At 42.2% G+C, this 569,104-nt stretch overlaps 34 protein-coding genes, 3 long non-coding RNA genes and 6 other non-coding genes across 67 annotated transcripts in view; 21 read left to right on the top strand and 22 right to left on the bottom strand.

Moving 5' to 3' along the window:
• The window catches only part of kirrel1a (kirre like nephrin family adhesion molecule 1a), a 23,748-nt gene extending 18,606 nt beyond the window's left edge, over positions 1-5,142 (bottom strand). For both annotated transcript variants that reach the window (XM_086059917.1, XM_086059918.1), the window contains exon 1: positions 4,896-5,142. In XM_086059917.1, the coding sequence (XP_085916043.1) occupies positions 4,896-4,944 (49 nt within the window). In that variant the 5' untranslated portion in view covers positions 4,945-5,142. The remainder of the gene's footprint in view (positions 1-4,895) is intronic.
• Positions 5,143-6,293: 1,151 nt separating this feature from the next.
• LOC147159427 (uncharacterized) lies at positions 6,294-10,312 on the bottom strand. Its single transcript, XM_086058678.1, has 10 exons — positions 9,808-10,312; positions 9,239-9,384; positions 8,941-9,064; positions 8,767-8,866; positions 8,494-8,681; positions 8,278-8,411; positions 7,534-7,657; positions 7,364-7,460; positions 7,222-7,294; positions 6,294-7,101 (listed from the first exon to the last, which is right to left on the bottom strand). The coding sequence occupies exons 1-10, from the start codon at positions 9,878-9,880 to the stop codon at positions 6,994-6,996; spliced, it is 1,167 nt and encodes a 388-aa protein (XP_085914804.1). The 5' UTR covers positions 9,881-10,312; the 3' UTR covers positions 6,294-6,993.
• Positions 6,634-6,707, bottom strand: trnar-ucu (transfer RNA arginine (anticodon UCU)). The gene has a single exon. It is a non-coding gene; the product is annotated as a tRNA-Arg (tRNA).
• A 130-nt stretch (positions 10,313-10,442) lies between the features above and the next one.
• il13ra1 (interleukin 13 receptor, alpha 1) lies at positions 10,443-15,039 on the bottom strand. The gene is made up of 11 exons (XM_086058677.1): positions 14,895-15,039; positions 14,704-14,864; positions 13,187-13,314; positions 12,942-13,098; positions 12,306-12,405; positions 12,037-12,203; positions 11,843-11,973; positions 11,624-11,765; positions 11,289-11,385; positions 11,115-11,193; positions 10,443-11,040 (listed from the first exon to the last, which is right to left on the bottom strand). The coding sequence occupies exons 2-11, from the start codon at positions 14,786-14,788 to the stop codon at positions 10,915-10,917; spliced, it is 1,212 nt and encodes a 403-aa protein (XP_085914803.1). The 5' UTR covers positions 14,789-14,864; positions 14,895-15,039; the 3' UTR covers positions 10,443-10,914.
• A 137-nt stretch (positions 15,040-15,176) lies between these two features.
• On the bottom strand, positions 15,177-41,952 carry dock11 (dedicator of cytokinesis 11). Of its 3 annotated transcripts, XM_086058676.1 has the most exons (55): positions 41,692-41,952; positions 39,960-40,076; positions 39,414-39,503; positions 38,457-38,539; positions 38,298-38,364; positions 37,002-37,097; positions 36,796-36,930; positions 36,292-36,475; positions 35,077-35,156; positions 34,871-34,954; positions 34,648-34,788; positions 33,897-34,157; positions 33,669-33,791; positions 33,502-33,584; positions 33,294-33,416; positions 33,097-33,173; positions 32,263-32,447; positions 32,105-32,170; positions 30,248-30,340; positions 29,761-29,884; positions 29,565-29,677; positions 29,405-29,488; positions 28,790-28,879; positions 28,602-28,723; positions 28,444-28,513; positions 27,701-27,826; positions 27,509-27,580; positions 27,290-27,436; positions 27,133-27,216; positions 26,931-27,042; positions 26,586-26,624; positions 25,716-25,897; positions 24,468-24,569; positions 24,317-24,392; positions 24,104-24,192; positions 23,439-23,559; positions 23,288-23,354; positions 23,157-23,204; positions 22,921-23,066; positions 21,448-21,563; positions 21,237-21,374; positions 20,920-21,102; positions 20,738-20,851; positions 19,539-19,754; positions 19,410-19,467; positions 19,181-19,287; positions 18,982-19,104; positions 18,797-18,910; positions 18,567-18,713; positions 18,280-18,490; positions 16,849-17,039; positions 16,674-16,771; positions 16,430-16,568; positions 16,140-16,154; positions 15,177-15,941 (listed from the first exon to the last, which is right to left on the bottom strand). In XM_086058676.1, the coding sequence occupies exons 1-54, from the start codon at positions 41,794-41,796 to the stop codon at positions 16,149-16,151; spliced, it is 6,168 nt and encodes a 2,055-aa protein (XP_085914802.1). In that variant the 5' UTR covers positions 41,797-41,952; the 3' UTR covers positions 15,177-15,941; positions 16,140-16,148. The 3 variants fall into 3 exon arrangements, with proteins under 3 accessions (XP_085914802.1, XP_085914800.1, XP_085914801.1); XM_086058674.1 differs by lacking the exon at positions 16,140-16,154; XM_086058675.1 differs by lacking the exons at positions 16,140-16,154; positions 26,586-26,624.
• Positions 41,953-42,303: 351 nt separating this feature from the next.
• On the bottom strand, positions 42,304-44,697 carry haus4 (HAUS augmin-like complex, subunit 4). The gene is made up of 9 exons (XM_086059739.1): positions 44,539-44,697; positions 44,311-44,450; positions 44,068-44,199; positions 43,834-43,974; positions 43,645-43,741; positions 43,401-43,546; positions 43,195-43,325; positions 43,032-43,100; positions 42,304-42,935 (listed from the first exon to the last, which is right to left on the bottom strand). The coding sequence occupies exons 1-9, from the start codon at positions 44,603-44,605 to the stop codon at positions 42,752-42,754; spliced, it is 1,107 nt and encodes a 368-aa protein (XP_085915865.1). The 5' UTR covers positions 44,606-44,697; the 3' UTR covers positions 42,304-42,751.
• A 1,452-nt stretch (positions 44,698-46,149) lies between these two features.
• fxr2 (FMR1 autosomal homolog 2) lies at positions 46,150-56,470 on the top strand. 2 transcript variants are annotated; one of them, XM_086059820.1, is made up of 17 exons: positions 46,151-46,820; positions 48,517-48,569; positions 49,303-49,396; positions 49,502-49,573; positions 50,588-50,736; positions 50,848-50,941; positions 51,089-51,205; positions 51,284-51,454; positions 51,541-51,619; positions 51,707-51,972; positions 52,324-52,410; positions 53,790-54,009; positions 54,093-54,272; positions 54,372-54,566; positions 54,651-54,758; positions 54,840-54,928; positions 55,041-56,470. In XM_086059820.1, exons 1-17 carry the CDS (start codon positions 46,770-46,772, stop codon positions 55,149-55,151), a joined length of 2,136 nt encoding a protein of 711 aa, XP_085915946.1. In that variant the 5' UTR covers positions 46,151-46,769; the 3' UTR covers positions 55,152-56,470. The 2 variants fall into 2 exon arrangements, with proteins under 2 accessions (XP_085915944.1, XP_085915946.1); XM_086059818.1 differs by having other exon boundaries at positions 46,150-46,820; positions 49,303-49,573.
• Positions 56,471-57,814: 1,344 nt separating this feature from the next.
• Positions 57,815-61,840, top strand: LOC147159422 (RNA-binding protein 4.1-like). Of its 2 annotated transcripts, none has more exons than XM_086059957.1 (4): positions 57,815-58,054; positions 58,433-58,861; positions 59,157-59,840; positions 61,384-61,840. In XM_086059957.1, exons 2-3 carry the CDS (start codon positions 58,453-58,455, stop codon positions 59,831-59,833), a joined length of 1,086 nt encoding a protein of 361 aa, XP_085916083.1. In that variant the 5' UTR covers positions 57,815-58,054; positions 58,433-58,452; the 3' UTR covers positions 59,834-59,840; positions 61,384-61,840. The 2 variants fall into 2 exon arrangements, with proteins under 2 accessions (XP_085916083.1, XP_085916082.1); XM_086059956.1 differs by having other exon boundaries at positions 57,816-58,054; positions 60,106-61,840.
• A 125-nt stretch (positions 61,841-61,965) lies between these two features.
• On the bottom strand, positions 61,966-62,809 carry tifa (TRAF interacting protein with forkhead associated domain). The gene is made up of 2 exons (XM_086059958.1): positions 62,710-62,809; positions 61,966-62,637 (listed from the first exon to the last, which is right to left on the bottom strand). Exon 2 carries the CDS (start codon positions 62,624-62,626, stop codon positions 62,009-62,011), a length of 618 nt encoding a protein of 205 aa, XP_085916084.1. The 5' UTR covers positions 62,627-62,637; positions 62,710-62,809; the 3' UTR covers positions 61,966-62,008.
• Positions 62,810-63,436: 627 nt separating this feature from the next.
• On the top strand, positions 63,437-65,826 carry LOC147159420 (RNA-binding protein 4.1-like). Its single transcript, XM_086058336.1, has 4 exons — positions 63,437-63,489; positions 63,967-64,385; positions 64,464-65,111; positions 65,357-65,826. Exons 2-3 carry the CDS (start codon positions 63,977-63,979, stop codon positions 65,081-65,083), a joined length of 1,029 nt encoding a protein of 342 aa, XP_085914462.1. The 5' UTR covers positions 63,437-63,489; positions 63,967-63,976; the 3' UTR covers positions 65,084-65,111; positions 65,357-65,826.
• Positions 65,827-67,512: 1,686 nt separating this feature from the next.
• LOC147159419 (uncharacterized) lies at positions 67,513-70,815 on the bottom strand. 2 transcript variants are annotated; one of them, XM_086058337.1, is made up of 6 exons: positions 70,703-70,815; positions 70,299-70,622; positions 68,065-68,388; positions 67,862-67,990; positions 67,750-67,796; positions 67,520-67,664 (listed from the first exon to the last, which is right to left on the bottom strand). In XM_086058337.1, exons 1-6 carry the CDS (start codon positions 70,743-70,745, stop codon positions 67,539-67,541), a joined length of 993 nt encoding a protein of 330 aa, XP_085914463.1. In that variant the 5' UTR covers positions 70,746-70,815; the 3' UTR covers positions 67,520-67,538. The 2 variants fall into 2 exon arrangements, with proteins under 2 accessions (XP_085914464.1, XP_085914463.1); XM_086058338.1 differs by lacking the exon at positions 67,750-67,796 and having other exon boundaries at positions 67,513-67,695; positions 67,858-67,990.
• Positions 70,816-70,962: 147 nt separating this feature from the next.
• On the bottom strand, positions 70,963-73,926 carry LOC147159418 (G protein-coupled receptor 4). The gene is made up of 2 exons (XM_086058340.1): positions 73,313-73,926; positions 70,963-72,635 (listed from the first exon to the last, which is right to left on the bottom strand). Exons 1-2 carry the CDS (start codon positions 73,891-73,893, stop codon positions 72,233-72,235), a joined length of 984 nt encoding a protein of 327 aa, XP_085914466.1. The 5' UTR covers positions 73,894-73,926; the 3' UTR covers positions 70,963-72,232.
• A 492-nt stretch (positions 73,927-74,418) lies between these two features.
• On the bottom strand, positions 74,419-77,765 carry ugt5g1 (UDP glucuronosyltransferase 5 family, polypeptide G1). Its single transcript, XM_086058335.1, has 2 exons — positions 77,663-77,765; positions 74,419-76,444 (listed from the first exon to the last, which is right to left on the bottom strand). Exon 2 carries the CDS (start codon positions 76,439-76,441, stop codon positions 74,855-74,857), a length of 1,587 nt encoding a protein of 528 aa, XP_085914461.1. The 5' UTR covers positions 76,442-76,444; positions 77,663-77,765; the 3' UTR covers positions 74,419-74,854.
• A 1,411-nt stretch (positions 77,766-79,176) lies between these two features.
• On the bottom strand, positions 79,177-82,014 carry ponzr4 (plac8 onzin related protein 4). Its single transcript, XM_086059850.1, has 4 exons — positions 81,245-82,014; positions 80,961-81,116; positions 80,594-80,748; positions 79,177-79,897 (listed from the first exon to the last, which is right to left on the bottom strand). Exons 1-4 carry the CDS (start codon positions 81,303-81,305, stop codon positions 79,778-79,780), a joined length of 492 nt encoding a protein of 163 aa, XP_085915976.1. The 5' UTR covers positions 81,306-82,014; the 3' UTR covers positions 79,177-79,777.
• Positions 81,910-84,918, bottom strand: LOC147159415 (placenta-specific gene 8 protein-like). 3 transcript variants are annotated; one of them, XM_086059851.1, is made up of 4 exons: positions 84,794-84,918; positions 84,149-84,270; positions 83,906-84,060; positions 81,910-82,234 (listed from the first exon to the last, which is right to left on the bottom strand). In XM_086059851.1, exons 2-4 carry the CDS (start codon positions 84,249-84,251, stop codon positions 82,067-82,069), a joined length of 426 nt encoding a protein of 141 aa, XP_085915977.1. In that variant the 5' UTR covers positions 84,252-84,270; positions 84,794-84,918; the 3' UTR covers positions 81,910-82,066. The 3 variants fall into 3 exon arrangements, with proteins under 3 accessions (XP_085915977.1, XP_085915980.1, XP_085915979.1); XM_086059854.1 differs by having other exon boundaries at positions 83,942-84,060; XM_086059853.1 differs by having other exon boundaries at positions 84,149-84,251; positions 84,794-84,837.
• Positions 84,919-85,741: 823 nt separating this feature from the next.
• Positions 85,742-88,116, top strand: LOC147159414 (uncharacterized). 2 transcript variants are annotated; one of them, XR_015090544.1, is made up of 4 exons: positions 85,742-86,028; positions 86,218-86,509; positions 87,003-87,133; positions 87,223-88,116. It is a non-coding gene; the product is annotated as an uncharacterized LOC147159414 (long non-coding RNA). The 2 variants fall into 2 exon arrangements; XR_015090543.1 differs by having other exon boundaries at positions 85,743-86,028; positions 87,003-88,116.
• An 80-nt stretch (positions 88,117-88,196) lies between these two features.
• Positions 88,197-92,523, bottom strand: cldn7a (claudin 7a). The gene is made up of 4 exons (XM_086059849.1): positions 92,065-92,523; positions 90,171-90,335; positions 89,097-89,181; positions 88,197-89,027 (listed from the first exon to the last, which is right to left on the bottom strand). The coding sequence occupies exons 1-4, from the start codon at positions 92,285-92,287 to the stop codon at positions 88,859-88,861; spliced, it is 642 nt and encodes a 213-aa protein (XP_085915975.1). The 5' UTR covers positions 92,288-92,523; the 3' UTR covers positions 88,197-88,858.
• Positions 92,524-94,670: 2,147 nt separating this feature from the next.
• Positions 94,671-99,597, bottom strand: chrnb1l (cholinergic receptor, nicotinic, beta 1 (muscle) like). Its single transcript, XM_086059855.1, has 11 exons — positions 99,270-99,597; positions 98,305-98,438; positions 98,155-98,199; positions 97,774-97,883; positions 97,587-97,695; positions 97,365-97,512; positions 97,110-97,295; positions 96,806-97,029; positions 96,189-96,367; positions 95,432-95,570; positions 94,671-94,914 (listed from the first exon to the last, which is right to left on the bottom strand). The coding sequence occupies exons 1-11, from the start codon at positions 99,466-99,468 to the stop codon at positions 94,774-94,776; spliced, it is 1,614 nt and encodes a 537-aa protein (XP_085915981.1). The 5' UTR covers positions 99,469-99,597; the 3' UTR covers positions 94,671-94,773.
• Positions 99,598-100,401: 804 nt separating this feature from the next.
• chrnb1 (cholinergic receptor, nicotinic, beta 1 (muscle)) lies at positions 100,402-105,634 on the bottom strand. The gene is made up of 11 exons (XM_086059848.1): positions 105,430-105,634; positions 104,224-104,357; positions 103,932-103,976; positions 103,756-103,865; positions 103,511-103,619; positions 103,282-103,426; positions 102,857-103,042; positions 102,539-102,762; positions 102,041-102,219; positions 101,214-101,361; positions 100,402-101,127 (listed from the first exon to the last, which is right to left on the bottom strand). Exons 1-11 carry the CDS (start codon positions 105,488-105,490, stop codon positions 100,990-100,992), a joined length of 1,479 nt encoding a protein of 492 aa, XP_085915974.1. The 5' UTR covers positions 105,491-105,634; the 3' UTR covers positions 100,402-100,989.
• Positions 105,635-107,603: 1,969 nt separating this feature from the next.
• fgf11a (fibroblast growth factor 11a) lies at positions 107,604-143,606 on the bottom strand. The gene is made up of 5 exons (XM_086059545.1): positions 142,488-143,606; positions 122,446-122,556; positions 118,529-118,632; positions 111,440-111,638; positions 107,604-109,934 (listed from the first exon to the last, which is right to left on the bottom strand). Exons 1-5 carry the CDS (start codon positions 142,678-142,680, stop codon positions 109,792-109,794), a joined length of 750 nt encoding a protein of 249 aa, XP_085915671.1. The 5' UTR covers positions 142,681-143,606; the 3' UTR covers positions 107,604-109,791.
• Positions 143,607-154,178: 10,572 nt separating this feature from the next.
• On the bottom strand, positions 154,179-161,018 carry tmem102 (transmembrane protein 102). Its single transcript, XM_086060223.1, has 6 exons — positions 160,184-161,018; positions 158,762-158,973; positions 158,341-158,679; positions 157,895-158,064; positions 157,608-157,820; positions 154,179-155,695 (listed from the first exon to the last, which is right to left on the bottom strand). Exons 2-6 carry the CDS (start codon positions 158,961-158,963, stop codon positions 155,102-155,104), a joined length of 1,518 nt encoding a protein of 505 aa, XP_085916349.1. The 5' UTR covers positions 158,964-158,973; positions 160,184-161,018; the 3' UTR covers positions 154,179-155,101.
• Positions 161,019-161,508: 490 nt separating this feature from the next.
• On the bottom strand, positions 161,509-162,702 carry tmem256 (transmembrane protein 256). The gene is made up of 4 exons (XM_086060224.1): positions 162,354-162,702; positions 162,244-162,281; positions 162,069-162,149; positions 161,509-161,761 (listed from the first exon to the last, which is right to left on the bottom strand). Exons 1-4 carry the CDS (start codon positions 162,430-162,432, stop codon positions 161,618-161,620), a joined length of 342 nt encoding a protein of 113 aa, XP_085916350.1. The 5' UTR covers positions 162,433-162,702; the 3' UTR covers positions 161,509-161,617.
• A 4,294-nt stretch (positions 162,703-166,996) lies between these two features.
• Positions 166,997-228,388, top strand: nlgn2a (neuroligin 2a). Of its 2 annotated transcripts, XM_086058279.1 has the most exons (9): positions 166,997-167,635; positions 188,129-188,827; positions 197,780-197,833; positions 206,184-206,333; positions 220,576-220,761; positions 222,847-223,112; positions 223,183-223,336; positions 224,392-224,758; positions 224,874-228,388. In XM_086058279.1, exons 2-9 carry the CDS (start codon positions 188,368-188,370, stop codon positions 225,700-225,702), a joined length of 2,466 nt encoding a protein of 821 aa, XP_085914405.1. In that variant the 5' UTR covers positions 166,997-167,635; positions 188,129-188,367; the 3' UTR covers positions 225,703-228,388. The 2 variants fall into 2 exon arrangements, with proteins under 2 accessions (XP_085914405.1, XP_085914406.1); XM_086058280.1 differs by lacking the exon at positions 197,780-197,833.
• On the bottom strand, positions 220,462-221,525 carry LOC147159407 (uncharacterized). The gene is made up of 2 exons (XR_015090432.1): positions 220,977-221,525; positions 220,462-220,789 (listed from the first exon to the last, which is right to left on the bottom strand). It is a non-coding gene; the product is annotated as an uncharacterized LOC147159407 (long non-coding RNA).
• Positions 228,389-229,127: 739 nt separating the features above from the next.
• On the top strand, positions 229,128-230,356 carry pop7 (POP7 homolog, ribonuclease P/MRP subunit). Its single transcript, XM_086059441.1, has 2 exons — positions 229,128-229,230; positions 229,425-230,356. The coding sequence occupies exon 2, from the start codon at positions 229,439-229,441 to the stop codon at positions 229,895-229,897; it is 459 nt and encodes a 152-aa protein (XP_085915567.1). The 5' UTR covers positions 229,128-229,230; positions 229,425-229,438; the 3' UTR covers positions 229,898-230,356.
• Positions 230,349-240,141, bottom strand: epoa (erythropoietin a). 2 transcript variants are annotated; one of them, XM_086059440.1, is made up of 5 exons: positions 239,614-240,141; positions 233,819-233,949; positions 233,670-233,756; positions 233,432-233,596; positions 230,349-231,563 (listed from the first exon to the last, which is right to left on the bottom strand). In XM_086059440.1, the coding sequence occupies exons 1-5, from the start codon at positions 239,624-239,626 to the stop codon at positions 231,411-231,413; spliced, it is 549 nt and encodes a 182-aa protein (XP_085915566.1). In that variant the 5' UTR covers positions 239,627-240,141; the 3' UTR covers positions 230,349-231,410. The 2 variants fall into 2 exon arrangements, with proteins under 2 accessions (XP_085915566.1, XP_085915565.1); XM_086059439.1 differs by lacking the exon at positions 239,614-240,141 and adding an exon at positions 239,269-239,435.
• ufsp1 (UFM1-specific peptidase 1) lies at positions 239,539-245,043 on the top strand. Its single transcript, XM_086059438.1, has 4 exons — positions 239,539-239,715; positions 240,175-240,233; positions 242,974-243,149; positions 243,881-245,043. The coding sequence occupies exon 4, from the start codon at positions 243,948-243,950 to the stop codon at positions 244,767-244,769; it is 822 nt and encodes a 273-aa protein (XP_085915564.1). The 5' UTR covers positions 239,539-239,715; positions 240,175-240,233; positions 242,974-243,149; positions 243,881-243,947; the 3' UTR covers positions 244,770-245,043.
• A 685-nt stretch (positions 245,044-245,728) lies between these two features.
• On the top strand, positions 245,729-265,724 carry gigyf1a (GRB10 interacting GYF protein 1a). Of its 5 annotated transcripts, none has more exons than XM_086058852.1 (26): positions 245,729-245,980; positions 248,302-248,970; positions 249,042-249,105; positions 250,971-251,100; positions 251,218-251,313; positions 251,410-251,527; positions 251,740-251,848; positions 253,980-254,179; positions 254,245-254,474; positions 254,570-254,684; positions 254,779-254,964; positions 255,226-255,365; positions 256,239-256,413; positions 256,500-256,801; positions 256,946-257,046; positions 257,119-257,219; positions 257,315-257,388; positions 257,916-258,056; positions 258,140-258,343; positions 258,910-259,112; positions 259,203-259,357; positions 259,439-259,602; positions 259,674-259,718; positions 259,805-259,949; positions 261,240-263,903; positions 263,987-265,724. In XM_086058852.1, the coding sequence occupies exons 3-25, from the start codon at positions 249,071-249,073 to the stop codon at positions 261,305-261,307; spliced, it is 3,237 nt and encodes a 1,078-aa protein (XP_085914978.1). In that variant the 5' UTR covers positions 245,729-245,980; positions 248,302-248,970; positions 249,042-249,070; the 3' UTR covers positions 261,308-263,903; positions 263,987-265,724. The 5 variants fall into 5 exon arrangements, with proteins under 5 accessions (XP_085914978.1, XP_085914980.1, XP_085914979.1 ...); XM_086058854.1 differs by having other exon boundaries at positions 254,567-254,684; positions 256,500-256,666; XM_086058853.1 differs by having other exon boundaries at positions 254,567-254,684; positions 256,500-256,723.
• A 62-nt stretch (positions 265,725-265,786) lies between these two features.
• Positions 265,787-272,470, top strand: wrap53 (WD repeat containing, antisense to TP53). The gene is made up of 11 exons (XM_086058855.1): positions 265,787-265,995; positions 267,001-267,331; positions 267,409-267,598; positions 267,672-267,767; positions 267,862-267,970; positions 268,339-268,427; positions 268,858-269,081; positions 270,321-270,535; positions 270,747-270,850; positions 270,926-271,063; positions 272,022-272,470. The coding sequence occupies exons 2-11, from the start codon at positions 267,118-267,120 to the stop codon at positions 272,251-272,253; spliced, it is 1,611 nt and encodes a 536-aa protein (XP_085914981.1). The 5' UTR covers positions 265,787-265,995; positions 267,001-267,117; the 3' UTR covers positions 272,254-272,470.
• A 2,369-nt stretch (positions 272,471-274,839) lies between these two features.
• Positions 274,840-333,362, top strand: efnb3b (ephrin-B3b). Of its 2 annotated transcripts, XM_086058813.1 has the most exons (5): positions 274,840-276,043; positions 300,789-301,078; positions 325,594-325,686; positions 328,176-328,235; positions 330,471-333,362. In XM_086058813.1, exons 1-5 carry the CDS (start codon positions 275,928-275,930, stop codon positions 330,899-330,901), a joined length of 990 nt encoding a protein of 329 aa, XP_085914939.1. In that variant the 5' UTR covers positions 274,840-275,927; the 3' UTR covers positions 330,902-333,362. The 2 variants fall into 2 exon arrangements, with proteins under 2 accessions (XP_085914939.1, XP_085914940.1); XM_086058814.1 differs by lacking the exon at positions 328,176-328,235.
• Positions 333,363-334,515: 1,153 nt separating this feature from the next.
• Positions 334,516-489,467, top strand: LOC147159399 (tudor domain-containing protein 5-like). Of its 4 annotated transcripts, none has more exons than XM_086058809.1 (17): positions 334,518-334,593; positions 335,658-335,720; positions 428,364-428,418; positions 440,861-441,001; positions 484,886-485,129; positions 485,204-485,379; positions 485,998-486,280; positions 486,354-486,451; positions 487,051-487,165; positions 487,354-487,460; positions 487,542-487,759; positions 487,910-488,119; positions 488,249-488,315; positions 488,481-488,663; positions 488,742-488,876; positions 489,068-489,156; positions 489,226-489,467. In XM_086058809.1, the coding sequence occupies exons 4-16, from the start codon at positions 440,963-440,965 to the stop codon at positions 489,122-489,124; spliced, it is 1,932 nt and encodes a 643-aa protein (XP_085914935.1). In that variant the 5' UTR covers positions 334,518-334,593; positions 335,658-335,720; positions 428,364-428,418; positions 440,861-440,962; the 3' UTR covers positions 489,125-489,156; positions 489,226-489,467. The 4 variants fall into 4 exon arrangements, with proteins under 4 accessions (XP_085914936.1, XP_085914935.1, XP_085914938.1 ...); XM_086058812.1 differs by having other exon boundaries at positions 334,528-334,593; positions 489,058-489,156; XM_086058810.1 differs by lacking the exon at positions 428,364-428,418 and having other exon boundaries at positions 334,516-334,593.
• A 715-nt stretch (positions 489,468-490,182) lies between these two features.
• On the top strand, positions 490,183-493,758 carry naa40 (N-alpha-acetyltransferase 40, NatD catalytic subunit). Its single transcript, XM_086058815.1, has 8 exons — positions 490,183-490,549; positions 491,574-491,669; positions 491,893-491,945; positions 492,029-492,124; positions 492,194-492,352; positions 492,422-492,505; positions 492,672-492,749; positions 492,830-493,758. Exons 1-8 carry the CDS (start codon positions 490,544-490,546, stop codon positions 492,975-492,977), a joined length of 720 nt encoding a protein of 239 aa, XP_085914941.1. The 5' UTR covers positions 490,183-490,543; the 3' UTR covers positions 492,978-493,758.
• Positions 493,759-494,273: 515 nt separating this feature from the next.
• Positions 494,274-497,366, top strand: b3gat3 (beta-1,3-glucuronyltransferase 3 (glucuronosyltransferase I)). Of its 2 annotated transcripts, none has more exons than XM_086060165.1 (8): positions 494,274-494,402; positions 494,912-495,011; positions 495,090-495,261; positions 495,327-495,510; positions 495,591-495,752; positions 495,837-495,923; positions 496,585-496,788; positions 496,894-497,366. In XM_086060165.1, the coding sequence occupies exons 2-8, from the start codon at positions 494,918-494,920 to the stop codon at positions 496,990-496,992; spliced, it is 1,002 nt and encodes a 333-aa protein (XP_085916291.1). In that variant the 5' UTR covers positions 494,274-494,402; positions 494,912-494,917; the 3' UTR covers positions 496,993-497,366. The 2 variants fall into 2 exon arrangements, with proteins under 2 accessions (XP_085916291.1, XP_085916292.1); XM_086060166.1 differs by lacking the exon at positions 494,274-494,402 and adding an exon at positions 494,765-494,819.
• A 156-nt stretch (positions 497,367-497,522) lies between these two features.
• Positions 497,523-500,084, top strand: LOC147159396 (uncharacterized). Its single transcript, XM_086060167.1, has 2 exons — positions 497,523-499,201; positions 499,686-500,084. The coding sequence occupies exons 1-2, from the start codon at positions 498,749-498,751 to the stop codon at positions 499,812-499,814; spliced, it is 582 nt and encodes a 193-aa protein (XP_085916293.1). The 5' UTR covers positions 497,523-498,748; the 3' UTR covers positions 499,815-500,084.
• Positions 500,085-500,820: 736 nt separating this feature from the next.
• Positions 500,821-503,504, top strand: LOC147159390 (uncharacterized). 2 transcript variants are annotated; one of them, XR_015090515.1, is made up of 10 exons: positions 500,829-500,970; positions 501,496-501,532; positions 501,653-501,677; positions 501,874-501,893; positions 502,071-502,130; positions 502,304-502,353; positions 502,521-502,733; positions 502,966-502,989; positions 503,175-503,235; positions 503,415-503,504. It is a non-coding gene; the product is annotated as an uncharacterized LOC147159390 (long non-coding RNA). The 2 variants fall into 2 exon arrangements; XR_015090514.1 differs by having other exon boundaries at positions 500,821-500,970; positions 502,521-502,989.
• Positions 502,386-502,450, top strand: LOC147159395 (small nucleolar RNA SNORD29). Its single transcript, XR_015090622.1, has one exon. It is a non-coding gene; the product is annotated as a small nucleolar RNA SNORD29 (small nucleolar RNA).
• On the top strand, positions 502,564-502,631 carry LOC147159394 (small nucleolar RNA SNORD30). Its single transcript, XR_015090621.1, has one exon. It is a non-coding gene; the product is annotated as a small nucleolar RNA SNORD30 (small nucleolar RNA).
• On the top strand, positions 502,769-502,895 carry LOC147159393 (small nucleolar RNA SNORD22). Its single transcript, XR_015090620.1, has one exon. It is a non-coding gene; the product is annotated as a small nucleolar RNA SNORD22 (small nucleolar RNA).
• LOC147159392 (small nucleolar RNA SNORD31) lies at positions 503,027-503,098 on the top strand. Its single transcript, XR_015090618.1, has one exon. It is a non-coding gene; the product is annotated as a small nucleolar RNA SNORD31 (small nucleolar RNA).
• arl2 (ADP-ribosylation factor-like 2) lies at positions 503,142-506,959 on the bottom strand. Its single transcript, XM_086059360.1, has 5 exons — positions 506,782-506,959; positions 506,481-506,591; positions 505,984-506,146; positions 505,840-505,920; positions 503,142-505,779 (listed from the first exon to the last, which is right to left on the bottom strand). Exons 1-5 carry the CDS (start codon positions 506,844-506,846, stop codon positions 505,645-505,647), a joined length of 555 nt encoding a protein of 184 aa, XP_085915486.1. The 5' UTR covers positions 506,847-506,959; the 3' UTR covers positions 503,142-505,644.
• LOC147159391 (small nucleolar RNA SNORD31) lies at positions 503,262-503,334 on the top strand. The gene has a single exon (XR_015090619.1). It is a non-coding gene; the product is annotated as a small nucleolar RNA SNORD31 (small nucleolar RNA).
• batf2 (basic leucine zipper ATF-like transcription factor 2) lies at positions 506,699-510,279 on the top strand. 4 transcript variants are annotated; one of them, XM_086059358.1, is made up of 5 exons: positions 506,699-507,063; positions 507,331-507,433; positions 507,516-507,683; positions 508,359-508,469; positions 509,240-510,279. In XM_086059358.1, exons 3-5 carry the CDS (start codon positions 507,636-507,638, stop codon positions 509,885-509,887), a joined length of 807 nt encoding a protein of 268 aa, XP_085915484.1. In that variant the 5' UTR covers positions 506,699-507,063; positions 507,331-507,433; positions 507,516-507,635; the 3' UTR covers positions 509,888-510,279. The 4 variants fall into 4 exon arrangements, with proteins under 4 accessions (XP_085915484.1, XP_085915483.1, XP_085915481.1 ...); XM_086059357.1 differs by having other exon boundaries at positions 506,699-507,161; XM_086059355.1 differs by lacking the exon at positions 507,331-507,433 and having other exon boundaries at positions 506,699-507,161; positions 507,467-507,683.
• A 33,269-nt stretch (positions 510,280-543,548) lies between these two features.
• The window catches only part of LOC147159386 (pyruvate carboxylase, mitochondrial-like), a 146,643-nt gene continuing 121,087 nt past the window's right edge, over positions 543,549-569,104 (bottom strand). The window contains exons 17-27 of the mRNA XM_086059741.1: positions 564,432-564,672; positions 564,177-564,344; positions 562,258-562,339; positions 558,332-558,489; positions 557,614-557,700; positions 554,316-554,495; positions 551,767-551,941; positions 550,797-550,870; positions 547,002-547,142; positions 546,680-546,781; positions 543,549-545,026 (exon numbers count right to left, since the gene is read on the bottom strand). Of these exons, the coding sequence (XP_085915867.1) occupies positions 544,877-545,026; positions 546,680-546,781; positions 547,002-547,142; positions 550,797-550,870; positions 551,767-551,941; positions 554,316-554,495; positions 557,614-557,700; positions 558,332-558,489; positions 562,258-562,339; positions 564,177-564,344; positions 564,432-564,672 (1,558 nt within the window). The 3' untranslated portion in view covers positions 543,549-544,876. The remainder of the gene's footprint in view (positions 545,027-546,679; positions 546,782-547,001; positions 547,143-550,796; positions 550,871-551,766; positions 551,942-554,315; positions 554,496-557,613; positions 557,701-558,331; positions 558,490-562,257; positions 562,340-564,176; positions 564,345-564,431; positions 564,673-569,104) is intronic.

Genomic DNA, 569,104 nt, shown 5'->3' with positions numbered 1-569,104 from the left:
AAGCGACATCCCATCAATAAATGATCTCTTCCAAGATCCACTTTAATTGAATCCAGTGCAATCTAATTTCATTGGTATGTACTGTCGCTCGTTGCAATGTCATCCGTCATGGGGCAGCCAATAAAAGCCCCGGGCCTTGACCTCTCCACCCTTTTGGAGCGGAGCAATAGTATTCGTATGGCGAGTCTTGCCAACATCACACACAAGCTTTCTTCAAGGTGAGAGCCTCTTTGCTGATGGAAGCGGGCTCAAAGTCAAAATATTGCGCTCGCTTCTACTCTCCACGTCTTGTGACGCCCCAGGAATTAAATTAGCGACATCAACTTAACTTAATGCGGCAAGAATCTGTGGAGAGAAGATTTTTGTGGCCAGGACAGAGACTAATCAAGAACAGAGGGGTGAAACTCAAGATTAGAACAGGATCAGTTATAGGAACAGAAACAGCTTGTGCATTATGGGTCTGGCGATAATCCTGTAATGTGACACTCTAGGGATGACCAACAGTATTGGGGGGGGGGGGGCACTTCCTGTTTCCCATTCCGATCCAGAAACGGTTCCCCTCGATTCCTAACCACATCCAGTACATTTTGAGATGATCTGGAGTTGAATTTGATCATAAGTCTGATTCCCCCGCAGCCAGCGGCATCTGGAAGGCCTTCGCGAGGTCAACGTACTTCCGATGGCATGTGGTCTTTTCGACAAAATGAAGTTGACTTGCAAAGCACGTAAGAATAGATTAATCAGGAAGTTAGAGTCAAGGTAAGCGCGACCTCCAGGGCATGATTAGGTCGGCGAGGGCCGCATCTGACGGGAAAAATAATAAAGCATGTGCACGCCATCGTTTTAATGACCGCCGATGATGGGAGTTATTAGTTGCGCAATATTCGACCCCCCCCGTGGGCTGTTGTGATACGCGGCGGCCGAGTGTGGAACTGATTTGGGTGGACGGCTGACCCTAATGTTATCGTCAAGGAAAGATGGATGGAGCGAGACAAATCCGCGACTCCCTCCCGCTCTCTACCCTCCAACCTCTCTCCCTCCCCTCGTCCCTGGTGAGGAGCAGAAAGTGGGAGAGCGCCGAAATGGAGTGACATCATCAGTGACAACCGCATTCCTGCGGAGGGAGGGGGTGAAGAGAAGAAGGAGACGAGGGACGAGGGAGAGAACAACTTTTGAGGTTACAGGTCCATTACCCCCCCCCCTCCACCCAATCCCCTGTTCTCCTTTTTAACACGTACTTCCATCCATTCTCGAACCCTACACTCCACCACACAATGCGTGTGCTCGAGTAGCAAAAGCTATTTCTCATCATGTGCTCCTAGATTTAATTCATATGCTTCGGCTCGGGACTCGCCAATCCCCCTCCCCATCTCATAACCCCACTGCCTCCCCTCCCTTCTCCTCTTTCCCCTCTCCACCGACCAAAGGAATGCAAGAAACACATCTGGAACGTATTAAGAGAGCCAAAGAGAGGAAGGGGTAGATGGAAAGAGAAGTGGGGGCGTAGGAGAAAGAAAGAAGCCAAAGTGAAAAAACGGGAATGTTACAAGTAACTCGTGCTAATCGGGCCAGGGCCCATCTTGGCGATCACGGCGCAAAGCCGCGTTTGAAGCAGCAATCGCAACATGTTCTATGTGAATGAGCAGCCTCGCTGAGGGGGCAGTCGAGCTCGAGTAATGGTCCCTTTCTCTTTACAGACCCCCCCCCCCCACACACACACACACACACAACTCACTTCTCTTTGCTCTTCCACCCCCTCACAATGGAGCCCCCCCACTAAACCTCAACCACCTCGCTCTCAATCAGGCTTCACCCACCTGCCCATCAATAATCACCCTCTTCCCAAAATGGGGTTCTCTCTCCAGAATGTGACTTTGTACGGCCGATAGGTTCAGTCAGATGTGATTAAGTGCACCTCTCTTGCTTGGGGGACTCTGCATAAAGAAACCTTTTTAAGGGGAAGTGTTGTTTTTCTTCGCCTCTTTCTTTTTATAACTCCGATAGCCTGCAGCCTGTCAAACACGATCACATTATTGGGGCTTTGAGACCCAAGGGCCTTAGAGCTGTTGGTTTACCCTTGACCACACATTTGATAATTGGTTATCTAACCGAAGTTTTCTGCTGAATCGTCACAAATCGACACAATTGACGTCACAGTTAGTTCAGAGACAGATTTTGGTAAGCGGGCATGATTTCCATCCATCGGGATGGAATATGCAAAGGACCCAGATGTGGGCATTCCGGCAATACTGATTTCAATTATTTTTATTAATCCACTTTTTTGTTAAACCACTATGGGTGAATGTGAGTTGATTTGAGTGGATATAACTATTTATTATCATCTGGGCATTAGCATTATGAAACACCAACAAAATTAGCCTATGCTAAACGGTCAGCAATCGCGATTAGCATTAGCGTACTAGCGATTACCATTTAAGGTAAACAAACACTAACCACCATTTATTTCGCACATACATCATTATATCTACATGAGTTGAATTAAGTGGATATAATTACTAATCATTTGTTATCTTCTGTGCATGGGTATTATTAAACACCAATATAATTAGCCTATGCTAAACGGTTAGCAACCGCGATTAGCATTAGCGCGCTAGCGATTGCCATTCAAGGTAAACAAACACTAACTACCATCACACATACATCATATCTACATTACACAAATAATAGTGTCTTAAAAGCCACTTACAGATGATGCTTCAACAAAAGTCCAAGAGTAAACAACTGGAGCTGGGTGTATTAGCAACAATGAGCTCAATAACATCCTGTCCACTGTGTGCGTTTGCAAAAAAAAGGTCCGTGTGTAGAAACAAACATACAAACATGGTACTGCCAGAGCTTCGAGGCAGACATTTTCAGTCGACCTATTTTTAAAGTTGACTTATCCGACTTGGTCTACTTTTTTCCCAGTCTCATGTTTGTTCGCGAGGGTGACCACACTGGGTTTGCTTCGGGCAGAGTCCTCCGACAGAAAAAGACAAGTTTGGCTATTGCTAGTCAATCCGGTGACCGATGGTTGTGTGAAGAAGCGATGACGGAAGTGTGGTGAAAATAACAATGACATACTGATGAACTGGCTCGTGGTCCTAAAATAGTGGTGACGAATTGTAATTTAGCGTTGACGGAAGCGTGGTTAAAAAAAATTATGATGGACTAGCGATGTCGGACGGGTGGCAAATGACCCCTAGATTTGCTTACATTACTTCATATCTAGACCCTTTGATATATCTAAAAAATAAATAAACACACACTAATGTTCAAACTGCTTATATGCCCCTTGTTTGGCCTTTGCCACCTCAACCTTCATCTTTCTTCTCATCACCTTGTATTCTTGTCTCCTCTCCTCAGTCTTCTGTTTTCCACTTCTTCTTAGCTAACTTCTTTGCTTGTAGTCTCTCCTTTTCCTACCAGGTTCCTGCCTGTCTCTGATGACTTTGTCTGTAGTGGTCCAGACTTCTGGAAGCTCCTCCCTGCCCACTGGAAGTCAGTATCACCTTTTCACCAAAAACCACATACAACACTCTACTTTTCTCAGCTTCAACCACATTATTACATGCCTTTGTCTTCATAAGCGTCCACGCTAAACTAAAATCAGAAACAGGACACGTGAGACTAACAAAAAAAGCATACCTGCACTTTCGAACCTTTGTCAGCATTTCAGTGCACCCTCGGTGCAGTGCCACGGGTCAAACCTCCTAGTGCTTAAAAGTGTTCTACACAAGTGTGTTTGCCCTGATTGATTATGCAGTAACGCATTAATGGCTCCTCACCTTGTATGTCGTTTCAAGGCCGGCGACGGCGAATCAATCACGGCTGTATCATCGCATCGTAACAACTTCGAAATAACTACGCTATCATTAATGAGACCCACGAGGAAGGCTTTTTGCTTGCATGTGGGTTCAAATCGCAGACAATGAAATATCATTTATTTGAAAGCAGAAAAACAGCCGGGCACGACGTTGACCCTGCAACGTTCGGCTATCGCAGGAGGGCAAACGTTTGTGTTTGGAGAGAGATAATGGATGACATGCTTGCAGACAATGTGTGTGTGTGTGTGTGTGTGTGTGTGTGTGATTGTCATGTGGACTTAAGGGCGGAAAAACATGTGATGTGAACAAAGAGGCGCGTGTGTAGCACTGTTGAAAGGGATTGTGTCCAAATGTGGATTCAATGGCATGGGTGGTTGCGGCACCTAACCCACCCTCCACAATTCAGGTGGCAGACACGGTGACATCATCCCTTACCAGAACACCCCCCCCCCCTCTCCCTCACTCGTCCTCTACCTATAACAGTAGACAATGGCACACACATTGGTACCTCCATCAAACAGGTTGCATTTACATGCCCCCCATCCTCGCAGCCTTTGTCTCCTAGCAACTGTGATTATCAAATACCTGCTACCACCACAGGTACCAAAAAAAAAAATAAAAAAAAAAAAAAGGCAAGGGGCTGGTTCGGATGACTTCTCGGTGGATGCTGAGGCTGTCGGCGGAGCGCGTTCAGAGGTGCACGCAGGTAAGGACACGGCGAAGGAGAGGAGAAGGCAGCGACAAGCCAAGCACAGCTGATCAATCACACTCATTCCCGTCACGTTCACGATCAGTCCCGACATTGAGGTGGTGGGCTTGTATCATTCACACATCTGCAAAGGTCATTTATGCAACGTGGGAGCATCGGTATGCATGTTTTTTTTTTTTTTTTTCAAAAATGAAAGAAAGGGTAAAAAAAAAAGAGAGAAAAGGAAGAGTGGTCTTTTTCTTTCCCCACAACCTCCCCAACTCGCCTCCTACCTACGTCACACTGAATAGCAAGACAGCCTTCATCCGCGTGTACATTTGTCCTCATTTCCATTCGACACGGCCCAAAATCATCCTTACCAGTTTGTAAAGTCAGCAGCAAAGTGAGGAGCAGCAGCAGCCTCTGCATGGTTCAGCCCACCAGTAATAATAAGTCCAGTATCGGCCCAAAACTCCGTGAGGACGGCATCAAAAAGGCAGGGCTGGACCGGACATTTAGAGAAAGAAAAAGACGAAGAGCAGCAGTCGCCCGTCCTCGGTGTTTTCCTACACCATTCCACTGCTTTTTTCCCCCCTCCACCTCTGCCCCCCTCTCCTCTTTCCTCTGTGGCGGCAGTCCGCTTTCTGCTGCGCACAGATAGACGTCAAGTAAAAGGATTAATAATTAGTTTCCGGTTATAGCCTTCAAAATAAATCAACAAACCACAAACACGGAATTGGAGAGAATGGAGATAAATGTGGTTGTTGGAATGTAAACTTCCCTTAAATATAATATGGAACCATTCTCATTGTAAAAAGAAAAATAAATGCGATACAACGTGGTCGTTAACAGATGTCTTATTCTTGAATTATGAGCAGCCACTTCCTGCTTTGCAGTCACTGCAGTTTGCCCAACTTGACATCATATCCAGTCCACATTAGAGGCGCATTCCTCTCTCGTCTGTTCACTTTCTCTCTCTTCCTCTTTTTCTCTGTCTGTCTCACTCTTGTGTCTTCTGCGTCCACTCTCTCGTTTTTAGATGCTTCTGCCACTTTACGCAAAAATCTGATCAAATCCTGATTATTGATTGAATCGAGTACTTATTATAATTTAGCAGGCTATTAAAAACAAGAAAACATATATCTGGTTAGTTTGTGTTGTCCTAGCAACATATGCAGATGACCTTTTGTTTTAGTTTTTTTCGGGTAATTAGGCATTTACTTTCACAGTAGCCTATACAGTTGAAAATGACTAATAAAGTTTATTTCAAAATCAAATCCCCCCTTCGCTTTCTGTTCCAGTGACGTCATCATATCTGGTTAGTTTGTGTTGTCCTAGCAACATATGCAGATGACCTTTTGTTTTAGTTTTTTTCGGGTAATTAGGCATTTACTTTCACAGTAGCCTATACAGTTGAAAATGACTAATAAAGTTTATTTCAAAATCAAATCCCCCCTTCGCTTTCTGTTCCAGTGACGTCATCAGAACCACATTTGAAATAGCCCTCTCGTAGCCAAAGACGAGAGTCCAAAATGCAAAGTTGATGTCGAAACTTGGGGGAATCTCAGGGAGGGTTACAAGACAAATCCACCAATGACGACTGAGCAAAACAAATACAGTGTTGGTGATTGTGCTCACATCAAGATTACTTGCACAATTTGGCTCGGCAGCTGACTGTAGAACCTAATCCTCGGGCGCCCCCTGCCGTCGTCTTGCTGCTCATGTGAAGACAGCACATTTTTGTTTTTGTTTTTTTTCTCACACACGAAATTTGGGTATTCTGCTCGGATGTTGTCATTTATTGAGATAATAAGGCACTGGTATACATCTAAATGTTAATTCTATGGTAAGAACAAACGACAAAACATCATTTTATTTAAATCGTAATCTTTGAATCTATTGTCATATTTTTAATTGCTTTAGCTGTATGTGTAGATTAAAATATATATTGTCTGATATATATATTTTTTTAAATGGAAAATTTTTTGATGTGGCATCAGTCATGTCCACCACGGCAGTCTAATGTATTCAAACATGTTCCCTGCCTGCCAAAGCACCAAAAATTGCATCCCATGCAAAATGACCGCCGAAACACAATTAAGGCGGTTCCGAGTGACTCATCTCTGCCGGGACTCGAACCCGGAGCCTCTGGATTAGAAGTCCAGCGCGCTATTCCATTGCGCCACAGAGACTGCGTCAAAATCATGGCGTAGAGTCACAATTTGTACGTAAGCGCATCCGAGACATCACCGGGGCTCATTCTCCATCCGTGCAGCATCAGGACCAGTCTGAGCCGCCATATTTGTAGTACCGCAAACAGCCACTTGAGGGCACTGTGGCGTTCACAACCGTTGACACCTCCCCAAAACGCAGTTTGCTTTTGCTGTAAATGGAAGCCGATTCTACAAAAGACAACTTCAAAAAAATGTATAGGCTAAAATACATTTTAGACTCGTAAAAAATGAAATGCAACCCAATTCAGTTTAGATGACTCAAACGTGTGGCGTATGCTTGTTGCTGTTGCTCTGTCACCACACTGATTTGGCACTCCACTTCCTCCTGTTCCACGTTGTAAAGTTTCTCATTCTAAAAAGAGAGACAGAGATGACGAAAAATGTTATTCTATTGAATCATGTCAATACTGAATGTTTTATAGAGTGGTGGAATGACTTTCATTGTGCTGTTCATATTTTAACATGACTGTACCATGTTGTTGTTACAAATATCGCTGATGAGATCCCGAGGTTTTGGCCCAGAGTTAAAGATGTGTTCCTGATTCCTGCACAGAGAACGAAGATGTAGGCCCATGTCGGGTTTAAAGTCTCAAAAAACGATGCCTTCAACCCACCTTCTGCAGCACACACACATCAGGAATGCGAGGACAGCACACAGTAGAGGGATGATGATGGCAGCGTACAACATGACGTTTGCATCTTGGTCTGCCTCTGCGGAGGAAGCGCATGTAAACCAGCACGGATCAGGTTTCCCAAAAAGCTCCTTGTTTTCCCTACAACGTACCAAAACATTTGACATCACTCCATTCCGTGTCGCCGCGATCGCTGTTTGCTTTAAGAGTCATACAGTACTGACAGTGAGGCACCCGCTCCATTAGTTCCCACGTCTTTCCCTGGACCCTTTTAACCTAAAATGAGATTAGAAAGGGGAAATTAACACTGCCATTGACAGTTAAAGACGTAAAAAAAAAAATTTAAACTATTTTTTCCTGTTTTTTGTACATTTAGAACAGATATAAAATTTGTGATTAATCATGAGTTAACTAGTGAAGTCATGCGATTAATTACGACTATACATTTTAATCGCCTGATGCCCCTAATTTTTAATAACCTTTTCTTTAAAAAAAAAATATATTTTTAATAATTTTTTTTAAAGAAAAAAATCATTAAAAAAATTAGGGCCGTCGGCCGATTACAATTAAAAAACTAGTTAACTCACGATTAATCACAAATTATATATCTGTTCTAATACAAAAACAAATTCTAGGTTTTCATACTTTTGTTAACAAAAGTGGGGAAAAAAATGTTAAACTAGAAATAGTTCAAATGAATTTTTGACGTCTACAGCCGTCAATGGCAGTGAATGAGTTAAGCACATGGCAATGTGTGTATTTTTTTTTGTGCTATTCTTTTTGTTGATATTTTGCTTTTTATATTCATAAAGTAACATTTTGGGCTGTGACAACTTGGACATTTGTTTTAAATCTCCAGATTTTGTCAAAGCAGTCGCAACAGCAACATTTCTTACCTTTTCATAATCGCACTCAGTGTAATTTATGATGAAATTCCAAAGAGGCAGACGTAAGACATCAGGAGGGATCCAGCTCAGGTTGAATTTGCCTGCAACTTTGCTAGCGTTCCATTTTAGAGCATGCGGCGTCACTGAGCAGGGAAGGTCGTCAAAGGGTCAAATATTGACACATTGAATGAATAATGTGGAGGAGATGCGAGACCGTGTCTCCACCTTGCACGAGATTCTCCTTAAAGGTGTTCCTGACGAGCTCCTCGTTCAGGGTGGCGTTAAACAACATGTGAATGGACTCGTGGGCTTTGGACTGCAGATGGCAGCCCGTCCTCACGCCTTCGGTGAGTGTGTACCGCGAACACTCTGACAAGGCACCGGAAGGCACATCCTCCACCTCATTGTCTAATCTTACACGGATGACAAATAACGGAACTGTTACTATAATCACAGCATGCTTACTCAGCAAAGAGGGAGGAAAAAAAAAAATCATACCGATAATAGAAAGCGAAATCTGGAGGAGAGCAGAGCGGAACCCAGGAGCAACGAGTCAGCACGGACGAGATGATGCCGCACTGCACATTACTAACAAGCTCTGAGTGGAAGGAAGTGAATAATAATCATAAGGGTCATAAGTCAAAAAATATCTCTTGAAGGCTTGCACTCTACCTGGATATGTAACATTGAGGTAGGTGGGATCGCTATTTGTGTGGTTACAGGTAGTCTGAACAGAGAAAAGAAGGGACCCCCCCTCCATTGCATGGTTGTAGCATGAAGGAGGTGTTTGATGAGTCTGAAACAACAACAAATCAATATATGAGTCATCAGGTTACAGCTCCGGGGGAATCACGGAAAGTAATTTTTGCATTTTGGCTTGTCAAAAGGCCTTCCGATAGGAGATTTGAGTGTTGTACGCCATTTTGGCTTGTGAACAACAAACTGCTGACTCGGACTTTCATTTACTTACACTCTCTTCCTTACTGTTCGGCTCTGCTGTTCTCATCACCACTGTATATTTACAGTTAGGCGGCAAATGCTCGTGGCCCCACCACAGTTGGGGCTCAAAGTTGCTCAGCCATCGAAGGGTTAAGTTGTATGGTGGCAAAGGTTTGCCTAAAAAGGAGAGGACAGGATCAAGGAAATAAAATACAAAAATAAATAAACCATCCCCTTAATAACTTAGGCGTTAAACTCAAGTGTGATGTGGATGAAAATGGGATTGATTGCATTCTTATTTAAAATAATTTATTTTGGATGTGACTGACTGCGAAATTGGGAAACTATGAGTCTCCAAAAAGTTATTTTTGTTTTGAAACTTCCTCCCTTCCTTTTCTTGGTAGTTGGGCTCCTTTGCGTCGATATGTAGACATGAAGAGCAACGAACAAACAAGCAAACAAACAAAAGACAGTTAAACCACGGCGGCTGTTCAGGTAAACTGGTGTGACGTCACCAAGGCTGTCAGCAAAACATAATAAAGATTTGGACATACGCGGACGCAGAGAAACAGATATTAAAGTACAAATTCACTTTCTTACCTATTTGTGTTTGAGGCTCGACTTCAACCAAGAAGCAAACTGCTACGGATAAAAGCAAACTTTTCAAAAACATCGTCTTTGTGACAAAAAACAACAACGATCTTTTAAAGTCTCATAACACTGATTTTTTTTTTTAACACAGTAATCCAGCCGCATCGACAATGAAACTTTTCAGGACGAGTTGTCATGTCGCTGACTCGCTACTCGCTCAATGTATCCGTTTCGGTTTCAGAGGAAGGGAAAAGCGCAAGCAAGCGTTGCAGGAGAAATGGGCGGAGTTTTCCCCCACTCTTGCCCTCAGCGCAGTGCTGACCATTTGTCTCTTTTCCCCATTAAAGATGAGTAAATGATATATAAAATATAATTATAACATAGATTATGCATCATATTAGGATTTGGCTAGAGACAGTTGTGCGTAAAATTAGCGTTAACGGCATTGGAATAATAAGATTTTTACTTCCGAATTACGAGTGTCTTTGAAGTCAACTTGTACTCGAGCGTGCTTGTGATTGGTGGAAAATAAGGAAGCGAAAGAGGCCCTTTGGGCCCGCGTGCCGGCCACGTTGGTGGGGCAACTTCCCATTAAAGGCAATGCACGTACATTGAAAATGAATCAAAACTCATTTCTCAACCGATTTTTATCAGGTTCACTTTTTTTTTTTTAAACGTCAAAGCATGTGCTATTGATACAGAACATTTGGAAAACGAGCCCCTTTAAAAAAAAAAAAATCGTGTTGATCACAAGTTTCTAGAACAGTGGGTCGAGTAGTGTAAAGTGAACAATAAAGAAAACCGGGTTATTACAGCTCTGTTCATTTTGAACGACGTAGAGTTTGTAACGACAATAAAAGCTTTCCTGAGTTGAACAAATCAAGTCAAAGTGCAAGTTAAACAGATGCAGAAAACAATCTCTTGTGTGTGTGTGTGTTTCATCCATATGTAAACTCTTCCAGCAGCTTTTTGCTTCTTCCTCCTACAGCAGTCACAACTCTACTTGAAGGAGAATGGGAAAAAAAAGTCCGCCGTTCTATGCCATGACTGGCAGTAGTCTTTGTGAATGATAAGGTCCATTTCCTTGTCCTAATATTGGACCATTTGAGCTGCTCATCAACATGGTAGGTCATCCTGCGGGTTGTGTTTTATTCGCTCAGCAGGGGTGATGAGTTCATGAGCGCCCATAATTTTGCAGGGTTGTATGGATTCTGGCACAGGCGTGTAAAAATTGGTGGAAGCCTTAAAAAAAAAAAAGAAAAAAAGTTAGTGCTTTGGTTCGTCAGAGAATAATTGACTCAAATCATTTTATTTACTTTAATTTCCGTGCTTCCGCTCATCATCATGTCCTTTAATATTGCTGATGGATCGGGTATGTCAGGGAAAAGAATGGCGCTGTGTTGACAAAGACATCACAACATGACAGTTTTAGACATGACCTCAAAAGAGTGGTGGAAACTGTTTTTGGCACACACACTTATACAACCCACCTCCTGAAGCAATAGCAGGCCAAAAGGATGCCGACGGACATGATGATGGCGCCGGTAACAGCCACAGCTGTCAGTGGCACTCTGGTCTTATTAACTCCTGTGAGAGAAAGAAGACAATCTATATAATAATCTTTATGTACTTCAATGGAGAAAAATACACGGTCTGAGCACCGACTGAAGAACGTTTACGTCCATCTATCCGGGTCAGGACAGGCGGTCCTTCTCAGTTTGTGTATTAAAAAAAATAAAAAATCAATATCTGTCCTCTAATTTAACCGAAAATTGGTCAGTCTGTTTGGCTGATAAATTTGTCAATTTGACAGTTGATTCCTTACCATAAACTACAACTGCACTGAAGTCACTCTGTACTTTATTGCAGTAGTGGCCACTTGTGACCCGGGAACGGAACACATAACGGCAGTTTTTATCATAGGCAATCTGTCTCAGCTCTCCATGTGGAATGACGCGCTGGCATTCCTTGGAAATCAAGATGAGCAAATTCACTAATAAATTTAGCGTGTGCAGATTTTTTTTTCTAAAAAAAAAAAAAATACCTCGTTATCATTGCATTTGCTGTAACACAACTCATAGGTCCAACTGCAGTCTGGTCCCACCTCCGGTGGCACCCAACTCAGGTTTAGCTTGTCACCTTCCTCACTAACATGCAGGTTTGGAGGATCAACCACTGAGGAAAAGCAGCACACGACTTCAGAACATTTCCATTGTGTACTTTGACATCAGAACAGACCTTTCTTAGGTTGAAACGTTCTCATCGAAGCATTGCTTCTCATGAGCATGCAGACGTTTTCGGAGAGTAAGTCAGCGCCCAGGTAGCAGCCGTCCCTGACCCCGTGGCGAAAAGGCTTCTTGCATTCCTTCAAACTTTGTCGGATTTCTGCAGCGCTGCCGCAAGACCTGCGCTGACCAGAAAAAGGCATCAAGGCATGCGTACACGATCCAAATACATGTTTACTTCATGTTTACTCAGCTTACATACATGTTGTCTTTTTTCCTCACCTGTAAAAGAGAGTCAATTTAACAGAGGGATCGCTCGGGATCCAGGAACAATCCATCCTCGTTGCTCGGAGAAAACATTTGAAGTCAGTGACCAGAGGCGCTGTCAAGTCCAAAAAAAAACAACCAGTGACGGGAAGGAATCAACCTCAAGGTGCCGTGTCGTTGTCTTGAATCCATTAGTTGACTCGTCAACATCATAAGTTGATGTGGACTAAGTGCTAATCACATAGCTTTATGCTACAAATGAGGAAAATACTTGACCAAAAATGATAACAGTAACAACGTCACATGAAAAACATATATCAACATATCAATGACATCATTTATCTCAATGAGGTCGACTATGAAAAAGCTTGTCATTCACAGCCAAATCTGGTTCCAGACAGTTTGGCTTTAGCCCCAAGTGCTAGCTAGCTAGCTCCCTAGCAGGTAAACAAGCTCTCGGGGAGCTAGCTAGGGCGCTAGCTAGCTAGGGCCCGGTGCTAAAGCCAAAGAACTGTGGCAGGGTTTTTACTTTCTGGATCTGGATTTGCCACCTATGAAAATAAATATTCATTTTCATTTAATTTGAATGAAAATTTGTTATTTAGTCTTTCAATTGTAATTTCAAATCACAACCACCCTGGTGTCCTGTACCTGGAGGTTGGAGGGGGTCAATGACGATGGAAGCAGACACGCTCTCGCCCTTTCCGCAGTTCTGCCGTTCGGCAGTTCGGACTTTGACGGTCCAGCGAGAAGAGCCGGCATCATCCGTCAGAAAAGTCGTTATGAAGTTTGTCCTCACTGTGCTATACTGTTGTAAAAAACAACAACAACACATGGCTACATTTGAGTCATGTAACACCTCAAGTGTCTAAATCGTTTCTGTTAGTGTCTCCTACATTTTTCGGCCCATATCTGTACTTTACGTCGCAGCGGTCCGGCAGCTCGTTAGGCCTCTGCCAAGACACGTTCACCGTAAACGGGTCGAGCCACTCGTATGATAGCTCCGTTGGTGGAGGAAGATGATCTTTTGGGAAAGAACATTAAAAAAAAGAGGAACCTGTCAACGACCATTTGACTCATGATGAACAACTTGGTTGGGAAGGAGAAGGGAAATGGCCTGAGGTCAGGTGGCTTAGGAGGTTTCTCGCGATGTTCTTCTTGGCCAGGAAGTATCAGATGCTCAGGGCATTGTGAGCTGCCAAAATACTTCCTACAGTAAGCCAATCACTTCTTGCCTCTATCAATTTATATCCTTTCAATATATGTTGTTATTGTTGTACATAGTTGTACAAGTGGTTCTTAACCTTGTTGGAGGTTGTGAAACCCACCATTATCCAATGTGCGTTAACCACACCCTTTAAAAAATAATGTTTTTTTTTTCTCTAATTCAAGAAGACATACTGTGTTAAAGGGTTTACTGGTAAACAAAATTAACAGGGAGAGAAGCCTTTTCATCAAATCTGGCTCTCTTCACCTTGAATTCAGAAAGCATTGTGTTATTGTATTCTCCATCTCCACGCAGTTGAAGAAAGTGTTTTATGAATTTAGCTAGATAGCTAGTTGTGCTGGACTAGAATTGTTCAACTTGGCATTGCAAATCATGCAGTTAGGACACCGATTCTAACTCAACTCTATATTTTAAGAGCACTTTAAAATAACCACTGCTGTTTTCTAAGATGCAACCTGGATGGAGCAGATACAATGAAACTAATTAAGCGAGGCCGTGGAATTGAACCCTGTGGAACACCATACCATCTTGCAGTAGTTATTATTCTACTAAACTCGATCCAAATCTGTGGATTGCCCTTAGAATTGCTTTTGGAAAATCAAGCTGTTTACTTTCCTCCGCTCATCATTGGCAGAGTGTCAATTAAGACATTGCACATAGGATTTGTCTTTTTTTTTTTCCTTTCTTTCTTTGCACATAGGATTTGTCTAATCATGACTTTAATTGATGACTTTGTATCCAAAAAAATGCAGGAGTGTTCCTCTGTAAAAGTACACTTACATGTTCAACATTCATTTATTTCAGTTTTTAAAAGCTATCGTTCCTATTTATTTCATTTAAATGTATTCATTTTTGTAAACCGTTTACTGTTACGTCAAATGACATGGCATGTTGTTGCCCTTCTCAAAACGCTGTAACTGTGTTGCGCTTCTTTCAAACGACAGAATTATCCATTTGACTTGTTTACTGACATTCGGTGCAAATGCATGCGTTTCAGGTTTTTATAGCAGTGATAGCCAACGATCTAGTATTTGTTTTCGGTCAGCGGAAAAAGTGCGCAGTAAGGCGTCTGTTTTGTACTTTGGTGCCATAAACACAGTTCGCTTCTTTCGGAAGTAACAAAACAAAGTCAAGATTTCGCTTTAAAGTGTTTGCTTGACACAAATAACACTTTCTATGTCTTACCTCCTTCGCCGTGCAGCGTAAACGGCATGGACGAGTGGAACAAAAGAGCCAGAATTAAACACATACTCTCCGCTTGTTTCCGCATGTTTTGCGCGTTGACGTCTTCGGATCCAAGTAATGTTGTCAGGTTTTAAATCGTCAAGGGACAATAGTAGGAACACCTGAGGGAAACGGGACAATAGTAGGAAAACCTGAGGGAAACGGGACAAATAGGTGGAAAAGAGTACACAAGTTCTTTAACCTGTGTGCCGGGAACTTGTGTGGGTGGTGAATGTGTGGAAAGTGACGACTTGTCCATCTCGGCAATTTCCCAACACACAATCACCGCCCACAATGCAAACGCACAAAATGCACTCACACTTTGTTACATTAAGACACAGCGATATTTTGTGATTTTTTTTTTTGATGTACTGCATTGTTTCCATAGCTTTTAAATGTATTTCATTTGATATTGAATTAGTATCATGTGTATGTATAAAAACTTGACTTGCTTTAATAAGGAGGGACCTGTACAAGGAAGTGCAGGTGACAAGCAACTACTGTATAGAATGCAAAAAAAAAAAAAAAAGTAAACCACCACACATTCAGCTTCCAAAGTCCAACGTGACACATATAAATAAACCTAGTACTTACAAGCATGAACACATGAAACACACGTATAGTGATAATGACCAATATGTACATCAGCTTGGCAATTATTCAGTGTAGCACTTGTGAAATACTTTATAACAATAGCAAAGAAAATACAAGCACCTCTGTAACTGTAACAGCTGCAACACAGGCCTTGGCTTGCATGAATTCTTGTTGACATTTGAAGCAACTTGACACTCTTTAAACACGACCCGTGTGTTTACTTAACGTCTGGTAAATCAAACCTGTGGAGTCCTTGTTTAATAGCCGCGCAGGCGTGTTTTGCAGCTTTGTCACTGTGAAATAAAATGGTACGCTGCATAGATCTGAATGGCGAACACAAGTCAGTCCCGCAATATGTCGCCATTTGAAAAGAAGAAAAATCCCCCAAAAGCAGTGCGCCTGAGCATGACTCGAACCAGACATGCTGCTTTTACATTCTTCAGTTATGGCTTGACTCCCAAACGTTCACATCCGGTCGAGACGCAGCCTTGAGGCGCACACTCGTATTAGGAGCGTCAGCAGAGGTCAGCCGAAGTCCCGCTAATGGCGCGGAACACGTTGAGGGAGTTTTGCAGAAGCGAGCGCATCATGCCCTCCTGGTAGATCTGCAGCGAAAGAGAAAGACAATGTGGATACTGTACTGAGTGAAATACATACAGAGTTATATTCTGTTTGATTCTATTGTGTTGTTTGCATTGCCATTGTGTATATCCGTCAACCGTATGACTAGCTCCAGTTAATTAGCACAACTGTAGGATGGAATTCAATGTTTTGTTGCACTTTCTTTTCTTTTTTTTTTATACCTCATTTCCTTAAAGCTGAGGGCCAGCATAGTGGGGGAAAAGAAAAAGTCGAGTTAGACCAGTTAGTTTGAACGCAAAGAGAGGATGCAATGATATCACAATCACGCACACACACTTGACATGTCTGACTTCTGTGATATTGCGATACGTTTTCAGGAATCCAGAGGGGAAAAGGAAATGATGTTGCCAAATATCTTTCACTTACTGTAACAGCGACAGTGCCACTTTCACAAACACACACTACAGGCCTGCTTAGAGCTAAGTGATTTTTGAAAGGTTGATCGCGTTACCTGCTCATGGATGATGTCAGAGAGCTCCTTCACCATGTCTTTGAAATTGGCCTTGAGGCCCTCGTGGTACTCAAACTGGTCTTCTTTGATCAGACGCTCGTTGATATCCAAAGCCACGCTGCACGCCTCCACAAAACGTCTACCAAAAGACGCAACATATAACTAACCGCACTTAACACATTCACTGCCACAGACGGCTATAGACGTCAAAGATTTTTTACTGGTCTGGCAGAGGACGACTTGCCTGAAAATCTCTTTGAGCTCTTTCACTTTCTTGCCAGACTGATTGGACTTGCGGTCATCCAGGAAGGCGCGAGCATAGGCCATGGGCCCGGCGTTCACCTGCAGCAACAACAACAACAACCACATGCAGCAACTCGCAGCGAGCCGCCTTGACGTGACATCGGGAGACGTCTGACCTGCACGGAGACGCAGCCCTGAAGTTTGAGCTGCAGCTGGATCATGTCCACTTCCGCACTGGAGCACAGCTTGTGCAGCTCGGCCGTGCGAGACCTCATCTCGTCGATGGCCACCTCCACCGGCCGCAGGTCCACCTGCTTCTCCCCGACCACCTCCACGCGCTTTTTTACGTAGGGGAAGGTGTTGGCCGCTGAGGGAAGTCGAGAGAAAGTCAATATATCACATCTGTGACTCGTTCAGGGTGTACCCCGCCTCCCGCCCAATGCCAGCTGAGATAGGTTCCAGCAAGCGGTTCAGAAAATGGATGGATGGCTGGACGGATAAATGGATGCCGTGGCTTTATAAAGCTTGACGACAACAGCATAGTTCAGGGGTCAACAAACTTTACTGTCAAAAGAGCCATTTTAGGCCAAATTAAAAAAAAAATCAGTCTGGAGCCGCAAAACATTTGAACAATGTGATGTGTGTTACTGTGTTAGTCTAATGTACTGAAGGTCCAAGAGCTAATTAGAGCTGCACAATAATAATAATAAAAAAACATGCAGCATCCAATACTTTGAGATTCATTTTCTTCTACCTTTCACCTTTTGTTTTTTGATTTTTTTCTCTCTAATTTTCATACTTCGTTTTTCATAAATTTTTAGACTTTTCTACGTTTTAGTCAAATTTCTAACATTTTTGGCAGTTTTATGGACAGATGGTAATTTTCTGCCTCTCTTTTTCCCTTCTTGGGCATTTTATGGCTATTTTTTATTTATTTATTTACATTTTTTCTGCGGTCAATTTTCTGACAAATTCCTAGCAGTTTTGTGGAAAGGTTATGGTAATTTTTAGGATTTCTTTTTTTGAAATGTTATTGTTACTAAAATGTTTGCCTTGCTTTTTCTTAAATACATTTTCTGACCTTTTTTTTTGGGGGGGGGGGTAAATTCTATGGTATTTTTCTGGATTTCTTCTTTTGATTTTGGACATTTTATAATTACTTTTAACAATTTCATTTCTGCCTTTTAAAAAAAAGAAACATTTTGATTTCTTTATATTTTATGCCTTTGAAAAAAAGAACTCTGACATTTTTTGATATTTAATTATAAACTTAAAAACTAAAATAAATTAATTTAAGTAATATTTTATCAAAAAAAACCCGTAAAAAACATTTATTTATTTTTGATCCACAGGGAGCCAGAGAAGAGGTACTAAAGAGCCACATGTGGCTCCAGAGCCGCAGGTTGCAGACCCCTGGCATAGTTGAATGCTGTTGAAAGAGGCAGACGGGAAGGAGGAAAGTATCTCTGAGAACAAGCTAATTAGATTGAAATTACAGACTAATGGCCAGCCATTTGTGCACTTAAATGAAACAGATACGCCCTGAAATGCATTCTGTGGTCATCATTTGACTGCTGATGATCCAAGTTGATGTTTGTTCCCCTTACTTGTTAGCACGGTCTTCCTTTTGCACTGTTCCTCCACGCCGCCGTGCTTCTTGCCCGACATCGTGTACGGCGTCTCAAACATGAAGCGATTAATGTTGTGGCACTTCTCAAAATCCGTCTTCTTCTCCGGCGCCTCCTTCTCCTCAAAGTAGGGCTTGACAAAGGTCACCTGCACGTAGGCGAACTTGGGGTCCAGATCTTTAGGGTTCACCTGAGGGGGGGGGGGATGCAAGCTCAGGTATGACTTGTTTTCGGCGTGGCTGAATTGGTAACAAACTACAACGCACTTTGTTGGAGTCTTGAATGATCTTGACGTTTTCAGGTCCAAACTTTTCCCCGTAGAGCGCCAGCAGGCGCTGGGAGATTTCGGAAAGGCCGGTGAGTTTGGGCTCTTTGTAGATGTACTCCTTTCCGTCCTCCTCCTCGAAGAAACCCTACACAAAACACACACTTGTTTGAAGATGTGATGAAATCAAAAGTTGTAGTAGTAGCGGAACACACACACACACACACACACCTGTCCATAGAAGGCGACTCTGAAGTAGGTCCCGAGTAGCCTGCGACCTGATTGGATCACCTCCATGACTTTGTTGTAGGCTCTGTGCAGTGTGTTGTACAGTCGGCTCAGTTTCTGCAAGGACGCGATGGCATGGTTTGGAGAGATGTACATGACCACGTGCGATAATGTTGCTGTTCTGCTACCTCGTACTCGTGGCGCTTCTCGTAGCAGGGGATCACCAGTTTGGCGATGTGCGTGATGAGCTCGTAGCGCTCGGCTTTCCACAGAGCCTCTACGCAAACCTCCAGGTGCTCCACGAGGACCTCCTGAAGAGAAGCGGGGAAAATTCAAAAATGGTGGAATTCATGACAATCAACGCTTTGTGCGAGGGCTTCAAAGAACCTCGGTGTAATAGACGTCTTGCATCCCCGTGTCTTCCTTCATGGCGGCTTCCTCCTCAATATTAAGCGTGACCTTCTTAAATGCGGCGAGCCCGCTTGGGAACAACTCTGTCCGTTAGGAAGCAAAGGCAAAAAAAAAAAAAAAAAGTTCTCATTATACCACAGTTGTTGTTTTGTTATGTTTTGAAAATACAGTATATTGGATATTTTCAGTGGGCATTTCATCTTACTTTTCCTGTGCAGGTATTCAGCAACCAGCGCGGCCACATGAACGTGACACATGGCTGCCTGTAGAAACAATCGCAATCACATGAGCAGCGATGCAAACGCTACAATCGATTGCAGAAACCAAATTCTACCTCGGAAAGATCGTTATTCTTGAGGTGCGCGCGAGCCATGCTGTCAAGCCAGGTCCGCCTCAGCTCGGGGGTGCTGGCGTAGGACCGGGCCAGGCTGTACTGCAGGTCCAGCAACATTTCCGGGTCTTTCTCATGCTCCCTCATCTGAGCTGTGGCCATCAGCACCGTACGGATGCGCTTGGTTAGACCCTTGACCTCTGAAGGGAACCCTGTTGACTAAAGAAGAAAGATGTTTTTTTGACATGAATGAGTGATGCCACAGTTATCTTAAAAAAAAAACCTAGTTATTTTACTAATGCCCTGACTTTAAAAGTAACTTATAACTAGTTACTTTTAAACATTAATTCATCAGTAACTAAGTTAGATTACAAGTTACATTCTAAATTATGTTCAACAGTTGCTGACAAGCCAGCTAACCATAAATTTGACAACCGTTTTTGCCAAATTGGCAGTACATTTTTAATAGTGATGTTTCAGAATAAATGAAAATAACCATGTTTTTAAATTAACATAAGTAATTACTTATGGATTACTTTTATTTTTATTTTTTATTATTATTATTTTTAAAGTATTTATAGGCTTCACTTAACAAATATATATTTGTTTAGGCAGTCTCTTTTGGTCTGACATTTAAATGTTTATATTGTCAGGGCAAACTTGATATATTATTTTTTATATTTTTAGAATGTACACCCCCATTAAATTATTATTATTATTTTTTTTAACAGCAGTATGTTCTTTGCAGTCCCTCTAATATGGTATTCTGGTTAATATTGCGTTAGTGGAATACGAGTTAAACAGCAAAATTTTTTATCCATCTCAGGGGGCGGCCATTTTGCCATTTGCTGTCGACTGAAGATGCGATTGGTTGTTGCCTGACTCCTGAGCAACTGTGATGTCATCTTCAGTTGACAGCAAGTGGCAAAATGGCCGCCTCCTGAGATGGATAAAAAACGGCTGGATTTTGCTTCACAACTCATATTCCACAAATTTAATATTAAATCAGAATGTCATGTTCAGACTAGTGAGGTCACATATAACATATTATTGGCAAGAAATGTTTAAGGTGGACTTCCACTTTAAGCTTGAAAGTGTTCCTATTCATACATTCATTTTTAAATACACCAACTGTGCTTTTTAAGCCGACAAACTCAAAATAGTGACTGGATTTTAATCTTTGGACATTAACCTGACAATACCTTCATAGCCTTGTCGCTGTTTGCAAAGTTGTTGATAATGGAGAGCGATTCTTGGAAGCGCGAGCTTCCACTGAGGGCCACGTCGGAGATCAGCTGGCTCACCGCGATGATGATCTGGTGAGAAAGACGAAAGAAGGAGAAATATCGCCGGGCTAAAAGCAAAACTGGGGCTTGGATTTTACCTGCAGGTGCGTGCGCAGGAAGGTCTTCCTCTTGGTGTACTCGTAGTTGTTCCTCATAAGCAAGTAGAGCAGCCCCGAGGCTTCGGCCCTCAGGGAGGCCATTTTGGACACGCAGCACTTGAGCACTTCGCAGCACAGAAGCTCGCAAAGGGTTACGCGACCTTTGAAGAGCACTGATGGGAACTAAAAGAGAGAGCACTTTGGTCAATCTTTTTCTTCTCAGACTGACTCATTGTGTGTGACATGACTCAAAGCATCCAAGCGATACTGAATGACAGCAACATTTTTGATCTTTGCATTTCTGCAGCTGCACCGACCTTGCTCATGAACGCTCGCAGCGCAGCAAACACGTGCCTGAGGGCGGCTTCTGATTGGCTCACTTTGAGGAAGGTCAGGTAAACGTCAAACACCTTCCTCATCAGCGGGTTGTGACCGTCGCTGTCCGTCAGCTGGGTCTGACAACAACACAAGTGAAATATTAGAAACAGCTCTCAATATGACGCAGTTAACATGAGCGTGTGTGTTCACCTTAAAGCACTGGATGAAAAGTGAAAAGACATCCAGGACACTTAAGCAGACCTCAGTGGAAATGTTGCCCTCGAGCAGGGCTTGGTGATGGATTTCTACTTCAGATGCCCCCATCCCTGAACCCCCACCAGGCAGACAGACAGACAGACAGACACACTAACTAAGTTTATGACTAATTCAAGCAGACAAATAAACTGTCTTTCATATTAATCCATGGTTCATTTGCCTTTATTGAAGTGTAAGCCTAACCTATAAAAACAAAACGTTTATATATACTGTAATAAATATGATATTTCTTATTGTAGGCATGTTTGATACCACTTTTTTTCACATCGATTTTGATACATAACATTTCCAAAAAGGAAAACAACTATAGTTAATTTTAAAGAAAGATCCATATATCCCAACATATTATTTTCACCTAAAATTGCATGAAATTAATGCCAATTTTCTATTTTTCCAATGTCTAGTTCCTGCTTGTAAAATAATTATGGAAGACCAAAAATGCTCAAATAAAATCAATGAATAAAAGTTAAAATACAAATAGATATGACACACTTGAGACCGCCCCCTTATTTGAATAACATTTCATGCTGACATTGTCTGCAGCATAAAATAAATATGAGAGCAGAGCATTTTTATTTTTCTATTTATACATAAAAATATATATATATTTCCACATTTATTTGTATTTCTTGAATCTCATTTTTAATTGATGTATTTATTTTTACTTGTATATTGGTTTTATGCCCGTTTATATTGTTGTTTTGTATTTAATTTTAAAATTATATTTTTTATAACCGTTTTTATTTTCACCTACAGTAATTTCTGGCCTATAAGGCGCACCTGACTATAAGCCGCACTAGCTAAATTTGGGGAATACTGCCGCAGGTGTTTTAATGTTACCGCACCGGCCGGGTTCCTGCTACTTTCTTTTCCATAATGAGGGCGCAAATTGCCTCGCTCTCGTTCTGTCTCTCCTACTGTATTTTGGTCTCACTTGGTTTGTTTTGCTCTGCTTGACGTTCTTGCGCTTCCCTTACAGTGCGCCCCCTTGTGATCTAATGGATAAGCCGCACCTTTGTATTAGCCGCAGGGTCGAATGCAAGTGAAAAAAGTAGCGGCTTATAGTCCAGAAATTACTGTATTTATTTTGGCAGTTTTGGTCCTCCATAGCCAAGTACCAATACCTTGAAATAAGGCCTGGTATCGGTCCTCTTCCTTCTCTAATTGTAATACAAATCTTATAAAATGTAAAAATCGCAATTAGGTTATTTTTCTAAATCGTTCAATACGACTTCAAAGGCTCCCTACAAATGCCTTGCATAGCTGATAAAGGTGAAACCACTATTAGTCATGAGCATGGAATGCATGATAAACATGAGGCAGTGCGTGATAAACATGAGTCAGTGCGGACATGCGGATGTAACTTGTTGATTTAGCCAACAAAAGTGAGTACAGCGTGTGTCCCACCTATGTTGAAAGTGAGCGAGGCCTCCAGGGTGCCGAACTGGTTGATTTTGGTCTGAATGGTGCTGGCTCGGTTGCATCGCATGGCCGGCATTGTCTGAGACTTCCTGTCTGGGGAGAACAACTTGGAAGCGCACACCTCCTGATTCCTTATCCGCACGCACACAAAAGGGAAACAAAAACAGAAATCAGCCACGTTACAAACAGGTTTTGAGGTTAACACTGCTAGGACAACTCACCTGCCGATGTTCCTTTTCCCAATGTACCGAAACTGAACCAGACAGATCCTGTGAATCAAATGCATGCAGCTTAGCATTGCGATTTCATTCTGTTTCTAGTGGCGACATCTGCACATTTAAAAGTTACTCACTCAAGCAAACTGAGATAATTCATAACATCTTGAGGGTTAAGTTTGTTCCAGTATGCAATGAGATTGTCTGTGGACAAAAAAGCAATTTACAGTCTATGTTTAATGATCATTTTCAGTGTGTCATTTGTGCAGCGTGTTGCTGGTCACCGACCCTCTGACAACGTCTTGGCTACATGTAAGAAGGTGAGCAGGAGGCCCCTGATCTCATAAGGGCCCAGTCTGCTCTTGGGGGGCCCGGGACTGCTGCTCATGGTGGAGCCCCGCCTCTGCAGCTGCACATGCAAAAAAACCAGCATCATTCAGTCTTTGTATAAATAATGATTTATTTATTTTTATTTTTTTATTTTTTTTAAGAGCTCAGTATTGTTCATTCGGAAATGTCATCATCATTGCTCTTTTATTTTTATTTATTTTTTTTGTTTTCTTTTAAGAGCTCAGTATTGTTCATTCGGAAATTTCATCATCATTGCTCTTTTATTATTATTATTATTACTATTATTATTATTATTATTATTATTAATGATTTATTTCAATATGACATTATTAGATGATAAACTAAGGCGGTGTCTCGTTGACGTTATATATTTCTACCGGCGTCTTTGCAATGTGAAGTTGAAAGGTGAACGCAACTTGAAATTGTATCAAGTAAATCATTAAGCTGTGCTCAAAACAGAAGCTAAGATGCAAATGAAAATACACCATTATTCAAAACAGTGTGTGTATTCAACGCGTGTGTGCGTGCCATTGATGATTAACTCGTTAATCTAGGTCAGATGTTGCCAGGGGAACGCCATATAGTTATTAAACAAGTCTCACGTCAATGCTATCTGGCGCCCCAGGGTCCATAAAGAGAGATCCTCGCGAGTCTTCCCTTCTCACGACATAGCCATTAAGCACAGGCAGGCCTGATAACAACAAAAATATTATCACCACCAAAATCAACAACACCTTCTCAAAACAGATTGACTGAATGCCTTCAAACTGGTTTCCCTGGAAAGGTTGGAAGGTGTCTTGGGGCACACAACTCACTGTGGTCTTTCTCCATGGCTGTGCTTATTCTTTTGCTGTCTGCAGAACTGCATGACATGAGGTCGTCTCTCGAGCCCTGCAAGCAACAAGTCCACTTTGTGTAAGTACGATAAAAAGGTTCCGATTAGAAGTCCAATTCAAGGGGGCTCACATTGAGATTGGAAATGTATGGCTGGGCGGACAGTTGCTTCAAGTTCTGGAAAAGCAACTCAAACAGTGGTAGGTAGAGCAAACAGATCCTGGCTTGTTGGTTCTGAAATAACAAATAGGAAAAAAATCAATCACAGTAGTACAAAAACTACAAGTGTGGACCTACCAATGTGAAGTAAAACATTTTTGGCTGGCGAATAGATGCAAATATATATGTATTCAAATACGTTCATATTTGGAAGTACATTTGAACAACTTCTGCTTGCGCATTATGGGGAAAAAAAACGGCAAACGGAAATTAAGGCCCAGCAGAAATAATAATAAATCATAAAAATGACCAATAAACAATTAATCAATTTCATGCGTATTATGCATTACGGAAGAAAATGCTAAATTTGTACCTTATAGCCTACAAGCAGACTTGGGGAGTAACGGAATACATGTACCGCCGTTATGTAATCAGATTACAAAATAATGTAACTGTATTCCATTACAGTAAAGTAAAAAAAACATGTAATCAGGTTACAGGTAGATTTATTAAAAATGGGGATTATTTCAAGGGATTACAATTCAAAAGTGAGAAAGAGAGCGAAAGAGCGAGCGGATGAAAGGATTAAGTAAATGGCGAACGGTTCCCTATTTACGGTTTGGAACACGGCTTGCTGAAGGACCGATTTATCTTTAACAATGAAAAGTTTCAGCTTTCCTTTTTCCAGTTCCTTTTGCAGTTAATGTCACGCATAGTCATCCTCATAGCATTATTAGTGCATGTGTGATTGTGGGTGAAATGAGCTACCGTGGGAAATGTGCTTTTAAAAGCATAAAATCTATCTATCTATCTATGAGGTGTGGTTGCTTCTCAGTGATCAATCAATACTGTACATGCATTTAAATGGTTGCCAATTATACAAGGATCTTTGCTATTGGTGGGCTGCCCGGGTTCCATATCACCTGCAAATAACAAGGCCGCACTGTATAGAAATATAAATTGTGGTGATATTTATTTTTATGTTGACTTCATGAGCGTACTTGGTATTGGAGTAATCCAAAAGTAATCCAAAGTAATCATTACATTACTTTAATATTATGGTACTTGGATTACGTGACTGACTACATTTTTTTTAGCAGGTAACTGTAACGGAATACATTTTAAAAGTAACCTTCCCAACCCTGCCTACAAAGTACGTTCGAACATATTTGTCAGTCAAAAATGTTTACTTCACATTGTCGGACCTCCCGCCACCCTCACCTTAAATGCCGTGTAGCGATCATCCATGGCATGTTTGATCAGCAGGTTCTTGAGCGTGCTCACGGCTAGTTGCCGTACCTCGGGCCCTTGCTGCAGGGCCGCGGCCACGTCTCGGAGGAGCAGGCCCACTAAAAAGTGGTTGCGGCAGTAGTCTTCCGTCAGGCTGAATTCCAGACTTTGCTCTGCGGTTAGTCCAAGAGGGTAAGCGGCAGGTCAGTGTCAAGCAATGAAATGAGGAGTTCAGAACTGGTCATAAAATAATATAAGGACAAGGTGAAAAGTACAAAACATGATTAACTTTGAAAAAGCTAGATAATAAATAAATCCCTATGTGCAAGTGGTCATGATGTAGCAAACATTTTTCTTCACACAAAGTGAACAATTCAATAAGAAAAATTCAGCTTGATTATACATTTCCTGAAGCAGGAAACGTATAATTCCATATGTTTGCGCTGTGCAAGCAGCATAAATGAGCAGAAATCTAAAGAAAGAAACCAAATGTGTGCAAAGCCATGATGCTGTGTTAATATCATAACAGGCAGTATATCCCAGAAAACTGAGTTATACCCAGTGGAAATGATTAGCTCTAACGATAGTGACAGAACTAGAGAGAGAAAACCTCAGCTTAACAACAAATATCCCTCACTTGAACATGTATAGAGAAATATTTTCATTAAGAGTGTGAGTTGGATTCCCGCAGAAGCAAAGCTCATCTCCTCTACGACACAAAAGCATCAATTCAGCATCGGCACCGTGCGCTCGGGCGAGTGAGGGTTAATGGAGGCGAGAGTGCAGAGAGCTGGAGGAGGTGCCGGTGTTGGCGCGAGGCGGGAGGCAGCGGTAAAGGACGGCGCGGTGAGCGTCACCTACCTACTGGGCCAAAAAGCTCCGTCGCATACGGAATAAAATCTGACCACAAGCAAGAAAAAAAAAACAGACGGGAAGGGTTTTGGGTACAAATAAAGAAATCGGGGAAGCTCGTCACAATCCATGCAGCGTTTCCATAAAATGCTTTAACATGACGATTGTGATGACACGCTAGCTGCATCACATATAATTTAAGATTTTTTTTTATTATTTTTTTTAAACAAGTGTTCCTAAAGAAATGTCCAGAGAGAGTAAAACTGTTAATAGCAGATGATTGTGGGGATGCAGGTGAGAAAGTGGACGTGGCAGACCTGTGGCCTTCGATTGGAGAGTGCAGCTCTCGCTCACCTTGCACCCTCTGCAGCTTGGTGCGCCCAAAGGCCATGGGCAGGTTGAGTGGAATGAAGTGCTCGTGATTGCACACCGCCATCAGAAAGTCAAACTTCATTTCAGTCAGCACCTGCGAGAGACACGCAATGCACGTTGAGTCTTCCGACATACCGAAAGCCGTGCATTTTTTTTCTGCGAGAGAGAGTCTGCGCACGTGTACCTTGGGATCTTTGAAACTGAAGTGGCACATGTAGTGATTGATCAAACCAAAAGTAAATCCCCGGTTCATGAAGGTCAAACACCTCTGAGGAGAAGGGGGAGGGGCAAATTATGAAGTGAAACTGCGCTCTGGATAAGATTGGAATTAGCATGCACACCTTGAAAAAATTGGCCAAGCTCAGGTTGATGCAGCGGGCTTCCTCGGGGATCTCCGTGTGGCGAATGGTGATGTGAGGCATGATGGACAGCACCAGGGACTGCAGCGCCTGATGGAAAGTGTCCGGAAAACGCTGGGCCCGTGGCATCTGAAAGCATGTTTTCATAAATATTACATCAGATTGTTGATTTATCATTTATGAGATGAACCAAGCACCAACCTTCATGCGCTGGTCCTCTTGCAGGTACAGGGCCATTGATTTGGCCATCGTTTCAAAGAAGAACCAAGAATACTACAGATAAAAAATGATGAAGATGTTTAAATATGACAAAGGAATTTCTATTGGAGGTATCCAAAGTGATTCTATTGGCAAGTGTGCCACCTGCTGTTCAATGTCGACAACAACTCGCACCTTGAGCAGTTTGTTGCTGGTGTTAAAATCCGCCGTGTGCTTGAGAATGGCTGTGACCGCCGTGGCCAATACGTCGTGGGTATATGCTGCGTTCCCGGGTGCAAGGTGTTTGGATACAAACACATACTGTGAAGAAGGCAAAAAAATAAAATACATTATGTGGCATATACACTCTAAAAAATAGTTGGGTCAAAAATAATCCAAATTGGGCCAAAAAGTGGCCAACCAAACATTTTGGTTTATTTATTTAAATCAAAAAAGTTGCTTTAAATGATTAACCCAATGACCCATTTTTTTTCAATAGGAGTAAGTAAGTAAGTAAATTTGTGGGTTGTGCATGATAAAAACAAAAATTTGGGTAAAAAACCCCAAACCAAATTGGGTCAAAAAGGGACCGATTACTTATTTAAACCAAAAACAACCCATTTTGGGCGGATCAACTCAATGTTTTGGGTTATTTATTTACTTTGTAAACCATAAAGTTAGTCGAATGAATAACCCACCAAACAACCTTTTTTATTTTATTTTTTTTAGACCGACCGAACTTTTTGGATTATGCATGGAAACGAAAAAGTTGGGTCAAAAGCATAACCCAAAACCCAACCCCATTTTTGCGTTGTTTTGTGTGTTATTCATTCGACCTATCTTTTTGGTTGAAATTGTTAACCCAAGCATTTGGTTTGGTTTGGTCCCTTTTTGACCCAACTGTTTTTAAGAGTGTAAAAACCACAGAGCAAGCATACCTTTAGAAAAGAGCGCAGGTAGTTTTCTAGCCCTTCCTCGTGACACCGAGATACGATATGTATGATAACACTGCAGGGACAGAAAAGGGGATTGACTCGTGACTATCAAATGCAAACGATGGATGGACACATTTCGCACCAATAACCGATTAACAGACCGAAGAGAGTTGACAGCAATCTCCTGGCCTTCCTTGGTGGCTGCCAAGAGAACCTCAAACAGCTGCATGAGCACAGTGGGCAGGAAGTGGACCATGACGTGCATCTCCATGGCGTGCAGGCACTGAGGATGGAGGGATGAAAATAGAACCCAGAGCACATTTCAAAACATATTTTTCCAGAGTCTGACCTTCAGGTATCTGATCAACTCTGCCCGGTTGTCCTCTGAGGTGTTCCTCATTAGTTGGCAGTGCAGGAAGAACTTGTGGAGATGGAGGTCCTGTCGACGAAACGGCAAACTATCAAATATCCATAATACCACAATCTAAAAACAGTTGGGTGAAATAATAACATTATTTGGGTTCATTTTAAACCAATTAGTTGGTCAAAAAGGGGCTTAACTGCCACGTCAATTTGACCCAAATAATTGGGTTATTCATTTAACCCAGCACGCAAAAAAAGTGCAGTATGTACCATGTATGTATGTCAATGGCTGATATGGCCGCCCATCGTACACGTTTTTCAGATTTGACCTGATTACTCAACCATGGGTTAATTTAACCCAACAATTTGGCTACTCCCATGAAATGTGTCTCAAATAATATGACATATCACAAGCAATACAGGAATAGTGCCGTTTGAGCCATATTGTCCAATAAATGGTTAATCTGGCCCAACAATTTGGTTACTCATAGAAAAATAACCCAGAAATTTGACCCAATGCAAACAACCCATGAATTGGGTTGATAAAATAGCCCAACTCTTTTTTTTTTTAGAGTGCATGAAGAAGAAGCAAGTCTTTCACCTGAGCATATATCGTCGATACAACACGGCTCCTCATTTTGAATAGCGGCTTTGCATTTTCCACCCACTTGATATCTGGCTGGGACTGCGTATGGGAATGTTGACATTTTTAAGTAAGAAACAAGGCATGAGAAAAATGCGGTGATGTGCTTTTCACAAACCTTTTTGGTGTCCTGACCCAGATATCCAGAAGGCAGGGACGCAGCGACGGGTAGCTGGAGTTCTGTTGAGTGCATCCTGCCGTCTTTCAGCAGAGGCAACCAGGAGTAACCAACTGACAACAAATGAGAAAGAAAGTGAAGAACAATACCTACAGGCATTAACTACAAAATAGTATATATATTTTTTAAAACATACCCAGAGACTCCACAGCCTCTCTCTTCTTACTGCTGGTTTTGCTACTAGATTCACAGCTAATATGGTAAAAGGTAAAGAGGATGTGGTGCCTCTCGTGCAAGTGGACGGGTAACTCCATCTTAACCTGTATGGTCCACAAGGGGGCAGCAAATCAGCAAATCAATATATAAAATACTACAAAAGGCATGTCAGTGTAAGAAGGTGCAGGGGGGGGGGGGGTGGCGATGTGTGTGTGTGTGTGTGTGTCTGGTCTTAAATTCCTAATCCACTTAATTTTTAGACCATATGGGAGGCCTTCTGCCTTATCCTGACTAACTCTTTCACTCTATGCGCGTGCGTGTGTGTGTGTTCACACTAAAACAGATTAATTGGATCATCTCAGCAATAGCATGGCAGTCCCAAGGGAATTTGAGGCTCAAGGATCCTTATAAATTCGTCATACAAAATGGCATAAGAAATTGTTGGGATTTTTTCGGAAGTATCTCACCTCATCATAGAATTCTGGACTTTGGTTGTGGTGCAAGACAGCTGCATAAGCGCCGCTGGTGAAGAGTGAGTCTCCTGGCTTTCCGTAGATGCACTGAAGCACAAGAAATACATTACAGAGAGAATTTACAACTCATACTAAATGTATCTTCTAAATTAAGAGAAGTCTCGGGAACATGCTGCCTCGTACCATCATAGAAAAACTGCAAGACTGGATTGGTGATAAAGGGTCTGATGGGAGGCCAGATTACCTGCTTGAGTATGAGGGCGGGGGCGGGGCTCCAGGTGCTGGCTCATATCTTATGTGCCAGTGTTTTCATACTATCATGGTACAACATGAGGTAAAAATAATAATAATAATAATTCAACTTTACGTGTCACTGGTCAAATTTGAGCTTGTAAAAGGTATACATAGAAAAAGGGATTATCCATGGCTGCTAAAGGCGGGAAATACAGTGTCTCCTGTCAGCACTGCAACGATTCCACCAGAATGCCTTGATCAAAAGCATCTAGGAATGTCTAGACGGAACGAGTTCAAACAACAATCAACTGTGCTTTGATGGCAGTTTCCACCCACAAATAACAGTGGGGAACGGTTTTTGGAAGAAAAAAATCTGTCGAGTTTTATGCTGGTTCAAACTAAAATTGGCATGCTGATTACAAAATTGCGGCAATTCTGTTTTTTTTTAGCATGTCACCCTCCATTGACCTCTGGATTTCACTTTCCTTTCTTTTCTTTGGTCCTTCCTCGGGTCTCCTGACGGCCTCACGACTCTGACTGGATTCTGAAGTGTTCGGTTTAGGTGAACGGTATGGGATTTTTTTTATAGGTTTTAGGTGAACTAATACATACACACTCACAAAATAAAAATGTATAAAAAAAATATATATAAATAATAATAATAATAATAATTAAAAAAAGAGAGCAATGATGATGACATGTCAAATCGGTAAAATTACCGAATGAACTGAGCTCTCCGAAAAAAAAAAGAAAAAGAATGTCACCCTCCAAATTGCACTGGTTAGTTGTAGTAAGACTGGTAAGAAGAGCTGATTACGATTGGACTCATTTAGAGCTCTACATGTTTGCTATCAATATCTGCAAACAGAAAATTGCATAACAGGAATTAAGGGGCTTTTCTCTTAACCTTGTAACCATGGGCATACCGTCATACCGTTGTTGTAAGTTATATTTTGTTTTATGTTATTGTTTTTTTTAGTTTTCAAAGCTTGTCAGTCCGATTTGTGCTTGATTTACTAACATACACATTTATGTTGAATTTTTAAGAAAACTGGGATCCTATTAGCTAAAAAAAAATGACGGTTGCAAACAGCCGTCAGACCTAACTCAACAAAAATTGTGTTTCCTAGTGTTTTCTCTTTGCTCTCTTAACCAGTTGTTCCCTTTCCTGCCCCCCAAGGACTGATTTGACACTTTTTCCATGACATCATTCTTACCCTTTTCAACCCCTAAAATTTCTTTGACACATGTTGTATGTGCCCCCACTATTGCGTTTGTGGAATATGAATCAAGCAGCAAAACCCCACCCATTTTTATCCATATTAATGGGCCATTTTGCCACTTGCTGTCAACTGAAAATGACATCACAGTTGCTTACCTGTTTTCTGAGTTTGGTCATGTGACATTCGCAAGCTGAGCCGTGATTGGTAACTACCCGAGTCCTGAGCAGTTGGATTTTGCTGCTTAATTAATATTTCCACAAATGCAATATTAATCAAAATGCCGTATTTAAGATTAGAAGGGGCGCATATGATATATAAGTTTGTGTTTTGTCTTCCCCTTTACTACTACCAACAACTAAGCCGGCCGGCGAAGTTGGCTTTCCGTGCCTCTCACCTTTAAAGGGGTTGCACCTTCTTCATCCGAATCCCGGAACTGTATGCAGACGGCAATGTTTCTAGCCTAGCAGATGTAAAGCATTCACATGCATCAGCACATACACAAATAAATCCTCACTGGGATATATATATATATGCTATGTGAAATGCACACACCTTGGTGAAGCTTTTCTGGTTGTCATATTTGAGTTGCAGAGGGTAGACGTAGAGTTGGTTCTTGTAGGTGGTGAAGGGGTAGTTGTACTTGGCCTCCTCAGGCAGGAACTCCTCAACTTCCACGGATACGCGCTCGCAGCTTTCTTCGAAGGGCTTCACAGGGATGTAAGAGGACGTCACCGTGTCTGGGGAGAGAAGCGTATATATACGCCATATGTTTTGCGCGCTTACAGCAACCTTTCTTCCACCTCGCAAATGTTTTGTTTGCATTCCAACGGCAGGAATCGTGTACTATTCTTTGATATAAAAATCGCACAGATCTGAGCATATTCTCAATCAGAGGAGATCAGCTCAGCGTGAAACCTTTTCTCTGACGTATTAAGAGATCAGAGCAAAGCTTGGCACAGCATAATTACTGGTTATCATGACTCTGTCCTCCACAACATGATGGATGGACACATTTTTTGGGTTCAGACATTCCAATTTAACCACATTTTCCGAGGCAAAAAAAAAAAAACTAAGCAGGATTGGGAAAAAAAAATGCATTCTAAATAATGAAAACAATTTAAACAACTTTCCTCCCAAGACAAGAGATTGCGCAATGCTGCTGTGCAAGAGACAAAATAACACAACAGCAGTGCACCGGGTGCCCCCCAATGTGTGATTTTTAGATAGTGTTGCACCATTCCGGGCAAGGGTGTGACAATAACCACTACGGACTTCAATACACCGTCTTATCTGGAAACCTGTTCCTTGGATAGAACAGTGAGATATGCAGCATTTATGTTGATGCGAAAGAGTCTGCTTGTGGCGTGTTGAGAAAGGAAAACATACTTGAAAAGTCAGGCGGGACACACTCAATGGTGACATTGAGCTGTCCAGGGATGGTCTGAAGCTTGCTTTTCTCAGGTCTGAAATCAAGATAAGCATTAAAATAAATGGAGAAAAGAGCATATATCCAGGGGGGGGGGGAGAAAGACATTTTCGAAAGCATAAAAAGTTAAAATAGCTCGGGAGTGTCCGTGACTCACTTCCTAGCGTCAGCCAGCAACTTGATGATGTCATCTGTGGAGATTTTTCCGCTGTCTTGGCGGTAAAGGGGAGAAAACTTGCCATCCATGTCAAGACTGCCTTGAGCGTCCTTGAACACCTGCCTGGCGAGGTGACACATGAAATTCATTGACGGGCCTCGTGTTCGTTTTTGGCCAGGTTTATTTTTTTGTTGCGCTCTTATCTTACTTAGCAGCCCAAGCAAAAGGCATCCTGTACTGGCCCAGGCGTTGGCATGTCTGTTTAGCCGCCTTGAGGACCTTCTGAGCGGTCTGGGATGACATGGAGGCCGACATACAAGCCAATCAGTGGCGAGCATAATGTTAAGTATATTACATTTGAGGGCAAACAAAGACCTTGTTCGCGTCCGAAGTCTTTATGTATGGCTCGGCACAATTGGTGATGCCATTTTGCAACACCTTCTCCACACGGGCCACCAGAAAGATATCAGCATGGGGGTTGGTTACTGAAAAAATTGCCTAGGAGTAGAAAAGAAGACTGAATAGGAAATCTGAGGTTGACTGTTACGAGTTTCAGGTTTGTCTTGAACTATTGTTGATAAAAGATTACAGGCGTGTGTGTACCTGTGTCGGGGAATGCAGCAGAGCCTCGGACACTTTCTGAAGAACAGGCAGGCAGTCCCCTCTTCCGGGGTCCCCGCTCATTAAAAGCCTGCCTCCTCCTCCGCTGCCTCCCTCCGAGTCTGAGCAAGGCGAGAGCTGGCCCGCCGTGTCGGTCAGCATCTCCTTCACGCAGGGTGGGTTGAGATCCACGTGGAAGTCGGCAGAGATCTTACAATTTTTGGAGATGTCAAAAAGCGCCAGACTTATGAAGAAGGGCTCCACCTGAAAATGAGCAGAGGGAAGGCACAGGATTGTTCATATTAAACTCATTCACTGCCATTGACGGTTATAGACGTCAAAAATTCATTTGAACTATTTCTATTCGTTTAACAATTTTTTCCACTTTTATTTACAAGAGTATGAAAACCTAGAATTTCTATTATTGTACATTTAGAACAGATATAAAATATGTGATTAATCGTGAGTTAACTCATGCAATTAATTACGGTCCTAATTTTTTTGTAATTAATCGCATGACTTCAATAGTTAACTCACAATTAATCATACATTTGATATCTGTTCTAAATGTACAATAACATTTTTTTCCTAGGTTTTCATACTCTTGTTAACAAAAGTAGAAAAAAATGTCAAACTAATAGAAATAGTTCAAATTAATTTTTGACGTCAATAGCCGTCAATGGCAGTGAAGGAGTTAATAATTCACACATTTATAAGGAGGGGCCTATAGTAAAACATAAGAGTGATGGCGTACGTTGGTAAGGACGCCGTCACCCTTTTCACTGACGCAGCCCTGGAGACTGAAGGTGAGATCGTGGCAGCCAACCACGATACGGCGGCCGAAGCGCTCCTCAAACGGCTTGACGTCCGGTTCGATGCCGGAGAAGTCAAGTCTCTGGGGAGTGGATGAGAAAAGGTCAAATGGTCATATGATCAATACATGAATAAATCAATAACGGGACAAGCGTTCTCGCTACCTGTGTCTCAGGGTCCAGAGAGAAAAGCTTTTGCCTGCCTTCGTTCCGGTTCATCTTATTGAGCTGGTCTGTTTCCCTCGCATACTACACACACACACGCACGCACACACAAAGAGGTTGAGAGGTGTTATTCCTCCCTTATGCCATAAAACAAAATGGGAGCAGTTCTGGGATATATTTCAATGAAAGCAGCGCAATATCTGTACTTTTGTGAGTTCAGGTTGTAGGTTCCTCCCAAGACCTTCTGGCTGGCTCTCACTTTTACCTTGGCAGCTTGTGTCATCGTCTGATTGGACAGAACAGTTGTCGGGAAAGAATCATTAATAACGCAGGCTACGTATCTGAACCAGTTGTAATTCAACCGATTGAAAAGACTTGTTTGCATTGTTTTTGTAATCTGACCTATGACATGTTTGGTAGAATTTTGTGAAGTTGTCGTATTGAGTGCTTTAAGAAACGGCAAGTCAACCAAACAATTTTCTTTACAATATGTTGTATGTGCCCCGACTCGTCTAAACACGACATTCGGATTATTATTGCATTTGTGGAATATGAATAAATTAGCAAAATCCACCATTTTTTATCTATCTCAGGGGGTGGCCATTTTGCCATTCGCTGGCAAAATGGTTGCCCCGTGAGATGGATGAAACGGGAGAACACATTATTGTAAATAAATTGTTTGGGTTGATTTCTCTTTTAACAACTTTAAATGAAGTAGATAAATAAATTGTCTTACATATTAATTCATGCTTCATTTGCCTTTATTTTGCGTAAGACTAACCTATAAAACCCAAAAATAATAATTGTTATATTTAGGGGTGTTAGAAAAAATCGATTCGGCAATATATCGCGATATTACAGCGCGCAATTCTCGAATCGATTCAATATGCTGCCGAATCGATTTTTAAACATCAATTTTTTAGGGGAATATTTAACAAAACGTCTTACTTAGGGTTAGGATTCACACATTAAGCATGGAAGAATGTTATATTAATGGAACATTAAGCCTCAATATTTTATTTCAGTGCTGTTCAAACATGAAACAGACTGCAACCTGAATTTTCTGATAAATAAATACATTTTCATTCAAATCTTACAGTGTACATGCACAAGTTTAATGATTAATATTTTCTAAATTTGAGTAAAAATAAATAAATAATCGCAATCATCAATTTATAGATTTGTATCGGGATTAATCGGTACCAAATCGAATCGCCAGGTACTAGACAATTCACACCCCTAGTGATATTGTTTATTGTAATAATCTATTCCCTGTGTTTGTTCAAAATTACACGAGATGAGGACCTTGACAAAATATTCACATATGAAATCGCAATTATATTATTGAGGGGAAAAAAATGTCAATTTGACTCTTTTTCAAAACTGTTCAGCCCTAATTTCGTGTGTTTTCGTCATCTCACCCAAGGAGCCGTCCAGGGACTCCCCTCCGTTCCTCCTCTCCTGGCAGGCCTCGGTACTGTTCTGCAGGGCCTGTTTGAGCGTAGCCACCCACTCCTCCATCTCTGCTTCACTGTCAGCCGCCAAAAAGTGGCTGTAGCGGTCCTGCATCTTTAGCTCAAAGCCATTCCGCCGCATTTTAGGGCTCTGGGGGAGGGGGAGAGATTTATATACTTTTAACAGGTAGAGAAGGCCAGGATTCCCCCCAGCTCATAATATCGATGAACAGCTAAAATGAAAGATGGGGGTTTTAATCCACGTGCGCAGGAATAAATTACAAGCTTTTCACACCAGAGCCATTAGCCAGAATGAGTCTCCTCCCATTCATCTTGTGAGTAGCCTCATCTAGCAAAAAGCTTTCCGGTAGCAGGATGAGAAGCAAACTGAATGGCCCTTGTGTTAAAGTACAACATTTAGCATATGCTGCTGTCTTAAAATCTTAATGACTCGTTTAACGCTCCATCTACCTGAATGACATCAATGCATGAATCCAGATAGATGGAGCCTTTGGTTTCCTTGCAGTGTTTCTCATCCTTGTACGAGTTGAGGATGTAGGAACCGTCCGGGAGCTGGGACAGGAAGAAGTACCTCCTCTTGAACACCTGAAGTGACGACGATTGCAATGAGAGAGGTCTGTCGCCATTTTGTGTGCGGGTTGGTGGCGGTGACTCACCTTCATGGAGACAGACAGGCTGCTGTTAATGTTGGCTTTTTGAAGCCAGCCCTGCTTCATGATGCCGCCCCTCTGGGAGCACAGCGACGATGTGTCCTGGCGCAAACAAACGTACTATTATTGATCACACTTCCATGTTGAATTTCAGAGTTGCTTACCATATACGATCAGGAACTACAGACTAGAAAATGATGATAATAGAAAATGGACATTAATATCTAATATATAATTATCTGTCACTGTTTTGGGGGGATTTTTTATGTATCAAAAATACTAGTGGTATTGGTACCGGTGACTACTCATCGGTCTGAAAAAAATGTGGTAACAAACATCTCTAATTTTCATTTCCGAAAACAATTCAAACAAACTAAAATGAACTGAAACTACATCTTACTTTTAAAAAAGTAACTCACTATAGTTACAGCGAAAATCTCCTTTGTTTTCATATATATCAATAAATAACATGCATGAGCTTTTGGGGATTATTTGAAATTTTAAAATGATGAATATATACATTTGAAATTTAAATGTATTTATTTCAGTATTGCTGAACGTCCATAGTCCGTACAGAGGAAGAAAGATCAAATAGCAATTTGAGAATTGTAGTTAGTTTAAAAAAAATAAAACTGGGATGAATAAAAAGGCATATTTATTTTATCTCAACCTTCTGATTTTTTTTCTTTTTTCCTTTTTTTTTAAATTGGGATTGTATTACGTATTTTGATAATCGTGTGTGTGTGTGTGTGTCTGATTAGTTGGCCTTGGGTTGGGATGATGAGGGTTAGAGGGATAGACATATGGCGCTACCTTTTAAAATGTAACTTGCAGTATTCTGTTATCACTTTACATTGGGCTTTGTTTGGAAAAGGTTTAATAAACAAAATTTGAAAAAAATAAATACAATAAAACTCTAAAATAAATGAAAAACATACTGAAGCATAAAAAAAATCCTAATAAGAACTAACAAATCTGCTCTAAAAATGATTTAAAACTTAATTTTAAAAAACTAAATTCAAAACTACTTCATGAAGCAACAGAGCCATTTGAGCATCCGCCTTGCCATCCCCTTATTTTCTCCAATTGAAACCCTTTCTCCGTTTGAATCCATCTGGCCAGAAGACAACAGTGGTAGGATCAATAGAGGAGCTATTTATAGAACGTTAACAGAGGGTTTCTGGTTTTACGGCCCTGTGGGATTGCATTGCTTCCTGGACTCAAGGGCCTCACATCAGTTAAAAAAAAGCTCGTGTGTATAATATATGTATGATGATGGAAAGCTTGGTGACCTCCTCATACCTCGTCTTTGGCGTCTTCATCGACCTCGAACACGTGAGCCGCTAGCTTGTCTGCCTTCAAGCCTTTGCTATGGAAAAATATAAGAGAGAGGGGAGATTTATTAGAAGGAGCTCTCAGCTTCTCGCTTCTACTCCACTGCAAACTACTTCCCCACCTTACCTGGGTAACATGCGGAAGTCGCCAGAATAGGCCTCGTATTTGTAGTTGATGACATGCCAGTCGGTCTTGTACATGTTGATGCACTGCCAGACACATAAACACACACATAATAACAGGAGCACGCCAGTGCGGGAAATTTCCGTCCTCTGACTCTGACTCACAGGCATGGACTAATTTTGAGTTGTATCTGGGACATTGTTAGAAAAAGGCCTCCCTTGCACATGTTGGGAAGCCTCACCTAAGCAAATTTTAACTCATTCACTGCCATTGACGGCTATAGACGTCAAAATTTCATTTGAACTATTTCTAGTTTAACATTTTTTCCCACTTTTGTTAATGAAAGTATAAAAACCTAGATTTTTTTGTATTAGAACAGATATAAAATGTGTGATTAATCGTGAGTTAACTAGTGAAGTCAAGCGATTAATTTTATTATAATTTTTAATAATGTTTTCTTTAAAAAAACATTATTAAAAAATAATAATAATAATAATAATTCAAAGATAAGGTTATTAAAAATTTGCGGCATCAGGCGATTAAAATTTGTAATCGTAATTAATCGCATGACTTCACTAGTTAACTCACGATTAATCACAAATTGTATATCTGTTCTAAATGTACATAAAAAAATCTAGGTTTTCATACTCTTGTTAACAAAAATGGGAAAAAAATGTTAAACTAATAACAATTGTTAGAATGAATTTTTAAACGTCTATAGCTGTCAATGGCAGTGAATGAGTTAATAGCTCTTAGTCAAGCAGATGACAAGGAAACACGGGTCTGTTAAACAGAACCTGGCAGAAGTCTGCAAAAACTCAAAATCCTGCCCCACATGACTAATAAACTTTCGCTAATGCTGAATGTTGGCCTTAAATCCCATTCTCGAAACTAAAGCAATGTCCTTCTACTTCCTGACCTTTAACTACCACCACATTGTACGAGTTAGCATTGTAGTACCTTTTTGGCAAACAGACTCCTGGCTTCACGCTCTGCATTCTGGGGCACAGAGGGGACCACGGTCCGCCTCTGTCGGGATATTTGGGACTCCTGCGTGAGCGCAAGCACACACACGTTGAGGAGCAAAGCCCAAAAAAACTGAGTGGAATACATACTAGCGTCACAGGGTTAAAGCAGTTCTCTAAATAAATCAAAACACATGTGCTGTCTGGCTGCGTTTGCATTGGAGCTTATCATAGGGAAAGTTTGGAAAAATCTTGCCTCAAAATGGAAAATGTATTTTTTGTTGTTAGTAATGGAGCAAAAAAAACTTTCATTGGTCGACTCAAAACTTCATCCAAAATGTTATTATGAATGGAAATGTGCTTTCCATTTATCCAGTTCATGACAGTTTTTGTGGTGTATCCCTACAAAGTCAGATGGTTGGTTGCCACCCCCCCCCCCTTTTCGTATCAGCCAATCAGCTCCCAGCTCCCTCCCCAGCTGTCTCTTTCCCCGGATTCGTAAGACCGCGCCTCATCTAAGCTCAAAGAAACACAACATCACCGAAACATCGTCGACGGGGCAGAGCAGCAGGTCTCGTTGAGGGTCGCTGTGGATCTGAGACTTCCTCTGGAACACCACCGCCTCGTAGTCCAAAGGCTCAATGAACTTGGGCTGCTCCTGAGATGGGGAATAGAAGATTCGAATAAGACAGTTGTGTTGTGATCTGGAGTCCAGGCAATGTCCCATGGTATTATATATAACTTCCACTTTTAAGTTCCCTAAGGAAGTAAGGCTCAATTGTCCTCGCTAGTCTCAGCATCTTGGCTGAAAGTTAACAGAAGATCAGTTGAAAACATTTCCATCCATACTATACATTTGGTTGGGAAGTTTAGACAGTCATGCTAAAAAAGTCCAACGCTTCCACGCCTTTTTCACATGTGAGCCCCGGCCGGCCACATGTAAGCAACGTTTACAGCAAGAGTCTGCTGAGGTCGGCGCACACGCTCGGGCCCAAAAAGCAGCAGTTCTCCTTCCTGTCATGTGCAATGAGCTCAACCGCAGAGCCACAAGTCACGGGCCAGCTTTGAGCAGCACCAGCGGGCCGGATCATGTTACACACAAGAAGCGGACGGGACAGGGGGGAGGGCGAGGCGGTAAAAAAAAAGAAAAAAAGAAGACTTTTCTACTTTTACTTGAATATATAGAAATAAGTGAAATATAATAACTGTCTTTTAAAGCACACGCTCATTCTTTGCACAGGGTTTGAAAATGATGCCAGTGAGGTTTCCGGAGGGCGGCAACATGCGTGCTCATGCAAGCGAGCAGATGAAGCCCAATAGTGTTTCAGTATATGACACAACAACATTAAAAAAAACAGCAAATCCTCATTTGTTGCATTGTGCGGAGTTAGGATTATTATCTTTTTATCTAACCAATCCTGGGATATTTCTGACACTTGGTACAATGAAACTCATTGTGCGTGTGTACATGTGTAAGGATCCAGTGAATGTAATGATTGTTGTTAATAGTTTAATCGTATTTTTGCCACACTGTAGGCTATGGTTATACAGAAACACTGCATATAGCATGTCATACAAACATACAAATGACGTCAACGAGGCCTCTACAATGTCACCAAAAAGAGGACATTGATGAACCCACAGGAAGTACGCTTGAGGGAATTCCCACAAAATCTCCTCAAAACAGCATCCAGGCATGTCAAATCAAAAGAGTCAATGCTACCGTATGACACCAGTACTACTCACACTTTCAACCTGAACACTGATCAAAGTAAGTCATGCAGTGCTTCTGACACACAGGAACAAAATCCACACACACACAGCCACAATGCTGGGTCAGCAGGGTTCTTCTACGACTGCCTCAAAACCACTGACCGTCTAATCCCCTCATGACCGCAGGCAGCTATGGCTGCTATTAACACATGAAAAAAAAAAAACTACTTATGAATGAATGAGGGCATGTTACACTGTGCTTTACTGCACCATGTGGCTGAGTCCATCAGACATGACGAGGCAAGAATGTCCTGTCCAAGTGACAGACAAAAGGAGCTGCGGAAGATTGAAGGACGTTCTGCTTTTCAACGCACTTTTATCAATGCATACGTAACAGTTCTTTTTTTTCGCGCATTTTGATCAAATTTGATTTTTCAACGTCAGCAAGAACAGACAAAAACATACGTGCGTGGGGGGTCTACTTATGGAGAAAAGATTTCTCTGACTCTTAAAGCACACTAGCTTTGGCAAGAAAAAGACAACAAGATCTCCTTGCTCACCACCGGGTCCACTGAGCTCCTCACCGCCTCCGACACGCTCTGTCGGACTTCCGCCGCCGTCCCGGGCTTGCTCAGCCTCTTGGTGAATTTCCGAACCTCAGACATAGCGCTCCAAAAAAGATTTAGAGATGTATATATCCACAACGCGTGTCCCGGCGGCCAGATGTGGGCCGCGTTTAGAGGTGGGGGCCGGTCAGCCAGCCAGCCAACGCCAGCGGTTTGACGTCGCGAGGCGGGGCGGGCGCTTCTCGTGATGCTGATGAGAGGAGGCCAAAGGGGAGTGACAAAGCGAGGCGGTTTGCTCGCGCTCACTTCCGGGTCTCGTGACACGCACTTCTGGTCGTCACTGCCAAATCTATTGATAGGCAAGATCGGATTGACAAAACAATGAGAAAACAGTTTTATTTACTAACCGACGACCCTAATGCGTCGAAAATATGTCGGGTTTATATCAACAAATATTCCCCTAGATATTCTCTTGCTGCCCTCTAGTGGGGGTTATTGTGCACGGCATGTACTTCAAATTCCCAGTCTTTCCTATATTCTCACGTTTGTCCACTTTTCCTGCATACGTTAGCAGTATAAGGCACAACATTAAACCAAAAAATGTAATTTATAATCAGATTCAGAATATTTATTGCCATTGTCACAACGAAACTTCTAATGGAGCATCCATACAGCAGAGTGGATATACACTGACATTCAAAGAGAATATCTCTCACTAATGTATTTTATGTGAAATCTGGGCATGCTTAGTTGAATAATGCGGCAGACATCAGTCGGTTGAACAGTCTGCTATCCAGTGGATTTTATTGCTGTGGCTCTATGTCAGATGGATGATCTATCATGGGACACTAATGTACAGTATACCTTTACCACAATACATCCAATTTAAAGGCAATCAACCCTTGCTCAATGTTTATTTCGTAAATAAGGGGAACAAGTAGCAAGTATGCAGTGATGGAATCAAATATTCAAAAAAAAAAAAACATCCTGAAAGGTTGATCATTCAAACCTTATCAATCAATGCACGTTAATCCCAGGTCAAGTAGGAGCATCCCTAGGAATTATATTTGGTAAATTCCTTCAGAGCCCACTTTTTCATTTCAATTTCCTCTCGCAATTTGCCATACTCCTCAGCCAGGGCCTCAAATTCCTTGCCCAGGATCTCAAAGGAGGACAACTCTGACTCCACCGACTGTTTCTCCACCTGACAGGCTCTAAGGTCTGACTCCAGAGTTTTTCTGCAATTCAGACACAATAAAAATAACAACAAAAAAAAAAGTAAATGTTTTTCAAGCTGTAATATACAAAGCTCAATATCCCAAAACTCATCTTGCCTTATTTCTTTGTGGGTAGAAATGGAGTCAGGCGTGTATGTTTCCAGCTTTATCGCAACCATCTCAGCCCTAAAAATGGACGAAAAGAATAAACGGACTAATATTTAAAAGCAATATATACTGGAAACACACTGATAAAGGTATTAAGCGTTAAACTCCTTACTTGATTTTTTGCATGACTAATACGCATTTGCCTTCAAAGTAGTCCAACTTCTTTCTGTCCAAATCAGCCTGCATCGTCAAGCGGTTCTCCAGGATGAAAGACTGAAGGAGCTGGACACACGCTGTCATCTCCTGCAAGGGGTTTCAATTGAGCTCTTTTCCAAACTATATGCAGTGAAGAACACAAATGTACTGTATGCAGCTTACAGAAAGGTACAGCTGTGTCTGCCTTTGGAGGAGCACTCTCTTTTCCCGGGAGATTTCCTTCAGAGCTTCAACCTTTTTTTTGTCTTTAACCAGTTGTGCAGACATATGGGACAACTTGCACCTCTTCAGAGATTCACTGTCATTCTCTATTTATAAATATATATTTGAAAAAACAAAAAACATTCTTAACAGCTACACAAGAACATGATGACAACTTAATTATGTGTGGAAAAAGGAAACACACCCCATTCAGGTTGATAGTAGGAAAGTAAACTAAAACATTTTTTCTTGAGGTGTTGCTCCAGAGCCCCAGGTAACAACGGTTTCATTTTTTGTATATTCTGTGAATTACACGCAGCATTGGCACAAGGTAAATTTGTTGAAATGAATCATTAAAAAAATAGTCTTTACTAAGTACGTTTTGATCACATACATTCTCAGAAGGCATGAGTTCCATGACATCTTGAGGGGTCAAACCCAGAACGGAAGGCTGATCCTTTTTGGTGGTGTTGCTGGGATCCAGCTTTCTTGCACACTTGGCCACAAGAAGGCATTTCTCCATTGTTTCGTAAAACTAGGATCATGTCACAAAATTGACAGATTAACTTCACATAAGAAACCTGCAGGAATTGACTCACAGAAGTTTGTTCAAATCTGGGAGGCCCACCATGTTCTCGTCAGGTGGTACAGCGGCATGATGCTTCTTGACCCCGTGGTCCTGAATCATCTCCTGCAGCGCTCTGTGGATGCTCTCAGACTGCAGCCAGGCTCGCCGCTGGCTCAGTAGTTTCTGCTGAGCCTGAAGAAAAGGGGAAAAAAAGCAACAAAAACTGAGGAGGACATAAACTAACACTTTGCAGGAACTAAAACACACTGCAACGTATTTTACTGTATAAATGCTTGTTTATACCGTCTCTAACTCCTTTTTCAGTGAAGTAGTGAGTCCAGTTTTATCCACATAATGAGCCAGACTGGTTAAGAGTTTACAGAATTGGGGGTTTTGCCTCAGGTCCTCTTCTGTCAGGTCACATAGTGGAAACGAGGCCAAAACTGTGCGGGAGTCCAACGACATACATCATGTTAGTAAGCGCGACCGCATTTTATAACAACGGGAAACAAAACACGTTTGTTTTCTCACCCTGTTGATACACTTTGTCTTCGTTTCCAAGCACCAATCCACCAGTGGCGCCAGGTTCAGCAGTCATTTTGGCTGAGATTAACTGCTTTTTCTCCTGTTTTAACGGAGCGAAGAAACTTCCTGACTCAAATAGCGCGCCTGAGGGAAACCATTTTATTGGCCAAATAGATGCACGTGGTACAATCCGCTTGTGAAAGGTGCTTGCCTCTCGCGAGAAAACGCGAAAACACAACATTGTGACGCGTGAGAAGTATTTTTATTTTCAATGTTTAATTATTATTCTTTATTCAGAAGTAAAGTATAAAAAAAAACTGTAAACAACATTGAACATATAATACATGCCAGAGGGTTTGTATATAGGTCTCGTACATTAAGGTTTTTTTTTTTTTTACTCTATTTTATTTACATGTATGGAGATATAATTTAGCTAGGATGAGTAACAAGTATACAATTATAAAATTATATATATATATGTATCTTCTAAAATAACAAAATTAAAGCATAAAACATTTCTCAATTTTCAAGTGAAGTCCTTGTAGATCTGTCTAATAATAAATCTGTGTGTGAAGTATTTTTCAGTTAGTGTCACGTTGGAAAACACATATCGAAAGAGACCCCCCCCCAAAAAAAAGAAAATGCACAAATTGCTTCTGCTGCTTACATTATTTTAAATTCGCTATCATTGTTTCTGTTGTCCTTCTTTATTCACTTTGTATCACACCAATGAGTGATTATTAGTTTGTGTACTAATGATAATAGATTCTATTATATTCTATTCTATTATATTCAAACTACGGTTGGAAGTGTCAGATCCGCAAATCGCTGCCGTCGAGCCAAAACCTTGTAGGCTACATCCAAAATTGTCACTTTTCAGGAGATCGCAAAAACAGCATGCTCAACTATTAACATTCCATCATCAACGAGAGAAAGCCATTTTCAAAACTTTGGATTGGTCAATAATTCATAAAAATGACACACACATACCCAGGATTGGCAGGCAACCAGTTCAGGTTGTACCCCGCCTACTGCCCAAAGCCAGCTGGGATAGGCTCCAGTGCCCACCGCGACCCTTGTGAGGACTAAGCGATTAAGAAATGGATGAATGGATGAATGGATGGATGGATGGATGGATGGATGGATGGATGGATGGATGGATGGATGGATGGATGGATGGACACACACATAAACACACACACGTGTGTTGAGTGACCAAAAGTGTACATTTTTGAAAGAAGAAAAAATATTTTTCCCAAATTGTGACTTATGAGGTTTTGGCCCGACGCCAGTGAAATCTCTCACACTGCATGTCTGGTGAACCATAATATACAATCTGCACCCCCAGTGTACATGTGTTCTTCAGTGTCAGTGTCAGTGAGGTCTTCATTTTTTTTTAATGAACCAGCCTAGTTAGTCAACATATTTCAATGGCTAAATGGTATATTAAAATGATCCTTATTTGTGTAGGCAGTGATGTAGCAAATGTAAATCGGGAAAAAACGGGGATACCTTGTTTACCTTTTCATAATATAAAGCCTTTGAATCCTTGAATCACTTGATTCAAAGGCTCTGGACCAATCACAGAGCAGACTTCCGTAATGGGCGGGGCTTCGTTGGGGGGTTGAGGTCATTCAGACCCTCACTGATTCACTCTATCGGCGTGCATTGGAGTGGGCTGCTAGCTCGTGGAAGGTGTCGCCCGCCGCTCAGTGCACCGCAGACGGTTCTTTCGGAGGGGAACGTCCGTGAATGTCACACGGCAGGCTGAAGACTGGCTTTCCCTCGGTTATTCAGCACCACGACTGCGCCACACTTGAGGCACGGAGGCTATCCGCGGCTAGCTCGCTACCGACTGGATCAAGGTGTTGATAGTAGCTAGCCTCGCAGCTAATTAACCGTCCTGCCGGAGCGTCGTCACCGTGCTTCCCAACGGCAAGTCGACACATACGCAGCGGTTTGTCCGTGCTCTTTGCGCCGCCGGCGGCATTGAGACGAGAGCAAACCAGGGCACGGTGCTCCGTAATTTAGTGGCGCCTGCGTTGATTTAGTTGACACCATCACACCCATCTCCCCCAACCCCTTCACCTCCTGCCCCTCCACCCGAAACACTGGACATCCACAAGCGGCCGGGGAGCGGCGAACTGCCGGCGAAGCTGGGGGTGCTCACGTTACCCGACGCTCACGAAGTCGTAGCGGCTTCAGACGAGCACAGCTGTGGGGAGCTACCGACGAGTATGGACGGGCTGGCCGTGGAAGTTCGCGGCTCGAATGGGGCCTTCTATAAGGTAACCTGGCTCCGGTGTAGCTTATTGCTCGCCCCAAGCAAACTTTTGCTCTTTCCAATAACTTGACATGTTGCTCGTTGAACCATAGCGCCGGCAAACCCATCACGCCATCACTTCGTCGATATTAGCCATAGTCGAGTGTTTTTTGTTGTTGTGTCAGACGAGGATGCTTTGGCGTCCCGACACGATTGGTCATTGTGGGGTGGGCAGCTAGCACGAGCTAGCTACGCCTAGCTCGTGCTAGTTGCAATTCTCATCATGCTTTTCAATGTGGTTCTGCCCAGTTTCGATACGGCTTTACAACGATCCCCCATTACGCGCGCCTATGTCTTTCAAAAGTAGCATTTCGTGTTACATGTTTCAACTGTGATGGTGGAGCATGCATGGGAGGATGCTACAGTTCAAGCTAACGAAATGAAACTCTTTCAGTTTCAATTCTGCCACACGATTAATACACATGGCTGTGGTCACGTGTTTTGATTTGGCTACAAGAGCTTTCTGAGTGGAAGCCCAATTGGACACATTGATGCCATTCGGGAGGTCATTTTAAAAGGTGTTTGCGAAGTGATTTAGGTCCTTTTTGGAGACAGGAATAGTGGCAACATGATCCCCTCATTGATTTAATTTTGTAGTCGTAACTTTTAGGACTTCTCTTATTTTAGTTCTCAGTCAGTGTATGACTCTCCATTCTTCCTCCCATGTGCCCTCCAGCACCTCTGCGTTGTGGGTGTACTGCAGGCCCCTAGCCTAAATTTACTCTCATTCTGCAGCCTCACCTGTCATTGGCTTTTACCAAGTGACAGCTTGGCCCTGATTAGATTGAGCACGATTTCGTGGCTGATGAATCAGGTCTTGATATCACAATGACTTTTTATGCTAATACATCTTGGTATACAGTATTTTTGTTACAAGAGCAACAATAGGTTACCCGTGAACACGTCTCCACATAACTGCTGTCAAGCAGCTGTCCCATATGATGATTTACAGTCTTGATGACCACATGGACTGAACATGTGGCCGCTGACTTGAGGACGTGGTGTCATCCTGGCACAGCCCCCACCTTTCGAGTCAAGTCAGGAAGACGGTGTGTCCGGTGCATCTTGACAGCAGTCAATCTGACACGCGCACCTGTCTCCTGAAGTAACATCCGTAAATGAACATATAATACGTTTTGACCTCGTCACTCACTTCAGACTGTCAGTAAATGGCAAGTAATTTGCCTCCTGAAGTAAACGGCGTGCATTTTCCAGCAGGTGAATCCACAACTTTCCAACATGGACACCGCTTATGTCCTTTTATAGGGTCGTGTCACAATGAGAGGCACGCCACAGCCACACCTACCACTTTGCTTTCTGTCTCGCCTTTCTCAGCATGCGAGAGTGTCTGCTGAGGTTTTCCACTGCAAACGTAACTCTCACGTCACAATGGCGCAGTCTATTAAAATATCCGGACTGTAGACCTGCTATCCCACAAAGAGAGTATGTTGTTTGACACGTGACATTTCCACGCTGAAAAAAAATCACAGCCAGGGAGGTTGTCACGGCTATGTCTCGGCTTTCTAAAAAAAGACCCCCACCCTTGCGCTTATTCTTAGAAGTCAAATGTTTTATACGCAGAATCAAAACATCGCCCACTCTATCTTTGCAACTGTTTGCGCCAATAAAAATACACCCCGTCTCTGTTTTTCCTCTCTTAGGGGTACATCAAGGATGTCCACGATGACTCGCTCACCATTGTGTTTGAAAACAAGTAAGTTTGAATCTCCCGAGCGTGTCTGTTGCGATTGAGTTACTACTACTACTGGTTCTGGCCGGTTCTGTACGCACTCACTACAAAATGTTCCTCTTGGACACCTGTGCTTGGAATGCAGCTGTCCATACACATCTTTAACAGCCCTCAAGCCACCCCCCTTCTCTTAGTGGTTGCCTTCAGTCGTTGCCCCACCCGCGTCACCAACATCCTACCAGCGCACACTCAGGATTCTTTTTATCTACTTGGCTCAGAGTGCAGCGCAGCGCAGGGTGCCCCTAAAAATAGTGGTCCGCCCATGGTATGCAGGGTTGGCAGGAGGGGCATGGCAGGCCTGTGCTGTTTTTGGGAATGTCCCCCCCCCCCCCCCTTCTGTCAAGACCCCCTTCTACTTTCTCTGAGAGCATGCTAGCGCAGCTCAGGCTTGAATGAAACGCGTAGCGGTTGTTATTCAGACCTTTGCTTATTTCTTTAGGAGTTATGCCTTAAAGTAATGAGACACAGCTCAATCTCCTTCCAGAGTAATTAATTGAACTTTGTGGCAGCCAAGGTACTTTCCAATCCTATGTCACATGAAGGCCATGATCCAATAAAGAATGTCGCTCACGGTGTAATCGCACAACTTTGAACGTGGCTCAGTGTTTTTTTTTATTTTAAATTTGATAAGGCTTTTTATGGAGCCTGGAGGAAAATGTGTGGATAAGTGGCTATTTGTATTTTTGTCTCATTGAAGCTGGCAACCAGAGCGACAGTTACCTTTCAGCGACGTGCGGTTGCCACCTCCCGCCGACTACAACAAGGAAATTGGGGAAGGAGAGGAGGTGGAGGTAAGGCCTCTACCGCCTCAAGTTTTTCCTCTTGCGGCGTCAACATCTGATGAACATTCACAAGTGGATGGGATGTCATTATTCATTCTCTGTCTCTCTTCACAGGTTTACTCCCGAGCTAATGAACAGGAGCCGTGTGGCTGGTGGCTGGCCCGGGTCCGAATGATGAAAGGCGAGGTAAATAAAGTGAACCTTGCCCGCTTTTATTTTTTTAACCTCCTTAAATAGGGATGGGCAAGTACGATACCAGGTATAGGGCCAATGGGCATTTCTGATTTTAATGCAATGCAAACAAACAGCTTATTGTATTGCTTTTGTCTGTGACTAGCAGACAAATCAGGTAGATTGTTATAGTAGTCAAACAACATTTCATCACATTTTTAAATCAAAATAACCCACACAAATCAAGCGGCGAGCTTCCTTTCAGAGTTGACTGCCATTTTGACTTGTGCCGCAAGCTTGGAATTGTCCATAGCAGGTATCAGTAACGGGCCGATGCCAGACCTTATTTTAAGGTATTGGGCTATTATCAGGCCTTATTTCAAGGTACCTGCGCTCACGATGCCACTTCACGATCCAGAAATTAGAAGAATAGAAAATTGTTTCATGCATATTTGAAAAAACACAACACTTATAACTTATTTTCCAGTATTGGATTAGGCATTGTGTGTAATGAATAAAAGTGCAAAACTGCAAATATCTCTGGCATCTTATTCCCTGAATTTTCTTTGAAACCGATTAATTATCAAAATAAAAACATACCGTGTGCAACGGGAGTTTGCTGGCGTAATCGGCAAGAAAAAGACCGTCTTCTATCCCAAATACTGCGCCAATTCTGATCAGAGTAAAATCAGATTTCATGTCATTCCGTGTGACGGTGGGAGTGGCCTCTCTTAATGTGGGCTAAAGCGTGCTTATTTAGCACACGCCATGTAGCGTAAAAGTCACCCGGATGTTTACCGTCCAGGTTAGATGATCACGTGGCTGTCCAAAATGGCCGATACTGTACTTAATGCAAAAGTGTACGGTATTCATAAAAAGTGCTATAAAATCATAATCGCTCAAATTGACCATTTCACAGAATAGCTGGTTAGTTTTTGATAAGTCTTGTATTCCTTTAAGGAAAAAAAACAATCATTTGAAACTGGTTTAAGTGTCATTAATAATGCAAAAATTTGATTTGTTTTTCAGTTCTACGTGATTGAATATGCGGCATGCGACGCCACCTACAACGAGATTGTCACAGCAGAACGCATCAGGCCCCTCAACCCCAACAGCCCTTCCTCGCGAAATTCCTTCCACAAAGTCACCATCCCTGTCCCGGAGGACCTGAGGGACATGTGAGTGTCTTAACTGCTTTTTTTTGTTGCCGGAAGGGATGCCTTGCCTTAAGGATGCTGATGCCTTTACCAGCGATGCTGAGCCTCTCGTTCTTTTGTCATCATCAACAGATGCGCAGGCGACGACATGCATAAAGACTTTAGAAAAGCTATCGGCGCCAACTGCATCTTCTTCAGTGCCCAAACGCATGAGCTCATAGTTCTGGTTAGTACTTGGTCCACGTGCCAATGTTAGCCTCATATCCTTTTTTACATGGTGGCTTTTCTAATTAGCTTAAACCCAAGCTTCGTTGTCACATACTGTATATGCAACGTACACACCTTGAAGCTCCGTAATCCCTTTTGTCTGCAGTCCACAAATGAAAGCACGACAAAGCGGGCCACCATTCTCAGCGACATGCATTTCCGCAGCATCCGTACAAAGCTTATGCTTATGTCCCGTAACGAAGAAGCCACCAAACATTTGGAGGTAAACCGTAACCTTAGACATGCTCTCTGCGCGAGTTGTCCACCATTTTGTTCATTTCTCCCAACCGCTCTCTTTCAGACAAGTAAACAGTTGGCGTCAGCGTACCAGGAGGAGGTTTGCGTCAGAGAGGACCTGATGGGTCTCGCCATAGGCTCTCACGGGGCAAACATTCAGCAGGCCCGCAAAGTACCCGGTGTCACCGCTATCGAGCTGGAAGAAGAGAGTTGCACCTTCAGGATCTATGGAGAGGTATGCTTATGCTTCGTTTTATGGTCAATATTGCTTGCAGAGTTGCAGTTTGGCTTTTTATTAAAACGTTTGTGCTGTTTTGGCAGACTCCAGAGGCAGTAAAGCAGGCAAGGGAGTATCTTGAATTTAAAGAAGACTACTTCCAGGTACCCAGGGACCTTGTAGGTGAGTTGAGAGCACATTCCCAAAGGCACTCATATTCCTGGCGGCATCTTCATCACCAGACGGCCTCTGATCTCATCTCTTGCGCAGGCAAAGTCATCGGCAAGAACGGTAAAGTCATCCAGGAGATCGTGGACAAGTCGGGCGTGGTCCGCGTCAGGATCGAGGGAGACAATGACAAAAAGCTTCCCCGCGAGGAGATGGGCAGGCAGGGGGCAGGCAGGGACGACACGGCCGGCAGCAAAGACACGGCCGGCAGCAAAGACACTGCCGGCAGCAAAGACACTGCCGGCAGCAAAGACACTGCCGGCAGCAAAGACACGGCCGGCAGCAAAGACACGGCCGGCAGCAAAGAGGTGGATGGACCGTTGCGCTCGTTTCCCCGTCACCGCAAAGCCCCTGTCTATATGAAAATAACGAATGTCTTATGTGCAACAGGGTCGAGATGTTCCATGTGCTTTCTGCTTTGACACTGGCAATGTTTTCAATGCACACAATTGATGTTGGCTATTGGCACTTGGCTGTGAGCTCATTTTTGTAGATTACTTATTACTATTTCACTGATGGTCTGCAACTGATACCTCATCTTACGGTTTTTAATGTTTTGTTACAAAGTGTCCCCGTGTGTTTGTTTATTTACATCATCAGGAAAAAGACACACACACTTATCAATGTTTCTCTTTGTCTTTACTTTTCTGTCTTATCAGGGCTTGGTTCCCTTCGTGTTTGTGGGTACAAAGGAGAACATCAGCAACGCTCAGGTGCTGCTGGAGTACCACGTGTCTTACCTTCAGGTGAGTGACTGCCCTCTACTGGTGATTTGAATGCAATGTGTGGGGGTGGCTTTTTTTTGTTACTCTTTTTTTAAGTTGGGGGTAGGGGGGGGGGGGATTTGTGGACTGGGTCATTTCATATAGTATCACTGGTTGGTTTGACCACCCCTCAAACACCAAACCTGCTGAGTGTGCCACGTTTTGCCCTTACCTCATGTGCTTTTATAAATAGCCCTTCTCTCTGGGATTGGGTGACCGGCATGCTGAGAGTTTAGATTACACCTATCTGGATCCCTCAGCATCCAAAATTAGCAGCCGACCCCAAGCCCCTCTTTGTGCCTCATTCCCTTCTCAGCCGCCTCATCCACCTCCCTTAAGGTACAGCTGTCGTTGGCAGACAGCTGTCATCGTAGACATACACTCGACGCCACGTTGCCTCTGTCCGCCCACTACTTGGATGAATCGGAGCGGCAGCCATATTGCAGGAGTCATGACCGTCCTGTCATCCGTAGAACTAACCATTTATGTTTTTGTTTTACCAGTGCCAGTGCCATACCGGGAATTTTAGAGATCAAATATGACAGAATACCTTCATTTCCTAAATCTGGTACTTGTGGTTTAGGGGCAAAAGAAAGTCTGGTAAATGATATCCAGCTATCCTGCTCTCTTAAACTGTGTCCAAATTTATAGGCCAGGTCCTCCAAAGAACCATTCGCCCGGAGCGGAAATGTAAATGCGTAGTCTGTCATACAGGAGTCTTTGCGAACGACCAATCAGCAGCCAGTGTCAGGCGGGGAGGGACTTTCCTGAATGTACTGTCATGCTATTGGCGTTCACGAACAAGTCGGCATAGAAGAAGAGCAGAGCGATGTAGGCTGAAAAAGTGTGCTCCGACGCAGCCTTCGCTCACAGCCTCCATGGAAACAAAGCACAGAATTGAAGGCTTTCATGTAATCCATGACATAAATATGAAAAGTAATTCATTTACATTCAAAGTTACATTTATGTACAATGAATGCAAAGGATGCGATTTGGTGTTTGTCTTATCATGGCCATGTGATGGAATCTAGTTTGTGGAAAACTATAACTATCATTACCATTAACCCAAAATGGTGTTTTTCAAAGCCATGCTGTGTGCTCTATGAGAGAAAAAAAAAAGTCCTGCCTGATCCAATAAACCAATTGAGAGAGGACATATGCATGTTTTTACCCTGGTTCACACATTCCATTGATGTGATGACGCTCATTGTACCCTACAGGCACTTCCCTTACAAGTTATGTGCTTAACATTAACATTTAGAAAATGTCTAAAAAGCAGTGGGGAGAATACTGTCTCCTCACAAACGGGCACCTCAACTCACCTTTTATTTTTATTTTTTTGCTGCTACACATGCTTCCAGGAAGTGGAGCAGCTGCGCCTCGAGCGTCTCCAAATTGACGAGCAGCTCCGCCAGATTGGGGTGGGCTACCGCACGGCTCAGAATCGAACCGGACCTGCTGGAGGAGAACGAGAGAAAGGCTACCTGACTGATGAGAGCAGCAACTCGCTCCACAATTCTCGCACCTACGGGGGTCGCGGCAGGGGACGCAGAGCCTCCAACAGCATGCACTCTGGATATGGTATTGGGGGGGGGGGAAGCAAGCATGACTTCGGTCAATTTTCTTTTTTCGGAGGAGAAAGTAAGAGCACTGTTTCTCTGCAGGCACAAACTCTGAGCTGTCCAATGCCTCAGAGTCAGAGGAAGTAAACGAGCGCGACCAGCGGCCCCGCGGTATCGGCGGAGAGGAGCGAAGCTCCAGACGGGGCGGCCGGGGCCGGGGCTCCAATTCTGGACGAGGACGCGGCGGGCCAGGGTCCAAACCATCCAGCTCAATCAGCTCAGGTAGCATTTTATCAATTGTGAAGGAGCAACGGTTGGCTGCAAAGTGTTTTAAATGTGGATTGTGCATAATTGCAAACCGCTGTACTTTGGCGTCTCCAGTGCTGAGGGACCCCGACAGTAATCCTTACTCCCTACTGGACGGTGAAGGAGAGCTGGCCGACACGGATGTCAGCGAAGGCACGGGAGGGGAGCGCCGGAGACACTCCCGTCGCCGCCGTAACGACCAAGAGCCCAGCGTGATGGATGCCGCCACCGAGTCCGACAGCCAGGCGGGACCCAGTGAGAACGGGCTGGGTGAGAAACTTACTACTAGCATTCTCTCAACCCCCACAGAGATTTCAAGTCCAAAAACTCAGTATGCCCTCATCGGACGTTTAGATGAAGAGGGCCGACCCCAGCGCCGCAACCGAAGCCGCCGCCGCCGCAACCGTGGCAGCCGCCCCGAGGGAGGCTCAGTCAGCCGTGATCGGCAGCCAACTGATAGTGGTGAGCTGTTTTTTCAGTTCATGTCGGCACATGCACAATAGACCCCAGCATTTGTTCTAAGCTATTATTTTAATGATTTAGTGACCGTCGCTGACTACATATCCCGTCCGGAGTCCCAGAGCAGACAGAACCTTCCCTCGAAGGAGAACCACACTGATCCCGAGCCCAAGGTACAGGCAGACGAGGTTTATAAAATACGGGTATGAAACGATTATTCAAACATGATCAGCTTGGTATCTTTTTTCTTTTTTTCTTTCTTCTTCTTCTTTTCCCTACACACAGGAGAATGGGACCGGCAGCAAAATGGACGAGCAAACCCCTTCTAAGCGATCACCCAGCAAAGGCGTGACACCAGCCACTGAGACTGTAACGTTGGTCAACGGCGTCTCTTAATGAGTCCGTCTCACCCCTCGCGAATCCAAGTCTCGAGCAAGACTCCATGGCAAACTGTCCCTGCTTGCATTAACGTAAACCTTAAACAGATGAGTGAAAAGTACCTGACAAAATTCCTGAATCCATACTATGAGTGGAAAAAAACGACGCATCTACTTAAAAACCCACGGTGTATGCTATATCCTATCTATCAGTACTTAGTGCTTATTTAAAAAGAAAAAAAGAAAAAAAAAGTAGCTTGCCAAAAAAATAACTGGTGGATATGACTTGAGTTATAAGGAAAATACTGAGACTCAACAAAAAGGACTAGATTTTCTTGTCTCTTATGTTGGTTTCCTTCATTGTTTATCACTGGTTTGGACTCTTAACAGCGTTGAAGTACTTGGCGTGAGAGGTGTAAACTGTGGCGAGTGACGCACAAGCAGATAGTCCAATGCGTCGCAATGTTCATACTCAGAGGCTGGAATATTGATAGACATTGTGCCTTGAATTCGAAAAAAAAAAGAAGAAAACGTTTTTGTTTTGTTTTCATCGTGGGAGGTGGTGTTCTGTTTTTATTTTGGTCGAAAGAAGAGAACTGACAGAGGGAGTGCTAGTCACAAGAGTGAGGAAGATACAGTACGAGGGGAAGCTGCTGGGGGGAGGGGGGGCAGGTTAGGTCCTTAACGACCTGATTTCAAGGCACTTTCCTCATTCCAAATAGAAGTGACAACATGGCCGTTCCAAGCGTAGAAACAGGTGGGCTGAAAATGTAATACAGCCGGGCCTTTTTTTCGCATCGTAAGGCATCCTTATTTATCAGCAACGGGGGGGTTGAGGTGACGCGTCACCCCCTCCTCACCCGTTTTGACGTCCCAAGCGGTGGCTGGGTCGCCTTTCTAAACGTGACAAACTTCAACAGTAGACTAAAGGAGAAAGTAGCTCTCGCTTCCAGCCACAATCTCGACAAACCACAGCAGCCCGTGGCTCTGGCCGCACACGTGGGGCGACCACCTTCTTGGGGGATGTATGCTGCCGTTGGGCAAGGCCCGGGGGACGAAGAACTGTGGGATTGGGACAGCTTCAAATGAAATGAGAGCCACATATGCGAACACACACAACAAACCAGGCACGAGAACAGGCGATTTCCTGCCTGGCACAAAAGTAAGAGGGCCACAACACAAGGTGTCCGTTTTGGGTTGGCGAGTGGAGTGAGAGGGGGACTCCTCAGTGGCTCTCTGCTCATGTTACTGTTGTCTTGGTAATCGCTCTTTTTTTTGTTGCTATTTCCACATCTTAGAAAATATCAAATAAAAAATGGAAGTGAAATCAACCCCTAATCTGGAGATGAACTTTTGATTTCTCTGTCTTGTGGGTTTGCAGTCTATTTTTCTAACTTGCATGACACTTAGGCTAACCATTAGGTGGTGCCTGTCCTGTGCATGATGAAAGAGGGTGTTGTAAATCTGACTTACAAAGCCATTGGTTTCATCCAATAGAATCGCTGCTAATGTACACACTGAATGTCCGAGTAGAGCGAGAGAAGGGCAGTTGTTGGTTCCTTGGCTCGCAACTTCCAGAGTCTCCCGTACAGCATTGGCCGGGCAACATTTGGGCATAAAAGGCAAGCATCCACATGACCAAAGGTTTTAAGAGGCAGATGAACGGGAGCGTGGTTGAATCGAGACGACTCCAATGCTGCTTGTTAGACTTTACGGCTCACCTGTGTGTTGTGTTTTTAAGAGTGTGAGAGAGCACTTGTACCTTTTTTTGTTTCAGTTGCATGAGTGCGAGTTTGTGTACATTTATACCTCATTGTGTGAGTACTGTATTCCCTCATGTATCTGTAACCCTCACGTCCTGTTGAAAGACTGCTGGCTGCACTTTGTGTGTGTGCGCGTGTGTGCTGGTTGTACAGTTCACTTCTCTGTCAGATTTTGTCTCTGCATTCGTGTACTGATGGCAATAAAGGACTTTTCATTATTTGGTATACAAGTTTGGCAAACACGCTTTCTTCCTGGGTCTGGAGTTTTAATTAATGTAGCAATTACTTTAATCTGTATGAAAGACACTGGTCATAAGAAATTTCGTTTTTCAACACTTAATTTCTGTAAATCATAGCAAGTGTTTTCATTTTCAAATGATGATTTATACGTTGCTAGGAAATCACAATGACCCATCCCTGGTGAGCAAATTCAGGAGTTGCTTTGGGGTGAAACCAAACCATTTTAATCCCAGTTGCCTGTGGCAGTCTTTCTTGGAGATCAACCGAAGCAGAAGAGTGGTATGAATAATGCAATATGACATTTTATACTTATTTCATATTCAGCAGGCTGTTGCAGCAGCTCTGACACTCCATTGTTCTCGTTTATTTCTAGTTTTATTGGTCGTGTGTATATATATATATATATATAGTTGTGATTACTAATTTAATTTCTGAAGATTAATAAAGGACAGTTTACCTTATTACACACTACTATGACATAAGACGTTCAAAGAATTTAAAGCCATCCAACAACAAAGGGTCAAAGCAGTTGACGTGCAGACGTGAGAGGACCTTGTGTCTTAACTGCGGTTACGTTATGAGCGAATAATGCGTTTAACGTTATCGCAGGCGTGTATGTTTTACATATTGCGGTTTTGCAAATTACCTTTGAAATGATAATTGGTCAGAATAATGTGTAGGGCTACAGTACTTTTATTGCTAACGTGCTACGTCGTCTCTCTAAAATCGGAAATGACGCAAATCCAAGCCGACAATAAGGCTTGCTGCTTGACCAATTGCGTACGAGATACTTTAAGCGACACTTTGACCTGCCAATAGGATTTAAGAATTTCATTCCGTCGCCGGTGTGCGCCATTGAGTTACGTATTCCAGCAGTTTCGACTCGGCGGTAACGCGGGCTGTCGAAGACGACAGGAAAGTACGTTCTGTTTGTTTTGGGGGTTAAAAAAAATCGTTTTACACATCATCTGCGTTTAAAGTGTATCATATCCTAACCCATTTAAAATAACCGAAATAAATCCTCTGGAGTAATATAACATTTAGCCACATCTCGCGCGATGCTAATGTTAGCTTGCTAATAGCAACCGTTGATAGCTTGCTAATCAGGAAGTGGCTAACATCTTAGCTTCTTTGTACTAGCATGATCTATTTCGTGTGAATCGGATTGTTTTGCAGGCAACTATACGTAAACGCCCTCATTGAATCTTTAAAATACTTATTCTGTGGCCTCTTGGTCTGCAACATGTTAGTTTTTCGCGGTCGATGTTCACTTATTTTCCGTCTGTACCACGTGTAGGGCCAAACCCCGGTGCAACAATGGTGAAGCTGTTCATCGGAAACCTGACCGAGGAGACGGGGAGGGACGAAATCGAAGCTCTGTTCACACCGTACGGCACAGTAACAGAATGTGCCAAGTACAAAAATTACGCCTTTGTCCACATGGATGACCGCAAGGCAGCCACGAAAGCCATCCGGGAGCTCAATCTCTATCAACTAAACGGCAGACCAATGAACGTGGAGCCCAGTCGAGGGAACAACCAAGGTCCGGTGAAGATCCATATCGCCAATGTGGAAAGGGGCTTTGAGAAAGAGCTGAGAGAGCTGTTTGAAGAATATGGCACAGTGTCGGAGTGTGCTATCGTAAAGAATTTTGCGTTTGTTCACATGGTCAACTCTGACGAAGCCATGGATGCCATTAAGGGCCTGGATAACACAAGGTTTCAAGGTAAGCTTAGTCGATTCTGCAACTAAAATATATATTAATTTGTAGAATAGGTTTTTCCTCCAAGAGAGGTCCAGATGAAGCTGGGGTGTAATTGAATCACTCCCTCCAAATGGCTGGTGACACCTAGTGGTCAGTCGCAGTTATAGCTAAAGATTTTGCATGATGGTAACAGGTTTGTACTTTGAACTCATCAAGTATTTCAATTAAATGTGTAACAATGCAGCAAAAAAACACATTAATGATCCAAATATGAAGCCTCAGTGTTAATATATCTTCTGTCTTCTCTCTCCTCCAGGACAAAACATCCATGTTCAGCTATCAAAAAGCAAGCCTGCCTGGGCTTCGGGAGAAGAAGATTATGGGCCACCACCACCACCACTTGGTCGAGGAGGCTTTTTCCCCCCTCATCCTCCGCATCCTCCGCGCTTCCATCCCGAGCCTCCATACGGAGGTCGCATGTCTTCTTACCCGCCTCCGCCCCCACCGCCACCTCCACCCAGGCGACCAATGTATCCCGAGCGCAGCTACGGCGAACGCGAAGCCTACGGCGGCGGCGGAGTGGTGGATTATTATGAGAAATTCCGTGCTCGTCCTTACGGCGCACCGGGTTACGAAGATAGGCGCCCTGGGGCCATCCCTCCACCACCACCGCCGCCCCCACCTTCGGCGATGCCAAGAGAACGCGTCGGGATGGGTACCCACGAAGGCTACGACCGACGGCCTATGCCCCATCCGCCTGCGCCCTACATGCAACGAGACCGCAGTCCCATTAGGCGAGCCCCCCACCCTCCTCCCCCGCCCGCTCCGGCAGCCGGAAACGGGTACTCGTACGAGCGCACCCGCTTCACCCCGCAGATGAAACCTCAGCCGTTTGCGCCGCCACCGTACGCCAGGAACAACTATGCACAAGGTGGTCCCATTCCTGCACCGCCGCAGCCTAGCTACGGCGGCTATCAGGCCCACGGAGTTTAACACGGAGGTGAGTACAAATCCTTGACCTCACAGGTTCCTCCGAGCAAAACAGGGTTTATGTGAGAATCATCCGAACCAAACTTAAGTAGATAAGACTCGTATGAAGTAGAATGGCGCTTTAGACCATCACTCGTCAGAGCTCCCTCGGATCTAATCGAGCCATCCATTCAGTGCTAGCGAGCGGAAAACTATGCTGTCATAAAAACAAGCAGTCTTGCGTGAATCTTGATTAAAACCCCTTCCTTGACGTGTGATATGCTCTCTCTCTCCAGGTTTAGAATATGTCAAGAACGCCGTCTGCTGATGCGCATGGTGCTATACGCCCCCCCCCGCTCCCGCACGTCTTTGGTGGATTGCGTTGCGTTCGCCGGAGACTTACTGGAAGATACTCGATTGCGGACAGCGACGTTCTTATCAAAAAACCAAACAAAAAAACATGCGATTCCTTGTTGCATTCACGCACATTTCTGAGTTGTCAATGCCTTTTCTGTTGCTGTGTTACTCTTCAAATTATCGGTGTTTGGGTTTCAGTGCTCAGTTCGGTGTGACGCATTACAACACTGCTTTTCAATCTTTTTCAGTTTTCATGGCCTCTAGAATTACGCCATTAATACCATTCTTTAAAATGTTATATTCAATCTTTGTAAACAAGTATTGTAGCCTTTGTGTAGACTGATTTTAGTTTCCCAATAAGTTTATAAAAAAAAAACCCGCGTCGGAGTGTTTATACACATACGCTTGTGTGGCGTTTAATAAAATAGTGGATTACTTGTCCAACTTGTACGCATGTAAAATCCAAATTTTTAGTTTTCTCTTTATGCTTTGTTCGTGTGTTTTTGTTTTCTCTCGCTGATATAGCAAGGTTGTGTATGGTTCTAGTTAGATTGCCTTTTTTTTTTTTCCCCCCTCTCTCGTTTGAAGGATTTTTAATAAACAGATGAACAAACGTGACGAGTTTTAACTGTCAAGTCATTGCTCGTCGCAAGCAGAGATCATAATCGCTGCGTGGAGATGCGATCACTATCCTCATCGGTTTGAACCTCGACAGTGGGTAGGTGTGGTCAGCCCCAGCGCTGAGAATTGACATTTTGTTTCAACTCAATTCTGATCGCACGCTTTCCAAACTCCCTGCTTTTGGCGCTTTAAAAAAAAATATATATATAAGCATGCGATTAGAAGAGGCTCTTTTGTGATCTTTAGGCATCTATTTATTAAATAAGATGAACTTTATAGCCAGTTAGCCGAACTTAAGTATTCCTCTGCACGTGGTCACAGTCAGCGCTTTCAATTACGTTCTGGTTAATAGATGAAGCAGTCTTATGAATTGGTGTTCTCAGTCTTTGCTCTTTTTAGGTTGTTAGACTCGCCCAGAGACCTCAAGCTCATGGTAGGTGCTACTTGAATGATGAGAGCCACACATGCCGGAGAGAGATCAGTTTCAGTTTAGTCCCAACTCTACTGTTAGCTGTTTTTGTTTTTTTTTGTGTGGTGTTAGCTGTTTGAAAATGTTAATTTTCCTCTTGTAAATGGTCTTTTCCTTTTGTCTGCAGGCCTGACGACTGCCGGGAGTCGATTCGGAGTCTGCAGTTTTTGAGGGATGTGCACTGAAAGAAACCTGGGGACCCGATGACCTCGCAATTGAAGCTTTTGGAGAATTTTTGATCTTCTTCACTCAGGGACACCAACACTACACATTTCAAGTTCATACATAGATTTTGCCACAGCGACGTGCCCTTTTTTATGAGGAAATATCCACCCGAGACCTTTTTTCTACCCTTTTCATAGACAGCAGTTTTTGTGCCTCGCCTACAGGGTGAAATACTTGACCATGAAGTAGTATTCATCCTGGACTAAACTTGGATCTTTCAAATTAGACACTTCTGTATTTTATTGGATCGCTTGGAGGTTGATGGACAATGTTCACATTTTTAGCTTTGATAAGATGTTTTTTTTATGACTGCTCTTTGTCCTCTTCCTTTGTGTAGATAAAGATGTGATTAAATTCAATACTGGTTGTGATTTTTTTTAAATGCAGAATTTGAATGTCAGACACGAATGAGTGTCAAAACATGAACATACCTGATTATAAAACACGAGTACTGTAATATAATGCAATTTTTGGTTAGTAAAAATAAATGCCGGAGTGATTTATATATATATATAAAAAAAAAAAGACTACAGCAAATCAGAAACTCCAAAAGATGGAGGGTTGTCAAGTGAGATGGTCATGAGCGTCTCATCATTCTCCAGAGGGACCTGAACTTGTGGTTGCCGTGGTATCGAATGTGCGCCCGTGTCCATGACTGGTAAAGTGGTGGGCTCGCATGTGCATGTTTCCCTGGAAGGAGGCACAGGCAGCACCTCCAGCTCCACCTCAAAGCTCTGCTTGGCCTCACCGGCCTCCCTGATGATCAATATCTCGTACTCGCCGAACCGGACCAGGGCCTTACTCGGGAGATCCGCCCTTTCCAAGAAGTCCAGGCTTGTGCCGTTCACGTACACTTTGACCGTCTGAGACAGGTTCTGGATGCTGAACAGCATCTCGGGGCTCTCGGGTGTGCGGTAAGCTTGAAGGGTCAGCTGTTTGCGAGACACCCGGGGGTCAACTAGGGCGAAGGTACAAGACTCGGCGTCACGTCCCAAGCGGAGAGACTCATCTGCCAGATGTTTGATTCTGTTGCCCAGTGGAAGCAGACTGTAAAGACCTTTGCAACTCTGCTGTGAGTGGTAGAACCTGATGCGGAGACATGTCAGGAGGTCCTCTTCTGTCTCCATTGTCTGGGACACATCCATTGTGAAGAAATCTGAGGCGAGAGATGAGTTAAAAAAGACATAAATCAGAAAACACATTTGTACTCAGCGTGTGCTGCTCTTACCTTATGTTGGCACTTATGTGTCGAGTTTTGTTGAAACGAGAACCAGGAAAACTGCTGCACAACGCAACTTTCTTTTTTCCTTTTTAAGGGGAGGTTGTAGTTCCTCCCTATGTCGTCACTCGCGAGACGGGAGGAGTTTGGGGGGGGGGTTATGCTGCGTTCCAAGACGATTTGAGGAGGGGGGGGGGGGGGGGGGGGGGTTGCATGAAAGCAGTGCCCTGAGGGTGATTGCAAGTCTGCAACAATTTTTTTGTTAGTAATATATTTAGAGAAAGTAGAATTGAAAAGATGTTTAAGTGGCTCTTTTAATTTTATTGCACTGAATTATTTTGTTACATAGGACATACAACTCTAACTACTCCCTCGAACATACCGCATATAACAGGATCAAATAGTATTAGACTAGTGCTGTTTATTACTGTACCTGTGAAACCAGCGGGGGGTGGTGGGGGGGGGAATTCCGTGATGGCGCAATTCCGTGATGGCGCAATTTGTTGCAAGGAAGTCACAGTAGACTACACATTAATGCAACGAGAAGTCGTGCGTACCTGGTTTCTATAAGTAACACCAGATACCTCGAATTAAAACAAACGACACGTTGCTGATTAAGACTTAAACATTGATTGTATTATTATTATTATTATTTTTAAATACCGTTACATTGAATACCCCATTTCTATCATCCGAACAATAGGGGGCAGTGTAAGTAAGATGATTCAACAGGAAGCGGAAGTGGGGTTGTCATTCTTCTAGGCCGCCGGATGCTGCACCAAACAAAAGGTAGGCGAGGTCCCTTTTTCTCATATTTTAAAAAGTATATTGCAATGCATTTGCTTATATCTTTTTTTTTAAGTAAAGGGGCCTTTTAGTTTGTGTTCCAGTCGGTCGTACGTGCTTTGTTTAAACGACATGGCACAATTTGCACGCTAGCCGAAGCTAACAGATTCGGCTAACGTGAGTGGCTTACTATTTCTAAGAACATATAACATAAATAAAAATGACCCAACTGTTGCACCACAAGCCGCACTGTTGTTGTAAACAATCGCTATGCGAATGGCAGAAATCTCGCATTATATATAGTGTAATATTGGTGTAAAAAAATAGCGCCGGGTTGAATGAATGGCAGCCATTTTGCGGAGACAAAGGGTCCATTTACCACTACCATTCATCGAAAACGCCTCTTAAAGTGTAATATGTTGTCCACTGGCACACACAAGCTGCAAAGATGGCACTGTTTGTTTTCATTTGTTTAAACAGATCGTTTAACATGGTGAAGATTTTTGTCGGGAACCTGCCCCAAGAGGCAACTGAGGAGGAAATCCAGGCCCTCTTCACGGAGCACGGCACAGTCACGGAATGCTCCATCGTCAAAAACTTCGCTTTCGTCCACATGGATGACCGCAGGGCTGCAACGAAAGCCATCAAGGCCCTGCATCTCCACAAGCTCCACGGCTCTGCGATCAACGTTGAGGCCAGCCACGGGAAGAACTACGGCGCGGTCAAGCTGCATGTGGCCAATGTGGAAAGGGGAATGGACGAAGAGCTCCGTACATTGTTTGAAGAGTATGGCAGGGTCACGGAATGTGCCATTATCAAGAATTTTGCTTTTGTGCATATGTCTAATTCTGATGAGGCCATGGATGCCATCCAGGGAATCGACAATACTGAATTTCATGGTAAGTGCGCCACATGGCGTGTCTGTGTCACAGTGTCGGCTACCTGTGTTTAACGCGCTTCCCCCCTGTTGCATCCAGGTAAACGTATCCACGTGCAGATTTCCAAAAGTCGTCCCCGCGACGAGCAGGAGGAGTACCCTCCTCCCCCAGACGGTGGCTTTTGGCCCCCGCCTTTTCCAGGAAACAGGCCTGAGCCCCCCCCACCGGGCTTCATGAGAGGTCGCCCCATGGGCCCAGGTTATCCCGCCCCACCTTTGCCACCCCCTCCCCCCAGGCGAGCTGTGTACCCCGAGCGTCCTTACGAGGGCGATCGAAGCGGTTACGGCGTGGTTGATTACTACGAAAAGTACAGAGCCCGCCCTTACGGGATGGGTCCGGGCGGTCCGCCGCCGCCGCCTCCGCCGCCTCCTCCCCCGCCCGGCGTTGCGCGAGACCGTCTCATGAACCCGCCGCTCGACCCGTACGAGCGTCGGCCGCCTCCGCCCCCTCCTCCGTCGGCGTACTATGCCCGAGATCGCAGCCCTCACCGCAGAGCGCCTAACGAGGCCGTTCCTCCTAACGGTAACGGCTACGCCTACGAGCGCTCCCGTATCGCTCCCGTTACCCGTGTCCCGCCGTACGGAATTCCTCGACCCAGGGACCCCTATGCACCGCGACTGCCGCCTCCACCGCCGCCGCCTGCACGCTACGCTTATTAAGCGCGCGGGCCCAGCATTTGAAGTTAAGGTGAGAATAGTCGGGAATGTAGAAGTCGAAATGTAAACGTGTCCCCACGCGATGTAGATGCAGAAAGAGCCGCATGTGGAGGGCGTAAACTAAACTCTTGGAATGAGTTGCTCTTGTCCGTGTGTACGGTTAAACGTCACGACGAAGCCCCGCGATTCCGGATCGTTTGTGCGGAAGTGAAGCCAAAGCACACGGCGCTTCAGGCTCTGTGCCAACACCCTTCACTCTTATTTGCTCTTTTTCAGGATCGTCGTTCGTCTTCGTCGCCTCTCGCCACCATCGGATGTTCGTGACGCTTTCCACTTCCTGTCTGCGGCGGAGCGCGTTAATGTTCCCCTGCAATGCAAAGGAACTGAAATGCCGACGTCCACGTCTTGTTTTTATTGTTTTTGGTCCAGTATTTACACAAACCCCTCCTTGATTGTTTCTATTGTGATGTAGAAAATGTAATCTTTAAGCGTTTTAAAAATTAGATTCTAATTTGTGACTTTTTGATAGCAGGTCTTAGTCAAACCTGTGAGTGTAAATGTCGACGCACTTTGGTATTAAACGCGGAGCAGCTCTTTGCGCTCAACAAAAACGACCCTGTTGAACGTGACTTGTGAAAACTGGACGTGCTTAAACCGTTGCTCGGGGCGCTCTTGTACCAACATATACCCTGTCTCCAAATGACTTATTTGTGCAGTCTTGTAAAATAAACCCAGCGGGAAAAACACCCATTGTGGCCCTTTTAAAAAAATTTGATAAAAGTAATCTCGACGAGCCATGTCCTCATAAAAATGTCGTACGAGCTGTTGTCATAAACAAACAAACGAAAAAATCGTCAAACAATGGCCCCGCCTCCGTTTGTAGCTCCTGCGCAGCCCAGTCACCGACCTTTAGTGTGGGGGAGGGCATGGAAAAGATGAGAACCTCCAAAATCAACAGGTAAGTCGAAGGGAGATCCACATCTGTTGTGAGTTCAAACCATTACAATTATTTGTATTGTTTTCATGCTGTTTTCCAGTTGAGGTATTTATGACAGTTAAGTATTTTGTGTGTGTGTTGGAATCATGTTTGGAATTGATTGCTTGGGCTCAATTTTAACAACTACATTGGATTAATCACTCATTTTCGTATAGGAAATGTTTCATTAGAAGGAGAAATGCTTTTGTAGTATGACCCGCATGAATAAAGTTTTTTTTAGTTTTTTTACAAAAAAGTTATTTTTGTTATTGCCCCACACACAAACAGCATAGTTTAGATTCTGCCTTTACGTAGTGTAGTTTGTTCTAATACAGTTAAATGAAATATAGTGCAATAAATACTTTGATTGTAGATGCTATTTTCTTAAACAGCAATTATTTTTAATGAATTTGTAAAACGTGACCTGCTTGAAAAAGGTGACAGTATAATAATAAAAAGTCTAATCGAAAGAATTAACTTTGGAAACCCAACCGTGTTTGCTACATTGATGCAATGCTGCCATATGTCCAAAAGGCGGCAGAACAACCTCTCATTTGCAACACACTAAAATGACGTCACGAGTATCAAGTCGCAAACACGCAGTCTGTAGTCACTAACGTGAAATTGATGGCGGCTCACAAGACTCAACACGACTCAAAGTTCGGGATTTATATCTGGTGAAATTTAAAAAATGCAACAGGTGAACTTAAACGTTTCTGTTCAATGTTTCAGTTGTTAATTTTGCCATTCCCATTTTTACAGGTAATCAAGTTGTGCATGTGCTGAAACGTTCAACAGTCGAACATACAAATGTTTAAAGTCAGATTAAGATCACCTATAGGTTGTGTTTTAAGGCTCATCCTGAAATTTCACCCACTATCCCTAAACTTTTGTGATGTGGTGGTTTCCTGGCCTTTGCATTGTGTGAGGCCACGCATGGCAGCGTCGTGTCAACGTGCCCTAAAATCTGAAATGGTTTTAATGTGTGTCAGGCAGGGCTGCGAGCTGACCACCCGAGTGCCACTTTTGGCCACTGTGGTTTGTTGTAACTTTCCACTGCTTCAATTGAGCAAGCTTTGAAATGAGTGTACTTCCTGCTGGTGTTGTACACCAAAAAAAATGTGCCGCGTATGTTGTTTGACCCTTGCAAACAATGTTGTAAAACGGAGCAGGCAAAACCGCATCAGCATCCTGTTAGGGGGCCAAAACGGAGAACCACACGGGTTCAATGTGAGACATTAACCACTGTTTATTTAAAAACAAAATGCCTCACCAAAAATATATATAAAATCCTCTTTACAAATGTCCTCATTTAATTTTTAGCATTGATGTTACTTTCTTGTTTTAGCGGGAATGAAGGCCAAAACAATTTTCAACATTATATATATATATATATATATATATATATATATATATATATATATATATATATATATATATATATATTGTTTTTTTTTACAGTCTTGACGTCGTTGATGTTGATCAATCCAAATTATTGAGTCGCAATCCGGAGTAAACGCTGTCCTCCGGCTCTCTGTGTCTCCTGCTGTTGGACTGTCTCTTTTTGAAGTCCAGAGCCACGTACGGCAAAGCGTCGTCATCCACGTTCTGTAGAAAACACAATTTCGCCATTTTGGACATGAAAAGTGTGCGGGAGGGTGCGTATTGTCGTTGAAATAATTAGTGGACCAACCTCGTCGTCCGCATTATCTTCTGGAGAATCTGCTTGTGGCGTTTTCACTGTTAACAGAATCAAATGATATTTTTTCTCTCCTTGTGCAAGTAAAAGAACATAAAAGTATCACCTGAAAGAAGGTCATCTCTCCGGCTCTTTTTGCAAAGGAGACGCGTAAGAAAGACATTGACGATGACGGACACGAGGAGAGATGCAAGCAGACAATGCGTTAACACGCTGTACACGTGTTTCCTTGCACCTGTGAGAAAACACACAATATACGTTTTTTTTTTCTCCCCCAGAATAACTTTCTAGGTCGAATTTAGCGTGCACCTCCTATGTCCATCCTCGACCCCTTTCCGAACACGATCTCCCCACAGGAGGCCACGGCGCAGTAGTACGTCCCGGCGTCAGTTAGCGCGGCGTTCCGCTTGGACAGCATGTAATCGCAACTCCCCTTTGACGCCGTCGCGCAGCCGCTGCCGCTCTCCGAGTGGACGTACAATAAGTGGGAGTCGCCCGAGGCCTTTCGGAACCAGTAGACGGCGTGCCCCCCGTCGCTGCTTCCGGGGTGCATGGTGCAGTTCAGGGTGGCAGAGCCCCCCGGGGGCACTGTGATTGATGTTGGATGCTGGATGACGGACAGGCGACTGGATTCTGAAACAGAACTGAAATAAACTCAGCGAGGAGCCATGTTTGGTCATTCGAGGGCTCGCAAATACCTGGCAAATTATTGACACTAAAAAGTACAGAATAAAATGGGAAATGTGAAAATTAGGGGTGTCAAAATTAGTGCTTTAATTTTGAGTTCATTTAAAGTTGCTTTAACTCCACTATTTTTTTTTTTAAACACGTGATTAATGAAAGCCTCTGCTGGGGGAATTCCAGTCGCAACGCAGCAGACACGGCCACGTCAACATTTAGCAGTAGTACATTTAATAATAATTAGAGCTGTCAAATGATTTTTTTTTTAATCAGATTAATCACATCTTAGAATTTTGATTAATTGCTTAATAAAAAGCCTTCTTTATTTACAATTTTCCCCCCGCCAAATTTGAAGAGCACCAGTTTTATGTTAAATATTTTGACATTTAATGTTATGAGGACGTCTTCAACATTTTTGGATCCACTGCACACGCTCCTCGTCCTCTTTTTCTAATCAGTTAATTACTTGCATAATTTAAAATGGAAAAAAATGACCCCGATATTTTGACATATATCTTCATATATTCTAAATGTGATACGCAAACATTAATTAAATGCTTTACTTGAATGCATGAAATTAACACAACCTGTGCTACCTTAAACGTAGCCATCCGGTGTCACGCTGAAGGATAATCTATTGTCAAAATTAATTGTGCGATTAATCTGCGTTAATTCATGATTAATGTGATAATTTTTTTGTGATTAATTAATCAATTAACGCTTTAACTTTGACAGCACTAATAATAATGCATATGTTCCTAAAGACTGGGTTCAAGTTGTATTTTGCAATTTTAAAAGTTTCTCAAGTTACTTCATGCAAGATTAGATGGCTCTGAATATGAAAAGAAAAATGCACTGAGCTGTCACTGATGTCTTACAAATGCAATTTTGCCATCTAGTGGCAGAAAAAAGGACACACAAATCAATATCAGATTCGTTTTTTTACAGTATGGTAATCTTTTTAATTTTAGCTAAATTTTATGAATTACTATAAAATTACTGTATCAATTACTAAAAAAATGCAGCCATATTTCTATTAGTTTAACATTTTTGTCCACTTATGTTAAGAGTATGAAAACTTGGGAAAACATTTTTGTAAATTTTTTGTACATTTAGAACAGATATAACATTTGCGATTAATAATGAGTTAACTACTGAAGTCATGCGATTAATTGCCATTAAAAATTTAATCGCCTGACTACTAGGGATTTTTTTTTAAATCAATGCCAGTCAGCACGAGGAGTCAACTCTTGAGTAGTCACCGATACCAATTATCGATACCACTAGTACTTTAGATACAAAAAAATCCCTAATACAAAGATGATATATCCCAACGTAGCATTGAAGCAAATTAATGGCAATTATCTATTCTTATAATTTCTAGTTCCTGATTGTAAAATGGCCACCAGTATCAACCACCGTCGCGAGTACCGAGACCTCTGAAATTAGGTTCTGGTAACTGTCCGATACTCATACTCATCCCTAATTTTTGGCACCAAAAAAAGCAGTTACATCGTTTCAGAGAAATTCTCTAAAAAAATAAAGTGGTGACGAGAAATAAGCTATTGATTATTAAAGCTGGTGGGGTTTTTAACGCTACTTTTTTGTATTTCAAAATAGCCACCGACGCAGTGCACTATTCGACTTGACCGAGTGATTATTTTGTCATTATTTCCTAACAGGCATGTGCGTGTACTCCTACAGCAGCCCCCTTTCCGTAGTGTTAATTGTGTTAACAGCAATAAATACCGAAGTTAAGTCCATTCACTTCCGTTTTTTAAATTGCGTGAATCATTTTGGGTTGCTTCCAAAATGTTCCCCATTTCTGCCAGTTACGGGCCAAAAGAAAAGAGGCGGCATACCTTTCACAAGCAAAAAGATCCCACTGTTAAAGCTCATGATGTTGAGGCTGCTCTGGCCGCAGTAGTACATGGCCGTGTCTGAGACCTGCACGTTAGAAATGTTCAGGCGGAGGACGTTTTCCCCGGGGTCAAGCGCCATCCGCTTGCTGAACTCCGTCGCTATCTGGCGGCCGCTGGAGGTTTGCCCGTAGACGTAGAAGCACGACACTATTTGGGGTTTGTCGCCCGCGACCTGCTTGTACCAGCACAGATATTTGTCGCCCGAGTCAAAGTAGCAGGGGAGGCTGATGTTATCGCCCAGGCTGGCAAAAAGCACACTACCATCTGAAATGCATACAAAGGGACGTTACAAAAGTTTTTGCTTCATTTTCTGGAGATAAAAAGTTGTGAATGGCATGACTTACGGGCTCTCAAAAGAGCGGCCACGAGTATGCAGAGCTTGAACATCCCGTTCGCCGTTGAGACTTCTACCTTAATGGAGGTCAAAAGCACGCACGCCTCCACCAGTGGAACAAAAACATTGTCTTCTTGTCACAAAGGCGGAGATTTGTGTCGTATGAGCTTGTGCAACGATGTTTAAAATTCTCTCGTGTGCTTTTTTCTCTCTCTCTCTCGCGACATTTGGTGTCATGTTGTACTTGACTTGTTCACCCCAGTGATGACCCGCATGACACTCAGTTGCTATTATCTTGCAACGCAACGTTTATTCATCCAAAATGTTTTTCAGTACACACAAAACATAATGCTGTCCATTTCCATTTGCAACAAAGTTCATCGCTGATGGTTGTTACTTTTCCCAAAATTGTATTTAGTTGACGTGACACCCGGGGATATGGATCAAAATAATTTACAATACAGGATTTAAAGTCAAAGTCAACCAAAACATTTTGTTTACAATAGCATGTTCTATGCAGCCCCACTAGTCTAAACACGGCATTTCTGATTAAATCATTCACTGCCGTTGACGGCTATAGACGTCAAAAATGCATTTGAACTATTTCTATTAGTCAAATATTTGTTTCCACTTTTGTTAACAAGAGTGCGAAAACCTATACTTTTTTTTATTGTACATTTAGAACAGATATAAAATTTGTGATTAATCGTGAGTTAACTAGTGAAGTCATGCGATTAATTACAATTAAAATTTTAATCGCCTTCATTTTTTATAAACTTTTACTTTTTTTTTAATCGTGTCAGGTGAATACAAATTTTCATTGTAATTAATCACATGGCTTCAATAATTAACTCACGATTAATCACAAATTTGATATCTATTCTAAATGTACAATATATATTTTTAAGGTTTTCATACTCTTATTAACAAAAGCGAAAAACTAATCGAAATAGTTAAAATTTTTGACGTCTACCGTTCAACCCGTTTTTATCCATCTCAGGAGGCAGCCATTTTGTCACTTGCTGTCGACTTGAAATTACATCACAGCTCAGGGCTCAAGTAACGACCAATCATGGCTTAGCTCAGAACGAAACATAACCAGACTCAGAAAACAGATGAGTCGTGATTGGTTGTTACCTGAGCCTTGAGCAACTGTGATGTCATTTTCAGCCGACAGCAAGTGGCAAAATGGCCGCCCAATGAGATAAATAAAAACGGCTGGATTTTGCTGCTTTATTCATTTGTGTTTAGATTAGTTGGGCTGCATAGAAAATATTGTTGTAAAGAAAATTTTTGGGTTGACTTCTCTCTTTTTTTTTTAAGTGCATTACTTGTCCCTACCTTAGCCAATTAAAAGCCCTGACATAAATGTGACATCACATACGTCTCAAATAGAAAAGTACTGATAATGTATACAAAGTACTGACTCTCTCCGTCCTGATGAGAGTATCTATTATTTCGAGAATGAAAGACGTAAATCAGGATTTCAAAGGGGTCTTTGGAATCTTTTCCCCCTGGATGCAAAGTCTCTTTGAAAAGATCATTTTTGTCCACTTTCCTTGTCTGCATCCGGATGAGCTCTGGTGCTCCAGACTGTCTCTTTGCCAGCGTTTTGGCCTCGACCGGAGCAGGGCAGCGACTTTCGCAGCTCCAGCCGGGCGTCTGCGCACAGGAAGATGTAGAAGAGGGGATCGAGCATCGTGTTGAGGCTGGTCAGCCCGTAGCACAGGCGGTAGAGCAAGAAGATGGAGCGTTCCAGCGCGCACGGCTCGTCTGCCTGCAGCAACGACACAAATCTATATCCGCCCACAAGGTGGTAGGGTCCGAACACAGCGATGAAGTTGACCGTGATGACCACAAGGATGCCCACGATCTTGTGACGCTCGTGGGCTGACAGGGAGGGGGAGTGTCGCAGTGTGACCCAGATGTGGGCTGAGGTGTAGCTGAAAGTATGAAAAAGGAAAGATATAGGTGATTATGGGATGCAACACTCTTGGGTCAGAAGTAACCCAGTTATGGATCGAAAATGGACCGATCTACTTTATGGGTCAATTTGACCCAACTTTCTGGGTTGTTAGGCACAAAAAAGAAGGCATCTATGTGTAAAACAACCCAGAAAATTGGGTCAGCTCCTATACTGGGTCAATTTGACCCAAATTTCTGGGTTGTTTTGCAAAAAAAAAAAAAACATGGACACTTTTGGTTAATACATCCAAGAAAGTTGGGTCAGCTCCACTACTGGGTCTATTTGACCCAACATTCTGGTTTGTTTTATACAAAATGTCCCTTTTTTTTAAGTCTATCTGGGTCAATTAGACCCAACTCTTGTCTTATACAAATTTTTGACCCAAAGTTGAGTCAAATTAATCCAAGTGGAGGATCTGACCCAACTTTATGGGTTGTTTTATATCAAATGTCCTCTATTTTTTTTATTTATTTGCAAAACAACCCCGAAAGTTGGGTCAAATTGACCCAAGTAGAGGATCTGACCCAACTTACTGGGTTGTTTTATACAAAATGACCCAAATTGACCCAAGTAGAGGATCTGTCCATTTTTGATCCATAATTGGGTTATTTTTGACCAAACTTTTTAGAGTGAACTGTTTGTGGTGTAACGTACCCGAGTATGGCGCACGGCAACAGGAAGCCCAGAGCCACAGTGGTGATCTTGAAGTGAGCATATCTGGGGCTGACATTATACCGCTCCAGGCACAGTAGTTGCTCCGAGTGAAAAACGGATGGCAAGAGTCCGAAAAGGCAGAAGAGAAAGGTGAGCGTCCACACCGCCAAGCCCGACACGGCAGCCACCCGGATCGTCCTCACCCTGCGGCTGCTCAGCGGGAACACGATGGCCAGGCAGCGGTCCAACGCTATCAGGCACAGGAACATGACACTGGCGTAGACATTGACGTAAAAGACGTAGCCCACCAGCTCGCAGGTGAGCCGACCGTAGGGCCAGCGGTGGGCACCCTGCAGGTACAGGATCCACAGGGGCAAGGTGAGCAGCTGCAGGAGGTCCGACAGAAGCAAGTTGAGGATGTAGACCAGCTGGCAGCCACCGCTGCCGGATCGGCCCAGGTGGTACAACCCCCAGAGGGACAGCAGGTTACAGGGCAGGCCCACAGTGAAGACCAGGCCGTAGATGCAAGTCAGACCCAGTACGTCCGTGTCCAGGGGGAGACCGCAGCTGTCATTGGACATGTCGAACGCCGGACGCCTTGGCGTGATGCGCTGCTAGCCATTCAAGACGTGGGAAAAGCCAAGCTAAGGGCACAAATAAACACCTGCAGCACAGAGAGAAAGAACAAAAGCGTACTGCTACTTCATCTCGACCTCGTTGCTGACGGAGCCGCGCTCAACAAGTGCTGGGAACGTGGCTTCTGGACCGACTTTTGTCCATTCTTTGATCGTTTCCTCCACAGGAAGCCAACTTCTTGGGTTTTAAGGGCAACATCCTGAGACAAGAGAACGCCTTTCGGGCTCGAACAAAAACATACAGATGATGTGGTCACGCTGCATGCTGCAAATCCGCAATAATTAACACTTTGTTGTGGGATACATTATCGATTCGCATTATTTGTTGTTATTTTTAGTTTTTGTATTGATTATTAATTTTTTAAATTGGCTTTATCAGACCAGGGCTGTAATTAGTACAAAATAGAAGAGATGATTCTGATATGGACATACAGCTCAAAAAGACCTCACAGGAGAAACGACCTTTCACGTACAGGATTTACAACATTGCAGAAATCAGACCAAGATTTGCAATGTCAAGGATTCCATGTCCTTAAGTGTTATGTACTTTGCTCCGGCACAACTGGGAGGGAAAACACAATTGGAATTGTCTTGGGAAAGAATGGCTTCGTGGAGACAATTGGCTTCAGGAAGTATTTAAAAAAAAAAGAAAAGGGAAAGCTTGTTCGTATCCAATCCTTTATTTTGTTCCCTTGAAAATATCACCAGACTGATTTATTGATAAAAAAAAAAACATACATACATACTACATAATGACTAACGAACCGACCCAAGACACTCCCACCACACACAGACGAGCTTGACCTGGCCACCTTTTGTACCCTTTGATTCCTTTGAGTTCAGTGGTCATGTATATTGGCGACCAATATCAACAAACAAAAGCGCCCTCAGTCAACCAGAGAACATTTCATTCCCGTTTCATCTTTCTCCCGAACCTCCGACAGCAGACGGCCTTACAGATAAAAATGGACGCCCACACAAAAACTCCAACAACACCAAAGATGAGAAGAACCACGTCCACGCAAAAGTAAGAGTACCAGGGGAGACTGTACGCCACTGGGCGCAGATGCGACGCTCCCTTGTGCCTGGTGACGTACTCGATCCAGTAGATGGCGGTTTCCAAAGGAGGCGTCGGCCGATCGTGATGGAGGTGAGAGAGTCGACGCATGTTATCGCGGTAGGTCGGAGTCTCCAGAATATCCTTGAGAGCCTCCAGGAAGCCTTCCTTCGTGAGCGAGTTGGCCTCCACCACCCGGGCTGCCCCACGCACCTTCAACCGTAGAAGATTGTCAAACTGGTCGAAGAGCAACGGCAAGCCGAGGACTGGAACGCCGTGGTAGATGGCCTCGTACATCCCGTTGGTGCCCCCGTGAGCAACAAATGCACGGGTTTTGGGGTGTCCTAAGAGGTCTTTCTGAGGCAACCAATCCACCAGCAGGGTGTTGTTGCCCAAGGATGAAGGCTTTTCTCCCTTGATTCTCCAGATCACCTTCTGGGGCAGCTGAGCGAAGGCCGCCGCGATGGCCTCAGTGACATCACGGGGCAGGGCTGACACCAGCGTTCCCAAAGACATCACCACCAGCCCGTGCTCTCCTGAGCTCTCCACGAAGGCTTCCAGATCAGGAGGCAAGGGCCGGGCCGCCTCGCACTGGAAGCCCCCGATGTAGACCACGTTTGGCATGGTCGGCCGTGGGAGCTCGAAGACAAAGTCTGACCTCACCAACCAGATATCCGCCGCTTGCTCCAAGGTCAGCAAGTCTGTTTTGGGAGGAAAGTGGCGCTGGAAGAGATCGGCGTATGCCGGGTTTATGTAAAAGTGGAATTCAACGAGGCTGTAAATGTAATGTAGCGTGTTCTTAAGCCGTCCCTGAAAATCCATCTGATCATGGAGCTCACTTCCGGACACAGGCACGTAAGAGAGCGGGGAGGGGGCTATGGCGAAGTGGGCCTCGCCATTGTTCATCCATCGTACGTTGAAAACCATCGGCAGCTTGAGGTAATTCCCCAGAAGCACCCCCACCGTCAAGCCCGGGTCGGTTAACATCAGATCAAACTTGGCCTCTCGCAGCTTCTTCATGAAAACTGGGTTGTCAATCATTTCCGCGGCTGCTTCGGCGAGTATCCTATGACCCATCGCCAACATGTTTGTGATTAAGCGCTGCTGGTAGAAGGTCCTGAAAAAAACGGCGGACTTGCGGACCTCCATAACATCTGAGAGGATTTTATTGTAATAGTCCTTTCTGGTGCCGTCCTCCAACATGGTGGCGGTGATAGAAGTATAAAAGGAGGCATTGGTCGGGATGTACCAGCTGTTGGGGGAGTGCAGCACCGTGAGTTGGTGGCCTCGGGAGTGTAGTTCTTTCAGGATCACCGCCATGTTGATCCAGTGGCTGCCGTCCACCGGCACCACCAGGATCCTGCTGCTGTCGCATCCGGCCGGCCATAGCCACAGGAAGCCCAATGAGGCAAGGAGCACTGCCAGGACCTTGGACATTTCCTGGGAGAGACGATAAGCAGCATGAGGAAGCGTGAAGTTTACTTTATTTGAAGTCGTTAAATCACAAGTACTATGCATATGTGCATATATACATATATGGATACATGCAGACACTAGTATGTATATATGCACAATGGAATACATGTACCGCCGTTACGTAATCAGATTGCAAAAAAAAAAAGAAGTAACTATTCCATTACAGTTACAGGAAAAAACATGTAATCAGATTACAGGTATATTTATTAAAAATGGGGATTACTTCGAGGGATTACATTTTCTACGATGAGAGAGAGTGTGAAAGAGGGCGAGAAAGTGAGAGAGAGAGAGAGAGGACAGCGTGAGAGTGGAAGCGTTGCTACATGTCCGGGAGGTGGGAACGAAGGAACTGACTCGTCGTGTCCTCCACACGCGGGCAGTTTGAAAAAGCTTCATGGAAAAATGGCGACCGGTATTCACTGGAACTTACTCGGAGCGAAAGTTTGAGCTGAGAGTCCAGCGGCATGCTACGTGCTGTAGCTTCTTGCTAGCTAGCCCGCTGGCCTACAACCATAATGCGAGTTACACCTTCCAAACAAATCTTTCTCCATATCTATCTATCTATCTATCTATCTATCTATCTATCTATCTATCTATCTATCTATCTATCTAGCTATCTATCTATCTATCTATCTATCTATCTATCTATCTATCTATCTAGCTATCTATCTATCTATCTATCTATCTATCTAATCTGAGGTGTGGTTGCTTTCAGTGACAGTTCGAAAAACAGCATATGGCCTTCAATCAATCAATCAATCAATCATTCAATCAATCAACAGCCTACATGCTTTTTAATTACACAAGGATTTTTGCTATTTGTAGGCTGCCCGGGTCCTCATCACCCGCAAATAGCAGGGGCACATTGTATAGAATATACTGTATATTGTGGTGATATTTATTTTTATTTTGTCTTCATGAGCATACTCAATATTGGCGTAATCCAAAAGTAATCCAGTTACATTACTTTATTATTATGGTACTTGGATTACGTTACTAACTACATTTTTTAGCAGGTAACTTGTAACTGTAATGGATTACATTTGAAAAGTAACCCTCCCAACTATGAGCACTTTTATTCTCCCTTTTATTCTTTCCTAATATTTAAATGACTGAATGAAAGAATCCTCATATAATAATGGTGACAAGCGGATAAATAGTGCAAACTGCTCAATAGCTCACCTCAGTTGTGTTTTTTTCTTTTAAAATCCACAAATTTGCCTCCTAACGCTGTGATTCTCTGTAGCACTGAACAAACTAGCTGCCGGCCGGGTCAGAGTCCAACTTTGAGTTAATGATCGTGTGACGTGTGGCGAAACGTGAAAGCCAGGCAGTAATTTCTGAAGCACAGACTGAAATGCAAATCATTATAGGCAGACCATTTTTTGTCACACTCCTTAAAGCAACCTTCAGTTTATGTTGATTATGGCGACGCCATATGGACAAAAGCGGTAATGTTATACCTGAAGGAAGACCACATTTCCCATGAGGACAAGCGCATTGTGTCATTTTTGAGCTCACGCCAGTCAAATTGGCTTTCGACTTTGTAATGAATGGGGAAAAGATGAAGTGACATATGCCATAAAGCACATTTGTAGTTTTTTTGTGTGGCAGTGTTCCTACCATCCTCCTCATAGTTGTTTAGTGCCAGTAAAAATGATACAGACCTCCTCAGGCCATGGCAAAGGTACCATTCAACTAGTTTTAAGTCAATGTTTCATCACAAGAGTTATGAAAATATTTTATTAAGGTTGAAAAGCTCCTTAGTGCTACTTTAAATTGTGCTGCTCATTCTGATGTACGGCAGTCTTGTTATATGGTAATGTTTGTGTTCACATATCCGTTGCTTAAAATGAAAGTCAACCTTAAGCATTTCTTGACAATAATATGTTATATGTGACCTCACTGGCCTAGACATGACATTCTGATTAATAATACATTTGTGGAATATGAGTTATGCAACAAAATCTAGCTGTTTTTATCCATCTGAGGGGGCAGCCATTTTGCCACTTGCTGTCGACCGAAGATGACATCACAGTTTCCCAGGGCTCAGGCAACGACCAATCGTAGCTCACCTGTTTCCTGAAGCTGAGCTGTCATTTGTTGTTACCTGAGACCTGAGCAACTGTGATGTCATTTTCACTGGACAGCAAGTGGCAAAATGGCCGCCTTCTGATATTGATTAAGAACTACTGGGTTTTACTGCTTAAATCATATTTCACTAACACAATATTAACCAGAATACTGTATTTAGACTAGTGGGGCTGCTTAGAACATATTATTGTCAAGATTTTTTGGGGGGGGGGTTGACTTTGGTTGACACTGCCACATAGAAGCTAATTGTTAGCCCACCTAATGGAGTTTCCCATTGTATGTTAGCATTAAAGTAGCCGAGGCTATGTAGTGGCTGAAAATAAACGGGATTGACAGTAACCTTCAGCTGAAAGTATCCTAGTATCGTAAGCCTACTAGAACATCAAAACTTTAGCTCATTTTAACAGGTGGTGTGTGCTTACTCCTATTTAACATAAATTGAAGCAAGATGCTGAGATCGAGTTTCTGGAAAATTCCTTGCAGTTTCTTGAGTCCTTAATCAACCCGAGGAGAGAGTGTGACGGCAGTGACGCCAAGGTCACGCATAGCACAGGGAAAATAACGTGCTCAAGTGAACTAACCAAAGACCTGAATAGAGGAAGAACAATAATAATAATCACATTTATTTGCACCTTCTCAAGGTCCATCTGGAAGCCAAAAACGCGGATAAAACTCTCAGGACGCTCGCTGGCCCACGAAGGCTTCCTTCCTGCAATTGTCCCCACAACTGGTGATCGCGGCACATTTGATTCCCAGTGTACTCCTTCGACAGCCGCTTTTGTTTGTTTTCTCAGTGGCGTTTTATGGTGCAGTCATTTTGCAGGGTTTTCACACGAAGCCCCGGCGTTCGTGTAAATCACTGGAGACAGCTTTGGAAAGTTTCGCGCATGCTGTGAAAAGACTTCTCACTTGAATTTTTTATTTTTTTTTATTCTATCACCATACTAATAATACAGGAGCAGTTTAGGTGGAATTATATGACAAACTTAATTATAATATCATCATAAATTAGTGACGTCTCCACCTTTACGACATGATGTGACAAATGTAGAAGCTTAATCAGCTGTTTGGTGACATTCCAACGAGTGGCGACGTCCTCGGACCAGATCAGATATCAGCGCCTTGCCGTCTGAACAAGACACAAAGTCCCAGAATGTTGCTCTCAGCTTCGGCAATGACGCAAAGGGGTGAAGAACGTTTTTTTCAGGGCGCCATATTGACGAATGTGATGGGATGTTTTCGGGCTTGGATTTCGCGAGATATTTGGCACCAGGTGCACGGACCGCAGCAGCAAGCGTAGATGCAGTCCTGGCAAACTGTACCCTGTGGACAGAATGCATACAAGACTAATTCGAATTGAAGCAGGGCATTTCTTGGTCGGTTCATAAAAAGTCTACACAACCCTGTTTGAATGCTAGGTTTAAAAAATAAAATAAAAATATGTCATTTAAAAGCTTTTCCCATCATTAACGTGATCTATTACCACTATAATTCATTCATTTTTCAAAATAAATTTTTCAAAAATTTAAATAACTTGGTTTGCAAAAGTATGCACACCCTCTCATAATTGGAATATAGTGCACCAATCTTAGGCTGAAGCTTTTGAGCTAACACAGATTGCTATTTTGAATTGTTCATAAGTCTGTTCCAGCTGAAAAAATATGTATTTTGGTGATGAGCAGTGTTATGTTTGTGCCCTTTGGAATGAAGAGCAAAAGGTTCATGCATGCTTTCATCAGATTTTTTACATCTCCCAAACTTATGTAGGTAAATGCGTACTGTTCCGATGAAACCAAGGATCACAATTCCAAAAGGCATATTTAGGTCTGTTTTTCATTTCAGCTAGAACTGACACACAAGTGGAAAGGAATTATGAACAGTTCAAAATAGCAAGTCAGCTTGTCATAAAAACCTTGCATTTGAACAGGGGTGTGTAGACTTTAAAAAAAAAAAATCCACTGTACATCTCTATCAGTGAGGTGGAACAATCCAATTATCTATATTTCCCATTTTGTGTACCTGTATGCCGTAGCGCTGGCGTACGGACACCCTGAGGGCGGTGGTCATGGGTGGGATGGACCCAAAGGCGTCCAGCAACGGCAGGCAAAGGCACTCGCCGGCGTCGTGCGACGTTTTACACGTGAAGCACGGAAGGCACCAGCAGGCGAAACAACCTGGAAAGAGGAATATTTGAACGCCGTGCCCGCATCACGTCGTGACTTTATCACATAAGGCATCAAGTGCAGCTGAACTAAGCGTGCCTTAAAACCTCCGTGCAACGCTTCATCTCCAATATGAAGCTTCATTTCCCTGACGCTAAATCATGCCTAGCCATCATTTGCACCCTGGCATGGAATTGCTGCAGCACAGGAGAAAGCTTGCTCACATTGGGGCAGGTCGTCGAAGCAGTCGCAGATGTCCGAGCTCCACTGGTTGTTCAGGCTGGTCATGGTGGTTAAGGTGAAGGGCTTGGGTTGGTTCAACTGTTGAGACATAGCTGCGGTTTTCGGGGGGGGGTGGCGATGAAATATGGGAGTCAAAGCTGAGGAAGGCCAAACAGACGTTCACAATCATGAAATGAACCAAGCCATTAATCAAAGGCAAAAACATGACTGAAGACGTCATGCATATGCAAACATTCAAAAAAGATGACAAACGGGACAAACTTACATGAGTGGAACTCGTATATGATCCGGTTAGAAGAGACAGCCACTGATGCACGAGCCCCCATTTTATAGCCGCACGGCCTGGTCGCACGAACTCGTCGGGCCGGTCCAATAGCGTGCGACAACGAAATTCGACAGCGACTGATTCTCCTGATTAGATCATCGTGATGCAAAAAAATGAATGTTCAGTGCTGTCCTGTTGTACGCACGTGCCTAATGCATTGCAACATGTGTGTGTGTGTTTTTTGTAGTTTTTATTGCAATATTTTAGTTCAGGATCAGAGACTTGTGCTGACATTTTGATGACTTAATCAAGCAATATATTATGTTTTGTTTTTAATTTAGATTTGTAAATATACCTTTAAAAATCCATGGATAATTTTTTTTTTCACAACAATTATTTTTTACTTCTGGACACATAGTTACAATAATTTGGGTTCAATTCCATTGAGCATTAAAAAAGGGAAACATTTGTGTTTTTAGTTGTATTATATTCATAAAGAAACACAATAAATTTCATGGTGGCACACGACTTTTGTACTATGTAAACATTTTCAATCCAACATGTCGGACAGCAAACAGGCAGTTCTGCTGGAGTACCGCAGGGCTCAATACTGAATCCTGTTTCATTCGATCATGTCAATAACGTACTCAATTTATGCAGGAATATAAAAATCTAGTTCTAAACTGTATTCAACTGGCATTCCAATTTCAGTACATTTGTGATTACATCGAGACTAATTTATCATCATTTCAGTGTTGATTTTTTTTTTTGGGTGTAACTTGGAACAAAACTGCCTTGTCAAGATAGCCAAGGCCCTGTGGGTCAGACTAAGTGCGCCCCCTGCAGGCGAGTCAATTCGTCCGAGGTCGAGGAGGAGGACGAAGAGGAGGAGGCGTGAGCTGCAGCTCTCCTTTTCAGCTCTCTGGAGATCTGGAGCCAAGATAGCAGGTAGCAGCAGCATCCGTACAGGCAGTCACCCCACACACTCCCCTGGAAGAGAGCGCGAGTGGGAAGCTCCAACCAAAGGTGAACATTTACATACACTCACAACTCCATACCATGCTGCCAGCATTTCTAAATCATCACATAAAATGGTTGCGAGAGTCTCCACTGACGAAAGAAGTGGAGCTAAACAATGCAACGGAGTATCATGCTTCAAGTAGATGAAATTCTACAGTGGAGTACACGCCTGGATCATTGTCCTTAAGTTGCCTGCATTTCACACTGGAAAATGTTTTGAAAAGAAATCTCAGTTTTTTTTGCGAAATCTGAGCGCTTGCTCCGCGGCCCACTCCGCCTCCGGAGGAGCCAACATTACCAACCACCTCCTTCTTTCATGGCAGTGCTCCAACTACAGTAACAGCCGCCCCCACCTGGATCTTTGTTTTTCAATACTTACCCATGCGGTCTCCAAAAGTCACCGTAATGCCTATTAGTGTTGCCAAGGTCTCAGATTTCAATCATAATAGGGTGGAACATGCTGATATGGGTACTATTGTTCCATGTGGGTAATGTTAAGACTGGAAAGGTAGTCTCTGAAATATGTCCTCTAAATGGAGTGTTGTTGAGAACCCTGCAAAATGTAATCATAAAAATAAAACAAAAGAGAGACAATGAGGCGCTCTAAAGTGGCCAGGTAAGTGCATAGCCCCCATTCACAAAGTGGCTGTCAAGTCGAGCTTTATGTTAATGTTAACTCTGGAAAGGTAGTCCCTGCAATATGTCCTCTAAATGGAGTGTTGTTGAGAACCCTGCAAAATTGAATCATAAAAAGAAAAAAGAAAAAGAGACAATGAGGCGCTCTAAAGTGGCCAGGTAAGGGCATAGCCCCCATTCACAAAGTGGCTGTCAAGTCGAGCTTTATGTTAATGTTAACACTGGAAAGGTAGTCCCTGAAATATGTCTTCTAAAAAGAAAAAAAAGAGGGACAATGAGGCGCTCTAAAGTGGCCAGGTAAGTGCATAGCCCCTATTCACAAAGTGGCTGTCAAGTCGAGCTTTATGTTAATGTTAACTCTGGAAAGGTAGTCCCTGAAATATGTCCTCTAAATGGAGTGTTGTTGAGAACCCTGCAAAATTGAATCATAAAAAGAAAAAAGAAAAAGAGAGACAATGAGGCGCTCTAAAGTGGCCAGGTAAGGGCATAGCCCCCATTCACAAAGTGGCTGTCAAGTCGAGCTTTATGTTAATGTTAACTCTGGAAAGGTAGTCTCTGCAATATGTCCTCTAAATGGAGTGTTGTTGAGAACCCTGCAAAATTGAATCATAAAAAGAAAAAGAGAGACAATGAGGCGCTCTAAAGTGGCCAGGTAAGGGCATAGCCCCCATTCACAAAGTGGCTGTCAAGTCGAGCTTTATGTTAATGTTAACACTGGAAAGGTAGTCCCTGCAATATGTCTTCTAAAAAGAAAAAAAAGAGGGACAATGAGGCGCTCTAAAGTGGCCAGGTAAGTGCATAGCCCCTATTCACAAAGTGGCTGTCAAGTCGAGCTTTATGTTAATGTTAACACTGGAAAGGTAGTCCCTGAAATATGTCCTCTAAATGGAGTGTTGTTGAGAACCCTGTAAAATTAAATGATCAAAAAAAGAGAGAGAGAGAGACAATGAGGCACTCTAAACCAGCCAGGTAAGCGCATAGCCCCTGGCTGTCTAATGGGTGTACCTGTATGCCGTATCTTTCCCTGACAGAGGCTCTCACCGCGAGGGAGGCCGGGGGCACGCAGCCAAGACAGTCCAGCAGTGGCAGAAGGGGACACACGCCCGCCTTCCTCGCCACTTGGCAGGTGAACACCGGGAGGCAGCATAGAGCAAAGCAGCCTGTACAAACAAATCCGATGAGGTCATCACATATGATGTCATCAGACCCCCCCCCCCCCCCACCCCCCCCCCCCCCGAGTACACCTACAGTCTCCCACGTCTTGATGGCAAGCACACAAGCCTGTGCTCCATTGAGCCCCCTCCTGGATGCGCCTCCTTTGCGGCTGGGCCCTGATCACATGACGAGACATCTAAAAAATAAGGCCCAGCCTAATCAAAAAAAATAAATAAATATATGTTTGTAATTATTTCTATAATAAGGAAACATTCTACTTTATAAAACAGTTTGCGCATCAGGGTTGAATGCTTCAATTCAATTCATTGTGCTGCCCCTTCTGAAGTGCCCACCTTGGCCAATGGGGGGCAGTATAATACAGTTATGCAGTCGACAACGAAGAAGACTCATGGACGACAGTCATTTTTCACAGAAGATAATGGCTGGTGTCAAAATGTCAAAAATTGGATACATTTAATCCTTTTTCACAAATTGACGCTGTTGGTCAGTCCCCAATGACTCAGCACAATAACTATTTTCTTTACTCATTAACATAAAAGCATGACTTCCTTTTGTTAGTCGTCCAGTAACATCGTAGCTTTGGCAACTCCGTTAGACCGGATACGACCTTGCTGACTTTAGTCAGTCTTTAGCTCAGGAGTCTTCAATCAGTGATCTTTTGGTGAAGACAAAGCAATTAAGTGGATGTTTAATGAAGAAGAAAAAAGCACAACTTACCTGACTTGCAAACTCCTTGAAAGTCCACTTCAACTCTTTGTGCTTGGTTCTTTTCAACACACAGTGTTTTTGGTGTCAACACGAAATTGACACTGTTTTGGTGTAAACACGTCCCCCGTTCCCGTGTGATTCTGCTGACACAAACACTTCATCACTAGTTTCTTGTGAAGTTGAAAAACATAAAAAAGTCTACAAAAAAAAAAAACGCTTTCGGTTAATGTTAGAAAAATCTGTTTGGGCGATGCTTGTTCTTGTTTTTCTAATGTTATAAGCAACGGTAAGCTATTCTCTATGGAGATCATCTCATGAGAGGAAACGGCTTAAATGTCCATAAAATAAAAAATATCAAATAAAAAAATTCTTATGTCAGAGTTTCAAGTGGGCTTTAGGAATCTCTACTTATGCCCACTTAAAACTTAAATTCACAAAAATGTTTTGGGACAATTGATAGCAGTTTGAACCTATTTGCGAGTAAGTAAAAAAATATTTACTCCACATTGGCAGTTCCATGCTTCTGTATTACGGATTTTTTTTTTTTTTTTTAGACCATCCCTGCAAATGTCCAACCAAATTATTCACACATTCCGATGTGACCTTTGCTCACATGATGCTGGATGGAACACTGGGGGATGATTTAGTGTGTTAGAATGATTTTTGTGTGTTAATATGTCACCTGTCAAACATTCATTGTCAAGTGAAATGCATCACTGGAAGAGGAACTTCTTTATTCTTTTTTATTTTTTAATTACTGTTTTTATACAAATGCATATACACCTTTTGATGCAGTTTGAGTGACACTTTATTTGGGTGGGTCTTTAAGAGCTGCAGGTCAGGTGACAATAAAGCATCTCATAATTTATGGATGAGGATTATCGAGGCGTGTCACTCATTGGCTGAGGCTGAGTCACGATCGGTACCGTGTGACGTGCGCAATTACGCATCACCTCCCCCCAGTTAAAGTTTGGAGAATGACAGCAGGCGTCAGCAGCATTGTGGCTCGCATCGGCCGCTGGGCGACGCGCACGATTCGGAGCAGGTGGGAGATAAAACGGCAGGAAAAGCCCACGGCGGAGCGGAGAGGCTCCTTTAAATAAACCCACTCGCCTTCTGTGGCGCGTCGAGTGAGAGAGCGAGAAAGCGGGAGAGGGAGAGAGCGTCAGTAAACAACAACACGGTTGTGGTGAGGCTCGTTGCTTTTTCGGCGTTTCGTCATTCCCCAGCTGAGGAGGAATAAGGTAATATTCGCCATTGAACCTTTGTACACTGACAAATGTACTGATGGAGATTTGAACCAAGCATTTAGAGTAGTGTCGACACTAGGGTGCTTTCGGTTTGGTAAACTGTGCGTTCATAACTTTATGTTCCGTTAGTTCGATAGTGTTTGCTACATTTATTTAAACGTGTTTTTTTTTTCACATTCACAGCCCTCAATTGTTATTATTGAACCGTAAGAGGCATTCCGGAAGTGAAGCGCATCAACAGCAGAGCTCGTCTTCTTTGACTGTGGGGACATCTAGCGGCCAAAATAGGCACGGCGCCTCCTTGCAGACATGTACGGCGCTTCTGGCGTCCCCGAGCTAATCCCGCCCGCGGGGCCGCCACTGCAGCCCGGACCCGGGGCCCAACACGGCCAAGGCAGCGGGCCCAACGGTCATAACCCTCAAAGGCTCGGCCAAAGGGCCCCGAAACTGGGACAGATTGGTCGCTCCAAGAAAGGTGAGAGTCTAAATAAATGACTTGCACTTTGCCAATTTCAAACAAACACATAAAAAAATATATTAATGCTAACACATAATAGGAAACGTCGCCCACAGGCTAACAAATAGCATCAGCATTGCAGTCTTTGAAGTGAAGTCACCCCCCCCAAAAAATCTTAAGGGGTTTTATTCAGTTAATTGTGTTGTATTCTGTTAAATATATATGTTAAATTAAATACAAGGAGAAAAAATCACAGAAAGTATTTCATCACGGTATTACAATTTTGACCATCTCCATGTATTATACTGCCCCCAGGAGGTCAAGTGTGCACACTAGAAGGAGCAGCATTTAAAAAAAGTGACAGATTAATTTTTAATTTAATTATGTTATATGTTTTTCATATACAATATAATAGAGTGCGATTTGGAAGAGCACTCCACAGTCCTGAGGCTCTGGGTTTGAATCTTGAACTTTCCGTCTCTTTTTTTATTTATTTATTTATTTATTTTAGTGGACTTGGATGACGAAGTATTGGATGACATCATGAACAACAACGGCCAGTGTCCCGTGTCTCTCCCCATGTCTTGAACCGGGAGACGTCCTCCCCAGTGTCTCCATCTCTCGGCCTGTGCTCGTGTCCAAGTAATGGCATGATGAGGCCTGCAGAGGGCGCCGGCGGGAGCCTATGCCTTCAATGTAAAATACAAGCTGTTGATTTCACCTCATTTCAGACCTTAGATGGGTTCGCATGTCGTGGGAGGTCCACGCCGACCTGCCGACTGAGCTTCTGAACGAGCGCCAGTGAGAAGATAGTGGTTGAGCCCCTCGCTCGTCTCCCCCCCCAGAGGGTCGCACCCTCTTGTGATGGCTTTACGGCATCTTGTTGTCTAACGGCTATCCTCCATACTGCTGATACTGGTAGTGTGCTTACTGTACTGCATAATCCAGTGGACGAACGCTTGTAATTTATAACATCAGAAAAAGTACATATTTTTGTTGTTTGTAAAATGTAAAGAACAAATCATTTCCAGTTGCTATTTTGTCAACTATGAAGTTGTTTGCACTTTGTGGGGATGCCCGTCACGCGTGATCTTTGCATGGAGCCTGTGAGAGCATATCCCAAAGTTTGGTACGCCACCTTTTTTGAAGGGCTACGTCGTCGTACTTTTGACACTGCACCGCTGTTGCCTGCATGCTGAGGAGGAAGTGGCAGGATGATCCTGTACAGTTTTTGAATGTCTTGAGTCCGTTGCCATGTGTTAGTAAAAATAAACTGGAGGTTGCAATTTACACAATGCGCTTGTGGAAACCAGCTTGCGATTTGCGGAGGCAATCACACCCTGACAAGAAGCACTAATTTTATTGTTATTGTCCCGAGATGCATATAAATGTGACTTGTTTTCAATTTTTTGGGGGGCTGTGAAATTGTAACTTGTATTTGGTTTTGGTTTAAAAAATATTTTTATTTGATGTGGGTTGTCGGCCGTTTGCATGAAAGTGGACAACTTTTCAAATGTGCATCCAGGGAAATAAACACATCTTTGTAGAGGAAGTGATGGAAATAATTGTTGTATTTTGATTTTTTTTTAAACACAGTTAAGAATGTCTTAACACATTTGTATGAATTTTTGTCTTTTTTTTTAATCTTTAGCATCAGCTTGTATTTTTGCCGTTTCCCTCCTGCTAATTACATAACGGACACAAATTACAGTTACAATGCCTTTATTTCTACATTATCAGCTACATGCACCAGCAGTATATCTTGTATGTATAAAAAAAAAAAACTCTCAAAAATATGACAAAATTCTACAAACATGGAATTTATAGGTCATCCTACATTTGGCCAAATAAATATACCAACCTAATGGCTGATGTGTGACTATAAAATAGGTGCTAGGTCTGACATGTATGTGCAGGTGTGGACAATTCTGTATTCACTATTCGCTGCAGCAGCTTGTAGGCTTGCCCGTTTCTTATCTAATAGTGAATAGCACTTGTGTAAACACGTCGAACACTAGGCCTGTGTCCAAATTCACAAGGCTGGGTCCTCCGATGGCCGAATTTGTCGGCTGCAATGACGTCACTCCCGGCGCGACACGAAGCGCGAACGGACGTATGACTGATTTACACATGAATGGATTGTCTGTCAGTGTGTTACCGACAAGCAGTAAATTACACTCCATTCATATGTAAGTCATTGCGTGCTGTCGCGTCGCGCCATGAGTGACGTCACGCAGTCGACAAATTCGGCCTCGTGAATTTGGACACAAGCTAGGACTGGGTAAGACTGCGTCATTAGCAAGCAATTTATAAATGCATACATTTTCACTTGGATGTTTATGTACACACTGACGAGCGTCAGACATATCAGACATATTCCTTATTGCTGCTGGCAGGCCCAGAGCGGGAACTGGCCATGGACGGGTACTTGGACACATCCTTCTTTCGCGGGCAAGAGGCGGCCAACATGGCTCCGCCCAGGACATCCAGGAGGGAACCACCCCATGCGATGAAGATGGCGGCGCCAAACTCAAACCTGCAGCATCAACCGCAATGGTAAGGCCAAACCCAAGTGATTTAAATAAAACGACAAAACGTAGCTTACTTGGTGTTGACAGGAGTGTAGGGGTTGTAGAACGCTCGGATGACGTTGTGAGCAAACCAGGAGCAAGCCACGATGGCACACAGCCCTAAAAGTAAATTTCGTTTTTAGTCGCAGGTTGGCTGATGTATTTTTAGGTTAGGGGGTAAAATAAAATACAAAATAATAATTTTGCACTGTACTTAATGAATAAAAACGTTTTTTAGTGAGCAAAGGTTCAGATTATAGTAAATAACCCCCCTCTCCATCTCAGGTTTCAAGTTAGTCCTTTAGTCAGATTTTTTTTGGTACTGGTTGTAACTATTTCGTTTTGTCTACCGTTTTGGGTGCAATTCTACTACTGTCCACAAGATAGAGCACTATTTAGTTTGACACAGTGTAAATACAAAAGAAGAAGAATGAAAACAGGAAGTATTTCAGTTCTGCCGAGCTCTTGGTGAAGATCTTACAAGTCCGCTTTTTACGCCTCCAGAAGTACGTTCATTTTATAATCTTTGGGCACGATTATTGATTTATATTGTGAGATGCAAAGTAGTTTTTTTTTTAGTTGGGGGAAAAAAAAGGGATTTGTTTAGTGTAAACATAAACAAAGAAGCTATCTATTTCTCTTGCCATAATATACGTGTTTACATGTGTTTGTATAATTTTAAGAGTGTGTTTGAATGTGATAAAAAATTAAGTAACAAATGCGATAAACACAAACCTAGAGAGTATTTAAATGAGTGTGTTTCTACATTGCGCATATTAGTTTAGTTGCAGGAGAGGAATTTAATCCCCACAATGGCGGAGGTATTGCTGCACTGTTACTGTACGTTCCAGAACAAATCCGAAAAGTAGCGCCCATGTATTTATTTTATTATTTGTGTACTGTATATAATTTAACAACCAATACAAAATATGCATTCGAGGTTCACCTATTATTTTTTTGTCCATATGGGGTCGCAATTCTGACATTCTACACTGTAGTATCCATGACTCTAAATGTGTGTGCCTTCTTATTAGATACGGTGTGTGAGTACTTAGGCATTTTTTGCGGTTCTTGTATTGGAGTTCATTGGATGGAGCCTTCCAACTCACCTCCTACTAATAGGATGATCCCCCCCGTCATGGCGACGCGGGCCTTGCGCAGCTTGTCGCTCCCTCCACATGTGGTGCACTTCATGCCCATGCAGGCCACGCCCAGGCCCGCCACTGACACAATGATGCCCACGATCATCAGTGCCCGGGTGGCCTGAAGAGAACCTGGAGAGGATCCAATTCTGTTATGATGAGGAGGCGCTCAATGAATACACTTCGAGAATAGCCACGTAGACGCTACACAAAAGAGTGGATTCAAAAGCTGCCTTTATTTATTATCTGTGTGCTCATTGAGGTTCAGTGCCAGTTGGGTCACTCGGTGTCAACTCTTCCTGGAAGGGAAACCCTGGGTTACAACGCCGTGGCGCCACACTTTGAAATACGACAGTCCGCTCCTCATCTGTCAGCCCCCCCACTCCACCTCCTATAAACCCATCACATGGCGAACCTTCCTTTGTCTCAGTCCACCCAGAACCAGTCTGTGCCAGTCCGACCCGGCCCGGCCCGCACAAAAAGTCCCCCTCCTGCAGCGAGGGGAGCCATGGTGCTGTTGCAGGACCTCTATTGTTTGAGAAGGTCCTGTGGAACCTTCTAGAAGTGGGGAAGCGCTTAGTCATGTGCCTGCACCAGCTTCCATCTTTGAGAAAGCTATTTATTGAAGTATATAGTTTATTTTATTGTATTAGCATATGTACATAGTTGATCGAACTGTGAGGGGAAATTTAACTTATAACTGGCTTAGAATCGCAACACTTGATTTAATTAGAATATAGAAGAAGTGACTTGAGTAACCACTTAACTCATTTGCTCCCAAAAACGTATAAATACATTCTATTTTAAATATGACCATGCTCCCAAAGATGTATTTATACTTTTTTATAAGTTAAAAAAAAATGCTAGAACAGGCTTTGATGCAGCCTCTGAACTGAAGAGAATGCATGAAGCAAAAACGGCCAGCAGGTGGCAGCAGAGTATAAGAGATCAACCAGGGCCATGTTGCAACAAGATGTTTTAAACAGGTTTGTGAATAGTGATGAAACTTAGCTATATTCTAATGCTAATTGCTGCAAAATGTAAACAGATAGAAATATACTTTCATCTTTCTTTTGGTAGGTTCCTGTTTTTGTTTTTATAGCAATAGAACACATAATTCTGTGGGCCTTGCAAAAACTGCCGGGCTAATAAAACTCTGGGGGAAAGCCTGTATACATATTAGGAATGGGCGAGTACTGATACCAGGAATCCATATCGGGCTGATACCTGGCCGATCAGGAACTAGAAGAATAGAACATTTATATTAATTGCTTGAAATTTTAAGGAAATATGAGTGTATAATGTATAGTGAGATATAGAGCTCTACCATCTTAATATTATCTGTAATTGCTTTTTTTTGGTAAAGTTTATGTATATCAAAGGTCATGTATCAAACATCCCATGTACTCGTATGGTATCGGTCTGGAAAAATAAATAAATAAATAAATAAATATATATATATATTATATATATGTATATATATATATATATATATACGATGACAAGCAATTTTAAGGAAAGACCCATGTATCCCAAATATAGCATTTTCCCTTAAAGTTGCATGAAATTAATGGCAATTTTCTATTCTTTTAATTCCCACTTTCTCGTTTCTGATAGAGGACTCGGCCGCCGTCGCGAATACCGATACCTTAAAATAAGGCTGGTATCGGCACTTGACCATCCCTATATCCATCCATGATCTTTTTTATCTTCTACATTGCGATGCCAATTTCATTTTATAATGGGATGATCTAAAAATCCTGCTTTGCCAGACATTCACAATGCCACATGACCTCTCTGCAAAGATAATAAACAAGTCATTTCCCCCTTACTTAAAATTCTGGTAAGCGTAGCGACTTACTGTCAAGCTGCAGGATGGAATCATAGATCTTGCACTGGAGTTGTCCTGTACTCTGGAAGGCGCAAGACATCCACAATCCCTGATACATGGCCACGGCCGTGATGATGTTGTCCCCGATGTAGGCGGACATCTTCCACTGGGGCAGAATGGTCCCGATGATCAGGCCCACGATGCCAGTCAGCGACATGAAGAATCCCAAAAGTTGAATACCGGAGTTTGCCATTTTGTCTTTCCCGAAAGGAAACACGGCCTCCTTTCCAGAAAGTATTAAAAGTCTTGTTATTGTGTGCAAGCTCTATGCAAAAAGCTCTTGTATGGGAGAATGTGTGCGCGCTCAGAGGGATCTTCTCGGGGATGGGCATGCAAGATGTGGGTGTGTGTTGTCATGTGTGGAGTGGCTGCCGGGAAATGTTCCCTCCACTTGCAAGCAAAGCAACAGGTTGCCCCGATGGATTCTTTTTTGTCCGCACAGACGTTCTCATGCTCATGAGGCATTTCGGAGGGTTTGTTTTTGCATAGTTTGCCCCCTACGAGTGTGTAAAATGTGTACTGACCCAGATCTGACCCAGATCGAGGCTCCCCCCCCATAGACAATTAAACAGCTCGGAGCTGATTTACAGCACATCTCTGGCAGTGATATTCTAATGAGGGGCTGGCAAAAACTATTGGTGAAAAGGATGTTGAAAGACAATTAGGAAAATGCACATTTCAAGCGTTCTCGTCATTCAAGGCAACACGTTTGAAACGAATATGTCCCAAATAATGGTTTTCAATTTACTGACAAATTACTCACTTTGAAATGTTGGCCTGTTTAGTATAGCACCAATCTCCCTGTCTGTTTGTGCATACATAGTTTAATTGTATCTTCTGACATCTAGTGGAAGAACATTAAATTGTTTTTCCAGTTATTATGTGTTACCAAAATAGATAGCTGAACAGCGATGCACTATTTGTTGTAAAATAAATAATATTTTGTGACCAATTGACTCATTCACGCCCAGCCATTTTCACGGAAGCAATTAGCATTAGAATATAGGTAAGTTTCATCATTATTCACAATTCTGTGGGGAAAATGGCTTGTTGCAACATGGCCGTGGTTGATCTTTTATACTCTGCTGCCACCTGCTGGCCGTTTTTGTAATAACTACAATTGCTTAAAACATTCTCTTGATTTCAGAGGCTGCAAATGAGTTAAAGACTGTAATGTGAGTTAAGAGATTTGGGGTTGCTTCATGCTGGCGTGGATGCTCTAGAGTGCCTCGTTGTTCAACGTGAGTGCACGCATGTCACGGACAAAAAGATGGATGAGGAAGAATCTTTTTTTTTTTTTAAGTCCAACTTGGCAGTCATGTGGCTTTGGGGCTCGCAAGTCCGTTTTAGAGCGCCTCGTTGCCTGCTGGGATATAATCCAGCTAGTGGAGGTTTCAAACAAACATAGCATAGACAACTTGCATAAAAAATATATCTTCAAATTTGGCAGGGTTGTTAACACTCTTTTCTGTGAATGTCAAATTTACGAGACTTTTAGTGAAATTGTACCATTTCCCGCAGCGCAGTGGTTGGCAAGCATTGTTTTCACAGATATTAGAAGGTTTGCCACCATCTTATTTTGCCTTCCAGTGTCTTGTCCTGACCTTTTGTACTGCTTTCTTCTTCACCTCTGACAAGAAATACCTTATTGTTACCCTGGACTTCCCCTATTTGATGTATATTTTCCATGTTAGAGAAGAGGGAGAGGAGGTGGGATTGTGGACAGTCTGGGGCCTACCGATGTTGTCGCCATTGGTAACCTGATTTATTTGATGATCTTGGCTGGCAAAGAACACAAAAACAGTGCATTGCTCTATAAAGCCGCCCCCTCCCTGACTTCTTCTTGCACTCTACGTTTCCCTTCTTTATTAGAGCAGTAAAGACACATTTGACTCGCTGGTTCAGCCGTTACTCAATGGCCAAGAGAAGAAAAGCCAAATCAGCCCACAGACAAGCACTTACAACATTCTCACATGCACAGGGGCTCCCCCCCCCACCCCCCACGCATTACTGAGGCCCCCTCCTGGTCTGAAGTGCACGAGAAGGAGGGCTAATCCAACGATTGAAGTCCCACAAGTGTCCCTGGAAGTTAGCGAGGCATTAGCAATAAAGCGCCCACGCATGGCTTTTCCCTGAAAAACGAGGGGGACGGCGCCCTTTCCTTCATGCTGTTGTTTTGCTTCAGAAAGCTTCTTATGCAACAGGGCCCAAGTTGAGTAGAGTAGCAGCAGGACAGTGACCATTGGACTGTAGTGTTGTCCTGTGTGCTCATTCTTCCCGTCTGGAAATAGCAAGGGGCCTTCTTTTGTCCGTGGCGAAAATAACACATTTGCCACATTTGTGTGTGCACGGCGCAGTGTGTCTCGGACCTCTCGCTGCACACCAGTAAGCCTGAAAATAGGTCACTGACATCACAACCATTCTGTAAGCCAATTATGTTCCTGGAGTGTGTTGTTGTGCACCAGAACTGATTGTAAAACAAATACATTTTTTAATACAAATACCGAACAAATAGCATAGTTTGCCAATTAAATGATGTTGACAAAGGGAAATACAGTAGAACAGTGAACTAATCATCAGAAAGTCACATAATATGTATCTTGAGTTGCGTTGGAAATGTATGACGACTCAGGATGCTGTGGTCGTATGGATGCTTGACGAGGGTGATTTGTTGCCCTTTTATGGGAAGGGGTTGTCGGGCGTGTAGTTAAAACTGGCGTCCAAGAACATCGCCAAAGTGCCCAGAGTGGTGATTATGACAAAAAGCCACAGGAAGAGACGATCCACCACCAGGGCAATGAACTGCCAGTCCTCTGTTATCTGCGGACACACACACACACACAATCATAAAAACCATCAATACTACGTACAATACTACCAAGAATAGGTAATCCAGGTCCATAAAGTAAAAATCCTGAAACAATTTAGCTTCAGCAACATGTGCTACTAGTCAACATGTTGATAAGCTTGTTTACCTACCAGTGGAGTAGAAGCACCTGTGGCAATTGCCAATCTGCGGCAGGATTTTTACTTTTATGAACCTGGATTCCACCAACCCTGAATACTACTCACGCAACAAAACATTTGCAACTGTGCCATGTACTTGCTAATACGGTATAGTTGGAGTTACGTAGGCCAGCGCTACTGATTCTGAAAGCCTTGGGCAGATTAAACTGACATGGCTTGACAGAGACTGAAAAAAGTCATCAACAAGAACGTACTAGATAGAATTAGGAGAATAGACTGTTGGGAATCAATTAATACAAAATCCTGGAACAAATACTAGAATTGCGGTTGTAAATTCAGAACCTGATGGGCCACCAGCCACGTTTCTCACCGAATCGTCGGTATCTTGCTTCTTCAGCTGCTCGGCCATGTACGTGACGGCGGCGATGGCCGACTTCAGGTTGGGAGGAAGGATCAGACAGAATCCATCCGTCTCTGGAAGCCTTTGAAGCCGCACCGGAGTCTCGCACCTAAATGATGCAGAGGTGTTTGCACTATGGAAGCATTTTGCCCCCGGTCTGACCCAACTACATCCAAATGTTTCATACGTTCAAAGGCACTTTCAAACTGGGCAAAAAGTTAAACTGTTTTCAATATGTGCTGCTGTTGACCCTTGTATCCAGTGGAGGGCACAAATGCGTGTTCGTCACTCATCTGAGTGATGAGTGACAGCAGCAGCGAGCTCCTAAAGCACAAGGTCGATTGTGAACCTTTGACCTCTACATAGAAATGCAGTCGGAAGTTGTGCGAGTGGCTTAGGAATGGTGCAATAACATGAGCTGCAAGACAACAGAATAAGTAAGCCCTCCTTAATACAGATAAATAATCAACGGTGCAGAGATTGAGACCTCACTTTAAACAGCCCTCCGAGATGAAGAGGACGAAGGAATAGACTTGAGTGTGACACAGATCGTCACCGCACAAATCTTCACACGTCTTCAACAGGATTAGACCCTGATGCCCAACCAAAATAGTGGCTTAGGAGCTGGTGGGTGTGCCGTGGGGCTCAGTTTAACTGACCCAGGATGTTGTTGGTACTGAATGAGGCTGTGAGTAGTGTGTTACATTCACATTTTTTATGACTTTACCTGCCTCTCCAAGGTATGACAAGATCAGGATTGATCTTGCGGAAGAAGTACTCCCCTGCAGGCTGTCGTCCGTTGAAACTTGTGTCGGGTGTTTGGTCACAAGAATCCTCTTTCAAAAGACACTCCTCTTGCTCGGGCCGGGTCATGCCGATATACTTGGGCAGGAAATTTATGAAGAACTGGAAGATCAAAGTCAGAAATCAGATTGTGTTTTTTAGAGCAGGTGGAAAGTTCTGGTAAATTTCTAGTGGCAAGTTTGGAAATAATCCAAATTGGAAACTTCCAACTTGAAAAAATCATGGAATTTTGCAACCCAAATCTTTCTGGATGGTCTGGATTTTCTTCATATAGCTAATTAGTTTTAGAGACAAAACTAGAGAGATTGAGAAGGTTTGGTCATGTGCAGAGGAAGCGCAGTGGATTTATTGGTAGGCAGATACTAGAAATGGAGCTGATAGGTAGGAGGCAAAGAGGAAAGCCAAAAAGGAGATTTATGGATGCTGTTTGGAAAGACTTAGAGCAAGAGATGTTTTGAAAGGGATGTTTTGCTGTGGGCACCTTTAAATAAGATTAACCCGAAAGAGGAAGAAGACAACGTTAATAAGCATCCGACTCACACTGCGAACCCAGCTGGGCATGATGTGCGTGCTGGGTGTACGGTGGTGTAAGTTGAGGACGACCACGCTCAGGATGACTGAGAAGGTGACCAGGATCATGGTGAACATCACGTAGTTGACGATAATGGGGATGGCCAGTGAAGTCTCTGGGACCCTGTCCGCCAGCAGCAGCATGAAAACGGTCAAGGCGATGAGAACCGAAATAGAGAGGGTCATCTTCTCTCCTAGGAACCAAATATGACGGATGACAACGCACTCTGACATATTGTTTTTTGTGAACAAAGAAAATATTTCAGTTTCATACCTGCACCAGGGGGAAGGTAGAAGACAAAAATAGCCAAGACACTTGTGAGGATGCAAGGAACAATGATGTTGATGATATAGAAAAGAGGCTTCCTCTCGATGATCAGGTAGAAGGTGATGTCCTCATACAGATCCTCCTTGACGTTCTTTCTTGAGGGTTTGTGGCATATGTTCCACTCACCGTTCTCTGTTGTGTGACAGGAAATGAAGAGAAAGATAAGCAAAATTACTCAGGGCATGCATGTCCATCACCCACCAGTGAACGCGTTCTCGTCTATGACTATCTCCCGGATCTCCTTTCCGTTGTCATCCAGATAATACTGCAGGTCCACTTCCGAGGCATCGTAGTTGTACGAACTGAAAACCATGCTGCAGTTTTGCCAGTCGAAGGGAAAGTATGCAACCTGTGGAAGAGTTTGGTTTGTGAAAAGAACAATGAGACGTGTGCACTGCGGTGATCTTTACAATCAGACTGCACCTCGATAGAGCAAGAACTGCGGTAGATGGCCGGTGGAAGCCAGTTGACTGTCCCGTCATTGTACACCAAGACGTTGACATATAAAGCTACGTCAAATTGACCATCATTGCTGAAGAGATGACAAAAGCCTTGTGAGGTTTTCTAAACGGATGGAAAGTTATTTGAAATGAATAGAGCGGACACTCACTTGTTTATGAGGTAGACATCAGGGCGCCACACCTTATTCGCGGGAATCCTCAAAACATTTATGTTGTCGTAATTCTTTGGGTCCCACGACAAGCGGTAGTCTTTCCACTCCTGCAGACATGCCATACTTTGACCTTCATCATACAGTTTCAAAGCTATGCAGAATAGCTCTCTCATTTACCACAGTCTATTATTATTGAAATCACGATTCTTCATTCGTACTGCTTTAAAATTCAAGGCCCCCAATTTCATATTGTCATTACCGCCAAGCAAAAGACTGAGTGAGAATGAAGGTAAAACTGAGGCGGGAAATCATTTGTGGTGCATGAAAAGTGACAAGTGAACTTGGCTGGAGTGATAATGCGTGTGTGTACCCTCATACCAGATTCATGAACACGTTGGTCGTCATCTCGCCGTTCTTCTGATTCTGCAGTCAGGTAGTCACACGCATCCAAGGTCATCCATTAGTCATTTATGGCTGCATTTGCATGTTCGAGTGTGCATGCCTGTATTATTCTGTTTGTGTGCTCACCAAGCTGACAAGCTGGGACAGAGTCATTCCCACCCGCACCATCACTCTCTCCTCCCAGTACTGAGCAGGTCTCACCTTCAAGTTGTAGTTCTTAAATATCTTCTGATGGAGCTTCCGCTCTATTTCTGATGCTCCTGGGCCAACACACACAATCAAGTACTGACGCTAATACTAATTAGTGACGATGACCAAAAATGGGACTGAAGGATGTTAGCCACACAGCGTTGGCGACTGTTTGCCACACAGCACAATACAGGAGAAAGTGTGAATAGCAAAATATGCCCTCTGATGACAAACTGGACCTTCCTCCCAAATATGTACCGTAACAAGACAAGGGGCGGACAAAGAAGGACAGCCAGGGCATGCAGAGCGAGTGGTCAGCGGGCCAGGTGCTGGTGGTGTGCGGCGAGTCGCAAAGGTGACTGAGCTAATGTAATTGATATGCAGCAGGGGAGCAGGATCAAAGGGATGTCTGGGATACCAGCGCCACGTGGGCCCCGAATAGACTGATTATCAAACAATGATGTGTTAATATGTTTGATTGAATGTACCGTAGTGGACAGTCTGAAGTTGTTTTGAATGTGAAAAACACTGTTTTTGAAATCTGCGGAGAACCACTAAAGTGCTTCTTCTAATCGAATGGTTGTAGATGTCAGAGCGCTGTGTGCAACGCTGTTTGTTGTGGGTCAAATGCAGCCATCTATTTATCTTTGACAATGAGCGTGTCAATGACATAGCCTCTCTTGCTCATTACAATCATACACAGAGTATAAAAAATGATCGCTTCATCAATCAATTAGGAAGTGGATGAGCTGCTTCAACATTAAGCAAATAGTTTGGCTAAGGTCGAAGCACTTCGTCAAACACCTTTGCGAAGGTCTAGAGTGGAGACATTGCCGTCCTTGCATCCAATTCTATTCTAAATTACACTAAAAGAATATTATAGAAAGCAGTTATGTCCTTACCAGTAAAAGAGAGACAAAGGCATATGATAACGAGTTGGTTGACTTTCAGGTGAACGTTCATCATGTTATTTTTTCCACTCATCTTCTTGTGGTAGTCCAAAGACCCCATGAACCTCCAGAGGTCACACCTCTGCACCTTCACCCCGATGGATGCTGCTCTCCGGTATCTCCAGCTCAGAAAGTCGACACTTCCACTCATCTATTTGGCACCTTTTGGCAGCTCTTCATCCAACAAAGATCTCCCTTTCTGCTGTCTTTGCTTGCTTCGGATCATACCTCAACGCTGGGGAACCATGGCCTGATTGGGTACTGGTGCTGGGAGTGACGAGAGGGTGGAATTTGTTTGTACTGGGAAGCCTTTGGAGGAGACACCTGTTGGTGCGCACCAATCTGAGAATGTTGGGACTGTGGGGACAGTGGGTGGAGAACAAAGAGGAAGTGGAGGGGCGGTCGTAGTCTGATGGCAATAAAGGACTAGCAGTGTGTTATGTGCTATGACAATGGAGATATTTTTGGAGATGTGTGCACGTGGGTTGGGTGTACCAAATATTCATTATTTCCTGACCTCACTTAAAGCGCGTTCTACTCTCATTTAGTGAATCAGACTTCAAGGTGCCTTTTGTATGGCCAAAAAAGTACAGAACCTTTACTCGTACAGTGATTACAATGCATCACTGTATTTCCTCTCAGGGAGGCCTCAGTAGAATGCGTTCCACAAAATAATAACGTATTCAGCGTTCAGCTACTGTGTATTGGGTCAGTGTCTCACGTTTACCTTGCAATGGTCAGAGTCTCCGGAGGGAAAACATAAACAGGTCATTAATCAGCCACAAGTTGATGGTGGCTAAAGGGAAAATGTCTCCAACTCGACCGGTTGCCAGCGGGTTAAATGCTTCAATGACACAGCACTTGCATGGTCTTTACTGCCACAGTTTAAGGATGCCGCGATAAACAAGCTAATGATCCTGATGTGGCTTATGGCGGCTACTTTCTTCTTCGTTGTCCAACTTTGGAGTATGTTACACCTTTTGTGAATCCAGGCAAGGTATAAACACATGAAGGCCAGGGAAGTCCATGAACCGGTGCCAGCTTGCAAGCATTCTCTAAACAGATGACGCTTTATGCATTATTTTACCTCTGATCTTTATTGAAAGTAATGTGAAAAAGAAAGTGTATATTGACATCCAGACTGAAAAAAACAACAACATACTAAAAGGTCGCCTATACAGTGGGAATTCCACAGGCTATTCACAGCTGCAATGTAAGAATAGCCTCCCTGTACAAACACACATAAGTGCTTTAAATACAAAGAGGATTAGTTTAGGCACAGGAATATCCATACAGCATGTGACACACTGCGGCACATTGTGACACATGGAAATGAAAAGCATACAGCTGGGTCATTATGGCATCTGCTGTGCCTCGTGTTTATTTGTTGACACCACTTCGAAATATTTATGCCACGCTGGATCCACGCTCTGGCGCAGATGAACATGCATGAATATTTTTAGCATTGAAATGAACTAGTGTTAGCACGTCTGCCTCACAGTTTTGAGGTTCCGAGTTTGAATCTGGGCTCAGGCTTTCGTGTGTGGAGTTTGCGTTTGCATGTTTGCAAGTTCTCAAGCCTGGCCACCTACAACAGTTGTCCGACCAACCTAAACTTTCACAACATTTCCACGAGCCAAAAGTTTATTTGCATTTTCTTTCAAACACCGGATTAGAAAGGGTCAGTGGGTGCGCGATTGAGGCTGGCCTTAATAAAAATAGCCAAGGTGCCAACGGTGGTGAAGATGACAAATATCACGAGGAACATGCGGTCCACCACCATGGCCACGTACTGCCAGTCCTCCTTCAGCTGGGATGCAGGGGAAGCAGAATCAGAGAGGCACAGTTAAAAACCCCAATTTGCATCAAATTAATTGCGAATGGTGAGAATCTCACAGCTTCGTAGTCCTTCTCGGCCTGCAGTGCTTCAGCGATGTACGTGATCGCCTCAATGGCGGTCTTGAGTTCGGGGGGCAGTGAAAGGTAGCTACTGGGCCCGTCAATGAATTTCCTTAGGTCGGATGGTTTGCCCTCTGCTTGGAATCTGCATACAAATGAACAGTACTGACAGTGAGAGGATTTTCTAGTGTTGAGAGACTGAAGAGACTTATATATATGTGTGTGTGTGTGTGTACACATAATTACTTTTGTACTTAAGTGTATTTCAAAAACTGTAGTCAGAGTGGAATAGTTAATGCTCAGACTTTTTGAGAACTGACCACCAGAGGACAGTGTGGCTCTGCATCCCGGAACGACCTGGGTGTGGAACAACCTGCTTGGTATTCACTTCAAACACTAGGTGAGTTTACAATGCAGTGGTGGTCCTGGCAAAGAAGCTTTGACCTCTGTGAGGGGGCTCCTTAGTTGGGTAGACAGAGATAAGGGAAAAGGAAAAGAGACTTGTTGGCCTCGTAAGTTTTTTCTCTTCTGGTTCCCCTCATCAGTGCTCAAAGTAGCACCACAGCGTGGAGTAAATTACAATTCATTAGACTAATTCAACTAAAACTGGCTGTGTCTGGTGCCAAGACATGCACTAAATCCAATTAAGTGTGTGTGAGTGTGTGTGTGTCTTGGGACATACTGCGGCCTCATCAAATTGCTCTTATAGACCCTTACCGGGTTGACTTTTTGCTCTTCACACTCATTATAATTCTTTTTTTCTTCAATAATGAAGAGGAATGCAGAAATGCTGGTGACCTCATGACTAATGGGCGTGGCCTTACCTGTTGGGTTTAGGGAACAAAATGGAGGAGTCCGGCTTGCGGATGAAGTACTCGTCGGCCGCCTTGTTGATGGCAAACACCTTTTTCTCCCGTTGGACAGGCATCATTTTGAGGGCCAGGGGCATCTCCACTTTGGGGCGCAGTATGCAGAGGTATTGTGGCAGCATGTGGATGAAGATCTATGGAAAAGGAGGAAGGTTTAGTTTAATTTGTATCAGGATTTATGGTCAAAATGAGATTTAGTAATTGGACTGTTTTCGCCTGTTTAGGCTGAAAACATTCATCAAAATGCTGAATTTGTGGAGAGAACAGGCGTGCTGGGTAACGTGATCCATCTCCTCGGCAGTTGGCTGTCATGATGACCTTGAGTGACACTTTAGCGGATATTCTCATTAAAGGACAAAAGGTCGTAGTGAAAAAACATTATTTGGAAAGACACTTGTCGGAATTTGATGGGAAAATGGCTTTCCTACAGTTGGTCATATGGCATGTTCTCACCCTGCGGACCCACATGGGCATCATGTGGGTGTTGGGCGAGCGGTGGTGCAGGTTGAGCACGACCACACTGAGGATGACTGAGCACGTGACCAGGATCATGGTGAACATGATGTACTTGACGATGATGGGAACGCCCAGCGAGGTCTCTGGAATTTTGTCCGCCAGCAGCAGCAGGAAGACGGTAAGGGTGAGCAATACGTTGATGGAAAGTCCCATCTTTTCACCTTACGTGGAGAGCAAAGTAAACGCGAAGGCGTTGGTCCGATAACCTCAGCAAAGTCATAATGGCACGTGTCATTTGGACTCGTCAGACCGTACCTGCATCTGGCGGCAGGTAGAAGTTGAAGATGGCGATGATGGTGATGAGGATGCAAGGGATGATGATGTTCACTATGTAGTAGAGCGGCTTCCTCTCGATGATCAGGTAGAAGCTCATGTCCTCGTACAGATCTTTGTTCATGTTCTTTCTGCACGGCTTGTGTCGGATGTGCCACTCGCCGCTCTCTGGGGATGTGCATGGCCAATATGTTAATTGAACTCATCAGCGTTTTAGGAATAGCTGAACAAAGGTGCTGTACAGAAATGCAAGGGTTGTTCCATATTTTGGACCAACTGGAGATATTTAAGGGAGGGCTGGCTGACTCCAAAATATAATTAGAATTGGTATTTAAGTTGTCATCTTTATGTCTTAAACAAGATGCTCTGAGATCGACGTGTCCCCTTAGTGTTGTACATTCCCTCACCGCTGAAGGCCTCGTCCAGCAGGATTTCCCGTATCTCTTTGCCGTTTGCATCCAGAGCGTACTGGAGCTCGATCTCGGTGGAGTCGTACGTGTACGAGCGGAACTGCATGCTGCAGTTCTGCCAGTCGAAGGGGAAATATGTCACCTGAGTGGGGAAAAGGAAAGCTTTGAAGTCCAGTCGAGGAGTGTGAAAGCAGAAAGGTGTGTTGGTAAAGAACGATATCCTCACCCTAACGCCACAGGAGCTCAGGTAAAGTGCAGGTGGGGTCCATGTCACCCTGCCATTGCTATATACCTGTACGTGAACGTGCAGCGCCACATCAAATACGCCATCATTGCTGCAAAAGAGAGCAAACGGACAATATGTGTTCTGTTTTTAATTCATTCACTTCCAGCCCAGTAAAATTGAATCTTTGACGTCTATAGCAGTCAGTGGCAGTGACTGAGTTCAATTTTTTAACACAGTCGCCTTACTTGTTGATCAGATAAATGTCCGGCAGCCACACTTTTGAAGCGGGAATACGCAACACCTCAATCCCATCATGCTCTTTGGGATCCCATGACAAGTTGTAATCGCTCCACTCCTGTTTGCAAAGTTCCTTTTAAAAAAAAGTGTCTAGATGGAAGGAATGCTTTGAACAAGTGCTTACCAAATTCATGACGACGACAGTGCTCATTTCTTCATTTTTCATATTCTGAAGGATGTGGAAAAGAAAATAGAAGTCAATGTATTGTTTGGTTCGGAAAGGTTTTAGATAGCGAAACTTGATTCAAGATGCAAGAGTCGAGTATTCATGTGTGTTTCTTTTGACTGAGCCCGACTGGCTATTTAAAACCCAGTTAGGAATGTCAGGCAGACAGCTGGGGCGGGTAGCGAACAGGGGGACACTTACTGGAACAACAAAATACGACCCAATGTCGCATACATTCACTTGAACTCACCATTCCAACAAATGAGGAGAGGGTCATGCCCACTCGGACCACCACTCGCTCCGTGGGGGAGCGTGCAGGCCGGACCTTGAGGTTATAGTTAGCGAAGACCTGCTTGGTTAGTGCCTGCTCGACATCCCCTGCTCCTGAACAATTCAAAGTCAGACAAATAGGTCATATATGCTGTTTGTAATGTTTAATTTGAACCAAATTTGAAGCCAAGTTTTGCTGCCAAATGCTGCCAGTTTTTGCATAGAGCATCAAGTGCTGGCTTTATTTTCCAATCACGTCAAACACAGTGGTAGGTTAGAAACGCCACGGATCAAAATGTTGTCATGTTATTTCACTAGCCAATCGGAAAGCCTCGTATCTGTTCAGTTTAAAATGTTATTCTCCCAACATGCAATGCAGTCCAGTTATACCCCGCTTATCTTCATTTTGAACTTTTGGGCAATCCTCGGTTGCTTGTATGAGGTCAGAGCAAATCACCATATTTGACAGCAATAACTAACTTCCACACTGATACTTGCTTGACAGGAATGCCATAATGTGACGGGAAAGACCTCGACTTGATGAGTCTGGGCTACCATCCGACCTGAACCCTTTGAGCAAAAAGTCAACCAGTCGTGCAGTTCTGGTGGTTCTAGATCAGAGTAACCTAACGGTGCCAACAACTGGTCTGGATCCAACCAGTAAGTAAGTAAGTAAGTAACACAAATTTCTAGCGCTGGACATAGAATTCATGGCAATCCAATTGAGAGATAATGTCGAATTGGTGAGGTTGTTTACATTTCATTATAACCATCATGCTTGAGATTCCAAACGCGAATGATTTTCTCCATGGTTCATTTAATTTCGTACTAACTTCATACTATATATATATATTTATTTAAAATATTTTTTCCTAAGCTTTCATACTCTTGTTAACATACAAGTGGAAGGTCATTGATACAGTAATTTCATAATTCATAAAATTTAGTTAAAAATAAAAAGATGTACTTTACTGTAAAAACAAGTGTGATATTGATTTGTGTTGAGGTCATTTTTTTCTGCCACTAGATGGAATAATTGCATTTGTATGATGTTGGTGACAGCTCAGTGCCTTTTTCTTTCATTTTAAGAGCTATATATATATATATATATATATATATACATTGTACAATGATACATACAGTACAGTATATATGCATACACGTGACTACTGTTGCTGTTGCTTACCTCCCAGTGAACTCAGGCTGCATATGCAACACAGCAGCAGGAACAGATCGGGGCTTTTCATCGTGACAAAAAACAACAAAACTCCAAATCAAAGCATATGTTTTTTTCCCATTAGTCTGTCGTCTTTCTTTCGTCTTCTTTGCTGCCGTGGAGATCTTTAGTGTGACTTCTAGTCCGAGTAGACTGTTGTTGTCTGTCAGTCAGGTCAGACGGGCCAACTGCTGACTGCTCCAATTACATCGGACATGGGGGGGGGGGGGGGCAGTTGTGGGTGTCCCCTTCCCGGGACATAGCTGTTTGCATGTATAGCTCATTTGGTCTCTCCTTTATGGCTATAGTTTCCGCTTATCCAGGAAGATATTCGACAAGCTATTTGAGCAAGATTTTCTATTTTTGATGGCTTTTATCACTGGTTCAGGCCTTACTCTCCAAGTTGACAGCCAGTAAATAAATGAGAGATGTGGCGCTTAGCGGCAACCAACAACATGCCAACATCATTTATGATCCGCTCCCGCCGCCATTTGGTCCACGGCCAATTTAATTAGCATAGAAGCAAAGTGTTAACAGTGAACCGGCGAGGAGCGAATCAACGATAGATCACTCGCATTTTATCGGTGGCGTTAAATTGGATTGTTTTCCCGGGATCATACGCATCAGCAACAAGTGTTGACGTTATCAGTGGAAAATCAATTTGACGGCACTAGACACACTTAATTCAATTAAGAAGGCTTGAGCCTTATTACCTTCTTTTATTTTGATGAACTCAATCTTAAATTCACTTGCTCCACTTCTATCAGAATAGAAAAAAAAAACACTCTGACCACCAGTGTTACAATCATACAAATATATTAGTTTGTTTTATTCAATTATATCCTTGACTTTGTGTAAGTAGTTATAGAAATAAATGCATATTATATTGCAAATGCAGGGTGAAGATTTTGAGGGGTTAGCAACAGGTTGAGGGGAGGCCATTAAGGTCTTCAAGAGTAAATAGAGGGCAAAGTTCCTTTGTGTCCAGTAAATGATTTGGCGCATGCAAGCTTGTCGTCCCGTCTTGGCGAGTCTGGAAATCCTTCACACACCCGCTGTGTGTGTCGTCCATTCCCAAGCTCCCGTGTCGCTCTCACATGGGTATACTTCTACACAGAGATATTGGATATATTGCCTTGCCCCTTTGTATACAAAAATAGTGTCATTGTAGCTTTGACAGCTGGAAGACTAAAGCAGATCGATTTTGGAAGACGATGATTTTCTGGAAGAACGTGCCACCAGAAGTGTCCATGTCGTACAAAGAACAGCAACAAAAATAAATCCTTTTGTGGATAGGGTGTGAGACGTTACCAAGGTAGACCGCGTGTGAGAGGAGGTGTGCGGTTTAAGTCCCGTGACGGAGGTCGGTCAGTTGTTCTGCGCTTGTTCCGGCAGATCAGGACAGGGTGAGGAAGAAGGGAGGACGAGAAAGGCCTGGCAATTTTTACGAAACACCCAATCGGAAAAAAAACGGATTCTGTGCTGCATTCGCTTTGGGGGAAGAAATTTATCGTGTGTGTGTGTGTACAATAAAGGTCATTGTAAATAAAGTATGTAAGCTGGCACAGTGTAATGCAATATGTCCCATCACAATCTCTTCATTTCAGTCTGCATTGAGTTACAATGATAATAATAATTTGCATTATAATAATAATTTAGCTACGTATGGCGGCTGGAAGAAGAAGAAAAAGGACAGTGTCACTCTTTTGTCAGCGCTCCCCCTCCCTCGCCCCCCCACTAACTCTTTTTTATTTTTTTTGGTGTTTTCTGCTGCATTGCAGATGTGGCGAAGGGACTCCACCGCAAAGTAACACACACGCACACACTCGCGCACGCACACAAGGGCACATACAAATCAAGGCCTATACACGTGAGCTTGCAATATCAATATTAATCCCCCCTCCCTCCCCCACATTTCCCATCTCAGACATGGTGGTGGCTGCACCTTGTTAATAGTGTTTATTGCTTCTTTCTTTTTTTTGCACTCCACTGACTCTCTCTCTCTCTCTCTCTCTCTCTCTCTCTCTCTCTCTCTCTCTCTCTCTCTCTCTCTCTCTCTCTCTCTCTCTCTCTCTCTCTCTCTCTCATGCACATACATATTATGTCACCCCCCCCCCCCCCCCGCTACATAAAGTATCCACATATATGGCACATCCAGGTTAAGTGTTAGGGATGTGGAAGTTTCTCTTTCAGCCTGGAATGACCCTCACTGCAGGCTGCGAGGGACTCCCCAGGGATGCGAGTACAGTACGTCTGATCTAATTCTAGCGTTTAACCCCTGTCCGTATTTGCAAGCGCGCCGACCGTCCTGATATCGATAATTTAAAGCCAACACATAAAGGCAAATATGCAAACCTTGTGCGCTATATTTGTTTTACAGAGGTGCCTTGGGATACATTGGTTAATTTGTTCTGTGAAGTCTCGAATCATTTCCCCCCATTGTAATGAATCGAAATGCCATTAATCCGGCTTGGCCACCTGGGGGCAGTATAAAGGCTGTTTCATACTCGACTTTAATGCCTGAATGCAGCAGCCAATCGTATTAAAGTGGAACGTGTTCTGTCTAGAACTCAAGTGGGATTCATTTAGTTCTTTGCAGAAGATAAAGAAAATTGTATGACTGTCCATTCCTTAAAGGGGAAGTTAACCCAAAATCTGGCAGTTTTTATCCAAATCAGAAGGCAGCCATTTTGCCACTTGCTGATGAGTGAAAATGACATCACAGTTGCTCAGGTAACAACCAATCACAGCTCAGCTTCAGAAAACAGGCGCGCTGTGATTGGTCATTGCCTGAGCTCTGAGCAACTGTGATGTCATCTTCAGTCGACAACAAGTTGCAAAATGGCCGCCCCCTGAGATGGATAAAAACGGCTGGATTTTGCTTCATAACTCATATACCAAAAAGTGTAATATTAATCAGAATGTCATGTTTAGACGAGTGAGGTCACATATAACATTATTGTCAAGAAATGTTTAAGGTTGACTTCCCCTTTAAACCACATAGATACTAATCGTTGACTATGTTAGCATTAGCCTTAAGCTAGCGGACTCATGACTAAGCTACACGTGTAATTCCCTAACCCTAAGCCTTTTAAGAATATTTACTAATTCTACCTGACAAGTAGGTCAGAAGTCCAGTCACTTGTATCTCAAGGCACCACTGCATTTTTTTTTTTGGGCTTCAAAACCAAGAGTAATGTTTTAGCTACAATGTCCACAATGCAACCTCCCTAAAACATTCCACCTCATCCTGTGCCATTGAAACCCCCAAAATCCTTTCATGCTTTCAATGATATATAATTAAAGTTATGCATACTCCATTTCAAAACAACCTTGCCTCTTCATTTAACCCTGACAACAAACATTTTCCCCCAAAATATTGCAACATAGAAATGTCCCAGCCCTTAAAATGAAGTAGTTATCAAAGTTTTTTCCCCCCCTTCTGTTTCACAGTTAAATCTTCCGCACCTCCACCCAAACACTATCTGCCCCATAGTCGTACTTCTGTTCTCGCAGCGGCAGCGTTTAATTAAACATTTGTGTAATTACTTCGTGAAGAATAGTCAAACATTTAATGGACTTAGTGATCCATAGGGGATGACTGGTCAAACATGGCAACCTGAAGGTCTATTTAGCGATTTAATTAAGGTCTTAAGCGCTTCCGCCGAGTGTGAAAATGGTGTTTTAACAATTACCGGCTCGGAACAAATCTAACAATAATGGCAATATTAAATGGGTTAATTTAATTGCAAGTTTGTGGTCTTTATGTTCAGTCCTCCTTTGCTTAAAAATGAGACAATACTGTAAAGAGCAACATAATTATTGGTATTATCGTATTGCTGCATTGACTGCCATTTTTGATGGGAATATTAATTTGGTGTGTGTATGTTTTTTTTTTTTTTTTTGAAGGGTTGACAGATTGTGATCAACATCATACAAATAGTGTAAAATTGAGTACAAGTCACAAACTAATGAAATCACACCAGTGGTAATGGAAGATCTCACACATTTCGCACACTCATACAGGCTTTTTAAAAAGTGGCTGACATGCATGGAATATGCTGATGTAACCATTCAACTCAAAACCGCATTCCACCCACTATGGTAAATGCCAGGAAGACTTTTTGCTCGGCTGCTGGACTGACTGAAAAAAAAAAGACAGCGCTTATGGCAAGAAGGCCACACCTCTTGTTGGAGTTATTGCTTCCCAAATTGTAGTCACATAGAGGTTAGGACGTGAAGGTAGACGGGGAGGATGTTATCTTCAGTGTCCAACCCTGTTCAGGCGTCCTCCAGGGGTCCCCTTCCCACCCGCCCCCGTTTCTCACAGCGCTAGGACGACGAGGTTTTGGTTTTGCTTTGAGGGTCTTTCTTGCCGTTCTGGTGTACGGGCGAGTCACTGGAGGTCTTGGGCGTTTTCCGAGGCGGGCTCTGCTCAGCGACGTCATGCAGGGACGGCTCCCTGTACATGGCCACTGTATATATGGGGTAAGAAAAACAATAAGTCATCCGTGGCGGGACTTCAATTGTATTTGGTCCATTAAATTGTAATAATTAATTTCTTCACTTGTCTTTTGGCGGCACTGCTTCGAGTACGCTTCAATGAATGTTTGACCTTTTTGTCCAATCAAATTTCTGCCTCTGTGTGTTGTCATGTCATTCGAATCTGCCCAGAGGTTTAAAGGGAAGTCAACCCAAATGTTTATTTTTATTTTTAATTTTTTTACAATAATACGTTCTATGCAGCCCTACTAGTCTAAATATGGTATTCTGGTTAATATTGCGTTAGTGGAATTTGAGTTAACCAGCAAAATCTAGCCGTTTTTATTTATCTCAGGTGGCGGCCATTTTGCCACTTACTCTCGACTGAAGATGACATCAGTGTTGCTCAGGCAACGACCAATCACAGCTCACCCATTTCCTGAAGCTGAGCTGTGATTGGCCGCCCCCTGAGATGGATAAAAATGGCTGGATTTTGCTTCATAACTCTTATTCCGCAAATGTAATATTAATCCGAATGTCATGCTTAGACTAGTGAGATCACTTATAACATTATTGTTAAGAAATGTTTAAGATTGACTTCCTCTTTAAGAATCAATAGTGCATGCCCATCAGGGTTATTGGTAAATGGTGCATTTTATAATTATTATTATCATTATAATTAGTTTTTAATTTTTATTTGACTTTGGGTACATTTAGTTGGTTTTGATTTGGTTTTAGAGTGGGTTTGTTAGTTATTATTATTATTATTATTATTATTATTTTAGAAAATGCTTTGTTTTAGTTGATCTTTTATTAGTTTCAGCATTAGTTTTTTTTGTGTATGGAGATTTGTTTAGAGTAAATAAATTAAGGTAAACGACTGCTGGACCTTATTACTTCTATACAGTCGTACAGTAATACCGAAATAAATAAGATAAACCATGAATGCTCCTGTATGCACAGAAGCGTTGAACTGCCTATTTGGAGTAAACATTTTTGACTGGCGAGTATGTTCGAATGTATTTGTGAGTACATTCGAACCGATTTAAATATGTTCGAACATTCTCACAAAGACGTTCAAACATACTCGTGAGAATGTTCGAATGTACTCGCGAGTACGTTCGAAAAAATGCCGACCCTAAATCATGCACTTCAGACATAATAATAAATCATAAAATCTTGTTTACTTAATTTTCCAACGTATTGGTATAATGTGGGCCAAATGCTTAAAACATTTTTTTTTCCCGCTCATGCATGTGCAAGTAATACCCTGTGGCATTATGGGAAAACGTTCACAGCGTTTGCAGCAATCTGCACACACTAATCAGCATCTCTCGTGTGTGTGTGATGCATTTTATTTAAACGCTGAACAGCTGCAATTTTGTATGATTTTTATAATTACGGAGTGTTAACGATGCTAGATTCTCCCCCCTTGAAGGGCCTGATGGCAAATGACTCGCCGCGGAATCCATGTGAGAGCTCTCTGATTTCGATCTACCTTCAATGAGTTTGGGTAGAAAATGTGCGGCGCCTTTCGTCTTCTTGACGCGGTTTCCCTTCATGACCTGTCCGTCCCGGTTGATGCCGATGTACCAGGCCCGGCCCGACTGCGTCTGTCTGTACAGGATGGACGAGTAGGTGACGTAGTAGTTCTCAAACACGCACTCTTTGAACTTGCACTCTGGCGTGAAGTGTTCCTGGAAGACACACACACACACACACGCGCAAGTGATAGGTGAAGAATAACACATTTGGGGTAAGAGAACGTGGGGAAATGGAGCCCACATTTCATCATGACAGGGGTTACTGGAGCGGGATCTTGATGCCTGGATGCCATTATTTATAGCACGCTTTACCTGTAACAAACAACAATGGGGCTGAGCCCTCCCTCCCTTCCCCTATATGGTCCAGCGACCCCGCTTTTGGCCTTCAGTACACAAACACACATTCTCACGCTTGTATTCGACAATATGTCAACAGTGGGACATCCGGCGCAAACCTTCCTAACTCTTCCTCCTCCAGCAGCTCAATTTTTCCTCTCGACACCACATTCTGCCTCTCCTTGTTCACGCCATACCCCCCCCCCCCCCCGCATCACTCCGTCATGTTGTAACCTTGTCGGGGAACAAACCAATTTGCAGGATTGATTTGGAGCCTTGATGTGACGGGTGAGCAGAAAAGGCCTGAATAAGGACTTCGCTCTCTCTTTTTTTCTCTCTCCCTCACTCGCATTTCTTCAGATCTCCGTCTGCGTCGGGAGCGTTTCCTGAAGCTTTGGCAGAATACCCCCCCCCACCCCCCCCAAAAAAAGTCCATCCTTGTTTCAGTTGTTTGCCAACAACTGGGCATCAGATTAGCAAACAGAAGCAGAGGTTCATCACATTCCTCCTCCCCCGTCCCTCCAGGGTGCCGTCGGCTGTGCTACTTTGTGTGACGACGCACTCATTTAAGTCGCCGCATTATTCATTGGGCACGCACACGGAGGGGGCAGACGCGCATCTGTCTGCCAGGCTTTTTACTCTTGACGAGCCGTCACGACGATCTCATCATTTCCTTCTCGGCAAACGATGAAGGGTCTCCTAGTCACCCCTCGTCACCTTGAGCGTAGCCTGCACCTGTCTCCTAAACCTGCTGTACTTCCTTGACTCTTCAGTAGGGGGCGCTCTAAACACGCACCCCCTCAACCACACAGTCATTCTGCCCGGGCTTGTTTCTGTGCAAAGCATGCAGGTGTTTATTCAAGCCTCCCCTCAAGTTGCACCTGTTTGAGAACACGCACGCCGTTACACAACCCCGCTGGCGAGGCAGCCATGTGACCGGTGATCACTCGGTTGTAACGACGCCAGAGGGGACGAGAAAAAGATGGGGGAGATAAAATAATTTTCAACGAGGCTTCCCGTGCACTCTGCCGGGAAATGGATTCAATGTAAGACCTCTGCGAAAAGTCAATAAGCATTAGGCAAGAAAAAAAACCTGGATTACTCTTTGATTGGACGCAAGAAAATGTGAGGGACTTAAACTTGGAAGTCACAGACGTCTATTGACCACGTTCAAGAGGACGAATGTATTTCCTGGAGTCAATACGGCGCAGGCGCAGTAGGTGCACGCTGCTGTTTGTCGTGTCATGCTGACACCTGTGTCTTACGGTGTACATACTTCTATCTCATGCATTTGATAGCTAACAGCCAATCAGAGCTGACACCATTTTGCACACTTCGATTAATGGCCCATTTAATCAAATCTAAAAAGGAACGATGACACAAAAATCTCTCAATTCTTCACAATGCTAAACACTGCTTAATATTGATTAGTTCAGCTTTTCTATATTGTAAATAATAATTAAATAGCACCGCATTGGCCCCAAAAGATGCCCACTGGGCAACGGCCCTCTATGTCAGAAGGCCAGTCCAGCCCGAGAACAAGGTGGGAAAATCTTGTGCCCGGGGCCAAGTCATTCCTAAAAGTTACAAAAATATGTACTTGAAATAGTAGAAAACTGATTTTTTTTGCAGCAGTTGAAGCCCTTTATACACACGACAGTCAGTAACGAGAACAGCTGGAGAGGTGCACAGCGGCCTCAGCGTCTCACCTTGACTACGAGACCCTCGTTGAGCATTTGGGGATTTTCCAAAGGGAACACAAAATATCCACTTTCTCACTCCTTCACTTCATCCATTTTCTTCCTTTTGCCACCTTTCCTCCATCCGTCACATTGCATTCTCATTTGCTTCCTGCAGGTCACGTGTCCGCCACTTGAGAGGTGACACATTAGAAACAAGACGGTGTGCCTGTTGGGGGTCTTGGTGGTGGTGGTGGTGGGGGGGGGGGGTCGTGGCGTCGTGGCGTGACTGTTAATTTGTTTAATACTTTTGTATGGATTTATTTTCAGGTCTGATTATTGTCTCCCTCCACAAGCTAATCAACAACATTTTTGCGTGCACCTTGATTATTGGACGTGGGGGATGGAACGGGACCCCGAGTGGCTTACTCGCCAGCCAGCTCTCAACAATTTTCCCCAACATTCGGGTTTCTTCTTGAAGAGAGTAAAAGGGAAAGGAAAGGAGAGCAGAAGGAGTGAAGAACAAGGGTGCTGACTCAAAGGAAAAAGAGACTAGCGGTTTGTGATTTGATGGCAGGGATGAGGAGAAAGGTCAGCAAAGAGGGAGGGGATGTATAGTAATAAACTGTATATGTGTGTGCAAGGCTCGAAATAACTTTTCTTTGAGGAGCAGTTTTACGAATCAAAGACTTCAGTTGAGAAGCAATTTTCAAATTTTGAGGAGCAATTTTTTCCCCCCGGTTAACCCCAAGTATTTGGCTAAAGTCTAATATATTTTTGCTTTGTTAAAGAGCTATATGAATAAAAAAGAGAAAATTAAACATTTCACTTAAAGGGACAATGGTGTAATTTTTGGGGGATTTTTCAGTGTTTATTGAAAAAAAAAAGATTTCAATAATATGCAAAAAAAAAAGTTCTATGACATCAACATACATTTTTTTAATATAACCGTAGGGCTAGTAAGCGCTAATTATATTACATAGGTCGCACTGCACCTTACAAGAGGCCGCCATCTTTCTGCTCCAGACAAACTTAGCGAACATAGCAATTGGTGCTCGCCAAGTGTGGTCTCTCTGAGGCAACGTAGTGCGTGTGCTTGGATCGTTGCATTCTATTAGTTCAACACTAGTAGAATTTACATATATTTTTTAATTACATCAAGAACATTAGCATGGGATGGTTGTTGCAGTATATCATGCGATAGGATAAAAGGAATTCTGCATAGTGTAAATCGTTGCGCAACAATCATAATTGTTCATAAATGATCTCTTCAATTTTATTTTATTTCATAATATTAAAATGTGATAAAGTGGGTGAATGACATGAATCACGATGTGGTTAATTATATTAAAGGGTAAACTATATTAAATGTTAATTAAGTTATTCTCAATTACAGTTTCTGATGTGATTCACAAATTCGATAATAATCATCAAGAATGATTTTAAGGACTTTACCCAAGTCAGCAAATAGGACAATTTTGTCAAATTAATACTTTTTTAAATGATTATATAACATTAATGTGCAAAGTCTTTGGTGTTAAATATAAGTAGGCTAACTTAAGTTGTCAAAGTGGCCTAAATTTTATAACTCTCCAATTGCCAAAATTAAAAGTACAGGGGGCCGGGGGGGATTTGATTATGTCTACCTTTGGCATCCGAAAAACTAGCTAAAGCCCTGGACTGAGCTAGCCAAAGTGTGGCCATAACCGTTTATGTATAGAGTTTCGAATTTTACAACATTTTCCCCCTGAGGGGAGGGAGGATGGTGGAAGCCGGGTCCGGCCCAATTATGTCTTCCCGCCTTTCCGTGTTTATACCTGACTGCACATGTGTCTTTGCTGAGGCCATGTGGTGGGAAGCCAAATTGACCATGGGAGAAAGTGTGTGTGTGTGTTCGTGTGTGTCTTTATCATACAGTTTAACACAGCATGACCCACCCCCCTCCGCTGTCCTCTACTCACACACTAGCAGCAGCTACCACATAATTTCCCTCTTGTGGCTTCCCAGGAGGCTTTTCCACACCGCATGTCTAATAAAATGGGCCACCATGTCCTCAGCTGAGCGCTATTTCTTTAGTTTTTCACCAACACAAGTTATTTTGCCGCGTCGGAGCAAGAACGCTACTGTTTTCGATTGATCAGTTTTTTAACATTGTAGTCAAACTAGGGTTGAATGATTTTGAAAAATAATTATTAATAATTAAGAATTTTTTCAACCCTTAATATTGCGATCTTATATGCGATTATTTATACAAGGTCATCGTCCCATGTATTATTTTTTTAACAAAGCAATACATTAATTTGTATTACAATAAACAATATCACATTTATTATAAATACATGTTTTGGTCTTGTAGGTTAGGCTTGCATTTATATCAAAGTAAATAATTTAATAAGCACATTTTATTTATCTACAATTAGCGTTCTTAACTTTATTAACACTTGCAATCTTTTAAGTGTTCACTACAACAACTTGACAATTGTTCCCATGTCAAATGAATAAAATAATCTGGCAGGACATTGAGTGTGACATGACAAGATGGCAGAGCAGAGAACAAGGACAGCAGTTAAGTGGAGGGGGGGGGGGGAAATGAACCACAACACAACACAATGCAGCTTACGCCAATAGTTGACCAGTTAAGACTTATACAAAGGGAAACGGACAGCTGGTAAAGGGAGATGGGGAACCAAAGTGAAGACAAATCCACGATGAGTTTAGACATGTACTGTTAGCAATGTGGTGGTCTTCTTATACTTCCCACTTGACAACAAATGGGCGCAAAAAGGAGTCACTTGGATATGGTTGACATCCAACCTCTCCAAGCTAAAGTGCTTGTTTTGAGAGGCTATTGGAAAGGGAAGTGTTAAATGATTTACACAGTGTTTGCTAGCGGTGACACAAAATATGCGGTCATGATTAATTAAGTAGGGTCACTGACATGTGACTGAGGGCACATTTACTACTGTCCATTTGTTTTTTTTAGTATTTTAATACTTTACTGGAGTTCACCACAAGCGAAAGCACAATTATTCCTGAGTTCTGCTTTAACTTTTTTTTTTCAAGTAACACTGAATGGCTTCAAAATTGTCAACACTTCTGGTGTACACAGCCTGACCACTGGGGGGCAGTATAATACAGTCATACAAGCACAAATAAAAACAAGTTTCACTACTACTGTAAGTAACTTAGTAAATTGCAGTAATATCAAGAAAATATGCTAGCTTGTCTGTCTACATGTGTTGCTGCCATCTAGATGCTATTCATGAGCCCTTGTTTGATGTTTCCCATTGAATTTTGTAAGGCAAAAATTTGCGCTTTGGTTGAATACATGTCTTTTGTTTAGTTTGACAGTAAGCTTTTGTTTAAATTAATGTGTACATTTTTAAATGTCCCTGTTTAAATGTCCTGAAATATTTTCTTCAGCGTCTCTACGCTTTCTTTTTGTACTTAAGATATTGAGTGTGCCAGTTGATCAACAGAACACAGCAAGTTTTAGCAGCGTAACCTTTCCCTTAATGAGGTTGCACTGCTCGGATGGTCACCCTTTGCAGCCCGGACCGATCACTCCTCTTCCCGCATTGCAGAGCCAGCGCTCACTGAGGCTCTTTTTAGATTCATCTTGGGGCGGGGGACACCCTGCTACTTGACTTGCACGTTTCCAGCCACATTGCCCCTCTAAGGTGGAAAAAATGCCTCCCTCCTCAATTTCTTTCCTGCAGATTTGCCCTCTACCTTTCATTTGGAGGCTTACACGCAAAGAATAAAAGCCGAGCAGGTTGTTTAAGGTCGGGACGGGAAACAAAAGCCTCCCCCCCCACATCCGGCTACTCGCCTTTCCCTGTCATCTCACAGGGATTTTCTCAAACTTTTTCTGTAGGGGTGCTTTCCCTGTGTTTAAGAGAAGTGGGTCACCTTGTCTCTGTTAGAATAAAGCCTACAGCCGTGTTCAACTGTTTAAAATTGAGTATAGTACAAAATAAATATCACAGTTGCTCAAAATTTACCCATACAATTTTATCTGCTGTAATTGATCACTTGCACTTTTTGATTCATCTTTGTTTCGAAAAAAAAAAAAAAGAACCAGTGCTCTAACTGAAGTTGTGCCACTTCATTTGTTTACTGTGACCACTGACATCCAATGCTACATCTGTGCCTGGTAAAATAAATGTACATAAGTTATCCCGTATTTACTCTTATAGTATTGCAAAACATGACTTGACATGATCTTGCAGCTGCTGTGCCTTATTACAAGATAGCGGCTGAAACACTTGAACTGTTGAACTTTGACTGTTGAAACCTTCAGTGCCGGAGAAAGATACATCTGTATTATAATAATGACTCATATCCTTGAAGGTTGCTGCTGTGTATTCCCCCTCCCCTTTAGAGCAGCAACATTTGTGAAAACTCGCGAAAATGCTATTAAAAAGAGATGACTCGGCGGAGTGTGCTTAGAACGGGTAGGAGATTTTAACTGAGCACATCTCTGTCCATTCTCCTCATGAGTAAAAAATAATCTAAGTCTCTTGTCTTCCTTCCTTGTCTATTGTCTATTAAATATTCTAGGTTGACTGAATCTGACAGTACCACATTGTTGCAGCCAGGTTTTTTTTTAATCAGTGGTTCTTAACTTTGTCGGAGGTATTGTACCTCACCAGTTTCCTATGCACATTCACAAAACCCTTCTTTATCAAAAATAAAATATGACTTTTCTCAAATTCAAGACTTAGGTTTACTGGTGAACAAAACGAACAGGGAGAGTAGTCTTTTCATCAAATCTGGCTGGCTTCACATTGAATCCAGAGATTTCTAGTATTCCCCATAAATAAAATAAAAATCACATGACATACCATCACAACAGTTACAAGTCGACTACTGAGCACACCAAATTCCGTGCGGGGCGTATCATCACAAATCATACAAGTCGGGTGTGTGTCTTGACTTCAGCCAACTCGCCAAACCCCTGGGGTTTGATCGAACCCAGGTTGAGAACCACTGTTTTAAATTCACTGATCTGTGAGCGGTCCATACCGAAGTGTAGAGGTAGCCCTCGCTGTTCATGGCCACGTAGAGCCCCGTCTTGGTGCTTTGGATCGCCACAATGCGGAGGCCCACAGGAATCAAGTTGAACTGCACTGTTGAAAACACACAAAGAAGGATACAGAATCGGTTAAAGAATCTTGAAAATTGGAGGAATTACCAAAACTTCAGATTGGGTGAACACGCAGCTAAAAGACACCAGCCACAATGTGTGACACAAAATCCTCATTTTGAAGCTGCGCTGTTTTTTCCCCCCTATTTTTGGATCGTTCAAAGGCCACCTTGGAATTACGTACGCACGTGTGAACATTGATAGCAGCAGCGACGCCATGCATTTTGTCAATGACCTCAATTACGTGTGTGCATTCTCAAGTGATGGATGGATGAAGGATTTTTCCTGGAAATGAAAAATGTAATACTCGCAAGTTTCCAATCAATTTCAACTCTAGAGTTGTGCCGGTATAATGAATGGAGACAGAAAGTCAATCACGGCTACAACGGGAACAAGGAAAGTTTAGGAGTCAGTGCAACTTATTCGGGAGGCGTTTTGCGGGAACGTGAAGGGAAATGCGTCGAACTTTTCCATTAACCGAAATAAACCGCCTCACTGTGGTCATGTCGGTTCTGTTTGAAACACAGAGCCCCTCACCCACTGCACGTGTTCCTCCTTGTCTTTCCGGAGGGGCTCTGCTTCTATTTGCCTCATCGATCTCTGCATCTCAAAGAGGCGCTCTCGCAAATGAGCCAAGCGTCACAATGGGAGGACAAATAGAGGGGAGAGCGCGTGGCTGGAAAAAAAAAATCCAATGTAGGGATCCGGGGTTTCTTTGTACTGTAGCCTCCTGCCTGCCTTTCAAGTGCTGCTTTGACTTTTGTTAGGCCCTCCGTCTTTTGCATTATTTTCCTCCTTGAAACTGACAAATCATTTGCTTTCTTTCACAGCCCCCCGCTAAATAAGGCCTTGCTATCACATCCGTCATCATCATCACGTTTCCTGAATAATACAAGTGGCCCATCAGTGTCTTGTTTTCCCACAAGCCTTCACTCGTCCTCCGTTTTATTCAATTTGACTCTGAAAAAAATAATGAGCAAAAAAAAGTTCTTGTTTACTTTTATTTGTTGTCCTCCGGGGAGGGGAAATGAGAGGGACGGGAGGAAGGTGTTGCCAAATCAATCCCGCCAGTCAATTTGAGGCCTGGAGATCATAGAGACAATAAATAAGCAAGGAGAACGTTGAGGTAGATTGGATGCGGGAGGGGGAGGGGGGGGGGATGAGGAGGAGGAGGAGGGTCAGTGGCAGCTAGACACAAAGTTAAGCGATGCAAATGGCGGGATTGTGCGACCTTGCCATTGCTTTGTGCTGCACATCTCAGAGATTTCCATTGGATGATGTCAACAGTCAACAGTATTTCAGTGACAATATGGATACAGTAGCACCTGGAGAGAATTACACGTTGTGTATTTGACTTACAACTGTATGCTAGCTTAATGCTAACATTAAATGGGAAACAACATAGACAGGCTAACACAACTAGCATTATTATCACAGTAGTTATAAGAAAAAGTTTTTTAAGACAAACGGTAGCAACACATACAGAATTTGAGTCCTGCACTGCCCCCACTGTCGTATGGTGTTCCACAGGGTTTGATTCTGGGGTCTCTGCTGTTTTCTTGTATCTGTCCCTACTGGGATCCATCTTAAGAAAACATGGTATTTACTTCCACTGATATGCGGATGGTTGTCAAGTCTATGTCCCACTGAGTTTAAAAAACAAAAAACACTTTCTCGTTGAGGCCACTTTTTGTCCTGTCTGGAGGAAATCAAGGCCTGGATGGCACTGAGCTACAGTGTTTTGATTTCTACCTCTGTATTGTGTTCGATTCCCTGAGACACACCAGCTACCCCATCTCACTTCTCGCCGTTTGCTATTCCTCAAGCGCTCACTCGCACAGTCCTCGTCTTGTTCCTCGCAGTTCTCAAAGCCTTTGATTTCTCTTCTTTTGCTGAATGATATCAAGCGCGGGGAAAGTCAGACAAAGAGATTCAGATGGGGGTGGATGGAGGGCGGGGCAGAGAGAGCGAGCGAGACGTATTCCAGAGCAAAGACGCAGATAAATAACATTTCCTTCCAACAGCGGGAGATGCTAATTAAAGAGGATAAAAGTCAGAGGATGACGCCGCTCCTTGTGGCTTTCTGATCTACACGCTGAGAGTCAATATGGCTTTCATCACCCCAATCTCGCTTTCCTCTCTTCTTTCTTCTTTTTCCCCTCCTTTTGTCTTACCGCATCGTCAACCCGCTTCTTTACTTCTGCAACAGAGTCGTTCGGGGTCAAATTAAGTAGAAAGCTTAATTGGGCGTGGACAAACATTTTGGATAAGATTATAGTATTATACACGTTTTAAAATCAGTTAAATGGGGTGTCGGGTGCAAAGTCCGACCTTGGCGTCCTTGGCCACCGTGTGGAAACATGATCATTTAAATCAGAAACCCTTACAAATGCAGCACTGATGGACTAACTGTTCAGGTCAAGACTCTGCTGTCTCATGCATCTCAAAAGAGAAACAATAGAAAAATGGACATTTACTGGACAGAGAAAAAAAATTGTGTCAAGGAGGTCTTACGATAATGTCGATCTCACACATACAAAGCAGTCCATTCATCCCTTCTAAAGAGACTCATCAACTTAGCCTGAAGGGAATAGCCACTTTTAGGCTGTCTTTAGTTGTTTTTCCACACAACACTCAGGCTAGAACTCTCCAGTCTCGCCATGAACTGATGAAGCCTGTTCAGATGTGAGGTGAAACTAAATCCAAAATAGCCAAAACGTTCCAGTTGCGATCGATTCCATTCTATGAGAGTGAAATGACCTGCATGAATGACAATGATAGGAAATATTTCTTATAAAATGGATATATTGTACTCTATTAATTCATTCACTTTTTTTTTTTTATTACTGGGCTGATATTTCAAGATGATAGGTCGAGAATGCTGCTTCTTGTGTGTGTGCTTTTAGCCTTGTGTCTATATCTTTGTTGTCTATTTACAGATTCTTCTATGGAAGGGCATCACTGTCCCTCTGGGCTTCTTTTTTTTTTGTCCATGTCTTGCCTGCACTGGCCAGGCAGTCCATGAGGGGTGGGTGACAAATAGAGTCCGACAGGTGTCCTCATGTTTTTGGCCCGTGAAGAAAGGATTGCCTGTGTCATGGCCAGGCAGCGGCACAATATAAAGTGACACCATCCCAAGTGTCATCTTGCAGTGTTGCTCGATACCCGCTTGCAGTGTCAGTTGCTTAGTAATTCTTGCCATAGGTGACACTCTAACCCTCAACATCTGTTTTTAAGGCCAATCGAAGGCATCTTCCTCGGACATCAGGAGTAAGTCGCTTCACTTGACCAATTTGAAAGCAAACAAAGTCCCCACTCAGCAAATGCCAGCCGGCCAATGTTTACGTCATAAAAAGGACAAACAGCGGCCCCGCAGCCAAAAAAGTCTTAATGAATTGCTCGAATGTAAATTCCACCCAGGCAGCCGTTGCCCCTCCCGCCGGGCCGTAAATCTCACAATTGTGCTAACTTCATGTTTTCCGTCTAAATCGGTGTTGTGACAGAAAAATGCTGTGTTGCCACATCAGCGACATCCCATAACACAACCGTAATCCGGCTGGGAGGCTTGGAGGGAGAACAGGAATGTTTTTGGTCATGTTTCCTTAATGCACTGTTGCGATTCTCACTCTGTATGGGAAGGATGTCTGATGTGAATCAAGCCAGGAGGCCTTCATGCATTGAATGATTGAGATCTTGAGACGGCAGCAGCAGCTCGACCTATCGTTGTTATCGAGTGTGTTCTCCAACTGGAGCAACAAACAGGCTCTCACAGCATCTCCAACACGTGTTGACTTACAGAAGGAGCTGCTTTCGTCCTTTGTGCCTTCCATGGTGCCATCCGGCAGCATTTGGAGGTAGAACCCGTGTCGGCAGTAGAGCCGCGTGACGATTCCCTTCAGCTGCGGCTCTGCGAAGCAAACACGAGAGGAAAGGGTTAAGCAGGCACACGTGCATGAGAGGGAACGGCCGAGTCCTGATATTTGCACTGGAAACTGCTCAAATAGTAAAGACGTGGCAATGTGTGCGACTGTGACCTTCTGTGGGATTTTCGAGACGACACGTTGTTTGCTCTGCGTGAGCGGTGATGCGCTCGTCGCCAAGCCAATCAATCAGCTTCATATGTACCTGTGGCTAGAAAGCAAAGCGTGAGGAGTCTCTGTAGACGGGCGCGGTTTGTGAATGTGCCGATCGATCATTGCCAATAGTATGTCATAATGTCGCCGTGTCCTCTCATTATTGACAATCACGCCAATTCAGTTGAGTTGTCAACTATACACATTCCCCTAACTCATTTGCTCCCCAAAACGTATAAATACGTCGTTTGGGACACCAGTAATATTTAAAATAAAATGTAATGCGTTCTATTTTTAAATATTACTGGTGTCCCAAAGATGTATTTAGACGTTTTAAATGTGTTTTTTTTTTAAATGCTAGAGCATACAGAAAGCTTTGATGCGGCATCTGAACAGAAAAGAATGGTTGAAGCAATGGTAGTTATTACAAAAACGGCCAGAAGGTGACAGCAGTGTACAAGAGATCAACCAGGGCCATGTGGCTAAAAAGCAGTTTTCCCCACAGTCTTAAACAGATTTGTAAATGATGAAACGTAGCTTTATTCTAATGTTAATTACTGCAAAATGGAAACAGATAGAAATATACTATTTTTCCTGACGAGAGAAGAGACTCTAATCTTTCTTTTGGTAGGTTTCATGTTTTTATAGCAATAGAACACAATATTCTGCCGGCCTTGCAAAATCAGTCAAACTCCAGTAAAACAGCCAGGAGCGAAGAGGCTTGCTTCAGTGAAAATGGCTGGGAGTCAATGAGTTAATGTCACTCCACAATGACGTAGCAGCACCGCTCACATCGAGTGCCTGTTTTACCACTGAGCCAATTTGTGGCCGAAATATGAGCTTGTGTTTGTAGTATGCAGTCTTACGGCGCTGCAGACTAAAGAGTAGAAGACGACGACTTAGGAGAAGCGTCAGTGCGCAAGTGTTCCCGCGATCAACTTTTAATGAGGAGCATCAACTATGAATGAGAACAGAGAAATACGGGAGCAGCTGGCAGTTTGCCCTCAGTCGACAGTCGGGTTGTGTGTATGCATGTGTGTGTGTGTGTGTGTGTGTGTGCGTGTGTGTGTGTGTGTGTGTGAGTCTTTACTCAACCCGTACCTTCATGTTAAAATAAAGTCTCGGCTTTACTCTGCACATCTCTTTAAATCATTTACAGCAGCAATATGTAATCATTTAAACACACTGTTTCACATTGCTTTCAAAGTCACATAGTACTCAAATTAAAGAAAAATTCATGTCGAATCTGTCCGGCAACACGCATAACATCATGGCCTCTGATTGGACGCCACAACCTCAGAGGTAAGACTGTCGGTTCTGGAAACCGCCGCAGATAAAAGCTCTTCCATCTGTGATTGGCTGGCCGGACACAGAAGGTCAAACTGGAGTGTAGTAATCTGTAATATCCTGAGTGTTAATCCCAAATTAAGCCTCGAACCACACATCGGGCCATGTGCCGCTTAGCTCATCTGCCTTGGTGTAGCCCCAAGTGGTGGGAGGAGGCAGTTGTTGACCTTCAGAAAATACAGTAATTCTGTATTTCTCCCTCAGCATCTCAAAGGGGATATCAAATCAAAATTAATACAACACTTGATTAGATCTGTTCCTAGGAACAGAACGCACACTATCTCCTAGAGCAGGCGTTTGCGCAAAGCCAGAGGAAGTCTATCCAGGTGCCTGCACTGGACTACAACACTGGACACAGAGCGCAAACTTTGGGTCTGGCCTGCATTTGAATGAAAACGGATTGATTGAGAATTATTTGTGTCACCTGCCTGACTTGTAAAGTAAAAATCCTTAAAGGATCAATTCATAATAAGCAACACTAATTGCTTGTCGCAAGCACAGAGGTGATGTCTCCCTGCAGCCGAATCCGACCGTTCCCAATTGTGCGTTCATATATCGCATATCGCAAAAACACCCTCCTCAGTCAGCGCCTGACATGTTGTTGTTGCTGCTGTTGGCACCGTCGACTTTCGTCAAGTAATAACTCTCCAAGGCAGCTTTAATTTACACTGGCCAGGATGCAGAACGCTACATGTGCTTTTTATGTTCGTATTGTTTAAGTCAAACTCGGCCATCCGCCGTCTTTTGTCGCCGCCGCCGCCACCGCCGCAAAGTTCAACGTCGTTTACTCGTGAAGCATTTTGGGGAAAGTCCTGCTTGACTGCAGTCACGCGCCGCTTCCAACAACCACTTCCTGCCTCTTTTTCACAGTTAATAAGCTTGTTACTCCCTACTGACTCCAATATTCTCTCTCTCTCTCTTGCTCACTCTCGCTCTCTCACCATAAGCACGAGAGGCCCCGGGCTATTAATCTGTGGATATACAGTATGGATTTTACAACCGCTAGTATTTCAACTCTCAGCATTTATGGCGTCTAATGGTAAATACTTGATGCAAAAAAATTATTATTATATATATATATATATATATATATATATATATATATATATATATATATATATATATGTATATATATATATATGTATTTATATATACATATATATATATGTATATATATATATATGTATTTATATATACATATATATATATATATATATATGTATATATATATATATATGTATTTATATATACATATATATATATATATATATATATATGTATATATATATATATGTATTTATATATATATGTATTTATATATATATGTATATATATATATATATGTATTTATATACATATGTATTTATATATATATATTTATATATATATTTATATATATATTTATATATATATATATATATGTATTTATATATATATATATATATATATATATATATATATATGTATTTATATATATATATATATGTATTTATATATATATATATATTATATATATATTTATATATATATTTATATATATATTTATATATATATTTATATTGGATGTGGAATATTTGGAGGGATGGTGACAGAACAATGGTGTGAATAATTTTGACAGCAAGAAGAGTGTGGGCGAATCAACTGCTTCTCCTCCTTGCCCATTCGATCAGCCCCTCCCTCCCTTTTGCTTAACACTTTTTGGAGGATCAATAGGGATGAAAGTGATGAAGTGCAGTCAAAGCCCAAAGTTTGCACCTTGAGAATAATTGGGAAAAAGTACAAAAGCCATGAACGACACGTGCACACAAGACATGAATTCTGCTAAAGCCGACTAAAGAAAAGAAATAGCTGCTAAGCAGGTAAAGTTGACTTATAAAAAGATCTGAAAAAATAAATAAACACTACCAAAGCTGCTTGCGCACTCACCAGAGGCTATGAGGATGTTGTTATTTATCTAATAGGATTATGATGATCGCATTTAACTGGGAGTGCTTCTTTTCAATTTCCATTTCATCTTTGTCTGCCCGATTGTTTGCAGGGCTACATTTAAAAAACGTTTCGTTGTGTTTCCCTGCATTTTAAAGGTGATACGATTTGAGCTGAAAACACTGAGTCAACTGAGCCACAGAGCATGGGCAAATTTGAACCTAAAGTTTGCAAAAAAATCAAATCTGTCCATTTTTGCAAATTTCCTTATGCGAGGAATTTTATTCTGAAACTGAAATTTGAAGTTTGAGACTTACTTACTTCTGCTGGTCAGCGCTGAGCTGATTGTCATCTTAAGAAACCAAGAACTGCTTAATGAATGGGCAGTTCAAGCAAAGGTCTAAATGTGAATGGACTCTTGCTTAAAAAAAAAAAAAAAAAAAAAAAAAAAAACTCCTGAAAAGATGAAGACAAATGTACAGACGATGAGGTCAAACTGTACTCAGAGAGACAATGATTTAAAGCTTAAAAACTAAAAAGGGTCTAATGATCGAGTCTGAGGGACAAAAGAAGCCGCTGGGGACGAAAGCGCCGGAGAGTGCATGTGGGGAGGAAGATAAGCACACGGGATAAAGAGCGAGATGGAAAACGGGATGAGAGAGAAAAGACAAAAGCGTACATCAAGAGAGAAGCCAAGACGCCGTTGGTGACGGCAGTGGGGGCAGGAGGGGGGGGGGGGGTACGAGATGAAGGAAGTGTGTGTAAATAGCTTTCAATGGCAAGTATGACGTCACATGAACTTTGTTCTGGAACTGGGGTCAGAATTTGAGTCACATTTCTTGTCATTGGCAAAAGTTGTCATGGGCACAAAAATGGCATACAGAGCACAAAGTAAGAGCCAGATGTTCTTGCTTCCTTGTCAAATGACGCCACATCAGGATCTACCCTTCCAGCCAGTGCCGGGCTGTAGAGGTTTCCCATCAATCAAGTTGAAAAGCGGGCATTTTCTTCAGAGGCACCAGATATACGAAATAGGCTAGAAATGGATTTTGCATGTGATTAGATAAATCCGGAATTGAGGGCGAAAGGGAGATATCTGAAGGTGGCAAGGACGAGGATGCGAAGAGCGATGAAGGTCGAGGAGGTCCGAGGGAGGCAATGATGAAAGCGGCGTGGGGAGATCGATCACCTCACTGTTGTAACACTCAAAGGAGTCAATGAACAGGAACCACGATTCCCACCCACGCACACTTTTCTGTCCTCTCTTCTTTCTTTATCGCTTTTTGGCCCCACCTCCTTCGGTATCCTCCATCTTTCAGCTGTTTAATGCGGTGTTGTACGTCTCCTCTTCATGCTAAGTGCGGCTCCTACCAAGATGGATGGCAATATTCCCCCAAGAGCCATTAAGGGGCAAATCCAAACCAATTTCCTGTCTATAGATGCTCTCCAGATGACACTTGAAGCGTACGATGCCATCACTCACAAGCGCAAGCGACGGAGACAAAGTGGCGCAATAACCGTGCTGATACAACTCGTACGTCGTTCGAGACCGGGAGAGGGTGCAGCATCATGTGGACCTGTAAGGGCATTTGGTCTTAACTAGTTCCTGCATTATTTATGAAGGACCAAAACTGCCAAAATTCTAAATAAACAAATGACTAAATAAATAAATAAGTGACTGAAAGTGAAAATAAAAATGGATATAAAAAATTGTAATTCAAAAATGAAATCCAGTTGTATTTATTTATGTATATATTTATATATATATACATTTATTCATTTTGTTGTTATAATTTGAAAAAAAAAAAAATATATATATATATATATATATATATATATATATATATATAAATGGAAATCAAAACAAAAAATTATATATATATATATATACTTTTTTATAAAATTTTTGAATTGTATTTTTTATATTTGTTTTTATTACCACTTTTAATAATTTTGTCATTTTATTTATTGTGAATTTGGGCAGTTTTGGTCCATATTAATAACATTTCGTACTGGCAGTATGGACCAAAAATGCCAAAATTCAAAATAAATAAATGACCAAATAAATAAATGACTAAAAGTGAAAATAAAAACAGATATAAAAAATGTAATTCAAAAATTAAATCAAATTGTATTTATTTATGTATAAATACATTTATACTTTTTGTTGTTGTTTTTATTTCCATTTATATAAATTTTGGGGGATTTCATTTTTGATTTTTTTTTTATATACATTTTTATTTTCACTTTTAGTCATTTATTTATTTAGTCATGTAATTATTTTTGAATTTTGGCAGTTTTGGTCCTCCATAGACATTAGGGCAATTCTACACTGCTATAGAAAACTTTTATGTCCAAATATGGTCAATTTGAGATTTTTTCCCACAAATTGATACTACTAGTCGGTCCCTACGTCAAAAAGTGAAATAGTTGGAGAACAAATCTATCAACTGTCTGAGAAGTATCTTATAACTCCACCTTTTTTTTCCCCTCTGCGGGAACTGTGTGCAGCATTATGTTGCCTCAAGATTGGAAGTCTGGATGATGTTTAGACGAATACTGAAAATCGATTAGATACAGTGTAATTTGCTTTTGTGATGTATTAAAATATTTTTATTTAGTTATTTTTATCTGGTCCAGTATGTCAACATGGTTTTTGAGGTGAGGTGAATTACAATAGCAATTAACATGCCATCCATCCATCCATTTTCTTAACCGCTTTTCCTCACAATGGTCGTCGCGGGGGGGCACTGGAGCCTAATCCCAGCTGGTTTCGGGCAGTAGGTGGGGTACACCCTGAACTGGTTGCCAGCCAATCGCAGGGCACACAGAGACGAACAACGATCCACACTCACAATCACACCTATGGACAATTCGGAGTGTTCAATTAACCTGCCATGGAATGTGGGAGGAAACCGGAGTATCTGGAGAAAACCCACACAAGCACGGGGAGAACATGCAAACTCCACCCAGGAAGGCCGAAGCCCGGACTCGATCTCACGTCCTCTGCACTGGGAGGCGGACGTGCTAACCGGACGTGCTAACCAGTCATCCACCGTGCCGCAAAGATTAACATGATTTTTTTTAAATTATTTTAGTGCGCAATATATGATAGCATTATAAGAAATTATACCTTCTTGAACAATGCCAAATGCCGTCTTTTGGGTTTCACCCAACAGTGACGATATGAGAAGAGCTCTTTGATGGAGCTAATGAGACGTGCGCTTGTACCTAAAGTTTTGGCCACCAAGTGTTCAGCGTCGCTCACCTCCCACCTCTCTTTTCCTTCCACTCTGCATGGCACAATGCTGAGCCAGCACTTCTTCCTCCTTCATGTCTCTCTCTCTCTCTCTCTCTCTCTCTCTCTCTCTCTCTCTCTCTCTCTCTCTCTCTCTCTCTCTCTCTCTCTCTCTCTCTCTCTCTCTCTCTCTCTCTCTCTCTCTCTCTCTCTCTCTCTCTCACTCTCTCTCATTCTTCTGCATGCTTGCTCTGTCATAGCCTCTCTCAGAAGCCACAGCAGTGGAACATGGGGCACAATGCTAATCAGGCTACACACACACACACACGCACACACAAACACACACTCAGGAGACCGAAAATGCAGTCTTAACGAGTGTCAGGAGTCATCGCACAAAAAAGAGGCGACACTTTCTCTCCTCTCTCCCAAATGAGGCAATTAAGAGATGCCTAACGAGAACTTTTTGTTGTTTCGTTGCTGTTGTTGCTTTTTGCCGCAGGTCACATCACTTTCATCACTTTCATTTGCAAAGTGAACACCGGCCCCAAACGCCCGGTTCTGCTGAGTGATGTGCCGCAATACATCAGTCAAACCAACGTAAATGTCAGTCACGTCGCGCACGGAAGTGTCTCATCGCTTCCCTCTGGTTAATTGCGCACTTATTAGATTTTCGTGATTAGGATCTTTTGCTCATTTGTATTAATCTGTCATTTTTTTTGCCACCTCTTGCTCTCTGTTCATTAATTTTTCTTGTTTTAAAGGCTTCACTTGTGACCCACAAATTGTTGCAATCCTTGAATTGCAAAACTGGAAAACATATACTCCATATTTCACTTAAGCTTAGCGGTTAGCATGGCTCCTCATCTTTTCCTGTTATTTATTCATTTAATTTTTACTAGTAGGCTTCTCATATTCGTTTAGTGATAATGGTATTCATCAGAAATGTAACTTATTCGCCACCGTGGAGGCAAGAATTGGTGCTTTAGACGGGATAGCTAGCCAGCCGCAGCTCATGCGGAACAAGTTAGCTTAGCGCCTAGCCTTCCCCCATTAGTTCCCAAGCATTGAGAATGGTACACTGTTCAAAATGGACACTTTTTGTGTTTGCTTAATTAGGCTAACAGCGATCATGATTTGCTGGTAAAGTCCAATTCTGTACCATAGGCTAAATCCACTAGAATTTTTGTTTTCAGATTGTGTTCGTCCTCCAAGAATACGACCCGGTTCACACACGTCCTGACGACCGTATTAATTAGCCACCTGGCTCCAGGTGGGACCACAGCAGGGAAACAACCTCTTGTTTCTTGCCCCCCCCCCCCCCCCCCAAAAAAAATCTCGCTGCAGAATCATCTAGCATGTTTCTTTTTTGTGTCCCCAATCTGTGTGTGCCTGCCTGTGTAATCATATCCTTTGCACCATAGGCTCCCAGTGCAATCTCATGCATCACTACTCTTTAATTAAACTGATTTGCAGAGAATTTCTCCTCCAGTCTGACCCAGCTTCGTTCGAATCCATGCAGCACTGCACAGGTGGTAAACTCAAGGCCCGGGGGCCAGAGCAGGCCCACCCCATCATTTTGAATGTATATTTACTTAATGTTTCTTGCGCAATAGGCTTTAATTAGGAGTGTCAAAATTTGTGCGTTAATTTTGAGTTATTTTAAAGTTCCTTTAACAGCACAAATTTTTTTAACGTGCGTTTTAATAACCGCCCCTTACTTGGAAAGCCTGTACGGGGGGAATTCCAGTTACAACGCAGCAGATTGAGCAGTAATACATTTAATAATAATGCATATATTTGTGGGGACTGGGGTGGAGTTGTATTTTACAATTTAAAAAATGTGCAGAATTTCACAAGTTATTTCATGTTAAAGATTAGATAGCTCTTAATATGAAAAGAAGAATGCACTAAGCTGTTACGGAAGTCTTACAAATGCAATTATGCCATCTAGTGGCAGAAAAACTACCAACACAAATCAATATCGCACTAATTTTTTTACAGTACATTACATAATTTTAATTTTAACAAAATGTTATGAATGAATATGAAATTACAGACTTATAGAACAGTTTAGTTTAACAATTTTTCCCACTTTAATGTTAAAAAGAGTATGAAAAATGAAAAATATTTTGTAAATTTTATTGTACATTTAGAACAGATATAAAATTTAACTATTGTTAACTATTGAAGTTATGCGATTAATTATGATTCAAAAATTGAATCGTCTTACATCCCTAGTTTTAACAGCATTTTTTTTCATCAAGCCCCTTCTTGAATTGAACTAAACTTGTGACCTATTTTCATGACTTTGTTTTGTTTTTTATTTTGTTAACAGTAGTTATCACAATAAATTGCACGGCGGATTATTTAATTCAGTTTCTATTTTCCAACTCAAGGTTCTTATGAGATGAACAGATAAAGTTTCGTCGGGGTCTCCCCACATTAATAATTTGATCAAAACTGTCCTCCGTACCGGCCAAGAAAATGGATTAATCCATTGCACGAGAAGGAAATCAGGACACTCGAAACAATTATGCTCGAAAAATTTGAATTAGGATGAATAATCATAACAATGCACGGAACTAATGTATTGAAGGGAGTGAAAGCCGACTAAACATTTGAAACGTCCCACTCTGCGCCTCCTGTGCGCACAACTCCAGTCGTGCACGCACAGCCGGGATCGATGTTTCCCCTCGGCGACGTGCCAGCAAACGCTCCTCCCGACTCTTCCCGAGCGTTTCCTGGTGCCGCTCGCCGCACGCAAACCAGCCGCAATCGGACGTCAGCGCCGAGGCACGCGCTCCCATGACCGTCCTTGCCTTTCATTAGTATTCCCCGCCTTCCCTCAATGACATTAATCTTACATGTATACTTCCGCGGGAAACCACAACATGACCCTGAGGGTGTGTGTGTGTGTGTGTGTGTGTGTGTGTGGGAGAGAGGTAGTTAATATTTCAAGCTGCTGTGTCTCAAGCCTGCAGGTTCCAGTCACATTGAGATGTCGCAGTAACATCACTTCCTTCTTATATAATATTGGACAGAAGTGTAAAGTGAAGTACGGATACTTACACTTACCAGTGATGTCAGTAATGTGTTTTTAATTTAAATTAAGCACATTATGGAGTAATAACTAATTGAACGTGTGTTTTTTTTTTTTACCCACAAAAATAGATTTAATTAAGTTGAAGCCAAGTCGCTGCTTTTGTTCGCTTGCACTGCTGACACGCATGCACATCAAAACTTCCTGGATGTGGCCCATGGGCCCTAATTTTCCCAGATATGATGGGAAAGAAAACGAGCACCAAACAACAGCCTGTGATGCTCATTTGAGAACCACACCGATATTTTTTTTATGTGCACCCTTGATTATAGAACACTTAAGAATGGGGGAAACTCTGGACTACTGAACCTTGTGAAATGCATTGTGGGAGTATTCAAAATAACATTCACGTCCGAGCGAGCGACATCATCATTTTCAGCGCATTGAGACTCACATGTCCATTATCAGTAAGAGGAAGAGAGATTTTTCAGATGTTTTCAAGATGAGGACAGTCACTATTTTCAGATTGTGTGACAGCAGGAGTTTCCTATAATTCAATTGTCATATATATAAACAATGTACATTAGTTTTGTTAAATACTGTATGTCAAGTAAATAAGAATTATTTTACTAATTCTATAAAAATAAAAAAAATTGATTATTTTTTAAAATTAAAAACTAGTAGCAAATTTGTTAAATAGAACCCTGAAAAGACTCACAATTTTTTTTAATTATATAATTGCATGTCAAAAAGGTTGCTGTGTTTATTTAATTTTAATAGATTTTTTTTTAAATATCACTGTTAAAAACAGACTTCCAATTAAGTGGCAAAACCATGTGTAATTAAAGTATTGAAGTAACTTGTAATCTAACTTAGTTGCTCTTTAAACCAAGTGATCAGTAAAGTAACTAAGTTACTTTCTAAAGCCAGTAATCAGTAACGTAACTAAGTTACATTTTCAAAGTAAATTTGGCAAAGTCATGTCAAAATAATATTGGCGTTATTTTCTTCCAGCTCTGCAGATGACAACATGAAATGATATGCTCAGAATAAATTTTCCTTCTCAGCAAGATCACTATGCAAGTTAATTTAAAACACATTTGTAGTGCCTAGTCATCAAAATGTGTGTTGTTAATCATAGTAATAATTATGTTTGACTTTTATATTTCAGTTTGTGTGGTACTTGTTTGCTTTTACTTTCTCCTTGCAAGTGAGCTTTTCTGCGATCTTCAACTTCACCCCCCCGTGAATGTTTACCTCCCCCCTTTGGCCAGCTAACTCCTGGTGTCTCCCCCAATCGCCGCCATCTCGTCCTCACGACTATTGAGCGCCTTTTAGCTCGCACTTCCTCTTCGCTATCGGCCCATCTCGCCAAGATGCATCTCCATTCCTTCCCACCTTGGACGCCTCTGTTGCTATGTCTCTCTCGCTCGGTAAGGTCAGTATTGCGGAGAACATCAGTCAAGAGCTCCCGGGGTCAATACTTCGGCTTTTTAGAAGGACCAAAAATGTGTCTCGCTTGGAATGAACTTCATAGAGTGTCTTAAAATGTGTTTTTTTCGTGGATCCCACCCGTCTTATTACATTACATCTTCAGTTTTATTATGAGAATGGAATGCTTTACCACGCCCCCCCCCCCCAGCCACCGCATGCACATGTCCTTATGTGAAACACACTAAACATGAATATATATGTTAATATTTCCGTTTATGCATGGGACATGAATCAAAGGGCGGTGTGTCGATGTGAGGTGTTTTCTTTTCTTTACGCCCACGTGACCTTTGTTGAATGTCAGCACCCGAGCGCCGGAGGTGGGGGGCGGCCCGTCGCGTCCCACTTCAAAACGGCCAATAAAGCCGAAACGCTTGAAAAAATAATGATGATACATTTCAGGGAAGGGCTGTCCTTCATGACCCAATGTTCCCGAGGGGCCTCGCAGCAGCTCCCTCTCTCTTTGCCCTTTTGTCGTCGCCTCAATTTTCCCATCTGGCCTGAAAATGCCTCCTAGTTTGATTTAAGAAAAGAATGATACGCAAATAAAAGGGTCGTCTAACTTAAACCTCGCTCACCAGCACAGAGCTTAATGAAGGGCTAAGGGGGAGCTTTTTCGTCCGACGTCCACTTTCCCCCTCGCCGGGTCTAATTGCATGATGGATAATTTAATGGCGGAGGCCCCAGTTTTGGAAAAACTTCTGCTGCGCTCTCACTCTCATCTGCACGCAAACGAACTTCTGAGCGAGAGCGTTGCAGATATTTTCTGTGTGTTTGCGTGTGTGCGTGTGTGCCATCAGACGGCTGCCACAGTCTGTCAAGTGAAGGACATGTCACGCACCTGTGCTCGCTTGCCCATCACGGTGCAGAACTTGTCCGCATGAGAATTTTGCGGGTTTAAAGAGTTTAGTTTTTCTCGTCAACATAATACTGCTTTACAGTAGAAATTAGAGATGTTTTGTCAAAATGGAACGTTCCGTTGCAAAATATGGCCATATTTTTTTTCATGTTTCGATTTTGTAGGGGTTGGGCTTTGTTTATTATGGGGTGTGTTTGTTGTTTTTGTCTGTGGTTGGTGTCTGTCATGTGTTCCTGATTTCTCCCCTTGTCTCGTTATGTCTGATCACGTCCACCTGTGTGTTTCTTCCCTTTCCTGTGTGTGTGTGACCAATCAGTGCCCTCAGCCTATTGTGTTCCCCAGGTGTGTCTCATTAGTGTTGGTGTATTTAGTCTGTTGTGTTTGTCCAGTCTGTGTGGGGGGGAGCATTGTCAATGTCATGTGTGGAAGTGGCAAGGCTCGTCTGAGTTAAGGCTTCTTCGTCCTCGCCGCCAAGCAGCCTTCGTCGTCAACGCTAAGAATTCCTCGTCACCGCCAAATCGCCGTCATCGCCACTGCTAACCAAGTCGTCCACGTCGCAGTCTAGTCACTCCCGTCCAGTCCTGTCATGGCGGCCAGCCTCCTCTCATCCACTCACATGTCTCTATATTCCTGTCTCCCTGCCGTTTCTCCCCGCGTTTGGGTCCTTTCCTCATCCACGCACACCTTATGACAACATTGAGTGATTGGAGTTTCTAAGTGTCAGTGTTTGTGTCCATTTAAAAAAAATTCCAACAAAAATGTTTGTAATGTGCTTTTTAAAGCATACTATGATGTTGGACTTGATTAAAAAAACAAACAAAAAAAAGTGGTCAAACGTAAAAGTAGAATATGATTTCACATGTATAACAGAACGTATGGTGTTCCACAGGGTTCAATTCTGGGGCATCTGCTCTTTTCCTTGTATCTGCTGCGCCTGGCTTCCATTTTAAGAAAACAGCGCTGGTTGTTTGAAAGTGCTAGAGTTGAATTGATGGAGAGGCAACTCTACCTGTTAATTTTGTTCACCAGTAAAACCTATAACTACAGTATGTCTTGAATTTAAAGAGATTTTTTTTTTTTTATCATTTTATTTTTCAAGAAAGAAGGGTTCAGTGAATGCACACAGGAAACTGGTGGGGTTCAGTACCTCCAAGTTAAGGAAAACTGATTTACTTTGCTTTGTGTTGCTCCTTTTGGTGTGCCTGTTTTGGCCACCGGGGGGCAGTCTATGAGGAAGAGTAAAGAGGATAAAGAATATATTCCTGTGAGTATTGTTATATTGTCTGTCTCCATGCGCTGTTCTACCAAATATGAAAGTTATAAATGAAAACTTTTTTTTAATGGCCGTTGTCTGTATCGTGAATTATCACCTATTGCTGGTGGGTCTGCAGGAACCTTGTGATAAACTTTGTACAGCATTTTGTGTAGTTCTCATTAAAATGCACTTACATGCACTCGGCTAATAGACGAAGGTCCCGAACCAACATTGATACACGTTTAAAGCGCGCACATGCCCTACAGTGTAGCTACATTATTCAGAGCGATGCATGTATTCACTTGGCAGCTGCGCTTTAAGTGCAGAGATGCATGCGTGCATGTTTAAATGTTCCACAGGGAAGGAAAACAAGGCGAAGGAAAGTCAAAGAAATGGAAGGCTGATTAGGAAAAGAAGCACAGAAATGTGTTAAATATGACACAATCCAACTGGGATGTGCATGCATTTTTTCAGGGCTTTCCTTCACTTCTTCAAGTGGAAATTCTAATCTTCGTAATCACCTTCTAAAACGTTGCGATCCATTTGCGGCATCAGTCAGAAAGCGCCGGCTGTCAGCAAATCCGACACCACCCTTGGGTGCCACAGCCTCGCGTGATCAAAGTAAATGAACACGTACACAAGCAGGCACGCATCCATTTGTGGTCAGGACAGTTTATTCTGGCAAGATAATGAGTGACAGGGCAGCGTGTGTGCGTTTGTGTGAGAAGTAAACACACACACTCAAGTGGACAAAGATGACGTATGACTTAATGAGTTTGACAGCGTCAGCCTGGTCAGGGACAATGTCACGCTCATGACCAGCAGGTGCGTGTTGACATATATGTGTGTTGATGTGTGCGCGCCGCTAAAGTGCCAATCGCTATGTGACCCACGTCTCGCTCGCTTCCGCGCACAAACCATGCGGCAAATTGATTGCACATAAAATGCTAATGCAGGCTTTACTATCCTGATCTTGAACTGTCAGCATTGTTTAAAGAGACGATGATGCCGGGGAACTTTTGGGTCAGACGTGGCCTTAATTGGGGGAAAAAAAGCTGGGTCCAAAAGCGACAGAGCCAATGCTGGGTTACAGTATACCTAAAGTTTTAAGTTGAGGATTTGACCCAACGTGAGAGATCCATACTGATGAATTAAAGCTACCGATATTCTGTAGCCTACAATACTTGAATACGGTGGTCCAATATCTGGATCTTTGCACATTATACTGTGTATATATATATATATATATATATATATATATATATATATATATATATATATATATTTATTATTATTTTTTGCACTAACAAGACTCAAATACACTCTGCTTTAAGTTTTTTCAAATTGTTCTTCTGTAAATTGCCTATACCACTTTTTTTCCTTCCTTTTTTCATCTTTTATATGCATTGTATAAGTGGAGGGAGACTAGCAAAGTAATAATTTCTTTCCTCAGTGTTCCAGTTCTTTGGGTTGCCATCCTTGTCATGTTCCATACGTCAGTATCTGTGACTTTGAATGTGTGCGGTCTTAAAAGGCAGGGCCTGGCCTGTTGGTAGTTTTTATTTTTATTTTGACTTTTTTTTTAAACATTTTATTCAATTAGTTTGAATTAGTTTTTAGAGCAGGTTTGTTAGTTTTTATTTTGTTCATAAATAAATAAATAAATAGATAGATAAATATTGTATAATAATATAACATAATTATTATAAATAAATACATATATTTGCTCATCAATATTTATTTATAAATTTGAGGAGTATTCGTTGAGTGCAAGATTTAAAAAAAATAAATCACTAATTAGTGTGTATTAAAGACAATTTTGACCTTCCTTTTGTATAGACGTAAACATTTTTGGTATGATTATAGTTACTTTGAGTTAGTTAACGAACGTAAGATGTAGCTGTAGATGAAGCATTTTTGTTTTTATTTTGATTTCTTTCACAAAGATATTTTTCTTCCAATTATAGCTTTAGTTATTTCATTCGTTTTCATTAACTATAATAACCTTGGTGGAGAGGTGGCTAGTTAGAGAACATCTGCAATATAAAATTAAAGGGGATACTTGACTCATTGAGCCATTTTCAGCAGAAAATAGTTCATATTTTGTTACCTAAGCCATGATTGGTCGTTACCTACTTCCTCAGCACAGGTTAGGTCATCTTCAGTAGACAGTAAGTGGAAACATTTATTTTTAAAGGTATTAATTGTACATGAAAAATAATGAAGTTATCAAATTCATTCTGGACAAAATATTAACTCTTTATTACTGAAAATGTCTCAATGAGTCAAGTATACTTTTAAATATGTATGATTTCAAATGCTGCAATCCAGTGAAACGGCAAAGACGGAACTCCGATGTGACCTAAATAACACGCCTGTATCTAATGCATTGTCCTTTCTTTGTTCTTCTTCGATGGGTTCTATTGGCAGTTGCAAACCATCTTAATGGCGCATTACTGCCATCTATCTTTCGGAGTCTGAAGTGCACTTAATGCTCTCTGAGTTAAAGATTCTGGCACAAGGTTTTTTGAGGAAAAGTAGCAGAAATCTTTCTGTCTGATAACGATGATTGATACACTTCCTGGCCGGTTCCCTACAAACACTCTGCGGCAAAACAAACCATCAATCAATAAGCCAGAAGTCGCTGGTGGGGGAGGCACGTTCATCATCACAAACGCTAAACAGTCGCATCAAATGCAACCTTTAACAAGGTAGCGGAGTCTGTTACACAACAGGAGGCAGTGGCCATTGTTTTTCAGAATTGGATGCCATTGCGTTGTGCAGGTGTACCTAATATTGTGACGCATTGCCATGCCGTTTTGTACAACATTCAGCTCGCCACACATTGTACTGATCCGTTAACAATGGCACTGCCATGATGTAACGCAGCAGCACAATAGCTGCGGACTCGATGACGTCGGGCCCAAAACAAAATGATTTAGCGAGAAAACATGGCGGGGAGGGCGAAAGGCCCGATGTCCTTGAGAAGATAAGCTAATAGAGAGGGCCATTTGTTCCCTGGTGTGGTCCTGTCCGGCGGGCCGGTCTATAGAGGCAGTAAATAGGACTGGTTCAATGTGTGCTCTCCAAACGCGGCCGCGCATTATCGATCGATCGATGTGTGTTAACGACACAACATTATGAATCGAGCGAGCAGGAACTACTCAGCGACGGACCCGACCCGGCTCGGCTCGGATCAAAACCGGAGCTGTTATCCTCGAGGCTGCGTTTGCACGGCGACTTCAGAGGACAACACAAGCTATTTCGGTTTGGCTTTGATATCCAATAGGCGGCTTAACGTCCTCATTAGATCGTATCAGACGCACGCGCGCACGCACATGGGGGGGCGACATTATCTCCCCTCTGCACCCGCTTCTTCAATTATCATGGCGTCCCATCGTTTGTTTGTGTAAGCACATCAATCCGCTGATGTTGTTAGTTTGCGTGGATGCGGGCGCTCATCGGAATGTCTGTTTGCACGCAGGGGCTTTCATTTGGGTGTCCGTGTAGGTCAAGTTGACCTTGGGATAAGACGGGTGGGCTGTGGTGCGGGGGCATCATTTGCACGGTTGGATGTGGTTACTTGCGTAATGGGAGAAAGTATGTGGGTCAGGCCAGGACGCGGGAGCACATGGCCCACACGCATCCATCATTTCGGAGCAGGTATAAGCGCTCAATGTTAAGGTAGACGTGGGGAAAGTACGGCCCAATGAGCACATATGTTATTAAGAGGCCTGTATAATTTGTGGCATTAATTTGAATAACACGCACCTGTGGATAATGCGCCCCCCCCCCCCCCCAAAATCACCCTAAAAAAACATGAGTTCATCAATACTAGTGTAAAATACAGTCACCCGATTTGCAGGTATACTTTATTATTAGAGTGAATATTATAGGGTAAATTAATATATATTGTAAACATACCATCCACCCATCCATTAAAGTGTAAATGCTTTTAAATCCAGGTTCCTTTTCCATTGCTATAATTTGGTTAATTTCAAACAATTATGATTTTAAAAATGGTCTATTAAGTTTAGTAAACTATATATTTTTAAATGTATTTGTATATTTATATATATATATATATATTTATATTTTTTATTCCCCCCCCCTTTTGAATCTTTGTTCTCTGTTTGTAACTGCTTATAAATTTGTTGTACTTTTAATGACAGCATGTGAAGCACATTGTTACGTTGTGTATTATAACTCAGTGAATCTATTTATTTATTTATCTATCTGTAGAAACATCCAATAAAAAATAGCTTAAATTACTGAGTATTTTACAATCATTAGGTTTATTTCATTGTTAGTTTAAAAAATTATATTATATACAAAAAAAAATAATTGTGATCATTTTGCATTACTTTATCTCACTATTTAATTGTTTTATTTTAAAATAATAATATTCATAGAAAACATATTGGTAAATTATGGTTTTATTGTATTCATTGTTGGTTGATAATAAATTAAAATACAATTAAAATGAGTTTGGATTTTTTTTAATTAATGAGCTTAAGTTGAGTTAATTATGAAATAAAATATATATGATTTGAAAATACAGATATTTATAATTTTTTATTTTAATAATTTATAGTAATAATTTTTACTTGATTTTCTATGCATTTATCTCATTCAGTAATTGATGTATTAGAAGTAATAATAATAGGAAACAGTACTCGTAAAAGTGGAAAATTAAATAGAAAGTACTTTCAGTTATTATTATTTTTATTACTGTTATTTAAAAATATACAGTAGGCCTATACACCCTAAAAACTGGGTTGAATCATTTTTAACCCATATTGGCTTAGTTTTACCCCTGCAGTTTTATAATGTTAATTACCATATTTTACATCCGCAATTTAACTCACAAAAATCAAATGTTACACAAAAGTTGGATTTTAGGAACAAGCTGGCTCGCACGCACGCACACACACACACAAACCCAACAAATCTGAAATGGCCTTCAGCGAAACAACGGCTGCCCTAACTTTCCACGTACAAGGCAGTGACGCAGAAGCAAACTGCTTCGGATGCGTGACAGCATCTCCGACAGCTCCACAAGGCAACCATAATATTAGAAACAGCTGTCGGTATGATGCGCCACAATAACACACACATTCTTTCAGCTGTCATTCAGCTGCTGCGAAGCCTTGAAAAGGGTCAAGCGTAGCCTTAGGCTGGGGCTTCAAGCGGGCGGGAGGACACACGCAAACGACGACATGCGTGCGCTGCCTCCTTGAGAGAATGATGAAGATGCACATTGCCATACATGGTACTTAACACAGACCCCATCAGTGAAACGGTGAACCCGATAATGTCACCCCAGCCTCCATACTTCGGGTCTCGCCATTACCATAATAAATCCATAAGCGTGTGAAAAGCGTCGGGGCCGCGCCGATAGCGACGTTGCCCCACAACAATGGCTCAATGTCGCCGCTTTCCCAGCACTGCTGCGACCCATCCCACATATTTTACGACTGTAATCGCGCAAGCGAGTGACTTCCCGCGTGGCAGATGCTGCTTGCCGCTAGAGGTTGCCCACGTAATTATCGCCGTGAACTTTGCACATAAACACGTCCAAGAGCAGCAGATGCATAACAACCGCAGTCACCGCACACCTTGCACGAAGACGTTGAAAAAAAACTCTGTCATCATTAAATCCATAAAGGCGAAGAATGCTAATCACAACATTGACATAACATGCACACAAAATGCTAATTTGTGACAATGGAAAACTCATTTGTGAGTTTAATGTCATTCCCATGAATAGCGTGGACGCCTCGGCTCGAAACTGCAGTGCCCGATGTCCTTAAGGTCATACATGCACTGGTAAAGCAAGCTGGCTCTCAATAGTCCATTTTTAAATATCTTTTGGTAATAATGATTCCTTTCAATCATCCTATTCCCGTCCATCGTGTAACCTAAGATCTGACCTTTACCCGTATTTAACCGTTTCCTTGTGAAGGTGCGCTCACTTTGATTTCAAACTGGTCCAGTATGGAGCCAGAGCTACTTCCTGGCCACAAATTAGCATTGCCGTCAATCAAGACAATCCTTCAATGCTCCTTTAGTTACAAGCTCTAGTCCAAGTATATATTCCAATGAATCTGAGGAGGATGTTGAAGATAAGCAAAAATGTGGCATTTATCTTGTTGAGCTACAGTGGCTAATTGCGCAATTAGCGCGCTAACGCACAAGACAAGTAAAGATGACCTGCAACTTGCCTCAAGGGGTGTAAAAGTAGAACACAAAGTCGTCGGGCCCCACGCAAAGGGGGTGACGTGCTATACTCGCTTCTATAACAGCATTGTCATGATATTGCTTCGCTATCGAGTCGAACCAAACGGCATGCAAAGCAGACACAACACAAGTTGGGACAGTGGATTTGCAGACCAGACTGGAAATGATCCCATTGAAGCTTGTGTGCAGCCAAAAGAAATATAGGTTGGAAGGATTCCCAGATTGGGATTAAGATCTGGACTGGAAATTACAGCATGGATGTCCTCTGCATTTGGGATTAATTTGAAATCTGGCTTGAGACCATTACCAGCAGGCAGACATGGACCAGAGGCGGCAAAAATACCCCCCCCCAAAAAATGTGGATCTCACCTGGTCTTTTTTCCATTTTTCTCCCTCGACTGCCGCATAATCGGACCTTGGATATCAAAATGAGGATTTGCTTCTGGCAGAGCGACTTGTTGCTTTTCGGGCACGGCTTTCGCTTGCTGGCAATCTGACGGTTGGCCTGGGGGTCCTTGACCTCCCGACGCTGCCGAATGAGGGAGCTGGCAAGGGCGGCCATCTTGCCAGCACAGGGCCCGCTGGCGGCCCGGTGGCGCCCAGATCTTGGGGGGTACCGTGGGCCACCCCCCTGCCCGTTCACCCAGGGCGATGGAACAACGCTACGGTTGTCTTGAGCTGATCAGATGAGGGGAAATGGATGAAAAGGCAAGAAGGGGTGTGAACCCTCAAAAACCACAAAACCGAAACGGAGGCTTGTTGAAGATCACAATTTGGTGAGCCCTGAATTGATTCGTTTGCGTTCTGTTGTTTGGACAGCTCATGTTCTTATCCAAATAAATACATCAGTTCCACTCCCGGTCCAGTCTCCTTGAACTCTGGCGAAGTTTGATACAACCGTTCGCCCAATTGTGGAATTCTTCAATCTTGACTGTCCACTGTTCCCCCCCCCCGTCACTGTTAGACACAATGACAGCGCAAGTCCCAAAAGTGCACAAGCAGATCAGACCTGAGGTATCAGCTCGAAAGGGCTGAAGCTGCCTGACTTACTCCTCCTGTCCGAGTCCTTCATGCCGCCCTGCGTTCCCGAGCAGACAAGTGAGGAGACGTTGGGAGCGCTCCATCCGAGCATCCTTCCAGAGGTGACATTCAATGAGCAGAAGAGCGAGGAAGGGGTTTGGGAAGAGGAGCGCTGATGGTATCTACACCCCCCCCATGTCGGATCAAGCTCTCCGAGTCCCTCCGTCGAGTGCGAGCGGCGCGCCGTGTCCTTCAGCCACGCTCGCTGCCTTGCAGCTGGCAGAACGAGGGATGAATGAGTGGAAGGAGACAGACAGAGAGAGAGAGCGAGAGAGACAGAGAGAGAGAGAGATGTTGGGGAGGGAGTGGCTAGCTGGCAGGTATGCAGTTTGTACAGCGGCTTGGAGAAGTCCGACCTGCTTCTGGATGGGTCCTTTTCATGAGCAGAAGAAAAGGTTTTTGTATGAGCGAGAGAGACAAAACCTCCAACCTCTCTGTCTCTCTCTCTCTTTCTGTGTCTCTCTCGCTTGCTCTCTCCCGCTCTCTCTCTCTCTTTCTCGCTTGCTCTCTCTCACTAAAAAGGAAAATACCATCCCTGTTGCAGCCACCGTGACCCTGCAACTCCCAACGCAGCACTTTTCTTTCGACTATATTTTCCAAAGTCATTCACTTGTGTGAGCCAAGGCAACAGGTACGGCAAGGCAAGTTAATCGTTTTTTTAACCTGGATTTAAAAGCATTTCAAACTTGGGTCTTACTTCAGTCCTGTTTACTCCGGCTTATTCCATTTGCGTGCAGCATAACAGCTAAATGCTGCTTCACCATGCTTGCTTTGAACTCTCGGTCTCCATTTGACTCACTGCAGACCTCAGAACCCTACTGGGTTTATATTCCATTTGGAAGGTGGTGCTATAACCGCTTTCCAAAATTATCAATTTTGGCAAACAACATTTCATAATCATTTCATTGGGGGGAGACGACATGATTCCATGTTTTTGCTATGCGTCATCACATGGGATCTCACCCCAAAAAAAACAAGAAAAGAAAATCCAGAATATGTGCCGCTGTTTACCAAGTATTTCTGAAGACAACCGAGGGTGAGAACGTTGTTAAATGGAGAATAAGACTTTCTAAGGGGAACCCACATTTATACAAAAAAATTATGTTGGTTAAGACTGTTTTTATTTACGGTAATTTCCTTGCTCCACTATTATTAGGACAAATAAACTGGGGGGGGGGGGGGGGGTGAGGGGTGCCAGCCATGTTTCTCGATTACATACATTGGACTGACAATACACCTTTTTTTTTGCAATACAATGAGACAAGACTTTGTCTATCCCTTGGACCAATGTATAAATATTTTTTAATGAAATTGTGGCCAGTTCGCCATCCCGCCCACCCCGTGTGCCTCTTTCGATCAACATTGGGATTGCGAAAGCCAAAAAGTGTCATAACTCAGATGCCAAGCATGCGTTTTATAGCTGAGTATTCGGCAGTGCTGCTTGCACTATATATGATAGATGACGATATTCCTCTATCTTCCAAGCTCATGCTTGCTTAGCCCTCTAGACATAAAAAAAAAAAAATGGCAGACAACTACATTTAAATGCGACATGCCCAATGAGGACTATTCATTTGTGCTTTTAAATGAAACCACGTGAGCTGGTTTTTATTTGCGGATTGTCGTCTGGCCTGCAAGCCTGTAACCAAAACTGACACTGGTGCAATCGTCCAATGTTAAACATTGCCTGTAACGTGTGCCTGGACGCTCATATGTGAATTTGTGATCTCGTCTGTGTATAGAGTGACACAACTACACCCATTCTCTGTTTAAAAAAAATATAATCGAGACAGCTTTTCACCCTCCCAGCCTTATTTACTGCTGTGTACTGATAGCGTAAGCGCACACAATGTCATCTGGAGAGTCCATTAAAACACTCCTCTGTCATTCGTCTCGCTGCGGAACAAGACAAGTACAAGCCTGCGGAAACGCATCACAGAGCCAAATGGATGTCGTACGCACTTGCGTGACGCAAACTGCCGACAAAATGATAATTAACGCGAATTTGTCAAAGTATAAAGCGCAGGGTCCAAATAGGGCTTTAATATAAGGCACCGTGTTTTTGTTTGCGTGTTACTGCCCTATTGACGCGACGCGAAGGGACATGCGGGGCGGTCGACACAGATTTGATGCGAGTTGAAAAAAAAGACGAGTTTGTGACATCATGACCAGAGACAGGAACGTCCTGGTGAAGAGAGGATGACATAAGAGGAAATGAAAGGCGGAGATGTGCGGGTGACTTGGAGAGCAGCAGTCGCAGGAAAACCTACGCTTGTTTGTCTTCAACGAGCCGATGTCGATGTCACCCCAAGTGTGTTAACCAGTTAACGGACGCAGTATTCAGTCCTTATTTGAGCTGCTTTAAAGGCTTCCTTGCCTCAAATTGTATCAAAAGGGTGGGGTTGTTGCAGGGCAGCTTAGCACTAGCACACGGCCAAATAGAGCGGCCCACTAAGTCGGCCAATTGGAGAGAGAGAGAAAGAGAGAGAGAGAGAGCCAGCAAGGACAAACCTGGAATGAATGGTGCTGCTTCCACACTGGAGCTGTGGCGTGATATCGCAGTGAAACAAATTGAGATTAGCTTTCCGTGAGCCGCCGAGGAGAAAAGCGGGATGTAGGGAAGGAGTGCGCCCTGGAGATTGGAGCAGGAAAAGTGCTTCTTATTATTCGGAAGAGGCATCTTTTGCTTGGGACTTGAGGTTTTTTTTGGTGTACTTTTTCAACACGCAGTTGACTTCTTTTTTTTTTTTTTTTTTATAGCCCAAACTTAATGACTGAATCATTTTTAGCTACATTTAACTCTCTTCCATACTGCAAAGTTAAATGTGGAAATCAGGCATTGGCAATTATCTCTGCAGGGATTGCACATCCGTTAGCCAGGAGGCCGTCTCTTCCATAGGGCTCCAGTTTGGCAGCGGAATGTAGTGATCGGATTCCGGGTCAATATCTAATCTAGTTGTTTGTCGTCCAAATCCTGTCATGAACACCCATCAGTCATTATTGGTTATTTAAAACCAGTCCGCTGTGGCCCCCTTCCTTGTAAACGCCCTGTGAATGTGGCTCATTCAAATCCTTATTATTTATGTTATAAGGAATAACACCGTAGTTCCATTAAAGACCTTGTCGATTGCATTGGTCTCCTTTTGGACACAATGTTATCCAACAGTAGGCGTGGCTTAGCAGTGTGGCCGTCTCCCATGTTGAAGGCTGTGGGATTTTTCCTAAACCCTTGAGCGATTATTTTATTTTCCTTAATGATATATATTATTTTACACTCGGAAGTAAGTTTACTCTGTTTAGACTGGGACCGAATCGAGTCTTTTATAGTCAAATTTACTCTATGAAATCGACTTTGTCGTTTTACAAATTTCAAATACGTGTGCGAGGGAGGCACTATGGGTGAGAAAAATGTGTCGTTAAGTCATTCTCACAAATTTTGATGTTACATGTAGAAGTACAATGGCGTTTGAATATATATTTTTTAGAGGGTGGGGGCAATTTTACGAGAAAAAAACCAAAAAAATGTGCGACTTTATATAGTGGCAAATTTGCGATTTTATAAAGTGGCAGATTTGCGAGAAAATACACGTAGCGTACGCTCGGATGTTTGTGCCAATACTTTTTGGTCGGGTTTTCCAATAAGGAGATAGTAATTGCTTTAGCAGAAATTAACCATATCCTTTTAAGCATTTGCAGTTTGAAGCGTTTAGTACTGCCAGCAACAAAGACGCCTTTCTTTGCAAAGGTCCCGCAGCCTGAGGATCAAGCATTTACGTTAATTTGTTAAAATGTATATTTACTTGTACATTTATGTTTTCCAGAATTATTATTTACACATTCATACATTTTGGGTGTTTTTATTTTTTTGTACAAGTAGCTAAATTGATGTGTCAAATCTGCTGCTCATTTGCATTTACCTAATGTATGCTAGCTTCTGATTGGTTATTGTTAGTCAGCTGATAGGCGATCAGGAAGTGTTGTCTCTCGAGCTGCCTTGTATGATCCGTATCCATCCTGCCTTTTCATTTTATAAACCGTGTCCCATTAACCACCAACGAATCCTCACATTAGACTATAGCTACGCTACGTGTATTTGTGGTCGCAAATTAGCCACTTTATAAAATGTGGCCCTAATACGCGTCGTATAGAAGCAAGTGTATTATTCAAAGTAAATTTGAATGATATTTGAGGATTAACTTTATTCTACTTAACAATAGTTACTTGACTGAAAAATGTTTACGAGCATCACCGCCTGTGCATGTGTACCTAATGTTATGGCTACTCTCGAGGCGATAAAGGGCTAACGAGGGGAGCCTCAAATCACCCCCAATTATTTTCCACTTTGCCCATAATGACACGCGCTTGGATGTGCACGCCATTATGCTGCCATAAATCTCCCTCTCCACTTGGCATTCTTCAAGTGCAGCGCGGCAGCTGTGGCGGCAGCCACCACGCAGCAGCGAGGAGCATCTGTTTTATGACGCCGCACGTTCAAGACAAAAAACACATTTTTAATCATTAGCGTTATATTGCGTCGCTTGTTCATATTTCTGCTTTTGCACTTCGCCACCTGTTCAATGTTGAAGTCGTGGAGCCACTTTTGCCAAGGGAGGTCATCAAGACCACTCTTGGTTTTCTCCATTTCCTCTTTGCGCCTTTTTTATTTATGCCGGCCTAACCTTTTGGTTAATGTAGAATACAAGCGCCATCCTGTGTGTGATTGTTTGCTGCGGGCGTGTAGATTTAATTAAACCCTGCATAAATGCATGAACACGTGGCAGCGGGATGCCACATGCACGACACGCGACTAACACAGCAAGCTGTGAAATGCAAAGAGGTGCGATCGCACAGCTCGGCAACTTTCAGTTTGACATTATCTTTTGAAATGAAGTCGTTTTAAATCAAACGGGGGAGCGCCGCAAAGAACGCTCATTTGGATCAGCACCACCTTTTTTGAATAAATCTGAATTTTCATTATCCTCCAAGTATTATTTACTTTAAAAACATCACAATGTCTTTCGTGAAGGCTTCTGAAAAGCTTAGTGGAGTTTGGTTTCGTGGTTTCTGCACAATCCTGCTGACAAACGATATGAAATAATTTGAGAAATTGGTAAATGTGTACTGTAAGGGGTTAGTTGTATCACTGGTAAGTTGTCACATTGTAATTTTCTTCTCCACCAGAGGGCGCAACGAAAAAGTGGAATACTATATAATATTATCCGTTTTGCACAACCCAAAGTAAAAATGTTCAACTTCATATGTTTTGAAACAGGCGTCGTACATAGACAAATTCTAGCAGCAAATCATGTGGACTTGTTAGCGGAGAGATTCACGGCTCTGTTGTACGCTAACTGTCTATGGATGCCTGTCCAAAAAGAAAGTGGGTGTGGCTTGCCAGGCTAGCAACATGTCACATATTCACTCCCTGTATTTGATGACTTATTACTCTGCACTAACACAAAGTATGAAAATGAAACGAATACAAAAAAAATATACCTAAGGCTTTGGTCTTTCATCTGGTATACATTTTGTTTATATATGATGTATTGATTCCAAGAAATATATAAAAGCATAAAAAAGTGATACAACTAGCCCCGATCCCCCCGATATGATGCAGTCGTTGATCCGCTACTTGGTGTTGGAATGTAAGAAGGTCTGCCGTGGTGGGCCTGTGGCCTTCTCGTGGAAGCGTGCGTCCAAGGTTCTTCCGTGATTGATGTCCCACCTCAGGCCTGTGGGCTTTGGGGATGTGACCTCTGCAGACGCGAGTACATCAGCAACTCTCGCCCCACCTGGTGGCAGGCTTGCGTGTGACCTTCTCCTGCACCGAGAGGACTCCTGGCACTAACCGGCGAGCACATCCCCGTGCTTATCTTCCAAGGAGGGTAATGGACTGATAGCTGGTCTCCCGATATTATACGTGTAAGTGAAAAATAAACTTGGCACAGAGAAGAATGTTAACAACCCTGACAAATTTGAATGCTTTAAAAAAAAAAAAAACGGCAAGTGAATAACATTGATTGAGCAAATTTTACACGATGTACAATTCTAGACTAAAAAATGCTGGGTTGTTTTCTAACCCACTTGCTGGGTAGCTGCGGATTTTGAGTATATTGGGTTACTTTTACCCAACATCCTTAAAAAAATCTGGAACAAAAATCATTTGCGGGAGAGATAAACGCGCGACTTGAGTCAATTTGGCCCAAAATCAAAACAACCTTTTTTTGGGTTGTTTTGTACAAAAAAAATTGGTTATTTTGTACAAAACATCCCAGAAAGTTGGGTCAAATTGAACCAAGTAGCAGGTCGGGCTTCGAAAATTTGGTTATTTTTGACCCAGCTGTTTTAAGAGTGATGGTTGGGTCAATTGTATTGATTTAGAAGATTGGATTTGGGCAGGCGGAAGAACTGAACTTTTTGTAAACTGAAGTTGAAGCAAAATTTTGACCCAGCACATTGGGTCAAAATGCTCAACCCAATGCACTTGATCAAATCTTCATCCTGATGCACTGGATATAAATAACCCAAATAAGTCCCTTTTGGAGTCGGACCCAGCCCTGGGTTAGCTATTTCACCCAATATGTGCTAGTTTTAACCTGGCAGATTTAAGCGTGTGTACGATGCCAAGAAAATCCCACTCTCTTTGAAATGCTGGGTCAAAAATAACCCAATTTTTGGCGTGACATAGACCACCCGCTACTTGGGTCAATTTTACCCAGCTTATTGTGTGTGTGTGTTTTTTGTTTGTTTTTTAATCAAAACAACTCAGTTGTTTTGTGTTTTAAAAAATGGGATGTTTTGTACAAAATAACCCAAAAAGTTGGGTTAAATTGACCCAAGTAGCAGGGCAGTCCAATTATTTTTATTTTTTTTACCAAAATTAGGTTATTGTGTATTCTTAATGGCATCAGAGCGAAATGGTAACTGCGTAAATTCATTGTAACCTACCTCAACATACACCCCCTCCCCCCTATTTGAATATAAATAGAATTTTGTAGAGGTGACGGACCAACGTGTACGTTCACAACCGTGTGGATGTCCGGGATGCCGTTGCAGGGATTAGCCACAAACTGATGAGGACAGCACGGCGTGGTTAAACAAATCAGGGACAAGATGATGCATACGCACAGGCGCTCATTTATTTCCTCATGTGCTGCTTTCCCCGCAGCTTTGCCTTGAAAAAAAAAAAAAAAAATGCTCAAGTGTGCTGTCATTTTCGCTTCATCAGGACTGTAGCATCTCTGTTGCTATGGCAACCTTGCATTGGTTGTCACGTTAGTTGCGACGTTGCCACGGCGTGATGTCACAACACCAATTCTGTCAAGTGACACTAAGAAGATAATGTTCATGAAATGAATTAGTTCCCCGGCTCAAGCTGTCCGTCCACGTGAAACTGGACGCATCTGCATGCACGGCGGAGCCTCCGCTTGTCTCTTTCACCCTGAGGCGTATTCCGACCCCCCCCCCCCCCCCCCCCGTCCCCCCGTCCCCGGAGAGCTCGCGAGCTGTGACAAATGACTTTACAAGTGATTGGGGTGTAATCATTGATTAAGGGCATGATTGATCCAGTCATTGACCTCTAATTAAAAGAGGTGCGTAAGGTGACAGATAACTGAATTAAGGCACACCGGTAGAATGTGCGGAATATATCTAATTTTCGAGACTAGAACTTGGCCTTTTGTTTTGGTTTGTCCATGCTTAACATCATCATTCAGCACGCTTGAGCGCACGAGCATGCGTGAAATAAATATTTTACAATGAATGTGCCTTCTTGAGGTCCCCCCCCCCCCCTCTCCCCCTCTCGTATAGGACATGAGGCTGCGCATGTATGTGCGAACAGCATTGTGCACTTATAGCTCTGTTGCCCTGTAATTGTGTTAGTGCGCGCTCGCGTGTGACACTTCAGTTTAATAACGCTCGTGTTTTGCTTGCTGCTCGTGTGGAAAATGCGGGAATGCGTCGCAGTGGATTGATTGCTCTCGCGCAAACGCGCGTGCTGCAGATTTCTAACAATTATGCAAAAAAAACGTCACTATGTTCTTCATTGAAGTTGGCATCCATCGACGTTTTGTCATCGGCGTAAAAAACAACACATCTTAACTTTGCTGCTTACCCGACCGAGTTCGATGTCAATAAAAGCTGGAAGTGTGTGTGTGTGTGTGTGTGTGTGTGTGTGTGTGTGTGTGTGTGTGTGTGTGTGTGTGTGTGTGTGTGTGTGTGTGTGTGTGGTCTTGTTTTTGTGACATATTGGGGCCAATATATCGGGATTTCACAGAGTTGTGGGGCCATTTTGTTGGGCCCCACAAGTTTAGACCTCTTTTTGAGGGTCAAGACTTGGTTTTAGAGTTTAGGTTTGAATTGGGTTACGGTTGAGGTTAGGGTAAGGAATGGGGGTAGGCAATCATTTTTGATGGTTGAGGTGTGTGCGTGTGTTTGCACTGTACACATATTTATTAGGGGTGTCAGGCGATTATTTTTTTTTATCGTAATTAATCGCATGACTTCAATAATTAACTCACGCTTACCATTAATCGCAAATTTTATATATGTTCTAAACGTACAATAAAATATTTATTTTCTAAGTTGTTATACTCTTAACATAAAAGTGGACAAAATGCTAAAGCAATAGAAATATGGCAGCATCTTGTAGTCATTGATACAGTAATTTCATAATAATTCATAAAATTTTGTTAAAATTAAAAAGATATACTGTACTGTAAAAAAAACAAGAGAGCTATTGATTTGTGTTGAGATCATTTTTCTGCCACTAGATGGCATTATTGCACTTGTAAGACATTGGTGACAGCTCAGTGCATTTTCTTTTCATATTCAGAGCTATCTAATCTTTAACATGAAATAACCTTTAAAATTCTGCACTTTTTTTTTTTTTTTTTTTACTACTTGACCCCAGTCTCCACAAATCTTTGCATTATTATTAAATCAATTACTAATAAATTTTGATGTGGACGTGTCTGCTGCGTTGCGACTAGAATCCCCCCCAGTACAGGATTTCCAAGTAAGGGGCTGACATTAATTGTCCGCTAAAAAAAATGATTGGCATTAAAGCAGAGGTGGGCATCGAGGGCCGGAGTCCTGCAGGTTTTGGATGTTTGCCTTCTCCAACACAGCTGATATATGATCAGCTCATCAGCAAGCTCTGCATACGCCTGATAACGATCCTGTTGATTGGAATCGGCTTGTGTTGGAAGTGAGAAACCTCCAAAATTCGAGGACCGAGATTGCCCACCTCTGCATTAAAGAAACTTTAAATGAACTCAAAATGACCGCACTAATTATGACACCCCTAATATTTATATGTATACGTACATACACACAACCATCTAAGGGAAACCATCCACGCAAATGTGTTCGACACCCCTGTATTATTGAGAAGTGGAGCCTCTGCTGTCAAATTATTCATGTCTTCAGCCTTTCTTGTCCACTCGCGTGGAACTGATGGCAGAGCTACTGGGTCCAGACCCGGGATCCAGGTGGCGCACAGGCTCTTAACACACTTCAACACACAGGAGTGACGGTCCGCCCTGGGGGGTAAAAGTTTGGCAAAAGTCATTTGACTTGAAAGATACGCAGGCCGTGACCAATCTCCAACGTTGGCCTCCGATTCTCAACGACTGTAATTACACGCAGATTTAATTAATGTGGGAACAGGGGGGGGCGGAGAAAAAAGGGAAGATTAGAGCACAGAGGCTGAATTTCTTCTCATTGGCAAATGTTGACTCCCAGGAATCTCTGGTGGATCCCAAATATGTCTTCCGCTTTTTGCCACTTCTCCATCCATCTGTTCCTTCCGTCTCATTAGTTTTCTTGCTGGCGGTTTAATGCGTCCCTCTCCGCCACTCTCTCTCTCTCCGCTCGCCTCTTCATCATTTCGATGACTCGACATTCATCCCAAGACTATTTGCGAGCGATTTGGCGGGAATCTTCCACACCAAACCCATCCAAAAAAACAAAGGCATCCAACAACCACAACTTCTTCATTAATGCAGCACGTCATTTATATGTGGTAACCTATATTGTTCAGACCCAGTTTCTCAACAGACAGCCGATCCCCGTTTCAGCCTGGCCTTCTCACACACGGGGCTTAGGTTACCAGAACCGTTTTTCTTCTTCTTCAAAAAAAAAAAAGAGGCTTCAAGTTGTTCTTTAGTTCTCTCAGTTGAAGTTTACTGTCAAACTAAACACAATAATTTGCATATTGTGTGCTTAAAACAACCACGTACTGTATTGTTGTGGAACACTTCTGCCCCCAGGTGGCCAAGACGGGCACACCAGAAGGAGAAGCACAATGTGCATTGAATTAAAGGAGAAAAAAATGTGGCATAAAGCCTTCTTCTTTACATTCTATTTTACAGTATTTTTTTAATTTACAATATTATGGCATGAGCACAAATATTTGATTGATGTTTTTATTTATTCATGGCAATTATTTTTAACGTTAATCTACCCGGCTGCCATTTGGGGCGAACGGCAAGTTCATCTCTTTCTCGTTAGAAGTTTCGTTTCTCCCTGCGCGGACGTTTTAGTATGCAGCTCCATCTGCCCACAATCAGCTCCAAAAGCCGGCTGAATTTCACAGAGCTTGTCTCAGTAGCAACCTTTAAAGACCCGGAAGCGGCTTAATGCGCTTGTAAATGCTTTATGCTGATTTATTAGATCACCGACTATAATGGCTGGGGACACATTTGAGAACTTTTTTTTTGTGAAGGGGTTGTATTATGAATCTGTACTTCTTGACATGAAGATAACGCAATTGTATGAGTTTAACACACATTTTTTAAACAATGTTTTAATATATTTCCCAACATTTTAATTTGGATTACCAGCTCAAGTTATGTTCCAACTGTTCTGGCGCTACTACTGTACCTTGTGTAGTCTTGGGGCGCCCTCTATTGACTATAATATGTACTGCAATCCTGCTATTATCATCATTATCAATGATAACGCTTGAAAACATTGTGAATCAATCAATCATTTTATTTGGTCGTCATTTATTGAATGAATTAAGCTCAAACTGACCAATAGAAAGCCCTCAGGATCAAGTGATAAGAATAAATACATTAAATCAGTCGTGTTACAGCCCAAAATGAGAACAATAATAATCAGCACTTAAGTATTGAAATGAATGTATTGTGAGTCTAAAAAGCAGCAAGATGACAAAGAAAATAGCGGCGAGTAGTCTTTTGACTTTAAATGCATCGCAGTCGACATTCTGCACACTTTGGTAGTCACCACACACGCACACGCACACGCACCAAGATTAGCTTAAACAATTCAGTAGTTAACACATCCAACTTTTAGAGAAACAGCAGCTTTGTTCAAAGAAAACAGACTTTGCATGTAAACTTGGCTGTCTTTTGCCTTGCTTCACCACATACCAGATAAAGCCATTAAAGAGAAATTCATTTAAATCTAAGACAGGATGAGTAAAGAGAGAAATGTCTTTCTTTCTTTTTTTTTTTTATATCTGCGATTGCTGTGGTCGCTTCCTGTGCATGTGTTTCTCTTTGGTTACATTCCGTAGTCCAATGAAGCTTCCGTTTCGCAATATAAGGAATCTTGGGTACCTGAGAAAGACGACCAGAACGGTTACATTCAGTTCCATCATCCTCACGTCGTTGTTGCGTTCTGATTGTGAACATCACAACGCTGATCATGAAACGGGGGGAAAAGATCAAGACAAATCTGACATCGGGGATGTTTTTTTTTTTGGAGTGTGTGAAATGTAATCAGCCTGAGGCGTTCGCCGACGCTGTGTTCACGCCTTCACTTGACGAAAGCCAGCCCTCGTCTGCGTACGCTGGTCAGTGTCGTTAAGGCCAGCTCGTTAGGAGTCGGCAACAACCCGCCGGTGTTGACAGTGTTTCGGTTTCTTCCTCCGCTCGTCAGTAGAACTTGTCATCGATGCGAAAGTGCGGCCGGGTGACGTCGTCCGGGTTGAGGAAGACCGAGATGGACTTCCCGGGGTTCTCGGTGACCAGTTGCTGCAGACGCTGGGCCAGCTTGTCCTCACAAGGCGAGATGATGCCGGTGACGGGGTGATGCCCCGGAGAGCCGTTGGTGCTGCTCGCCATCTCTTTCTTGAGCTGGCCCGCCTGCTGGGCTTGGTCCAGAGCGGCCCGCAGGTGCTCGCTGGGGTCGGAGCGCACGTGGGCGAGTTTCCGGGCCACGAGGAGAGCCTGGCTGTCTGTCAGGTGCTCCAGCATGTTGCACTGCGGCAGGAAGTAGTTTGGGCAGTTTTTACCCAGGATGCAATGCGCCAGGTCATCAAGGAGACCCAGGAGGAGACGGCCGGGGGTGTCGGAGTCGGGGCAGGACAGGTAGGCGGCGGGAAGTCGATCGCAGGCCCAAAAGAGAAGCGTGCGCAGGTGGTAGAGGCTGAGGCCCGCACGGGGACGGGCCAGGATACGAGACAGCACCGCCTTGGCGGCTTGGAAAGCCTGCGCCATGGGGAACGGGATGCACTTCTTCAACTGGACCTGGTTGAAAGAAGTCACGAAAATCCTTTAACCTCCCCGTTTTGACATTTGGGTCGTTCCATGCCAAATGGGAGTTAAACCAAGCAGATTTACATTTGAATGAAACTCAAGGTGGTTCTTTAATTGGTTTTAGTTATTTAAAAAAAATGCTTAGTTTTATTTATTTTCGTATTTTTGTTTTTTAAAGTGCATTACTTGTGCCGAATATTTAACTCATTCACTGCCATTGATGTAAAAAATTCAATATTAATACTATTTCTATTAGTTTCCCTTTTTTTTTCTACTTTTGTTAACAAGAGTGTGAAAGCCTATAATTTTTTATTGTTCATTTAAACCAGATATAAAATTAGCGATTAATTGTGAGTTAACTATTGAAGTCATGCGATTAATTACAATTTTAAAAAAGTAATCGTCTGACGCCCCTAATTTTTAATAATCTTTTCTTTTCTTTTTTTTTTTTTAATTAGGGGCATCGGGCGATTAACATTTGTAATTGTAATTAATCACATGACTTCACTCGTTAACTCACGATTAATCACAGATTTTATATCGTTCTAAACGTACAATACATTTTTTTCTAGGTTTTCATACTCTTGTTAACAAAAGTGGAAAAAAATATGAAACTAAGAAATAATTCAAATGAATTTTTGACGTCTATAGCCGTCAATGGCAGTGAATGGGTTAATAAACACCATGGTAAAATGAAAAAAGTAACACATTTCTTACCCAGCGTTGCATTTCGGCTGAGTTAAACGAAAAAGCAGGCGATCCGAGCCATTCGAGGCAAAAGTCAAGCACGCAAAATTGGCGCCTGGGAGCGACGTCATCTGAAAGTGCTTTTCTATTGGCTGCTGCTAAATGACGTCACTTCTGTGTGACACACTTTCAAACGTCCTTATTCCGGTTAATACAGAAATAAAAATACTTAAAATCGTCCCCAAAAGCTTATGCATTAAATTAATTATGGCACCAAAGACCAAAACAAAGGAGATTTTCGCTATAATTATAGTTTTAGTTCGTTTTGTAAACATAAAATGTAGTTTCAGTTTTCGTTTTTTTTAACTCATTCACTCCCAGCCATTATCACTGAAGCAACCCCCTTCACTCCCAGCTGTTTTACTGGATTTTGACTGATTTTGCAAGGCCCACAGAATATTGTGATCTATTGCTATAAAAACATGAAACCTACCACAAGAAAGATTAAAGTATCTTCTTCCATCAGGAAAAAAAGTATATTTCTATGCGTTTCCGTTTTGCAGCAATTATAATACAGCATACGTTTCATCATTATTCACACATCTATTTAGAATTCTGAGTAATTGAGGGTTTTTTTCAACATTGTCCTGGTTAATTTCCGATGCTCTGCTGCCACCTGCTGGCCGTTTGTTTAATAACTACCATTTTTTTTTCAACTGTTCTTTGCAGTTGAGAGGCTGCATCAAAGCCTTCTGTTTGCTCTAGCATTAAAAAAAACACATTAAACATGTATAAGTGTGTCTTTGGGACATTTAAAACATTTAAAATAGAACGTATTTATACGTTTTTGGGAGCAAATTAGTTAAAAAAGCATTTTCGTGAGTTTTTTGTTAGTTTTCATCCACAAAAATAACCTTGAATGGCACAACACTAAATCTTAAATTTTTTAAATCGTAGTTTGGGAGCTACGGCCCGCCGGAGATGGCCACGCCCCTTTTTGCCAAAAATTCCAAAATTTGCCAGGCCATAGCTCGCCAACCCGTGCTCCGATTGACCTCAAATTTGAGATTTTGTGTTGTGACATCACTATCAACAAGTCTACCAAGTTTCATTCAAATCAGGTTGGATCAGCTCACTGCGTGATTTGGCATGGAACGACCAAGACCTGAATTTGATGAGACGCTATGAGTGTGACGAGACACGGACAATAAAGTACCTCGGTGCGGGAGAAGGCAAGTCTCCACTCCCGGTCGGGCCGCCCACCCAGCGGCGAGCAGCATGGCAGCAGGTAGAACCCCGATATGGCCTCCTCCTCCGTGATTTTCCCATCCCAAAAGTGATTCGCCGTCAGCCAGCCCTGCGCCACGGCAGGCCAGCCCCGAAACGACACCACGGGTAGCAAATCGTACAGCACCCTGCTGGAGCCCGCCTGCAGCGGCGTGGAGGACCAAGGTTTAAAAATCGCAGAGTCATTTTAAGGCGCCTGAATGCGTCCGACTGTACCTGAAGGATGATGGTCGTGATTGGCCCGTTCCTCTCCAGTCGCTCCGGGATGGGAATGCCTCGCTGGGGGCTTCGGCGCAGGTCGTCCACCGCCTCGCTCACCACCCCCCAGAACCAGTCTGTCACCAGGCTAGGGGAGAAGTAGCACCCATCGAGGGACTGAGGGGAGTCTAGCGACGGGATGGAACCGGAAAAGGAAGGAGCGGTGAATGCTTAATTCCCTCAGGGATAAACATCTAGAACAGGGGTCACCAACTCCAGTCCTCAAGGACCTCTATCCTGTATGTTTTAGATGTCCCCCTCCTCCAACACACCTGATTCAAATGATCAGCTCATCAGCCAAAAAAACAATCCTGATCATTTGAATCAGGTGTGTTGGAGGAGGGAAACAGCTCAAACAAACAGGCCCTCGAGGACCTCTAATCGAGAAGAACCTATTTTTTTACCAATCTCCGCCTCTTCTTCCTCGTCTTCCTCAACAGGAAGTCCGCTCTCCTCCTGACAGCAGATGCTCCAGCGGGACAGGATGTTGGAGTCGCACAAACGCAGGCTGAGCCACGAGTGGCAAGGCGGCGAGTGTCTCATGTCCAGGGTGACGGGCTGGTTGCGGTCGTGGAGCTTGAGGGCCGGCACCAGCAGGGTAAAGTCTAGGTCAAAATCGGCACCTTTGGCGTAATCGCCCAAATCCTCCGGGTTCAGGTCCAAGACGCCTTCTCGGGCGCCTCCGGACAGAAGTAGGTACTCGTTGGCCACTGGGAGGCGCTGATCCACTTTCTGGACTAAACCTGAAGAGAGATTTTTTTGGGGGTTGCCAATTTCGTTGACTATCTGACGCATCACATAGATAATCAAATGAATTTGACGCACCTAACATGTTGAAAATGAAATCCTTCGCCGTGTGGACCTCCAAGGCGGTCTGGTCCCCGAAGCTGCCCTGCTCCAGTAGGACCAGCTCGGAGACTTGAGTGGACAGCTGCTCCAGGGTAGCGCCCGAGCGGAAGTCCACCTCGGAGTGTTTCTTGCCGGGCGCCGGGGAGCGAGGCGACACGGCGCTCATCAGGGACTCCATCGAGACAGCACTGTGGGTTTAAAAATAATCATAAATAAAGAGCCCATTGGAAAGGTTAGAAATGATCTTAATCAAGTTCATGATTATTTTAATAATTGACTCATCTGTTGATTATTTTTTGATCAATCAAGGACTTGAAAAAAATGTGCAAATGTGAAATCGTTATTACAGTATTCAGTTGCTGCTTTGGTCCATAGCATGTCAGAAAATAGGTCAATATATTGATTACTCTTTTCCAAAGTAAAAACAGATGTTTGCAAATGTATTTAACCACAAAGATGAGTCTGCTTCAATGGAAGACTGCAGCAATCTGAGAATATTTACTTTTGAGAGGCTGAAATTCTGAAGTTAAAAAAAGCTTTTGAGAATTTGATCATCAATTATTTGTGGATTTATTGTTACAACTCTCCTTGACATTTGGTATGTATGACGCAAAATACGTGGTTGTGGTAGAACTCCTTTCCTAATTGCTTCCTAACACGTCTAGCAATCACCAGACTGGTAGTAATAATAATAATAATAATAATAATAAACATGAGCAAATTAACGTACAACATTCCATATGTTGTACAATTGGTTCTCTGGTGCATTTATTAGATACTGTAACGTGAAATATCTCAACCTTTTTTATATATATATATATATATATATATATATATATATATATATATATATATATATATATATATATATATAAAACTGTGATTAATTTGCTAATTAAAACGCATGTCATTTTTAAATTCATTATTATTTGTTTACTCAGCAGTGATTTGCAATGATTGTCATGACATCAAGCTACCACAGCATCGTAACATTTGAGTGAGGTAACACGCTGAGTAACGGAAGTTGAAAAAAGACAGAAGTGCAACGTAAACAACACCATTCGATTTAACACCATGGCCTCTGCCCCTCTTAACTTGCTAAATTAGCAAGACGGCTAAGCTAATCGCAGAGCTAATTATCCTTCTTGGCATTAGTGCACTCTAGCTAATTTGGCTACTTGCTAATAGAGGCGTAATATGCGTGACGCGTTTGAAGAAGTATCGAAGAAATCACAGACTACTTTTGGCTTGCCCCTGGGCTGCTCATTTCTTTTATTAGCCACCTAGCATGCTAGCTAACTTGACAGGTGGGTTGTCACGGGTGGGGGCGGGGGGCCAAGTGGGCAGTAGAAACACTCCAAGCCACAGAATCACGCAAGAGCAAAACAAGATCGAAACCTAAAGCTGGGAGGGAAGCACGCCGGTCACACGGCAACTTCCTCGGCGCGGGGTGCTTCGCTGCATGCGGTTCAGTCCGCCCTGGTCAGCTGTCATCTCCCAACAGGTCCTCGATCAGCGCCGCCTGGCTGGAAAAACGGCGTCCTGCTCGCCGGGAGGATCCAGGGATTAGCGGCGGAGGGTGGCACGCACGCACGCTCGCACGCACGCAAGCAAGCTTCTGTTGCTGCTGCTGCTGCTGCTTCAGGCGTTCGAAGAGGCGAGGCAACTTCGTGTGCAGGAATGCATGGATTGGCTGCTACGAGCCTACCACTATACTGTCAAAAATGCGTATACAGTATGCAAATATTTAGGGATGGGCATTTTTTCGCCAGCACTTGCATGACAAAAATGCAGTTTTAAATATGCACTTAAAAAAAAAACTGTCTAATGAAGTAAAACTAAACTCTTCGACAACTAAGGGTTTAACGCAGTAAAAAAAAAAAAAAAAAAACATTCAAACAACTGTCAACGGATCGTACGAAGAAAAAATGTCACTTTAACTGTCGATTTCTCTCATTAACGTTCGTTCCCAGCATGCATTGCCCCTTACAATGTTAAACATTATGGAGACATTCAATAAATCACGTGATTAAGAAACTGACTGACTAACATAATAACTGCGTGGACAAACTAAATAAATAAATGAGTGTTCCCCTCATTCGCCACCCATCCCAAAACTGTAATTGCCAATCTATGCCACAAGATGGCAGCAAAAAAAATTATATCAGACATGGCTATAACCTGACGAAATGAAGCTCCTACCCTTATTTGTATACATGGCTTTGCGTAATCGATGAGCTAAGTTATACATGTGAATTCATAGTGCACATATTCGGAGTTCAGTTAACAACCACTGGTCTAGAGACAGGCACGATAAGTACGATTTCACCACTGCCTGGACCGACCAGTGGATTTATTTGTCATTCGTTGCTGGCGCGCACACACTTTGTCATCATCCTTGAGCTGCAGTAGACTGAGGCAAGATGATTGGGAATAAAAGAGCTCACATCGGTGTCCACTCAAGTGAGGAATCATCTATTTGGGAATTTGCTGGCGCTGGCCATCATTTAAGTGGCTGCATGGGAGGAGCTCATACTCACAATTTTTAAGAGAGAGAGAAAAAAATGCAGTATGTGCACACGAGCTATCGGGCTGCATTTGGGGTGCCCGTGCATCTTATCTTACCTAAACCAGCTTGGGGGAGGGAAAGGCTCACTTTAAATTTTGTGGAGCAATTTAAAACATGATAACATTCATTTAGAAATGTACATGAGCACATGCAGTTGAATTGTTCCACTTAAGTTGTATTTTTATTCCAAAACGTAGATAAGCGAAGATTTGTAAAATCTATACATGCATTATTACAACATAAACACACACGCACACAGTTGGTCAGAGGACAAGCGCCAGCCAGCCCACGATCATCGCCATGCCTCCCACCGGGGCTATTTTGCGAAGGCCGGGGTCCCCCGTCATGGCCTGGTGGTACAGCGATCCGCAGAACATCCCCATGCCGGCGATCAAAAGCGTGCCGGCCTTTGTTATGACAGGAGAGAGGATGCGTTAGGATGGCACAGACAGATCAAAGGGATTTTGACAGCTCCCACGTTTGCAATATTCATGACCAAAGCCAAATATACACTTTAATACATCCGGAGCTTGCTTTTTTTTTTTTCCTGTGCAAAAACAAAACTTTTGGATGATGCCACACGTTGTAATCCCCGCTGAGGAGCTGCCACTTTATTAAACTAGTATCATTGTGAAGTACACCTGAATTTTTCACCACCAACTTTGCGCAACAAGGCCCATATTGTATTTCAATTTCCTTGAAAATTCTACTCACCACAGCAGGTTTGCTGGAGTGGGCAGCACCCAGCAAGGCCAAGCTATGGTAGAAATGGTACTTGTTGGCGGTTTCAAATAGCTGCACAAACGCACAGAAAAAAAACCCTGTCAGAATTGTGTCCCCTGCACACACGCACAAAAAAAAAGTCTCATTATCAATACTAAAGTCATACCACTCTCTGGTAATCATCGGGGTCGCTGTTTTTAAAACCTGTAAAGAGAAAATGAAACATTATGAAATCGCAACAACAGCAGAAAACAAATTGCAATATGGAATTCCTACCATGTGCCCCATAGGCTCCAAGTGCCACCGCCGAAGCCCCGGAAAGAGCAGCAAGCCGGCGGACAACAACAGCGGTCATGGTCGCTTTGCTTGAACCTCCAGACCACCGGAAGACAGGCAAAGATGTTGCCTTTACGTACTCCTGTTTTGCCGCCCTAAAGCTGCACGACCTCGTTGCATTTCGGCATATTATTTAATATTTCAAACTTAACGTTCTATGTTAAATATTCTTTAAAGATACATTTATAGCCCCGACATATGAAAACTACCAAGAGTCGTATAGTAACATTATAAGAGGAGTATTTGACAAGGACTTTGAACGCAACAGCATGACGTCGTGAGTACTCACTTCTGCTTCCGGTGTTAAGGTACCCTTTCAGGAAGTGACTACCATAATGAACGTTTCAAATTAAAACAAAATGTTTCAAATTAAAATTATTATTTTAAACAATCAGCTAGCGTTTTAGCAAGTTATTTTTTAAATATTAATTGTAATAAGTTTAATGTATTCTTTAGTGTACTGATGCCTACTTTAAATCACAAAACAACAAAGTCCAACATTATTTATTTTTATTTTATTTGACGTCACCAAGTGATAAGTATATCTGATCTAGATAGCTGGGGAAATGAAATCATCACATTAATCACACCGTATGCGTTGTTTCAGGACTCAGATTTTAAATGTATAATTCATATAATGGCTGCATTATAGTACCGCACTTTCTTCTGTATGAATAATTAATCTCCCAAATTGCCACAGTACCAAAGGAGCGATGCAGAGGGGTTATCATTGTGCATCTGTTTGCAAATTGTGGGAAATGGTGAGAGGCTGAAATTATATTTGTTGCTCGGGATGTATTATTTGTTCTTACTGTTTGTTTGTAACATTTTAATGAAGCATTAATTCCTGGAGAGAGCTTGCCACAGGGGGGCGCTGTCGTGCCTGTGTGTGTATCAGGACGTGTGAGGCCTCCAATATTTCCAAATTCCCACCAAGCCTCGTCCTCAGGTGACATTGAAGCAGCATTAAGACAAAGCAATTTAATTAACACATTTTAATGAGTGCGGGATTAGAATCAAGCCCGGTATGAGTCACAGGCCGTCACTGTTGACTGTTAGCTAAACGTGAAAAAAAAAGGGTTCCTTTTCCATCTATTCATTTTCTATACTGTTTATCCGATTCTTCCCTCACACAAAAATAAACGATGTTACACTTTTCTTTTAACTTAATGAACAGCCTGGGGTTATTTTGAAAATTCATTTCCCATGTCGTTGTGAGCTACAGCATATAGCGATGTTTCGATTTTGACAACGCATTTGTTCTCCAAACTAATTTAAAACACATGGCTAGTGGGATTTTTTATTTTTTTTATCCCTGGCCTTGTTTTTAGTTTTTCCTCCAACCACGCACATCAATAAGAACATCCTTTGCATGTTTTGACTCACTTTTGAGAAGCTAATTATCCGATTGTGCGTTATGATGACTTGGAGACGTTCAACTCGAAAAAAAAATAAATAAATGGAGGCACCGCGTGCCCGTGTGTCACAGCTTTTCACGTCAGCGGCTCGTGTCGTCCCTTCGCTCTCAGCCAAGAAGGAATTCGGTGGGGATGCTGGAAGAGGCAGCAGAGACGAGCCTGTCCACTGACATTTTGTCGTGGTATGCAGGCTGTTGTGTGCAAGGGGAGGCGACACCAGTTATTGGCATAAACACGCACGCGCTGGAACAAAACAGCCTCAGGAATGCAGTCGTGTCAACAAAATGATATTCTTTTCACTGCAATACAGCCATTTTGTGCGTTGACCTCAAAATACAGATATCGTTACTTATTGCACCATAAACACTTATTATCGTATATTCCTATATTTCATTCTGCACACTTCAAACAACTGCTGTGCACGCGCGATAATCGCACACTAATAATTAGCACCCTGCTTAAGATCATCTGCGTGGCTCTTCAAAGGAGATCAATGCAAATAGATGCGATTTGGCCACTGGCGCTAATTAAGCCCAAATGTTTGTCTCCTAGCTTTGGAAACATAGCTTATACATTGGGGTGGGGGGGGGGGAACTGTATTTTCGAAATAACTCAGTTCAGTGTTTCATTCCATGACGTTTACCAACAATTGCGCATTCCGGGCATATACCTTGTGAGAAGCCTGAGCCCAAAATAACGTTTGATGGTTCCTAAGTTCACAAATGAGCCGAGATATTGATGAGGCGTGTCTTGACTAGCACGGCTCCCTCATTTAACGCCGCGCTGCTCAGTCGGGGTAATGGAGGCGAAAATGAGGGGAAGTTTTACATTTCTAGCCACAAGCTTCTATACATCCAGAGTGCTTCAATTAACCGTGCACTCGGGCTGAGTATTTTTTTTATTTATTTTTTCCTTTATTTCCTTGTGGAAATTAGCGAGGCCTCGGATTGGTCTTGGCTGCACTTTTGCAAGGCGGCAATAAAAACAAAGGAAATGAAAGCGTCCAGCCAATTTAATACATTAAAAGTCATTCTTCAACTATGCTAAGTCTGCCTGTTGAGCTGGAATGATTTGTTCACAAGCTTGGGAGTAGAAGTTCAGTTAAATCTAGAAGATGCGGGTGGGGGTGGGTGGTGGGGGGGGGGGTGATTATGCAAGCGGGCGTGCTGCATAACTGCCTTAATAAACATCTTCAACAGGCCGGCCTCTTGCGTGATGACAACACGCAAGGTGTTGGTGGGGGACGTTAATTCAGCTCGGGGAAAGGTAAATTAGGCTGAGAGAAAAAAAAACGAGCTTTCTCGTATACTCAAGGCGCCTCCGACTGAAAGGTTAATGGGTTTTAGAAGATTGCGGTGACGAGCATTTGCAAACACACATTACACAATGGAGGGTCCAAATCGACCTGTCGGGGGGTCGATTCTCAGTGGAGCTGCATGAGCTTCAGCGGTGCTAAGCAGACCTCGAAACAATAGCGGGTTGCAAACTAGGGCCTGGGGGGCCCCTGAGGATCCACAAGCTTGGTGATCCCTGATATAATTCACAATACTGTGTCGTATTTATCATTGAAAAAAGTGCTTACCTATATTTATACACGGCAAAATCACCAGTGTTCGATTAACACTGAGAGTGTTAAATCTAACACTAGAAAAGTGTAAATCTCACCATTTTGAAAATGTTACTTTTTTTTCTATACTTAACAGTATTATTCCAATACTGTAAAGGGTTAAAAATCTATACTGGTAAACACTGAGTAGTGTTGAAAGTACTCTACACTAGTGTCAATGTTAACTCATTCACTGCCATTGACGGCTATAGACGTCAAAAATTCATTAGAACTATTTCTATTAGTTTCACTTTTTTTGGAGTATGAAACCCTAGAGAAAAAATAATAATTGTACATTTAGAACAGATATGCAATTTGAAGTCATGCGATTAATTACAATTAAAAAATGTAATCGTCTGACACCCCTAATTTTTTAATAATATTTTCTTTTTTGTTTGATTACTTAATTATTTAAACTCAAGATTAATCACAAATGTTATATCTGTTCTAAATGTACAATAAACATTTTTTTCCCCAGATTTTCACTTAACAAAATAATAGAAATAGTTCAAATGAATTTTTGACGTCTATAGCCGTCAATGGCAGTGAATGAGTTAAACATTGAATTCTGCCGAAATACACGTAACTCTGGTGTTTAAACACTTATGAGTGTATTGCACTTGTGTGAGTGTTAAAAAATGGAATTCGGATTGGGCGGCGGGGCCGTTGGACTCAGCTGTCGGGTCTCCCAGGCGACTCATTACCATTGTGATGCTCGGCCCGATTCTATCACGCGGAAACGCATCAACACATGCTCCGGTGGGATCTCTCTTCTTCATAGGGAAGATTTTCTCAGGTTTCTGGAGTTGATGCGCTGTGAGGCATTAAACAGGTGCATCTCAATACATTCAATTGAATCTCATTATTCACAATTTTCATACTACTTTAGCACGTTTGCCTGCCCCCGTGGCTGTTTGCTGCCTTGCTACTATGACTGAAAAGCCTTTTTTTGCACCCGCAAACCTCGATGACTGGGGAAGTCTGTGTCAGGGTTGTAAACCCGCCGACTGGTGGCGGGGGTCGACGCTTGGCTGCACTGCCGCCTGTGTAATCACACATGTGGTTGTGTTGCAATCCAGAGGCGCAGGTGCTGCCAACAGGCGGCTTTTACCATCTGCAGTGATGAGTTCAGGGACTGAACAGCGCTGGAAGCGATATGATTATCAGCCCTTGAAGAGGAAGATGTAGAACAGGGTTGGGGGAAAGTAGAGTGAATTATTATTATTTTTTTTTTTAGGTGGTTCTTGTAATTTTTTAAAAAAAAGTTTAAAAACAACGGATTTGGTGACGATGACGAAACAAAATAGACATCTGTTCCTTTAACGTCCTGTGATGTCACACTGCTTCAACTCTGACCAATTGATGGCGCTAAGAAGAAGAAAAAAACAAAACAAATGGACTCCTCAGCCCGAATGGTTTCCATCATCCAAAGGATGCTGGGCTGAATCACGCGCCGTCGTATTGAGGTCATAGGCAAGCGTTGCCATGGCGACCTGCTCTCGCTCGGGAGGAGGACACTGCGGCGCGTGCACCGTGCGGCGGGGGCGTGCCGGCAAAGACGCGCACGTCACGGGGGCGCGCGCGCCGAGGCGGTTCACCTCAGCGGCAGACGAGCACAGTTGCTTAGTTAACTGCGCCGAATTCTTTTGGACCCTCCCGGCGTTCCGTTGGAGGAATTAGCGACGACGACGACGCGGAGGGCGAACAAAGCCGAGCTGCAATCACAGGTGACCGCTCGGCGATGTCGTATCCGCAGACGCGTCCACGCCGCTCGGAGGTTCTGTTCGGGCCTCGAATTGCGCCCGAGGTGGACCCAGCTGCTAGGCGATGAGATAATGAGCGAATGTGCTGCCGTCTTCCTGGAGACGAGGGAGGCTGAGCGCGCACGGATGCGGCTCGGGCTGCTTTAGAGCCCCCTGCTGAGTACCCCCCCCCCCCTTTTTTTTTTTAAAGACGCATTTTCATGCTTGTTTGTGGGTTCGGTCTTCCGTGTCATTGGCCCGGTTCGACCCAAGAAGGGAGTGACTGCTGTCATTTTTTTTTCTTTTTTCCTTTTTTGTATTTTTTTTCTTTGTTTTTATAGTCATTGCTGCTTGAATGGGCTTTTTGGCAAGTGGAGGACACGATCCGAGTAGACAAGAAAGGACATTAGTGGGAACCTGGCTCTCCACCAGCACCTGGGGATCCCAAATTAACAGGTAGGATGAAGTGCTTCACACATATGTGTTCTCTTTGCTGCTTCACACTGTTAAATGCACGTGTGATATGCAAATAGGAGAAATGCACATCCACTTATTTGGTCTCTACTCAATTACTGAACACCTCATGTGACTTAAAGAGGCTTCTATTAATTTGCTCTCAGTCCTCACCCCAAGGTGCACAACTGCGGTGTCATGCGTGTGCCATATAGTCCCTTCGCCTTCTTAAACTGGTTTGTGAGGAACCTCAAAACAGGAAACACCATAGCTATGAGCGCATGCACGTTCCAGATGCATGGCACAAAGAATGGGCCGCATTGATATGCCGTGCAGGCTGCTGTCTGTTGTGGCCCGCTCGGATCGACGGGGGCCTGCGAGATGACAGGATTCAGCGGGGACAAGAAGACCCCTGTTCTCATCCGCAGCCTGGCTCGGCTCGGCTTAATTGGCACTCGTCTTTTTTTTTCTTCCTAATGCAGCTCGCCGGCCCTGCGTGGTCGCTGTGGATATGTGATGGAGAGAAAGAAAACATCTGCTAATGGAAATCTTTGAGGGGGGGGAAAAAAAAGATCACATGCTATATAAATGGCATTATTGAGGGGTAAAAAAAAAAAAAAATGGAATTGTGCTATATTTCTAAATCGTTCAGACATATTTGGCATGCTAATTTCAGGACTTCACGAGTAGTCACTTGTTCTAAAAATAACTCACCAGTGATGGGACATTGTGATTTCCTCGTAAGGTTGTAGAACCCTAACCCTACCTTGTTAAATCATTAACATAATCAGTGCCTTTACTTAGACGAATACCATAATTATTAATAATAACATAATTTAAGGCATTTTGAGCAAATTTACGTTTCCAGGAGTGTGCATGAAACTGGTAGCCCTTTGCGCTAATCAGTGCTCAAGAAGTAGCTCTCACTTTCCAAATCAACAGTTTTGTTGTTTATTGCTTTATTTTATCCCCCCAATAAGCGACCATGTTTATTTTGATTGCTCAGCAAAGGCAGTCTGTCCTGTCATGTAAACACTTGACATGCTCGCTAACACTTAACCCGTTAAATGAAACCGCCTTGTTTCTTCACCCGTCAAGACAATATGGATTTGTGAGACTTAAGTGTGCAGCCAGCAAAGGGGCCTCTCTCTCTCTGTTTATTGCCTCTGGTCATCATTTCTGTATGCAGTGCCTTCTGTGCTTACCGTGTATTTGCCCGTGGCTTTCATTGTCGAGTCCTGGCTCGCTCCAATGTGCCTTGTTGCACTGCAGCAACCCAAATGTAGGAGAGACTTTTGAGTTTTGTCTGGTGTTTTTTTTATTTTTAATTAATTTTTTTATTATTATTATTATTATTATTTTTTTTTAATTATTTTTTATTTTTTTTGGTTGGAGTACACATAGAAGGTGTTATTGGAAACAAATACATATTGGATGCTACTATGCTCAAAGTTCTTTGGTTGCTTTCCTTACAAAGGAAAAAAGAACCTTTCACATACGACAAGAACAATAAATTGTGCGTTTCTCGGAAACTCCCATGCGAATGAAACGGCTTCCATTGTCTTCTCCGTGTCTTCAGACCTCACTCATCCTGTTAGCGGCGGCTTCGTTAAGAAGGTGAGAGCTCGGTTGAACTCTCCGCTGCTCTCTTCTTGGCACTTGTGGGCCCCCGCCACGCTGGTTCAGAGCGGGTGACAAGCGGCCAGGATCAATGAACATTTGTTGGTCTTCTCGGAGAGATAAAAAGCTAATGGAGGCGCAGCCGACCGCCGTGCATCTCTGAGATTTTAATAAACCCGACAAGCGTTTATTGGAAGGTTTCATTTGTTCAAAAATAATTCCTGTGCACAATGTTCAGAGAACAAGAATGCATACTGATTCAAAATCAGTTTTAACATTATATGAGCATTCCTAGATTGCGCTTAACTCATTCACTGCCATTGACAGCTATAGACGTCAAAAATGTATTTGAACTATTTCTATTAGTTTTACACTTTTGTTAATAAGAATATGAAAACCTAAAACAAAAAATATATATTGAACATTTAGAACAGATATAAAATTTGTGAATAATCGTGAGTTAATTATTGAAGTCATGTGATTAATTACAATTAAAAAAATTAATCGCCTGCCGCAATTTAAAAAAAGAAGAAGAAAATATTATTAAAAATTAGGGCTGCCAGGCGATTACAATTTTTAATTGTAATTAATCGCATGACTTCACTAGTTAACTCACGATTAATCACAAATTTTATATCTGTTCTAAATGTTCAATAAAAAAATCTAGGTTTTCACACCCTCGTTAACAAAAGTGGAAAAATAATGTTAAACTAATAGAAATAGTTAAAATGAATTTTTGACGTCAATAGCCGTCAATGGCAGTGAATGAGTTAATTGCCACAATTAGAAGTAATTGGTAGCTATTGTAAACATTTCCTGTAAACCACCCATCCTGCATTCTGCCACTTGTGCAAAATTACAACTCACAATAACAGAACATAATAACAACAGCTTTTAATAATCCAAATGATGATTAATCAAATTAATGGTAATAATAGATGAGGAAAAAAAAAACCTAAGGAAGCCAAATGGATGTATCGTATAGGTATTTTTACGATTGCTGTGCTAAATGCACGTTGACATACATTCAGCCCTTTCCATTGAACAATTAGATCGTTCCAATCCCCCATTGACGCATTGTCGGGCTGCCAGACTTTCACTGTCAGCATGTCAGACATTAATGAAACCAAGAGGCCGCTTCTCACGTGGAGACTCCACCCGCCTCCTTTCGGGCAGGCAATTTGTGTGCGTGCGCTGGGCCGTTTTTTTTTTTTCGCCGGGCAAGTCGGCGGCTGACAGTGACGAACGAGCGCCTCGGTGTCAGCATTGGACTTTCACGCTCAGCTGGTGCCGAGCAGCCCATGATGGTTGTTGTCACTGTCACAATCGGCGGAGGATGAACAGCGACACGTGTGTGTGTGAGAATACACAAACACGCGAGAGATGCTGCCTCAGAACTTTGGGCCGCTTTTTTTTTTGCACCGATTCGCTGTTTTGGCGTTGATATTCGCTGCGTGTGTCCTCCATCCCTGAGAGAAAACAATTCGCGTCGGTTCGAACCATTAATCCGTGGCGATTCAAGGCCGGAGCATGTCCTTTGGTGACAAACGTTACCCAATGCAAAGACCCCCTTTTCAGCCTGAATCTGTTTTGCAAAGGTAGCAGTCGGCACGTAAATGTCAGCGGCTCGCGCTGAACTTTACTGCACGCATCTTATCTGCTCGGCCTGCAGCTTTATCATCCTGGTGGGAAAAATAAAGCCCGTGCGGTGCCCTTCATGAGTCACATACGCACAATCTTTAACTACCTGAGGTTGGGGGAAAAAAAAAAGAAAAAAAAGAAATGCGGACTTTAATGCAGGGAAACTAAAAGATGCATGAACGTTCATACGTTTGGAGGGAAAAAAAAGATGCGCGTCGTCGTCGGCCTAATTAGCCCTGCTGAGGGAGTGTAACCTTGATCACATGCTCGTGGCATAACCAGATTGCCTCGCTGGGATGTCTGTTAAGTGCGTATCACTTGGAAACAGCTGGTGGGGATCGGACAGTCGGGTGGAGGGTTTGTTGCTTGCTGTTGAGGGTGAAGGCATGGGAAGAAAGCAAAGCGGCGCTCCCCTGGCGCCCACATAAAACGTTCTCGTCCCACTCCAGGGACTTGGAAGCGAGGAATGGAAGAGGCGATTTCAAAGCCTGCAAGTCAGCAGGATTTAAAAAAAAAAAAGAAAATTCGCACGGTTTCCACTTCCACCTCCCACGCATGCGCTCTTGTGCGGAGTAAACACGTTTTCAAGTGGAGGCTCGGACCGCGGGCCGGAGTCGACATCCTGGACCAGCTTGACACTTCCTCTTCCTTTCCTATGACGAATTTTGGTTGATGAGTAAATATCGGAATCGATTTCTTCCAAAGGTCTCCTCCAAGACCGCCCCGCGGATTTGCCTCCCTTGACAACTTATTTTTACCAGACTTTGACAAATCCAAAGGAGGCAACGTTGTATTGATCCTCGAGCAGAGATCATCACTAACATAAACAAATTCCCCCCCCCGGGAGAATGATTGGGTGGCACTCGTCCATTTCATTACGGTTTTGAAGCGTCCATGTTGGACTGGATGTGCTCCAGATCTAAACGGTTGATCCCACCCCCTCCCCCTCCCCCCCCCCCCCCCCCCCTTGCGCCACTGGCCCTCCCTATTTCTCCCCTCTCCACTTAATTAACCCATTGATCAGGGCGCACATAAATTACCCGTCCAGAAAGGCCTTTTAAAGAAGACTCTGCCGTCTCTTCACGCCTCTCACTCTCCCGCAATTTGCTGCCGCCGTTGCCAGCGAGGTCCCTCGGCCAAACGCGGCCTCAGTTGTCTCGTGATTTGCAGCAGAAGATATTTCAAGTCTGTCCGTTTTTTTTTCCTTCTTCTTCTTCTTCTTCTTCTTCCCAAATTCACTGTCGATAGACGGGGGGTCGGTGGACATGGGATTTGAAGTAGCTCGGAAGTTGGGTGCAGGTCAATGCTGCTCTTGTACAACCCCCTCGATTCATTAGACTCACATAGCGCAACCTTTTCATGGCAGCCCTCTTGTGGCTCAAAAGCCTCACCCCCCCCCCCCCCCCCCCTCTTCCTTCCTCTCTATCTTTTTCTTTCGGCCTGTGCCTGACTCGAGTGGGGACGCCGTGTCTCTGCTGGGAGATTTGCTCAATTAGGAGGATCTCGGAGGTCATTGTCGTCAAGGACCTGCCTCTGTATGCTCCATCCTGCCTCTGCTCTTTTTCTTTTTTTTTCCTGTTTACAACCAAATCCCGTTGCAGTGAATTGGATTCGTCCCAAGACGTATCAAATTCGGAAATAGTAAAAAATAATCATTGGACTGGCGAAGACGTGTAGTTTTGACGGTGAATTGGAGCTGACGTTAGCTAGCGATGACGAGCCGATATGCGTTGCGATAGTACTCAAAGAAAACATTTTCATACATAGACGTGAAAAAATGTCTCCCACAACCCTGATAAAAGAAGTTTCAGGTTCTACATTCACTGTCGGTTAGCAATTAGCATCTCTGTTTTCTTTTCGCGCTTGGTGTTTCTCCTGATTTCCTTGTCCTCCTTTCGCGATGTAGTCAATTGTAGCTTGTTAGCTAGTTTAGCCGCGCTAGCCACCGCAACTCTCAGCTGACGAAGAGCGCGTTAGTCCAAAATCTCCAACTAAATGATGCCAACTGTTTACAAATATTATGAAAATGGTTAATATGTTCAAATAACTCCTCTCGTATAGCTTTAAAGCTTCTTTGCTTCGACGCTGGTGTCAATTTGTTTACCCACTGGGATGATAATTCGACCTCTGTGTTGTTGTGGATTCCGTCGATATTTCTCAACCCGCCGCTATTCCGTCCGATGGCACGAAAATACACACAAAGACCGCGTGCATCCCATGTGGTCGCCAATATAAAAAGGGAGCGAAGATTTAACGATACGGAATGCCTGCAGGCCTGAGGAAAGCAGAGCATGCCCAGGAGGTGCTGGATGCGTTCCGTCTTGCGCACGCAGTGCACCGCTGTTGCTATGGCTCCCGGGAAACCGCGTCGTCGCATTTTTATGCCTTCGACATTGTACCATTTTTTAAGTATGTGTGTTTTCTTGTACTCCGAGCATTTTGTGTCACCCGCTGCTGTTGTGTGGATGATAGCGCAAATGTTGTTGGGGGGGTGAAGCGCGGTCTTCTTTGGCGTCTGGGCACATTAAGTCGCCTAAGTGGCTCTCCCGGCTCCCGCGGCTCGACCTGTCATGCGCACGCAGGTTTACTAGCCTCGGGTGCATTTCGCTGTCGCTGTCACTGCGGCATGAGGGTAAATATGTTTTGGGGAATAATCGGCTCTGCCAAGTGCCTGCGTTACCCCCGGAGTCTTGCCTGCGCAACAGTTGTGACGCTGCTACATTTGGTCATGTCAAAGCTTTAATTCAAGGTCAGTCACGGCAGATGCGGATTCGCAGGCCCAGGGCCGAGAACAAGTTAAATAGGACTCTTCCAGAGAGGAAAAGGCTCCCTCGGGGGTTTCCGCCGGCCGAGGTGAGCGATAAGACTATCAAGCAGGCAGTGGGGCTTTTCGATGGTGAAAAAATGGAGCACCAACAACTTTAGAGAGGCTGTACCGAACTGCATTGATCCTGCTTACTGTCTCTTTCAAAGCCAAGCTGCACGGACACGTGTACTACTCACCTAACCGTCAATTGCAGAAATGTGGATCAAAAGAGTCAACCCTTTCCCTGACATGCCTTATTTCCAGGTACTTGTCGCTGGGTAGCATTTGGGGAGCGCAATCGCAATCAATAACAGTACTCGCATTCATATATTCTTTATCCTCTGCGAAGAGCTTAGAGGCAGATTAGGTTAGCGTGTAGCTGCACAGAACTGCTTCGTCCTGCTACTGCAACACGTAAATGCTCCCTCGGGACCATCCCGTAATCCCAAGGCCGGGAGGACTCCACTCGTTTGAAGCTCTTTAACCTGAGGGGGGGGAACTGCAGAGACCAGCCCTGCAATTGAGCGCCAAAAATGCGTGCTACCGAAAAGATACACGTTATAGATTACATGGATGTGGTGACGAGCGATTACTTTTTTAGCGGGCCGACCCTCCCGTCACTAGCGCCTGCGCATCAGCGCTCGGACCGCTCACCTCGGAGATCGCTGGAGACGGAGGATGCGAGGTGTGATGACGGGAGGAACTCGCGAGGCGGTTGAAGAGACGAGCACGTGTGGGATGGCGAAGGGAATGCAGGATGAGGGAGCGTAAAAGCGAAAGAGCTGAAAGGGAGAGTTTTGGTGCATGGGTGGAAATGGGTGGGGGGGGTTGTGGGGGGGCTGCGGCAACAAGATGAGACTCTTAAAGCAAGGAGGGAATGGACAAAGCTGCAACGCTGGATAAAAGCCCACGATGGAGATTTGATACTGTGAAAGAGACAGAGAGAGTGCATTAGGGAACAAAACCATGAATGATGCATCAAAGGTTCCACTGTTTGAGTTATTGGGGCTGAGGCGGTGCAGGTCGCTTGAAAGGAATATAATAAAAATAAAAAAGAAAAGAAAAAATAAGGCGAGTGTCAACACGAGAGAAATGGAGGATTAGAGAGAGAGAGAGGGAATATATGTGTGTGTGAGAGAGAAAATGAGAGATAATCTGATTAAAATTGAAGATAGGTCATTACTCCAGTTCTCCGCACATGCACCTGTACACTGCATTTCATTCGATTGGGCTCATGTCTTTGAGTTTGAAATTTGACTGAGATAAGATTATTTTTGTCCGCCCCACGATAATCTTTCCCTCTGGCCATCCGGTGACGCCGCTCGCTCCACCACGCTGCCCCGTTTTCCGCCTGCCGCTCTGAGGTGGCTTGCAAACGCAACGTGATGTGCGAAATGGGTGCCGGGATACATGATGATGAGGTTAGGGCCTTGTTTTCCCTGGGAGATTTTGGCCATCCCTGTTGGAAAGCGTACAGATTAGCCAGGAGGGAAGCAGCGAAGTGAGCCTTTTAGCTTGATCAGCTCGGAGGTGCTGCTGTGTGGAGAGGTTTGAATAAACATTTGCCGGCATCCTCTTTTCGTTCCTTGTGAGCAGAAAGTAGGGCTGATTAGACACTGCGACCCAAAACTTCAGGATGAACCTCAATTGCTTTATAACCTACTTCTCTAAACTTTGAAAGCAGATATCAAACTATTTAATATTTCAGTAATTTGCACATCTTTAGAACAAGTTTCACTTCTTTCTGTCCCCTTTCATTTTTCTTAAAGAATGAAATTAAAGTTTAAATTGAATTGAATTTGTCTTTTACAATGGAACATCAGTTTTACTGATTAATCTATCCCATAAAGTCAGACTAAAACCGCATAGTACGAAAACCAAAGCAGTATTACCCATAGAAAATAATGGTAATCCAGTTAATCCGTTCCAGACATTTAAAATACTCGTGATGGTGTTTACAGCGAGGATGGAAAATAAATAAAGGGAGCCAATTTTGTGCTTTGCTACAATATCTTTCTTGAATTCTATTGTTTCTCGCTTTTACATTAAATTGCTGACACTCAAAACTTTCTGTTGTATTGTGTAAAAAGGGTTCAACAAATGGCAGCTTTTATGAACAATTTAAGGCAATAATAACAAGTCTCCCGGTCTACTGGCCCGACTGATATAATCAGCTGACATGTATAACTGCCAATTTGTCATTTCTTTCAACATAAGATAAAATAATAAATAAAATCAGCTATTTTCTTTCTCCATGATTAATTTCTCCGGTTTTAAGTTCGACAAAGTGTTATGTCAAACAGTCAAAAATTCTGCCTGTGATTCATATTTTATAAACTCGTAATTATCAAGGACCAAAAAACCCAAAACAGTTTTTTTATTTATTATATATATATATATATATATATATTTTTTTTTTAATCAATCAACCTGTTAATCGCTTGCCAAATATCGAAATTAGCATCGGCTTCAAAAAGTGCATAGTTTGTACTTTATTATAATAATAATTATTATTATTGTTATTATTATTATTATTAAGTTTGACTGTTAAAACGCCACCATGTGGCCAAAGAAAGCAGATTTCTACTGTGTGGTTTTAATTTGAAAGTCTAACTTTAAACAGGATGTGCTAAACCGACATAGAATCATTGCCTTGACTTAACGCTTGCCACTTAACACATTTTTTTTTGTATGAAAACAGAGCCAAAAATTAGTTTAAAAAAATAAAAAGCTTCCACTGTATTTATTATCCCGTCGTCCTGTATCCTTCCATTTCGGATTGTCAGGGAGAACTTCGCTCTCAGAAAGATTGAAAGAGACGAACTCAAGCATGCAAATGCAAATGGAGGACCTTTCAAGACCCCGTGCGTCCCTATTTTTAAACACCGCCGGCACATAACACAAGACAGCACAGTAGATCCCCCCTCTTAGCTCAAGGGCACCATACAAGGACACATTGAACATGCACTTAAGCATGCTATTTGCTAGCACGCTAACATGTGTAAGGAATACACATACATGCTCTGAGCAGGAGCAAGATTTTGACAGCAACAAGCTGGGCTATTCTCAGCCTTGCAATACACAGTTTGCTCCAGTCGGAAGAATGGCCCAATTCCTCTTACTATGACTGTTACTATTCCCGCCATTTTCTTCTATCATAAGCGCACGGTGTGTGCACTTGCGCGTCATTGCAGCTGCTCTGCATATTCATCAGTGAGTCGTGTGCCAAAGCGGTGGCAGCACTCCACGTCTAACAGCAGGCTAATGCAGCCATTTAAATACTGCTTCGACCCCCACCCCCAACCACCCCCCCCCCCACCCCACGCCCCCTCCACTGCACCACCCTCTGCTTTCTGTCTGCTCCAATTTACTATACATAGACATGTAATGTGCATTTAATGTCATTTGGAGGCAGACAGACCTAAACAGACGGAGAGCGGCGCAAAGGCCAATTGGGAGTCGTTCCCTGCCAAAACTAAGGGCGCGCAAGGTCGCCGGTGGGGAGGGAGCTGATGATGAGGACGAGGAGGAGGAGGAGGAGGAAAAGTCCGGGGGGGGGAGCAGAGGTGAGGCTCCCGCAGCCCCGTGGCGGCCTTGATGACTCAGCGGTGGAAGCCTGCATAATTGGGAGGCGCGCTCTGGGTCCCCGCCATGGTTCGAGTGCCGTGCGCATGAAATATTCAATGAGACATTTTGGGCCGACTTGTACGGGGACGGGCGAAAAGGGCATCTGTGTCAAAATATATGAAACTCCACTTTGCAGTGACGGCGGGCGTCTGTATTGTATTGACGTGTATTAAAGTATTAGAAACGGGTGGTGAATATAAAATCATATGATAAATCTAGATGCTGACAAAGCATGCTCCTGGCCAACCAATCAGAGTAAAGATGAATGTGGATATAATGTGGTTTATGTGTACTGTAACTAGACGTTTACAATGTTTGTAGAAATTGCGCCCGAAGGCCGAAAGGCAACATTGATGCATGTGGAATGACTTGGAATGATAGAATGGCCTGGCATGATCGGAATCTGAGCATGTTAAAAATGCATTTGGTCAAATATAGTTGGGGTGAATATGTAAAAATTTTGAGCTTTAGAAAATTTTAATTTTAATAATTAATTAGATGGCCTGAATTGAGTTGGAATGGTTTGAATTTGTCATATTGAGGGAGGAGTGAATAATGTAGAATGTGTCCTAATAATGGCATTTTTTTTTTTTGTATGTGCAAAATTTTGGCATGTTGAAAATCACTCAATGGTGAATTGACTGACCTAAATGATGTCAATTTTAAATGGGAACGATGTGAATTTGTTTTATTAAATGTCTCAGGGATTTTGTTGTTGTTGAAAAAGGGTTGTCCAAGTAAATTTAAATTTCAAATTGAAATCAGTAATAAATGCACCATTGTTAATGACTGGTTAACAAGCTTTGGGGAAAACTGTTCCTCATTGGAAATGAATGGTGAATTTTTGGGTGAAAAATGGTGAATTTCGGAAAAAGTGTGACTATTTGGAATGAGAAGAATAATAGCCCCCGTGGCGTGTTTTTTTTGGAATATGTTAAAATTGGAACGGTGTGAAATATGGTGAATTATATAGGAGGAGATGCACGTCAAAAAAAGTGGGCATGAAAAAAAATTGGGATATCGTGACCAATTGGTTCACTGTGATGCAGATGTTTAAAAAGTCCATTGTGGGGGGGCGGAGCCTAACAAATCACAATGGCAGGATTGCACTATTCAGGTTGGAGTTGTCGGCCAGTGCTTCTAGTTGCTTGTAACAAGTAGTGTCATATTTCTGTAACGTCGACGGAGCAGCCTTGGACGCCTTGTCAACAATTTGTTCACATAAATGAACTTTATTTTAAGGTTGAAATAAATCTAAAGGCACTTTGTTCAGGGTTACAGCCTGCGCTGCTCGTCTTCTGTTTACTTCGCCGACAGGCTATTTTGTGATCCCGCTGGGCTCTTTTTTGAAATTATTTTTTTTGGATGGAGAACAAAGTCGACTTTATACCGACGACGATCGGTCTTTATTAATAGAAGCGCGGCGCCGGGCCGTTTTGGGAGCCTCACTCGCTCAGACGTGTTGGGGGGGGGGGGGGGGGGGGGGGGGCTCCGGCGTGAATAGTAAAGACCGCATTGGAAGGAGAAGGACAAATGCAAACGCTATTTGCTCCATCAATCCTCCTCGTCCGCCGCTCCGGGCTGATGCATCGCCGCTGCGCGTTGATCGCTCCCTCGCCATTTATCTCAATCAGCGCGCTTGTCTGTTAGCCATCCAGCTTAAGAAACCTCGGCGAGACAGACAAACGAGGAAGACACAGCAAGGTTTATTAGGATAATAAAACACCGGGCGTGCGCGTTACAAGCGCCTTGTTTTACAAATGGTGCGCGGTGGTGGTTTAAAAGTAGCAGGCAAACAAGCTTCATTTGTAAAGTGAAAAAAAAAGAAAAGAGACAGAGATGAGTGCTGTTAACTTGCCAGATTTGAATGATTGAAGAGATCGTCAGGTATGTACAATGAAAGCTTCATGAAACTGGAACATATCCTACGGGATCGTTTCCAGGCCATGACAACGAGGCGCTCTAAAGCAGCCATGACAGCCCAAAGCCGCATGCTGGTTGTCCAGTCAGACGTAAAATAAATAAATAAATCAACCCCCCCCACCCCTGTTTTGTTCATCAGTCTTTCTTGTGTGATGTGAGTGCACTCACGGCCGACAACGAGGCGCTCTAATGCCTCCAGTGAATAGACAGTATCCAACTGAGTTATAATAGTTTTAGATTTTTTAATTACAGTTAGTTTTTCTGTCATTTGGACTTTTGTTTCTTTAAATTCAGGTCATTTTTGTTAGCTTTTATATTTTTTCAAAAGTTTTTCATTTTTAGTTTTTATTAGCGTCAGTATTAATTATAATTTTTTTTATATATGTGTGCAAGATGTAGTTTTATTTTTTTAAAGCATTTTTATTTAATTTCGCTTCCCTTTATTTCAATTTTAGTTTCAGTTATATTGTTAGTTTTCGTTAACTATGATAACCTTGGTGACAATGTGGCGCTCTTAAGCTGCCACACCTGCGTGGAGTCTGTCTGCTAGCTCATCCGTCTTTCTGTGTGTAACATGCGTGCACTCACAGCCGATAACGAGGCACTCTAATGCGGCCACGCCAAGGTGAAGCACCTATCTACATATTGGCTGTCATGTCGAAATGTTTTTCCTCGCTCTTCCGCCTACTCTCTGTAACCTGCAAACACTCACAGCTAACAACGAGGCACTCTAATGAGACTACTACATACTTTGCAGATGTTTCCTGCAATAACTTTCTAACGTCTTGAGAAACAACTCTCTCCCAGTCTTGTTGATGCTCCACTGGCTTTAAGCGTGTCTCGACGCTAATGTCGCCGCCATATTGGATGTGGCAAAGCAGAGCAATGGTTGAAAGACGTCTCATTCATTTGCCGCTCTGCGATGTAGCAACGCTTTGAAACTCCAAGCCCGCGCGTGCGCCTGCGCGTGCGGCACAGTCACAGTGACTGCACTCATCCCAAGCGTCAAGCATCATGTGTCTGCTGAACCACGACGCTGCGGAAATAGAAGAGGAAGGAAGGGATGAAGCAGGGGGTGCGGGGGTAGCGCTGCGGCGTTCAGGTGGTGCGGGCTGACAGATTAGCGGCGAATGATGAAAGTGCTCACACAAGATTTAAAGCCGCACTCCAAGGTGAGCTCTTGTAGGACAAAAAGAAGGAATGACAAGGATTTCGAGGGGATGAGACGCCAAGATAGGAGTGTGATACAAGATGACACATACAAGAACCCCACTAAGTCCCTCCATTTTTATGTTACTTGTCAGTGGGTTTGGAGTAAATGCATTTGCCTTTGATAAATGCCCCTTTTGGGAGAAATCTCAAAGTAAAAGCCCACGCGAAGGTGCTCAACTCATTCACTGCCAGCTGTATTTTGGCGGCCATTTTAGAGCATTTGACTGATCTTCTAAAACCAACAGGATTTTTTTTTTTTTTTTAAATTTTGTAATTCACTGCCAGAACGTCAAAAAAATCATTTGAACTATTTATATTAGTTTAACAGTTTGTCCACTTCTGCTAACAAGATTATGAAAACCGAAAAAAAAAAATGATTGTACAGATATAAAATTTGATTGTACAGATATAAAATTGGTGAATAATCGTGAGTTAACTAGTGAAGTAATGCGATTAATTACGAAAAAATTCCATCATCTGACCCCCCAAATGTTTAATAATATTTTCTTCTTTTTTTTATTAATTAAAAAGAAGTATTTTTAAAAAAAATTAATAAACTTTTTTTTTTTAAGAAAATAGAAAAGATTATTAAAAATTAGGGGCATCAGGCGATTAATTTTTAATCATAATTAATCGCGTGACTTCACTAGTTAACTCACGATTATTCACCAATTTTATACCTGTTCTAAATGTACAATAAAACATTTTTTTCTAGGTTTTCTCACAAAAGTGGGAAAAAATGTTACACTAATAAAAATTGTTGAAATGAATTTTTGACGTCTATAGCCGTCAATGGCAGTGAATGAGTTGACATCACACAGTATACAACACAATCAACCATATCTTTTTTTTTTTAAATAACAACAAAAAAGGCAATTGTATATCTTTTTATAAAAAGAAAAAATAATCAATTAAAATAAAATCACTTGCTGTCGATTCACAGTTGCTCAGGTCTCAGGTAACAACCAATCACAGCGCAGCTGTGACGTCATCGTCAGTCGACAGGAACTGGCAAAATGGTCGCCCCTGAGATGGATAAAAAAAATGGCTGCATTTTGCTTCATATCTCATATTCCACAAACGTAATATCAATTAGAATGTCATGTTTACACTAGTGAGGTCACATATGACATATTATTGTCAAGAAATGTTTAAGCTTGACTTCCCCTTTAATTCAAAATGTTCCTAATATTTTCGCAACTTGAGTCTCTCAACAGCAAAAATGGTCAGATTTGTGTAGTCATCCCTGAAGACAGACTGTTAATCCTTCCATCTTTTACTTTGGAAAACGATGCTGAACATTTTTTTTAATCAATTTTAATCATGTGTGTTTTTGAATAAAGGGGCGGAGATAAAAGCATCCAAGTCAGTGGTCGTTTAACCTTGTACTTTCCCTGAAGCCTTCTTGATTGAAAAATAAAACACCAAAACGAACCAAGAAAAACCTGGATTGTAAGAATAAGACGGATGGACGGTGGGTGCGTTTTCAGCTTTGAACGCGCCAGCGTTGGTCCGAGCAGCGGCCCGCCAAGTGGGGCTGATAGTGGTCTGTGTGCGTGCGCGTGCGCGTTCGCAGGTTATATAACACGTCACGCAGCGTAGCTTGGCACGTTGCGGCCTATTTATAGAAACACTTTGAAGGAAGTGTGACACACAGACACACAAAAAAAAAAAGCATCAGCCAGGCTGTGTGGGCGGCGCGCAATCAAGACAGGAGCTTTGCATTCATGTCTCGTGATCGTGTACTCTCAACGGACGTAACATTAGGTACGCTTGCTTGGATTCAACGCCGGAGATGTGTTATAAACTCTGCCTTTGTGAAGATGATAATAATAATAATTGTTTTAATATAGTGTCTTTTCAAGGGATAATTAGTAACAATAATTTGCTATGGTATTCATTTAACATTACCTGCAAACTTGAGGTGCTCATAGCTTAGCCTAGCCTAACTCATTCACTGCCATTGACGGCTATAGACGTCAAAAATTCATTTGAACTATTTCTATTAGTTTAACATTTTTTCCCACTTTTGTTAACAAGAGCATGAAAACCTAGAATTTTTTTTTATTGTATTAAAACAGATATAAAATTTGTGATTAATCGTGAGTTAACTAGTGAAGTCATGCGATTAATTACGATTAAAAATTGTAATTGCCTGGCGCCCCAAATTTTTAATAATCTTTTCTTTAAAAAAACAAAAAGATTAGTAAAAAGAAAAATTTATGTTTTTTGGGGGGTTTAAAAGAAAAGATTATTAAAAATTATAAGTCATGCGATTAATTACGATTACAAATTTTAGTCGCCTGATGCCCCTAATTTTTTAATAATCTTTTCTTTTAAACCCCCCAAAAAACATAATTTTTTCTTTTTACTAATCTTACTAGCATCAGGCGACTAAAATTTGTAATCGTAATTAATAATAATAATAATTTTTAATAATCTTTTCTTTAAAAAAAAAAGAGATCAGTCAACAGAAAAATGTATGTTTTTGGGGGGTTCAAAAGAAAAGATTATTAAAAATTAGGGGTATCAGGCGACTAAAATTTGACTTCACTAGTTAACTCACGATTAATCACAAATTTTATATCTGTTCTAAATGTACCCCCCAAAAATTCTAGGTTTCCATACTATTGTTAACAAAAATGGTTAAAAAAAAGTGAAACTAACAGAAAGAGTTAAAATGAATGTTTTTAAAGTCTATAGCTGTCAAAGGCAGTGAATATAATGCTAATGCTAGTTTTAGCGCTTGCATGGACCCACCAAAGCAGGAGCTGTGTTATAAACTCTGCCTTTGTGAAGATGATAATAATAATAATACGTTTTTTTATATAGGGATAATTAGTAACAATAATTTACTAAGGTATTCATTTAACATTACCTGCCCACTTGAGACGCTCATAGCTTAGCCTACCTTAATGCTAATGCTAGTTTTAGCGCTGCTTCTGATTCTCGCACTGCACGTCCGACTTAGCTTGTCATTTTTATAAACACCCGCTGATGTCACAGCTGGCGTCTGTTCTGTGTGTATTTGTGTTCGCGTTTGTGTGCGCGCGTGACTTTCGCTCTCCTTTGAACCGTGAGCCAGAGATGATGCTCGCTTGCCACCCTTCCCGTTCACACTTCCGCTCGCATAAAGGAGTCAATTCGTCAGACACGTCAGGGGTGCTAACGAACAGCCGAGCTAGCGTGCGAAGAGATATTTTACAGGCGGGCGACGTGAAGTGTGTTGTGTATATTCAACATGTAGAGGTGCGACATTTAAATCAAGACCAGAAAGCTTAAGCCAATGCAAGGGGGAGGTCCGTATAATGGGCCGGCCTCGTTGACAGCCGGCCCTGTCACAGCGGCTGCAGCTGTCGCCGTGGCGACCGGGTCATCCGAGTTAATTGTTCTCAGCGATGGTCTGCCTCGCGCACACACACACACACACGGACACGTCCACGCGCAAGCGCACAAAGTCCTCCGTGGTTAGCCCGCCAAGCACAATTTTAACCTTTTAATCGGTGACCCAGCGCGCACAGTTCTGCCCGGATGTCATCGGACCGTCTCTTTATCCATGAAGAACCGGCGCAGCATGCATATGCGTATCCACGGCGACGTCTCAGCCTTAGAGAGGCGGTGACTAATGCGTGGCAGCCGCCGTGCTAATTAAAGTCTGCTCACGCATTAATTACGGCAGCGTTCGGGGGTTCTAATTGACTACGAGGCGACGCATCCAACCTTTGCTCGGCCCAAATGATTTGATCTTCATCCAAGTAATTGCAGCACTTCCTGTAAATTTGTCGGTTTTGTGTGACTATTTACGCAACCTGTTCTAACAAGGATTTAATTGGTGGTTTAGGGTCAGGGCATGTTTTATTTTGTTTTTTTTTATAGATTGTATATTTGAGAAGCTTTATGGCTGATGGGTCAAGTCACTTGAAGCGTCATCATCTTCCCGCCGAATCGATTTTCGTCAACTTTGCGCAAACGCCTGCTCCAGGAGTTCATGACCTGAAACAAAATAGGAAAAAAAAGGATGCATTTCGGGGACACCCCCCCTCCCGCTAATTTGGTAAAAACCCTCCCCGTCGCCCCACCCTCACGACTATGAAAGGAGTCATGCGAGCGAGACGCAAACGAGGGATCGATGCGATGCGCCTTTGAGCAAGCTTGCCAGATGCCGCTGAGCTTGGCGTCTGAAGGAGGAGAAAGCGAGGGAGAGAAGAGAGGCCGGGCAAAACAGCAGGAGAGTAAAAAATGTTGTGTGATTAACGTTGTGAAGTTTGCCAACTGGCTCGCTTTGCCTTGAGGTGTGGATGGTGCAGTAATTGGAAAGAGGAGGCGACGCGTTCTTAACCCTGAGATGGAATATGTCCTTTGTAAAAGAGGAGGCTTGCATGTAATTATGTATGTTAAATATTCGACTTTATACAAATGCGGAGTGGTTTAGCAGTGATGCTGATTTTGAACATCAAAACGTGGAGTAGAATAACCAAATACAATATATATATATATATATATATATATATAATCGAAAGTGTCAGGATGTTATGCTTCAATTCAATTCCTTGTGCTTCTCTTTCTGGTTTCCCCTTTTTTTCCCCTTTTGAAGACTCGTAATCCATCGTTTAAAGGGTTCGTCTAACGCTGCCACTATTGTTAGCCTGCCAATAACGTTTTCCATTTGTTAGTATCAAGCGAGTGGCGGCATCCTTTAACTCAAATGCAGCAATATAAATAAAAAAAAGTGGGAAGTAACAAAATGCAAATAGGTAGCAGGGCCTGATCAATAGGGATTTTTTTGAGGCTCGTGCCGATTCCGATATTTGGCAGAATGAAATTTTGATAATGATTAATTGGCCGATTAATAATAATAATTAAAAAAAAACTTATTTTTTGGTTCCTTAACGCTTTCAACAATAAAGATATGAATGGCAGGAAGAATATTGAACTGTCTTAAAATGCTTCGTCTAAGTATTTGTTTCATTATACAATAAACAGAAGAATCTGTAAAAATAAGCAATTTTTTGTTGTTTGTTTTTTTGCAATTTTTTGTTGTTGGGGATATTTCAGTGTCATTATTTTTATCTTGTAATGTAATATGTTAATGTGGGGGGAAATCGGCCAATTTTTGCAGATTTTTAGAAGAACTAATATCAGCCGATTAATCGGTCGGGCCTTAATAGTGTTCTTGTGCTTTTTCAAGTATTTGTACTGGTCTTGGTTATTTACTTTTCCTGCTGCCTTCTTTTTTTTTATTTTTTACTTTTCCTCCCTGCATTTGAAAACTTTTCAAACCTCCACTGGTAACGAAAAATCGGATATTGTGGTTAAAGGCACAGTATGTAATAATTTCACTTTAACTATTGTATGGTTAATGTGTGGCTACATTTTGCAGATTAATGGGATGATGTGTATAATTTTTTTTATTTTTCGCTGTTCATTTGGTTTTAAAACACATTAATACACACACCCAAATTTTTTTTTTTCGATAATCGTAGGTGTAGTACTCGCTAATTATATTACACTGCTTGCGCCTCACCTTACATGTTTCGGTTCCAGGAGACAAATTTAGCAAAGGTAGCGATTGGACTTCGCTGCATCTCATCCAGTCAACTCGTGCGTCTTTGTGTAACATTTGTGGACGTACTTTCGAGTGCACAATCCTTATTCAAAATCTTCCCTGTTGGGATTTGGCGCCAAAAGCATCTCAGGTCCGCCAGCTTCGTCCCTGCATCCCTGCCTCATCTATCACTTATGCTTGCCCACTGCGAGCACACAAGCTGGATCAATTATGCCCGCTAAATTGAGCTCATTTGCATTGAAACCCTCAGATGCACCCTGCAAGTCTGGAGTATGACGCGTGATATATCATAAAATCTAGCGCTCACTCATTTTTCTTTTGCCTGTGTCTTCTTTCTGCTAGAGTGAGAAAATGCACAGATAAACAAAAGCAGCTTTTTTGGAGGTGTTCGTGAACGTGCAATGCCTGGACAGAAGATCGGGAATATGACTTCAAGAGAGACCGGTGTTCTGTCAGATCAGCCTACCCGTTATAGTAAACTCTATCTTTAGCCTCACCCTAAACTCAACCGAACACCCAACCTGTTCTCACTGCGCGTAACCTGTTCCGTACAGGCATGTACAGGTATTTCTCCCCAAAAAAAAAAAAAAAAAAAATAGGTATGCCACTCGTTTTGTCGAGAGACCGGCATTGTATGATATTACCGCGAAAGCGTATGCTGACAAAGGTATGAAAGCCAAACTAAGGCGTGACATGGGGACGTGACTGGATGTAGCAAATATATCCCGCCTCCGTAAAGAGGTTACCCGGCTGCCTTTCGGAATAATGACTACCGCCGCCGATTGTACGGAGGGGAATTACTGAAGGTACGCAATAGTCGGGGTCGGTGCGGTGTGTATTTACGTCATTTTCCTACACGACGTGCCGATGTCTGGGCCACATTTGGCCGACGTCGGATTGGTGCATTTAGTTTTGCTGGATTAGAATTGCTCAACTTGCTATTGCAAATCATGCAAATTAACTGTAACTTTATTTATAGAGCATTTGAAAACAACCGGCGCTGTTTTCTTAAGATGGAACTCAGGGGCTGCAGATACAGCGGAAACAGCAAGGGCCCCATAATTGAGCCTTGTGGAACCCCATACGTCCCGTTATCCATGTGAATTGATATTGCTCATATTTGTCCGACCATTTTCTTTTTTTGTTCAACATAGTATGAAGGGATTACGACATTTGAGTCGGGTGTGGGGTTTCTTAGAGTAACTCAACGAACCCTCGGGGTTCATTCGAACCCAAGTAAATCACTGATTCAGTCTGACCGCACTGTGCCAAAACAACAAGCCACCCGAGTGGGTGAGAGGAATTAAATGATCTGCCGTCTAGCCTCAGGACATTTAACTTTGAAATATAAAATTTTGTGGGAAAACGGGCGAGGGGACGGAAGACGATGGCGTGAAGTTGCTCCTGTGGGTGCGGGGGGGCGATGCAATTATGCGCTTAATGGCAACTTTAAAGTGGGCAATTAAAGCCGGATGATAAAGCAAAGGGGAGAGCAGTGGCGATTGGAAAAAGAAGTCTGTAAACATTGCGAATGGCTGCTCCCGCATTCCCGCGCCGTTACATAACCGCCCAACAATGTTATTACGACACGGTAATCTCCTCCATGCATTTGTGACGAGCGATGTCACATGAGGATTTGCGCTGAAGATTACATGAATGGATGTACAGCTCCGAGGCGCTCATTTGCATGCGCGTTTGCATTCGCGTCGCTACGGCTGAAACTGCGTTCGAGTGCGTGCGTTGACCTGACCTTGACAGTGAAGGGGTTAACAATGCCGTGATCTTTTGGGTTCTATTTACTTTTTGGGTGGCTTAAAGTAGGCCGGCCCTCGCGCAGGTTACACCGGGACGAGTTGAAATGAGTCCAAATTAGGGCTGCGGCGCATAAATAAAGCACGTGCTGCGGCAGCGGACTCGCTCTGCGGGAGGTCCACCGGGTCACATGACACCATACAAATGTCCCGGATTTATCCTCAGCCCGTGCTAAGTCATCGCAGCGTTGTGAAGCAAACGGATTTTCCTTAAATGAACCCGGGCGGGATGTGCTACTTTTCAGATCCGAGCTAATGGCTCCTTTTAATTTCTTGCTCTTCTGTCTCAGTGCAGGTGCGGACGTCGATGACATCACCAGGACGGGACCCAGAGGGATGGAACGTAACAGAACCATGGCTGGGGAAGCGATTGGGACCGCCTCGGTTCGTATTCAGCACTGACCTGCCACCCCCCCCCCCGCAGAGGCCCGCCTTCCCGATTCCCTCCATATGACCTTGGCGGGGCGCTGCTCCTTGTTTTAGTCATTCACCTTTGGACGACTACCTTTTGATTATTCCCCAAGCAGCCATGCACCGATTTCTACCGGCAAGTGAACGAAAAAGACAAAAGTCCCTCATGGTCGACTGGTGCGTGCTGGGCCTGGCCCTCCTCTTAAATGCGGCCTCCGCTCAAAAGGCCGAGCCCTCAAAGCAACCCATAGTCACCACCAACTACGGCAAGCTGCGAGGGATCAAGAAGGACCTGAACAACGAGATCCTGGGCCCGGTGGAGCAGTACCTGGGCGTGCCGTACGCCACGGCGCCCATCGGCGACCGCCGCTTTCAGCCGCCCGAAGCCCCGGGCTCGTGGCAGGAGATCCGCAACGCCAGCCAGTTCGCCCCCGTGTGCCCCCAAAACGTGCACGGGGTGCTGCCCGAGATCATGCTGCCCGTGTGGTTCACGGACAACCTGGACGTAGCGGCCGGGTACATCCAGAACCAAAGCGAGGATTGCCTCTATCTCAACGTCTACGTGCCCACGGAGGATGGTGAGTGCCGGGCTGCTGGGTGGGAGGGGCGAGAGGTAAAGGGAGGACTGACTCTGTGCTAAACCCTCCCCCCTGGCAGTCGCTCCAATCACCGTTCGTACGCGCGCAGCCCTTGAATGGGATTGAAATGACTGCAAAGCTGTGATTGGCCGATCATCCCTTCAGGGGAGGGGCTTAGCAAATTGTCATAAATGAATGACATTTCTTATTCCTCACCTTAAAGTTTAGAACAGTAGTACCTTGACATACAAGGAAAGGGATTCACTGACGTCAATGCATTTTTGTGCAGTTCCGCAACTATCACATGACTTAATTCCACTATGATAAAGCGATCTCATGGTTCATGTTTTCATTCTGTTCCAAAATGAGAAGATGGCGATGATGATTTTCTTTGGTGGAGTTCTGATAACGTTGTCGCGTGTTCTGACTCGCTGGTCGACTCTTGTCGGGTGTCATCCCCGCCGAAACTGGCTCCTTCCTTGATTGCATTTTTTTTTTTAAATATATATACAATTCAATGCAGAGCTTTTTTTCTCTCTCTCTCTTTTTGAGAGCTAACAGGAAATTTGATTAAATTGACTTCCCAGCTTGGTCACGGGATGAATTAAACTTGTAAGTCAAGGTACCACTGTTTGTGGACAAAAAATCTTGAGTCGTACCTCAAAAATCAATCAAGGGATGGAGTTTCATCGTTGGCATTCATTTTTTTGCTTGAAAAGTCAACGGAAAGTCATTTTCTGTCTCTTACTATCCGTCCCTAAATGCAGAAACTGGTCACCACAATAGTTTATTTAGTCACTAGTTTAACTTATTCCTTGTAGGTGTTGCTCATTAGTCATCTTTTGACTCCTTTCTTTGGAGTGCAGACCTGCTCTCTGAACAATAACACGCACGCAGCACACGTCTGCCCTTGTGGTCTTTTTACAAAAATATTTGATCATAAATTATATTTATTATTTAGTTGTATATTCTTTTATTTGCATTCCTACAGCAGGCGATTGCTAATCTCGCTTCATTCCTCGGAAGACGATAACGTCAGGAATCTATTAGGACTCCGTGTAGGTTCTGAAGAGCAAGAGTGGGAGGCTTTCTTCATAAATCATAGCGAGAGCTGTTCATCTGGCTCCTGCAGAGTCACGCTGGATCGATGGGAGGGAGGCGTCGATTGGGGGTGGGGCGGGGGGGGGGGGGGGGGTTCATTCCCAGCTCGCCTGGAGCACAAAGACAAAGTGCATGCTTCACCCTGCATTCTACTTGGGGACTCGAACTGCACCGGAGACTGCTCGGAAGTCGGGAATTACCTACTTGGAGCGTAAACAACAACAGCAGCGAAAAAAGACGCTGTCGATTGTAGAAAGTGTGTATTGTGATCGCGAGAAAACATGATGCAGCTCAATGGCAAACGGCATGGAAGAAGGCGAGCCTTGCGATGAGTCAGCGTTTCGCAGTTGTATATCTGTAAATAGATGAGATCGTAAGTTGATTATTGTTTACAGTAGTTCGGTATGGAGGACCAAAAATGCTACCAAAAAAATAAAAAAATACGGATATAAAATATGTATTTTATAAAAAAAAACGTAAAATTTTTATATATTTTTATTTATATTTTATAAAAAAAAGTTTTATTAAAAATATTTATTTTAATATTTTTTTTTTTCTATTTAATAATTCAAAAATTTAATACAAAAATATACATGTAAATGGAAATAACAACAACAAGAACATATATTCATAAATAAATAAATAAAAGTAAAAATAAATACAAAAATTTTAAACGAGACTCCAAAAATAAAAATAAATATAAAAATAAACGTGGAAAGAAAAAAAAAAATACAAATAGATATAAATATCAATCCATACATAAAAAGACTGTGCTCTCATATTTATTTATTTCATGTTGCAGATGCTGTCAGCATGAAATGCGTTTCAAATGAGGGGGCGCACCCAATTGTGTCTTGGGTTGGACTCTGCCATTGCAAGCTGCCTTTTGATGGTGGAGTGTTCTTTCATTCACCTCCCCCCATTTGCATAATATTTCATGACGCATTTAATGCTGAGAGCAGTGTTTTTATTTATTGATTTAATTCTATTTATATATTAATTTTTGCATTTATTTCCACCTTCACTTTAGTTTTTTTTTTATCTTGTTTTTTATTTTGTATTTATTTATTTATTTATTATTTACTCTTATTTATTTATGCATCGGTGCACATATAATTAGTTGTTTTTATTTCCATTTATTTCGTGAATTAAATTTTTGAATTTTTTTCTATCCATTTTTTATTTCACTTTTATTATTTCATTTATTTTACTTTTTTTTTTGCATTTTTTGTCCTCCATCATTCTGCCAGGCGACGCTCCAGCATGTCAACGTCTCATCTCGGCCTCGTTAGCGACGGGCTTCCTGGGCGTGGTTGCCGCCTGCACGCTCGTAATTATTCCATCCGCAGCGCCATCCATCTCCGTGCGTCAGCCCAGATCTCACACACACACACGCGCGCGCGCACACGCACACACACCTCGCAATCTTGCAATATTTCAATTTCCTTTCGAAACCCATCGGGAGCAGCTCGATTGCTAACGCGGTAACGGAGCGGCGACGTTGGCGCGGAGATGTTGATAAGATGATGACCGATAAATGAGACGGAGAGAAGGAAAAAATACAAATAAGCGAATAATGGAAGAGAAACAACTGCAATAAAATGTGATATATGACTGCTGATGCCCCCCCTCAGAAAAATCACTTTTATTGTTGCGCTCATCACTTCGCCTCTTGCCAGCCGCTGTGGCTTCTCTAAAAAGAACAAAAAATGCACAAGAAGCATTTCCACGTTTGTGTGTGTGCGTTTTCCAGACAAATCAAGAAGCAAATGAATAGCATTTTGCCCAGGGACAATTTGATTAATTGCAGAAATAAATCCACTAACCGAACCTCACATCTGGAGAACTTTCTTAGTGAGACTCCATTTACTTGTGAGACCTTCTCATGTCCCGCGCGTCTTCCCGTATTACGCCAGACACGACTTCCTAATCCTGCCCTCATCCCATTTTCGTGGAGATAGAATTCAATCAAGCGCGGAGGGAGAGATACCTTCACAAGTGGACTTCGTTCCAATATTAGGTAACAGCTTGATTGTGTCTGGTTCTCTTTTTTTTGGGGGGGGGGGGGGGCTCAGGGCCTGGCTTAGTAGGCCCCGAGTTGATTGGAAGAAACTGGACTCTTCTCATTTATGGAAGTTCAAATACTAAAACTTTCAATTCCGTTCCATACGAAGCAATCGTCGCCTTCAGTGCAACATTCCACCTTCTTTGCCTTCAGAAAAGTCTTCGGTTGCCTTCGCAGCTTGGGGTCATTGCCCGTCAGCGCTGCGAAGCGCCGTCCGGCGACTTCTGAAGCATTCGTCTGAACGTGAGCAAATAATATCAGCCGAAACGTAATCTCGCTCACTTCCCATCCGCCATTCCGCCGTTGGATGAGCAATGGAGACATTAATAGGACTTGGTTTGCTCATTTCAATGATCCATTTAGACTCGGCGGAGTGAATTGACTTTTCAACGGCACTTAAATAATCACACAATCTGGGAGCGCGTCTGATTTAAGTGCCGGGTGCAAGAAGTACCTCTGATTGTGTTCTATTAACGATCACAGGAGTGTTAGCGCCACGTCGCACGCTCCGTTTGTCTCAGTGACTGAATGTATCTCCTTAAAGCTACGTTTCAGGGCTGAATTTATGAGAATAATAACGCCCAGGTTTGATTGAGTCTGTCAGAGCGGCATTGCGTTCAAAAAACGTGTTTACGATTGGGTCTGCCGATCGCAATGGTGTCAAACGCTTTCGATAGACGCTGGCGTTATTACCTTTTTTGTCGAGGCGGGATTTGTCATGCAGGTCTTGTGTTCCGTCTCATCAAGATGGCGCAGGTGTCGTTCGGAGCCGCCGGGTCAGCAGTTTTCAAGCGAGTGCAGTCGGCCATCTTGGCGCGGGACTGTTGATTCAGCGTGGACACAGAAAGGAATGGAATTGGACAAAAGAAAAGTTGATTGTGACGTTTTTTTTGCAAGCTTGGGTGGGAAACATGCCCAAAACGTAAAGCACACTCTTGTGTCCTCACGAGTGACTTTGATGCTCAAATGTTCTACTTTTGTGGGCAGCTCCAACTATAAAACGCGCAAAACAATACGGAGAGTGCTTTTGATAGCAAAAATAATATAGCGCGTACGAGTACGTGGTCCTCGAACTGAATATCATTGATAACAAATAAATGCTTAAACGGCTCCAACAGTGACACACACTGTGGTCGCAGCCCGTTGAGGCAGCGTATATTATGGGATGCTGCGCTGCTCTAATGTACATACTGTATACCGCTACTATTCCACACTCTGCAGGCACCTCAAAGGGCCATCTCTTCTTCCCTTCAGGCTTTTTGAAGCTGAGCATGACACTGGCAGTGAATGCAAATTGACGCCCTCCCTCACCGCCCCACCGCTTCCTTCCCTTCCTGCTCACATGCCCACACACACACAAATAGTCCCTGCCTCCCACAGAGCTCAATGCGGGGGAGCCTGTAAATCATTTAGACCCACATTTCAGCACCACGGATAGCGCCGACCCATATACAGTACATGCACACACAACTATATATATATATATATATATATATATATATATATATATATATATATATATATATATATATATATATATATATATGTGCCACATCTGCGGGGGCGTTGCGGAGGAGCGATGTCATTATTCACAGAGTCGCTCAATAATTACATAACGCAACAAAAGTGGCTGATTGAGGGGCACAGGTGGAACAAAAAAAAAGACAAGTTAATTTGATACCTGTGTGTGCCCACTGGCTGCTATTAGGAAGAAAAGAACCAAGAAGATCAACTGTTTATTTGACACGCTAATGTTACTTTTGAAAGGAAATGACGACAAATGACTGAGTTACCGAAATGAAACGAAACGATCTCCTTACGGTCTCTATGTTCATTTCCCAGCAGTGCAAAAATACAATTTTTGGTCTAGTTTTATTTAAATAAATGATGTTTTTGTCTGTGCTTTGTAAACTAGTGCATGTCTTTAGCCACGCTGCTAGCTTGCTCCAAAATAAACCGGAGTTTACAAAAATTTTGCAAAACCAAAAAGTTGTTCAAAAACCACATGCTTCAAGACATTTCAATATATTTAGGAGTTGGGATTTGCATTTCTTAAAATTCGGATGGTAATATTTTTTTTCCCCTTTCACTGAAATTAAGATTGGCTCAAAATATCGGTTATTGGCCTCCTTGACTACTAATTATCGGTATCGTATCGACCCCCCCCCAAAAAAAAAAAATATATATATATATATATATATTAGGGGTGTGAATTTCCTAGTACCTGCCGATTCGATTCGTATCACGATTCCTAGGTCACCATTTGATTCAAAACCGATTAATCCCGGTACGAATCTATACGTTGGTTATTGCAAAAAAAAAAAAAAAATAGTATCTAAAACTTCAGGCTTATCACTGTGAGTCACTGTATTTAACAGCTGCGACTAGAATTCTCCTAGTACAGGCTTTCCAAAAAAAGGGCCGGTCATTAATCGCGCGTTAAAAAAAATGAGCGGCGTTAAAGGAGCTTTAAATTAACTCAAAATGAGCACACAGATTTTGACACCCCTGATATATATAACTCTATGTGTGTATGGTGTCACCAGTTGCAGTCTCCACACGTTCGTTTATACGCTCGTAGCTTTGAGATTAATCAAGTGCCAAAAGTGCAGCTGTGGCATCTATTCAGCATGAGAGAACACGGAGCATCTGTGAGAATGATTCGGTCGTGATGTCTTCAAAGCCTTCCCAGAAAAATGTAAACATCCTTTTGGAATTTCAGCGCCTTTCATAAGCCTTTCACACAGAAGCGAGCGACAAGAAATCACTCCAAAAGTGAATGGAATGCGTTGAGGCGGTTTTTCATTAAGAAGCCGCAAGTGTAACGTTTACTCACGGGAGTGGGCGGACCAAATAAAGTTGTCCAGCTATTGAATTATTTTGGTCCGCTTTATGAGAAACGTCCATGTGCTATTCTTGTTATTGCTTTTAGTATATCTCCTCCGAGGTCCAAATGGTCCAAATTTGGGTCAATCCCGCCGAGAAATAAAGGAATAAAAAAAAAAAAGATAGATAGAATCTGGACACAAAGGAAATAGCATTAACTATATTTATTATTTGCCTCCACTGATTAAATATGTGAACATAAGATTAGCTAAACGGAGAGAATCATCTTTTTGTCATTGAAATGAATGGAAAATGCCATTAAGTCTGTGTTTTGGTTGCCGGCAAGTGATCCTATTTGTAAATCAGTTTTGGCAGCGGTGAATGCATGAATACTTAATCCGACAAGTGTGCGCTCGTGTGTGTTCACTGTTCAATGTGCGCCGCGCTCCATGGGTGGAAAATGGCTTTAACCTTCACGCCTACTTGATAATTACCACTCTGTAAATGTCATTCCGTCGGCTTCCCCGTCACTCGGCGCGTCTCCCTTGTTTGCTTCTCGTTCGCACCCGGCTTCACATGACACGGCCGCCAACATCATCTGTTTACATTTTGGCTTTTTTTTTTTTTTTCCCCTCCTCATTTGACCAGGCCAGGATTTTGACCTCCTGTCTCCTTTCTGCCCCGGTGCAGATTGGCTGCACGTCTCGACCCCAATTTTAATGGTCTGATCTTTAGGCGTATGTTGTGAAATTGGTCTTGGCGCGGGTTTTCATAATCCTGCAGATAGACAGGCAAAGCGAGAGGGCATCGTTCCATTAAATCCATTGTAAGGGAAAAAAAAGACAAGACAAAAAGCAGTTTATCACTCTATTAAACGGATTTGCTCCCCAATTGAAAGGTGCATATTACATTCCGTTGCAGTGTGAACCAGTAAAACCTCAAATGAAAGTTCCTGCATTGAACACTCTATTTCAGTATTTGTGTGTTGTGTGCAATAGGGGGGGGGGGGGGGGGGTTTGAGGCCGCACATGCTTTTCAGCTCCTTTGATTGGACTCCATGAAACTGCGTCATCTCCTCCTTTTCTGTTTTTTTCCCCTTGATTCCCGCCGCCCGCCGTCTCAGCCTGTTATCGCGACGTCAATCAAACGCCATCAAGTGCTCCTCTTGTCGACATGTCACCAAACCAGTGAATGTTGCTTGATTGAAAGACTCCTTGCACTACATGACCCTTTTGTTGAAAGGAATAACAAATAGCTAGACAATTTGCAGTAACTATTTTGAGCCGATATTTCAGTATCAGTTTCAGGGGGAAACAAATATTACCTTCAAAATTTTAAGAAATGCAAACCCCAACTCCTAAATATATTGAAATGCCTTAAAGCATGTGGTTTTTGAACAACCTTTTAGATTTGCTAAATGTTGTGAACTCCGGTTTATTTTGGAACAAGTTTCCGAGACGCGCAAGCTAGCAGCGGGGCTAAAGACATGCACTAGTTTACAAAGACTAAAAACCATTTATTTTAATAAAACCAGACCAAAATTTTTATTTTTGTGCTCTTAAGAAATGAATATAGAGACCTTAACTCGTTTGCTCCCCAAAATTGTATAAATACGTATTTTAAATGTTTTAAGTGTCCCAAAGACGTATTTATGCGTGTTTTATGTTTTTTTTTATGCTAGAGCATACAGAAGGCTTTGATGCAGCCTTTCAACTGCAGAGAATGCTTGAGGAAATTGTAGTTATTACAAAAACGACCAGCAGGTGGCGGCAGAGCAAATGAGATCAACCAGGGTCATGTGGAAAAAAAACTTAGTTACCCACAGTTCTAAACTGATTTGTGAATGATGATGAAACTTAGCTATATTCCAATGCTAATTGCACCAAAACGGAAACAGATAGAAATATACTTTTTTTTTCCTGATGAAAGAAGAGACTCTAATCTTTCTTTTGGTTTTCATGTTTTTATAAGCAAAAGACCACAATATTCTGTGGGCCTTGCAAAATCAGTCAAAATCCAGTAAAACGGCCAAGAGCGAAGGGGATTGCTTCAGTGAAAATGGCTTGTAGTGAGTGAATGAGTAACTCAGTCATTTGCCGTCATTTTCTTTCTTAGAGCGTCAAATAAACAGTTGATTTTCTTGGTTCTTTTCTTCCTAATAGCAGCCAGTGGGCAGACAGGTATCAAATTAACTTGTCTTTATTTATTTTTTTTCACCTGTGGCCCTCAATCAGCCACTTTTGTTGTGTTATGTAATTATTGCGTGACTCTGCGAATAATGATATCGCTCCCCCCCGCAACGCCCCCGCAGACGTGGCTTTCTCTGAACGCGGGTACAACAGCGACAGGCATATTGTCCGACACTGCAGCAGCGTAATTGAAGGTTGTTGGGTTGGGTTTTTTTTAGGCTTGGCGTTGGGCACTGCGGTGGCCTAATTGACTATTGTTTTCTTCTTTGATGATGTGCTTTCACTGTGCGATTTAAATGAGAGAGAGGGGGGGGGGGGGGGGTTTGGGGGGGGGGGTGTCAAATTTGCACATTTTCTGCTACACGTTTTTTTTGGGGGGGTGGTGGGGGGCGTACAACTGGAAGCACCTGAGCTAGTAGATGCAGCCACCAATAAGAGATCGGAGGGGAAAGGGCTAGGGCGCATTTCTCCCGCAGGCGGACAGAAGCAAAAGAGGAGATGACGACATCATCAGCTTTCTTGATCTTGTGTCTTTTCTTGTGATAAATGTGTCTGTGATGCATTTTGTTTTTGTCCTCTTTTTAAACAACAAAACGCAGAAAGAAAGAAAAAACACAACTCTTACTGCTTTGTCCTTTTTGCTCTTGCTTCTTTTCTTAATTTTTGGTATTCTTTTTTTGTCTTTTAATTTTTTTTAAAACGTTTTTTGCCAGTAATCTTTTTTGAATTTTCTCTTTTCTCTTTTTCCCCCCCTTTTTTTCTGAACCCTAGGTCCGCTCACAAAAAAACACGATGAATCTGCAGCCAACAAGCCTCGAGACGAAGGTATTTTTGATGCATGTTTTGCCTTTTTTCTTGTTTTCCAGTCTTTTTTTGGGGGTGTGTATGGAAAACACACACGCACGCACACGCACACACGCACGTCACAAGGTGGCTATGTTCCGCACCACACGCAATAAATGTGCTGACTTTTGAATTAAAAACCATCGCCAGGATGAACAATCTTCATCTGGAAGTCATCGTGTGTGTTTTCCATCCTCATCGCCGCTTCCGAAGCGACCTTGAACGCATCGCACCAGATTTGTCCCCAAAATGTAGATGAGCCCAACGATGATTTGGGCCCCAAACCCTCAGCTCAAGGGTGAAATTGTTACGGAGCCCGCAAATATATCGCCAGCCAATAATATCAGGTTGGTTCGAGGGGGGGGGGGCATCCAAGGACACTTGTGGCCCCCGTTAGAGGATGTTAGTCGTTTATCTCCTCGCTGCAGCAGTGCAGCTGATTTTATCATCCCTCCTGTTTCTTGGAGGCATTTATTTTTTTTTCTCAGGGGTTTTGTGAGAGGGGATCTTTTTCTTCTTGGGCAAAGTTTGAGGCTTTTTTTTTTTTCCACAGGCATCAAACTGATTCAAAAACACAATTTTAACCCCAAAAGTGGACAGAAGATATTTTCAGTGGCAAAACATTGTTATTGTCATCCGCTGTTGTGTGGGAATAAGCTAGTGCGCTATTATAAGCAGAACAATAGAAATGGTTGGAGCCTTACGTTATTTTGCAGCGGATCGAAAGATAGAGCGCAAGCAGTGAGGCGTGTGGGGCCAGGTCAAAGGTTATCATAAGGCTGGTCAGGGTTGTCATAGACGGATGAGGTATGTGTGGCACTTCTCACTGGATCTCCTCCGGCTTCTCGCTTTCTGATTCCGATCTGCGCCTTTAAATGAGCAACCTTATCGAGCTTTTGGCGACATCCGAGCTCGTGCGTCTTCCATCCAACAGAAATAATGACAGCCCGGTGAAGTGTGAGAGGTTAGCATTTAGGAATTAATTAAAGTGCAGAAACTAATGACCTACTCCATCTGCTAATCTGCAAGCTGTCAACTCAGGCTCCCTGAGGTATGGATCCCAACAACATGGAAATCCCCCGGCAAAAATAAATAGGAAATAAAAAGGGCCTTTGATTAATTTGTTTTGCTTTTAATATTGTAAACGAGTTTGCTTCACAGCCTGATTATTTTATTTACAAGCACGGCGGCGGGCCCCGGGGCGTCGACTCGTGTGATGCATTCGAGAGGGGCTTTGGATTATTCCAATAACGACTGCCGGTGATAAGAATATGACGCAGGCAACAGGGTTTTAATTACAGTGTGATATATCGAGGGTCTTTAAGACAGGGCTCCATTTCTAATAATAATTAATTGATCAAATCCTGTCAAGCAAGCCAAGTTTATTTGTATCACAACACTCTTGCCGTATTATGTGACAAGAGGCAAAGAAATAATGAGACAACCTCAAAAGATATTCAAGCTAAACAGTAAGTTATATATATATATATATATATATATATATATATATATATTGTTGCTAATGCTAGCTAGCATACAACCTAACCTGCGAAACGAAACACCCCACGGGCAAACACAAATGATGGTAATTATAACATTTCAAGCCAAATATATTTATGTTAAACTATATCTGCAAATGTGTTGAACGCTTTTGAGCTTTTCTAAATCCTTTTTACTAGCCCGTGTCAAGCAACAAATGTTGACACAGGGTTGCATCAAAAGTTAGGGATGTTCGTTACCACTTTTTTTCTCAGATCGATACCAGTACGACGTAGTCAATGGTCACTGATACCGATACCAAGTACTGATACCACTAGCACTTTTGGAAACATAACATTTTAGATAGATAGATAGATAGATCTATAGATAGATTGTGTTCTTGTTGTTGCTTTCTCCTTGTTTTCTCCGGATTGGATAGCAACTGTCGCAGGAGCGTTCCAATTAAGGGCCGCATTGTTGCATTCGAGAGGGAGAACTCTGAGAGCCTCTCCTAAGGAAGGCTGTCGCTGACAGCCAAGACTCCCTTTTCAGCTAAATCGAAAATACATGAAAAAGCCGCAATGTGGGAAAAGACGCTAATCAGCATTTAGAATGTAAATGCAGACACTCGACCGCTACTATACATTAGAGACAACGATTTATGCGTTACTCCCGGAGAAGTTCATGGAAGGCTTGCAATGTTCATAAAAAAGTCAAGTCCTTTCCACGTATGAACTCACGCGCGCTTACTGCTTCTCTGCTTCTTTGGAACTCAGACAGCCGGTTAAATGCTGGCTAAGGGCGGAAACGCGCGGGAAAAAGAGTGAAGCGTGAGGTGCAAGGAGGACGAGGAGGTTGCATGAGGACGGTGTCACGCTTCATTGCGTTGTCTGCATGTAGACAGAAGCAGATGAGCAAAGAGAGAAGAAACGTGTTCATGTGCTCCCCCTCATTTCATTCCAAACCTGCCAGCGGTACACTCGTCATGCCGCTGCCTCCATCTTGCTACGTAAGCACAATCTCAAATCCACCATAACGCTGTTCAGATGTACTCTTTACTGTTTCCAGTCCTCACTTTGCACTTACACAAAGCTGGGCTCATGTTTTTCATAACATAAAGTAAGAAATAATTATACGTACAATCAGAGGTGGCAAAGAAAGTAAGAACCCTGCCACACTTTGGCTTTAGCCCCTGATGCTAGCTAGCTCCCTAGCTAGCTCACATAGTGCTTGTTTACCAGGGGCTAAAGCAGTTCGAGCACCACGCGAGCTAGCTAGGGAGCTAGCTAGCTAGCATCTGGGGCTGAAGCCAAACTGTGGCAGGGTTTTTACTTTCTGGACCTGGATTTGCCACCTCTGATTGTACGTATTATTATTTCTTACTTTATGTTATGAAAAACATGAGTCCAGCTTTGTTAAAGTGCAAAGTGAGGACTGATGCTAGCTCGCTAACGAGCTCCAAGCTTGTTTACCAGGGGCTAAAGCAGGTAAACGAGCATCATGGGAGATAGCTAGGGAGCTAGCTAGCTAGCACCTGGGGCTAAAGTCAAACTGTGGCAGGGTTTTTACTTTCTGGACCTGGATTTGCCACCTCTGCGTACAATAATGTAAATAGTGTGTTTGCGAATGTAATAGTGATTCCGTATTTGTGTCATTTTGCACTAAATCCTCGTGGGAACTGCTTCCCGGATTTAAATGAATGCAGCAAATAATTAAATAGCATTTTCATCCCTCCTCATTGACCGATAAGCAACAAGCCAAGAATCTAATTTTCACGCATTTGGGAATATTTTCCACTTCGGGCAAAAATGTGACTTAACTCGGTTGTCACGCATACTTAAAAAGGCAGAATCCATGGATGTAATGTTTTGTGCCTTAACAAAAGCAAGCGGGCGGACGTGAACACTCAGGAGAGGAGCAGCGGGGATCAACACGAGTCCAAGAGGGTTAAGGCTAAAAGAAAGCGACGTGGGACATGGAAGGAAAAGGAGGTTAAAGGCGGGAAAACAAGCCAGAATGCCTTCGCCTGTGCCGTCCTTTGTCTCATGCAGCACTTGCGAGGACAGAGCGGGGCTGCGTCGCCCGAAAACTCGGATCTGCCTCCCCATCCGCTCAATTTGTAGAAATTCCATGAGGAGTGAGAGCGAACCCGAAAAATAATCCGCCGTCTATAGTGGAAGGGAGATGAGGGAGTGGGACGCCAATTAGGTTGGAGTGGAAAAACATCAACAGTGCCAATTTAAAACATACTTTCCGCATTTATTGTCAAATTATTCATCAGTTATATTTATCAATTAACATTTTGAATCAATTACATTACAGTCACCTGTGCACTCTAAAAACAGTTGGGTCAAAAGTAACCCAATTATGGATCAAAAATGGACCGATCCACATCATGGGTCAATTTGACCAAATGACCCAATTTTTTTGACCCAACAATAAAATGCACATATTTGAGAAATGTGGCATAAAAATATCCAATGCAGTTTTGAATGGAGGAGTTTCTAAGACAGAAACAGAAACATGTAAAGGTTTAAAAAAAAAAATTGGATTAGTTTAAAAAAAGTTTTATCGAAGATCCATAGCCTGTTTAACTCATTCACTGCCATTGACGTCTATAGGCGTCAAAAATTAATTTGAACTATTTCTATTAGTTAAAAAAACAAAATCCACTTTTTTACAAAATTATGAAAAAATTTACTCACCTACACCCCTCATTTTTAATCATCTTTTCTTCTTTATAATAAATTAAAAATATATATTTTTAATAATCTTTACTTAAAAAGAAAATATAAAAAAAAATAGGGGCGTCAGGCAATTAATTTTTTTAATCGTAATTAATCCCATGATTTCACTCACGATTAATCCCAAATTTTATATCTGTTCTAGGTTTTCATACTCTTGTTAACAAAAGTAGGGAAAAAAATATTAAACTAATAGAAATAGTTCAAATGAATTTTTGACGTCTATAGCCGTCAATGGCAGTGAATGAGTTCATTGTAAATTATTGAGTACAAATTGGATGCAGCCATAATTGCGCTTCGTGACACTTTTTTGAGTGATGATCAACTAATGATGATGTCATCGACCCAATGTGGACGAAAATCAAATCTGATCGCTTCAAGAAACAGTCCCGTTGCTTATATAATTTAAATTACATGAACCAGCACTAGGGACTCTAAAAGCCCTGGGCAGATATGATTGACATGGTAACAAAAATAAGCTGAAATCTGATTGGACAAAAAAAATTAAAATTAAATAAAAACCTTAAATGCACATCCATTTTGTGAATGCAGTGCAGTCAACAAAAATGCATCCAAATAAGGAGAATTGACTATTTGGAATATATAAACACAATTTCTTGGAGCAAATAGTTGAATTTAGTTTGTAAATGTGTAGTGCTTCGGCAAGCAGACTTCGCACTACTGCCTATTTGTTTGGCCTAAATGAACAAAGACGGGGAGGAGACGAGGCAGCCGGAGGCTCCGTAAATAACAAGATATGGATCCAGCGCGATGGGAGGCCAGCGAGGTAGAGGAGCAAACACTTCAGCGCCGAGGTGCAGGAGCACTTGTGTTGTTGAAGATGTTATTGAACCTCATCGGGGCGGGATGCTGTTCTTTCCTGCCGCTCCATCTCGCCACATCTGCTCCTGCTTTTTATACAGTTTTGTTTGACCGAGCCCACGCCTTATGTGGCGAATGCAGCGGCAGCGACAGAAGCACAAAATACATGAATAAATACTTCAAAACTGAGTATTTTTATTCGGGTATACACAGGTTTATATATAGTGGATACTTATTGTACTTTTCAACACCACATTTTTTTGTTTTTGTATTAAACCAGAATGTGCATCAGTGTGTTAAAAACAAAACAAAAAAATAACTTCCTGGCTAACGATGGAATCCAGAATGTTTTTCTTGCTTTGGTCCAGTAAATCTATCTGTATTAAACTGTACTAGCTAGCTAGCGCTAAGCTAACCTGTCGTCTCCGTCCGGCGTCCACGTGGCTAAACGCTGTAATGGCGTGAGAGGCGTTGATAGCCTAGCCGGGCTTCACTAACTGCTAAACAGGTGCATTTGATACTAGCTAGCCGGCTAACACGCACAAACTCAATACCTACTTTGTATATATTTTACATTGTGCATGTATGTTTGATGTTTAAAGGCCAAGTCAATTCATATTCCCATTAAACACAGTCACATCCAGGTCCAGTAAATCCATCTGTATTATGCTGTACTAGCTAGCTAGCGCTAAGCTAACCTATCGTCTCCGTCCGGCATTCACATGGCTAAACGCTAGGATGGCGTGAGAGGCGTTGATAGCCTAGCTGGGCTTCACTGAAAGCTAAACAGGTGAATTTGATACTAGCTAGCCGGCTAACACACACAAACTCAATACCTACTTTGTATATATTTTACATTGTGCATGTGTGTTTGACGTTTAAAGGCCAAGTCAGTTTATATGTCAATTAAACACAGTCACATCCATTTAACCTTACCTTCGCTGGCAGTGTATCTAAAAATGCACCCGAGGCGTATCCGCACACACATATACATCTCCGATGCAATCAGTCTGGCCCCGTGATCCATTGTTCTCTAACGATTGGTCTTTAGGCCAGCTCGGCGGCCTGTGGGCCAGCTCTGCCACTGTGCATCTCATCAGGGCCCATTCATCACTTCACGTCTCTCTCCACCTCCGGTCCTCCATCACGGTGGCCTCCCAATAACCTGCGTGCGCGTGACGCCGGTACCGCTGCTGGCACACGTGAACATACATCACTCACAATTTTCAGGCTGACCTGAAAATGCGCGATAACTTTTTAGAGTTGATCTTGGTTTGACCTTCTCGAAACTTGCTGTTCCCTAAGGCCAAATTTACACTCGACTCCTCTCTCAGCTCATCAGTACAGCACTAATATTAGTCGTTCTGTGCAGAGGATAAAGAACATATGCCTGTGAATAGTGTTTTATTGTGTTGTTGCTGTTCCGTTTGTTTCTTAAAGGGTTAAAGTGCTGCAACAAGAGATGCTAATTAGCATTAGCATTCAGGTAGCAGACAGGCGAAGCTATGCGGTTGTGTCTCAAGACTCGATGTTCATCAGTCACCAGTCAAGCAGCAGGATGGCGAGGGGAGCAGAAGGTGGCGTCCTGGGGGTTGTCGGTGGGTGATGTGCTGAACACGAGTGCAGGCCTAATAGTGCCATTGTCTGCTGTTCTGCTTGAGAGCATCTGCAGCCGAGCTGCGGCTCCTCGGGGTACCCGCCTTCTGCCGGCTCGCGCCTTCGCCACTGCTCTCGTTCAAGTTTGCCGAACGGAGTCGGCGTGTTCAGCCTCGTTGCTTCGTGTTTACTGTGCTCCTTTTGGACCGCTTTCATCTGGTGATGGTCCAATTTTCACTCTTGATCTCCATCTTCGTGCCATTAAGTCCCAGGTCAATTATCTCAGACTGCCTTGTTGAAATGCCAAGTTTTGGGGATATCCCAAAAATGAGACCACGATAAATTATTTAAAAACTTTTACTAATATAACCTTTAAAATGTACAACAGAATTGAGAAAGAAAAAAATCAAAAAGGGGAAGTGAATTTGAGATATAGTTGCAAAAGTGTGCACACCCTCAAGAATTCGAAATCACATTAAGTTCAGATCCAATTTAACATTAGTAAGAATGTGATTGGCTATTCCTAAACACATCCCCTGTTATATATGTTTGCTTCCGCTCCGTATTTCGTTCATTTCGTTGACGCAATCACCACAGTTGCAAGTGTGCAGCAATCGCGGCGTACGTGCTCGGCTTGAGCAGCTCAAATGCAGCTGCAAGGGAGCCGTCAGTCAACGAAGGGGATCAATCGTATTGATTTGCAAACAGGTACTTGGGATGCATTGTTTCCAGAGAACAATATGTCACCGTGTACTGCGAGTCCAAAGGGGAAAGTAGATACTTTAGTCGAAAGCTCAATGCAAAGAAAAGGCATTTTCAGTATACTGGCTTAGTGACGTGAACTCAAGTAGGGGATGCCAGGTCACCATGGCAACAACAGCTGATTTTCATCCTCATTACGAGCCGGTATAGCACTGACAGGATTCCTAAAGTACAATTATGATGTGCTGTTGTTGTTGTTGATGCAAAATCTTTCCATTGTTGCCGTCCTGCCAGCGCTCAACAATAGCATCCGAGAGAATACATTTCCTGGAAATGGACCGCTGGGGAATTGACCCAGAAAGATGTTGATGCAACTGTCCTTGCAGCTCAGCGCCGACCGACTGATTTTCACATTTGTGAGGGAGCCGAGGCGCGAGCCAAGGTGGTAGGGGGTGGGGGGGGGGGGGGGGGAATTATGGAAATTTAGGATGGAAAAACAGCTGGTGACCTGTCATGAGCAAGGACAACAATGGACAGAGGACACCCAACATTTCATGTTTGATGGTGGTGCCCCCCCCTCCCCCCTTCAGCTTGTAACGCTACCTCTATTCTGATTTTCGCACATTTTCGTGTTTCTGAATTCATGTGAGACAAAAATAAATATATAAACTTAAATATGCTTTCAGGAGAAGCTCAAAGTGAAACATTGGCTTATGTGTACCTAAATGATCTTAAGCTATCCCACCCCCCCCCCCCCCCTCGCAAGCAAGAGTGAGGAGTAAATGCGTGTAAAAAATTCAAATGTGTGTTTCTCCCCAGCATCTCCACATCACTTGACAATCAGCAACACTGCTTGCACTGTGTTATTTCAAATTGCCTTAAAAGTACTCACCCGACTACTTTCTAGTGCAGTCCTCCTCAATCAAGTGTTGCCATTTGTTCTTATTATCAAAAAGCAACATCTAACCCAAATGACGCTCCTTCTGCAGATATTCGCGACCGCAGGAAGAAGCCGGTGATGCTGTTCATTCACGGGGGCTCGTACATGGAAGGCACCGGAAACATGTTTGACGCCAGCGTCCTCGCCGCCTACGGCAACGTCATCGTTGTGACCATGAATTATCGTCTGGGCGTGCTGGGTGAGTCGTGGAGCTTTTGGATTTTTTTTTGTCACTCTGCAAATTGGGACACGGGCGCCGATTTTCCAAACAAGAGGCCAAGTGTGCTTGCTAAACGTAAGATAGCTAAAACCAGTGGCTGTCAAGTCAAGTCTTCATTTCTTATATTGTATTCTTTATTTATGTGTGAAGCCTGATCCTTTTTCGGTTATGATTTGATTTGTGTTTTCTCTATGAAGCTGAAATCATTCATTCATTCATTCAAACGGAGCAGCAATGCATACAAAGAGCATACAACAACTCTCCGCAGCGTTAAATACGTAACGGGAGCCGCCCCGGCGCTCGACCTCAGGCCGCTCGGCTGCCGTGGCGACAGGCGTCATAAAAACCCAAGGAAGGGAGATGAAAGTGAGACAAGGCATCCATTCGCACGTGATCAATGGCTGAGAGAGCAGAGGGCATGGAAGCGCGCACACACAAAGATGAGGGTGAGAGATGAGAGAAGCGATGGCAGGAGAGAGATGAGAGGGAGGCCAGAGAGCAGGAAGGGGGGGGGGGGGTGGAGGCGGATTTGCCTGCCATGCTAAAAATAAAACCCGCAGAGCCGCTTCAGTGTGCGGCGGAGCCCGTGTTGTTGCACACTCTTGAGACGTGTGTGTGCGTGCGTCTCGCTGCAGATATAGCATCCTCGTACCCCCGAGGAGTGCAACGTGCAAAATGGAGGCTCGAGAATTGGTTGTTTGAAATTGCTCTTAAACGCACGCCCACAAGCGTGCTTGACGTAAAACCTAATGAGTTGCTATTAAGCCGGTTGGTGGGACGAGCAGGGCCAGCAAGGCCTTTTCTCTCGTTTTCCATGTTTCTCACCACTAACATGATCAGGTGATCATTAGATTCAGCTGCGCTGGAGGAGGGAGACATGGAAAACAGGCTGGATAGGGGCTCTCGAGGACCCAACCTGGCCACCCCTGGTCTATTGTCTTCATTTGCCAGCGTTTCCATTGACTGCGCTGCTTCTAGTATGTAAATGTAAATGTTCCATTTTTTTTTTTATCCAATCAGATTTCAGCGTCCATGTGTTGCCATGCCAATCTAATCTGTCCAGGGCCAATGTTTGCTGTTAGTTATAAATAGGACTGTTTTTTTATTTTTTATTATCAGATTTCATATTCATCCTTACAGGGCTAGAGCACCGGCCCCCTGATGACATCAGCATTTTTCTGTCCTGTGATTGGTTAATCAGAGCAAAACTTCATGTGTGTGCGTGTGGTATCAGTCAGCGGTGTGAGAGCAACCTGACATGACCAGAGGGACGGTTTCCAGACGCGCAGGCAGAACAACTCAAGCACATTGGCCAAGATACACACACACACACACACCCACACCCCCAATGGATCAATACACTCACACACACACACACACATACACGCAGTTTCCATAGTTACCCCCTCAAGAATTGATGCGCAAAAGTCCCTTCCACTCAATATACAGTATGAGGCTTGAGTTTGGTGTCACGCACATACATAATACATATGCAAATCATCTAGAGCAGTTCAAAATCAATATTTATCAAACGTCATAATCACCAGAGATGGCCCGTTTCAAGGTATCAGCACTCACAGTATCAGCCGTCATCTTGTGGCTGTTTTGCAATCAGGAACTAGAAATTAGAAGAATAGGAAAAAAAAAGACGTATCGGACATCCTGAATACTAATTAGATACTAGACAAAAGTGCAATTTCGGGAGAAATTCCATGGGAATGCTGGATAGCTGAATGTAAGCTGATTGCTTAAATTGAAAGATAAATGATGTGAAAGTTACAAAGCATTAATTGTAGAACACTTGCACTGCAATCTGTCTAAGGTGGGATTGGAACCATCGCCTCCTGTTTAGTGGCCTAAGGTCCGCCATAGTGCCCACTGTGCAATTGAAGGATATCTTGCTGAATGCTAGAGTGAATGTCATTGAAAATGAATGGAGATTTAGTGGCTTTATAATGTCAAAAGACATTAAAAAAAAAAATTTAATTGGACAATGACTATTTTAGAAATTAAAGTGAAAAAATGTGTTCCATCCCGGATTTGAACCCATGCACCAGCATGACTGAGGAATGGCAGGCAAGTTTTTTTTTCCATGTGCACCAACTGACTCCGATGTATTATGAAGACGTTTTTTCACATCAAAAAAGTGTGGATAATAAAAAGTACCTGAAATAATAAAAATTAGAAGCAACATTTGTGAGAATGCTGTCCAGCAGTCCTGGTAACTACAGACAATTTTGCTCTGACTAGCCAATCACAAGACAGATGTCATTAGGAGCCATTGATCTGCCCCTGTAAAGGCAAATTTGAACTCCTAGGCAGATTAGATTGGCATGGCAACACATAGATGCTGAAATCTGATTGGATAAAAAATGCAACATTCACATGCACGTACTGGAAACACAAGCAAAAAGAAGACACAGTCGTACTTTGTCCATTTTGACATTTTCCTCACTGCCAATCAGCGATCTCTGCCGGTATCCAGTCAAAGGCATGTTTGTTGACTGCTAGTTGACTGTTTACAACTCGGGTTACCTGCCTGCCTCTCTCATCAGCGCTCCTTCATCTCCGTCCCTCCTCATTGTGGCCCACTTTTGCTGCGGGCGCTCCGCAAAAGTGGGAGTTATGGGACCGATTAGGCGGATGCGTGTTTCCCGTGTCAGAGCGTCGTCGGCGGGGAGCTGCGGGCCGCTAATAGCCGGGATTGATCATCATTACGCCGAGATGACGGCGCTTTGAGTCATCACGCTGCGCTCCCGGGATAACCGCGAGACGACGGCTTTTCTCCCCGTGGGGATGGCGCTGCTATTTGGGGAATATTTTCAGAAGGCTCTAATCTAATGTAAACAACCAGAATGAGTACAATCAAGCTCCAGAGAGGGAGCCGAGATCAGAACCTCAAAACCGAGAGGCGGACGCGCTAACCGTTGGAGCGCCGCGCTGCCGCTCTCCATTTGAGTTCATCCCGAGGGTGATTGATGAGGTTCGTCCACCCAAGCGCGTCTTCATGGACGAGCGACTTGCACAACTTGACTTCTTCCCGGCAAGAATTGTCTGCTCGCTGCGGCGCAGGTAAACAACATATGGCAATCAAGATGCTTGAGTGCGGCCCAGGTAATGTCTCGCCACAGGACGGGACTTGCTTTTCTGCTGTGTTTGGCATTGGGCACGTCGGTGCCATGGCGCGGGCATTTAGGGCTGCCAATGGAACTGCCTCGCTTTGTATTCAAATTAGGAATTCTGGCTACTCGCGTCCTGTGCTCAAAAGCACAGAGTTCCGTAAACGCAAGCGTCGTTTTTTTCCGACGTTGACGTCCAGGTGACTTTTTGGAGGGCTCCGAATGGCCCTCGAGCAGATGTGAGTGGCGGAAGAAGCAAACGGGACTTGGCGCCCGATCAAATTGCTTGGCAGTCTTTCTTTTCCTTCCTGCCCTCCAGATTATGCCGTTGAATGTGGTGCGGGGCGACAATATATCGGAATTCTTGGAATTCTTCTCCTGCGTGGGTTTTAAAAAGTCTACACACCTCTGTTCAGATGAGACCAAGATCAATCATTTTAAAAAGTGGTGGTGATGCTGACTGCTATTTGGAAGATTTGGAGAATTATGAACAGTAGGCGTTTACAGTTTTTTTGTTTTGGAGAATTATAGAGTTTCATAAAAACAACATTCAGTGTTACCACAAAACCTTCAGACTTTTGCTGTGGAGCCCAAAAAAAGCCAGTGAAAGCCTACCGCAACATCTGAACTTTATTTTGTGTTAATCAGGGGTATTTTACTGAAGTAACCTCCTTCGCTCCCGGCTGTTTTTACTGGATTTTGACAGATTTTGCAAGGCCCGCAGAATATTGTGTTCTATTGCTATAAAAACTTTGGAACCTACCAAAAGAAAGAAAGAAAAACATGTATTTCTATCTGTTTCCGTTTTGCAGCAATTAGCATTAGAATATAGCCACGTTTCAGCATTATTCACAAACCTGTTGAAAACAGTGGCGGAAAGAGCTTTTTGCAACATGGCCCTGGTTGATCTCTTATGCTCTGCTGCCACCTGCTGGCCGTTTTTGTAATAACTACCATTGATTCAACCATTCTCTTCAGTTCAGAGGCTGCATCAAAGCCTTTCGTATCCTCTAGCATAAAAACAACATACATTTGTCTTTGAGAGCATGGTCATATTTAAAATGGAACTTATTTATACGTTTTGGGGAGCAAATGAGTTCAATGGTGGCAGGTGTGAACTAATTTTAATTCTGAACACATTCCACATTCCAGTTATGGGAGGGTGTGCACACTTGTGCAACCATATTGGTCGATTGATTTCTCGATCAAAAAGACTCAATCGAAATTCAATAGCGATTTACAGATTATAAAACTTTGAAAAGATTTGTGATAAATTTTTAGAACATAAGCAACCTCATCTCATGTTTCCTGACAATTGCAGATTAGCACCCGCTGTTGATTTATGCATTAGATCCACCATATGGATAATGCATGAAGTGAATGCAGCCAAACACTGCAAGGAGCCCTCCAGCATTCTTGCTATCATACAGACGCGTCAAGTGCTGAAATTCCTTGCGGCATGCTCTTGATTTCCTTCCACCATCTTTGGAAGACTTGTTAGCAAGTCAATGATCATGTGCAGGTGGCAACAGAGATCTCCGTGGGGAATTCTGTTGATATAATCTAAAATAAACATAATCGTCCGATTAATTGGTTATCGGATTTTCCCAGCTAAATATCGGAATTCCGAAAATGCATATCAGTCGGGCCCGAGTTTGAATTGTGATTTATACATATGCAGCAGGTTAGTATCTCCACCCGTTTTGCCGCTTGGGTCAGGCTGGTTCAGAACCTCGGGCCACCTCCTCGCCTTCAAAACCTTCAAGTCCTTGAAAAAAAATCCGTGAAGGATTCAACTTTTCAAATGTTCAAATTTCACTTGCAATTTTGACTGATTGTCCTCGTGGACCGTATGAAAGATAAGGAGACTAAGCATTCCCAGTGAGCCGAGGCGAGGGTTCTGTCGGCAGTTGGATGCGTGCCGAGCGACCTGCCCGGTGAGATTGGAAAAGGACGGACGTGGGAAGAAAACGGGACAGCAATCAGCTCTTCCTGATTGCCTGAGGTGTCCCACGGGAGACATCGATCCGTAGCGGAACTGGCACGGAGAGACCAAGACGCGCATTCATGAATGCAGAGGAGGAGGCAAGCCGCGATGGAACCCGAGTCCAATCATTTGCGGTGCAGTCCATGTCAGCTTGGGAACTGTAAATCCCGGTTTGTTCCAGCACAGGATGTGTCGGCGGATAGAAAGACAATGGAGGGCATTTAGCATTTTGTGTTCAATGCTAACACTGTTGTGCATTAAGGAACCATTTGGAGTTAGATACCAACAAAGCTACTGGACCGACTCTTCATCGGAGTGGTGGGCTACCTAAAGTTTGGTGCTGTAAAGCAGCATAAAGTAAAACACTAAGTGACAAACAAAACAGGCTGAGTCGCACCCAACATTATCCGCCATCCCAACAACGCCTGTTCTGCTTGTAGCTTCTAATCAATGAGACGAGCCTGCGACGTGAGCTCGAGCAGCCGCAGCCGAGTCACGTTCGTGCGCGGCTGACCCCAACATGACGGAAATCGATGTTCTGGAGCCCCCTTCCCTCCCCTCACCTCCATCTCCCCTTGTCAAGGTTGCTAATGAATTATGAAGCAGTCTAATTCGTATCCTCAACCCCACATCTACGGCTTCCCGCGTGCGGGGGGGGGTTTGAGTGGCGTGCACGGCAAGGCGGCATGGTTCAAGGGAAATGCCAAGGTTACTTTATTGTTGTTTCCTCCTACTCAATGTAAACACAGCTGCAGGTAATAATTGTGTGCATCAGTGGATAAAGACCGCCATCATTCAGCATGTCCTTTTGCATTCTTGGGAACATGGGTTTAGAGCAGCGGCGCTCAAACTCAAAGTACCTCCCCCCAAAAAATGAGCACACACCAACATTTTTTAACAGGGTTTCCACAGGTCATTAACTCATTCACCGAAGCAACCCCCTTCGCTCCCGGCTGTTTTATTGGATTTTGACGGATTTTGCAAGGTCAACAGAATGTTATGGTCTATTGCTATAAAACATGGAACCTACCAAAAGAAAGATTAGAGTCTTTTATCAGGAAAAAAAAATTCAATCAGTTTTTGTTTTGCAGCAATTAGCATTAGAATATAGCCACGTTTCATCATTATTCACAAACCTGTTGAAAACAGTGGTGAATATAACTTTTTGCAACATGGCCCTGGTTGATCTCTTATACTCTGCTGCCACCTGCTGGCCGTTTTTTATAATAACTACCATTGCTTCAAGCGTTATCTTCAGTTCAGAGGCTGCATCAAAGCCTTCTTTCTGTATGCTATAGCATTAAAAAAAAAAAAACATTAAAAAAGTTTAAATATGCTTTTGGGACACTGGTCATTTACACGTTTTTGGGAGCAAATTAGTTAAAAGCATTCAAATTCATGAAATGGATTTTGCTAACAAGGCCTTAAATAGTATTAAATACAATGCCCAAAGGCATTCCTCATTTAAATAGTTGTTCTTCCTTTAATTTTAATACAACATTGTGCAAATGAGTCACGGTGAGATAATTTAGCAATAATTAATGCGATAAAAATATATTTATTTGTGGGAACTGCTCATTCGTAAAGTTCCAAATACCAATTTCTCTGAATTAAAAAAAAAAAAATGTAGTGTTCCTTTCACCAACGTCCAACATGAAACACTAATACCACCTAGTGGCAGAATTTTTTTTCGACACAAATCTATGACTCAATTTTTCCACACTCCTTTTAACCATCAATTATAAAGATTAACGTTATGATTAACTTACTATTAAGTTACTGTATCAATGAACTAAATAATACAACCACAATTGTATTTCGTAACCATATTTATCCACTTTTATGTTCATTAACAAGAGTATGATTAACTTGAAAAATGCTTTTTAATTTTCATTTAGAACAGATTTGTTTGGGAAACACTAATGTAAGGTTTACCCTGCTTAATAGTCACCAGATATTTACTCTGCCTAAAAATAGATGCATAGGATGGTAATTTAATTACACAAGAGGGTGTGCGTGTGCAAATGCAAATTATGTAACGGCCTCTAAATGGAAGCTTTGCAAATGCCAAGCGAGCACATGTATTGTGTCCTGCCAGTAGTGCGCGCCTGTCTACGATGCTTCCCATCAATCCAGTGTGGCGTGTGAAAATTAAACTCCTGAAATAAATAGTTTGACGCCACATTCCAATTTACTAATGTGCCGCTGTATTTGTAAAAGCTGCGGTTCGGGTGAAGATGGTGCCGGCGTATGCAACGTTAGGAGACGGCGCGCATCATCTGTCAAAGTTTCATCAGCGTGTGTCCTCAGAAAAACCTGAGCGACACAGCACGTCTTTGACAAATGGCGTCTGCCTTTTGTCCAGATGTTTACAACTCTGACGCTGATATAAACCCCGCCTCGGGAAGCGTTTGTAAAAGAGCCTCTCGGGCGGGTTCTTACTCAAAAAGTGAGAACAAAGCATTTCTGCTCGGACATCCCGGAGCTGATAGAGGAAATCTTTTAGGTCGTTAATTATCCTAATGTGGCATCCTGGAGATGTTTCGGAAAATAAAAAGGCACAAGCCCAAGCGGTTCCTAATGAGACACCCTGAGTTTCTCCATCTCCCTCCGGAGGCCGCTTACACTTCGACTGTAAGACGAGGCAAGGCGAGGCCGCGAAAGCAATCAGCGTGTCCCTGTATATATATATATATAAATATATATAGACCTCCCCCTTCCGCCCCCCCGCCTGAGTACACCCACCCAAATTGATTTGAAATCTGTGGGAAACACTGCAATCCCCTATTCTAATCTGTAATAGGCCCCCTTGTCATTTTCTCATTATAATCAGAAGAAAGAATGCATTCCGAGGGTAAATGAGGGATAGTGAGAGGTAATTAGCAGACTAATAACTCCAGACACACCGAAAGAAGAGACGGAAGGAGGGGGCTGGCGAACAAGAGGAAGAGTCGAGGGGAAACGACAGCAGCGGAATACGCAATTGTCGTTAAAAATGGCAGAATAAACATATCTATATTGTTAACGGCATTATTTATCATCCTTTTTGGGTCACGTAGTGCATATCCTGTTTGTAAATATAACAGTCCTCACACATCTTTATCCTCTACGTAGAACGGAACACATTATAGTGTTATACTGCCCCCGGGTGGCTAAGGCGGGCACACCAGAAGGAGCAGCGCAATGTGCATCGCAGGAGAGACCCGTGACAAAAACTGTTTTATTGTTTTTAAATACGCTTGACAACAATTTTTGTTGTGTTTTGGGAAGGTTGGAACCGATTAATGGCATTTCCATTCATTTCAATGAGAAAAGATCCCAGTGCTTATTTCACCCTAATTTTAAGACCAGTACTTGCAGTGATGTATTTATTAATCTGGCAGGCTGAGTTGTGGCACATCCCCCTCTGCCTGCCAAATAGGGAGCCAGCTTCCCCATTGATCACTTTAATCAGTGCCGTGAAGATGCCAAATAGCGAGCAACTCTGGCTAGGATGAGTCCAACTGTCCCGGGCGGGAGACTTTTTCTCTTTTTCTTTTCGAGAAGGAAGTCCAAATTCAAGATTTCAACAACTTTGCTCTTCTGTCTCCGACATTTTCAGAACTTTGGGCAAAAAGAAAAACACTCATGGGTCCGGTGAAGATGAAACCCCTCCGCTCCGGCCCCGAATGTGATTAATCCTTTACGGCGCAGCATCAGACTGGAATCTATAAAAACATTTCTCTTCATCTTTTATCAACTTTTAAGGCAGCTCCCTTGATTTAAATTCTAAATCTGAACATTGTATATTTTCGTCTGAGCCGCCTCCCTCCCCGTCTTTTCATGCCGCGTTATGAATTATTCATCAAGGCCTTTTTCGACGTCTTTGATGGCAGTCGGGCGTGTCAGCCTCGCGCTACCTTTCAATATTTCACCAAAGTCTTTTTGACTCGGCACGTTACTTTCATTCACAGTCATATTTATAACACTTCCTCACCCCCTGGGTTCGACTTGACGTGGCGTTGTGACACAGCGGTCCGGACACTGCATTATACGCTGCCCAGTCCATGTAATTCCATTCATTCGCGATGAATAAAAGCGGGCCGGCCGCCCGCCTGCGTTCTGATTTCTTGTTCCCCCGTTTGGCGACGAGCGGCCGATCGATTGCACTTGAACTCACGTTTACAGCCTGACAATGCATTTAATATCCTTTACGGTGAAGGCGACTGATTTACAGCGCAAGGCTTTGGCATGGTTTATTCGGGGCCCCGAACTGTACGCCGGCCAGCTGAACTGACATGAATAGCGGTTGGTTGGAAAGGCGGCGTATTCAGAACCATTCAGACGTGGTCTATTTCCTTACAAAAAAGGGTGCGCTCGTAGATAAACGCTGTACAAGATGTCTGACAGGTGCTCCCGCTTTTGTGCCCTGCAAATTGCTTGCTTCATTGTCCATTGTCCTCCGCCAGAAGACACCTTTGTTATCATTGCTTTGTCCTTGCTGGCCTCAATGTGCCCGCACGCTCAGGACTTTCATCTGTCATCGCGGGTCAATCGTTTGCCGTCATTTCAACACTAATTCGGCAACGTTTTAATTGTCAAGGTCACGGGAAACTGTCGAAAAGAGATTATGTTAGTAGTGTTTAAAGCAATGGGGTGTGCAGTTTTTTTTATCACAAGCCCCATGAAGCACTCACTCTAAGGTTCGTCATTTTTGGTGGCGTTCTAAAAAAAAGAACGTAGTTGCTAGTCAAGTATGTGTATGTATGTATATTTAATAATAATTTTTAAAACATTACATTTATTATTTTAACTATATTATTATGCATTATTTTCCATTTCCAGATTCTAGAAACATTAGTGAAATTTGACCAAAATCGCTCCCCATAGATTTTAGTCTGGGACGAAGCGACGTCAGAACCACAGTCGCGATTTTGCCGGCTAAAACGGCACATTTGAGGAACGGCAGCTGTTCAGGCTGTGAGCGTCAAAGTGTACAGTCGTGTATGTCTGTTAAACTGCCTTTGCAACGATGGATCTGCTAGCCACTAGCGCTGCTAGCCGCCGCTAAACGCTGACAACAGGCATCACAATAAAAACAATATTTAGTTTTGCTTGGTTAAAGAACAATTATAAATTGTAGAAGACAAAAGAAGCACATTTTCAACTGTTTTTTATTTTTAGATGGCTGGTTGGACAATCAACATTTTTTAAGTATTATTTATTCGGGTTGCTTAGCAGCACGTTATTTTCTTCTCTAAAAACATTAGTGACATTTTATACAAATCTCCTAGAGATTTTGGTCTGTCTTTGGTTTATGGTCTTTTCCCCCCCGAAAACAGCTCATTTCAGAAAGCCAGCCTGTTTCGTTTAAAACTGATCAGTCAGAAAGGCAACCGTGTCAGACTGCCAACAAACAAGTGTTCAGTCATTTACGTCTATTAAACTGCCTTTGAAAAGTAATCTGACGGCTCTCGCCAGCCTACAGTTTATGGGGCACTAGCGCTGTTAGCCGCTAACGCTGTTAGCCGCTAAGACTGCTAGCTGCTAACACGGGAGCCGCCGCTAAACCAAGATAGGTGGCGTATAATACAATATCAGCGCAATGACGTTTTTTTTAGCACCCCTGACAGTGTACAAGTACATTTTTGATATATTAAATTTGTTATTAATACATTAAAATAACAGATAACTGAGATTAATATGCAAAAAAAACAAAAGGTGATGGGGGTTCAATGAGCCAAGGCTTTAACCCATAAGCCCTTTTTTACGGATGTTGTTGATGTAAATGAGTTGTGAGCGGTGAAGTCTGTTGTAATGACATGTCCAAAAGAAAGAAAATAAAAAATTATAAAATCAGACAAACTGAATAAAATCCAGTGCATTCGACTCGAAACATTGTTTCTCAGGGTTGCGGTTTTTAGTCACTAGTAATTATTGTGTTCATGATTGTCCAGTTAAGTCTTGTGTGGTGGGTTTTATGACACTTCCTTTTTTTTTTTTTAACAGGAGGCGGGCTATAAGTGATCAGGCAATCATTAATGCAGAGCAGATTGGACCGGCATGTGTGATTCATGTCTTTGTTTTGTTTGGACAGCAATACAAAAGCCGTTGATCATGCGCTGGCACGGTTGGGTGATGTATATGCAAGGAGAGAGAGCCGTCGACTCGTCACGCTTATTGTGCTTTTGAAACAAAATGTGGCAACAAGCATGAATGACACAAGCTGAACAAGCTCCAAGCTCAGCTAAACTGCACCATGCTGCAGCCAAGGAGGAGGAGGAGGAGGAGGAGGTGGTGGTGGTGGAGGAGTCCCAAAATCTAGGCCAGCTCCGTTTCAAGTATTGCAGCATTTTGCAGCACAATATCAACGCTCGACTTTTAGCTCCCACACGCCATAACCATTCAAAAAAAAAAAAAAAAACGTACATCTGCACAACCTGATGAGGTCAATTTGAGCTTTTGCCATTCTTGAGCGATGATGGTTCGCATCACTTGTAGGGATGATGCGGAATGTCCACCTGGGAAGTCAACCTCACAGGGAGGAGCGCAGTGCATGTTAAACACACTCAAACATGCGGATGTGCTCTGCTGGGAGCTGGCCCGCTTTCGCTTGCGTCCACACACACACACAGCTTGAGAAGACATCAAAACAATATTGAAAAAGCTTAAAAGGAAATCCATTGAGAGAAAACACATAGCAGACGAACGGGCCAGCATTTTTACAATCCTGCCTCCTCTCTGTGGTCTATTTTTGCCTGAGAGATACTTCCAGAGCAATTTTGAAAAATAATCTTTAATTGTGACTTTATTTTCCACTTAACTCATTCACTGCCATTGACGGCTATAGACGTCAAAAAATCATTTGAACTGTTTCTATTAGTTTCACATTTATTTCCACTTTTGTTAACAAGTATATGAAAACCTAAAAAAAAAATATTGTACATTTATAACATAAAATTTGTAATTAATCGTGAGTTAATTATTGAAGTCATTCGATTAATTACAATTAAAACATTTAATCGTCTGACACCCCTAATTTTTAATAATCTTTTCTTTTCTTTTAATTAGGGGCACCAGGCGATACTTTTTTTTAAATTGTAATTAATCACATGACAGAAATAGTTTTTGACGTCTATAGCCGTCAATGGCAGTGAATGAGTTACTATTGCAATGCTGATTTAATAGGCCATGATTTTTTTCTATAGGTCAGCTTCCCATGCAGTTTTGTACAAACACAAGCAAATTGTTAAGTGATTTGAAAATTGCATTCTACTGCATTATGATGTCACAGCAGCAGGGGAAGGTTCATCGCTGTGTGTGTGTGTATACAGCCTGCGTGTTCAAGAGTGCAAATGGGGGGAAGGTTCAAGAGGCAAAAGTGTATTTGCAAGGCACAGGAGGTCCGGCCTTTGTGCCCGGTATCTTGGAGTCAGATGAAACAGTGTTCCTCTGTCCGGGCTTCACAGAACATCCACTATCCTCCCCTCAGCCCCCCCACCACCCTTTTTTCCTTTTTTTTTAACCACAGCCATTTTAAAGCCTATTCACGCTCTGCTTTCATCTCGCGCACCGCACACCGTCACTTTTGTCCGAGCATCTTGTCAGATTAGGATGAATGTGCTCGGTGAGATGGACTCAAGCGGGTTGCTGCAGTTGTACTCTCATGCTGCTTCAGCCGTCAAAGGAAAATTGGAATACATCTCTTTATTGATGTTTCATTTTATGAACTTGCGTGATTGCAGTCAGCTTTGTCTGTGTGATCGACCTTCGCTGTATGGATTTAATGGGCGACCTTTTCGCGCTCACCTAATGGAGAGTCTAATTAAGATCAATAGAACATATTGGCTTGTTTGGTGGAACAATCGAAGATATTAAGCAGCAATTATGAAGGCAAATGTCAACAGACGAACTTTCAGGACTGTGAGATATTACATTTGTTTGAGCAACACTTAAAGAGGAAGTCAACCCCAAAAATGTATTTGCCAATAATATGTTCTATGCAGCTCCACTAGTCTAAATATGGTATTCTGGTTAATATTGCGTTAGTGGAGCAAAATCCATCCGTTTTTATCCATCTCAGGGGGCGGCCATTTTGTCACTCTCATGTAACAACCAATCACAGCACAGCTTCAAAAAACAGGTGAGCTCTCATTGGTTGTTGTCTGAGCCCTGAGCAACATTGATGTCATCTTTAGTCGACCTCAAGTGGCAAAATGGCTGCCTCCTGAGATGGATTTAAAAAAAAAAAAAGGCTGGATTTTGCTTCATAACTCATATTCTACAAATATAATATTAATCAGAATGTCATGTTTAGACTAGTGAGGTCACATATAACATTATTGTCAAGAAATGTTTAAGGTGGACTTCCACTTTAAAGCTGCATTATTTAGTCTTGAATACGCTAGCAAGATTTGAATGTAGCCAAAGCTGCTACATTGCTAGCAGGATTTATTTGTGATGGAGTATTGGCAAAAACGTAATGTTACCAGTTTATTGTTGTTGTTGTTTTTTACGTTCACACTCTTTTTTTCAGTTTATTCTTTTGAAACTATATTTGTGTTTTCTTTTTCTGTACTATGTACCGAAATAAACTATTAATTTATTCATTCATTCATTCATTCATTCAATGTACAATCACAACTTACCTGAAGACCCAATTAGAATGGTCACGGATGGTTTTACAATTCCTTCTTTTTTTCTTTTTTTTTTTAACGCGAACCGGCGTTAAACAACCGACCAAGAAACTGTAATAGTCTCCTTTGTGAGAGCCTGTGAGCATTAGTGTGCGTGAGCAAATGATTGACTCTTCCCTCGGTCGCCCCGTTTGAACTATTTTGTAACAGCAATTTGAAGTCAGGGCCAGATGGTCTCGAGATAAAAGCTAGAATTTCCTCACACTTTGTACCAACGTAGGCAACTTGAAAATGCCTTTTTTTTTTTAAAGGGGTTCAAAGAGCTTTGCTTAATACAAAATTTGAAATTGCTCCTTCCAGGAGCTTATAAAAAAAAAAAAAACGGGTTGAACAACAGGACTCTTTTATGTTCTAAATGCACAAACAATACACTTGTTAGGACAAAAGGGGACTATCTGCGAAAGGTGGCGTCACGCTGCGTTGTCTCCGTCCGCACGCAGGTTTCCTCAGCACCGGTGATCAGTCGGCCAAGGGCAACTACGGCCTCCTGGACCAGATCCAGGCACTGCGCTGGCTCAACGAAAACATCGGTCACTTCGGCGGAGACCCGGAGAGGATCACCATTTTTGGATCGGGAGCTGGGGCGTCCTGTGTCAACCTCCTCATCCTCTCACACCACTCGGAGGGTAAAGATCGTCGGACTGCTTTTATCTGCTGCAAGAGAAAAAATGATTTGGATAATCATTGGCATTGCTACCGTGTCGGACATTTCTAATGCGGAAACTAAAAAGTGCAAGAAGTTGTTGCGCGACACATTTACAGCCAACTGTATAGAATTTCAACTCAAAGCAGCGGCCATGTTTGATCCGGTGGAGTGACGGGGGACGTTAGCGCGCATTACCTGGCCCATGCTTCTGTTAATGGTCCGCTGCACTGCTGCATTGAGTTCCACCAAAAACCCACATCCATCTAACCTCCTGCTCCCCATTAGTGACTACACACACACACCCAGAGGCGCTGTGTGTTATCGAGGCCCGCGGAGCAATCCACTTTGTTCTGCAGTCAGATCTGAGCGGTCGATGACCCGCAGCCAAACGCTCACACACTCGCCAGGTTTCAAGATCTTTTAGCTAACCGCCCCTAAAACATTGTATTTTTGTGTGTGTGTGTGTGTGTATGATGTCCTGCTTTATGTCTTAAATGCACCTACTAACTAATTATGCCATTACCTTTTTTTGTACAAAATCTAACAAAATGTGTTAAATTATCTTCTGTAAGACTTATTTTACCAGCCGATGTTGTTCTTTCTCTTGCTTCTGAGCTGTGCTAAGCTAATTGCTATATGAACAGGCAGTGCTCAATATACAAGATTGACTACAGTTCAGGAGTCTTATGATGCGAGCAACCTAAATTTAAAAAAAATTCCAGATACAAGCTGTGGTTCGGTTGATTTTATTTTATTTTTTTGGGGGGGCAAATAAGCAACAAAAGTTTACCGTCAGACTAAACCTAAAGACAAAGATAATGACACCTTTTGTTAAAAAAAGAAAAAAGTAATATTCTTTATCATCTGTGTAGAACGGATATAAGCGTTATTATGAATCGGGCAGGAACATGCTCTGCCAGACAGGACTGCCTAGAACTCAAGTTGAATTCATAACAACACTAAACTTGTATCTCAAGGCGCCACTGCACTTGATGACTTGACCTCTTCACACTGACTTGCGTTTTTTTCCCAACCCTAATTGAGCCAGGCTCATTTTTTAAATGAGAAAAATCTCACCGCACAACACCGACACAAATGTCTGAAATAATGAAAATAAATCAAAATCATTCTGTTGTCTGAATGGCAACAGGTGCGGAAGAAGATTTCATGGTTCTGTTTGTCAAAATATAGATAAACATACGTTATTTGTCTCAATTATTTCGACTAAATGTGCCATGACACAGTGGTTGGGACTGGACCGGAAGACTTGTCGTCATTGTTGATTCCCCCGTTCTGCAACAGTTGAACGCTAACATGTATTAACCCATTGTCTCTTTTTTGCTACCCCCTTTTCCTGAAAAAAAAAAAAAAAAGTCTTCTGCATTGTCATCATGTCATCGCTGCCATTGTCCTCGTCTCCATCGTCAGCATCAGCCCCTTTCGATGCTTTGTGTCTGTTATACCCCAGTTTTCTCCGCCAGGGTTCCAGGTAAGGAGTCCGTCAACCATCCGCCATCTTGTCGTGAATCATTGGAAAGGGAGAATGAGTAAAGAATGTTGGATGAAAGCAGTCGTGGTTAAACCGGTGTGATAATTGCAGCTAAATGAAGGATGGCGACTCACCCAAAAAAACTGTTTTTGAAGAAAAGCTCCCATTTCAGTCTGCCTCCACACTTCTTCCCCTCAGTATGTAGTAATTGATTTCTGAGGGAAATTGGGCTCTGCAGCTGGTCTTAATAATTTAGCGGCCGGTACTGAGACGCGACGAGGCGAGGAGACGAAGAAGAAGAAAAAGAGAGCGTTAGGAAAACGAGTGATGCGGGCAGCCCCCTCTAACGAGCCACTTGGGCAGCCGGAGTGACAGAACTCGAGTCAGACAGACTTAAGGAAGAGGAGGGAGACCGCCGCATTCCAAATCCTCTCGTTAGCATCCCTTACATTATGCCGCGCGCGAGGCTCCATCTGGCAGCTTTGCAGAAGGTTTTCAAATAAATGCAAATGGACGGATAATTCCGCTCAACGCGTTAGCGAAGTCGACAACATTTAGGGTGTCTTTTCTTCCCAGGCCTCTTCCACAGGGCCATCGCCCAAAGTGGAACAGCCATTTCCAGCTGGTCTGTCAACTATCAGCCACTTAAGTACACCAAGATCCTGGCGCGCAAGGTGGGCTGCACCTACAGCGAGACGGCGGACCTGGTCGACTGCCTGAGGCGCAAGAACTTCAGGGAGCTCGTGGATCAGGACATCCAGCCGGCTCGCTACCACATCGCCTTCGGACCCGTGGTGGACGGAGACGTCGTGCCCGACGATCCCGAGATCCTCATGCAGCAGGTAGTTCATAGAATCAGGATGATTACGATGTCCAGCGCCGATGACGTTCCTTCCTGCGCTCTGCGTCCAGGGGGAGTTCCTCAACTACGACATGCTGATTGGCGTCAATCAGGGGGAGGGGCTGAAGTTTGTCGACGACAGCGAGGACAACGACGGCATCTCAGCTGCGGCGTTTGACTACACCATATCCAACTTTGTTGACAACCTCTATGGATACCCCGAGGGTAAGAAAGAAAATTCGTTTTCGATAAAATAGCAATGAAACCTCATACCAACATTGTGTGTGTGGGGGGGGGGGGGGGGGGGGTGACTAAAACGACTAAACTTTTGTCGCTTTTGTCACCAAAGCGACTAAAGCAGTTAGGCATACAAAGGAGATGCCCTGTCATGAGGATTAGTTTTCACCGTGGTGGGTCTGTGCTTTGGCCTTTAAAGCTCTGTGGGTGCTATTGTGTGAAGTAAAGACGAGCAACTAAAGCGACTAAACTTTAGTCACTTTAGTCACTTTAGTCACTTTAGCGACTAAAGCGACTAAACTTTAGTCATTTTAGTCACTTTAGCGACTAAAGCGACTAAAGCGGCCTGGCATACAAAAGAGCTACCCTGTCATGAGGATTATCTTTCACCATGTGGGTACGATGAAACCTCACACAATCGTGTGGGGGGGAAAAGATGAGAGACTAAAGCGACTAAACTTTAGTCTTTTTAGTCACTTTAGTCACTAAAGCGACTAAAGCGACTAAAGCGGCCTGGCATACAAAAGAGCTACCCTGTCATGAGGATTATCTTTCACCATGGTGAGTCCATGTGGTGGTCTTGGAGGCTCTGTGTGGGTACTATGAAACCTCATACCAACATTGTGTGGGGGAAAGGCGAGCGGCTGAAGCGACTAAAGTTTAGTCGCATTAGTCACTTAAGTGAACGTGACTAAAGCGGTCTCGCATGCAAAGGAGCGACCCTGTCATGAGGATGATCTTTCACCGTGGTGGGTCCATGCTCTGGCCTTTGAGGCTCTGTGGGTGCTGATGCCGTCTCCCGCCATCCCCCCATAGTGTGACATCTTCAAATCACAACGCCGTCTCTCGACGGATCCGACCAGCCAGCAGCGCCGGCCTCGGTCGCGCAAACAAACCCGTTGGATAACGCTGTCGCACTACCTGTCACTCTCGGAGAGACCTTTTGGCCTCGAGTGCATCTCTGCCGCGGTTGTGTCTGTGATACGATGACAGCTTGCTTCGCTGATGATTAATCAGGTTACTCTTTCTTCCTTGTCCTCCAGGCAAAGACATCCTGAGGGAGACCATTAAGTTCATGTACACCGACTGGGCCGACAGGGACAATGGCGACATGCGGCGCAAGACCTTGCTGGCGCTGTTTACAGACCACCAGTGGGTGGCGCCGGCGGTGGCCACCGCCAAGCTCCACGCCGAGTTCCAGTCGCCCGTTTACTTTTACACCTTCTACCACCACTGCCAGACCGAGACGCGGCCCGAGTGGGCCGACGCCGCCCACGGGGACGAGATACCGTATGTTTTCGGGGTGCCCATGATCGGTGCCACGGACTTGTTTCCGTGCAACTTCTCCAAGAATGATGTCATGCTCAGCGCTGTCGTCATGACCTACTGGACCAACTTTGCCAAGACTGGGTAAGCATTTTTTGGTTTTCAAATTCTTATGTCTTTCGATGGTAGAACTGAACGGACTTGTAGACCGACCAAGCAGGTATTCAGTGAAGTCATCTTAACATTGGTTCTTCGCTAGGGATCCCAACTTGCCTGTCCCCCAGGACACCAAATTCATCCACACCAAGCCCAACCGCTTTGAAGAAGTCATCTGGACCAAGTTCAACTCCAAGGACAAGCAGTACCTCCACATTGGCTTGAAACCTCGCGTCAGAGACAACTACAGGGCCAACAAGGTGGCCTTCTGGTTGGAGTTGGTCCCCCACCTCCACAATCTGCACGATGAGCTTTTTTCAACCACCACTCGCTCTCCGCCTGGCCCTGGCCCTGGCACCCCCAGAACCAGAACTACAGGCACCCGCACCACCCATCGCCCCTACCCTACCTTCTCGTACGACCCGGATCCCGACGGTTCGGAGCGTCCGGCCATCGCTCTTTTCCCCGGCGACACCCGCGACTACTCCACGGAGCTGAGCGTGACGGTCGCCGTGGGGGCGTCCCTCCTCTTCCTCAACATCCTGGCCTTCGCCGCCCTCTACTACAAGCGCGACAAGAGGCACGAGATGCGACGCCACCGGCTCTCTCCCCAGCGGGGCGGCCCCGCCAACGACCTGGCTCACAGCCAGGAGGAGGAGATCATGTCCCTGCAGATGAAGCATTCCGAGCACGACGCTCACCACGACATGGAGCCCCTGCGGCCCCACGACATCCTGCGGCCCGCCTGCCCGCCCGACTACACGCTGGCGCTGCGCCGGGCCCCGGACGACGTGCCGCTGATGACGCCCAACACCATCACCATGATCCCCAGCACCATCACAAGCATGCAGCCCCTTCATGCCTTTAATACCTTCCCCACCACCGGCCACAACAACACTCTGCCCCACCCCCACTCCACCACCAGGGTATAGTAGCCGACGCAACAGCACCACCTAGGGACCAGGAAGACTGGTTGTGCTACTAGAAACCTGCAAATGGGGACCTCGGGATCGGGGGTTTGGCGACTGTCTGAGAACATCACAACCGCCTCCATGTTGCGAGTGAAACGGAGTACGGCGTGGCAACTGAGCTGTGCGTTTGGGAGAAACGGCTCTTCTCAAAAAGCATCGGGACGTCTTTCCGAGCAACTCCTTGACATTTCTTGAAGGGAACTCTCGCCTTTTTTTCCCCGAACTATTAAAAGTGTTATGGTGTCGCTTACTGTTTCATTCCCTTTTGTGCCATTCTTTTTTTTCTACATCTGTATCTTAACCCCTGCTTTTTCCTGACCCTTTTTTCCAGTGTTTGTAAAGGGAGTGTGGTCCGCTATGAAAAGTATCTTGTATCTTATACTTTCATCCAACCAGCATTCTCGGTGCCAAGTTCGTGTTTGCATTCTCATGAAGGGCAAAAATCCTCAAGAAAATATTTATTGTCCACTAACAAATGTGTTCTCATGACAAAGTGCCAAACTGGCCCTTGATTGTGCTTTTCTTTTCTTTCACAGCTTGTCTCTTTGTTCAGTTGTTGTTTTGTATGTGCAACTGCATTTTGTTGAGTTGAAAATATAGATATAGAGAAAGTATATATAAAAATATATAGTTGTATATGTGTACAAAGGAGAAAGTCTATAATTGGGTATTTTGCAGCAGGGGATCTATGCATGTTTTTTTTTTGTTTTTGTTTTTTAAAGAAGGCTCATTGGGGAGTGGGCGGAGCCACACATTTTCCCCAAACCAACAAAAGCGCTTCACCTCCCAGCATCAGTTCAGGAAAAAAAAAAAAAGAAAGAAAAGCGTCATCTCTCATGAGGATTTTTTGACGCAACCGACAGTAAGCTTCGGCTTTCTAGCCATCTGCGCAGCGCTTTCACATGCGACCAATGCCGTACCCGTGGCTCGTTTTTCTATCCGGCACGTCCATTGTTTGCTTCAAGTGTGCTAGGTCCAACCCAAAGAGTGTGTGTATTATCATGCCAGTTGATCTTTCCTTCTGTTTTCTTCATCATTCGGTTCTTCTATTTCTACAAGGTAAAGTACGATTTGAAATGGCGACTCTAAGCACACACACACAGGTGGGTTGGCCTGCTGCGAGTCAGGGACCCTTTAAAAACTAGAGCTGTCCCCAATTGTGCCCGTTTTTTTATTTTTTTTTTTATTTTGTCTCTGGTACTGTTGTTGCTCGTGCGCTAGCTTTTAGCCTGTTTAGTTTCTTCTCCGTTGTATTCCGATCCACGAAAGGGGCCAAAAGGTGTGGGGAGGCCGCCACGTCACTGAGCCCTCAATCTGAGAGTTTTGCAAGTAGAGACGCGTGCACAATGTACAAGACAAAAACAGCCCTTTGTGGTGGAGCTCTGCAGAGTCGATGATGACTGCCATGAGAAAAGAGACTTTGGAGAAAGCCTTAAATCACAAAAGGGGACACAATGAGCTGACATTTCAAGGCATGGCCAGCTTTGTATTCTTCTCCGTTTGCCAAGATGAAACCTTTGCTATTCCGTCCTATGGAAGATGTCCGATCCATGCTTTGGGGGGCCGTGGGGTGAACGGACTGTGACACTACCTGAAGCAGAATACCGCAAGCACTACGCGCTGGGCTGTTCTTCTTTCTTGTCTATTTTATAAACTGCCACTGGAAGAGGATGTGAGATGGCGGAAGACTTCCACAGACACAAACCTGCAAACAAATCAGTAGTGTACATTTTTAAGTGTAAGAATCAACCAGATGAAATATTTGTAAATATTAAGTTTCTTGATAGTTTTCCTTTTTATTTTTGAGTGAATGAACGAGGCGCCCAAATTTTGTGATGACCTCTGACAACAGGTGCAGTTTGCAAAGAAAGGGCAACCGTGCTGATTTTGTTTTCTCGTTCTCATCGCACTTAGGACCACGTGGAAATTCTGTAGCATCCATACACTGTAGCAGAAATTCATCATGCTGATTTCTAAATAAATGCTACTCTTGATTTTAAAAAAAATATATATAATCTTGTTTCATGCCACCCTTGTAATATTTTCATTCTTTCACTTCTAAAGTACACCTTGTTATTAAAGCATACGTGATTTGCTTAATTAGGCGTAGACGTTAAAGTTAGCCTACCTTTTGTGCGCCACAAAATGGGAGGTGAAGAGTCATGGTGAGAGGCCGTCGATGAGCTCACTTCACATGTAGCCATGTTTACATGAAGCCACTTTGAAGGGCTTTGATACCATAAGATGCCTCGCACACACACATGAATAAGATCTTACAGTTGTTTCGATACTGTCCGAGTGTCCGCACACTGTGTTCCCTGTGTTATGTTCATTCTGAAGAGCAAACAAGGTCATCTGTTTGAGGCCAATGGCACATGCAAGCACATAATAGTAAACACATGCGCATGAACTTCCTGCTCAGATTCCGACGCAAAGTTGCACCTGTTGTCTACTTTTTTCTTTATTTTTAATGGCAACCCGAGATTTGAGAAGAAATTTGTTAAAGAGTGGCATTTTGGAGAAAAAAAAGGTGCTAAAAATGTAGAAAAAACTATTAAGGTGATGATCTTTATGTTTACTTTAAAAGTTATTATCCACTGTATGCTGTGATACTGATCTGGGAAACATTAAAGACATTCATAGCCAATTGTGTGCAGCTGGTGTCTTTATTGAAGATGCTATAATAACACTAATAATAAACGTGCAAAAGTGCACACGGCTATCAATATCAATGCACTGGGATAAAAATAATAATAATACCCCCCCTCCCCCGCCCTAAAATGGCCCTCCTGCATACATAAGAAAAATATGAGAAAATAATAATCGCTTTTTTGCCATTGTTTGACATAACTGACCACGAGGTGGCGCCAGACCCCGCCGTTTGGCCCACAGCCGGGGTGTACAGTAGTTTCTTTTTACTTTGATTTATGTTTATTATTTGGAAGTCTTTTGAGGAGGATGCCGACCGACCTACCGTGACGTCACCCTTTAGTATGTTTATGGTGTTTGAGCTCGGTTTGCTTTCATTTGATCACTTGCATAGAATTTTCCCACTTCCTTTTTTTCCTCCTCATTGTGTTATTGTTAATTTGCTCCGTTTTTGTTTGTTTTTTAAACACATTTTCGGTGGATTATAAAATGTGTGCAAAATTATATGGTGTAGAATTTTACTCGACTTCCGGGTTACGGCCGGCCAGTTTGTGCCAAGATGCGACTATGCTAAGCGAGTTGGCAACTAAAGGCTAATTAAATATATAATTATCTACCGCTGGTAACATTTGCGGAAATGTGTCTTTAATTTAATTTTGATTTGTCAATTGAAAAGTAAAAAAAAAAAACATTTATACACATTTGCGATCATTAGCGTTGCTACAGTTCCTGTTTTGTTCTATTTCCGGGTCACAGCTGCATCCAGGACCGCTTGTGATAAGATGCTACTGTGCTAAGCGACGTGAAAAGACGAAACTATCCTACAGTTATCAGCCGTAGGTAAGCATTGGTGCAATTACAATTTGATTTAATGTGCAATTGTTGCTCGAGAATATAAATGATAAGGTATTTGCTTGGGATCGTAAACCTATTTTCAACGCCTCTATTAGCTTTCAGTGCTATAATGTGTCGCGGGAGTGACATAAAATGGGAGATATTTAGTCAGCGGTGATTCAACTTTTGTCCCAATGCAGCATTTCGGTGGCACATGACCGACCCTCGCAATTCAGGGATGTCGTCGCTCCCCGCGGTCGCCCCCGTGAAACCCTCCGACAGCCCCTGCGCCGTCGACATAGACCCGGTGGAGTACACCCTCCGGAAGCGACTCCCCCGAAAGCTCCCCAAAAGGCGAAACGACGTATACGTCAACATGAAGACGGACTTCCGGGCGCAGCTCGCCCGCTGCCAGAAGCTGCTGGACGGCGGCAGCGGCCACCGGGAGATCTGCGTGCACGGCCTGGGCTTGGCCATCAACCGGGCCATCAACATCGCGCTGCAGCTGCAGGCCAGCAGCCAGGGGGCGCTGCAGCTGGCCGCCAACACCTCCACGGTGGAGCTGGTGGACGACCTGGAGCCCGAGGACCCCGACGAGGCCGCAGAGCCCATGACGCGAACGCGCAACAACTCGGCTATCCACATCAAGGTTTTTTATCCGGACCCGCAGTGAGGCACCGAGAAGCAGCGGGAAGAATCTTTCTTGATTTGCATGCATGTGTGTCAATTATGTTATTTATTTGGAGGACTGATTTTTTTATTTTATTTTTTTACCCAAAATATTACTGCCACTGTGCCCAAAAAAATCTGAAAATTTTTGACTTCCGCATCCTGCAAAACAACTCCAGTTGAGGTCACTCTCTTTTTTTTTGGGGGGGGGGGGGCTCTAAAGCCAAATTAAAACGTGATACTGAGTGGCAGTAATATTCTTTTATGCCTTTTTGAGCATAACTTTCCATAAACACAGAATATTGTTTACATCTTCAGTGTAATTTTTTTTGTACCTAGTGTTGTGTTGAATGACCACTGGGTGTCAGTAGTGGGTAAGCTTCTCTTCACCTTGGTTTCTCATCAAGTCTCAAAGTCTTGTGTTCGTAAACTACAAATAAAATTGAGCTGTAAAATACAGTAATTTGAGAGTAGAGTTTTATTCATCATCCTCACACCAACTGTGGATTCGCAAGCAGGAAAGATGAGGACAAACCCCTTGTTTTTATCATTTCTTTATCCGAGAATAATATTTTTTATTTAAATAGCAACTTTTACAGTGATTGTACTCAAAGTGAAAACAGGAAAAGGGAACATGTGCAAACATCCTCAAAAAACATCTTGCACTTGCGCAACAAGTAAAAAAAAAAAATGAAGGAAACTACAAGGAAGAAAAGTCGACTAGTTTGGAATAGCTCAACATCCATTTTGACCAAATGACGCAGATTCTGGGGACAGACTGCTTTCGTTTGCAGGATGTTTTTGTTTCTTTTAGCAGGCTATCACTGTAGGCTCTGTTTGATTGTTTGTTGGACAGATAATGATGGAGCAGTTTCAAGTTCTCATGATTGAACTCTGGCTGCCCCGTTCACTGCATCCTCTCTTTGGAAGAATGCAACGGTAGCTTTTCCAAACGTCTGTGAGCCACAGCAAAGATGAACATTGACAAATACAAAGCTAAAAAGTAGAAAATCTGTATAAATAGTCATTATGCAATGTTTACAAAAATATGCAACCTGGTCACCGAGTAAAAATGTCAACCACGAGACAGAAAGTATAGTAGGTAATCAATTATTCTCTGGGTCTCGTTCCGTGTTTCACTTTCAAAAGGTTAAACTGTCAGGGAAGAGAAAAACGCACCCACGTGCAGTCCGAACTGGCACATATACACCAGTGCATTGACACGCAAAGTGCAAGAGCCATGCTACTTCCAAAAGGCTTATTTTGGTCAGCATATGTCCACGAGGACATTCCAAGGTGCGATTCTCTCCAGCTGTGACTGTTCTTTGCCCTCACATAGCTTAGTTAAAAAAAATAAAAATTAAAAAAAAGGATGGTTGTGGCTTTGTGCTTTTTGTTTTTTCTTCTTAATTCCACACCACTTCTAGCAGCTAGCAAGTAGGTCAACAGAGGGGAGGCCTTTTCTTTCGCCTTGCCAGCACAAAGCGGCTAAAGCTTGGAGTGGGGAGACGGGCCGATCAGCTGACGTCTTGCTGACAGGCCTGTGCATCCGTGAGAAGGAGGCGCACTTTTCCTCGCAGGAAGTTGACGTGCACTTGAAGCAAGTCGGCCGCCGTGGATGCCCGCCATGTGCTGTCCAGGCCCGCCGAGCTCGCTGGAGGCACGTATTCCTTGAATAACGGAGCCAAAAACATGAATAGACACGTGTAAATAAATCTTCCAAAACAAATGTGGTGTACTACGGAAGCATATCGTATTCACTTCAAGTTTTTATAAATATATTATTTATTCTATTTTTCTTAGTATTTTCCCCCTTTTGGGGGGGGCAATAATTTTTGTTAAATTCCCATTTTTTTCTCTTTTTTTTTCTCCTGTTTGCGGGAGTTTTTTTCCGCATTTTCCCCCCCAGAATGCTTGTTTTTCTGTATATATTTTTGTTTGTTTTTTTGCAATTTGTTTCTGTTTTTGAGAAAAATATATATATTTTCCAGAATATATATATTAATGACAGAAAGAAATACAAAAAAATTCAGAAAAACAGGAAAAAAATTGTTTACAAAAACAAAGCCGCCAAATACGTAAATGTATTGCATTCAATTGGGGAAAAAATACTTTTTCTGATGTTTTTTGTTGTTTATTTTTTTATGTCATAAAAAAATATATATATTTAAAAAAAGACAATTTGTTAGGGAAGAATAGGAAAAAATAATTGAAAATCACACAAAAAATTCTGAAAAACACAAAATATATTTAAAAAAAAATTAATAATTTCTGAAAAACACAAAAACATAAACTATTCAAAAATAAACAGAAAAAAAAGCAAAAGCCCCCACAAAAAATATTCAGAAAAAGCAACTTTTTTATTATGCTCAAGTGAATGCAATATTTCAAAGTTAAATACAACTGAACTGTACTCTGGCTGTGATTCTGTCGTGTCCCACTAGAGAGCTTGTGGAGCACATGTGGTAAACCTAAAATATGGAGAATGTCCTTTTTTTGTGCAGCTAAAACAGCTCCCACCCTTCTGGGAAGACATCTGTGGGAAATCTGGATCTGGAGCATTTTTCAGGTCCAAGATCACTGGAGTAGGTACCGCTCTGTGTTTGGTGTTTGCCGGGCTTCTTCCACCCGTTCCGTGCAGGCCTCCATGGACCTCATTTTGTTTGTTCCCTGGGGCAGGATGATGTTTACGTAGCTTAAAGTCCTAAATTCTAGAGCCTGGCATCATCAATTAAACTGCTATCAGGCAAACTGAGGCATGTTTGAAGAGCATATCTGTGTTCCAGAGCACATCAAATAATTTCATCGCAAAGGAGAACAGTTTGGCTCTTGTTTTGGAACACACACAAAAAAAGCTCAGTTTGGTAAAAATGGAAAAGTCATTGCACTTTCAAATCCCTATTTGCACTAGTAACATTTAGATCAGGGCTCAACAACACAACATTATAGATTGTACAGTATATTAATAACCTGACTAAAACAAGGTCCGAATAAAATATTATTTTTCTAAATTTATAGCCCCAGTAGGGCTCTGAGATGTGCAGACCCAGGTCCATTAGTGGAGCCCAGAGTACAAACTAAACACGGTGATGCAGCATTTAGCGGCTATGCTGCAACTGATTTTAAAACATTGTAAAAAAAAAAAAAAAGCAACTATGCTTTATCCCCCATACTTATGATTAAATATTTTTTTACAAAATGTTGTTCTTATGCTGTACAGTCCATTAGTTATGAGCCCATGCCTTTACTTAAAAAAAAGTTATTTGTTACCCCACTGGTCTGCGAATGGCAAAATGGCAGCCTCCTGCCATGGATGAAAATGGATTTACCTGCTTAATTCTAATTCAACAAACACAATATTAATCCGACGGTTCCACAGGTGGGGGATCAAACAAAATACCATTGCCAAAGATTCCCCTTTAAAGCCACGCTCGGTTGACCTCGCAAAGAACAGAAGCAGCTGGTGCTTCACGGGTCCATATTGTCTCCCATTTTGAAATCCAAACAGCGATGAAGGAGCACGCGTGTCCCAACTCACCGGAATGTTGAGGCTGCACAGCACGGCGTTGATGCTCAGCACGTTCCTAACCAAGTTGTCGATGTGGCCGTGCAGCGCCGCGTTGGTGACGGAGCTGCGCAGCAAGCTGAGACCCTGCTGCAGAAGCCACAGGCCGCACTGCACTTCCTGGGCTTTCTCCATGGCCTGGCCAAAACGCAAGTAGCGCGCTAAAGTACACATCGGGAAGAACTCGAGGCAAAAAAAAAAAAAGTCTTACGTTTTTTTTCTCCCAGACATCAAAGTCTACCCTGGTTTGAGGAATGCTGACGGACTGGGACAGGGTGCATCCATCCCGGCATGACTTCTAAGGACACAAGTGCAGGATTGATGCAATGGCATGGCCCAAATCGCAATCAATCGCCTCACCATGGCCACTTCGGCGTCTTGCGCTTCCTTGATGAAATGGTTCAGGACCCTCAGGTCGCAGATGGGCCTCAGTGGGGATGGCAGGCTTGGGCAGGTCCACTCCAACACCATCAACAGCAAGGCAAGTAGTCCTGGAAGAAAACGCTCGGTCGTGATGCTTCTTAACTCATTCACTGCCATAAATTCATTATTAAAAATGAGGGGCGACAGCCAATTAAAATTTTAAATCATAATTAATTGCATGACTTCATGAGTTAACTCACAATTAATCACAAATTATATATATGTTCTAAATGCACAATATTTATTTTCTAGGTTTTCATACTCTTAACAAAAGTGTGTGTGTGGGGGGGGGGGGGGGGTTAAATAAAAATAGTTTAAAATGAATTTTTGACGTTTATAGCCGTCAATGGCAGTGAATGAATAAAAAGAAAATATTATTAAAAATTAGGGGGGACAGGTGATCAAAATTGTTGTCGTAATTAATCGCATGACTTCACTAGTTAGCTCACGATTAATCGCAAATGTCATATATGTTCTAAATGTACATTATTTCTTTTCTAGGTTTTCATACTCTTGTTAACAAAAAAAAGTTAAATAGAAATAGTTCAAATTATTTGTTGACGTTTATAGCCGTCAATGGCAGTGAATGAATAAAAATATAAAAAAAAGATTATTAAAAATTAGGGGGGACAGGTGATCAAAATTGTTGTCGTAATTAATCGCATGACTTCACTAGTTAGCTCACGATTAATCGCAAATGTCATATATATTCTAAATGTACATTATTTATTTTCTAGGTTTTCATACTCTTGTTAACAAAAAAAAGTTAAATAGAAAGAGTTCAAATTATTTGTTGACGGTTATAGCCGTCAATGGCAGTGAATGAATAAAAATATAAAAAAAAGATTATTAAAAATTAGGGGGGGACAGGTGATTAAAATTGTAATCGTAATTAATCGCATGAATTTACTAGTTAACTCACAATTAATCACAAATTTTATATCTGTTCTAAATGTACAACAACAAAAATTATTTTCATACTCTTGTTAACAAACGTGGAAAAAAATGTTAAACTAATAGAAATAGTTCAAATGAATTTTTGACGTTTGTAGCCGTCAATGGCAGTGAATGAGTAAACCTTGTTGGAGGTACCGAACCACACCAGTTTCCTATGCGCACTCACGGATCCCTTCGTTATTCAAAATGGAATATGGTTATTTTTTAAATTTAAGACATTGATATAGAGCAAACAGGAGAACAAAATGATTCATGGAATGTGGGCCTCTTTTTTTTCTTTCTTTTTTGCATACATAGTATGAAGTGATTACAATAATAGGAATCACACGACGTACCATCAAAACAGTCACAAGTCAACTACTTAGTGTACCAAATCCGCTGCAGCACAAATAGGCCAAGCAATTTAGCGTGATCGCCTGCATCCAATGATGGCCAATCGGGGCGTATCATGACGAAACATTTGAGTCTGGTGTGTGCCTTGACCTCCACCGAACCCCCTGAGACTGACTCACAGAACCCCTACGCTCTAAAAAACGATCTTCTACTTTGAGTCAAGAAATTGGTCTTTTAGTGTAAAGCAACTCGTAAATATTGGTCAGATCATTTTGTATAAAACAACCCAGAAAGTTGGGTCAAATTGACGCATAAAGCGGATCAGTCCATTTTTGATCAATAATTGGGTTACTTTTGACCCAACTGTTTTTAGAGTGTAGGGTTCGATTGAACCCAAGTTAAGAACCACTGCAGCATTTACCCAAATTACGATTCTTGAGCCGTGATTCGGGGGATTTATTTCCTGTGACTACTTGAGATACTGCCCCCCCCCCCAAAAAAAATTTGTTGTTGAATTTTACTGTCAAGTTAAGCATAAACCAAAGAAAATTACAATTTTATTAATATTAGTCCCGTACAGATGAACGGAGAGGAATTTAGACATCTCAGTGAAACATTTGGTGGACAAACTAGAAAGATCAGCACAACGGCCATTCAATTGATGCAGTGTTTTTTCTCTAATGTCCTATTTATTTATATATTTGCTGTATTTCTTTATGAAATACAATATTATAATGCAATTTTTGTTGTTTTTATTTAGGGGAATTTTGGAATGTATTAATGGCTAATTTTGGTTGGGAACATCTTAATATAAAAAACAACTTAGCTGATTTCCATGAAATGCTTTGGCATTTCGACGATTGTAGTGCAGATAAAAAGTGGCCGTCTATGGAGCTATTCAATTTGGGTCCGATGCAGATAAGGATGATTTAAGCCTTGGCAGAGGTCTCGGCTGTACGCTGCCATGAAATAGTGCAGGGTATCCCGCGTGTGAACCACATCAAAAAGATGATCTTGACAAATTGAGATGGGACCCTTCTCAATTATATGATTATTTTTTTTCAAGATCCTCTTGATGTCGATTTGAATGATCATCTTTCATCTCTTTGCCGTTTAACGTCAACGCTACCGAAACGAACTCCCCCGCGTTGCGCGCACGCTGGAGCATTGTGTTCATTCGGGGCCAGTTCAGCGGGTGTGCTTGGCAAATGATAGCAGGTCTCCTGTTGTGTTGTCATGTGGGCACGCCGCCTGGCCCTTGTGCACCTCGAGCTGAATGCACTCTTTCACCGCAGCCCCAGCGTGACGCAGGACGGGAACGATACAAAAGATCATCAGATGAAGGCGAGATTAAGTTATATAGACTTGCAGCATAATTTGCCCGGAGTAGCCAGAAATACAATCACTGGGTGCACCTCTGAATATACATTACAAGATGTCACAGAGGTCATTGTCTTTCATTAGTTTTAATGTAGGGTTTTAATTATTCATTTTTTCAGAAATGTGTTGTTTCAGTTTTAATATGCGACTAGTCCAATTAAAGCTTGAGTCGTCTCGTCTGCACTTTATGTCCCACGTATAAAATTCTGCGTCAAGTCAACTAGTTTGCGCTATATGTGCATCCGTATAAAATTTGAAGTGCAATCATCGAGAGTGCATAATAATACTGCGTAATTAAAAGGCACAGTGTGTAATAAGTGACCACTAAATGAAGCACGCAAACTACGGTGGCTCAGCTGGCGTGAAGCCCAGCGAGCGACGGCAAAAAAAACAAAACGAGCGAGCTGGATTTATCCGGAGCGACTTACAAAAGCCTCTCGTGGGAGTTAGCCTGAACCATAGGCTGGAATAGCTAACAAGAACGGCTAGCAGAAGAAGCTAGTTAAAAAAAAAAGAAAAGCTTGTGAGAGCAAAGCATAAGGTGACAAACGACGGGAGCCCGAATCATGAGACTCGGCGATGACCATGTGGGAGGTGGTCAAAAATGTTCGCAAACTTTTTCCTTTGGCCATCCGTGGCAGGAAGATGGTGGCGAAACATGGCAGCCTCTAGTCAGATGAGGCAACAGCCATGCAAAATAGGGATTGCTTTACCTACTATTATAAAAAATAAAAATAATAATTACGTTTATGCGATAAAAAAAAATTCATACTATTATCATAGCTAATTATTAATTCACCACTAGATGGCGCTCGGGATCACTGACTGTACCTTTAAATGAATGGCTGGATAGATAGTTTCATCTATTTTTTATATTTTTTTTAACTCATACTCTATAATCTTGATTCAAACTCATCCAGAAAAGGAACTTTCCATCAAAGTTGGGTCTGATCAGTGACTCAGGAGGAAGGCACCCATTCCCACTCTTAATGATTGATGAATTCATTCAGAGGGTCAACACTTTCTTGAACGTATACTCCGGTGCAAATCATTAGCCTCCTTTGCAAACAAGTGTGTGACTCCACCATGAGGATTAACTTTGACCTCTGCACCTCCGCCGTTGCCTACGTGAGAATGTGCGGACCCGTGTTATCACCTCACACGACGGAGGGATTTTAACGGCTATGTCTGCCAACTGATCTATTTTCAATTGAAGCCGCGTTGTCCACAAGTGGCTTCGGACGGACGGTGGCAAGCGTCCCGGAGGTGCTGGGATGTGCACGTGAGGTTCTGATGCAGCAGGTTCGCACACTCCAACATGGCAGCGGGCTAAATGTGGGAATGAGCTGAGGAAGAGATGCCATTTTAAGGAGCGTTGCCTCCTGACCTCCTTCACCGAGGATGGCGGTCTGGCAGGCGTGACGTCGCTTCCTCCTGGGCTGAGCTGGAATCCCGAGCATAACCTCTGCACGCCCTGAATACGTGACAACGTTGCTGTAATCCGCAGTGTCCGCATTAGGCGCAACTTTAGGACCTAGATATTCCCTTTTCCACAAAAAAAAAAAAAGAAAAAAAAGTAGCGGGTACGTGAATGAACCTTGAGGGACTCCAACTGCACAGTTTCTGCTTGTAGGATTAATGCTACTTAAAAGATTGCTGTTTTTCACAAGTAGTCAAATTCCATAGACTTTGCAGTGGTGGAATGTGTCGAGGTAGACACATTTTAGGAATAATGTCCCTTTGCACTTCAGTGTGTGCACGTAGCCTCCGCTATCAGTCCTTAACTGCGGTAATTAGCCTCATTCAATGTACGATTGCATGGACTGCATGGACGCCTAACCTGTCTTCCAGGTCTGCAATGGATCAGATCATCTCCTTGCTCCACAGTAACACATTTATTAGTTCCATTTCTTCTTTCTACTTTGTCAAGGAGAATTATATCAAGAAAGAATATTCACGTCCAATCAATTAAATTACAAAATGATCGACTGATCTGATCAGCCTCCGGGCAATTCATTTGAACTTGAAGAGTTTTCCCTGATGAGCAGGATGCGCTTGGTTACCTAATTATCATTTAGTTTCCCCTGTTGAGATGCCCCAAAAATAACTGTTCTTCCAAGAAACTCAAATAGAAATTTTGTTCTGCTCCACAACTTCAAATGAATACAATCAATTAACATATTTATTATTGATATTACTGTGGACATGGCAAAATTCTTAGAACTCTTCAAAGGTCCAGGCCGCCGGGATTACTCGTTATATTCAGTATTTTCCAATGCAATTTCACTCCCACAAAGAGTACATCATAACTGACTTCAACAACTTGGGAGCCTCACGCTCAAAAGGACCTGGGCAAAGTTCCATTGTATTCCAGTAATTGGTTACATTAAGAATGCTGAACAAATCGGAACTCATGCCGGGGGAATTGGCTGCAGTGTGCGGAGCCGTATAGCCCTTCTACTATTTTCACACATTTGTACACAATGACGGCAGAGTTCATCAGAAGAAGAAGAAGAAGAAGAAAAAAAAAGATCTACACGCAAGCATTTTTCGTTTTCTTTTGTAACGGTGATCCCGGTTTTTTTTTTTTTTAAGCAAGAATGTGTGTCCAAACCCTGCAGCGACAATGTCAATATTCCCCTATTTGCGCACACATGCTGGATCATGCTTTGTCAGCACGTGACGCACCTGATCCGACGACGTGACAAGGCTCTTACCTCTACCGGTGTTCTGCAACATTCGCACACGGCTGCCTCATCGTTCAGCAACATGCCAGCAAATGCGCATCAATTGAAGCCAGTTAAAGAGAAAAGTCGCCCCCACAAAAAAGCTCCGCGGCGAGGAAGTCTGCCGAGCCCCCCTCCCTCCCCCAGCAGACTGCGTTTGCATCACCGCTTGGCTTTGGCGAAAGCTTTTTATTTGGCTCGCCAAAAACCTCCCCCCCGCCCCACCCCCGCGCCCTCCCAGAGAGGCGCGAACGCGAGGTTCCAGGGCGCGCGTGTCTTTTTTTTTTTTTCTTTCTCGCAGCGCGTGGACGAGACAAAAGTGTCCGTAAAACTCACCGGGGAAATCCATGGCGGTGTCCGCATCGCTCGCACCGTCTGCGCCCCTCGGTCCGTTAATTGGAAACGAGGCCCTTTATGAGGATCCACGCCACTTTTCCGGTAGGTGTTTCTAAAAAGTGGTCCTTTTTGTTTTTTTTAAATAATTGATGCCCAGGGGGGATAAGGTCGCATTGTCCGCGTGGTGACAACCCCACTGCAACCAAAGATGTTTTCTCTCATTGTTATCCCCAACGAAAGGCTTTCGTTGTTTATAAAGAATGGGTCCCAAAAGGTAAATAGTGGCTCGCTAAAATGGTGCGGAGACTTCCCATCCATTGTTTGGATGCTTTCCATTTGTTTACGTGTCTTTCCCTCCAATTTATTTTTCAGGTGACTCTATGTCTGAGGGAGGCCGTTTTAAAATGGTCCATTCAACATTTGACGTCACAAATACAAGTCTATTGTTTATGTAGACACCAAATGCATTTTACTGTAGTACCTTTCCATGTCCACAAAAAACAGCAACGTGTGTGTGTTTAACATGATATTGGCCTGAATTGCATTTTTTTCCAATTCCAGATGAATCCAGTGACCACCCATGGGAATAACTGGATAAGAAACAGAGATGATGCTGAACGGTAAGAAAAGATGAGTAATGATGACATCAGAGCTGGTCTCTTGGTTCCTGCAGCGAAGAAATCGGTGGTTTTCCTATCCCATACATCACTTTATAGAACTCTTCAGTGTTCAATTGTGGCTTTTCTGCTTTGGAGGCCACAGACAAGCCTCCTTCCCGAGCTTGCTTCTATAACTAAAATCCAATCTGAAAGATCAAAACCACTATACAGGATAGACGCAGGGGATTCCAAGAATCCTGTCTGTGGCGGCCGCGCCAGTGTGAGCGGGCAGTGTTTCTAAAATAGGCGAGACATGATATAGCCTTGTGACACGATGACACAAATGGCCTTCAGTCACACGCAGCAGACAGGATGGCTGCTTGGTTTATATGAATGTGATGGAAACAGTAGAGCTGAATTCACGTTGATTGCATGCGTGACAAATCACGTGCACATGCCGTTATCAAACATTCTCACCGTGACCCCGTAAAAGGCATCGATCCTTCCTGGAAGTTTCCCTTGTGCGGCCCATAGGATGCTGCTATACGGGAGGGGAGGAGTGTGTACGGGTAATGCAATGTCACATACTTCAGTGACGCAAGTCCGCCGCGACATGACGCTCCGCTGTTCGACTCATACAGATTCCCAGAGACGGTTGACTTTGCCAATGATTTCAATGCTCACATTTGATTGACACTGTTGGGCTGTTTCCGAATATGTTGCTGACCTTCAGCTCCACGCGAAGGTCATAGCTCCTCAGTCTGACGCGGTCGAATTGAAACAATGCCGAGTTTCCCGATCATCCTTCAAATTCATTTTTACTGGAATCGCACACGTGCCTCCGCACGACGGATCGCAGCTTTAAAGCTCAACCGCCGCCGTGTTCAAGTTAGAGAGACAATGTTGACAGATTGTTGCAGTGTTTGCTCTCGCCGGGGGGGTGTTTGCTTTTGTCTGAGTTGGAGACAAGGTACGTGCTGCGGTCCACGCTTTGTGATCAGGGGGATTGGGGTGGTGGGGGGGGGGGGGGGGGTCAGTGTGTGCGTGTAGTAAAGGGGGCTGGCGTGGGAGTGTCGTCGTCATGACACATTGTCCTGCAGTCATTGCGTTAATTGGACTGAAGTTCGTCAAGGTTGAACCTGACGGCTTTATGAGCACATATAGAGACCAACGTTCGGCCCTCTGTCGCCGTTTGCGTGCGTCTCCGTGTCACGTTTGTGGGCTTGTGGCCAGCTATGTCTGCTCCTCTGGCGCGACACTGGACGGGAAGTTGACATAAAAGAATGGAGGGGGGGGGGGGTTTATTGACACCGGAACCAAGGTAGGAGCCACCGACTGGGGGCCAGAATTCCTTGTTTGGGCTTGTATGTGTCCACGGTGACAAGAATATGGTGACCTTGCTGTGATCCCCCGTCAATGACATGTGACCGGGTGGGGGGGGCATTCCAGGACAGGAAGCAGGTCACTGAGATTTCCCTCGGGCTATGGCTGTATTCAGAGTCTCGCCCTATCTACCTACATATATCACGAGTCGGTCAACTATTGCCGTGTTGTCAAAATGTGTCTTTATGTAACAGGTCCATGGCGCTAAAGACGTTGGGGGGCGCTAAAGACGTTGGGGGTCACTGACGCCGTTCACTAATTGACTTTGACTCAGCTTTCATCACATTAGTGGCGACGGCAAAAAAATAGTCATGCGACTCTTCACCAGAAAAAAAAAGATTGCTTTTTTTTGTTCATTTAGTAAAATACACTAATTTAAAAAAATTATATAGGCCCAAATGTTGTTACAATTTATTTATATATTCAACAGCTTTTACGGGAAATCCACCAGCTGACATTGATCCGGTATGTAGTAATTCTGCAACAACAGTGATGTAATTAGTGGCGCCCGAGTTGTGTTCCCAAACATCCTTGATATCCATGCGATGCACAGATTAGAGTAGCTGCACTTCCTAAATGGTGGAAGTTTGTCAAATGTCACACTGTGATCTATCTGTATTCTTCATATCTCCGGAGTGGCTATTGACCAAATATGGTGCTGTGATTCAAATCTTGTGTACACATCATGAGAAAATTCTATTTAACATGGCTGGACCCCGGCACCAAATAGCAAACAAACAACTATTTGGTGAACCGTGCCCACGCTTATATGTCCAAGTGGAGTCAATCGTGGCAATGATTGACTTGCATCTTTTTTTTTATGGCTGATTCAAAAGAGCCAAAAGGCCCACAATAACAATAAAAAAATATATTTTATTCATTGCTTTTATGAATTACTGCTTTATATGTTTTACCTCAACTACGAATGTATCATCTGATTTGCAATAAATGCTCACTCACTTATTAGTGCTCCAACAATGCTATATACACTAGAAAAGTCGTTTTTGTTTGTGTGTGTGTCTATTATGAGACTATTGTGTCAGTCAATCTTTTGCAGTCAAGCCGAACAGCTCAATAGCAGCTTGGATTGATTTCATTCTTTCAAAGAGCAACGGGTTGAATGAATTTGAATGACAGGTCGACCTATTATGACCATCCGGATTTGACCATGTAATTTTGTTTTTTGTCCCACCGAGGAAGAATTTCAGAATTAAAGTGATTTTAAGACTGTGCCGTGAGGAATGCCCATTTAGTTGGAGAAGCTCTCCCTCTCCAGACAGGACATAAGTAGACGCATAAATCACATAGGTGTCTTATTCAACATTAATTTTTGATGCACCTTTTGATGTTCTTTTGATGCTATGCCTTTTTTTTTTAGGAAGCAATGTGGCGGAATCTTCATGAGTCAGTTTGTCATGCATGAACCCATGCCTGGTGATGAACTAAGGTGCAGAGAGGCCGCCACGATGTCCTCTAGGTGCACTGCTCCCCCCTGCTGGAGCTCTAGAGAACTGCCTGGCGAGTTGCAATCCCTTGCACAAGAGAAGATTACCGGTACTGTACTCAGATTTAATTTAACTTCAAAGACAGTCATGATAGCTGGAGGGTTGTGTGTGTGCATTTATGCTAAGTTGTTACGGTTAAGCATATTATTATTATATGAGACTTTATCTTCCTCAAGGATACTTACACTAACTCTTTATATAAAAAACTGTACCAAATGGACTCTATTAATAATTATTTTTATGTAGCCTACAGTATGTTTTTTTGTTATGTACAGTCTTGCTATTTTAGGTTGCTGTTTTATTTATGTAATTTCATTTTATGGGATACAGGGCAGCACAAGCTTAGTAAATAGTAGGTCTCCGAGTTCCAATCTCTTTATTTTTCTTCTCTCTTTTTTCTGTTTTTATACTTTCAAATTTCCTGTCAAATTGTTTTCCTTGCTCATTTTAGTTCTCTATATATAAAAAAGTTATCTTTAATGTTATATAAATCATAGTTGCATGTGGTGTAAATTCCACTTTATTATACATGTTCACGTTATGTATATTTTTTCACATTTTAATGATAGCGTTTGTTATTTTAAAGTGCTTTATAAATACAGTTCATCAGTTAGTCATCAATAATTTCCCAAGTTCTTGCTTTATGGAATATAGTCGTGAACATTTTCTGACGTAAAAAAGGTCGGGAAACTGACTTGACAATGCGCATTCAACTATTCCATAAAAAGTGTGACCGTATAGAAGATAATAATGGCCGATAATAACTTTTTTCCCCCTCAGGTTATTTTGACGTCATTGGTAGGAACACACTTCCACCGGAAAGTCACTGCCAGCACACGGAAGAATAATGGGGTTGTACCAAAACAGGAAGTCGACGCAAAGCTTATCATTACAGACGGAATCGACGCACAATGAATTACTTTTAAACATGAACCAAAGCGATCTCGCGTCGGGAGGCGAGATGGTGATTGATTGGGGTGAAAGCGCCGTTGGAAACGCCAATATTATGGCGAGTGTGACAACTCTTTTGACGAACGTCCACACTGGTCTGCCGCCCCCAGTTGCAGAGCCTCTGAAAACGAGCCTCGTCGAAGGGGAGTATCAGTATTACCATTATGGCTGCGACGGACAAGATGACAGAGGATGGGGGTGTGGATACCGCACCATCCAAACTATGGCTTCCTGGTTGGGATATCATGTGACACCTCTGGTCCAAAACAAACCTCCACCGAGCATCCCAGAGATCCAACAAGCCTTGGTGTCCATGATGGACAAGCCGAGCTCATTTCTGGGTTCCAAGGAGTGGATTGGGACATTTGAAGCCTCTCTGGTGCTCTCCTATTTTTATGATGTCCCCTGTAGGTTGGTGCACGTCAGAAGCGGAGGAGCAGAGCTGGAGCAGGTTGCGGTGGAAGAGCTCCATCAGCACTTTGACAGACATAGATGTCCCGTCATGATGGGTGGAGACAGGGACAACTCATCAAAGGGGATCTTTGGGGTGTGCACTGGGACCGCTGGAAGCTACCTGCTTATCGTGGACCCCCACTACTATGGAAGTCGGCTGGAGAGGGGAGAGGCCCAAAAGCGAGGCTGGGCAGTGTGGAAAAGATTGGCGTCTTTCAATCAGTCCTCTTTTTATAATCTGTGCTTGCCTCAGATTGGCAGATAATTCATTTGAACTAGAAAATGAACATTGTGTCGTAAAAAAGGTGAAGTTACCACAATTCCAATCGCGCATTTGGTGTATTTTGCCTTGACTACCCTACTTTAAATTAAAGCAGCAGTGGGAACTGGGAAGTAATGAAATACAAACACTTTGTTACTCTCATGTATCTGTACTTTACTTGAGTGTTTATTATTATTATGACTGTTTAATTTGCTCCCCACATATGTATTTCTATTTGAGCTCTATCTAATTAAAGCTGGAATCTATTATTTGTGTGTGTATCAAACAGTTGTATACTGTCTATTTTTTTTATTGTACTTAAGTACATTCAAGAAGCTACACTATTTTTACTTACTACTTGAATCGTATGTCAGCGTATTGCTGCCACCCCAAAAGAAAACAAATTCAATTTCACATTAAATCACAACAAATGTAATGTTTTAATGTGACAAGTTTCACATTTCAACGTGGTAAATTATCACATTAAAAGTTTAAAACGTGATAAGTTTGATTAAAAAAAAAAAGTTTGACTTCAAACATACGGTAATTATTACGAGACTTTTTTTTTAATGTCACATTGACTTGAGAGACTACAATAATAAAATCCCACCGAGCATGTGCAAACTTTTTTGACTGATTCAAGACAGTTGAATTCCAATTAAAAAGGCCTTATTTGTAGATTTATGGAATGAATGCCGTCGCCCCTACCAACATGGCCGTCTGTAACTAATCTTCATAGCTGCTACTTATCACGTTAAAACGTGAAATTCATCACGTTATAATGTGACACAAAACTTTTTTTCTGATGTGGCAGGAACATGCTTTCATAAAGTCAATACTTTTGCTTTAAATATTTTTTTTACGCAAGCATTTGATTACAGACTGGAGCGTGAGTACTTTCGCCACCTCTGGTTGGCCCGCCGCTTGTCAGTGTGCAGTCACGTGGTATCACACGGACGGCCATGTTTCCGAAACACAAACAACAAGACTAGCAGGCAGCACACACACACACATACATACACACACTGATGCGACCGTTGGAGGAAGGCGAGGAAGAACAAAAATACGACATTGGCCACGGAGCACGGATTCCCGGGAGTACCATCGTGTCGAATGAACGCGTTGACGAATGTTCAGAGAGCGATGCGTGCAGTAATTCGGCTGTAGGCGACACAGCCCGGCTGGTGGTTGCGATTCGAAACAAGTGAAGGAAGGTAAGCCGTGCTCGCAGCGCTCCTGGTTCCTCGTCGCGAGTTAGCAGGCTAGCGCTAGCCGCCGTGCTAACATGGCGTCGCGCGGGTGACTTTTCGTACTCCACGCGGTTGTTTGGTTTTGCTCCTTTTCTCGCCCTCGTCGTGGACTTTGCATGCGATTGCTCGCAGTGGCCGAGCTGGTGTACGAGCAGGCCCGAGGATCCTGACACTCCACCCCCCCTTTCCGCCATCATAGCTCCTGGTGTCATTTGAACCTTAGAGGCCTCGGCCATTGACGCGGAGCTTCGATGCTACTAGCTGCGCACAAATGGGATCTTGCGCGACAAACCCAGCGCGATCCGTGCCATCGATTCTTTCAACCAACCCCCTCAACAAATCCAAATAGTTTCACACCACCAAACAATGTGGATTGCGTGAGGTATTTTGTGGACGCTGCAGCTAGCTGTTTATTTTGCCACTGTCGCATTTAAGTGCACCAGCTAGGGAGGGGACTCGGCTTTTAGCGCTGTATTGTTTTGAAATGAAAGTGATTTGCAGAACAATCGTGATCAAATAAGATCGAAAATGCAGAAAGGCCGAGATGTGTTAGTTGTTGAATTGTTGCTGTGGTGTCCAATATTTTCACCCGCTCATGGAGAAAAACCAACTATTCTAAACAGCTCTGTGTGATGCAATGCAGCAGTGCATCAGTGTAAAGTCGATGCAACAATTAATTTAATTTAATACGTCATCCAATTACCAATATCAATTTTGATAATCGTTTCAATGATTTACAATTGGTTCAAATGCTCGTAATTGCAGCCTCTAAACAGTACATGTTCTGATTTCTCCAGTCCCCGGTGAAGGTTATTTTACCGTGATCGCCAACTCGCCACCTATTGTTATTTTACCGTGAATCGCGCGAGAACTACTGGTATGTGTATCAGTCTTATGGTATAGTGGTTGGAGCGCTCGAAAGTCCGGAGTGACGGGTTCAAATACTATGCTTAGAATTTCTTGCAGCCAGCTGTGAGTTGTAAATGAGCCGTTTTATGTGTTTATTGAAGATTTGAACAGTTCTTTATCGTGAATTGCGCGAGAACGATGCCATATTTGCCACATTTGACTGTTGATGCTGCCGTGATAGAGTTGGATTCGCTCTGCATTGATGAATTTTCCACATTTAATGAAGTAGAAGATGCGATTGCTGTATTTGTAAAGACACTAAGCTGCCTGATAACCCTGGGTTATAGTCATGGTTAGGGTTAGGCAGGTATTGGCGATAACAGCCTGTTTTCGATGACAAAATAAAATGAAAATTTCGTGACGTGAGGCAGTAACCATGACCGGTGCATGAATCACGGCAAAATAGCAGATTCACGCCAGGCCAAGAATGTATCGCTCTGGCAATTGGCCTATCAGAGTTGTTCACGGCACAATAACGCAAGTAGGAGAGTGGCCGGCCACGGCAAAATAACCACTACCCAAGCGAAAGCACATTATTTGCAAACATGTTTTTATTTTGCAACAATAATCAACCTTTTTGCCCATTTTCTGGCATGTTACAGACCAAACCAGTAGCTGAATCATAACCAATTTATGTGTTCTGTAGCCTGAATTAAAAAAAATCAACAACAAAAAATAATCAACAGACTTAGACTTACATTGTTATTAACATACATGTTTAAAATTTATAATTAATTTCATGTTTTTCACCAATCAATAATGTTAGTCAGTCTTTTATATTTTCCTAATTATTATACAATCTAAAGTTTTGAAAATAGGTTGAGGTCTTTCTCAATACAATGTCTAATTTAAATAAAAAAAAGAATTTTTTGCTGAAAAAATGATTTTGGAGACCTGACGATATGAACCCCAAGCACTTAATACACCCACGACAATAAATCACTTCAAGGGGGCATAGTCCTGTATACAAAAGTTCTGTTGGCTTGAACCATCCAATTGTGTAACCAAGCCATATTATGGCTGATTTAGAGAAGTGAAGTGCAAAATGTGTCAAACATCGGATCAAGTACAACCTACGCAAAGTAGCTGCGCACCATCAACAATACATTTTTAGGTTTCTGATTTTAGCGCTCACCTGCAAATAGTTTGCTGACTCGTTTATTTGGGGAAATGTGTTTGTGTATTTTCTCCAGACCAGCAAGATGTGATAAATTAACAGATGTGTTCCATTTAGCTGTTTAAAAAAATAAAATGTACATCACTGCTATATATTATATATATATATATATATAAAAATAACAAACTGCCAGGTTGTGAACTTGTGATGCATCAGGGCGTTTTCATCAGTTTTTTGTTTTCTTTGATTTGGTTTCCAGTGGCGCAGAGGAAAGGAGGACAGGAAGTCAAGGCGTTACCTGGAGGGACTCCGCCAGTCCACATTTTAGTCGGAGCGAGCAAGAACGGCGCCGAGAAAAGGGAAGGAAAGGAGGGAGAGCACGGAGAAGAGTGCGGGTCGCGTCTGCTCTCGGCAGCTGTTCCAGCAGCCTGTTATTTTGTTTTGTTTAGTTTTTTTTTTTTTTTGTCAGCTGTGACTTTTTAAATGTTCCTTTTTTTTTTGATGAACTGGTTCAGGTTATGAATACAAATGTGAGATCTAACTGCTGTAAAAACTAAACAAAAAGGAAGAGAGGAAACAAAATACTAGCAATGAGTATTTCTTTGTTCCATTGATAATTTCCAAAGTTCCATTTTTTTCCTCTCTCAATGTTTTACAACCTTAATCGGCTGTGAGTAGCAGGAGCTTCCATTCTCCAATCTGTCGTCAAAGCCCTTCCTTTTACCAAGCACGGACTGATAACCTGGTACCCCTCAAGCACCTACAACTGGCAGCTATTCTTGTGGATGTGTATTTTTTGAGAAGGGGGAGCGCCCTGTGACCACAGCTTAAGCACCACTCAGCCTTCTAGTCACCCAAGCCTAACTAAATCCAGCCAGCTCTAGCCTGGTCCTGCCCAGTCCAGCCTGCTCCGATATCTCTGGACAGGGTAAGCTTGTATATGTGACGCAAATATGTAAACGGCACAAACGAATGACTAAGAATACGCTGGCTTCACAGATACTCACATCTGTGTGGACGTGAGGAATATGACTGCTGAGACTCTCAACTTCGGCCCAGAATGGTGAGGGGACTGCACATATATGCTTTTGTGGTTATGTTTGTGTCAAGAACGAGCCACGGATACGTCATTAATCCCAAAGTTGAATTAAGGATTGATTTCAAGTTGCCACTTCCGTTTCCTCTCCCGTCCTCCTTGCCAGTGGTTGTTTATGCAGCGATTAACGGGAGGTGCGGCCTGCCGTTTGGTCACACTCCATTTCCAACAGGCCGGGACTGCTGCGAACGTTGTTGGTGCACAGCCAGCAGCCAGACGGGGAGAATGTTTCTCTCTCTCGGCACATCTGCAGCTGCTTGCCTCTCGCTCTGCTCCCCGTTTCCATAATTAAATTATTATTATTTTTAAACTCATTTACGGCCATAACTTCATTTTTAAAAAAGATTATTAAAAATTAGGGGCAAGAGGCGACTACATTTTTTAATTGTAATTAATCGCATGACTTCACTAGTTAACTCACTATTAATCACAAATTTTACATCTCTTCTAAATGTACAATAAAAAAAATTCTAGGTGTTCATAGTCTTGTTAACAAAAAAAGGGGGGGTAAACTAAAATAAATAGTTGAAATTATTTTTTTACGCTTATAGCCGTCGATGGCAGTGAATCAACAAAAAAACAAAAATAAAAGATTATTACAAGATTCGGGGCGCCTGGCGATGAAAGTTTTTAATCGTAATTAATCGCATGACTTCACTAGTTAACTCGCGATTAATAACACATTTCATAACTAAGTGTACAATAAAAAAAATCTAGGTTTTCATAGTCTTGTTAACAAAAGGGGAGATTGGTAAACTAATAGAAATAGTAAAAAAATTAATTTTTGACGTTTATAGCCGTCAATGGCAATTAATCAATGTTTTTTTTAAAGAAAAAAATATTACAAGATTCGAGGCGTCTGGTGATGAAAGTTTTTAATCGCATGACTTCACTAGTTAACTCGCGATTAAGTGTACAATAAATAAAAAAAATCTAGGTTTTCATACTATTGTTAACAATGAATTTTTGATGTTTATAGCCATCAATGGCAGTGAATGAGTTAAATGACATAATGTTTTGAATAAATTGCCAACGTGGGAGAAAAATCCCAATGAGGAGATATAAAGTATTTTACCCAATTGGCTTAGTTCTCTCTCTCCCTCCGTAGCGCTCTTGCTAACACCCTACACCCACCTCCTCTCAGAGGTACATATGGTTTAGATGTGGGCCTGTGAGTCAATAACGCTCCTCTGAGAGGCAAGTGAATGGAGCCATTGTTCAGCTCCCGGCCTTGGAAGCTGGTCCTTCTTGTAACAGCTTTTTTTTTTTTTTTTTGCCGTCAAATTGGAAAGCTAATGTATTACAAAGCAGCGTGCATTCAGTGTGGAGGCGACAGTTGATTTGTTAGAGAATGTGAAGTCGGTGATGTTTCTTGTTAGATGTGTGTTTTGTTTTGATAATTCAGATGAAAATGTTGCTGTTACATCATAGTGCTATTCTTGCTTCCTGTGTAATTGCCTAATGTGATACTGTTTATTGCCGGGATGTTCGGTACGAGTACTTCCACTAGTACTTTTGATACATAAAATTTCCTTCAAACAATGACATAATTTTCAAGACAGGCCAACAAATCCCAATATGGCAAAAGGGAAGTCAATCCAAAAACTAGTCTCAACGTGCTATTCTGATTAATATTGCATTTGTGGAAAGTGTTAAGCAGCAAAATCCACCCTTTTTGCTGCTTAACTCATATTCCACAAATGCAATAACGATATTGAGATGGGGGGATAAATAAATCACAATTATATTTAAAACGCTAACTTCCGCTTTTTGTTTTTTTTGTCACTCAAATAAGTTAATGCTAACATTTAGCTTTGCCCGTCCCAACCCAGGCTCCGTGCACTGTCCAGTGGGGGGAGTGTGACATCCCCCCCTCCCTCCCCCGCCATGCCAAAGTACAAGCTGGCCGACTACCGCTACGGCCGAGAGGAGATGTTAGCACTTTATATCAAAGACAACAAGGTAGGTTGCGCCGCGCGGAGCTCGTGAAACGTCGCCCCCCCTTTCATAGGAACCCGCTTCGTATATTACGAGCAGTTCTGTTATGTTCCCTGAAGGCCCCATTGTTGTTTATCTTAGGTCCCGGAGGACATGCAGGATAAGGAATTTGCTGCTATTCTGCAAGATGAGCCCATGCAGCCGCTGGCACTGGTGCCTCTCACTGAGGAGGAGCAGGTCAGCCTCTTAACTCGAACCACAGTGACACGCCAAGGTGAGCCTTTCCATTGGCTGACATTCCTCACATTCCTCCCCCCGCTCTCGCCCTCGCAGAGGAACTTCTCCATGTCTGTGAATAGTGTGGCTGTACTGCGGCTCATGGGAAAGGGGGTGGGCGGAGCCGCCCCGGCCGGAGCGGTCCGAGGGCGGGGCGCCACTCGAGGCAGCAGAGGTAAGGGGAAGTAGAGAATGGCTTCAAATATTAATAGACAACAATAAAGAAATGTTACCCAAAGTGCAACAGTGTGGCTGCTATTTAGGGGAATAGCCAAGTGTTCACTTCCTCCTTTTTTCTCCACCATGTTGGTGGAGCTCACTTCCTATTGGCCTCCCTTTGTCAAGCCACACATGTTTCAGTGTGCGCGCGCGTTTGTGTGTGAACAGGCCGGGGCCGCGGGGAAGGTGGATTCTACCAAAGAAGTATTGAAGAGGCTGAGGTTGGTTTCGGTCGAAGCTCCAGAGAGATACACCGGAGCCAGAGCTGGGACGACCGGTAAGGAAGTCAACACATCATACATTATTTATTTTAGGGGTGTCAGGCGATTTAAAATGTGTAAGCGTAATTAATCGCATGACTTAAATTGTTAACTGACGATTAATCGCAAATTTGACATCTGTTCTAAATGTACAATAAAATATATAAAAAAATTCCCCGAAGTTTTAAAATCTTGTTGACTCATTCACTCGCAGCCATTTTCACTGAAGCAACCCCCTTTGCTCCCATCTGTTTTACTGGATTTTGACTGATTTTGCAAGGCCCACAGTTCTATTGCTATAAAAACATGGAAAGAGTGTATTAAATAGATAATTTTAGCCTCTTGTCTCATTGTTGGGTCCATATTTAACATAATAGAAGAGCAAACATGTTTAAATATATTTAACTCATTCACTGCCATTGACGACTATAGACGTCAAAAATGTATACGGAACAATTTTTCATTCATTTAATTTTTTTTTTTATGAAAACCTATTTTTGTATTTTACATTAATAACAGATATAAAATTAGCATGCGATTAAACGCCCCTTATTTTGATTTTATATTGTAAAATTAGGCCGTCAGGCGATTATTATTATTTTTTGTAATTAATCACATGACTTCACTAATTAACTAACGATTAATCACAAATTTTATATCTGATTAAAAAAAAATCTAGGTTTTCATAATTTTGTTAGCAAAAGTAGATTTTTTTTAAACTAATAGAAATAGTTCAAATGAATTTTTGACATCTATAGCTTTCAATGGCAGTGAAGGAGTTAATATAGTAGAATGATTTCACGCAAAAGGTCACTGTAAGTTCGATATTTTCTACACATTAGATTTTTTTAAATAGGGTTTGCTTCGAGCCGTTTTGAGCTTATTTGCCACTATGTTTACAAGCATAAACTGATTGTCCCTCGGATATCAAGAGCAGTTCAAAATTAGTGCATGTTCTGTTTACTGGTGTTTTTTCTTTTTGCCACAGACAGAATACAGACATCATTTCAAATATTTGTTTAAAATAGTGAATAGGAAAAGTGCAGTTCTTTCACCCTCTTGCCAAAGCACTTGCCTTGTCTAATCAGTGGCACAGGTGAGTTGTCGCGCAAGAGGATATCGACTTCATCACTGTGGGTGAGATGGCAGTTCAAACCCGTTTCTGCTGTCTCAATCAGTGATGAGACAATCTTTCCGTCCACCAATGTAGCAGTGGTTGCTTGACAAGTTTAATTCAATTTGTCTGCCATTAATCAATTCCAGTTTTTAATAGGGATGGGTACCTTTCACATTTGAACCGGTCCTGTTCCAATTCTCGGTACCTGGAAATCGATACCGGTACTCAACGGTACCAAATAAATCCTACTTTCATCAGAAAAAAAGGCTATTTCTATCTGTTTCAGTTTTGCAGCAATTAGCATTAAAATGTCATTATTATTCACAAACCTCTTGAAAACACAGGCAAAAGAGCTTGTTGCAACATGGTCCTGGCTGATGTCTTATACTCTGCTGCCACCTGCTGGCCGTTTCTTGTAATAACGGCCATTGCTTTAAGCGATCTATTCATGTCAGAAGCTGTATCAAAGCCTTCTGTATGCTCTACCATGAAAAAACGCATAATACGTTTTTGGGAGTGCAGGACAAATTATAAAAAAAAATATATATATGTTTTTGGGTTTGAATGAGTTAACATGAATGTGGAATTTTTTCTTCTTCTTTTAGTCATTGATACAATTATTTCATAATAACTGATACCATTTAGATGTACTGTACTGAAAAAAAGTGATATTAATTAGTTTTGAGGTCATTTTTCTGCCACTAGATGGCATAATTGCATCAGTAAGACATTGGTGCCAGCTCAGTGCATTATTCTTTTCATATTAAGAGCTATCTAATCTTTACCATAAAGTGAAATTCTGCACATTTTTTAAATGGTAAAACACAACTTGACCCCCAGACTCCACAAATATATGCATTATTAAATTTATTACTGCTAAATTTTGCTGCGTTGCGACTGGATTTCCCCCAATACAAGTTTAAATTTAAATTAACTAAAAATTAACACACTAATTTTGACACCCCTGATTTATATGCCTCCCCTTGTTTGATTTCATCTGAAGGCGATTCAATTTGCAATTGCAATTTCAGAGGCGAGCGTCGATTTGAGAAGCCGCTCCGTCGCGAGGTGGGCCGCCCTGGCTTTGAGGAGTCTGCCGGTCCCGGCGGCTCCGGGAGGAAGGATTACACAAGGGCTGACAGCGAAAACTGGCGCACCCTCCGGGAGGAGCAGGAGGGGGAGGAGGGCGAGCCGGCAAGCAATTGGAGAGTTGCTGGACCCCGCAGGGATGGTATGATAAACACAACCGCTTTCTATTTTGAGTTGTTAGTGCTCACGACTGGGTTCTTTTGTCAGATGGCGGCCCCCGCTCAGCAGGCTGGCGGGATCACGGCTGTCCGGGTGAGAGTCGTCGTCGCAAGTTCGATTTTGACTTCGGGGGATCCGAGAACGCGGGCGGTAGCCGCCGGCGTGCCGGCAGCGAGGGGCCGGAAGACGACAGGGACGGCCTGCCTGAGTGGTGTATGGATGAGGAGGATGGCGGGATGGGAACTTTTGACTCCTCGGGCGCGTTCATGCCTATGAAGGTGAGTTTTGGTGGACGTTTACTTTGAATGGCATTTAAATACATTTTTCAAAAGGCGAGTACGATTTTACTCCTCTGGTCGTCATCTCTCAGAAGGGCGGCAAGGAGACAATCCTGGAGGAGGAGTTGGAGTTCAAGGGCATTGAGGAGGAGGAGGAAGAAGAGGAGAGTCTTCCTGAGCCAGAGAGGAACACTGGCGATGGAGACAAAGGTTAGTGGATTCCTTCCAGTGCTCTGGGGAGCAGATTACCTGCACCTTGCTTGTAATTGATTTCCTGTTGATCACTTTTATCTCGTTCCTTCAGAGAGTAAGGAAACCACATCAGCTGCAGTTGATGGGGAGGCAAAGCCATCGGCGCCTTCCAGCTCCCCTCCTGCCCATTGTGCCCCTCCATCCTTGGAGCCCCAGCCCAGCAACGGTGGCCCAATAGCGGACACCGCTCAGCTCAGCAACAGCCACCCTTTAAAGGACAGTAGCCCACCAAGTGAAGGTATGAAGCTGTTTTGTGAACACTGTTCTTAGCTAATCAAAGCTCGGAGCAGTGAGAGCGGCTCCTGCTGACATTTTAGTTTGATATACAATATGTTTCGCCACAGCTATCGAATATCTTGTTTACTGAAACAGCTGCTCCCACTTGGTCACGGGGCTGCACTGTGCTGGCATCTAACTTTTCCATCTTGACCTAAAATAAAATAAAAAGAAAGGAAAAACATCGCTTTTATTTGTGTATCAGATGTGGCTCTGATTGTAGGATCCAAGACCCAAGTGAGCCCAAACACTGCCTCCTCCTCTTTGCTGCCTCCACCACCGCCATCTTCTGCTGCGCCTCCCCTCCCTACGTCCGGGGTTGGAGACGCGGAGGATGATGAGGGCATGAAACACCTGCAACAGGTATGTATTAATGATAGACAGATGGGGTTTTTTCAAGGCTGGTACTGATACCGATTATTAGTAGTCGAGGCCGATGACCAATATTTCAAAAGCCGATATTCATTTACAGTAAGAGAGAAAACATTTGCGGCAAAATAAAAAAACAAAATGCTTTCTTTTAATTTTAAAGAACTGACAGATTTGTTTAAAAATTATACCAAAAATTGCAGGGAGCCTCCAGGGTCATCAGCATGTGTTAAGCTAAATTAAAAACGAAGCAAGTAAATAGTTCCTTCAAGTTTTCCAAAATTTCAACATAACTTAATTTTGTTTTATTTTATGTTTTTAATAAAAAGTGTGGGGAGTTCTCAGTGTCTGCATCATTTTTTATTTAGTGGAAATTTAAATAGATCCATAAATGAAAAGTTCCTGTATCTCGCGACAAGTGTATGTGAATGTTGCTACTTTGGGGTTTTCGTCATGAATATGTTCGAAATGTTTACGACAAGTAAAAAGTGTCTGTGAATATCTTTCTAATCCTGATGAAAACCCTAAATTTGCTACGTTCACAAGCATTCACCGCTCAGTGAGATACCAGATTTATCTGCCGATTTTTGCCGATCGTATATCCCTAGTATGCATCTTTTCTCATTCTTTACCAGTGGTTCTTAAACTTGTTGGGGGGTACAGAACTAAAAAGTGCTTGAGTAGAATTGCTCAACTTGGCATTGCAAGTGCAATATTAACTAGAGAACTGCGTTTAGACTAGTGGGAGCACACGATATATAATTTAAAGAAAATTTTTGCCTTGAATTTCCCTTTTAAGAAAGTCAGCCAGCCACCCCTGTAAGGCACAGTTGCATAAGTAGCTAAAATATCTTTTTACGTGTTCAGGAGGCAGAGAAGATGGTGGCATCGCTGCAGGACACATCTTTAGAAGAGGAGTGCTTCACGCAAGCTCTACAGCAGCAGCAGCAGCAGGAGAGCAGGAACACTGCAGCCGCTCTGCCTCTGTCGCACGAGGCCGCCATGAAGTGGTTCTACAAGGACCCGCAGGGAGAGATTCAGGGTATCGCTATGGAGACATGGATTTGCACAGGTGTTTATGCGGGTCGTAAGTGATAATATAATGATAGAGTCTCGCTTTCTGCTCAGGTCCATTCACCACGGTGGAAATGTGCGAGTGGTTCCAAGCCGGCTACTTCACCATGACCCTCCTGGTCAAGCGGGGCTGCGACGAGGGCTTCCAACCCCTGGGCGACGTCATCAAGATGTGGGGCCGCGTGCCCTTCGCCCCGGGGCCCTCACCGCCGCCCCTGCTGGTGAGACAGCCACCACCGACGCAGCGCCCGCAGCCCACCCGGGGGTCCGCCGGGACTGTGAGTCAGAGCTCAGCCAACATAGACGATGGGAAGGGGTGGATGCAGAAGGGAGGGAAGATGCATAGACAGGCAACGGTAATAGAATTTCATATTTTAAGGATTAACAGACGTCTGTGCATGCAGAAAAGACACGTTGCTCTGTGTTTGTAGCTAGAGATGCTTGGTTTCTTGTTTGTGGAGGTTTGCTACTAACCAACAGCCCTCTGACCAACTCCTCAGGGAAACCTTGACCAGGAGCGTCTGAAAAAACAACAGGAGCTGGCAGCGGCATCTCTTTATCAGCAGCTCCAACAGCAGCAGTTATTCCAGCTCATTAACAGGTGAGCATCCGTCTGTCAGCGTGCGCTCGGAGCGTTTGTGGTTTTAGTCGGCCTTTGGTTTGCAACTTGCAGGTGCAGTGAGCAGGGTATGATGCCTTCGATGAACAGGTCGATGTCAGTGCCAGATACAGGGTCCATGTGGGACATGCATACCTCAGCTTCACAGCCGTCAGGTGCGGGCTCATCCGCTATTGCAGGATAAAAACAAGCCAAATGCAAAAAATGGCGACGATGCTATTTTTTAAATGCTCTTGTGATGTTTTTGTAGGTGGTGAAGCCAGTCTTTGGGACATAACAATGAATCCTTCTACTCAGGGTCCAACTCTGGAACAGCTTCAAAAGGTTTGACTTTTGTTGTTAAAATATTTCTCTCTCACTCGCTCGCTCTCTGTCTGTCTGTCTGTCTGTCTTTTTGTCTGTCTGTCTAGCTAGCAAGCTATCGCTATCTATCTCTATCTGGCTGGCTGGCTATCTCTAGCTAGCTAGCTGGCGTGCTGGCTATCTATCGCTGGCTAGCTAGCTATCTCTATTTAGCTATCTCGCTTGCTGGCTAGCTATCTCTATCTATCTCGCTTGCTGGCTAGCTATCTCTATCTATCTAGCTGGCTGGCTAGCTATCTCTATCTATCTAGCTGGCTGGCTAGCTATCTCTATCTATCTAGCTGGCTGGCTAGCTATCTCTATCTATCTAGCTGGCTGGCTAGCTATCTCTATCTATCTAGCTGGCTGGCTAGCTATCTCTATCTAGCTGGCTAGCTGGCTGGCTATCTCTATCTAGCTGGCTAGCTGGCTGGCTATCTATCTCTTTCTAGCTAGCTGGATGTCTACTTGTAGTTAATGCTGTAGTCGTTCTATGGTATTCCTTCCAGCTCCAGCAGGAGAGGCGAGACGCTGAACTCAGGGCGAAGCGGGAGGAGGAGGAGCAACAACGCAAAAGGAGGGAGGAGAAAAGGAGGCAACAAGAGGAGCAGAAGAGAAGGGAGGACGAGGAACTCTACAGACGCAAGCAGGTGAAGAGTTTCTAGTTCCTGCCTCATCCTTTCTTCGTGGCTTACAAGCCATTCCAACTTTTGCCTGCCTTCAATGTTGTCAGCAGCACGAGATGCTTTTGAAGTTACTGCAGCAGGCCCCCCAGCAGCAAGGGCCAGTGTCAGGCAGCTCCAGCTGGAGTGGGGCTTCTTCGTCCGGGCTCTCGAAAACGGGGAAGCACCTGTCTCTACTGGACATGCAGGAGACTGAAAGACTTCTGAAGCAGCAGCAACATCAACAGCAGAGAGCCCAGCAGCAGAGGGAGCGGGTAGGCTTCCGAAACTCGTATAATACATTTCTTTTATTTAGTCGGCCCGACCAATATGGATTTTTTTCTTTCTTTTTTTTTTGAGGCAGATGTAAATTTTTGGCAGAAAAAAATACAGAGAATAATGCATAAAAAACATTAAGGAAAATGCTGTTTTGGGATATATAGAGCTTTCTTTAAAATTCTGTCACTGTTTTCTTTTGGGGGAGGGGAATTTTTGGTAAAAATAATGGCTAATGTTTTTGGCCGATGTTCCGTAATCGACAAATTCAATCAGCCCAAGTCTGAACGCTTTCATATGGTTAAAGCCAAGTCTGGTAACAGGAAAACAACATGGAGTTTTATTTCTATGCTTGTGAGTACAGACAGGTGTGCGATATAGACACAATTTTATGCCCATATAAACGATACATTTGATATAGCATTTTTCCTTGAAATTCATGGCAACTTTATAACATTCTTCTTTTTGTATTAAAGACAATAAAATGTGAGGGAGAAAAATCCAGTGGCCCAAAAAATTCAATTTGACACGAAGAGTTGGTGCTCTTTTTGTGTCTGATTTGCAGCACTCGGGCATGTCGATGGGGAGTTCCTCCATGGGAGGTCAATGGGGAGACGCCATTGGCATCTGGGGAGGGCCTGGTGGCATGGAGGGCAAAAGTGGCGGCATGGGCATGTGGGAAGAGGCTGTGAAGAACCAGGCCAGCCTGCGCGGCAACGGCAACAATAATTTGGGCTTAAAGAACAGTCGCAGCAGCCCTTCACTCAGGTACGAATGTTGCGGGGCGCTTTCATTTCCATACCATTCCAATTGTTTAGTTAGCTTGAACCTGTATGTGCGTGTGGGGTTCCCTTGCAGTGAGCAGTACATGTTGCGTCGTAAGCGCACAGATGAGGAGGAGAAGCTGCTGAAGCTGTTGCAGGGTATGAAGCCTCAGGACGGCTTCACCACCTGGTGTGAGCAGATGCTGCACGCCCTCAACACCTCTGCCAGCAACAACTCTTCCCTGGATGGTAAGATTGCCAAGGGATCTTCACAATTTGGACCGACGGACAGGGCGATTAGATTCCAACGCTTTGCACCCGTTGTCACAGTTGCTACGATTGTGGCCTACCTGAAGGAGGTGGAGTCTCCCTATGCAGTGTTGGACTTCATCCGGTCCTACCTGGGGGACACAATGGAAGCCAAAGAGTTCGCCAAACAGTTTCTGGAGCGACGTGCCAAACAGAAAGCCAACCAACAGAGACAGCAGCAGCAGGTGAACTTGAACGAAGGACAAATTCTACTTTGCGGTCTTGGTCACACACGTGACATGTTTTTTTCTTGCAGCTATCAAAGGAAGTGGCTGGCTTGAACATGAACTTCCCTCTGCAGGTAAATACGAATTACAAAGCCTTGTTATGAGCCGTCGCTTGGTATTAGTGCACTTATATTGACGTGAACGCGCCCACTCTTAACAGGACACCATGCGAGGTATGAGCGCTAGTGCCCTGCAGTCTATGTTCCAGGCCAATCACATGGGCAAGGCTGGTCTCTATGACAACCAAGGAGGGAAGATGAAAAAAAAACAGCCCATGATGCTGCACTCTGATCCCAGCATCTTAGGTATGTCATCTCACAACTCTACTCTGCTTCTGTACTTTTTTAAGTTTTGTTTTTAATAGCAGTGGTTTAAAAAACTCCTTTTAAAGGGGAAGTCAATCCCCCAAAAATCAACACCATATTTTGATTAACATTGCATTTGTGAAATATGATTAAAACTGAAAACCCCACATTTTTATTCATCTCTGGGGGCGGCCATTTTGCCACTTGCTGTCGACTGAAAAAGACATCACAGTTGTTCAGGTAGCAGCCAATCACGGCTCACCTGTTTTCTGCGTTTGCTTAGGTGACATTCGCAAGCTGAGCCATGATTGGTCGTTACCTGAGCCCTGAGCAACTGTGATGTCATTTTGAGTCAACAGCAAGTTTCAAAATAACTGCCCCCTGAGATTGATTAACTCTTTGACTGCCAAACTTTATCCAAAAAACAACCCCGACAATGCCAGACGATTTAGAGTATTTTAACCAACAGAATATTCTGTGTTTTGTCTACATATACATGGTGGGTACCAAATGGAAAATCGCGTTCCATTCTTTCATTAGAAAAAAAAGATATGTTTCTACCTTGTTCCGTTCTTTAGTAATTACCATTTGAAAATGGGTAATTTGAGTGACATTGAGAGAAAATTAAAAAAATAAGGAGAAAACGAGCTTTTTGTGAAAAGTTAAATTTTCTGCACAACAGTGACTTTGACACTAATATTTTTTGTTTAGTGACGCTCTATGAATTAGATTAGATGTGACAAAGGCTTTGATCATTCACGTCATCCTTGAAAACATTCTATTTCATCAGATTCGTCATGTTTCATTGTAATTCCATACTCCGGGAGCCCATTAAAAATAGATACAATGTTGCCATCTGCTGGCCATAGTTAGTGGCTGTTTTGGGATTTTACAACCCCAATGACAAGGCAGTGCTGCACAAGACATTGCACTGCTCATTGAGAAAAAAAACGTAGTTGACGTTAGTTGACGTTATAGGCGGCATTCATTAGGATTTTAGCATACGTCATTAAACGTTTTTGGCGGTCAAAGAGTTAAAAACAGCAGAATTTTGCTAACGCAATTATTACTCAGAATACGTGTTTAGACGAGTGGGGCTGCGTAGAACATATTTTTGTAAAGAAAATTTTTGTGTTTACTCCCCCTGGGGGGGAAAAGAAAATAATACACCGATTAGCCAATAGCTGCGATAGCGCTAAAGTGAATTAGCATTCTTAACGCGTTAATTTCGACAGCCCTACTGCTCCTTTGACGCAACTCCTGCTTCCCTGTGCCTTCTGCCGCCTGCAGGCTACTCATTCCACAGTACGGCCGAGTGTCTGAGCCTGAATGAGATGGAGATGGTGGAGGATTACTGATGTGACGCAGCGCAGCAGCAATAGCTACCTGAGGCCTTCTTGTCTTTTAATCAGACAAACCTGATGATGAATGTGCACTGCTAGGGGAACCCGGGGGGACTGGGGGAAGGGAGCAGCCCTAAGAGGAGGTACGAGGCGGCCGTGGGGGGGGTGGGAGGGTCGCGGACGCCACTCCTCTTGTGGTTGTGACAAAAAGGGGCTCCCTGCCGCACCAGCGGAGCAGGGGCAACGGGGGTGGGGGCGGGGGCATGTGTTTCAAAGAAACATGGGTATCCTCTGGCACTCAACATTTTAAGCACCTTATAACGAACTAATGCACTTTATTGAGATGGGATTTGAATATTTCTTTTCGTCTGTGTGTTTGTGAGTGTGTGTGTGTGTGCGTGCTCAGAATCAGCGTGTATGCGGTATGTGTGCATCACAACTGGAAGTGTTAACACGGGCGGGGTTCAAGGGGGGGGGGGGGAGCGTTTCAAAGTCGGGGACCTTTACGTTGCGAGCAAATCCTTTTTCTCGAAAGACAAACACTGTTGATATTTCTGTTTTGCATTTTTTTACGTTTATATAAAAAAAGTAAAGCTATTGAAAAGTGGATTATAAAAACTTGAAGATTTGCACTTGCCTAAAAAAAAAAGAAAATCCTAAAAAAAAAAAAAGAGGAGCTTAGTCGTAGAAGTGGATATTTTTGTGAATGTGTGATTGGTTCTTGTCAGTAATACACCAGTGTGCACAATGTCTTTTTTTTTTTTTTTCTTTTTAAGTTGCTTACCAATATGTGTGAGACGAAAGTGGCCATTCATGTTTATTTTGTACTTTGTTTGTGAGTGTGTTGAGTAAGAGAGGGTAATTGCACAACACATCCTTTCTCTTAGCAGCTCTTTCTTCCCACTTAGGCGATGAACTCCCTCGGTTGTTGTTTATGAATTTTTTGGATATCACATGAGTTGAAGATTGCGGTCTGGTGCGTGCGTGCGTGCGTGCGTGCGTGCGTGCGTGCGTGCGAGATTGTTCATTTACTGTTGAAAGAAATGAGTCAAGACTACAGGTACTCATTTTCAATAATGTGCTTTTTTTTTTTTGTGTATGAATGCACATTTGTGCCTAAGAACTTGGATCGGGTGCGTGGCCATTGAGACATTAGCTCTTTTTCAGAGTGAGTGTGATGTGTGTCAGTGCTCAGCACAGTGTATGTCAAGTGTATGTTTTTATATATATATAAATATATCGTTGATGTTTCTAGTTCGGTCTGGGGGTGATCCATCGGGAGGTTCGTGGGGTGCGATCACGTTGCCTTTTGTTAGCTCGAACTTATGAATGATATATTGAGAAAAAATACAATTGCAGCATCTTAACGATGCATGTAAGGTTAGCATTGTTACTTGTTCGTTGTTGCAATTTGATAATGATGTTTTCTTTTTTTATGAGAAATATATACAAATATATACATTATATACAAAGTTTAAAAAGTATTTGGACTAAGATAACGAGCACTTGGGGCTGCTATTTTTGTTGTGTTTTTTTTCTTAAGTTGTGATACATTTTTTTTGTTTCATTCTCGCCATGTGAAGTGTATTTCTTAAGAAAATATTGAATGTATTCCAAAAAAAAAAAAAAGACAAGAAACCCGTGCTGATTTTTTTTTTTTTCCTCAGAAGATTTCAAAAATGGAAACAAAATACAAGAAAGCTTCAAAGAGGAGTTTTGTTTTTTTTGTGTGTAGGAGAAAAAACTGTGGATAGAGAGAGTTGAACACACTGCCTCTACAATCCTGATCGTACAAATGGTGACTAAGAATTCAAAGAAAGGACTATTTCTATTCCATACTGGAGCTTTGGTTGTTTACAAACCACATGGATATCAGTGGGTGCATTTTTCCCCCCAAAATGTATTTTTGTTTTGTTTCCCATATAAAATGGGCAGGGTCTGCAAGTGCGCTTCTGCCATTAATGGACATTGAGTGGTGTTATTGATGAAAGATGGACAATACCTCTGCCTAACTGGAGCTTTTTGAGACTGTGGTGCAGAGTGGAGATATCCGAGGATTGGCCTCCATTGTTTTTTTTATTTTTTGTTTTTGTGCGTGGAATGGAGTGCAGGGCGACGCCAGTCGGAAAAGGAACTGAGAGGCAATACGTGTCCCGGGCTCAGTCCTTGCCAGCACTCACCCTGCCCTAACCAACTCACCTATGCACTTTTGTTCAATTCAAGCTGTGAGGTACCATTTTTGGGGATGGGAGCACAACAGGAGGGATGGCGGCATCACTGAAAAGAAATTCCTAAAATGAACTGAAAAGACTGGAGCCTCCTGTACTTAACCATATTTTTCTATCACCTTTCAGAGTAGACTGCAAGATGGCTTGTGAATGGATGAAGGAAAACTCATGATGCGCCATTAATGTCGGAGTGAATGATTTTTTTTTTTAAAGAAAAATGAACTTTTTTTTTAGGACTTTTTTTTTTCTTTCTTCCTCCCTGGAGTTTGACAGGTTGGAAAGGAAAAAAAGTGTGTAGCTCCAGCAGCACTCTTAGCAAATGGATGTTGCCGTGTCTACGAGATTGCTCAGAAACAACCACGAGGTCCGAACCTTTGGCACTGGTAAGACATACGAGCCCAAATCGGCTTGTTGACATCTTGCTGCTTGCTCAGTTTACTCATGTCCTGTTCTTGTCTTCTCGCAGGAGTTTTCCCTCTTCTGTGTGCCGCAATCATCTGTCAACCAGATGAAACCAACCCAGCGAACTCAAAACTTTTGCAGCTTCCTGGATGTGATGAGGACAGCGTAATCCATCTGTGAGCCATGACCATCATCACCCACCCCGGACGGGCTGCGCCGAAGGGTGTCCCGACTCCTAACCTACCAGCAGGATTTTTTTCGGGGTGGCAAGGACAAAAATGCCGGTTTGGCTTTGATTGGATAAAGGGGCTACCACGACGCCCTGCAGCTATGGATTAGGCTGAATTAAAGACTTGTACAAATAGCAAACAAGACTTTTGACACAATTTAACAATTTGCTCCATGTCACATGCAGTCACACACATACCAATAAACATGCGCACACACACACACACACACACACACACACGCACGCATCAGTTAAATTGGTGCTTTGTAAATACTGTACATTTGTATGTTGATGTTTTTGAGTTTCCCATAATGAATTTTGCTTTAATTCTCCACTTCAACATGCCTTAAAACTGTACAGTTGAGTCCTAGATGGCTTCTCTGACAAATGAATCTGAGTCGGACAGAACTGCACAAGAAACCTGCGTTTTTGTACCGGGCTTTCTGGTTATCTTTAGAACGGAGCAGCAAGCTTTTCTTGACATCCTTGTAATGTATATATATTTTTTGGCTGGTGATTGGCTTTTTCCTTTTTTTTTGGGTTCGCCAATTTTTTTCTTCTTTTTTCAGTGGAGTTGTAGTGTTTTATGCACAGACTGAATTCAAGTGTAGAAGTTTGTGCTGTTTGGAGCTGAGCTGAAAGGATGGAATCAGATGTGTTGCTGCGTGACCAAATATCAATAAGCAACTTTTAAGCATTGAAGCCAAATTAAGCCAGATCATCATTCACTTAAGATACAGTAAAGGGTTTGGTGGATTATGGATTTGTATACTTGCTGTATGTATCATATTTAATGTATGCCTTGGAGCTATTAAGTTTTGGTGTCCATATGTGATCTCAGCTCACACCAAATGGACAACAATCTCTGATTAGAATTCATAAATTGATGCTGCCATTTCCAGCGATTACTTTTTGTTTTTGAATCAACAGTAATGCAACTTGGCTGTAACATCTGATTTGACTGCGTTAAAAGTATGAAGTAGACTTTAACCATGGCAGTCTATCAGGTAAAAACATGTTTATCAAGATAAAGCACAACGTTTGTTGTTGATCGTCTTCAGTAAATTATTGCAGTTAGATTTTTTGCACTGCCGATTTTATGACAAGAAAAACGATTGCATTGTACTGTAATGTGCATATCTGATCATCTGGTTGTATTTGGCAGTTCGAAAAACATTGACATTAACATTACACAACCCAATCAGCTCAGCTCCGAAAGTTGTTGAAGCAGAAGTCAAGTTTAAAAAAATATATATCTTTGCAGTAATATGATCTATGTGCTCCCTCCCCTTTAACGAATAGACCGCCAGTTTAACAGTTATCTCGGAATTGGCAACTGACGGTAATTGATATATTATTGCGTCAGAAAAATAAGACAAATCTATCAAGACTCACAATACCGTGTTTTGATTGGTGGGGACCAAATAGAAAAAAATTGCAAAGACATTTTTCGACTTGACATCTTCTTTAAAGAACGTATATTCCTTTGAGGAAAATGAACAACTAAAAGATCTGTAAATAAATTGGATTGTTTTGTTTGAAGAACAAAATAAATACTAGCAGTTAGCAAGTAGCAACTGACTTGTGCATTCGCTTGTTTGAGAAATCACGCACATCAACGGAGTCTCGCGAGACTTACTGAACACATTGCTTTCTCACCACAAATGGCCATACTCCCAAAAACAACATACTCCGAAATAGAATATCTGCACCATTCAAGTGAACGAGTGGAGGCTACACAAGCGTCACGACACTCCGGTGAATTGTCGCCTCAACCAGGATTCAGGAAGGTGAATTTAAACGGCATTTCACGAGACTGAAGGCCTGGAAGAGCCAGAAGTCGGGTGAGTAACAGAGCGTTAGCATGCTAATGCTAACGTGACGTGCAATTTGCGTCAACGTTTGAAATTTATAGAAGCGAGTGACTTTGGTCAGTTTAAGTATGTGCACAGCATGCTTGACAGACTAGATTGGCTAGATTTTGTGGAAAACGTACATAGTGTTACGTATACGTATCAAAGCAAACAGTACCACTCAAATGGAATGGCTTTGGAACAACTACTCGGGCGCTTTTAAATACGCCATTGCTGTCATAATTTCTACGTGCAGTTGGTATTTTTTTCTTCTGTAATAAATGCATTTTAACAGTTTTTTTCCTTTTCTTAAAGCTGAGTGTAATATATATATGTGTGTGTGTGTGCGTGTGCGTGCATATGTGTTTATAATTTTTTCCCCATGTGGTGGGTGAAGTAGCCAAAAATTATACCCCTGAGTACAATTTTTTGTTTCTTTGTTTTTTCTTTAGAATTATTAACGCAAGTGAAAGTAAAAAGTAGTCCTCTAACTTACTTGAGTTGGAGTACATATGTACTCAAGTACTGAATAACTACTGAGTAACGTTTTGTTTTTTTAAATCATGGACTTCAAATAGAAAAAAATATATACAGTATACATGAATAATAGCTATGTGCAACTTATTGTCTTCCAACAATAACACTTTAACAAAAACAATACATCAAGACTTAATAAAAGAACAAGGTAAATTTAGCCACAATAATTGATCTTCAACAAACTTCAGTTGTTTACACTTTAAACATCAACTTGGAGCTTGACAATGAGGTCTAAAACAGATTCTTGGTTGTGCAACACTATATGTTGCATTCCTTCCTAATAAAAATACATGAATATGAGTACAAATTGCATTGCACTGAAACTACCCTGAGTACAATGCAAGCGTAGCGCGTTAGTAGTACCCACGTCTGATTTACAAAATTATTGCAAAAAAAAAACAACAACAACACTTGATGTTGATCCATGTTGTGATGAGTGTGTGTTCTCTTTGTTTGCAGGCCTGTGTGTGCTGTAATGTCCTCGCCCGCCAGCAAATTTAGAAAGCCACACTGCAGGAAGAAGGAACATCGCAGCTGTGCATTTTTGACAGCCCTCCGCCAGGGAGGAACAAAGTCATGGCTGACGTGAGTATGGGCCCTGAAATTGCAGCGATCGAGGGGCAGGACACAGAGTCGGACCGTGATCCACCTCAAGAGGCGGCAGCCGTCCAGGAGGATCAGGATGAAGTTGGCCTCACCCCTGCCAAACGTCCCTGCCTGGGTGAGGACGGTCAGGGGCTGCGTGGGGAAATTGACCCAACACAAGCAGACATGGAACAGGAAGACCAAAGTAGAGAATCTTTTCTCATTCATGACATCATGGCAATTGGGCTTCTTTTTACCAGGAAATTTGATTTCTGGTCTTAGCAACAGGAGCCATCCTGCACGCCAAAGACAATGGAGACAAAGATGAAGAGGGGACGACTGTTGGTGGGAGCACTGAAGAAGAAGAAGAAGAGCAGTACCAGCAGAATACCAATGGGAGCCATGATGGAGAGATGCACCCAGAGGAGGAGAAGCCTAAGGAGTCTGCAGACAGTCCTATTGAAGAACAGCAGTAAGTTGAACCTACTTTTAAATGGAATTGCATTAACACGACTCACTTTTACTTTTTTTTCCCCCCCCTGCAGCCTTGGCTTAGACTTTTCCCAGACTCCCCAAGTCCTGACAAGTTCCTGGAACGAATACTCCAATTTTCCTGAGAATTACCTCAAAGGTTGCAAATGGTAATTAAAAATACATCTAGAGGATAAATCAACATACTTCTTTGTACATTTGTTTACTGGATGAAATCAGAGCCACTTTTCCGCCCCGCGCCAGGGCTCCGGATGGTTCGTGTATCCTGAGTAACAGTGCAGACAATGTGCTCCGCGTCTACAACCTTCCTCCCGAGGTTTACGCGTACAACTGGAATGGGCTGCCAGAGATGGTGAGCTTTACGTAGGTTAGCGAGAACATTCACCAAGTACAGTTACATTGTATTTTTTCTTGTAAATTCAGTACATTTGCATGTAATCTGTAAGAATTGTAGTTTTTTATACTTATTTAGGTATTTATTCTTTAAATAATATTACAGTGAAAAAAATGAAATTGCATTATGTAGCCAGCTCATTAGAATTCCTCTGGTGCCCCCATCAGGCCAATGTTGATATTGCCACTTCAATAAACCATCATTATGTAGAATGAATCAACATTATAGTCTTTGTAAAAGCAGAATAGATAATACAATTTCGTTTGAGATATTTAAGTGTACATTGATCTGCTTATTTTAATTTTTTATTTATTTTTTTGTGCCAGAGTCCAGTCCTGAAGATGGCGGAAGGAGACACTGTGTATGATTACTGTTGGTACCCCAAAATGAACTCGCTGGAGCCTGATTCGTGCTTGTGAGTATTCGTCTGGTTGAATCTCCGACCTTCGCAATGAAACGCAAACGGCGTGCTTGTGTGCTCTTTAACGCCTTTTCTGATGCCTCCGCCCCTGGATCCTAATAAGCGGGGCCCGGGGGGTCCCGTTATAGCTGAACATTTCAGGCATCGCTTCAGGCGAGCAGCAGTGGAGCGATATAATTGGCCACTTTCTGGCGCCGAAATAAAGCGGTGGTGTCGTCGCGGCTAATATGCTTTCTGCTAATTAAGCGGCAGTGATGTTGTTTTGGACTTTGCATGATTAGATTCAGGTGGTAGCCAGACCTTCATGAATAAGATTTTAATTCAAGCCTGTCCAAAAATTTTTTTTGTTTTGCTGATTATGTAGCCCACTGTATTCCTATATAATGATTAGTGAGTAGGCGTTTTCATTATCTGTCGGCCACAGCTTTGCGAGCAGTAGCCGCGACAACCCGGTCCACATCTGGGACGCCTTCCACGGAGAGGTGCGGGCCAGCTTCCGTCCCTACAACCACCTGGACGAGCTGACGGCTGCCCACTCACTCTGCTTCTCACCCGACGGCTCGCAGCTCTACTGTGGCTTCGACAAAGTCGTCAGGGTCTTCCACACGGAGCGGCCCGGCAGAGACTGCGAGGAGCGGCCCACCACAGGTCAGCCATAAAACAATATTAAAGGTTGGTTCTTAATATGGAGCTTACAATGAGTTGGGGGAAGTCAATTTTGCATAATCCTGTAGCTGTAAACGTATTGTAGCCGGAACAAATTGTCTTCAGTCAATCAACGGCGACAGCTTTTGTGTAGTTGAAGGACAAAAACAAACAACAAAATCAGAAGTGGAGTCGAGCCAACAGACGGCCCCGACAAGGATCGTTTAGACAGCCGCTCATCACATTTTGCATCTCGTCCCCTTGAGCGGGCCAAGAAGAAGAACGCATCAAAACAGTGCGGCTGCATTCAAATTGTCTCTTATGCGCTACAAACAACATTTGAATCCTTCTAACTCCTAATGATGTGCGCCTCTTTGTTTACAGCCTTTTTGTTTTTGATAATGATGGCAGTTGCTGGCGCTCTTCTTGACTGATGACTGCACATTTGGGCCAAAACATTCTAAAGGCCTCTTTATGCAACTCTGAAACAATAATTAGCATAAATTGCTTTGCAATAGGAAGTCTGTGTACATGCCTGCATTTGTATGTGACAGAAAATGTGTGTGAGGGGAAAAAAATGTAAATGTGAAAACGTGTGAGAGCATATATGAGGGTCTGTGACAAAAACAGTTTTTGTGTGTGTATGAGAATATGTGAGTTGTCGTGTATGTGGCGTGCGAATAAATATGGTGTGTGGGAGAGAAAACATGTGTGAGAGTGAGAAACTGTCTGTGTGGAATGTGTGACAAAAAATGTGTTAGTGAAAATGTGTGAGTTAGCGTGAGAAACTGAATTTGTTAGCAGTAGAGCAAATTGGAGGTGTGTGTTGTGTGAGATGAACTATAAGTGCACGTGTGAATATGTTAGTGTGAGACAAAATGTGTAATTTAGAGAGAGGGTATGTGTGAGAACAAATGTGTGTGTGCGTGTATGTGTCGGAAAGAAACGTGCAAGAGTGGAAAAGTATGTGTGAGAGTGGAATAAAAACTGAGTTTGTGCGTGAATGTGAGAGAGATAAATGTGCGAGAGTCAGAAAATGTGTGTGAGACAAAAATATGAGATTGGCGTGTGAGAAAATGTGAGATTTTTGTGTTTCAAACAAAATACAAGTGTGTGAGAGTGAGTTTGTGTGTGAAATTATAGGCGTGGAAAAGAAAATGCAAATGTGAGACAAAATGGTAGCGTGTGTATGTGGCAGTGTCCCTTTTCAAACCCTTTCCCTTTTTTGTCATCAAACGGCAGCGAAGAAGCAAAGCGGCCAGAGCGGCATCATCTCCTGCTTGGGCTTCAGCCCGTGCCAGTCTCTGTACGCTTGTGGCTCCTACTCGCGCAACGCCGGCCTCTACTCGTGCCAGGACGGCGCCCTGCTGGCACTGCTGCCCACCCGCCACCACGGGGGCCTCACCCACCTTCTCTTCTCACCCGACGGCTACTACCTGTACACGGGCGGCCGGAAGGTATGGGCGAGAGCAAAACCAAACGCAAAATGGTATCGAAAAATAGGTTTTATAATGCTAAAAAATGTGAAATAATTACATAATAACATTTTGAATGGAAATGATGTGAAAAACGGATTCACATCATTTCCATTTGGAATGTGCCTTTGGGAATGAATGAGGAATTCCCTTCCAGCATTCACACAGTAATTGAAGCGTGCCGCATGTGCAGGATCCCGAGATCCTGTGCTGGGACCTTCGAGAGCCTGGTCAAGTCTTGTTCTCCCTCAAGAGGAATGTGGAAACCAATCAGCGCATCTACTTTGACCTGGACCCGTAAGTGTCCACCTGTCCACCGTCGCTCTCTTAACCACAAGAGGTTTCTGCCAATGCGTATTTGTGCTCTGCCAGATCGGGCAGGTACCTGCTGAGTGGGGACACGGAGGGAGTGCTGTCGGTGTGGGACACCCAGACCCCCGCGGGGGGCGAGGAGCTGCTGGAGCCTCATCTCAAGTTTCAGGCCCATTGGGACTGCACCAATGGCATCAGGTATGGGCTCATTGACACAGGTGGGCCAAATGTTGTGCACATTTGTAGGGAAAACGTTCAACCTCGAACCTCACAAATGCTTTTTCTCATAAATATGCAACTGTGTTTTTGTAAAAAAAAATTGTTTTTGACTCAAAAATAGCTTCGTTTTTTACTGAAATATGCAACTATTCTTGTAATATGACAACTTTTTGTATTGCAACTTTATTCCTGCAAAATGTATTTAATCTCAAAAATAGAAATTGCGGTAAATTTACAAATTTACAACTTTTTTCTCGAAAATATGGAACTTTACTTTACTCAGCGCTATATGACGTCACATAACTGCAACAAATCTCACGTGAACCCCCCCGCCCCCCGGACTGTTTTGTGGTTGTTTTATAAAGCAGTTTTGAGCAGTATCAGCAACATAAAAACGATTTATAACGTCTTGACTGGGCCATCGGCCGGTTCAAGCTATTTTTAGACAGATTCATTAGTCCGTGTGCCGTTAAACTCGAAACCGGTTCAAATCGTTTTTTGTTTTACCCCTAATATATATATATATATATATATAATTTTATTTTATTTATTTTTTCCCTCAAAAATATGCAACTTTATTCCTGTCAAATTGGCTTTATTCTTGAAAATATACAACTTATTAAAAAAAAAAACAATTTATTTAAAAAAAATATATACCACTTTATTCTCGTATAGTAAAATTACGGTATTAAATTACATATCTTTGCAATATGCAATTTTAATCACCTAAAATGACAATTTACTAATTCAGAATTGTGAGGCACACACTAACCCCTGTGCTTTAAATATTTATATATTTTATCAAAAATATTAAAACAAAAATGCCAATTACTTCCTATCATGTGTTGTGTGCTGCCCTAGTTTATTTTGAACAAACAAATGTTTGTATATTTAAATCCGAATAAACAAACTAACGGTTGCCATTTTGGGTGTGCAGCATTCATCCGTTCATGCCGCTCGTCGCCACCTCCAGCGGCCAGCGGCAGTTCCTGTGGCCCAGCGAGGGCGACTCCGCGTCATCTTGCTCGGACGCCGAGGACGACGATGGGGTCGCGACCCCAATGGGGGCCGCGCCCCGCGCCGACAACGGGCTAAGATTGTGGTGGGCCGGACCCTGCGGGCCCCCTGCCGAGGAGCAGAGTGAGGAGGTTTCAAACATGCAGAGTTGAACTCAAAATTTCAATCATAAAACCTTGTCTTCGACAAGGATGCAAATGAGGACAACTGTGCGAGAAGCTTCATATTTTTTTACGTCTTTTTTTTTAAATTGTATGTAGTGCCTAAAGTCTGCACCTGATCATGTGAGATTCACCTTTTTTTTAATTGGCTAGTGATTATGTCTACATATGCAACACACTTTTAAAACAAATAAATTTGTGACGCAAATGTGTGCTAATCACAATTTTTACCATACTGCTTAAATAACTTCCAATAGAATGTTTTTGTTTTTCTCTCTCTCTCTCTCAATAATGTGACTTTTATTTCTTGGGTTAGGGTAAACTATGCAACTTTATTATTACAAATGTAATTTAAAATATACATTTTTAATAAAGTAAAATATACAACTTCTCATAACATCACGACTTAAATCTTAAAATTTAAAAATGTATTCTCATAATTTTAATCATGAAAATATCTAACCTTCTCAAAAATATTCAACTTTATTTTTGTAAAATTATGACATATTACATTTTTTTCCCCCCTCAAAAGTATGCCGCTTGGCCTACATTCTGTAATGTCACGTGACTATTTTCAATGTTAATCTAAAATTTTCTCAATTTGCCATTTTAGTCTGGTAAAATTATAATTTATCGTGAAAATATAAAAAAATTTAATTCTCAAAACTATGTCTGCTCTCGTAACATTACAACATTAATCTTGAAAGTATACAACTTATTTCCTAAAAAAATAGACAACTTAATTCTTGTACAGTGGTGACTATTTTATTCTACAAAAATGTGACTTTATTCTTATACTGCAATTTTTATTTCATGAGTATAAAACTTTATTTTTGAAAAATTATACTTTTTTTCTTTTTTCTTAAAAATATGCAACTTTTTCTCGAAAGTATGTGACTGTTCTCGCTGACTTTAATCTCGAAAATGTGCGTGTTTGTTCTAAAAAAAAAAGTGACTATTCTTATCATGACTTCAACCTTGAAAATGTGCAACTCCAATCTCACAGTGTCATTATTATTATTTTATCTTTTCGGCGTGGCCCAACTACTTGATGTTTGACATCAAACATCCGGTTGTCGCGCGGCGAGACAACCTGACTTTTCCCCTCTCCTGAGCTTGAAAGCAATTAAAAGAGCATCACATTAATGAACTCCGTGCGGTCCGTATCGGAGCATCTGTCGACCTTTTGCTTTGGAAATGTTAACCGACCACTCGATGCTTTCACCTTTTGCCCGGCACGTGATAGTCGAGGTCCTCTGGAGACACGGGCTCGGATGGGGAGTGATGTTTTGAGGGGGGGGGGGCTGTTCTGCTGCTCTCCGGCGGCTGTTGCTTAGCAACCGTCACCGCCTCAGGGGATGATAGTAGGTACAAAGACAACAGGGAGGACAAGATGAACGAAGAGAGATGTAATCAAGGATGAATCCAGAGTTGACGAGGTCACGCACTCGCTGGCCACATAATTAGGTACACACAATTTGGTAGAGGCTCATATTTTAAGAATTGCCACAACTGTTCTTGGGAAATATAAAATGCTAACTTTTGCAGCTTTTGTGTTGATTCCGTGGCACTGTTGTTGTGCATGCGCTTGTGTGTGTGTGCGTGTGTGTGTGTGCGTGTGTGTGTGTGTGTGTGTGTGAGCGAAATGAAGCTCACAAATACACACAGGAACAGACTGATGCTGAAGGATAAAGACGTGCAGCTGAGATCTATCGGCTACGAGGCGGGTGAGGGTGCTGTGCGCTGACACTGACTCACACAAACACACACACGTACACACGGGTTCGTGTAGCAATCTCAGTGTGAGTTTCATTCCCATCATGGCGTGTTTTCCCGTTTGAGCTCTTTGTGTTGCTGCTCTCATCTTGGTGTAGTCAGCAGGAGACATTCCTCATTGTGTGTGCGTGTGTTTGTGTACAAGGTACAAGGCCCTGCAGCCACGGTCGCCAGGGAGGGGATGAAGTCATGGAGGAGAGTTGAAGGTCGGCCTGCTAAATGAGGCCAAGGCAGACAGAAACACGGAGAGCCAACATTTTTTGTGTTTAAAAAAGGTCAGGGTGAGGTCATTTCCGTTTAAATTATTTAACAAATATACTACAGGAAATTTAAGGGGGAGGGGGAGCTAAATATATACAAACATTTCCATCTCCTGTCTGTCTGCCCGTTTGGCGGTTCTGTTTTGCAGTACTCACTTTGACCACATGATGGCAGTAGAATCCCTAATTTGAGGGAATGTACGACTTTCACCCCGAGCGGGTTCATTGTGATGAATTGGCGACCTTGCAGGCCCCCAAAATAAACAAGAGTGTTTTGTTTTGTTTTGTGTGCGTGGTGTTTATCAAGCGTGTTCATCACACTCCTTGCTTTCAGCCTCTTGGCACATTTCACTTCTTCAACAACACGCACGGATTATAGTAAATGTCATTTTTTTCTAGAGATAACTAAAAAGCATTGGAGTGTCTTTTTAGGTTTTGCGGTGGAGGGGCGCTCTTGCTCTTCTATCGAAAATAAATGTTCGGTTTTTTTTTTTTAAATAAAGCGCACCCGAGTCCAAAGGTCCGAATCAGGAGGTGTGTGCGAGCAAGCCAGAAAGGTACTTTACGACAACCCTCCGTTTTTCCTTTCCTTTCTTTTCCTCTTTTTCATTACGCCTGCACGTATTGTGTTGGCTCGGTGCGTCCCGCCTCCCAGTCAAAGAACGGGTTTTTTTTTTTTTTTTTTTTTTGCTCCCAAGTGCTGCGTCTCCACTCGCCCCCTCCCCTCTCGGTTCTGGTGTTCCGGCCCGCGTCTCGGCGGTTCTGCCAGTACGCGGCGAGCCTCCGTGCAGGTCGGACCGGTGTTGGGATCGTGACGTGGTCGTGTTTGTTGTGCCAGCCAGTCGGACCGGATCTCACACGCGTATATTGGACCCGGGCTCAATTTTATCCTTTTTTCTTCTTCTTTTAATTAAAGCACTTCGCAAGTTCTTTTTTTTTCCCCAAGCAGAGTGTGGATGCTTTTCTTCTTCTTTTTTTTTAACTCTTGAAATTGACGCTCCTAACTGACCACATTTGGATTCTTCGTATTTCATTCAATTCTCAAATTGAGAATTGGGCATTCGTGGATGTATGCGCTGACTGGAATTGTGACGTGCACCGACAGGACTTGACACATTTTTAAATGAGCGCGGAGATGTGGAGTCCGGTGGCACATTTGAGCCTTTAGTGGGAGATTTTTTTTTAATTTTATTTTTTCCACAATTGTGCATTTTGGTCGCATCGTGTGTTGCATGAGGCATCGGGGCCAAGGTAATGGGAGAAGGTGCACACACAACAAGGGAGCGTTGTTCGAAACTGAGACAATTGAGGCACAACAAGAGAATCGCTGCTGGCTTGTGATTCATTTGACAACATTGGATTCGCTGGAGTTCTATTTGCGTCCTGGATCAACGCCATTTTTTTTTGTCTGTGTGCAAAAGGAGCAACGAATGGCACATTAGTGTGGAAGTCATGGGAATGCTGCTGAAATAGTCCAGAAAGTTTCCCCCCCCACCACCACCCCTTCCCCATTTATCTCAATGTATCCTGGCCACATGAGGTTCTGACTCACCTCCAGTTTTGGAAGTCTTCTTTTTATTTTTATTTTTCATTTTTTTGGCAGCACCACTTGTGGTTCTGAATTTGGAGATGGCGCGTCTGTGGAGTGTGAATAGATTGTGGGTCTTGCTGGCATTTGTACTGGATTTACTGGGAACCACAACCAGCAACATGGAGCCCATCTACTGGAATTCTCTCAACGAGAGGTAAGGATACAGATATGTATTTTGGCTCTTTAGTTTGTATTTATACAGTCAAACGTTTTTTTTTTCTAGTTTGAATCTGCCACCTGTGGTGACAGAAGTGGAATCAAAAGTCTTTTTTTTTTCTTCTTCTTTCTGTCATGTCAGTGAGTCCAAATATGTTTATCCTTTAAAAGCCGTCCGCGGACGGTGGCTTTGAGGGTCAAAAATAAGAGCGTGTTTGGCTGCATACGCTGAGAGACGAAAAAGTCGAAATTGCTTTTGAATGCAACAAGTCAGCAGCGGAAGTAAATAAATAAATAAATAAATAAATAAATAATAATAATTAAGAAAATGGCCACACACCTTTTTGCTCGACAAACATTCTTGCTTTTTTGTTTGCCTTGGGTCTCCAGCTGCTCAGAACACCTGCACAGTCTAATGACAAATCCAGCACAATAGCTTTTGTTGGAGGTGTTTCTAATCATTTTGGCTCGAGTATCGGCTCTCTGTAAAGTGTCCAGCTAAGCCATAGTCGTTTGACTGATTTGGCAGATACAATTAGTGGACAAATTCTTGAAGAAGAAGAAGAAGAAGAAGAAAAAAAAGAAGGTGTTGAAGTCTACTAAGCCTTCCAGTAAGGTAGCTTGATGCTAAAGCTAAATAGCATCAACGTTGTGGTACTGCTTTAAGCTATATGATTGAGTACTCACAATTCTTTAATCTAGTAAGGAATACTCGCACCGTACTGATTGAGTGGCGTTCCGTCCGTCTGTCTGTCCAAGGTGGAATGGAATTTTCATTTTCAATGGGGAAAAGATGATTTGATTGAACTTCTAAAAACGGAGCGCTACTACCTCCTTTTAAGGCGTTTGGTGCTCCCGACGGGCAAAGGAGTAACCAAGATGTGGGAATTTGTTAGAAATGCAAAGTCGTCTTTATGTCTCGGGGAACGAATTGTAATGGTTGAATTCATCTTTGAATATTGCGACTTGTGCTCCACATCGTATTACAAATTCACTCTCAGGGCGCTCTCTGTCTTTTTTTCCTTTTTTTTTCTTCATTAAATGTATTTATTTTATTTTTTAGTATTGCGTCCGTGTGCTGGAGGCTACGGCCAGCCTGGCTTCTCCTCTTCCCGTGCGGGACGCAACAGTGTATGGGATGGGATGGGATGGGAGCCCCCCCCGTTGTGGAGCCAGGCGTGAAGCCTCTAATGAGGGTTTTTGTTGTCAGCAGTGGGTGGATTCAGCCCACAGGGTTGGACGTGGAGCCAAAAGAGGGGCGGGGCGGGGGGTTCATTCCTAGATTTGTGGCCAAGCTAACGGCTAGCAGGCTTGGTTTTTGGGGCCCCTTACAGGTGTGTCTCTGTGCTCTACTCCCTAATGGAGTTTAGCGTACGGTGGCCTGGAAGGCAATTAGTGGGGGATGCGAGGCTTTGACGCCACACTCTGAGTCATCTGCAAAGGGGTTGCTCATATATGCAAAGTACAAAGCCTGTTGTACGCCATTGTATGCCTTCACAAAGCTTAGCATTCATACTTTAATCAGCTTAGTCCGTCCTTCACTTTATTTCTTTTTTTACACACATCCATGCACTTTCTGCTTTTCCCTTTCTATGCTGCCGTGTGTTGCAGCAGGCAGGCACATTTACAGCCAGTGGTGGGAGGTACAAATATTTAGTTACGAATTTTGAGTTAATTTTTTTAGGTATCGAGAGTATAGATTTTCGCATGACATTATTTTTACTTTGTACGCTTTAACGCACAGGTATGTGCTTTTTACTCCTTGCATTGTCAAAATAGACGTGTTTTTTTTAAACACAGTGGATAATATGACACAAACATTGTAAAAAAAAAAGAAAAAGAGATTGAAAGTCAACCAGGTGAAGATACCGCCAGCTGGCAGTTTAAAATGGTCATCATTTAGCTAACGCAGCTAGCGTTTTGAACGCACAAAAGTTGAGCACACAAGGCAGCTGAACTTTTTTCAGTTGTGATCATTAGCTAGTTTAGCATTTTTTTTTGTTTTTCAGTGTACAGCGTTAGCAAAGCCATCGTTTGGCTAACGAAGCTAGCGTTTTGAACGCATAAAAGTTGAGCTAACAGACCTCTGCTTCTGGCATTCAAAAATTATCCGCCCAATCTGAAAAAACGCACACAAAGCAGCTGAACTTTTTTCAGTTATGATCATTAGCTGGTTTAGCGTTTTTGTTTTGTTTTTCAGTTTACAGCGTTAGCAAAGCCATCGTTTGGCTAACGAAGCTAACGCTTTGAATGGATAAAAGTTGAGCTAACTCTGCTTCTGGCATTCAAAAATTATCCGCCCAATCTGAAAAAAAAAACCACACAAGGCAGCTGAACATTTTTCAGTTGTGATCATTAGCTAGTTTAGCATTTTTTTGTTGATCAGTTTACAGCGTTAGCAAAGCCATCGTTTGGCTAACGAAGCTAGCGTTTTTGATCGCATCAAAGTTGAGCCCACACACACGCTAGCTTGTATCGTATTTAGTTGACAGTAAAAGAAGAATTATTCTTTTGTACTTAGGTTTTTTTCATTATGTACTCCATGTGAGTACTTCTGCCGCTTCTCTTTTTTTTGCTTTGGACTTGTGAACTCGAGGCGAGTGGACGCAGTCGTCCGACTCCATCACGTGCGCCTCACGTCAAGTCGGTGTAGCAAATGGACTGTCACGTTGTTAACCTCCAGACCTCCTGATGCGCCGCTTTGAAGCTCGCTCTGTCCACCTATGGAACCCTCACCGTCCCACACCAGCACCCTCCATTCTTCTAGTCTTGTTTTATTTACGGACAATGATTGCGCCGGTGAGAGTCGTATACAATGAAACTACTAAGCTATTGAGTATATTTTATATTTATATTGATTGTGGGTTTGTCTGGAATCCAACAGAGTGATGAATTCATCATTCAGATGAATTAATGTGCAAAAATATGATTGTGAGATGACGTAATGTTGCTTCTCGTTTCCGCCTGACTTGATGTGACGTTCTTAACAGAGGTGGGAGGTCACTACTTTCTTAAATGGATGCTAGAGGGGATATTTTTTTAAGGGGTGGTCTCCTCACGCATGTTGTAGTACAACGATCCCCTTCCTGGAGACGTTAATCCCCCCCCCCCCCCCCCTCCTTTCAGTGCCTCAATAATTCATTAATCGCCTGCTAATTGGCACCGGATAAAAGACAAGCTAACTAGGCTAAGTGTTTCTACTATAAACAACAACGGGGGGAAAAATGAGAGCGAGAAGATTTTACTAGAAATCTTTTTGTCTTGAGTTGAGTTTATTTTGTTTGTGAGTTGTTTTTTTTAATTTAGTTTTCAGGGTGGTTCTGTTAGTTTTGATTGGTTTTAGTTCACTGCCATAAATTCCTTAAAAAAAAAAGATTATTAAAAATTAGGGGCGATTCATTTTTTAAAAATTGTTACTAATTACATGACTTCACTAGTTAACTCATGATCAATCACAAATTCTATATGTTTTAAATGTACAATAAAACAATTCTAGGTTTTCATACTCTTGCTAACAAAAGTGGGAAAAAAAGGGAAAATAATAGAAATAGTTCAAATGATTTTTTGACATTTATAGCTGTCAATGGCAGTGAATGAATACAAAAAAAAAGGAAGAAAATATTACAAAAAATTCGGGGCGTCAGGTGATTAAAGTTTTTACTCGTAATTAATCGCATGGCTTCACTAGTTAACTCGCGATTAATCACAAATGTTATTTACAAAACTGAATGCACAATAAAAAAAAAATCTAGATTTTCATCAAAAGTGGAAAAAACTGTTAAACTAATAGTTTTTTAAAAGTGTATTACTTGTGCACAATATTTAATAAACACCCTGGTAAAAATTTTTTTTTTAAATAGTTTCTTACCTAGCGTTGCATATCGACCGACTTACCGGTAAACAATTCAGAATCGATTTTAAATGTCCCAAAATCGATTTTATTTTAATTATATTATACTGTCTTCCCTTTGTTTGTGTGTGCCTTTATTCGGAGCGCTGTTCATGTTGTACCCGATTTGGCCACTTAGGGGCAGTGTGGTTTCCACGCGGTCTAATACACTGTTAAGTTGTAGCCACGTTAGAGAGTAGAAGGAAAAAGCCACAATCAAGTTATTCCAATAAAAGTTTTTTTTTGCAGTGTGGAGCCGTTCTTTTGAGTGATAAAAGTGCCACGAGTAGCGCGCTAATTAGCATTAGCGAGTCAGACTGGAGTAGATCATTACAATTCCTTGCACATCTAGATTGAAGCAAAATTCATTGTCAATCAAGTCATTTAGAATTAAAAAAAATCATTCTTAATCGAAAATTGATTCTCATCTAATCGCAGACCCAAAAATCGGAATCGAATCGTGAGGTATTCAAAGATTCCCATCTCTACTCTATAATCATGTAGTTTATGAAAACATAGAACATAACATAATAATATAAAGATTTAGTAGTATGTAAAGAATTGAACCGTTTTTTAAATCCTGTGACTATCGATGCTAACCGTTAGCATGCCATTTACACTAAGATAAGCAGATTGTTTCAAATACACGACTTGACGGTAAACTTTAACTTCTTTTTTTTTCTCGCGGTACCACTTAACGGTTCTGTAATATTTAGAGGTGTGGTGTATGTGAAACGCGCCAGTCGAGTCACAGGGGAAGCGATAGAGCGGAGAGCAAGTGCGGTCGGGCAGTTCTGCTCGGTTCAGATGGAGCAGACAGACAGAGTGACTGATTGTCTTCGGGTCAGAACCGCAGCGAGCCGCTTCCTGGCCACATGCGAATTGGGTAAAACCTCCCATTCCTCATCGCTGACACCTCCCGCCACGTTCAGCCGCAGGAGGTCCAACCGGGTGGAATCCGGTAAGCTTTTAAAGAAACTTTTTGGGCCCAACCGGCACTTTGATCAGCTCGGCATGAAACCCGCAGAGAACTGGCAGATCTGTGGTTCCTGTAATAAGTTGAAGGGAAAGAAAAGAGTTTAAAAGCTTCAACCCGCGTGTCTCGTACTCGCACTTGTAATAGGGAGAGAAGTTGTTGCCATGGCGACCCATCATCTGTAATGGACCTTTACTTCACAGAATGAATTTTTTCGATGTTGTCTATTTGACCCAGCCGCCCCGTTGCGCGAACCGATGCAGCCGACTCGGACGAGAGGCCGAACGTCCTCTTAAGACGATCAGAGCAGTCCGATCGCGATTGATTCAACCGTTAACGGTGTGAATTGATGTCAGCTAGTTGTAGCGTAGCTCGCGAAGTTGCTAACGTCTCCGCGGTCACATGCTCACGAGCAGGGTCGGGAGGGTTACTTTGAAAATGTATTCCGTTACAGTTACAAGTTACCTGCTAGAAAAATGTAATTAGTAACGTAATACAAGTAGCATAATAATAACTCATTCACTGCCATTGACAGCTATAGACGTCAAAAATTCATTTGAACTATTTTTATGAGTTTAACATTTTTTTTCCCATTTTTAGAAGATATATATTTTTTGTACATTTAGAACAGATATAAAATTTGTGATTAATCGTGAGTTAACTAGTGAAGTCATGCGATTAATTACGATTACAAATTTTAATCGCCTGATGCCCCTAATTTTTAAGCTTTTCTTTAAAAAAAAATAATATTTTTTTCTTTTTTAATAATTTTCTTTTTTTTTAAGAAAATATTATTAAAAATTTGGGGTGTCAGGCGATATCGATTTTTAAGCGCAATTAATCGCATGACTTCACTAGTTAACTCACGATTAATCACAAATTTTATATTTGTTCTAATACAAAAAAAATCAGTTTTTATACTTTTGTTAACAAAAACGTTAAACTAATAAAAATGGTTTCGTCTATAGCCGTCAATGGCAGTGAATGAGTTAAAGTAATATAATTTGATTACTTTGGATTACTTTTGGATTACTCCAATACCGAGTATGCTCATGTGCATGCGCACTCTCTCTCTCTCTCTCTCGCACCCTCGCTCTCTCTCACAATCTCTCTCATCGTAGAAATTGTAATCTAATTGCATGTTTTTTTTTCGGAACACAGTTACATTTGCTTTGTAATCTGATTACGTAACGGCAGTACATGTATTCCGTTACTCCCCAAGCCTGCTCACGGGCCGGTTTCCATCACAGCCCTTTCTCATGAGCTCCGCAGGCTTTGTACTCGCTCCCTGTGCACGCGCGCACAGTTGTAATTAGCGCTCAAAAGAGCGCACCCCATCTGGCTTTGGCGTTAACCCACCGTTGTTGCGCCGCGACCTCGGAAAACTCGCGCTCCATTTCCTGTACTAAATATAACTTGAATGGGGGCTCGTGTCATAAATACGATATTCCGTTTTGGACGTTTTTTATGCGGCGCTGCTGAGAAAAGTGACGACTTTGACGACAGATGATCCAATGTTTTTTTCACCCTCTTTTTTTTTTTTGTTGTGTAATTTGATGATCTGTGATTGGTCGGTTGACACATTTCTTCTTCTACTACTTGAACTGCTGTTACAAAGTCATCACTGCAGTGTCCCAGACTTTGGCTTTGTTCCTCCTTTTTTTCTTTGCTTGAAGAATGCTGATACAAAGGGTCAGAGTGGGCGGGGCTATTAGCGCTCTCCTTCTTTGGTGTGCGGAGTTGATGAATGTGCAGTGCAGTGCCGTGTTACAAGCATGCCCGAATCTCATTTGGTTCTTCCACAACGGAATCCTGACCTTATTTGTGTGAACTGGGGACCGAAAATGAACTTTCACAAACTTTTTTTTTTTTTTTCACACGATGCCAGCTGCAGCGGCCTGATAATCAAACAACCTTTTCGGAGTGGGAGTTTTGAGTGCTCGTCAGGCGTGGGTGCGAGGACTTGTATACGAGCCTGCGTGGGCTGTTTGTGTCCCCCCCCCCCCTCCCCCAAACACATGCCTGCTCGCTCCCCCGCCGCTGCCGCCACTGCTGTCATTACTCCTGCCATTATTTGCAAAACAAGGCAGACAAAGGCCGTTTTGGGCGTGAAAACAACAGAAAGCGACCGCTACCACTTGACCCTATCAAGCAGTGATGAGGTGATGTGGTGTGGGGGTGGGGGTTGGGGGGGGGGGTTGTAAAGCCAGGGGAGAGATAATCCCTCTAGTAATGGCCACCCTCCCTTTTCTTCCTCCCCCGCCATGTCCTGCTCTCTAACGTGGTGCGCTAGGCTGTCAATCACTCAACAAAGCTGTCTGTAAGGGGATTAGGAATCATTGGACTGGCCCGACACACCACATCACCCCCACCCCCTCCCCCCCTTTGCCTTTTCACCCCTTCATTCCACCTCTGCTTCATTTGCCGCCCCACTTTTCTTTGGTTTGCATTTCCTGCTCGGAAAACTGATGTTTTGGTTTCCATGGGAACAATATCAAATGCTGTCGGAAGATCGTTATTCCCTGCCTGCCTATCTCGCCATCTTTTTTTTGCTTTTTTAACCTGAACCGGTTGGCCCGCCTGCATACTGATTTTTTTTTTTTTTTGCATCTCATTTGCCTCAATCTGACCAGTTTGACTGGTCGTCGGATGGCAAGAGGTTAATCTGCATCATATAATCTTGCCTGCTTAATCCTTGCTCAAATGTTGTCATTGTGGTTTGATGACAACTTTTTCTCAAAGATGCTGTCATGAGGCCATTTGTAGTCAAGGCATGTTTTCCCGACATGCATTGAGCTAATACACATACTGTGGTACCTTGTTTTACGAGTGACCCGATTTACGAGTTTTTAACAGGACGGGCTGTCTTTGTCTTGATTTGCATTATATGGTGGCAGGGAACGTCACAACAAGCGGCTTCAAGCTGTTCGTTGCCATTCCAAGGTGAATTTTTTACATAAAACAAAGAGAGTTACGCATGTTTGCAATCAAACCACATAACTTGCGTAATTCTCCTAGCTTAATGCTAATACACAATGCAAAACGGCGTAGATGGGCTAAGGAAACTAGCATTGATATAAAAGTAATTATAACGTGGGGTGGGAATCTTTGAATGTCTCACGATTCAATTCCGATTTTTGGGTCTGCGATTCGATTCAGAATCGATTTTCGCTTAAAAACGATTTTTGATTGACAATGATTTGATTGACAATGATCTTTGCTTCAATCTATAGATGTGCAAGGAATTGTAATGATCTACTCCAGTCTGACTCGCTAATGCTAATTAGCGCGCTACTCGCGGCACTTTTGTCACTCAAAAAAACGGCTCCACGCTGAAAAAAAACAACTTTTATTGGAATAACTTGATCGTGACTTTTTCCTTCTACTCTCTAACGTGGCTACAACTTAACAGTGTATTAGACAGCGTGGAACCACACTGCCCCTCAGTGGTCAAACCCGGTACAACATGAATAGCGCTCCCAATAAAGGCACACACAGACAAAGGCAAGACGGTATAAAATAATTTAATTTAAAATCGATTTTGGGACATTTAAAATCGATTCTGAATCGTGCTAAAATTTGATTTTTTTTGGGGGGGGCACACCCCTAATTATAACCCTTTAAACCAAGAATGGACAACTGCATGCGGCACAAGAGCACACGCACACACACCCACGCACACACATATATATGGAAACTCTATTAATCCGTCAGTTATTGATTTCACTGGGCAAAGATGAATTCCCGTGGTTGAAAATCACTGCTGTGCAACATGAGAACATCATCATCTAATTAAAAGGCACATAACGCAAGTAATGATGTCATGTTTCAGTTCAGGCACTTTTTGAAGGCAAGCAAGGGATGCTGGGAAACGGGTTATGCTTAGCAAGAGTCCAAAAGATGCGCCCATGGGGGCTCTTATGACGACCCCCCCCCCCCACACACACACAACTCCATCCCTCTCACCGGTCCCTTTGTCACACTTGTGTCCATCTCTCATCTGCCCTCCCTCCTCCTCCTCCCTTTTCAAAGCCGGTCGTGCTTTCTTTGAATGCACACATGCAGGCAGGCATCCACTCCCATAACTCCGGCATATAGCCAAGGGAATAATAGAAGCCGGGAATACTGAGATAAAGCGTCAAAGTGGGGAATGAAAGGATAAAGCAAGCTGAGAGGGATCCAGATCCAGAGACTTCATATTATTAATTTAGCTGGAGAAAGAACGGGGAATTTCTCTCACCCTCCTTCTTCACTCCCATAGTGGGACACAATGGGAGCGATTGGAGAAGGGGTGCAGAGAGGTATAATCCATTCCCGTGCTATAAACTGGTGGGGTTAACCGTTTGCGAGCCGTCTTTTTTCCGTACACGCCTCGCCGTCTTTCCCTAATCTTCGTCCATCTCCTCGCTTCCCACCTCCCGCCATCTACCTCCCTGCAGGCCTCGCCGCTAATCCGCCAGCATTGCTTCCAGACCCCTAGGCTGGAATAAACCTGCGCTTAGCTTCTGTGTGTGCGTTTCGTGCGGTTGTGTGAGTTGAGTAGGAAACGGTACACACTCATTTCGTAATAGCTCCTTATTTTGCGGCAACAAAAGCAGTGCTGTGATATATTAGCATGTGTTTAATTGAGACGGTTGTTGTTGTTACTTGTGAACAGACCTAAAAAATATATATAGCTAGCTGTCCGCTAAACCGTACGGCAAAAAAGTCTTTTTTTTTTATTTTAGTGTCAACAGTATGTATTATATTTATTGTATTTAAATACTTGTCAGATTATTGTGCAATCATAACATAACCATGAACAAAAGTATCACCACTATGCCATTGAACATGCGTAGTATTTCTTTTACACGCCGATGTTAGCCATGCTACTTATAGCTTGTGAGCTAGTCTTTCTCATTAGCAAGTCAGGTCTGATTCATGTGGTATCATAACCATAAACGACAGTATCGGCATTATACCATTAAACATGCGCTAGTATTTCTTGCACAAACTCATGTTAGCAATGCTAGGTAGCTTGTTAGCTAATCTCTCTCACTAGCGAGACATGTCTTATTCTTGTAGTATCATAACCATGAACAAAAGTATCACCAATATTCCATTGAACATGCACAAGTATTTATTTTACGAACTGATGTTAGCAATGCTAGTTAGCTCATCTTTGTCACTAGCGAGCCTATAGTACTTATTTCCCCGTTTGTAGACATGCTAACCAACATAGCTGATTTCAAATCGTAATTTCAAGACATCGTTCTCATGAACGTTAGCATCAACCTTATTTTGAATTTGTCGGAGTGACGGGAGGCACACGCTGTGTGTCCCACAGGCGTGACATCACATGGCAGCCCATGACGGCGTGTTTGCGCCTGGCAGCGTACTCCCCTGTTGAAATTGGCCGCGTAACCCCCCCCCCCCCCCTCATCTGGCACGGGAAGAAGGGAGGGCATCCCACGGCGAGGGATTACGCTGACTTACACCGACACACACACACACACGCACACGCACGTCTTGTTGGCGCGTCTCGAAGAAATGCAAAGCGCTTTTGCGCCTGTGCACACGAGCTTCTGGCAGTGCCGGCACATCGGACGGTGCTGGGGAAGATGTGATTTTGTGTGTGAGCTTTGGACACTTTGGTTCTCAATTTTTCGGGGGGTCCAGGGATCTATTTAACACATTCTCTGCCTTTGACATTCATTTTCGTCATCCAACAATTTACTGCAAATTTTATTGGTGCACCTCGTATGTAAATCGGCACTTTGTTAAATGATACCTGTTAATTATGTATTGCAATTTATTTCATGGACTCTTAAGTGATGTCCCAAAGACCCCCAGTTTGAGGACCACTGCGAGGTCGTGTGTGTACTGGCCGTGTGAAATTGGTTGGTGTCACGATCCCTGCTGACACTGCAGCAGCTCCTGTGTGTTGCACACTGTGTCTTTGTCCTGGAAGGTGGAAGGCGAGGAGGGAGGAGGGGGGGGAGGAGGGGGGCCCCCGGCCCAGCCCGGCGCATTGTACCAACCTGATTGAAAGGTGTGTCTGGCCTTTAGCCCCTCATCTGGTCGACCTGCACACGCACACACTTTCACACACCGGGCGGGCCTGGAAACCCAATTCTGTCTTTTCTTTTCTCGCCTTTTCAAAAAAAACTACAGCCAATTACGGCCCCCGCCATTCTCCCCGTGCTCTCCACCTTCCTTAACAAGCAATCTTGTTAATGTCACTGCTTCTATTTCTCCTCCCATTTTCTCCTCCTTCTTTTCTCTCACTTTCAGGAAAATGAGAACAAATGTTGAGGTGCACAGAAAAGCCCGAGTGTCCATCACAAAGATGGGATACACTGCAAATAGCGAAAATCAGCATATATCGTAATTGATGCCTATTATAAATGTGGTAGAGAGAGAGAGAGAGAGAGAGAGAGAGAGAGAGAGAGAGAGAGAGAGAGAGAGAGAGAGAGAGAGAGAGAGAGAGAGAGAGAGAGAGAGAGAGAGAGAGAGAGAGAGAGAGAGAGAGAGAGAGAGAGAGAGAGAGAGAGAGAGAGAGAGATTAGTGCTCTCAAATTTAAAGTGTTAACTCATTGATTAATCCCCAAAAATTATTGCATTAATCATGTATTAACGCAGATTAATCGCACTATTAATTTTGCCCGCAAAAAAGACGATTTGATACGTATCTCGATATATTTCGATTTGGTTCGATTCCATGCTCTCGCATATTTTAAATCAAATAACGACTTCCCAGAAAAATGCACCTTAAAATTAATAAGTTGCTCCTCAAATGAAGTCATTGATTAGCAAAACTTCTACCATTTTTTGTAAAAAAAAAAATTCTTCATATACATTTATATATCACATTCATTTTTGGGGCGGCATTTTAATACATTTAAATGGCTTCAAACTAATTGAGCTACCGCAGCACTGACCTGGTTGCTGAATTAGCGATACGCCGCTGAGGAGCTGGCGAGGCGGCGGCGGCAGAATCTGCGCCGCAGCCCAGACGCTTCCCGTCATTTATGTGTGCGCCGAATGAATAATGTCCAGCCATTGAGTGCCGTAAATTATTCAGAGACTTCATGCGTGGAAACATTATAATTCCATGTAGAGTGTGAATTAGCCTGCGTTTTGCCCTCCGGCACATTTCTCACTCAACCTCAAGGCCTCATGGGAGATTAAAAATGCCAAACGCCATTGAAGACGGACCCGTGATTTCCACCCGAGCCGTGTTGAGTGGCCAGCAGCACCTGAACTGTGTGACTGTGATGCGTCAACGGGTACATTTGTTCCCAATTTCCATTGAACGCCGCTGTTCCTTTTCAAGTCAGATCTGATATGATCGTATTTACACGCATGGAACATATAAAACTTATGTAAGCTGCCAATCGTGTCACCTCATCTCGTATCTGCTCCTCTTTTTTTCTTATTGACTTTTTGGTCTTCAAATCGAGTCGGCAAAAAGGCATTAAGGAGTGTGCCATGTCGCAGCGAACTTTGAACTCTGTGATAAGAGTGCACTGGGAGGACGGAGGTGTCAACTCAAAAAAACAAATCAAAAGTTGGAGGAATGCGCCCCAGGCTTAACCTGCAATTAGCGGGCTATGAATACTAACTCGGCTGCGACATCGCCGACTGCCGCACGATACCGTTTGACCGCTGACTGCACGCACAGTCGGGGCCTCCGCCCTCTCATTGGCGCCGCCGGCAACAGATGACGCCATGTCGGCCAATCGGGGCGGCGGATGAAGGTGCGGGTGGGGATGTGGGGATGTGGGGTGACAAAGCGATGCCCCCCCCCCTTCGCCCCCCCCCCCTGCATTTGTGAGTGTTAATCTTCTTTGTGTGCCTGCACGCAGCATCAGCACTTAAGCGAGACCCGTGACCTCTCACACCCAATGGTGGGTGGGGATGGGCCTGGGAGAGGCCATCTTGAAAGCCAATCGGGGTTCAAGCCTTCCCACTCTCTCAGACGGACACCATTAGGGCTGGGGAACAAGTCGACCAAGTCGGATAAGTCGACTTTAGAAATAGGTCGAGTAAAAATTTTGGCCTCGAACCTCCACCGGAACCTTGTTTGGGCTGTCTGATCTTTATTTATTCTGTTAATGCACCACCTAGTGGCCGAATGGCGGATGTCTGCTTAAAAACGCTCACTGACTTAGTGTTTTTTTTTTTTTTTAAGTCAATGCAGCACATCGAGCTTCCCCAGAACAAGAGAGAAAGTTCTGAACTGCCTAAATTAATTATTCCAAAATTTCACCTGTCACTTGGTTTTAGGTGTTCATCACTTAACCAGTAGAGGGCAGTCAGTGGTTGACGTCATGCAGCTATCAGCTAGCTCTACCCTTCTTTGCTCGTGGAATAATGTTGAAGCATCGTTTGTAAATTACTTTCAAGAAACTATTACATGTGTATTATAGATATAATGATGTGTGTGTGAACTAAAAGGTAGTTAGTGCTTGTTTACTTTAAGTGATAATCACTACCGCGGTAATGCTAATCGCGATTGCTAAACATAGGCATAGATTATGCATATGTATAGAAGATAATAAATTATGAGTACTGTACTTGCATCCATTCAATTCAATTTATGTCCAATTTTAGTGGATTAACAAATAATATTCAATATGATTATGGATTAAAATTATTTTCGGGGGACAGTGACAGCACAAGTCACCATAGTAAGTATATAGCTTGAAATAAGTCCAGGTATTGGCTCCATACTGATACCTGATATTAACTGATTCACTGCCATTGACGGCTATAGATGTCAAAAATTCATTTGAACTATTTCTATTAGTTTGAAATTGTTTCCACTTTTGTTAACAAGAGTATGAAAACCTAGATTTTTTTTATTGTATATTCAGAACAGATATAAAATCGTGAGTTAACTAGTAAAGTCATGCGATTAATTCCGATGACACGTTTTACTCGCCTGACGCCCCTAATTGTTATTATTATTATAATTTTTAAATCTTAAAAAAAAAAGATTATTTGAAAATTAGGGGCGTCGGGTGACAATTAAAAAAAAAATTGTAAGTAATCGCATGACTTTACTAGTTAACTCACGATTAAAAAAAGAAAAGATTATAAATTAGGGGCGTCAGGTGATTCATTTTTTAAAAATTGTAATTAATCGCATATCGTATTGATTGTTAAAAGAAAAAAAGAAAGGAAGAAAAAAAATCATATATTAAATCACAATTGCATTATTAACTAATTTACTGCCATCATTTTTTATTTTTTTTTTAAAGATGACAAATTAAAGGCAAGAGGCGATTACATTTTTTGGTTGTAATTAATCGCATGACTTCACTAGTTAACTCACGATTAATAACACATTTTATGTCTGTTCTAAATGTGCAATGTTTTTTTTTTGCTATGTTTTCATACCTCAACAAAAGTGGGAAAAAAATGTTAAACTAACAGAAATTGTTCAAATGAATTTTTGACGTCTATAGCGTCAATGGCAGTGAATGAGTTAAGTAACTATTTATACAAAAACTTTTCGAAAAAATGACTATATTACCACAATTTATTGAGCAGTTGGACTTGCGACCGTCTTCTCCATCAATACACATATGTGCTGCAAACTGTACCTTCGACTGCAGCCTCCCGGCCGTCCCTTTTTTCCCCTCCTCCGCAACGTTGCATCAGTGGCATCCGTCGCTCTCGGCTGTCAATCGGCAATTTCAAAACAGATCAGCTCGTTCTCCTGTCAGACCCAAAAAATAAAAAATAAATAAATGTTAGCGGGAAGGCAACAACCTCCTGGGAGAGCCCGTCAAACAAAAGGAGGACTAAGAGTGTATTTCAACAGCCTTTTTACATTTCATCTCCATCACCATTTGGGCTTTTACACTCTTTTCATGTATATTTGACTGTTGATTTGCAACACTCCCCGCTCGGGAGCCCAGAGGTTGGGAATGAGCCCCCACCCATCTGTGCACGCCTCCCCAGCCGAGCCTCCTGTCTATTTATTCCTCGATTCATCTGATTCTTTATTTATCTTACACGGCCCTTCCGAATGCAAATAGGGTTTGTATGCTCCCTGCCGAACTGGGGTGCAGCGCGGGACCCGCGGTGTGCGCGTCTACGTGTGCGCGTCTATGTGTGTGTGTGTGTGTGTGTGGGGGAACCAGTGAGTAATAGAGCCAAAGTCCTTATCTGTCGCCAGAGAGCTGCCTGGCTCTCTCTCAGCTGTCAATCATCCAACCCTGGAGACAAACAGTCAGCTTCAAACAGAGGCAGAGAGGTTTGTGGGGGAGGTGTCGAGGATGAGGAGATGAAGCGGCATAGGAGGGGAGGTGCGGATGAAGGTGCGGGGAGGCAGGTGTGTGCGCGCCGGGCGACGAGGGGAGTTTCGGAATTGGTCCAAAGATGCCTCCGTGGGACCCGCGGACCTGTGGAGCGCTCCGTGAATTAGACAGCCTCCATCAGTCACAAGCGCCTTTGACTTTTTCACACTGCTCTTTAGGAGCTAAAGTGGGTGAGAAGTGGCAGAAGCGCACTCCCACGCAATGCCCGGCACACGCGCGCGCGCGCACACACATTCCGACACCGATAGCACTCGGCTGTATCTTGACAGGAGCGGATGGTATTTTTCATGACCTGAAGCCGCTCACTTTTATATTTTCTCTCTGCTGATCGCACACTCACTAAATGGCACTACTGAATCAAGTCTGCGCACAAGACAATGGAATAGTCCATTGTGTGAGGAAGAGATTGTTGCTATTTTCGCTTCCTCAGCCATTCTCCCCTCAACACTCCACCTCACGTCTTCTATTACTGACTCCTAGCCGATCTTGTCCAAAGAGAGTCATCGCTGCCATCTAGTGCCCATAAATAGTCATTATACTAACTCGATCTGCTTGATACTTTGAGCACAGCTGGCCAAGGCTTTCCTCCACCCGTTTCCATTCAAAAACATAGTTAACGTCTTTTAACGTTTTTGGCGGCACTCATTTGGATTTTACTAAACGTCATTAAACGTTTTTGGCGGTCAAAGAGTTAATTAAGATTTCAAATTTTTATCGCCTGATTCCCTGAATTTTTAATAATCTTTTCATTTTTTTAATTCATTCACTGCCATTGACGGCTATAAACGTAAAAACAACATTTTAACTATTTCTATTACTACTATTTCTACTTTTGTTAACAAGAGTATGAAAACCTAGAATTTTTTTTATTGTACATTTAGAACAGATATAAAAATGTGTGATTAATCGTGAGTTAACTAGTGAAGTCATGCGATTAATAACAATTAAAAATTTTAATCGCCTGTCGCTCCAAATTTTTAATAATCTTTTTTTTTTAATGAACTTATGGCAGTGAATGAGTTAATATGCATTCGTGTATAATATGACCCCCACCAAAAAAAACCACACCTTTAAAAAGCTGTTTTTTCTTCTTCTCTGTACCCTTGTATAATATGGCATCATTTATTCTACTGCCCAAAATGTTTTTTTTTTCCAGTGCCAGGGACATTTTAATGAGTTGAAGAATTCTGGGCTGCCGAGTCCAAAAATAAATAAAAGTCACTCAGGGGTTGCGGAACGAACACACGACCTTCGTTTTTTTTTATAGCTTCCTTAATTAGCGATTGGATTTTGAGTCCAGGATGACGTTGTGTTGTTGATGTCTGTGACAAAAGTGTGCAAGACAGAGTGACCAAAAACAAAACAACAACAATTTCAAAATAAGCGCGTCCAAGGCATAAATGTCAACGTATTACTGCATTTGGAAAGATTTTATTTTGATATTGGCCTCACCATGGATAGCACGAATAATTGTTGCAGCTTTGAGCTCGACTCGTTTTGTTTTTAGTTTTAAATTTAAAAAAAAGTGTAATTCACGGGATTTTATGGTACTTTTACCCAAGGTTGGGTTGGTTATTTTGACCAAGCAGATTTTGATGAGTGCATACTGCATACCCTGATACACAATGTATATTATATAGGAATGGACATAGTATAGCGACAACAGGTATCGGTAATGGGCCGATACCCAACCTTATTTCAAGACATCGGTACTTGTGACGTGGTCATTTTACGATTAGGAACTAGAAATGAGGAGAATAGAAAATTGCCATTCATTTTGTGTGTGTAATTAGAAGGAAAAATCGAGATGTATAGGAAATTATCTATTTATGTACGGGGGGTTTTTTGGGTGGAAATTGTATTCATCAAAACTACTAGTGGTATCAGTACTTGGTATTGGCGTTGGCGACTACTCAAGAGAGGCTTTTGGGACTTGGGGGTTGGTTGAAGTGGAAAAAAGAAGGCATCCGAGGCTTTGAGGTCCAAATGGCTTCAAGATGCCGGCGTCTGACTAGCGTGAGAAAGCGGGATGGCGGCTTTAGCGCCGTACCCCTGCTAGGATGCAAACACAATCAGCGGGTTCGGGGTACCTAATGAAGTGGCCTTGAGTGGAGAAAAGCGCTTAAAAGGGAATTTATTATATTGCATCTGTGGATTAAAAATTAAACGGAATAATTAGCATGTGGTAAATAGCCAATCCGAGCTGGAGCTGTCACTTGGCCCCGCCCCTTTAAAGGCCCTTAACACTTAAATGTGTGTGACTTCTGGCTTCATTACATTTTCTTAAACCGTAGTCGAGGGAACCACTTGCATTTCATCTCCCTTTCAAGTCCAAAGTGCTCTTTTTTTGCCAGTTTATTCAGCGCGCTCGGGTTCAAGTCGACATCCCACCCACGAGTCTCCTGGCGCATATTTCGTGGTCCCGTGGGACCTCCGATGGATTACAGCGCTCCCCCGACATCGTGGCCCCGACTGAGTCGGAGCTGAGGCGTCCTTAGCTAAAGTTTCAAACTCTTTGCACCCTGTGGCCTCTGAGGGGCACTGGCAGGATCAACATCTCACCTCACAGACGATTGGACGGTTCCTGTGTATGTGTGTGTGTGTGTGTGTGTGTCCATGTGTCCACGTATGTACTGGTGAGCACAGTGTGACCTAATTAAATTAGCGAGGTGGTCGGCCTGAACGAGCTGAAGCTCAAAGACTCTTCACACGCCAGCTGCCGCCATCCATTTAAGTGTGTGCGTGCGTGTGTGTGTGTGTCGTCCTCAGCTACACATTTCAACTGGGAAAACCTCAGTGGGGCTTTTAAGTATGTGACACACACACACATGCATGTCAGGACCTGCAGTGCTCCATCAACACACACCTCCACTAGAGCATCTTAATGGGACCAATCCAGACTTATATAAATCAACCACAGGAAGAAGGGGGAAAAAAACCGGCAAGCACAACAACCAAAAAAGCAGATGTGGGCAAAGTGAAGCTGTTGCGAGTTGTGTGAACGGCAGGGAGACGTAGTGCGGCTTCAAGACGCGCCGGGCAGGTCACCTCCAGGCTATAGACGCCAACAATTCATTTGAACTATTTCTATTATTTCCCATTTTTTTCCACTTTTGTTAACAAGAGTATGAAAACCTAGATTTTTTTTTATTGTACATTTAGAACAGATATACAATTTGTGATTAATCGGGAGTTAACTATTGAAGTCATGCGATTAATTACAATTAAACATTTTAATTGCTTGAGGCCCCTAATTTTTATTAATCTTTTTTTTTATCGCGTCAGACGATTACATTTTTAATTGTAATTAATCGCATGACTTTAATAGTTAACTCACGATTAATCAGAAATTTTACATCTGTTCTAAATGTGCAATACATTTTTTTCTAGTTTTTTTTCTCATGCGATTAATTACAATTAAAAAATGTAATCGCCTGCCGCGATAAAAAAAATATTTTTTAAAAATTAGGGCCGTCAGGCGATTAAAATTTCTAATCGTAATTAATTGCATGACTTCACTAGTTAACTCCCGATTAATCATAAATTTAATTTATGTTCTAAATGTACAATTTTTTAAAAATAAGTTTTCATACTCTTCTGAAAAAAATGTTAAACTAATAAAAATAGTTCAAATACATTTTTGACGTCCATTGCCGTCAATGGCAGTGAATGAGTTCATTGGTTGATTGGTCGTTACCTGAGCCCTGAGCAACTGTGAGCTCAGGCGACAGCAAGTTTTTTTTTTTTTACTTCCCCTTTAACACTTTTCCGTCAATTCCAGTTTTCAAGCCGTCTTCCTATATCACGTTAGCAGTCTGCCCATCACGGCTGTTGACTGATTCTCCCCCCCCCCCCCCCCCCCCAAGCTTGAATTTTAAAAGATGAAGTAAAGGTGTCGGCGTGTGCTGCGGCGGGGGGGTGTTGATGAGATGCCGAGCACGGAGCGTCTGCAACGCCGAGAGTCGCAAAGAAGCCGTGAACAAAAGTTCTGAGCTGCAGATGCGGCAGCGGGAACATGAAAACACACACCCGCAAAAAATTAAGTCAGGAAGGGGAAGAATGCAAATGAGGATGATGATGGCAACGACAGAAGCAGACGACAGGAGGAAAAAAGTTCCTCCTGACCTGAATATGGCTGCCGTTCTCCCCCCAAAAACAAAAAAAAAGAGAGAGCGAGAGAAGACATCCTCCTCCATACTTTGCTTAGTTAGCTTGACGCTGCTTCATCTTAATGCGACGCGCTCATCTGCCGCATTGTGTCGGACGTCGTGCGCCCCCCCTCAGCGGGGGCACCGCGACATGGGAGCTGAAGGGCGTGAGCGCACACAATGTGCGCGTTCGCGTGCGTGGACCCATGCTCTTTGCAAATGCCAAAGCATCCAGCATGGCTTCCAACCTGCAACTGTGCTGTGATTTTTACTGGATGTGACACAGACGCTGCAGCATTCCCAACCGCCTCCAGTCAGAGAAATGTGTGTGTGATGACAAGGGCACAGTTACCTTCAAAGTCCCTGGGCGCCATATCACTTTTTCTTTTTCTTTTTTCTTCTATACCTGTCCTGTTGGGCAGCTTGCTTCCATGACTAGTGTTAGGTGTGAACAATTCAGAAAATTCAAATCGACATCACAATGTGGTAGAATGCAATTTTATGAGACCCAAAGTATTTTGTATAAGAAATCAGAAATTTTTTTGTAATGCAAATTAGCGTATTGATTTTTTTTTTCAGAAAAAAAAGAAAGGAAGAAAATCACATATTAAATCACAATTGCAATATTAACTTATTTACTGCCATACATAATTTTTTTTTTTTTAAAAGATTACAAATTAAAGGCAAGAGGCGATTAATTTTTTAAATTGTAATTAATCGCATGACTTCACTAGTTAATCACACATTTTACATCTGTTCTAAATGTACAATAAAAAAATTATAGGTTTTCATACTCTTAACAAAAAATGTTTTTTTTTTAACTAATAGAAATAGTTAAAATAAATTTTTAACGTTATAGCCATCAATGGCAGTGAATGAATAAAAAAAGAAAAGATTAAAGTTTTAATCATAATTAATCGCATGACTTCACTAGTTGACTCGCAATTAATCACAAATTTAATATCTGTTCTAAATATACAATAAAAAACTTTATAGGTTTCATACAATTGTTAACAAAAGTGGATTTTTTTTTTTAAACTAATAGAAATAGTTCAAATGAATTTTTGACGTTTATAGAATACAATGGCAGTGAATGAGTTAAAGAAAAAAATTTGCAATACAATTTTTATTTTATTTATTACTGTTTTAGAGCATTTTGGCGTAAATAATTTACCGAAAAAAAGTAGACTATTCTTTCACCTGGAAATAAAAAAGTTTGCTTCTGGATTTGTGGCTTCTGGAGTGCGGATACCAGGCATCGGTAATCGTGATGGGGCCGTTTTATGATCAGCAGCTAGAACTGACCTTCATTTCATGCAATTTTAGGAAAAAAATGCTATATTGTGATAAATGGATCTTTCTTTAAAATGATCTGTCATTGTTTTTTTAGGCAATTTTTATGTATCAAAAGTACTAGTGGTATCTGTACTTAGTATCAGTATAACACTACTCAAGAATTGAGTACTTGTGCTGGCATCAGTCTGAAAAAAGTTTATTGAACATCTCTAATTGCGACAATAATTTTTTTTTTGCATTTGTGGTACCTCATACTATAAAAACTAGAATGAAAAAAAACATTTTAAAGTCAAATCACTAACTTATTTACAGCTATATAACCAAGAAACATGCATTGAGTGATGCTGACACATAACTCAAGTTTAAGTTTAACTTAAGTCAAAGTTTTTCTCCGCATGGCGCTCCATCTTTTCTCACCCACTAACCTATGGCGACTTACCATGCATCTCTTGCGTCACCTCCCGTTTTTTTTTGCCGCTCTCGCCTTCTCGCTGGCTCGCCCGCCACATGGAAGCTGTTAACGCCGCTGTCGTTGCTCGCGCTCACCACCAACATTCCTGCGGGCTTCGCAGCGCTGGCTGACTTTGCGTCAACCTCTCGCGCGCTCGTCCGCGCCGCCCGACTGGTCGCAAGCAAGACCCTCTCGACGCGCCACTTTTCGCACTCGACGAAACTGCTGAGGATCTTTTCATGTGAAGTGCATTTTATCCGAGCAAAGTAATTTTACGTAACAGCCAACTCCACCACAGTTCGCCGACACCCACGTCACTCACCAGACTCACCTTTTTCATCCTCACACACACTCATGACACTGGACAGGTAAATTAAACATCATTACTGACACATGCACAGCACAAATACTTGACTTTGAAAACTACACTCACACACACCGAACCGATGTTGTTGTTGACATTTTCATCTTGTGTAATCGTGTTCATAGACACGCTCATCATAGAATAGAACTGTTCTGAGCGATCTGGGCCAAGCTTTACCCTCAACTCTCATCAATTTCCACGACAAGTCTCTCGTTCCTGCTGCACCAAATGTTGGTCCATCACACTCAAAGAGCACTTGTGCCCTTCTTCTCCAGGGTATATGCTTCTTTAATGAAGACACTAATAACCATTATGGATATTTAAAGCCGCCGATCCGACCCGCTCACTAATGGACAGCGGTCTGTCCATCCGGAATAAAAGGGCATTATCATCATGGATTATTTATATATATATATATATAAACTCACCTACGCTACTTGCTCCATATCATGCAGTCAGGTAAAAACCACATATGCGAAGAAGTAGCGACTGTTGTGTCAAAGAGGGAGGAATTGAATCCGTGTTCCTATGTATTACATATTCCCCAGCATCTGTTCCCCATTACACTTCTCTGATTGCTGCAGCAAAACATTGGAAAACGCTAGCAGCTGCTTCTTGCTTCGTGCCTTTTCTCCACTCCAGCCAGTTGATTCAAGCCAGCGCTCAGACCTGGAATAATATTTCTCTTCAAAGTTGCTATTTTTTTTTATTTATTTTTTTACATTTCCCCTCTTCACCCAGTCATTTTATTATTAGTATTATTATTATTCCAGGAGATTGTGAAACATGTCAGAAAGTTAATTTAAGGATGTTTGCTTGTGTCAGCCTAAGCTAGCTTTGCTGTAAATGAGCCTACACATTAGCGTGAAAGAAAAACAAAACAAAACGGGAGAAAGCATTTTTTTTAATTATTTCTTTTGTAATGTAACGGGAAAAAAATGCCATATTTTCCATATTTTCTCTCATTTATTTATGTTATACTCGACAAATGGACATGTTATACATTTTTACTCATTTCTCCCGTAGCCGATCCCTTTCCTAACCTCAACCCCCCTGCTGTGCATTTGACATTGTGTGTACATTAAAGTGTGCGTGTATGTGTGTCTGAAATTACACCATGAGATTAGAGTGGACAGCTTTATGTAGACGGGACGCCATAAATCGAACCCGTCACAAGAAAAGACCGCCGCGGTCATTTATTGTTCCAAACTTTGTTGGCCCCGCCTCCCGCCAGGCTGTGATGCGTTCAAGGATGAGGAAGTTTGACGTGGCATTTGAGGTCACGCAAGTGTGAAAAAAATGGAATTTCATCTCATTAGGTGCCAGATTTTTACTGAAAAGTCTGGATTTTATATATATATTTTTTCAAATGTGCAGGAGCCCTGTCATTGTGCCTTGTGGATCTCCTTCTCTTTCGGCCCATGTGACACACACACATATTTGGACGCACACACAGCCGGTGCCACCTGCGTACCCGGCTCGGGATCCACAATGGGCTCAGATTGCCGCTGTGGAATTTTGGAAATGTTCAAGCTGTCCGTCACGCTGTTATGCAGAGAAGACACACGCGTCCACCTTGCTTTTCAAACGTGTCAAGTGGACGGTCGGGGAGGGGCAGCCGGAACGCATGAGGCGTTGGGGGGGTCGGGGGGTGGGGGGGGGGGGGGGGGGTGGGGGCTCTAGGAGACACTCAAGGGGTCCTGGAGGTCCACGCTTGGGTGAAAAAAATGATGTTTCTGCCTGGGGAAGAAAAGCAAGCCCCTCCTCCTTTCTAACACCCCCCCAAAACTCCATCAGTGTCACCTCTGCCCCCCAACCCTTCCCACCACACCACGTTTCAAAGTGTGACCACATGAATGGCTCCATTGTTGACTGCTCGGGGTAGAGGGGGGAAAAAAAACGGCGAGATGCAGAGTGAAAGGAAGCCCAAATGTTGCTCAGGATTCCACTGAGACTGCAAAGTTAAGATCCGACAGGGGAAAACACAATTTTGTTTTAAATCACCTGTTTTTATCGATATGCAGGGTTGGGAGGGTTACTTTTAAAATGTAATCCATTACAGTTACAAGCTAAAAAATGTAGTTAGTAACATAATCCAAGTATCATAATATGAAAGTAATGTGATTACTTTTGGATTACTTCAATATTGAGTATGCTCATCAAGACAAACTAAAAATAAATATCGCCACAATATATATTCTATACAGCCTTCAAATAGCAAAAATTCTAGTGTAATTAAAAAGCATGTAGGCGATTGATTGATTAATTTGTTCTTCTCTCTCCTCTCTCTCATCGTAGAAATTGTAATCCCCATTTTTAATAAATGTACCTGTAATCTGATTACATGTTTTTTTCCTGTAACTGTAATGGCATAGTTATTATTATTATTTTTTTCAATCTTATTACATAACGGCGGTACATGTATTTCTTTTTTTTCCCCCCGGGAGAGCTCAGTATTGTTCATTCGGTAATTTTACCGATTTTACATGTCATCATCATTGATCTCTTTAAAAAAAAAAATGTAATACATTTTTATTTTGTATGTGGGTGAGTATGTGCATGTGTGCGTGCGTGTGTACTCATTAGTTCACCTAAAACCTATTAAAAATCCCATACCGTTCACCTAAACCGAATACTTCAGAATCCAGCTTAGAGTCGTGAGGTGGTCAGGAGACCCGAGGAAGGATCAAAGAAAAGGAAGGAAAGTGAAATCCAGCACCGACCAGACATTACCTACTACCCACCGGGTTACCAACCAGAGTCTTTCACCAACCCCAGAAACATCAAAATTCCAACAAATTAGGGAGACCTCAAGAGACCAGTACATGTATTCCGTTACTCCCCAAGCCTGTCTATATGTTGATCTACAACATGCAAAAGGCTGTTATTCGCATACACACTGCACCAGTCAAAACGATTCACACAAGTATGAGTGAAACACACGGCTTGGTTTTAGAAGCAGTTCATTTGGCTTTCGTCATGAAATTGTGCAATTTCTTTCTCTCTCGAAGAGCTCAAATTGTGAGGATCTGGCGGCTCCTCTATGTTATTAAAATCTTTTGTGACAGACGTGAAGTGCATGCTTTGTGATGGTGTATATTTAATGCGCGAGGCACCACAACAGAAGGAATGCTAGAAGAGTTCGGGCTCCCGTCGGCACTCCCGCCATGCAGCCCGTCAGCGCGCATCGGCTCGGCGTCACGTTTTTGCCTTTTGACGTTTTCCTTTCGATGAAGTCACTTCATTATGAAATGGTTCGATGCGTTTTCAACAAGGGAGTCTCACTCGACTTCCTTCCCCCCCTCGCAGGTTCCGAGACGATAAGGGCTACATCCTTTACCCTCAGATCGGGGACCGGCTGGACCTGATCTGCCCTCCGCTGGACACGGCCCGCTCCACGCCGGAGTACGAGTTCTACAAGCTGTACTTGGTGTCGTCGCGGGAACAGGCGGACCGCTGCGAGGTCATGGGGTCGCCCAACATCGTGCTGACGTGCGACGAGCCCACGCGGGAGCGGCGTTTCACCATCAAGTTCCAGGAGTTCTCGCCCAACCTGTGGGGCCACGAGTTCAAGAGCATGCATGACTACTACATCATCGGTAAGCGCGCTTGTGTGTGTGTGTGTGTGTGTGTGTGTGTGTGTGTGTGTGTGTGTGTGTGTGTGTGTGTGTGTGTGTGTGTGTGTGTGTGTGTGTGTGTGTGTGTGTGTGTGTGTGTGTGTGTGAAGTGATTATGCTTGCACGCTTGATTTCTGATTGAGCCCGACCGTGTTTGTTTATCATGCTGATGGCCGTTGAGATTGTGAGGGCTTGTTTGGCAGAGGTGGGAGTACCGTAAGTCGCATACGCGCAACCTTCACATTACATATATATTACATTTTTTTTTTATTTTTATTTTTTTTATCAAGATGAGTTCAGTGCTTAAAAAGTGCAGTCCACATGTTTATATTCAAATCTTTCATGAAAATTTGGAGGGATAATAGTGAGCAGTCAAAATTTATTTGTGATTTCGATTTTGGCTTCTCATGACCTTAAAGGGATACTTGACTCTTTGAGCCATTTTCAGCAGCAATACAATTAATACCTTAAAACACAACATTTTCCACTTGCTGTCGACTAAGATGACATCACCTGTGCCGAGGAAGTAGGTAACGACCAATCATGGCTTAGTTTGCTGACCTAACCCAGAAATCAGGTGAGCCATGATTGGTCGTTACCTACTTCCTCGGCAACAAGTGGAAAAATGAGCTGTTAAAGTTGTTAATTGTGCAAGAAAAATAATCAGGTTATCAAATTCATTCTGGACAAAATATGAACTGCTGAAAATGGCTTAATTAGTTAAGTATCCCTTTAAAAGCATTCTAATCAAAGAAAAGCGATTAATGCGCCAAATGGTTTGCAAGTTCCCGACATTGTGAAAGTACCCTGAATGCAGCGTGTTGCCAGCGTCGTAAGCATGTAGCGTGTGTGCTTCTGCCACCCTTGAGCGTGCTTTAAGCTGTTTAATGACAATAATAATTATACACATTGTAAGTAAATACAAGACAATCTTAGTTTTATAAACATTGCCAATGCTAATGCTAAAGTGAATGTAAAATCCCATTGATATGCTAACGGGAATTAGCATAGACTTAGGTGAGTAATTTCCCTTCAAAAACAATAATGGTAAATTATAAATAACGATTAGCTCAGTAAATCACAAGGCTTGTGAAAATAAATGAATAATAACAAACTAATATGAAATAAATATGATAAAGTTATAAGGGAGATTATGTGCAATATATGATGTAACAGAGTGAAAATGCAAGAGGCGTGAATTTCACTTCATTTTTACAAAAGTCATTTTGTCCTCGACGAAGAGAATAGCGTTTAAGAATAAAGTGTTGAACGTGCAGGGATCAATGGGCATTAGAGTATTATTGTAGTTTTGAGTAGGTGAGTTGTAGTAGTTGAATGAATCCTAAAATTTAAAATCAATGAATAATCATTTCATTCATCACAATTTCAATCGCAATCAAAATAATTGTGATTATGTTTTTTTTTTCATAATCGCCCAGCCCGAGCTTCTGACTTTTCTTTTTGTGGCAACCTGCTTCTTCCTATACATTTGCACCATGTTTTTGTGGTTCAAGAAAATGAATACAGTGCAATGCTGTGATGTGGAGCCTTAGAACCTGATACGGGGTCGCAGTTTTCTTCGCAGGGGTCTGTCGGCAACTTTTTTCGCGATGGTCCATTCCAGGCGGGTTTCTCCACAAGTCAAGTCAGTTGGTGTCCAGTGTATCGGCGCCGTGTATTGTTATTCTCGGACTCCACAGTCACCGCCAAAGATGAAAGCACGCTTTGCTTTCAATTCGGAGCAGATTGTTGCTGCCCCTCGGGGACCTGCTTATGAGGTCATCAAGGCAAGTCGGGCCCAGCGCGATCATCATGGGATGGAACATTCCGGAAGCCGAAGGGGGGCTTTGTTTTACTCTGTTTCATTTTCACACACAATGGAAAAACACCTCAGGAGTGAGAGTGAGTTGTTTGGTTCTCGCCTCCTACGCACCTCGCAGGCGGGATGCACTCAGGTGCGCACAAGCTATGTCTGCTCACTTCCTCTCATCTGTGGTGAGAAAAATCATAGAGGAGGAAAGGAATTTTACTCCAGTTGTTGTTTGTAATCATTGGTGCCTGCCGGTTTTTGAGCCAGATGCCAATTGCGATATTTGGCAAAATAAAATTCCGATCACCGACTGATTGCGTATTTGCCTACGCATAAGTATGTCGTGTTTGAGTCCATTTGATGAAGTGATACATTTTTATGGAATGCCTTTTAAGGGTGATCCTAAAATGTAGCGTAACTGTACAATAACTAGAGCTGCAGCTAGCAAATATTTGCTAATTCTATCGATTATTTGAGTGCGTCGATAATCATTGATTTTGATATATTAGATGCAACATGTAAGTGTGAAATGCAGATATCATTTTTGTGGCCATCCTCACATTCTACTGTAGTATCTGTGACTTTTGAGTGCATATGGCAAGGCCTGGCCTGGTGAGTGACGTGGGTGTCAGCATATTTGTAATATTCAAGTGTTCCACAGAGTCAGATGTGATTGAAAAAATATATCATGACTACAATAATGTCTTTTGGGGTCCCTTAATTCTTGTTTGACTTGACAGCAGAGAGAAAAACTGGCAAAAGCCAGACAATATATTTATTTAACTTACACTAACAACATGGCTGCAAATAGAGACAGGCTAGTTTGCGAAAGCAGAGTGTTGCCAACTCAGCGATTTTCTGGCTATATTTAGTGACCATTTTTCAAACAAGCGACAAGTGAGTTTAATTTATTTCTGTGGAAGTTGAGGCTGGGGAAAAAAATTGACGGAAAAAATAGTTTCAAAGCTTGTTTGGTATCAGGAGAAATAAAGTAAATCCCACAAGGGGGAAGAAAAACAAAAGCAGATCTTGTTTTGAATAATGTCATTTTCTTTTGTTTCCCACCCTATAAGCCAAGGGGAGAAATGGCTGGGAATCAGAAATCGGATTTTGTGAAAAGGATTGGTGATCTCATTTGAAGGCCATATTGCCCAGGCCTGGTGTGTGACTTAAAAATCAATTTTTTCTTACTATAGCTTGATTTGGTCTTTCCCTGAGCAGGTGAGTCGACGTTCGACACCTTTATCACCTACGCACACACACACACAGTGCTCAGGCGGATCAATTGGCAGCTCCGGACTGATCGATGGAGGCAAGAGGTCACGCGCGCACACACACACACACACACACCCACACACACACACACACACACTGATTCATGTGGATAGGTGTGAAAGTAGGCAGCAAGCGGAGTAGCTTAAAGCACAGAGCATCTGGCGCTGATAACTTATTGATAACGATATGTGCGCTTTAATTGGGTTGGTTCTTAACAAAGAACGGCGTTTATGGTGTCTCGTTTAATGAAGCTGCCACATCGTTAATAAGTGGCTCATCAAATGTGCGTGTTTAGGGGCCTTAGCTACTTCCTTAGCCATTAGAGAAGGATACGCGCCTGACAGACTGTGGAATCCTCATGTCGCTAATTTTCAGGAAATCATCCACCCCAATTTTTTTTCAAAGGTCTTAGAGCCATGAGTGATGCAAAAAAATAAATAAATAAAATAAATCGAATGATGAGGCTGACTAAGCAATGTAGAAGGCACACAAGCGCACCTTCATGGCTGACAACTCCAACCTACCTGTTCTCACTCGTCATTGTCTAAAAATCAAGTAGACTTGAAATCTTGAGGCGCCATAGCGCTGCACGGCTCCCGCGGAGGGAAAAAAACGGAGCTTTGTTCACACAACATTTGCTGCAGAAACACGCACCTGTTGGTTTTTGAAGGGTCCTGAAAGAATCTCGGAACAGTGAAAGGAGTAAAGCTGTCGACGAATAATCATGCCTGCGGAATATAAAGAACAGAAGCTATACAGGGGTCAAAGGTGGCCTCGACACAGACGTGGGATTTGATTTTTAATCAAGAACCCGCCATGTAGCAAACAGAAACACACTCCCTTTAATCTGAACAGTTGATTGAGGATTAATGACATTTCAAAAAGATGTATAGTCCATAATTTAATATATTTTAAAAGTGCCGCATGAAAAAGGAACAGTATGTACGGGTTAACTACTTTAAACTCACGAGTGTGCTATGGCATCACTGACAAGTACTAATGGCTTCATTTACAAATCTAGTGCTGGTTGTGGCGGTGGAGGATTCTCATCTAATGACTTTGTTTTTGGAAGGTCACTAATGTATTACAGATGCCACTGCTTTGTAATCAGATTACTCGAATCCCATTAAAAGTGATTCTTTTCTTCCTGCACCCCGGGGAGGGCAGAGAAAGAGCGGCAAAATTGATTAGTCATACTCACTGATGGATGTTTTCATTCATAACATGAGGTCAGAGTTTATGTAAGCCTGCGTCCTCATCACACGCACACACACGCACACACTCGAATAAATGCTAGATGTCACACACATGAGTGCGTCTTTTACTGCCTGACTTTGTGTAACACTTGAATATAGCACGAATACACTCTAAAAACAGTTGGGTCAAAAGTAACCCAATTATGGATCAAAAATGGACTAATCCTCGACTTGGGTCGATTTAACCCAACTTTGAAAAATTGGTCTTTTAGTGTAAAACAACTTAAATAAATAACGGTCAGATGCTTTACTTGGGTCCAAAAATGGGGTCATTTTGTATAAAACAACCCAGAAAGTTGGGTCAAATTGACCCAAGTAGAGGATTGGTCCATTTTTGACCCAACTGTATTTAGAGTGATGATGACGCCCACGTCACTCACCAAGCCTGGCCTAGCATTTCAATGCCACATTAACTCAAAAGTCACAGATACTACAGTGGAATGTGAGGACGGTGCCTAAAATAACAGCTCAATGATCAAATCCATTTTTGTCGAAGCGCTGGAATAATCAATGGAATTAGCAACTATTTGCTAACTGCAGCTCTAGTTATTGTTCAATTATGCCATATTTTATGCTCATCCTGAAAAAGCAATCCATAAAAATATATCACTTCTTCAAATGGATTCAAACTCGACACACTTTCATGAGTATGCAAACACACACCTCGCAGTGAATGATGGCCGCCTCACAGTCAACATACATTTGACCTTGTGCGTGTGCATGTGCGTGTGCGTGTGTGTGTGTGTGTGTGTGTGTGTGTGTGTGTGCGTGTGCTCCTTCACTCCCTCAACCTGGCTGTCACTCTCCCACGCACAGTTATCTCCGCCACCGCTAACGAATGCACACTCACATCGGCACACACGGGGGGCCTTCTCTGATTATATGCACACACACACACACGCACACACACACATGCATGCGCGCACACACACATGCGCGCACACGCCAACACGCATGGGTCGCTGTAAACATCCTCCGAATAGCTCTAAAAGTTTGGTGACTTGTTGTAGTGAGCAGGTCACCCACTGCGGGACTGCAGTGTTGTTGCATGCTGAGACAGATGGTGCATGTGAGAGTGTGTGTACGTGAGAGTGTGTGCGTGAGTTTGCGCACAGGTTTCGTTGACACGTTTCGCGAGTGCTCACGAATGCGGACACCGCTGTCTCCCCGCGTGGGCGCGAATGAACGAGCAAAAGCGAAAGGACTCCCAGCCGGGCTTTTATGCAGCAGGACCCCCGGGGCTTTGCGGAGAGCCCGGTTCTTGCCGTCTCACACGGATCCACGTAAACAACAACCTTAAAATGAATAATAGAAGAGCGAGTGGACTCTAAAAGCTGTATGTTTGCATGTGTGTGTGTTTTTTTTTAAAAAAGTGATTAATTGTGGGCGTGTGTGTGTGCGGTCTAATTGTTTGTGGTTGCGGTGCGTGCAGACAGCATTGTCGGAGTGTTCAATAATGCAAGGGGTGCGCGCTGGTTTATTTATCAGGGTTAAGCTGAAATAAATGACACGAGCGGCGGCTGCGGATCCGGTTAGGGGGGCGAGGGTGAAGGTGAGCGGCAGATGAAGATGCGCAAAGGGTTCCAATAGACAAAAGAGGAGATGATGCGGCGGGAGGAAATCTGCACTGCGCACTAAATGAGCTGCGCCCACCACCTCCACGCCGCGCTCGCTGTTTGCTGTGAAGGGTCCTAGCTCAGGTGTGTTTGTGGAGTCCGGACAAATCTATGGCTGCTGAATATTTGATCGTGCAGAAAGCTTTTTGATTTGTAGACGCTTAAGTGCAAGGAGAAGGGCGAAATGGAAGGAGAAGGACAAAAATGACCTACCTCAGCGTGGAAGTGAAATCGTGATGAAATGTCAGTTTTTATGAGTTTGTTTGTGTCGTTTAAGGACATTTTGGTTAGAATTCACATTCATGTCATCATCATCATCACGAAACAAAAATATCACAAAAAGTAGCGAGACTAACGAATAGCATCGGTGTCTGTTGTTTCATAAGCAACACCAGGTAAATAGATAATAAAAGCAGCACGCACAGGAACATATTCTTTATCCTCTGCAAAGAATGACAACAAATACAGCAGAGTGGAGGAGTTTTGACTGGTTTCATGTCTTTGTGTCTGTATTAGACTACCACCGGGTGGCCAAAGCACATTTACCAGAAAAAGGAGCTCAATTTCCTTTGAATTTAAAGCCAAAAATGTGGCCAAACCAGTTTTAAGAAAATATGTATTGGATAGTGGTGAGCGCATCGAACTGTCAGCCAAGATAGCATTTAGCATTAGCCTAAGTAATAAGACAACCGCCAGTCACCAGATTGACTAGCGATGTTCAAACTTTTTAATTCATCTGTCAGACGATCGCCTCCTCTGCTTGAAGCAACCCCCAAAAGAACAACAACGAAAAAAGCAAGCGAGATGCGGCGCTACTTGGCGCTAATTTAGCGCAATAGAGCTAAATCTACCAAATAAACATGCGGTACAATTAGAATATTCAACATAGAATGATTCACAAAAATAATGTACCATATTTATAAAAATATTAATGTATAATGTAAGATATGTGTAATATTTAGTGCTGTCAAAGTTAACGCGTTAACTGATTAATTAATCACAAAAAATTTGCGCAATCATAAATTAACGCAGATTAATCGCACTATTAATATTTACTATAGATTATCCTTTAGCATGACAGCGGATGATAATTACATGCGTCAAAGTAAAACATTTAATAAATGTTTGCGTATCACATTTGGAATATTTGTTCATCTCAAAATATTGGGTCATTTTCTTCCATTTTAAATTATGCAAGTAATTAATGATGAGGATGAGCGTGTGCGGTGGATCCAAAAATAGACGTCCTCATAACATTAAATGTCAAAAGAATGAACACATAACCAGTGCTCTTCAAATTTGGCGGGAATTTTTTTTTGATAAAAAGCCTTTTTTAATAAGTGATTAATCTGATTTCAAAATGTTTATCGTTTGACAGCTCTAATAATATTATAAAATATAAATATAAAATACAATGCACTGGGACAATAGTCCCAAAAATACAATCATCACATCCAATGCAAATGCAAAACATGTTCAGGTTGTAATTTTCATATTCCAGGTGAAACTTGACCTCCTTGAAGCGATTAAGATCCAAAATGGAAGCTAAATGGTTTAAGTAGCCCATGCCCAGGTGTCTTTCCAAAAGTCCCTTTCACTTGAAAGCACGTTCCCAGCCTCTCTCGAGCTTTAAAAGTCATTCATCATCATAGTGAATCCCGCTCTCTTCTAATGGCTCCGTTCCATACTTGACTCACTGGTCTGGAAAAACGTTTATTGAAATTTCAAGGCGAAGTTTCTTCATCGCCAATGACAAATATTGCCCCGGCAGAGCGAAGCATTCCATCCTGGACCTCCGTGAATCTCACTCTTATTTTATTTTTTTCATTCAGTGCGTCGTCCTACCCTCCCCCCTACAAACTCTGCTATCAGCATTTCTTTCCAAGCGCTCCCTGTGACGGCTTTCCCAGCATGCATTGCGCTTCTTCTCGCTCCAGCGAACATTTCCAGTTCTTGAGGCAACTCCCATGTGTGAAGGCAGCGTGCGATAATCAACTAAAGTGGGAAATAGAAAAAAAAAATCCCCTTTATATACATATCGTTTGATTTACACCTCAGAACTAAGCACTCTTCAGGTGTACTTAATGTTGTGTCCGGTGAGTGTGCATGTATTGGCAGCCATGGCAATATCACGTGACACCAATGGGGCGTTTCAGTGGGAGAACGCAGCTCGGCCCGAGGTGAGTTGAACAAAAGTGACACGGGGAAAGAGAGAGAGAGAGAGAGAGAGAGAGAGAGAGAGAGAGAGAGAGAGAGAGAAAGAAAGAGAGAGAGAGAGAGAGGGGGGATTATTTGGACAAGAAAAAGAGAAGAGGGAGGAAGGGGTGAGAAAAGATGCAAAAAAAAGATGTGTGGCGAGTGTAAGTAAGAGAAAGTGACAGATCGCCGAGCTGATTTAGGTCAGCAATCAGAGCCCGGCTACTGTCTGCTGTGAGATTGCGTGTTTGTGTGCGTGTATTAGATGGGGGGGGGGGGGGGGGGGTTGTTGATTGCATGCGGGAGTGTGAATACGTCTCTCCCGCTAAAGGTCACACACACTCAGACACACACTAAAGAATCCCTTCTTAATTGGATAGGGCCTGGTTAACATTGTATGATTCATTTAACCTCCGTGCACTTATGTTGCTCTCCCTTTCTCTCTCTCTCTCACAAACACACACGCACGCACACACACACACGCAAACATTTCTTGCCGCTAAAACAGACAAAAGCGCTTTTGTGTGTAACCAGCGTTCTGCTAAGCAATCAAATATGTGAGTGCAGTGGGAGGCAGTGGGGTGTTTAAAACAAGCGCACCTCGCCAGCTGACCTTTGCCACCCGTAAGATGGCGTGAGCTCACTAATATGGCGCTTGATTTAGTGGCCAGGATCACACAAACATGACCTGTGCTCCTCCAACCTCCCCAGGAGTAACTTCATGGAAACGTACATATACACATGCTGAGGTCTAAACACAAATAAAGGAGCTAACTTAACTATTTATACTCATTATTGTCTAAAAACAGACATCCAGTCTTGAGGCAACGTAATGCTGCACGCCTCCCACAGAATGAGGGAAGAGGCGGAGTTTTACGACACCTGTCAAAACAATTCAAGTGTCCAAGAGAGTTGGGCCTCATTTTCATGCCTAGCGCAAGTCTAGCGCAAAGCGCAGTCTCAATGCGCACAAGGGCGGAGCAAATAGACGTGTGCATATGCGTTGCCATGCGCCGTTGCGCGAGGGAACACAGCTGACTCCCAAGCAATTCGAAGCGGCTCCACTCATTCGCAATAAAAGCAGGACGTTGGAAGCAGAAATGGATGACTACTATGAAACTATTTTTACGTTAATAATGATAACAATTTGTTCAATTAATAAATAATTAGTATTATTGTTATTATTATTACTATTGTTATCATTATTATTACTACTAATAATAATTATACAAATATAAAATTGTTAATTATAAATATATATTTAAATATATATTATATAAATTAATAATAATAATAATAATGATAATAATACAATTATGAATTATAAATATGTATTTAAATATATATTATATAAATTAATAATAATAAGCAATGCTGAAAAGCTGAATGCTAAGATTTGAATGCATGTGCTTATGAAGTAAATTGAAAATTAAAAATTTATAATTGTAGTTAAAAGACAAATGAATAAAAAGAAAACTTGAACTGCAATCTGTCTAAGGTGGGATTTAATCATTTCAGAGAAATATATATATATATATATATATATATATATATATATATATATATATATATATAATCCATTACCTGATATGATAGTCAGTTGGTTTACATGTATATATCACTTAGCATAATGGCCACGGATATATTTGCAATATACAGTCGAAGGTGGGATTCGAACTCGCAACCTCCTGGTTACTGGACGATGAACTTTACCCACTGTGCCACTGAGCAGCATGAGCGCTATTAATGATGATCAGTTGTATGTACGGAAGGACTATCAATAACCATACAACAATTTGTGGCAATTAATGCCTTAAACCACATTCAATAGATTATTGCGAGAGGAAATAAATGTTTTATGTAAAATTTCACCAGGTGAGAAAACATCATTTTAAATGCTACAACGTTGGCAAGTGTTAGCCTAATAGCATAATTGCCTTAGTCATTATTTTTTTTATTTTTATGTTTGTACAAAAATCCAATCCAGTTGTCCTAATTCAACAATTGAATTGAGGAAAAAACGTTTTCCACCAGAACATCAATACTTTTTTAATTGATATTGTGACAGTGAGTTAAAAAAATGACTAAGGCTAACGACATGTAGCTTTCTTTAAAAAAAAAAAGACCAAGGATGAGAAGATTTAAATAATTTAACCCTAATTCTCCTGCGGAAGGCGCGCTTGGTCTTCTTATTATACCGTGGCAGGAAATGGCCATTTAGAAACTCCATATCATTTGCATTTTCGTACCTTCCGGCACCCTAAAGGCGTCTACCATGTTGGGACAACGACTGCATCCAGAAATGGAGTTTTATGAGAGATGAGAAATGCCCGCCAAATAGACAAAGTAGACGAGACATGATGGAGCGGCAAGGTCCGCCGTTCAAAGGGACAGGGACAAACAATTGGCTGCAAATCCTTTTGAGTCGCCATTTAAGCGTCCTAATTGCTTCCAAACTGCACAAAGGACGTCATTATCACAACGTGTGTGTGCGTGTGTTTATTTGTGTGTGTTTTTTTGTACGGAAGAGAGCTTCATTAGCTGTTGACTCGTCCTCCACTAATCTTCATTGTTGTTCTGAACGTCGGTTACGTTTCACCCCAAATCGCCGCGCCGCCAAGGTCACGACCCCCCGGGCCCGGAGTTGGCGTCTCATTGGCTCGAATAGCTCATTAGCGTTATTGTTACCGTGATTGTTTGTTGTTTTTAGGACATGATTATTCATGGCAAAATACAGGAGGTGTTTCTACTGTACGGTGCTCCAAATGAGAGAGGCCTTGGGGGAGGTCTGCTCTCTCACGAGTGTTCAAATATTCTCAGTAGATGCCAAATTAATCCCTTCGGCTCCTCTTTAGGCGGCTTATCGTCCATATTACCGCACATCTGCTCTTGTTCTATGCACTTATTATATATTGATGAAGTTGAGGGGGGGGATAATTGAGGAGCCCCGTCATGGAGGGGGTCTCGTTCCTCCACTCGTACCTCAAGTGGAATGAGGGGAGGCGGAGCTCGCAAGCGCAGCTCGCCACCCACGGTTTGTATATGTGTGTGCGTTCAATCTGGACCCTAAAATGGAAGCTCACCAGCGGCTTAATATATGCAATTAAGAAGCTAATTAGAGTAATTAATTCAGCCAGGCCGGGGCCCAGTCTGGCCCCTATTCACTGGATTGGAGCTGCCGTAATCCTTCACACACACACACACATGTATGGAACAACACACACTCATTATGAGCGGCCTCTTTGTGCACTGCCAGAGAAGTCGGGACCGAAGAAAGGGGCGTAAATAAAAGAGCGAAAAAGTGAGGCGTTGGGTGCGGCCTAATGAGTGAAAACAGTGCGCTAATTCATCCGCAGCGCCCCCCGCTGCTTTCTGGGAGGCGCTGCGGAGGGGAGCCAGTGCCATCGTACCTTTTTTTTTTTTTACACACACAATTGAGAATGGCTTCTCTGTTTTATTGCTTTAACCTTTATTTATTCCCTTCAGTCGTGTTCCACCTAGCCTGGAACGCCGCTCTTCCATCCAGCCAGGTCCAATTTTGGGATGATTTGAAGCTTTAATAAAGATTGAAGTTCTGTTTTTATTCTACTTTACATTGCAAAAAGCCAAACAGCGTGGTTTGTTATTCTTAAGTGATTGATACACGTGTACTAGCGCGTCCAGCTCGTCGGCGATCCGAGCTTTGTTATTTCTGGAGCGCAATTAGGAAGCGTGTGATGAAGTGCAGATCGGCGCGGCGGACAGGCAGCCCTTCCAACGACTTGATGGAGTATTTCAAGACATTTTGATGAAATAAAACCACCTGGAGACCAATTATCGCGGTGTTTATGCAGCGATATACAAATGCGCACATGCTTCTTTTTAAAAATGTAAAATGACCAAACACATGAAAAAAAAAAGTTTGTGTGACGCATTCCGTTCGTACATTTCCACCAAACGAGCTGGCATTTGTCAGCCAGTCACAGGCAGATATCTCCCATCTGTCATGTTTTGGCAGGCTGCACAAACATGGCTTCCAAAAGAGCGGCGAGCGACAACTTCGGAGGCGTTTTGATCCTGCGGGAGCGCGTCTGCTGTTTTTCACTTGACCTCGCGCGAGGCCTCACTCAGGTGGTCAAGTGATGAAATCGCACTTTCGCTGTCAGTAAATTGTGAGGCTTGCTCGCGAGGTGCACGGGTTTGGATCCTGCAAGATGCTTTCAGTTCTGACATCGCTAGGTAGCGCGCCGCATGAAATGTTTGCTTTTTTTTTTTTTTTTTGGGTAGCTGAGCACCTCAGTGTGGCCCTGATAGTCAATCAATGTAGGGGATAAAGAATATATGACTGAGTGTGTTGCTAACTGTTTTACTCTGACTGCACCTATCAGCTTGTATCTTCCCTTCATAAACTCCAGTTTTTTTGGGGGAGGGGCGTAGTTGTTCTTACTTCATTTGTCTATCGTTTGTCAACTGTGGCCGTCGCTTTAAGATCGTGCACGGACTAGCACGCGCACCGTGAACGAGCCTGACACAGATGCTGCAGTTACGCTTTGGACCAGAGGTGGCAGTAGCGAGTAAAAAAAAAAGTGGCAAACTGCACAAAGATCTTTTTAAGGGTTTATAGCACGACTGCGTAAGTGTGCATTTGCCAGTGTAATTTTTTTTGACTGGCTTTGCAAATATGTTCACATGTACTTGTAGGCTAAATGCTAAAAGCATTTTTCCCATATTGCTATGGTGTATTAACTTGCGTAGATGCAATTTAAAAAATATATTTTTGTAGCATTTGGCCTACATTATGGCAATATGTTCAAAAAGTAACAATGTCTATTTGTAATTTTGATGCTTTATTTTTGTGCGTGCAGTGCATTATTTATTATTATTATTATTATTATGATTACTTTTTATTTTTATTTTTAGCATTTAGCTATGTTATACCAGTATTTGTTTAAAGCTATTTACAAATACATTTGAGCATATTTGCCAGTTCCGTGCTCCTGTACACAGCAGCAAAGATGCCATTTAGCATTAGCATTAAGCTAGCGGACTCAATTGCTAAACTGAGTAGTTTGACAATAAAAATTGGACTTTGGGGGGGGTGTAATAAACCTGTGGACGTGTCGACACGCTCCGAGAACTGAAGACAGACTGACGCATTAGCTGCGCAAACACACTTGCACTTGTGAAAGGTACACACATATAAACACGCGCGCGCGCACACACACACACACACACACGCACACGTAGAGGGTAGGAAAACAGACAGATTGCCATATAGCTTGAGCACACAGTTTGGAGCAGCCTGCTTTAATCGCAGAGCAACTAAACAAACACAACTGTCATCGCTCCCTTTCTTTTATTGTTACACACACGCACGCACGCACGCACGCACACACAGATAGTATATAATTGCACTATGCCTTCCGCTGTCCATCATCCTGCCCTTCATATTTCGCCCTCTTTCTTTCCACTTTCTTTCTCTCCAATCTCTCCCTGCAGCGGTATGCAGGCACACATGTCAAGATGCATTATTTCGGCTGGCTGCCTCTCATGTATGTGTGCGCGCGTATGCGCGTGCGTGCTTTCCTCCTTTTGGAAACAATAATAACGGCAGGCGGGGGGGAGGGGGGGTCGCCGGCAAGAGAAAGCAGACTGGACTGTTGGAGATTAGCAAAACATTTTCTGAATTGGACCGCATGTGCAACAACAAGGACACGCACGCGCGTGCACGGAGGAGTAACACGCTGGTGGTCATGGTGCGCGTGCTCCTCCCACATTCCAAAAACATGCACGCGGAGCTTCATTGGAAACTGTAAATTGTCCATAGGTGTGAATGAGGACAAGTGCTATGGAAAAATGGATTGAAATTGCTAAGTGTTAGCGGCTTTGCTAATCGTTAGCAGCAGTGGTGCTTTTTGCGGCAGTTTGAGAAGCGCTTGGCCGGTTTTATTAAAGGATAACCTTTCATGTCAGTGCAGGAACGCTTGAGTAAACAGCAGATGTTGCTTTGGGAGGGCCGGTGTGGCTCAAGTCGTCTTCGCTTTTGCAAGGTTTTGTGAGTTTTACAGCCTCTGTGTTGAAAGGGCTTTTTTTTTGGAAGCTGTCCCCTCCACCACTTGGGAACAAAAATGCACTTTCGGGCTGGTTATCAAACGATATGAAACACATAAATACAAAATGACAACACTCGCAAGGAGCAGAGAGGAGATGCTAGCACTGATGTAACCTGATGTAACCGGAGATGGAGCCACGCCCCCTTACGCATCACGAATGTAGTAACACTCGGTGTGCGCCTTTTTGGCTTAATTATATAATAGAAGGTTTAGAAAAATCACTGCCTCTGCTACGGTAATGTATCGATCTTAGCTAATTTGATATAGCCGACATTGCTAATTAGAACGAGGGACAATCCCGTATTTGAGCCTTGTGTCCGCATCCCGTTTTGTTTTTGTTTTTAGTTTAGTCAGCAAGCCACTTGTTTGGGCCACGGGTATATAAATCACTTTTCTGAGGCGTGTTTTTGTCATTCCAGCACTAAGAACTACTTCCTGCTTCTGTGTCTAAGAATCATAGGAAATGTAGTTCTACTAGCCTAATGCTGCGGTCGCCAACCCCACACAATGTTACAATACATAACCGGCGCCAGGTAAACGGCACAGCCAGCCTCCAGTAGCTTGCCAGGACTGAGCAAAAAAAGGTTGGATAATGGTGAGTGCATTGACTTGTTTAGCGCTGTTGAACTGTCACCCAAGATAGCAACTAGCATTAGCAACCACTGGTTGACTAGCAATTTCAATTTGTTATAAATAGTTCCTGGTGAGAGTTTCTTGTATATTTGATTTTCAGTGAAATTATATAATAATGATCGATTGCTCACTCTCATTCGCTGACACCCACGTCACTCACCAGACCAGTCCCCGCCTTTTAAAGCCAAGTCACCCCTAAGTCATCAAAAATAATGCCTGCACCTCATATGTAGGCCAATATGTTGTTAGATTTGAGAATCCATCCATCCATTTTCTGAACTTCTTATTCCTCACAAGGGGCACGGGGGTGCTGGAGCCTATCCCAGCTGGCTTCCAGCTAACCCTGAACTGGTTGCCAGCCAACCCAGGGCAGTATTTATTTATTTTTTATTCAAACATTCTATTAATCAATAGAATATTCAATTCAAACCTAATCAGTTCTTCAAAATATAACAGTTGTATCAGTTTTTGCATTGGATCTCATGAGATAGCGTACCTAATGAAATGGCCAGTGAGGGATATCTAGCTTGTTTCCTCACATTTCCACCCTCAATCCCTTCTGCCTCCCGCCATCTTAATTTAGAAGACCCCCCGCCCCCCCCACACTTGCTTTCCCTTTTCCCTCCAGATGCATGTCACAGATCGTTCCTCCCTTCAGACCCGCGACCCACTTCCCAAGAAGCAGACTTTCGTCCTTCACCTGGAAACGTTGTCACCCTCCCGCGCCGCTGTGCTCCAAATAACCGTGTTATTTATTGACTTTCGGGAGCCACGACGTTGACTCTGACAGCTTGGGAATGTTTGTTGTTGTTGTTGTTGTTTTTTTTTGTTTCCAAATAAATGCAAAATCGGATCAGCAGGGTTTTCACTCAAAGGTCCTTCATCCCGCGTCGGCTTCAGCATTTTTGCGGGCCCGACGCCAACGCTGTAAGCCAGCAATGACAGACAATGTCACAGTGGAGGAGTCTGCGCGCGCGTGTGTGTGTGTGTGTGTGTGTGTGTGTGTGTGTGCGTGCGTGCGTGTGTGTGTGTGCGTGTGTGTGGTGATGACAGTCTGACAAGTGACGGGGGATGTGAAGCCTGGAGTTGGGTGTCACTGTCTCCCGTTTTTCCCCGTCGATGCGCTCAAGTGACATCGCAGTACATCACGAGAGGATGTTTGTTTTTATGAGAGAGGTGGCTCACAATGACAGACCCAAATGTCTATTAACGCCGAAAATATAAGCAGCTAGCATGACTTGCATTAGACAGGAATATATATATATATATATATATATATATATATATATAAAATAAGGAAATGGCTCAATTAGACTACTGACAAATTAATTCAAATGTATGTCAAATGACAATAATAAAAAGCCATACCATGTCGAAGTTGAACCGAATCAAATCGAACCGTCCGTGAATCATTTCGCACCCCGCGCATATTGAAATAAAAAACGTATTAAATCGTCTTTTTGTGGAGAGATGCACACCCCTAATATAGATATATAGAAAGTGGACTATTATGATTCGGTTTGATTTTTTTTTTCTTTCTTGAGAGTTTCGGTTTGATTCAATGCACATCTTCTAAATCAAAACCAAATTTCCAATTCAAATTGCTTTTAGTTGCACCCCTAATATAGATAAATATCGTTTAAATTGACCGAATAAGGTGAATCGTTTTATTTTTTTGGGTCATTTTTACACATTATCAGCCAGATAAAAGTGTTACAAACAGCTCGAGAACAAATCTCTTCGCTCTCTGAATGCTCCACTTCTTCCCTCACTTTGCGGGAGCCGAGCAGCATTATGTCGCCTCAAGATTGAAAGTCTGGTTGTTGTTATCTAATATACCTTTGAGTAAGTCTGTTTTGTTAAAAAAAAAAAAAAACGGATGCATTTAATGCTTCTATGCACAAAATTAAATGTGGATTCACTTCCACCTGACATTTGGTCCCTTCAATTTTCTTCTTTCTTTTTCATTTTTTTATGCTGACTAACCACATATGACAACCCTGCTTCAAAAACACGGATCCGCATATGCACACTGAGCAAAAAAGTGCCAGTGCGTCTTGTTTACATTTCCAGGACGTCCTCGTTTGAATATGTCTGTCCACATCGACGCGCTTCCCAGACTTGCTCGTTGTTTTCCATCATGGATTTTGATGGTTTAAATCCTGTAGTGTTGGAACGAGTATATTCTTGGAGCAGCTTGGATCAGAGAAGAAAAAAAAAAACCACACAAATACTTAAAGAGACGTTGAGGAAGAAGAGCTTGACCCATTTCTTCCAGGCCTTCAGTCTATTGGCTGATGTAATGGAGGATGGTCGTATTTGTGTGTGTGTGTGTGTGTACGCTGGAATGCACAACAGGCCCACCAAGTTGGGGAATCGTCACTCAGGGTTTGCCTGGTAGGAGGTCAACGAAGTAAACATTTAAAATGGATGCCGCTACACTCTTAAGGTAGACTGTAGGGCGAGCACACACACACACACACACACACACCCACCCACCCACACACACACACACACACACACACACACACACACACACACACACACACACACACACACACACACACACACACACACACACACACACACACACACACACACACAAGAATGCCCTCGCTGCCCAGGGTTGGGACCGATGACCCAGTTGTGCGGAACATTGCTTGTGACTGTCCTACATGGCCGCCACTTTAGTGGCGTTACGTCACGAAGCCTCACTTGGCCGCTGTGCTGCTTTCATGTTATTCTACACGTTCAAATTTATTATAGATGAATGCATATTATTCGTCCCGCTTCTCGGTTCTCACCATTCCAACTTGAACGTGTTTTCTCATTCCAGAAATTCACGGTTTATCCAACATTTCGTATTTTCCCACCCAACACGTCCCCAATTCGCTCACAATGGCACATTCAACACTGCACATTTAGATCGTTCTTATTTCAAAACATTCAGCTTGTTCAGTTCACCCTGGGAAAGATTTTTAACATTGAACATTTTCACCATAATTTTCTTAATTTTCCCAATTTAAAAAATCCCATCAAATTCATATATTCTGTTATTCACCTCTGTTTCGACGTTTATTCACTGATTCGCACAATTTCAATTTCATCACACTCCAGAAATTCATGCCGTTCAGGGATGTTTTTCTCATTCCAAAACATAAAAAAGTTCTTAGATTTAAAACATTTTCCACCAAAAATTCTAATTCAACTTAACAGATTCAAATGGTTCCTTTTTGAAATGTAAATCATTCAGTACGTTCACTTCACCTTGGAAACGATTTTCAATATCCTAAAAATTCCCACTTACCAAATGTAAACATTTTCATCAGTAAAATACCCCCAAAATTTTTTGTTTCTACATATTTTGACCGATTATAACTTTCAGGTGTTCATAGAAATCAATCTTATATATATATATATATATATATATATATATATATATATATACATATTATAACATGTTCTGCACATTTCAGGTCATTGTAAATCATTTCATTAAATTTAAGTCATTTATCACATTCATTTTGGAACCGATTTTCAACATGCAAAAAATTGTCACGTACCAAGAATTCACAATTTTTACCATTAATATACAACCGAAAATTTTAAAAATTAGCATTTTTTTTTGTGTGTGTTTCGCCTCTAATTACTACTTTTTAAATTATATTTATATATTTTTTTACCAATTAAAACCATTCCAATTTCCACGTTAACCTCATTCCAGGTCATTGTAGAGCATTTAATGAAATTTAAATCATTTAACACATTCAATTCACATTGGAAATGATTTTCCAACATGCAAAAAAATGGCAATTTTCCCAAAATTCAAAATTTTTACCATTAAAACGCGCACCCAAAAACGTTTTTCTTTTTTTGTGTTCTCTAATTTCTGCATATTTTGAGCGATTCTAACTTAAAATTGTTCCGCTTATCCCTACATCATCTTTCTTTCTTTCTTTCTTTCCTTCCTACTTCAACATGTTCATTTCATCCCAGGTCATTATCGATCATTTCAAGTCATTGAATATTATTCCACATCAGCCTCTCAGCCTTCACATGCTCATTTCTGCACAATCACTATATGATTCCATAAAGTGCACTACGTTATCGTGCTATTGTCCTTATTCAAAAAGCACATTACCAACATTTTTGTCTGGACACCCGTGACTTCAGCAGCTTTCACAGGGCGTGTGAGTGATTTTGCTCCTGCGTCTGTTTGCAGACTGGAGATTTTTAACAGTGTGCTCTCAGGAAAATATTCAAAAACATCTGTGACCTTTTGCGCTCGGACATGAAACATCAGCCGCAGTGGAACATTAACACACACACACACACGTGGCGCTCAAGCAGGGCCGTAACATGTATTGTGACACGGCTTTAGTTGAAGACAAACAACAGCGTGACTGAATCCAGCAGCGCGGGTGGTTTTTACACAGCGCCCCCGAACTAAGCATTCACGTGCGCTCTTGACGTCAACGCTCACTTTTTTTTGCGTGAAATTGGGGAGGATTGCGTGACTCCTCTCCGAGTGCGTTTGGTTGGCGTGTGACACATCACGTGGGTTCCAACCTGTGATTATGAACTCTCATTAGAGATCTTCCAGTTTGTTTTTATGCATTCATTGAGGCATGGTTCCCAAAAGTGTGTTTTCTGTGACTCGTTTGTGACTCGTGAAAAAACATAAAATCCAAAATATCGGAGAGACGAATTTTGGTGACGATTGATTATGGGTTTTTAGCTCATTCACTCGCAGCCATTTTCACTGAAGCAACCCCCTTCGCTCCAGGACGGTTTACTGGATTTTGACTGATTTTGCAACGGCCACAGAAAAATTTGAGTCTCTTCTTTCATCAGGAAAAAAGTACATTTGTATCTGTTTCCGTTTTGCAGCATTTTAGCATTAGAATAGAGCTAAGTTTCATCATTATTCACAAATTTGTTTTAAACAGTGGAGAAAGAGCTTTTTTCAACATGGGCCTGGTTGATCTCTTATACTCTGCTGCCACCTGCTGGCTGTTTTTGTAATAACTACCATTGCTTCAAGCGTTCTCTTCAGTTCAGAGGCTGCATCAAAGCCTTCTGAATGCTCTAGCATAAAAAAAAACAACAACATAAATTTGTCTTTGAGAGCATGGTAATATATAAAATGGAACAAAGCTTTATTTTTTTTATTTTTTATTTTTTTTATGAAACATTTTCGACTGTTCCACCTATTGCAGGAAAACATGAGGAAACTTCACCCTGCACTGGAAGAAGTGGTATGCTGTGTACCGGAGGTGGAATGCAAGAGAAAATAATACGTTTTTTTTCTCTTCTCCGCCATGTGGAGACCAAATAGTGCCTGGTCTGTTTCAACCCAAATTCCGTTTCTCCGCAAACTAATGGCTTATGATGGCTTCATTAATGCTCACAGTCAGGTTTTAAAGCGTCAGCAGATTTATGAAAAGGTTTTGAGACTCTTTTTTTTTTTTTTTTTTTTTAAAGTGGGTAAGGGCGGTTAAGGAGTGAGAAAGTGAGACAGAGAGAGAGAGAGAGAGAGAGAGAGAGAGAGAGAGAGAGAGAGAGAGAGAGAGAGAGAGAGAGAGAGAGAGAGAGAGAGAGAGAGAGAGAGAGAGCCACTCAGGCTATATGCTCTTCATCATTCATGTGACACACATGGCACTCTGGAGAGGGAGCAAAACAAATTTAAACAGGAAGGCAACTGTAAATTCTTAGTCGGCTGAATGCGCACGCACGCACGCACGCACGCACGCACGCACGCAACACACACCATCCACTTGAGAAGCTAAGTTGGTTTTGCAGAAGGCGAAGCTGCACAGACGGGAGCGCTCGGCACAGACACACACTCAAGCACGCCGTGAACTCGCAAAACTTCGCAGCAGACCGGGAGGACGGCAACAGACCGAAGCCAGGAGAAAAAAACTAAAATAGATAGACGATTCGGCAGGCAGGCAATAATTCATCAGCTGATTTGAGCCCTTTTTATAATTGTAATCGGCTGGAGTTTTGGACAACAAATCCGTTTTTTTGAGCACATTTGAGAATCTGTTCTCAATTGCCTTACCGGATCAATAAGGTTGTCTAACCAAGAATACATTGACTCATGCATTTTGGCGACAGAGCCTCTCCACGCTTCGTTAATGAGCCACGAGCATTAAAATAGCCGGCTGAATCACACTTTGTGCCGGGAAACCAATTTTTTTTTATTGTAAAATCATGTCATACAACATGACAGTTTTATTTGCCGTTACATCTGCAAGATTGTGATGTTATTCACCATAGTTATTTTTGTTAAAAATACTAGCAGTATCGGTACTAGGTATTGGTATCGGTGTCAAAAGTGTCTTATTTGCATGTATGAAGTCTTGATCTCGTCACCTTTTTGTCTCCTCTCCTAGCGTCCCGGTGTGATGAAGCCTGATTTCACTCATTTGTTTTTTTGTACTCGGAGAGACATTCTTCCTCTCCTACCCCCTTCCCCCTCCCCCTTCCCCTCCCCCAACCCCACTTTTCACTGCTCATCATTGTCTCAATTACTCATCCATCCCTCGTCTCCCTTCTTCCTTCCCCACTTTCCTTTTTCATCTCGTCTTAAATCACAGTCATGGGCGTCTATTTCTTATCTCCTCTGAGTTCTTTACTCGTCACTTAGCACCAAAAACACCCTAAGATGGTATTGGATATACGGCCACAAACATTAAATGGTAGATGAGGTCAAATATGTGTACACAACAGTACTCAGTCATAAATTCTTTATCCTCTTTGAGGAGCTGCCAATTAGAGCCCCCTGGTGGCCAAGGTGGAAAGCAGCACAATGGTCATTAAATTGATGTAACGTGTACACATGAATTCTATTTAATTACATCATGTGTTTAACTATTTACAATAAATCAATAAGCAAATTCTTTAATTAGATTTTTTAAAAATGAATACATTGACCAATGTCAGGGAAAATCTGCTAAATTGACGAATCAACCGTGACAGGACTCTCAATAATGCAAATGTTGGGCGGGCCGCTTTGCTCACCCTCTCCATCGTCACATGACCTCTTGTCGCCATCATATCAGCAACACCTTGTCACGGCCAATCACGTCTCGCGGCCCGGCGGCCCCCGCGCGGCCTCCTTGTCTCCTCACCTCCTCGCCCACGTCGTCCTCACCTCTCTCGTGCCCGCCCGCCTTCCTGCCTTCCGTCCGCGCGTCAGAGGAGATTAGTCTCAAAGTGGCTGAGGGCGAGTGGACGGGCTCCGTTTAGTCGTCCTCGCTCATCAATTGGCTTCCAAGGATTTTGACAATATCACCTGTCTTATCACTAGCTCGGGATCAAGGTTAGAATAGTGGGGGCTTTTTTCACAAGTTTTCATTTCCTTGACCTTTACACCTTGAGAACATCCCTGCATCCTTCCAGAATCCTTTTAGAACAGAGCTTTATAGTGACAGTAACACTTGAGAAATGCATGATGGCATCACTGCATTATCCCTTGAGTCTATTTTGAACTGGAAATGCACTCTTGTCGCCGCATTTCTGAAAGTATGCTTGATGCATTGACCCCGTCTCGCTTCATTCCAAAGCCTCCTCGTGCTTTCACACACTGCATTATGCAGAAATAGAGGGAAGGAGGTGTGAGAAGTAAAGTTGCGTCTCCTTCACACCTCCCGTTCTCTCACTTTCCTCCCTTCCTTCAAACGTGCTGATTGCTCGCGTGGACGTGGAGACAAATTACATTTATTTATTTTTGGTGTGTGCAGTGGCCGGAAGGAGGAAATGCTTTTTGATTGGCTCCCATGTGGACTTATGAATGGTTGATTGAGGTTGAGGCGCGCATCTCGCTTGTAAATGTATGAAAACACGCACACTGAGCGCAAGTGTGAAATCGGTTTGATGGACAGCGGATGTGTCGTGCATGTTTAGTGTAATTGGAATCATTGGCAAGAGGACGTTTGAACTGTTGTTTGTTTTTTGTAACTTACCCTGTTTATTTTCATTGCTTTTAAATACCCTGTAAGTGCAGTGGTTCTTGCCTTGTTGGAGGTACTAAACCCCACCAGGTTCCTAAGCGCATTCACTGAACCCTTCTTTATTTAAAAATATAATTAGTTTTTTTTGCAGTTTGGATGCTGACTTCCATCACTCAACTCAACTCTATATTCATAGAGCAAAAAACACCACAGTTTTCTTAAGATGGAACCTAGATACAATGAAAACAGCAGAGGCCCCAAAATGGAACCCTGTGGAACACCATACGTTCCGTTGTACATGTAAATTCATACTTTCTTTTTCTCTCTCAACATATTATGAAGGGATTACAATAATAAAGAAATCATACGACGTACCATCACAACAGCCACAAGGGATTTGTGTCTAAATACATCATAGCAGTAAGTAATTTCTGAAAAACGTTCTGAACACGCTTGTTGGTTTCAGTCATTGCAACTTGCAGAAGTCTGCTAGCAAGGGCGCTTCGGAGTGCCTCATCGTCACCCGTGAGTGTGCGCATATCACAGAGAGAAAAGGCGGAACAGTGCGGGGGCCTGACTTTACATGGGCTTTGCATTGTTGTGGCTGCGTTAGAGCGCCACGTTGTCAGACATGGGATTTTTTTTTGTCAAGTCCAATGTGAACTTTCTGCTGCCGTTGCTTGCTTTAGAGTGCATCGTCGTATTTGAGAGCAGGGAGAACGGCTTGATTGTTCACGATTGTCTCATCTTGTATGCTGGGTGAATTTTATTTAAATATTTATTTATTTATTTGCCTTTCAAATTTTGCGGGGTTGTTTCGAGAATATTTATTTATTTTCATATTCATAGCTCAGATACATTTAGATTAAAGAGGAAGTCAACCCCAAAATGATCTTGCTGCTAACTGAAAATGACATCACGGTCGCTTGGGGCTGATAATTGGTTGTTACCTGAGCCCTGAGCAGCAACTGCGATGTCATTTTCAGAAGTGGCTAAATGGCCGCCTGCTGAGATGGATAAAAACTGCTGGATTTTGCTGCTTAACGCAAATCCCACAAACACAATATTAATCAGAAAGCCGTGTTTAGGCTAGCGGGGCTGCATAGAACGTATATTACTGTAAAGAAAATGTTTAGCTTGACTTCCCCTTTAATTCAATTTAGCAGGAGACGAAACGAGCAAAAGCAGTCGCCTTGCCTTTCCGTTGCTATAAAGACATTTCTGTCTTGGGGTCTTTTAATGGTCGGCAATTACACTTTCTAAATCTCAGTTTAAAGCGGAATTGCCAGCCGCAAACCCAGTATTAATCCAGTGTGGCTTGTCCAGCCTGAACAGGAGCCGCGTCGCTGTGAAAGTGGTTGGGTCCAAGCGACGCCGGCGGCGTTGTTAATGGATGCCAGCGAGCAGCTTAAAATGAGGACTTATTAAAGTGCTCGTCGCCTTTCTAGTTTGACATTTCAAAGTTTCGAGTCTGGCTTTTAAATTGCTGCTTCTGCAAATGTCACTTGTCGGCTCCCCGGAACGGTTGACGATATGAGCAGAATTTATTGTTTGAAATAGAGAGACATTGTGCAGTTTGAATGGATGTGGACTTTAGACGATGTGTGTGTGTGTGTGTGTATGTTGCTAACGATGCCATTTTTGTCTTTGTGTCCCTGCAGCTACATCAGATGGGACGCGCCAAGGTCTGGACAGCATGAGGGGAGGAGTTTGTGCCACGCAGGGCATGAAGGTGGTCCTGAAAGTGGGACAGAGTGAGTCCTTTACCTCTTTTGCGTTTACATACAGTACACACACGCTTGGTTGTGGGTGGCGTCTCTCGGCGAGCATATTAGAGCTTGTTAAGTGGTGAGAACAGCAGAGAAGTGTAGGATCAGTCAGCTGTAATGAGGCCCGTTGACTCCCCTTCACTTGCTCATTCACTCCCAGCCATTTTCATTGAAGCGCTCCCGGCTGTTTTACTGGATTTTGACTGATTTGGCAAGGCCCACAGATTGTTGTATTCAATGGCTATAAAAGCATGGAACCTACCAAAAGAACAATTAAAGTCTCTTCTTTCATCAGAAAAAAAAGAAGTATATTTGTATCCATTTCCTGCAGCAATTAGCATTAGAATATAGGTAAGTTTCATTGTAATTGAGGTTTTTTTTCAACAAGACCCTGGTTCATCTCCTTTGCTCTGCTGCCACCTGCTGGCCGTCTTTGTAATAACTACCATTTCTTCAACCATTCTCTGCAGTTGAGAGGCTGCATTAAAGCCTTTTGTATGCTCTAGCATAAAAAAAAAAAAAACATTAAAAAAACGTATAAATATGTCTTTAGGACACTTAAAACATTTATACAAATGAGTTAACTACTTTCCCGCACAACTGTACGTCACGCGCGTAAACATGGCCGGGGACCCATCAGTATTTCTGCCGCAGCTATTAAGTTTGAGGGGAAAAAAACGATCTTTCAAACACGGCGCCGCACATTCCCACACATAATAGCCACCTGTCCTTCACACGACCCCGCCCCCGTCCACGCGACATTCGCTCGTATTGTGTCGCCGCTATCAGCCGTCGCATCAGCAGGAGTCGACAGAAATGCATTCAGCACACCGATACATTCTGTCACACTCCAACACTACGAGAATTAATTGACCTTTTTGTGATGTGTGAGTGTCGTAAATAGATGTCACATCACAAGCAAGCATGGGCTGGTGTTAGATTTTGAGAGTGATAGTCATGAGCGAAAAAATATCGCACCGTATTAAAATTATGGCTCTGAAATGATAAATAAAATATTTAGTACAGAAGAAACGGGTCACGTTAGGTTTAAATAAATAAATGCTAACATTCTTGTTGTGTTTTAATCCATTTTAGGAAGTCACAGTGCGCTATTTTTCAAACAAACCTATGGGCTACTCATGTTGTCCTTGGGGCTAACTCATACCTGTGTTACATGCCGAAAAGGAGAAAATAAAAGTTAATTGGAGGCAATCAGAGCCGTTGACAGACAATATTAGCGGTTATTGAAACCTTGATTATTATTTTTTTTAAACCACGTCAATAATTGTAAATAACTAACTAACTAATAACTAAAACATTTGATTATGTTTTTTTAGTCATACTTGTGATAAGACATGGGCCAATTATCGACATGGTTTAAAAAAAATAAAACCAACAAATGTTTTACTGCTGATGACTAAAAAAACATAATCAAATGTTTTAGTCATCAGCAGTAAAAAAAAAATTGGTTTTACCACAAACATCAGATTCTGACCAAAACACAGAGAAAATTAGCTTTTTGGGGTCACCAAGCATCACACGAATGGGCCAACATATCATATAGCACCAGTGACGGGACATTGTGATTTCCTTGGTGTTGATCCTGTTCCTAGCTTGCTGTGAGTGACGCCCTATACAGTATGAATGATCGTATTTCGGAAGTGGGTAGCAAACAGGTAGACTCTAAAATTCCACCCGTGCATCCTCTCCTCTCCTTTTTGCGCTTAAATTCTTCGTCCAAGCCCTCCACTTACTCTCTCCGTCTTATCGCTCGTGCTGCCGAAAGGTCACGGCCGTGTTGTTTGTGGTCTCTGGACACACACGCGTGCGCTGGCAGTGTGTGCGTGACCACGCATTGACTTATTTCATTGCACATCCATCTCGCCTGCTCCCTGTCGCACTCACTCGCAGCTCACTATTGATCCCGGCAGGTGCCTTGCACCCTCAGCTTGTGTTTGTCGAGCTGTGTACTTGTCACTTTATGTCCGGTAAGCCCTCGCTATTGGTAAGGGGACGGTGGGCCGAGCACAAAAACTGCAAAGTAAACGCAAGCTTTAGAATTGAACCGTGAATTGAATTGATTCCATTCGCTTTATTTATATAAAATAAATATTGCCTTCATAGTACGTATATATCCTTTTTAATACGTTTATTTTAAGTCATGCTCATTGCACTGGCTGACGTCTGCATTTAATCTGCATGACCGTGACGGCCTGCGAGGCAGATGGGCTGATTTAGCGTCCGCAGATTACGAGCCGAACTCCTAATGACTATTTTCTTATCCTTTTCCCTGGAATCCTTTCATTCTGGCGTGGCATCACATCCCCGTGCCGTTCTATGACTTCCTCAACAAGGGAAGAGGAATACGCAATAAGTCAAACAAAATATCAATTTCGGACAAAAGAGAGTCATCGGGCAACATAAAGTGTCCAGTAGTGCGGTTAATAATGATCAGCAATGCGTCCTTCTCACAGGTCCATACGGGCTGCCTCCCAAGAAGGAGCCAGCTGGACGTTCCACCAACAGGAACTCAGGTAAGCAGCAAACCAAATGGAGATGATCCGCAAGATGGATGCGGGGAGTAAGCAATGGCTTGTAGATGGTTGGAAAACAACAACAACAATAAGTAAGCAGGGAGGGCTTAAGGGTGGTGGGGGACAGATGGAGGATGTGCAGCGGTGACATCTGCGGATCTCTCTATTTAATTCCATATATTTTCTCTCCATCCTTCCCCCTTCCTCCCGGTCTGGGCCCCTCTGAGCTAAGTGCCGCAGGCGGGCAGTGGATGGCTAATAGCTACATTGGGCAAAGGACAAAAAAAGATGGATGGCGAGAGAGGGAAGAGGGAGGAAGAACGGAGGGGAGGCAAGGAGCCAGGGCGAGACCAGAGGCAACATTTGAGAGAGTTATTACTGTCATTAGATGCTGCAGCCTGGATGGGAGCGAGGGGAGGGGTGGGGCGGGCATCACGGGGGTGATGGAGCAGACAGAAGTGTGAGGCACAGGAGGCGGAGTGAGACGAGAATAAGTACAAAGCGGGCAATAGACAGCCAAGATGAGGCTCGGGATTGTGCTCACTTTTTATGACCTTGCATGTGCATTCAGCGGACACTTGATTAGGGACACCCACACGCTTGCTCGGCTTGAATTAACTGGGAGTTGTTGTCAGAATCTGATTTATTAGCCATATACAGTATATCTATCTATCTATCTATCTATCTATCTATCTATCTATCTATCTATCTATCTATCTATCTATCTATCTATCTATCTATCTATCTATCTATCTATCTATCTATCTATCTATCTATCTATCTATCTATCTATCTATCTATCTATCTATCTATCTATCTATCTATCTATCTATCTATCTATCTATCTATCTATCTTTCTATATATATATTAGTGCTGTCAAACTTAATGAGTTAACTCATTGATTAATCAAAAAAAATAAAATATTGCATTAATCTATTAAACTATTATTTTTGACCGCAGGTGATCCTTTAGCTTGACAGTGGTTGGTTAAAGGTAGCGCAGGTTGTGTTTGACAAATAAATATAACTACATGCATTAAAGTAAAGTATTTAAATGTTTGCGTATGACATTCAGAATATTTGTTCATGTCATTTTGTCTTTTTTTTCCCTTCATTTTCAATTATGGAAGTAATTAACCGAAAAAGAGAAAAGAGGAGGATGAGTCGATCAAAATTTGTTGATAATATATATATATATATATATATATATATATATATATATATATTATATTAGAACTGTCAAACAATTCATTTTTCAACCCCCCCCCCCCCACTCCCCACCAACCCCCCAGCTTTTGCGAGTTGAAAATTTCATTTGACTACATAGCAAAGTCAATTTGAATGTGATTAATTGTTCCTCCTTACTTATGATTATGTTCCCATCTTGACCTTTAATATTTGAGCCCTTTGAAATTATGGCATTATTTCCCGCCTGTGATCCACACACAAAGAGCTCACGGTCTCTCTTTTTTAGTGAGTGGGAAAAAAAACAGTGAGAGAAAGGAAAAATAGGTGTAGAGGTGACGGAAGAGGCTTTTATAATGCAGAGAGCTAGTGAAAGGTGACAGTCATAATGGAGATGGAGAATGAGGGATGTCAGTTAATGGAGAAAGAAAGAAAGCCGGCAGAGGCGAGCATTAGCGCTTTGCTCGCCCCCCAGTCCAGCACAACGGGGCGCACGGGAAGGTAGGTCATTACTGCTCCAATAAAGCCAAGACTGAGCCAGGATGTGGGAGAAGAAAAAGCGGGATTCGTGCCAAGAATAATGTTCGGCCAATCACATGATGGCGACCGGGTCGGCCTGTTGCTTATGGCGCGACTAGGAAATTGTTGCTTCGGAAGGAGGGACAGGCAGCTTGATGGACAGGGAATTGACGTCCTAGTGCGCGCGCGTGTGGTCAAGGCCCGTAATGGAGTGGTTCTGGTCACATGACCCGGTGGTAGCGCTAAGTCAACACTGTTGTTTGGCTGTGTGTTACCTTGATTATACACTGCGGCTTTTCTGCTACCTCAATGTCAGGGTGTTGAAAAGTGGCATAGTCTGGAGCGCTTATTTTGGTTCCCCATTACAGGAGCTCATTCACTGCTTGCCATTTTCAAAACTTTCGACAAAAAGAAAGCTTTCACCAGAAAAGTATGCTTTAGTTTCAACGGTAGAACAACAAAAACACTGGCAACTTATAAATGCTGAAATCTGATATGTTTGCACCTAAAGTAGCATTTGCTTTCTTCCAGCGAACTCAACCCACTCGAGAGGCCCCAACACCTTCGGCGGCGCGGAAGGCGGCGGGGAGAACGGCCCGCTGCAGCCGTCCAACATCGCCCTGATCGCCGGGGCGGCCGGCGGCTCGGCTTTCCTGCTGCTGGTCACGGCCGTCATCTGCGTGGTGTGCTACAGGCGGCGGCACGCCAAGCACTCGGACACCCACCACCCGCCGCTGTCGCTGTCGTCGCTCACCAGCCCCAAGCGAGGCGGCGGCGGCGGCGGCATGGGCAGCTCCAACAACAACGGCTCCGAGCCCAGCGACATCATCATCCCTCTGAGGACTTCGGACTCCGCCTACTGCCCGCATTACGAGAAGGTGAGCGGCGACTACGGACACCCCGTCTACATTGTGCAGGAAATGCCGCCGCAGAGCCCGGCCAACATCTACTACAAAGTATGAGAACTAGACTCTCTGGCTGTAGAACCCCTGAATCACTCCCAGCCCCGCCCCAGCAAGGCCCAACGTCCCCGCCCTCACCCTCTCACCCGCCACAATCCAACCATGACCAAACCCCACCATCACACTTGGGAGTGAGCGTGAGGGTTCGCTGGCCCACCGGACCACTCTTTGAGGAGATTCCCAGAATGCACCTGGAACTGCGTGAATGTGGCTTTTGGACCTTAGGAGAATCAAAGGACTATATTTGAAAAAAAATAAATTTAATTGCGAAAAGCCCAGACAGCACTGAGGAACTCCCAGTCGCCATACCTGCCTAGAACCCAGCAGCCCGCCCCTCAGAGCACCGTCAGCCAATCAGAGACGAGCCCCCTCTTTCCCGCCGACACCTTTAGGAATTCTCAGAGCAAAACAGGAGGGGCCTATTGGACTCTGCAAATCAGAAAGGTCGGGGTGGAGGTCACATGACCTGACCCGGGTCCTGAAGGGGTCTCTGAGCAGTCGGGCCGCGCTGACACTTGTATATTTTAATAAACCGTGTGCGTGGTGTGCGTTTGTGTGTGTGTGTGTGTGTGTGTGTGTGAGTGACATGGGCGTGACTGTGCTCTTTAGACTTGTCTTAAAAATACCAAAACACAAAATAGTGAGCGGATATCACAAAAAAAATCCAATAAAGTGAGATTTTTTATGGCTATCAACACTTATAGATGATATATATAAATATCCAGTAAATAGATGTTTTTGCTTTCATTTTCTATGATTTTGTTCTATTTTACCAGCTAAAACCACACCTCTGTTGCTAGCCCTTTTTTCTCTTTTTCACAAATTACCGTAGTACAATCTGCCTTTTATATTCATTTAATCCCACTTTTTTTTTTGCCAATCTGCCCCCTGCCCCCTAATCTGTTTGTATATTTTTTATAGCTTCTTGTTTGATGCTGTAGTGTTAAAGTTTAGACCTCGTTTGTGGAAGTGTTGAGGTAGAGCCATCTATGATCGCTTTTGTTTTGTTTTATTCCAAATGTTTTTGTTTTTTTTCATGTGGTACGGAAAAGGTTGAGGGCAAACACACAAATAAAGGGAGGGAGGACAAAGCAGCGCAAAAGGAAGGACTGTGATGATATTGCACACTTGGATGACGATGAAGGATCCAGATGGACGTGATGGGGAACAGCAGCCTCGGCACCAAAACGTGTTCCGGAGTTGAACTCATGCAACACATACACCAAATCACATCACAGGTGGCACATTTCAAAAGTACTCCTCTTGTTGTGTTACATTATTTGTGTACACACATAACACACAAGCGCCTGTTAATGACTGCTACACTGATTGCATTGAAACACGCATCCCCGCCATTTCGTTTCCAACAAGTGTGCGCGCCGCGACACACGATGACGGAGTGAGGAGCTATTTTGTTCACGTGCTTAGCAGTAAAGTCGTTTTGTGTTGCTCAGACATGTTTGTGGCTTATATGTAAACGGGGATGACACACACACACACACACACACACACACACACACGCCGCACACAATGCTGCAATGTGCGCACACGTGCTTAGCAGAAAATTGTTTTGTGTTGCTTAAACATTTTGTGGCTTTCGTGTAAGCTGGTTGACAGTGGAACACACACACACACATACATACACACACTCGCCAGCGTTTTTTTTTGTGTGTGTGATCCTTCCTTAACTGTATTTTGTATGAGTACCTAACATCATCTTCACTATGTATTAAGATGTGCTTTGATTGTCACATGCGCCCATGATGAAGATTTTTGTCACTCGGTTGCTTCTGGCCTATATTTGACGGTATAAAATTACGTTTAAAAGATGAAACTTGGTAGTGGGGAAGAGGGTGGGGGGGGGGCTATTTTGTACAACTACAAAGTTGTGTTCTATTGCTTTTATGTACACTGTTCTGTCTTTTGTCGATGCAGAGAGAGTAGCGCAAACGCCCTCCGAGGCCACGTTGACAACTTGTATTTCTGTACAAAAATGGCTGCAACCTCAACGGGGCGGGGTAAACACAAAATAACAAAGACTCCGCAGACACTTTTGCTGTCCACCAAGCGTCCCCCTCTGGACTGCCATGTTTTTTTTTCTTCATGTTTTCACGTGGATTTGAATGTCTCACCGTTTGTGTTTGACCTCTGGGTGAAGCAGAGCGATGCCTGGAGGGGGCGGGGATGGGGTGGGGTGGGGGGGGGGGGCATCACCATCGGCTAGTAAAAGTGTCCTGAAATGTGACGTGTTGTAATTGGGACACACCATGTGAGGTGTGTGCGTGCGTGCGTGCGTGTCATCTCCTCCTCTTTCACCCATTGTCTCCTCATCACGGCGACCTCCGCGGTGAACCCCCCGCCCCCCGATGCACCTCTGAAGAGAGGAAAAGATGAGTACATTCCTGCTTTGGAGAGAAAAAAAAAAACAGTTGAATAAAAAACAACAAATGTTTAAGCACCACTTTTGGTTGTGATGTGAGATTTATTTTTGTGTGAGGGTATTTTGTTTAGTGTGTGGGCGCGTGTATCAGAGGCCCACTGGCCATGCCTTTTACAAGTAGTTTTCTCCTCTTATCGCTACTATGGACTGTTCACAGCAGGGTTCCTTTTAGAGCCTCGCTTAATAGCATTGCCATCACACACACACACACACACAAACTCTCCCGCGAGTGTTATCAACAACTTATCAAACCTGCGTTCGTTAGTGTTGCCTGGCAACCTATTGACAGACCTGATTTCATTCTCCAGCTCCCCCTTTCCCTCCCCTTTACCCCCTTCTATCCATTGCTATGGTAACAGCTGGCGTCCCTTTCAGCGTATTCTCATTTGCCACCAGGGTGGGCTTGAGAGCGACCACTTTGATCGATGGTGTGTGTGTGTGTTTGAGTTGATTACCGGACATCACACGCATATGCACACGGTCACAGACTTCCAACTACGCAAACATGCCCCAATTGTTGGCCGATGCACAGCACACGGGCTGGTATCAGTCCCCTTGTGACGTTTATAAGAAAGGGAAAGGATGTGAACATTTGATTAGTTACTATAGCAACCAGGTGTTCAAAGACAACAACTGCAGGAACTTTGACACCACAAAGAAAAAAGAAGAAGAAACAACCAGAAGAAGACAAAAGCTTTCTGTGGCAGAGGTTGGGAAAGGCCCCAGGGATATTTTTGCGGTGGATGATAGTATTTTATTTAAAAAACAAAACAAAACAAAAACATTTTGGTTGAGCATTTTTGTGGCAAAATGTTTTTATCACATGTCAGCCATTTTTGTGAAGTCTGTTGAGACATGACGCACACACCATTATGGTTTGGGATATTTGTATACTAACTTTAAGTGTTATTTATCATTAAATTTGTTATCCATAATAATGTATTGCCGCAACGTCAGCAAGATAATATATATTTTAAAGTAATCTTGAAGTTGACACTTTTTAAACCCGATTAACCTGAACGCACCGCTACAAAACACGTGACATGGCTTTCGCTCCTGATTGGCCAATTGAGTGTGCAGCACACGGCTTGAAAATCTGACACGTCGACTGGTAAATACTACAGTACTTTTAGTTTACTTAATGATTATTTGATTGGGTTTCCTCACAAAATGTATTTTATTTCAGCAGTTGACGTTTTGAACTGGACCCGACGTTGTTTGGGCACGCTCAGCTTCAACCAAATCAAACGAGGTTGGTTGATTGTTTTTGCCCGTTATTTATTGACACTTTTCATTTGAGTATGTTCAGTGCACATTTGAGAGGAGTTCTAATGATATTGGAAGTGGAAACACCTGGGAAATTAAGACAAGGTTCGTCAAAGCACAGCGAGTTGCAGTCTACCTTGTACTGGTATAAATAGGAACTATTATGCAGATTTACCAGCCAAGCAGAACATTTATTGGTCCAAAATGCTTTAATAGCTCTCTCCCAATTTGTGTAGTCGAGGAAAACATTCTGTTTGGTTATCATTCAAAAAGTTCAATTCTTCCAACTCCAAGTCTAATTTTAGTTTTCACCAAAATACCAGATAGTCACCATCCATGGACAATTCCGATCTTACATCACAACAAGTCGAAATGGCGGTCTTACTCGGTGATAACAAGCTCTCTACTCATTGGACTTTGGATTGTTGTAATTTGATTTGTGAGGATTATTTTGATTTTAAAATGCCTGCAGAAATTGGATGTAATTGGTCTAACGTTAGATGCATGTCCTTAAAAACAGCAAAGAGAAATGAAGGAATTAAAACCATGTATGTATACAATTTAGTGCTTTGGTCATCTGTCACATCACTGTAAAAACTGTTCCATAGAAAATTTAAATGTATGTCGTGCGAGCTAAAATATGTAAAAAAATAAATAAAAATAAAAACTAGCATATGGCACATTAGCTAGCACAGAGCTGTTGGTTTGATCTCGGGTTGAGTCAGCCCGGCCAGCCAAGAGTAGGATATTTGCGTCAGTAATCTCAGTGATTTGGATGATTATAGTGATCTTCCTCCTGTTTTTATTTAGTTAACCCTTATATGTGCTCTCATGTTGTTTCGAAAAACGGGTACACGACACTCTGAGGAAAGCGGAAGGAGGCTTTACTCCATTTATGTAGATGACGCAAGCATGGTTTTAAAATCCTTCATCAATTATTAGCGATGATACACTTGAATATCCAGCAAATATGTTGTTCTGTTTACCTGCTTGGTTAAACAACTCCTCTGCTGTTTGACGTTTTCTCTGCGCTGACTTTGTTTTTCACAGCTCACTGGGCCTCATCATCTCGCCTGTCACCCTCGCCGGAGTGATGCCACAAATCACACAAAGGTAGGCACTTATGTTTGAGTTCTCACGCATCCATTGAGTACAAAGAATATTGAGGTGTCTATGACGGGTGTCCAAACTCCAACACTGGGGCCTTTTTTTATGAACTACTATTCATTTGAACTCATTCACTGCCATTGACGGCTATAGGAGTCCAAAATTCATTTGAACTATTTTGATTAGTTTAACATTTTTTCACTTCTGTTAACAAGAGCATGAAAACCTAGAAATTACGGTTTTTATACATTTAGAACAGATATAAATTTTGTGATTAATTGTGAGTTAACTAATGAAGTTATGCGATTAATTACGATTAAAAAATGTAATTACCTGACGACCCTAATATTTAATAATCTTTTCTTAATTTTTTTAATTTTATTAAAAATTGTTTTTTAAATATATATATTTTTAAGAAAAGATTATTAAAAATGAGGAGTGTCAGGCTATTACAATTTTTAATCATAATTAATTGCATGACTTCACTAGTTAACTCACGATTTATCACAAATTTTATATTTGTTCTAATACAATACAAAAACATATCTAGGTTTTCATACTCTTGTTAACAAAAGTGGGAAAAAATGTTAAACTAATAGAAAAAGTTCAAATGATTTTTTGACGTCAATGGCAGTGAATGAGTTAAGGGTAAAAAAAAGTTTGTACATCCCTGTTTCTAACTTAGCGACACTTTGTCGCAATCAGACGTGGAAGAAAAACAAAAGAGTGGCAATAAGCTTGACTGTAGCACCAAATCAATGCTAATAGCGTTCCTTGAATGGCTCGCCGCCGCCGCCGCCGCCGCCGCTAATCCAATGCTGCAATATTCCCCTCAAAGAGGAACTAATGCTAATCTAATGGCTGTTAAACCATAATGAGTCCTCGCTTGCTTCTTTGCGTTGGGCCTTTTAAGGAGGTCCTGTTTAGACTGCTGTGGTCGCCTTATCATTACATGCTCATCATTACTGCTACTAATCTGTTCTGCTCACTGCACACGCCGCGCATGAATATTAATGCCGCTCCATCGTGATCGCAACGTATACACACCTGCGCGCTCTGTGTGTGTCACCAGGCACCATGGCCGAGTTCTTAGACGCTCCTCGGAGGGAGGCGGGCAACGCAAAATGAAGCATTTTTAAATGGAATCAATGGAGAGATTATGCACCCCCAAATTAGAAAAGCTTTAACTACTGGCGCGAAACGTAAAAAAGCCGCATCTTAGTCCACAAACGATACGGTTGCCATGGCGATGCCGAAAGGTCAAGGATGAGCGTGGCGTGTTGGAAGTCTTGCCGGGAACTGTCTCCTGTTTCAGTTTAGCTCTGTTTTTATATATCATGTATTGAAAATGTGGTTCTCTGCTATTTTATTTTTGAAGTCATCGCTTCACGGCCAAGAAAATAATTGAGTGAAAGAAATGTGATTTCATGTTGAAGGGTATCGTGCATACTTTAAATGCTTTGTTGATATATCAGTTCATGCTTTTTTTTTGTGCATGTTTTTGTATTTGAAAAAAATATATCCTCTCTGTAACAAATACTTAAGGTCATAGTGTTGTAAGGCAGTCAAATGTTATGTTATTTTTGTTGTAAGCGTTCATGGACTTTATTTATTTATCTTTTTTTTTTTTTATCGACTATCTGATTTTTTTAAAATTACCTATCTACGTATCTCTAGAGCCTATATATAATTAATATCAGTGGTTCTTAAACTGGGTTTGGTGAGTTAGTATCCATGATGACATGCCCCGCTTGGCCATCATTGGCTGTAGGTGATCACTTTCTTTCTTTTTTTTTTCTTCTTTTTTTTTAAATCCCTTCATACTAACTATAGAGAGCAGAAAAAGAAAGTGGTCACACCAATACATGCAATATGTATTCACATGTATAATGGAACGTATGGTGTGCCACAGGGTTAAATTCTGGGGCATCTGCTTTTTTCATTATATCTGCTGCCCATGGGTTCTACCTTAAGTAAACAGAAATGGGAATCCTAAATGCATGATATGCAATGCCAAGTTAAGCAATTCTAGTCCAGCACAACTAGCTAGCTAGCAACACTAAAGGAACACTTCCTTACGCTGCTGAAGCAAGCGTTAGCCGTATATGATCGCAAATGATGAAGAGGCTTCGCAGATGAGCGGTGCTGTCATCGTCATCTTCTCCTACTTCTCCTCATTCCCGTTTCTGTATTCGAAGGGTCGCGTCGCTGCTAATAGTGCATAGCTGAGCGCCAAAAATATGCAGATCGCATCATCAGACGTCCTTGCGGATTCTTAATGTGCCTCTACGGCTCTGCTCGCGCAGGGGAAGAAAAGCAAAACAACATGAGCGCGTTGGATAGAAATGCGCTTGCCCTGTTTTGAAGCCAAACTAATGAACAATGAGAGGACTGTGCAAGAGACAGAAGTCTTTTTCATCACACCATTTGATGCGGGTTACACATATTGAAGGCCCCTAACGCGTCAACATTGCAGAACATGATGAGAGTTTGTATGGGAAGTTATTTTTCGTGTGGGTTTCAAAGTTGGACGGCGGGCTCCCACCTGTGCACATTCCCACCATCAAATTGTGTCATGAGACCCTTCCCTTGAAACGACAAGTTCAAAGCGCATGCCGTTCAAAAGGAATCTGATTGAATTTTCACTCCCAGGAGTGGAAGTGTGATCTGCGGGCGGCGCCACACCCTTTTGAATGCTCGCAGAGGTGAGGGTTTGCCACTTTTCAATCCATCAAGAAGGATTTCACAGCGCTTGGGCTGCGGCAGCCTACGATTAGCCCAGCCAGGTCACGGCCGTGCATACATTTGAATAATATTCAACTCGCTCGCTCCTTGAGCCTGACACTTTCTAAGTCCTGTCATCTTTAATGCTTTTCACATCTTTCACCAATAAATAGGTGGGTTTCCATCCACCTATTTTCATTTGAATTTTCACGAATTGCAAAAATGAATGCATTTCAAAGGCCGAAATTTTGCCCAAAAGTTTTTACACTTTTTTTCAGCGTATCAATAAAAGGAAAATGTGAAATTTGCCGATTCCATGACCGGACACCATGTGGCACGTTTTGACCGACTATTACGTCACACATACTTATTTTAGTCAGAAAAAAATGGTGGCAGACAATAAAGTAAGGTATGTTTAGGGAGCTGAAGAAATTTAAATATTTTTGTAATTAACTCATAAATAAGTTTTTTAATACGTTGTCCTTCACTGCCAAAAACATATTTATACGTTAATTATGTTTTTTATGCTTGAGCATACAGAAGGCTTTGATGCAGCTTTTGACTTGAAGAGGTCACTTAAAGCAATGGTAGTTATTACAAAAAGCGGCCAGCAGGTGGCAGCAGAGTATAAAAGATCAGCCAGGGCCATGTTGCGACGAGCTGTTTTTCCCAGTGTTTTCAAAATGTTTGTGAACGATGATGAAACTTAGCTATTTTCTAATGCTAATTGCTGCAAAACGGAAACAGATAAAACTGATATAAAAAGAGACATTAATATTACTTTTGGTACGTTCCATGTTTTTATAGCAATAGAACACAATATTCTGTGGGCCTTTCAAAATCTAGTAAAACAGCCGGGAGCGATGGTTGTTGCTTCAGTGAAAATGGCTGGGAGTGAATGAGTTAATAAAAGAAGGGAACATTTTTTTTGTTGACAGTCAACCAAGTATCTTGTGGCAGAAAGACACTCAAAAATATTTTCGTGATTCATTAACACAGAATGGAAATGGGTCACATGTTCATTTTGCGCATTTTCAATAAATTTGCTTAAAAATTTGCTTAAAAATTCCCTAACATTTGGATGAAAACCCCCATTAATGATCTCCAGCGAGCTTTGGACACAATATGTAACTGTCACAATACATATGTGGTGGCTCATGAGCCACAGTGCCCCTTGATTAATTAATTATTATTATTATTTTTTACATCTTTGATAAAAAAACAACAACAAAAAAACAACCTAAACAGTCAATGTATGTTCAAAGAAAAATGGGGCTGAGATGGGGGGATTAATTGATCGGTGCACCCCTAGTAGTTTTAAGTTGTAATATCGCCATTCACCACTAGATGACAGACATGTCTTAGTTAGTTAGCCCTTACACTGGGTCTTGTACTGCCCAATACTACAACATATGTAGGCCTAGTAATTTTTGTGGATTTGGAATGATATGCAGGACAAACATCGTACCGCACTAATATTAAAATGTTGTGTGACTTGTTTTTTGTTTAAACACAAAACCTGATCAGTTGGTTTGCTGTTCAGCAGTTTGGTACCGTCCCTGAATGTTTATTTTTTTTTATGTGAGAGCCTTTTGCACTGGTAGACAAAACAAAAAAAGAGTCACAGCATGAGGTTTTTTTTTGTTTTCTTCCAGTTCAGATAGTGGATCTTTTATACATGAATTGAGAAAGGTAATATGAAAAATTAAATACAATAAGAGCATGTATTTTGTCCATATTTAAAATGGCATTTTTGTCTTACATCTGGTAAGGAAGTGCTCGGTCCTAAGCGTATTCTTTATCTTGCGTGAAGAACGACTTTTATAACTGCTATACTGTTGAAAGTTGAAATAATTTTCTAAATCCTTCTTTCATATTCGTTCATGCTTCACTTGCCTTTATTTTAATGCCATCTATAAAATAAACAAGATTTTTTTTGGTATAAACCATCAGGTATTGGTTATTGTAATACAGATGAATTTATTGCAAAAAAAAATCACAATATTAAGAAAAAAAAAATCCTGATTATTTTTCAAAATGGTTCATCACGCATATCAGTAGCCTGCATATTCAAAATGCTGTCAGTTTGTACGGTTTCCAAGGCAGCTTCTTCAGCAGAGCATGACGGAGCCGGCCCAACACAGCTCAGATATGCTCTGATATGCTCGGAAAACAGAAAAACAATTTATTAAACTGCAAATGATAAGAGCGATAAAAAAAAAGAAAAGAAAAGAGCCCATCGCTTGTCTCAACATGTTGGTCATCAAACATGCTAACATGCTAACCAGAGTGTGACAAGAAAGCAAAACGCGAGCCGATAGATTCCTCCAGCATGAAAGTCTTCGCTGTGAGCGCCCCCTAAAAGTGACGCCTCGGCAGAAAGAGAGGAAAGTGAATGAGACGCCCCGCATCCCCCCTCCACCCCCATTCGCCGATCCCTTTATTAAGGCAGCTGCACCCTTTGACCTCTAGGTTTGTGGAATGTGTGTGTGTGTGTGTGTGTGTGTGAGGAGTAGGGGTTGAGGGGGGGGCAGTTAGTGAATATTTGGAGATGGCGGCCATGGAAGGAGAAAGGAGGGATGGAGGGTCGAGTACAAAAGCTGTCAGGGCGCAACAATGAGCATGGAGAATGGTGTGTGTGTCTAGAGAGGCACTGAGCCATGTTAGTATGCGAACTGAGCAGGGAGAGGGCACATGTTTATAAAAAAAAAAAAAAAAAAGGGAGGACAAGCAGGAAGGGGAAAAGACGATGAAGATGAGGAGGAGGAAAAGGAGGTGAAAGAGGCACGCAGAAGGCCGTTTGTTTTGTCTAGCAAGGCGCAGAAATACACACAACTTCCGTTGCCAAAGGAGACCAACACAAGACACACTAATACGTGTGTGTGTGTGTGTGTGTGTGTGGTCAGCATACCAAAAGGGGGCCCGTGTCTTTACACACTGTACCAGTGACATCATTTAGGCTTTACATTCACACAGTCCTCATTAAGTTGATGTGTGCGCACGGGTATGTGTGCGTGCGTGTGTGTGTGTGTTAGGTCCCTATTACCTTGCTACACACACACACACACACACACACACAGGTTTGTTTTACTATCTTTGTGGGGCGATCTCACTGACATAATGCATTTCCTAGCCCCTAACCACCAAGAATGATTGTCTACCCCCATTCCTTACCCTAACCTCAACCATAACCCAATTCAAACCTAAACTCTAAAACCAAGTCTTGAAACTCAAAAAGAAGTCTAAACTTGTGGGGCCCAGCAAAATGGCCCCACATGGACGGGTGGGCCCCACAACTCTGAAATCCCCAAATGTTGGCCCCACTATATAACAAAAATGGGACCACACACACACACACACACACACACACATACACCCCCCCCCCCACACACACACAGAGAGGTTTGTTTTACAATCTTTGTGGGGCCATCTCACTGACATAATGCATTTCCTAGCCCCTCCCCCTAACCCCAACCACCAAGAATGATTGCCTACCCCCATTCATTACCCTAACCTCAACCATTACCCAATTCAAACCTAAACTCTAAAACCAAGTCTTGACCCTCAAAAAGAGGTCTAAACTTGTGGGGCCCAGCAAAATGGCCCCACATGGACGGGCGGGCCCCACAACTCTGTGAAATCCCCAAATGTTGGCCCCACTATGTAACAAAAACAACACAGCGCTTATGCCGTCTGAAAGGAGACCATGACGAAGATTATGGCAAGTCACGTCCACATGAATGTATCCACGCGCACACACCGTACGTATGCATGAACATGCGCACATCAAAACAAGTGCAGGTATACACACACAGTGATGGCGCGAGATCATACATTATGCGCACTCACACACTTGCGTACACACTCTACTGTTAGCTTAGACGCACGCACACACACACACCATCCTCCTCTCTTTAGGTTTCATCAACAATGCTCACAACAGCTGCCAGGGTTCTTTTGGAGGTAAAAAAAAAAATCAACTGATCTTCCTCGACTCTTTTCTCCATCTTGCCCCGCCCATTCTGTCCCCCTCGCCCCCTCCCTCATTGGCGCACGCAGCACATTGCATTACATTCAAGCAGAGGAGGGATGAGATGGTGACGGGTTATTTCCTGTCTAGCCGCACATGTTGAAGGTCCCTCCGCTCGCCTTCATCATCCCGCCTGTCAGATCCACTGATAGCGCCGCACACGCACACGCACGCGCACGCATACGCACCATTTCCCCCGTTTTCTCAATTTCTCCCCATTGGCCAAGGAGAAGACATGTAAGGGTTTGTTTACTAGCGGTGCCATCAGAGAAGGAAGTGTGATGTCAGTCAACAGGTTGCATAGAAATCAAAGATGGCTTCTCGAAAGAGAGCAACGTTGTTGTCGACACATTGAGACACATCATTGCAACTGGAATTCGAACCCGTACATGCGTGCGAGATTTTAAAGGCTTTGTTTAGGGTCTTGTTTTATTTTGTCCTCTGTGCGGGCACGGTAGAGGGAATATCATTATGCAAATTTGCAGTCGCTGCTGATGAGCGTGGCCCCAGGCTTGTGTCTTGCACACGCACACGCGCACACGCATATGCCGACAAACACGCGTGACTGCTCCACACCGACAGTCACGCGTGTTCTGATGTGTCTGTGGGCTCAACAAGGGAGTCGAGTCGGTGTGGGTCCGTGTATGTGTGTTTTCAAAATAAAAAATAAATACAATAAATGTAAAGTAAAAAAACTAAAATGGGATTCATCGATTAATTGAAATATTCAACAGATTAATGGGGAATCAGGGGATTATTTTTTTAATCGTAATTAATCGCATTACTTCTATATATAAATATATAAAGGATCATCTGTGGTCAAAATTAATAGTGTGATTAATCTGCGTTAATACATGATTAATGTGATAATTTTTTTGTGATTAATTAATGAGTTTGACTTTGACAGCCCTAGTTAAAATTAAAAAGATGTTCTGTACTGTAAAAAAGTGTGTGAGAGTGTGATATTGATTTGTGTTGAGGTCCTTTTTCTGCCACTAGATGGCATAATTCATTTGTAAGACATTGGTGACAGCTCAGTGCATTTTTCTTTTCATATGAAGACCTATCTAATCTTTAACATGAAGAAATTCTGTAAAATACAACTTGAACCCATTATTATGCATTATTATTACTTTTATTACTGCTAAATTTACAGCCTTTCCAAGTAAGGGGCGGCCATTAATCGCGCGTTAAAAAAATTTGCGGTGTTAAAGGAACTTCAAATTTACTCAAAATCAATGCAATAATAATAGTAATAATCATAATAATATACCTGTGTATGAGAAACGGAGGGATGAGCACACTTCTGTTACTGACATTAATGCAATAACATAGGGAGAACACATGCACGCGCACACACGCATGCTTGCTAAAGGTCAAATTACACACACACTCAATCTCTCGCTCTCTCATTGATACACAAAAGCAGAGCACTACCCCATGTGGATGTGACCCAATGACCCTGCTGTCATACACAGGGCCCATCTGCCACAGAGAAACTCAGAGGGAGGGTACAGAGGTTGGGGGGGCTTCATAAATGGGTGGGGAGGAGGGGGCGGGGGTGGGGTGAGGTGGTGGTCTGGGGGCTCAGTGTTGAATGGGGGGCTGGTGTACCAAAAGTTAGAATAGAAGAAGAGAAGAAGAAGAATGCGTCTTCACGGTACATTTTGAGTCAGGACCTGGCACAGATGTGCTTTTTGGGGGGGGTTAAGTTTTGTTGTAGTTTGTGCACGCGCACACACAAAGACAGTGAACAACATGTATGCCTTTCAGCCCCGGGCGTGTCTTTCCACTGCCTCCTTTTCAACCCGGCGTCCTCTCAGGCCTCGCTATGGCAAATAAAGCCAATAGTCATGGAAGCAGGCTGGCTACTGTCCTGAATGTGGAACAGATGAGGGACAGAAGGCGAACAAAGACATCAGGGGCGCCGGCGGGGAGAGCGGCACTCGGTTCGAGTGTAAGGTACGAGTGTAAAAAGTGTGCATCTGGACACTCCTGTGGACTTCAGGGGGGGTCGGGTGGGGGGGGGGGGTCATTCCATGTAAAGTCAAACACGAATGTGACTTTTCCCTCTCGGGGCCTGTCTTCAAATTTTGAGGTTTGTCAGAAATAGAAGACTTCATCAGAGCAAGATAGGCTAAAATGTTAAACTTTGAAACGACACCACTTGGCTTTTCAATTAACACAGGCATAATTACATTACATGACATTTTTGGGGGGTTTGAGTAGTTTTAATAACACTTACTTATAAAACTTTTGCTATATTATTATTGTTATTATAATATTATCATTGCAGTACTTTTAATTGAGTACAATTTGTGGCAGTTTTACCCATTTGTGTTTATTCACATATTGGTGTTGACTGCCAATATGGCAGCACTTCCTCTCTGACCACAGCTGTCTGAAAAAAAAAGAAAAAAAACAGCCTGTAAAATCTTGCCGTAAAATTTTACTCTCTGCACACTCTGTTTCGTCATTTTACCGTCCGGCTATATTTCTCGCGGATTAATACTTCGTTTAATGCCCGCCGTATAACCGCGGAAAATGTTTGACAAGTAGCCACTTTGACGGGGAATGATGTTAAAAAAGGCAAGAAACGACAACGAAGCCGCTTAATTCTCTAATCAACTTTTATGCAAATGTTATGTATGTCTAACGCGCACACACAATGGAGGCGACTATCACCTACGGGGCAGACCCTGTTTACATTTGCATATTCCCATAATTCCACACTTGGGCCACGCTGCTTGACTGAATCTGATTGCGCCAGAGCCGCATCAGAATAAATTAAATAGTCGAGGTAGTTTTTAAAAAGGAGCAAATGAATGAGAGCTGAGAGGAAATGAAGTCCAAACTTTCATACAATTAAGATTTCGTCCAGATTATTTCTCCATTAGAGCCAAAAAAAAATAGCCCGGAGCGCAAGACGGTATTTTCAGGACTAAATATTGTCTGTAAAGTTTTTTGTTTTTTTTATTATTATGGAGGGTGCCGTTTTCATCCCTAAGTAAGATAACCGTATTAGAATTTGCAAGCACAATAATAAACATTGACTTTTTATTTTAGTAATACAGCTCTCGTTTGTGCTGGTGCTCCTGATAAATTGTGCGCGCTTTTATTGTGTCTTAAAAGGCTCGGGCTGGTGCGTGTTAGTACATGCAAAGCAGGTTTGTCTGACAGATGAGTTGTATTTCCATTAGCATATTTCCGCGCTGGCTTTAAGTAGCCTGTGCAGAGAAGACTGATGGAAGTTGATGTGCTCAACAAAAGGCCCTAAATTAAAATGGCGCTCCCATAAATGCGTTGAGCAGGCGCAGCGTGTCACGTCCTCCACTTTTTTGAAAGCAACCCTCGTCAAGCTTTTCCGATTGTGAGCATGTGCTTATTTTCCATTAGCAACGCGTTTTCCATTCATTCGTCAGAATCTCAAGTCGATTAGCCGTGACTTGGGCAGCGCAATTAGACGGACGGGAGTGAAGTATACGGAAGCTCTCAGTACCACGCCCCAAAGTACATTGCACGTTATATTTCCTGCAGCCCTAATCCTTCTACAACACGTCTCATTTCCTCTCGGCCTCCAGCTATGAGAGCACCGCTAATTGCGGGCCGCTGCTGTGTGTGCGTGCAGCTTGCGCACGTGCGCCTTTTAAGCTTTTGCAAGTGTTGGGTGCATTTTATATACGTTGAAGGTGGGGAGAGGGTTTCCGTTTCAAGTGCGTGCCAGTTCGGGCCCGGCTCCAGGGCGCTTGGCACCACCTGGGCGGCCCAATTCCGGTTGACGTGTACTGTATGTCTCATTGTGTGCCCTTGTGCATAAACGACGCGAGAAAAGAGCAGAAAAGGGTGTTAATCGTCTCACTAACGGGAGAGGAATAACACAATTATGCTTAGAATTTTGTTTTGAAATACATGTTGGAAGATAACTGCGAATAACATTTAAAAACACTGCGGAGACAGAACAGTTTTACTTTTTTTTTTTTTTTTTTTTTTTTGCATAGCTTAAATGGCGCTGCATAACGCACTCTGAAATGCAGAATGTGTCTCTCTTCTTGCCGTAGCTCTCGATTGATTGATTGATTGATTGATTTAAATCAGGGGCAGTACATATTAATAAACATTTCGGTAAATATGCCAGAATGAGCCAAAAGGCAATTTTTCACCTGCAGTCCAGAGACGGATCGTAAATGTCACCCTGGTAAAAATAAAAATAAAATGCACAAAAAATAACAATACGTCATGAGTGTGTGTATGTCATGCGGAGAAAGGCGGAAGTTTGATGAAGGTGAGAGGGGAAGGTTAGACTTGGCAGCCAGCGTGCGAACAGGGATTTGGACTGGCGTGGCTGCTTTAGAGCGCCTCGTTGTCGGCTGTGAGTGCATACACGTCACGGAGATAAGGTGGGAGCGTGACGTAGACTTTTTTTGTGAACATTTCTGTATGATTTGGTCATAAGGTGACAAGAGTATCTGTTTCTATGGCAACCATGCACCATAAAGCTGTCAGATATAGACATAGAATTTGTTTCTGCCTAATAAGTAATTTACTAATTTTATATCCTGATAACCATTTTCTATGTGTCATGAAATGTTCATTTCAAATGTATTGCTGTAAATAAATTAAACTTAACTTTCTTAATTAATAAATTCAAATGAAACTGTTTGCCATTTACAGTGTTTATTAAATCCATATTTTTTTATCATGCACAATTAGAAGTTTGCTCGTGCTAAATGCTAGTTTGTGTGCTCTAGTTCTGGGAGATGCAGTACATTTTCAAAAGAAAACGTCTTTCAGACTGCTGATTAAAAAAAAAAAATACAATAAAAATAAATATATATATATATATATATATATTTTTTTTTTTCCTTTCTCCACCGTCTCTGTGCTAACCTTAGTTCCATTTTAGTATGGCCCAACGCTTCAGGAAAGAGTTTTGTGTGCACACAGGTAGCAGTTGAAACGCATTAACAGTCGTGGCCTCAGGTGTTTATATAGACAGCAAACATACACAAACACGGGGCGGCCAACCCCCACCCGAGGTTATGACAGTTGTGCACTTATTCTTGGAGATTTGTCCTTGCGTTCTTTCCAAGCCCGTATTCGATGATCTATATTAAATATTGAGGGCGGCTCAAAAGACAATGGACAGCGTTCACACACGCGCGCGCATAGAAAGACGGAGACTACCGATTTAATTAAGCACTATGTGAATAATTCAGTTTGAGCCTCTGGGCTGGAGATAATTATAACGATCCGGGTAATAATGTTTGTTTTTTTATTGTATTAAGGCGTCAATATCTCTCACAGCGCAGATACTTTCTGGCTACGACCCACGCATGGCGAGGACTTTGCCGATGAAGTTTTCATAATGTGTCAGTGGTGGTCTGTGACCTTGCCCATTGTGAGTGCACGCTGGCTCCCAGCGGAGCTATCAAAGCTTTCAGTGCTCACTTGAGCTGATCAATAATATATAATGTGATTACAGCTGCCCTCTACTGTGTGGCTTCCATCATGTTCTGATTAGTCGGTGATTGCCTATTCTTCAGCGGACATATGGAATCAGCAGGCTATTCGCTGTGGCTGTATAATCATTGATTAATACGTGCAAGTGGTAATTGTGCGTCATTGTTGGCCAGGCGTGTAACTCTTTTTTTCGCCTTCTTATTTTTTGGTAAATGGTTGCAATTTGCCATCTTTTCTGAAAATGATTGTGAATCTGTATTCTCCATCTGAGAACATGTATCGTTTTTTTGTGCACAATTATCATCAATTCACTACTTTTAGTTCGCACCCAGTGGCGCAGTGCAGGGTATACGCGGGTATACAGCATATACCCATTTATGAATCCCCCTTGATGGGCACCGTTCAGTAATATCTGTGGGCCAGATACCCATTTTTTACTCAAGGAAGGTGAAGCCCACCCTCCTCTGCCTCTAATTGGCTGGTACCCCCTACCTTGGCTGATTAGATTGGCTAACTTTAGGTATCAGGTCTGATGAGCCAATCAGACGCAGTATAGGGCGGGTCATGCCAAGGAAACTAATCCTTCAAATAGTGTCCTGAGCTGTGACTGTCATGAGGGACGTGAGTATTTGAGGGATGGTGGACACAGATGCAAGGATGCGAGACAGGAATAAAGTACAATATGAGGAACTTAAATGAAACATAGGGATAACGGTGAGCAGACAACCATGGCTTGATGGGACGTGACTAGACTGGTCGCCATGACTGGACAGGATGTGACTAGACTGGACGCCATGGCTGGACAGGACGTGAATAGACTGGTCACCGTGGCTGGACAGGACGTGACTAGACTGGACGCCGTGACTGGACAGGACGTGACTAGACTGGACGCCGTGACTGGACAGGACGAGACTAGACTGGGCGCCGTGACTGGACAGGACGCCGTGAATGGACAGGACGCCGTGATTGGACAGGACGTGACTAGACTGGACGCCGTGACTAGACAGGACGTGACTAGACTGGACGCCGTGACTAGACTGGACGCCGTGGCTGGACAGGACGTGACTAGACTGGACACCGTGGCTGGACAGGACGTGACTAGACTGGACGCCGTGGCTGGACAGGACGTGACTAGACTGGACGCCGTGGCTGGACAGGACGTGACTAGACTGGACGCCGTGGCTGGACAGGACGTAACTAGACTGGACGCCGTGGCTGTACAGGACGCGACGTGATAAGACTCCTCTTAATTAAGTCATGCAAATTTTATTATTGTAAGCAAGTAAAATGGATGATGGATTTTTGTTACATTTCACCGTTTTTCTGGACTACTACTTAAAAAAAAATAATAAAAAAAGTAAAACTTTATTTACACGCTTCTCCAGGGACCACGACACCACTGTTCATACCACCATCAATCCCAAACTCCCACAAATTAATTCACAACCACTTCATTAGGGACACCTGCACCGCAGTCTAATGTAGTCAAAGAAGTATTAAAGAGGCCCCGTTGAGTGTATATTTCAAGCATCGATCAATTTCCGTCCAGACAGCCATCCTTTCGGGGAGCCCTGGCCCACTGAGGGCCTCTCCTTCTGGGCTCCGGGGGAAAGGGAGGGGTCCATCTGTGAGGCTGAACATGGTGGAGTTGGGCCATCAAGTCGGTACGGGCTGATGGATGGCTTGGACACACACGCACAAGCACTCGGACAACAGATCGGCCCACTGTGCGTGTGGGTGCGTGCGTTGGAAAGTTGAAGAACTTCCAACTGCCTCTTGTGTCCCCTTAGCATCGGCCTCATTTGATTAGTAGCCTGAAGGGGCCCTGTAGATCAATACATGACTTTGGTGGCCCCTTCTACAGCACCCCCTCCCCCAACTCCGAACACACGCAGACAAAGACACACACTGTCTGGCGCACGAACACTAATGCACCAAACTGCGGCGCAGCTCATTTAGGCCAAGCCGTCAATCATAAAAAGCAGGGACAGGTCCAGTCTGGCTCAGTCTATGTAGGACGTCGGCTGGTTTGGGGGACGGGAGGGGGGGGGGAGGGCTAAATGAGATATTTTCAGCTTGAATGGTCCATCTGGTATGCGAGATGATGAACTCTTAACTTCCTGTTCTTTATTATCCACCCTGTTCATGCCACGTAAACATGAGCAGGTGGACTCATGTCAATCATCCAGCAGTCAATAACTAATCCTTTTAACCATTTACATTGACAAATTAATTGACTCATAGGTCACACACACACACACACACACACGCACATACAGTCACTGGATGATGTCACCACCCATTGTGAGCGCTACCTCCCACTGTCTGAATATTAGGTTAACCGCTGTGCTCAAGGGCACTTGGACGTCCCGCGCAGAGGGAGCCGCCAGCGTTTTATCATCCGGAAATGTTCCGACCTCCCTCCGCTAATTAGAGCCGTCGCCGTGCTACCACCCGCCGCCTCCTCAACTCGATTAAGGACGCAAGTAGCCACTAGCTACACTGAGGCGTCAAAGTAGTGCTGCATTTTTACAATTTGAACATTTACAAATTGTTCCTTAATCATTTTTAAATGTGCCATCTTGTCCAAGCACGTGTAGCCTGTCCACCTACGCGCCCGGGGATGCCCTCCTAGTCACGTAACGGCCGCCTCCCACACCGCTGTCACTCACCCCCGTGGCCCCGCCCCTCCAGTCCACCATCCCACGCAATCTGCGGTGGCCGCCACGTGCCAGTTAACCTCTCTAACGAGGTGCAGCGGCGGGTCACGTCGCCGGATTTCACGTCCGCCCACGCCGACTCGGGCCGGTGTAATTGACTTACTGATGGACTGTCTGGGTTGGCGTGGTGCATGCTGGGATAGCGTGGGCGCGTGTGGACGATGGATTGCAGCGAGTAGAAGGTATTACTTGACTTCTTGAACTTTTACAGCAGACAGTTCAAGTTGTACAAGTACTACATGTACTGATACCATTATAAAAGTACAAGTACTGCTGCTAGTACTTCAAGTACTACTACAATTACGATAAGTACTACAAGTCCTCCAAGTACTACGCGTACTACAAATATTACAAGTATTACTACGAGTACAGCTACTGCTATTACCACAAGTGTAATTTGACTTACTGATGGACTGAAGTACTGCTACAAGTATGATAGGTACTACTACTACAAGTACTACTCCTATATTACAAGAATTACTAAAAGTACTGCTGCTACTAGTACTACAAGTGCTACTACTACAAGTGCAATTGACTTGCTGATGGACTGTCTGGTTTGAGGTGGTGCATGCTGGGACAGCGTGTATTGCTACCATAATACAAGTACAGGTACTGCCTACTAGTACTAAAAGTATTACTCCTACTACAAGTACTACAAGTACTGCCACTACTACAAGTCCTCTGTGTACTACTCCTACTACAAGTGTTACAAGTATTACTAAAAGTACTACTACTACTAAAAGTTATGCTACAACTACTACTACTACTACTACTACTTAAATTACTGCTACTACTACTTAAAGTACTGCTACTACTACTACTATTTAAAGTACTGCAACTACTACTACTACTACTACTACTACTACTTAAAGTACTGCTACTACTACTACTTAAAGTACTGCTACTACTACTTAAAGTACTGCTACTACTACTACTATTTAAAGTACTGCAACTACTACTACTACTACTACTACTTAAAGTACTGCTACTACTACTACTACTTAAAGTACTGCTACTACTACTTAAAGTACTGCTACTACTACTACTACTTAAAGTACTGCTACTACTACTACTACTTAAAGTACTGCTACTACTACTTAAAGTACTGCTACTACTACTACTACTTAAAGTACTGCTACTACTACTTAAAGTACTGCTACTACTACTACTACTTAAAGTACTGCTACTACTACTTAAAGTACTGCTACTACTACTACTACTGTACTACAAGTGCTACTCCTACAAGTACCACTACAAGTACTACAAGTGTAATTGACTTACTGATAGACTCTCTGGGTTGACGTGGTGCATGCTGGGATAGCGTGGGCGTGGGCGTGTGTGGAGGATGGATTGCAGCTAGTAGAGGGTATTACTTGTCTTCTTGGACTATTACATCAGGCAGTTGTAATTGTTGTTTATTGGAGACCATTCTGAGTTGGCTACGCTGTTTCCGGAATCAGAATCAGTTTTATTGGCCATGCAAAGAATTTGTCTACAGTCACAACCCGTCCAAAAAATAACATTGACCAGCAGAGGGAGACAGAATGGGAAGCCTAGCGGTTCGCTAGTTAGCGCCACGAGTATCTTAGATGGGGGAAAAAAGACCCAAGAGGGGCCGGGAAAGACAAGGCACAAATTGTGATCCTGTAAAGAGGGGCGCAGTATGGGACTGGATTTTTATTTTTATTTTTTATTTTTTATTTTTTAAATAGCAACACAATAATGACATACATACAACAAATTTCAACTGAAGCAGCTGTGGCTTTATTGGATGCTATGGATGTTTTTGTCCAATCTGATTTGAGCCTTTATGTGTTGACCTGTCAATCAAATCTGACCATGTCTTTCAGAATCAGTCGTGCTGGCCAATGCAACTTCAACTAGATTAGCAACGGGATAGTTATTTTAGCCAGTCCAATTTTTAAAATTTGTCCTCACTGGCCCACAATCCCGCCGGCATTTTTACGATCTCTGATTGGTTGCTCGGCGCCAGCCAAGTTCGTCAAAGCAAGCCTCTCTTAATGCTGTTTTTGAGAACACAACCAGGGGAGATTTCGTCACAAATGAATGGATTCCTATCAGGGAATTAATTTTCCACACTTTTAAACCCAAGCCACGCCCCCTCCACCTGCGCTGCCTCCATCCATCCAACCATCCGTTTGGCACTTTCCTGTGTAACTGACACCAATGATGGACACTTATTTCCTCACCTATCTTTGCCTTTCCCCCTCACTGAGTGTCTGGGAATGTCAGGCAAGGCGTGTCGCTCCCCCTTTCAGTGCTGATCATCTCCTGTGAGCAACAGCCTGACTGCACCGCTGTTAATTTCCCTACTCCCAGCATTAATTAGTAGTTCATAAATAAAGGAATAAATTAAGGAAAGGGGCGGACGGAGAGGTGTTGTCATCAGAAAAAAATTAATTTCTCACTCCGACACACACTGGGTGAAGGGAGGGGTGTGCGTGTGCACAATCAGGATTTATATCCCTCAGAGAGCTGATCTTGATATTTTGAATAGTGACGCATTCAGCATTCAGATTCCTTCCATAAAATGCCACATTCCGAGGAATGCTAATTGCTTCGCATGCGCTCTGGAACGCTTTAATTGCCGCTTATGGTGGGAAAAACGTACATTTCGTCTGCAGTCGGCGCGACACGCCGTGCGTTTACAGCACCAAAGCGCGGAGTGTTTTGTTAGCCTCTGGAGCATTAGCGCACCAAGTGGAAGCCGCAAGATTTATGGGAGTGCAGTCAACGGCGAGGTCGAGTCACACTTGGTGCAAACGCGATACTCGCAAACTATTCTCACGTTGCATTTCTCCACTTTACAGCAGTTAAACTGTTGCCTGTTCTTTTGACACACGCACACATGTTCAGCGTTGTGTGTTTGCATCCTCTGGCTCCTGGGAGTCTTACTCGCCATTTTCTGATTAGAGTTATTCCAGACTTCGGGGAGCTCCGACGCATTTAATGGACTTTAAGATGGTCCTCTGGGCTCAACGGGATAAGATATGGCTGATATTAGTGTTTAACATTATTTACAGTGATAGATTGTGTACTCAGCTTAGAGTCAATAAGCTATGATAGCACCGGGAGGACACTTAGCGGAGAAATGATGTGCTAACTGTGCTAGTTTGTTTGGATTTTAATATGCAAACATTGATTTCCCTCGCCGGTCCTTAGACTTTCCAATAAAACCACAATTGGCCCAGTGGGCACGCTGGGCCGGCCACTTGGGCTTGAGAACCTTTTGGGTTGGCGCGCTGGATGGCAGCTTTGGTGGTGGTGGTCCGCGTGCTGCTTTTGGACGACTTTCACCTCGGGATTACATGTAGGATGAAGAGTTCAATTATTTTGTCTGTGTTTTGGGGGATTGGGGGGGGGGGGGTCATTGTTTTTCCATTGGCTTGGGAGCAACATCTGGCACGAACTCAAGTCACCGCTACGGTTAAAATAGTTTTGGAGTTTCCATTTTCGTTTTTTTATTTCGTTTTGACTTTTCTTTTTTAATTTTAGTTAACATTAATTAGTTTTTGTTAGTTTTTATTGGTTTTATTATTTGAAAATGCTTCGTTTTAGTTTTTTTTTTTTAAATATATATATATTTGTTGAGTGCAAGTTTGACCGACCTTCTTCTGAACAGATAGTATTCGCCTGATGCCATGTGCCACACATTGTGTGCCATCAGTTGTCTGATGGCATGACCTCTTGAGAGTGCCTCATTGTCCGCCCTGAGTGCATGCACGTCCGAGAGAGAAGGCAGAACACGTAAGGTAAAATAAATGTAAAGTCCAATGTGACAGCAAACGCACAGACAGGGACTTTGCGCTAGCAAGGTTTCTTTAGAGTGCCTCATTGTTGCGGTGTGGAAATACTCCGTGACAACCCGGTGGGATTGAGGCCAGCCTCCATGTGCGATGTTTCCAAACGGACTCAGTTTTGAGCGTGCCCTTGACCGAGATGTTCCCTGTGAAAAGTGCTTTTAATTATTAAGGGCGCCGCCCTGCAGGCTGGCAGAGCTCCAAGTGGACGACCATTCGCTGCCCCCTACACACAAAGGACATGGCTGTTGGCGGACCCACCTACCCAATAAAATGTGATCACGTGTTAACACGCACACACACTCACTGGTTAATGACTCGATTCATGCACAAGCCACTTGCCGTATTTATGTGTGTAAACACAACTTGTGCGAGGATGCGCACACACTGCAGCAGACCCGCTCTGTTGTCTGACACGCATGACACGCACACCCACAAAGACACACACTCTTGGCCCGCCACACAAAGGGGTCCCGAGCGCACACACGGACCATTTGCAGTATTTCTTCTATTCAGTGTATCCCGTCCAGCTGTCAGCAGGCTGTCAGCGTGTTATGTTGCCAGGCGAGTGGCCCCGCCCCCTCGCCAACAATAAAACATGCCTTTAAAATGTCACCGGCTCCCAAAAGGGCCCAGGCTGAGGCAACTAATCGATTCGCATTAGTTGTTCAATTGACTTTGGCTTGAACTTAACTCTCAGACTCCTCCTCGTCTCATCATTTCCCTCCCCTCCTTCACTTTTCTTTCTTCTCATCTCTTCTCCTAGTCTTTCTTTCTACTTCTCAGTAAGCTTCAGTAAAATCAGTCGAGGAGCGACGCAATAACAATGCTACCCATTAGCATGTCTATGACATCTTGCATGGTTTATTTGCACTAAGCTAATTGCACTTAGGCTGACGTGTAATTCTCTTAGCTGTGAGTGTGCGTTTTTGTTTTTGTTTTTGTGTGGTTTGGAGTGTGTGTGTGTAAACGCTGTCGTCGCGCCGATTTGGACGCACGGGTATCCCGCCGGGCCCTCCCGCCTGGCTTATCTGGCCCGGCGGTGTTTTTACAGACGCTGCTTGACACTCAGGACCCCCTCCATGGGCTCGGGTCAGAGGGGAGGAAAATGGAGAATACGAGGAAGGGCGAGGGTTAAGCCCAGAGTAAAAAGGAGTCCTCGGTTAATATGGCCAATCATCCCCTTGTGCCTTAACCTTGGCCTAAACAAATATGGCTGCCTCTAATGAACAACACACGTATGCTTCTTGGACCCATTTGAGGGTAAATGAACGTCAGTGCCAGGTCACTTTTTGGTGGGGTTTGCCTCGTCACACACGCAAAGTGGTGCCATGCATGGTTAGAATGCGCAGCTTGGCAGCTAGCAGGACGATGGTAGCAACGACTAGTGTTAAGCAGATGGCACTTTTTTTCCCCCCTTTCCTTTTTAGAACTCCTAATTAGCACTTTGGAGCGTGTGCAGACTGTCCACATGTGCATATTTTGTGGCACACACGCACCACACTGCTGTATTTTGACTGACTGTGTGGGTGTTGCGCTGCAATAAAAGTCCAACTAAGGGCGCCACATGGGAGCGTTTATCTCGCGACAGACCTCTTCTGTCTAATTAGTGTTAAAAAAAAACCACAGCGACTCTTCGTGAAGTACACGTGTGTTGCCGCGCGTTTATGTTGTTTTCGCATTGTGTGCTTTCAAAGGCCATGCAGGTCAATCTTGATTAGCATCAGCTCTTGCCATTTGGCCAAGCAGACGAGAGTACTCAAACTCAACTCTTGAACTTGAGTAAAAGCAAAAAAAAAAAAAAGGACCGATTCTGAAATTCTTTACTACCAAGTCCACTAGCTTAATGCTAAAGCACTAAGCAAAATGCCATGCATGGGCTAACGAGCATTAGCATCAAAGTCACAGTGAAGCAACACGTTTGAACACAAATGGTGAAAATGGTGAAATGGATGAATGTCATTTCCATTTATTTCAAAGGGGAAATGACAATCAGCAAAAGTGATGTTGCATGATTACTTTTAATGAAAGCTATGGTTTTCATTTGGAACCAGTTGATATGATTTATAGTCCGTATTTGAACTCCTTTGTCATTAGCCATTATGCCGCCGCCCACCAGTTCCCGGTCAGGATGATTTAGGGGCACCCCTTATTTTACTGAACCCTGCGGCAGTCTGCTGAGGTGAAAAGCAGGACCTTGGCTTTCCCGAAAGGTGCCTAATAACGCTGCACCTCGCCGGACCCAATGCCAGCACGTAATCCGGACAGGAAATTACACCGGAACGCAAGGGATTATGGGTATGTGGAGACGGATGATTAGGTGTTTGCAGAGCATCAGACAAAAACAACCCTGAGCAGACTTTGTACCACGGACCTTGAACACATTTGGAAATAAACGTCCAGTGGTCAGTTTGGCTGCCAAATTGACTTCCTGGTTTAGGAGTAAACAACTTTTTAATGAAAAAAAAAAAAGGGGGGGGAAAGTGTTGTTTTTATTAGTTTTCAACCCGTAGTTCACTCGCAATAAAGCAGTGTTGTAAAAATGAACATCAACTTGCTATGACTTGATTTAATACGTGCGTTTTGTCCCACCGGGGCTTCCGTCTAAGCCTTGACATTTTCCGACAATATTGCAGCGTTCAGCCACCTTTAGGATTCCAAGCTAACACCAGAGAACTATAAGTGCGTGTGCGTGCGTGTGCGTGTGCGTGTTGATCCTTCTTGCATTATTACTCTCTAGTGTGTGTGTGTTTGTCATGCATCATCCCCCCCCGTCGCACGTTAGCCCCTCTCACTCCCGCTCGCTCGCCCGTGTCATTCTTTTTCATCACGCCGCCTGTTGTATGACGAGGAGACGGCGGCGTTATACAATATATCTTTATTTGTTATACTTCTTCTCCCCTATTGGCCATCAGAATCACAAAGAAGAACACAAATGATTCAAGATGATTGAAGTTCTTTTAAATGCAAATGCTGCAAAGCCAAAAAATTAAAAGAAAATATACCGAATTGATTTACTGATTAATTGGCTAAATGAGGTTCACGGTTCATCTGGTGCTGCAGCTACATTTGCATTGGGTATTTTATTTTTATTAGACTCCCAGTGGGGATTGTTAACTTATTAATTAATTTCTGTCTTTTTTTTCTTCTTTTTTTTTTCTGTTCGTGTTCTTACCAGAGATGCCGGGCGTTTAGTATCTATTATGTAACAATGGCCTCTTCACCGCCAACACGTCAGACAGAAAAAGTCATTAAAATGTATGCGTAATGTAATGCGTGCTTGCTTTCATATCTTCCTGCCTTGTGCTGGAAAATACGCGGCAATGTGTGCGAGTAGGAGACTAAAAAGCTTTCGCTCCCTCTATCGATCATCCGAAGCTTCCTGATCCGTGATCTCTGATAAATCTTCTCGCCGCTCGTTCATAAATCTCAATCGTGTGCTTGTGTAGACAAAAAATATGAGCTTAACTTGCGTGAATCTTTCTTCCTGGCGCATGCATTTTGCAGGAGTGCGATGTATAATGTAGCGTAGCCGCACTAGGTTGTGATGTACTTAGCCGACCCGCTGGCATGTTTGCAGCCATGTTTTCAGGCGCGCATTAATATGCAAGAAGAACAGCTGAAGCGGCCAACGGCCATCTTTTCTTTTATAGTTAATGAAAACTATAACGAAATAACTAAAGATAGAATTGAAAACGCATTCTTGTTAACTAAATAAAAGCTCAAATTAACTGAAACTACATTTTATGTTTATAAAAGTAGCTATAGTTACAGTTTATTGAAGTGATAATATATCCTTAGTTTTCATCCTTTAATATAATAATAATAATAATAATATCATACATGAGCTTTCGAGGTTCATTTTAAATGTATTTATGGCAGTTTCTAGTGTACGTCCATACAGAAAAAGGAACGTCAAATGTCATTTGAGTATTGCAGTTTACTTTACTTTATTGCACAATACTTAGTGACCATTTTTATTTTATTATTTTTTATTTTTATTATTATTATTATTATTATTTAAATATATATTTATTTTTAAATTTTTAGTCTTACACTTGCTGGCGTTGAAAGCTTGCACCTCCAAAATAGCAACTTAACCATGTTACAACATCAAAGAGAGCGAGACATAAAAAAAAAAGAGAGAGAGAGTGAAACATTTTCAATTCATGAGATTGGCCAATAATTTGTGAAAACAACACCCACACATGTGAACTGACCATTAGTATACATTTTTGAAAAAATATAAATTTTCGGCTGACAAAAAAGAACAAAACAAACAAAACTAATATTGAAAGCAATCAACTAAATTGAAGCAAAAATACTGAAAACCAGCAAAACCAGCTTTAAAACTAACTAAAAATCCCAAACTTTCATTGCCCTGTTAATTCAAAGGATGCCTTTTTATGTTTGCCTTTGTTTCTTTTGTTTTCAAACTCTGCTGCTCATCTTTTATCAGCACAGCTGTTTTTATCGCTACAAAAATAAAATAAGCATAACGACTGTGTTATTATAGTTTTTGAATTTTTACTATAGTTGTTGTTGTTTTTTTTTGTGGTTTTGAGTTTTGTTTTTGAAATGTAGTTTTATTTGTTTTCAGAGCAGGTTTGTTCCTTTTTATTTGTTATAGTTTTTTTCAGATTTTTTTTAAAAATTTGTTTCAGTATTAGTTGGTTTTTTTGTATATTTCTTGTATACCAAATACAATTTAAAAAAACATCATGGTAAGTGTTGTGTAGCAAAAATTCAACAACAATATTTAAAAACAAGCATCCACAAATGAAATACAGGTACTGTAAGTCCACAGACTTACAATAAGTGCAGTGCATAATATTAATTCTAAAGTTAGATGCATCTCAACCCTAACATCTCACTTTCCATCATTTCTTTTGCCAAGTTGGCTGTTGAAGTATTAAGTTGTATTGTGTACTGCTTTTTCTTTTTCTTTTTATGTAAACATATTTTATTCATAGACGAACCAAAAAAGGGGCGTTGCTACCAAGCGTCGCGTTCCGAGCTCAGCCATTCAGCCACAAGCATACCTGCCGCCTATAAGCGGCTTCATCAGGTTTTTCATTGGTGCCACTAGATGACATCACTTCCTCATGACACACTGTAAAAGGATCAGGTTAGTTTCTATTTTTTTAAATCCGTTTTTTATTTTTTTTAAACAGTTTTTATTTTGTTAATGAAAATGTTTTTTTCCAATTTTAGTTTTAGCTATGTCATTAGTTTTCGTTAACGAAAACAACCTTGCATAACGCTAGTTTCTACTAGTGAGAGTCATCACTAGTCATCACATGGAGGGCCGAATCTGGCCCTCGGCCTTTGAGTTTGACACATTAATGACCTAACCTAATAAGTCATAACAAAATGAAAAACTGCGGTTGAGCTTAAGAATCTCTATGACCGCAGGCGGCGCAGTTCCAAGTCCTGTGTGGTCCCGTTGCTCCGCGGGCTGGAGATCGTGTTACCGCAGCGGAGTCACGTGTAATCAGCATGCAAATGTGAACGAGGCCTAAAAGCCTTCAAGTTCAGCGTGAATGAAAGCGGAGTGGAGGAGTCCGAGGGAGGGGCGCAGGGAAAGCTGGAGCATAAGCGGCTCCAATTAGCAGACTCGGGCCCATTCATTAGCGCTATTAGCAACAGCATGCTGGGTTGTTGCGCTCTGTGTTTGTTTGTGTGTGCGCGTGTGCATCGAAAGTGACTTGTGGATGGGCCGCGAACAACGCAGACACAACGCGGTGCAGATGTGGCGTCCGTTAGTATTTTTTTTTTTAAAAGAGAGCTTTCGCACTCCTGCTTGTACCACATGCACACAAATACTTTTCGTGTGTGTTTAATGTTGTTATCAAGTTTTCACAATTATCCCTCAGGCCTTTTTTTTGACTGCACCTTATCTGTAATTTTGTTTATTTATTTATATTTATTTTAATGGTTTTGCTTCTTTTATGGCATTAAATTTGTCATGATTAGTCGAGGATAAAGAACAGGGGAGAGTGGGGTAATTTGTGCCAAGGGGCAAGTAGTTCCATCCGTTAAGTAAGTTGGTCATGTGACCACATATTTTTGAAGAGCTCATCCGGTAAAAAAGGGAGACACATGGCTTGAGAGGTAAGTTAAAAAAAAACATATTTTTGCCACCCGAAGTAAAATTTCTATTAAAAAACAGCTGGGGGATGCATTTTTTTTTTCAAAATGTTAGGCTTGGGTTAATTTTCCCCTTAATTATGATTATTTACTCGTTATTACTTTATTGTTGTTGTAAACTGTATTCTTATATTTGATCACTAAAAGTATGTGCCATTCTTAATTTTTGATGAAAATTCATCATGCCACCAGATACAAAAGGAAGACAGATGGGGTTTTTTCAACTCCTCTTAAGGAGATGGAAATAGTAATGAAAGAGGGGAGTGCCACAAAACCACTTTTTTCCCCCTCTAAAGCTATATTTCTCAAACAGTTTATTGAAGATCCAAAGTGATTGCTCCGAGGGATGTACAACATCCTAAACTATATGAACATATTTTAGTTAGAGCCATTTTTTTTTTTATCCCCTACGGAAAAATTGGCACTACTTACTACTCTCCCCTATGCCTGTGTTATATTGTCTGTCGATGTTTGTGTTCAAATATCCCTTGCTTAGTGTAATAACAATGACACATAGTTACTCTTTGTTAGCCTGTCATTGGAGTTTCTCATTATGTGATTTTAAGGCATTTATGTGGCTGTTTTAACTTCTTTCTAAAACTAAGAATCTTCTATATTTCTCCTTAGTCCAAAAATGAAAACATAAAAACAAAATTTTTCAAGTGTTTACTCTAAAGTGAAATCCATAGAAATTGTATTATTCAATACAGTAAAAAAAAAAAAAAAGTGGTATTCCTAAATAGAACACGAAAAGTTGCATTTTGCCTCTTTTTTTAATTTTTTTTTTTTTACCTCCAAGCTTTTTTGTGTGCCTTTTCTTATATTTGTCATTTCATACGCTAAATTGACAAAAGCATTGGTAACCATATACATTAAAGTGAAAAGCGACCAATATCGACATCTGCTCCCAGCCTCCACTTTCCTTTGGATGAGTTGTTGGGGGCGTGTCTTCGATGACGTTGGCCCAGACAGGCCATGCCAAGTCACAGCACACTTGATAAACATTGCCTTCTCACAAGCAAACATGGCATGGAGAGCAAGATGGAGAACAAAGAAAGAAAAAAAAAAACCTGACATCCTCCTCTTGAAGGGCAGCTCATCGTTTCCCTCTGGTGGCTGGATGCTGGACCTGTGCATGTGTGTAAGCGCGTGAATGCATGCAGAGTCTGTCCCTTTATGATGAAAAGGCGAGAAGGAGGTCGTCAGAAAGAAGGTCATCGCGTTGGTTATTACAGAAGAAAAAGAGCAATGAGTTGTTTCTGGCAATAAGGTCACACTGGCGCACAAACGAGACCAGGCCGCGTAAACCTAACTGTTCGTTCCAACGTCTAAATGAGACAGTTACACCTCATAATTAACTTTCATTGAGCCAAACAGGAAGTGGCGCTCCCAGGTTGTACAGACCTTCATTTTAAGTTTATATTTACCAGGGAGCGGTCGTGGTCATTCCGCCCTGTGCCTTTTTAATTGCTTCCCACTTAAATTGCGGCGTTACTTGAGTCATATATTATCAAATAAATGAGGTTGACGCCCGCAAAATAATCCTAAATTAAATATGCACATTTTACATACAGTAGGCATTATTATATAATTTATACACGTGATACACATTCAATATATCTAGGGTCCGATGTAGCAACCCTTCACTGAAATATAACCAAATATAAGTTATATCTGTACATACATACATACTTTAACGGTAGCCTACCAAGAATTTCGGCGACGTCTATAAATAACCCCCCAAAAAAAAAATAATCGGCTTTCTGTCCAAATGTTAGTTAGCAAGCAGCCAGCTTCCTGGATGGAAGATAATGACACCTTTTAATTGAACTGAGTTCTTCCTTGGCTCGTTCCGCCAGCCCTCCATAACAGTTTACTCCATGTGTTTTATTGTGTAATCCTAACGAAACCCAACATTCTGTCTACGGCTAATACATATTCAGCGTGTTACACAGCTTGGAAAGTATAGCCCAGTGCCTCTGCATATGAGCTACAGCTTTCCACTTAAGCCCGCAGAGAAAAAGTTTAGGAATTAAGGAGAGATAGTCATATAATAAACTCTCTTTAAAAAAAAGAAAAAAAAAACACGGCGAGATGATAGGTGGGGAAAAAAAGCTCCATCAGGCATGTGTGCGACACGCTGACACCTACAAAATATCACACAAGTACATCGGCGGCCGGCTGTCGATGGAGGGGACACAGCAGGGTGCTCCTTGGTGAGTTGGCGGAATGCAAATGGGATGATTGACGCAATGAGGGAGGGGACAACAAGGTCTGTTTCCAAAACTTGAGTCAGTCAAGGCACACCATTTTCATTTGTTCAAAGTTGGGGATATGGAATATATGCCACGATTGTCACAGGGCTTTTCCACAAGGTTACAACGGGGCACTCTAAGGCTGCCACACACCGGCTGTTTTCTTTGCCCTCACACTTCTGCCTTCTCTCTTGACGACGAGGCGCTCTAAAAGCATCATTCATTTACGATCCGGCAATATGAATTGACATGTATAACGGAACGTATGGTGTTACACAGAGTTCAATTCTGGGGCTTCTGCTGTTTTCATTGCATCTGCTGCCTCTGGGAGCCATCTTAATAAAACAGTGGGTTTTTTTTTGCAAGTGCTTTATAAATTTTTTGTTGTTTTTGAGTTGAGTTGAGTGATATGGGGGGGGGCGGGGTTAGTCCAGCACAACTCGCTTGGAAACTGGTAGGGTTCAGTTCCTCCAACAAGGTTAAAGAACCACTGCTTTACATACTTGCCTACACCTTCCCCATTTCTTGACCAATTCAAACAATTTCACCGTCAAAATGTTCAGATCATTCACATCCCCTAAATGTCCACAGTTTTCAGTATTCGGCATTTTTATAACTACATTTTGAGTTCATTGAAATTCATTCCCCAACATGTCAGTACAGCTTTCACACGCACGCATTCCCTTTCAGGCTATACTCGATCCATTCACGATGTCATCTGTTCTTCATTAATCACCCATCCGAGATCTCTGAACTGGGTCACTCCTTGACTCTGAAAACAGCAAAATCATCATGACATGTAAGAACAAAACAAAAAAAAGATGTACAACACCCCCAACACACACGCACGCACGCACACATTCACATACACGCACGTGTTGCATGAGCGCTAAAAGGGCTGAGCGATAAATGTGCACGCAGCATCGTGGCCTTTAAAATGTCTCCAGTTTGTCATTTAGTGACGAGGACGTGAACTGAATGGGGTCGCGACTCCTACGGAATACCAAGGGAGGAGGAGAGGAGGCGGGATAGAAGAGAAGGCAGATAAGAGGAGCACACCAGGGAGACTGACTTGTAAATAAAAGGACGGATGATGTTTGCGGGAAGGATGTTCATCTGCCTGTGTTGTTGCAGTCTGCATCATGCTGAGAGCCGTTCATAATGGGAGTCGTCCCGCGCTATTTGCGATTGAGCGAATTGTGGGAAAACTTCCAGTTATTTGTTTTTTGGGATGATGCAAACTCAACTCACTTAACAATACACTGTAAAACTAAGGATGAAGAGAATTACAGCTTGTGTATTTCAAACACATGTCTTATTTCAGCCTGCTAGCTTGATGCTAACATTAACATCTATGTTACTATGTGTTATCAAAGCAACGGGTTGAACACATGTAGACAATCTAGTAATATGTTCTTTATCTATTGCGAAGAATGACTAATATTAGTGCCGTACTGATGAGTTCAGATTAAACCGATTAGTGGCATTTCCATTTATTTCAATGGGAAAAGATGATTTGGATATAAGTGCTTTCAGATATCAAAGCACTTTTATCACACTTCATTTTTTAATTTTTTTTTTAAATTTTGAGTATGTAAACACATACACCAGCACACACGCTACACGACAACATGCTTGTGTGCCGCGTCCATTCAGCCACATGCTGAAACCTGACAGAATGCCCCCCAGCTGGACTCTGATGAGGGCACTGGACCTGCTGTGCCAATGGGCCCTTATTTCCATACAAGTCAATGCCAAGCAGTGCACTCACACAATCGCACACACACACGCACACACCTCCACGTCCTGACATGTGGGTGCAGCACACCGCAGTCATCTGCCCTTTACACATATACGCACACAGGGTTGTCCGCAAAATGTGCGTGAACAAGGTTAAAGCAGCAACATTGTAAAACGTGCGACGTAAATGCTAACTTGACTTCAACAATCTTCCATATTGGCTCCTCTTTTTCGCCTCTTTTTCTTTGGCTTGCTTATCTGTGAAGACAACCCAAATTTGTCCTAATGGAAGTCGAAATGACTCATCGGTCTTGCGGGAAGAAATGTTGGAAAGTGAGCGTTCGCTAGTTTTGTCTGCCATTGTCTGCTTGCCGATGTGATGCAAAGCAAGGGTTAAAGGGTGGCATTAGGCTGTCAAACTTGTTTTCTTCTTGGGCCACGTCGTAGCTATGATTGCTGTCAGCGGGCTGCTGAAAACGGAGAAACTACAACTCTACGAGGCGAAATGTAGTATAATTGCCAGTGGTGCAACGGATCACAAAGGTCACGGTTCGGATCGGTTCAAGGGATTTGAGCCACAAATCGGATCGTTTTTCGGATCAGCAAAAAAAAAGAAGATAAATAGTACTTTGTCTTCTTATTTTGTAAAATGCTTTTCCCTATTAAATAAAAATAAATACATTCAAAATGTCTAATATAGCCGTTTAGGAATTATTGTCGTCATTTATTTTGCAAAACACTTTTTTCCATTAAATTCAATGAAAAAATCAATTCAAAATGTCTAATATAGCCGTTTAAGAATCACTGTCTTCATTTATTTTGCAAAACACTTTTGCCCATTAAAAAAGAAAAACATTCAACTCAAAATGTCAATCACATCCGTTGTTATTTTACACATGGACCATGTATAAAATGAGAATGTTTCTGCCTCATATTTGCACTTAAAGTTGCGTTCCTAAATGGCTATATTAGACATTTAGAATTTTTTATTTTTATTTTATTTAATGGAAAAAGTCCTCAAAGTTTAATTTAAGGCACATTCTCTTCCTTTAACGTGGAGAGTGAATTACAAAGTAGCCTTGGTCCAGAATATTGAAAATAAATTCAAGTAAAACAGTTACCAGCTGTCAAACTAATTTGCAGCTACAAGCCAGGCACCCGTAGTTAATACTAACAGCTAGCCGCATGCTAACCAGTAGCTACTTCCGAGATAAACAGTGACGGCGTATTTAATTAGCGTCCTAAATTAGCGATTGAATATGAGTTCGGGATAGCGTTGTGTTGATGTTGGCCGCAACTTTAATGTCAATCAAAACTACGAAGGTCTAAAAACGAAGTCAATTTAGCCATCATGCTACAACGTGGGCAGCTTTCAAAGTAAATGTCCTCTAAGGCTATTTGCATTGCCATCAATGTAAACAAACTTTATTTTGAAGTTAGCCTGAGCGTAAGCGGTGTGTTACGTTGAGTATGTTTCGGCTTCCTTGACATGTCTGAATGGTGTCCACTGTGAATTATTATTTTTTTTACCCCCACCAACCAACCCGCGGATCGTAGACAATCCGAACCGTGGGGCCTGATCCGAACCGACCACGGATCAACGCTGATCCGTTTCACCACTAATAATTGCTAAGGATGTAACCGTATGTCAAAAATCACACCTGTTGTGATGGAATGTCGTGTGATTTCTTTAGTATTGTAATTTATTCTCTGTTGAGCAAAAAAAGAAAGTGGTCCAGCGACTATGTGCAATTCGTTCGTAACATATGGTGTTCCGCAGGGTTCACTTCTGGGGCTCCTGCTGTTTGCATTGTATCTGCTGGCCCTGGTTTCCATCATAAGAAGCAAACGGTAGTTGTTTGAAAGTGCTCTTTAAATAAAGAGTTGTTGAGTGATGGGAGTCAGCGTCCAACTGCATGATTTGCAATGCCAAGTTGAGCAATTCTAGTCCAACACAACGAGCTAGCTCGAAAAAAATAAAGAAACTTTTGTGCATAGGAAACTGGGTTAAGAACTACTGGACAATATTTGACTGCTACTACATATAAAGTGAAGTCTTGGTCCTGGTTTGCTTTGAGATGGGAGAATGATGTAAGATGGCGAGATGAAGTTTGAGGAAGGGGGACAAAATAAATAATCCGCTTGAAAGGTCAGCGTATATTTTGGAAAGGAGTGAGGCGGTGACAAAGAGGGGAAAGGGGGTAAAAATAAATGGCCAAAGATTTATATGTTGGAGTAAGAGCAGCACTTAAGAATTCTCCATCATTGCCACGGCGACCGGTCACCTGGCAACCGGGTACACAATGGCTGCGGTCGCCGTGGCAACAGCGCGATCTCGCTCTCCCTCTGTCGGGTCGACCAGACGGGCGGGGAGAGGGAGCGAGGAGGTGAGACAGGTAGACAGATGGAGTGACAGGGGGAGGAGAGCGAGCTGGAGGGCAGGAGGTGAGAGGCAGCAGCACGAGGAGGAGGTGTGGAGGCAAAAAGAGGCGCATGACACCTTAACAGGTGCGGCATGTTGGCCAAATGAGTGCAAAGAAACGTAATGAGCGATGAATGTCGCGCCATATGTGACCCTTTCACTCGCACATTTCTAATTTATAGCCCTGTTGAGTGAAAATTAATTTCATGTGAATTTGACAAGCCACGCAAAAAAGGGTCAAATCAGGGCATCTTAATGGCTTTTCCACATTTGCAACAACAAGTTGGACTTCGCCGCACTCACAGCTGACAACGAGGCACTCTAAAGCGGTCACACTGACCTGAAGCCCCAGTTCACGCACTGGCTATCAATTTGGACTTCCATCTTTCTTTGATCAGCGTGCGCACACTCACGCTCGATGAGGCACTTTTTTTTTCTTTTTTTTTTTGGTACCTATCCTAACCTATTAACATTAAATAGGAACGGGATAATTGGTGTCAAGGAAGTATCTTGAAGTGTTACATTTCAGAAGAGAGATATTGCATATGAGGGGGAGGAGCTAATCATAAGCGTTAATATCGTTCTAAAGGCATTGATACTGCATTGATGAAAGTGTAAAATATGTGCTACCATTTTTTTTTATCCAGTATCATTTGGAGCCACACACGACATAGTGTTCTTTTCCCAAGAAATTAACATATCTTGACGAGTCGCACGTCAGACTTGGCAGAACTTTTGCGATGATTCACAAGTGCATCTGATGTGACAGCTTACACTGCATATTCATGGTGGCGACGCCCACACGCGCGGTGACGCCACAGGACGAATGCCATTCATTGTATAGATAAAAGTGTCAGCATGCGGCCAGGACCGCTTCCATGCTTCTGGGAAGTCTTGCCATGAAAGGTTGGAGTGGCTTTGTGGGAATTTATTGGAAGCATTTTTGAAGTCAGGCTTGTACAGGATTTTCTTGTTGGGATGAAGGATAAGGATTCAGGCAAACGTAAAATATTGTGAGGAAATGTCAATCAAGTCAATTTCAGACGCCAGGAAAAATTACTGTCAAGTATTTTGTTGCTCTCCTCACATGATTTTCCACAAACAATTGCCATGAACTCGAGCATAGCATGGATTCCAGCATAGTTCATAACCGCAAAATGCTGGCCTTTGATTGGTCTATTGCTGTTCTTTCAAGTAACGTAATGCACAGATACACGCCGGTACATTGTAGTAGCCCAGCTAAAAGCCATGCTTGCGTAGCAGAAATGTTGGCAGGGGTGACAGAGGTTTACTATTTTGTACCGATACAGCAATTATCGGCCCAGCATTTTGATAAATATCGGCAGCGGCCTTTCTTTTTTCTTAAAAAAACCAAACAAACATCTGATGGCAATTTTTTTTGCTAATCTGGAAAATCGTTAAATAATCATGCTGCGAGCCTTACTTGGAAAGCCTGTCCTGGCTGCAACGCAGCAGACACGTCCATGTCAAAATTTAGCAGTAATACATTTAATAATAATGCATATATTTGTGGAGATTGAGGTCAAGTTGTATTTTACGATTTTAAAGAAAGTTGCTTCATGTTAAACATGAGATAACTCTTAATATGAAAAGAAAAATGCACTGAGCTGCCACCAATGTCTTACAAATGCAATTCTGCCATCTAGTGGTAGAAAAATGACCAACACAAATCAATATCAACACATATTTTTAATTGTAACTCAATTTTATGAATTATTATTAAATTAGTGTATCAATGACTATAAGTTGCAGCCATATTTCTATTAGTTTAACAATTTTTTTGCAAGAGTATAAAAAAATATTTTATTGTACACTTAGAACAGATATAAAATTTGTGATTAATCGTGACTTAACTATTCAAGTCATGCGATTAATTACGATTAAACATTTTTATTGCCTGACACCCCTACTTTTAATACAGTTAAGAGTTGGAGTTGTTTTTTTAATTTTTTTTTATTTACACCAATATTTTTCCTCTTAGTAAACGTGAATATCGGCTCCAAATATCGGGTTTTGGCCTCCTTTACTTCTATTAATCGGTATCAGCCCTGAAAAAACACATCGGTCTATCGCTATTATTTTGACAATGCTAAAATGTGTAATACATTCTATTTTGAAATATATTCCCCTAAAATATTATAATGCTTAATGTGAAAGGTTACTCCCAGTTCCCTTGTAGTAATTGTACGGTGTTGTATGCAGCACACTGTCCTTGACCTATTTTATTTATTTTTTTGCTTTCTTGCCATCCACACACATTGAATTCCCAACTTTGACCCTCCCATTTTAGCGCCGCCGTCGGCACGCATGACACAGTAGCATAACACAATAGTTGATATATCATTGACAAGCCAACCAGTTCCTTCTGCCCCGAAGCATGACAGCGATCAGTTTTTAACAAAACAGGCTTACTCAAATATATTTAACCTAAGCATTTCCACTCCAAAACATCCAGACTTTCAATCTTGAGGCGACAAAATGCTGCACGGCTTCCGCAAAGTGCGGGAAGAGCTTTTGTGACACTTCTCACGCTCAAATGTTCAAAAGCGTTCTCAAGCCATTTCCAACACTACGAATTTGGTTAATAATGCGTAAAAATGCCAGCCGACATGGCGGCCATTCAATATCATTGATTAGTGAAAAATATCCAATTGACCATACTTGCACATGCGAGGTTTCCGGGGCAACCAATCGGTTCAATTAATGACTGACATGAGCACAAGCACGTGATTGACATCCCATAGTCAGCATCCGCGTGGCTCCCAATTAGTCCATCTCTAATTTGATGTTGTGCATGAGCATGATTTAGTCGTTAACACCTCTGATAAGACTTTTTGAAGCCTTAGGGCTCAACATTGCGCCAATGTTGTAATTGTACATGTTTGGCAAGTTGCATCTGAGTTTGTATTTGTATCAGTGTGTGTGTGTGTGTACTGTAATACAGCTGGTAAACCTATTAGCCCCCAGGTTAAGTGATTTACAGCTTCAGCTTTAAGCGCCCCCCCCCCCCCCCCCCCTCCCATGCAATCTCATCCCCGCTCAGCGTATCCGTACCCCCTTATCGGGAAGATTACGCACACACACATTCGCACACGTCAGTCTACTCAAACCCGACTCCAAACTGGTATGCTACACACACACACGTGCGTCACAAACCCAACTTGAGAAGCTCATTAGGCGGCGGCACATTTCGATGGGTGGAGGTGATTCATCTTTGCTCTTGTTTGTTCTCATTCTTCAATCTCTTTGATTGTCTTCATCTGCACATCTGAATACTCACTTTGTGTGTGTGTGTGTGTGTGTGTGTGTGTGTGCGCGCGCGTAAGAAAAAAAAAAACTCCACAGCCTCTTTCTAGCACAAACACTATTTATTTCACAGGGACAATGAGAGAGAAAAGCATAGAAACCCACATCGGAAGAGCCGCAGCAGCAGCTCCACTTACATGACGATGGGGCGGCTGCGTCGTTGCTACGACAACAAGCAAGAGGTAGAGGGGCTTGTTTGGCAGAGATGTCATTTTCTTCCCGCCGCCGCAAATCGGACGTGTCAGCCGGCGACTCGCTGTATTTATCGCGTCTGCGTTTTATCAGCCAGGGGGAGAAGATGGAGGACGATGATGGCTGCTGGAGACAATTCTGTTAGATCCGATGACACCGTATGCTCGGCACATTCTCAACTTAGTGGGGAAAAAGCTTCTTCAATTTTTCATGAATCAACCCTGGGTTGGACTTGATGAACTAGACCAAAATGGTGAGCTAGCCATTTGTTGCCAGTTTCTGTTTCCAGATGGCTAGTCTCTAGTTTCTTCCGTTTTCAAATGGCTAGTTTCTAGATTCTTCTATCTTCAGATGGCTAGTTTCTAGGTCCTTCCGTTTCCAGATGGCTAGTCTCTAGTTTCTTCCATTTCCAGATCACTAGATTCTAGATTCTTCCGTTTCCAGATGGCTAGTTTCTAGATTATTTTATTTTCAAATGGCTAGCTTCTAGGTCCTTCAATTTTAAGATGGATAGTCTCTAGTTTATTTTATTTTCAGATGACTAGTTTCTAGTTTCTCTATTTTTAGATAGCTAGTTTCAAGTTTCTTCTATTTTAAGATGGCTAGTCTCTAGTTTCTTCCATTTTCAAATCACTAGATTCTAGATTCTTCCGTTTCCAGATGGCTAGTTTCTAGATTATTTTATTTTCAAATGGCTAGCTTCTAGGTCCTTCAATTTTAAGATGGATAGTCTCTAGTTTCTTTTATTTTCAGATGACTAGTTTCTAGTTTCTCTATTTTTAGATAGCTAGTTTCAAGTTTCTTCTATTTTAAGATGGCTAGTCTCTAGTTTCTTCCATTTTCAAATCACTAGATTCTAGATTATTCCGTTTCCAGATGGCTAGTCTCTAGTTTCTTCTATTTTCAGATGGCTAGTTTCTAGATTCTTCCGTTTCCAGATCGCTAGTTTCTAGATTCTTCTATTTTAATATGGCTAGTCTCTAGTTTCTTCTAGTTTCAAATGGCTAGCTTCTAGCTCCTTCAATTTTAAGATGGCTAGTCTCTAGTTTCTTTTATTTTCAGATGGCTAGTTTCAAGTTTCTTCTATTTTCATGTCTTGCTAGGGTCGTGGTCATACATTTCGATATCTATCTAAGGTAGCAGCAGACCGAAAGGAAGTTAAAATGTCAAAAATGCCAACATTGTCACGTCGGTTTCCCCCAACAAAAGAAATGCCGCCAGCTGCTCTTGTACGCCATGTCGACGTATATCTCAAATGTCAATATATTGTGCCGAGTGCTTCCGAGGTATTATTTGTGTGGATCTCCTGGCCATCAGTCACGGCACTATCATGGAGGGAGTCTAAAATCAATGCATGTCTTTAGCATTTGACTCAATCAATGGCCGAAATGATTTATGGCGCCAATTGGAGTGAGAAAACATGGCGTTAAGCAGCCTCACTGTGAGCGCATTTGTTATTTTCATGTGAGGATGCTCTTTTCCCAATGTAAGGACACGTACATTTCAGACCTTGATAGAGAGAGACGGGCTGTTTTGAATTGTGCCTCGCTATGCTTTCTCACAGTTGCGCGTTCCAGATGGGATTAACGTCGCGGCGAGATTTCTTGTCTTGTTGTGCCTCGCGTAGTCAGACACCAGCATTAGACGGACTACTGAATGCTCAGTGACGAAATGTCTGTCTGGGTGAACGGCGCTCTCTTGTTGCATTTGGCCAGGAATCAGGCTCCCTTCTGGCTATTTTTGTCAACCTGTTGCGGCCCGTTGCCGTAGCTACTCAGCGGCAACTCTGTCGGTGGTAGCTGGAGGCCTCGCGGTGTCAATCAGTGATGTCATGAGAAGAGTCAAACGGTGCCTCCAGGTGTGCAAACGTGGGAAGGAATCCAGGATCGCTTCATCTTGAGGTGGCTGCTCATGCCAGCGATCTTCCCGCCATGCTAAGCCCAAACGTCTGGGCTGAGCCATGGCAGATGTCAGTCATTCGAACTTTAACCCCGGCTATGTCCAACTCCACTGCTAAAGTCTGTGATATATAGTGATCTTTTTTATAAAATAGGGCATTACTTTTTACTCCTCTCCTGGTTGCCATCACACAAATCAAATACGTTTATCTTGGTCTCATCAGACCACACAACATGGTTCCAGTAATCCGTGTCCTAAGAATTTAGATTTTCTTATAAACTGTTTGCGGGCTTTCTTGAGCATTGTAGAAGGGTCCTCCTTCTGGAACGACAGCTTACAAATGAGAGTGTGAAAGCTGTAATTCCAAATTTACCACACTCCCTATTCACACCTGAGACCGTGAAGCACAAACGAGTCACATGACACTGGGGGAAGGAGAAGGGCTACCTGTGCTCAGTTTGGATATTTTCACTTAGGGCTGTACTCACTTTTGTGAGATACTGTAGTATGGTGCTGGACGATGTCATTCAAAAGAGAGTCAGTTTAATGAAAGGAATTGGGGAGAGGGGAAGGGGCAGTAAAAGAGGCCAAAATCCAGATGTCAGGGTTTAAGGCAGGGCAAGAGGTGGGAATGTAAAAATAGTCTTAAAATTTAAAAAAAATAAAAAAACTCATAATAATGATAAAACTAAAATATTTTCTTCTTAAGTCTCTTAGAGCTTTAAACATTTTTACACAGAAGATAATATTATTATTTTTTGTGCAACACACGCAATTTCTTTGTGTGTGTTCAAATCTGTTAACAATCCGTTAAAAAAAAACACACGATGTAATAAGTTCTTCCATGCTGACACAGTGTTCCCTTGATTTATTTCCAACGACAATGCCGGCCACCAACCGCTCCAACCGAGGCGTAGCGTCACTTTTAGCGAGCCGCCAGGAGCTCGCAGAAAAACGTTGGCTTGGGTAACGGGAAGGATAGATGCCTTCCAGGGGGCGTCTGCAGAGGTGGACGGAGCCTATTGACAGTCTGCGCGTGCGTCCAACATCTCGGCCCGTGTTGACAGAGACAAACAAGACGAGCACAACGAGTGAATGTCAAGTCACGGCTGTCAGAGGTGGAAAGAAGTCAATGATGGAGTCAATGAGGGTGGGAGGGGCCGATGGGAGCAGACCGATAGAGCTGCTTAAATCCTCGTCCAAAGTATTGTCTCCATATGTGCGTCGAGGCGCACACAATGGCCCGGCGCTCTCCTGTTGCTTGTGGAGATAAATTTGACGGCTGCTCTGCTCGCTGGCTTTTTATTGCCTTCCAAGAGAGCAGAGCAGAACCGGAGTCTGGCAGAACAAAAAGGAAGCCTCGGCTAAATATTCCCACTCCGCTCTCCGGGCTTGCTCACAAGCATCACGGATGAGTGGCAGTATGTGATGCCATTGTCTCATATGAGGGCTTTGGCTTTGTATTAGCACGTGTCTTTTTCAGGCTGTGGACAAGCTCAAAGGAATTTAATTCAATCATATCCTCTCCCTCCACCTAAAAAAGAAAAAAAGGAGCAGAAATGCCAAGTCTTCCTCTTTGGAAAACTCCAGCGGTTTTTCGTCATGTTGAAGGACAGCGATGTTTGACTACGTTAAAGCAGACAAAGCCAAAAAATCCAAATGGGATTTGTCAGTGGGTATGCAGAGAGATTAGCGCATGACAAGCAAGTACTCACAAGAGGGATGTTTTAAATTGAATCATCCAAACATGAGACAACTTTTATCTACTTCTATGTAATGTATATAAAGAAATCCTGGGAGAATCCGGTCACTTTTTAAAATTAAATGTTTTTTAGCCTCAAATAATAAAATAATATTCTTTCAACTGTGTGATACCTGTCCTTGGCCCAGTTGTTGGGGGACTGTTTGAAAAATGTACACAAGTTATCCCATTTTTACTCCTTTTAGTATTGCAAAGCATGTATTTAGCAATGTGACCTATGTTTGAGCTTTATGTTTGGGTTGTCTGTGAAGACGAGAAGGTGCAGTTGCAACACAGGAACTGTGACCTTATTACAAGATAGCAGCTGGAACATTTTGCGGTTTAACTGTTGAACTTTGACTGAAACTTTTCAGCGCTGAAGAAGAATGTCTGCATTATTGTCAGCACGATGGCTCGCTGCTTCCCCAAACCCTTAAGAGCAGCAAAGGCTAACTAGGGAACGCCCTGTAAAGAAAAAAGAAAAGAGGGCTGGGCAGAATGTTCTTCAGAACGGGTAGGAGATTGTAATCTGTGCACATCTCTGTCCGTTCTCCTCGCGAGCAAAAATAATCGAAGTCTCTTGTCTTCCTTCCTTGTCTGTTGTTTATTAAATGTTCTAGGTTGACCAAACAAGACAAGGACCACTGCTCTAAACTATTCAGCGATAATCAAAAATAATCACTTAATTTGATTATCGATTAGCTGTCGATTAATCGATGCACATCTATAAAATATACATATCCACATACTGACTGACTGAAATGAAGCGGAGGTTTTGTTTTAATTTTGTTTACAAATTGCAATCGATTTGAATTTGCTTAATCCTTTCGCCCCTACATTAAATGTAATTTTTACAAGTGAGTTGCAGTTTCCCTTGTCAAAAGGCAGCTTTACCATGTGGTAACGCTCCGAGCGAATGTGTGCTTTATTCGTGATGGAGATGTGTCTAATAATAGCAGGCCACCTGCACCGGAAGCAAGGCGGGAAGTCAACCTGCAAGCTTCCCCCGCTGCGCGCATGCATGGGGAACGTACCGACGCTGATGTGAAACACATGTGATGCGTCGTCGCTGGGATAAAAGGCGCGCGAGTGCGATCTGTTAAACCGTCGTAGTAAACCCGAGGAGAGGCGTCCTTGCCGTGCCGTGCCGTCATCCAGTTGCGCACTTGGACTGACTTTTATTATTCATGGAAAAAGTTTCCTCCAGTGCTTCTATTTTGAAGGTAATTTATTTGGGTTATTGGCTGTGTATTTTATCGGCCTCCGGGGGTTTGTGCGGATGCCTTTATTGACATTGATTTGGGATGTCTTCATTGTGCTTTACTGCGCAAAACTGCACTTATTCACACGCTGTGACGCCATAATGACAAGTCAAAGAGAAACAAGGCCGCTGATATCCAATCCCAGCTCATAATTGCGTTTTGAGGCCTCTCATTTGAGGCTATTTGTGGCGACAAACAATAAAAGATGAAAATGGGGCTTTTCGACATCATCTGCCGCAAACGACTTATTTGATATTTGCCAAGTCACACGCTGGCTTGCTGCCTGGTGCCCTTGCTTGGGAAAGAAATCCCTCCCTTCAAAGTCAAGCGTGTACCGGGGAAGCACGCGGTCAGAATTGTAAATAAATCATCCAGTTAGGCCCCAGACATCCCACAACACACACACACGCAAATACACGCACACACACCGCGTTCAATGATGGGTGTGTATAGAGGAGGCCAGCTGATGAATGAGACTCTGTGGTTTAATGAAGTGTGTTTATTAGCCAGCCATCAGCGGTTAACACCACACACACACACCACGTGAAGGTTTGAAATGTGAGAATGGGAACAGAGCAAGAAAATGAATGACAATCAGCAGGAAAGGCGATAGAAATAAAAAGGAAAAAAAAACTTTACATCCCAAGACAGCCTCGTTTTCCGTCATGTTGTTTGCAGCTACAAGTTCCCACCAAAGGTCATTTCCACGTATTTTTACTTTTCAGCCCATAAATCACATTCACATCCGTCAGCGGCAGTACGTGTCAAATAACATGGCCGACCAGGGGCCCCATTCGTCAATATGCTGGACTTTTGAGTGCGTGTGTGCGTGTAAGGGGAAAAATGCTAAAAAAAAATAAAAAAAAATGGTCCAAAAGGCAATCTATGATGGCGTATTAGGGCCATGTATAAATATATATTTTTTAGAGGGCGGGGGCAATTTTCCAAGAAAGACAACTCAGAAACTTACGATAAATACACGTAGCGTAGCTATAGTCTAATGTGAGGATTCGCCGGTGGTTATTGGGACACGGCTTAAAAAATGAAAAGGAAGGATAGATACGGATTCAATAATCATAATTTGAACTTTACTCGTCATACACGGCAGCTAGAGCGACAACACTTCCTGATTCCCTATCAGCTGACTAACACTAACCAATCAGAAGCTAGCATACGTCTAAAAAATGCAAGTGAAGGAACTTAGCTACTTGTACAAAAAAATAAAAATACCAAAATGTATGAATGTGTAAATAATTATTCTGGGAACATGAATGTACAAGTAAATATGCATTTTATCAAATTATTTTAAATGCTTGATCGTCAAGGTCGTCTTTGTCGCTGGCAGTATCAAATGCTACGTGTATTTCTCGTAAGTTTTTTTCTCGCAAATCTGCCACTTTATAAAGTGGGAAATTTGTGAGGTTTTTTTCTCGGTATACTGCCCCCTGCCCTGCGGTCAGGGTCACAGCTAATCTTTTTATTACTTTTTTTTTTTTTCATATATATATATATATATATTATCATTATTATTTTTTTTTTTTGCTGTCAAACTAATATACTTTTTGTATTTGAAGAAGCCAAACCGCCTGCAGAATTAGCATCTATCTTGTGACGCTTTAATCTTTTGTGTAGACGGACATGATAACAGTACTCGCAATCATGTTCTTTATCCTCTGAATAGAACGACTAATATTAATGCCGTACTAATAAAGTCTCACCAAATAATACTGTGCATCCAGTTTGTCTGTTTTACGCTGTCCTATTTATTTCAAAGGGAAAAAAATTGATTTGAGATTGCTTTGAGGTACAACAGATCCAATTCAATTCGTATATCAAGGCACTGCTGTATAGTGTTAAAAAGGACACTGTGGTCCGACCACGCGGCCTCACATTTAAAGCCTTTTGTCGGCGCACTATAGCGCTGATTCCGACGAGCAAATAAGCGCGAGGCGGCGGAGCTCTGATGAGCTCGCTGATACCATGCACCAATGCAGACACAATGCTGAATGATTGCTAATCACAAGCGCTGAGGGACAAGCCGGCTGCACAGCGAGGGCCAGAAGTGGTGATTGGGCTTTGGACACAAAAAAAGAAAAAAGAAAAAAGAATAATGGCGGGCAGGCACGTGCACACACTGTTGCCCAGAGCTCAAACGCTTTCCAATCAGCAGTAGCCGTGATGACATGAGAGGACCTCACCTTGTTCTCAAAACAAGTCAAATCACTTTAAGGACTCAAGTTAACCCCCCCATCCCCCCACCCCCCCGCAAAGGGAACCCGGACACCCGCCAAGGCTCAATCTGATGCTGACAGATTTGTACTTTTATCTGAGCGCTTCAAATTGCAAATTTTTGATGTTATGTGTGTTTTTCTTGACCGCAACTCTAACCCAAACTTCAATCAAAATCAACACAAGTGAAAGTTGTTGTGTTTTTATTTTATTTATTTATTTTTTAATTACCTTCTACCACATTGCCATGTCGATTTGAATTTGACGAATAGCTCAGGTGCGATTTTGAGTCAGTCAGCACACACACGCACTCACATAAACTATAAACTACTGTATACTCCCACCTCTGTGAATTACCCGACATTGCAGGCGGGAGAGACTCCATTACCGAGTTGAACTCTAACCCCGCCTCGGCTGCCTGGCCAGAGCGGTGTGTGTGTGTGTGTGTTTGTGTGTGTGCATGTGAGCCGCATGAGCTCTCTGCACTCCGCTCAGTTGAATCTTTTTGGAATTCTGAGGAAGTTTTTCTCTTTGTTCAAGAAGACTACTAACCAGAGATCGGGCTGGGTTAAAAAAAAAAAAAAAATTTTTTTATCAATATTGAATCGATATCGATACATAAAACCATCAATTGATTATTTCTTCTTCTGTCATTTTCCCATAATGAGAAAAAGACAAAAGAAGAAATTTAAAAGCCTAAATGTGTTTTTGCACAGGAATTTCAACGTATTTTCTACATTTACTAAAGACCTCAATTATTGCACTTTAAGACATTTCAAAATCTTTTCAATTTATATTTACAATTATTGAATTACAATTGAAATGAAAAGTGTTTTCATTGCATCCTTTCTGATGACAATGTTTGTCTAACATTTTAGTACGCATTACTTTAATGAACAAAAATAAATTAATAATAATAGTAATTTGACCAGTTACTTCCTCCGCATAATTTAATTTGGAGTTTAATGTTTTTCTCACGTCTTTGATATTTAGGAATTGATCTTCCAGTCCAATCAATATCGCATTGGAGTTTAATCAAATCGAATCAAATTTTTTTTTTAAATGGAATGAAATTGAACTCTTGTTAATCGAAACCAAATTGATTTCATAAATTAGTATCGGTACCCAGCACTAACCTGAGGTTCCAAAACTGGCGGCCCGGTGTCCACAAGCCACAATTTGGGGGTGGCGGGGGTTTCCACATTTAAAAAAAAATAATAATAAACCTACGTCCCCATACCTTATCTTTTGGCATCCCAACATGAATAAAAAAAAATACTTTTTTTTACAACTAAGCAACTTTTTCATTTTAGACTATAAATCCTAAAATATCAGCTATGTTCAGCTCCACTGAAGTGCCGTCCAGATCTGCCTTGAAAAAAAAAAAAAAAAGAGGACACTTTGGCTGTTGTGGCTGTTCATACTTTATTTTTGCAGGTATGCAGAAAGAAGCCACCTACGTTCTATTCGATTATGGTTTCAGATGTGATGGGGATAGCAGCGCAGGCGAGGGGGGTGGGGGGGGGGGGTGGTGGTGGATGAAAGGGAGTACACACGGTGATAAGTTTCAAGGCACGAATTTTTGCAAAGCGAGCCTTTAACAAAACAGACGAGAGTGTCGGCGGCTGCCAAAGGTGTGTGACTGACAAGTAGGAAATAGGAAGCTAGAATAACAACAGCTTGTTTATTTGACTGGCTGAGATTGGGTGTGGGTATGAAACGCCATAGATATGCTAAAGAATAGCATCAATAGTTGCAGCTTTATAATTGATCAACGGATATTTGAACACATTTTGGTATGAACGCATGCAGACAGACAATGTAGCAGCATCGACCGATTAATTGGCTGGCTGATGTAATCGGCTGATTTGAGCTCTTTTGAAATTGGCAACCTAACACATTACAACATAAGGCAAAGATAATAATAAACACCCCCAAGCTCCCCGAAAAAAAAAAATCTCTCTGTTCTGAAACAAATACTACAAGACAAAGTATTGCAAAATAGTCCATTCATATAGTGTTAGAATAAATGCACATAAGTGATCCCATATTTACTCTTATAGTATTGCATGACTCATGCTCTTTCAGCTGCAGAACAGGATGTGCCCTTATCACAAGATAAGGACTGCAACATTTTGTGGTCGGAACGCCCTGTAAAAAGAAAGAGAGCTCGGGGAACGGATAGATTGTAACTGAGCACATCTCTGTCCGTTCTCCTCACGAGCAAAAAATAATCTAAGTCTCTTGTCTTCCTTCCTTGTCTGTTGTTTATTAAATGTTCTAGGTTGATTGAACCTGATAATTGTTGTCAGCGTTAAGGGACCCCAAAAAAGTAATTTTATAAATTATACAGTACATATTTTATTTATGTATTTTTTTTTAATATTCTGTCAAATAATAGACTCCATCAGCCCCCCCCCCCCCCCCCCCCACAAAAAATCCATATTGGCCTGGCACGAAACATCATGACAGTTTACTTTGTCACGTGCAGTAATTGTGAAAGTCGTCTTCGTTTGTGTCTTCATGACTGTACTCTACTGCTCCCTGGTGGCCAAGTCGTGCACACTGGGAGTCGCCATCGATTTGATCAAATAAATATTATTGAGTGCTCCTGTATTATTTTCCAAATAAATATTATAGAGTGCTGAAAGCCAAGGATTTTCCTACTGCTTTCCAAACGCGGCCTCCCACCTCAGCCGCTACGCCTGCCAAAGCTGTGGGCGAAGAAGGCTTTCCTCTGTGTGTGTGTGTGTGTGTGTGTGGGGGGGGGGGGGGGTGCGTGTGTGTGTGCACAAAAAGAGTCGAAAATGGCAAGCGGTGTTGGGGGCGCATCCATAATGCATCGGGCTTTCTATGAGCACGTATGCGTCAGTGTGCGCCGTCGTACATTTGACAGGCTGCGAGTGCTCCCGCAATCAGTCGTCATGGTAATTGGGATGCACTTGTCGCCGGGATTGCTTGAACACGTGCGCTCTTGATTGTGCATGCATGTATGCCGCATGGGATTTTACCACAGTCAAGATGTGCAATTCATCGACAACTGATTCATTATTAAAGTCATCAATTATTATTCGTTTAATTTCTGTAGTCCTCCATGAAGGCAGACTGATTATCGTTATGTTTTTTTTCAGAATATGACGTGCAAAAATGGACTTTGGAAAACAATAATCAACATTTAGCATCTGATTCATCCATTAATTGACAAAATAATCAACAGATTAATCAATAATTACAATAATTTTTTGTTGCGGCATTGCAGTTGCATGACAACACATTAGATGCTGTCCAGTTGGACGAGTGAAAAGAACTCGATGAAACGTATGCAGAATTGACTAATATGGGCTGACCAATTAATCGGTCATTATCCTTTTTTTATTGCAGATTTTTGCTGATTATTTTTTTGTTGCACATTACAACATAAGATCAAGATGATGAAATTCAAACATTCACCCCTCCCCCAAAAATCAGCAAAATTATTTTCGCCGATTTTTCTCTTAACTCTTTGACTGCCATAAACGTTATAAAACGTTTAGCATAAACCTAGGGAAGGGCGCCGAGGACGTTAAAAGACGTCCCCTATGTTTTTTTTTTTTTTTTTCAAAAACGGGTGCAGGAAAGCCTTGGGCAGCTGTGCTGAAAGTATCAGGCAGATATGATTAGTCAAAGACTCGTTTTGGCCCCTAGAGGGCAGTGATGACTCTCTTTGCACAAGGTTGGATGGGCCGCCCACCGTGGGCGTCAGTAGAAGACGTGAGGCGGAGCTAGAGTGTTGAGGAGACAATGGCTGATCCAAGCCACAATGGCTTGACCAAGCAACCGGTTACAAGCAGCTCAGCTTGAGCATTTTTTTCAAAGACGGAAAGCATCAATCAATACTAAAAAGCGCATTGATGTCAACGATGATGATGACAACGAGCTCTACGCCAAAGTTGGAAGCTTTGGCGTGACTGTTATGAACACGTAGTAAGCCTCACCGGTAAGCGCGGCTAGCGCGGCTAGCGCTGCTAAGGCCGGAAAACGCGCACAATAGCCGGCCGGGTACTTCTACACAATCGGACATTCGATCGGGCGATGGAGAGTTGGCATCGACCAATGCAGATTGATGATGATGATGATGAGGACTCCGAGCTCTACGCCAAAGTTGGAAGCTTTGGCGTGACTGTTATGAACACGTAGTAAGCCTCACCGGCTTAGCGCGGCTAGCGCTGCTAAGGCCGGAAAACGCGGAGCTGCACAAGCGGACATTCGATCGGACAATGAAGAGTACCCCGAGTCCAATGCATATTCATCGGAGGAGCGGGTACAGTCTGATCACGGAGAAGACACTGTTTCTGGACTACGATGCCACCATGAATGGAGTGGATAAAATGGATCAGAACATCTCCTACCACCCGGTATAGCAACTGAAGGACACGGGGAAGCGAGACGTAACGAAACCGTAACGTAACCGTAGCATGATCCTGATATTAGACTTGATGACACACTGCAGTATATACTTGCTATTCCCCGGAAAAAAACGGCCGGCAAGAAAGTGGCGCACGCGAAGAGGCAATCTGTTGTGCAAATGCTGTTGCGTCTCTTTGCACGCAGGAGAGTGTTACAAAAAGAAAAACTGTCGTTGAAACATCCACATATTTGTAAATAGCACCACAGTTGCACACATTTGTAAATAGTTTGCCAAATTGTTGTCAAATTGTTACACTGTTGAATGTAAATAAACGTATTTTGCTATCAAAAAACACTTTTTCATTCTTGGTGGTAGTGTTTTATAGAAGTAAAGCACTATTTAGGTGTTTGTGGCATCATTCATGGACAAAAAGAAGTGTCAAATTCACTAGAATGCATGAAATAATATCGTTTCACTAAAAGCTTGATTTCTCCGTATTTTGGTCCAACACAGGCGAAATTGGGTCAAACTAACCATTTTCTATTGTTGATTACTAAAGAACGGAATAAGGTAGAAACAAACTCTTTTTTTCTGATGAAAGATGAAAGTCCAATCTTTCATTTGGTAGTACGTGTGTTTCCATAGTCCAAACAGAACATTTTCTGTGGACCTTGAAAATCAGTCAAAATGCTTAAATCGGCTGGCACTGGCGGCATCCCTTTTCTGAAAACGTCTGGCAGTCAGAGTTAAAGACAAATTGTTGTAAAACAGTCAAATGTTCTGCCTGTAATTCATACCTTTATTGTTGTAAGTGTTAAAAATAATTCATTTTATTAATTATAATTGGCGATTAATTAGTAATCGGCATGTTATTCTTCCAAATATCAGAATCACCATTGACCTAAAAAATCAATTTGCCCAATTAAGAAGAACCGAGATCCATTTCCACTTGCTGCAAAAGTCTTGTTGTACCAAAACCTTTTTTCAGTCGCATTCTCCCTCCCTTTTCTTTTCACTTCCGCTATCTGTATTCCTGTGTGTGTGCGTCGAGTTGACATTTTAGCAGCGTGGCGGTCCACAGTAATTTCCCCGCAGACCCTCTGCTATCTGCCCGCTCCTCCGCCACTCTATCCTTCCATCGGGGCTGGCCTACACGCGACGCCATACGGCCGGCCACCTCCATTTTGTCAACATGACCTCAATAAGGCTCGTCCGCCGCCGTCCGTAGGTCCTTCCGTCAGCCCGTGTGTCTCTAAGCATCTGACTCGGAATCGAACGGGACCGAACATTCATGACAAAATTGTCTTTTATTGTCACATTCGTATAAAATGAAAGCACTCTCAAGGAGCATTCGATGAAGAAAAATGGAGTGAATTAAACTATACGACACCCTGCATCGTCCAATCACGCGCCTTTGTACGTCCCATTTGTGACTTCAACTGATACGGCTTCCCGCGAGCCTGCACACGGATCCCCTGCTGTGACCATGTGTGTGCGGTTGTGCGTCCGTGTGCGCGCGTGCGAGAGTGAGACAGGTGTGGATTAGCAAGCTGGGGCTCAGGGAGCGTGCTCAGAACACAAGCACTCATGTGGGTGGGCGGGTGGCTGGATGGGGTTAATTAACAATGGATGCGCGCGCACGCAAACACACGTGCACACACACACACACACACGCGTGTGCAAAAGAACACAAAGCCTATCAGTGTTGCAACACCTGTGGCTACTGCGTGTATCTTGGTGCGATATCGCACGTTCTGAACTCGAACATATCTTTCTCTCACACGCACAAGTCAATAATGGCACAGTACTACAGAAAAGGACAATCCACGTAGCGCGACAATGTAGACGTGCGCGCACGTAACAGAGGCGGCCTAGCATTCTCATCCAGGGATTTTGGAGTATTCGTTGCGTGGCTGTGGCATGCCGTGCTTCACAAAGCACGGCTGGTGTATCACGACACACACACACACACATGCGCGCGCATGTACACACGGAATGGGTCTGCATTAACAGCTCTGTGGAAAAAAAGAAAAGTGGAACGGTTCACAAAATCCACGGTTCGGTTTACGTTTTTTTGCTGACGATTCTCGGTTCAGTTCGGTATGCAGTGTCTAAAAAAAAACAAAAAACAAAATGTCTTGGAGTTAAAAGTCAGTGTATATTATTCACAGCTAATTATTATGATTATTATTATTGTATTCATTTAAATTATTATTATTCAATTTATGCCTTATTATTATTCAATTTATGCCCGTGGCATATAGTGGCAGGCATAACAAATACCTGCCACAACATGTTATTTGTTAGGCATAACTTCAATTGGATGGCAAAAGGTCAAGTCAACCTGTTTGTGAATCCGTCTGTTGCCATTCATACAACAGACAAAGTCATTTGTGACTAAAAAATAATAATTTTAGTATGCAAACGTTTAATTTTCGTTTGCTGGTTTACCGTGAGGTTTTTCTTCACTTATAAGCCACAGGTTTAAAAAAATAAAAATAAAAATAAAATTAAAAAATAAGCTTTTCCTGGTTTATTTGTATTTTTATTTTCCTTTTTTTTTTACTCTGATTTTTAATTGACCGTTTTATTTACTGTGTGCTTCCATTGTTATAATAAAATGAAATGTTATTATTATTTAAAAAAATTCCCATAGGAAATTATGTAAACGCAATTAATCCGTTCCCAAGCTCCAAAAACAAATTCCTATTTAAATTTATATTTATGTTTTTTTACATTTACAGTACAGTACAGTACAGTATTTAAACAATAAAAAATACCTTACCTTTTTTGTTGTGTTGTGATGGCATCAGTGGATGATAAATGCTATGTTAATGCTAGCTTTAGTTCAGTGCTGAGTTTGTGTATTTTACATTGGGCATATTGTTAGACTACTAAGCGGCCCTTGTTTAACGTCAGGCATGTTGTTGAACAGCTAAGGAGGGTCCTCGCGCCAGTATTTACAAAAGTAGTCATTCTAGTTACAACGGCGCGATAATCTCCTTCCCGATTCCACTGTGGTTCGTAGCGCTGTATGTTTTTTCTTTGCTGCCACTGGCACTGTTGTCTTCCTTTGGGCCCATGGCGAAGAAAATTGTCGCGGAAAAAAATCAAAATGCACTCGCGATCATGGAGCACCTCCGGGAGTATTCACGATCTGACTGGAAATGAACAGTGTATCGTCTCGACTACCGCAACGTGAGCGTTCGGCATTGCTCGGCTCCGCTCGGCTTCACTCGGCTACCCGTTTTCAAGGTACGTTCGGCTTAGCTTGCTTTGCTTGGGTGTTCAAACTCCAAAAATGAGTTAAAACTCCGATATATATATATATATATATATATATATAGTTGGTGATCTGTTGCCACGTCTCTGTTTTGGAGGGCTTTGGAAGGAATGTAAATGTCCCCTTTGCGCCCCTTAGCTTCTCAGCCTGGAGCTAATCGCATTTAGCTTGCGGCCTCTCTCTATTGGCCTCTCCTTATTGGGCCTTGCAAGTCACGTGACTCTCGTGGCCCTTAATAGCCTTGAGCGTTCGTTCCAGCTCATGACCCCCGAGCCTAATAAATAACTTTGTCATTGTCAAGGTCTGCGATTAGTGAAAATATACTTGCCTCCCAGCATCCCGCCATCTTCCCCGTTATGAGCCGGGACCGAGCCTTTAACGGGCACCATAACAAGCTTGGGCGGTGATCGGGGCGCGTCTTGTCCGGCCCTCCTAAATCCGTCACGCCGGATGACGGGAAGTCCATCTTGATGAGCCGTGGCGCCCTCTCCGCTCCATTTCATTTCATTTCTCCGGCCTCGCTAGCACATATGAAAAAAGGCGTATATTATTTTTCCCAAAACGGGCTGCTGCTTTATGAGGCCAGGCTGCGGCCACAGGTGGTCGCTCGGGCTTTAATGAGAGAGAAGGCCAAAAGGCTGTGAAGAGTGTGTGGCAGGATCTGCCTTGGACTTCAAATGAAAGACAAGTCCTACACCGACATAGGGAGACGACTGTCACTAAAAACAACACACTAACCCAATTACTAGACAGGTGAGGCAACGAAATGACTCCATGATGACCTTCCACCGGGCGGCAGCAGGTTGACCTTGCCTGTGACAAATGAAGTCTCCATTCCGGTCCACATTCATGGAGCGACGGGAGAGCAAGAGATACACGTACACACTTGTGCCAGTTTAGAGTGCATTGGAGTGTGTTTGGGTGTTGAGATGTGAACTGACAAGCGATGTCTCTATCCAGCTGCTTTATAGGATGCGGTGCTTTTTATGTGCGTGTGTGTTCCCGGGTCATATCGGCCCCAGGCATTTTGGACCCGCTTTCGGCTGGGGCGGTATGGAAAAGGGAGCCGTCGTTCCAATTCACACCCCCAGGAATGTCTAAGATACTGACTCGTCTTCGGGGAATTTCCTCCCTCACACTCGATTATCCTTCGCCTCCATCACACCCCGAGGTGACATGCGCAACGGTGGGAGGGGCCATCTTGCACACCTGGTTCGGTTTTGCGGAGAGAAATATGAGAGAGAGAGAAAAAAAAAAGTTGAGAGGGGGTCATTTGATCCCACCAGTGGGATACTTTAGATTTATAGTCCTTTTTCCACCATTTTACGATTTTCTGTGTGTGTGTGTGCGTAACACACAGCACAATTTGGTTTGTGTGTTCGTCAGATTTCAACGGCACGAAATGTGCATTGGTATTTCAGGCTCAGCATGTCCTGGTGGATTAGTTTTTACCTCTCAGAGAGGACACACGGCGTAATCCACGCCAATGCAACCTCTGAGCTTTGTAACGTTACATGTGGAGTCCCACAGGGGTCAGTGATGGGCCCTCTCTTGCTTGGCATCTGGTGATATTATGTGATATCATAACATAAGTTTGAACTTACACCGATGATACCTAATTGCATCTGCCTTTAGAAATAACATACCCACACAATTGCTGGAATCTGGAGGTGTGCATCGTCAATATTTGTTTGTGGGTGTGTGAAGCCCTTTGAAACTCTTTTGTGATTAAAGGTTATATAAATAAACTTGACTTGACATTTACAGTGGTACATTGACTACGATGTTATTTTCAAAGACCACAAAAGACAATTCATTACGGTTTTTGATAAGTGGGGTGCAAAACAATTCAAGGATGGTTCAATTTGATTTCGGGGATTAGGATTTAATTGATTACAATTTGGCTTATCACTTTTTTTTATTGCCATTTTACATACATTCGAATGAACTTGTCAGTACTGCAAAAGTGTGATTTCCTTAAAAAATAGAACTCTCCAATAAAAGACGATTTGATACGTATCTCAAAATGGAACAATTTGGTTTGATCTTTTAAATCTTGTTTGGAACGTATGACCAGCAAAAAGTGACAATGAGCTGTTCCAAAAAACGATAACAAATAAATACAAATAAAAAAGGGAACTGTGCTGTTTTTTTGCTTGATTTTTAAATCAACGTAAGACGAATCGCTAAGCAGGATTTTGACGATTCCAAAATTGTGTTTTTAGTTTAATTTAAGATAAAGACGATTGAATGTCCATACGGTGCAGATGTGGCTGTAAGGACCTTGCATTTGAACACGCCGGGCCCGCATTGATGTTGAGTGCTGCAGTCGGATCGCCGTGTTTTCTTTGTGCTGATAAGTGCCTGGGCCTTGGGCACTTGTATTTTAATTAGCATCAGGCTGTATGAACAGGGAATTGCACGCAATATCTGTCCTCCTGCTGAATGGCGAGCAGATAGAGAAAGAAAAGGGCAAAATGGCCGTGGGGTGGTGGGGTGCTGGGTCAGCTGATGGAAGAAAAGTGCTCTAAAATGGCGGCACAGACTGAACAGAAACAGTGGCTGGGTTTGAAATTGCTTGCTTATTGCCGACTGCCTAATCATTGTACTACTTGCGCTGTCACATAATTATTACAATTTACCAACTGCTGGAACTTATTCAACACATTTTTAACAAATTAAGCAATTAAAATTGCTTTATGTTGTTTTAAGCTCAATATATTTTACAAAATGAATACAAACAAAGCATTTGGTGTCCATCCGTCTTGTTATGTGCTGTCCATTTAAAGGCCCTGGAATTCAGAGATTTAGAGCGCCCCATTGGCAGCCACAGGTCTGTGCACAACACGAAGAGAAAGACAGAAGAAGGGGCAGATTTGAATTATTATTATTTTTTGACAGATTCCCGTTGGCCTCATTGTTAGCCATGAGTGTGCGCGCGTCACAAAGACAAACACGGAAGAGCGAGAAGGGGCTGTTTTTGTTGTTGCAAAGCCCAATTTGACAGCTAGCATGTGTCTGTCTTTGTGTTAACATGGCCATTTAAGAGTGCCTCGCTGTCAGCTTTGAGTGTGCGCACATCATGAAGAGAGCGAGAAGGGGCAGATTTTTTTTTCTTGCTGTTGAAAAGACCAACTTTATAGCCAGCATGTGAACTTTGGCTTTGTGCTAGCATGGCTGCTTTAGAGTGCCTCATTGTTAGCCATGAGTGTGCGCATATTATGAAGAGAACGACAGAAGCGCACGAAAGGGGAGACTTGTGTTGTTGTGGTTGAAAATATCAACTTGACAGCCAGCATGTTGGCTTCGTGTTAACATAGCCACATTAGAGCGCCTTGTTGTCAGCTGTGAGTGTGCGCACATTATGAAGAGAACGACAGAAGCGCACGAAAGGGGAGACTTGTGTTGTTGTTGTTGTTGAAAATACCAACTCGACAGCCAGCATGTTGGCTTCGTGTTAACATAGCCACATTAGAGCGCCTTGTTGTCAGCTGTGAGTGTGCGCACATTATGAAGAGAACGACAGAAGCGCACGAAAGGGGAGACTTGTGTTGTTGTTGTTGAAAATACCAACTTGACAGCCAGCATGTTGGCTTTGTGTTAACATAGCCACATTAGAGCGCCTTGTTGTCAGCTGTGAGTGTGCGCACATCATGAAGAGAAGCCGAAAGAGCCATTTGGAAGCCTCAGATTTTTCTTTTAGTCATTCATATTTGCATGGCTACAGTGAGCAAATCATTCTTTCCCCCCACAATGCATCATGGGATATATATAGTACACTATTTTACAAAATGGCCAACTCACTATATATATATATATATATATATATATATATATATATATATATATATATATATATATATATATATATATATATATATATATATATATATATATATATATATATAGTGAATAGGTAGTGATTTCGGAAACAGCCAACGTATTGATTTGAACGTGGCCACGTTTCCTCCCATTTTTATTTCCTCGCCCATCTTGGAGGATGGATGGAGCACAAGATGGAGGGCAGGAAAAGAGGTCTTGAAGAGGGCGTGACAATTGAAAGCAAGTGCAGCTGAAATGGAAAAAGGGAGCTTTAATGGTTTAAGACCAACGTGAAATGGACGTCGAGGGAGATAGGAGGGGACCAAAGGATGCTGGGAGGACTAAGGTGGTCTATAAACGGGGGATTGCGGTCTACGTGCTCGCCCCCACCGCCTCCAAAAGCGCTTGTTATCTCTATTAGCACCTGCTGGGCTAACGAGGGCCCCGCTCCCCGTTGCCAAGACAACGCTTTGCCACCCTTCGCTCATCCCTTCTTCACACACACACACACACACAGCAACTACCTTCAATCTCAATCCGCCCTTCCCACCACCGCATACCCTCCACATAATGAAAGGAAAGATAGGAAAAGGCTGATGTTGCGTGCGTGTGTGTGTGTGAAGGGGAATGCTGACAATGTAAAGTGAACATGTATTATGAAGCATGCCATTTTTGTTACCTGCCCCGTGTGCTCCTTGATGACAAGTAGGCTCAGTTAGTTTATTTTTCATTGGTGGGAATTTATAATTATGTTTCAGCCTTAACGCAGTAAACCATTTTTTTTTAATGATTATTATTAGCGTGTGGCTCCAAAATGGCACACAAATCAGTGAACGCATCGTTTAATTAAAAAACGCTCACTCGCATCAACTATGATAGCATTTCATCAGGTGGTCTGAAGCTTTATTTGTATTAATAATATCAAATGAATCACTTCACAAGTGGCACTGAAGGCCAATCGTGAAACGGTGTGACACTTAAGTTTTGCCGCGCGTCGTGCGCTGTGGCTTTTACCCAAAGTGTTCATTGTAACAGCTTTACAAGCCACAAAAAAAAAAAAGTAATTAAGATCTAGTTCATGCCAGTGCACCTCTCTTTAATTAAACTGGCAGAAAAGAAAAAGATGGCTGAGCTCAATGTTTAGTTTAACAAAACAAATGGCTAAAATGGGGGATAAAAAAAATGCAAAGCCAAGTCAGTTTTTGCCGTAAATGTCAAGTAACTGCACTTTGGTTTGATTTGTGGCTGCCGGGCGAGATGGAGAGCCAAGACGAGCGGCTGCGGCGGCCAAATGACAGGGTACTCGGACACGTTCCGGCTTTTCGGGACTTCGCTATGGAGCACTTGCGAAAAATGGATGCACGGGGGGGAATCAGTGGCTGCACACTAGCTGGAAATGAAAAAAACAATACAGTCCTTGCTGAAATGTTGGAATTAGAAGTGTCAAAATGTATTGATTAATCGACAAGTGTTTTAATGATGGAGTGTTAAAATTGTCCAAATCCTCTGATTTCAGTCTCTCAACGGTAATTATTCTCTGATTTCTGTAGCCCTTCATGAAAGCAGACAGATTTTTGTGTGCGTGTTTAATCAAAATAAGACATTTGAAAACATCTGTTTTTACTTTTCAAAATAATAATAATAGTAATTAATCACTCAAACAATACCAAATAAATAAACAACAATAGTGGGGTTTCCATCTAATTGTTTCAAATTGTTATGCCTGTTTCCATCTGTTCCTCTTTTGTGAATATTGAGAGTGGACTCCGGCGCTGTAGGTGGCGCTATACGCCATAGAGATGTGATCCACCAGTAATTTAAAAGAAGAAGACCAGGAAGCGACTGCGTCATATGAGCGTTTCTTTTCTGTTTCCCATCTAAAAAAACATTCACTTAAATTAGTTCCAAAAAGATTTCTGTTACTTTATTATCCGCCATTGCTTTGTGACGACAAATGTACTTTTGACGTAATATACGTTCAAAATGCAACGTGTATCCGGTCTTGTCAGTGTTTATTCGCAAAACCTGTATTCATAGCCAAAATGAGCATTTTACTTTTTTCAATACGTTTTAAAATCTCGCCCTGACAAGTGTAAAAACTATTTTGCGAATTTTGGGCCCATTTTCGATTTTCTAGTGTTTCTATGTTTTATTTTCACATTTCTTGAAAATTTGAATACAAATGGGTGTATGGAAACCCACTCAGTAATTGGTGAATAAACATAAAAAATAAATTAAAAAAAAGTAAATATATTCAATCGTGACAAGTAGTAGTTGAAATTTTGTTTCTGAAGGCCCTGGGTAGATAAAATTTTAGAGTGAATGAAAACAATTTCAAGTAACAAATATTCAAATGGAGGTTTTGAATGTAGGTCGGTCCTGATGGCTGCACTTTGGATGGTGTTGTTGTTCTCTTGTGTTTCCAAGAATTTAGTTTGTGGTCCCAATTGTGTATATTTATAGCGGTTGTTGAAGCAGCTGCTGCCGTTGTCCATCCTGTGAGGTTGTTGTTGTCATGCGCACACACACACACACACACACGCACACTACTACTTCTTGTGCAAAGGACCAGCTGGACACTCGACCAGTGGTCCCGTGTCTACAGATCACAGAGATGGATGCCCGCCGCTCTTTTGTGGCGGACGAAAGAAAAGACAATCGAGTCAGCCTCCGCCCCCTTTTCCTTTATACCATTTTATTTCCGCAAACATTTTGCTCTTTCGGTCCTCGTGATTTGTGGCGACAGGCCTTGATCGGCGAGGAGGTGACGGCGGCGAACGGAACAAAAAAGAGGGGACGAGAGTACATGGCTGGCTGAGAGAGCACGGGGGGGGGGGGCGCATAATGCATCTCGCACTCCGGATCTCCACGCAGATGGACTGCTGCAAACACAGCAGACCTCATTAATATAAATGAGCCCGATCTATACAATGAAATTTTAATGACGACAATTTGTGACTTGTGTACATCAGCGGGCACAATTAGCGCTGGCGTCACTATGTGGGAGTCAAAGGAAACGCCGGACAAGTTAGGAGAATTTCGACAGATCTAGATTTGGAAAATAATATAGTGCGTAGCTTTTCATGCTATCTCTCTCCATTTGCCAGTAACTTCTAAAGAAACCTGTCTAGGCAGCGAAGTCGTCGGGCAAAATTGTTGGCCTGGACGCCAATGAGAGCATGTAACAGCATGCAAACACAAACACAATAATAAAAGAGAGTAGGGCAGACAAAAAAAAAACTCCAAACATCTTCCTCCATTACGTGGCTAATGATGCTTCTATTGTGCCACCGCGGCGTAAAAGCAGGCGGCGAGTGACGTGTGCGAGGGTGACACGGAGCGGATTTATGGAGGATGTATGTGAATGGAACTTTCGCACAAAAGAGCGAGTGCTACTTGAGTGCATTAGCAGTTTTGTGTGGCCATCTGCCACATAAAAAAAACAAAACAAAAACCTTGCCATAACGGTGTAAGCAATACTAAGCTAGCATTAGCGCTGTAAACAAGCTGATGTTAGCCACGGTAGCTGGTTCTTTGTAATCGAGTGTTGCTTTAAAACTAAATGTTACATTTACTGGAGTAACTAAAAAAAAAAAAAGTACTTCTAAGAGTAGTTTTACCACACAATACTTTTTACTTTTACTTGAGTAGATGTGTGAAGACGAAACGAAACTCTTACAGCGCTATATTTGGCCCTGGTTGAAGACTGGCAGGCATTACGAGAACCTTAAAGAGTCAACTGAAAGAGGACGTCTTAGTGCTTTCACTTTAAGAAACTGGGAGGCATCGAGTTACGCCACAATTTGTGAAGGGATTGTGCTTGGCCTAACGTGTCTGCTTGCACTCTTGTTCAAGCTCAAAAAGTTTTTAATTTTTTAATTTTATGATTTGAAGATGCCAGCATTTGCGCATAATTTTATGTTTTGGTCTGTCTGATGGCATTGTTTTTAAAAGTAAATCAGACTTCATGTTCAAGCAGTCACTCAGTACTTGAGTATTATTTTTTACTTGCACTTGAGTGATTTTGTTATGACTACTTTTTACTTTTACTTGAGTAATATTATTTTGAAGTAATGCTACTCTTACTTGAGTACAATTTTTCGACCTACCTCTGTTTGCCAACAAACACGAAATGACTGAACTTACCTGTAGCCTACTGTTTTAAATCCTGGACTTAAGTAAAAGTACATAGATTTTTTTTTTAAATTCAGAAATGGAAAAGAAAAATTAAAATTTTCCTACCAATTGTGTACCCGCCTTGACTTTTTTTTTTTTATGTTGGCAAAATGTGTCTGTTGTGAACGGAGAAACCAAAAGTGCAACATTCGCTCATGATAGCAACTGAATAAAATACACTTTATTTATTTATTCATTCATTTATTACCGGGATTCTTAACCTTGTTGGAGGCACTGAACTCCACCAGTTTCCTATTCACATTTTCGGAACCCTTCTTTACTGAAAAATACAATACAATTTTTTTCCCCTCAATTTTGTTCTATGGAACCTAGGTTAAAATCCACTGCTTTATCATGTCATGTTGTCGTCTGCATAAGCAAAAGTAATGAGTAGAGAGTACACATATACCCCCCAAAAAAATCTCGATTGAGTATAAAAACCAACTACAAAGGTTACTTCTGCCAACTAGGGATTCACTTGTTTAACACAACAATGTCAAGCTTCACTTGATTCCGTCCAAACATAAACCCACCTGAGAAAAATAATATCTCCAAATTAATCTCCTCCCTGCACGCCCGGGTGAGCGCGGCAGTTTTGCGGCCAGCCACAATCGGCGTGAGGGATCTGCTTACGGGAGAGTGGTTTGTTTGATTTTAATTTTTTAACCCCCCCCCCCCTCCCCCCACTTCTCCCATCTCCCTCATTACGTTTTACGTGATTTAATCAATTATTCATGGCGCGCATGTACGAGCCGCCGGGATGCACAACAAACACTTGAAGAGCGCTCCAGCAGCGACGCGCCGCCTCTCCACCGCACCCGGGAGCAGGCGAGGCCTCGCTTAGGTCCGCGAGTGTCTCCTGAGGACCCTCGTGGAGGCGAGGAATAGACAGAGGCGGGTGGGAGATGTGGAGATGCGAGGAGATGAGAAGTGGGCACTTGGAAGGAGAGAGGGCAGGGGGGGAGGAGGGGGGGGTGAAAGAAAGGCAGGCGGCAGAGGGCAAACATAGTTGAAGCGTCGGCGATCAATAATGTGTGATAGCAGGCAAGGGAGAGTTTTTTTTTTACGGCGGTGTCTGCTGCGTGGCAACACAAATGAAGAGACGACAACTATTGTGCTCTCGTATTGGAGCTCCTGAGTGCTAATACTGTCTGGCTTCACGCACACACAAAAAAAAAAAAACTGCAAAAAGGACCAAAGACAAATAAGACATGGGTGAAATAAAAGTTGGCTGGCAAAGGATATTGTGGAGAAAAAAAAATCAAATGACCTTCTCCGAGTTTCATCTCACTAATGGCTATTTACCTTGTTGGAAAAGGGCTTCGCTTTCTCACCGGGGAGAAGTGGGGAAAAAAAGGGGTGGAAGAATAAGGAAATATATCAGTCACGTCCGTTTCCCTGGCGACACCTGCTCTCCGTCCCCGCTCGGGTTTGGCCACATGAGGCGAGGAGGGGAGAAAAAGAAAGAATTACATGTCAATATTTGTTCCCTTGCACTGAATCAGATACATTACATTCTCTTTCCCTGAAGCCAATTCTCCAGTTTTGTTGTGAATTTGTAAAAGAGGGGCGGCGGGGGGTGGGTCGCCTAGGAGAAAAGGTGCGAGCGAGGATGACTTAACGGCCTGAGAAGGAAGGACAGTGGACTTTTCCCAGAGAGGAACTTTGGAATACAAACAGTGAGACGAGTCATTATCCACCGCAGCTGCGTCTTAAAATGATAACGCAATTTTGTGTGTCTAAAGCACCGAACTTTACGTCCTTTTTCTTTCCATTCCGGTCAAGATGACCTTGGAGGAGTGGTTGCTGATGAACCTATACAAAAGGATGTGACCCATAATCATAGTCAAAAAAATTTTTAACAGTGTGGTCTTGTCAACCAGGGACAGCTGAGGCAATGAAAAAGCAGAGGCCCCAGAATTGAACCCTGTGGAACTCCATATGTTCCGTTATACACGTGAATTCACCATTTTCTTTTCTTTCTTTTTTTTCGCTCGACGTAGTTAGCATGAAGAGATTACAATAATAAACAACTATTGATCGCACCGAATTCCCGGGCCCCTGGGGTTCTATCAAATCCATCTTAAAAACCACAGATATAAAAGTAAGGAAATTTCACTTTCTAAAGAGGATTTTTTTTTATAGCATTATTATAGCAATTATAGCATAAATCACCTGATTTCTGAAGAACCCCAAAAAGGTCATGGAATTGGAAGCGTCAGTGGAAGAAAAACAAGCCAACAAACCCCAAACCCCCAATCATTTATGCGTCTGTTTTCGCACGCGCCAACCTTCACGCAATCCGACCCGTCCCGTTTAAAAAGACAAGCAAACAAATAAATGAGCTGCCAAGGCAAAGGCTAATGAACTTTGAATGACCTCGAATTGACATCCTCGCATGCTGGCGCTCAATAGTTGATTGGGTTAACCCCCCCAACGCACTGCATGCACCTCCAGGGTGCGCGTCCTTTAAGTTTACGTGTCAACACTGATGACGGCAGCTAATTAATTGGCCGGAGACGCTTCCGAGTGGCTACCATCTGCTTTTACACAAATCCATACAGCGCGCTGTCTGGCTATCGGCGATTGAGCGGAGACACATGTTGGTCGTCGAGGGCTGCGCGGCGGGAGCGCCGCAGCCTTGTGCCAGCTTTAATTACGCGTGTGCGCTCACGCTGGGTGAGCAATTGGACGGTAATACAGTACAGCACATGATTCTGACACGAACCCAAATTTTGACTGCATGTAAACGTAGTCACCGCGTTTTCCTGTGATATTAACTCATTCACTGCCATCGACGGCTATCGACGTCAAAAATTCATTTGAACTATTTCTATTTGTTTAACTTTTTTTTCCCACTTTTGTTAACAAGAGTATGAAAACCTAGAATTTTTTTTATTGTACATTTAGAACAGATATAAAATTTGTGATTAATCGTTTTGTTGTTAACTAGTGAAGTCATGCGATTAATTACGATTTAAAAAAAATCACCTTTTTAAGTCAGGCGATTAAAATTGTAATTGTAATTAATTGTATGACTTCAATAGTTAACTCACGATTAATAATTATTTTTTTTGTATCTGTTCTAAATGCACAATATTTTTTTTAGGCTTTCATACTCTTGTTAACAAAAGTGGGGGGAAAAAAGTTAAACTAATAGAAATCGTTCAAATTAATTTTTGACGTCTATAGCCGTCAATGGCAGTGAATGAGTTAATTAATGTTTGCCGTTGAGCATTATTATTTTGCATGGCCTAGTTTTGGCCGCTTTTTTTCCCAGCTTCCTCCAATCAGCATCAAAGACCCGATTGTCTCAAGTAGCAATTTTCTCGCACCACCAAAGGAGTTTGATTGCCAGATTAGAGATTGCAGTCGTTTAACAGCGCCCGTTTAAAGGTTAATTATGGCTGTGGCTAAAAATGGCAGCGGCATTCAAACGAGTGGCAGCACACTCAGACCTTGCTCATAATAAAATTGGCATCATAATACTTTTTGTGCAGGATTTGCGTCACTTCAAAGCACTTTGTAATCCTCGCACAAATTTTCCCTGATCGAATTTGTCTTGGCTGTAATCTGGGAAAGGGTTTATGAAAGATCTGATCATTTCCTCCTGTGGGTCTGGTTCTCATTCAGGTCCAGTCTTAGTATTTCCCAGGATTTCGTCGTGGAACTTCCTGTCTGGGTTTCAGCGCAAAAGCACGCAAAGGTTCACGTTAGATTAAAATGCACATGAAGATTAAATGCACCAAATCCAGATGTTTTTTTTTCTCTCTCTCTCTCTCTCTCTCTAAACCTTCCGAGGTCCAAAGGGTCATGTTGAGCAAGTAGCTCCAAATGAAAGCCATCGCATGAAGATGTCACTGTGAAGTCGTTCAGAGCTGAGCGGAGGCTGATTAGCGCTTTTGGCGTGAAATCAGTAATCTGTGATGGATTACATTATGTACGGATCCCTTGATTACATCTTGTTAAACATCCGGGTGAAATAGTTTTCGTTTTTTGTTTGAGTGGCAAATCAAAAGACAAAATCCCAGAGGATCTCTTGTTTGCTTTGGGAAGTGATTTATTTTTGGGTTGGCTACCACATTAGGTACACCTGGGCATGTTAATGATAAAAAAAAATTAAAAAAAGGAAATATGAGTAAATTAGCATTTTATAGTGGGCGTCTTTTGGCCACCATGTCTCTTCATTGTGTTGTATATGCCATTTTGATGTGCCTGAAAAGCGTCTCATTCAGTTTTTGCTGATGAAGTCATTGACATCTTTTCTGACTGAATTTGTTTCCGAAGCAGCCTGATGTCATTTTCCACAATTTTTTTCCCCCCCCTCCTCCAATGTGTCAGTGCTTTTACATGTCAATCACCACGTAAATGTGTTGTGGCAGGAACGTTGGCCTCGGGCGTCCCGCGTTGACACACTTGGGTCAAGTCGAGGCACCTCTTGCCGCAGTTTGGATTATGTGCGCGCGTATCTTTTTTGGCTTAGTTTGTAACCTTGAGAATGTTATGTCGCTCTTCTCATTTGAAACGCTGGCTTCAAAACTCGGCCTCGGGGGTCTCATTTGGACGCCGCATCCCAGCCAACATTTGACCTTTCCAAAGCCCCAAATGCCTTTTTTTTCCTCGCTTATTCCTCTGCTGCTCATGCTCATTTTCCCAAAGGATATGAATTGCAGATGGCGAGAAGCTTTTGGAGTTATACATTTACATTTTTCCCAAGTGTTGCTGTTCGCTTTAAAACTTTATTTTGTAACCTGCGGCTGGCAGAAACAGAAAGCAGAATCCCCCCCCCCCCCCCCCCCCCATCCTGTGAGTCAGCCTTCTTTTGCCGCCTCTGTGAGACGCGCCAGACATTCCCGAAGCTGTTTCGTTGTTGTGGTGATGTTTGAGGAAATGCATGCATTCTTATGTGCGCATTTGTGCCACTATCGCAGCTAATGAGGCACCGCCGCGTGCACGTGACGACCGCAACCGAGAACGTCAGATAATATAGAGATATTTTGCCACGGAGGCAAAGTGACCTGTTCAGCCGTCGCTGACATTTTGAAGGAAATCACTTTTTGGGCCTCTGCCTTAAAGAGATTTGCACGGCAGCGGGCGAGCATGCGATTCCAATCTCAGTAATACGCTGATAGACATCCTCCCCCGAAAGACTGCATTTGACTTCATATTGCTGTTAGCCGCACAAAACGTGAAGATGCACGCCCGGCGTTGGAAGAGAAAGCAATCATCGCATAGCGGGGAGGAAAGTCCTTCACAAAACCCAATAAGGTGTTTATTAGTCGTCTGCGAGGAGTAAACTGAATCTTACGACAGACGAGTTAGTATGCTAATTTGTCGCAAGGTAATAACCCGCATCCTCCTGGCAGCCTTTTCCACTAAAGAGCTCAGTTAAAAAAACAAAAAACAAGATGCTTTATTGCCATTTGATCATCAGAAAAAAAAGCAATTATGCTTTTATATATATATTTATTTATTTTATTTATATATATATATATTTATATATATATATGTATATTAGGGGTGTGAATTGCCTAGTACCTGGCGATTCGATACCGATTAATCCCGATACGAATCTATAAATTGATTTTTGCGATTTATTTTTATTTTTTTACTCAAATTTTGAAAATACTAGTCAGTAAACTAAAGTACATGTACACTGTAAGATTTGTATGAAAATGTATTTATTTATCTGAAAATTCTGACTTATAACCGAGCCACTGCATTTAACAAACAGGTTTCATGTCTGAACAGCACTGAAATAAAAATATTAAGGCTTAATGTTCCATTCATATAACATTCTTCCATGCTTAATGTGTCAATCCTAACCCTAAGTAAGACGTTTTGTTGAATATTCCCATAAAAAATTGATGTTTAAAAATCGAGAATCGCGCGCTGTAATAATCGCGATATATTGCCGAATCGATTTTTTATAACACTCCTAATATATATATATATATATATATATATATATATATATGTGTGTGTGTAAACTTAAACAAAGAATGTTTTGTGATTGGCACACTCATTAGGAAGCTCAGGTGTGCGTGCCTGCATGTGTACATGTGTACAAAGAAGTAGGTGTCACATGCCCATCAGGGTTCAATGGCTGGGCGGTCCCTGGTTCAAAGGTGACCGTAGTACCCCATCTGGTTGAGAATACACTGTTAGGTGTAGCTATAATTAGTCTATCCAAGCATATGGGGCCTGATACAATGTTAGAGCGCTGATCTGTCACATGACACCTTCCTCGTAACAGATGGACGTGTACTCCCTCTTTCACGTCTCGCGGGGTCCTGACCTTGCGTGAGCGGGCCCACACACCAGGAAGGCCTATATGGGCCAGCAATCTGGCAACATAAATATTTTGGAACATCCCTCCTTTCGGGTTTCTTTATTTGTGAATATGCTCCCGTCATGAGGGAAGTGAAATGTGCTAGTTTAGCTCTAAATGATGACAATTGCTAAAAATAAATAAATAAATAAAAGCATTTCTCACTGTATTTGAAGACAAGGACAGGTGAGCGTTTCCCCCTCCTTTTTTTTTTTTTTTTAAATTTAATTTAAAAAAAAATGTAAATGCAGCCATTATTTTCTGATCAGAACGCACAATTAATCCGAATGTGAATCCGACAGCAACTGAGCACTTGGTGACTCAACATTTTCACGTGACACCAGTTCTGACACGTTCTGATCCGGCGCATGAAGACAATTGCACCTAATTTCTCCCCAAAGCGGCGTGAAACAAATGACAAGTGTGGGTTGCGCCAAACGTGACAGACTACGCGCGAAGAAGGCGCTTGGCTTCGTCAATGTAAATAAACGTTGAAAAGCTCGGTTAAAAATAAATGTCACGCCGAGGAAAGAAAACAAAACAAAAATGGGTCAAGATCAAGAAAAGGCGGCGATGGTGACGGAGAACAAATATATTTATCCACCCCCTGTTCTCTCCGGAAAAAACAACTTTGCTCTGCCGTGTGGAGCGGCGCAGCGAGCTGATTAGACTTGTCAAAGACACCTACGCCACATTGCCAGCAAAAGTCACATGAAATGAAAATCCTTTTAATTGGATTAATGTATTATTAGACAAATGCCACCCGGTGGCTTCCTGTTACACTGTTTAACCTTACAGTAGCATAGACTCACAGGCGCACATTTAGATTAGAGGTAATTAAAAATCATAGTAAATATGATCTAATCAGGATAGTCGAGCTCTATTTGACTTTTTTTAAAGGGAAATAGCACAAACCCGCGAGTGCTGATGAAATTCAAGATTAAAAAACTCACAAGTAACCAATCATCCCGCCCTTTGGGAAAAAAATCCTATAGATGCATCAAGATGGTGCCAAACACCATCTTGTTCTCTAAATGAAGCTCCTCAACTCATTTCAATATAGTTCATTGGCCTCCAAATGGCGCCAAAGCACTCATTTTGTCAAATGAATGCTCCTCAACTCAGGTCAACATAGTTCTTCAGCATCCTGATGTGACAAGATGGCGCCAAAACACTTGTTAATTGAAGCTCCTCAACTGACTTGGACAAAGTCATGTACTGCTTTGGCCTGGGCGCACAAACAGCAAACGCTTACGTGACTTTTTCGAGAATAACCGAGAATACGTTTGCAAATAAGTCCAAGAATTTGCAAATATATTTACTGCATTTTATTTATTTTATTCTTTTTTTTTTTTATAAAAATACTTTTTTCCCAAATCAGCCATCTTTCAGAACAGTCAAACTTCTGGAGCCTCTGCATTAGATTTTTATTTATTTATTTATTATTTTATTATTATTTATTTATCCCTAGTTCATCAGACCAGAATTTCCGAGAACCCTAGCCAGCATTTGCTCGATCAATACGGCGTCGGCAATCTTCACCTGTGATCTTTCTCTTATCAAGAGAGATTAGCTTTCTCTCAGCACACACACACACATTTCCTATTTGCTTCCCATTTACTCCTTGACGCACGAACGCACGCACACACACAAACCTCTGCAACTGTCAGCACATAAATGAAGATATAAGCACTCGGCCCCTTCAAGCAGTGCGACTTAATCCCGCCCTGGCATCTAATGTGGACGGACAAGCACCGATGGAGGAAAACGTGCTCACAAACACACAAACTTGAGCATGCATGTCGCTTTGAGTGCCTAAACAGACAGTGCTGGGAATATTTCATTGATGTATTGAACTAGTGTTTTCAGGTATGTGGGTTTTTATTTATTTCACGCCTTTTGCTGCCTCATGCCTAAAACCCAGCAGCTTCTGGAAAAACATACAAATAAGGTGTTGTTTTTTGGGGGTGTGACCGCCCCTTACTTGGAAAGCCTGTCCTGGGGGAACGCAGCAGACACGTCCACGTTAAAATTGAGCAGTAATACATTTAATAATAACGCATATATTTGTGGAGACTGGGGCAAAGTTGTATTTTACAATTTTGAAAATGTGCAGAATTTCACAAATTACTTCATGTTAAAGATTAGATTAGCTCTAAATATGAAGAAAAATGCACTGAGCTTTCACCAATGTCTTACAAATGCAATTATGCCATCTAGTGGCAGACAAATAACCAACACAAATCAATACCACACATTTTTTACAGTACAGTACACGCTTTCAATTTTAACTCAATTTTATGAATTAATGAAATTACTGTATTAGTTACTAAAAGATGCAGCCATATTTCTATTAGTTTAAAAAAAATCCCACTTTTATGTTAACAATAGTACAAAATATTTTATTGGACATTTATAACAGATAGAACATTTTTGATTAATTGTGTTAACTATTGAAGTCATGCAAATAATTACGATTAAATTTTTTTATCACCTAACGCACTTAGAATATTTTTTTTCTAAATGATACTGCCCAACTCACGACAAATGTTTCTTTAGCACCAGATGGTGCCAAAGTGAATAAACATTTTTTTTTCTTTTTATGAAAAAACACAAATAGCAGAATTCAGGAATTATTCAGAATACTGTAAATCGAATATAAATGGCATGATCGTTCCGCGCACTTGCTTTTACATGGGCGTTAAATTAGCAGGGATGGCGGTCTCGCTTAGGAAGCACGTAGCTAAAGAGCTGGACCGTCTGCCTTGGTTCGTCCGTGACAAATTGCCCCCCCCAACGCCACCCTCACCCCGTCAGCGAGGGCCTGCTCGCCGCCATTGCTTCCATCTGCACAGATCAGTTAATGACTGGCAAGCTTTAATTAGCGCACAGTCGACAATTAATGCAACAGAGGGAGAAATTTCATTTCCAGTCACTTCCTCTGATTAGAAAGTGCTGCAACAATATCGCTGCATATCATTTGCCCGTAATTGGGAATACCTCCCGGCATATTTCGATTTGTGTGTGTGTGTGTGTGTGTGTGTGTTCTTTATTTATATGCTCATCACCAGTAACGCATTTTTCAGTAACAAGCAATCTAACACGTTAGACCAGTAATCATATGAAAGGGTTGGACAAATGTGACGATCGCTCCTCAATGACGTTATTTTATGGAGACGGTGACTAAATATTATGGAGGACCAAAACTGCTCAAATTCAAAATAAATAAATACATGACTAAAAGTGAAAATAAAAATGGGTATAAAAAAATGTAATTCCCAAATTAAATAAAAAAATATATAAATGGATATAATATATATATATATATATATATATATATATATATATATATATATATATATATATATATATATATATATATATATATATATATATATATATATATATATAATTTTTTTTTTTGTATTAATTTTTTTAAGAAAAAAAATTATATCCGTTTTCATTTTCACTTTTAGTCATTTATTTATTTTGTCCTTTATTTATTTATTTATTTAGTCATTTATTTATTTTTCATTTTGGCAGTTTGGGGTTGGACCACAACTTGCGTCTTGAGTTTTCTCGACAACAAGTCGAGGTGACAGTGGGCAAGATAGTCGTCCATTGCTGGAGCTCACCAATGCAAGCCGGCGACACTTCCTTGTTCACCGAGCCGCTCACTCGACCAATGAAACGGCGGAGTCCAACCCAAGACGTGCTTAGGACCGCCCCCTCATTTGAATAACATTTGGACCTGGCAGTATGGACCAAAACTGCTAAAATAAAAAATAAATAAATGACAAAATAAATAAATAAGTGACTCCATAAATAAATAAATGACTAAAAGTGAAAATAAAAATTAATATAAAAATTATTATTTAAAAATTAAATACAAAGTGTGTATATATATATATATATATATATATATATATATATATATATATATATATATATATATAATTATTATTTTTTTTCATTCATATGTATTTTTTTTTATTTCATTTTCTATTTATTTATTTTATTTTTTATATCCATTATTATTTTCACGTTTAGCCATTTATTTATTTAGGAATTTTGCCAGTTTTGGTCCTCCATAAAGTATGACGCCACGTCATTGAAGTGTGTCGCAAATCAATCGTCTTTGTGGCTGAAATATTACTATCATGTAAGTGTAAATGTTTTAAACGATAAAGAAAATGTTTTGCATCTGGTTTCTATTGCAAATTTTTGTCTGGAAAGATTTAATATATCCCATCACCTTTGCTTCTCATCGTAATCATCGGTGCCAAGCTGAGGGATTGGGCGCCAGATGTGCAAAATAAATGTTTACACGTTTTGGTTGCGAATGTGCTATTTATCATCAAAAATGTCCACTTTCACAGATGATTTAGCACGTGCTCCGGGCTGCTCCTTGTATGACATCAGCGGCTATACAGTAAAGGCCCGACCGTGTGAATAATGGCCCGCTTAAAGCCAAGTTAAACAGCAAAGTGAGGATGAAACTAATCAGCGGTCCCGCTTGCGCCTCGTTATTCTCGTTGGCACGCCGATAAACGGGCCGCCGCTGTTCTTGTGCCGCTGATCCACAGGCTCCTGCGCCGACTCCTTTGGTGCTTTTTTAGTGCACCCCTGGGTGCCATATCAGCAGCGGAGTGTTTATGTTCACAACAAGATGAAATAGGAGAGTGTTGACATACACGTACGTCTGGAATGGGTTTTATTACGAGGTCATTTTCCAGTAAAGGGCCATTGCAAGCCAAGCCAAGATCATTTGGAACAGTGACTTTTGATCAAAATTGCGTTGTCCCACTCAGGATCCCTGAGGCGCGCCATGCTTTTGTGCTGCCCTAATTGACATTTTGCTTGTTGACTATGTATCCTTTCAATGTTCCCCTCTCGCTAATCACTTTTTCCCCACTCCATGTTTATCATGGATTTTCCATGTCTGATTATATTCCCCCACTCTTTCAGACTGTCCTCTGGAGTAATTGCATTGATGGCCAACGGTGCTGATAATTAATTATGCAAGGCACCAAAATTGAGGTGAACGCCAGGGATGAGAGGCGGAGCGCTGCGTTTGTGCCAAATGGTCCACTGTATCGAGGGGCGGACGACTGGTGGGGATTGTGCCGAGGACTTTTTTTTGGGGGGGGGGGGGGGGGGGAGGAAGGATGCCAGATGGGAAACAGAACAAAGGGAAGAAAATGAGGAGAGAGGGAGGAAGACGCGGGGTGAAGAACGGAACAAGTGAGAGGTTACGTTTGTAACCGAGATCTATCAAGCAATCAGCATTACTGAGGAATACTGTATCATAAGAATGCATGAAAAAGTCAGACATGAGCGGCATGTGCGTTGCCGCACAGATGGGCTCCTCATGCCCAACATATGGATCCCGCAAGGAGGGGGCGTGATGAAAAGCAACGCGAGATTATATTATTCGCTCTGTTGTCACTTAAAGCTTGCATCCAGCCCACGAAGGAACCGGTGGTGGGGATCCAGTTAAACACAATGTGGAAGCTCTAATAGAAAAATATAATAAATAACATGGATTCAGGTTTATTGCCAACACCAACAAGGAATTTGCCTTGAAGTGGAACTCAATTAAAAATAGGCTAATAATCAAAATCCCCTAATAGTCATAACAAAAACAATACAAACATTTTAATGAATTTTAATAGCCTAGCCATGTATGTGTAGGTCGTGAAAAAAAAGGCGAAATTAAATTTAACGCACCACGGAAAGGATTTTTGTGCAAAATACGTATAATTAAAAATGAGGCTTCAAAATCATGAAAGATCAACACTGTTGTGTCATCGCGAGGATGTTCCCTGCCGTGATAACGAGGTGCTTCAAATTATCCGCGCCACCTGAAGCCCCGGTCCGCAGATTTAAAAAAACAAAACAAAACGATTAAAGAAATGCTCCCCCTTCTTGTGGCTTCCAACTCTCTTACCATGGCGACACTCACAGTTGACAACGAGGCGCTCCAAAACGTTGCAATTACGTCGGATGACCACGGATGTGCATGAGGAAAAATCAAATTAATCGATTATTATTTTTGATAATTGATTAGTAGGCAAAACAATTGACTATTTAAATAATGATTAATTGCAGCTGTACTCCAAATTGCCTGATTTAAGCCCCACCCCAAAAATGAATGAATACTCCATAATTATATCTTTGCTTGTGTTTTCAGCAATTATCCTCCAATTCCGTATTGAGAAGAATATTTCTCACCTCACTGATTATCATTCCTTCTGCATTTCTGCTGTACCTAACAAAGTGACCAAAGTGTCTATTGCGGCGCGCCGCCGTTTGCTTTTCCCTCGCCATCTTTCTCCATCTTGTGCGGTTGAAGTGCGACTAATTAAAAGCCTTTAATCAGGATTCATAATGAGGTCTAATCAGGGCCTCGGCATTCTCCGCCTGGCTGCTGCTCGGGCTACTCGGGCTGCTTTGGAACTGAGCACGGGCAGCTTTCGATTGTCTTCTTCGCATTTGTTCCCCCACCTGATAAGATAGTGGGTGTAATAATGTAAGCGACCCCCCCCCCCCCCTCCTCCCGATTCTCCGAGTCCACCTGCTTAATTAGAGCTGCCCTTTTCCCGCCTTCTGTCCACCTGAACTGTCTCATGTGTCTGGATTAACACACAGCAAAATTAGACGCAGTGGTTGCCTTGACGACCGTCAATCAGTCCGCAGAATGAGGGCTATTTGGGGGTGGGGGGGGGTTAACTTGCACAAACCAAATCAATAAAGTAAGAATGTTGTGGCTTTAGGTTTTAAATATGTTAATTATCTCTTGTTTACGATGGCCTTTTAGGGCCGTGTATAAATATATATATTTTTTTTAGAAGGCCGGGGCAATGTTCCGACAAAAAAAAAAAAAACTCACAAATTTGCAACTATATAAAGTGGCAAATTTGCGACTTTATAGCGTGGCAGATTTGCGAGAAAAAAATAAGCTCGAGAAAGACACGTAGTCTAATGTAAGGATGTGTTGGTGGTTGATGCGACACTGTTTATAAAATGAAAAGGAAGGATGGAGACGGATTCATTCTTAATTTCAACTTTACTCGTCATACTCGGCAGCGAGAGCGACACCGCTTCCTGATCCCTTATCAGCTGACTAACACTAGCCAATCCGCAGCTAGCATACTTTAGGTAAATGCAAGTGAATGACGGAGAGCAGCAGATTCGACACATCAACTTCGCTACTTGTAAAAAAAAAAAAAGTATGAATGTGTAAATAATTATTCTGGAAACCTAAATGTACAAGTAAATATTTATTTGAACAAATTAACGTAAATGCTTGATTGTCGCTGGCTGTACCCAACGCTTCCTAGCGCGAATGCAAATATGATATTGTCAAAGCCATTACTATCGCGTTATTTGAAAACCGAGTAGTACGCTACGTGTAGTTTTTTGTTTTTTTTCTTTCAAATTTGACACTCTATAAACTCGCAAATTTATGACATTTTTTCTCGCAAATTTGCCACTTTATAAACACGCAAATTTACGATTTTTTTTTCTCTGAATATTGCCCCGCCCTCTAAAAAAAAATATATATATTTATACGTGGCCCCAATACTCCGTCATACTTGTTTGACTCCCACAATGATAAGCATAAAAAGACAAATCATCTGAAAGAAGAAAATAATTGAGAGCCATGCAGGGTCACTTAAGCCAAAATAAACCAATCAGCGTTGTAGAACATTGTTTTGCATGAAAACAATTTTACCCAAATTGATTGCACTCTCGTCAAGATCTCTAAAGAGCGCATTATTGACATCATTGTGACACGGCGCGAAGAATAGACTGCACTCATCACTTTTAAGACAATGCTGGAGATGATGGGTCGCCTGCATCTCGTCATATTTAATTTCCCACATCCATATTTGGGATAATTGCCACTTGCTGTATTTGCTGTAATAATGCACCGTGCAGCAGAGGCAAGTGTCGGCTTGTCGTTTTGTTGGTTGCATTTGGGTTTTGTTGGTCTCACAATGGATTCAACGCTGAATTATTGATGTTTAAATGATGAATCATAATATTTTTTTTTTTGCACAGTGAAGGAAAAAAAAACGTGTGGCCTTCTTTGAGATTCCTTGCCGCTGAGTGGCAAGCAACTCAATTCAGGGACACAACCGCAGTTTAAAAAATAAATGAAACTCGGCCTCTTCCAAATGCACCTGCGACCACTGCGGAATTTGTCCCCAGCCTCAACGTTGCGCGTCTTGCTGCCTTCACACCGAAGGCTGCCTGATGCAATTTTGATGAAAGCAAACATGCGCTCCAAATACATTCAAATGACGTTGGACGGCGCGTCGCGTCAAATGGCTCACAGCAACTGACCCTTGACTTTGACAGCAGCGTATCTCTCACCCGCCCGTGCGGCGGTAATGAACTGGCGCGGCGGGGAAGAAGAAGGCCAAATCCCTCCATCTTGAGCCTCGCCCGAGCGGGGTAGCTGAGCGGCTTATGTGGAAGGAGAGCTTTGGTCCAAATAGGCGCGGGAGAGATGATGATGGGATAATGACAACGTTGCCGTTTGGTTTCCATCAACCTCGCGCCGCCGGTTTATTTCCACATTTTTACTATCTATCCATACATTTTATACTGCTTGTCCTTAGCTCAGTGGCTCTTAACCTTGATGGAGGTACAAAACTCCACCAGTTTCCCATGCACATTCAACGAATACTTCTTTTTGCGAAAAAATTTAATGTGATTTATTTATGTTTTCAAATTCAAGACATATTAAGTGAACAGGTGCGAGTGGCCCCTTTTCATAGTATCTGGCTCTCTTCACCTTGAATTCAGAAAGCGTTGTGCGCCGCAGCTTAAGACATTTTCAAATGCAGGATATAAAGTAGACATAAATAGTATTTTACAACACTGCTTAACCGTATTTATAATTCCATATGTACCTGTGGATGAAACAGTGAAGCTTGCAGTCTCTGTTGTGATGTACCAACCGCATCGGATACATTTAAGCGAATTAGTGCTGCCACTATGGGATATTTTTAGGATCGATTAATCGATCGATTATTCAGTCGATTAATCGACTAATCTGGTACATTTAAATTTTGCATTAAAATGTATTACAAAAGCATTCTCTCCCTGATTACTGTTTACTCCCAGCCATTTTCACTGAAGCAACCCCCTTTCGCTCCCGTTTTTTTTTTTTACTGGATTTTGACTGATTTTGCCAGACCGCAGAATATTGTGTTCTGTTGCTATAAAAACATGGAACCTACCAAAAGAAAGATTAGAGTCTCTTCTTTCATCAGGAAAAAAAGTGTTTTTCTATCAGTTTCCCTTTTGCAGCAATTAGCATTATAATATAGCTAAAATTTAAAGTATTCACAAATGGGTTTAAAACTGTGGAAAAAACAGTTTTTGCAACATGGCCCTGGTTGATCTCTTATACTCAGCTGCCACCTGGTGGCCGTGTTTGTGATTACTACCATTGCTTCAACCTTTCTCTGCAGTTGAGAGGCTGCATCAAAGCCTTTTGTGTGCTCTAGCATTAAAAAAAAACATTTAAAAAAACAACAACAATGTATAAATGCATCTTTGGGGCATTTAAAACATTTAAAATAGAACGTATTCATACGTTTTTGGGAGCAAATGAGTTAACCAGTGATTGTTGGTTATTTTTGTACTTCGTATTCATATAGTGGTTTAAAAAAGGGGGGTTGATTTTGAACTGTTCGGTCATTGTTTTCCAAAGTAAAAACAGATGTTTTCAAATGTCTTATTTTGATTAAACACAAAAGATAATCAGTCTTCTTTCAGGAAAAAAAACCTCCAGAAACCAGTCAACAATTACTGTTGATGTGCTGAAATCAGAGAATTTGGACAATTTTAAATAAAAAAAATGGCTCCAAACGATTACTCACTTGTGAAATAGTTGCCGATTAATCTGATAATCGATTTGGGTGAGCCTCTCAATATATTCTCATCCAAATCCTCTCTCTGCTTCTTCCTTCACTCTTATGCAATCTTTTCATGGTTAAATAAAAGTGATGAAATACAATATACTGTATGTGCAGCTCCGATATCTTATGTGCGGGTGTGAGTCACCAGCGGTAATTTATTTGTGATGGTCCGGTTCAAGTCGGGTTTGCGACGAGCTTCACATTTATTGTTGTGTGTAAATGTAATGACTGATGGGTTTGTGTACTCGCGCGCATATTTCTTTGCCCGTGTGTGACTTCAAATCAGTTTGCGCTCGTGTGTTTTTTACGAGCTAATGCTATTGATGCGAAGGTGCTTTATTTGTTTGTTTGTGATGAATAATTCGCCTCCTGAATGCAGTTCCGCGGTAAAGGTTGTCAATTACTCAGTGCTGCAGCAACGACTTGCCAGAGTTTGATGCAATTTTCTCAGTCATCAATACTGGAGCTTTTCCTGTTCACGTCCTCCACCTGTGAACATTTTCCAGACACACGAACACGCGCTCCCTTCCACCACCTCCACCCACCGCACACACCTCCATCCTCGTCGATTCCTCCCCAGCCCGGGCTCCGTCTTCCGTCTGTGTTCCAGCCCATCAGACATGACAGCACCAGCTGGCTCCTGGCAAAACGCGCGTCTGAGAGTGTGCGGCTCTTTCTCCTGAGGTTCCGCATTTCTGACGCTTGGATCGTTCGCGCTGAGTTGTAGGTGTGGCAGTTGAGTAGGATTTGGAGGAGCGATATTTAATTCGGGGGGGTGGGGGGGTGATATCTGTGAAGACTTGCTGGGAGCAGCTGTGTGACTCACCGAGTACATAGAACGACGCTCATTTGCCTTTCTTCCTCGGTGGGCGTCCGCCTGCAGATGTGTGCCCTCGCTTTTGTTCTATTGTGAATTTGCCCTCAAGTTTGGGGACTTTATAATAACATCTAATGAAAAAAATAACAGAAGAAGAGTCCACCTACTGTACAATCAAACATCAGTTTCCTTCTGTTTTCGCTGCTCTGCGCTCTTCCACGGGGCTTTGCGAATCATTTAGCGCCTTTTGGAAACTTTCCAAATGAATAGCAGATGTGTGTTTTTTTGTTTTTTTTTCGTTGAGCCACGCCCACCCTACCTTTCCACCGCTGTCCTCCCTTTTTCCCTCGCGGATCAAACACTTAATTCCATCTGTCCGCCCAAATCTCGCCGGTTGCCCTTCACCATTTTGCCCTCGTTTCACAGAAGGAAAGAGACATCCCTACAAGGTGGCAAACTCATCCCAACGCTGCCTCGATCCCACGTGAAATGTGTATTTTAAGGATCCTTAATTTAGACTGACCTATTTTTTGGAATTGTCGTTTTTTCTTTACCTTTACACCTTTTTCTCTCTCTCTCTCTCTCTGACTTTAGTGTGAACAGAGACTACGTCATACGCAATGATGAATGGAAAGGCTTTTAAAATGGTTTCATGCCTTCTTCATGGTCATTTTATAGTGGTACACCCTGCCCCTGGAGTCCCTCAGGGTTCCCCCCTTGAGCCAATGCAGTTCTCAGTGTACATGCATTAATGTGGGCCAATTGTTCCACAGTTTTCAGTGTGAATGTAATTTTTTTATTATTTTATTTTATTTTTTATTTTTTGCTGACAAGATGCTGCTCTACACTCTTAAAACAGTCGGGTCAATAATAACCCAATTATCGGTCAAAAATGGACCGATACTCCACTTGGGTCAATTTGACCCAACTTTGAGTCAATAAATTGGCCTTTTAGTGCAAAACAACAAAACGTAAATATTGGTCAGATCCTTTACTTGGGTCAAAAAAAATTGCTAATTTTGTAAAAAAAAAAAAAAAGTTGGGTCAAATTGACCCATAAAGTGGATCGGTCCATTTTTGATCCATAATTGGGTTACTTTTGACCCAACTGTTTTTAGTTTGCACTTGTGTGCAAAATGATTGTACAACAAGTAATGGCAACTTATTTGGCCTTACACGGTAAAGAGTCTAAACATGGACTGTGTGTTAGTAACAGTATCCTTTCTGCTGCACACTATTTATTCTCCATGGACTTCAAAATGTGCACTGCATTTAAAAAGCATCAGAATTGGGGAAGAGTAGGAGTTGAGGAGGAGGAGGTGACAAACGGCAGAGGAAATGGATTGACAGGCAGGACGAGGAAGGTGAGAGATGTAATTGAGAGGATTGGGTCTGCTTTACGCCTCGTCTGGCGCTTCCCCTTTTGGGGAAAAGCACCAAATACAAGACGTGCCGGTGAGAAACTACCACAGGTGGGAGGATAGACTAGCAGCACAGCCACACGGGATGTGGAGAAGAAAAAAATTGAAACAAAAGAGAGTTCAGGGAAGCTGACCTAATGTGGCGTGAAGCGGAAAAAAATGGAGGAGCAAAGTGGGCGGGAAGACAGAGTCAAACAAATGTGGCTATATGTGCGAATGTGGAAGCTCTGCTCTGGGCCACTCGGCAGTGCTCATAAAGGATTTCGCCCTTGAGCCACGAGTGTTTAACCTCCGCAACAGCCCAAAATGTTCCCTCGTAAGCAGATAACGCCACACAGGAACACAAAGACAAGCACATCTGCAGCAATCAATGCTCGGGGCTTGGACAAGGTGGGGGGGTGGGGTGGCGGTGGGGGTGGGGGGGGGGTGCAGAGGACAAGCTGGCCAGGGTGCAGGTGAGGCTAAATGAAAAGGAGGGCGGTCAAAAGCATCCACTTACAAATCCTCAAATCTGCTTCCAGAAGGGCATTCTCCTCCCTAAACGCTTCCCCCGGGGGCTCGTTGCAGCAGCTTTTCATGAATTACCTGCACTGTAATGCTGTAATGGGGGTCTGTGCTCATTACTGGCAACACTGCCCGTGGGCTACTGCTTGTGCCATCCCAGAGGGTGACGAGACCGCACATGCCGTGGACATCATACGGCTGCGGTACCATTAAATCCTGACTGCCATTTAGGCCAGTGGTGACCAAACTACGACCCCGGGACCATTTTCGGTCCATTTTCTGGCGGTGTATATAAAAAAAAAAAACTTTTGACACATCCTAATAATAAATAATAATAACAGAGCTTTTTCACACATGCAAAAAATTTTTTTTTTTAATTACGCTAAAATAATGTTTCTCTTTATAAGGCCACATTAAGTTTTCAGTTCCAGAAGCAAAAAAAGTTTTTTTCATTTTCTGCTTTTTTTGTCAAGGTCTCATTTATGAGCATATCACATTAACGATTAACCAAGACCCTCGAGTCAAAACTACTTTCACCATTTTGCCATCTTAGTATGACTATGGAGATCTGCTCAGGGCAGGGGCAGATCTATTCTAGTGGGATACAGGGCTGTGGACCACCCCAAAATTATGAAAAATCCTAAAATTATTTGTTTAAAACATTTGGCTAAACAAACAAAAAGGCTAAAATGACCAAAGCTGTCAAAAAAAATAATAATAATAAAACTCTCATATAAAAAAATGTAATTCAAAACTATTAAAAAGGAAAAAGTTTAGACACCCCTGATTTTGACCAATTGATAAGGGTGAAAATAATCAAATTAATTTTTTTCCCCCTCTTTTCAATGTCTTCTTCCTATATATTTTTTTTTTAACAAACACACGCAATAAATTGATCTTTATTATGAAAAAAAAATCGCTTTGGTAAAATAAAGGCAAATGAACCATGAACCAATTACTATGAATGACAGTTTACTCATCTATTTTAATTAGAGTTTTTAACTTACTAAAGTTTCCTCAAAATTCCACAATTCAAGTGTGGCGTAAGCAACATAAATCAATTGACATTCTCTCAACTTGACTTGACTTTATTTCTCTTTTTTTTTCAACGTGCGTCAACAAAACAGGCCCTTGAATTTTTGTCTCCCCGAATACCCAAGAAAAGATTAAAAGAATGAGATGGCTTCACACTGATGACGCAGCGTTTGCGGCTTAACATTCGCCGTGTCGTAGGCGAGATCCAAAGCAAGCTTCATCGCACAGTGCGAGTCGATTTCATGTGTAGCTTGCTTTCAACAAGATGGTAGCGTGTAGCTCGGGCTTAGGAGCCGCATGTGTACATCTGCGATGTGCATCCTTTTGTGTGGCCTGTTTCATTCACGGCCTCTTTTGATTTATTCTTCATGTTCCATTGAAGTGTGACATTCAGCAGCAAATCCACTTCGCCATTATGTAGTTACTCTGGCCTTTTTCTGGAAAACGTCTTTGTTCAGGCGCCTGGCGCTGTTAAAAATGACAGCTCGCAAATGTGTTTTCACGTGTGCTGAGGTTTTTATTTTATTTTCCTAAGAGGCGAGAGTGTGTTCCAGATAGTGCTGCTGATGACTATCTTTTCGGAGAGAGCGCTATTGATTTGTCCGAGGTAAATAATTGCTGGGGTCTACAAGCTGTCATGTTCGGGATGATTGCTGAGCACTGGCGCTCTCAAGCCGTTATCGTCCCAAATTCCCCTCTCTGATCCTTCTTTAGCCTCCTTAGTCTATCTCTACATTTATTGATCAGGACCTTGGTGACTATTCTCGTCCTCGTTTTGTTTTTTCCTGTAGGAAGGTGTGGGTGCCATTCAAGCTGAGAAAAAGAAAATACGAGGAGAATACAGAATGAGGACGTTTGGAAGGGTCAAAGCTATTATTCGTCTTACATAGCACATCTAGTGCAGAGTGAGGGGCTGTTTTGAATCAGTCCACGGAAAAAACAATGATGCCTTCCAAGGTGGGGTCTGGAGGCCCCTCTGAAGGTGTGTGTGTGTGTGTGTGTGTGTGTGTGTGTGTGTGTGTGTGAGTGTGTGTGTGTGTGTGTGTGTGTGTGTGTGTGTGTGTGTGTGTGACCCCAGGGAACATGTTTTGTCGTTGTTTTTTTTTTGCCTTACGAGAATAAAGTGTAATTGCACATCCACTACTGTAGATGGCAGTGGTGTCCTCATTGTCAGAGAATGTGCACGTCGTATTAGCGCCTCTGCAGAAGTGTACTTCAGTAAATATCATTTTGGCCTGTTTTCTTACATGGTTTGAATCGAACTGTCAAGGGTTTGTGGTAGAGTCTGAGATGTGGACCTAAATGCAAGGAGGCGCAGTGAATGTGTAAACGTGGTGAATTTATTTAACCAAGTCAAGGTGAACAAGCAACTGTGAGACGACGTGACTGGACTCGATGTGGAGTGACTGGACTGGACTTGACGTAACTTGACTCGACAAAACTCGACTTGAACAGAAGTGGCTGTGACTTGACTTTAGCTTTGGCTGGCTGTGGCTGTGACTTGACTGTGACTGTGGCTTGACTTAGGCTGGCTGTGGCTGTGGCTGTGGCTGTGACTTGACTCTGGCTGTGGCTTGACTTAGGCTGGCTGTGGCTGTGGCTGTGGCTGTGGCTGTGGCTGTAGCTTGGCTTTGGCTTTGGCTTTGGCTGTGGCTGTGACTTGACTGTGGCTGTGGCTGTGGCTGTGGCTTGACTTAGGCTGGCACACCTGGACGAGACACAAGTGGCGGAGGGGCACTAATTGGTCAACACACGGGGCAGTGAAGAAACACACTCACACACACACTTGTCTTTGTATCATCGTGGGGACATCTCATTGACATGATTCATTTCCTAGCCCCTTCCCCTAACCCCAACCATCAAAAATAATTGCCTACCCCCATTCCATACCATAAACTCAACCATAACCCACTTCAAACCTAAACTCTAAAACCAAGTCTTGACCCTCAAAAAGAGGTCTGAACTTGTTGGGACCACCAAAATGTCCCCACAATTTCAAGTCGGTCCCCACAATGGTAGTTAAAACTGGAAAAACTTGCGTGTTTGGGCCCCACAATGTAGCAAAGACAAAAGCACACATATACAGGTGGACGTGGTGACACATGACACAAGGGGAGAGACAAGGGACACATAACAAAAACACCAACCACAAACAAAAGAGAACAAGAACACCCAAAAAACAAACAAAAAAACAAACCCACAGAACCGAATCATGACACGAACACCAATTTTAAATCTGAAAATCCTCTGTATCCCACCAAAACATCAACATTTGAGACCAAGGTTAATAATTCACAAATACATAATTTGTTCCTAACCAGACTAAATGTATGAGAGCATGTGAATTTAAAAATGCAAATGAAGCCACTTCAAATCACTCCTTCTGAACTTTAATGTAAAAATGCATTTATCCATCATCAAAATATGGAAATACAGTATGGACAGCAACATTTGAACATCATTTCTGATAAATTGACGACGTCATCTACGTGTAACAGCTTTACGCAACTTTGCTTGTTTGCTCAAAACAAATAGTTTCAAGCGCCGCAAAACTGTGGCGGGGACAGACGGGACTGAGTCGGAAAACCTGCATCCCTTCAACTACCTTCCTGCTCAGGGAAGTTAGCAAAACGCAACACTTCCTGCGCCGCTTGTAGCTAAAAGCACTACAGCGAAGAAGCGGGGATAAAAACCTAAATAATTAACTGCAAACTTGAGTGAACGGGACTTGACTGGCGCTCCTCTCAGACAAACCCGACTGTGGCCAGAAAAATAGAGGGAGGGGAAAAAAACAGCCTTTTTCTAATGTTTGCACTCTTTTTCTTTTCTTTTTTTTACACTGGACTCTCATAAATTCCTTGGTGTTAATTATTCCCTGGTAGACAGTATTAGGGTTGCCATAGAAGAAGTGGAGTGAAGGAATGTAAACAATGAAAAGTTTACTACTCTGGGAACTTTAGCTGCTATTTGCACCCCAAAAGAAGTTTACAGCAAAGACGCTACAGCTCAGTCTGTAACCTTGAAGTCACATACTGAAAATGTATCCTCACTAGAAAAAAAATGAGTCTGAGTACGTTTGCATGTATGGCAAGGGGAGGTTATGTTTTATTTTGTTTCCAAATGTATGACATTCAAAATGAAACATCAACAGCTGAAATATTTTATTCCTAAATCTTTCCTTTGGAATGATGTGGAATGACATTATTGACGTTTATCCATCCAGCCATTTTTGGAACCGCTTTTCCTCACGAGGGTCGTGGGCGTGCTGGAGCCTATCCCAACTGTCTTCGGGCAGTAGGTGGGGTACACCCTGAACTGGACATTGATGACATTTAATGATGCAGAATGGGAATGACTGAGGAATTTTTGTGGGATGTGGACATTTTCGGCATGTTGAAAACCGTTATCAATGTGAATTAAATGTGTTCAATTTGGAACAGTGATGTGAATATTTTCATTGGGAATGAATAGGGATTTTTTTTTGGGGGGGGGGGGTGTTGAATTTTTGGTCAATAGGAATTTTGGGCAAAAATTCATTCCCAAGGTGGATTGAATGAGTTGAATGTTTTGAACTTCAAATGAGTGAGTCTATTAAGTTTTATGTTTGGGGATAAATAGGATTTTTTGGGGGGTTGAAAATGTTGAATTTTGGGAGAACTGTAAATTTTTGGAATCAGAAAAATAATAGCCTGCAAGGCGTGAATTTTTTGAATAAATTGACATTTGAATGACGTGAATTGGATGAATTACACGGAGGTAGATGCATGTCAAAATAATAGGCGGAAGAAAAATAGGATTAATGTGTGAATGCTGAAAGCTGTGGTGGCCTGAATCTGGTCCAGGAGCCTCGAATTTGACACCTGTGCTTTCTAGGTGCGTGCGTGTACGCGTGCGGATGACTCCATCTGTTGTGCACTGCGCAAAAAAAAGACAATTTGGGGATGTTTCATTGTGCGCGCACTTCAGCGGGGAGGGGGAGTGATCTGGATGATGTGCCATCCTAAATAATTAAGTAACAAGTGTCCAGACTGTCTCCCCCGTTGTCATGCCGAACAGCTGCGCCCGGAGCGCTCCACTTCTTTTCACGCCGCCGCTTGCCTCAGATCCGTCCCGTCCACCAGTCACACGTTGGACAAACGCATCCAACTGTACCGTAGTTTTACCAGGAGAGCACCATTCCAAAATATGCCTTTTTTACGGCGCCGATTTGAGCGGTTATTATTAAAGACGGCGGAGTCAGACAAGGCTGTCAAAAGGATGTCAGAGCTTGACTCATCCTAAGTCAAAAAGAAATTGCTTATTCTCCGTTTTCCTGATAACTTCTAAGGAAAAGTAATCTACCATCTCTGCTTCCCACAGCCGGGCAATATTTCTATGGATGCCTGAAGACGGGGAGATGTGTTAAATATATCCTCCACGCGCCCCTTTTGTGCCACTTGTCTCTGTTTTTTTTGTGCTTTTGTCATTGTTTATCGTGCGCCTAATCTACCCCCGTCTCCTCTTCCTCCCACAAGTCTGCTTATCCTGTCTCTGTTCCCGCTCTCCCCCCCCCCCCCCCCCGTCGCTTATATCATTTTTGCATGAGGCACGCGGAAGACAAGGCCACTCAAGTGAAAACAGACAGGCGGCCATCACAAAATCAAGGATCATTTTGGAAACGAACACTACAGGCGGGAGACAAAGGATGACAACAAAAATAGCCAATCCCCACTTATTTTAACCTTTGAGAAGAGCTTGGAAAATAGCTTGATGAGGGAGGGCTTCATTGATTCTCCTCCGGTTTGAGTTCATTGCCAAGTGAGAGTGACTGGACTCCTAAGATGTCTCTTTGTGGGCGGAGATTTTGATGTCAGACAGATGTCGACAAAAGATCACTGTGCAAGGTAAATGGGGGGCGGGGGGTGGGGGGGGGAATCAAAGAACTTTTATAGACAAGCAGGCCTGCCACTTTGGCTAACCTTCAGACAACAAATTGGATAAAAAAGAAGAGAGGAAAAAGTTGCCTATTTTCAGTCTGTGCAAGGTTGGGGCAGAGAAAATAATACAAACTATTCAGACACTAAAGTCTTGCTTGTAGAACATTATGTTATAAAATCTCAGCATTAAAGTTTCGGCGTTGTTTATACAGTACATATGTTCTAAAAAAATAGACAAATTAATTATGCTGCATTGCTTTTTGTTATACGATCCTACTAAACTGATCAGAGAGGTCACGTAAACATGAGAAAATCTACAAAAAATGGACGGACGTCAGGGGGGACTGCCTCACATAATGTGAGGAGTGGCCGTTTTGTTAATGGCCGGAATAAATCAGCCATTCATGAGCGATGTCAGGCGTCGCAACCAGCGAAATCCGAAAACGGATTCACATCTTTTCCAGGAGCTTTTGTTTTGGCCGTTTTTTGCCGTTTAAGATTTTCTTGAGCCTCTGCTAGAAAAGTGAAGAAAAGTCGAAGAAGGTTTTGGGAAAGTCACTTTTTCCGTTGTGGTTGTTGTCAGCGATGGAATTAAGCAGGCTGTGTGGTAATTAAGGCCGCTCTGATTGATCTCTTGCTAATTGATAGCCGTCAATATTCATTTTGAAATAATTAGAGAGGCTGATCACATGACTCCATAATACTCGGCTGGCGGCTTCCTCCCTCTTGCTGCTGCTGTTGCATATGTTGGTGGAAGCAGACTTGTGCATTATGTGAGGCATTTACCATTCACATTGCAAGCGTCTGTGTTGAAATTGAAAGTTCTTGTCATTATCAAATGAATTTTTTTTTATAAAAATTGATGAAACGTTAAGGAGTTGCAGGAATTGCTGGCAAGTACTGACTGTTTAGTGCATGTGACAACAATCTCCCATCTTCGTCCTTGCGGTAAGGTGGCAAGAAGATTTTTCATGGTTCATTATCTGTGAAGTGACCTGAAGAGGGCTGTGCAGCATTTTTTGCAACGAAGAGTCAGCGAATGTTTTCGCATGTGAGGGTGTGCACACTTTTGCAACAAGGTTATTGTATGTACGTTTTTCAGTTTTCACTTTTGTTTTTGATCAATTGAGTTGTATAGCTTGTAGGTCGTGTTAATGATGTAAAATCTTTTGAAATGATCTTGATGTAATTTTGTTTAATTAAAAAATGGCATTACAACAGGAGTGTGTAGACTTTTAATATATCTGTTGTCCACCTACAGTATGTAGTTAAAACTCTATCTCCGTTGTGTCAGGTGATAAACAAGTTAGACACGCTTGTTTTGATGAAGCGTGCATGTTTTCACGGTTTCATCTTGGCTGCCGCTCGCTCGCCTCTCCCGACGAGCCCGTTGGCAGGACGGCAAAGGCCGCGCTCGGCCCAGCTGGACGTCTGCCCCCGCTAACCTCCAAAAACGGCGGGCGGCCTGTCTGTGTCGCGGTTGGCTGGCCACTGATGCTCATGTCAGTGCTTTTGGGTCAGGAGTTTGCAAGGCCAAATCCAAGACACTTTGAAATGTTGTCATCTGTTAGAGTGGACAGATGTTAGCGCTAACTGTCGTACCAACGTTCAAGATTCAAGCTTGGTCCTATTTTAGTTTATTTTGTTTGAAGTTGTTTTATTTAGATGTTGTCTTGTGTATTTTAATGAAGAAAAGATAGCACTCTATAATTCCAGTTTTATGTGATAACTTTTTATCACACTGTCACATTAGTTAGCATTAGCATTAATCTAGGGGATTTGAAATGCTAAATTTAGTGGTTGTTTTGAGTATACGAGATGTAATTGCTGTTGTGCATTTTATATTACGTACCACAAAAAGCAACCAGCTCACACACGTTTTTGCCTCCACCCACATATCTCATTTATTCATAAGAGGCTGCCCTGCCTCTAAACTTGACTTCGGCACACATCGGCTTGAGCTAAGTAGAGAGGAAGTGAAGGGGTGAGAGAGAATGGAGCAAGGGGACGTCAGTAAGACGACCCGGTCCTCTGGGTGGTCAGCACTCGCTGCAACGCGCCACCATGTCCGCTTTAGACACGTGCGGTAACCTCGTCTTGAACCGACGAAATACACTTAGCCCTCGGTTGTGGTCCTTTTTTTTTTTTTCTCACAGCTGCCATGTTACCCACCTCGCTGTGGCCCCAAGAACACGTTTTTGACATTAACGTTGTGAGCACTCTGCGGTGGGAGGAGAGCAGCTTTGAACAACGCGGCCACGACGGCGCTCTGACCACGTCCGCAGGACACTGACACAGTAAACAACAAAATAAAAACTCTTAACCTGGGTTCAATCGAACCTCAGGGGTTCGGTGGATTCCTTGGCCTATATGTGCTGCCAGGGCATTTGGAGCGCTTTTTGTGGTGGCATGTTAAACCCTTCATATTAACTATATCGGGCAAAAAAAGAACGGGGTGGATGAATTTGTGCAATACGAGTTCACATGTATAACAGAACGTATGGTGTTCCACAGGGATCAATCCTGGGGCCTCTGCTGTTTTCAATGCAACTGCTGCCATCACTTTCACAATTCAAGGCGAAGAGAGACAGATTCCATGAAAAGGCGACTCCCTATTAATTTTGTTCATTAAAAAAAAAAAACATTTTATTTGTTAATAATGAAGGTTTCAATGAATAAGCATAGGAAACCGGTGGGGTTCATGACCTTCAACAATGTAAACAACTACTGTCCTATAGCTATGTTTTAGATAGTGAAGCATTCGGCCGAAATAAAATTAAAGCCGAAAGAATATGGCCGAAATAGGATGTTGCGGTGACGCAAGTAAAAACAGCGAACGCATCTCGCAGGCGTTTCACCGTTTGAGTTTGTACCCGTCGGTCGCAGCCGCTTCATTGCGCACACCGGAGGAGAAGGGCGTCACTTAGTGTACAGCATTTCAGTGGGTCGAAAAAAAGAGCGCTGCCGAGTACTGCACCACAGGTGAGCCACAGCGCCTTCTCTTTTTTCTTTGATTAGAGTGCCTCGAACGCTTCCACTTTTTCACCGGCATGCCGGTGGCCGTGCTAACTACTTTAGCTAATGCTAGCACTACTGCCCTTCGAATGCTTCCACTTTTTCTCCGGCATCCCGGTGGCCGTGCTAAATACTTCAGCTAATGCTAACACTTTTGCCCCTCGAACGCTTCCGCTTTTTGAAATGTATTTATCTATTTTTAGACGTTGGTGAATATGTGAATGTGCGGATTTTAAGTGTGCCGCACGCAACAAGTGCAATCGCACCGCCAGAAAATGCTCACCCCTCGTTTGGTGTAATGTACCATTAGTCAACATGTTTACGGTGTGGGCACATTTAAATTTATATTATGCTTTGTTAAAATACTAGTGCTAATAATATTATAATAATTGTAATTAATTATAATAAATGCAAATATAGTGAAAATTGGCATAAATCTTTTCGGCGTTTTCAGCCAAGTATTTTTCATTTTCGGTTTCGGCCCAAAATGTTAATTTCGGTGCATCCTTAGTTTTAGCATAGCACATGCTATCATAGACCACGAGAGCAACTCGGAGTCAATACAAGCCCAGGGACAAAAGTGGGCCTATAAATAACTTCCCAGACTTTTCTGTCATCTTTCACTCTCCATGTTTGTGCTCATCTCCGCCCGGCTAAGTACACTTTTTGATGCTACCGAGAGACTCTCTTAACAAGGCTGGCCTGGAGGTCACCGACTGAAGCTACCTCGTGATTCTGATCCATTGCGCACACATACACACGCTGTCTGTATCTCCAGTGGAGGACTAAGACGTATGACTGTACTCACCATCATGACTAATGAGGTCAAAAGGTTGTCAAATATTTACGAGAGCATGCGGCTCGGAGGGGCTTGCTCTTTCTCACAGGTGTCAAAATCAAAGCCTGGGGCCAGATCCGGCCGGCCACATAATTTTATATTGAAACTGAAATTATTATTATTATTACGTTTTTTTTAGACAATTATCAATGAAAATAGATTTGATCCGTTTAAGGTACAAGTTTCAGATTAATTTCTGTTTAAGAATCTCCTTATTTTAGTATGACTTTTTAGCGAGTTTAGCGAAATTATGTAACCAAAGTTTGCTTTTGTGACATTTTAAGGCTTTTTTGGATTCTGCATGCCAGCGACGGTAGGTAATATTATAGGGGTGTCAGGCGATTAAAAATTTTAATAAGTAATAAATCGCATGACTTCAATAGTTAACTCACGATTAATCGTATATTTTATATCAGTTCTAAATGTACAATAAAATGTACACTAATCTTTTCCCCTAAGTTTTCATACTCTTGTTAACATTAAAGTGGGGAAAATGTTAAATAGAAATATGGCTGCATCTTTTCATCATTGATACAGTAATTTCATAATTCATAAAATTGGAGTTAAAAGATGTACTGTAAAAACAAGTGTGACATTGATTTGTGTTGAGGTCATTTTTCTGCCACTAGATGGCATCATTGCATTTGTAAGACATAGGTGACAGTTCAGTCCATTTTTCTTTTCATATTAAGAGCTATCTAATCATGAAGTGAAATTGTGAAATTCTGCACATTTTTTTAATTGTAAAACACAACTTGACCCCAGTCTCCACAAATCTTTGCATTATTATTACATTTATTACTGCTATTTTTTTTTAAATTATATGTTAATATGGTGTTCACAGCCATGATGGTCCTCCGAGAGAAAACAACACTACGACGTGGCCCACAACGAAAATCTATTTGTCACTCCTGCTCTATCTGAACACAGATGTGACGTCGCTTCTAGCTTTCGCAACACCCCCGTCCCGTTCCAGCAAAAAGCGTCCCGCTCATCCATGCAAGGCACCGCGTCGGCCATCGGCGTGAGCTAAAAGCCTGCGCGCAAGGACGACTCCACAAAGCGACACGGAGAGGCTTTGAAACCTCGAGAGGGCTGACGGTGTGAGTGAGAAAGAGAAAGGTTTCTTTGAAAAGTGTAGGCTGAAATGGAGCGTGCCCCCCTGCCAGGACCGCGCATTCGGAACCCCACCCACATTGGACATGAAGGCTGCTATTGAAAGGGACAGAACGCGTTTGTAGATGAAGGATCATTTGGTGATTGTTGGGCCCGAGGGAATGGGAATGTTGTGAGATTTGGAACTGCAACGTCACCGTTGATTCAATTAAGTGCAGATTAAATGGCTACCGGTCAGGGTTACGGGGCTTCAATATTGTGCACTTTGATCCAGTTAGTGCTGCTAACGACTTTAAAATATGATTCAACACGTATCTTGATAACGATTTTAATTCATTCACTGCCATTGACGGCTATAGACGTCAAAAATTCATTTGAAATATTTATATTAATTTTACACTTTTTCCACTTTTGTTAATAAGAGTATGAAAACCTAAAAAAAAAATTTTTTAATTGTACATTTAGAACAGATATAAAATTTGTGATTAATCGTGAGTTAATTATTGAAGTCATGTGATTAATTACAATTGAAATTTTAATAGCCGAGGCGCCAATTTTTTAAAAATTATAATTAATTGCATGACTTGACTAGTTAACTCGCGATTAATAACAAATTTTATATCTGTTCTAAATGTACAATAAAAAACTTCTAGGTTTTCACACTCTTGTTAACAAAAGTGGGAAAAAAATGTTTAACTAATAGAAATAGTTTAAATGATTTTTTGACGTCTATAGCCGTCAATGGCAGTGAATGAGTTAATATGTAGCAATTCAGCTCGTCAACTCAAAACTGATTTTCTGATTACAATAGTTTTTTTGTCCATGTGTATGTATGTTGACCACGAGTTGTCAATGAAATGGCCATTTCATTAGGTACCACTCCATTGATTTCCATTCTCTCTGCCGTAGCGCCACCAAGTAATTTGCCCATTGAGGCCAATTCAAGCGTCCTTTTATCCTAACTTGCCTGTTAGCCTGAGCTTCCTGTTATCCCTCTGTGACTTCCTGTTTGATCTCTCTCGCCCCTGTTGGAGGTAATAAGGACAGCGGCTGTGTTTTAGCGACTTGAGCCTCAACATGTCCTCGCCATCGCGGTCGATCCCCCCTTAAACCTCCCCCCCGCGGGACATTTGAAGGAAGCTTCTTAGCGGAGGCGGAGCCACACAAATAGCTCATAGACGCCGGCATGCGTGCGTGCGAGGCATCAGCAGTCTGGGAAGCGCCGCTGCCACATCCAACATTCATGGTTGGCGGCAGAGAGAAAAGGGCAGGCAAAGAGCAGCTTTTTTCCTTTCTTTGCAAATAATGCACCGCCACGTGGGTATTAATAGTCAGGGGTGCCCCTCACATTTGAGGGTCTCACAAAGGCTATTTTTAATGGGATCTGAGGGATGCTGTCCATGTTTGTCCATGCTGAAAAGATGTGCGTGATAGTGGATGACAGTGATATCGTGCCACGATATCAAGCTGCTAGCAGACGCAGTCACGTTTTAGCAGGCATGCAACTACATTATTACAATTCTCCATTAGCATATGATTTTTTTTATTCCATGGCTTCCATTGTGGCAAAAAGAAAAGCCAATGTCATCCGACAGTTACCCATTGAGCCCTAACACGCCAAGACGTTTTCAAAAATGCCGCATCTTCTGTTTCTCTGTGAACCCCCCGAACCCCCCCAGACCCCCCCCCCCCCCCCAGGCGACGCCTGTCACTGCAAGTGGCCCCGTCGCCACATCGGGATAAACCGGCGGCAACTTGCTGTTAGAATTCTTATCAGACGCCCAAAAAAAGGAGGTGGCGAGGTCACGGAGCATCACTCTTCCATTATTCATCATCCGCTTGCTGTCTGCTACTCCTCCTCCCCGTGTCGTCCACTTTGTTCTGCCAGCTCGCAACAAGGGCAACCGTCAGCATTTGCCCATCTCAATTTCCCAGCCTGGAAAGAAAATAAACACTGACTGAACAAGGGCTCGGAAAAGTTGTAGCAGGAGTAGTTTGTGTTCGCAGCCGCAAACGGCAAGCCGGCAAAGAAAATCATCTGTCTTATTGTGTCTGGAATCCCGAATCCCAGGACTATCAAAGGGCTAAGAGGAGATGCACTTTTCACTAGTTTGCAGAAAAAAAATTCCGATAACCGATGAGTCGGTCGATTAATTAAAGAAATATATTAAATGAATCAAGTAACTTGTTTTTTTTGGTCTCTTTATGTTTACAACAGTAAAGATATGAATGACTGTAATGCGTTAATGCATTAAAAAAAAACACACACACACACAATCGGCTCATTTTAGCCCATTTTTGAAGAGCCAACTATGGCCAAGCCCTAATCGAAACCTTACTGAACATCTGAAACATGACAAGGAGACTTCCTTTCAGTTCCCTTTGCAAAGCATAAAAACAATTCAAAAACATTGATTTGAATTCCCAAACATGCCTTGAACTTGAACTGAGGACAATCAATAGATTAGCTCCTCCCCCCCAACCAACATGTTAAATAAGTATTTCCTGTCGAGGAGTATTTGGAGCAGCTCCTCGTGCTTCTAATGCACAAAAGAACAACCCCCCCCCCTCCCCTCCCCACTCCACCTACCTCCCCATTTGCTCAAACAAGGGGCCCTCCATTTGCACCTTGTTCTGGTTAAAAGCTCAAAGCAGCTCCCTGTAAGACGTTTGCAACGCGACGCTCCTGAGAGGCCACACAGACGGCAAACATCTCAGGGTTTGCTACATAACGATCATTTATTTACCGTTGTCCAAAACTCATTTTCACATTGAACTTCTGCTTTCAAAAATGCATACGCGAAAAAAAACATCGGTCAACATACTCAGTGCCGTTTTAAAAAAATGTGGGAAAAAATCACATATATATCTATATATATATATATATACACTGTGCACAATATTTATCATATTATTTGTCTCTTTTGTTGGCACAGAAGCAATAAATCAGCTTGCAGCCCATATTAATGTTATTGATCAATGTCAGCTGTTGTGCTTCTCTCAAGCCCCGCGCACTAATATCGGGGGCTCCTTTATTGCAGCCCGTCTTCACAGAGTGACAAGAGAGGGGAAAGTGTGCCGAGTTTCAATAAAGCCTGCGCTGCTCCGGGCTTTGATACGTCCGGACCTGAGGAGGACATATCGGTTCCACAAAGACAAATAGTTCATCCAGCTATCGACTTGACCATTTTATTACTTTTGTCTGCGACTGACTTTTTTTACTTCTTCGCTGTGCTTGTCGGTCCGGATTTTGCGAGGTGGAAAGTAGGCGGGAAGTTGTTGCAGTCTTGTCAAGTGCAATGTTATGGCTTTACTGTCATATGTGGGGAAATTGTGGATGACGTGGGAATTCCGTGACCATAACAGATGTCTGTGTGCTAGTGGTATGCTGCATAGCTCACAAAAGTGCGTACACCCCTCACATTTCTGCAGATATTTAACTCATTTGCTCCCAAAAACGTATAAATACGTTCTATTTTTTAAAAAAATGCCAGTTTCCCGAAGATGTATTCATGTTTGTTTGTTTTTTACGCTAGAGCATACAGAAGACTTTGATGCAGCCTCTAAACTGCAGAGAACGGTTGAATCGATGGTAGTTGTTACAAAAATAGCCAGCAGGTGGCAGCAGAGTATAAGAGATCAACCAGGCCATGCAAACAAGCTGTTTTCCCCAAAAAATTGTGAACAATGCTGAAACTCAGCTAACCCAGCAAACCGGAAACAGATAGAAATATACTTTTTTTTTTACTGATGAAAGAAGAGACTCTAATCTTTCTTTTGGTAGGTTCCATGTTTTTATAGCAATAGCACACAATATTCTGTGGGCCTTGCGAAAGCAGTCAAAATCTAGTAAAACAGCCGGGAGCGAAGGGGATTGCTTCAGTCAAAATGGCTGCAGGTGAGTGAGTTAATATCTTTGAAGAAATGACACCTGGACACAATGAAATGTAGTCAGTGTACAGCGTATTTAACAGTGTTGTTCACTCAAAATAACTTAAAATACAGTCATTAATAGCAACAAAGAGCAAAAAAAAATTTTTTTTTTTTTTAATGGACTGGATGGTCGCCACATTAGATTTGTCCAATTGGAGTTGCAATCCTCACATCATACACTACAGGATCGTTGACTTTGAATGTGTGTGGCTTAAAAGGCGGAGCCTGGCCTGTTGAGGGGCATGGCAATCAGCCAATGAGAGTGAAGAGTTGCCGTCTCTGTTTGACGCTGTGTCTACAACGTATTCATTCCGGATAATTCCGAGGGGCTTTTGTATGAAGGACGGACAGGGACGTGGCCGTATAATTCTGTATCAATCTCATTTTCTCTGGGGAGGACAGAAGGAGCCCTCACAGGTAGACCACTTCCTCTCCGCAAATCCAAACACGGCCGCCACTGTGGCCTCATGCGCTAACAGATAATAGCAGAGCTCCAGTGCGACATGTTATGGAGCCCTAAATGAAAGAGATGTGCCCCATTGAGCCCTGTAATGAATGTTCTGACATTGAACATCTCAGGGGGGGCTGGGGGGGGTGGACTTCTAAGAGCACATTTTGATAGCGAGGATGAGGCTGAAGGTCACTGTGGGGGAAATGTGGCATTAGAATGCCTTTGTGTCCTCTCGTCTTGTGCATCATTTAGCTTCGTCCCCAAAACAGCATTGAAGAGTTGCACAATGCAAAGCAGAGATTGCTTGCCGCACGCACGCACGCACACACACACACACACACACACACACACACACACACACGCAGGCAGCATTAGGAGAGCTGATAAGAGCTTTTGTAGATTTTGGATAACGACATCCCTGAATACCAAGTGCCTAAAAGAGACCCATGGGAATTAATAAAAACGTCTCCCATTATATGGCCGCTGTGCTTTCACAAAAAGCCGACTCTTTTGTGAATGCCTCCATTTAATTACGTGTTGCAAAATATCTATTCTTTTGGTCATTTTTGTGTCCTCATTGCGCTTCCGCTCTTTATCCGTTTGTTCAATTTTGCTTTCCCTTTTATCCCCTTTTCTATCATTTTTACTTTCTCTCTCTTGTTGTCCTTTCTTGTCTGGTTTCTTTCACTCGCAGGTGGCAGGAGCAGCTGCGACGTTGCAAACCTTGACGACGCCTACAGGTGAAGCAGGTGAGCTCAAAACGGCTTGTCTTCCTGAGTGGAGTCATTAGGAGGCATTCAACAAATACATTGATCAAGAAGTCGAATGTATCAATTTGAGTTGTTAGTTGAAAATGATACTCTGGCCTTAGCTTAAACAATATGGAAAGTATATATATATATTTATATATAGTTTTACTCCTAAATTTCTCTCTCTCTCTCTCTCTCTCGCTGTCAACAAAGTGTGCTTGCTTTTTCTTGTGACAAGAAAAAGCATTATGTCGAACCTTTAGAGAACGTTTAACGTTGCGACCTTGAACGAGCTCTGACGGGAACTCAACATTCGCCTGCTTCGCGTACGTTCGCCCCCCTCAGTCGGATACGGACTTCAGACTCATAAATAAAACACAAAAGAAGACAACCTTGTGTATTGAAGCATCAAAATGTTCAACCAAAAATATATGACTTTGTAAAGTTCTGTCCGTACCACTGCTGGATGTTTTTCATGAATGTCTGCTATAATAACATTGACTACCAGTGTCATGTTTTGGTTCTGTGGGATTTTGTCTGTTTTTGGGTTTTATTTTTTATTGTGGTTAGTGTTTTTATGTGTTCCTAGTCTCTCCCCTTGTCTCGTTATGTCTAACCACGTCCACCAGTGTGTGTTTTCCCCTTGTGGGGTTTGTTCGGTCAGTGTGGGTTTTACGTGAGTCATGTTGTCTCTAGTAAGTTTGGCCACGTCTTGTTAGCTTAGCCATGTCTTCAAGCCACAGCCATGTTGTGCGTCTCGTCGAGTAAGTTTTGATACATCTTGTTAGCTTAGCCATGTCTTCAAGCCACAGCCATGTTGTGCGTCTCGTCGAGTAAGTTTTGATACATCTTGTTAGCTTAGCCATGTCTTCAAGCCACAGCCATGTTGTGCGTCTCGTCTAGTAAGTTTTGATACATCTTGTTAGCTTAGCCATGTCTTCAAGCCACAGCCATGTTGTGCGTCTCATCTAGTAAGTTTGGCCACGTCTTGTTAGCTTAGCCATGTCTTCAAGCCACAGCCATGTTGTGCGTCTCATCTAGTAAGTTTGGCCACGTCTTGTTAGCTTAGCCATGTCTTCAAGCTACAGCCATGTTATGCGTCTCATCTAGTAAGTTTGGCCACGTATTGTTAGCTCAGCCATGTCTTCAAGCCACAGCCATGTTGTGCGTCTCGTCTAGTAAGTTTTGATACATTGTTAGAGTAGTGAATATTTGTATTCTACACTTTGCGTGTTCAATTAACTGAATGGTGAGATTCTGGTGAAGAAGTCCCTTTGCAAAGGTATCAAAAGCTTTTGATGACAACAATTGAACTCACTCAAACAGTGGTCTGTTCAGATTGTGTGTCTTCTACTCCAGCACATCATTATTTATTGAAAAGTGGGTGAATACGAAAAGTCTCCTCCCATCAGCCCACAGTACATTTGTTTGCAACTCAGTGAATACAAGAAAATCCCTCTCTCCTCCCTCAGAAAGTTCAGCAAGTTCCCATAGGTATAAATTAGATTAGAGAAAAACAATAATACATCAGCCTGTGCCTCCCCTCTTCCGACCGGCTGAGACCGGTACTAGACTAAACTCCCTTCAAGATAGCATGGAAAAGAACTTGTTGCCCCTTTTCTTCTCAGGCGAAAGAGACAGATAAAAATACAATACTATTCATTGAGCCATACTGCTATAACTAAATCCAAAACGGCTAAAATATAAATTGAAACTGAAAAACAATGTTAATAACTCATCAACATCTTGTTAGCTTAGCCATGTCTTCAAGCCACAGCCAAGCCACAGCCATGTTGTGCGTCTCGTCTAGTGAGTTTTGATACATCTTGTTAGCTTAGCCATGTCTTCAAGCTACAGCCACAGTCAGCCAAGTTAGCCACAGAACCTGCCAGTCAAGTCAAGACAGGTCACTCCCCGTTAAAGAAAGTCCGGTCCTGTCACGTCACGCTCGGTCTAGTCAAAGTCTTGGTTGTCCTGTCTTATCACTGAGTCTCTTCGCATTTCGCATGCGGAATACCTTAAGTTCCGTTATACATGTCAATCCGTATCGCACATACTCATCCGACGACTTTCTATTTTTCCTCGACATAGTTAGCATGATGGGATTAAAATATTGAAGAAATCCCACGACGTACCATCACAACAGTCATAACTCAATTACCGGGGCGCGCCAAATTTACTGCAGCACAGATAAGAGATGTAGCGTCATCACCTGCAGCCAATGATGGCTAAGCGGGGCGTATCATCACGAATCATTTGGGTCGAGCGTGTTTTGACCTCCTCGCCGAACCCCTGAAGACTGACTCCCCGTTCAATCGCACCCATAAGAACCATTGGTATAATCCATTTCAAGGAACCGCCATTAAAAACGAGGTGCGAGGCCCGTTAGTGGCTGCTCGAAGCTTTAATTATTATTATTATTGTTGTTATTGTTCTTTTGATATGATCTCTCATTACAGCTCACTGCACTGCTGCGGTGATGGTTGAATTCTCATGCTAATTATCCCAATCAGTCCACACAACCGCAAGCTGCACCCACACACAACGCTCGCTCGCTCGCTACCTGCTTCCAGCTACGTGTTCATTTTCCCCCTCCTGGATAATCAGGCAGAGATTGGATAATCCTGACACAAATCCTTTTCATTCCCTCAGCCCGCCGCAAATTCTCATGTTTGCGATATCGTTTTATGCCGACAATCAAAGGTGCTTTTTTTTTTCCCTCAGAGGATTCCATAATGTGGCCTGTGGGGTAAACATGCTCGGTTAGGCTACGATGAAGTGCAGACATACGTGAGGTTGGTTAGCGCTATAAATATGGATGCAAATGGAGTAGTGGGGTCATATTGTAGCTCCTGGGTGCGCTCGTTTTGTGTGTTTGTATTCACGCAATGTGTTATTGTGGCCTGCATCTTCTTCATTCATCACGAGCGCCTTGGAAAAAAAACAAAATTCCCCAAAGTAGTGAATGATTTCTTATGATCTGGCAAAGTGCTCCTCTGTTATATTTTGTTTCCCGCTGTGCACCTTTCTTTCAAACAAAATGCCTGTCTGCTTATTTTTGGACCACAAGATCCTTTTATTTATTTTTTTCCTTTTCCCACCGAGGCTCGCAGCCCGAACGCCGTTTGATCTGCGACCAGCGAGACGCAGATTTCACTTGACGTGCATTCTCGTCATCGTAGCATTTCGCTTTTTCTCTTTTTGATTACTTTTTCAATTTTTTGGGAAATAGCGCCGCTTCTTTAGGGTACTCTCAAGATGATGTATGTCTTCAAGCCAGCTGGAGTTTACGAACAAAGGGAAATGCATCACGTGTTTTAAAAACACTTTCAGTTCGCTAGCTTAATGCTAATGCTAATTAGAATCTACCATACTGGACGGACCTTTACTTATCGTACTATTTTAAAATATTTTCATACATAAATCGCACTAGGTGATGAGGTGAATTATCTTTGCGAAGCATTGTATGTTAAATTGTTTATTCCAATTGTACTGCATGTTTATTTGTTAGATTTCTTGTTTTCATGCTAGGTTCAGACCGGAAACAAAATATCAGGTAGCGTTGATCATCTCACTTGCTTTTGTTCCCAAAGGAGATCCTCCAACAGACGAAAAGAAAAGTTTGAACATCGCTAGTCAATCTCCTCAATCTTTTGTTATTACAGTACTTTGGCTAATGCTAATTGCTATCCCTGTTGACAGTTCAACAGCTGTAAACAACCCAATGCACTCACCATTATCCAAAGTTTTTTGCTCAGTCACGGCAGATACTGAAAGCGGGCCGTGTCGTTTACCTCGAGCCAGTCCCGCATTGTATCATTGGAAATATTCCGCCAAAAAAGCTCAGGTTGTGTTGGTCTGACCGCAGCAATAGGCTAGTAGGACTACAATTCCCATGATTAGAGAAGCAGTAGCTCTATTTCCAGTATAACAAAAACAGCTGCTAGCAATTTGATGCAAATGAGAATGAGAACGTGACGGGAAGTTGAATTAAAGACGACAAACAGAACGCCCGACATCCATTGAATTTTTGAGAAAATTAAAGGATTTTAAGTGCGCCATATGTTGTGTTGCTTAAAAACTGAGGACAAGTAATAGAGTTTTTTTTACCACAGAAACACCGAAGGTGTGATCGTCACACAAACGTGTGAGGGTGGGGGGCATTTTTTGTGCACGTTGACGTTGCTCCCCGAGCCTCCATGTTCATCCCTCGAGGGAGGCCATCCAAAAGGTCACACCGAAAGGTTTTTGATTTGGGATTCTCTCTTCCAAAATGCTTCCTGCCTCTGACTTTTTCTTCACTTAATGAGGTGCCGCTGCTCGCTGCCTCTCACCTTTACCTTTTCGACTTCTTTCATGTGTTTGTCTTTTTATTTATCTTCTACGCACTCCACAGCCGCTCAGGAAGGTGAAGATTGCGTGTGTGCGTGCGTGCGTGCGTGTGTGTGTGGTCTTGTTTTTGTTACATAGTGGGGTTCAACGTTTCAGGATTTCACAGTGTTGTGGGGCCCACCCGTCCACGTGGGGCCATATTGCTGGGGCCCACAAGTTTAGACCTCTTTTTGAGGGTCAAGACTTGGTTTTAGAGTGTAGGCAATCATTTTTGATGGTTGGGGTTAGGGGGAGGGGCTTCCCTTACCAAAAAGAAGTATATTTAAGTGTACTTGTAAGTATACTAAAACTGGACATAAGTATACCACAAGGTATACTTAATAGTGTACTTAAATATACTTGAAAGTATGCTTAAGTATACTTATTAATATACTTAAGTATACTTTTAAGTGTACTAAAATGTTCCAATTTAGTCCCAAGGAGTTTACTTAAAGTTTACTTTTAGTACAAGAATAAGTACACTCGAAAAATAAACTTAGATATACTTAAGTATACTCTATACTATGAACTGAAAGTACACTACTTTTTGGTAAGCGTTGAGACGTCAACATGGGCCCAAATGCTCATTTCCTGCCTTTGGTCAAGTCCCATTCTGCTTTATCATTGGCATTTCATCAAATGGAGTTAAGGGAGAGGGTTTGAATTCGAGCAGTGTTTTTTCCACCTTCTTACCACCGGGAAAAATATTAACTTGTCCAAGTGAATTTGTTTCAAACATGAGTTTGGTGGTCAAATTATTTTTGGCTCTGCTGTTTGTTGACGTTCGTTTATCAGTCCTAATTGAATACACGTTTTTAAATGCTATTTTTTTAACGACTCAATGCTTCTTGTGAACTCACAGATGACAAAAAAAAAACCTTGTCATATGAAAAGAACTCTAAGCATTTTTTTTTGTTTTAAATAAAGTTTGTCAAACTTACTAGAGATGAAAGGGGAAAAGGAACAACCAATGTAGTCGCTGTGTTGCTGTCTGTGGCACAAGACGTAAAATAAAAATGTTTTTTTTCTCCGACATAAAAGACGACAATGTAGCAACTGGCGTCGTTCCTTTCATATCCCATCATGCCGCTGTGACTCAACAACAAAACACCGCCTGTAATTACGCGAATGCGGCAAGTTGACAAGTGTTGCTGCCGCTGTGCGCTTTACCTGCCTGAAAACTGTGCGGGGGTGACAAGAAAAAAAAGAAAAGAAAAAAAGAAGCATACTTCAATGCCTGATTTTATTCATTTTTGCGACTTCGAAATGCTCATACGTGTTGATGGCGATAGGCTGTTCGCTTGACAATTTAGGAGGTATTTAAAAAAAAAATTATAATAATTATGCTCTACAATTGGAAGAAAACATGGCTGTGTGTGTGTGTGTGTGTGTGTGTGTGTGTGTGTGGTGCCATTATGCTACCATGGCTTCAACCAGCTCTTTCCATTTTCTTCTTTTCTTAATGTCTGCTTTGATTGCATCTTCCAGTCGCTGAAAGGCTTTTAGACTTTTTCGATCCAGTTCCAACCCCCAGAAAAGTCAGCAAAATATAACGGCCGTGAACGCTCCGTAATGACCGCACTGATCATTCCGCTGTTGCTTGCCTCTGGTGCTATCGAGAGATGCGTTTTTTCTTTTTTTTTTCTTCTTTTTTTTTTCTTTTGCTTTGTTTTCTTGCTCTCCGCTTGACAGAACAGAGATGCTATTACAAGCTGTCTGACACCTCTTCTTTGCCTTCTGCCGACGATGCTTTGGCTGCCATCTGCTTGTTTTTAGCAAGGCACAGCAAGAAAGAAATTCCAAATGATGTGCTCCGCGCCATCCATGATTCTGAGGAAATGCGATATAAGAGATGATGGGGCAGGGGGGAAGGGGGGGGGGGGCGTCCCGGGAGGATGAAGATTCACGGACATATGCTGTCTCCGTCATCCCTCTCCTCCTTTCAGGGGCCGAGAAGACAGGCGAGGAGGACAACATGATTATTAACTCATAAGCTGCTTAATGCTGTCGTCAAATGAGAAGCGCCGGTGAGGCTCAATTTCCTGCGCGTCCGCCACCCCGACCGACCGCCAGCTCGCGCCCGTGCCCCGTTGTCGCCCCCTCACGTGCGCACATGCACGACGTGATGGATTAAAGCGACCGTCGGGGAAATGAAAGGTGGAGGCCGCGTTGCTCGCATCAGCCTGACTAATTACACACGATATAGCCCGCTACCTGAGTGAGTGAGTGAGTGAGTGAGTGAGTGAGTGAGTGAGTGAGTGAGTGAGTGAGTGAGTGAGTGAGTGAGTGAGTGAGTGAGTGAGTGAGTGAGTGAGTGAGTGAGTGAGTGAGTGAGTGCAGGTGCATGTTTTTATGAGAGATTGAAAGTGAAAGGGTTAATTGAGAGCAGTGAGTGAGTAGGTGGGTTGGCAGGGTGGATGCGGTTGGGTGAGTGGGTGAGTGAGTTTTTTCATGTTTGGCAAAATTTGTGAGTGAGTGAGTTTTTGTGTACAAAAGCATGAGGGAGTAAGTGAATGCATGCATGTGTGTATGAGAGATTGAGAGAATGTTTGTGAAGAGTGAGTGAGTGAGTGAGTGAGTGAGTGAGTAAGTGAGAAGTTTAAGTGAGAGTGAGTGAGTAAGTGAGATTTTTTGGGTGTGTGAAAGAACATTTGTGTGAGAGAAAAAGTGATAGTGAGTGAGTGCATGGGCGTGTTTGTATGAGAGAGATTGAGAGATTAAAATAGTTTAGCGCATTGAGTGAGTGAGTGAGTGAGTGAGTGTGCATGTTTGTAAGGGAGAGATTGAGAGTGAAATAGTTAATTGAGAGCAGTGAGTGAGTGAGTGGGTTGGCAGGGTGGATGCGGTTGGGTGAGTGGGTGAGTGAGTTTTTTCATGTTTGGCAAAATTTGTGAGTGAGTGAGTTTTTGTGTACAAAAGCATGAGGGAGTAAGTGAATGCATGCATGTGTGTATGAGAGATTGAGAGAATGTTTGAGAAGAGTGAGTGAGTGAGTGAGTGAGTGAGTAAGTGAGAAGTTTAAGTGAGAGTGAGTGAGTAAGTGAGATTTTTTGGGTGTGTGAAAGAACATTTGTGTGAGAGAAAAAGTGATAGTGAGTGAGTGCATGGGCGTGTTTGTATGAGAGAGATTGAGAGATTAAAATAGTTTAGCGCATTGAGTGAGTGAGTGAGTGAGTGTGCATGTTTGTATGGGAGAGATTGAGAGGAAAGAGTTAATTGAGAGCAGTGAGTGAGTGAGTGGGTGGGTGGGTGAATGAGTGAGTAAGTTTTGTGAATGTTTGTAGCACTCTCTGTCCATCTTCTTAACCAATAGTGATTCACAATTATTGACTGATCGAGAGCAGAATGCAAGTTTATTTTTTACTTTTTTTTTTACTTGGTTTCCTCCAACTATTTTCTCCATTTGTATGCTTTCAACATTGTGAAAAGAATTTGGCAACGAGCCTTTTGTGTCCAGCGCGAGGGCCATAAAGGCACACTGGGTCCATCGTACGCCTCAGGGATCAACTGGAGATTAGCGCCAGTCTGGCCAACATCAGTTGAATTCCAAGAGAAAAGTGTTAAAAAAGGGATTTTTTATTTCTCAAGTGGATGCTTGTAGACTTAAACAGTAGTATCGCACATCTCAGCTGAGGTTTTAGTGTGTGTGTGGAGGGGGGGCGGGGGGGGGGGTGTTCTGTGAAGCGAGTAATGAATGGCTAATACTGTTTTTCCTGTCTTGCCTGTTGTGCTTTTTCCTCAGCTAATGGCTTATTTACTGTAGTTCACGTCCATGCTTTAGAATATCGTATAAAAGTGATTATTGGAGCTCAGCACTTGAGCGTGTAATGCATGTAAATCGCTTTCTGCAAACGGCTCCCTCCCAACCTCATTATTTGTGTTTGTGGCCGTGTGTGAGTCAAAAGATTTCTTGCGGTGGGTTGACTTCTGGCAATTTCCACAAGTTGCTACGGACATACGCCTTTCCATCCCGGGGTCGTGGGAAACCTTCCGCTATGAACCTTTACCAAGAACTAATGCATTTTAAAATACTTAATAAATCCCGAGCCATGTCGTACTGGAACTTGTTACCTCCTCAAATTATGTCAATGACCAGTCCTGTCGCCTTTAAATCAAATATAAAAAAATAATAATAATAATTTAAATCTGTGTCACTTGTCTTGTTTTTGTTTCACTCTTCTGTTTTTCTTTTGACAGTTGTTGAATTGAACACAATTTGACTTAAGCTGATGTTTATTGTCTGTGCTTTGAAAATATACCAATTGTCATTGTTGAGGTTTTATATTAACTGTGAGTGGAATAATAGTATCTGCACTGGTATGGGGATCCTTAATTAATTATTATTATTATTTTAAATCTACTTACAGCATTCTCGTGATACATCAAAGATTGACAGCCGAAGTACAGTTCAGTTGTATTGCAAATCTTCCTATACATTTGCATTGAATCTTTTGACCCTAAATTTTTTTTTTTCAAATCTGTCATTGATTATATCATGTGTGTTAGAAATACATATTTAAATAAATATTTTTTGATTGTCGATTACCAATACAAAATAGAACAAATTATATGCGGATTCTCTTGCTTTGTGTCACAAGTTGATGACTAGGCCTTTTTTTTTTTTCAAGCACACACACATACACACACACCCTCTCACTGTGTGCACTCGCAATCGACCTCATCCGACCAATTAAAGGGAACGCTTAGTTCCCGATCAATGGGTTAATGCTGGGGTGGAGAGGGCAGAACAAGGATAGAGGGGCATTTATTTATTTATATATATATATATATATATATATGAACTGTGTAGCACTTCCACTTGTTCCCTGCTTTGAAAGAACACACTCGGTTAGCCGTTAGCAACGAGCTAGCCGTTGCTCCAGCTTTGAGATGTTTATGGGCTCTCATCGCCGCCTTGTCACTTGGAGTGACCCCCAAGCCACTTGATCTTTAAATGTGAAGCATGTTTTGCCCAGCAACTCCACCAAATAGCTCGTAAGGGTTAAACTCAAAGTGGTGAAGCGCTCGCTTGAAGTAGAGCGGCGTCACAGCGCATCCGAGAACTTAACAAAATGAAAGCATTCAACGTCGTGAAAAGGAGTCACTATAACAAACTACAAACTTTAGCAGTAATAAATTCAATTATACTGCATATATTTGTGGGGACTGGTGTCAAGTTGTATTTTAAAGTTTTAAAAATGTGCATAATTTCACTAGTTACTTACGTTAAAAATGAGCCGGCTCTTAATATGAAAAGAAAAATGCTGTCACCATTGTCTTACAAAATGCAATTATGCCATGTAGTGACCGACACAAATCAGTCATACTCGTTTTTTTTACAGTACATATTTAAAATGTTAAATTTTGTATTGAAATGACTATCAATTACCCCCCAAAAAATCAACATTATTTAAATTAGGGAAAACATTTACATTTTATTGTAAATTTAGATATAAATTGAGATATAAAATGTGAGATTAATTGTCAGTTAATTATTGAAGTCATGCGATTAATTACGATTGCAAATTTTAATCGACTGACACCTCTAATATATATATCATAAAAAAATGTATAGAATTGTATTAGATCCCCCATTTAACCCTTTAGATACTACTATTATATATTTATATACTTTTTCCAGGACAAATGGAAGTTTCAAAATCTGGCAAGTATTTGTCAATATTATAGGTTATAACTGGTTCAAAATGGAGCGCGGCCTGTGTGGCGAAAAAGCGTTCACTCCCACGCGCCATTAAGTGCAGCCAAGTCACGCTAAGACACGTTAACACATCAAAAACCAGCTGTAATGACTTCTTTTTTCTTTTCTTTTTTTTTACTCACTTTAGTCAGTCTACAAAGCAGTTAAAAACTCCCGGTGATAAAGTAGCAAGGAAGTGCAGGAATGGGCTCTTTTTTTTTTGTGTGTCACCTGTGGGCACCAGGAAAACTTGAAAGTGTTGATCACACAGCGACTTTGCCTTCAAAAATATATGAAAGCAGGTGTTCGCCCTCCCTGAGGACCAAAGTCTTTCTTTTCCTGCTCATTTCCTCACTTCTGTGTTTATCTTTGATAAACAGATGCTTACGAAAATAAATGGAATTCCGATAGAGTTCTCCGAAAAAGAAAATGTTCTCGCCATATGACGTGCGCCCAAAAAACAAAGGGTAAAGGGTGCGTGAGTCAGCATGTCAACACACGGAAGTATTTTCAATGCGGCAAAAGTGATTTAAGTCGGCGGCAAACTGGTTCGACGTGGCAGGAAGTGCTGGCAACATGAACATCCTCACAATCTCCTTCTGTCATTTCGATTCTCAATATGCAACCTGCTCAATGTGGGATTACTCGCTCGACGTGTGTTTTTGTGCAGCGCCAGGAAGAAGAAAAAAAAAAAAAAAGAATGTGAAATTTTGTGCGTGCACGCAGGGTGCCACAGAGCTGTTAATTTCCGCCCAAGCGACAGAGGTGATGAATGTGGCGCCTGCCGTTTAATGAGGACCGTCGGCGCTTTGTATCACTTTGGGTCACCTGTGATTTTTATTTCATTTTTTTCAATTTCTCTCTAAGAATAATAAATAATAACCCTAATCCGCTCCTTTTTTTTTATTTCCACATTGTTGATTCAATATTCTTTCAACTTTGGAACACGCAGCATGAGCCATCCAGAATTTGTTTCCTTTTGACGACACGCGTTCAAATAGATTTGCCTCACAGGGTCCTTATTGTCATATTGCTAAACAAATTGGTGGCTCATCTGATCATCAATAACCCGATGACGTGACCGCGTGCAGCCACGGGACTGTGCGTCTTCTGACACTTGTGCTAATTCAATACATTCGCATCCATGCTGTATTTCGAAAAGCAGTAGTGTAACAAGGCGTTTGGAAATGGTCGTTGCCAGTTGTTGTTTGCCAGGCACCGGTACACACCGCGCCTGTCACTGTCGCAGTCTCCCGTTTCCATGACGACCGCCACAGCTCAACTTGGGTCTTCAGGAGCAGTTCGAAGGAAAGCAATCTGGAAAGCGTTTAAGTTCATCTGGCGCATTTATGCCAATGGCAGATCACGCGCGCGCGCGGGCACACGCACGCTCTTGTTTTTGAGTCCAAGTGCCGTGGCAACAGGTGTCAGATGTGTTCAGCGCCGCCCACTTCATCTCATTTTTTTGTGCCACTTATGTCAGCCGGTCGCAATGAATGTGAGACGCTGTCGGAACACTTTATCTTTCCCTCCTTATCTCCGCGCTTTCCGCACTCACACGTACACACGACACGGCGCACGTCATGGCTATCTGCCATCTCTCCTGCGGCCATTGCATGGTCCGCCTTGTCCGTCCTTATCTGCCTTTTTGTTTTCCCATATCGCTCACCTCCTCCCGTCCATGATTGGCTTGCTTGGAGGCCCACCGTACATTACATTTGTTGACACGTCTGCCTCAATAAACTTAAAAAAATATATATATATATATATATATATATATTTTTTATTTTATTTTTTTTTTTTTTTTTTTTTTGTTATTAATCGCATGACTTCAATAGTTAACTCACAATTAATCTCAAATTTTATATATGTTCTAAATGTACAAAAAATAATAATCTTGGTTTCATACTCTTGTTAACATAAGAGTGAAATAAAAGATTAAACTAATAGAAATATGGCTGCATCTTTTAGTCATTGATAAAGTAATTTCAAACTAATTCATATAATTGTGTTTAAATTAAAAAGATGTACTGTAGTGTAAAAAACTAGCGTCATAATTGATTTGTGTTGAGGTCATTATTCTGCCACTAGATGGCATAATTGCATTTGTAAGACATCGGTGACATCTCAGTGCATTTTTATTTTAATAGCTATCTAATCTTTAAAGTGGAAATCAACCTTAAACATTTACTGACAATAATACGTTATATATGTGACCTCACTAAACATGACATTCTGATTAATATTACATTTGTGGAATATATCAATTTTACCTGTCCTTCACCTCTGTAACACTTTCCAATGAATTATCCTACATTATTATTAGCATCTTATTCATTTCGGTAGTTATCTTGACCTTTCTCTCCTCAACAGCTTTGCCACATCCTCCTCCTCCTCGTAGCAGCCCAAGGAGAGTCATCAGACGACCCCGTCGAGGTCACAGGGGTTCAGAGGTCGCTCGGCGAAGACGTCCACATGTCCGTGTCAAAACACCAGCTGGCGCAACCATCTCAGGTAAGTGTTGTTTGCTTGGAAACTTTTAAGTGGGCCCGTCTTCATTATTTTCAATGCATCCCACTGGACAACCTTCAACTTGAACCGTAAACATTTCAACGTCATTTCAAACTTTTCATACGTAGAGCAATATTTTTCAAAAGAAATGGCTGACAGACTATTTGAAATAGATGCCATTTTCTTACTTTCCTATGAGCCATTTTATGACATTTTTGACTATCGTTACATTGTGCATTACATTTTAACCAAACGATTTTCCTCATGAAAAATAACTGAAGTCGTGTAAGACTTTGTCACCTGACGTTCTCATTGAAGCGGGCGAGGTTTAAATTGCAACAGACTTGCATCAGCAGATTTCCGAGCATCTTGGAGTCTTGTGTTTCTTAAGAAGCAGGTTTGGAGATAGATCAACTCCCACCCTCCCTTTTTTCCCCTTTAAAGGATAACCAAGTTAGAGAAAGCATTGAACATCTGTTGCCAACGTCATGCTGCAAAATCCCCCCCCCCGGCCGCCGCCTGTAGAATTTTGATGGCGAGCGTAGCAGGAAGTAATAGAGATAAATGCGGCGTGCCTGTGAATCCATCTCGCCGCTTCTTCACTCCGAGTCGCCGCATCGCCCCCATGAGCCGGGTTGAAATGCTTTCACACACAGACGCACAAAATTGTGTTTGTCCTCTTCTTTGCTGCTTGTCTTGCAAAAGTACACAAGCAGCGTCTATCATTCCGCTTTGAGATGTTTCAAGTGTTTGCCCGTATACAGTCGCCCGCTGACACCTTTAAATTAGCATGTTCCCGCACGTGCCGCCTCCTCGCCGCCATGGCAAGCTACTCTTTTGTTTGCGAATGATGTTCTCTGACTACATTTGGACTACTTTTAATCTATTCCTCATGAAATTAATACCTGACAAAGCAACCATGTCATCCAATAGAGTGCCGACAAATAATATTTGGTCCGTTGAAATCAACAGGGTTTTAAAAGTCGAAAGAAGGATTGTTGAATGAGCGAGAGTGGACAACGAAGAGTCCCTGTTGTATCTTTTTTATTTACCGTGTTGTATAATCCCTGGAGTTTTGTCCGGCCCATTAACGACAAGTCTATTTGTATCCTCTAAACCAATGGTCCCCAACCTTTTTTCCGCCGTGGACCGGTCCATAAATTTTGCGGACGGGTGGGGGACCACTGCCCGAAATGCATCACAGAGAAGATTCTACCACCCTGAGTGAGTGAAACTCTTGACTTTTCCCATAACTGACATTCCCCAAACTCAATACTCATCAAATGCTATATTTAGACTGGTGGGTCTGCATAGAATATATTATTGTAAAAACCCTTTTGAGGTGGACTTCCCCTTTCTTTTGCAACAATGAACGATGCATCTTGTCAAAGTGTGGTCGAACCAGCAGCAAAATCTCAGTTTTTACTTTCAGGTAGGCTGCTACGTCATCAGTTCCAAATATGGTCACACAGGAAACTGGTCATTTTGTGTTGCCGCGTGACTCATTCACACTAAGCGAGTGCAGTGTGAAAAGGGTTTTTGCAACACTGTCCTAAACGCTAGGGGTTGAACTGATTAGTCAACGCATGGACTTGACCAGTCCGTTAAGGACAATAATAGCATAGTCAGTCATCCAATCACAATTCAGGCAGACACCTTCACGGCCCTTGCAGACAGAATTGACAGAAATCTGTTACACAATTGGCAGCAAAGCAAAGCATTTCCTAATTTCCGACTTCCGTGATGAGTGATTGGATCGAAAAGTGAAAACATCCAAATGGACTTTCAAGCGTCTCCAGCATGAACTTTCCACTTGAACTCAGCCTCAAAGCCACGTGGTCATACTTGGGAAGAATGGAAGTAAGGAACATGCCTCGAGCCCCGCTGAATGTGGTTTGCGTTTAGTCATTGTTCAGCGACTGGAATGCTGCGCCGCCGCTGCCTTGTTCAAAGAACCAAAAGGAGGTTGAGCCAGGCCAACTTTGGCTACGCTCCGCGAGCTAACTTAGCCCTCAGACCTTTGCTATGTTTTCGGGGTGCTTTCGACTTGGTTGCTATTAAACACAGCTGTCCCGGTTTCTGCTAGCAAACAACTATCTCCATGCATTTTAGTGGAGGAAGTTCCAGGAAGTGGTTTTGAAAGGCAACAACGCTATTTTGCTAATGAATGCTTTCATCCACTTGCGTATTCCAATGTTGTAGGTCACAAACTACTCCGTTATTTGATTATAATGCAGTATTGTCCTCAGTGTTGACAGTAATGCATGACTTGGTATGTTATTCAGGTTTCCCCTTGTCTCCACTCAGAGGACAAAGTCAATATTCCTGCTGTTTTTCCCCCCTTTTCTGCATACGTTTAGCCACTTCGGCCAAACTGACATGCCCGTCTTTTCAGGCCACGCTGCTTCTGTTCTTAACCTGGGTTCGATCGAACCCCGGGTGAGCCAGTCTCAGGGGTTCAATCCTGAATCATATTCTCAACTCATACATCGTGTGATTTCTTTTTTTTTTTAAAGATATGTTACGTACAATATGAATTCACATGTATAACGGAAGGTATGGTGTTCCACAGGGTTCAATTCTGGGGCCTCTGCTGCTTTCATTTATCTGCTGCCCCTAGGTTCCATCTAAAGAAAACAGTGGTGGTTGTTTTAAATACAGAGTTGAGTGGAGAGAGCGTCCTAACTGCATGATTTGCAATGCCAAGTTGAGCAATTGTAGCTTTGTAGCAAACTAAAGGAACACTTTCTTAGAGATGGGGAATACATAAACACAAAGCTTTCTGAATTCAAGGTGAAGAGAGCCAGATTTGATGTAAACCCTATAACTATGGCTTGAATTAAAAAAAAAAAACGTATTTTTCCATAAACAAGGGTCGATGAATGTGTGTAGAAACTGGTGGAGTTCAGTACCAACAATTTTAAGAACCACTGTTTCATGCGCTCGTATCTCGAAGGGAATAGGAACATAATGTAATTATTAATAATGAATTGGAAAATAATGTACCTAAAACAAATCAAGGCATGAAGGAAAGAAGTAGTCCAGACGGGCTACTGTGCTTTTGTGTTGGGTCCAATCAGAACTTGGCTGTGAATTAAAATGCGATCCTGCGGCATGACAAACTTAAAGAACAGTGCCAGTTCCGCGTAAAAACTTAATGCTGTGAAAATGCAGTGCTTGCAGAGCTTTCGGGATGGATTTCCGGGTTTTGGAAGAGAGACCGAGAGGCAGCAGCTCCTATTTTGGGGATTTCTGAAACCAACCTGGCTCACAGAAACCATATGACATTCTAGTCTAATAAACAAAAAGAAATGTGTATTAAAATGAAAATGTCATTGAGCACTCCCAGTGCAGGACCCCCCCCCCCCATTCCCGCCCCCCCAAAAATGTTGTAACATGAAAAGAAAATAGCTTATAGACGGTCAAAACGCCTCAGTAAGCCGCAGTAATATAAAACACCACCACGCGGATAATATTCGTTAGCCGTTCTATGGCATTTTGTATTGTTTGTTAGCATTAAGCTAAACTATGCGGTCGCACACAATGTGTCATTCTCTCTCTTTGTTTTGTTCTTTTCTGTCTTTTCTTCTTTTCTCTTTCACTCTTTTTTTTTTAAGTCGGGTCACACGTAGCTCACCACTGTGGGAAGGTTTACACTTTGTAACTTGAATATGACTCCTTGGAATATTTGGAGGATTATTATTATTAGGGCCCTTGCCTCCATCCGTTTTCTCCACTTCAGCATCACCTTCTTTTGATCTGCGGCGGCGAGCTTTCCGACGCTGAGGTTGGCGAGACGCAGCGATTAGCCACGCTCCGCTGCTAATTGCGATTAGCGTTACTTAAAACCGTCTCATTTCAACTGTTGCTAATTAATTGAATTCCGCGCATTATTTGATGAGCCAAGATGTCACGTTGGCTTAAAAAAAAAGAAAAAGCGAGAGCTCGTGTCCGGAGTCATCCAATCATGTCGTGCCGGAACCTTTGCCTTGCTTTGTCTCTTTTTGGTTCCGTTTAAGTTTCACGCTTCATCTTTAAAAAAAATATTTTTACTCTTCCCACACATTTGAGAAACGCTTATTAAAACTCAATAAAATGCATTAAAACTCTTATTAATATTCCTTAGCATGTGTTCTCACTTACTTGTTTCTCCAAAAAAAATGAGGCTGAGCGCGCTTGCTTCAAGCTGTTTATTTGTCACTCCCAGTTCAAGTTTAGCGTTAAGATAACATATAAAACAGGAGATTTAAATGTAATTTAAAGACAAAAAATGTTCAACCAAAACATGTCATTCATTTAAAGGAAGTCCACTTGCTTAATGCTAACGTGTAATGCTATGCATTAGCATAGACGTCATGTTAATTAAAAAAAATAATAATAATTAATTTAAAAAGATGTTGTTTAAAAACTTGTGATATCATGATGGTTGACTGTACATCAACTGGTGCAATGTCGGGGAAGCCCCCCCCCCCTTCCCCCTCCCCCACCTCATCGAATAGTTCCCTTGAGAGCTGTTGCGGCCAAAATATATGGGCTGATATTTGAACACATAAAATGTTGATTAACAAGCTGCAGGGCCTACTAAAAAAAAACAAAAAAACAAGCAAAATATGTGGCCGAAAAGGGGCATGTTGTCCATTTCTTGTGCCTGGAAATCTAAGACGGAAGCCAACGTCCAAATGCTGGCGAGGTTTTGACTTTGCACTTCCTCGCCCGCCAAATTCCTTTCACAAGCTTTTCCCTGCAGGCCGTTGTCTTATCCCCCCCCCCCCCCCCCCAACGAAAGCCATCAAATCCACAGATTGGCACGTGGATCTGGAATTTTTAGAGAGCCTAAATCGCTCTCCTTTGGATATTAGAGCCCCGGAAGGTAAGCAAGGGGAGGGCAGCATGTTTGGCCAGTGGTGGGAATGTGCAAGTATGGTGCCGTGGCGCGAACCCGATGAGATGTGAGGACCACCAGGGTTAAAAGAAGAAAAAAAAACTTTCTCCTGGCGGCATCGCTAAGCACGGCTTGTTGGCGCGCCTTTCCGCTGCCGCTCTCAGAGAGCCGTATGAGGTTAATCCGACTTAGTCTGCAGCCCAATCTAATGAGTTGGCCCGCTCTCCTCCCCTGCGTCACTGCACGTTTAAGCTCCATACTGGGATACTCGCACCGGGAATTGTAATGCACTATGATTAGTGGAAGACTTATCATCATTTTGGGTTTCGTTGATCGACTCGAGAATCCAATTTGTGTAGATGCAGAAGAGCCGACACTGGACTGAAGAAGGTGAACTTTGGGAAATTTCTAATGGAAAATATGGAATTCTTGGAATTAGCCCTCTAGCCCTTTAATGTAATAATTTCCTGAGAATGTATTATATATATTGTATCATATCCTGAAGTCTTTGCGGCAGAGCGGTTCTAATCAAGTGGGCGGAGCTTACTTTGGTTAAGTCTGCAGATAAATCAACTCTGTCAAATAACTCCAACATTGACTTCCAATGAAATCAGACAGTGTTAAAATTACACTTTGAGGGTTGAAATTAATCAATAATATGTTCTATGTGTCCCCACAAGTATAGCATTTGTGGAATAGGAATTAAGCAGCAAAATCCACCCGTTGTTATCCATCTCGTGCGGCGGCCATTTTACCCACTTGCTGTCGACTGAAAATGACATCAGTCCCTCAGGGCTCAGGTAGCAACCAATCACAGCTCAGCTTGCTTAAAATCCATTTTAAGGACCGCAGAGGACCTGAAAAGAAGTAGCGTTCGTTTGGTACTTCATGTTTTTGAAGGAATGATTTAACACTTTTCATGATTATTGAACTCAAAATGTTGCTCTTGCACTAAGAAAAAAAAAAGATGAAAGCTGATACTTCACATTTTCGGCAACGTTCATATTCATTGGATAAAACACCAATAAAACAATGTAAAAAAATAAATTAAAAAAAGACAAAAAAAATATCTGTAAATTGTTATTTAACCTTCAGATGCAATATTAAAAAAAACTATAAACTTTTTTAGTTTGTTGTTCGAGTGTTAATTCAGGAATTTTGTATTTCTGAAAAAATGTGTTCCCAAGAACGAGCTCAACAGTCAAAGATTGGAATCTGTTGAGAAATGTGACAAATAATTTCCAATATGTGCTTTATTACCCAACCTCCTAAATCATGTTTGCAATGTTTGCGCATTAAATGGCCGCGTTCCAGTCACCAGCAAGAATCACTTTCCTCAACATTGGAAAAGTGACGCCACTGGTTAGCCAAAGCCAGACTGTATTAGCCTCTAATAGCTCGCAGATGACGCTCCGACTCATAAATGTCATTTTCCTCCCGGAGATTTAAGTGCATATCCGTTTACATTCTTTCAAGAGTTCTACATCTTTGAATAGAAGCCAAAAAAACGAGAATTTTGCCATAGCAAAAGGAGCACGCGTCCATGTGTTCTCAACGTTGATTAAATGAAAGATTTATGTGCCACAAAAGTGAGACGAATGAGCGAGACGCTCTGGTGCGCACGTATAATCACTCACTGATAACTTTCACAGTTTCTTTGTCCACCATCTTCCATTTTGTCCGTCTCTAGAGGACACTTCTGAGGAATTGTCCCGCCCTGGCCTTGAATGCTCCTAATTATTAAGGCAATGGCTGTTTGCTGACTCGGCAGTTTCCTCTAAAAAGCGCTGACTGTTGACTCACCACCGCTAAAGCAAAGACAATCGTCCCCGTGACCTCACTGTGATCGATTCTACAACATTGTCAGACACGCCGTCTCTGCGAACACACACACACACACACACACACACAAACACGTTTTAACACAAATGAAACTACCAGTGTGTCTCAAAAATGCAACTTTATTCTAATCTGTTTTTACTTTGGAAAAGATGCATTTAAAATGAGGACTATCTTCAAAAAAAAAAAGGTTTTGTGTTTTGCTCTGTGGATAAAAAGCGAAGCATGGCGAACCTCTGTCACCTAAATGTGCGAGTGTGTTCAAAATACAGGGCGATTATTGGTAAGATTCAAACGTACTCCCTTATTTTCTGTCCAGTTATTCTCTTTGTATTAGAGCTGGAACTAATCATTATTTTAACAATCAATAATTTTTTGGATTAATCGATGAATCCGATTTTTTTTTTAAATGCTTTAATTTCCATCCCTTCATTCAAAACTGGACCTTTTTTTTTTATTTATTAAATTGACATTCTTTTATTGGTAATGTCGCAAAATTGGCTACAATATTGATCATTATTGATTGATTATTGGTCATTAATATGTTTGCTTTCATAGAGGACTAAAGAAATCTGAGAATATTTCATGTCAAGAGGCTGAAATTCTGAGGACAATTGTTAAATATAAAATAAAAAAGAATTATTGATTCATTTGATTGATTGTTGATTTATCGTTGCCCCTCTGCTTTGTATTAATATAATAGAATATAGCTGTCACTTCCTTGACAATAATATTTGAGACGGTAGTATACGCCTCAGAATGTCGTTTCCAGATAAAAACAGACATTTTTAAAAAGCCCCCTTGAACCATACAGCCGCGATAATGAATCTAATGGTTAAATGAATACCTCTTTGGGCGTGTCAAAAGTGCGCATTTACAGGAGAGGCGCCCACGGGATGATTGGCAGCAGGTGGCTTTCAAAATGAAAGTCTTGCACCATGCGCTGATATATTTTCAGATCCCACTCGCTGCGCTTCTCGGGGGGACGTGCGCAAAATGATGAAATTGAGGAGTAAAGTGGGCGAGTGTCACCGCCTGTGGGCTGCATGTGCTACATCTTTTGAGAAAACGCAATCTGATGCGCTCCATGTTCCTTTCGCCCTGAGAGCAGTTTGCAGAATCTCTAAGGATCTCCGCAAAGCAGATTTCTACAATAGGTGGAAATGGGCACAAGATTTTTATTTTTTTTTACAGAGGATAAAGAATATATGCCAGGGAGGTTTATTGTCTGTTTTCTAATATCGCTATATGAAAGTCACATAGATGCTATTTGTCACTATTTGTTAGCATTAAGCTAAATGTGTCATTTACTCACGGATTTTCATTATTTAGCAGACAGACCAGACGGCGGTTGGAATGACTGCATTAAACACGTCTACATTTGACTCCCTGGTATAATAGTGCGGATTTTGCACATCTCTTAAAAGTCGGGCTTTAAACTTTATTCCTACCGTATCGTAATGTCCTTACAGCAAATCTTCTTTGGAGGTGCTGATCGTCGGCGCCTCCTCGCTGATCTGCAGCAGGCCTCATCATGGCTACCGATGTGGATCTAATCTGCTCCCGCTACCGACCTGTTTCCCACACCCGCCGCGTCGCCGACGAGTCGGGGAGGTGCCGTGACTCATCCCTTAATAGTGTCGCTGCTTTACCGTTCTTTCAACTTGGCTTTCTTGCTCGTTTGCCACAAAAGTATTGGGACGTTGAGCCCGCCTGAAGATGACAAAGGATGCTTTATTAAAACTCAATTACTACTTCCTTTACGTAGTACTTCAAGTCTCCCCCACCTTTACATCATTTCCTCTTTTTTCTTGACAAAAACGAGATGAGGCAAATTGCATCTCATAGACACGCAGCTTAATTGAAATGCAGTATTAATGCCCTCACACATAGGGAAAGGAGAGCCACAGTGGCCGGTGCACTATTATTTATACTTATGACCAGGTGACATTTCAGTTTTTCTTTTTTAATAAATTTGCACACACCCAAAAAAAATTCTGTCAAGATGGGGTGCCAAGTAAGGGTGGGAATGTTCGACTGTCTCACGATTCGATTCCGATTTTGGGGGGTTCGATTCAAAGTCGATTTTTGATTGAAAATGATTTGATTGACAATGATTTTTGCTTCAATCTATAGATGTGCAAGGAATTGTAATGATCTACTCCAGGCTGAGTCGCTAATGCTAATTAGCGCTGTACTCACGGCACTTATATCACTTAAAAGCACGGCTATTCATACAAAACACTTCACGAGCGTTTACAGAGAAGCATCTTAACATTACTCACCGGCATATGCTCTTCTTACGCTGCAAACAAAACCTAAAAACTTTTATTGGCATAACTTGATCGTGACTTTTTCCTATCTACTCTCTAATGTGGCTACAACTTCAGCATGCATGGAACCACACTGCCTCTGAGTGGCCAAATCGTGTACAACATGAACAGCGCTCCCAATAAAGGCACACACAAACAAGGGCAAGACAGTATAATAAATTTAAATAAAATCGATTTTGGAACATTTAAAATCGATTCTGAATCGTAGTAAATAAGAATCGATTTATTTATTAATTTTTTTGGACACACCCCTAGTGCCGAGTGTACTTTTTTGATTTCAGCAAATGACTGCAACAAAATAAAGAGTGAAAAATTTCAAGGCGTCTGAATACTTTCCGTATTCACGTGTAGCATGAACACCGATGGGAATATCATCAAAAGCATCAATTCTTCTTTTTTCTTTTTTTTCTACCGTAGTTTGTCTTCATCTATTTCCAGTTCTTCCTTTTTGTTGCCAAGTGACATGTTATTGGCTAATAAGACACACTTTGTACAGTACATTTCATTGTCTTGTACTGTCGGTCATGTTTGTGGAATCTGTTGCGAGTCGGCCATGATATTTTTTGGTTAATGCCTAACATGGCACAATTTGCTTCTGGATGCTTGTGAGAATATTTACAATCACACTCCACATGTGCAAAAGCAGTCCACAATGCCAGGTTTGTTGTTTGTTGTTCTCCCTGTCCCGCCTCGTCCCTCTAGACCCCTCCCAGCTCAGGAGTATGAGGTACTGTATTTGTTTTGTGCTCCTTTGCGTTAGATCATCCTCTCACACTAAACTTTGTGAATTGTTGATCAGCTCGGCGGCTCGCACTTTGATGCCGGCCTCTGGGAAGCGCAAAGAATAATTACCATTCTCTGTATTTATTTATGACTCTTCGGGGACTTGATTAGTGATATTTTTAGCCGGAGTAAGACAAACTGCTTGAAACGCAGATATAAGCCAGAAGATGCACGGAGGACGCGCTCCTTGCTCGCCGGAGCCGTAAAAGACTGGAAGCGACCGATTGTTGAGCGTCGGGCCGCCTGTCCTGGGTCGTCCCGTACGCTTCGTTGGAGTCGGCATGGGCATTTGTGCAGAAGTGCAGATTCGACGTGGACTGTTTTGTCGAGGCTCTTGAAAACTGATGAAACTTTTTGAAAGCGTCCTCAAGGCTCTCGCGGGACCAAAAGAAAAACAAACAGGGATAAGAGTTGCAGCCGCAAAATAGCAAGGGGTAGAGGAATGCAATTATTTTACCATGTTCACCTTTACAGGTGTCAAATTAGTGCATTAATTTGGAGTTAATTTCAAGTTCCTTTAACGCCACCAAAAAATAATTTGCGCATGATTTATGACCGCCCCACACTTGGAAAGCCTTCCAGTCGCAACGCAGCATACACGTCCACGTCGAAATTTTGCAGTAATAAATGTATTAATAAGACTAGGGTCAAGTTGTATTTTATCATTTAAAAAAAAGTGCAGAATTTCACAAGTTACTTCATGTTAAAGATTCGTTAGCTCTTGATATGAAAAGAAAAATGCACTGAGCTGTTACGGAAGTCTTACAAATGCAATTATGCCATCTAGTGGCAGAAAATTTACCTCAACACAAATCAATATCACACTCGTTTTTTTTTACAGTACATCTTTTTAATTTTAACTCTATTTTATTATGAAATGACTGTATCAATGGCTAAAAAAAAATGCAGCCATATTTATATTAGTAAAAAAAAAAACACTATTATGTTAAGAGTAAGAGAAAAAATTATTTTATTATACATTTTATTGTACATTTAGAACAGATATAGAATTTGCGATTAATCCTGCATTAACTATTGAAGTCACGCGATTAACTACGATTAAAAAATGTAATCGCCTGACACACCTAACACACACACACACACACACTAATATACAAATGTTCTTGTTTTTTAAGCCCACTTTTTGCAGTTTCAGTCCAAACACGTGGCCATGAACCCTTTGCATTACTAACTTATGACTACACCCCCCGCCCCCCCCCCCCCCCCCTCCCCTCGGGCTTCATATTTGTCTTCACACCTAGCCCCCTTCCAAAGGTCGCCAGTGTTTTAGTGTTTGAATTGGTGGCGGCGAACTCTCACGTCGGACCTTTTTCGTCTGTCACTGCGATGCCGTTCTCGCCGGGTCAGACACATTAGACGCCCCCGAAAGCCGTATTGTGGTTTCAAAGGCTGTGAAGAATGGCTGCCAGGTGTCCCGGTCCATGTGGTCAAAAGCTTTTTTGGTGCTTCATGAAGAGTTAAGAGTTAGAACGCCCCGGCCAGCCCAATCCACCCACCCCTCCCCCACAAAACATCTCGAGTGTGCGGAGAAGGCCTGAAGCTACGAAAGGAGGCCCTGACTTGATTTCCCCTAGACCAGTAAAAGGGGCTCTGGAGTGAAACTTGTAGCCGCTCCCCTCTGATCTTCTTGTCAGAATGTGTCAGCGTCATCGCCAAGTCCCTCCCGCGTGCAATACCCACCTTCCCATAATGCACCTGCGCTCTCACAGAGGTTCTGTACTGCGGGGGTTTAAAGTCACGGTCAAAGATAACTTACAGTATTGAATCGAATAAAATGTCGAGCAAAACTATGTAGAAATATCAACGACCTGAATCCAACGATTCAACTTTTGAAGTTACTCTGTTCTTCCTCCAGACTCTTGAGTTTGTGTGACACAAACAAACAAGGACACGCACAAACTCAGCGTGGCTCCTCCCGCAACCTCATTACAGCCGACTCACAAATTTGTCCCTAATTGGCGACTTGTCCGAATTGACCGCAACTCATTTGTGTATGAGGTTATTTTTACCCTCTCCAACTTTCCTGTCTTGCTTCTTTTTCTTTTTTTTTCCTTCTGCTGCTGGTTAATTGTAAGCTGCCGCCCGTCGGCAGTTTCAGATAAATCCGGTGAACGTCAGAGTGTGGAGAGGCCGCGGCGGCGCAAAGTCGTAAACAGCCGCAGAGTTCATTTGTCAGGCCGCTGGAGTGTGGCGCCTCGAGGTGCTCGTCCATGCAGATGTTGTGGCGTGCTGTGCTGCTCCTGTCGCCGTATTCGTTAAGTCGAGCTGACTATATGAGGCGGGGATTCTTAACCGTTTTTTTTTATGCACATTCACCAAACCTTTCTTTATTGAAAAGTAAAATGATATTTTTCAAGTTCAAGTCACACGTACAGCAAAATAGGATCAAATCGAATCATTTCACCATTAACTCATTCACTGCCATTGACGGTTATAAACGTCAAAAATTCATTAAAATGTTTCTATTAGTTTAACTTTTTTTCTACTTTTGTTAACAAGAGTATGAAAACCTGGAATTTTTTTTATTGCACATTTAGAACAGATATAACATTTGTGGTTAATCGTGAGTTAACTATTGAAGTCATGCGATTTATTACGATAAAAAAAAAAAAAATCCCCTGATGCCCCTAATTTTTAATAATCATCTCGTCAGACGATTACAATTTTTAATTGTAATTAATCGCATGACTTCACTAGTTAACTCACGATTAATCACAAATTGTATATCTGTTCCAAATGTACAATAATTTTTTTTTTCCTAGGTTTTCATACTCTTGTTAACAAAAGTGGGGGGGAAAATGTTAAACTAATAGAAATAGTTCAAATGAATTTTTTACGTTTATAGCCGTCAATGGCAGTGAATGAGTTAATGTGACATCAAGCCTCTAGTCAATTGGAAAAAGTGTGCACACCCTCTCAGATGTGCTATGCTCATAATGATCTCATTCAATCCCAAAAACGTATAAATAAATGTTTTAATACGTTGTCCTTCGCTCCCAAAAACATATTTATACGTTTTTTTTGCTTTTTTTATGCTAGAGCATACAGATGCTGCCTCCGAACTAAAGAAAACGCTTGAAGCAATGGTAGTTATTACAAAAAAGGGCCAGCAGGTGGCAGCAGAGTATAAGAGATCCGCCAGGGCCATGTTGCAAAAAGCTCTTTCTGCCAGTGTTTTCAACAGGTTTGTGTATAATGATGAAACTTGGCTATATTCTAATGCTAATTGCTACAAATATACTTTTTTTCACGATAAAAGAAGAGACTTGAATCTTTCTTTTTGGTAGGTTCCTTGTTTTTATAGTAATAGTACACAATATTATGTGGGCCTTGCAAAATCTGTCAGAATCCAGTAAAACAGCCGGGAGCAAAGGGGGTTGCTTCAGTGAAAATGGCTGCGAGCGAAAGAGTGAAGCCACCACATTCAAGTTAAGCCCCACTTCTCGTCCCGAATCGACAAGTTGAGGCATGGTGGGCAGTCGAGAAGCAATTCTTATTGGGATGTGGTCACTAAATAGTGCAATCAATAACATTTTTCCCAAATTGAAGCGTCAATATCTCCTTACTGAGAGTGTATTGCTTGTCGAGCTGCAGGTTGGAGGGGGGTCGAAATAGCCCCAACTATGCTGGAATGCATTAAATATAAATATGTTTTTACTCCTTTATTCTACTCTGCTACTGCACATGGAAGCTGTTTTGGCAGAAAAGGAATTTGGCATGGACGACAACTGTCGTCCGTCTTGTTCAATTAGTGTTTTTATACTTTTGTGTGTGCGTGCGTGTATGTGTGATAAATCCATTGTAAATGACTGCACCTCTCAATAACGGATGGCCATGTCTGGACCGAGGGGGGAATGATTAATGATGAGACTACAGATAATATGAGTAAGACACACACTGTGATGTTATCGCCCACACACACACACACACACACACACAATGGAGGTACGAATGTGTGCGCAACAAAGGAAGACATCAAGTATTGACGGCGGATGTTTTGTTTTCCTTGAAATGTAAGATAATGAGCGTCAATTTTAAATGACTCAATGCTTTTGGTCTCATTTTGGATATTAGTTAACGGTAGGCGTGGCATAGCTCAGGTGGTAGAGCCGGCCGTCTGCCACGCTGAAGGTCGTAGGTCAATTCTCTCATACGAATGTACATTTTGGGAACAGACGGACTCTTTTTAGAGTAAAATGTACACTGTAAATGTGTAGTAAATTTACGGTGTACTCATACTGGTATTGGTCTGAAATGATGGTATCGGATAACCCCGGACAACACAACGTGTTACATAAGTGTGAAGTGGAATGGAAATGATTTATGTTTTTGTTACTTTATTTATTTTCTAAATACAAATCTGAAGTCATCAGCGTAAAGTACGGCAAAAGCTTTTGCACGCCACATTTTTCAGATTTGTATCTTTAAAATGAAAACCATTTATCGTTTGTGCGAAGGTCCAAAGAGAGGGTATGAGTACTTGAGCGAGCAACTGTACATTCTGTTCTTTTATTATTTGCCTAACTACATGGAAATGTTTCAAAAAAGCCAAATGGCGACTTGTTGTTTCTATTGACTGGAGTTCAAGCTGAGCAAGAGTAGATTGGCAGATTTCCCAGGATTACAACCTGCATACAAACCCAATTTTACTAACGACTTGCCTCTCATGTATAAACACAGCGGCTCGCAAAGTGCAAAATGGTGGCACAAAGAGCTTCTGTCAAGCCCGCTGCCCAAATGGCTGTTTTGTCTTGTCAGTCATTTGCTCCCCAAACATACACTTAAGCGCCTCCACTCAGATTTCCATCTTTTATTATCTTGCCACATAACAAAGCCCAAATTCATGTGAGCGTTCTATCTGACTCATAATCTTCCTCGCAGCACTCGGGCCCCGCGCTCCGGGGAGTCGTCCCCCGAACATGAGGAGCCTTCGTTCTCGCGCACAATAAATAGCCGCAGATATTGCGGCCATTGTGGGACGTTGGCCCGTTTTCTCTGTTGTGTTGTTATCCGGAGCTGTCCGCTGACTTTGCCTCCCTGCGATATCTCTTCATTAGCCCGCCTCTGTGGTTGTGTTGTCGCGTTATTGTGTTGCACTGTCGGACAAATGGTGAATCTGACCTCTCTCTCTCGCTAGGAAGATGATAACCATTGATTTGTGTGTCTTTATTGCAAGCGGAACCCGGTTCACCCCGTGGCTTGGGAGCTTATGCGCAGTGTGGCTCAACACTACCATCTAGTGAGTGGTCATTATTTGAACAAGTGTGCGCTTGTGGCTCAGGGAGGAAAGTTGACACCATTTTTGCCATTAACTCATTTACTGCCATTGACTATTGAAGTCAAAAATTAATTTGGACTATTTCTATTAGTTAAAAAAATAAAAATAATAATTACATTTTAACGAGTATGAAAATCTAGATTTTTTTTGTAATATTTAGAACAGATATAAAATGTGTGATTAATAGTGAGTTAACTAGTGAAGTCATGCGATTAATTACGATTACAAATTTTAAACGCCTGATGCCCCTCATTTTTAAAAATCTTTTCTTTTTTACATTTTTTTATTTTTTATTTTAGTTTTAATAATCATTTTTTTTAATAGAAAAGATGGTTAAAAATAAGTGGCGTCTGGCGATTACAATTTTTAATCGTAATTAATCGCATGGCTTTACTAATTAACTCATGATTAATCACAAATTTTATATCTGTTCTAATACAATTTTTTTTAAATCTAGGTTTTCATACTCTTGTTAACAAAAGTAGGAAAAGAATGTAAACTAATAGAAAAATTGAAATGCATTTTAGACATTTATAACCGTCAATGGCAGTGAATGAGTTAAGATTCAAGTATTCAGAAATTCAGAAAAATATCGACTGTGTTTCCTCTCCGGCATCCCAAAAACTGTCCTGAGGTGCGAGTGTAAATGCTGGGTTATCTAATAAAGTGACCCCCAGTGAGAGTGTTTCAAAACGCGATGAAGCGATTTGACACCTGTCACACAACTGTACATAAAACAGAAGGTTTTGCTTCTGGGTTGGAAAAAAATGCTCGTCCTTGTGTCAGTCGCGAGTCAACTCTCACCTGTTCCTGAGGTGCAAACATGCTCGCGGGCGCGCACACGCATTTCCAAAGTGGCAGACTCACTTTGAGGAAAGCTGGCATACTTAAACACAACACAGTCAACCGCACACGACAAATAATGCTGCAGTCTTGTGTGTACACTATTTGTTTCGAGTTCAAACCCCTGGCAACAAAAGTGAGTACACCCCTAAGTGAAAATGCCCAAATTGTCACTATTTCATTTATTTCTCACCGGAGCTTCACAGGTTGCCAACGGAATCCTCGACCTATTGCTCCTCCACCTTCCTTTTGAGGATGCCCCAGAGGTGTTCAATAGGGTTTAAGTCTGAAGCCATGATTGGCTAGTCCATCTCCTTTACAGCCTACAGCCTCTTTAGCAAGGCAGTGGTTATCTTGGAGGTGTGTTTGGGGATCATCATCATGTTGGAATACTGCCCTGCAACCCAATATATTTCAGTAGGAGACTTGACACTTTGTCTTTGTGCTTCTCACCTGGTTGCCACTACACAAATTAAGTTAAATTGTGAACCAAATAAATTAATCGTGTTGGTCTCATCAGACCACAGGACATGATTCCAGTTATTCATGTCAAACTGTTAGCAGACTTTCTTTAGAAAGTTGTATGTATGTATATATATATATATGTCCTCTTTCCTGGTACATTGTGTTGCATTCACTAACACAAATGTGGCTTGCCGGTTCGTGCGAGTTATGTGGGTCACTGTCATGATGCCTGTGGTAGATTGTGTTTGCTTGTGCATATGTACAATACAGTATGTGTCAGGTTTTGTTAACGGTCAGAAACGGTTTGGTTTTGAGATCACAGCCTGTGGAATCGGCCTTAAAGTCAAATGTACTGTGGGTGCCTTCAGCATTTTCTTTCTTTTGTGTTCACTCGTGTATGTATTATTCAAGTGCAACTAAATTAGTGTACACGGTTTGTTCAGCTGCGTGCAGAAAGCAGACTGATTTTTTTTTTGTGTGTTTCATCAAAATAAGACATTTGCAAGCATGCCTTGGCCAGGGCAGAAGGGCAGAAGGGCAGGTGCTTGAGCACCCCCTAGTGGCTATGTGCACACATAGCCACTAGGGGACTACATGACTGGAAACTCTCATCTCTAATATGAGACATAAGCACTGTCATCCTTTTTTTCCTCCAAATCTTTGTGAAATTTCAGTGAAAACAGAAACGTTATTATTCTGAAGCAGAAGCAAAAACCCTGTGGTTATTTTAAGCATCGCTCAAGTGCCAGCAGCCTTCAGTGCAGGCGCTGATTTCAAAAAGGAAAGGCTGCTTTCCTTCACCCCTTCATGCTCGGCGCCGCTTGAGGTCAAGCGGCATATTTCTTCTTTGTCAAGGGCCTCTCTCGCTTTTCCTTTTCGCGCTTTTCCATCTTTGCATTTATACTCGGCTGCTCCTTTCTCCGCTCTCTTTCTGGCGCGCGGACGAGCGCTCGCCGAGCTCGTCTGCTGCCGTGCCGTGAGATTTTTTTCTCAAGGAAAATACGGGCCGACGAAGGTTGTGGGCGCAACACTGCTTTGGGTAAATGAGGGTGTGCGTAATGACAGCTGAATGAATCGTACACACACGCGCATATCCTTGAGAGCTCATATTGACATTGGCGTGTGTGTGTGTGTGTGTGTGCGTGTGTGTAGTTCAGAGATGCTCATATGATTCATGCGCATGAGTTGTGTGGGATCACATCCAAACCTCGACATTGTGTGCATGCCTTTTCATCCACCTGCGTAATTCCTTCCCCCACAACCCCCCCCCCCCCTTTCGTTGCACGTGTGTGTTCATGTGTGTTGTGTGTGTGTGTGTCGATTCATCAGGTGTCACCCCCGGTGTGTTTGCATGTGTGGTACCCACGGAAAGCTGCCGCCGCTGTTGGCATGGCGACGGCACAGCAGCACCGTGATCATGATTCGCCGCTACCATGGTTTCCCAGCACGCCGCTGTGTGTCTGAGTGTGTGCGTGTGTGTGGGGGTGCGTGTGTGTGTACTTTCCTATGGGCCTCCCTTTCTTGTTTTTGTTTTTTTTCTCAGACAGAAAAGACAAAATACAAGTATTGCATCTGATATAGTGTATTGATGTGTTGTTGGTTTTGGTTGTTTTCAATGGTCTGCTGTAAGACACAAACACACACATTTGTCTTCGTGGGGACATCTCATTGACATGATGCATTTCCTAGCTCCTCCCCCTAACCCCAACCATCAAAAATGATTGCCTACCCCCATTCCTTACTCTAACCTCAACCAAAACCCAATTCAAACCTAAACTCTAAAACCAAGTCTTGGCCCTCAAAAAGAGGTCTGAACTTTTCAAGTCGGTCCCCACAATGGTAGTTAAACATGGAGAAACACACGTGTATGGGCCCCACAGTGTAGCAAAGACAAAAGCACAGACACTTCATTGGACAAGTGTGTTTGACTCTATTTGCACCTCCACGAGAGCAACGTGTTCTTGACTTCCACTCTGCAATGCTTTTTTAAATGTTTTCATTTTTTTATTTTTTTATTTTTCTAGTCCACTACTAAATCCCAAACATGGCCTTGCATTAGAAGGCTAGAAGAAAAAGTTAAAATGTTGAACGATATCCCATATTTTTTGGACTTAAAAATGACGTTGTAACAGATACTTCACTTTTTATTGACGAAACAAATGGAAATTTGTCATACAATGTCTTTTTTTTTTTTTTTTAAATGTTACCCGCAGTCATCTTGTCTCGACTCGACTTGAATCGACTTAAATCACCAATTTATGACTTTCCACATTTACTTTTGCCAGTCGAACGCAGGTAAGCTAACTGTGTGAACTGTTAAGCTAAGCTAGCTAGGTTAGCTCAACAGTTTAGCTCACCAATAGCTGGTCAAATATGAAACAAATTTTATGTTAGGTTTGCATTTTGTTGAGAAGACAATAAAGGTGATAGATTAGAAACCATCGTGAGTGTAAGCTTGAAACTATACCTTTATTAAAGCCATTGTTATTTAAGAATAGACATTTAGACTCCACTTCGAGTACTTTTCTGGGCATGAACAGGTCCGCCATATTTGATGTGGCAGGGCCCTTCATGTCAACTTCACTGAACTTCTAAAGGGACAATCTAGAAAGTGTGCAAAGGTAATGTAACATTTACACATATTATGTTTGGGAAACAGATTGGCACAAAAAACAGCTCTGTAGTTTTTAAAATATTGATGAAAATAATTACGTTTATTCTTCTATATTCTAGTGTATACATTCATTTCAAACTCTTAAGCTGATGTTTGTTTAATTTTTAGAGATGCAAATGTGAATGTATTTTTTTTACAAAATGCATTTTTGGTTATAATCACAAAGGTGGCGACTCGCCTTGATTTTCTTGACCCCCCCCCCCCCCCCCTGCCTCCCCCGGCCCAATAATTTGTGACTTGACGTAACTTTGGCATATCTGACTTACTCCCACCTCTGCATTTTTGTTCACCATTGATGTAATTTTGGGTGTGCGCGATGATACCGATCAGAGTGGCGCATGAGCCTTCTTTGACGGCTTGATAGGAGAAAGGGCAAATAGATAATCCAGATGGATAAACTGCTCGTTACGACAACAACAGTGAAATAATGATGAAACGGAGGGTAATGGGTGCGCTTTGGAGGTAGTCATGGGAGATTATGGATATATTTTTTTGATATTTTTTTTTTTATTCAGCTTCCTTTGAAGGTGCAGATTCAAACTGAGATTCTGGATCGCCTGTTTCCTCCTGTGGAGTTATCCTGCCACATAATCAAAGTCCGGCCCTTTCCCTTCGTGGTCACGTGTGCTTTGTTTTAGCTGCTTTGTTTTAGCTGCTTTCCTGGGCTTGCTTCCCGCTAAGCATCCACGCGCTCTCTGTCTCCGTGCTATTTTTTGCACAGCTCTGAATGCACGCTGATTTCTAAAGTGTATCTGGCGGAATTATCGCCGTCTTAATGAAACATCCCGGCTTCTTTTATGTGAAGAGCTCAGGCAATCAGCGCACGAGATTGAGCTCCTCCACGCTGATAGAGACGGCGTATCGGCAAATCAAAGTGATGGATTCAATTAAAAACATCCGGCGTGCCTTTTTGTGTCACAGTCACTGACTTATTCCCTTTTAAATATAAGATGGCATCCTCTTTTTATATATTCCTAACGAGGCTTTTTGGCCTGCACCGTCTTTGTCAATAGGAAATAATGTAGGTGAGAGAGAGAAAATGTGTGGAAAGTTGCTGACTCGCCAAAAATTTGGGATTGGATGAGCAATTGCGGCATAAACGAAATGCCGTGAGAAATTAACTCATTCACTGCCATTGACGGCTATAGACGTCAAAAATTCATTTGAACAATTTCTATTAGTTTTACATTTTTTCCCACTTTTGTTAACAAAAGTATGCAAACCAAGATTTTTTTTGTATTAGAACAGAAATAAAATTTGTGATTAATCGTAAGTTAACTAGTGAAGTCCTGCGATTAATTACGTTTAAAAATTGTAATCGCCCAATGCCCCTAATTTTAAATATTTTTTTCTTTATTCTAAAAAAAAACATTATTAAAAATTAAACGTTTTTTTTTGTTGAGAAAATATTATTAAAAATTAAGGGCATCAGGCGATTACATTTTGTAATCGTAATTAATCGCATGACTTCACTAGTTAACTCATGATTAATCCAATTTTATATCTTCTAAATGTACAAAAAAAAATCTAGGTTTTCATACTCTTGTTACCAAAAATAAGTAACTAATAAAAATGGCTCAAATGAATTTTTGACGTGTATAGCTGGCAATGGCAGTGAATGAGTTAATTGGTCTAAATTATTAAGTTGAATTTTGCGATGTTATCAAGGAGTGTTGTTTGCAACCCTTCTGAATTTGAATGTCCCACTAGGTCGTTACATGGCTTTCCACAAGCAGTGACAATGAGGCGCTCTAGTCCACATGCTGGTCATCACATGAGATTTTTTTCCCCTTGCTTTTCCGTCTTGTCTCCTTGTCCATGCACGCACTCGCAGCTGACAATGAGGCACTCCAAAGCGACTAAGTCGGTCTTTGTGTGTGTGTGTGTGCTTATTATTTTTTCCCTCCGGTGTGCGGGCATTCACAGCCAACAACGATGCGCTCTGTAGCAGCTATAAATGAAGTGCATGTGTCTGCTTGGTAGATCCTTGGGGCAGGTCTGCCACCGCCATTCCAGTTCAGCCTGCCTCGGCCGGGCTTTGGGAGCACGCTGACTTTCCCCGGGCGCTGAAGCGGCGCGGGGGTGGATGGGCCTCCCACGGGCTCGTCATCTGTGCTGCTTAAGTATGACAGTCATGCTGCGTATTGCGTGTCTGAGCGCTTTGAGGGCTCCGAATGCGGCGCGAGCGGCTTTTGATGGAAGCAAATTGACACAGCAGCCCAAGAGCATTGCATCGACATTGAAATGTGTGCAAAAGGAAGTTGAGTTTTCCCTCCAAATAGTCTGTAATTCACTATTATGTACTCCACTTGGTCTCCTTTCATTCCTCTCGTGTGTTCGTCTTACCACTCATTGTAGTTTGCAGAGCACTGCATCAGACTGGGAGCTCTTTCTACTATGGTCATTTTAAAAAAAAAGTGGTGGGCCGCTGCTAGCTAAACACTATCAGACGCACGGACTAGTGTCTACATTTACACTACTGAACAATTGTTTGTAGCATGAAATTGTATTAGGCCTAATTGATTACCAACAGTCCATTCTATTCATTCGATAGAGCTGCTATTGGCTGCATTGCTATGAGTACAGTAGTTCCGAACCTTGTAGGAAGAGAGCGCTGGACTCGAATTGCTCAACTTGGCATTGCAAATCATGCAGTTGGCACGCTGGCTCCCGTCGCTCAACTATATTTATAGAGCACTTCCAAACAACCACCGTTGTTTTGTTAAGATTGAACCCACAATAAAAACGGCAGAGGGCCCAGAACTGAAACCTGTGGAACACCATACATTCCGTTATGATGGGAACTCGTTTTGCACATATCTATCCGATCATTTTGCTCAACATACGCTCAACTTAAATATAAACGCATTACTTTTGTTTCCCATATTCCACTTACACAATATCACCGGTTCTCTCAAAAGTTGTTCACAAACTAGTCAAAATCTGTGATAGTGAGCACTTCTCCTTTGCCTGAGATAACCCATCCCACCTCACGGGTGTGCCGGTGGGTCTGGGGACTCCGAAAACCAGTCAGTACTGACCAGTTTTCTGAGTGGGCAGTCTAAGGCACACCTGTGCACTAATCAGCATCTCAATATGGCACACCTGTGATGTGGGATGGATTATCTCGGCAAAGAAGAAGTGCTCACTATCACAGATTTAGACTGGTTAGTGAACAATATTTTGAAAGAAATGGTGATATTGTATATATGGGAGAATTTATAAAAAAAAAAAGGGTGCAAAAACAAAAGTCTTTTTGTTGAGTATAAAGAAGATCTACTGGATAACTATTGAGCACCAAAAAAAAAAAATTGGGGTCCAATCACATTTCAGCCTCAATATGTTGCCATGTAAATGTAATCAAGGTTCAGGGCACACACAGCGAGTGTGAAATTTTCTTTATCTCATTTGAATGAATAGAGGCCGTTGCAGTCCACTTGCATCGGGGTCGGTGGGTCCACTGATCAAGCGGATCCTCATCAAGTTTGCTGCTTTGTAGATTTGAAAATGACATCAGCATTGTGTGTGTGTGTGGGGGGGGGGGGGTGCGTGTGCGCGTGCACTTTTAAGCTTGCTGGCTGTGTGAATAGTTTCACACAGGCTGCATTATTTATGCAGCTGTGCTATTGTGCTTCCCAACGCCTCGTCTCTCCTCGCTGTGATGAGCAGATGGGATTTTTGTGTGTGTGTGTGTGTGTGAGGGGTGAGATAGATGAGGTCGTCACACACACACGCGCACACACATCAACGTCTTTCTTTTTAATCTCTTTGTCACTCTCATTAGTTCTAGATTGTTCTTTCACACCACGTTAGCGTCTGCCCATACCTGTTGGCATCTTCTCAAATGTTAGCGGCCATTTCATGAGGTGCGCTTGCACAACGGACGTGAGAGCCAACACAGGGAGATTGGCAAATAGATAATGGAGGTATTTAGTGCCTTTGAGCAATCCATCCATCCTTCCTTCCTCCTGTACGTCTTTTGCCCAATAGCCTGGATTTGTTGTTATCAGCCTTCACTTCTCATTTACTATGAATATCTCACCCCCCCAACCCCCCTCCCCCTCGCCGTGATTGCACATTATCACCCTCTGCTTTGACACGGACGTGTTGCAGCATTTATCACACCTATCAAGGGGGGGGGGGGGGGGCGTGATCAACACAAGGATCGCCCTTTGCTTGTCCCTCCAGGGGCCGAGTGGGCCGCGGTTTCCTACACGCACGCAAACACCAAAGATGTATCCAGCACTCGGTCGACGCATTGCAAATATTTCCCTCATGGTTTTGCTGGCTTCGCACGACACCCGAGGGTGCACTCCAGCCCGATCCTGTTTAATTGAGTGTGTCTCATCATCTCTAATGGGGCCTCCCTTCCCAATCTAATCAGTTTCAAGTGCTCCTGTGCATGATTCCCACCAAAGAAGTTGCGTGTGTGTTGGTTTATTTATTTATTTATTTTTATAACATTCTTTCTAAAAGGTTTCTTGGGAATGTCATTCTCTCTGCTCGGTGACGAATGTGTGAACCTCATTTGGGGAAAATGTAACGTGTGGTCTTGTATTAACTCATTCACTGCCATTGACGGCTATAGACGTCAAAAATTCATTTGAACTATTTCTATTTGTTTGACATTTTTTTCACTTTTGTTACACAAGAGTATGAAAGCCTCGAATTTTTTTATTGTACATTTAGAACAGATATAAAATGTGACGCCCCTAATTTTTAACAATCTTTTCTTTTTATTGCATCAGGCGATTACAATTTTTATTGTAATTAATAGCATGACTTCAAAAATGTACCAAATTTTTTTTTTAGGTTTTTATATTCTTGTTAACAAAAGTGGGAAAAATATAAAACTAATATAAATAGTTCAAATGAATTTTTGACGTCTATAGCCGTCAATGGCAGTGAATGAGTTAATGACTAAAAGATGCAGCCATATTTCTATTAGTTTAAAGCGATACTTGACTCATTGATCCAGCAGTGAAAAGTTAATATTTTGTCCAGAATTAATTTGATAACTAATTATTTTTTTATGTACAATTAATACATTTAAAACTATTTGTTCCACTTGTTGTCGACTGAAGATGACATCACCTGTGCTGAGGAAGTTGGTAACGACCAATCATGGTTCACCTGTTTTCTGGGTTTGGTGAGCAAACTGAGCCATGATTGGTCGTTACCTACTTCCTCAGCACAGGTGATGTCATCTTCAGTCGACAGAAAGTTAAAAAAAAAAAAGTTTAAAAAAATAATCGTGATGTCTGGTCGGTGCTGGATTTCACTTTTGTTTTCTTTTTCTTTGATCCTTCCTCGGGTCTCCTGACAACCTCACGACTCAAGCTGGATTCTGAAGTATTCGATTTAGGTGAACGGTATGGGTTTTTTAATAGGTTTTAGGTGAATTAATGAGTACACACGCACGCACACATGCACACACACACCTGCACATCCACATATACACGCATGTACAAAAAAAAAGAAAGAGAGAGAGAGAGCAATTATGATGACATGTCGAATCGGTAAGATTACCGAATGAACAATACTGAAAAGATGCATCTCAAAAATGTGGTAAAAATGTTCACCTCTTTCACTTTTTGAAGTTATATGTATATTAGGGTTTGGAATCTTTGAATGTCTCACGATTCGATTCAGATTTTTGGGTGTGCAATTCGATTCAGAATCCATTTTTGATTCAAAATGATTTGATTGACAATGATTTTTGCTTCAATTTATCGATGTTCAAGGAATCGTAATGATCTACTCCAGTCTGACTCGCTAATGCTAATTAGCGCGCTACTCGCGGCACTTTTATCACTCAAAAGAACGGCTCCACGCTGCAAAAAAACAACTTTTATTGGAATAACTTGATCGTGACTTTTTCCTTCTACTCTCTAATGTGGCTACAACTTAACAGTGTATCAGACCGCGTGGAACCACACTGCCCCTCAGTGGCCAAACCGGGTACAACAGGAACAGCACTCCCAATAAAGGCACACACAAACAAAGGGAAGACAGTTTAAATAAAATCGATTCTGAATCGTACTAAATGAGAATCACGATTTCTTATGAGAATCGATTTTTGGGCACACCCCTAATGTATATACTATTTTGCTATGTTGTGTGCATGATGCTTTGTGTATATTTACATGTCCTTGCCAACACACTCTTGATTTCCTTGCCGTGTTTTCTCTCTACCTGCCTTCTTTTTCCACCTCTCCACATCCTCTTCCTTTTCACATTTCATTTCACACTTTACCTTTCTCCTGCTGTTTTTCTGGCCCTCCATCTTTCTTTCTCTCCCTCTCACTCTCTCTCCCTTCCTTTCTTTGCCTGCCATCTTTTCCTTCATTTTCTGACTCAACACCTTGCACTTTGCATGTCTATTTCGGGTCTCCATCTTCCTCTCCCGGAGCCAGCATCACCTCCCCCTGGTTCTCATTATCCGACTCCCTCTCCTGTCTGTGTCTCTGCATGGATGTCTTTCTATTCCTGAACCTGTGCCACCCACATGCGCGCACACACACATGCGCAGGTGCAAGGTTTGAAAGGCGCTTGCACCCTCATGCTGTCATTTTCTACCCGCTCTGCTGTCTTGTGCCTCTGGGAGCTTGAAAAGGACGCCAAAGCAGTGTGAGGAGGAAAGCTTAACTGCATTAGCAAGCTTGCACCTCCCTTTCCACATTTCGAGGGGTTTTTTTTGGTCGCGAGAACCTCTAAAGCAAAGTATTGCCCCCCCCCCCCCCCCTAAAAAAAAGTCCATATTTGATTTGGTTTAGTTGTGAATCCATTATTCCTCAATTTGAATTTCTCGTTTGAATTTTGCCATCTACCGACTTTGGCTTTATTTTCTGTGTGCACTCTTGTGTGCCTTTTATTTGGGATTATCTCGGCAGCCCGATTAGGAACGCGCTATGAGATTACATTTTGACATCGGATATCAAAATTCGAGTCACCGACAATCTCGACAGATGACAAATTGTTATTCAAGTGACCAATTAGTGACATGGCTCGATAAGTTTTTCTGGATGAAGAGTGAAGAATGACCACAAATCTCCATATTTGATTTCATTTTGACTGCTCATAGATGTGTTCTAAATCCCAGCAGCGGTTCAACACACTTCCTGTCTGGAACGAGTCGTGAAAAAGCAACAGGGCGTCCGTGTAACGATACGTGTCGATTGTGTGATGTCCAAAACGACCGCCGATACTTGACTTCCAATTTCAGCCGACAATCCACTTGCGTTTTTCCTCGTCTGCCGCCTGCTCTTCACGTCTCTCAATCTTCTCACAAAAGCCTCGTCTTGCCCTAAATGTCACGCTGGAGCTTTCCGTTCTTTTCTGTGTTCATAAAAATGTGTATGCCGCCTATAGAAAGGTCACATATTGAAAACGCTACTCACAAATGTGTGAGATACGCCGGGCTCAAGGGTAAATTTTCAAGACCAATTGAGAATGTACTATAACCTCTGCAGGTGTATTTAATTTGTTATTTTGTAAATTTTTCAGTACTCGCAAAGTTGAACGGCAAAATTCACAATAGTGGTTTCTAATTAGAACCGTTAATTGCCACTAAGACGGTGGCTTTCGATTGTCCAAAGGGTTTCAAGAACCAGGTTGGTAAAGTGGACCAGGACCCAAAGGGATGATCCAATAAACTCTTGGGAGTCGCATTCTGCACATGGCTGCCGTCGCCGTTGTTTTCCCGGCTGCGTGTGCTGTGATTAGGGCCCGACCGATTAATCGGCCGTCGATTATAATCGGCCGATTATTGGCCTTTAAACATCCGCCAAAACAATCGGCCAATTGGGCAAAATGGATTGAAGTATATAGATTGAAGCAAAAATCATTGTCAATCAAATTATTTTGAATCAAAAACCATTCTTAATTGAAAATCGATTCTGAATCGAATCGCAGGGCCAAAAATCGGAATCAAATCGAATCGTGGGACATTCAAAGATTCCCACGCCTACAAAACATGCTTGTTTTTAAAATATCGCTAGCCTAGCGGTAATGCTAAAAGCGAAGGGAGGATCCCATTCACATGCTAAAAGGAAGTTAGCATCGACTTTGGGAGTGTTTTTCCTTCAAATAACGAATATCAACACAAAAATGTTGTCACATACCCACAAATGAGATAACACTACGCAAAGGCACAAATTCTTCCCAATGTGTGAACGAGTTGTTTTGCTAGAATTCAATCGCAACTTTCTTCTTTAACTTTAAGTGTGTACGCCATGGATGCACAGCACCACACTGCCCCCAAGAGGCCAAGAGGGGGGGGGGGGGGTAATTTTACGCATTATATATATTTTTAAATAATAATAATCCAAAAATCTGTGTCTCATCAGTCTAAAAAAATGCATATGGGTCGGACCCTGGCCGTGACGTTGGGCCACGCGTTCATTATCAGCATGAGCGCAGAGCCCGAAATTCCGGCGCCAACCAGCAGCCGCTCGCCGCATTCAGCCCTCTTGTGTATTATCGCCTATCCGCGATTCCGTTTCACCGGCGCCTAATTGCTTTTCGCATTCTTTTGAATTCATGCTGCCATCTCTTGATCAGAGATGTTTGTCTGCGCACTGTTCTCCTCGCTCCCCGTCACCTGCCCTCCCTCCCCCCCCCCCCCTTCGCCCGCTCCCAGCTGTGTTGTTTGGGATGCCTCCAACATCCAGCCATCTGTAAACGCCTCACCCGCTGGCACTGATGCACGTGCGCGTGCCGCCGCGAGCTCACCTTTCATTTGCTTCTTTTTTTTTTTTGTTTTTTTGGGTTACGCCTCATGCTTATCTTCTTTCTCAGCTTTATTCAATTACGATTCCATGATGTCTTCTTGACGCTCCGCAGTGAATCATCTGCTTCTTCCAGCGCAGGTGCACCAGCATCATGTGCGGCGAAGGCTTGCTTTCCACACGTGAGTGTTGTCACCTGATCCTTTTTTATGTTGTCAGGAGCAAATTAAAACAACAAATTAGAAAATGTGCTTCAGAAATGACCGCTCAAGCTACATTGCTGTAAAATGCATTTGAACTTCGTGTGTTGGAGTTCAGAAATTGTTGGACCAATCAGCATCCAAGGAGCGGTTTTATTCATAGAGCACATTACATTCACTCCCAGCCATTTTCACTGAAGCAACCCCCTTCGCTCCTGGCTGTGTTACTGGATTTTAACAGATTTCGCAAGGCCCACAGAATATTGTGTTCTATTGCTATAAAAAAAAACATGAAACCTACCCAAAAAAAGATTAGGGTCTCTTCTTTCATCAGGAAAAAAAGTATGTTTTTGTATTTATTTCCGTGCAACAATCAGCATTAGAATATATCAATGTTTCATCATTATTCACAAATCTGTTTAAAAGAGTGGGGGAAAGAGCTTTTTGCAACATGGCCCTGGTTGATCTCTTGTACGCTGCTGCCACCTGCTGGCCGTTTTTGTAATTACTACCATTGCTTCTCCCGTTCTCTGCAGTTCAGAGGCTGCATCAAAGCCTTCTGTATGCTCTAGCATAAAATAAAATTATTATTATTATTATTATTATTATTTTATTTTTTATTTTTATTTATTTATTTATTTATTTATTTATTTTATTTATTTATTTTAAATAAACGTATAAATACGTCTTTGGGACACTTTTTAACTAGAACGTATTTATATGTTTTTGGGAGCAAACGAGTTAAGAATAAAATGTAAATCAAACATAAGACAACTGAACAGACAAACAATAACAAAAATTAAATTTCTGCAGAAATTGCACTTAAGTCGAGTCCGTTATGCCGTTGTAGACTGTGTGGACACATAGAAACGATTATTGTAAAGAACATTTGTGACTCAAAGCCTTGACAACTGTCGTCTGCCACCCCTGCCGATGACACGCCTATTCTTCTGTGCGCCGCGTATAGAATGTGAGCTTTAACGGCCAATCGGGACGAACATCTGCCTCCTAGCGAATCTGATGATCCCCTCGTTAGCGTCAAAGTAGCACGTTGCTCCCGAGGCAATTAGACGCGCAGCCGCGATGACGACTATCAGATGGCCGGGCGCGACGGAGGCCGCCATCGCCGCCATCCGTCAGCACCCGTCCGTCCTCGGCTCCTCCACATCCATCACCATTACCGCCAAACTTTGCCTCTCCCGGCAAGACTCGTTCCACCCTGGCAGCTTTATTTCCATCCTCTCTCTTCTGCATCTATCTCATTTCCTGCCATGCAGTTATATATATTCTGGGATAAGTGCTCTCCATGAATCTCACACCTGCTTTCTGCCTCCCCAGCAACTTCCAAGCGCTGTTGCGCGCTTCTTCCTTGTGTTGGTCCGCCCGTCTATTCATCTCTCCCTCTCTCTCTCGTCTCCTTCCTTCCGTTTTGTTTTTCTCGCACTCGTGCATCTCCTTTAATGGCCTCTTTTCTCTTATTGCCCTCATCCAAATTGTCTCGATATTCTCATCGTCACCATCAGCCGTGTTTCGCTCCTCGCCCTCGGATCTGACCGACTTCAGCGGGGAAGGTGTTTTGTGTGTTGAAACACTATATGCTCTTATGTGTTAATTAGCATAACGTACACATATGCTTGATGGATAATAATAATGTCAAGCATTCTTTTGGTAAAATGAACTCATTCAGTTGGAGTGTGTGTTTGTATGTCATATAGGCCAATGGTTCTTTACCTTGTCAGTCTCAGTCAGGGGTTTGGAGAATATCTTTAGTTTAGAGCTGTCAAAATTAATCGATTAATCGACAAGTAGTCGGTTATTAAGTTCGATCGACAACTCATTTCATAATCGAGTAATCGTTTGGAGCTTCTTTTTTTTTTATTACACATTGTCCAAATCCTCTGATTTCAGCATATCAACAGTAATTGTTGACTGATTTATGTAGTCCTTCATGAAAGAAGACTGATTATCTTCTGTGTTTACTCAAAATAAGACATTTGCATCTGTTTTTACTTTGGAAAACAATCACAGAACCGGTAACATAGTACAACGTCACTAAACTAAAACAAAGTACGAAATTCACTGCCATTGACGGCTATAAAGGTCAGCATTTTATTTTAACTATGTTTATTAGTTTAACACTTTTTTTCCACTTTTGTTAACAAGAGTATGAAAACCTTTTTTTTTTTATTGTTTAGAACAGATATGATATTTGTGATTAATCGCAAGTTAACTAGTGAAATCATGTGATTAATTACGATTAAAAACTTTAATCGCCTGACGTCCCGAATTTTTTATATATTTTTTATCGCTTTTTTAAAGAATGCATTCAGTGCCATTGACGGCTATAAACGTCCAAAAATTATTTTAACTATTTTTATTAGTTTAACACTTTTTTCCACTTTTATGAAAACCTAGAATTTTTTCATTGTACATTTAGAACAGATGTAAAATTTATGATTAATCGTGAGTTATCTAGTGAAGTCATGCGATTAATTACAATCAAAAATTGTAATCGCCTATTGCCCCTAATTTGTATAATATATATATTTTTTTAATGAATTTATGGGAGTGAATGAGTTAATAAACAGTAATCAGGGGGGAAAAAAAATTTTTTAATACTCTTTGATGCAAAATGAAAATGAATCTGATTACTGGATTAATCGATTAAAAAATCGATAGATTAATCGATTCTAAAAATATTCGATAGTGGCAGCAGTACGTGTGGAAAAGGTAACGCGTTCTGGGATAAATCGCTACTATGTAACATGTTACTTATGGAGGAACAAAAATGCATGTATTTATATATATTAGTGATGTCAAAGTTAAAGCGTTAACTAATTAATTAATCACAAAAAAATATCACATTAATCATGTATTAACGCAGATTAATCACACTATTAATTTTGACCGCAGATGATCCTTTAGCTGACGTCGGATGGTTACGTTAAAGGCAGCACAGGTTGTGTTAAAAAAATAAACATATCTACATGCATTAATGTAAAGCATTTACCAAATGCTTGCGTATGACTTTCAGAATATTTCTTCATGTCAGACTATCGACATCATATTTTTTTTCCATTTTAAATTATGCAAGTAATTAACTGATGAAAAAAAGAGGAGGATGAACATGCGCAGTGGATCAAAAAATGTTGAAGACATCCTCATAAAATTAAATGACGAAAGCATTAACACATAACAGGTGCTTGTCAAATTTGGCAGGCAAAAAAATTTGATAAAAAGCCTTTTTAATTAAGCGATTAATCGTGATTCATCAAAATTCTAAAATGTGATTAATCTGATTAAAAATGTAATAATTTGACAGCTTATATATATATAATATATAATAATTTTTATTTTCACATTTATTTATTTATTTTTAATTTGGGAATTTTTGGTCCTCCATTGTTACTAAGATCACTGGTCGTGACCCGGAGAAATGGGGTGAATGTAAAAAACAAAAAACAAACACTAAACTTGCAATGGGTCAAAATCTTTCTTCCCGTGTTTCTTAGTTGTTAATCTGTAAAAAAAAAAAAATATATATATATCGTTTTTTGTGTCATAAAAGCAAAATACATTTGCGACAATGTGAAGCACATGTAACGCATTTGCGCCAAATACCAAACATAGCATTAGCATTCATTTCTTTGGCATTGCGAGGAATATCTTTTTCTACCTGTTGAATCACATCACTAATGAAAAGATCTTCAGTTTAATTACAGGCTTCCTGTTTTCGAACATCACAACACAAGGAGCTGGTAATTATTTCCACCCGTGCTTTTCCTTTGTGACGCCATTCGTCTCACCTTAGCTCCGCAACACACGCGCGTGTGATTTAATGGCGTCCGGCTCATCTGGGCCATCCCCATTTGAACACTTTCCTCCGCCATCCACAGTAGAATGACCCTGATTATGATTGTGGCGGTGATGATAATGATAAGCAGGGCAAAATGACACCCTCTCCCTCTCCCGCACGTGTCCAACACCCGGGAGATGATGATTGACTCCACGCCTGCCCTCGGCTCATTTTTCCGCCCCTCTCAATCTTTTTGTTTCTTCCTTTCTTTTTTCTTTTTTTTTTGTCTTCCCTCGCGCTCTACTCCTTACCCTCCACCGCTCACCTCTAGTCACTTTTGAGTCTTTTTCAATTTTCCAGCACTCTTTCATCTGTGTTGTTGCGACCTTCCATCCTCCATCTTGCCTCAGGTACTTGTCCACCCCCCCCCCCACACACGCAACCCCACCCCACCCACACACATCCGAACGCCCCATTCCTCCTTCCTCGGCTGCCCACTTTGCTCCTCCTGTCACAAAGGAACATGATCCATTTCCTTTCAGGCGCAGCCCATTCAGAACATAATTATAGAATTGCCGTGTCTCTTGAACATGTGAAGTGGACAGCAGCAAATGGCCTGCTTTCATCACTCACGCTCTTCATTATGCGCCTGTTTTTCTTGCCCCTCGCACAAATAAAAGTGCATTCACCTTATTGACACTAATGCACTTCCGAGTTCGCAAAATGTACAAAACTTCGTCAAATGCCTTTCTTCTCTTGCATCCTGAATTAGACACAAGCTACGGAAGTACACTTGTGCCGGAACACAATCCATTTTCATTTTTACGTGACAAGCTACTTTGTTGTTATTTTGCGTCTCAATGTAGCAAAGTGTGTACAGTGGAACCTCGGAGTTTGAACGTACAAATCGGACTTCAACCAAAAAATAAATGCCTCGGAGTTTTGGAATTAGGAAGGAGATTATCGCGCCGTTGTAACTACCGTGACTACTTTTGTAAATACTGGCGCGAGGACCCCTCCCCCTTAGCTGTTCAACAACGTGCCTGACAGTAAACAACGCACGCAAAGACCGCTTAGTAGTCTAAGAATATGCCCAACGTAAAAATACACAAACTCAGCACTGAACTAAAAGCTAGCATTAGCATAGCATTTATCATCCACTGATGCCATCACACCACAACAAAAAAGGTAAGGTATTTTTTAGGGGTGTTAGAAAAAATCGATTCGGCAATATATCGCGATATTACAGCGCGCAATTCTCGAATCGATTCGATATGCCGCCGAATCGATTTTTAGGAATATTCAACAAAACGTCTTAATTAGGGTTAGGATTCACACATTAAGCATGGAAAAATGTTCTATTAATGGAACATTAAGCCTTAATATTTTATTTCAGTGCTGTTCAGACATGAAACCTGTTTGTTAAATGCAGTGGCTCGGTTATAAGCCTGAATTTTCAGATAAATAAATACATTTTCATACAAATCTTACAGTGTATATGTACAAGTTTACTCATTAGTATTTTCTAAATTTGAGTTTTAAAAAATCGCAATAATCAATTTTTTGATTTGTATCGGGATTAATCTGTATCGAATCGAATCGTGACCTATGAATCGTGATACGAATCAAATCGCCAGGCATTAGGCAATTCACACCCCTAATATTTTTGATTGTTTGAATGCTGTACTGTACTGTAAATGTAAAAAACATAAATAGAAATTAAAATAGGAATTTTTTGTTTCTGTTGTGCATGAGAACGGATTAATCGCATTTACATTATTTCCTACGGGAAAAAATGTTTCGGAGGTTGAACAATTCGGACTTTGAACACTTCGCAGGAGCAAATTATGTTCAAACTCCGAGGTACCACTGTATATACTTTTCCTCCCAAATGTATTTGTGAAATGCCTATTTCGTCGTATGAATGGCAACGGGACCTTTTGCCATCTCGTGAAAGAGCAATTTAATGCCTGTGTTGACGCAGCCCAAAAAGACGATGAATAAATAATAAAGGCTTTCGTTGTGTAATCCAGAATTCTCTCATTTGCTTTTAAAAGCTAATGACTTATTTAAAATCCATTAAGGAGATATGACATTTTGAGCATGGCTTTTGTTGTTATGGCCTCATCAGTGGTAGCGAAAGGGCAAAAATGGCCAATGTTATTCCTCAACTGTTCACGTTCGGGCCACGCAATTAGATATTGGGCTGCCTTTGTGACATTTCGTAAAAAGGAAAGTAGCCATTTACAATCAAAACTCATAAGATGCGTTCGTACCTGTACAGCACTGAGTTGAGTCAATATTGTGTGGAGTTTCATTATCTTGTAAATGTCACATACTTTTTTCAAAGCTGTAAAGTTTGTTGTTCTGCTTTTTCAAAGACCCCCCCCCCCCCCCCCAAAAAAAACCCAACTAACAAACAGGTAGTAGTCCTTCATATTTTGCTTAAAAACTCCCTCAGCATGATAACCGCTGAGGATCAATAGCGCCACATCGCCATGGAAACAACACGGATTGACGCGCCGTGCGATGGCATCATGTGTGCAGGTGTTGCGATACATTTTCTTTGCGCAAAGTAGTTGAAAATTGCGTTTACCTAAACGTCTTACCTATAAAATCCTTCAAAAAAAATTATTATTTATTTTTTTTTTTTTTGTGAGACTCCCTGCTATTTTTACCTCAAATAAACGTGGCATTGAATGCGACAGTCGCTGTGATAGTGCATCAAATATTCAGCGTCCCAGACTGTGGCCCTCATGTTGTCTGAGTGGAACAAACAAGCAGCTTTGTGCCAGACGGGCGTCTTCAAAGTGACATTCGGAAGACATTTTGAATGGATTCGCCTCTTTCGGGATCCTTTGGCTGTTTTCCTTTCAGCTTTCTACATCAGATCACTCCAGATTTCGTCATTTGCATCGTTTGCTTTGACTTTTTTATTTTATATACAAAAAAAATGTCCAACAATTGTAATGCATTACAACATAAATGATCTGAACCTTTCGAGCTGGTGTCTGAACAAAAAACGTAGTCACAATATTTTATTTTTCAACTTTGCAAAGTGGATTACAGCAGTCATTTTGCTCATATGAGATCAAATCCACGATAAATATATCTCCCGCTGTTACTCGACCTCTTTTTTTCTAATGAGTTTCCGCTTGGCGAAAGAGCAGATGTGATTTGTGGAGAACGAGTCGTTTCCTCAAGTGTCGTAAAAAGTAATGACGTGAAACGTGAAATATGTCCGCCCGGGCGGCGCTGCCGATTCTCACTCTGCCCACATTTCCATCCTCGTGATCGCAACGCTGCAACGGAGGAGCGCTTAGATAGACGATAAGAAGCCCATAAAGGGATTTTTTTTTCAAGGTGCTAATAGCACGGAAGGTGAGAAAACAGAAAAATCTTGGCAATTCTCTCTGATTAGGGGGTCTTTTAAGATGCTAAAATTAAAGATTGGTAGTCTTTTTCTCTGCGGGAGGATTTCATTTGCAGTTTGGCAAACTTTATTTGGGATATCGTAAACGGTAGGATGCCAGTGGGTGTGTGTGTGTGACCCCAAGGAACTTTTTTTTGCAGTACTAGAAGAAAGTGTAATTGCACATCCACCACAATAGGTGGCAGTGGTGTTCTTATTGTCACAGACCGCACAAGCAGTATTTAGCTCCTCCTCCTGCAGAAGCCTATAGCAATTTTTTCGACTATTTCTTGTCCCAGGGTAGAGTTCGGGGGGAGACATAATAAACGGGCCAGAGTATTTTACGTTTGAATGTCATACCCTAATTCAGCGTAAATGTAAACACTGGCAAACACTGTTTTTTGGGCAGAAAGTTCAAGAGATCGGTCAAAAGTCGTGCGGACTTACGGAACAAAAAGGTTCATATAACTGCTGGAGCAGTGAGTGTGGGTGGTGGTATGCACGGTGAGCAGAGAGCGACAAAGCCAGGGTGGGGTCTTGCCAATGATTTTTTTGTGTTTTAGTTATTCAGTGTTTAACTGCCATAAATTCTTTAAAAAAAGATGATTAAAAATGTTATATCGGTTCTAAATGTACAATAAAAAAATTCTAGGTTTTCATCTTCTTGTTAACAAAAGTGAGGAAAAAAATGTAACTAGAAATAGTTAAAATGACGTTTATAGCCGTCAATGGCAGTGAATGAATAAAAACAATTAAAATAAAAAAATCGGGGCATTAGGCGATTAGTTTTTAATCGTAATTAATCGCATGACTTCACTAGCGATTAATCACAAATTTCATATCTGTTCCAAATGTACAATAAAAAAAATTCTAGGTTTTTATACTCTTGTTAACAAAAGTGGGAAAAAAATGTTAAACTTATTGAAATAGTTCAAATGAATTTTTGATGTTTATAGCCGTCAATGGCAGTGAATGAATTTACCAAAAAAAGAAGAAAAGATAAAAAATTCGGGGTGTCATGCGATTAAAGTTTTTAATTGTAATTAATTGCAAGACTTCACTAGTTAACTCGCGATTAATCACACATTTAATGTGTTCCAAATGTACAATAAAAAAAATTATAGGTTTTCATACTCTTGTTAACAAAAGTGGGAAAAAAATGTTAAACTAATTGAAATAGTTAAAATACATTTTTGACGATTATAGCCGTGAATGAGTTAATGTTGGTCAGAACCACTGAACCAAAAAAAAAAAACCTGCATGAATGGCAACTTATAAAAGGAGTCCAATGTTATCAAAAGAAATGACGATCGTCATACTGTCATCTGTTGAGTGGGCCCTCGTTGCGAGGCCTGCCAATGGTTCCAATTGAACTTGAGCGATACATTGAAAAAAGCGTGAATGAGTAATTTCTCATTTTCCAACCCGGGGTCTCCATTGTTCTCGTCCCTCTTTTCAAAGTGCACTTTGTCTCCACAGGACCTTTCTTCCATCTTTTTCTCTGGACATTTTCTCTCTTTTTTTAATGCCAGTGTGAGCCATTCAGACACTTTGCGCTCTTTGCTCTCGCTGACCTTTCACTCCCACTCTTTCTTCCTCCCGTCAGGTTTTTGCTCTGCTTCGTTGCCCTCGCTTCATTCCACGGCACGTTCACAAAGTAGCCACAGCTTGACATTTAGTGCGGGACAAATGAGTGGCGGCAGTTATAGATTGCCACTGCGACGCTCCCGAAGGACGCGTATCGGGCTAATGGCGCCACCGTCTGCTCCCCTTTGGCCCGCCAATAATCAATAACCATCCCTTTCTTTGGCCCATCCTTTGTTGCGCTCAAGTACAAGTCCAATACAGCAACGAGCAAAGCACGGATGCGAGTTTGCAGGTGAAGAATCGGCGAGACTGGAAGGAGAAGATTATTTTACCTCCTAAATATTTGATTGCCGAATCATCTCCTTTGTTCCCCTCTTACCTTCTTACCTTTCCACTCGGGGCTTTTAGAGAAACGGTTGTAAATAAGTGAAGTGGCAGCAGGATTTGGCGGGACTCCCTCCATGTCACGCAGTCTTTTGGCTTTTGCATTTGTTTGGATTATTCTTTGTTGAGTTGGAGTCTCCGTTAAATGAGTCAAAAGAAAGTGCGAAGGGGTTTTAACTTCTTTTTTTTTAAACGTTTTTTATCTATTAGAAGATGCATCACAAGTCATAATGATTCAGTTCCTGTGGTTGTGCTAGTGTATATAACCTGTCATTTAATTTCCTTGGTCATATAGGGCTGAACTATTTTGAAGATGAATGAACAATATTAAAAAAATTATACATAAATTTTTGGGTCTCATAGGATACCTTTACTTTTCGGTTATAGGTTGGCAAATGAATGTGTGATTATTTTTTTCCCTTTTTGTAAAATAATCAAAGACATGAAATCAATTAATCTGTATTACAATAGACAACACAAACACAATCTGCTTCTTCCTTTGGTCGTTGAATCGGTGGAGGCTGATGTCTGTGGATCTCATTCTGCTTCATCTCGCCTTCCTTCCTTTCCTCAGTCTCGCCTTTGATCTCTTGAGGTCTTCCTAATTTGTTTGGAATTTAGATGTTTCTGGGGTTGGTGAAAGACTCTGGTTGGTAACCCGGTGGGTAGTAGGTAATGTCTGGTCGGCGCTGGATTTCACTTTCCTTTCTTTCCTTTGATCCTTCCTCGGGTCTCCTGACAACCTTACGACTCTAAGCTGGATTCTGAAGTATTCGGTTTAGGTGAACGGTATGGGATTTTTAATAGGTTTTCGGTGAATTAATGAGTACACACGCACGCACGCACACATGCACATACTCACGCACATACAAAAAAAAGAAAAAGAAAAAAAAGAGAGCAATGATGATGACATGTCGAATCGGTAACAATATGTTAACACCTGGACCAACTTATCGAGAGTTTGTTTGCTTTTGTTTTTTCGCTTTTTGCCAAATTCTTTGTTCAGCCTCCTCACCTTGGAGGTCAAAATATTAGAAACAGCTCAGTATAATGATTGACGTGACTCAACTTGGATCATCAGAAAGCTCTCCAGTGCGTGCATGCGTTGTCTATTCTGAGTGAGTGGAAGTCTGTCACTCGCCTTCTTTCTTTTTCCCTTCTCCGGTCCCTCACGGGCAATTAGATTTGACAAAGTGGAGCGACATTTTAATGCGAGCAGATATCTTTTCCTCCCCCTCGGCTCGCTCGTGTTTACTTTTTACTAGCTGGCTTTAATGTAGTCGCAGGCTGTGCGATTTGTGACTTTGACAAAAGTTTGCCAGCTTTAAGGGCATATACATTCTTACCTCTCTGCACTTTCCACCCGATGACTCACTCGCGCTTTAAATCACCTTGGAAGAATTTGCCCTCCGGCGACCAACCGCCACCCACTTTGAGTTCCCTACAGAATGAATGTGCTGTGCGTCCTCTAATGAGCTTTCAGGGTTCATTTTAAATGTATTTATTTTAGTGCTATTGTACATCCATAAAGAAGAGAGGTCAAGCAGTCATTTGAGAATTGTAGTTTACTTTATTACTGGTACACAATGCTTAGTGATTTATTTATTTTTTATCTTGCACTTGACAAATACTGCATGTCCTTAACTCATTGACTGCCATTGACGGCTATAGACGTCAAAAATTAATTTGAACTATTTTTATTAGTTAAAAAAAAAAATCAGCTTTTGTTAACAGGATTATGAAAACCTAGATTTTTTTATTTATTGTACTATTAGAACAGATATAAAATGTGTCATTAATCGTGAGTTAACTAGTGAAGTTATGCGATTAATTGCAATTAAACATTTTAATCTTAAAGATTATTATAAATTAGGGGCGTTATTTCTGTTAGTTTAACATTTTTTCTACTTTTGTTAACAAGAGTATGAAAACCTAGAATGTTTTTTATAATACATTTAGAACAGATATAAAATGTGTGATTATTCGTGAGTTAACTAGTGATGTCATGCGAGATTAATTACAATTACACATTTTAATCGCCTGTCGCCCCTTTTTATGAATTTATGGCAGTGAATGAATTAAAAAAAATAAAACTAATAAAAACTAAGCTAACATTGACAAAATGCTCTGAAAATGTATCTCAACTAACTGAATTTAGATTAACAGACGTCAAAACAAATTCACTATAATGAAAAATCTAAAGCTATTAGAAGTGGAGGAAACCAAAGCTAAATTTCATTTAAAAGAAAACAGAATTGATGGTGTTTGGTCCTAGTGGCCCTTGTACATTCCAGCCTGTTGACATGCCCCCCCCCTCCCCCTTTTCTTTTATTATTTTGGAGTCAGCCAGTCATCCCTCAAGCATCTCCACTTGGTCCAAAATTCTACTGCTCACCTCCTAATTGGTGCTCGTACAAGGGCGCAGATAACCCCAATGCTGGACTGTCTTCACTGGCTCCCACTTTTGAGTTCATTTATTTTCAAATCTTTAAATGGTCTCACTCCACATTACCGATTTACGCACATTTTAAAACTCGTCTTCAAACATATTTTTTATTCTTTGGATTTCAACTCAGCATGAGACTCTGCGTGTTAGTCTTTTGTAGTATTTACTGTTTTTCTGTTAATTTATTCTTTTACCTGTCTCTTTTTTTCTTTTCTTTTTTACAAGTCAGATTTTTACTTTATGTACAGCATTTTGTACACCCCAGTGGTTTTTAAAGTGCTCTATAAATAAAGTTGAGTTCACTGTAAATGGTTCAAAACATAACATGCCTTTTTTTTTTTACGATAGGCTTTTATTATCTGGATAAAATAATTACAGCTCGGAGTGAATATAAAACGGATAAAAAATAGTGACGCAGAAAGAACAGAAGGCCCTTGCCGTGGTTCTGGACTTTACACCCTGTCAAGCATTTTCTTCCTCAAGGTATGTTAACGCCATCTTTCTTTGTTTTGTCTCTTCTTAATGGCTCATTTGGGCCTGACAAAGTGCGCTAATATGAGAGCGTTTGATTGATTGGGCTTATTCTGATGAATCCTTCAGCGAGCGTATTGACCCGGTGTGTGGCTGCTCATCGGCGTGATGATTTATCTTCCCAGTGGAGACCTGGCTGACTGGCAGTCACTATGCTTTGTTGCCTCTCAGACACGCCTCAGTGTAACTGGGGAAATGTCACAGCTTTACATCCAGCAAGTCAATTTGGACGTGTTTGTTTAGCGCTTGTTGTTTTGTTTTGTTTTTTGCTTTGATCCATTGCCGCTCTTCCATGTCCTCCTTCCCTCTACGCCTGAGATTTCACAACATTCACTGGAATGCGATTGTGCATCAAAATCTGTACAATTAATATTAATTAGGATCAATTGAGAGAATACAATTTCAGTAAGTAAGCTTTATTTGTATAGCACTTTTCGCAGACACAAAGTAGAAGTTGCATGTGAATAAATGGAATTGAAATGGAATTAAATGGATTTGTTGACTCATCAGAGAACGCTTATGTTTTTGCCCCCGGCCGGAAGTATGTCACCTCATTGTGACTTGTCCAATGTTTTGGATATGTTCACATTTGTGGGCATACAAAGAAAGGTGTTGGAGCATTCATTCCCTGTGTCCAAATTCACAAGGCTGCGTCCTCCGAAGGCCGAATTTGTCCGCTGCATGACGTCACTCCTGGCGCGACTCCACAACACCCACAGACTGACACTTTTTTTTGTGCTTTCAAACTCCAACATCCAATTCAAACTGAGCACACAAATACCGACAAGGCTTGCTTCGTCCTAACCCTCCTTAATGTCCTTCATAACCCTTCAATTCCCTTACAATAAATCAAAAACAAAGGTCGACATTTAATAAATCTACATCTGTGAATAAACTGTTTTGCCATTATTATCAAAGTATTGAGCATCACCTCCCCTTTTATGTCTTGTACTACAATCCCAAACTTAATATTCTTAAAATCCAGTGTGAGTGAATCAGTGTCCTCCGAAATCCCACAAACTGACACATGAATAGAGTGTCGGTCAATGCGCTACCGACAAGCAGCATTGACAATCCATTCATTTCGAGTCGCGCCGGGAGTGACGTCATGCAGCCGACAAATTCAGCCTTCGGAGGACCCAGCCTTGTGAATTTGGACACAAGCTATATGTTTTCACCAGTCGGGCCTCGATCCCTCCTCCCATTCACTAACTTCTAGCGCCATCAAGTGGGCAGCCCTCAAATTGCAGCGTGGACCATTTAAAAACAAAATGATGAGCTCTGAGAGCACTTAATTCCTTCCGGCTTTTTCCAATTCATTTATTACTTGTGGTTTAATCAATGACAGGAATGTTCGCAAGCACCCGCCGCCACTTCATGTTCTTTCTCACCAACCACTCCAAAGATTTAAGGGCAGCGGCGTGCTGGTAATGGAGCAGATAAATCTTTTTTTTTCCTTACACATGTAAGAACGATAAATTCATGGCCTTGAATGAAAACAAGTGAATAGAGGATGAATAATCCAACCACATGATGATACCCCGTAGGCTTAATATTGTATATTTACACAGATAATATTGCTCGGGTTTTTATTTCTTTGGCAAGTTACAGTTTAGAATTCATCCGTAGTGTTCATAAAATGTAATGCACACATACATTTCTCCAATGAACTGGCAGCTAAGTAAGTATTGAACTGTTCGACTGAACTTTCATTTTGTATTATTTATGTATTTATTGTAATTTTTTTCAGTACGTAAATACGACAACTGTGTGAAGTAAATAGTGCGTGCGGTGGCCAGGTTGAATGTAGGCTAATTAATATTGGCCCTGCATGCGCCCAGTCTGTCAAGGCGCTCTCTGTGACCACTGCACGATCTGTGACGCGCATGCGCGGAAGATCGGCCATCTTGGATCGCTAATTACGGCAACTACACTAAAACAAAATACCTTTATATGCCTGCGCGATAGTGCGCGTACATGGAAAAAAACCAACTAGTTTCTTGATGAGTTTTAAAGTAACTATAAGTAAATTTTAAACTGATACGTTTTAAAGATGGACATTTTACTTTTGACCCCATTAAATATCCAGTGAGTCTACATTGTTGTACTTTACAGCAAGTCTACTGTGTGTGTGTCTGTGTGAGTTTTAAATGACCCCCACCCCTCACCGTACTCAACCCCTATGCTATTGTAACCCTAAGATGTTGTTGTCGTTTCCGGAGGCTGGGTAAAAAGCAGGCAACAAATAGTTTCAAGTTGATACTTTCTGGCGTCTTCCTGTTAAATTAACCAGACACGGCAGGACAGGATTTAAGCACGTCTCTCTTTTATTTAAGTCTGTCTCTTCTCGAACGAGGCTCGCTCGATTACACCTCTCTCTCCTCTGCGCTCATGTCATGCGCAGTACACAAAACACTGAAGCATGTAAAACTAAAATAAATACAAAACCAAAAGTAATAATTCACAAAACAAATATAAGTCAATTTCAAGTAAATAAGAAAAAACACATTTGAAAACAACATGTTACATTATAATAATGGCCTCACATTGTTCTAAAGAAAATAAAAGTACACCGTACCCACTCTCACAGCAAACTATAATTACAGTATGTGTCAAAATCGTTTCTATTTGTACAATATATACTTGGGTACAGAACTGCTTTGATTAAAAAAATAAAATTAAAAAATAAAATTAAAAAATTAACAAAAACAAACGTGCACCTGTCCAAGATGGCCGATCTTCTGTAGCCGTTGTAAGAAGCCTCGGTCGTGACATTCATTGTTTGGAATAAGCACTAAAAGGAAGAACATTTTAACGGTAAGTTTGTTGAAGTCAGAGAGTCTTTAGTAGTGTATATAGCTGTCTGTTTCCTTGATGCTTGGATCGGTGTATTTGCAAGGAGTTGGCGACGCTAATATTAGCTCAACAGGTGCATGCAATATAATATAATATAACATAATCTAGTCTAGCCTGGACAATGTCCTAAATTACATTTCTTGTTGTGTTGACTACTTTGGAGAAACGATTGATTGAGAACCAAGCATTATTTTTGCCAACTTTTTTTGCTAAAGCGTTAGCCTGAATAGTTAATAGAATGCAAATGGCTTCAACACGTATAAAACTAATGATTAAATTTAATAATAATAAAAAAAAGCTAAGCTAACATGTTGCAGTTATGGAAGAGTGCGCTATCTCTGCAAATAATTTAATAGCAAAACGCAAGGCCATATTCAGGGTTTTGACAAGACTGACATTGTAACATTGTAAGATGAAAACCCCATGAAGAGCAATTCGCCAACACTTCTGTTCTACCACGAAGCATTTCAAGGATGACTAACGCTAAAGAAAAGCTGAAAAACACAATCATTAAACCCTCGCCAAGTTGATCAAACAAGCACTGTACCATTGACAAATAAAGAAAACTTGGTAAGACATCACTAACACCCAATTATTTTATGCGAGTGGAAGTTTGACAGCTGTTCGATATTCGCAACACATGCAGTTCTTACATACTCGTACTTTGCATCATAGCTACATTAGCGACTTTTATCACATTTGTAGTAGGTCTAGGAACATTTCAGAAACTATCTGTCAAGATATGGCGGCTGCATTTGTTGTCACTTCAACTACAGTAGTACCAAGTAGTCATTTTTTTCTTTTTTCTTTTTTTTTGCTCTCCCACAGATGTCAGCACACAAGATGAGCAAGGAACAGATCTTCACTCGGCTCAAGAAGGACGTGCGCTCTTTGCTCATTTCATCTAAAGATGGCTTGACCCCCAAACAGCTGATGCGGGACTACAGCGACATGCTTGGACATCCCATGCCGCTGCAACTCTTCGGCTTCAGGAATGTTCTGGCCATGGCCCCGGCGATGCCAGACGTGTTTTCAGTGACCCGCGGCATCAATGGCTATGCAGTCCTTAAAGGTAGTTGACCGTCGATCGCGGGATACTTATGGAGTCTTTAGTCCTAGACGAGTGTATGCCTGTGCCTTTCGCAGCTGTGAGTGACAATTCCACCAAACATATTGAGCAGCTGGTGGCAAGGCAGCAAAGGCCAAAGAGAAAGAGTAAAGGCTATTCCCACAAGTATCAACCAGCGCCCATCCTGCACCGTCGAGAAGTTTTTCTTTCCCTTGAGACTTTTAGGGCACAGCTGCAATTCCTCCTTTGTCAGGTAATATATAGCCTGATGGTGGTGGTTTTTATTTGATAAATATGTATTTTAGTCACTGTTAATTAAATCTATATAATCTACTGCAGTGGTTCTTAACCTTGTAGGAGGTGTTAAAGTTGTGCTGGACTAGAATTGCTCAACTTAGCAGTGCAAATCACGCAATTGGGACGCTGACTCCCCATCACTCAACTCAATTTTATATTTATAGAGCACTTTAAAACAACCACCTGTTTTCTTAAGATGATACAATGAAACAGAAGAGGCCCCAGAATTGAACCCTGTGGAACACCATGCGTTCCCTTATACATGCGAGTTCATATTGCACAAATTCGTCTGACCACCTTCTTTTTTTTGCCGACAAAGTTAGTATGAAGGGTTTATAATTATAAAGAAATCACACGACGTGCCATCACAACAGTCAAAAGTCGACTACTGAGCGCACCAAATTCCTGCAGCGCGCATAGGCCAAGCAATGTAGCGTGAGCACCTACAGCCAGACAGACTCACTGAACCTCTGGGGTTCGATCGAACCCAGGCTAAGAACCACTGGTCTACTGCATATGATCGTCTTATTGTATAACTTCAGTTCTGTGCCATTTAAAATGGTGACTGTTCCAGGGACCTTTCAAGTTAACTGACTTGCATTCCTGCTACCTGCGATGCTTTCGCCGCCCGCTGAACCCCCACAACTTCGGTTTCAACGCAATCAGAGATATGCTAGAGGCTGTGGCAGATCTGGTCTACGTCCAGCCCACCAACATGGGCTTAATTCTCAACCTGAGAGCCAATGACAGCATGGCGTCTTCGTATCCAACCAAGTTGTTCTACACGCCCATTAGGGTGAATAAAATGGCGCCGAGAATGCAGCGTAGCAGAATTGTGAAGCGAGGAAAAACATCAGGTGTGTTTTCTTCTTAGGAATGTAGTTATATATTTATGATTTCTCAATTTGACTCCTCTCACTGTATTTGAAGCCACCTCAATCCATTTTCACCATGAGCCAGCGCCCACGGCGGGGGCAGAGAAGGAACGAGAAGTGGATCCAGGCTTGGATCAAAAACTGCTGCTGGAGGTCTGTGCTTAACTCAATTGCTCCCAAAAACGTAGAAATACGTTTTAGTTTTGAGTGTCCCAAAGACGTATTTACATGTTTTTAAATGTTTTTTTATGCTAGAGCATACAGAAGGCTTTGATGCGGCCTCTGAACTGCAGAGAACGGGAGAAGCAATGGTAGCAATTACAAAAACGGCCAGCAAATGGCAGCAAAGTATAAGAGATCAACCAGGGCCATGTTGCAAAAAGCTCTACCCCCCCCCCCCCACTGTTTTAAACAGATTTGTGAATAATGATGAAACTTAGCTATATTCTAATGCTAATTGATGCAAAACGGAAACAGATAGAAATATACAATTTTTTTCCTGATGAAAGAAGAGACTCTAATCTTTATTTTGGTAGTTTTTATAGCAATAAAACACAATATTCTGTGGGCCTTGCAAAATCAGTCAAAATCCAGTAAACCGTCCGGGAGCGAAGGGAGTTGCTTCAGTGAAAATGGCTGGGAGTGAATGAGTTAAAAAGCAAGCAACGCAGAGGGATTCTTTTTATTTGCTTTTCTTTTTTTGGGGGGGGGGGTGATCTCCTTTGACAATTATGAATTATGTTGCTTGTCAGAGGTCTTCAGGCAAGGATGTGCCGCTGATCGAGAATAATCACTTACCCATACAACCAGCAGAGGACGCCAAAGGACACTGTACGGTTCTCATGGCCTCTGGCGGCACTGGGAGAGGTACAGTATGTACAGTATGTGCTTGTAACTGTCATAAATGTCTACCATATCAATTTGCACTGGGATCTATTAGCACTCAGATAATTTTTTTTCAACTTGGTTTGAGGAAAAGCACCGATAGTGACGTCTGGCTCAATTTGTGCTACTATATGCAATGCCGGAAAGAACCCTGACCTGTCTCTCTCTAGTCGATCCAAGCCGAATGGGTATAATCAAAGAAGATGATCATAGTTCAATGGAGGTCCATCAACATGAGACCTTAGACACCAGTGAGGATTCCCACACCAGAAAGGAGGTGGGGTAAATAACCTATTTTGTTCGTCGAGGCTGGCTAGAAGTGAATGATAACTTAACATATATCCCGTTTCCATGTCAGAACCCTAAAAAAAAGCCAGACACCGAGGTTTGTCGTGACCGCGACGTTGCCCTGGATGACGTCCTAACCAATCAGCGTCTCAAGCGGCCCACGCGGCACGACCTTCGCAAAGTCATGCCCGTCCAGGTGGAGCATGTCGAGTCTCCGGGACATTTCTACATCAGCTTCCTTAAGAGCGACGAGTCGCGCGCGTTGCTGGACATGATGTTTGCGATGAGGTGAGCAGCCGTTCAACGAGGTTTGTGTGACTTTTGGGACGCGTGACGTCAGCGTCCGGATCTCTATTCCTCCGTCCTCCAAATGAAGAGTCATTTTACATATTTACCTCCAGAAATTGCATTCTCTTGTGGTCATCCCGTTTCCTCCAGACGATGTTACACCTGTCCCCATGCGTCAGTGCTCTACCGACTCCCACAGCGATTCGTCCGACGGGGCCAAGCTTGTTGCTTGTCTGCGGCGGGCTTCTGGTTCTACCGAGTGGTGATTGAGCGGGTTGCCAGCGCCTCTCAGGTGGAGGTGTACTTTGTGGATTACGGCAACACCAGCATGGTGCCCTCTGCCAAGCTGAAGTTCCTCAAGTATGCTTACGCTGATACTTGAGGAAAAGCATTTATGTTTCTTATCTATCCAATTAGATGTCAGGAAATAAGAATGGCAAATGAGCCTCTGAAGTCTTGCAGCGAACTAACAATCTGTTCTTTCCACAGGATGTGTTTCTACAATCTCCCTGCGCAAGCTGTCCCCTCCTCGTTGGTTGGAATTAGACCAGTAACTGTAAGCATGACGGCGTCCATTTTCTTTATCCTCATATCCACTTTTCGCAGGCCACGTCACGTTCCGCATAGACAAACGTGTTGCCAATAAACGTCCACTTAAATGATCAATTAAAAATCAACGTAAAGTGCCGTGTTGCTCTGAGATTCACGCTTTCTGTTCCAGGGCACGTGGACCCGAGAGGCCACCGCTTGCTTCCAGAGCCTGTGCTCGGACCGCGCCCTAAAGGGCGCCCTCAAGTGTTACGCGGGAGACGTGCTGCAGCTCTACCTTTACGACGCGTACACAAACATCCGCGACGTCATGATAAGACAGGGCCACGCCGTGGCCTGCTGGCCCTCAGGCCGGGTCAGTCGTCGATATTTGTGCTGAGGTTTCTTTGTTGCGTCTGCTGGCTAATTGTCACGTGGCTTGTGTCTCCCTCAGCTATGTGTCAGGGACAGTCCAGTCAGTTTGTACCTGGGAGATGGCACGTTTGACCTGCAGGACGTAGAGGAGACGTTGGACAAGATACCGAGTTTGGAGCCGATCATGGAGGAGCAGGGCAGCTGTCACTTCCTGGTTTGATTGATTGATTGATTGATTGATTGATTGATTGATTGATTGATTAAAAACGCAACTGGCTAGCCTGCCAGTGAACCACACACACACGTAAAGTATATTTCAGTAGAAAACTAAAATATTCTTCTTGTCCAGGGCAACTAGTCAAGCTCACTTAAGTTTGTTTTTTTTTCAAATTTGGATGTGAGAAGATTAGCAACCGACAACGAGAACATTCGGCTCAACAGTGGGATACCTTGAAAGTTTGAACGTGTCCCAAAAACCCAGAACTTCTCCTAAGGTACACATGCACACACAGACATGATTAATATATAGTCATTTTGATGCAATGTTCTCCTTTGGTGTGCAGGTATTCAGGCGCGAAGGTTTGGAAGCTTGTTTCCTCCGTTTGGAGCCAGATCGTTAAGCCCCATCTTCTTCAATTGTTGGGCTATTTTGGTTCTTAACTACACTGCAGTAAAAAGAAATTGCTCTGTGTTGTTTTTTGTTTGTTTGTGGTTTTTGTTTGTGTTTTACATATTTTTTAAATTGAAGCATTGTTTTCTTCATGTTTATATTGTGATATTAAAAGAAGAAAATATGTTTGTTCCATATGAGCATCCCGTTTGTGAAGAGGATACTGTACATGTATGGCAGGGATGGCCAACTTTGGCCCCTAACCACATTCTGAGTTGCCCCTTGACAAAAAAAAAACAACTTATTTTTCAATACCCCCCCTCCCAAAAAAAATAAATCTTCACAAAACGACACTGATGAAAAATTGTGGCGCTCTACAGCATTTCAATTGCCCATCCCTGCATTGTAAATGGTTTGATCAGCATAAAAGAATACAAAGACCCTTATTTACATTATTTAGCTTTGTTGATTTAATAAGGGGTCACAGAGCAGAAGTAAATGTCATATGTCATATCATAGCTTTTTGTAAATTGCATGATAAATGCCAAGTTTTTTTAATTAATGAAATTACACAATTCAACAAACATTTTGGCATTAAACAAAAATCAAAAATAAATGTTAATGACAAATGCCAAGTTATCACTTCCCAAACCCAAACAAGGAACACAAATTCGCGCTAGTGCGTGGGACGTTCACGTTCCCGTAAATTACTATTTTATATTTACTCTTCTGGTACGTTACCATTTATGATTTAAACACCGTGTGAAAAGAAACCGGAGTGAAATTGAGTCATTGTGGTGTCAAAAGTGATCCAGCATTCGAAAATGAGCACATATTTATCCTGAAGTTGTTGCGTGAATGTCCCTTTGGCGGGTGTCTGAAGTCGGAGTTTTGAAGAAGCACGTGAACGCCTCGCGTTTGGACGGCGGGGAGAGCGACGTAAAAAAAAAAAAAAAAGCGAAAGCAAGATGGACCTGGAATAAATTCAATCCCGCTTTCTTGGCGCCCATCCGACAAAGGGAGAAATTACATTCTGATCATTTTAACTGAGCGCTGATTCTTATTTGCGAATAGCTACACCCTGTAAAGACAGTGACCGCGGGCCGGCCGGCACTGTAGTCAGTTAGCCTCGTTAGCACGGAACTCATTGTATTCCTCGGCGGCTACCTCGCTCGCTTGCACCCCGGCAGCGACAGTCAGGCGCACGGACAAAAAAAAAAACGAGTGTTCCCCGGGGGCGGTGACGGAGCACACGACGCGGACGCGGCGAGATGGGGGTGAGTGGAACGAGCTGGCACAATCAGATTCAAAGGGTTGCGTGTGCTCGTGATGGCGTGAGAATGGGAAGAGAGAGAAAGATGAACTTGATGAGAGGGGGAGAGAGAGAGAGGAAGAAGGGTTCATGGTGGTAGCCTGCTTAGCATGTGGGCTAACATTAGCGCTGGCATGTTTGCCGTTTACACCAGCGCGCGCCTCAAGGCTTTGAGGTTAGCAAAATCGCGTCGCCACCCCACCGCCGCTTCCAAATGCCAACTACTAAAACATGTAAGCACTTCCCGCCCGCCTGCAACCACTGTTGTGCTTGGCGGTGGCGAAAACATCCTCCACTTGCACTCTTTGCGTTAAACCAATCCACGTGTTCCCACGGATTCTGAGCTTATTACGTTCTGAGCCAAAGTGGTCTCCTCGGTGCATTCCCACCTCCTTTGCCTCCCGGATCATCTGGAGGACTATTGCTTGTTTGTTTGCATACATAAACATGCACTACTTATGGGACAGTTTAAAACGCTTCATGTACAAAAAAAAAAGAACAAAAAACTGTCTTGACTATACGAAATGATCGTAACGTAAATGAATGTGCACATCTCTACACATGCCCATTTCAACGATAGTGCCAATGAAAAAGTCGGTTTTGTTTTAAAGAACTTGATGAATCGTCACCAAAATTTGTGTGAACCTCTCTTCAACTGCTGCAGCATCTTCCTTTCCATTCCACCACTCTTAGGGAAACACCTGATTTTAATAAACTTCAAAATAATGGGATTATCATATGAATAATTCCGTAGGTTGACGTAGAATGTCGATGGCACTTTCCTGACGTTAAGCATTTCAGACTGTCCCCCACTTACTGGAACCGAATTTCCCTAGGGAATAAAGTATCCGTCTCCAAACAAAAATGACCCACATTGCTCGCCATTAAACTCAGTTGTGTTCGCCTCTCTCTCTCTCTCTCTCTCTCTCTCCTGGTCCACAAATTGTGAGAATAAAGATAATCATGCTGTTTTGATGCTCCCTCCCTAGAGGAAATCCAGCCGAGCAAAGGAGAAGAAAGCGCGGCGTCTGGAGGAGAGGGCGGCCATGGACGCCGTCTGCGCCAAGGTGGACGCTGCCAATAAGGTGACTTGATTGAGGAGCGGGGCCAAGTGTTGGAGGGCTTTGTCAGCATCGCTCTGATGATGCAGTAATTAATTGCGCCCGTGGGAGTGGTTGGTGGCCGCTTTACGCGCGCGTCGCTTTCATCCAGTCGTGCCTATCAGCGGATGTTACTGATCACACACCTGTCATCATTACAGTCCAACGGAACTTTTTTGTGCATAACATTTTTGCCATCTTTTCCCAGCTTGATGACCCGCTGGATTCCTTCCCAGCCTTCAAAAAGTACGACAGGAACGGGTCTGTATTTTTTTGCGTGTGTGTTTACCACTCCCGTCACCACTTTTCTACGCGGCGCTGAACATTTGCATCCTCCTGTCCAGACTGAACCTGCAGATCGAGTGCAAGCGAGTGGCGGCTCTCAACCCGCTGTCGGTGGAGTGGGCCTTCGAACTCACCCGAGCCAACATGCAGACACTGTAAGCATCTCATTTGGTTATTTTTTGTTTATAAAGCAGCCATGTAAATATTTGCTCCCGTGCCGCCAGCTACGAGCAAAGCGAGTGGGGCTGGAAAGAACGCGAGAAGAGGGAGGAGATGAACGACGAGAGGGCGTGGTACCTGTTGGCTCGCGACGGAGACTCCGCCCCCGTGGCTTTCTCTCACTTCCGATTCGACGTGGAGTGCGGGGAGGAGGTGCTTTATTGGTAGGACGCCATTTGTTGTCCTGATGTCCGAGGAGCTGCGCCGGATATAAACTTGTGAACATGCCACAGCTACGAGGTGCAGCTGGAGAGCAGAGTGCGGCGGAAAGGGCTCGGCAAATTCCTCATCCAGATTTTACAGCTCATCGCTAACAGGTGAACAGTGGGGAGGATATTTGTGCATTAATTCTGCTTGTATTTGACTGGTCTTCTAATGCAGTTTGGATGGCGTTATTTCATATTCATTTTAATGGGGGATTAGAATTAGCCAGAGAAAGTTTGTTAATTGCGCCTGATGTTGTGCCGCGTTTGCTCTCTGCAGTGCGCAGATGAAGAAAGTGATGCTGACAGTTTTTAAACATAACCACGGTGCATATCAGTTCTTCAGAGACGCTCTCCAGTGAGTACCACGCCGGAGATCGAGGGCATCGTTGCGCTCGTTTTGAATCCCCTCCGCTTCCCCACCCCCTCCCCCCGCAGGTTCGATATGGACGAGACCTCGCCGAGCATGTCTGGTTGCTGCGGCGACGATTGCTCGTACGAAATCCTGAGCCGGCGGACCAAACACGGCGAGGCCTCGGTGGGCCACAGCCACGGCGGCGGCCACTGCGGCGGATGCTGCCATTGATCGTTTGGTCTCGAAGGGCAGCAAGGGGGCAAAGTGTACGCGAAAGCTTGAGCTGCCTCCTTTCTTTGTTACGGGCCACGGATGGCGGAGTTTTAGGTTCCACATCTCGATGTTACGGAGTGACGTTTGTGTTTTTCTGCTGTAAAAGCGGCATGCAGTTTGAGCTTCAGTTTGTTTCATCTTTTCTCATCATCTCCTTCCTATCCATGATGACAAGTGGCTCCGCGCTGAGCGTTCCTCCTCTCATTGTCACAGTATTGAAGGTTAGAAGCAGCACCCGCCTCCTCTTTCCAGGTGAGCCCTCGCGAAACGTGATCTCTTCAAGTCATTTCGGACTCATTGCAGCGACACTGTAAATGCATAATCCCGCCTTTTGTTTTGTTTAGCATGTGCTCCTTTGTCGGTTTAACAGATGGAGCGAGCCTTCTATCATTGAGTTTAAGTCTTAAGTATGACAAGTGTGCCACAGTAACGCTGCTTTTGGAACGTTGCAGCTGCTCTATAGTAAACCATCATTAGGCTGACGGAGCAATTTCTTACATGGTCACCACTGGGAACTTGCGTCATGAGTGGACTCATTGCCAACATGCCTTTTCACCCCCTTTAAATCCCAGGCTTTAATTTTGAATGAGCTGGAAGAAGTTGGTAATGTCTACAAAGCCTACAGGGTACATGCATTTGGAGTGCTTGTGTTACTCCGTGTTAACAACAATCCATTTTTAAGTTCTTGTGAATAATTGTAGTTGCAATCAAATAAAGAGCCCTGGACATCTTCCTCTCATGCCTTGAAAATATACGTTGTTTTCTTTCAAATGTGATGCTTTGACCGCTGATTTGTCCTCTTGGCAGGTGAGTTGTCTTTTAAAAAAATATATATATATATATGACTCCTATTTTGTTTTGGACAAAATTACATAGCCACTGTTACAACCAAAAAATTTCATGGTCTCTCCATCCTTATGTATATAACATATATGGATTCCATCTTGAAGCGAAACACTTTTTGAAACGTAAAACTTTCACATGAACTGACTTAAACCTGTTTTGAGACTGTTGATTACTGTGCAGTCGTTCACCACAATAATGAAAGGGAACACAAAGTCATTCTGCCTTGTCAGTGTTTGTTTGTATGTTACACATCCAATAAAGCTGATTCTCTTTTCGTAAGACGCACTTGTATTATTTACGTATTAGTAGTCACTATAACCAAATATGTTCCAACTTTACATGTATACCTGTATTTGCTAAGATGTTTGGACGTCAACGCGTATGCGTACTGTTTCGCTGGGACGTTTTATCGTGTGGCACGCAACCCGGAAGTGGTTGCAATCCGAATGAATGGATCTTCTCACGAAGGTTTTTGCGACAAAAATGACGTGAATTCTTCATTACCTTGCAAAAAGCATCAGCCAGGATCATCTGTAGGTGCGTACATGTGCTAATGTGCTTTTATTTCGCGTGCAAACGTCCTGTTAAGCTAGCTAGCGTTAGCGAGGATGAAATTCGCTATCTGTAACGTCACATTTATTCACAGGGTTCCTATTACACACGCATCTTATTTTTTTAACGATGATTTAGTCTATCAGAACATTGAACATTTTTATATTTGTTGTAACACGTTTGTATTGCTAGTTGTTTTAATTTGCAGTGATGCAGATACAAGAAAAACAATAAAAAAAAAAAACATATATATATATATATTGTATATGACTTATGACATGAATCCATCCCAGCCCCCAAAACCAATGTCCAATGTTTGAAAACTGTGTTTTAAATAAAGGATGCTTTTTCGTGATCGTCTGGACGCGCGTAACATCACTCGTTTTACCCTGCTGAGTGTTGGTGAGCAGCTGAAAGTACAGGAGTGTTAAGTCAATGTATCACTTATATTGTGTACCTAATGTAAAGTGTCCTCTCCACATTGTGACGTTCAGTGCACGATGGCCACGAGGATGAGACTGAAGCTGAAAACGGTGTTTGTGCTCTACTTTCTGGTCTCTCTGCTGGGCCTCATCTATGCACTGATGCAGCTCGGTGAGCAGACTTCGGTCTCCGACTGGTCTATCTTGTTGAATAAGCGACTCGTCTAGTCATGTCTTGTTTTCTCTCCAGGTCAACGGTGTGACTGCACAGAGCGCGACATGCCTAAGGAGCGAACCATATCTCGACTGCGGGGGGAGCTGCACCGTCTTCAGGAGCAATTGAGGAAGTTGGAGGCCAGCAGGGAGCCCCAGAAAGAGTCCTCCCTGCCCACCATCTTTGTCATCACGCCGACATACGCCAGGTATCCTCACCCCTTCACTTGGTTTCGAGTCAACCAACAAACGGCGTTCCTGTTGTTTGTTCCAGGCTGGTGCAAAAGGCTGAGCTGACCCGCTTATCCCAGACCTTCCTCCACGTGCCCCAGCTCCACTGGATCGTCGTGGAGGACTCCCAACACAAGACGCCGCTTGTGGGACAACTCTTGGCCACGTCCGGATTGTCCTACACGCATCTCCATGCGGCCACCGCCAAGGAGCGCAAACTTCAGGAGGTGGAAACTTGTCGGATTGCACAGATGTGCCTTCACCAGGTGCTCAACCAACCACCCGCGTCCTTTCCTTTGCTGCCCAGGGGGATCCGAGCTGGCTCAAGCCTCGCGGTGTGGAGCAGAGGAATGAGGCCCTGCGCTGGCTCCGGGAGGACAGGAGGGCTCACACGGACGGACGCGGCCAGCAAGGGGTGGTCTACTTTGCCGATGACGATAACACGTACAGCCTGCAGATATTTGAAGAGGTATGAACGGTGACACGGATGTGTTCTTGTACAGCACTATTGGGCTGCTTGTTTTTGATGGTTTTGATATTTTTGCCATCTCAGATGAGGAGCACGCAGCAAGTGTCGGTGTGGCCGGTGGGGTTGGTCGGAGGGATGAAGTACGAGAAGCCTGTCGTGGAAGCAGGAAAGGTTTGTTTCTAACGCAACAAAAATATGGCTTATAGTAGTAAAGTGATTCAGTTAAAGATTTGGTCTGGAACGGGAGGAAAATGGGCAAATATGTTGATCATTATTTTCCAAAAGTTGATTAACTCATTCATTGCCATTGATGTCAAAAATTAATTTGAACTATTAATATTAAAAAAAAATCCACTTTTGTTAACAAGAGTATGAAAACCTACACACACAAAAATATTGTACATTTAGAACAGATATAACATTTGTGATTAATCGTGAGTTAACTAGTGAAATCATGCGATTAATTACAATTTTTTTTTAATCATCTTCATTTTTTTTAAAGTATTTTTTAATTTTTAATCATCTTTTCTTTTTAAAAGAAAAAAGAAAATATAAAAAATTTGGGGCGTCAGGCGATTACATTTTTTAATCATAATTAATCCCATGACTTCAATAGTTACCTCACGATTAATCACAAATTTTATATCTGCTCTAAAATTTAAAAAAAATTAGATTTTCATACTCTTGTTAACAAAAGTGGGGAAAAAATGTTAAACTTAATAGAAATAGTTCAAATGAATTTTTGACGTCTATAGCCGTCAATGGCGGTGAGTGAGTTAATTTGGTAATTTATTAGTTATCGATTAAACATCTGGCGGATGTTCCTTTGCAGGTGGTCCGCTTTCACGTTGGCTGGCGTCCCGGTCGTCCCTTCCCGATGGACATGGCCGGTTTCGCCGTGTCCCTCAAGCTGCTTCTGGCCAACCCAGACGCTCGTTTTGATGCCAACGCACCAATGGGCTTCCTGGAGAGCAGCCTCCTGCAGGGCCTCGTCACCATGGACCAACTGGAGCCCAAAGCGGACAACTGTTCCAAAGTAAGCGTTTTTGGCAGGACCTTCTATGTATGTGTGTATATATATATATATATATATATATATATATATATATATATATATATATATATATTCATGCTTTCACAGGTGCTGGTGTGGCACACGCGCACGGAGAAGCCCAAGATGAAACGTGAAGATGCTCTGCAGGCTCAGGGATTGGGCTCAGATGCGGCTGTTGAGGTCTGATAAGCATGCGTGTGCGCTCACACACACACACACACACACACACACACACACAAAATGGGGAATCAACTGACTGTAATTCCCCATTCATACTCCCAGTGGACCTCCAGTTAAGAGTCGTGCATGTCTTTCTTATTTTGCATGATAACCACACAACTGCCTTTTAAGTAGAACCTTATTTCTCAAATAGTAGAATCCAATCAGACAACAGATACAGTAATAAACTTTAGGACTCTCCTGGGCATTGGCTCATGTACAGTATATAAAATACAACTGATGGATACGAGTGATAGTTATTTGTGTATACAGTATGTTATTTATTGATGTATTTGCTCCTTACATTGTACACTGTGATCAAATAAACTAGGTCAAATGTTGTTTTTGTCATTCCTTTATTTATGAACTATTCCTGTGATGTGGACTTGGGCAATTGCGGTTTATTTGTTTCTGTTTGAGCTGGTAGACACAAATGGATGACCACGCTACCACGGCAGTAATATCAGGTACGGCAATATGCTTCATATTTTTGAATTATTTTAACAGGGTTTCTGTGGGTCATTAAAAAGCAATTAAGTCATTGAATGGATTATGCTGAAATTAAGACCTTAAATGACATTAAAAAGTATTGAATAACATTTCTAGAGGCCTTGAAAATTTTAAAACAAGTCATGCTTTATGTCACAACATTGTACATAGGAGTCACTGTAATGCAATTTAGAAATAATAAATGTGATAACAATATATTTGTGGGGACTGGTGACTAGTTGTAAATTACAATGAACAAAGTGTTCACAAGTACAAATTGCTCTGTATTTGAAAAGATAATGGTACTGTTCCTATCACCAACGTCCAACATGAAACACTAATGCCACCTAGTGGCAGAAAAAATTATGCACGTCTGACTCAATGTTTGTCACACCTTTTAACTGTTTAGTATTTTAACTTTAAATAACTGAATTACATGCTATAAATTTACTGTATCGATGACCTAAAATGTACAACCAGATTGGTATTTTGGTAACCATATTTGTGCATGTATATGCAGTATGTGGACATTAAATTAGTTTTAAGTTGCTTTTTTTTTATGCATTAAATTAGATTTGCTCATACCTGCAGAAACCCTGTTGACTTTTTGAGCTCTTAAAACTTATTACAGTAAATATAAATATGGGAAATGTGCTTTTACTTTTATGTTTACTAATGACATATTTTAGTTTTGTGCAAAGTCGCCATGGAAACCGGCTTTCCGCATCAGTGCAGTAAGGCTTTAAAAAAAAAAAGAAAAAAGTATGCATCAAGTCAGTCGTCCCTCCATTTTATTTTGTTTTTTTCCCGTGTACGCATGGCTGGCACACGTGCACACACACGTCCCTACCTTTAACATTTTTTTTTTTTTTTTTTTTTTTAAACATTCTGTTGACATTTGTCATTGTGTGTGTGTGTCTGAGGCGTTCAAGCTCCCGAGTTATTCATTCACAAACCCACACACTCTGATTAAAAATGTGATTATTTGTATCTAGCACATGATGTCCACTTCCTCTCATTGTCATCTTATGTGCTGAAACCTTTTTTTTTTTTTCTACTTGTAGTCCTCCTACAGTTTGATTCAGCTTATCTTTATCCTATCTTGAAACGATCCCTTAAATGTGAAATGAGTGGAGATATAGTTTTGGCGATTGTGTAACTAATCTCTCCCTCCACTTCCCGCACCTTCCTCCCTCAGAGCACAACACAAGCGCACGGAGCTTGAGCTAGGAGGATGACTATCGGCAAGGGCTCCGGGAAAAGTTCCGTGCGGGGCTCCGTCCGAGCCCCCAAGTTCCTGGACAAATCCGGCGGCTTCTACGACCGCCTGGATGAGCCGGAAAGAGCACCTCTGGAGGACGCCTTTGACGAAGGGAGTGCCATGGACGTCCGAGGTCCGTCGGAGGACGACGGCCAGATGCTCCTGCGCGGGACGCCCGGCGGCCGGTGGAGGAGGACGAGTTCCAGGAGGACGCAAAAGCAGGGCGCTTCTCATGAGGCGTCACCTCTGGACTCCGCAAGTCCCGGCGTCCCGGAGGCGCGGCAGGCCCCCAACCGGGGGAACCCGCTCACGCACTTTGCTTGCCGGGAAGACGCTGACGACCAAGTGCTGATCCGAGACAAGAAGAGGGAGCAAGAGGAGGTCATGAAGGTGGTGAAGAGGAATACGGTGAAAACGTGTCGCAAGGTGAGACAAATGTATAAGAAATTGCATCAATCAGGTACTATTTAGAAATGTCATCGCAGAAGTTTGAATCTCAGTAAATGACAATATGGTAAAAAAGTTCGTTTTATATTATGATTATGTTTATAGTCATCAAATGAACATACACATGTACAGTATGTATACGTGTGCCTATACTTGTGGTTCCCCACAAACAAACACACTCCTTGGTGGAGGTAATAAATTCCATCTCCGCATAAGTGCCCCTTGGTGAAACAGTTAAGCCCTGAAAGGTTACGTAATTCACTTAGAGGAGGAAAGTTCACAAGGCTGGACTATGAATCCATGCGCTGCCATGTGGAGCGGGTTCGAGGTCCATCGGCCACGTACGGCCAACTCTTATCTTCGCGTCATGTTCAAATGACGGGCGATGCATGACAAACCATCACCTGAACGTTATCCACGACAAATGGCAAAAGAGTTACTCTATGATTTTCTTTTTCCGCAGGCTGTGGACCGAGCTTTTCGTCGAGGGTGGGAAATGTTTTTGGCCAACATCTACAGCGTCACCCTCACGGCCGACTATTCGTCCAGGAAGAAACATCAGCGTAATGTTGTGCTGGCTGAGTTTCAGTAGAAGCTCAGCAATCATGAACATCAAAATGAACCTTAATCATCATGCAGTATTCCTTTCTGATTGGATTATGTTTACCATGACATCACGACCCTAATTATTTATTCTAGTTATTCATGTATTATGCCAGGTTCACTATTTGGAGCTGTTTGCAGGTGTAGCGCAATGAAAACACAACGTGTTGATGTGTAAATGCCAAATAAGCAATGACTGATTAGTGGGCCCATTTTTAATGTTTTGTAACATATTGTGTGTAATAAATATCAAACAGACTGTCTTGTTATTCATACAATATTTCTCTTGGTGAAGGGTCTTTAACCTTGAGGGGCAAAGCAGGTGCGGATTTAAATGCATGTCATCTTTTTTTCTTCTTTCATTATGTGATATATTCATTCAATGTGAAGTTGGTCCACACAAAAAGTGGTCAGACGAATATGTGCAATATGAATTCACATGTATAACGGAATTTACGGTGTTCCACAGAATTCAATTCTGGGGCCTCTGCTGTTTTCATTGTATCTGCATCCATCTGTAAATAACAATTCTAGTCCAGCACAACTAGCTATCTACCAAAACCGCATGGAGATGAGGAATACAAAAACACAACGCAATCTGATTTCATGGTGAAGAGAGGCAGATAAGATGAAAAGGCTGTTCATTATTGATATTGCCAAGGTATTACTATTGGAAAACAAGAAAATCCTACATAAAAGTTGACGACTAACTTTAAATCTTTAAAGGTCTTTCGTCTTTGGAGTCTTTAAAAAAAAAATGAAAGTGTAATAATAAATGTGGTTATACAGTAGTAATTTAAATGTGTCCATATGTGGAGATGTGTGATTTACACTCCCGTCCGATAGGTGACAGTAGTGAGACTTACGTCCATACGCTACAAAAAAAAAAGAACCCCGTGTCTCCAAGGTAAAAAAAATAAAATAAAAAATCCTATCCTGTGGATTCACACGATGTAATAAACGCATTTGTATGACAGATATATACCTAGAAATGCATAAAATACACACATGTGACTACTGTCGCATAAAAGCTCCACGGTAAACCATTTTGCGACAAAAGTTTAGGAGTAGGCGGAGTCAAATGGGGGTATATAAAATGGAAGACGCCATTTCTTCGGCCACTTTCTTGTCTTCGCCAGCCAGAGGTAATATCCCAAACTTTCCTCTTACGTTTAATGTTTAACTCGAGTTGTCCTAGAGTTCGTTCGGAATTGTTTTGTTTCTATAACTACTTTCTCAAACATTGGTGGTTATCTTATTTGCTAAAAGTGGGCATCGTGTTGGCTCGACTTGGCTTAGCTGGGTGTAGCGTGGGCCGCCATTCATTAGCAGCGCGCACATTTCTTGCCCTGGGTTCTTGTCATTGTTTCGACCTGTAAATGTTCGTTATTATTATTATTTAAATGTGGGGATGTCAGTAATTTGAAATGTAAAGGCCTTCCTCGGTGTTTCGCTTTTTGGCTCAGCTTTGGCTTTCTTTCCATCGTCTCTCAATGATGATACCTTTCACAGACCTGTTCTGAATGACTGTGACTGTACTTTTTTTTAATTCTGAAGTGAGACAGTTTTTTTGGAAAGAATACAAAAATGTGCTTTTGCACCGTCTGGCCAGCATGTGTAGTCACGTGGCTAATGCTAAAGCTAACACCACGTGCTTTTGTCTCTTGCAGATGCAGCGTGTTCGAGACCCTACGCCATTAAATAAAAGTAATCCTCTTTTTTTTAACCTGTTTTCCGTAACATGTCAACATTATATTACGTATTCAAATAATTAAATGGAACTTTTATCAGTAAAGCAAAGAATAATGTGCCTTTTTCTTCTTCCAGATGAGGCACGTTCAGGAAGCTGCTGGTACGCGCCCCTTTTTAAGTTTTATTTCAGATTTTCTTTGAGCCAGTCATGCTGCAGGGATGTGAATCGAACTCTCTCACTGATTCAAACTGGATGACAATTTGACTAAATCTGAGTTGCATGAAACAGCATTGATGAGAATATACCACATGTAAGATGGCATTAATGTGAATTATTTCATTTTCCCCACCACCAGGATGGTCTTCTGATCTTCAGGTATTTAAAAAATCTCTTGCAAAGGAATAAAATGATCATGGCTGCTGTGATGAATTCTAGAACTCTCTCGAACTGAGTTTGTCTTTGACGAGATATCCATTTGTTTGATTCTGAGCAGCACCTGTAGGCTCCTTTAATGTTGCATGTTGGAGTTTTAAATTCTTTCCTTTTTTGTAGATGGGGAAAACAACCACTTAGAACTGCTGGCTCAGATGTTGGCCTGCACATTACAATCAGGTGTGGCTTAATTGTATTTTATTTTTTCTTAGTTGAAAATGATGATTTCTAACGACAAGCATATGGCTGATGTTATTGATGTCAAACTGGATTCTGATTTACTTGGAATGCCAGAGCAAAATGTGACTTGTTTGCACTTGAAATGAGAGATTTCTCTTATTATTATTTTTTAGCACCAGCTGCAAGATGACGAAGGTTCGACACAGATGGCACGTCGACTAACGTAAGCACCCCAATGGATATTTGTTTTCATGGGTGCAATGATGATTAACTAGCTCACTTTGACTTGCTGTGAAACAACATAGAACACCCTGAGCACCCTCATTTTTGATAAAATATTTATTTGTGCATAAAGACAATGTAAACTAAAAGTCTTGTCTGTCTTAACAGGCTGAAGGTGAGTCTGTCAGAGGCCCGCTGGCGCTTGGCGGCTGAAAATGATGAGACAATATTGGAATCTCGTTCGTCTGAAAACTGATGAGAAACACAAATCTGACACCTGTCGCCCTTGAATAAAGTTACAAATGCAACTTTTTCCAAACCTCACTTTTTTTCCCCTTTTGTCTTCATCAGATGTGACCACATTTGGGCCACATTGACCAGGTAAGAGCTAAAAAGAACATTAGTTAAGTGAGTTTCCACGGTGATGACATCCGCACGCGTCTTACGCCATGCGTCAATGCCAGAACCTGCAAAGGTGAACCCACTGGTGTTGCCATGGCAACAAGGGGACAGCTTGTTGGAGTTTCCAACAGTCTGAAAGGAAACTGCGATAACGTGTTTGCTGCATGAAGAGTTAAGGAAGCTAGCTAATGACTTATCTTTATTCTTCCAGGTGGAAGGCAGCCATTTTGTCAAGGTGAGTGTAGCTGGCGTTGTCTTCCTCCAGATTTTTCTGTGCAAGTGATGAATTCATTACCGCCCCAGTCTGAAGATTCGTGACTGAGTGGTACCACATCTGAACTGCACCAATTAACACAGCCTAATTTATGCAAGTGACGCACAAGTTACATCCATTGACTTTTTATTTCATTGTTTTAACAGGCTGGATTGTTTCATCATTTCACCTGCCAGGATGTTTACGCGTGCCTCACCAGACTTGTTGGTACGTTTTACATATTTTAGTTTGCGAACAGAAGTGATGAGCTGATGTTAACCGCCCCAGTCTGAATATTCATGACTGATTGGTTTACTCTGATCTTAAAGCTACATTTAAACAAAGCCATGTCACAACATTGATGTATTTGTGGGCAGCAACTGACATTTAGTTTCCTTTCTTTCCAGAATGGACTGGCATCTCCCAAGATTTGGAATTGGCATTACATATTGAAAGTGATTGTGTTGACACATTTCAATAAAAAAAAAATATTTCTATCTTGTGTTCCATTTGTACTCTCACAACTTGGTTTAAACTCATTTACAATATGTTGTATTGTTAAACACGGCATTCTGATTAATATTGTGGAATGAGTCAAGCAACAAAATCCATCTTGGGGGTGTGGTCGTTTTACCACTACCTTTCAGCTTGAAATGTCATCAGTTGCACAGAATTCAGGCAACTACAAATCTGGTCTGAGCAGTAATCTTGTTTTCATTGACAGTAAAATGGTCGCCCCAATATAATTATGATTTTTCTGCTTTATTCATATTCCACAAACAATATTTTATCAGAATGCTGCCATTATAGTAGAGTAGCATAGACCAAAAAGAACAATTGGGTTGACTTCACCTGTTACAGGCATGTGATTTGACCAAAGTGAAATTATCTAAAAATTTAGCCGGGGGTCTGGGGGCCGCAGGCACCCAGCTAGGTCCAGGGCAGCGCCCTGGTGGGGGGGCCAGGTGGGCAAAGCCCCCCGTAGCTCATGGGTTTTCCGTGATTTTAAGTACTTTCAATGCACTCAGATGACAAAGAAATAGACAAAACAGCATAAATTTCCAATGTATATTGAACTATCCCATATAAAATTGCAGTTTTAGTCAACTCAAAATCAGTCACATTCAAAAATTATGTATGTCATAAATAATGTTTTTCTATTTTTTGCTCATTAAAACATATTTACAGGAATATACAAGTGTTCATTCTTGAGCACAATCCATTCACATGACACAAACACTACTTCCTCCTAGACTTCATTGCTTTGGAATGGGTCTTTCTAGCCTGCTTCTGTGCAGCTTTGATGGTTCTTCTTGAGGCAGCCTTGCTCATTTGAGTGTCCTGTTAATAAAAAAGTAAGTAAATAAAGTAAAGGATTTAGTCTAAACTTGCATGCACATTCACATGTCAGAGTATTTATTATGGTAACAAAAAACGTTGCAAATTAGCTACAAAATAAATTATCTTTAACCATTGGAAATAATATTTACCATGCAATAAATCATTTAATCAATCATTCTTAATTTAATACATAATGCATAACGAAAACATAAAATACCTCATGCAGCAAGCTCTGGTAAAAACACAATCATTTCGATCATCTCTGTACTAACTGCATACTGTAGACAGTCAACATATTGAAAACTGAAAGTGCTAACATGCAGCATTCATTTGAGTTTGTGGATTAACCATGTTAAATAGTTAAGGCCATTTTTATTACGTTATAATATTTTCAAAAATTTGATTCCGATTAATTTGAAAAGTTTACCACCTACCTCAAAATTCACGACTCTATCAGCAACTGGTGCAGGTTGTTGGGGTGGATCACGTCTCTCCATTACCGTTCCCGATTGTGATGTCAATAAGGGATGGAGGCCATAAAGTTTTGGAGTTTTCGTTTGGGCACCAAAACTTCCAGCGATGGAATAATTTGTTGTTCTTGACTGGAGTTCTTTTACGTGTTTTTTGCTCTTTGCGTGACTTTCAAGAGCTTTGAAACCTCTCCCGCCATAGTCAATGGTATCATGGCACCAAATGCAAAGCGCTTTCCCGGCACGATCGATCTTCCGAATGAAGTCACTGAACAAATTCGTCACAGTCTTCTTTCCAACATTTGTCGATATATCCTTCTCTAACCAGTCCCAGCGAAACTTGTTTTTTACGAGTTTGTCAATTTCCTTAACTCGCGGAGCATCTTTGCGTTCGATCACGGACATCTTTCTTTAAACACTCGGCAAAAACGTGTGCGAAATGAACAACGGCATACTCTTATACCTTTATAACAAGCGCGTTTATTGGTCAACAAACAATGGCATACTCCTATGCCTTTATAACAAGCGCTCTTATTGGTCAACACGGAGACTTCCGCCAATCGCAAGATCGGTTTCATTTCAGTTGCGGAAACACTAAAACGGAATGCTGTAGAGAGACGAAATCGGATTTTTTTTTGGGGGGGGGAGATAAAAAAAGCGGAATTCCGCGAATTAGCGGAAAAATCACATGCCTGCTGTTACTAAGATTTTTTTTTCCCCCAATAAAACTTTTAATGAATCCACAGGATATTCCAGTCACTAAGAAACAATGGTATCTCTTATCACAATATTGCAAATGTCCTCAGTCAAGGCGAACATAATCGCATCAATCTGCATTAAAGAGCCTTGCGGCAATATCATCCAACAACCAGTCCACTCCCTCAAGAAGGTTCTGTCCAGTCACAGCGCTGCATCCCATAATGCACCAGTGGTGGTTCTTGATGTCATCCAGGGCCAACGCCTACAAAAACTATGGTTATAAATCCTGTGTTAACACAACAGCAGAAAAAAAATGACTTACCGCTTGTATGGCTGCTTTTGACAAGGCACCAGGTAAATCTTGCTTGTTTGCAAACACCAACAACGTGGCACCAAGTAACCTCTACAAGGAAGGGGGAGAAATCTCAATAACAAATTTTACATGGGCCAATAAATTTGGTGGTACCTCCTCCAGCAGCAGCTTGTGGAGCTCCTGCTTGCAGTCCTCCATGCGTTGTCTGTCTGCGCTGTCCACCACCCACACGAGACCGTCCGTGCGCTCAAAATAATTCCTCCAGTAAGAGCGCAGCGACTTCTGCCCCCCCACGTCCCAAATGTTCAACTTGTAGCTACAACGACAAATTGGACGTGCTGACGTCACTTTGGGTGAGTGCCAACAGAAGACCACATTTGCCTTGAATTGATTCAACCTCTGTGGATAAACATGACTCGGATGAGTTCGGTCCACGAGAGCCACTATCCGGTCTGTTTTTTTTTTTTTACCATGTCTCCCTCCTTCAACACGGCTGAATCTAATGATCAGCTCATCAGCAAGCTTTGCGGAAGCCCGATAGCGATCCTGATCATGAATCAAGTGTGTTAGTGGAGAGAAACATGGAAAACGGGCTGGATAGTGTCTCTCGAGGACCGAACTTGGCCACCCCTGATCTACACCATCCTTACTCTCTGTGCTCCAACGTGATGATTCTGAAGCCGAGAGTCGGCGGGATGGTGCTGATGTCCTCGCCATTCAACCTCTTCACGACGGTCGTCTTCCCCGCATTGTCCAGACCTCTGCACGAGTCAGGTCAGGGAAAAAAAACACACACACACACACACACACACACACCAACATTGCTGATGCTAATTCAGCACCAAATGGAAGCTTTGCAAGATAGAAACACGAGGAAACGTTAACATTGTGCTCACAGCGGCTACTTTTGCTGTAGTAAAATTATATCCTACGTCACTTAAAACAGGATACAGTATCAGTAGTCGCATCTCGCGCTCTTTCTGCTTCATCTTCTTCAGAATAGTCAGCAAACCCATCGCGATGCCGTCCTGCTAGATTGATTCAGAATAGAAATCGTCGATTTTCCGTTCAGTGTGATGTTACAAGCAGCTCGCGTGTGGACACGGAAGTAGTAGGCAATAGATCCGCCCTTGCGCGACGTCCTATTGGTCTAATCGGCTCTTGGCGCACGTTCATTGGTCGAAGCTGTGGCCTGTCACAAGACGATGACCATTGTGAAAGGAGAATGTTATGGTGAGTTCTAGTGTACTAGGAATTTATAGGTTTGTTTGATGCATTCATAGTCGGGGGGAAACAACTGCCTTCCTGGAAGGTCGCCGTACACAGCAATGGTAAGTATCACCGCTAACAGTCTTATCAACGTTTTTATTTTTCATTGTTTTGGGCTGTAGCTCATAGTAATGCAAGTGTCATATATATATAATTTATTATATATTTATTGTTCGTTAATAATTAGTGACGTTGACAAAACGCAATTCTTTCACCTTCGGCACGTCCCAGTCGTTCTTCTTTGAATTGGGCTTTTGACCATCCTCGTGTGGCCTAAATCGACGTGACGTTCATCACGTCACGCCTTGAGGCAACACAAGAGGGCGGTGCCGCGGTGGGTATTAGCTGCAATTCTTTTACTCTGCAGACTTTAAAATAAAGAGAAAGTGAAAGCGGAGGTCTGCCGTGTCACCCAGCCCCAGACAGCTCTTCCTAGTCCAAGTTTGGAGAGTGGCGTGATCAGAACCTGGAAATCCGGTCCTGAGGTCCAACCCGATGGTGCCACCAGGTATAAAGTGCGCCCCGCTGGAGGTGAGATGCCCCCGTTCTTCATGGACGCCAGAGACGAGACCACATCGGGCTCTGTAAGTAATAATGACACAAATAAATCACATAATTACAAATTTAAATGATAAATAATACACATTCATCTGACAACAAGCATGGGGAACCAAAATGTAAAACGGATATTGTACTGAATTATTTCAGGATGTAAATTTTGTATTATTTATTTATGTATTTATTTATTTAAATGTAGATGATTCATACAGGCTCAAAGAAACCCATTTAAAACCAATAACAGAGAATTTTAAACAATGAGCTATACTATAGCGTAACATTTTCCCTTATGATGGCATTAATGGAAATCTTCTAATTTTTTGTTCCTGATCGTAAAACGGCCACAAACTTTCGCGAGTACCAATATCTTGAAATAAGACCAAGTAACCAAAAACAAAGCACGAGTTACAGGTTGCAAAAACATTGCAATTGCCTCCGAGTGAACCAGCTGAGCCAGTAGAATTGTAAAAGAAAAAAAAAGATATGTAAGTAAATGGCACCCCAAGCAAATCACTGTGAAACTCCTCAACTGACTTTTACATAGTTCTACGATCCCACAAGACAGTGCTTTTTTCCTTAATCCATTTTTATTAACGCCTTTTAAAAACTGCTTTTAAAGCTTTTAGCTACAAGTTATTTCTTGGCATCCGACAAACACAAGCCCCTTTTGTGGCTGCGCTGCGTTGCGTTCTCGTCTGCAGGACAGAGAGGCGCCGGGGGACAAGAGGAGCACCAAGAGACGACTGAAGAACCGAAACGCCGCCCGAAAGAGCCGCAAAAAAAATACGGAGAGAGCGGATGAACTCCACCAGGTTGTAAATGACGGACGTTTCACTTCAGGAAATCACTAAGTGGGTGTGTTGGGGGAGTTTGTGTGGTGAGCGTGGGGGATGTCAACTTGACCATTTCTTGTAAACAGTAGGCTTTAAGAGAAAGGCTGTCCCTGCCAAATAGCACCGCCTTTTTTTTTTTGCCTATACACACACACACACACACGCGCGCGCGCGCGCACACAATAGGAGGGGATGTTAAAAATAACGCATAGGAAAATTACCGTGACGGTTTTAGTATTTCTACGTACGTGTTTGGGCAAAATGAAATGTACAGTCTACTCTTGCGTGATTTGAGTTTACCCTAGCATTCAAAAGAATGGCAAAATAAATATTGCCTTACTTTCACTTTCTGAATTATTTGAAGCCAATTGAAAGCCGCACCACGTGCAAACAGTTAGACATGTGAAGTCAGAAATTTGGGGAAGGTCAAATTAAGTTGACTTTCAAAAGTTAGTTTGTCTGCTAAATTAGCTCTAAAACCCAATATCAATATTTCATTTACAGTAATCCATCATAAAACATTTTTTAAGTAGCAACCATATGTTTATTGTATTGTATTTCAAAGCATAATAGACCAAAATATATGTATGTGAGCTGCAGATATTATTTGTGTCCACTTGGGCTGTATTCAACAATACTGTATGTAGTATCTGTGATTGAATACGTGTGAATCTTTGGACATTCATTTTTTTACACACACTTGGCAAGTGGACCATAGCTAACTGTCAATCTTTTTTCCACATAAAAAGGAGCTCCTGAGTCTGGAGGCCTCGAACTCGGCCCTTGAAAAGGAGATCGCGGGGTTGAAAAAAGAAGTCCGTCGCTACACTGCGGCCCTGGAGCGCCACCGGCCCTTTTGTGTCCTCCGACGATCCTCCAGGGTGGACGTCCTCGAACCTTCCACGTCCGCCCCCTCCAAAGCGGAACTGGTCGAGAACCCTCGTCCGTTGCCCTCGTCAGATTACGTCTCTCCCCGTCTTTTCTCGCTTGCTCCTCATTCACTGTTTGGTGGCGACAGCAACACAGAATTCTCCAATTTGCTCTCCTCCCTGCTTGATTGCGAAGATGTCCGCTCAGTCACATGTGGAATGTTTGCTGCTGAAGGTCGGGGAGCGGCGCAACTTGAGCCTCATGCGTTTAACCGGAATTACGAGAGCCCTTCAGTATCAGAGCAGGGTGACTGCAATCGGGCCTTGAACCCAAGTCAGGGGATAGCGCCAACACTCGAGTCCCTGACCGACCCGCTTTCTGTTCCTGCTCATCCCGACACGCCAGACGGATTCTTCCCTCCAAACGCGCCTTCGATGGAGCCGTGCCCGGGGGAGCTGTCGCTTTCTGAGTTCCTGGCCGAAAATGACTGGATTTTGGGTGTGGCCGGTGACCCCGACACTTTGTAAGGGCACCAAAAAGTGGTGCAGGTAACCTTCCTTTGACGGCAGTGTCGTACATTGTGGAAATTACAGCATTATGACACATAGCCAGCGGCCATTTTACTTTGACTTGTGTTCAGTTACTTCCTGTTTTTGTTTCAGGAGGGAACACAATATACTGAATTCGTGTTTATTTATTTAACCTCACTTTAGTATTTGCTAATTTCCTTATCTTTGATGCAATCTTTCATTTTCAATTTCGGTATTTGCGTGAGACTTCACAGAGCATCTTAAGTAGAGGAAGTGTTTATTGAACAAAAAGGCCTCCTTTGAAAAATTTATATATAATAGAGCTTAATATATTAACTTATATATTAATTATTTTCCAATGTGTTTGACACTTCCACTTCCATCTTATTGTAAAAAAGCAAATAAAACAAATAGTGTATTTCTGGTGTGGTTTACATGTCAATGAATGAATGAATGAATGAATGAATGAATAATGGTAAACGACCAAGCAAATGTCACACAATGAACTTGCAACATTACCTCATTCTTCCTTATCCACAAGTCAGCAAATTGAGTTATATTTGCAAAAATGTTACAATGGCCAAATATAATCAAAATAGTTCAGGCTTAATCCCAAGTGATGAGATTTCAATGTAAAACGGTTTATAAATCGCCAAACGGCAAGTGAGCCTTTTTCTAATATTGTATCACTTTGACACATCAAATATGGCTGCGCAGGCGACGTACTATAAATGTTTGACAGACAACCCGGCCACAAGGTGGCGGTATCCTCCACCTGAAGCGGGAAGAAAGTGCCGCCTCTTGGCGGGAAACATTGGCCTGACTCCCGGAACTGGAATCATGTCCCAGTCAGTAAGAAATAAAAACCATATTTGACTCTTGGTTACAAAAGACATATAGATTTTCTTATCCTAATATAGGCTAGGGTTTAAAACTAGGGCTAGGGTTTCAAATTAGGGTTTAGAACTAGGGCTAAGGTTCAAAATTAAGGTTTCAAACTAGGGCTAGGGTTTAAAACTAGGGCTAGGGTTTCAAATTAGGGTTTTAAACAAGGGCTAGGGTTTCAAATTAGGGTTTCAAACTAGGGCTAGGATTTAAAACAAGGGCTAGGGTTTCAAACTAGGGCTAGGGTTTCAAATTAGGGTTTCAAACTAGGGCTAGGGTTTCAAATTAGGGTTTCAAACTCAGGCTAGGGTTTCAAATTAGGGTTTGAAACTAAGGCTGGGGTTTCATATTAGGGTTTAAAACTAGGGCTAGGACTTCAAATTAGGAATTCAAACTAGGGCTAGGGTTTCAAATTAGGGTTTCAAACTAGGGTTAGGGATCCAAATAAGGATTCCAAACTAAGGCTTGGGTTTCAAATTAGGGTTTCAAACTAGGGCTAGGGTTTCAAATTAGGGTTTCAAACTAGGGCTAGGGTTTCAAATTAGGGTTTGAAACGGGCTGGGGTTTCATATTAGGGTTTAAAACTAGGGCTAAGGTTCCAAATTAGGGTTTAAAACTAGGGCTACGGTCTCAAATTGGGGTTTCAAACTAGGGTTAGGCTTCCAAATAAGGGTTTCAAACTAAGGCTAGGGTTTCAAATTTGGGTTTTAAACTAGGGCTGGGGTTTCAAATTAGGGTTTCAAACTAGGGCTGAAATGTCAAATTAGGGTTTTAAACTAGAGCATGGGTTTTAAATTAGGGTTTTAAATTATGGCTAGTTTTTCAAATTACGGTTTAAAACTAGGGCGAGGGCTTCAAATTAGGGTTTAAAACTAGGGCTTGGGTTTCAAATTAGGGTTTCAAACTAGGGCTAGGGTTTCAAATTAGGGTTTCAAACTCAGGCTAGGGTTTCAAATTAGGGTTTGAAACTAAGGCTGGGGTTTCATATTAGGGTTTAAAACTAGGGCTAGGACTTCAAATTAGGAATTCAAACTAGGGCTAGGGTTTCAAATTAGGGTTTCAAACTAGGGTTAGGGATCCAAATAAGGATTCCAAACTAAGGCTTGGGTTTCAAATTAGGGTTTCAAACTAGGGCTAGGGTTTCAAATTAGGGTTTCAAACTAGGGCTAGGGTTTCAAATTAGGGTTTGAAACGGGCTGGGGTTTCATATTAGGGTTTAAAACTAGGGCTAAGGTTCCGAATTAGGGTTTAAAACTAGGGCTACGGTCTCAAATTGGGGTTTCAAACTAGGGTTAGGCTTCCAAATAAGGGTTTCAAACTAAGGCTAGGGTTTCAAATTTGGGTTTTAAACTAGGGCTGGGGTTTCAAATTAGGGTTTCAAACTAGGGCTGAAATGTCAAATTAGGGTTTTAAACTAGAGCATGGGTTTTAAATTAGGGTTTTAAATTAGGGTTTTAAATTATGGCTAGTTTTTCAAATTACGGTTTAAAACTAGGGCGAGGGCTTCAAATTAGGGTTTAAAACTAGGGCTTGGGTTTCAAATTAGGGTTTCAAACTAGGGCTAGGGTTTCAAATTAGGGTTTAAAACTAGGGCTAGGGTTTCAAATTAGGGTTTTAAACAAGGGCTAGGGTTTAAAACTAGGGCTAGGGTTTCAAATTAGGGTTTAGAACTAGGGCTAGGGTTCAAAATTAGAGTTTCAAACTAGGGCTAGGGTTCCAAATTAGGGTTTCAAACTAGGGCTAGGGTTTAAAACTAGGGTTTCAAACTAGGGCTAGGGTTTCAAATTAGGGTTTCAAACTAGGGCTAAGGTTTCAAATGAGGGTTTAAAGCTAGGGCTAGGGTTTCAAACTAGGGCTAGGGTTTCAAACTAGGGATAGGGTTTCAAATTAGGGTTTCAAACTAGGGCTAGGGTTTCAAATTAGGGTTTCAAACTAGGGCTAGGGTTTTAAATTAGGGTTTCAAACTAGGGCTAAGGTTTTAAATTAGGGTTTCAAACTAGAGCTAGGGTTTCAAATAAGGATTCCAAACTAAGGCTTGGGTTTCAAATTAGGGTTTCAAACTAGGGCTAGGGTTTAAAACTAGGGCTAGGGTTTCAAATTAGGGTTTAGAACTAGGGCTAGGGTTCAAAATTAGAGTTTCAAACTAGGGCTAGGGTTCCAAATTAGGGTTTCAAACTAGGGCTAGGGTTTAAAACTAGGGTTTCAAACTAGGGCTAGGGTTTCAAATTAGGGTTTCAAACTAGGGCTAGGGTTTCAAATTAGGGTTTTAAACTAGGGTTAGGGTTTCAAATTAGGGTTTCAAACTAGGGCTAAGGTTTCAAATTAGGGTTTAAAACTAGGGCTAGGGTTTCAAATTAGGTTTTAAACAAGGGCTAGGGTTTAAAACTAGGGCTAGGGTTTCAAATTAGGGTTTAGAACTAGGGCTAAGGTTCAAAATTAAGGTTTCAAACTAGGGCTAGGGTTTAAAATTAGGGCTAGGGTTTCAAACTAGGGCTTGGGTTTCAAATTAGGGTTTCAAACTAGGGCTAGGGTTTCAAATTAGGGTTTCAAACTAGGGCTAGGGTTTTAAATTAGGGTTTCAAACTAGGGCTAGGGTTTCAAACTAGGGCTAGGGTTTCAAATTAGGGTTTCAAACTATGGCTAGGGTTCCAAATTAGGGTTTCAAACTAGGGCTACGGTTTCAAATTAGGGTTTCAAACTCAGGCTAGGGTTTCAAATAAGGGTTTAAAACTAGGGCTAGGGTTTCAAATTAGGGTTTTAAACAAGGGCTAGGGTTTAAAACTAGGGCTAGGGTTTCAAATTAGGGTTTAGAACTAGAGCTAGGGATCAAAATTAGAGTTTCAAACTAGGGCTAGCGTTCCAAATTAGGGTTTCAAACTAGGGCTAGGGTTTAAAACTAGGGTTTCAAACTAGGGCTAGGGTTTCAAATTAGGGTTTCAAACTAGGGCTAAGGTTTCAAATTAGGGTTTAAAACTAGGGCTAGGGTTTCAAATTAGGGTTTCAAACTAGGGCTAGGGTTTCAAACTAGGGCTAGGGTTTCAAACTAGGGATAGGGTTTCAAATTAGGGTTTCAAACTAGGGCTAGGGTTTCAAATTAGGGTTTCAAACTAGGGCTAGGGTTTTAAATTAGGGTTTCAAACTAGGGCTAGGGTTTCAAATTAGGGTTTCAAACTAGGGCTAGGGTTTCAAATTAGGGTTTCAAACTAGGGCTACGGTTTCAAATTAGGGTTTGAAACTAGGGCTGGGGTTTCATATTAGGGTTTAAAACTAAGGTTAGGGTTCCAAATAAGGGTTTCAAACTAAGGCTAGGGTTTCAAATTTGGGTTTCAAACTAGGGCTAGGGTTTCAAATTAGGGTTTCAAACTAGGGCTAAAATGTCAAATTAGGGTTTTAAACTAGAGCATGGGTTTTAAATTAGGGTTTTAAATTATGGCTAGTTTTTCAAATTAGGGTTTAAAACTAGGGCGAGGGCTTCAAATTAGGGTTTAAAACTAGGGCTTGGGTTTCAAACTAGGGTTTCAAACTAGGGCTAGGGTTTCAAATTAGGGTTTAAAACGAGGGCTAGGGTTTCAAATTAGGGTTTCAAACTAGGGATAGGGTTTCAAATTAGGGTTTAAAACTAGGGCTAGGGTTTCAAATTAGGGTTTTAAATAAGGGCTAGGGTTTAAAACTAGGGCTAGGGTTTCAAATTAGGGTTTAGAACTAGGGCTAGGGTTCAAAATTAGAGTTTCAAACTAGGGCTAGGGTTCCAAATTAGGGTTTCAAACTAGGGCTAGGGTTTAAAACTAGGGTTTCAAACTAGGGCTAGGGTTTCAAATTAGGGTTTCAAACTAGGGCTAGGGTTTCAAATTAGGGTTTTAAACTAGGGTTAGGGTTTCAAATTAGGGTTTCAAACTAGGGCTAAGGTTTCAAATTAGGGTTTAAAACTAGGGCTAGGGTTTCAAATTAGGGTTTTAAACAAGGGCTAGGGTTTAAAACTATGCTAGGGTTTCAAATTAGGGTTTAGAACTAGGGCTAAGGTTTCAAATTAGGGTTTAAAACTAGGGCTAGGGTTTCAAATTAGGGTTTCAAACTAGGGCTAGGGTTTCAAACTAGGGCAAGGGTTTCAAACTAGGGATAGGGTTTCAAATTAGGGTTTCAAACTAGGGCTAGGGTTTCAAATTAGGGTTTCAAACTAGGGCTAGGGTTTTAAATTAGGGTTTCAAACTAGGGCTAGGGTTTCAAATTAGGGTTTCAAACTAGGGCTAGGGTTTCAAATTAGGGTTTCAAACTAGGGCTACGGTTTCAAATTAGGGTTTGAAACTAGGGCTGGGGTTTCATATTAGGGTTTAAAACTAAGGTTAGGGTTCCAAATAAGGGTTTCAAACTAAGGCTAGGGTTTCAAATTTGGGTTTCAAACTAGGGCTAGGGTTTCAAATTAGGGTTTCAAACTAGGGCTAAAATGTCAAATTAGGGTTTTAAACTAGAGCATGGGTTTTAAATTAGGGTTTTAAATTATGGCTAGTTTTTCAAATTAGGGTTTAAAACTAGGGCGAGGGCTTCAAATTAGGGTTTAAAACTAGGGCTTGGGTTTCAAACTAGGGTTTCAAACTAGGGCTAGGGTTTCAAATTAGGGTTTAAAACGAGGGCTAGGGTTTCAAATTAGGGTTTCAAACTAGGGATAGGGTTTCAAATTAGGGTTTAAAACTAGGGCTAGGGTTTCAAATTAGGGTTTTAAATAAGGGCTAGGGTTTAAAACTAGGGCTAGGGTTTCAAATTAGGGTTTAGAACTAGGGCTAGGGTTTCAAACTAGGGCTAGGGTTTCAAACTAGGGATAGGGTTTCAAATTAGGGTTTCAAACTAGGGCTAGGGTTTCAAATTAGGGTTTCAAACTAGGGCTAGGGTTTTAAATTAGGGTTTCAAACTAGGGCTAGGGTTTCAAATTAGGGTTTCAAACTAGGGCTAGGGTTTCAAATTAGGGTTTCAAACTAGGGCTACGGTTTCAAATTAGGGTTTGAAACTAGGGCTGGGGTTTCATATTAGGGTTTAAAACTAAGGTTAGGGTTCCAAATAAGGGTTTCAAACTAAGGCTAGGGTTTCAAATTTGGGTTTCAAACTAGGGCTAGGGTTTCAAATTAGGGTTTCAAACTAGGGCTAAAATGTCAAATTAGGGTTTTAAACTAGAGCATGGGTTTTAAATTAGGGTTTTAAATTATGGCTAGTTTTTCAAATTAGGGTTTAAAACTAGGGCGAGGGCTTCAAATTAGGGTTTAAAACTAGGGCTTGGGTTTCAAACTAGGGTTTCAAACTAGGGCTAGGGTTTCAAATTAGGGTTTAAAACGAGGGCTAGGGTTTCAAATTAGGGTTTCAAACTAGGGATAGGGTTTCAAATTAGGGTTTAAAACTAGGGCTAGGGTTTCAAATTAGGGTTTTAAATAAGGGCTAGGGTTTAAAACTAGGGCTAGGGTTTCAAATTAGGGTTTAGAACTAGGGCTAGGGTTCAAAATTAGAGTTTCAAACTAGGGCTAGGGTTCCAAATTAGGGTTTCAAACTAGGGCTAGGGTTTAAAACTAGGGTTTCAAACTAGGGCTAGGGTTTCAAATTAGGGTTTCAAACTAGGGCTAGGGTTTCAAATTAGGGTTTTAAACTAGGGTTAGGGTTTCAAATTAGGGTTTCAAACTAGGGCTAAGGTTTCAAATTAGGGTTTAAAACTAGGGCTAGGGTTTCAAATTAGGGTTTTAAACAAGGGCTAGGGTTTAAAACTATGCTAGGGTTTCAAATTAGGGTTTAGAACTAGGGCTAAGGTTCAAAATTAAGGTTTCAAACTAGGGCTAGGGTTTAAAATTAGGGCTAGGGTTTCAAACTAGGGCTTGGGTTTCAAATTAGGGTTTCAAACTAGGGCTAGGGTTTCAAATTAGGGTTTCAAACTAGAGCTAGGGTTTTAAATTAGGGTTTCAAACTAGGGCTAGGGTTTCAAACTAGGGCTAGGGTTTCAAATTAGGGTTTCAAACTAGGGCTAGGGTTCCAAATTAGGGTTTCAAACTAGGGCTACGGTTTCAAATTAGGGTTTCAAACTCAGGCTAGGGTTTCAAATTAGGGTTTGAAACTAGGGCTGGTGTTTCATATTAGGGTTTAAAACTAGGGCTAGGGTTTCAAATTAGGGTTTAAAACTAGGGCTAGGGTTTAAAACTAGGGCTAGGGTTCAAAATTAGGGTTACAAACTAGGGATAGGGTCTCAAATTAGGGTTTCAAACTAGGGTTAGGGTTCCAAATAAGGGTTCCAAACTAGGGCTAGGGTTTCAAACTAGGGCTAGGGTTTTAAATTAGGGTTTCAAACTAGGGCTACGGTTTCAAATTAGGGTTTCAAACTCAGGCTAGGGTTTCAAATTAGGGTTTGAAACTAGGGCTAGGGTTTAAAATTAGGGGTTAAAACTAGGGCTACGGTTTAAAACTAGGGCTAGGGTTCAAATTAGGGTTTCAAACTAGGGTTAGGGTTCCAAATAAGGGTTCCAAACTAAGGCTTGGGTTTCAAATTAGGGTTTCAAACTCAGGCTAGGGTTTCAAATTAGAGTTTGAAACTAGGGCTGGGGTTTCATATTAGGGTTTAAAACTAGGGTTAGGGTTCCAAATAAGGGTTTCAAACTAAGGCTAGGGTTTCAAATTTAGGTTTCAAACTAGGGCTAGGGTTTCAAATTAGGGTTTCAAACTAGGGCTAAAATGTCAAATTAGGGTTTTAAACTAGGGCGAGGGCTTCAAATTAGGGTTTAAAACTAGGGCTTGGGTTTCAAACTAGGGTTTCAAACTAGGGCTAGGGTATTAAATTAGGGTTTAAAACTAGGGCTAGGGTTTCAAATTAGGGTTTCAAACTAGGGCTAGGGTTTCAAATTAGGGTTTAAAACTAGGGCTAGGGTTTCAAATTAGGATTTTAAATAAGGGCTAGGGTTTAAAACTAGGGCTAGGGTTTCAAATTAGGGTTTAGAACTAGGGCTAGGGTTCAAAATTAGAGTTTCAAACTAGGGCTAGGGTTCCAAATTAGGGTTTCAAACTAGGGCTAGGGTTTAAAACTAGGGTTTCAAAATAGGGCTAGGGTTTCAAATTAGAGTTTCAAACTAGGGCTAGGGTTTCAAATTATGGTTTTAAACTAGGGTTAGGGTTTCAAATTAGGGTTTCAAACTCAGGCTAGGGTTTCAAATTAGAGTTTGAAACTAGGGCTGGGGTTTCATATTAGGGTTTAAAACTAGGGTTAGGGTTCCAAATAAGGGTTTCAAACTAAGGCTAGGGTTTCAAATTTGGGTTTCAAACTAGGGCTAGGGTTTCAAATTAGGGTTTCAAACTAGGGCTAAAATGTCAAATTAGGGTTTTAAACTAGAGCATGGGTTTTAAATTAGGGTTTTAAATTATGGCTAGTATTTCAAATTAGGGTTTAAAACTAGGGCGAGGGCTTCAAATTAGAGTTTAAAACTAGGGCTTGGGTTTCAAACTAGGGTTTCAAACTAGGGCTAGGGTTTCAAATTAGGGTTTCAAACTAGGGCAAGGTTTCAAAATTCGGGTTTCAAACTAGGGTTAGGGTTTCAAATTAGGGTTTTAAATAAGGGCTAGGGTTTAAAACTAGGGCTAGGGTTTCAAATTAGGGTTTAGAACTAGGGCTAGGGTTCAAAATTAGAGTTTCAAACTAGGGCTAGGGTTCCAAATTAGGGTTTCAAACTAGGGCTAGGGTTTAAAACTAGGGTTTCAAACTAGGGCTAGGGTTTCAAATTAGGGTTTCAAACTAGGGCTAGGGTTTCAAATTAGGGTTTCAAACTAGGGATAGGGTTTCAAATAAGGGTTTAAAACTAGGGCTAGGGTTTCAAATTAGGGTTTTAAATAAGGGCTAGGGTTTCAAATTAGGGTTTAGAACTAGGGCTAGGGTTCAAAATTAGAGTTTCAAACTAGGGCTAGGGTTCCAAATTAGGGTTTCAAACTAGGGCTAGGGTTTAAAACTAGGGTTTCAAACTAGGGCTAGGGTTTCAAATTAGGGTTTCAAACTAGGGCTAGGGTTTCAAATTAGGGTTTTAAACTAGGGTTAGGGTTTCAAACTAGGGTTTCAAACTAGGGCTAGGGTTTCAAATTAGGGTTTAAAACTAGGGCTAGGGTTTCAAATTAGGGTTTCAAACTAGGGATAGGGTTTCAAATTAGGGTTTAAAACTAGGGCTAGGGTTTCAAATTAGGGTTTTAAATAAGGGCTAGGGTTTAAAACTAGGGCTAGGGTTTCAAATTAGGGTTTAGAACTAGGGCTAGGGTTCAAAATTAGAGTTTCAAACTAGGGCTAGGGTTCCAAATTGGGGTTTCAAACTAGGGCTAGGGTTTAAAACTAGGGTTTCAAACTAGGGCTAGGGTTTCAAATTAGGGTTTCAAACTAGGGCTAGGGTTTCAAATTAGGGTTTTAAACTAGGGTTAGGGTTTCAAATTAGGGTTTCAAACTAGGGCTAAGGTTTCAAATTAGGGTTTAAAACTAGGGCTAGGGTTTCAAATTAGGGTTTTAAACAAGGGCTAGGGTTTCAAACTAGGGCTAGGGTCTCAAATTAGGGTTTAAAACTAGGGTTAGGGTTCCAAATTAGGGTTTAAAACTAGGGCTAGGGTTTCATATTAAGGTAACAAACTAGGGTTAGGGTTCCAAATAAGGGTTTCGAACTAGGGTTAGGGTTTCAAATTAGGGTTTCAAACTAGGGCTAGGGTTTCATATTAGGGGTTAAAACTAGGGTTAGGGTTTCAAATTAGGGTTTGAAACTAGGGCTAGGGTTTCAAATTAGGGTTTAAAACTAGGGTTAGGGTCTCAAGTTAGGGTTTCAAACTAGGGTTAGGGTTCCAAATTAGGGTTTCAAACTAGGGCTAGGGTCTCAAATTAGGGTTTCAAACTAGGGCAAGGTTTCAAAATTAGGGTTTAAAAACTAGGGTTAGGGTTTCAAATTAGTGTTTAAACCTAGGGCTATGGTCTATAATTAGGGTTTCAAACTAGGGTTAGGGTTCCAAATTAGGGTTTAAAACTCGGGCTAGGGTTTCATATTAAGGTAACAAACTAGGGTTAGGGTTCCAAATTAGGGTTTCAAATTAGGGTTAGGGTTTCAAATTAGGGTTTGAAACTAGGGCTGGGGTTTCAAATTAGGGTTTCAAACTAGGGCTAGGTTTTCATATTAGGGGTTAAAAGTAGGGTTACGGTTTCAAATTAGGGTTTCAAACTAGGGCTAGGGTTTCAAACTAGGGTTATGGTTTCAAATAAGGGTTTGAAACTAGGGCTGTGGTTTCATATTAGGGTTTGAAACTAAGATTGGGTTTTCAAATTAAGGTAACAACCTAGGGTTAGGGTTTCAAATTAGGGTTTCAAACTAGGGCTAGTGTTTTAAATTAGGGTTTCAAACTAGGGCTAGGTTTCAAAATTAGGGTTTCAAACTAGGGTTAGGGTTTCAAATTAGTGTTTAAAACTAGGGCTAGGGTCTCAAATTAGGGTTTAAAACTAGGGTTAAGGTTCCAAATTAGGGTTTAAAACTAGGGCTAGGGTTTCATATTTAGTTAACAAACTAGGGTTAGGGTTTTAAATTAGGGTTTCAAACTAGGGCAAGGTTTCAAAATTAGGGTTTCAAACTAGGGTTAGGGTTTCAAATTAGTGTTTAAAACTAGGGCTAGGGTCTCAAATTAGGGTTTAAAACTAGGGTTAGGGTTCCAAATTAGGGTTTAAAACTACGGCTAGGGTTTCATGTTTAGTTAACAAACTAGGGTTAGGGTTCCAAATTATGGTTTCAAACTGGTTAAGGTTTCAAATTAGGGTTTAAAACTAGGGATAGGATTCCAAATTAGGGTTTCAAACTAGGGTTAGGGTTTCAAATTAGGGTTTCAAACTAGGGCAAGGTTTCAAAATTAGGGTTTCAAACTAGGGTTAGGGTTTCAAATTAGTGTTTAAAACTAGGGCTAGGGTTTCATATTAAGGTAACAAACTAGGGTTAGGGTTCCAATTTAGGGTTTCAAACTAGGGTTAGGGTTTCAAATTAGGGTTTCAAACTCGGGCTAGGGTTTCAAATTAGGGTTTCAAACTAGGGCTAGGGTTTCATATTAGGGTTTCAAACTAGGGTTAGGGTCTCAAATTAGGTTTTAAAACTAGGGTTAGGGTTCCAAATTAGGGTTTAAAACTCGGGCTAGGGTTTCATATTAAGGTAACAAACTAGGGTTAGGGTTCCATATTAGGGTTTCAAACTAGGGTTAGGGTTTCATATTAAGGTAACAAACTAGGGTTAGGGTTCCAAATTAGGGTTTCAAACTAGGGTTAGGGTTTCAAATTAGGTTTTAAAACTAGGGCTTGGGTTTCAAATTAGGGTTTCAAACTAGGGCTAGGTTTTCATATTAGGGGTTAAAACTAGGGTTACGGTTTCAAATTAGGGTTTCAAACTAGGGTTAGGGTTTCAAATAAGGGTTTGAAACTAGGGCTGGGGTTTCATATAAGGGTTTGAAACTAAGGCTTGGGTTTCAAATTAGGGTTTAAAACTAGGGTTAGGGTTCCAAATTAGGGTTTCAAACTAGGGCAAGGTTTCAAAATTAGGGTTTCAAACTAGGGTTAGGGTTTCAAATTAGTGTTTAAAACTAGGGCTAGGGTCTCAAATTAGGGTTTAAAACTAGGGTTAGGGTTCCAAATTAGGGTTTAAAACTAGGGTTAGGGTTTCAAATTAGGGTTTAAAACTAGGGTTAGGATTCCAAATTAGGGTTTCAAACTAGGGTTAGGGTTTTAAATTAGGGTTTCAAACTAGGGCAAGGTTTCAAAATTAGGGTTTCAAACTAGGGTTAGGGTTTCAAATTAGTGTTTAAAACTAGGGCTAGGGTCTCAAATTAGGGTTTAAAACTAGGGTTAGGGTTCCGAATTAGGGTTTAAAACTAGGGTTAGGGTTTCAAATTAGGGTTTCAAACTAGGATTAGGGTTTCAAATTAGGGTTTCAAACTAGGGTTAGGGTCTCAAATTAGGGTTTAAAACTAGGGTTAGGGTTCCAAATTAGGGTTTCAAACTAGGGTTAGAATTTCAAATTAGGGTTCCAAACTAGGGCTACGGTTTCAAATTAGGGTTTCAAACTAGGGCTAGGTTTCAAAATTAGGGTTTCAAATTATTGTTTAAAACTAGGGCTAGGGTCTCAAATTAGGGTTTAAAACTAGGGTTAGGGTTTCAAATTAGGGTTTAAAACTAGGGCTAGGGTTCCAAATTAGGGTTTCAAACCAGGGCTAGGGTTTCAAATTAGGGTTTAAAACTAGGGTTAGGGTCTCAAGTTAGGGTTTCAAACTAGGGTTAGGGTTCCAAATTAGGGTTTCAAACTAGGGCTAGGGTCTCAAATTAGGGTTTCAAACTAGGGCAAGGTTTCAAAATTAGGGTTTAAAAACTAGGGTTAGGGTTTCAAATTAGTGTTTAAACCTAGGGCTAGGGTCTAAAATTAGGGTTTCAAACTAGGGTTAGGGTTCCAAATTAGGGTTTAAAACTCGGGCTAGGGTTTCATATTAAGGTAACAAACTAGGGTTAGGGTTCCAAATTAGGGTTTCAAATTAGGGTTAGGGTTTCAAATTAGGGTTTGAAACTAGGGCTGGGGTTTCAAATTAGGGTTTCAAACTAGGGCTAGGTTTTCATATTAGGGGTTAAAAGTAGGGTTACGGTTTGAAATGAGGGTTTCAAAATAGGGTTAGGGTTTCAAATTAGGGTTTCAAACTAGGGCTAGGGTTCCAAATTAGGGTTTCAAACCAGGGCTAGGGTTTCAAATTAGGGTTTCAAACTAGGGCTAGGTTTCAAAATTAGGGTTTCAAACTAGTGTTTAAAACTAGGGCTAGGGTCTCAAATTAGGGTTTAAAACTCGGGCTAGGGTTTAAAACTCGGGCTAGGGTTTCATATTAAGGTAACAAATTAGGGTTAGGGTTCCAAATTAGGGTTTCAAACTAGGGTTAGGGTTTCAAATTAGGGGTTCAAACTCAGGTTAGGGTTTCAAATTAGGGTTTCAAACTAGGGCTAGGGTTTCATATTAGGGGTTAAAACTAGGGTTAGGGTTTCAAATTAGGGTTAGGGTTTCAAATTAGGGTTAGCATTTAAAATTAGGGTTTCAAACTATGGTTAGGGTTTTGAAATCAGGGTTTGAAACTAGGGCTGGGGTTTCATATTATGGTGTGAAACTAAGGCTGGGGTTTCAAATTAAGGTAACAAACTAGGGTTAGGGTTCCAAATTAGGGTTTCAAACTAGGGTTAGGCTTTCAAATTAGGGTTTCAAACAAGGGTTAGGGTTTCAAATTAGGGTTTCAAACTAGGGCTAGGTTCTCAAATTAGGGTTTAAAACTAGGGCTAGGGTTTCAAATTAGGGTTTCAAACTAGGGTTAGGGTTTCAAATTATTGTTTAAAACTAGGGCTAGGGTCTCAAATTAGGGTTTAAAACTAGGGTTAGGGTTCCAAATAAGGGTTTCGAACTAGGGTTAGGGTTTCAAATTAGGGTTTCAAACTAGGGCTAGGGTTTCATATTAGGGGTTAAAACTAGGGTTAGGGTTTCAAATTAGGGTTTGAAACTAGGGCTAGGGTTTCAAATTAGGGTTTAAAACTAGGGTTAGGGTCTCAAGTTAGGGTTTCAAACTAGGGTTAGGGTTCCAAATTAGGGTTTCAAACTAGGGCTAGGGTCTCAAATTAGGGTTTCAAACTAGGGCAAGGTTTCAAAATTAGGGTTTAAAAACTAGGGTTAGGGTTTCAAATTAGTGTTTAAACCTAGGGCTAGTGTCTAAAATTAGGGTTTCAAACTAGGGTTAGGGTTCCAAATTAGGGTTTAAAACTCGGGCTAGGGTTTCATATTAAGGTAACAAACTAGGGTTAGGGTTCCAAATTAGGGTTTCAAATTAGGGTTAGGGTTTCAAATTAGGGTTTGAAACTGGGGCTGGGGTTTCAAATTAGGGTTTCAAACTAGGGCTAGGTTTTCATATTAGGGTTATGGTTTCAAATAAGGGTTTGAAACTAGGGCTGGGGTTTCATATTAGGGTTTGAAACTAAGGCTGGGTTTTCAAATTAAGGTAACAACCTAGGGTTAGGGTTTCAAATTAGGGTTTCAAACTAGGGCTAGTGTTTTAAATTAGGGTTTCAAACTAGGGCTAGGTTTCAAAATTAGGGTTTCAAACTAGGGTTAGGGTTACAAATTAGTGTTTAAAACTAGGGCTAGGGTCTCAAATTAGGGTTTAAAACTAGGGTTAAGGTTCCAAATTAGGGTTTGAAACTAGGGCTAGGGTTTCATATTTAGTTAACAAACTAGGGTTAGGGTTTTAAATTAGGGTTTCAAACTAGGGCAAGGTTTCAAAATTAGGGTTTCAAACTAGGGTTAGGGTTTCAAATTAGTGCTTAAAACTAGGGCTAGGGTCTCAAATTAGGGTTTAAAACTAGGGTTAGGGTTCCAAATTAGGGTTTAAAACTACGGCTAGGGCTTCATGTTTAGTTAACAAACTAGGGTTAGGGTTCCAAATTATGGTTTCAAACGGGTTAAGGTTTCAAATTAGGGTTTAAAACTAGGGATATGATTCCAAATTAGGGTTTCAAACTAGGGTTAGGGTTTCAAATTAGGGTTTCAAACTAGGGCAAGGTTTCAAAATTAGGGTTTCAAAGTAGGGTTAGGGTTTCAAATTAGTGTTTAAAACTAGGGCTAGGGTTTCATATTAAGGTAACAAACTAGGGTTAGGGTTCCAATTTAGGGTTTCAAAATAGGGTTAGGGTTTCAAATTAGGGTTTCAAACTCGGGCTAGGGTTTCAAATTAGGGTTTCAAACTAGGGCTAGGGTTTCATATTAGGGTTTCAAACTAGGGTTAGGGTTTCAAATTAGTGTTTAAAACTAGGGCTAGGGTCTCAAATTAGGTTTTAAAACTAGGGTTAGGGTTCCAAATTAGGGTTTAAAACTCGGGCTAGGGTTTCATATTAAGGTAACAAACTAGGGTTAGGGTTCCAAATTAGGGTTTCAAACTAGGGTTAGGGTTTCATATTAAGGTAACAAACTAGGGTTAGGGTTCCAAATTAGGGTTTCAAACTAGGGTTAGGGTTTCAAATTTGGTTTTGAAACTAGGGCTTGGGTTTCAAATTAGGGTTTCAAACTAGGGCTAGGTTTTCATATTAGGGGTTAAAACTAGGGTTACGGTTTCAAATTAGGGTTTCAAACTAGGGCTAGGGTTTCACACTAGGGTTAGGGTATCAAATAAGGGTTTGAAACTAGGGCTGGGGTTTCATATTAGGGTTTGAAACTAAGGCTGGGGTTTCAAATTAGGGTTTCAAACTAGGGCAAGGTTTCAAAATTAGGGTTTCAAACTAGGGTTAGGGTTTCAAATTAGTATTTAAAACTAGGGCTAGGGTCTCAAATTAGGGTTTAAAACTAGGGTTAGGGTTCCAAATTAGGGTTTCAAACTAGGGTTAGGGTTTCAAATTAGGGTTTCAAACTAGGGTTAGGGTTTCAAATAAGGGTTTCAAACTAGGGTTAGGGTCTCAAATTAGGGTTTAAAACTAGGGTTAGGGTTTCAAATTAGGGTTTAAAACTAGGGTTAGGATTCCAAATTAGGGTTTCAAACTAGGGTTAGGGTTTTAAATTAGGGTTTCAAACTAGGGCAAGGTTTCAAAATTAGGGTTTCAAACTAGGGTTAGGGTTTCAAATTAGTGTTTAAAACTAGGGCTAGGGTCTCAAATTAGGGTTTAAAACTAGGGTTAGGGTTCCGAATTAGGGTTTAAAACTAGGGTTAGGGTTTCAAATTAGGGTTTCAAACTAGGATTAGGGTTTCAAATTAGGGTTTCAAACTAGGGCTAGGGTCTCAAATTAGGGTTTAAAACTAGGGTTAGGGTTCCAAATTAGGGTTTCAAACTAGGGTTAGAATTTCAAATTAGGGTTTCAAACTAGGGCTAGGTTTCAAAATTAGGGTTTCAAATTATTGTTTAAAACTAGGGCTAGGGTCTCAAATTAGGGTTTAAAATTGGGGTAGGGTTTCAAATTGGGGTTTCAAACTAGGGCTAGGGTTCCAAATTAGGGTTTCAAACCAGGGCTAGGGTTTCAAATTAGGGTTTCAAACTAGGGCTAGGTTTCAAAATTAGGGTTTCAAATTAGTGTTTAAAACTAGGGCTAGGGTCTCAAATTAGGGTTTAAAACTCGGGCTAGGGTTTAAAACTCGGGCTAGGGTTTCATATTTAGGTAACAAATTAGGGTTAGGGTTCCAAATTAGGGTTTCAAAGTAGGGTTAGGGTTTCAAATTAGGGGTTCAAACTCAGGTTAGGGTTACAAATTAGGGTTTCAAACTAGGGCTAGGGTTTCATATTAGGGGTTAAAACTAGGGTTAGGGTTTCAAATTAGGGTTTCAAATTAGGGTTAGGGTTTCAAATTAGGGTTAGCATTTAAAATTAGGGTTTCAAACTATGGTTAGGGTTTTGAAATCAGGGTTTGAAACTAGGGCTGGGGTTTCATATTATGGTGTGAAACTAAGGCTGGGGTTTCAAATTAAGGTAACAAACTAGGGTTAGGGTTCCAAATTAGGGTTTCAAACTACGGTTAGGCTTTCAAATTAGGGTTTCAAACAAGGGTTAGGGTTTCAAATTAGGGTTTCAAACTAGGGCTAGGTTCTCAAATTAGGGTTTAAAACTAGGGGTAGGGTTTCAAATTAGGGTTTCAAACTAGGGCAAGGTTTCAAAATTAGGGTTTCAAACTAGGGTTAGGGTTTCAAATTATTGTTTAAAACTAGGGCTAGGGTCTCAAATTAGGGTTTAAAACTAGGGTTAGGGTTTCAAATTAGGGTTTCAAACTAGGGTTAGGGTTCCAAATTAGGGTTTCAAACCAGGGCTAGGGTTTCAAATTAGGGTTTCAAACTAGGGCTAGGTTTCAAAATTAGGGTTTCAATTTAGTGTTTAAAACTAGGGCTAGGGTCTCAAATTAGGGTTTAAAACTCGGGCTAGGGTTTAAAACTCAGGCTAGGGTTTCATATTAAGGTAACAAATTAGGGTTAGGGTTCCAAATTAGGGTTTCAAACTAGGGTTAGGGTTTCAAATTAGGGGTTCAAACTCGGGCTAGGGTTTCAAATTAGGGTTTCAAACTAGGGCTAGGGTTTCATATTAGGGGTTAAAACTAGGGTTAGGGTTTCAAATTAGGGTTTCAAACTAGGGCTAGGGTTTCAAATTAGGGTTTCAAACTAGGGCTAGGGTTTCAAATTAAGGTAACAAACTACGTTTAGGGTTCCAAATTAGGGTTTCAAACTAGGGTTAGGGTTTCAAATTAGGGTTTCAAACTAGGGTTAGGGTTTCAAATGAGGGTTTCAAACTAGGGCTAGGGTCTCAAATTAGGGTTTAAAACTAGGGTTAGGGTTCCAAATTAGGGTTTCAAACTAGGGTTAAGGTTTCAAATTAGGGTTTCAAACTAGGGCTAGGGTCTCAAATTAGGGTTTAAAACTAGGGTTAGGGTTCCAAATTAGGGTTTAAACTCGGGCTAGGGTTTCAAAATTAGGGTTTCAAATTTGTGTTTAAAACTAGGGCTAGGGTCTCAAATTAGGGTTTAAAATTAGGGTTAGGGTTCCAAATTAGGGTTTTAAACTCGGGCTAGGGTTTCATATTAAGGTAACAAACTAGGGTTAGATTTCCAAAATAGGGTTTCAAACTAGGGTTAGGGTTTCAAATTAGTGTTTAAAACTAGTGCTAGTGTCTCAAATTAGGATTTAAAACTAGGGTTAGGGTTTCAAATTAGGGTTTCAAACCAGGGCTAGGGTTTCAAAATAGGGTTTCAAACTAGGGCTAGGTTTCAAAATTAGGGTTTCAAACTAGGGTTAGGGTTTCAAATTAGTGTTTAAAACTAGGGCTAGGGTCTCAAATTAGGGTTTAAAACTCGGGCTAGGGTTTCATATTAAGGTAACAAACTAGGGCTAGGGTTTCATATTAGGGGTTAAAACTAGGGTTAGGGTTTCAAATTAGGGTTTCAAACTAGGGCTAGGGTTTCAAACTAGGGTTAGCATTTAAAATTAGGGTTTCAAACTAGGGTTAGGGTTTTGAAATTAGGGTTTGAAACTAGGGCTGGGGTTTTATATTAGGGATTAAAACTAGGGTTAGGGTTTCAAATTAGGGTTTGAAACTAGGGCTAAGGTTTTCTAATTAGGGTTTAAAACTAGGGTTAGGGTCTCAAATTAGGGTTTCAATCTAGGGTTAGGGTTCCAAATTAGGGTTTCAAACTAGGGCTAGGGTCTCAAATATGGGTTTCAAACTAGGGCTAGGTTTCAAAATTAGGGTTTCAAACTAGGGTTAGGGTTTCAAATTAGTGTTTAAACCTAGGGCTAGGGTCTAAAATTAGGGTTTAAAACTAGGGTTAGGGTTCCAAATTAGGGTTTAAAACTCGGGCTAGGGTTTCATATTAAGGTAACAAACTAGGGTTAGGGTTCCAAATTAGGGTTTCAAACTAGGGTTAGGGTTTCAAATTAGGGTTCCAAACTCAGGTTAGGGTTTCAAATTAGGGTTTCAAACTAGGGCTAGGTTTTCATATTAGGGGTTAAAACTAGGGTTACGGTTTCAAATTAGGGTTTCAAACTAGGGCTAGGTTTTCAAACTAGGGTTAGGGTTTCAAATAAGGGTTTGAAACTAGGGCTGGGGTTTCATATTAGGGTTTGAAACTAAGGCTGGGGTTTCAAATTAAGGTAACAAACTAGGGTTAGGGTTCCAAATTAGGGTTTCAAACTAGGGTTAGGGTTTCAAACTAGGGTTAGGGTTTCAAGTTAGGGTTTCAAATTAGGGTTTCAAACTAGGGTTAGGGTCTCAAATTAGGGTTTAAAACTAGGGTTAGGGTTCTAAATTAGGGTTTCAAACTAGGGTTAGGGTTTCAAATTAGGGTTTCATACTAGGGCTAGGGTTTCAAATTAGGGTTTCAAACTAGGGCTAGGTTTCAAAATTAGGGTTTCAAACTAGGGTTAGGGTTTCAAATTAGTATTTAAAACTAGGGCTAGGGTCTCAAATTAGGGTTTAAAACTAGGTTTAAGGTTCCAAATTAGGGTTCAAAACTAGGGCTAGATTTTCATATTTAGGTAACAAACTAGTGTTAGGGTTCCAAATTATGGTTTCAAACGGGTTAAGGTTTCAAATTAGGGTTTAAAACTAGGGTTAGGATTCCAAATTAGGGTTTCAAACTAGGGTTAGGGTTTCAAATTAGGTTTTCAAACTAGGGCTAGGTTTCAAAATTAGGGTTTCAAACTAGGGTTAGGGTTTCAAATTAGTGTTTAAACCTAGGGCTAGGGTCTAAAATTAGGGTTTAAAACTAGGGTTAGGGTTCCAAATTAGGGTTTAAAACTCGGGCTAGGGTTTCATATTAAGGTAACAAACTAGGGTTAGGGTTCCAAATTAGGGTTTCAAACTAGGATTAGGGTTTCAAATTAGGGTTCCAAACTCGGGCTAGGGTTTCAAATTAGGGTTTCAAACTAGGGCTAGGTTTTCATATTAGGGGTTAAAACTAGGGTTACGGTTTCAAATTAGGGTTTCAAACTAGGGCTAGGGTTTCAAACTAGGGTTAGGGTTTCAAATAAGGGTTTGAAACTAGGGCTGGGGTTTCATATTAGGGTTTGAAACTAAGGCTGGGGTTTCAAATTAAGGTAACAAACTAGGGTTAGGGTTCCAAATTATGGTTTCAAACTAGGGTTAGGGTTTCAAATTAGGGTTTCAAACTAGGGTTAGGGTTTAAAGTTAGGGTTTCAAATTAGGGTTTCAAACTAAGGTTAGGGTCTCAAATTAGGGTTTAAAACGAGGGTTAGGGTTCCAAATTAGGGTTTCAAACTAGGGTTAGGGTTTCGAATTAGGGTTTCAAACTAGGGCTAGGGTTTCAAATTAGGGTTTCAAACTAGGGCTAGGTTTTAAAATTATGGTTTCAAACTAGGGTTAGGGTTTCAAATGAGTGTTTAAAACTAGGGGTAAGGTCTTAAATTAGGGTTTAAAACTAGGGTTAAGGTTCCAAATTAGGGTTTAAAACTAGGGCTAGGGTTTCATATTTAGGTAACAAACTAGGGTTAGGGTTCCAAATTATGGTTTCAAACGGGTTAAGGTTTCAAATTAGGGTTTAAAACTAGGGTTAGGATTCCAAATTAGGGTTTCAAACTAGGGTTAGGGTTTCAAATTAGGGTTTCAAATTAGGGATAGGTTTCAAAATTAGGGTTTCAAACTAGGGTTAGGGTTTCAAATTAGTGTTTAAAACTAGGGCTAGGGTCTCAAATTAGGGTTTAAAACTAGGGTTAGGGTTCCAAATTAGGGTTTAAAACTCGGGCTAGGGTTTCATATTAAGGTAACAAACAAGGGTTAGGGTTCCAAATTAGGGTTTCAAACTAGGGTTAGGGTTTCAAATTAGGGTTTCAAACTCGGGCTAGGGTTTCAAATTAGGGTTTTAAACTAGGGCTAGGGTTTCATATTAGGGTTTCAAACTAGGGTTAGGGTTTCAAATTAGTGTTTAAAACTAGGGCTAGGGTCTCAAATTAGGGTTTAAAACTAGGGTTAAGGTTCCAAATTAGGGTTTAAAACTCGGGCTAGGGTTTCATATTAAGGTAACAAACTAGGGTTAGGGTTCCAAATTAGGGTTTCAAACTAGGGTTAGGGTTTCAAATTAGGGTTTCAAACTAGGGCTAGGGTTTCATATTAGGGGTTAAAACTAGGGTAAGGGTTTCAAATTAGGGTTTCAAACTAGGGTTAGGGTTTCAAATTAGGGTTAGCATTAAAAATTAGGGTTTCAAACTATGGTTAAGGTTTTGAAATCAGGGTTTGAAACTAGGGCTGGGGTTTCATATTAGGGTTTGAAACTAAGGCGGGGGTTTCAAATTAAGGTAACAAACTAGGGTTAGGGTTCCAAATTAGGGTTTCAAACTAGGGTTAGGGTTTCAAATTAGGGTTTCAAACTAGGGTTAGGGTTTCAAATTAGGGTTTCAAACTAGGGCTAGGGTCTCAAATTAGGGTTTCAAATTAGGGTTAGGGTTTCAAACTAGGGCTAGGTTTCAAAATTAGGGTTTCAAACTAGGGTTAGGGTTTCAAATTAGTGTTTAAAACTAGGGCTAGGGTCTCAAATTAGGGTTTAAAACTAGGGTTAGGGTTCCAAATTATTGTTTAAAACTAGGGCTAGGGTTTCATATTAAGGTAACAAACTAGGGTTAGGGTTCCAAATTAGGGTTTCAAACTAGGGTTAGGGTTTCAAATTAGGGTTTTAAACTAGGGCTAGGGTTTCATATTAGGGGTTAAAACTAGGGCTAGGGTTTCAAAATTAGGGTTTCAAACTAGGGCTAGGGTTTCATATTAGGGGTTAAAACTAGGGTTAGGGTTTCAAATTTGGATTCAAAACTAGGGTTAGGGTCTCAAATTAGGGTTTCAAACTAGGGCTTGGGTTTCAAACTAGGGTTAGGGTTTCAAATTAGGGTTTGAAACTAGGGCTGGGGTTTCATATTAGGGTTTGAAACTAAGGCTGGGGTTTCAAATTAAGGTAACAAACTAGGGTTAGGGTTCCAAATTAGGGTTTCAAACTAGGGTTAGGGTTTCAAATTAGGGTTTCAAACTAGGGTTAGGGTTTCAAATTAGGTTTCAAACTAGTGCTAGGGTCTCAAATTAGGGTTTAAAACTAGGGTTAGGGTTCCGAATTAGGGTTTCAAACTAGGGTTAAGGGTTCAGATTAGGGTTTCAAACTAGGGCTAGGGTTTCAAATTAGGGTTTCAAACTAGGGCTAGGGTTTCAAATTAGGGTTTAAAACTAGGGTTAGGGTCTCAAATTAGGGTTTCAATCTAGGGTTTGGGTTTCAAACTAGGGTTTAAAACTAGGGTTGGGGTCTCAAATTAGGGTTTCAAACTAGGGCTTGGGTTTCAAACTAGGGTTAGGGTTTCAAATTAGGGTTTGAAACTAGGGCTGGGGTTTCATATTAGGGTTTGGAGCTAAGGCTGGGATTTCAAATTAAGGTAACAAACTAGGGTTAGGGTTCCAAATTAGGGTTTCAAACTAGGGTTAGGGTTTCAAATTAGGGTTTCAAACGAGGGTTAGGGTTTCAAATTAGGTTTCAAACTAGGGCTAGGGTCTCAAATTAGGGTTTAAAACTAGGGTTAGGGTTCCGAATTAGGGTTTCAAACTAGGGTTAAGGGTTCAGATTAGGGTTTCAAACTAGGGCTAGGGTTTCAAATTAGGGTTTCAAACTAGGGCTAGGGTTTCAAATTAGGGTTTAAAACTAGGGTTAGGGTCTCAAATTAGGGTTTCAATCTAGGGTTTGGGTTTCAAACTAGGGTTTAAAACTAGGGTTGGGGTCTCAAATTAGGGTTTCAAACTAGGGCTTGGGTTTCAAACTAGGGTTAGGGTTTCAAATTAGGGTTTGAAACTAGGGCTGGGGTTTCATATTAGGGTTTGAAACTAAGGCTGGGATTTCAAATTAAGGTAACAAACTAGGGTTAGGGTTCCAAATTAGGGTTTCAAACTAGGGTTAGGGTTTCAAATTAGGGTTTCAAACGAGGGTTAGGGTTTCAAATTAGGTTTCAAACTAGGGCTAGGGTCTCAAATTAGGGTTTAAAACTAGGGTTAGGGTTCCAAATTAGGGTTTCAAACTAGGGTTAAGGTTTCAAATTAGGGTTTGAAACTAGGGCTGGGGTTTCATATTAGGGTTTGAAACTAAGGCTTGGGTTTCAAATTAAGGTAACAAACTAGGGTTAGGGTTCCAAATTAGGGTTTTAAACTAGGGTTAGGGTTTCAAATTAGGGTTTCAAATTAGGGTTTCAAATTAGGTTTCAAACTAGGGCTAGGGTCTCAAATTAGGGTTTAAAACTAGGGTTAGGGTTCTTAATTAGGGTTTCAAACTAGGGTTAAGGTTTCAAATTAGGGTTTCAAACTAGGGCTAGGGTTTCAAATTAGGGTTTCAAACTAGGGCTAGGTTTCAAAATAAGGCTTTAAAACTAGGGTTAGGGTTCCAAATTATGGTTTAAAACTAGGGCTAAGGTTTCATATTAAGGTAACAAACTAGGGTTAGGGTTCCAAATTAGGGTTTCAAACTAGGGTTAGGGTTTCAAATTAGGGTTTCAAACTAGGGCTAGGGTTTCATATTAGGGGTTAAAACTAGGGCTAGGGTTTAAAAATTAGGGTTTCAAACTAGGGCTAGGGTTTCATATTAGGGGTTAAAACTAGGGTTAGGGTTTCAAATTAGGGTTTTAAACTAGGGCTAGGGTTTCAAATTGGGGTTTAAAACTAGGGTTAGGGTCTCAATTTAGGGTTTCAAACTAGGGCTTGGGTTTCAAACTAGGGTTAGGGTTTCAAATTAGGGTTTGAAACTAGGGCTGGGGTTTCATATTAGGGTTTGAAACTAAGGCTGGGGTTTCAAATTAAGGTAACAAACTAGGGTTAGGGTTCCAAATTAGGGTTTCAAACTAGGGTTAGGGTTTCATATTAGGGTTTCAAACTAGGGTTAGGGTTTCAAATTAGTTTTCAAACTAGGGTTAGGGTCTCAAATTAGGGTTTAAAACTAGGGTTAGGGTTCCAAATTAGGGTTTCAAACTAGGTTTAAGGTTTCAAATTAGGGTTACAAACTAGAGCTAGGGTTTCAAATTAGGGTTTCAAACTAGGGCTAGGTTTCAAAATTAGGGTTTCAAACTAGGGTTAGGGTTTCAAATTAGTGTTTAAAACTAGGGCTAGGGTCTCAAATTAGGGTTAAAAACTAGGGTTAGGGTTCCAAATTATGGTTTAAAACTAGGGCTAAGGATTCATATTAAGGTAACAAACTAGGGTTAGGGTTACAAATTAGGGTTTCAAACTAGGGTTAGGGTCTCAAATTAGGGTTTAAAACTAGGGTTAGGGTTCCAAATTAGGGTTTAAAACTCGGGCTAGGGTTTCATATTAAGGTAACAAACTAGGGTTAGGGTTCCAAATTAGGATTTCAAACTAGGGCTGGGGCTTCAAATTAGGGTTTCAAACTAGGGTTAGGGTTTCAAATTAGGGTTTCAAACTAGGGTTAGGGTTCCAAATTAGGGTTTTAAACTAGGGTTAGGGTTTCAAATTAGGGTTTCAAACTAGGGCTAGGGTTTCAAATTAGGGTTTCAAACTAGGGCTAGGTTTCAAAATTAGTGTTTCAAACTAGGGTTAGGGTTTCAAATTAGTGTTTAAAACTAGGGCTAAGGTTTCATATTAAGGTAACAAACTAGGGTTAGGGTTACAAATTAGGGTTTCAAACTAGGGTTAGGGTCTCAAATTAGGGTTTAAAACTAGGGTTAGGGTTCCAAATTAGGGTTTAAAACTCGGGCTAGGGTTTCATATTAAGGTAACAAACTAGGGTTAGGGTTCCAAATTAGGATTTCAAACTAGGGCTGGGGCTTCAAATTAGGGTTTCAAACTAGGGTTAGGGTTTCAAATTAGGGTTTCAAACTAGGGTTAGGGTTCCAAATTAGGGTTTCAAACTAGGGTTAGGGTTTCAAATTAGGGTTTCAAACTAGGGCTAGGGTTTCAAATTAGGGTTTCAAACTAGGGCTTGGTTTCAAAATTAGGGTTTCAAACTAGGGTTAGGGTTTCAAATTAGTGTTTAAAACTAGGGCTAGGGTCTCAAATTAGGGTTTAAAACTAGGGTTAGGGTTCCAAATTAGGGTTTAAAACTAGGGCTAGGGTTTCATATTAAGGTAACAAACTTGGGTTAGGTTTCCAAATTAGGGTTTCAAACTAGGGTTAGGGTTTCAAAATAGGGTTTCAAACTAGAGCTAGGGTTTCATATTAGGGGTTAAAACTAGGGTTAGGGTTTCAAATTAGGGTTTCAAACTAGGGCTAGGGTTTCAAACTAGGGTTAGCATTTAAAATTAGGGTTTTAAAACTAGGGCTTGGATTTCAAATTAGGGTGTGAAACTAGGGCTAAAATTTCAAATAAGGGTTTTAAACTAGAGCTAGGGTTTCATATTAGGGGTTAAAACTATGGCTAGGGTTTCAAATTAGGGTTTCAAACTAGGGCTAGGATTTCAAATTAGGGTGTGAAACTAGGGCTAAAATTTCAAATTAGGGTTTTAAACTAGAGCTAGGGTTTTAAACTAGGGTTAGCATTTAAAATTAGGGTTTCAAACTAGGGCTAGGATTTCAAATTAGGGTGTGAAACTAGGGCTAAAATTTCAAATTAGGGTTTTAAACTAGAGCTAGGGTTTTAAATTAGGGTTTTAAGTTATGGCTAGTTTTTCAAATTAGGGTTTAAAACTAGGGTTAGGGTTGCAAATTTGCAAATTAGGGTTTCAAACTAGGGTTAGGGTTCCAAATTAGGGTTTCAAACTAGGGCTAGGGTTTCAAACTAGGGTTAGCATTTAAAATTAGGGTTTCAAACTAGGGCTAGGATTTCAATTTAGGTTGTGAAACTAGGGCTAAAATTTCAATTTAGGGTTTTAAACTAGATTTAGGGTTTTAAATTAGGGTTTTAAGTTATGGCTAGTTTTTCAAATTAGGGTTTAAAACTAGGGTTAGGGTTCCAAATCAGGGTTTCAAATTAGGGTTAGGGTTTCAAATTAGGGTTTCAAACTAGGGCTAGGGCTTCAAATTAGGGTTTCAAACTAGGGCTAGGGTTCAAAATTAGGGTTTTAAACAAGGGCTAGGGTTTCATATTAGGGTTTAAAACTAGGGTTAGTGTTTCAAACTAGGACTAAGGTTTCAAATTAGGGTTTCAAACTAGGGCTCGGAATTCATATTAGGCAGTGTGGTGCCGCACATTCTGATACACTGTTACGTTGTAGCCACATTAGAGAGTAGAAAGAAAAAGTCACGATCAAGTTATTCCAATAAAAGTTAGTTTTTTTGCAGCGTAGGAAGAGCCTATGCCGATGAGTAACGTTAAGATGCTTCTCTACATACATTCCTGAAGCGTTTTGTATGAATAGCCGTTCTTTTGAGTGATAAAAGGGCCGCGAGTAGAGTGCTAATTAGCATTAGCGAGTCAGACTGGAGTAGATTATAATGATTCTTTGCACATCCATAAATTGAAGCAGAATTCATTGTCAATCAAATCATTTTGAATCAAAAATCGTTCTGAATTGAATCGCAGACCCTAAAAATCGGAATTGAATCATGAGGCAGTCAAAGACTCCCACCCCTAGTGGTTAGTTTAGCTAACCACTTTAAATGATTAAAGTGGTTAGTTTAGCTAACCACTTTGATTGATTAAAAAAAAAAAAAAAGAATGCATTGAAATGCTAAACCTACACCTGTTATTTCATTTAAAATGTAATGGTTCAGATTGAACAACAAAATCAGGTTGAAACAATTGGCAAATCCAAATTGCTCAAGAGGTTCACAAATTTTCGAGCAGCACTGTGAATATATATATATATATAGCCTATAATTCATTTGATGTATGTGAATTGTGAACCGGAGGGGGCAGAGTAGTGAGCTTTGTGGAACACCTTGATTGTCTTTGATTATGGATGGAAAGCGATGATCAAACTGATGCTTGGATAGGCCTAATAGTCACATAAAACGAATGTACATTGAGATGCAGAGGCACAACAGCGTAATATCGTATAGTATGCATGTTAATATGCATAATATTACCTCAAGTTTATTGTTGGTGTGAATTTTCCAAACGAGAAAGAGTTTTCCGCGTGCGTATTTGCATTTGCCGTGCCGCAAACTGCCAAATTCTGCACGGCGAACCCAAGCTTGGCCCGGTGAGACAGAATAGAATCAAATAAAGAAGAAGAATGTCAGACGTTAGCAAGGTACGTTTTGTTTTTGGTTAAACGCCAGATTCCCCCGAGGAGCTCCGCTGATGAAATATGAATACAGCTACACAACAGCGCTTGAATATTGATGTTGTTTGCTGCGGGCCTTGGCGGATGCTCTTCCACATGCTCGGAGATGGTTCGAGCACACAATTTGAACGCGATCTGCTAACATCAGTCAGTGGTGCGACCGCCGGCCACACGCATATTTGCGTACTAATAGTGCTGGGCGATATGGGGGGTGGTGGTGGGGGTTATATCACGATAACGGTATACCACGATATTGATAGATTTTCAGTTGTTCCATAAAAAAAAAAAATTGTGCTGTCAAAGTTAAAGATGAATTAATCACAAAAAAATATCGCATTATTCATGAATTAATGCAGATTAATCGCACTATTAGTTTTGACCATAGATTAGCCATTAGCGTGACAGCGGATGGCTACGTTTAAGGTAGCACAGGTTGTGTTTGAGCAATAAACATCACTTCATCCATTAAAGTAAAGCATTTCATGAATGTTTGCGTATCATATTTAGAATATTTGGGGTCATTTTTTTTCCCATTTGAAATTATGCAAGTAATTAACTGATTACAAAAAGAGGATCGGCGCGTGCACGTCCTCATAATATTAAATGTAAAAAATAATTAACGCATAACCGGTGCTCTTCAGATTCGGCGGGGAAAAAATGTTGATAAAAAAGCCATTTTTATTAGGCGATTAAGCGTGATTAATCAGAATTCTAAGATGTGATTAATCTGATTTAAAAAATTTAATTGTTTGACAGCTCTAAAAATTACACAACGTACTTTGCATACATTTTCACACTTTATTTGTAAGTGACATTGAACAGAACGTCACAAAGGAATCCAGTAGTGCTGCAATTAAAATAGCAATAAAATTACAAATGTAAACAAAGGAGGCACAGTAGCCAACACATTCTTTTATAAGGCATACAAGTTCAACTCGATGCAAAACAAAAAGTTTTTCAAAGTGCAACGTTTCAACTTTCTCATGTCTGTAGCTTTGTAGTGCAGCTAAAGTAGTAGATCAACAGTACCGAACGAAATTCGTGCTTCTTGTCAAAGTGATAAAAAAGGTTTGTTGTGTTCGCGTCGGGTGCTTGAATGTTCCTGTGGCACAACTTGCATATTACTGTTTTCTGCTCCACGTCGGACTTCGTGAAACCAAAATGCAACCAAACAAGAGTTGTACCCCCTTTTTTCGGTACAAGTGCTTCTTTCTGTGGAGTTGAAGATGCAACTGCTTCCATTTCAGGGGCCGTTGTTTTACCTTCTTCCTCCTTTATCCGTGTGAGACTGCTCGTGTGTTGAATAACGTAAAGCAGCGTGGTGTCGCAAATCCAGGGAAGCTGCTGTTAAACGGCTCATACGCGATGCCGCAAAGTAAAACGAAATGACGTAAAGGTTGCGGAGACGTAAATTCTTCTGCAAAAAGTCGTTTCTTACTCTTATTTGGCACTTAGATAATCCGAGTGCATGACTAAAATAAATAATACTTTAGCGTCCTAATACTGCATAAAGTATGGACATCTTTGTCTAAAAAGAGTGTAAATGACAATAGAGACGATAGGTAAGAAAGGGCACAATAAAAATGTGTATATCGTCATGGCGATATATATCGTCCAGCACTACGTATTAATACTACTAATATATTCTATGGTATGCAGAACGATAAATTTGACCTTACTACTACTCATCGTACAAACAATAAGTATGAAAAAGCTCATTCAAAGCAATTCTTGGCCACTTGGGGGCAATATAAAAAAGGCATCATGAAGACCAGACGTTTCAACTCCTCAGTAGGCTGCAGTAATATTAGTCGCTCTATGCATAGGATAAAGAATATATGCCTGAGAGTATCATTATGTGTTGCTCGAGGGTTTGTGTTCAAATATCTGTTGCTGAAAGGGACGCTTTACTTTTACCGCTCCTGGCTTGCAAAATGTTGATGAAATGAGTTCATGCAAATATTTCATTTCATGGGAGAGACATTGGCAGTGTAGCGCTTTACATAGCCGCCTTTTGCCTAGCATCCCAGAGCATTTGACTTTTCTTGGAAGCTGCCACAGAGGCTTGGCAAGGATGCCGACATCTAATTGCACGGGGAGCCGCACTCCTCTTGTCTCATTCGCACTTGAAAGACAAAAGGTGGGGATCTTAAACATCATTTTCACCACAACAATGTGTTACTTGAAATATTTTGAAGAACAAAATGCAATTTACACTCACATTTAGAAACGAAAGCTCTTTGATTCAAATGACATACTTGCGTAATTAACGGGTACTGCGTACCTGGCCTTGTGGTGCACCTGCAACATCTCCAGTACCCGCGTTTTAATTCTCCAAGCTTTTTTTTAGGCGTCACCTGCTCCCACTTAAACTCTTGATTTCCCGGGATAATTCGTGACTGCGCTCTTGGCTCGGCTCCCTTACAGCTGGGGCGGAAACAAAAGAAGGCGGAACAGAAGAGCATTCTCAAGATGCAGAGATAGATATTACTTGCTTAAAAAAGTAACTGAGTTAGTAATTGAATTACTTCATAATAAAAGTAACTCGTTACCAGGCAAAATAACTATTTTCACTACATAAAAAAAAAAAGTTTGATATCAAACAATTAAGATTTTTTTTTTTAAATATTATTATTATTATTATATTTTTATACAAGGAATTTAAATTACGTCCAGGCTATATAGGGTGTTTTCATTTATTTTTGTGAGTATTTATGTCATATAATAATAATAATAATGATAAATAAATAAATAAAAATGGTGATGTATATTCTACCACTGCCAGTTACTAAAGCAATCAGAATAATAATAAAAATAAAATAAATACTGGATATATGGCGATTTGTGGCACATATGTCATCTATAGGTTATTTGTAGACAGTCCGAGCCAGTCCCTCCAGGATTTCGCGGGCATTTTTTGATTGTTGCTGGCTAAAATAATCAATAATACATCAAATAAATTGCCAATGCTAATAAAATATACGGTGCTTAATGCTATCATGGCCAAAATGATTGCCATAACTACTACTACATTTACTCCTCAAAATCATCAGCTTCCACTTGATCTCTCTGAAAAACACAATTTTGTATGCTTTCAATATGGTGATATATCTTCAGTTTATAATTCTACACATTTAAAGACGTGTTTAATGATTGATCTACGTCAGAAAACTGCCCAACTCGAGGCTTAACCAAGGTTATTTTAGTTAACTAAAATTAACGAAAAAACTAAAACTAAAATTCAAAATTTGTTAACGAAATAAAATAAAAACGAAAATGCTTTTTAAAAAACGGAAACTAACTGAAACTACATTTTATGTTTGCAAAACTAACTATAATTATAGCAAAAATGTCTTTCGTTTTAGTCATTGGTAATCAATTTAATGCATGATCCTTTGGGGATGATTTATTTTGATATTAACTGGAATAAGGACATTCAAAAGTGTGTCACACGAAAGTGACGTCATCTAGCAGCAGCCAATCGAAAAGCACCTTCAGATGACGTTGCTCCCATGGTGTTTTTTTTGTTTTTTTAAATATTGCCCACAAGTAATAAAACTAAGCATTTATGAAATAACTAAAACTAATAAAAACTAACAGAACCACCCCGAAAACTAATTAAAACTAACTAAATTTAACAAACAAAACGGAATAAAAACTAACTAAAATGAAAAATTCCAAAACTATAATAACCCTGGACTTAACATGCATCATTCACATACAAATGTCACTCCATCGAATTATCAACAAATCGCTCCTCATGGCGGCTGTTTTTCGGCAAATCTCGACTGTTATTATTATTAACGTCACTCTTGTCGAAGTTTTCAAACCAGTTCCAGTTCCAGGCGAGGACGTGGACTCTTTGCTAAAATGCTAAAAGATGCTAAGCCTTAGGGTCCAGAAGGAAGGACGACACGTCCGTCACGTCTTGACACGCTTCCCGCGGCACCTCCAAAATAAAAGTCGCTACACATTTCAGCTGTCAAAACACTTTTATTGTGACGAGGTCCGACAACAACAGTGCCTCCAACTGTGCGCAAATGACATTTGAGAAGCCAGTCACTGCACAACGTCTTGTAACGCAACGCATTTCTCATACAATAACGACAACGGCGTTTCAATTATAGGGAAAATAATTAGTTAGATTAGTCCGTTTATAGAGAAAACGCCGTTATTCCCAACACTGTAGGCTACTAAGATTTAATTGATTTTTTAGAATAAGACTGCAAATTAAATGTGAAACAAACAAGTGACATGACTGAGGTGTAGACTGAAAGCAGACAAGATGTTGAAATCAACTTTTGGAAAGGGCTTAGCGAAGTTTTAAAGGTTACGCAGTAGCGAGATAGTTCTTGACCCCCCCCACCCCCAAATCTCCTAACATTTATTTGGAAAGCATGTAATTATGACATTATGGGTCCTCACTCCCAGCAGCGTGCAGATGGAGCGATAACACAGCTCAGTGTGTCCTCTGTCATCTTAAATGGGGTGCTGGAGCCGATAACAAGTGACAGACTGCACTAAATCACACTTCTCCGCACTTTGTTGTCACACTAACTGCCTTAGATGATTAAAACGAGCGCCGCTTACACGCTGCACCTGCATTACGATAATCAACATATCACTCCAGTTATCCTTTTCATAGAGATGGATCTAATGAGTGATAAGTCGAAAATGAAAACGGAGTAGGGTTAATTCGCCACAGGTGGCACTCACAGTCTGCAATCGCGAGAGAAGGGTGTGTGTGTGTGTGTGTGTGTGTGTGTGTGTTTTTAAAGTAAAATATACGTGCGTGCGGCGTCACAGATGAAACACGGGCCGCTCTTCCCCAGACAGCATCCTTTTGGCCTGAATGTGCCTGTTGCCACGGTAACCGCGCACCGTTCTCAAAGTGGAGGCGCACAGAACACACGTACGGAGACAGACAAACACACACTCGCGCTCCCTCATGCCTCCAATCCTGTCTGGGTTGTGCACGGTGGAGTTTTCAATACAGTGGTGCCTGGCAGACGGGGGGCGGGAGGGGGCACGACACCCCAGTAAACTGTAGTAATGCCCACAATATTCATTGGATATATAAATGCTATAATTGGCAGGCACAATGCATTAAGAAAAAAAAAAAAAGACCCCCCCCCCCCCCACCAGCTTAAAAAAATATATCTTGAAAAATTGTGGATAAACCTCTAAGTGTCTTCCGCAAAAAAAAGAGAGCCAAATTCAGTGGACAATGTCCTGGTGAGTATGTCTTGACCACCTGGGGGCAGTATAACAAAGACAATATTTATATATTTATACATAAAGAAACACAAATATCTGCCTGTGACCACTTACTGATGCTAATTGTTAGCATCTAATCTGGAAAGTTTGGTTAATTTAACTGCACAACTTGAGTTCACGCTATACAGCGCTCATATTTAAGCAAAAATTGTCGAAAAGATGGCTAAAAAAAACCAAATAAATCTTTAAGGTCTCTTAAAAAAAAAGTGCCCTTCGGATCATTGTAATTTGATTTGTGGGGCTTTTTATTTTTTAACTTTAAAATGTGATGAACTGATGTTGGTGTCTGGTTTGTATCAGTCAGTCTTATTTATTCTCATGCCATTGGCCTGTTTGGTTACAATTGGTCTATTTATTGAGTAATTGTAGCATAATGCCTAGAAAGGAGAGGCTGAAAAGGGGAAAAGAAAAGGAGTCAGGGGAAGCGTCTCTCTGCTCTCTTGGATGAAATCAAAGACGCACAAAGATGAAAGGTCAGACTCAGAGTCAAGGCCTGAGAGTCATGTTAACTAGAGTTTAGCACCTTTTAGAGATCCCATTATAACTCATTCACTGCCATTGACGGCTATTGACATAAAAAAATCATTTGAACGATTTCTATTAGTTTAACATTTTTTCCACTTTTGTTAACAAGAGTATGAAAACCTAGAATTTTTTTATTGTACATTTAGAACAGATATAACATTTATGATTAATCGTGAGTTAACTATTGAAGTCATGCGATTAATTGCAAATCGATTCTCATAAGAATCGCGATTCTCATTTAGTATGATTCAGAATTGATTTTAAATGACTCAAATTCCATTTTATTTGGAGCGCTGTTTATGTTGTACCTGATTTGGCCACTTAGGGGCAGTGTGGTTCCACGCGGTCTGATACACTGTTAAGTTGTAGCCACATTAGAGAGTAGACGGAAAAAGTCACGATCAAGTTATTCCAATAAAAGTTGTTTTTTTGCAGCGTGGGGCCGTTCTTTTGAGTGATAAAAGTGCCGCGAGTAGCGCGCTAATTAGCATTAGCGAGTCAGACTGGATTAGATCATTACGATTCCTTGCACATCTATAGATTGAAGCAAAAATCATTGTCAATCAAATCACTTTGAATCAAAAATCGTTCTTAATCGAAAATCGATTCTGAAATCGAATCGCACACCCAAAAATCGTAATCGAATCGGGAGACATTCAAAGATTCCCACCTCTAATGTCAATATCTTTGTTTTGTTTAGCTTGACAGTAACTTCAACTGGGAGTAGCATTAAACATCTTTAAGTCCTTTTTTTTTTTTTAAGAAGAAGAATAATTATTCACTCTCTTTCAAACTAAGTACATTTGTGAGACTCGTTTTATGAAAAGACTTATGGTAATAATAACAAATAAACTCCAGCTGGTGAGGGTAAAACGTCACCACGTCAATCACAGCGACACCCAAAAGTCAAGGTTGTAACAGCAAGAAGGTCGGACCTCTTACCGGCCGTGCCGCCGCCGCCGCCTCCAACATCGTGTTCCGTCTTCGCATTCCGCTTGACCGAGCGCCGAACATGCTGTCAGCGGCACGGCGTCCCAAACAAGCCGCAAAAACGCCATCCAAGTGATCGGCGGGCGGCTGATCGATGGAGGCGCTCGCGCGACAGTCGTGATTGATTCAGTGCGCTCCGTCGGTGTTTAAGCAGATAGCTCGTAAGGCCGCGGGGGTGCGTCGTCATCCATCATCCGGCCGTGCGGGAATGTCCTGTCACTCACGCGCACGGGGGTGGAGCCAAGCCACAATTGAACTAAAGATGTGAACGTGGAGTCGAAACACAGGCTTTGTTAACTCAACTTTATTTGTAAGTAAAGACAATTACAATTAGAGCTCTTGGTATGTAATCACCTCCCTTTTTTTTTTTTTGTAGTGTTTTTGTTTTTTTCTGGTGTGCTTCTTATCCAGTACAGGCTACACATCCATAGTTATCATCCATTTAGCAGCTAAATGTAAACTAATATTTTTGCGAGACTTTTTGCATATGAAAGAGTAAGCAAACATTTTGGTTGCTTGTTATAGAGAGATGAAAAAAAAACACACACATGACAGTAACTGGCCAGTAGATGGCGTAACCCTAGAAGCAAACCATTTATTTTAATGGCCTGACGAGCGCAGGCTGGCAAGGATGTGCCGGTAATCAGGTAGACACTGATGAGGACGAAAGGGGGCGGGGCCATCTGTGTTTTTAATTTGGGGGATTGGGGGGGGGGCATAATTATTTCCTCCACATACTTTAATGTTAGAAGTTGACAGATTTTCAAGTTCAGCTGCTCGTGTTGGGCTTTCCGGGCGCAACAAAAGAACGCCTCCGTGTTTGCGAATATGTCATCTCGTTTAGGAGCTGTTTTCTTTTTTAACCTCTGGAGGTGCGGCATGACGAGAGCCGCTTGGAAATTTGCTTGCGCACACACAATTAGGCTAATGTATGCGTGCACACACGTCGAAGTATCGGAGCCGCGCCGCCGCTGCTGCCGGGGGTCTCCAGAGACTCTTATTAGTCCGGCTAATTTCACATCACTTGACAGAGTATTAATGAAGAAATGAATCACAGCGGTTCTGCCTCACGTCAGCGCGCCACCTCGTTTACGTCCAGTTTTTACTCCGACGCGATGCGGGGGGGGAGTAACGACCGCTCGCTGATGTTACTGATACAGTAACGCGACCTTCGCCGCCAGGACGAGCTGAACTATCGCCCTGTGTCCAGCTCCAAACAGATTGTCCTGACCTCACACATTCCCAGAATGCACCTGACACGAAACCCGAATGATAAGCCAGAACCACCTTGGGGGGCCCTTACGCTCGGCCCCCAATTTTTTTGCGGAAGAACTAACAGAACTAATGGAGCCGATGACATTTTGATTGCAAAGTAGCGTTTGCGCATGTTTCAGTTAGTTTAAGACTCGTGATGGAATGTAGCTCGGGCAAAACTAGTCCTCATCCTGAAGAATGACTAAATAATCACAATTTTACATATATTATTGTGCGTGTCTACACTACGCCCTTCTCGCTGTCTGTAGATGACTCCCAAAAAATGTACTCAAAGAAAATCAGTCACCCATAAAGAACCCTCAACCCCCTGCGCCCCCCCTGCTCGCCCCCCGCCTTTTCAATCTACTCCTCGATCTCCAGGATCAGGTCATCTCCCTCCAGGGAGGCGTCGGCCACGGCGTGCACCGCCTTGACGGTGCCGGACAGCGGGGAGTTGACCACGGTCTCCATTTTCATGGCGGAGAGCACGCACAGAGGCTGACCCTTTTCCACCTGCAAAAGGGGCAAAAGTAGAAGTGCTGAGTCAGCACCTTCGCTATACGTAAAACAAAAAAACCCTCAACTGTGGCTTTGTCACGTGGTTACTGTGGTAAAGAAGCATTGGGCATTACGTGCGACCACGAGACAAAATTGCTACGTGAAATAGTTTGCCGTTGTGTAGTGGATGTGACATGTCAATCATTGGTGCTCTTTTGTGCCCCCGGTGTTTGGCTGCAACAATGCAAGTGTGAAGGACAAAGTTACATTTCACAGTTTGTTATCATGCCGTGTGTGGAAACTGAACAAGTCCATTTGAGAGTTTCTGTGAACTAAGGTCGTTTCTATCGTTTCGCTTTTGCAACATTAGCATGACAGTGAAACCACTTTTAGCCTTTTAGAAATTGTCATGTATAGCACAGATACATGAAAAAAATCCACCTGGAAAGGTTTTTTTTTTTGTGTTGGAGTTCGTTTGAGTTCAGTGGTGTTGGTGTTTGGAGTTAGTTCATCAGTTACGGGGAGTGATAAGGGAGTTTTTTTGGCGCGCTCACAGGAGTTAATTGGAAGTTTGTTGGAGTTCGTTGGAGACAATTGGGAGGTTTATCTAGTAGTTTTTAAGAGCTACTTGCGAATTATCTGGGAGTTCATAGGAGTTAGTTGGGAGTTAGCAGGATTTAGGAGCTTGTAGGATTTAGTTGGGATTTGGGAGTGTGTAAGACTTAGTTGGGAGTTTGAAGACGTTAGTTGGGAGTTTATTGGAGTGAGTTGAGAGTTTGTAGGAGTTAGTTGAGTTCATGGTAGTTATGAGTTTATTGGAGTCAGTTGAGTTTACGGTAGTTAGGAGTTTATTAGAGTTAGTTCATTAGTTACTGGGAGTTAGAAGAGTTTTTTTGGCGCGTTAACAGGAGTTAGTTGGGAGTTTGTTGGAGACAATTGGGAGGTTCATCTAGTAGTTTTTAAGCGCTACTTGCGAGTTCTCTGAGTTCATAGGAGTTAGCAGGATTTAGGAGCTTGTAGGATTTAGTTGGAATTTGGGAGTGTGTAAGACTTAGTTGGGAGTTTTTAGACATTAGTTGGGAGTTTATTGGAGTTAAGCGTTTATTGGAGTTAGTTGAGAGTTTGTAGGAGTTAGTTGAGTTTATGTTAGTTGGAATGAGTTAGTTGGGAGTTTGTGAGAGTTTGTAGGAGTTAGTAGAAATTAGATGGGGGTTAGTTGGGATATTATGGGAGTTGGAAGTTGCATGGCTGTTTTTAGGATATTTTGGATATTTTAATTGGAGTTAGTTTGTTGGAACTGGTTGAAGTTGGGGTTTGGGTTTTTGTCATTTAGCTTTAGCATGATAGCGAAACAACTGTTAGCCATGAATACATTCTCAAGTATAGCACAGATCTAAATCTGCTTAGGTATGTTTTTTTTTAATTATCCTGGTACACTTAATGGGAAATTTGAAAACTTACAATCATCACACCACCGCGTGTGGAAACGAAGTCAATTTGAGTGTTTCTGTCAATTAGGGTGGATTCTGTTGCTCAAGCTGAGCAACATTAGCATGACAGTGAAACAACCTTTAGCCCGCTTTAAATTCTCCAGTATAACTCAGATACATGTCAAAACCACCTTAAGAGTACTTAAACCCTGATTGGGATTGTGTGTGACAAGTTTACCTTGGAACCCACTTCCACTTTGACCTCCAGCACTTTTCCAGGCATGGGCGCCCCCACCTGACCCTTGATGGACTTCTGGGCCTTGGGATGGAACTTCATCTCCTGGAGGGGAGATTTCATTCAGGCATCCATCATCGGTACAAATATGTTTACAGGTGTGAGGAGAAATAGAACGTCATCATCGCTAAGCTCTCTCTCCATTAATACGCGTCCTCATTGTTTACTCGGAGCAATTCATCCTCCTCGTACGCGGCGTCTATCATTTATCCATCCAAGGCCGCTCGCTCTCATTCTCGTTCGGGCGCAATCCATCACGTCGTACCTTCATGGCGACCGTGTCTTTCACCAGCACAGATCTCAGCTGTCCGTTCAGCTCAAAGAAGACTTCCCTCTGGCCGGCCTTGTTCAGGTCACCCAGAGCCAGGGCCTTAATGTGCAGGATCTTGCCCCTCTCCAGCTCCACCTGCAGGCCGAGGGCGGGAAAATAAGACATTGCCGGACAGACGCAGGGACCAAAACAAGTCAGTCAAGTGGCCACCGGTACAAATGTGTGCAGTGTGGCTAATAGATTTTAGAAGTTGACTTTGGGCGCCTCGCGCCGGCTCTGTTGTTGCCTTGCGCGTTTGCCTGCCAGTCTCATCAAGCCGACAGAGCAATTAAAGCGCGACGTGTTCCCCAACGTTAACCGTCACACTCGCGTCAACTCGCGTGAGAGGCTCCGGCGGCATCGGCCGCCCCTCGTTGTTATTCTCCATTTATAAGGCGCCAAATTAAATCCCTCATTTGATTGTTTTTCTTTTCGACACAGTCGAGTGCAACGTGCAAAACAGCCGGCTCGTAATTTCCCCATTCTTGCTTAAACAATCAAGTGGCGCATAATAACGCTCGTAAGATCTTTTTTTGTGTGTGTGTGTGTGTGTGTGTGTGTGTGTGTGTGTGCCTAGTCGCGCGTGTTTGTCTAATGCTGTGAGCGAACGCTCCTTTACCGCAGGAGCGGTCTCCAGGACGAAGCTAACAACACGTTAAGCTCTCATGGCGTCTCGGACTCAAAACGGGTTTCACTCTAGACTTAACGCGACCTTATTAATAACCTGTCGTGGAATGAGATCATGTGTGTGTGTTGGCATCTGCGAAGATGCGAAGTGACAGCTCGTGTATGTTGGAGTCTGTGTTTGTGCAAATCTAAGTTTACATTCCTGTCAAACGTAATTAAAATGAGACTGAATCACCAGCACAAGGCCGGCCAAGGCGAAGTTTTTATTAGCCGCACGTGTGGGTGACTGACAGCAGTGTGTGTGTGCGTGCGTGCGTGCGTGCGTGCGTGTGCGCAAGGCACCGCCTTCAACGCTCTTTGACGAGATTTGCAACGGACTGGAAATGAAGTGTGAGATGATGCCAGATGCTCCTCGCTGTCTACTTCAATGACATGTCAGCAAACTAGCACTTAGTGGATGGACTCAATCATTCAGACGCGCCCTTTTCAATTCATTAGAGCTTCTAAAAGACCCTTTAAAGTCAATCCAGAGATTTGGCAGTCAGTGTGTGGGTAACAAAAACGGAGGAAATAACAAAAAATAAATAAAAAAAGTGGCTAAAACATTTTAGTTAATGAAATAAAAACGAAACTGAAACTACATTTGGCGTTTATAAAACTAAAACAAAACGGAGCTTTTGTGGTTCATTTTTTAATGTATTTATTTCTGTATTGCTGTACATGCGTACAGATGACGGAAGATTAAACAAGTCGTTTAAGAATTGTAGTTTACTTTACTTGATTGCAAAATACTTTTTTATAGCTTGCACACAACAAATACACCATATATTTAAAAAAAAATCTGATTAAAAATAAAAAACTAATAAAAATTCACAAAATTAATCTAAACAAATTTATTTAAAAAATATATAAATCAAACCAAAATAAAAAATAACTACAATGAAAAATCCAAAATGCTCCCACTCTAAAAACAGGTAAAAAAAAAAAACAACCTCTTTTAAGGATAAAATAAAACAGATAGATCCTCTACTTGGGTCAATTTGAGCTAACTTTGGGTCAAAAATTGTATATAATGACCCATATGGTTAGGTTAGATCCTCTACGTGGGTTAATTGGATCCAAGTTCGAGACAGAAATTGGGACATTTTCAATAAAACAACTCAGAAAGTTGAGTCAGATCTTCTACTTAGATCAATTTGACCCAACATTGGGTAAAAAAATTAGGCCATTTTGTACATAAGACCCATAAAGTTGGGTCAGATCCTCTACTTGGGTCAAAAATTGGGGTATTTTATATAAAACAACCCAGAAAGTTTTGTCTAATTGACCAGGAGATCGGTCAATTTTCAATCCATGGGTTACTTTTAACCCAACTCCTTTTAGAGCGCATGACCCAGTGTGTGTACAGGGGCTGGAGTGCCTCATTGTTAGCAGTGAGTGTATGCAAGTCACAATGAGAAAGGTAGAAGTGTCGACATAAACAAAAAACCCCGACTTGTCAGCCAACCTGTGCAACTAGGCTTCGAGCAGGTGAGGCCAATTTAGAGGGCCTCGTTGTCACGCCGTGCAAAATCCTCATATAATTCAATATTATGACCACAGTGACTATCAATCGTGATCATTATATTTGTAAGGGTTACATATTTCATATAGCTTTTGTATTGGATCTCATAAATCAGTTTGGACATCCCCCAAATGGCAACAAAGACACAAAAGATTCCTTTTTGACAGCTAAGCTAATGTTGCTCCATTGTAGGATGGAGAAGTTGCAGAAAGAGCATAAAAAGTGTATGATTTGCTCTCCGGTAGGAGGACCACGAGCGCCTTTTCTTTGCAGTGCCATTTGTCTCCCTCGCCTCCTTTCACAAGCCATAAAGCAACGCTTGTGAAAAAAGCAAAAGTTGTCACTTTTTGACGCGCTTTCAGTCCGTCTCTCACTCCTCGCTGCCGCTAATAGGACTCGATCCAGTGGGAATATCTATTGTCATGACAACAAAAAGCGCTGTTGTTTTCCACTGGAGATGAATGACTAAAAAGAAAGCGCGGCAAAACAATAAAATCCTGGCGAATGAGTGGCATGTTAGTGGTTTGCAGTTTGGGTCAATAGCATATCTGAGCGATCGATGCAAATGTTGAATCTTTGATAACACGGCAGCGGTGAAGTGCTGCTCCTCGGGTCCCGAGCAATATGAAAATCAATTAACACCGACCTGGAGCACTTCTGCCGCCGTCAAATGAAACGCGTTCACCCTTGGCCGCTCACAATAAGCTGCCGTGTGCGCCCGTACCACGTAATGAGAATATTGATATTGTTGAAAAAGCAGAAATTATTCATCAAGGCGGATGTGAACGTGTTCATTTCACATACGAGGACTAAATGTTGCAGCAGGTGCAGAAAAATAGGAATAGACTAAATCAATAAAGTTGCCCCTGCTAGTTGACAATGCGTTAGCTCGCAATTTAGCATGCAGGCTAATGATTAGCCCTTGAGCTAACCGCTAGCTCGCGAATTAATGGCTATTTGGGAGTTAGCGCGCGGGTTAATGATTAGCCCTTGAGCTAACCGCTAGATCACGAATTAACAGCTATTTGGGAGTAATGTGTTGGCTAACAGTTAGCTCGCAAATTAGCGTCCGCGTTAACAGTTAGCCCGCAAGTTTGTATTACTAAAAACGTTTCTTTCTTTTTTTTTTTGCTGCAAATGAATAATCGGCTTCAAACATGACTACCGCTATACGGTATCGGCCCTGAAAAAAGCGTATCGGGTCTATCTCTACAAAAAAAAAAAGGCAATGAAAGATGGATGACTGCCTGATTAGAATGACATGAGGAGGAATAAGGAAAAAAAACCAGTTCCCTGCAGCGGGGAGCTGGTTGCTTGTTGATGAAAGGCACTTGAGCGACTCCAAAGTCAATTGAGCTCGACACATGAAAAGTATGCGACACTTTCTGCAGCCAGTCATTTATCAGCCTGCTCACACTTGTCAAACGACTCATGAAGCACTTGTTATAAATAATAACAAACAATCCCGGTCACTTCCTCTCAAGGTCAGTGGCGATGCTGACAAATTCAAATGTAACATGCAGCTTCACAGTGTGCAAAAAAAAAAAAAAAGAAGTTACCTCAAACTCCTCAGCGATCTTTGGTCCATCCAGGAAGAGCCTGGTGCTGAGACAGTCCACTGGGCCAAAGTTGGCTGCAGCACAAGAACATCATATTACATATATATGTATATACTGTGTGTGTGTGTGTGTGTACATATTATGTGTGTGTGTCACAATTGCAATTTTTAAATGTATTTTTATTTAATTGGCACCAGGTAGCCCCTAAGGACCTGGCCTGTTCTAAAAAAAAAAAAAGAAGCTCACCAGTAAAGGGACATTGTAATTTCCTAGGAAAGTTGCAGACGTGATCATTTGAAAACCGAAATCGTTTACAAACATTGCCTTCGCAAACATGAAAATCATTCATTATTATCGATAACATTAGAACATAAAGTTAATTTGAGCGCGTTATTTCAGAAGTGTGTATGGAACTGGTAAGAGCCCTTTGCATGAATCAGTACTCAAGATGTAGCTCTTTGTTTAAAAAATTATATATTTTTAAACTGCTACCTTTGTATAAGGTCAATATGTTAGGATTGAATCGCAAAGCGTTATGAAATAAATAGTTAATTTTCATCTTTGCATATTTAGAAACGCTCTACAGGATACAGTTGGGTCAAAAATAACCCAACTATGGGTCAAGAATGGACAGATCCTCTTTTTGGGTCAATTTGACCCAATTTTGAGTCAACAACTCATAATGATTGGTCAGATCCTTTACTTGGGTCAAAAATTGGCTCATTTGCTATAAAACAACCCAGAAAGTTGGGTCGAATTGATCCATAATTGGGTTACTTTAGTTCCTGCTCCTTTTAGAGTGTATAAAACAAACTTGTTCGTAGAATACGTCATTTTTAGTATATGCTTAAAAATGGATGGCGGGCCACAAATGGCCCCCCCAGCCTTAGTTTGCACACCACTGCAAATTGTGCAACGGACTGAATTTTTCTGAAGCTGTGAACATTTCAATTGCAAATTTGAAACCCACCGGTGAATTCTTTGTATTCCTGGAACACTTTGGGGTACATGGCGGCCGACATGATGTCTTCGGTCGTGATGTCGTCGTCGTGCGCCGCCCGTAGCCCCGCCTCCAGGGACTTGAAGTCCATCGGTGGCAGCGAGGCGCCGGGGCGGCCCTCCACGCGAGGGAGGGACTTGAGTACCTGGACAAGGAGGAACGTGCGGGTTCAGGTCGTTTTCATTTATATTCATATTTGTCTTTTATTTCCTACTTAGTTTGTGAATCTTAAAATCGGTTAATTTTTATGCACAATAAGCTAAAATGCTGTAAGAGTCTGACAAGTTATTTTTACGTAAAATAAGATTGTCAGGCGAGATCATTCTGCTTATTTTAAGATACTTATTAATTAAGTATCTTATTTGATCAAGCAGTTTTAGCCTTGAGTGTTAACAGCCAGTTTTGAGTAATGTGAGGCTGAAGACAAACTTTTTCCACATTTTAAGATGACAAACCAACATCAAAGGAATTGAATTTTAAGATTTTAAGATTTTGCAGAATCAAGTAACAAGATTAATGGAAAAATACAAGTGTGATAACAATCAAACAAAAGTGCAATATAGTAAAGCTGCTCAATTATGAAGAAAATATTAATCACGATTATTTTGGTAATAATTGAAAACGCGATTAGGAAGATAATTTATTTTGAGTAGAAAACAAGAAAATGTTAAACGTAAAAAAAAATATTCTGACAAATACAATTATTTGAAACACTAATTATGCAAGTTACTTTTGGATGAAACTAAATGTAATAGTTATTTTAAAATTTAAAAAAGGTGCAAATGTATAAATTTAAACAACTCAAAATTAGTATTATTTATTTATTTATTTTACAGCGTATTAATTGAAATTGTAATTGAATTTCGATTATTTGCACAGCCCTTCAATAAAAACTAATAGAAATAGTTCAAATGAATTTTTGACGTCTATAGCCGTCAATGGCAGTGAATGAGATAGATCTACACATTTTTTCTCTTTTCAAGAAATCTAAGTTAGTATAATTATCTTACTGCACTGGCAGATAACTTCCCTTGTTTCTAGTAAATCTACACTAAAAACAAGTGTATTTTTATCTCATCTTAAGCAGACGTGTTTTTTGCAGTGTGTCAAAAGGAGAGCCCTCGTGGGTTTCGCACAACTGTGAAGAGCTGTGTGTTAAGAGCTCGTAAAGTTCACAGTGGATTTTTCGCCTTTCCGTAAAAGCTTTAACCTGCCGTTGACTTCGGAAGAGGCAGACTATCCATTACTCCACATATGAAGAAAAAAAAAAAAAAAAAAGGCAACAAACTCATCCAAAACATTTCTGGATCCACGTTGCCCAAAATACATCAGCACATTTGTGGGCCTCGCCGAAGCTCGAGGTGCGGCGCGAAGCTATTAGTCACACCGCTTCGGCGGTTCGACGGCAGCTGACTCAACGCGCGCGTCACGCCGACACTTCAAAGATGGCCGTGCCATTGAAGTCCTCGGGAGGTCGCTTGAACAAATGAAGACAAAGCGTGTTCGCTCTCTCGCTTACAATTATTAAACAGCACACTCCCACGCTCATCGCCAATGAGCTGAAAGACGTGAATGTAAGAACAAAACACGAGGGGCCACTTTCCTCTTTTTAGGGGGCGTATTTGCATGGCAGGGGGGATAAAAAGCCTAAATTGCTGGCCTGATGGCATGTGACGTAACCTGCGAATGACCGCTCGCTAACTATTTTAGGCGCCATTAAAGAAACATGACATGTTCCGTGCTTCGCGTGCACAAAACGCCGGCAGCTTGAGCACACGCAGCGGATGATATCACCCGTGTGTGTGCGTGTGTGTGTGTGCGGCAGCAAACCAAAGATGCTTACCAACTAAGCACATTTTTTTAGAGGGGGGGTTTCAGCAGAAAGTGTTTTTATGGGTGGATAGGTTGAGTTAATTTAAAGTTCCTTTAACACCACTATTTTTTTTAACTCATTCACTGCCATTGACGGCTATAGACGTCAAAAATTCATTTGAACTATTTCTATTAGTTTAACATTTTTTTCCCACTTTTTTTAAACAAGAGTATGAAAACCTAGGGGAAAAAATATTGTACATTTAGACCAGATATAACATTTATGATTAATCATGAGTTAACTATTGAAGTCATGCGATTAATTACAATTACAATTTTTAATCGCCTGACGCCCTAATTTTTAATAATCTTTAATTTTTTGAAAAAAGATTATAAAAAAAATTTGATTATTAAAAATTAGGTCATCAGGCGATTCATTTTTTTATGACTGACTTCAATAGTTAACTCATGATTAATCACAAATTTTATATCTGTTCTAAATGTACCAAAAAAAAACATTTTCTAGGTTTTCATACTCTTGTTAACAAAAGAGGAAAACATTGTAATAATATAAATAGTTAAAAATAATTTTTGAATGGCAGTGAATGAGTTAATGACCACCCCTTACTTGGAAAGCCATGTTTACGTTGACATTTAGCAGTAATAAAATGTGTTTGTTTGTTTTTTTACGGAAGAGGTGTGATTACCTTGGATCTGAAGGGCTCCGGGAACCCTCCGTGCGGTATCCCAACGTAACCCTGCAGGAACTCCACCACAGACAAAGGGAAGGACAGCTCGTCGGCCCTCTCCTCCACCTCGGCGCGGCTCAGGTTGTTCTGGACCATGAACTGGGCCAGGTCCCCCACGATCTTGGAGGACGGCGTCACCTGAAGGACGCGCACACAGTTGAGTACTCGGCGGAGAATCCGCAACGTGCTCTCGACAAGCAACAAAACGGTCATTAAAATCGCATGTGCCCGTTGATTATTTATGACGGCGGATCATGATGCTAATGCAAGCTCATTTGCATGACCCAGCGCGAAGATCAGCGGCATACGTTGCTGAGGACAATCGAGCAGCTTTTGTGAGAGGAATATATTCTTACTTGCTGTAATGAGACACCAGCATTCAAGTGTTGTTATCAAAGCTCATTGGTAGTTATTTATTTTTTTAAACTTTTTTTTTGGTTTAAACGCTTGTTTACAGGAACGCTTGAGGGATCGCGAACGACGTCTACAATCTTCAGAGTGGTCATTAAGCGAGTCCCAAAAGTAAAAAAAAAAAAAAAAAAACTCAAAGCAGACTGCAACGTGACTCACTTTCTCCAACGTTATCAGCATTTCCCAAGGCCAATCTTTGCTTATTTATTGCAAAGTAAAAAGCCCATTGCCTTTAGTTTTCTCATGCGCCTTGAAGAATCATGACTTTCTCTCTCGCTGCTCAGCAACAGCATTTGTCTTCACACTAAAATACTTTCTTCACTCGGAGACCTATTTCATTCAATATCACCATCTTTTGCAGTCATAGTTGATAATTGGGCTGTATTTGTTAGGGCCCGACCGATATGCGTTTTTTGAGGCCGATGCTGATTTTTGTCAGAAAAAAATACCAATTACCGGTTAATCTGCAGATTATTTAAAAATATATACTCCCCCCCCAAATTTATTTTCAACGGGTGCCACTTACGCACAAACTTTCGCTATTAAGATTCTCCGCTTTGAAAGCCATAGTATGACCTTATCAACAAATTTCATGAAGTATACAAAGTAATTGTAAAGATTAAGTGTCAATAAGAAAACCATTCTTACTTGTTTACATCTGCTGTACAGTAAAGCATTCATCTTTCGTTTACATATTTTTATCTTGTGTTATTTTAAGTCTTGGGACTTTACTGGGCTAATAGGGAACCTCTGGGATTGAATTTCTATTTTCGTGCCATGTCATGTGGAAATGTGTGACAAAAAAATCAAAAATGCATCCTTGAATTTTGAGAAAATAAAGTCTTTGATTCCTTGAAATATCAACTGTAAATATAACTTGAAACAACAATGACAAAATAAAACAATAAGAAACTGAAATAAGAATAGAATAAATGTAAGTAATAGCATCGGAAAAAAACAGTAAGAACAAATACTGAGTGATCCTTTGCGTTTTGGCCTCTTGGGGGCAGTGTGGGGACGTGCATCCATGGCGTACAGAAGAAAGTTGCGATTAAATTCTATTAAAAAAACATTTTTTTTCCACACATTGTAAATAATTTGTGCCTTTGTGTAGTGTTATCTCATCTGTGGGTATGTGTTCCCACAGCATTTGTGTGTGGATATTCATCATTTGAAGGAGAAACACTAAGCTAACGTCAATACTAACTTGCCGTTAGCATTTGAATGGGATCCTCCCTTCGCTTTCAGCATTAGCGCTAGGCTAGCCATGTTTTGTATTAAAATATACAGTGGACGTGATTCTTAACGTTGTGTGATTAGTTTTACAGTTAACTCCAACTGTGGTGTCATTAAACAGCTTAAAGGGCACTTAAGGAGAACAAAATAACCAGCGTAACATACGCTACACACTTGCTAGTTGCTAATGCTACACAAGCAAAATGGTGCATTCAGGGCACTTTCACAGCATGGGAAACGACGGCTTTCTTCGATAATGTTTTAAGGGGAAAATAATCAGAAATTAGGCCGATATTTGAAGGCCGGTCGAACCCTAGTATTTGTATTTTCATGCATTTCCTTTCATGCATGTCCTCCTCGTACCTTAAAGCACCTGGCTAGGTGTTTCTGTTCCTGTTCTTAATACCTCCACGCTTCCTCTCCCTCCTCCTAAAAACCCCGTCTTGAGGGTTTTGCTCATCTTTCTCACTCCTCTACGTGTCTACGAGCGAGCACATAAACAACTCTCTCACTTTTACAGCGTCAAGGGAGCCGGGCAGGCGAGCGGCAGCGGTGAAGAATGGTACCTGTCACCAGAGGAGGAGACGGCAGACAGAAGCGATAACGAGACACCGGGAGAGCGAGGCGCAGATTAGAGATACGAGCCCAGAGTCGAATCAAAATGACGTCTGAGTGGCGAGCAAAATGGAGGCGGAGCACGAGCGGCAGAGGATGATGGAGTGAAGAAAGTGTGTGTGGGGGGGAAGACCGACGGCGGCCGTGCACACCTGCAGTGCTCAAGCTGGAAACGTCTGTGCGTGGCCTCTAATTCCACAAGCAAGCTGACAGAGAGACAGCCAGCTAATACAGACAAATATGTGCACAAGTTGTTGCTCTATTGCGAGGCACTCGGCAGGAAGAAGCAAAACTGAAGAGAAGACAGACGAATGTTTGCCAATTAAAACTGGAGGCAATTAGCAATGCTATCCATTAGCCCATCAATGGCGTTTCCCATTATGTGCGAGCCTCGAGCTAAGGGACTCAAAGGTAAAGTTATGTACAACATTGAAATTTCATCTTATCTTAACTCATTCACTGCCATTGACGTCTATAGACGTCAAAAAATAATTTTTACTATTTCTTTTAGTTTAACATTTTCCCCCGCTTTTGCTAACAAGAGTATAAAAATCTAGAATTTTTTTTATTGTAAATTTAGAACAGACATAAAAATTTGGAGTAATCGTTAGTTAACTAGTGAAGTCAAGTGACTAATTACAATTAAAAATTCTAACCACCTGACGCCCCCTAATAAAAAATACATAATTAAAAATAAGGGGCGTTATACTTATGTTATAAATGTACAATTAATTTTATTAAGTTTTCATAAAAAAATGTTAAACTAACTAGCTCACATGAATTCTTTTTACGTTTATAGTCGTCAATGGCAGCGAATGAGTTAATTTAAGTGCGTCCTCCATGCAACAGAACCAACACCGCGATGGACGATAACGATAACGAGGTCAGCTTGACGAAGACGGTGGACGTTCCATTTCTTTGTGACTTGCGGGAAGGAAGGCAACATGAAAATGAGCCTCTGTGATGTCGGCCGTGTTTCATCTCGGCGTCTCACCTTAATGAGGTCTCCCAGTAGCTTGTTGGCTTCAGTGTAGGCCTTCTTCACCTCCTTGAACTTATTCCCCAGGCCCATACTGTGCGCCTGCAGTCACACAACAACAACAACAACAAGAGCGTGAGCGAGATGATTACTTGGAAATTCTGGGTCAACTTCTGTTCTAATGCTTTTCGCCTACTTGAATGGCCACATGATCTCATTCACATTTTTTCCACTTTTGTTAACAAGAGTATGAAGACCTAGATTTTTTTTTTTTTATTGTTCATTTAGAATAGATATAAAATTTGTGATTAATCGCGACTTACCTATTGAAGCACCAGCACCAGTAAATACACTTTGAGAATTGCTGTTCTAAAGCTCGTCTGACCTTCTAAGGTCAACACTCTAATATGATGATATTCAGTTAAAACCAGGAATGATCTGCAAAGATCTCATTAGATGGTGCAGCCGATGGTGAGAAATAACCGCTCTGAAGAGGGCAAACACGTTTCCTGTAGTTTGTGTGACACGTCGGCAATGACTTCTGCTGGAAAAGGACCTCTATTATTAGACTGTCATGGCTGGACCTACAGGCATACAGCGAGGTCCGTGTTTACATCATCTCAATTTCACAGGTCAGCTGTGAGACTAAAACGCCATTTCGCTTCATTGAGCTTTAAAAAAAAAAGGGGGGGGGGAGGGGGACGGCGAGTAGACAAGAATAGCCGCGGGGTACCTGGAAGTGGAGGTTGGTGTACTGCCCTCCGGGTATCTCGTTCTCGTAGACGTCGGCGTTGCCGGACTTCATGGTGGCCGTGCAGTCGAACGGAGCGTAGAGGCCTCGGGCCACTTCCCAGTACTCGCTGTAGTCAAACACCTTCTCCAGTGTGATCCCTGACAACGCGCAAAAAAACGGCTTCAAATGCGTTCCAGCGGGCAAACACACACTTATTAGTATCCTTATGAAGCCTGACTTAAGGCGGAATTAATGCTGACTTCTCTAAACGTGTGTCTAAAAGCTTAACGGCGCATTAAACGTTCAATGACGGAGCCGGAGGTAGAAGTCGGCGCCTTTGTTTGTTTGTTTGCTCGGTTAAACTCCTCCGCGCATCCAACATGGTGGCGACGCGGCGCGCACATCAGTCACAGCGGTGTCGATATACGCGTCGTTCGTGCACACGAGCTTCCACGAGAAAACTGTGGAGAAAACTGCTGAAGGACAGACAGAGGTGAAAACAAAAAAGACTTCAGGGCATGTCAACACTTTCAACAGCTTTCCCCCCCCCCAGTTATTTAGAATCAAAGCTAATGTCATAATATTATGATATTTAAGTCAGAGGTCAACGAGGTACAACTTTATTCTTCTAATATAACCGGAGGCCATTAATCTCTTTAAAAAAATAGAACAGTATATTCTCGATTATGTTCAAACTAAATTGTACGGCATGTGACTATCAATTAGATGATGTCAGATTTCTGTGATGATAATCATATCAGAGCTTTTTATTGGGCCAAAGCTAAGGTGGGAGCAGAGGTGGAAAATCCAGGTCCAGAAAGTGCCACAGTTTTGCTTTAACCATTGATGCTAGCTAGCTAGCTAGCTCCCCAGCAGGTAAACGATCACCATGGGAGCTAGCTAGGGAGCTAGCATCCCACAGTTTGGCTTTAGCCCCAGGTGCCAGTTAGCTAGCTCCCTAGCATCCCACAGTTTGGCTTTAGCCCCAGGTGCTAGTTAGCTAGCTCCCCAGCAGGAAAATGAGCACCATGGGAGCTAGCATCCCACAGTTTGGCCTTAGCCCCAGGTGCTAGTTAGCTAGCTCCCCAGCAGGTAAACGAGCACCATGGGAGCTAGCTAGGGAGCTAGCATCCCACAGTTTGGCTTTAGCCCCAGGTGCTGGTTAACTAGCTACCTAGCAGGTAAACGAGCACCATGGGAGCTAGATAGGGAGCTAGCTAGCTAGTACCTGGGGCTAAAGCCAAACTGTGGCAGGGTTTTTACTTTCTGAACCTGGATTTGCCACCTCTGGGTGTGACAATGGAGTAATTTGTTTGTATGTGTACTGTTGGATTATTAACATTGTTTTTCTGTTTCAATATATATTCTTCAAAGTGTTTTTGATTTTAGTTAGATAAATACAACTGTTACCCATATGGTAGTTAGAATGTGGTCCGTTTTCTTTCCCCCTAAGGAAGTGAGGTGTCTGACTTAATCTGAATAAGGGGTGTCGGAATCTACAGGGCAGATATGCGGGAATCTCTGGTGCGAAGCTGCTACAGAGTTCAATTGTTTATCTAGGAAGCCAATAATTTACCTCACATCTGTTAAGGACTGAAAGAACTCAATGGGAGATGGCCTGATTGTATTTCTCTTTGCTGACAAAACAAGATCAAAGTTTCTCTTTCATCCCTTGGGGGGCTATGCTCTATCTGGGGTGTTAGGGGAGTTTCTGGTACAGAGGAAGTGTTTGCTCCATGTCCTGAGATAAGGAGAGGGGGTGTGTAGACTTGTTTTGACAGGAAATGTCACATGTTCTGATAGACCAAATGGTACTTTTTTTCCAATGACAGGGGGTGGGGGTACACTTGTGTATATATGCATGCATGAACTTTGAGAAGAAAACATTTGTGGGTGAGCTGCATGATTGAGCAGTAACTCCAAGTGGCTTTCAGAATCTGAAATAAAGCTGGCAAACTTGTTCACAGATTTCAACTTTGAATTTATTTGAACACGCAGAAATCAGAGAAATGATTTCCAACAGTACGCATTCACTTTTTAATTTTTTTTTTATGATAATTTATTTTTATTCCCCTTGTCTTCAATTTGACTTTGTGTGTCTTCTATTATTATTTTTTTGCACATTCACATCATCCCTAAACCATGTGCTGTTGTGTGTGCACTGTTCAAAATCTGGCAGTCTTCGGCAGCTGCCATTAATGAAATCATCTTCACACTAAGTAAGAAAGAGCAACAAAATGGATGCTTTGCCAAGTAAATATGTCATCCCCCGAGTGTGCCAGCGATTGAACGCGGAGACAAATGGATTAACAGTCACTTTTCACCACAAACAAATAGTGATGATAGTGCTTGCCAAAGGGGGTGGCGAGTGAAATGTGCATGTAAAGTGCTGTTAATTGCTATGCCACTGAGGACGAGGAGGAGGATGGAGAGACGACGTGAAAGAGGAAGCAGAGCACGCAGCAAACCACTCATTATTGCTTGGGAGCCCAGATGGAATGAAAAAGGGGGGCTGGGGGTGGGGGGTATGTGGGGGACGGGGGGGGGGGGGGGGGTGGTGGTGGTGATGAAAACAGTCTAAGGTCAAGAACGTTGCAGAACATTCTGAAGCATTCAAGGCCGCGCTGTTTGGTGAGAATGAAAAGACGAGAAGCGGCAGGCCTTCAAAAGGAGAACGGAGCACACAAGGTGACGGGTTTGACAGAATTTTCAAAGTCTTTCCTTATGGAATATGATAAAAGAAACTTGCTTCTGAATGATAATGAGCCACAGACTTTTTTGTAAAAAGTGGGCAAAGTATGTGGACCGGCAAACTCGGTTACTTTAATCCTGCCTGAGAGTTTCATTATTTTAAATGTTTTTCCCCCATTTGTTAATTAAAATGTATTCGTTTACATTCATATCTCATACCGTCATTTGCCAATTGAGTTATTGTAAATAAAAAATATTTGACAATATTTCAATTTTTTTTTTCTCTCAGCTGTCAACGAGGCACTCTAAAGCAGTGACACCAGCCCAAAGCTCCAGTCCACACATAAAACTTAAACACTTAAAAATAAATAAACAAATAAAAATACAAACTTTGCTCTTCTGAGTGCGCTTACTCACGGCCAACAACGAAGCACTCTAAAGCGGCTACCCTAGCCCAAAGCTCCAGTGTACACATTAGCTGTCAAGTCAGACTTAAAATAAATAAATACATTATATAAATAATACAAACATCCAACCCCCATGCAGTTCCAAGTGCGCTTGCTTATGGCCAACAATGAGGCACTCTAAAGCAACCACACCAGCAGACTTTTCGAACCTTAGCTGCATCAGTGTCGGCATAGCTGGCTCGCAATTGCGCCGGACAAAGTGTAACATGGCGCCACCCCCCAATCTGAAAAACTTCACGCTATATCTCCACAGTTTTCAGCAATTCTCTTCAAACATGTATTATAATGTTATGATTTGTGAAAGCACATTACAGGGTCTTAAAACAAATTGCCCCGCTATCGTGCCACAACAATCCCCCCCCCCCTTTCTAAATTTTTTGGGGGTCTTTCCAGGCACAACTTCAAATCATTTCATTAACGAAGCAAGCCGACGTCTTTATTTATTGATCCCCGTTTGGCTCCGGCTCCCTCCTCCTCGATTCCTTCCCCACATAATTGGCCGAATATCAGCGAGTCCGACGCGCCGCTGTGTCTGCGACTTCAATAAAGAAACATGCTGTCGTTTATTGATTGTTTGTTTTCCCGAGCGTGCGGGGAAGGACACTCTCAAAACGCAAATCACTGCTCGCCCAGACATGTTCCGCACCATTAATAACAACCCGTAAAGATTTACATCTTCTATAACGCGCTGGCTTTTATTCAGCCTCGGCGGTCGGAACATTAGGCACGCCTGCACTTGTCCTTTTTGCGGGACGGAAACATGCTTACCGGTGTCCAACTTGGTCCCTTTGGCGCAGGCGACCATTGCTCCCATGCTGGGTTGCGACGTCATGCCGGCCATCGAGTCAACCTGGCGGTCCCGAGAAGAAGACAGAGACAAAAGTAGAAATCGGTCCTTCTTAACTCATTCACTGCCATTGACGCCTATAAACGTCAAAAAGGAATTTTTTCCCCCCACTTTTGTTAACAAGAGTATGAAAACCTAGACATTTTTAAATAATCTTTTTTTTTTTTTTAAGAAAATATTAAAAATTAGGGGCGTCAGGCGATTACATTTTTTAATTGTAATTAATCGCATGACTTCACTAGTTAACTCACGATTAATGACAAATTTTATATCTGTTCTAAATGTACAATAATTGTTTTCTAGGTTTTCATACTCTTGTTAACAAAAGTGAAAAAAAATGTTATGAATAGATCAAATAATTTTTTGTTTTGGTGCACTCGTTAGTCGACTTGTGGCTGCTGTGATGGTACGTCGTGTGATTTCTTTATTATTGTAATCCCTTCATCACGCAAAAAAAGTGATTGGACGAATATGTGCAATATGAATTCACATGTATAAGGGAACGTATGGTGTTCCACAGGGTTAAATTCTGAGCCCTCTGCTGTTTTCATGGTATCTGCTATCCAGCTTAAGAAAACAGCACTAGTTGTTTTAAAGTGCTCTATAAAAATTGAGTGACGGGACTCAGCATCCTAACTGCATGATTTGCAATGCAATTCTAGTCACATCTAGTTATCTAGCAAAACTAAAGGAACACTTGGTTAAGATGCATGGAAATGGGTAAACTTGTCTTGAATTTGAAAATAAATAAATATTTTTTTCAATAAAGAAGGGTTCAACGAATGTGTATCGGAAACTGGTGGGGTTGAGACATTGGTATAAAGGGGAAAAAAAGGGGGGGGAGTAAAGTTGACAAACGATTTAATTTTTCAATCAGATTCATCACATCTTAGCATTTTGATTAATCACGATTAATCGTTAAACAAAAAAAAGGCATTTTTATCAACATTTTGTTTGCCGCCAAATTTGAAGAGCACCGGTTGAGGACGTCTTCAACATTTTTTGATCCACTGCACACGCTCATTTCATCTTTTTCTAATCAGTTAATTACTTGCATAATTTAAAATGGGGGGAAAAAATTACCCCAATATTTTGACATGAACAAATATTCCAAATGTGATACGCAAACATTTATGAAATGCTTTACTTTAATGCATGTAATTATGTTTATTGCTTTTAATGTAACCACCCGCTGTCACGCTAAAGGATAATGTATGGTCAAAATTAATTAATCTGCGGTAATTTATGATGAATTTTTTTTAATTAGTTAATGCTTTAACTTTGACAGCACTAGAAAAAAAAAAAAAACTGTAAATCATTAACATATTTAACACACATAGAGTGCTACCTTTTCATCATAAATGACAAAAGTGCAGCTAGCTGCTAGTTGGCTAACGTAGCAGCCTTAACCTTTGCTCAGTTTCTTTTTATCAAAAAATACAAAAAGACAACGAAATGATTTTATCCCAAGCCACAAATTCATCCCTGAAAAATTTACCCAGCCAGGCAATGCAAATAATCAACTTTACTTTCTTCCATTATAAAGTAGAATAAGCATGCAAGGGGGAAAAAAAAGGGGGGGGGGGCGTACTATTGAAATGTTCAGAGGCCCAAATTGCAAACAGCAGCTTCTTGCTTCAATGAATGGTTTTGAGAATGTTTTCAGATCTCACTATGCAAACATCGGAAAAATCGTATTTGCTCATGTTAATGGAACGACGTGACGGCGCCTTTTTGGTCGAGATGGAAGAAGCACAGAAGGCGACGCAGGCTGTGTTTGGACTCGCTGGCTCATTCCCTTCTCCCTAATAACTATATAGGTCAACGCAGTCACACTCACCGCCACGTCCACAACGTCAGCTCCGGCCTCCGCACACGCCAGCATGGCGGCCACGCCCGCGCCGGCCGTGTCGTGCGTGTGCACGTGGATGGGCACGTGGGGGAAACGCTCCCTCAGAGCTCCGACGAGGAGCTTGCTGGACTCGGGCTTGAGCAGGCCGGCCATATCCTGGAATACAAAAATATACAAACTCTTTTGGTTCAGACGAATCCCAGAGCGCATCGTCCATGATAAGCGCGGGTTCCGCTCCCTCACCTTGATGCATAGGATGTGCGTTCCGGCTTTGACCAGCTCCTCTGCTAGCTCCAGGTAGTAGCTGAGGGAGTACTTCTGCCTCATGGGGTCCGACACGTCGCCCGTGTACGAGATGGCGGCCTCCACGACGCCCCCCGCTGATCCGGCGGCCTCCATGCCCAGCAGCATGTTGGGCAAGTAGTTGAGGGAATCGAAAACGCGGAAGACGTCCATGCCATTCTCTTTTGCCACCTCGCAGAATCTGACGAGAGACAGACAGGTATCAAACTCGAGGCCCGGGGGCCGGATCCGGCCGCTGGTCAATAAATGTAATTGGTTCCGTGACTCAATCACGCATGTCTCAAGTCATTTCTTCCTATTCAAATGAATGGAAATGTAATTAATCGGTTACAGATGTCCCATTTTTCTAGGGATAGACCGATGATCGGCTGTGCTTATTATTGACGCCGATATCTGGATTTTTGATGAATATTATTATTATTATTTTTATTTTTTACAAATCGGAAGGCCGATATAGCTCGTATGTCACTGGGTGACGAATGCTTGTGAACGTAGCAAATTTGGGGTTTGTAAAAGCAGACAGTTTTCACTTCATCATCAAACATCATTCAAACATCTTTGCAACCAAAATTTGTCACGTTCGCAAGCGTTCACTGCTCCGATAAAATTTAAAGTGGATTAACTTCAGGGAACTTTTTATGTATATTTTTTTAAATTTTCACTTAACTTTACTGACACTGGGAACCATGCAATTTTTTAAAACAAAATTAAGTGAAAGTTTTAATATTTCACTTCTGTTGAAATTTTGGAAAACTACTGTAGAAATCATCAACAAAGTGAAGTTTAAAATTTTGACACAAATATTTTCTCTTTTACTGCAAATGAAGATTGGCTCCAAATATCGGTTATCGGCCACCTTACTCTGAATAATCGGTATCAGTCCTAAAAAGACGGTCTATCACTAACTTTTTCACAAAATTGAAATTTTTTAAATGCTATAACACACAAAACACTTTGATGCGGACTTTGAACTGAAGAGAATGCATGAAGCAATGGTAGTTGTTACAAAAAAGGCCAACAGGTGTCAGTAAAGTATAAGAAATCAATCAGGGCCAACAGATTTGTGAATAATGATGAAATTTAGCTATATTCTAATGCTGCAAAACGGAAACAGATAGAAATATATGTTTTTTTCCTGATGAAAGAAGAGACTCTTAATTTTTATTTTGGTATGTTTTTATAGCAATAGAACACAATATTCTGTGAAGGGGTTGCTTCAGTGAAAATGTCTGGGAGTGAATGAGTTAATGTGTTTGTCCAACATATCTTTCCAAATCCACAAAAAAAAAAAAATTCTAATATTAAATTCCAAATTTTTTTTTTTACATTTTGGATTTTTCCCCATTTTTTCCAGGATTTTTTAATTCCCGTTTCCCTCCGTTTGTTGTGGAAAATTGAATTTCCATCAGCATTCTTCGAAGAATATTTTAGGTTTTCAATAAATAAATTAAATTTGTTCTGCACATAGGCTAACCTACAAACACCAACGTGAACTGTAGATGAGCGGATTTTATGACTACGGCTACTATTGCTGTTGCACTTTCCTGAAAAGAAGATTATTTTCCACTTCAAATGTCATCAAATTGGTTCCTGCGTGAACCGAAGCATGACCCCAAAAAAAAATCATCACTTTCGGCTTTCTGTGACATTCTGACCGATTTTATAACCGGTCCCCCGAGGGCCCCAATAACTTTGACGTAGCCCGCAATGAAAACAAGTTTGACATCCCGTGATTTAAAGTAACACGACAAAGATTTGTCGCTTACACGCGCGCGCGCGGCGAATAAGTGGTCATGAATCGGCGTTGTCGCAGATAACGCCGCGCGTGCGAGACGGGATAAGCTGTTCAAATCCGTCCCGTAAAAAGCCCGAGTGGGGAATCCTTGCCTTTATTGTGGTACCTGGCAATCCTAATCAGGCTTGTCAGCACCTGACTGCAGCTGCTTCAACGCAACATTTGCACAAGAGCCATTGTCCCGCTCGACAAACACTTAGCGGCGAGCCACAAGGGGGATTATCATCAGGCGCTGTTGTCCAGTGTTTACACACGGCAACACAAACACGTCCTAAATTTTGTTGTTCTTATTCTCGCTCGCCCGCCCGCCCGCCCGCCCGCCAACCTCCCTCTCCCCTTCGTCCTGAAGCGACACGAAAGATCCTCATTAGCATCGGAGAACTTGTAGCGTGACCCGATGAAACGCACTTGAAATCAATTAGACGGCATGGAATTACACTTTGATTCCGTCGTGTCGATAGCGCCGCTTTGGGCCATTTCACAAGCAGCCTGCAGCACTAAAAAGAGAACTGTCGAGAGAGACGGCGTGAAAAGGGGGGGGGGGGGTGGTGCGGAGGCAAATGGATCAAAGACATTAATCGTGATGGTGCTCGTTTTCAATAGAGAGATGAGAGATGAATGGAAGCATAAAAATGAAGTATAAGAGAAGGGGGATGAATAGTCAAAATGGAGAGGGATGGGCAGACACAACAACGTCACAGAGGGCAGGGGGAGGTGTGCGCGCGGGTTTATAGCACGTCACGGGGACCATTTTCGGGTTTTTTACTATCACTGTGGGGACCACGTGTCCTTGTGGGGCCATTTTGCTGGGCCCCACAAGTTTAGACCTCCTTTTGAGGATCAAAACTTGGTTTTAGAGTTTAGGTTTGAATTGGGTTACGGTTGAGGTTAGGGTAAGGAATGGGGGTAGGCAATCATTTTTGATGGTTGGGTTTAGGGGGAAGGGCTAGAAAATGCATCATGTCAATGAGATGACCCCAGAAATATAGTAAAACAAACTTGTGTGAGTGTGTGTGTGTGTGAGGGAGGCAATATATTGGGATTTCACAGACTTGTGGGGCCATTTTGCTGGGCCCCACAAGTTTAGACCTCCTTTTCAGGATCAAAACTTGGTTTTAGAGTTTAGGTTTGAATTGGGTTATGTTTGAGGTTAGGGTAAGGAATGGGGTTAGGCAATAATTTTTGATGGTTGGGGTTAGGGGGAGGGGCTAGATAATGCATAATTTCATTGAGATGACCCCACTAGACATGTAAACCCAACATGTGTGTGTGTGTGTGTGTGTGTGTGTGTGTGTGTGTGGGTGTGTGTGTGTGTGTGTGTGTGAAGCAATATATCGGGATTTCACAGACTTGTGGGGCCATTTTGCTGGGCCCCACAAGTTTAGACCTCTTTTTGAGGATCAAAACTTGGTTTTAGAGTTTAGGTTTGAATTGGGTTATGGTTGAGGTTAGGGTAATGAATGGGGGTAGGCAATCATTTTTGGTGGTTGGGGTTAGGGGGAGGGGCTTGGAAATGCATTATGTCAATGAGATGGCCCCACTAGACATGTAAACCCAACATGTGTGCGTGTGTGTGTGTGAGGGAGGCAATATATTGGGATTTCACAGACTTGTGGGGCCATTTCACTGGGCCCCACAAGTTTAGACCTCTTTTAGAGGGTCAAGACTTGGTTTTAGGATTTAGGTTTGAATTGGGTTATGGTTGAGGTTAGGGTAAGGAATGGGGTTAGGCAATAATTTTTGATGGTTGGGGTTAGGGGGAGGGGCTAGGAAACGCATCATGTCAATGAGATGGCCCCACAAAGATAGTAAAACAAACTTGTATGTGTGCGTGGGCTGCCATATTAGTCATAAAGCCACTACTAATTTATCTGCGCCCAGTGTGTGTGCGTGGAGGGGGTCTTACACCTTCAAGCGTGTGTGCATGTTCATGTGCAGGCATGAGTCACCCACGACAGGGAGGTGACTAATCAATCTATTTGGGAAAAGGGCTCCAGGCAGAGATGACATTTATTATTTATGGGCCCTCAAAAGCGTTACACTGGTGTGTCATGTAGTTTGGTGAAGAGCGCGTGTCGTGGAATTTAGGCAAACAGATGTGTGTTAGATAGGCAGAAGACCGCAAAAGTATTTTTAAGTAACAATTTACTGGCTCACATTTTTCACGTTGTCACAATAAAATCCATCAATCTAACATTTTCACCTCCTTCTTTGACAAGTTCAGTGCATTCACCATTATCCAAGCTTTTTTGCTCGGCCCCCGGTCCCACATTGCGACATCGGAAATATCCGTTTGCATTGGGTCTAACCAGCCATGGCAGGATTTTTAGGCAAGTAGTACTGCATTTCCCATGATTCTTAGATACAGAAACAGTAAGTAGTTTTAATTCCAGTGCTAGCAAATAGATGTGTATGAGAATGAAAATGTGAAGATAATAGAAAGTGATTTGAGTTAAAGACGATCGTCGACTATCAAAACATAGCACACTCCGGATTATGAGGCGTAATTTTGGATCAAATTAAAGTTTTCTAAGTGCACCTTATGGTTATGGCGCATATCGGCATCGGCCATTTAAAAAATTCCAATGTCTGAAATAAAAATTTAAAAAAGGTTTCTTTTGAGATGTACATTTCTCTACTGGCCCCTCACACTGGTCACCTCTTTTAAATGTCATACTTAACTCATTCATTTTCACTGAAGCAACCCCCTTCGCTCCCGGCTGTTTTATTGGATTTTGACGGATTTTGACTGATTTTGCAAAAGCCCACAGAATAGAATAGAATATAGCTAAGTTTCATCATTATTCACAAATCTGTT

The sequence above is a fragment of the Leptonotus elevatus genome, chromosome 17 (assembly GCF_054856555.1).
Source record: "Leptonotus elevatus isolate MCC_2025b chromosome 17, RoL_Lele_1.0, whole genome shotgun sequence".
Lineage (NCBI taxonomy): Eukaryota > Metazoa > Chordata > Actinopteri > Syngnathiformes > Syngnathidae > Leptonotus > Leptonotus elevatus.
Note: the sequence above shows the minus strand (reverse complement) of the source record. Positions and strands in the feature narration are given on the sequence as shown.

Bases quoted from the DNA above. Each gene is read 5' to 3' on its own strand.
- epoa (XM_086059439.1), bottom strand. From the start codon at position 239,290: ATGTTGCAGAACACCGGTAGAG. The intron at 233,950-239,268 runs GTAAGAGCCTTG...GTTTTCTTCCAG, and splicing joins GTTGCAGAACACCGGTAGAG to GACTACTTGCCTTGCTGTTG. The intron at 233,597-233,669 runs GTAAGACTTTTT...CGTTTTGGCCAG, and splicing joins ATGTCTGGGAGAAAAAAAAC to GCCATGGAGAAAGCCCAGGA.
- tmem102 (XM_086060223.1), bottom strand. From the start codon at position 158,963: ATGGAGTCCCTGATGAGCGCCGTGTCGCCTCGCTCCCCGGCGCCCGGC. The intron at 158,680-158,761 runs GTGCGTCAAATT...ATCTCTCTTCAG, and splicing joins TTTCATTTTCAACATGTTAG to GTTTAGTCCAGAAAGTGGAT. The intron at 158,065-158,340 runs GTAAAAAAATAG...TCCCGTCGCTAG, and splicing joins GGAAGAAGAGGCGGAGATTG to ACTCCCCTCAGTCCCTCGAT.
- cldn7a (XM_086059849.1), bottom strand. From the start codon at position 92,287: ATGGCAAACTCCGGTATTCAACTTTTGGGATTCTTCATGTCGCTGACT. The intron at 90,336-92,064 runs GTAAGTCGCTAC...GATCCTCTCCAG, and splicing joins TTCCATCCTGCAGCTTGACA to GTTCTCTTCAGGCCACCCGG. The intron at 89,028-89,096 runs GTAAGCTACGTT...TTGATGCTGCAG, and splicing joins TACACTCCTGTCAACACCAA to GTTTGAGTTTGGCGCCGCCA.
- ufsp1 (XM_086059438.1), top strand. From the start codon at position 243,948: ATGGGGTTGTACCAAAACAGGAAGTCGACGCAAAGCTTATCATTACAG.
- il13ra1 (XM_086058677.1), bottom strand. From the start codon at position 14,788: ATGCGGAAACAAGCGGAGAGTATGTGTTTAATTCTGGCTCTTTTGTTC. The intron at 13,315-14,703 runs GTAAGACATAGA...CTTTCCCAAAAG, and splicing joins TACGCTGCACGGCGAAGGAG to ATCATCTTCCTCCACCAACG. The intron at 11,194-11,288 runs GTGGGTTGTATA...TTGTCAACACAG, and splicing joins GCCTGCTATTGCTTCAGGAG to CGCCATTCTTTTCCCTGACA.
- batf2 (XM_086059358.1), top strand. From the start codon at position 507,636: ATGCCCCCGTTCTTCATGGACGCCAGAGACGAGACCACATCGGGCTCT. The intron at 507,684-508,358 runs GTAAGTAATAAT...TCTCGTCTGCAG, and splicing joins ACGAGACCACATCGGGCTCT to GACAGAGAGGCGCCGGGGGA. The intron at 508,470-509,239 runs GTTGTAAATGAC...CCACATAAAAAG, and splicing joins GAGCGGATGAACTCCACCAG to GAGCTCCTGAGTCTGGAGGC.
- nlgn2a (XM_086058279.1), top strand. From the start codon at position 188,368: ATGCACCGATTTCTACCGGCAAGTGAACGAAAAAGACAAAAGTCCCTC. The intron at 188,828-197,779 runs GTGAGTGCCGGG...TCTGAACCCTAG, and splicing joins CTACGTGCCCACGGAGGATG to GTCCGCTCACAAAAAAACAC. The intron at 220,762-222,846 runs GTAAAGATCGTC...TTTTCTTCCCAG, and splicing joins CCTCTCACACCACTCGGAGG to GCCTCTTCCACAGGGCCATC.
- LOC147159415 (XM_086059851.1), bottom strand. From the start codon at position 84,251: ATGTCTCGTCATGTGATCAGGGCCCAGCCGCAAAGGAGGCGCATCCAG. The intron at 84,061-84,148 runs GTAGGTGTACTC...TTGTTTGTACAG, and splicing joins CCATCAAGACGTGGGAGACT to GCTGCTTTGCTCTATGCTGC. The intron at 82,235-83,905 runs GTACACCCATTA...GCTCTCTTCCAG, and splicing joins GGGAAAGATACGGCATACAG to GGGAGTGTGTGGGGTGACTG.
- dock11 (XM_086058674.1), bottom strand. From the start codon at position 41,796: ATGTCTGAGGTTCGGAAATTCACCAAGAGGCTGAGCAAGCCCGGGACG. The intron at 23,067-23,156 runs GTGAGTTGTCCT...CGTGCGGATAAG, and splicing joins GGGAAAAGGAACATCGGCAG to GAATCAGGAGGTGTGCGCTT. The intron at 19,288-19,409 runs GTAAGATGAAAT...CCTAACGGACAG, and splicing joins TGAATACCTGCACAGGAAAA to AGTTGTTCCCAAGCGGGCTC.
- LOC147159419 (XM_086058337.1), bottom strand. From the start codon at position 70,745: ATGTTCAAGCTCTGCATACTCGTGGCCGCTCTTTTGAGAGCCC. The intron at 70,623-70,702 runs GTAAGTCATGCC...TATGCATTTCAG, and splicing joins GGCCGCTCTTTTGAGAGCCC to ATGGTAGTGTGCTTTTTGCC. The intron at 67,665-67,749 runs GTTGGTCCACTA...TGTTTTCTACAG, and splicing joins AAGATAATGCGGACGACGAG to AACGTGGATGACGACGCTTT.
- pop7 (XM_086059441.1), top strand. From the start codon at position 229,439: ATGACCGACCCTCGCAATTCAGGGATGTCGTCGCTCCCCGCGGTCGCC.
- chrnb1 (XM_086059848.1), bottom strand. From the start codon at position 105,490: ATGAAAAGCCCCGATCTGTTCCTGCTGCTGTGTTGCATATGCAGCCTG. The intron at 103,620-103,755 runs GTAAGGCGACTG...TCTCTTTTGCAG, and splicing joins GACATTTATCTGATCAACAA to CAATGATGGCGTATTTGATG. The intron at 101,128-101,213 runs GTGAGATTCTCA...CCTGCATCCCAG, and splicing joins CCGAGAAGGACTACGAAGCT to CTGAAGGAGGACTGGCAGTA.
- LOC147159399 (XM_086058810.1), top strand. From the start codon at position 440,963: ATGTCCGTGTCAAAACACCAGCTGGCGCAACCATCTCAG. The intron at 485,130-485,203 runs GTAGTTGACCGT...TGCCTTTCGCAG, and splicing joins TGGCTATGCAGTCCTTAAAG to CTGTGAGTGACAATTCCACC. The intron at 487,166-487,353 runs GTACAGTATGTA...GTCTCTCTCTAG, and splicing joins CTCTGGCGGCACTGGGAGAG to TCGATCCAAGCCGAATGGGT.
- naa40 (XM_086058815.1), top strand. The intron at 492,125-492,193 runs GTAAGCATCTCA...CCGTGCCGCCAG, and splicing joins CGAGCCAACATGCAGACACT to CTACGAGCAAAGCGAGTGGG. The intron at 492,506-492,671 runs GTGAACAGTGGG...TGCTCTCTGCAG, and splicing joins TTACAGCTCATCGCTAACAG to TGCGCAGATGAAGAAAGTGA.
- tifa (XM_086059958.1), bottom strand. From the start codon at position 62,626: ATGGATGTGTCCCAGACAATGGAGACAGAAGAGGACCTCCTGACATGT.
- b3gat3 (XM_086060165.1), top strand. From the start codon at position 494,918: ATGGCCACGAGGATGAGACTGAAGCTGAAAACGGTGTTTGTGCTCTAC. The intron at 495,262-495,326 runs GTATCCTCACCC...TGTTTGTTCCAG, and splicing joins ATCACGCCGACATACGCCAG to GCTGGTGCAAAAGGCTGAGC. The intron at 495,924-496,584 runs GTTTGTTTCTAA...GTTCCTTTGCAG, and splicing joins CTGTCGTGGAAGCAGGAAAG to GTGGTCCGCTTTCACGTTGG.
- LOC147159418 (XM_086058340.1), bottom strand. From the start codon at position 73,893: ATGTCCAATGACAGCTGCGGTCTCCCCCTGGACACGGACGTACTGGGT. The intron at 72,636-73,312 runs GTACGTTACACC...TCATACTTTCAG, and splicing joins TTGCCGTGCGCCATACTCGG to CTACACCTCAGCCCACATCT.
- wrap53 (XM_086058855.1), top strand. From the start codon at position 267,118: ATGGCTGACGTGAGTATGGGCCCTGAAATTGCAGCGATCGAGGGGCAG. The intron at 267,332-267,408 runs GTAGAGAATCTT...TTCTGGTCTTAG, and splicing joins CATGGAACAGGAAGACCAAA to CAACAGGAGCCATCCTGCAC. The intron at 271,064-272,021 runs GTATGGGCTCAT...TTGGGTGTGCAG, and splicing joins GACTGCACCAATGGCATCAG to CATTCATCCGTTCATGCCGC.
- fxr2 (XM_086059818.1), top strand. From the start codon at position 46,770: ATGGACGGGCTGGCCGTGGAAGTTCGCGGCTCGAATGGGGCCTTCTAT. The intron at 50,737-50,847 runs GTGAGTGTCTTA...CATCATCAACAG, and splicing joins CCGGAGGACCTGAGGGACAT to ATGCGCAGGCGACGACATGC. The intron at 54,759-54,839 runs GTGAGCTGTTTT...TTAATGATTTAG, and splicing joins TCGGCAGCCAACTGATAGTG to TGACCGTCGCTGACTACATA.
- LOC147159396 (XM_086060167.1), top strand. From the start codon at position 498,749: ATGACTATCGGCAAGGGCTCCGGGAAAAGTTCCGTGCGGGGCTCCGTC. The intron at 499,202-499,685 runs GTGAGACAAATG...CTTTTTCCGCAG, and splicing joins CGGTGAAAACGTGTCGCAAG to GCTGTGGACCGAGCTTTTCG.
- fgf11a (XM_086059545.1), bottom strand. From the start codon at position 142,680: ATGGCCGCCCTTGCCAGCTCCCTCATTCGGCAGCGTCGGGAGGTCAAG. The intron at 122,557-142,487 runs GTGAGATCCACA...TTTGCTTCGCAG, and splicing joins AAAAATGGAAAAAAGACCAG to AGCCGCAGCTGAAGGGAATC. The intron at 111,639-118,528 runs GTATGGACCGCT...TGTGTCTTCCAG, and splicing joins AGGGCTACCTCTACACTTCG to GAACACTTCACGCCAGAGTG.
- tmem256 (XM_086060224.1), bottom strand. From the start codon at position 162,432: ATGACCGCTGTTGTTGTCCGCCGGCTTGCTGCTCTTTCCGGGGCTTCG. The intron at 162,150-162,243 runs GTATGACTTTAG...GCGTTTGTGCAG, and splicing joins CCGATGATTACCAGAGAGTG to CTATTTGAAACCGCCAACAA. The intron at 161,762-162,068 runs GTGAGTAGAATT...GTCATAACAAAG, and splicing joins ACTCCAGCAAACCTGCTGTG to GCCGGCACGCTTTTGATCGC.
- chrnb1l (XM_086059855.1), bottom strand. From the start codon at position 99,468: ATGAGTGGAAGTGTCGACTTTCTGAGCTGGAGATACCGGAGAGCAGCA. The intron at 97,696-97,773 runs GTGAGTGTCCGC...TCATCTCTTCAG, and splicing joins GATGTCTACCTCATAAACAA to CAATGATGGTCAATTTGACG. The intron at 95,571-96,188 runs GTAAAGTCATAA...TGCATCATTTAG, and splicing joins GTCATACCTTGGAGAGGCAG to GTGCGAGACTCCGGTGCGGC.
- ponzr4 (XM_086059850.1), bottom strand. From the start codon at position 81,305: ATGGGGGCTCGTGCATCAGTGGCTGTCTCTTCTAACCGGATCATATAC. The intron at 80,749-80,960 runs GTGAGCAAGCTT...TCCTCTTTCCAG, and splicing joins CTTCGACGACCTGCCCCAAT to GTTGTTTCGCCTGCTGGTGC. The intron at 79,898-80,593 runs GTACACAAAATG...TTCTGTCCACAG, and splicing joins GCCAGCGCTACGGCATACAG to GGTACAGTTTGCCAGGACTG.
- haus4 (XM_086059739.1), bottom strand. From the start codon at position 44,605: ATGACTGCTGAACCTGGCGCCACTGGTGGATTGGTGCTTGGAAACGAA. The intron at 43,547-43,644 runs GTGTGTTTCCTT...ATTTATAAATAG, and splicing joins CTACTATCAACCTGAATGGG to AGAATGACAGTGAATCTCTG. The intron at 42,936-43,031 runs GCAAGATGAGTT...TCTGAATTGCAG, and splicing joins TCTACCCACAAAGAAATAAG to AAAAACTCTGGAGTCAGACC.
- efnb3b (XM_086058813.1), top strand. From the start codon at position 275,928: ATGGCGCGTCTGTGGAGTGTGAATAGATTGTGGGTCTTGCTGGCATTT. The intron at 301,079-325,593 runs GTAAGCGCGCTT...GTGTCCCTGCAG, and splicing joins GCATGACTACTACATCATCG to CTACATCAGATGGGACGCGC. The intron at 328,236-330,470 runs GTAAGCAGCAAA...GCTTTCTTCCAG, and splicing joins TTCCACCAACAGGAACTCAG to CGAACTCAACCCACTCGAGA.
- LOC147159422 (XM_086059957.1), top strand. From the start codon at position 58,453: ATGGTGAAGCTGTTCATCGGAAACCTGACCGAGGAGACGGGGAGGGAC. The intron at 58,862-59,156 runs GTAAGCTTAGTC...TCTCTCCTCCAG, and splicing joins GGATAACACAAGGTTTCAAG to GACAAAACATCCATGTTCAG.
- gigyf1a (XM_086058850.1), top strand. From the start codon at position 249,071: ATGACTGCTGAGACTCTCAACTTCGGCCCAGAATG. The intron at 251,528-251,739 runs GTAAGGGGAAGT...GTGTGTGAACAG, and splicing joins CGCCACTCGAGGCAGCAGAG to GCCGGGGCCGCGGGGAAGGT. The intron at 259,719-259,804 runs GTAAATACGAAT...CACTCTTAACAG, and splicing joins ACATGAACTTCCCTCTGCAG to GACACCATGCGAGGTATGAG.
- ugt5g1 (XM_086058335.1), bottom strand. From the start codon at position 76,441: ATGTCCAAGGTCCTGGCAGTGCTCCTTGCCTCATTGGGCTTCCTGTGG.
- LOC147159427 (XM_086058678.1), bottom strand. From the start codon at position 9,880: ATGTTTTTGAAAAGTTTGCTTTTATCCGTAGCAGTTTGCTTCTTGGTT. The intron at 9,385-9,807 runs GTAAGAAAGTGA...TCTCCTTTTTAG, and splicing joins CGAGCCTCAAACACAAATAG to GCAAACCTTTGCCACCATAC. The intron at 7,102-7,221 runs GTACAGTCATGT...CTCTCTTTTTAG, and splicing joins ATATTTGTAACAACAACATG to AATGAGAAACTTTACAACGT.
- LOC147159420 (XM_086058336.1), top strand. From the start codon at position 63,977: ATGGTGAAGATTTTTGTCGGGAACCTGCCCCAAGAGGCAACTGAGGAG. The intron at 64,386-64,463 runs GTAAGTGCGCCA...TGTTGCATCCAG, and splicing joins CGACAATACTGAATTTCATG to GTAAACGTATCCACGTGCAG.
- arl2 (XM_086059360.1), bottom strand. From the start codon at position 506,846: ATGGGTTTGCTGACTATTCTGAAGAAGATGAAGCAGAAAGAGCGCGAG. The intron at 506,147-506,480 runs GTAAGGATGGTG...TTGTCGTTGTAG, and splicing joins ATCACGTTGGAGCACAGAGA to CTACAAGTTGAACATTTGGG. The intron at 505,921-505,983 runs GTACCACCAAAT...CCTTCCTTGTAG, and splicing joins ACAAGCTGCTGCTGGAGGAG to AGGTTACTTGGTGCCACGTT.